We start from the raw sequence: 576,716 nt of genomic DNA, 5'->3' as shown, positions 1-576,716 counted from the left end.
ACCCTGAGGCTCTATGTCTGTGTGAGAACGTCTGGCTTCTCTGGGGATGTCCATTCTACACTTTTGGACATGCCCTTTGATGGCCGTCGCCTGTTTGGTGACAAGGTGGACAACGCGCTCAAGCGCTTCAAGGTCTCTAGGGCCACGGGCAGATCCTTAGGCCGCGCAGCACCTTCTCGACCCGTGTAGTATGCCTTTTGCCCTTTTCGTGGCTTCGAAGCGGTGCCCTACTATGTTCCACCCAGAGCCACAGGGCTGCACAAGCTACCCAGCCTAAGCGGGGCCAGGGACGTGGGACCCAGCCTAAGCAGGTCTGGTGGACAGCGGGTGGCCTGTTCACCAATGCCTTCCCCTGCAGCAGCCTCCAGACCTTCCTAGTCTGACTTTTAAGGGCCCCCAGTTCCAGTGGTGGGGCAGGATCCACCATCACCTACCCCACTAGCACAATATCACGTCAGACAGGTGGGTTTGGCGGATAGTCCGAAGGGGCTACTCCCTCCCCTTCGAGACTACCCCTCCCTCTATGCCCCCAACGCTCCATTGCGTGTCAGAGGATCACTTGGCCCGTCTCCGCCAGGAAGTTGGCCAAGGGAGCTATAAAATGAGTCCCTGTGCCTGAAGTAGGTTGTGGTTGTTACTCCCATTACTTCCTGGTACCCAAGAAGGACAAAGGCTGCGCCCTATCTTAGACCTCAGGGATGTCAATAGCTTCCTCAGAAAAGAGAAGTTCAAAATGTTAACCTTGGCTCAGGTCCTATCTGCCCTCGACCCTGGAGACTGGATGGTAGCATTGGACTTGCAGGACGCTTATTTTCACATCCCCGTCTTGCCACAAACATTTTAAGTTTAATGTGCTCCACTTTGGCTTTACCAGCGCCCCTTGTGTGTTCACGAAAGTGATGGCGGTGGTTGCGGCTCATCTGCCCAGATCAGGGGTTCTAGTCTTCCCCTATCTCAACGACTGGCTGTTGAAGGCTGGCTCACCCCAGGCTGTCGTCTCCCACCTCCAGACTGTGGCGGACCTCCTGCATTCGCTGGGGTTCACTGTCAACATGCCTAATTTGCACATGATTCCCTCTCAGAAGCTCCTTTTCATAGTAGCAGTTCTGGATACTGCGCAGTTTCGGGTCTATCCTCCCGAGCAAAGAGTCCGGTATATTCGGGCTATGATACAGATGTTTTAGCCACTATCTCGGATTTCGGTGATAATGATCCTGAGGTTGCTTGTCCTCATGCCCTCCAGCATCCTGCTGGTAGATCATGCCAGAATGCATATGCAGGCTCTGCAGTGGGACCTGAAGTTCCAGTTGGCGCAGCATCAGGGCAATGTTTCCGATGTCGGCGGACAAACTCAGCCGTCGGTGCATGATGGATTACGAATGATGTCTTCCATCGGAGGTGGTGCAAGGTCTCTTTCAGCAGTGTGGAGGGCATTGGTTGGATCTATATGCCACCAAAGAGAGCGCGCACTGTCAGCAGTTCTGTGCATTGGAGTTTCCAAGGCGGCACTCGCTCCGTGACGCCTCTCGTCGCAAGTGGAATTGAGGCCTCGTGTACACCTTTCCGCCTGTACCACTTCTACCCAGAGTGCTGAAGAAGATCAAGCACAACTGGGCCCAAGTAATTCTGGTGGCTCCGGACTGGGCACTAAGAGTCTGGTAGGTACCCCAAGGTCTTGAGCATGGCCATCGATCCTCCAATTAGACTGCCTCTTCTGGAGGATCTTGTGTTGCAGTTGCACGGGATGGTCCTCCACCTGAACCTATCCAGCCGCCACCTCCTTGTGTGGTGATTAAGCGGCGACAGTTGACAGCTTTCAACCTTCCTCCCAAAGTCTGTAAAGTCATCTTGGCAGTCAGGCGTCCCTCCACTAAAACGGTATACGCTTGTAGATGGAACAAATTTGTGGCATGGTGCACAGCAAAGGCTGTGGATCCCCTTTCTTCCCCTCTTTCTGAAGTTTTCTTCTTCATTCTTTCTTTGGCGCCGCAGGGCTGTCGTCTGGGCACCCTTAAAGGCTATCTTCCAGCCATTTTAGCCTCTCTTCGACTTCGTGATCAGCCTTCTCTTTTCAAGTCCCCTATTGTTAACAGATTTCTGAAGAGCATTACTCATCATTTTTCCTTTTTGTCCTTTCGCAATGCCCAGTGGTACTTGAATCTTGTCCTCACTTATCTTGTGTGCGCTCACTTTGAGCCACTACATAATTGTCCTCTTTGTCTCCTTACTTTGAAGACTGCTTTCTTGCTTGCCATCACCTCTGCCTGAAAGGTGAATGAGCTTAAGGCTTTATCTTTTAAACTTCCCTTTCTTGCTGTCTACCCGGACAAAGTGGTCCTTCGCACTATGCTCTATTTTCTGCTCAAAGTGGTTACCTCCTTCCACATAGGTCAGACCATCACATTGCTCATCTTCTTCCCGCTCCCGCACCCTTCCAAAGAGGAGGAGAGACTCCACCGCCTGGACCTAAAACGTGTGTTGTCCTTCTACCCTGACTGCACTAAAGCCTTCCGGATGGACGATCAACTCTTTGCGGGTTATGTGGGCGCCAAGAAAGGTCAGGAAGTGTACAAACATTCCATCTCTCGATGGGTTGTCCTATGCATTAACATCTGCTATTCTTTGGCTAAAAAGGAACCTCCGGTGGGACTGAGCTCCCACTATACTAGGGCGACGGCAGCTACTACTGCTTTGGGCTGGGGAGTCCTGCTGGTTGACATCTGCCAGGCAGCCACGAGTGCATCCTTGCACACGTTTACAAAGCATTACAGCCTGGACAGCCAAGTCTGAAGAGATGGCTTTTTCGGCCGTGATATTCTCCAGGACTTCCTGGTGTGAACTTAGTTCGCAGACCCACCGCCGGGGTTTACATTGCTGGGGTATCTATTCTATAACCACGGTCTTTCTCAGATGAACAAGTTACTTACCTTCGGTAACAATGTATCTGTTAGAGACATTAGTAGTTATAGATTCCTTACCGCCCCACCCATCTTCACCGTTCTACGAACAGACTTCTAAGGATAGTGACTGCCTTACAGGGCCCTAGTTATGTGCACCAGTGGTCAGTGTCCTGCATGGCTCTGCGCCTCTGGTGTGGAAAGTCATGCCAGAACTAATGTCAGCACGCAGGGGCGGTGTCTACATTGACCCCGCAATGTCATCCCGGCAACTATGACACCGATGACGAATGCTTAGTTGACCGACGGCACCTACCGACTCGCAGAAGTACTGCTATGAAAAAATTTCTCCGGATCCAGTCTGACACCTGCGGGTAATTCTAAGGTAAGGAATCTATAACTACTAATGTCTCTTACAGATACATCATTACCGAAGGTAAGTAACTTGTTCTTTCTGAGGTCCGACTTCTGGCAGACTACAATGGAGAGATGATGGCATCTATGGATAGGGATTGATAAACTGTAAAGGTAAATTTGTGGAACCAATCTTACAGGAGCCAGTCAGCATTAAAAGGGTTCTACAAATTGCGAGTGACATTCCTTTTCTTTTTTATATATTTGTATTGAGCAAAATACTTCAATCGAACAGCTGATTCATTTCACAGTGCATTCATAGACAGTTCTGTTTCCCCAGGGTATTTTCATTCCTTAGTCCCCAATCTTGATTCTAAGTTCAATATTATCAAAAATATAAAATAGACCTATTTCTGATCATGCTTTTGATAGAAGCGATTCATTTCTTCTAAAAATAAATAAATAAATAACCTGAAGAAACCAACATTAATGTGCAATATACTCTCAGCCTACAGATAAGTACATTTGCATTGAATATTTCCTCATCTTATCGTGCTAAAAATAACAAAAATAAATTGCATATTATTCATCATCATGAAATACCCTCCATTTTGCATAAAATTGTGTTAAGCTCTTATTTGCAGCGTATAAACCCATCTCTTCCTATCAATTTTATTAACTCATTGGTCCCCTGTTGGCGATGTTCTAGATTTCCAGCCTTGTAATACGAGTGATAGTGCAACCACTCTAGCTGTAAAAATCATACACTGAACTGCCTTAGAGAATACTTTTCATTGCCTCGATATAAATAGAGCTAGGGTTGTGTCAGGCTGGATAGTGACTTCGACTGAATTACTCAACCTTCCAAAAATCTGTCCCCAGAAATTATAAAGTATAGGGCAAGTAAAAAACATGCGACAAGAGCCATTTATGGCTTAAATAGGCGAGCAAGTGTGACGGGCCTCTTGCAGGCCCTACACTGGCTGCCTATCCGCAAGCGTATTATTTTTAAGACACTGACTTTGGCCTATAAGGCCCTTCACTCTGGAGGCGCAAAGTACCTCCAAAGGAGACTGTCCTTTTACCATCCGGCCCGGGTGCTTAGATCGGAGTCACAGTTCCTGGCTGTGGTGCCTCGCGTGAAAAGAGCTCGTATCGGTGGTCGCTCCTTTGGATTGCGGGCACCCCAGCTGTGGAACTCTTTGCCGTTGACACTTCGGGGCGCTACCAGCCTGTTGGCTTTTAGGAAGGGTCTAAAGACTTGGTTGTTTACTCTATAGGCCTTTTTTCCCCTCTTTTTTATTTCATTCCTTCTCTGTTTTTATTGTCGTGTTATGTTATTCTACCGTAGGTCTCGCTGTTAAAGCGCCGGGATACTCTTTTTGAGTCGCCGCGCGCTATACAAAAGAAATATAACATAACATAACATAACATATGTGGCCAATCCCTTTTCACATTGTTCTCACATCTAAAACCTTTGTCTGAAATTTTAGGATTCATCTTGAGGTGGATACTAAGGGGTCGGTACGATTGGGATATACCAGGATTGGCTTGAAAAATTTAAATGATTACGATTATAACATGTAATTCCAATGGCATTCTAACAAATATAAATTTGGGTCAATCAATCAATCAAACTTTATTCGATTTGACAAGTAGATCATAAAAGCACACAAATAACAGCTCTTTCAGTGAAATATGTCAAAGACTAAAAATACTTAGTTTAAGTAGGATACACAAATTCATTAAAACATCGCCGAGTCCAGTGAAAGCAATGAAAAGTGCAGACAGGTAAGTTAAAAAGCAAGATGACGATCCAAAATCGGTCTATTCCAGTATTCATCTCTCGACAATTCTGTCGAAAATACAAGAAAGTCACGTTCCCGTCCTGCAGGATAGATAAAGTGCATGTGCAAAATTCAGAGTAGTCCCTTTTCATACTTAATTTTTCAAAGAAGACGAAAAAGAGAAAAAGAAAATCATAATTGCATACACTGCAATTTGATACACTAATTTATCCATAACGTTTTCATCTTTTGAGCTCGCCTCTTAAAAAATGTAAAGAGCAACACAAATTGCAAAAGAGTGAAGCGAGTGTAAATAACTAAAACTTTCTCTATAAGAACAAAGGCGATAATATCTCAAAAGCGGGAGCAAAAATTGAGATCTCACATTTTTATACAGTGGAAAAAACAAAACAGAGTGCAGAGTAGATTGTTTTGCAACGTTACCAGAAAGGCAGGGCACCAGAATAGTGTAGGGAAAGATAGGTTGCTCATGCTTCTTAAAGAAAATCATCTGATGACAAAGGGCGCCTGGATACCCTATCGGGTGATTAGCCTCGCTTTATCAATCCTGATTGATTAGCATTTAATGGACTATTCTCTTTCTTGATCATTTGTATCATCACTTTAGAGTTAGTTAAATGCTTTTTTCCTTTTTAGGGTACATCTCTTCAGGAGATTTGGACTTATGTTGACATTTCTGTAGTTGTACATGTTTTTTATGAGACTGATTTACACTGACTTATATCTAAATTTATAATTAAAGCTTTCTAAACTCAGATATGGTTGTTGAGTGGATTCCTGGGCCGCCATATTGGTTGTACTGCAATGATATGTTAACTAGTGATCATTTTCTCCCTCTGCCTTTTATGCTACCAAAAAGATTGTCGCATTGGGAGTAATTTAAGGTTTATGCCCAACTCTCGCAGTTGCATGCATCATACATATGTCAAACCCACTCCCTTTGGCCATGCTTTTTTTTTGTAGTTACCCTAGCAGTTCACAATATGGTGATACCCATGATGGCCATGCATTTTTGGTGGTCCAGCATCTCTGGTCCAATGGGAAACCAAGTAGGCATGATATTAATGAGTGCTGCATTAAAAGCGTAGGCAGCAAGGTGAGTGTGAGTTCTCTAGTCCCTGACGGATTATGTAGCCAGTAGGGAGGCTGAACTCAAGTCACAAGATATAGAGAACATCACACACCTCTGGGAAACACTGACCAAGGACTTAATGAAGTGCTTGGGTAACACCAACCAACTAAGACACCGCCAAAATAACACCAGGCCAAGACAATTAAAATCGCGGAGTTTGACACAGAGCAAACGCTCACTTAACATGGCAATCAGGGCAACAAAAAAGAAGGGCAATTATCTGCAAGGGAGGGTTTCCATCTCCGCCCTACGAGCCAACTTTAAAAAGAAAGTCTGGGAGTTGAAAAGGCAGCGTGCAGAACAAAACTGGCTCACAGTGTTTTCTTTAATTAAAGAAAAAGATAACCGCAAGCTATGGCGCTTCATCAACAGCCTGACTTCTAGCGGAGTGCACGAGGAAAACAGTATCGCAGGGAATGTCTGGGAACAGTATGCCAAGCGGCTCTACACCTGTGAGCCAGACTGGGCTAACCCTGGAAGTCTAGAGTGGTCCAAGGCGGCTGCCGCAACCATCAAAACTCAAAGCATGTCGTCTGTAGCCCCAAGACAGAGTCGACATGCAAAGTATACAGAGGAGGAGGTTTTAAAGTACATTACGGCCATTAGAACCGCTGGAGCTCCTGGCCCATATGGAATCCCTGCCCAGGTTTTTAAAACTGCCTCAGCCTTCTTTGCAACAACACTTACTCCTCTATTTAATCATTCATTCGCTACTGCGACCATGCCAACCTCCTGCAAAGGCTCAGTCCTATTTCCCATCTACAAGAAGGGTGACCTCTCGAACCCGGCCAACTACAGGCTTATTGCCCTTTTAGACATAGAAGCCAAGGTATACGCCCGTCTTCTTTTAAGGGACTTGGAGGCCTGGGTGGACAAGAATGGCATCCTCCCGCCCACACAGACTGGCTTCAGGGCCAACAGTTCCACTCTAGACAACATCATAGCGCTCTCCTACCTGGCGATGAAGGCCAACACGAGCAACAAGCTGCCACTCTTTTGTTGTTTTATAGACTATACTACGGCCTTCGACCGAGTGATCAGAAGTCGACTATGGGCAAAACTTGAGACCTTGGGGCTTCCACAAGTCCTGCTAAAAGCTATAAAAGCACTCTATGAGGGGACATGGGTCCAGGTGAAATTAAGTCCAACAATTACAACAGCAAGAATCGAGACCAACTCTGGACTTAAGCAGGGGTGCGTTCTGGCCCCCCTACTTTTTAATCTGTATACAGTGGACATGGGGCAAGCCCTGAAAGATGCCAACTTAGTACCGACAAGATTGGGGAAGCTGGTCCTGGGAACGCTCCAGTACGCTGATGACACAGTGGTCATGGACCACACCAGGGTGGGACTTCAAAGAGCTTTAAATAGCCTGGCGACGTATAACAAAGAAAATGACCTACGGATAAACGTCAGTAAGACCAAGATAGTAATCTTTGGCAAATATCAGCGCAAAAAAGAAGCAACATGGACCCTGGGGGAGAACCTAATCGCTACTGCCCCATCCTATAACTATCTGGGAGTTTGGGTGTCGGAGAGGGCCACTGCAGCTAAACATCTAAAGGAGCTAAAACCAAGAATAGATAAAACAATTCTGTTTTTAAGACGCCTAAGCTATCGCTTGGCCAGCCCCTCAGTAGAACCGATGCTGACAGTACTCAGGGCAAAACTGATTCCCTCCATTACGTATGGCCACCTTGCCTACCCAGGTGCATTCGAGAAAGTGGTCAATGCGGCCCAGGCGAAAGCATATAAGTTGGTGCTACAGGCCCCTAGACAGGCTAGGAACAACAGGCTAAGGCTAGAAATAGGCCTGAATCGACGAGAGTTGGCTTTACTGGGGGATCTGATAAAATACTACATAAGAGTACTGAAAGCGCCCGAAAACACCCTAAAGCATTTCTTAAAATCTATATTTGGTGAAGTGGGCTCTCCATGGCACTCTAAGCTGGCACAAGGTATTGATCTATTGAAAATCGAGGATAAGAGCTTGCCCCTCAATGAAATTCCATACTCAGCCTGGGCACAAGCCATAAAGCGTCGAGTCCAGTCCATCTCGTTCGAGCTTGATCTTCTATCGCTTCGGCACAACCCATTAACTTTGGCCCTGGATAAGTCTTATATTCTTGGGAAACCCCAACCATACCTGCGAGACTCACTAACAACTCATGCGAGAAAGAAAATACTGTATCTGCGCCTCCTGGCTCTTATGATCACGGACTTTAATCCAAAATGGGCACGAACGGACGGTGCAACCACCGCAGAGAGTCATGGCTACACCTGCTATGTTGCTGTACAAAGTTGGCCAGCGACCGTCATCGTTTGCTGCGCCCGGCCTTACGGAATCTAGGTCATAGAACATGCAGAGAAGCCTCGGACTGGTGCTTCTCAGAAACTACGACCTGTCTATTAGTTAGGGTCGGTAAGTTCACCCATCAAGTAAAAATGGCACTCGACCTCCATCAAAAGGCCATAGACCCTAAGGGTCTCGACACTGCAAGGAACACCATCTGGAGCACAAACGGTTGTCAGTTTACAGCTAACTCAGGGAGCTCCCGCTAAGTAACTGGAACAACCGGACCCAGAAACTATACCAGGGTCGGACAAGGGTCCAATGAAGAACCCCTCCTTGGTGACGCGCAGTGAAGACGTTCATGTCAAACCTCCACACTTTCCCAAGGCCCTAATTGCGTGAGTCTAAGGAATAGACAAAAACCTTCCTTCCTCTAATAGAAATTTGATTGGACAAAAAGGGGCAAAATTAGTCATTATTCTATTTTAAAGTTGTACATATGGTTTTACTGGGCGACGGGCACATTGGGGGGGGGGTGATGTTCTTTGTGTTTTATACTGTAAAGATTTCAAGTAATCGCACAGTTTAATAAATAAATAAATAGTCCCTAAGAAAAACTAGGTCTCCTTAGAACAGTCAGACTTTCGCTGTTTTAGAACGACGCATGTACGCACAGTACCTAGAGTCCTCGACTATAGTGAGGACTTTAGTGAGGTCATGTCAACGCAGGAGCAGACTGGGCCGTGTGGTGAATCGGCGTCATGATGAAGACGTCCGGGTGGGGACGTAAAGCCTGGTAAAGAAAAGGAGAAATGGGTGATGGACGTTGATAAAAGCAATTGCAAGTGAAAAGAGCATGTATCGGTGATAATACCCCACTAGTCACGTACCTGTGTAATGAATAAGAACAGGGGCCGGTGGATAGAGCGGTTTGCAGAGAATCGAAAAAAAAGACCTCTGGGTTCTTGACATTGGTGTGAGTCCGAGTTGGAAGGGGGGGGGGCGGTGGCGGCAAAGGCAATTTCAGGGGCTGTATGAGAACACTAGAGCGGAGATTAGAGAGTATGTGAGAAGGTCTCAAAAGTGCCCCGAGGGGATGAGACCAGAACAAAGGTTTTGCCAGCTATTTATGTATATTTGCAATTGTGATGGGGGCCAAAAGAGATTAACACTTTCTTTCCTATAACAATACTGTAATACTGACAATATTCAATTCATAGCATAAAGAGATTTTACAAAGAAATAATCATTTAGTATGAACATGATTTTGACAATGAGAGTCCTGGGGGAAGCAAAAGCGCAGCCTAGTCTTCCCCCGGGAGACTTTGCGGGGGTTTGATGACAGAGCAGGACAGGATTGGAAGGTCATGCGTGGGGGTAGAGTTTGATGGTTCTCAATATAAGGAGTCAGGAGAGGGGGTTTCAGCCTCTTTCTGACTCCTCGCACTACCAGGGACAAAACGTTTGGACACCCACCCACCCATCCACCCTACAAGTTTTATTGGGGTTTGGGACCGGGTTTGTGTGCTGAAAGGTTGCCATGGTAGGACAGGTTGCAAGGGCGGAGGCGGTAGTTGGGGGCATGGGCGTAGGAGACACTAAATTTCTGGGGGGGACAGGGACAACCTTGTGGACTTTCCAGTGACCCTATACAAATCGCCCATTGTGCGAGACCGTACGCGTGTTAAACGTATACAATCGCATAGTTATGAAGAGAAATATTGAGAAAGGCCGGCAAGTAGTCACAGTGTAGGGTGTTGCAGTGACGAACAGCCTACAATAACACCAGTGTCTGTGGGGGGCTGCTTGCATTCTTGGGTCTGTGCTGAGCACCCCCAGCTGCTCAGAGGCCCCAGCTGACGTGGTGTTATGTACTGGAGTCTGTCACCAGGCAATGTCGGGCCTAGACAGGCTGAAAGACATGAAACCTATTGAGTGCAGTGCATTGAAGGGTGAGTGATGTCTGTGTGAGTGCAGGGTGAGCAGTGTGCCTGTGTGAGTCCAGGGTGAGTGATGTCTGTGTGAGTATAGGGTGAGCAGTGTGCCCGTGTGAGTCCTTGGTGAGTGATGTCTGTGTGAGCGCAGGGTCAGCAGTGTGCCTGTGTGAGTGATGTCTGTGACAGTGCAGGGTCGGTGATGTCTGTGTGAGCGCAGGGTGAGCAGTGTGCCTGTGTGAGTCCAGGGTGAGTGATGTCTGTGTGAGTGCAGGTTGAGTAGTATGCCTGTGTGAGTCCAGGGTGAGTCCAGGGAGAGTGATGTCTGTGTGAGTATAGGGTGAGCAGTGTGCCTGTGTGAGTCCAGGGTGAGTGATGTCTGTGTGAGTATAGGGTGAGCAGTGTGCCTGTGTGAGTCCTTGGTGAGTGATGTCTGTGTGAGTGCAGGGTCAGCAGTGTGCCTGTGTGAGTGATGTCTGTGACAGTGCAGGGTCGGTGATGTCTGTGTGAGCGCAGGGTGAGCAGTGTGCCTGTGTGAGTCCAGGGTGAGTGATGTCTGTGTGAGCGCAGGGTCAGCAGTGTGCCTGTGTGAGTGATGTCTGTGACAGTGCAGGGTCGGTGATGTCTGTGTGAGCGCAGGGTGAGCAGTGTGCCTGTGTGAGTCCAGGGTGAGTGATGTCTGTGTGAGTGCAGGTTGAGTAGTATGCCTGTGTGAGTCCAGGGAGAGTGATGTCTGTGTGAGTATAGGGTGAGCAGTGTGCCTGTGTGAGTCCTGGGTGAGTGATGTCTGTGTGAGCGCAGGGTCAGCAGTGTGCCTGTGTGAGTGATGTCTGTGACAGTGCAGGGTTGGTGATGTCTGTATGAGTGCAGGGTGAGCAGTGTGCCTGTGTGAGTCCAGGGTGAGTGATGTCTGTGTGAGTGCAGGTTGAGCAGTGTGCCTGTGTGGGTCCTGGGTGAGTGATGTCTGTGTGAGTATAGGGTGAGCAGTGTGCCTGTGTGAGTCCAGGGTGAGTGATGTATGTGACAGTGCAGAGTTGGTGATGTCTGTGTAAGCGCAGGGTGAGCAGTGTGCCTGTGTGAGTCCAGGGTGAGTGATGTCTGTGTGAGTGCAGGGTGAGCAGTGTGCCTGTGTGAGTCCAGGGTGAGTGATGTCTGTGTGAGTATAGGGTGAGCAGTGTGCCTGTGTGAGTCCTGGGTGAGTGATGTCTGTGTGAGTATAGGGTGAGCAGTGTGCCTGTGTGAGTCCAGGGTGAGTGATGTCTGTGTGAGTATAGGGTGAGCAGTGTGCCTGTGTGAGTCCAGGGCGAGTGATGTCTGTGTGAGTGCAGGTTGAGCAGTGTGCCTGTGTGAGTCCAGGGTGAGTGATGTCTGTGTGAGTGCATGGTGAGCAGTGTGCCTGCGTGAGTCCTGGGTGAGTGATGTCTGTGTGAGCGCAGGGTCAGCAGTGTGCCTGTGTGAGTCCAGGGCGAGTGATGTCTGTGTGAGTATAGGGTGAGCAGTGTGCCTGTGTGAGTCCAGGGCGAGTGATGTCTGTGTGAGTGCAGGTTGAGCAGTGTGCCTGTGTGAGTCCAGAGTGAGTGATGCGGATGGGTGAATGCTGGCTTAGTGATGTGTCAGGGAAGGGTGAGTAATGGGTCTATGAGTGCAGGATGACTGTGCCTATGCGAATGCAGGGAGAGAGATGTATCTGTGCAAGTGCAAAGAGACTTGTCTGGCTACTCCCAGAGATGTATTGGCCAAGATACCTCTTTCTCAAATGTGCTTAAGAATGCACCATTTGCCCACTCTTTTTTCAAAATGTTCTCGTGGGAGAACCCCCGAATCCCCCATAGGTGGTTGGGCCTCGCTCGCTGCGCGCACTCGTCACAGTGCAGTGTTTACGCCGCACCACTTTCAAATGTCACCAGCCGCCCCTGCCTTTTAAATGAAAATTACAGTGTAGGCATAAGGTGATCACATATCATTTCACACACTGACAAATCTGAATACACAATGTAATACAGCAATGTCTAGCACCATCCCCTAAATGAATATTAAAAAAAAAACCTTTGACCTAATGTCAGATGTGTCAGTACGAATCTAGTTATACTGAAAACATTGACAGTCTTAACTCTCACAGTAGTTTAAGGAAGAAAGTCTTGAAAATTTCCAAAAGGCTTCCTCGGAGTTCTTAAAGAACACTACAGCACGTCAACACAGAGCATTATATAAGTGTCCAATCTGCGGCTGGGCTGCACCGCGCTGGGCCCGAGAAGAGACCTGCACCTGGTGTGCCCAGAGAACCAAAGGTGTGTGCGGAGCTGCGGCTGTGTGGGGTGACCTGGGGCTGCGATGTATACACTCACTGCACTGACTGCATGCCAAGAACGACGGTGCAGGACGCTGCTCACAAATGGACAGTGACAAGAATGACAGAACAGACGGTAGCGCTAGCAACCCTAGCCTATGCGTTAAAAACACACAAATGTCCATTTTCGCACAACAATCTCCAAAATCTTTTCCCATCTTCCTACCTCGCAGATATTTCATTCGCCCCTTGAAAGCCTTGTAAGCGGCCGTCTGATTAATTCCCAGTCCGTATGAGGTTAGATTTCTCACGTCCGCGCTCATAAAACTAAATCTACTTTGTAAGCCTCATTCAGATAATTAGAAATTTATCACATTTAAGCAAGAATATTGAGCCACAATGCCCGTGAATAGCCGAATTTAGAGACAGGCCTGCAAACACTAGTCCGCGGTGACATTTACACAATTCCAATCTATAATTACAGAAACACGGCGTGAAAGGGCCCTTTGTTATCGGGAGTTATTCAAAGTGCGGAATTAAGACCGAACATACGTGGGCACAATTTAAACAAAATGCGACGAGGAGAGGGCTTTCACGCACTATAAATAAAAAAAATTAAAAAGCAGCACTGGCAGCAGAGGTGAGGGCGAGGCTGCTGAGCCGAGGCTCAGGCTGCACTCCAGACTCCACTCAGTCAAAACTGACAGAACAGAAGGTAGCGCTAGCATACAACCCTGTATGTTTTTGCAATCTGTCCTTTTGTAATGTTTCTCATTATGTTTCATTTCTGTTCCTAATGTGAAGCGCTCTGACGCCTTCGGGTAAAGTCCGCGCTATATAAAAATGCATAAATAAATAAATATATAAAAACAACTTGTAAACCCCACACCCCCACCACTTTCAAATGTCACCAGGCGCCTGGCAGCTGAGGTGAGAACTAAATAATTCCCTGAGCCTCAGGGGTGCTGCGCCACACAGAGACTTCAAAAGAGCAGAGGCAGGGGGGCGAGTGGCCTATGACGTCACCTTATGCTGTGACTATCGGATCATTTGAGAGGCGCCAGGTCAAATGCAGGGCCATTAGGACACACATCACCTCTCGCACTTCGCACTTTTTTTCGCGCGCTAATGGCCTGCCAATCTCCCTCTCAGGAGGTAGAGGGGAAATTTGTTTGACCCCTCGTCTCCCCCACCCTTGTCCCCTGTGTCCCCCCCACTCCAAAATCTGGGGGGGATATGTCCCCCACGTCCCCCACAGTTCCTACGCCCATGGTTGGGGGGAGGGGAGGGGGGGTGGAGAGTCAGATGCGGGCATATTCTCCCCTCGGGGAGGAGGAAGGGAGCATATGCGAAGGAAGACAGTGTGCGGGATGCCTGGGACAGGACAAGGAGGCTTCATTGGAGGTTGCTTGGGTAAAAGAAGTGAGAAAGAGACTGGGAATGGAAGGAGGTTATTGAGAGAAAGGTGAAAGGAGGAAATGAAGCAAGATGGGGTGCTGAGGTGAAAGCTGGGTTTGAAGAGAGAATAGTGAGAAGAAAGGGTTTACGTTTAAAGATGTTTTGATATTATGATAAAATGTTGACGTGTTTAAATGTATGCAATCCTGTCCTAATAAATGGCCTTTTACGCATCATGGGGTGCTGCGTCTGATTACCTTGCGATGGTCGGGTAATTTAAGCAGAAGTACTGAATGAGGGGAGGATCAACATCCATTGGAAATAATGGATATCAGTGTGGGTAGTCTAAACCGTTGAATACAAAAAATTAGGGGCAGAGAAAGGGGGGCGCTCCCTACTCTCCGCTCTAGTCTTCTCATCTGGCCCCTTGAAATTGCCTTTGTCCCCCAACCGCCCCTTCCGACTCGAACTCACTCCAATGTCATAAACCCAGAGGTACCATTCTTAGAAACCTCGTATCCACCCGCGGGCGCTGTCCTTATTCATTTACATCGGGCATTATTCATCTCAGGGCAACACTGATCCTTGCATACTCTCCAGTACTTTCCCCAATTGGCCATTGAGTGGCCCACACCAGCTTACCTGTCCCCGTGTTTTTTCCCTCTCCTATCCTTTTCTTCATTTCACAGGATCTCCCACTGCACACCAGGTGGTAGTGCCTTCCCTCCATCCATCCACCTGGATTACCTGCACACCAGACCTTGGGTGCATTTGCGGAAGTACCAGCAATCGGAATTCATTCCCGCCTCCGGCACAGGTATATTGTCTTTCTCCCCACTCCTAAATTTGACCACTCCAGTGACCAAACACTATTCTTATTCTATCCCTTTATCCTCCCTCTTGCACAGCACCAACAAATTCCTTTGCAACCAGGTCCTGAAGATGACTTGAAGTGATGAAAGGTTGAAACGCTGTCGACCACCCAGCGCAACGTTTAGCGCATATTTGATTCTTTAACTTGTTGACTACTCTAAATTTTTATAACAAACTCCTCCGAATTTGTTTCGTTTTGTAACCATTGACTTGATTGTATAGTTTCTTTGTGCCGTGTGTGCTGTTATTCTTGCCTCACTTGTCACTTGCGCCGTTCACTTATTCGCATGAGCACATTTGTGCACAAGATCCTAGGGGTAACACCCACATTTAATGGAAATAGTGCTGATACTGTTTTTGTCTTCAATAATTCTAAATACAGACTGCTCCTTGTATTTTTCAACCAACTATTGATATCTCCTTATTTCCTCTTTCTGCATTATTTTGAGCGTGTTTCTTTTAATGGTCTATGACTATTTCCTGTTGAGACATTGTTGTATGCCATAACATGAAGTGAGTGAGCCTCTCTTTACAGAGAAACTAATGCACCTTCGGCTCCAGTTGACCAGTCAGCTTCTTCTGACGTTACCTATTTAGGTACCTTTCAGATGGGATGTACGACATTACAACACATGCTATTACAACGCATGCCTTTACGACGCAAGTTTTACAACGCAACTTTTACAACGCCTTGCGTTGGGGGGCGCTGGATAGTGAATAGTTTAATTTACTATTCCAACTCCAGTCCCCGTGCATAGTAGGGAAGGTGTTGGAAACTATTCCCTATCCTAGAGCGCCCCCCAGCGCAAGTCGATGTAAAAGTTGCGTTGTAATGGTTGCGTCGTAAAGGTTCTTTGTTGTAACAGTTGCGTTGTAAAGGATGTTTACCTTTCACATGCTGTCAGAACATGCTTTTGCCACCAATTCCTGGTAGATTATTTGTAGTACTATTCTAGCAGTTTTGGTTAACAATCTCCACGAATGCGGATTTATGCAACTATATTTAAGATTAGGATATTTTGTATTTGGAATAGGGAGAATCGACCAATTTCAATATAGGGTGGTTTGTATTATAGTCAGTTATGGGTAAATGAATTATAACGCGTAATGTAGACATTTTTTTGCCCAGATTTGATGAATTCTGATGACCCATACAGTTTTATTTACCATAATTACAATGTTAGTGACATTTATTTTTTATTTGTTTTTAATTTTTTTCCTCTAGTAACACGCTATGCTTTTGCATCTATAAAATATTTAAACATAATGGGATGTATTTCATTCTGTTGTTGAATCGTGGTATAATTCGATTTTAATGTCGTTAAACACCTTTACCTTTGTTTTCTATCTAAATCGCAGATTTACAGTAGAATCGTATGGCATTGGCAACCTTAATATCGAACTCATTTAGTGAGCCATAACTATTATACTGCGAACACACGTTTAATCGCCTTCCATGATGGGAGAAGGCATTAGCATTTTGTTTTTAATGTCCTTAATTATTTTAATTACTCCGTTCGTAAATTTGACGCAACTCATTTTGGATACAGTTTGCTGCTGATAATTTGGGAGGTTTATAAACGGACTCTTAGTGACATCTGCTGTTCGGTTTGCGGTATGATTTTTCAAGCCTTCGTTCTCAAACACTGAATAATACCAAAGTGACAATTGCGGTATTAGCATCAGAAAGGCAATGAGAAAATACAACATATATTCTCCTACACTGTTGTTAACCCCTGAATAACTATGAAGAAGCGACTTTCCTTTTCTGGACGTGAAATTCGCCTTTCTATGGTGTAGCAAGTCCCACCTCCGACCAGGACAGCGTCGCTACTGTATTGCCAAAAGCATTCAATGCCATTGACTTTCTTTGTTTATTGCATTAATATGAAGGCCATTCGGAACCCCCAAATCCATGGAACCATCTATCGGATCCCAACAGGCTGACTTAACTACGTTCCTTGTATGGTGATGTACAAAAGGAAAGCCCCAGGTACTGCATTCAGTGTGTCTTCACACAAAACGTAGTAAATAAATAATTTGAGTGGCGGTGAGACATTTCTAAGGAGAAAGATAGCTTGAAATTCGGTCGGCTCTACTACTTCCAAGTGCGTCTAGTTACATAGAATATTTTAATTGTTGATCCGGAGTACATTTTCCATGTAGCTTTTGGCATTAAACACTGGGTGGTGTCCAAATCAATATTACGTGGTATGTGCCCTTCCTTGTGTGTGAGAAAACAACGTCAACCAGGCGAATTGCCAAATGACTGCAACACTGAACGCTTGGACGAATAACTTTTCACGCATAATGTGAGTATTGTTATATGAAGATTTATTAAGGAAAATTAAAGATAACAACCCTTGACGTGAAAGTTGAGTTACAGTAATTAGTACTTGAAACATGGTGCGCTAGCAGTTGTTTCTAATTTTACTTAATGTTGGCATAATCTTTTAAGAGGAATTGCAGTAAAGCAGTAAGAAAATGTTACTTTACAGTGTTTTGGGTTCAGTGCTACTTGTCTGCGTAGGCTTGAGGCCCGCGACTTCAGGGGCATCAGCACACCATAGATATATCAAATTTTGCACTGAAAGCAGACACGTGTTTGAAAGTTAGAACACTGTGGATTTTAGGCCCTAGCTCATCTGGCACCTCGGCAAACCTGGCAAACGCACGCATTAAAAAAAAAAAAGACACACAGGATAGTCAAGGGGTGCGTGATTTGCTTGGCACTTACTAAGTAATTTTACCCAGAATCCTCAACAAACATCGAATTTAGACTAAAAACACACATTTTCCAAACATTTCTATCAGGATAAGTTCTTGAACTGTGGGGAGCCAGACATTTCCTGCCACCCAGTATTCCTCCAAATCTTCAGAGAAAAATGCTACCTCGCTTGTATACGTAGGCCTAGTGCCTGCAGCAGGAAATGGCCCAAAACGAAACATGGGCATATTTATCACCTGGCCATATATATTTAATGCACTGAAAAAGGACCCTTTTTACTGAAAGTTGGGTAGCTGTGTATTTTGGGCCCTTATTCAGTCGGCCTAAGCAAACCTAGCAAACCCGAACACTTTTGAATACTAGACAACCAGGGAAATCCATAGTGGTTGCGTGGATCCCCAAGTTTTCTTAATCACAATGCCCTACAAACCTCAAATTTTGTCTGAAATTATCAATTTCCTTACATTTTGGGCTTACATTTTGGGGTGGAAACTTTTGGAATCCCCTGGAATCTGCAAAAGACCTACCACCCACCCCTTGTCCCAATCAAAATGCTGCTCCATTTATGTGGCTGGGCCTAATGTCCGTGACACAAATGGATCAAACGTAGGTCAATGGGAGTCCCCTGATGAAAGCTCTTGTTGACCTTGGCTTGATCCGTTCCTGTAAATGGCACTAGGTCCAGCCACACAACTGGGGCAGCTTTTTATTGGCATAAGTGAGATAATGCAGGGTGATAGGAATTCTTTGGATTTCCGCGTATTGCGGAAGCTTCCATCACAGAAATAGAAGGAAAATGTATCATTTAGGGCAAAGTTTGAGGTTTGCAGGAGACCATGGGTATGAGAACTTAGTTGGTGGATAGGAACGGATTTTGGTGGACAGGAAGTAATGGGGCTCAAACAATATTTACGTTAATAATAGGTCAACACAAATTAAGTATGGTGCTGTCAGGAAGGGGAGACCCTAAAACCCCTCAATCTGTGAGGAAAACCCAACACAATTAACAATTAGCAATAGTCCTGCGTACTCATACAAGATAACACATCAAGTAGATGGATGTTGAAAGTAATGGAACCACATTTGTGGTAAGTTAAAATACCGTCATCCAGCACGCGTGGAAACCAAATTCCAGAAAGATAGTGTTAACCACCTGTTAACACTATCTTTCTGGAATTTTCAATCCATATGTTTGGACTTGCCACTTATGGCTTTGAATAATACGGTTGTCCGATCCCACAAACTGTGGTGGGAGTATATGCCGGTTTAATAATTTTTCTTTCTCTGGTTTCCAGGCGTGCTGGGTGACTGTATTTTAACTTACCACAAATGTGGGTAGTTATATTGTTTTATAGACATGGATCATTCATGCCTTGTTCTGAGGTCCTCTCTTTTTATTATTCCCAGCTCTGAAGAGTTGGAGAACACTGTTTCTCCGACGAAACACGTGTCGACTGGCTGCGTGTAACTTATGTTTGATGACCAATTAAAGAAAAACAAAGATCCCAACGTTGGATTGGTTCCATTACTTTCAACATTTATCTACTTGATGTGTTATCTTGTATGAGTGCGCAGGACTATTACTAAAAGGGAAATTAGTGGGATTCAGTAAAGGCACACCACCCAGGATTCCCCTTGTTGTCTAACTTTAAAAAATATCAGTGGTTCGTGGGTTCGAATGGGTGGCACCAAAGCACAGTCCCATATATTGCAGCTGGCCCTATTGCTTATCTCCCAACGTAGCGCTGTAGGTCTTTCGGTGTCATGGTCTCTTAGTACCGTTCTTATCAAGAGACGTGTGGGAACTCTGTGTGGTAGGAAATGTATGGCTTCTGTAGATACCAGAAATTCACAAGAAATTTCAGGAAAATGTGTGCCTCTTACCATAGTTTGACGTTTGCAAGGGCTTCTGGGTAAAATCGTCCGGTGAGAGCCATGAAAGTCACAAACTCCCCTGATTGTCTATTTTTAAAAAACAGGGAGGTCTTTATAATTTGCCAAGGTGCCAACTGAGCTAGGCCCCAAAATCCGCAGCTAACCACATTGTAAAAAAAAAGGTGCAATTTCAGTGCATAAATGTAATGTGCCTATGTTGTGTTTGGGGCCCTTTCCTGAGGTGGGCACTAATCCTATCCACCGAAGTGAGGTCGCACTTTCATCAGGAGACTTGGGGGAATGCTCAGTGGTAGGAAATTTGTGGCTCCCCACAGATTCCAGACCTTTTTGTCACAGAAATGTGAGAAATATGTGTTTTTAGCCAAACTGAGGTTTGCAAGTTTTTTTTGGGTAAAATTACCTTGTGAAGCACTCATGGACTCTCCGCTTGTCTTGTTTTCAGAAATATGCAGATTTACTAGGAAAACCAAGGTTGGTGCTGGCACAGAGAAGCCACGGCTACCCAGATTGTGAAAACAGGGTGATTTCATTGGAAAAATGTGATATGCCCAAGTTGTGTTTTTAGCATTTTCCAGCTTTGGGCAATAGGGCTACCCATAAAAATTGGATTAAATTGTTATGTGGAGCCACCTTGGAAATGCTGGTTGGTTGGCAATTAGTGGATCTCAACAGGTTACAGAAATTTCCAACATAAAAAGTAAATAGATGAGTAATCTTTCCAGTTTTGTACAGCATTATAGAAAAGTGAACAAATTAATGCAAGTTGGTTTTGTATGAGTAAAATCTGACCCTTACTATAATGTCCCTGTAACCTTTGTTTTTTTATTGTATCTGGGTTTTATATCGCGCCAACTCACCGACAGGTCTCAAAGCGCTTCTGACCAAGTACAACAACAGGAAAAAAGGTAGAAGAAATGCGGAAAACCCGGCCTGTCTTACGGGAGTGTAAACGCGTCCCTGAAGAGTAAAGTCTTCAGGGATTTCCTAAAACGAAGGAGATTAGATTCTCTACGAAGCACCTCCGGTAGCTTGTTCCAAATGATGGGGGCTTGGACTGAAAAAGATCTACCACCTTTAGTTGCCATTTTAAAACGTGGGCAGGATAGTAGAAAGGAATCGGAGGATCGCAGAGCGCGCTTGGGTTCATACACTTCAAGCCTGTCTTTTATATAGGCTGGTGCCTGTCCGTAAATTGCTTTATGGCAGATGCACAGGCTCTTAAATTCAACCCTCTGCTTTATAGGGAGCCAGTGTAACCTATAAAGTAGAGGGGAAGCATGGGTCCGCCTGGGTAGTCCAAAAATTAGCCGTGCTGCGTCATTCAAGATGACTTGTAGACGATTAATAGAATTTTTTGGAAGACCTAGGTATAGTGCGTTCCCGTAGTCAATTCTGGAAACTATTGTGGCTGAAACAATGGTTCGAAGCATATTCGTTGATAGTAAAGGGACAAGCTTTCGTAACTGCCTGATCAGGTTGGTACATGAAGCAACCACAGCGGATACTTGGTTGGTCATCGAGAGTTCCTGATCGATTTTCATACCAAGACTCTTTACACTAGGACATGGCTTTGGGGTAGGTCCAAGTTCTTGGGGCCAGAACAGATCGTTCCAGGGGGAAGCAGAGGTTGAAACTACAAGGACCTCCGTTTTGTCTGGATTAATTTTTAATAGGTTGGACGTCATCCAATTTACTGTGAACCGTAGTATCTTTTGGGCCATGGACTGAGCCGATGTTCTATTATCGATACTCAGCAGTAGCTGAGTATCATCGGCGTAATTAAAGACTTTACAGCCCATGTTTGCCAAAGAGTCTATTAGTGGCTGCAAGTATAAATTAAATAAAAGTGGTGAGAGTGCGGACCCTTGTGGGACTCCACATACCAAGGCGCCCACGTCGGAAACCTGGTCTGCTAACTGGATCCTTTGCGTCCTCCCCAGCAGAAAGGCCGTTAGCCATTGGAGAGCTTGATCTTTTATCCCGGACATGGCTAGTCTGTCCAGGAGCAGTGCATGGCTGACAGTATCAAACGCCGCTGAGAGATCTAATAATATCAGGGCGCTAGGCTTTTTACTGTCAGCCATGCATCTGAGCTCATCCAATACCGACAGCATTACTAGTTCCGTGCTATGGTGGGCACGAAAACCAGCTTGCCGCTCCTGGAGTAGATGGTGTGAGTCCAGGAGGGGTGACAATGATTTTAACACATGCTGTTCTAAAATATTTGACAAAAACGGCAGCTGGGAGATTGGCCTGTAGTTCTTCAGGCTAGTTGGATCCGCCCCAGGTTTTTTTTATCAGGGGTCTGACGCGTGCTTCTTTAAAGGTAGTTGGTAATGATCCAGTGGCTAGTGAATTGTTTAGGAGGTCTAGGATCTGGTCCTCCAGAATAGGAATTGCTAGCCGAAAGATTTCGGGAGGGCAGGGGTCAGCGGGAGAGCCTGACTTGGTTGATGCTGCTAATTGTCTGAGGGTAGTGGAGTCAATATTAGGAAATCTAGTAATAATAGGGGTCGAAGGGTTTTGAAGGGGCAATGACGTGGTATGTATAGTTGAGCTGTCTTTCTTGATGTCTGACAGGATAGTCACTACTTTTTCAAGAAAGTATCCTTGGAAGATGTTGCAGTCAATCAATGTATCTGCCTTTTCTTCCTTTTTGCTTAGTTCTTTCAGAATTTGTAGTCTGTAAGACCAATCACTCAACCACAATCGAATACAGCCACCACCGCAAGCCGCATTGCTCTATGTGAATGTCAGAGAAACTTGTTATTTGTTACAGTGTCTTTTGTAACATGTAAATACCAATAAAAATATATTTAAAAATAAATAAATACATTCTAAGGTTGTTTTATATGCTAATTCCTAACTATAATGTCCCTGTAACCTTTGTCTTTTAAGTGAATTTCTAAGGTTCTTTAACTAGCAGTCACATTTGCAGAGTGGTGGAGAAAGGGGGCTGGGCATCAGACCAGCTCTTGGGAATTCCAGTGCGTAGGACTTACAGGAGGTACTAGGGGGACTTCTTGGCCTCCAAGGTCCCTCTGGAGCCAAAGGGACTTTATCCTCCAACTAGCTAGGCACCAGGAGGCCTGTTTGCAGAGTGGAGGAGAAAGGGGCATTGCCTCTGACAATATCTCAGCAATCCTGCTGTGTGGGACTTGCTGGAGGTAACAGGAGGAGTATTTGGCCTCAAAGAACATTCTTAAGGGCCGACTACCGCTCCTATTACCTCCAGTAAGTCCCATGCATCCGGATTGCTGAGATCTGATAGCAGACCACTCCCCCTTTCACCACCAGTCTGCAAACGCACCTCCTGACACACTACTAGTAGGGGGATGGAGCCCCCTTGGCTATTGAGGGTCATTGGGGGCCAACTACCCCTCCTGTTACCTCCATCGAATCCCACACAGTAGTTTGCTTATAGGTTTTTGCTGGCCACGCCCTCTTTCTCCTTCACTCTGCAAACACACCTCCTGGCGTACTGCTATTTGGGGGATGAAGTCCCCTTGGGTCTTGAGGGTTTTTGGAGGCCAACAAGCCCTCCTGTTACCTCCAGTAAGCCCCACATAACTGGATTGCTGAGAGGTGGTCAGAGGTCACGCCCCATTTCTCTACCACTCTGAAAACATACCTCCTGGTGCACTGCCGCTTGGGGCATGAAGACCACTTTAGTCCTGAGGCCCTCAGGAGGTAAGGGGACTTCATTCCCCCTCGAGCAGTGCACGAAGAGGCGAGTTTGCAGAGTGGGGTAGAAAGGGGTGTGGCCTGCGCCCACCTCTCGGCAATCCCACTGTGTGGGGCTTACTGGAGGTAACAGGTGGGCTAGTTGGCCCCTAAGTACCCTTAGCAACGAAGGAGATTTGATCCCCCAACCAAGAGGTCACCAGGAAGTGCATTTACAGAGTAGTGGGTAAAGGGAGCAAGGCCTCTGGGGAGTTGCTGACTTCCGATTTTTATTTTTATTTTATGAAGCGGTCTGTGTTGCCCCCTCTTCCCTTGACCGTTTTGGGCCCCAGGGACCCGGTCTCCCGGGCCTAAAAAAGTTGAACTTTTTTGTAAGAAAATGAAATGGGAAGGGGGCCAGACCCAGCTCTACCGTGTGTGATTCAGCAACAACGATCTCTGAAATCTACAACCCGTATTCAGTTAAGCAATCTTTATGCTTACATTCAAAGTTCTCCTTCATTGTAATTGCCACTGCCCTGGATCAGGATGTTTCTACTAACTACGAGGTGTGTTTTTGTTCTGTGACTAGTTGAAACTAGTCACTGTGCGCGTACGTCCAAAGGGCCACACAGGATCAACATGGCATAATACTAGTTCACATTATGTCTATCTTTTGACAAGTGTCTGAGAGCAGCAGTTATTCAGTAAGTAGCTTTGAACGTTAACTGTAGTGCACTCAAAGGTTTTAACCCTACGCTGTGCTAATGCAGTGTTTGCATTTGTTTTCAACTGCAAGTTAATTGTGGCATATGACACTCGTTGTTGCCTTTATGAGCGTGTTTTACATCTACAAGGGGCCAGGTTTGGTGAGACGTTTTCTGTTTTCCATTTGTTTTTTTCCCTTGCTTAGAATTTAATAATTGGGCTAGTTAAACTGCCACTCTACAGTTTGAATTTGTTACCGCACCTTCGTGTTTCTCACCGCACTATGGTGTGACGCGGCGCATCTCTTCTCATTTCTGTGACGTTTCTCCTTTGGTCCTACTCCCTATATGCTATCGAACGTTTTCCTGCAGGGACGTGCTGTGAGCCACCCAGCAAGACGTCTGTAAACATGCCGCCATCTTCTGTTTGGAGGCTTCACTGCAAGCCTGGAGCCACTGTGGCATCCTTGCATCATTGTAACCATAGTTACAGGTATGTGATTCTATGCTACATCATTGACTATGTCATGGTATTCCAGAATAGTGGGGGTTGAGTTAGCTGTTGGACATCGTTGTGGTGGAAGCTACTCTCTGTACCTGCTTGCATTAAATATACTATTTAACAATCTTACCATGGAGCAGTCATCATTACAATGGCGACAAGCTGGGATTTAATTCACCTTATTGAAAACATCGAACCCAGACTGCTACACGTCGTGTCAAGTTAAGCAAGTATTTTGTTTTTTTCACAATCTTGCTTTTGTACTGTATGAGCAGTAATTCGACAAGCAGAGCATACTGCTCATTTCATCAAGTATAATGATCCAGGATTTGTTTATAAAAAATTACGAGGATTAACTTAATGGAACCTGTAATGGAGAGAATAATGGACTGATCGTTTTATTCATTACGGAGAAAACGCGTCTTCACTTAAAGGCTCACCGTGGACTTATGTGAGTAAACATCGAGTGAGTAAACATCGATTTTATCATTTTCCTTAATTTTTTGTTTGGATGTTGTGAGGAGTTCTTACCGACCGTTGTTGTTCTGGCATCTTTCAGTTCAAGCCAGCATTCCATGGTGGAGCGAGCGCTGCGTGTTCTGACTTGCTTCACCGCTTCTCTGCATAGAGGCGTACGTGAGCAATAGAACACAGTGTGGAGCGCAATGACGGCATCGCGTTGAGGTCAAACCTTACGCGGCAGCCATCTTGCGAGAGGTGTCTCTTAGCAACCACCATAATGGATCATCAAAAAGGGAAAAACGATAGTTCACCATATTTTTGCATGAAGAGGAAATACAATCGGATAACAAACTTGAAGCTCTGGTAACCATTTTTTATTTAAATATAAAGTAAAACTTTGTGAAGGGCAAATATTTCTAAGCACTTTTCTTCCCTTATAAAGCACGAAGACATTTGGTGATATTTCAATACATTCTTACTTAAGGAAAGACCTACACTATTTTATACTTAAGGGATCTAATATATAAATATGGCATCACAATCTACAGGACTAGTTGCACCAGTACCTTTCCTCCCACAACCTGGAGAGTCTACTATTAAATGGATTTATTGGAAGGAATATTTTTTAAATTATATTGCAGCCCTGGAAGAGGAAAATGATGAAGTATTTTCTCCATCAAGAAAAAAAAAGATGCTATTACATAATTTAGGACCTGAAGGCATAAGGATTTACTTACAGATGGAAAAGAAAACAAGTTCTGATGACAACGCTAATGTATTTTTAGACACTTTAGCTGATTTAGACAGGTATTACCAACCTACTGTATGTGTGGGCATAAGTCGATATGAGTTTTTTCAGAGGAAACAAAAAAAATCAGAATCTGTAGAAGACTATGTGTCTTCTTTGAAAAATCTCTCGATTAATTGTCAATTTGAAAATCTACACAATAGTTTTGTCAGAGATCAACTTGTAATGGATTGCAATAATCCACCCATTCAAGAAAAATTATGGTTTTGTGGGGATTCTCCCCTAAATGAAATAATTGCCATAATCAAAAAAGCTGAGATGTTCAAGAGATGTGCGCAGGTTGCCTTAAAGAAAAATGATGATAACAATGTTGTTGCTAATTTTCAAGTAAGGAAAAAGTTTGACGGTAAGAAGTACAATTATCGCGATAATAAGAAAGACAGTTATAAAGTAAAAAAATAGTACTGATAACAAGAATACATGTTATAGATGTGGGTATACCGGACACAATGCCTTTGAAAAAGGATCTCCTGCCATTAATTCCAAATGCACTTATTGTGGTGTTCTTGGCCATTTCTCAAAAGTATGTAGGAGACGTGTTAACAAAAATGAAAAGAAACACATAAGTTATGTTGATGAAAAAGATGAAAATAACAGTAACAATGAATTAAGTTCTGATGATGAAGATATATTTGTATATGAGATGTTGATGATACTGATGATGTTGTCTTAAATATCAATACAACTGGTAAAAAGAAACCTGTGTGTAATATCAACATAGGTGGGGTGGATATTCAAATAGTTGCGGACTCTGGATCTCCTTATACTATTGTCCAAAGAGCTGTATGGGACACAGAGTTTGTACAAGTCATCAGCAAAGAATTAAAGCCCTCAGATATTCATCCAGTGACGTACACGGGAGAGAGAATTCCCATGGTAGGGTATATTGAGGACATTTTTAAATTCAAAGACAGATCTACCATGGGAAAACTTTACGTTGCTGAAAAAGGTCCATCTGTTCTTGGATGGATAGACCAAGGGGAACTTGGGATTATTCTAAATCCTAAAGCAGCCGATCAAGTCATGCTTATTGATGATTTGAATAAAGAATTCATTGAATGTGTAACTAAGGAATTCCCAAAAGTATTTACAGGCGACGTTGGGAAACTCAAAGGATTTTCCTACAAAATTATTTAAAAAAAGACAACAAACCCATTTGTCATAAGGCCAGGAACATTCCCATGAGTGTCAGAGATGACGTATTGAAAGAGTTAGATTTACTGGAAAAGAAAGGGATCATTGAGCCAGTAGAGTGCGCAGAATGGTTAGCTCCATTGGTTATTGTGCGCAAACCTGACAATAGTCTTCGTTTGTGCATTGACTTGAGAGGGATCTCAATAAAAAAATTATAATAGACAAATTTCCCCTTCCCAAAATTGATGAACTTCTTTCTCAAACAAAAGGTGTGAAATGGTTCTCGACAATAGACCTGACCTCAGCTTACCATCAGGTGCAGTTACACGAGAGCAGCAGAAGTTTGACGGCATTTATTACACCTTTTGGGTGTTATAGATTTATAAGAATGCCATTCGGTCTTGCTTCTGCTGATTGATCGGTTGATGCATACTTTATTTAAAGGAATCAATGGTATCACTTATTTTCAGGATGACATATTGATAATGGGGCGTGATTTAAAAGAGCATGACGAGAGATTGAGAATTGTTCTGGAGAAATTAATGGAGAGAGGTTTGACTGCAGAATTAAAAAAAAAAAAATTAGAATGAATTCTGTAACTTACCTAGGGCATCAAGTCAGCAGTAATGGAATTTCACCTACAAAGAATTTGATGGAAGCAATTGAAAAAGCACCTACTCCTACATCAAAAGATGATGTAAGATCCTTCCTAAGTTTGACTGAATTTTATTAAAAATTTATTAAGAATTTTGCTATCAAAACATATAACTTGAGACAACTATTAAAAGTCAAGAATGAGTTTGTATGGAACGAAGAATTGGAACTTGATTTTAAAAATATAAAAGCAGATCTTGCGAATGCATTTCCACTTCAGGCTTTGGACAATTTAGCTCCAAGCATCATCACCACTAACGCAAGTGACAAAGGTTTAGGGGCTGTGCTATCACAAATTAATGAAGATGGTAAAGAAATAACAATAGCTTTGGTATCATGATCATTATCTCCATCGGAAGTCAAATACTCCGTTATTGAAAAGGAAATGCTTGCCACTGTTTGGGCAATGACTAAGTTTAGGCAATTTGTTTGGGGAACAAAATTCGTCCTACGAACCGATCATAAGCCTTTACTCAAGGTTCTAACTTCTGATGGAATTATCAAAGCTACTCCACGTATTGCAAAAATGAGTTTGAAGTTATTTGATTTTAACTATGAGGTTGAGTATCTTCTTGGAAAAAATAACCAAGTAGCTGATTATTTAAGTAGATCACCTGTTCATCAGGATTATAACCCAAGCGAAGAAACAGAAAACGTCAGTGTAGCTGTGGTTTTTGATGAAACAGATGCAATATCCAAAGAAGATTGGGACAATGGATTTTCGCATGATACTGATTTATCTAAAGCTAAAAATGTATCACCAAAGGGTGGCCCAGCAAAAATGATCTTCATGGAGATTTAAAAGCTATGTGGGAAATACAAGAAGAACTATCTATCGATGATAATGGCAATATCTGTAGGTGTGAGAGAGTGGTTGTACCTTCTGTTTTGAGGATAAAGATTTTGAAGATAAATAATGAAGGCCATTTGGGAATATCTAAATTAAAATCAAGAATTAAATTGCTATATTGGTGGCCTGGACTAGATAAGGACACAGAGAATTTTGTCAGGGAATGTCCCACTTGCAGCGACTCTGACAAGTCATTGAAAATTTTAAGACCTACTCTTGGATTAAGATCACTTCCAGATAATCTGTGGGAACATTTATGCATTGATTGGCTGGGTCCCATTGAAAGACAAAGATGGGAACAATAAGCATATTTTAGTGGTCATGGATAACTTTTTTTCGAAATGGCCTGAAGTGGATATCACAGAGAATTTTGACTCTAAACATGTTATCAATTTTTTACAAAGCCTATTTATTAGAGAAGGAATTCCCAAAATTTTTGAGTGACAATGGGCCTCAATTCACATCTGAAAAGTATGGACTATTTCTAGAAAGGAACGGAATTTGTAATAAATGCTCTCCCATATGTAATCCAGCTGGTAATGGTTGTGTAGAGAGATTTAACGGAGTTATAATGGGTAGTGTTCAAACTGCAACAAATGTTGGTAAAGATTGGGAAAAAGAACTTTTAGCAACATTATGGGCTTATAAAATTACCCTGACAGGAACTGGTTATAGCCCTTTTAGAATTTTAAGAGGAAGGGAGCCCTTCAGAAAAGACAATGTGGCATGGAATGTAAGAAAGATCTATAGCAAATGGTCTCCAGCACTTGTAAGATCCAATATGAGGAAAATGCATGATTCCGGGAAAAATCAATTTGAAAAAATGCACAATGCTAATGATTTTACATTGAAAACTGGTGATTGGGTTAAAGTGAAGTACCGAACAAAGTTTAAAAAGGCCTAAGCAAATATTCTTCACCTTTACAGGTTATGTTGCCCTATTCCAAATCAGCCAAACTTAGTGATGGGAACATTTGACATTATAACAGGATGAGTTTATATAAGAATTCTAACTTAAATGGAAAAGGTGTGGCTTCTTCAACTTCATTTTCTTGGATGTGGGATGATGTTATGGATTCTGATCCCGATTCCAATAGTCTTTCAAGTATTAGTAAACCTCCTAGCACAGTTTGTACGTCATCTTCTAATGTTGTGGTTTCTCCTGAACCACATGCTTCAGGTGAAGTTTCTTCCTTTCAGGGAAATGTACAAAATGTATCTAATACAACTCGAGCTGGGAGAGTTACAAAAGTACCGGTTAAATACAGAAGTTATGTAATGTAATTAATTTTGTGTTAAGGGGGATTAGGGTGTGTTATTGTGTTACATTTATATACATTCATTATGTATACTTTTCTTTGTATGTTGTTTATCAAGATTCTTACTTGCACTAATATTATTGTTGCAGCACACCAGTCATATTCTTAGATTTATAGTTAGGATCTTAGACTTTTAATTATTACTTATTATCTTGATTATTTTTTGAAGTTATATAAAGAAGGGAGATGTGGCATCCTTGCATCATTGTAACCATAGTTACAGGTATGTGATTCTATGTTACATCATTGACAATGTATTGGTATTCCAGAATAGTGGGGGTGAAGTTATCTGTTGGATATCGATGTGGTGGAAGCTACTCTCTGTAACTGCTTGCATTAAATATACTATTTAACAATCTTACCATGGAGCAGTCCTCATTACAGCCATGTATTGTCAAGGAGTTTCGAACACTTGTGTCCTTTTTCTGCAAACCACGCTGTCAAAGTTTTTTTTCTTTTTTACAAAACCAGCGATGTCTCTGGCACTTTACCTCCAATTTGAGATTTTATTCTGAGCGTGATTCCTGTCCATTTTCTGCAAACCACGCTACTGGAGAGTTTACTCATACCCTAACTATGCTTCTACATACTCGTGTTTAAAAGGTAATTATTATTTTTTAAGTATTCTGACGTTCCAATTAGGTATTCCAACACCCTGCTTTGGTTGTTCCTTGCCATATCGCACGCTGCATGTGGAGCCAAGGACAAGTTTATACAACAGACGTTTTTATGTGTCGACTTCGCCAAATTTACAAGACTGTGGTCAAAATTTAAATTCCTTTTAGGACGGTATTGTTCAGATTTTTGCTGTGTCTCCATTGTTTAACTAGTCGCACCTTTGATTACTTATGAAAGGGGCATTATTGGTATGGTATTCATTTGTGGTCTGCCATGTATCTTACTCACCTGGAATTGCAGTAGTCAAGTTTGTTTTTATCAAACAGTGCTAGTTTCTTTCAAGTTACAGTTTTAACTACTTGTTTTCAATAGTGTATTTCTGCTTTTCAAGTGGAGCTTCAGTGAGAAGTCGCTCACCGGCGTGAGACTGGTTATAGGTTTTACATTAGTTAACATTTTCTATCCTCCCTTTCATTTTAGGGTAGTTCAGGTTTCAGTCCCTTGTTCTCATACTTGGGTTGTTTGGGTTTTAGTTTTAGTCCCATTACTACAATGGACGTTTCAGTCCCTTGTTCTCGTACTTGGTTGTTTGAGTTTTAGTCCCATTGTTACACTTCACGTCATGTGTCTTTTACATTTTTAAGTTTTACAAGGGCTATCTTTTCAAGGGTTTGTGTCCCATTCATTTTAGTTTTGGACCCTTTTCCTCATGGTAGGGGTCAGGTATGGGTTTTAGTGCTCCTATTTTCACATTTATGTTGGTTAAGTTTTGACCCTTATTTAGGGTGTGTCATGGGTTTTATTCCCATTTGTGTTATCCTCTCTACGTTATACTTACTTTATATCATTTTCAATTTTGCAACAAAATGTTTTGTTCTTATTAAATTATTTCACCAATATAGCATGGCATTTGGGTGAGGGATCATATTTTATTTTCCTCTCACCTTCCCTGTTTTCTTTCGCGTCTTCTGTTTTCTCGTGATGTCTTTTCCTTTCGTCATCTTGGTCTTCTGTCTTTCTCTTATCGTAGTCGTTTTGTTTTGTCTTTCCTTGCATTCGAGGTTTCCCTTCTTTCTCCACTGTGTGGGTGTCTGGTTGTGTTTTGTTGTGTTGGGCTATGCCTTGCTTTATCGCTTGCCTTCCTGGCCAGTTGGTGTGTCTGGGAAAGTAGTCATTGGTGCCTCTTTTGTTTTTACAGAAGAGAGGATGGGTACATTTTATCCTCTTTTTCTACTCCTATATATCCCAGAAGGCTACAAGATCACCCGCAAGGACCGCACCAACAGAGTAGTTGGAGGAATTGCCATAGTCAACAGAAACACCCTCAAAATCTCGACAGACGCCGATGACACCCTCAGCACCACCGAACCCTGCACTTCAAGATCCACACCGACCCCAACACTACCCTCAGAGGCACCCTCGTCTACAGACCCCTAGACCCCAACCTCAGTTCAGCGACTCCATTGCCGACTTCATCAGCACACACGCCTTCGCCTCCATGGACTACATCCTCCTCGGGGACCTGAACTTCCACCTCAAGAACAACAACGACTCCAACACCTCCACCCTCTTTTTTTTTTTTTTTTGAAAGTTCATAGTTATACAATATACACTAGAAATGACAATATATACAAATATAGAAATAAATATACATAATATATAGGCAGGAGCAATTGATGTAGACATTATACAGAAAAGAACAGGAATTAAAAGAGTGGTGATCATACCAGGATCAGAAACTTGAAGGGCATTATGAGGCCCCACACCTCGACAACCTACATGTAGCCACTGGTGCCCAGATCCGTAGCCCCATTTCTCTAGATTTAACTCCCTTTAAAGCATACAATTCTGACTCGATGTTGTGGATCCCTAACATCCTACAAATCCACATTTGGAAGGTTGGGGCCTCGACATCCTTCCAACCAGCAGCAATTAATATTCTAAAAACAGCTACTGATATAAAAACGAGCGCCTCCATCTCTGTATTTAGACCCAGTTTAGCATCACAACCGATTATTAAAAGTGCCGGGGATAGGTCTATTCTGACAGCTAGCAGCCCCTCTAAAAAATCTTCAATCTCCTTTTTGATGGGTCCTAGTTTTCCACAGCTGCAAAACATGTGCACAACGTCAGCTGGCCCGTTCCCACACCTAGGGCAGTTGTTGTCCGCCCTCTTACCCCAGTCAAATAATTTCGCCGGTGTGTAGTATAAATTAAAAAGGGTCTTAAAATGCTGCGCTCTTAGGTTTGTGGATCGCAGGAACCTTTTATCTATTAGAATGGCTCTATCCAAATCAATATCTGGATCCCCCAGTTTTGAGGCCCAAGCTGTCTCTGTCTTAACCATGTCATCAGGGAGCACTTCCAAGAATAGCCTGTATATTTCCCTAATTCTACAGCCACCCCCCTTCATGTAATCCAGTAGTGCACATCCTTTGGACACATTTATACAGGGTCTTTTCGATTTTATTGTATTTACCAACTGTATATACTTGAACTCTTGACACCCTTGCAATGAATACCGTGACCTCAACAGTTCGAGGGGTCTACATACATCCTTTACCATTACTTGACCCAGTGTAGTGATTCCCTGTCTTTCCCAGTGTCTCCATGGGCCATCAATACTTAGATGCGGGAATAGTCCTGAATTCCAAAGTAGAGTATGTTGATTATACCTTGGAATGTTCAAATTTTTCTGTACAGAAGACCATAGCCCCCAGATGTCTTCCAATATTTTATATATATATATATATAAGTATCGTTTGTCAAATTTCCTCAGCAATACCCCATATGCTTCACTCCCGAGGGCCAGCTGAAAAATAGAAGGGATATCTTCCTGGCTGTATATAGGGTCCTCTGGAAAACAGAGTATAGCCATTTCTGTGAGAAGACAAGACCAGTTATAAAACCTGAGGTTTGGTATTCCCAGCCCACCCCTTTCCTGGGTAAGAGACATGAGTTTGCTTGATCTCCTCACCTTGCCGTATTGCCAGACGAAGTTCGTAAAAATAGCTTCCATTTCCTTAATCAATATATCGTCTATTCTGTAGGGGATAGACCTAAATTTATATAAAATCTTCGAAAACATCGTCATTTTAATAACATTGGCCCTACCTATGATTGACAAGTGGAGTGTATCTATTCTTTTTAGATCCTGTTCCATCGTTTTCAATAACGGTACAAAGTTATCCCTGATAATATCCCTTGGCTGAGCATTAATTGTTATACCTAAATACACTACTGAATCCACGTATCTGTCATCCTGTTTGACTATATTTCTAGAACATAGTACCTGCGTCTTCGCCACATTTAAGCGGTATCCAGATAGCCTCCCAAAGTCAGTAGTAATGCTAACTATTCCCCTCATGGCACTGTCGGGATCCTTGGTGGTTATTGCTAGATCGTCCGCATATGCGAGGACCTTGGTGTGGAAACCATTAGTGACAACTGACTTAATACTGGTACTATTCATTATGAGAGTTATTAGAGGGTCTATATATAGCGCGAAGAGGATGGGTGAGCACGGACACCCTTGTCTCGTGCCCCTCGTTATATGAATCTGCCCAGAACTCTCACCCATAAGCTGAATACTCGCAGTAGGATTGAGATACATAGCCTGAATTGCCTGAAGGAATCTGGGACCAAATCCTCTATCTTCCATCACTTTCCACAGAAAGCTCCACCTAACGCGGTCGAAAGCTTTTTCCGCGTCGAGGAGGATCCCCCCCGGCAGCATGGATGTCAAACAGTGTTATAGCTCTTCTTATGTGGTCAGTCGTACCCCTGCCCGGGACAAAACCATGCTGCCAGGGAGAAACCAGAGTCCCAATAATCCTCCCCAACCGTGTCGCCATGATCTTTGCATATAGTTTATTATCGCTATTTATTAGCGATATTGGCCTATAAGAGCCGGGGTTTTCCTTAGGTTTACCTTTTTTGTGGAATACCACGATATTGGTTTTGGTCCAAGACTCCGGTATAACTCCAGTATTCATGACCCCGTTAAATAGGTCCAAGAGAAGAGGTGACATCTCTTCCTTCAAACATTTATAAACCTCCAAAGGTATGGCATCGGGCCCTGCTGCCTTGCCAGCTGCTAAGTCTTGTAGTGCCTCAAGTAGTTCGTCCATAGTAATACCCTGTTCCAAGGTCTCCCTCTCACAGAAGGTAAGTTTACTACCCACTTCTGGCAAATTTATACTCAGGTCGTTGATACCCGACTCTTCCTTATATAAGTCTTGATAGAATCTCCTAAAGACATCGAGGATTTCAGTTGGTTTATTGAAGATTCGATCCCCTTCTTTAATTTCAGTAATGATGTTCTTGGATGTGGCCTGCCTTATCCGTAGAGCCAATGCCCTGCCTGCATGTTCCCCTGTTTCGTATAGCCTGGCTCTCTGGGTTTGATATTCTGCTGCAGCTTTTTTAGCCAATTGCCTCTGGATTTCAGCCTTCATACTATTCAGCCGTTCTAAACTTGAAATGCCCTGACTCCCATGACATACATCCCTCCTGTGTTGTTCCTCTGCCAGATTTCCCAACAGGCGTTCTCTCTCTTCCTTAACTCCTTTCCACATTCGGCCCGTGTAACTGATTCCTCCACCCTCATCGACAACCTCAGCAACCTCGGACTCAAACAACTCGTCACAACACCCACTCACTCTGCCGGCCACACGCTTGACCCCATCTTCTCAGCAAGCACCCACGTCTCCTTCGACTGCACCACGAACTCCACTGGACCGACCACCACTGCATCCACTTCACCTTCCGGAAACCCACCACTCACCACCGCACCCAGCCAATACCTCGCCACAGCTGGGGCAAGATCACCGAGGACCAGCTAACCACCGCCCTCGCCCAGAGTCCACCCGCAGACCCCACCGATCCCGTCACTGCCGCCTGCAACCTCAGACAGTGGATCGACGACTGCGCCAACTCTCGCCCCGCTGAAGAAACCCCCCAACACCCAGAACAGCAAGAGAGCCAGCTGGTCCACCGAAGACCTCCAGGCCTCCAAGCGAACCTGACGAAAATGGGAAAAAAACTGGACCCGCGAAAGAACACCGGAAAGCTACACAGCCCACAGGAACGCCACCCGCTGACACCACCAACTCATCAGATCCACCAAAAGGACCACTTTCAGAGACTGCATAGACAACAACGCACACAACAGCAAAGAGCTCTTCAGCATCGTGAAGGAACCCCAGTTCCAACACCAACGACATCCCACCATCACAAGACCTGTGCAACTCACTGTCCACCTTCTTCTATCGCAAGATCGCAGACATCCACGACAGCTTTGATGTTGTCATCACCCCGGCAACCACCGGCACCCCCGCCCCCATGGCCACCACCTGCACCAACCCTGCTCGCATGGACCAACATCAGCGATGACGACACCATCAAGATCATAAACACCGTCCACTCCGGATCCCCAGAAGACCCCTGCCCACACCACATCTTCAACAAAGCCAGCAGCACCATTGCACCCCATCTCCAGAAAACCATCAACATCTCCTTCGAGACAGCGACCTTCCCGGAGAGCTGGAAACATGCAGAGATCAATGCCTTACTCAAGAAACCCAAGGCAGATCCCAAGGACCTAAAGAACTTCCAACCAATCTCCCTGCTCCCGTTCCCGGCAAAGGTCATCGAAAAGCCCGTCAACAAACAACTGACCAGCTTCCTCAAACATAACAGCATCCTGGACCCATCTAAATCTGGATTCCGTAGCAACCACAGCACCGAAACTGCCCTCATTGCCGCCACTGACGACATCAGGATCCTGCTCGACAACGGAGAAACCGCGGCCCTCATCCTCCTGGACCTGTCAGCCGCTTTTGACACAGTCTGCTACCGCACACTAAAACAAGCCTCCATGACACTGGAATCTAAGAAAAAGCCCTGGACTGGAAGACCTCCTTCCTCACCGGGAGAACCCAGAGTGCCCGCCTCCCCCCCCTTCCGCTCCAAAGCCACCGAGATCATCTGCGGCGTACACCAAGGATCACCCCTCAGTGTTCAATGTATACATGACACCACTCACCCACGACGCCCGATGGCACGACCTCAACATCATCTCCTACGCTGACGACACCCAGCTGATCCTCTCGCTCACCAAGGACCCCCACACTGCCAAAACCAACCTCCATGAAGGAATGAAGGCCATCGCCGACTGGATGAGAAACAGCCTTCTGAAGCTGAACTCGGACAAGACAGAGGTCCTCATCCTCGGTTCCACCCCCTCAGCCGGGGATGACTCCTGGTGGCCGACGGCACTAGGATCACCCCCTACACCCACCAACCATGCACAAAACCTGGGGGTCATCCTCTAATCCACACTCTCCATGACAAAGCAGGTCAACGTTGTCTCCTCCTCCTGCTTCAACACCCTCCACATGCTTCGCAGGATCTTCAAGTGGATTCCCACCACAACTAGAAGGATGGTCACTTAGGCCCTCGTCAGCAGTAGACTGGACTACGGCAACACACTCCACGCAGGAGCTCCTGCCAAATTTCTGAAACGGCTCCAACGCATCCAGAAAGCCTCCGCATGCCTGGTCCTCGACATCCCGCGCCTCAGCCACATCACACCCCACCTGAGAGACATGCACTGGCTCCCCATCAACAAGAGGATAACCTTCAAACTCCTCACCCACGCACACAAGGCACTCCACGACACCGGACCAGTGTACCTCAACAGCCGACTCAGCCTCTACACCCCATCCCGCCAGCTCCGCTCTGTAAACCGCGCCCTCGCCACCGTCCCCCGCATCCGAAGAGTGACCGCCGGCGGCAAATCATTCTCCCACCTCGCCACCAAGATGTGGAACATCCTCCCCATCCGCCTACCGCAGACCGAAGACCTCCTAACCTTCAGGAGACTCCTCAAGACCTGGCTCTTTGAACAATATCAGCATTCCCCCCCACCCAGCGCCTTGAGACCCTCACGGGTATGTAGTGCGCTCTACAAATGCTATGATTGATTGATTGATTATGCTTCTGTCAGGATTACGCTCCAGAGGTTCCGATTGTTGCTATATAGGGGTCCACCTCCTAATGTTACCAGCTCCCTGACTTAGTAACAGGGAGTTCGAACCATAAGGCGAGGGATATAAGGGAAGGGGAAGGAACTGCGGGGATTATAGGCTCTGAAAGACATAAACAGGAGACACAGTTATACACCACATACAACATCAAATGCTACTCTCATTATAGTCTCACTAGGATGTTGGAATACCTGAAAGTAACCAGAAGGACACCTCCTTTCAGTAAAGTGCCAAAATAGTAAAAGCAGTTCCTTGGAAAAGTGTCAGAAATTAAGTGGCATTAGCCCCAAATCAAGAAACGAGAGAACAATGCTTTCTCTACTGTGTACTGAACTCAGTACCATCCAAATGAGTAGAAGAACAAGAAAAACGGCTTGTTGGAAACACAGGACTCTGATAGCTCTAGAAATATTGTATCATCATAATCCTTAATAGAGTAGTGTCAATCCTGTTAATGATCAAAGGTGTTCGTATACACACGGTAGCCCGTAGTGACACTACTGAACTCCGCTGTACCACTCCCACAGGTAAGCAAAAGGAAGAAACACGGTAGCTAGTGGCCAACCCGACTCACATAGCTCCGCGTTCAAACACGAAGTACAAGACAGTACTGGCAAACGGTAGCGCGTGGCAGAACACACACTGCGTTCCGCTGCTTTCAAAATAGTGTTTCCAAATTAGCAGTAAAATCCGCCACGGCAACACGTAGCGGATAACTACTGTGCTCCGCAGCAACTACCAACGATTCAGGGTCAAGTTCGAAACGGTAACGCGTGGTCGGCCGACACACAGCGTTCCGTTCTACCGTTAAGCGTAGCCGGGCTTAACCGGACTCACCGATCCGAAGACTCCGGTCGGGAAGCAGGATTCCTCGCAGATAGCTGCCCACAGGAATCCAGGAAGACAGCGAGGCAAGGCAATCCTGGACGCAGGAGACTCCGACAGGAATACAGAATTACGCGCATCCGCCTCAGCGCGCTTCCCCGTAAAGTACCTCCCTACAGCAAAGGGTCATGGGAGTTGTAGTTCTATACGTCAGGCAGGCGCACTTGCTCGCGAAACCTGACAGTAGGTCCCCCTCCTCAGCGCATCCTAGGCCCAGGCTTGGCCGGGAACCTCGCATGAAAGCGTCGCACCGCAGCAGGGGCATGCACATTGTCACACGGCTCCCACGAGTCATCCTCAGCCGAATATCCCTTCCAAGCGACCAGGTACCACAGGGCACCACGCCTCCACTTAGAGTCCCGAATGCACCTCACAACGTACTCATAGCCACCATCAATGAGGACCGGAGGAGGAGCCCTTCGTACCAAGGACAATGCAGGCTTCAAGAGGCTGCAATGAAAAACAGGGTGGATCCTGAGCGAAGCAGGCAACCTCAGTTTGAATGCCACAGGATTCACCTTCCTTACAATGACATAGGGCCCAATAAAATGAGGATGGAATATACTACGCAATGTGAACCGTATGTTCTTGGTCGAGAGCCACACCTTATCCCCAACCTGGTAATCAGGACCTTCACGACGGTGCGCATCCGCCCATCGTTTGTACACTCTCTTGGCCTTGAGCAAGTGTTTGGTGAGTTGTCGCTGCACTGCGTGCAACTTCTTCATTCTACTGTACACTGTGGGTTGCTCGGACACACTCTCAGGTAGACACACCAGAAGAATATAAGCGTCAATCCCATATGTAGCATAGAAAGGGGACACCCCCACAGAACAATGCCATGCGTTGTTGTACGCCAGTTCAGCCATCCACAACAAGGATACCCAAGAGTCCTGAGCCGAGGCTGCATTGCAACGGAGGTATTTCTTTATAGTCTGATTTAACCTTTCGGTCTGGCTATCCGTTTGCGGATGGAAGCTCGTGGACAGGGAGGACTTTATCTGCAAGGCTTGGCACCAGTGCTTCCAGAATCTAGCGACAAACTGGGGGCCCCTGTCTGAAACGATCACTTCAGGCACCCCATGTAGCCGAATGACCTCAGAGAGAAGCAATTGCGCTGTCTGCCCTGCCGTAGGAAGGTTAATGCATGGAATGAAATGTCCAAGTTTAGTTAGACTGTCTACCACCACTAGAATTGCAGTCTTGCCTTGATCAGGTGGGAGATCGGTAATGAAGTCTAAACTGATGTTTTGCCATGGTTTACGAAGGGTTTGCATCATTATGAGCTTCCCTCTCTTCCCTCCACAATCGTTCTTGGAGCGGGCGCAAACATCACATTGCGCTACCCAAGAATTGACATCTTTTTTTAGCGTTTTCCACCAGAAGTGTCTTTGGGCCAAGTGTATGGTTTGAGCGCCCCCTGATGCCCGGCCAAGGGAGACACATGGCACCATTGAAATGCCTCCTTCTGCAACACGATTGAGGGCAGGAATAGTTGGCTGTTCACAAAAGGTAAACCCTGTTTGATGGTACGTGTTCCTTCCTTAGCAGCCCAGGAATCCCAGAGTATAGCTGATCTAGCACTCCTTATCTTGTCTAGGAAGCTTTCAGCATTTAAAACGCAAACCACCTTAGAGGGTTCTATGATTGATTCAAGAATCAGTGCAGTCGAGGGGTTCTCCTCTTCTTGTCTGGATAAGGCATCCGCCTTCCTGTTATCGCACCCTGGCCTAAAGGTTATTACAAAGTCATACTCTGCAAAGAATAACATCCATCTCATCTGACGCTGGGTCAGGTGTCGGGCTGTCTTCATGAACTGAAGATTTCGATGATCAGAATATACCGTGATAGGGTACACGGCCCCCCAAAGATATTGTCTCCATTCCTGGAAGGCCCTTTTTACAGCCAACAGTTCTTTTTCTGAGATGGTATAGTTCTTTTCAGCAGAATTCAACTTCCTAGACAGGTATGCTACCGGATGTAGTTGTCCAGTATGTGGGTCTCTTTGCGATAAAATGGCTCCTATTGCTTCATCAGAAGCATCAGCTTCCACTACAAAGGGTACTTCAGGTTTAGGGTGAGCCAAAACAGGAGCAGAGGTGAAAGCCTCTTTCAGATGTTCAAAGGCGTTGTTAGCTTCTGGTGACCAAAGAAAAACTACTCCCTTCCGGAGTAACCGTGTCAAAGGTACTGCTAATTGTGAAAATTGCAAAATAAATCGTCTATAATAATTAGCAAACCCTAAGAAGCTCTGTACTTCTTTCAGGGACTTAGGCGTGGGCCAATTCGGTACTGCTAAGACCTTTCGATCAGACATACGCAACCCATCCGGGTGAAGCATAACCCCCAGGAACTCAACAGACGACACCCCAAACTCACATTTACTCAGCTTACAGTACAATTTGTGATCCCTCAACTTCTGGAGCACAAGCATGACCTGAGAGTTGTGAGTTTCTACCTCTTCTGAATATATCAAGATGTCATCGATGTACACCACTACACAGACATCTATATACTCTCTTAGGATATCATTCAGGAAGAATTGAAATGCAGCACGTGCATTGCAAAGCCCAAACGGCATCACCAGGTATTCGTACAAGCCGTAATGGGTCTTAAATGCCGTCTTCCATTCATCCCCTGCCCTGATGCGAACCAAATGGTAGGCCCCTCGTAGATCGAGTCTAGTGTAGATCTTGGCGTTGGGGACCTGGTCCAGCAACACAGTGATGAGGGGTAAGAGATACCTGTTACGTATGGTAATCTTATTCAACCTGCGATAATCCACGCACGTTCTCAACTCACCATTGGCCTTTGAGATGAAAAACAAAGATGAGGCTGCGGGAGAACGGGATGGTCTAATGAAGCCCATGTTTATATACTGTTCCAGACAGTCTTTCAGGTGTTTCGTTTCAGGGACTGATAAGGCATATACTCTACAAGATGGTACTATGGCTCCGTTCACCAAATCAATGCGACAGTCGTACTCTCTATGTGGAGGTAGCTGTTCCGCCATGATCTCACTAAATACATCACTGTACTCCTGATAACAATGAGGCAGAACCACCACCTTTTCTGCTGCAGTCGCTATACTGTATGAGTTTAACAAGGCGATCGCCTGTGTGTCTGGATCTTGAATGATATGATTCTCACAGCTGGGGTCTAAAAACTGTAAGGTCTTGTTCCTCCACTGTACTGTGGGATTGTGATAGCTCAGCCAAGGCATACCCAGAATAACTTCATACTGGGGAGCATCTATGATGTTTAATCTTAGCTCTTCCCGATGAGTACCTCCACTTACAGGCACAGATAAGACTAGACTTTCTGTCTGTTCGGTTATGAGACCTGACTTCAATGGTTTCCCGTCCACAGCCCACACTTCTTCTGGTTTATCCCTACGTACCCGATGAAGAGCCAATGTAGAAACCAAACCGCTATCCACAAAGTTCCCTGTGGCTCCTGAATCTACCATTACCATCACTTGATGGACTTGATCCTGGTTTTCTAAGGTCATTGGAAGCACTATGTGGGATTCAAGGTCCTGAATGGTGGAGGCAGAGAGGGAAGGGAGTTTCCACTTTGTTTCTTCCCCCACCAACGGTGGTGTGTCCTCAGCAGAAGTGGATGACACGGCCACTCTCTTATTTCTTGACCATCCCCCAGTGTTCTTGGATTTCACGGGACATTCCTTTACAAAATTACCCTTTATTCCGCAATACATACATAAGCCCAGGGTTCTACGTCTCTCTCGCCCCCCCCTGGATAACGGTGCTCTAACTGCTCCTATCTCCATAGGTTCGCTGCCTGTCGCTGTAGGGTTCCCACCTTTCCGTGGGGAGTACTCGGACCGATAGAAGCCCCTCTCTGCCTTACGACGTTCACCTCCCCTCTCTGTGAGCCTGCCATCCAACCTTAGGGAAAGATTTATCATGTCTACACAAGTGAGGGGTTGTGGGTCTATTTGGCGACAATGTCCTTTAACCCTTCTCTTAGACCTTGGTAATACAGCGACATTCGCTTCTCCTCTGGCCATGCCGTTTCTGCTACCAACCTATTAAAGTTTGTAAGGTACGACACCAGGTCTTGTCTCCCTTGTTTCAACTCCAACAGCTCTTTGTCTGCGCTAAAGGTGGTGGCCATTCTATCAAAGACTTTCTCGAACTCTGCACGAAATGCCGTCCAGTTGGACAGTATGGCATTGTCATTTCATACTAGGGGTACTGCCCAATTGGCTGCATCACCACTCAAATACGAAATTGCAAACGCCACCTGTAAATGATTGGTGGGGAAGGATGATGGTTTGCACGAAAAGTGCAACATGATTTGCGTCAAGAAGACCTGGGTTCTTGATGGATCACCTGAGTATCTTTCAGGACTTGCCAAGGGAATGGGAGGAGGCCCCGTGACTTGTATTTGTGGAGCTGCTGTGGAGGCATCAAAAGGATTTCTAGCTAGCTTATCCACTTTCTCCCTCAAGGCAGCTGTTTCAGCTTTGGAGGAAATTAGTTCCTGCTGCACCAAAACCAGCGCCTGGAGGACATCATCCATAGTGGCCATGACCCCTTCAACCACCGGATCGGGTGGAGCACAATTCGTGGGCGCGTAATTCTGTCAGGATTACGCTCCACAGGATCCGATTGTTGCAATATAGGGGTCCACCTCCTTATGTTACCAGCTCCCTCACTTAGTAACAGGGAGTTCGAACCATAAGGCGAGGGATATAAGGGAAGGGGAAGGAACTGCGGGGATTATAGGCTCTGAAAGACATAAACAGGAGACACAGTTATACACCACATACAACATCAAATGCTGCTCTCATTATAGTCTCACTAGGATGTTGGAATACCTGAAAGTAACCAGAAGCACAACTCCTTTCAGTAAAGTGCCAAAATAGTAAAAGCAGTTCCTTGAAAAAGTGTCAGAAATTAAGTGCATTAGCCCCAAATCAAGAAACGAGAGAACAATGCTTTCTCTACTGTGTACTGAACTCAGTACCATCCAAATGAGTAGAAGAGCAAGAAAAACGGCTTGTTGGAAACACAGGACTCTGATAGCTCTAGGAATATTGTATCCTCATAATCCTTAATAGAGTAGTGTCAATCCTGTTAATGATCAAAGTTGTTCGTATACACACGGTAGCCCGTAGCGACACTACTGAACTCCGCTGTACCACTCCCACAGGTAAGCAAAAGGAAGAAACACGGTAGCTAGTGGCCAACCCGACTCACATAGCTCCGCGTTCAAACACGAAGTACAAGACAGTACTGGCAAACGGCAGCGCGTGGCAGAACACACACTGCGTTCTGCTGCTTTCAAAATAGTGTTTCCAAATTAGCAGTAAAATCCGCCACGGCAACACGTAGCAGATAACTACTGTGCTCTGCAGCAACTACCAACGATACAGGGTCAAGTTCGAAACGGTAACGCGTGGTCGGCCGACACACAGCGTTCCATTCTACCGTTAAGCGCAGCCGCGCTTAACCGGACTCACCGATCCGAAGACTCCGGTCGGGAAGCAGGATTCCTCATAGATAGCCGCCCGCAGGAATCCAGGAAGACAGCGAGGCAAGGCAATCCTGGACGCAGGAGACTCAGACAGGAATACAGAATTACGCGCATCCGCCTCAGCGCGCTTCCCCGTAAAGTACCTCCCTACAGCAAAGGGTTATGGGAGTTGTAGTTCTATACGTCAGGCAGGCGCACTTGCTCGCGAAACCTGACAGTGTCCTCCTGGTGTTTCCTTCTTTATATCGTTTTTCCTCTTTCTGTATTCTATTTTTTCTTACCTCTTTCACTGTGTTCCTTTTTATGTTTACCTTCTTAATTGTTTTGCTGATAAGAAAGGGAGATATGTTATACCCTGTTCTTGTTAATATTATGTATTTTCACCACATGCTCAGTCAGTGGAATGTTTTATTGATGATGTGTTTCAGAATGTTTGGAGCTTGGAGGTAGAGTCACAGTTGAGATGGGGATGAGCAGTATGCTGGCTGCTCCTGGTGGGGCTGATCTACAGGACATGTAACCTACTACAATAAATCCTCCTGAATTAGTACAACCAGCTTGGACCCCCGTTACCACAGTCACAGTGTCTGAGCAATGTGTCATCTGCACTAATTTTGATACATAACAAAATGCATATTGTCCTTATACTAACAATGTGAACATCATTATCATAGAATATATTGTGTCCTGTACCCTTTTACAATAACATTTATTATGACACTAATTCAGTTTTCACACTTTCAAAGCAAAAGTAGAAGTGTTGGTGAATGAGTCCTTTTGGAAATTGGTATGACTTATTACACTTTGGTTCTAGTGGCCAATTAGGATGGCCCTTTGGTTATATACATAGGTTCCCCTAAAAACACTTCAAAAACGAGTCAATGTTTTTGCCATACAGGGTACTCTGCAACAATGTGGCTTATGTACGGTCCACCATTATGTGCAGTGTGGGGACTGTAATGCACTTGTCAATCAACAAACAGAACAACTACCACTTTCTGACAGTGGATAAAGGTGTCGAGCAGGCCATAACAAGTCCATGATTACCTCAAGTAGAGGAAAAAGATTTCTAGGGCTGGTTGTCTACTGGAGTAGAGGCCCATGGAAGTTAGGCATCAAAGCACAGTCATTGAAACACAGGGCTGGCTGAGATGTGCACTGGGGATATAAACATGTCTCTCCTATCTCTTTCCTTCCTTAGAGCAGATGCTACAATGATGAGCTGGTTTAGTCTTTTTAGCTGTTTCAAGAATGTGGTTGCCACGTCCTCCATAGCATTTGAAGTGGATGCTGACGCTTCTGCAGCAGAAAAACTTTAAATGATGGTTAACTGAAAGTCAAGGAAAGAAATGAGTCTTCCCTTGGTAGTCTGACGATAAACAAACATATGATGCCACCTGGATCAGGTGGGTAAACAGCTTCTTATATCAAGTGCGAGTTTTACGACTTGCATTGTATGGCTGATGAACCTGGTTATTCTTATCCACTCCTCCCATGTACCTTTTGTAATCAAGTATACAGGTGGGCTTGTGAACTCCGGCCATCTGAACCCAAACCGTGACAGGGGAAGTGCTCTCATGATTTCCAGTGAGCATGTAAACATCATGACTATTAGATAACTTGACTGCTAGCAGTTTGTTGGAATGCAGCACAGTGCTCTCTGAAATTTGGAACTTCTTACAAACAAGCTCCTATGAAAATCATTTGTGGCTACAATTAACTGTACTGCATGCTATAGTGCTAGTTTTGTATAGCTCACTTAACAGCTATACTCCCCAATAGAATTTTGCCACATAAAGGTTATAACATTTGTGAAGGAGTGCCTGCAGAAGCTCCCATACAATCTTTCCTGTGGCTCCTAGCGTGGGAGGTCAATCTAAAGAGTTTTCAATGGAGCCCTGTATACAGAGGCAGTAGAGCCCTCACACAGCATTGTACAACTTAATGCCATAGCGAGTTCTTTTTCTCACAATGTACTGCCCGAACAACAGCGGACCTATGTACAGGATCAGGACTGATCAGTGGCTAAATTCTTTCTAGGAGTATGAAGCTCTGTAAACCTGGCAGACAAATGTTCCATAGCAAGCCACATTTTTGATGACCTGTCATGGTCTGGATGGTCCTGGCGCAATGCAGCAGCATTGTCATTAAAGTGCAGCATGCTCTGCAATAGCAAAAAAACAATCTCTGCTCGTGTGCGGTGCAAAGATGGGTGTTACCCAAACTGTGCGAGTAGATCAGTAAGACTGCAAGCTTGGTTTGCGCACTAACCTCAAAAATATCTTCACCTCCTCAAGTGAAGTGAAAGTCCACCGGTGTGCCCCATATGAGGCTCTAGAATGCATCCATGCTCCCACAGAAACAATTTGGCTTGAAAAATCTTTTTTCTGCACAATGCTCAATGAAGTTAACATCTAAAAAGGAGTGGATGAATTCAATCAGCAAACAATTTGCTGTATCGACTTTACAACCACAGTCCCCAGTGAACACCGGACTTTGAGGCTGAACTAAGGTGGGGAGGCTGCCAAGAGCGCACTCCATCTGTACTTTGCGTCACATGTGCCAACTAGGTTTGTCTACCATGCTGTGGTTGTTCCGCTGCACAAACTGTGCTTGCGAAGGACATAGCAACTGCCATTAACATTTCCCTCAGAATCACTGGAAGACAAGTTATCGGATTGAACTCTGCTGACTGAAAAATCACTTCTGCTCCATTTTCCTCTCCCTCATAATCTCAGTATCTGCTGTCTCTGATCCTGCGTCAGAACTGTTCTCCATAAACTGAGTTAGGACCTGGGCAGCCTTCATCCACTGAAATGCCATCTCTGCTGACTGGCTAAAACCTTCCTTCTAAAACACCGCCCTATCTAGGAGGCAAAATTTGTTTGAAATCAGTCAGAGGGTGGGTGAATCTGAGAGTGGTGCAATAGTAAATAAAAGAAAACTTGACTTTTTGGTGACTCTGTAGGGTGGTCTTCGAAGACACTTAAAAGACAGAAAATATGCCAAACCTTATAGTTGTGGGACTTGCTGGTCTATTGTTAGTATAAGAGTAATTTCCTGAAGCTACAAATCTACTTTTGCTGTCAAGAAGTGCACATTCACATAGAAGCTCTTGCAACTTTGTTTACAAGCGTGCTCCTTGGGAAAACTCACAGTGCTATCACCAGGGTCAAGGGAATTATGTGGCAGGAGAGCACCAAAATATATGACACAGTTAACTAAATTCTGCCGCACAAAAAGGCCAATTATGTGGCTTAATGAAACGATTTTTTGATAGTATAACTTCATATTTGTATGATTTGCAAATATGGTAATAGTGCCTGGAAAAACATGTCACCTTTTTAGTGCCAGCTTTGCACCCAAATGCTGAAATAAGCATCTAACAGTTGACTATTCAACCTTTGAGCAGGCTCTCCCACTGCATGCAACCACCCTGATCCTTTTGCATTACAAGAGATATACTATGCCACACAAATCTACCATCTGCTGCATAATTTGCCAATGGGAGGTTTATGTGGCATATGCAGCATATATTACCTACTGGTGGTTGTCAATAGGCGGTTATAGTTAGGACCATGTTTCTATATGAAAAGTGTTTTTTACTTGCCTATATCTTTGGCACCGTTTGGTGAATGTTCACGAAATAAATTAAAAAAGTGTGCCTTCGATTTTTGTTGTGCATGGAAAGTTTTAGGTTGATCTGTCAAGCAGGGGCCAAGCAAAAGAGGTGGTTAAAAAAATGTGTTTTCCATGTTAATTACCATAGCGCATGGGTACTCACAAACTTTCTCTCGGGGGCCAAATTTACAGTGTGGTTTGTGTCCGAGGGCCGCCCCGGTGGGTGCGGGGTCAGTGGGGAAGGGGGCGGGGCTAGAGCAATAAAAAAATAAACTGTGGCCATGAGGTCCATCACAGGTCCCTGCAGCGGACGCCTTCGTCCACTGAGCCACCATACCCGGCATACACACATCTCTTTCTTTCTCTCGCTCTCTCCCTCTCTTTCTCCCTCTCCCTCCCTCTCTCTCACTCTCTCTCCCTCTCTCCCTCTGTCTTTCTGTCTCCCTCTGTCTCACTCACTCTGACTCTCTCACTCCCTCTCACTCCCTCTCTCCATCTCTCCTTCTGTCTCACTCATTCTGACTGTCTCTCTCCCTCTCTTCCTCTGTCTCACTCTCTCTCTCTGTTTCCTTCTCCCTCAATTTCCCTCTCACTCACTCTGTCTCACTCTCTCCCCTTCCTCTCCCTCCTTCCCTCTGTCTCCTTCCTTCTCCCTTATTCCCTGTCTCCCTCTCTCCCTTCCCTCTCCCTCACTTTGAGGTCTCCCTCACTTTGAGGTCTCCCTCACTCTGAGGTCTCCCTCTGTCTCCCTCACTCGGAGGTCTCTCTCTCTCTCCTTCCCTCTCCCTCACTCTGAGGTCTCCCTCTCTCTCCTTCCCTCCCCCTCACTCTGAGGTCTCCATCTCTCTGAGGTCTCCCTCTCTCTCCTTCCCTCTCCCTCACTCTGAGGTCTCCCTCACTCTGTCTCCCTCACTCTGTCTCCCTCCCTTTACCTCCCACTCCCTCCCTCCCTCCCTCTCCCTCTGTCTCCCTCTCCCCCCTCCCTCTGTATCCCTCTCCCTCCCTGTCCCTCCCTCGGTCTCCCTCTCCCTCCCTTTCCCTCCCACCCTTGCTCTCCCTCCCTCTCCCTGCCTTTCCCTCCCTCCCTCCTTCTCGCTCTCCCCCGCTCTCCCTCCCTCCCTCGCTTTCCCTCCTTCCCTTGCTCTCCCTCCCTCCCTCTCCCTCCCTTTCTCTCCCTCCCTTGCTCTCCCTCTGTCTCCCTCATTTCCCTCCCTCCTTCTCCCTCTCCCTCCCTCCCTTTCCCTCCCTTTGTTTCCTTCCCTCTGTCTGCCTCCATTTCCCTCCCTCGCTCTCCCTCCCTCTCCCTCCCTCTGTCTCCCTTCCTCTCCCTCCCTTTCCCTCCCTCTGTCTCCCTCCCTCTGTCTGCCTCCCTTTCCCACGCTCCCTTGCTCTCCCTCCCTCACCCTCCCTTTCCCTCCCTCCCTCGCTCTCCGTCCCGTTCCCTCTCTCCCTCGCTCTCCCTCCCTTTCCCGCCCTCCCCCTCCCTCTCGCTCTCCCTCACTTTCCCTCCCTCTTGCTCTCCCTCCCTTTCCCTCCCTCTGTCTCCCTCCTTTTCCCTCCCTCTACCTCCCTTTCCCTCCATCCCTCGCTTTCCATCCCTCCCACGCTCTCCCTCACTCTCCCTTCCTTTTCCTTCCTCTCCCTCCCTTTCCCTCCCTCTCGCTCTCCCTCCCTCTCGCTCTGTCTCCCTCTCCCTCGGACTGTCTCCCTCCCTCTGTCTGCCTCCCCTTCCCTCCCTCCCTCCCTCTCCCTCCCTTTCCCTCCCTCCCTTTCCCTCCCTCCCTCCCTCCCTCCCTCGCTCTCCCTCGCTCTCCCTCCCTCTCCCTCCCTCTTGCTCTCCCTCCCTCTCACTCTCCCTCCCTTTCCCTCCCTCCCTCTCCCTCCCTTTCCCTCCCTCCCTCTCTTTCCCTCCCTCCCTTGCTTTCACTCCCTCCCTCGCTCTCCCTCCCTCTCCCTCCCTCCCTCTGTCTCCCTCCCTTTCCCTCCCTCTGTCTCCCTCCCTCTGTCTACCTCCCTTTCCCTCCCTCCCTCGCTCGCCCTCCCTCACCCTCCCTTTCCCTTCCGCTCCCTCCCTTTTCTCCCTCTCGCTCTCCCTCCCTCTGTCTCCCTCTCCCTTCCTTTCCCTCCCTCTGTCTCCCTCCCTCTGCCTCCTTTTCCCTCCCTCCCTCTCCCTCCCTTTCCCTCCCTCGCTCTCCCTCCCTCTCCCTCCCACTCCTTCCCTCTTTAAAAGACCATTGGTATGTTAATGAGGCTTTGTTCACCTCTCAGCGCCCCTGCAGCCCCACTCTGACTATGGCGGGAATCGCCCGGCCTCCACAGAGCAGCAGAGTCTCTGAGTTGCGCTCTGGTTGCAGACACTCTTTAAAATAAATAAATAAATAAAACTCGGGTACGATGTCTGCAAGGTCCGCGGGCCGCCAGGGAAGGCTTGCCGGGCCGCCAGCGGCCGTGGGCCTTACTATGAATACCCCTGCCATAGCGTCTTTAGACACGACTACAGTCTGAACCGCTGGACGGAATTACACTGAATTTGCCGGAAAGGTAGATTTGATGACGCAGATCACACTTTCAGTTGTTTGGTGCAATTTATTTAGCAGTTGTTGATAAATTTAACCCCTTTGGTGCATCGGACGGCTGGAGCCGTCCAACGCACCAGTGCTCATGTGCGTCGGACGGCTCCCGGCCGCTAGCGCACCTGGCACTGGAAATCCTTCTGTTGCAAGCACCAGAGGGATTTCCTTTTTCCCCCCAACAGCCTCAGGAGCTGAGGAAGGGCTTCTCAAGCTCCAGAGGCTTTATCTGTGGTTTTGCTGCAATGAAGATCAGCTCGCACATCGCGCAGATGTAATTTCAGAGAAAACAAAACTGAAATGAGCCTCTGTGCTCATTTCAGTTTCACATTCTATGCGCTCAGGGGGCTATCACAGCCCCCCAAGCAGGTAGGAAGACAGGAGAGCTATCATTGAAAAGGGGAGAATCTCCACTTTCCAATGGTACCCCTCCCTAGTGGATTGCTGCTTGGGGATCGTCCCAGGATAGCAATCCCCAAACAGGGATCCAACTACTAGACACCAGGGAGGGGGGAGCAGACCTCTGGGCAAGGGCCTCTGCTCCCTCCAAAATAATTTAGGGACAATCAGTCTTTTTGCCCAGGGGCAGTAGCCCCCAATCTGCCCCACTGGGCGGGGGGGGGGGGGGGTGAAAGAAAGCCCGCTAGATGACAGGGATTTTTAAAAAAAATTGTATTTAGGGATGGGGCTGGCCGAGACGTGCATGCCAATGCCCCCACCCCAGCAAAATTCTACATTCTTTCTGCCCTCTCTGGGAGGCAGATGAGGACAATAGCCCCCGATCTTCCCTAGGGTGGGGGCAGAAAGCACAGTAGGCACCAGGGATTTTTTAAATATATATAGGGGTTGGGCCTGCCCAAAATGGACATGCCAATGTCCCCACCCCCAAAAAAAATACCCCAGTCTTTCTGCCCCCCCCAGGAGGCAGATGGGGTAATAACCTCTGATCTGCCCCCCAGAGGGCAGAAAGCCCACTAGGCACCAGGGATTATTTGTTAATATGTAGAGGTGGGGGCTGCTGAGAATGGGCATACTAATACCTCCACTGCCAAAAAAAGGCTTTCTGCCTCTCCCAGAAGGCAGATTGGAGCAAAAGCCCCTTATTCTGCCCCCAGCGGGTGGACAGAAAGCCCACTAGGCATCAAGGATATGTTTATGGGCATACCACTGAGAAGCCCCATAGGCAAGGGTCGCTCCAGGTTTTTAGGCTCACACATTTTGGCTGTTTCCATGATATATTTTTTTCTCATCTGCACCCAAGCCAGGGCAGAAAACCACTAGAAACAAGGGAGAGTTTGTATGTGTGTAAACTGGGGTTTGGCTGACGGTCTGTGATTACTAACCTTTGGCTGGCATTTTGCTGGCGGTGTGTGTGGACTTGCACTTGGTTAATGGTGTGGGTGGACTTGCGCTTGATGACGGTGTGTGTATACTGGCACTTGCCTGGTGGTGTGTGTGGAGTGGCGCTTGACTGGTGGTGTGTGTGGACTGGTGCTTCGCTGGCTGTGTACATGGATGGTGCTTGGCTGCAGGGCCGGACTGGCCGTAGAAGTCACCAGGCGTTTCCCCGGTGAGCTGGAGGGGTGGAAGCTGGTTTCAGGCCGTGGGAGGGGGGGGCGGTTTTGTCACTAGAGGCCGGTTTTGCAGCGGTCCTAAAAAAATCGGGCCCTGCTTGGCTGGTGGTGTGTAAATGTAAATGTGTTTGTATTTATATAGCGCACTTCTACCCAGAGGTCTCGTAGCGCTGTATTCATACCGCTGTGGAACCCATCCTGGCTTTCCTGTGAAATGTCCACTCCTGGCCACCCCCAAGGTGAAGCCAGGCATCCAAGCGCTGCTGGGGCCGTTTTGGAGATTAAGCAAGCTATTGCCCAGAGTCACAGAGTGGGACCCATGATTAGACTAGGCACCGAGGTAAGAATTATCAGGTCCGGGGAAATTGAGTCCAAGAACCGCCGAGGCGGGAATTGAACTCTGGTCCCGGGCCAGACCTCTGCATCAGGGTCTGCCGCTTTAACCATTGAGCCACGCTTCTCCACTGTGTGTGGGGATAGCACTTGGGTGCTGGAGTGCGTGGGTGGCGCATGACTGGCTGTGTGTGTGAATATTGCTTGGCTGACTAAGTGCATTGATAGCATTTGGCTGGTGGTGTACTTGGATGGCGCTTGGCTGGCGGTGTGCATGGATGGCGCTTGGCTGGTGGCGTGTGTGGATGGAGCTTGGCTGGCGGTATGCTTGGATGGGGCTTGGCTGGTAGTGTGCGAGGATGGTGATGTGCATGAACTGACTCTTAGCTGGCGGTGTGGCTTGCAGGGATCTCCCAGCATTTTCAAGTGTTGGCATGGCGATCCCACACAAAAATGTGTAGAAAAAGTGTTTTTTTCAGATAAATGTGAGGTTTGAGGGGATTATGGGTAGAAAAATGTTAGGGATCCACGCAAGCCATACCTCTCTGGATTTCCCTGGGTATCTAGTTTTCAGAAATGTGTGGGTATGGTAGGTTGCCCTAGATGGCTGACGAGCCTGGGGCCAAAAACCCAGGTGCTCCCCCTTGCAAAACCATGTTGTTTAGTGATATGTAATTTAGATGTCTCCTCAATACGTTTTGGACCCTTGCCTGTCGTGGGTACTTGACCCACCCATAAGAGTGAGGTACCATTTTTATTGCGAGTCCTGGGGGAAATTTGTAAACAACGGAGTAGAGAGCTAGGGATCCTACTGTCAATGAGTCAGGTACGCCTAGTCACTCCTGTCAACATGTTTCTAGCTCCCCAAGCTCTTCTTCAGGACTACACAGGGACCAGCACTGTGTTCGCCACTTAATATACCCCCCAGAAGCAGGAATAAACCATTTGTAGCTCACTAGGAAGATATTTTTAACTCACTTAGATCATACCACTCTACTTCACAACACAACTTGCACCACACATAGTCCAGCACTTAAAGTGCTCCTACATAGTTCGCAAGTCGCAGCACACCTCAGTCCGTAGAGGGCTGGGATGGCCCCAATGATGAAGCATGTCACCGTGGGGAAACCCTGGTGAGTGAGGGGACACAAGAAAAAAAAATCTTTTTCTTTCTTCTACAAAACATAGTGATTCCAACTCCAGTGAGTGTTGTGAATACTAGTCACTGACAAGGCTTTTGGCCTTTGTTTCAAGGGTTTTATGTTTACTGTTAATTAAAGGAGGGTGAGCCTGGTTCCTAATCCCTCTTTCACCCCCTTTTTTGAAAATATGGTAGGAAATTTGTGTCAGCCCAGTGATCCCACAATTTTCCCACACAAAAATTGTAGAAAAATTTGTTTTTTCCCACTAAATGTGAGGTTTGCAAGGGATTCTGGGTAGGAAAACATTGGGGGGTCCATGAAAGTCATACCTCCCTGGACACCCTCGAGTGTCTAGCTTTTAGAAACGTGTGAGTTTGGTAGGTATCCCTAGATGGCTGCTGAGCCGGGTCCAAAAGCCCAGGTGCCCCCTTGCAAAACCAGGTCGTTTAGTGATAGTTAATTTTGATGTCTCCACAATACATTTTGGGCCTTTGTCTATCACGGGTACTTGGCCCACCAGCACAAGTGAGGTTCCATTTTTATCAGGAGACGTGGGGGAACGCTGGGTGGTAGGAAATTTGCTTCAGCCCAGTGATGCCACAACGTTCCCACACAGAAACTTGGGAAAAACGTGATTTTTTTAGCTAAATTTGAGGATTGCAGGGGATTCTGGGTAGGAAAACATTGGGGGGTCCATGCAAGCGATACCTCCCTGGACACCGTTGGATGTCTAGTTTTCAGAAATGTGTGGGTTTTTTAGGCTTCCCTAGATGGCCGCCAAGCCCGGGGCCAAAAACCCAGGTGCTCCCCTTGCAAAACCAGGTTGTTTTGTGATAGGTAACTTTGATGTATTTACAATACGTTTTGGGCCTTCCCTGTCGCAGGCACTTGGCCCACTCACACTAGGCCTATCCCCACAAGTGAGGGACTAATTTTATCGGGAGACTCTGGGAAATGTGGGGTGAGTAGAAGTTTGTGGATCCTCAAAATTCCAGAACTTTCCATCACAGAAATGTGAGAAAAATTAGTTTTTTCATAAAGTTTGAGATGGGCAAGGAATTCTGGGTAACAGAACCTGGTGAGAGCCACACAAGTCACCCCATCCTGGATTCCTCTGGGAGTCTCGTCTTAAAAAATGTATAAGTTTGCTAGGTTTCCCTAGGTGCCAGCAGCGGTAGGGTTCAACATACACAAATAGGCACTTCGCAAAAAAAGGGTCAGTTTTCACTGTAACAATGTGGTGTGTCCATGTTGAATTCTGGCCCATTTCCTGTCACGAGCACTAGGCCTACCCACACAAGTGAGGTACCATTTTTATCAAGAGACTTTGGGGAATGCAGGGTGGATGCAATTTTGTGGACCAAAGTAAGAGAGTATGCAGTTCCCCAGTGTTAGAAAGATTGACATATGGAGTGAAGGCACAGAGGAGGGGAATCCTCCTTGTTGGAACTAGAGTCCTCCCTGGGTGTCATGCTTCATCATATGGGCTCGCTCCTCGTCGGGTCGGTGGTGTAATACCCGACGGGCACCCATAAAGGGGCTCTTTAGCAGAGATCTTTTGTTCCTGCCATATGGTGCTTTGGGTGTTAGGGCCCTAGGAAAGGAAGGGGAAGGGGTAGATGTGTGTAGGTGGTTAAAAAAGGTTAGGTTGTCCACAACGGAATTTTAATAGAGTAGTAGCCCACCTTGCTAAAAACAGAAAGAGTGGCTGCTCTCTGGTTTAAGGGTCCAGGAGAGCAGGATCCTACTCTATATTACTGGTCGACCTGTTTCATGCAATTTGTTCAAAACGACACAGTGCATTTCATCAGGACCAGAGAAAAAACGATCTACACTGCGTGGTAAAGGTGAGTGGTGTCTACCCCCCACTAGTCAGTGTGCGAGAACGAGGTCCCGCCAAGGCTATTGGAACCTGGAAGGGAAGACATAAACACAGAACAAGAAAGGTCAGTTGTGTCATCCAGTGCATACTCACAAAATATGGCTCCTCTGTCAATGTCGAGAGATGGTAAGGTCACCTCTCTAAACTCTATAGATATATGAAAGTGGGGTCAAAAAGCCAGATGACTGGTATCAGACACACAAGAATTAAAAGAATTAAAAGGCAGGCAGGGGTGGCATGGAATGACTCAACTGACTCCTAAGAAGCGTCTGCTTCAACTGTATCCCCGGCAGTAGACACCTCACAGTAGATGTCCTGGAGAGGGTGGGGAAAGATAAGGAGAAAAACATGTGGGGCTTAATAGGAGAATGGGGACTGTTGGTGCAGATGCTATGAAGGAGGAAAGGTCATGACCCTTAACAATAGCCCAGATCCGGTCCTTTAAAGGATGAATCATGACAGTAGCCAGTGCGAATCTGGCCAATCGCCTGGGTGTCCAAGCTGGTCTATCTGATTCAGTATTAATGAGCGTGAAGCCCGAGAAGTAAGTAAAAAATCCAGGCGGAAAGCAAGTATGATGTTGCACTAAGGTTAGGTCACCAGAGCGCTAAACGCCACTCTATGAGCCCCCAAGCACCGCACAGCAGAAGGTGACTACTGATCAACACATGCGGGAATTGGGCGGACAATCAGCCGACCCGACAAGTAAAGTAACAAGCGGTTCCACACAGGGCGTACACCAAACAGTGTTGCTCCCCAGTACTCGCACGACAACCTCCCACACTCCAAATCAGTACTAAAGGAATTGACCAATATCCCAAGACCTCACCTGTACCATAACCTGACCAATGCTGAAAGAGAGGCCACCAGAACTCTGACTGACGACCAAAGCATTACTATCAAACAGGTAGACTATGGGGGTGCGATTGTGATCCAGTCCACTGAGGATTATGACTAAGCATGGGCGGATTTTGCGGATTGGCAATCCGCGAACTTGCGTATTTACGGATTCGCAATCCGCGAAGATCCGCGAACTCTAGCGGATTTGCGGATTTTTCCGTTTTTTGTGTTGGCGCGTGTTCGCGCCGATTTTGGGACAAGTTCGCAATTGCGAACTTACTTTTCGGCTTGCAACGGCCGCGACTATGTTGTTTCTACGTCTGGTTTATCATCACAGGTTCACAGCACCCTCTGTTTCACCACTGCCACCCTCTGGGACACCCATGCCACCCTCTAGTACATCCTCACTGGCACCTATTAGGTTTATTTATCACTGTAGATTATGGTGGTTGAAAAAAGCAAGCACACCTGCCCTTCTTCAACTGCCATCAATTAATTTGTGTTTCATTAATGTGTCAGTAATTTTGAAAGTTCCAGTCTGGCTGGCACCTGCTTCCTTCCTTATCTGTAATTTGCTTTTTGTTGCAGTGAAATTTTTTTTTCACAGGACCTTTATGGTGCTATTCTATGAGCCTGCTGTTTGGGTCATAGCAGGGTCATAGAATAGTTGCAAACTCTGGAGGGGCCCATCAGGAAGCACTACCTTGAATGTTACTAATGTTAAGTTTGAACTTTTGCACCTGCTCATTGCTTTCAGTTTAGCTAAAATCGTTTTTTCTGCAATTTCGCGCGTTTTTTGGGGCGCGAATCCGTGCGAGATCGATTTCGGAAGCCGCGAATACGTGCGAATACAAAATTGTTTTTGTTGCGACGTGTATGTTCGCGTGATCTTGCGCGTGTTCGCGAGGCGCTTCTAGCTATACCTTTGCCAAGTTACCCTATCGGTCGTACACGGGCGCGGCCATCTTGTTGGCGTGACGTAATTCCGTTTCCGCCCGCTATGTGTAATCTCGCAAAGTGTGCTGCTCGCTAGTACAATTTTGCGCGTACTCGCAAGGAAAATCTCGCGCGAACTTACCCACGCGGTCGTGAACGGGCGCGGCCATCTTGTTTCTCATTCATTGCTATGGTTCTGGGCATGCTTTCTCTATCCTCTCTCAATCTCTGCCATCCTTTGCTTGTTTGAAGTTTTTTTGATCTAATTTTACTTATTATCTAACCCTCTATTTTTCTAGCTCTATATTTTTGTGTTTTCTGCAGCTTTTAGTTACTTTTAAACTACTTTTTTAAACTCTTTTCTTTTCTTCTTCACTATTCTATTTCTTCTTTATCATTTAAGTTTATTTCTGCCCAGACCATGGTAAAGGGAGCCGGGAAGCACCCTGAGAAGGGGAAGGGTCCCGCACCCCGTGCCCGGCTCCCGTGCGGGCGTTTAAGGGGGGAGCAAGTGGTCCCGAGGGAGATCTTCAGCGCGGAGGAAGTGGCGGCACTGATCTTCCACGTCCAGCGCCGCCTCCCCAAGACGATCCTGGGAGGCGGCAAGATCGCGACCGGCTATGGCATCCGGGAGCGTCGCAAGCGGTGGGAGAAGGTGTGCCAGGCCATGTACAAGATCTCTGGGGTCCGGCGCACATATAACCAGGCCACCCACCGCTGGACTGATGTCATGGACCGGGAGCGGGACTTGCTGGACGCGCTCGGCGTAGAGGTCCCCGGGCTTGGTGAGTAGTAGTAGTAGTACATTTACTACTCTGTTTTATCCTGCTCTGTTATTTGCAAATCTTTGTTCTTTACCAAGAGCAATAATGCTGCCGATTACATTGAGGTAAATTATATTTCAAAATCTTCTATGCATTTCAGGTGCACTGCTCTCCTTCTCAGTAGCCTTGCTTGCTACTATGCTTCTTTGTTTTGTATGTTGTGTTCAGAAGCATTTCATTGGCCTGAGAAATTATGTATGAGTGTACTGTAAAGAAAAGAACTGCGTAATGCTAGACAGTAAGGGTCATATTTTCAATTACCGGCGCATCCCTGCAAAGTAGCAGGGATGCGGCAGTAATTGTGTGCCATGCCACCACCACCCATTGGCCCAAAACGTCACAGAAGCCTTACGCATCTGTGCCGTAAAGGCAGCGCATTGCTGGAGTTGCGTGCCAACGATGGCGCAGCTCCAGCAATGCTCTGGGGTACCCTATCTCCCCAATGCTGCATCAAGCCGTACGTCGGCTTCAAGCGCGCAGGGTTTGAGTCATGCATCATTGTCCTAAAAGTGACTGATTGACATCTTGTAGATTTCCCTCAGCCACTTTTAGGATTCGTTCCTGCGCAGGTACGCCCTCTCTTGCGCCGGAACGCCCCCTGATGGCGCAGGGCTTTACAACGTGATGCATCGCCCATATGCCCATATGTGTTTTTTTTTTTAATATATACGCCGCACCAACACCATGGCGAGTCTTTTGTTCTGCCGCTGCGTCAGAAAAGGCACGCAACAATGGAGGAAAATCAGCCGCAACTTCTGCAAGGGACTTATAAATCAGCCCCAACAGACTGAAGTCCAGTCCTTCCTTTAGACAGTCACATGGCTATAAGAAGAAATAGTGGCGGTGGTGGCGGGTGGATTGATAGTTTGAGTATTCACTGATCTGCAAGCAGGATGGACTTTGTCTGTCACGTGTTGCGCACTGCTGCCTGCAGTGCCAGGCCTAGGCAAACCTCTTTAGTAGTCTGTTTATTGAGTTACATAGGAACTTTCTAAGTCAACGTTCCGCAAATCAGGCAATACGAATAACGTAGTATACCACATGAGATAGATCCCGTGGAATAGTTGTCTATCTATTTGCTATTTTTCCAAAATATGTTGTTATTGTTCTTTTGAAATGTTTGATTTGGTTGAAAAATCTCATCCATGTTTTCTGGTTTTTCTTTCTTTCATGTTGTACATCAGCTCCCCCCAAGGGCAAGAGGACACAGGAGGAGGGTGCTGAGGATGCAGGCCAGGATCGGGCAGGCGAGGGCTCCTTTGCTGGCCCCAGTAAGTTTACATTTTAATAAACAGTACCTATTTTTTCCTAGCGTTCCTCATTCGATTTTTTCTAAATCGTCTTTGATCTTCTTGTAGACTGGATATAAATTCTTATCCTGCCTCGAATATGACTCCCTGTGGTATTACTAGACTATTCTTATTAGTCTGTCTGTGTAGCTAACTAAGATTGGACATTTGGCAATTCCATTGGACTCCCATTATATTCAGCAATACCTCTATGCACTGTCTCCTTACTGACTAGATAGTGTGGCAGAGTCATTCAGCTCCCGAAGTCACCGATTATAGATCCCCAATGATCTCTAGATTATCGTACGCAGGACAAGAGAGTAGTACGGAGTCACAGCACAGTCAAGAAGTGTCAGAGGCACTCATGCTTGCAAAAATTCCAAAACCTTTAGCTCATCCACTCTAGTCTAGAGGAACAAAAACCACAGAGTCTATTTAAGTTTAAAAGCTTTATTAAAAGTAAACACATTTATTAAAATCTACTTTGTCATAAAACTATTTAACTGTAAACGGAAAAGTGGTTAGTGCTGACGATTAATTGGACACATTTCTTGTGGTCGAGCCGAACTCTCACCTAGTTTGAACTTGATCCTGGTCGTGTTCTTAGGACTCAGGAGTCAAGCTTCTGTCTGTTAGGAGAAAAAGTGGTGCGTGTTAAAAATCAAAAGCAAGCATTCATCAGTTGTGCATAAAAGTGCAGCAAGACAACAGCCTTCCCTGGAAAATGGGACATTTTTACTATGGAGTAGACAGTCACAAATTATTACATTGTATTCTGTTTTTTTAACATTTCTCCTAGACCAAATATTATATAGTAGTGAGTGGTGTATTCTAACATTCTTAAATGTACTTTGTAGGTGTAACATCTGGTGACGGGGCCAGCGCGGAGGTTGCTGTGTTGGACCAGGACTCGGAGGCCTCTGGGGAGGAGGCGGCGGTAGAAGAGCTGGCGGCCGTTCCTGTGGGGGATCAAACGGTGGTGGCGGAAACAGGTAAGCTATATATTCCTTACTTATTGAGATTGAAGACTGCATAGTGTGCTTTCTGCACGGGTGTATTACAATTACAAATCAACCAGGTAGTAGCCTCCTCGAAATGTACTTCGACTTAGCTGTGAAGTTTTTGGTGAGAAGAATCCCAATAAGTTCTTAGACGAACGTGATGGATGGGATGAACGAAAAGCGAAAGAAGGGTGTAAGTAAGTGGGACGCGAACTTGTATGATGGCTGGCAAAGAAAAGTAAAGTAAAGTCCACATTTGTAAAGCGCACAATCACCCGTAAGGGTCTCTAGGCGCTGGGGGGCCGTCGGGAAGATTAAGCGAGCTATTGCCCAGAGTCACATGGTGCTGGGCTAACCTGCCGCCTGAGCCGGGGATCGAACCGTGGTCCCCAGATTCCAGCGTCAGTCGCCCTGGCCGCGGCGCCACACCTCTCCCTCGAAGAACGATATGTGTTTGCTTGGACCCAGAGGTGGCTGGGAAGGAAAGAATATGGTATGGTGCATGGCTGGGTCAATGATGAAGCAAGGATGGGTGGAAGGACAGCAGCCTGGGTGGGTGAAACAGAAACTGTATGTGTGCGTATACTTTGACTGAATGGATGCCTGGAGCATGGTATTCTCTGACTCTTAGATAGCACATGTGTATCTAGAGAGAGTAGATGGTCGCCAGGTGAAGTAAGTGTTACCTTGAAGAGCATGTACCACCGCACCCGCACGTCCGTCCCAGTGCAGGGAAGGCAAGGAAAAGAAATTGTAAATGTGTCCAATACTACCATGAATAGTAGCAGTACTTTGTATTGCGTTTGCATTCACAGCATATATCTGGTTATTACGGTGGACACTCCGTACCTCTCTTAATAACTTTAGTTTACTTGTAGTACGTCATTCATGTGTGGGTGTATCACTGTTCACTCAATATTAAGCAAAGCACCTAAAGTCATCTCATCTGTCATTAAATACGTCCCATGTGAAGTGATAGATAATCAAATTAGTTAGCTTCTTCAGTTTCCTTTTCTAGTACTCATTTGCACTGTAGGGTGAAAGGTAAATTAATTAAGCAGTAGCCCTTGTAACAGAGTATTCTCAGTGCCACCCGTAATAGAAAAGTAATAGCTTCACCACCTGCATGTACTGGACCGGTACAGTAACGCAAGTCTGTCTCACTCATCATGGTGTGCAACTTTTTTTCTCGGGTGCAACTTCACTGTGCTGTGTCCATGTCATTCTGCCGGCTTGCATAAGATAACGTACCCATTTCCCTAAACAAGAGAGAAGAAGAAGAATAAGACTGGTGTACTGTCATAGTCGACTGTAATGGAAGTCCATAGTGGTCGTAGAATTAGTTCATTAAACTACCACTACTGTTAGAGCAAGGATGCAGAAGTGGGAGGTTACATAGATACTGTCCTCAATAGTTATGTACTGTGCTTTCAATTTGCTACTTGTACTCTGTGACCCAACTTTCGGCTCAATCACTTTGTGTTATTAATAAGGAGCATTGGTTACAGACTATGTCTTTCTTTCTTCATATAGTTGCTCCTTCCAAATCAACAACAAGGAGGGAGCAGGCTAGATTGGCCCGGCAACGGAGGCTGGAGGCCACAGTCGCCGAGTATCGGCGGCTGGTGGCCCTGGAGGAGGAGGAGGACACGCAGTCGAGCGGGGCAACATCCTCGACTGTGACCACTGCATCCTCCTCCGTGACTAAGCCAGCGGGACCGAGCCGGGCTAAGAAAGACGACCGCCACCGCCAAGCAACCGAAATACCAGCTGCCCCCCACAGGAGCTGCAAGGAACGCCAACGCCGCCTACGAGTCCGCATGTCCAACCTGGAGCAGGAGGTCCTGAGGTATAAGAACTTGGTTAAGGGCCTCCGCTCCGAGCTTGCCACCCTCCGCAAGGAGTATGATGCCCATGCTGCATCATGCACCAGCACCAGCACCCTCCAGTAGTGGAGTGTCCCTTGCCCTTTTTTTATAGACTTTTGGGGGGTGGGATTTGGGAGTTGGGATCGTTTTGGGACGTTTCAGAGACAATCGTTGGGGTTAGGGTGGGTGAGGGAGATTATTTTGTTAGGGCTAAATAAATATATTTTTCAACTTTATCTGACCATACCTGTTTTTTACTGCTTTTCAGTCTGGTGGGTGGGGGGCGGGGGTGTAACAGTAACTTTGTTTTCCTGAACAGTCGTAGGACTTTAGTAGTACAACCGTCAATCTCTTGTCTACTCCGAAATAATACTCCATTATACTACCTCCCACCAAACGCTTATCTTACCTGTAATTTGTGTTAGAAATTAGGGCTAGGCCCAGGGCTGGCTCCAGGTGAAATGGGGATTAACGTTGTCAATCCTGGGCGGGTGACATTTCCTCATTGCGGTGGTACTAGTGGTGTGACACAGTGGCAGTTGCATGCCTATGGAAAAAAAGAAAACGAAACCTTGTTTGTCCTCCTTACTGTAGCGTTACAACGGTTACGGTACGATCGAGAAAATAGCAGGTGACAGTACACTAGAACAGTGCCATAATGTAGCCTAACAAATGGTAAAGTATTTGCTTGCAAGTATAACTAGTACTTGCGTTGAATTTATTTGACATTGGCTACTACTACTAGAAGATATAGTACTGAAGCTGAGTAAGTCTAGAAGATATCCTCGTATTCCTTCACCAGCCTGTTGCTGCTATGACCTTATCCTCCCCAGCAAGTGTGTGGAATTATTGATGTCATTTTAGTCAGACATCAAGCAAAACAACACAGCCCGGGGGAAGAGGGTTAGGGTTTGTAAAATGGATGGGAATGGGGGTTTCTTTTTGGGTAGGTTTTGTTGAGAGAAGAAAAAAAAAGCAGAGCATGGACAAACAATAATTGAAGATACAGAGTTTACAGACAATCTTTGGTTACAAACTAAAGGTAAGCACATGCAGTCACACTCATAGAATAAAAGACAAGAATGGATACTGTATCTGTATTGCGTATGTTGTTGGAGTTGTCCTGTTGAAATTGGTAAGTAAGTTGCATGCAGCAAACAATTCCTCTTATTGGCGGCACTCCTCCATTCCAGCTGACGCTTCGTCCATCAATGTGGTGACCACTGACAGAAGAGACACCCTGTCCACTGCCTGCCTGGCGGATGTTGACTGAAACCCGGCCTGTAATTATTGAACGGAAAACAGGAAGTGCTATTACAATACCACTGATAAATAAATAAAAGGTATGTACGCTGTGTGGTTCAAAAAGTGACACTTTGATTTCCCTAATAGACAGTACAATATTTTTGAAATTGCGTGCTCTGTCTGAGTCACCTTTTTAAGGATCAATAAGTATGGCCAAAATATTATAGCGGATCTTTCCCCTCAAGGTGGGTGTACTACTGTGTTTTAGAACAAAATTTGACCTTCCCAGCAATGCTCCCACCAAGACCCTTACTAAAGCCAGTCGCAAAAATGTAGAAGAACCCCAATCATATCTCCAAAAACGATGCCTAGCAGAAAAATGGTTACAAAACGTACTTTGAAAGTAACAGTAGGCCCAAATACAGACCGTGGATTGTATTCAAACCACTTGCAAGCAAGCAAAAGTATCCATAGCCAGCATCGCTCCAACAGTGCTCTACAACAACAGAACCGCGTTGCAATAGAACCCCCCTAAACACATGCAATCCTGCTGCTAGGGCTAACCCTAACGAACCCTAACTTACAAAAAGTGCCAAAACTGGTGTTTCCTTATGGATTTTGTCCAACAAACTTCTAGCCGGTATTAGACCTTCCCAGGAATGCCCCAGGCAAGACCCGCCAACCCACCCGCAAAAAAACACCCGACACAACACCCCCAAACAGCGAAAAAGCTAAATCTCATACTTACAATGTCTCTCGGCCTTCGGTCCAAACGCGGCGCTGTGCAGCGAGGTCGTCATCATCATCAATCATCATAACTCCTGTTTTCCACCACGGATTTCCTGAAAAGCAAATGCAATCAAGATTAGACTGTCGCAGCAGTGCTTCGACAGAGACCCCGGCCGCAACCCACCCACGAACAGCAGGAAGCCCCCCAAAACGCTACATTGAGCAAGATGTCTGAAGAAATGGCAAAAAAAAGGCTGTTCCTTATGGATTTTGTCCAAAACACTTCTATCCGGTATTAGACCTTCCCAGGAATGCCCCAGGCAAGACCCGCCAACCCACCCGCAAAAAACCACCCGACAACACCCCCAAACAGCGAAAAAGCTAAATCTCATACTTACAATATCTCTCGGCCTTCGTTCCAAATGCGGCGCTGTTCAGCTAGGTCATCATCATCAATCATCATAACTCCTGTTTTCCACCACGGATTTCCTGAAAAGCAAATGCAATCAAGATTAGACTGTCGCAGCAGTGCTTCGACAGACACCAAAAATTACACACAAACCCCCGGAACCCCGCCAAAGAGCACCTCAAAGGCAAGCAAGTCAGCAAAAACGGCAAGAAATTTCCACCTCATATTTGGTCCAAAACACTTTTGTCCATTATTAGAGCTTCACAGCAATGGGCCCAAATCCGTCAACTCACCCGCAAAGAAGTACAACACCCCCACAAGTGCTGAGTCTTTCTTCATTGTGCGTAATCCAGCACTCTGCTTGGAGGGAAATCGCAGTCTGGAGGAGGAGGATAGAGGAGCATGTTCTTCAGAACTTGTGAACCTGAGGAATGTAGACTGCGGCACCTTCAAATCAATAAGCAAACAAGTGAAGACAGTTCTGATGATGGTCTTGTTTTTGGGATTAGGTGATTAAAGTTTGAATTAAATTAACTGTGCAAAACAAAGAAAGAGAGACACAAAGCACACAGGAATAAAAGTGAATAAGGACGAAAAAGAAAGTTCTTGATTGATTGTCTCATTTTCAGGGCTCGGTGTCAGGGAATAAGAACAAGATTTCGTCATCATACTCTGCGAATTCAGGCTGGATGAGGTCAGTGGCACCGAACAGAGAAAAAATCCCCTCATCTACGTTGCTGTCCTCCTCGTCTTCATGCGGCGTGCTTTCTCGTACTTTGTAATCTGGTGGTATGAGGTGCTGATTCATCTTGATCATTGTCAGCCGCTCCACATTTTTGGGCGAGAGGCGGCTCCGTTTGGGAGTTACAATGCCACCAGCAGCACTGAAAACACGTTCAGAAGACACACTTGCGAGTGGGCAAGACAAATAGTTTATAGCCAGGTTGAAGAGCTGTGGCCACAATTGTTTTTTGCCATGCCAATACTGCAATGGCTCATCATTAAGGAAGACCTCTGTTGAGTCATTCAGATAGTCCTGCACCATCGACTCAAGGTCATCAACTGTTCCTCCACTTTGCTTACTTTTTGCTGTGCCTGTGACATTTTTTCGAGAACCATACCCCATCCAACTTAGCCAATCCTCCTCCCCAGCCACTGTTAGTGTTGTCATTGTGTGTGGTGCAGATGATCCAGTTGCCGGTGTCTTTAACGGCTGAGAGGTCACTTGTGCCCCAGCCACAGGTGCAGAAGTGGATTCTTGTGACTGCGGATGGCCTGCTGATGCTGATGCTGATGTACTGGCTTCTCCTTCAATAACCTGCCGTTCTTTTTCAAACCTCTTGGCTGACCAGGCTAACCAATGTTTGTACTTTTGAACATCTGCATCAGCGAAAGGAAAGAATGCGTTGTCTGCCAGCGCCTTTTTGTAGCGTGGATCCAGAATAGTAGCACAAATGTAATGCTGATCTGAGTTGATGTTTTGAAGACGTTCATCACCACGTAGGCGATGTAATAATTTCTCAGACAAAATGAAATGGTTTTTTTTTTTTTCATCTTTTTCAAACTCAGAAGAAACCGCCATCAGTTGGTGCTCCAGTATGCACAACAATGGGATAGCTTTTCCCAAATTACAGTCCTCCTGGCTGACTGCACGCGTGAAGAACTCAAAAGGACGAAGCATGTCTGTCAGGCTTTTAACTATGTCCCATTGCGCCTTACTCATCCGCAGGTCCTCCTTCTGAGATGTAGCCTCTGTCAAGAAATAGTGATCGAGTACCGTATACTGCTCATACAGACGCTCAAGCATGTAGAAGGTTGAGTTCCAACGTGTTGCCACCTCCTGGATGAGTGCTTTCACTGGCATTCCACGTTGAAGTAGCAGTCTCCGCAGATGCTTCCGGGCCTTAAAAGAATGGCTGAAATGGTTGCACATTTTGCGGCAGGTGGCCATTACCTCGAACGCTGGACTCTCTTTATCACTCAAGAATTTTTGAACTACCAGGTTGATACAGTGCGCCAAACACGGCACTCTAACATGGTCACCAATGAACATGGCCTTAACTACATTGGCGCCATTATCCGTGGAAACATAACCAATCTTGCGTTTTAGGGGGGATAGCATTGTCAAGACCTTTTTGTCAAACTCTTCCAAAAGGTTTTCTGCTGTGTGACTTTTCTCCAAGCCAAACATGGCTAGTGTTGCATGTTTCCGAGCAGCTTTGAAAACTTGGTCCGGGTCAACACCTGCGTTTAGCTTTGCTTTAACACCTGAAAAAGAGACCCAGTGTGCAGTGATGCACATGTAATCATCGCCTGGGCCACTGGTCCACATGTCTGTTGTCAGATGTATTGTGCGAACAGCACTCTTCTGCAAAGCTGCCCCAATCGCCTGCAGCACATCTTCATGTAGTGCTGGAACCGCAACTCTGGCAAAATAGAACCGGCTCGGAACCTTCCATTTAGGGCAGAGCGTTGCAACTAATTCAAGAAAACCTACCGCTTCTACAAAAGAAAAAGGTAGAAGGTCCACAGCTAGCATTTTAGCCAGCTTAGTGTTATACAGACGCGTCAGTGGGTGGTTGCGTTCATATGGCACGTCTGAAGTAAGCATTGTTCTAATGTTGCCCTGGACCAAGCATTTACGGGCTGATAATGACTTCGTTGACCCAATTTTGCTCGCTGGTGAACTTTTGTGCGTTGGTGTCTCACTCGCTCCAACACTCTTAGTGTGCCTCACATTGGGTGTGCTGCTGACAGGGGTACTGGGTGTAAGGGAAGTGTTTGACACGTCTTCTTCCTGCTCGTCATCATCAGATGAAACATCAACGTTTCCTTGATTTTGGCCTTTCTTGATCGCAGCTAGGTGCGCAAACCATTTGACAGCGTGCTTTCTCTCAAGATGACCACTGTGGCCGCCGGTACCATAGTTGGTACCTGACTTACCACGACTAACTGCAAGCTTACAAAGGGTACAAATGGCAAACTTTGGATTTTTGGGACAAACAGTAAAGAAGTCCCAAACTGGGGACTTGAAGTGTCTGTGGGACCTGGAGGAGGCGGCGATACTGGTGGTGGTGGTCATGAAGCTAATGCCAGATGAAGTGGAGGATCTGGATTGCCCAACTTTTGTACGTTTTCCACTTTCACCGCCACTAATTAAGGTCGAGGTTGACGGAGGTCTCTTCTTGCCAGAAAGAAATATGGAAGCGGGACGAGTTGGTGTACTACTTAACTCCAATGATTGTGGTGTTTCCACTGCCTCCTCATCGACAACATCATCATCATCATCACGCGCAGCAGCTCTTCGGGCTAGGGTCAAAATGTCTGTTTGCTGCATGCCCGCTGGGGCTGCAGTGACCTTTATGATGACTGGGTCGTCGTTGGCAGAGTCTTCATCAGCAGCAGTATCCGCCACTTCTTGTTGAGCCTCATCACACTCCATAACTCTGAGACTTTGGACGAGCTTCCTTTTACGCTTAAGTACCTTTGTTGGATCATGGTGTGCCTCACTCTCAGACGGCTGTGGTGCTGGTTCCCAAGTTTGATCCGTATCATCAGAAGGAGGTGTGCTTGAAGAGGATGTAGACACCACCCTTGATCTCTTCCTTGCTAGGGTTGTGGAAGACAATGAAGGATCATCAGGAGGAGTGGCTTCCTCAAATGATACCTCGCCTTGATTGTCGATTTCCTGATGTGCCCCTACTTCGGGAGGAACAACTATTGTGGGCACTTGTGACCCTCCATGCACCTCTGCTTGCGCATCTCCTTGCGCTGCCTCTCCTTCCACATGTACTTGGGCTTGTACTTGCACATGTGATTGTTGTTGCGGCTGTGGTTGTTCAACACTCGTCAGATGAGCTACAACAACCTGTGTTGATTGAGGGACATTGCTGCTGCTTTCTTGCGATGAGCCAACATCACTGGTCGATGGTGATTGAAGAACTATACTGGCTGCCTCTGCAGCACTCAAGGGCTTGGACTTAAGTTGGCGTGGTGGTGGTGGTGGCACTGAGCCCAATGGAGCGGGGGGGGGGGTGCTGCCAGCTTGGTCCCCAGCAGATCCCGCTGCTGCTGCTGCAGGCATACTTTTTTTTTTACTCCCAAAAAAAGGGGCGGGCGGCACACCAGTCTCCTTGGTAACTTGCTTCTTCTGCTCCTTACTGGCACCTTTCTTGCTAGAGGAGCTACGGGTTACTTTTTTTGGGGCCATCCTCTTCAGAGCAGGTCAGCAGGCAGCAGTTGCACGAGTTGCAGAGGGTTCTGTGTCCAGACGTGACGTCGCGTGACGTTATGCTGCACACACCGCTGCAGGACTTCTTCCTGGCACTGGTGGTTCTCTTGAGTCTTCTTGTGCACCTAAAAGCAATGGAAGACAGAGGAACATCAGTTCAGTTATACACCCCAAAAATTCGACAAAACACAGAAAAATGAGCACAATCCCATGCCATCCTTGATGTTTACATTGAAGACACCCCACAGAAAGACTACGGACATGCAAGTATGCAACACTCACTACCCCTGGGCATAATGGATGAAAAGTAGGCAAAATAAGTGCAGGCCTCAGACACTGCCTCTCCTCAAAATGGCCCCTTACACCCCAGGCACATGTTGCCTGTACCAGCCAGCACTCAAGATGGCCACCACCACCACCCACATGGCCAGTCCACATCAACAGTACACCCCCAAAAAACAGAAAAACAGCCAGAAATCACCACAATCCAACGCCATCCATGATGTTTACATTAAAGAGAGTGAGACCACACCACAGGCACACTCAGTCCATGCACCACCCACCACCCCTGGGCAAAAGGCCACACCAGCAGCCCCCCAAAAACGACAAAAAACAATAAAATAAGCCCAATCCCAGCCCATCCATGGCCTCAATTATGTTTAAATTCAAGAAGACACCCCACAGAAAGACTAGGCCCATGCAACACTCACCACCCCTGGGCAAAGGGCCCCACCAGCAGGCCCAAAAAAACGACAAAAAACAATAAAATCAGCACAATCCCAGCCCATCCATGGCCTCAATGGTGTTTAAATTCAAGAAGACACCCCTCAGAAACACTAGGCCCATGCAACACTCACTACCCCTGGGCATAATGGATGAAAAGTAGGCAAAATAAGTGCAGGCCTCAGACACTGCCTCTCCTCAAAATGGCCCCTTACACCCCAGGCACATGTTGCCTGTACCAGCCAGCACTCAAGATGGCCACCACCACCACCCACATGGCCAGTCCACATCAACAGTACACCCCCAAAAAACAGAAAAACAGCCAGAAATCACCACAATCCAACGCCATCCATGATGTTTACATTAAAGAGAGTGAGACCACACCACAGGCACACTCAGTCCATGCACCACCCACCACCCCTGGGCAAAAGGCCACACCAGCAGCCCCCCAAAAACGACAAAAAACAATAAAATAAGCCCAATCCCAGCCCATCCATGGCCTCAATTATGTTTAAATTCAAGAAGACACCCCACAGAAAGACTAGGCCCATGCAACACTCACCACCCCTGGGCAAAGGGCCCCACCAGCAGGCCCAAAAAAACGACAAAAAACAATAAAATCAGCACAATCCCAGCCCATCCATGGCCTCAATGGTGTTTAAATTCAAGAAGACACCCCTCAGAAACACTAGGCCCATGCAACACTCACTACCCCTGGGCATAATGGATGAAAAGTAGGCAAAATAAGTGCAGGCCTCAGACACTGCCTCTCCTCAAAATGGCCCCTTCTTACACCCCAAGCACATGTTGCCTGTAGCAGCCAGCACTCAAGATGGCCACCACCACCACCCACATGACCAGTCCACATCAACAGTACACCCCCAAAAAACAGAAAAACAGCCAGAAATCACCACAATCCAATGCCATCCATGATGTTTACATTAAAGAGAGTGAGACCACACCACAGGCACACTCAGTCCATGCACCACCACCCCTGGGCAAAAGGCCACACCAGCAGCCCCCCAAAAACGACAAAAAACAATAAAATAAGCACAATCCCAGCCCATCCATGGCCTCTATTATGTTTAAATTCAAGAAGACACCCCACAGAAAGACTAGGCCCATGCAACACTCACCACCCCTGGGCAAAGGGCCCCACAAGCAGGCCCAAAAAAACGACAAAAAACAATAAAATCAGCACAATCCCAGCCCATCCATGGCCTCAATGGTGTTTAAATTCAAGAAGACACCCCTCAGAAACACACTAGGCCCATGCAACACTCACTACCCCTGGGCATAATGGATGAAAAGTAGGCAAAATAAGTGCAGGCCTCAGACACTGCCTCTCCTCAAAATGGCCCCTTACACCCCAAGCACATGTTGCCTGTAGCAGCCAGCACTCAAGATGGCCACCACCACCACCCACATGACCAGTCCACATCAACAGTACACCCCCAAAAAACAGAAAAACAGCCAGAAATCACCACAATCCAATGCCATCCATGATGTTTACATTAAAGAGAGTGAGACCACACCACAGGCACACTCAGTCCATGCACCACCCACCACCCCTGGGCAAAAGGCCACACCAGCAGCCCCCCAAAAACGACAAAAAACAATAAAATAAGCACAATCCCAGCCCATCCATGGCCTCTATTATGTTTAAATTCAAGAAGACACCCCACAGAAAGACTAGGCCCATGCAACACTCACCACCCCTGGGCAAAGGGCCCCACCAGCAGGCCCAAAAAAACGACAAAAACAATAAAATCAGCACAATCCCAGCCCATCCATGGCCTCAATGGTGTTTAAATTCAAGAAGACACCCCTCAGAAACACTAGGCCCATGCAACACTCACTACCCCTGGGCATAATGGATGAAAAGTAGGCAAAATAAGTGCAGGCCTCAGACACTGCCTCTCCTCAAAATGGCCCCTTACACCCCAGGCACATGTTGCCTGTACCAGCCAGCACTCAAGATGGCCACCACCACCACCCACATGGCCAGTCCACATCAACAGTACACCCCCAAAAAACAGAAAAACAGCCAGAAATCACCACAATCCAATGCCATCCATGATGTTTACATTAAAGAGAGTGAGACCACACCACAGGCACACTCAGTCCATGCACCACCACCCCTGGGCAAAAGGCCACACCAGCAGCCCCCCAAAAACGACAAAAAACAATAAAATAAGCACAATCCCAGCCCATCCATGGCCTCAATTATGTTTAAATTTAAGAAGACACCCCACAGAAAGACTAGGCCCATGCAACACTCACCACCCCTGGGCAAAGGGCCCCACCAGCAGGCCCAAAAAAAGGACAAAAATCAGCACAATCCCAGCCCATCCATGGCCTAAATGGTGTTTAAATTCAACAAAACAGTTGTATCATGCACCCCTAACCAACCCTGGTCCTACTGGATACTGTGGCTACCCACAATATAATTTATTTAATGTTCTGAAAAAGTTCCAAAATTTTACTTGCAGCAACTGTAATGCCCCAAACAAACTTACTTGTGAAAGTTGATTTCTAATCCAAAAGTGATCCAAAGACAGTCAAAAAGGCCTCAAATCCAAATATCCAGCATCACCCACAAAAAGTAATCCTTCCAGCTCCAGATCCAAATGAAAGTGACCAGGAGATGGACAAAGCACTGGGAGGAGCCTGCTGGACAGGAACAGGAAGTTGGAGACTGTGGGGCACTTCCTTCCTCCCCCCCCCCCCAAAATGGACTCCTTGCAAAAAAAAGGCCATGCAAATGTCAACCTGAGGAGTGATTCTGATAAAAATCATAATTTTCTGAAGGTTTATCCTGTTTGCTGGTGATTTTCTTGTGCGAAATTGCAAAATCTCTATTTCGCAAGTGCGAGATTGTTCCTTTCCGCCGCAACTACGTGTTCGCAATTGCGAACTCTCGCGAGGTGTGCTGTGCAAGGTGGCAAGCCGCGAGTACGTATTCGCGGGCGCCAAACTCCCGCGGGAACACGCAGCAAGATCTAAAATGGCGCGTCACTCGCAAAGAAAAACAACTCGGCAAACGCTAAATGACGGAAAGTGAACGCCGTGCACCACGCCGCGCGCCGCAACCAAGCAAAAAATCCGCCGCGAGCGGATTCACGGATTTTCGACAAATTCGAGGGGCGTTCGCGGATTGCGGATTTGCCGAAAATCCGAAAAATCCGCGAGCGGAGCGGATTTTACGCCCATGCTTAATTATGACAAAGAGTGTAGATGCCAATTGGGTAACACCAATCACTACACCCCCCTGACGGTGGACCCTACTCCAAGACTTGCTGCAGCAATAGCGACTCTGGTTTTTGAAGCTGATACCAATGAGTGGACTAGTCAGAAAGAGGCAGCCTTCCTCCTCACCAGGGATCCCAAAATTCAGTTTTTTACACCCTCCCAAAAATCCATAAGAACACAACACCTGTCCCAGGGAGACCCATCGTATCAGGGATAGGGTCCCTGCTTAAACCCCTCTACAAGTTTTGTGACCATTTCTTGTAACCCCTGGTGAAGAAGATACCCTCCTACGTCCAGGACATCTCAGACATACTACGTCTAATCGAGAACATCGAAGGGAGGGTTGGGGTGCACCTACAGGTGACCTTAGACGTGGAGGCGTTGTATACAAACATCTCCCAGCGCTCCACCCTCGAGGCTATTGAATCCTGCCTCTTGGCTGAGAACTGGATGTCACCCACTCCTATCCCGTTCATTATCAACTGTGCCACACTAGCCCTGACGGAAAATTTCTTCGAGTATAACACCCTCCTTTTCCACTCGACACAGGGTACATCAATGGGGAGCACTTTTGCCCCGAGTGTGGCCTGCCTGTACATGGCGACATTTGAGAAAGAGGTTATCATGAACCCCAACAATCCATACAGGGATAAACTTACTCTATGGAGACGTTTTATAGACGATATCTTCATATTGTGGAAAGGCGATGCACATACTTGCAAGGCATTTTGCAACTGGATAAATACACAGAATACCTTTTTCAAGTTTACCAGCACTATATCAAACAGTAACATCCCATTTCTGGACCTGAGGATCTGGCTTACTGAGACGGGTCTCCATACTAGCTTGTACAAAAAAGCAACTGATAGGAACAGCCTCCTCCTCTACGATAGTCATCACCCGAAGTCTCTCAGGGACAATCTCCATTTTGGCCAGTTTCTTCACATCAGAAGAAACTGCTCCTTGTTGACTGACTATAGAGCAGAGGGACAGTACTTGCAACACAACCTACGAGATAGAGGGTACCCAGCCCGACAGATCAAACAATCTTACAAATGGGCCATGGACAACCCGAGAGAGGCCCTACTACAAGGGAGGGACAAAGAGGCCACTGACACGCTCACGTGTGTCACTTCCTTTACACGCAACTCATCAAGAGAACGATAAACAAACACTGGGGCATAGTCAACACAGGGGACCTCAACATTCCTAACCCCAGATTTGCATTCAAACGCACACCTAAACTTAAGGACACGCTAGTACAGGAAGTGAGTGTCCAGAGAACCCTCTGGGATTTGCCGCCAGTCGTAGTTCACTATCCATGTGGCGGATGTGCAGTCTGTAACCAGACCAGTCCCTGCAAGGAGGTCCAACTCTCTGACACCTTTATCTGGCACCTCAAGAGACACACGAGCTGCAACACGGCTAGATGCATCTACCTCCTCTCATGTCAGTGTGACAAGAAATATATAGGCATGACAATGAGACAGGTCAAACTACGGATAACTGAACATAAGAGCAATATTAGATGCTTGAAAACCACCACTAAGCTATACACGCACTGTAAGGATTTCCAGCACAAATCAGACAGTCTCAAATGGATAGTACTAGAGGCACATCAGAACATCACACAGAGAGCGCTGTTCAGGATTGAACAGAGATGGGTACATCGCCTGGCCACGGACAGCACTGGCTTGAATGACAATATACCATGGGCAGCACTGAGTAATAACTAATGGACTGGCCACACTACCACTTGTAGCCACACCCTGTATCTGTTTTAATTGCCAGTTACATCCTTCGGAGACACTGGCTTCCCTTGTCTGATGAACACCCTGTTCGCCTTTTTTTCCGCCCCTCCTTTCCACCACCAAACCACCAGGTTCCGATCAGGGTGTCACCCAGCCCAAGTGGTTAATACACACGGGATTCCCAGCTGTCCTCCACCAACATCCACTAGGTTCCAAGTAGGGTGGGACCCGGCCATAATGGTGAGAATACACAGGAGACACATCCCCTCCCTGCCCATTGGACATCCTAAGCATACACCTGTTGGGCTACATAGGGTTAATTTAGAGTCTTTCAAGGGCCATTATCACTTCTAGCCCCCTGAGCGACTACCTCGGATAACTAGGCTTGCCACACACAGTGCGCATGTCTCTAAACACGCCAATCAACCCACATTGGCTTTTGCCTTATAATTAACCCTATTTTTGGTAACACAGCTATTTTTGGTAACACGCCAATTTTTACTGCTCTTGGCAATTTACTTTGAATTTATGCCTGTGAAGGTTACTTGTGGTGAAAATCCACTCTTCGCCATCCACGATGGTGGTGACCCCTACAAACCTTGGCTTAGGATATGTATCTTAATTGAACAACAGCAACTCCAAGATGGCCGAAAACCTTAATAATGGCCCTCGGGACTACATGCAAAACACACCCCCACGTCATCCACCACGTGATTCTCGTTGGTGCAGGCACACGTAACGCCGCAGGATCTGGCGCTGCTCGCCAGCTGTACTTAACCAATAGAACCACGGCTCAGCAGTCAACCGGCTCCCCGGCGAAGGCATAGGAGTAGGATTCCCGCACTGGTCCCATCGAGGACAGGTGAGTGATGTGGAGTGGGGGAGGTTGTCGTGCGAGTACTGGGGAGCAACACTGTTTGGTGTACGCCCTGTGTGGAACCGCTCGTTACTTTACTTGTCGGGTCAGCTGATTGTCTGCCCGATTCCTGCATGTGTTGATCAGTAGTCACCTTCTGCTGTGCGGTGCTTGGGGGCTCATAGAGTGGCGTTTAGCGCCCTGGTGACGTAACCTTAGTGCAACATCATACTTGCTTTCCACCTGGATTTTGTACTTACTTCTGGGGCTACATGCTCAATAATACTGAATCAGATAGACCAGCTTGGACACCCAGGCTATTGGCCAGACTCGCACTGGCTACTTTCATGATTCATCCTTTCAAGGACCGGACCTGGGCTATTTTTAAGGGTCACGACCTTTCCTCCTTCAAAGCATGGGCACCAACAGTCCCCATTCTCCTATTTAGCCCCACATGTTTTTCTCCTTATCTCTCCCCCCTCCAGGACATGTACTGTGAGGTGTCTACTGCCGGGATACCGTTGAAGCAGATGCTTCTTAGGAGTCGGGTGAGTCATTCCATGCCACCCCTGGCTGCCTTTTAATTCTTTTAATTCTTGTGTGTCTGATACCAGTCATATGGCTTTTTATCCCCACTTTCATATATCTATAGAGTTTAGAGAGGTGACCTTACTGTCTCTCGACATTGACAGATGAGCCATATTTTGTGAGTATGCACTGGATGACATAACTGACCTTTCTTGTTCTGTGTCTTTCATCCCTTCCAGGTTTCAATAGCCTTGGCGGGACCTCGTGCTCGCACACTGACTAGTGGGGGGTAAACACCACTCACCTTTACCACTTAGTGTAGATAGTTTTTTCTTTGGTCATAATGAAATGCACTGTATCGTTTTGAACAAATTGCATGAAACATGTTGACCACTAATATAGAGTAGGACCCTGCTCTCCTGGACCCTTAAGCCAGAGAGCAGCCGCTCTTTCTGTTTTTAGCAAGGTGGGTTACCACTCTATTAAAATTCTGTTGTGGTCAACCTAACCTTTTTTAACCACCTAACACATCAACACCATCCCCTTCCTTTCCTAGGGCCCTCACACCCATGGCACCATACGGCAGGAACAAAAGATCTCCGCTAAAGAGCCCCTTTATGGGTGCCCGTCGGGTATTGCACCGCCGACCCGACGAGGAGCGAGCCCATATGATGAAGCATGACACCTAGCTTGCTGGGTGTGTGAGGACTTTAGTTCCAACAAGGATTCCCCTCCTCTGTGCCTTCACTCACTTGGTTCCGTCTGTCAAACTTTCTAACACTGGGGAACTGCGTACTCTCTTATTTTGTTCTACTTTAAGACACGTACACTGGACCCTGTTAAACAGCCCTCACAGCTATGCACTTTGCAAAAAAAGGGGACAGTTTTCTCTGTAAAAATGTGGTTTTTCCACATTGTGTTTTGACCCACAAACGTTAGGTACCATTTGTATCATGAGACTTTGGGGAATGCCGGGTGGGTGGAATTTATGTGGATTCATGCAGATTCCAGAACTTTCCATCACAGAAATGTGAGAAAAAATGTTTTTTTTTTTTTACAAAGATTAAGGTTTACAAGGGATTCTGGATAACAGAACCTGCTGAGAGACACACAAGTCACCCCATCCTAGATTACCCTGAGTGAGTAGTCTTCAATGATGTATTGATTTGCTAAGTTTCCCTAGGTGACGGCAGAGTAGGGTTCACAAACCACAGGTAGGCACTTTGCAAAGAACGTTTCAGATTTCACTGTAAAAATATGGTGTGTCCACGTTGCATTTTTGCCCGTTTCCTGTCTCGGGCACTAGGCCTACCCATACAAGTGAGGTACCATTTTTATCAGAGACATTGGGGGATGCAGAGTGGGTGCAATTTTGTGGATCCACGCAGATTCCAGAACTTCTATTACAGAAATGTGAGGAAAATGTGAACTGTTTTATAAAGTTTGAGATGTGCAAGGGATTCTGGGTAACAGAACCTAGTGAGAGCCACACAAGTTACCCACCCTGGATTCCCTTGGATGTCTAGTTTAAAAAAAATGATAGGATTTCTCCTTTTCCCAGGGTGTCGACAGAGCTAGGTGTTCAAAATCCACAGCTAGGCACTTTGCAAAAAAGGGTCAGTTTTCACTGTGAAAATATAACTTGTGTCCACATTGATATTTTGCCCATTTCCTGTCATGAGTACTAGGCCTAACCCCCCAAGTGAGGTACATTTTTTATCTGGAGACTCTGGGAAATGTGGGGTGGGTGGATGATTGTGGATCCACGCAGATTCCAGAAATTTCCATCACAGAAATGTGAGGAAAATCAGATTTTTATAAGGTTTGAGATGTGCAAGGGATTCTGGGTAACCTGACCTGGTGAGAGCCACACAAGTTACCCATCCTGGATTTCCCTGGATGTCTAGTTTTAAAAAATGTATAAGTTTGCTAGGTTTCCCTAAGTGCTGGCAGAGCTAGGGTTCAAAATCCACAGCTGAGCACTTTGAAAAAGTGTCAGTTTTCACTATAAAAATGTGGTCTGTCCACGTTGCAATTTCGCCCATTTTCTGTCATGGGCACTAGGCCTACCCCCACAAGTAAGGTATTTTTTTATCAGGAGACTCTGGGAAATGTGTGGTGGGTGGAAGTTTGTGGATCCACACAGATTCCAGAACTTTCCATCACAGAAATATGAGGAAAATCATTTGTTTTTAATAAAGTTTGAGATGTTCAAGGCATTTTGGGTAACAGAACCTGGTGTGCGCCACACAAGTACCCCCATCCTGGATTCCTCTTGGTGTCTAGTCTTGATAAATGTATAGGATTGCTAGGTTTCCCTTGTTGCCAGCAGAGCAGGGTTCAAAGTCCACAGCTAGACACTTTGCAAAAATAGGGTCAGTTTTCCCTGTAAAAATGTGGTGTGTCCATGTTGCATTTTGGCCTGTTTCCTGTCACGAGGTCTAGGCCTATCCACAAAGTGAGGTACCATTTTTATCAAGGGACTTTGGGGAATGTGAGGTGGGTGGAATTTTGTGGATCTACGCAGATTCCAGAACTTTCAGTCACAGAAATATGAGGAAAATGTGTTTTTTGTTTTACAAAGTTTGAGATGTGCAAGGAATTCTGGGTAGCAGAACCTGGTGCGAGCCACACAAGCCACCCCATCCTGGATTCCCCTGGAAGTCTAGTTTCAAAAATATATAAGTTTGTTAAGTTTCCTTAGGTGCCGGCTGAGCTAGGGTTCAAAATCCACAGCTAGGCATTTTGCAAAAAAAGGATCAGTTTACACAGTAAAAACGTGGTGTTTCTGTGTTGCGTTTTGGTCTGTTTCCTGTCGCGGGCACTAGGCCTACCCACACAAGTGAGGTACCAATTTTATCAAAAGACTTTCGGGAATGCGGGGTGGGTGGAATTTTCTGGATCCACGCAGATGCCAGAACTTTCCATCACTGAAATGTGAGGAAAATGTGTTTTCTTTTTACAAAGTTTGAGATGTGCAAGGGATTCTGAGTAACAGAACCTGGTGAGAGCCACACAAGTTACCCCGTCCTGGATTACCCTGGGTGGCTAGTTTTACAAAATGCATAAGTATTCTAAGTTTCGTTAGGTGCCGGCTGAGCTAGAGTTCAAAATCCACAGCTAGGCACTTTGCAAAAAAAGGGTCAGCTGTCACAGTAAAAATGTGGTGTTTCCACATTGCATTTAACAGAACCTGGTGAGAGCCACACAAGTTACCCCATCCTGGATTCCCCCTGGATGTCTTATCTTCAAAAATGTATAAGTGTGCTAGTTTCCCTAGGTACAGGCAGAGCCAGGATTCAAAATCCACAGCTAGCACTTTGCAAAAAAAAGAAGGGGGCAGTTTTCACTGTCAAAATGTGGTGTTTCCACATTGCATTTTGGCCCATTTCCTGTCACTGGCACTAGGCTTACCCACACAATTGAGGTACCATTTTTTTTATCAATTGACTTTGGGGAATGCGGGGTGGGTGGAATTTTGTGGATCCACGCAGACTCCACAACTTTCCGGAACAGAAATATGAGGAAAATGTTTTTTGTTTTTACAAAGTTGCAAGGGAATCTGGGTAACAGAACCTGGTGAGAGCCACACAAGTCATCCCATCCTGAATTCCCCTGGGTGTCTAGTTTTCAGAAATGTACACGTTTGCTAAGTTTCCTTAGGTGCCGGCTGACCTAGGGTTCAATGTCTACAGATAGGCACTTTGCAAAAAAGGGTCAATTTTTTACAGTAAAAATGTGGTGTGTCTACATTGCGTTTTGGCCCGTTTCCTGTCGCGGGCACTAGGCCTACTCACACAAGTGAGGTACCATTGTTATCAGGAGACTTTGAGGAATGCGGGATGGGTGGACTTTTGTGGATCCACACAGATTCCAGAACATTCCATAACAGAAATGTGAGGAAATAAAGTTTAAGATGTGCAAGGGATTCTCAGTAACAGAACCTAGTGAGAGCCACATCAGTCACCCCATCCTGGATATTCCCGGGTGTTTAGTCTTTAAAAATGTATATGTATGCTTGGTTTCCCTAGGTGCCGGCAGAGCTAGGGTTCAAATTCCACAGCTAGGCACTTTGCAAAAAAAAGGGTCAGTTTTCACTGTAAAATGTGGTGTGTCCACGTTGCATTTTGGCCTGTTTCCTGTCATGGGCACTAGTCCTACCCACACAAGTGAGGTACCATTTTTTCAGGAGACTCTAGGAAATGTGGGTTGGTGGAAGTTTGTGGATCCAGGCAGATTCCAGAACTTTCCATCACAGAATTTGTTTTACAAGGTTTGAGATGTGCAAGGGATTCTGGGTAGCAGAACCTGGTGAGAGCCACTCAAGGTACCCCATCCTGGATTACCCTGGGTGGCTATTTTTCAAAAATTATTACATTTGCTAATTTTCCATATGTGACGGTTGAGCTAGGGTTTAAAATCCACAGCTAGGCATTGTGCAAAAAAAGGGTCAGTTTTCAAAGTAAACTTATGGTGTGTCCACATTGTGTTTTTGCACGTCATGGGCACTAGGGTTACCCAGACAAGTGAGGTACCAATTTAATCGAGAGACATTGGGAAATGTGGGGTGGGTAGACTTTTCTGGATTCATACAGATTCCAGAACTTTCTGTCGCAGAAATATGAGGAAAATGTGATTTTCTTTTTTACAGTTTGAGATGTACAAGGGATTCTGGGTAAAGGAACCTGGTGAGATCCACACAAGTCATCCCATCCTGAATTCCCCTCGGTCTCTAGTTTTTGAAAATGCGTACGTTTGCTAAGTTACCTTAGGTGGCAGCTTCTGGGTAACAGAACCTGGGGAAAGCCAAACAAATCATCCCATTCTTGATTCCCCTGGGTGTCTAGTTTTCAAAAAATGTATAGGCTTGCTAGGTTTTCCTAGGTGTTGGCAGAGCTAGGGTTCAAAATCCACAGCTAGGTACTTTGCAAAATAAGGGCCAGTCTTCACTATAAAAATGTAAATGTGGTGTGTCGACGTTGCATTTTAGCTCTACCCACACAAATGAGGTACCATTTTTATTGGAAGACTTTGGAGAATGTGGGGTGTGTGGAATGTAGAGGGTCCATGCATATTCTAGAACTTACCATCACAGAAATGTGAGGAAAATGTGTTTTTTTCTTGTACAAAGTTTGATTTTTGCAAGGGATTAAGGTTAACAGATCTTGGTGAGAGCCACATAAGTCACCTGTTGGAGGGTGGTTTTTACCACATAATTTAGCTCAAAGATGTGCTATCTAAAATAACAAGACGTGTGGTATGCAGGAACTGAGTCAAGAGTGGCACCATTTATTCAAACAATTTAGACAATAAATGTCAAAGACATCATTTTTCAAAACTAACTACATGCAATCTAGTAAGTAACAAGTGTCAAAGACACATCGCAGATCATGAGCAAAAGCATGCAATCTAGGAAGTTTAAAATCAGGGCAATCCAAATGTAAAGAGAGAGAGAGAGAGAGAGAGAGAAAATGAACATCAAACTACAATGAAGCATAACAACCTCAATTGAAGATGCTAAATAAAACGATTAACCAGGAGCACCATTGCGTTGTGACTCAAAGGTTCACTGTACTCAGTGGTCAAGGACCTTAAGAGTAAGCAGCCCTTTGATATATTTGAACAAGACTATTGTTTACTTTAAGCCCTGTTGCTATTTTAGTTTCCAAAGATGTGGAAAGTCTCAGTTGGCCCCCAATCCTGTCATCTTCTAGATGACAGATGCATCCTGTTATTGCTACATCTTCATGAAGTTTAGAAAGATATACACGTAGTGGACAGAGGCTCGGAGAGTTTGCGCACCAGAAAAACAGTGACCTGAGGTTATTGGCCTTCATTGGAGAGATACATCTGAGGTTACAGGAAGGTGAGAGGCCTACTGCCTCTGTAGACGCTCCAGACAGTGTGGACAATTTGATCATAACCCTGTCTATGGGCTGGCAGGGACATTTGGGACTCTCATGCTTCAGATGTGGGAAGAATGGGCTTTGGGCACTATATGGTAAAACTAGACCCTGTTTCATCCATACTGGATTCCCCTGGATGTCTAATGTAAAAAAATGTATAGGTGCCGGCTGAGCTAGGGTAAAAATCCACAGCTAGGCACTTTTCCTGTCATGGGCACTATGTGCGTAGAAAATTTTGTTTTTCTGACAAACGTCTGCCTGACCCTGAAAGGTGGAAAGATGGTGATTTCAGCACCACAAGCCCTTAGTTGATACCATTTGCAATGAAAAAAACAGACACTTTCTTCTGCAGCACTTTTCCCCCTTTTTTCCAAGAAACCCAAAATGTGGCTGTATTTTGGCTAATATCTGGGTCTCCTCCAGGGGAATCCACCAACCCTGGGAACTTTTAAAATCCCCATGATGTTGCAAGTAAAGGACGCAAATTTGTTGTGGATACCTAATGAGGACAAAAAATGACAGGGCCTAATCACAAACTACCCCAAATAGTCGAAAATGTCTTAGCACAAGGGGGAAGGCCTAGCAGCAAAAGGGTTAAGGAAATTCAAATCTGTTTATTTGCGATAGCAGATAATTTGTGATGAATCGCGAATGCACGCGCCAACAGGAACACCGCAACCTGAGCAGAGAATTGCAGCTGCCATTTTACCTCATTGAAAAAATCTCCCAGGCTCAAACAAATTGCAGAAAGTGGCATAAGTGGTCAGGTTGGATGTCCCTGACTCCATGGGAGGAATATAGGGGTCTTTGAAGAACCCCTTAGGAACTTAATATGTTGATAAACTTATTTTATTCACGAACATAAAACAACCCTCAGTGTGGGCCCCCATGTGACATCGCAGCGAATTTGTGAATATACATCCGAATACATTCTGGTGACTTTACGCTTATCATTGAAAAAATAAAATAATATATGTTTATACACTTACCCTCAGTCTCACTTAGATAGTCACAGACCCACTCTGGGACTGACACTACCACTCGCAGATGCACTCAGACATTCATGAACCTACTCACAGGCCAACTCCAGCACGCATACACCCACTTACAAACCCACTCAGACACTCACACGCCCACTCACTGACCCACTCAGACATTGATGCACCCACTCAGAGACTAATGCACCCTTCACAGAACTTCCCAGAGACTCACACACCCACTCACAGACCCACTTAGCAACTCACTCACCCACTGACAGACCCACCCTGACACTCATGCACCCACTCACAGACACGCTCAGACACTGATGCACCCACTCAGAGACCCTTCCAGACACAGATGCACCCACTCAGAGAGTCATGTACCTACTCACAGACCTACTCATACACTTATGTACCCACTGATGGAATCACTCAGAGGCTCATACACCCACATGCACATAGTCGGTCACTATACGTGCTCTCATAGATCCAGTCAAAATCTCACTTACCCTCTGACAGAGCTTCTGAGAAAGTTATACACTCACTAACAGACTCACTCAAACTCACATACACACACTCACAGAAATACTCAGAGACTCAGACATGTTTTTCTATAGTTATTTAGATAGTGATGTATCTAGTGTGATGCTCAGAATCAATTATATACTTATAAAGTTTGAATGTGCTGCTTTTGTTCATGAGTTTACCACATATTCCTGAACATCATGACATTGTCGCAAATATTTCAATAAGAAAAAAAAGATATATTTAAGAACAATTAATCACATTTTGGGGAGTAGGGTAGCTCTGAGAATAGCCTTTATATTCATTTGCTTGTACATGACAGCTACACATAAGAGTGGATGCAGAGTTTCAGGTTACGGGGAGACACCTTGTTGCCTGTGAATTGAACTCTATCACTTCTATAGATTCCATGCATGTCAAAACGAAGGTTGTTGTTGTAGATAGAGCTCATGTTATGGTCTCTGAGGAATGCAGAAACAGTTTTATTAACAGATTTCCAAGCTTTGTCAATCTGTTGTCAGAATTGATTAGACCACTTCAATTTCTGCCTTTGGCATATGTTGGAGTACACCAAGAGAGTGTAAGGAAACAGTGTAATTAATTGTGCAAAGTTATCCTTCATTTGCATTTCCAATCCTACCCATGTCAGTGTACCTAGGTCATTTTCACCCCAGTGCACAATCATGAGGTCAGGGGGTTGAGAATCCACAAAGGCATCAAATGATGCCACTTCAACCCTCTCTGGCCAATCCAAGTAGTGTCCACATTAGCCAATCCCAAGTCCCTGTCAATAACACTTTTCCTAGCAGCCTCTCTAGCCCTAAACACATAGCTGTGGACCACAATCCTCACTCTAACCATTTTGAAATGATAAAAGCAGTAGTAGACAGGAGAAGGCTGGATCTGAATGAGACAGTTTGGAAAATGAAAGGCAGTTGACATGGAGGTGTGCTCCTGGTTTAAAAAAACTTAGTTGACTGGATGCTGTGAATATAGAGGTGAACATAATTAGGCAGTGTCTTGAAAGCTTAAGTAACTAGATCTATGATTGGAAGCGGTAAAAAGGTGCCGTGCTAACATGCATTTGCTTTCTTTCATTAAGGCCAGGAGAATTGCAGGGAATGGCATCCAGATTCCATGATTGCATGATAGCAGTGGGTAGCTGGATGGCCCAAAACTGCCTGAAGCTGAATTCTAGTAAGATGGAGGTAGTCTTATTCAATAATGATATCAACTTCTGGACCCCTTAATGGTGGCCAGACACACTAGCTCCCCTTCCTACTCCTGTCAAAAGGCAAAAGACTTGAGGAGTCTGGATAGACTACAAACTAAGCCTCAAGGATCAGAGGAAGGCAGTGGTCTCTTCCACCTCCTACATCCTAAAAGCCTCTAGGAAAATCCTGCCCAAAGAAAGTAATCAGTTAATCATCATGGCGTTAGTAATGTCCAGACTGGATTACTGCAACAGTTTATATGTCAAACATCCAGGAAGGACTAATGAACAAATTGCAACTCCTGCAGAAAGCAGCAGCCAGACTGCTGTCAGGCACTCCCAAACCTGCCTCTATTTCAGCAGAAATCAGAAGGCTCCACTAGTTGCCAGTGCGAAAACAGGTACAGTTTAAGGCTCTGTGTACTGGACCTAACCATCTTAAAAAGCAATTTCAGGGGTACACACCAACTAGAAATCTACGCTCTTTAGATGCTAAATAGGCTGCGGTACCTTATGCAAAAAAAGCTAACTTGGGGGGGAAAAAGCTTTGTGGTGGGGGCTGCTAACATTCAGGAAGGCTTTGAAGACATGGCTGTTTGCGGACTAAACTCATTCTCTGTGCTATCCCCCCTGTCTTCCCTTGTGGGGCCCAGGTAGGATTTCAATCAGCGCCAGGACACCTTCAGGTAGCAGTTTGCGCTTTAGAAATGGCATTAATATTAACATAGTTAACCACACCTACTGCAGCAGGTGTGGTAACTGGTATGGTCCTTTTAAAATGTGCTGTGAATTTGTGACCTACTGGTTCTAGTGGGTTGTTATGGAGACTGTGCTAAGAGTGTATGGGGAAAGGGTGTTAAGCAGGGAGTTGTTGGTTTAAACAAATTATAGGAGATTAAACAGATTGTTGCATAATAAGGGTTTAATGTCCTAATGAGGGTTTACTAATAAAGTGTAGTATAGTTTTATAATCATAAAAGAGGCAAGGTAAATTGGTTTTTGGGCTCGCTTTTTTTAGATTTCGTCGAGCTGCTTGTGAATGAGACCCAAAAATGCAAAAATACCCAACCATATTGGGCTTCTTTATAAAATTCATGAAAGAGTTAACGTATAGTAACCATTCAGAAGTGGAGTTACAAGAATAAAATATAAAAGATATATGTTTATTTGCTGCCTTCTGCCGTATCAGACAATGAAAGTTGAAAAGGTTGCCATTTATGGTTGCTTGGTATGAGAGTGGTGTGCCATTTTTATGCACAGTTTTCATATTTCCTGATAAAATTGAATCTAAATAAAAAGAGCAAAAAATACTATTTCACCAATGAACTTAATTTTCAGATATATGAATGACATTAAATTTTGAGAAAAAATGGTTGTAAAGGTATATGAGTATGTGAGGTTGTAAAAAGTGACTATGTGGCTTCTCTACATAGTAGAGCAAACGGGGGCCAGGTGACATTTGTCAGTTTAAGGCTCCAGTGCATTATGGAACAGATAGTCGTTCACTCTGGAATCATACTGGGTGTCCTTCTATCTTTTCCCACAAGATTAGGGTTTTGATCATTAATGTGTATAATTCCCCTTCTTTAAAGATAGTATTAGAAGTTAAATTAAGAAGATTTTGGGAAAAGACGCTATCAGGGAGATCTTTTTCTCCAACTATTATGTTGATGTAGGATTTTAATACACATCCCTGTGTTGCATGTGTAGCAATCAAGAGGGAACAAGGACAGTACGAGTTGTCGGTACACTTTGGCCTTACAAGTCAAGGAAACACCTTCAACTTGTTGATGTCTGAATACAATCTTACTAACCTTTTAACTAAAGAAGAGTACGAGTCTATTGTCAGTACCTACTGTTAGGGGCAGAGGCTCTAACACTACCATTGATTATATTTTTGTGTCTGCTTGCTTGATCTAATTTTTGGTGTGGTTTAGAACAGCATGGAGTAAATATAGCGACCGTATCCCAAACATGGCATAGCTTGGTTGGTATGATTTTACGGTTAAGTCAAGTAATATGCATAAACAGGTTCTTATAACTAAGCAGCAAGATAGACATATTAGGTTGGGCAAGATGATTCCTGAGGATTTCCTGAGGAGACTGGTACAAGAGTGGAGCCAGGACTTTGAGGTGTGTTTGAACACCGATTCATCAGATCAAGTTAATCTGGCCTCATTCTTTAATATCTGTTAAAAGGCAGTTAGCCCTTACCAGGAAAAGCCTTAAGACATATAGCATAGTTCCCAAATGATTTGATAGGCCCTGTACAAGGTTTCACAAAGAACTAAAGGCATCCCTTTAACAACAGCCTAGATCGTTATTAGTAGTAAAAGTGAGAAGGAGGAATTATGCCCATGCATGCAGGAAGCGAATGTGTGCCTTAAAAGATGAAGCCTGGAAAGGAACTTAAGAAGGTCTGTAGCTTTGGAGATAGTTCAGCTTTTTCAAGAGTGGTGAACAACTCAATATTTAATGAAGTAGCAGCTCCGGATATGAGCCATACTATACCAGAGCAGAAATAGGTATCCCACATCAAAAGAATATATACAAGAATCCCATTGCACCTTCTGCTGTAGAATTATGTTACATTTTGAACTGGAGGAGGTGAAAGAAGGCATTGTGGAACTCATGGGGTGCCCGGAGTTAAATCTTGAATAGATCTTTGGGCCCATCTAATCACCCAACATCTGAATGCTGTGGCACGCTGTGATATCCCTTTATCATGGAAGCAATCAGTGATTATGACAATCTTCAAAAAGGGAATTGAGAAGATCCAGTGTCTATTGCTCCATTTCTCTGCTGGACGCAAAAGCAAACGTATTGGGAAGGATTTTGCTGAAGCGGCTTATGGGCTGGGCAAATAGTAATTAAATCTTGTCTGAAATCCAAAATGGGTTCAGACAAGGCTGAGGAACTATAGAGCAAAACTTGAATTTGTACATTTTTGTCAATCAATATACTGTTGTTAAAGTGTACATCTGGCCTTGATGAATATCAGAACAGCATTTATCACAGTGATAAGATCTAAACTGTGGACTGTGCTGAGGGATACTGCGTGGATGAAGCTCTTGTAGCTTTTTTGCATATTTGCACATGGGACTCGAGTCCCATGTGCAAATTATTCAAAAGAGCTCTGTAAGATATGCACCATCAAGGGAATGTACTACGCACCTTCAGCTGGGAAGGGGATCCATCCGGGCTGTATATTGGCCCCTATGGTTTTTATTCTCTATATTTACGGTTTAGATCTATATTTAGGTGAAAATTGCAGGGATGTACCAAAGGTAGGAAGCAAAATGGTGCCAGCTATGTTGTACGTGAGCGATTCCTTCCTTAATGCGTGTAGAATTAGTGGTCAACAAATATTATTGGATCGCTTTGATGATTTTATGGAGAATCTGGGCTTGAAAATCAATTTGACTAAATCTTATACGAGGTTATTAGGGCCAAAAATGGCAAGAGAGCACATGTTCAATCTTTTACTCTGGTTGCTCACTGTATTGATGCCTTTACTAAGCGGCTAGGTCATAGCCATATAAAATACTTAATGCATCTTTATAACGTGAAATGCATTCCAACTATAGCTTATGGAGCAGAGATCAGGGGGTACAAATCCTGTCGCCCCATACAGGTGGCAGAGAATACATTTCCAGTTCTGCCAAGTACCATGCATTAGGCATTAGACTAACGCATTTCAGTGTGGTGCTCCGCATCACTGCACAGAAATGCATTGTCACGCATAATGCATAGCACCTCAGCTGTCAAGACAAGCTGTTTATAGTGCTACCTAAATAAAACTGTAAAGTGGCAGCTGGCAGCATGCGCCGTGAGTTGCGGTCGTTGCTCCTGCACTGGCTTTGCTGACAGGCTGTAATGCTTAATGCTACAATGTTGTACCATGAGGTGCCGCGGGGACGGAACGTTACGTCCTGCTGCTGGAGTAAACTTGTGGGAGGCTGGCAAGCACTGGGCTACTTTGCAGAAAGTATCAGGGTGGCTGCCGCAGCCTCCATTGCAGAGGGAGGGACTGGTTAGACTGACTGGAATGACCGGCATTGCAGCGCAGCTAGAGTCATGCTGCAAGTGACATTGGTGAGAGAGTGGAGCGCAGCCTGAATAATTAATTTACTTCAGGTTCTACTCGGAAACCTGGGGCTCTGTTCTCCATGAACTGCTTACTCTCACCATTAAGGAGAACAAAGCCGTGTGGAAAGAGAAAAGTAGATGGACAGAGTAAGTGCGCTGACGGAATCCGCATTCACTGCCATTGCTGCTTCAAAGCGAGTCCTGAGAGGAAGACAGATTGTGTAGAAGGGTCTGACTCCTGCCATCGCATCCGGTATGTTCGGTATCTCCTGGGCTTGGTACTTTAACTTAAGGCAATCTGAGGAAGGGACTGGCGAGATGAGCTGGCCTCACTCGAAATGGGGAAAATTCATGCTTACCCATATCCAAAAAGCAGACCCATGCCTTGGGCCAAGGACACTTTGCAGGCAGCATGTAGGCCTCTGTTTAATGGGAAGAGTGAAACTGCAAGCTGGCCTGAGCCTATCCCAGAGCTGCTTGTGCTGCCAGGCATTCTTCCCTGAGTTTCCTGCAATAGCTGTGCGTTGTAGCTACTACCAGGTAAGCATTTACAAGGGATACGTAACATCTATGTTCTGGCTTGAAAACCTGTACAGATTTATTTATTAAACATATTAAACTTACACATTAGAAAAAGAAACTTCAATGTAATGACTTTCAGGAGAGGAATTGGAGGCCTAAAGTATTATGGATATTTTGGACTCAGGTTTTGTTGCAGGCCACATTAGAAACATATTTTTGCTCCAGAGCAAAATAGAGTCTATTTTCATCATAACCTTGTCCTCAAAATTACAGACATCGCTCAAAGGTGTTGAACGAGAGTGAAACTGCAGGTCTCCGACTGCTGTGCCATTGAGTAAAATTGCAAAAACAACAGTTGATGGCCAGAATGCAGAACAATGTCATACATTCACCCCAGTATGGAGATCTGGGCCTAAATCCATTGTTTTTTTGCTCACCATTCAATTCCAGCCATATGCAAATAAGTCTTGACCCTGCACCCAATGGGAACAGTCCAGCCGGAACTGCCAGGCCAGGTCCTCCCTGGACTGGAAACAAAGCATCCTAGGACCGGTTTTGGGGTATGTCACCCTTCATCAGCCAGGCTAGCTGCCAATCGCCTGCAACCCCCTCATGTTGCAGCCACTGGGTTTTAACAAACACCTTCGTTACACAATCCCACAGAACGAACGATAAAAACACTGCAAATACATGTCTAGCATTGCTCCAGCACAACCGTAAAAGGGAGTGTCGCCTTTGCAATTTCAGAATGAAATGAGAAATATTATTCATGGAAAATTAATATTTTAGGGATTGTAATGGAATTATGCCGCAGTTTTTATTTTAAGAATAAAATGGAGAAACCTTTCCTGTGGAAGAACCCCTCTGATGCCTAAGTGAGACATGACTTGATTTATAACATTGGTGCGGCCATTCCACTTGGGCGCTCTCTAGCGCCACCCATACCACCCATAATGCAACTTACATACATATTTCCAAAGCATAGAGCCTCTCTCACCCAATCACACAGGGACAGAGGGACATATACATTTAGTCACATACTAAGAAACTACTTATGTATGCACCAGTATCAAAGGCAGTTGCACAGACACCTACATACTCCCCTATTCTCTAACAAAGGTACTCATCAGGCCACTTACATACACATTTCGAGGACCATTGAGGTACTAAAACAGGAAGTCCCATACCGGCACATGTACTTAAACAACTGGTGGGAGTGCTATAGACAGACTCAATCACCCACTGGGATATGTAGGCAAGTAGTGACACAACTTCCTCATCCATCCAGTCAAATAGTCCTTTAAACATTGACCAGGCCTACTAGTGCAGAGCATGTCTGAGCATTCTCTCTGCCAGCTTCACTTGACATGTAAAAGCCATTTGTCAAGTCATAAATCCATGTTTTAGTACGCAAAACTCACCTATGAGATACTGTAGGTATGCCATAAAGCATGGGGCTTTGTGCCTAAAAGAATCAGAGATGTATTTTTCACTTAGTAAGTTACACATGCACTTACACACCCCTTTGCCAAGCACTACATAGAGTACACCACCCATAATGCAACTGACATACATGTTTCCGAAGCATAGAGCCTCTCTGTCACCTAGTCACACAGTGACAGAGGGACTTATACATTGACTCACATACTCAGAAACTGCTTTGTATGTACCAGTATGAAAGACAGCTGCACAGACAACCTACATACCCCTCTAATCTCTAAGACAGGCACTGAGGTATAAGTCAGTTCACTTACATCCACATTTAGAGAAACATACAGGTAGTAAAACAGACAGTTGTATCCCAACACAGATGTTTAATCTTATAGCACTGCTAGAGGTGGACTATTACAGTCACTTACACATGCAGGCAAGTGCAGATAGAACCTAGTCATCCTTCCAGACATGTAGTCCTTTAAACATGTAGAGATATTCAGGAACTGAGTAATGGATGTGGTAGTATACCCAGTGACAGAGTAATGCATACAGTGTCACATAGAAAGACACAGAGACAGAAGCATTAAAACTAATAAACTAGTAATGTTACCTATATTATAGTATAAGAATCAATTACGTTGGTAGTTATCTGCTTAAAATATGAAATGTGATTGTACATAATAAAAAGGTAAATGTACTTATATTTTCCTTTTCAGGTATCAATTCCTAGTTAAATACAGGTGGTAACAATACCATCAAAAGATGAGAGAACAATGAAATAGAAGTAAGGATACTATCTCCTTACAACTGAGAAACAAAAGGGCCAAAATGCAGAGAAATTGGTGAAAGAGAAAAGAACTGCTGGTAGGAGAACAAAGACCTTTCTTTAAAAGGTTTGTGAACACTTGGAAAATCAGCATAATCAAGTAAACAAAAAACAACATTTTAGATAAACTAAGAAAGGAGAAAAATTCCATTATATCTAAAGTAAAGAAACGTACAAAAAAGCACAGTTTGAGCAGAAGATAGAAACACTTTAAGGGAATTAGAGTTAGAATGTTCCATTTTAGAGTAATTCAGAATCTAACAGCAAATAAGAAGTATGAAAACAGAAGAGAAGCAGTCAGACAAAAGGAACATGTTGAGGTTATTGTCAATAAGACCTTTGCTCTCAAAAGCAAGCTATTTATTTTGATTCTAAAGAGAATGAAGACGCTGGATAAAATAGTATTGTTTATGAAGAGACAAATCCCCCCAAAAAAGACTTGTGAATAGAACTAACTTTTGCAAAATTTCCAGCAGTGAATGGATACATACTTCTAGTACTGAGCCTTTCTTTAATGGAGAAAGCTACTTCAAAGAGAACACATAAGTGCATGCAGTTGACCAATGTGAAAAATGTTATGTATGAAAGACTGTTCTCCTATTCCAAAAGAGGTGATAGTACCTAGAAATGTAGAGGAAATCTTGGCTGAAGAGGTACAGGGAAGGCGTAGGCAGGTTCCTGTACATAAACGCAACTTAGCAGTGTTTATAGTATTCGACAGGAATCAGTTGATATACTGAGAGCTTTCATACTTTAGTTTCTCTGAAAAGGTATGAAACTGAAAATGTATATTTTGCAAGGATTAGATCCATGCAAAGAATGGAAATATAATTATTTACAGGGATATTCACTAGCATGTCTGTCGAAGAAAGTGTGCAGAAGGACCTTTCATCACTTTAGAATGTTGGATGTTCACCAGTCTGAAATGCGAAAACTAGTTAGAAGGCTTTACTATGTTTAAACCTTTCCCCGGTGAAATGAATAGAGCTCTTTTGCATGGTACAGTAGCAGAGGTACAAAAAGTTTGTGATGATGTTCAGTTTGGTTTCTTTGATCTTCAAGAGGATTGTAGGGAAAATGGGTACCTAGTATCTCCAGGTGTAGCAGAACATGACACAGGTATTACTGTTGATAACTTTCAAGAAGAGATTAGAAAGTTGAAAACAGTGCATTTAGAGAAACTGAACTGTGTTTGTATATGTTGACGAAGTAAACTCATAATGTTCTTATATCTTTGAAAACTGAAGAAGTTAACAGAGATAAGTGGTGAGAAGTTGCAGCTTATATATATGTAGAGAAACGCTTTGAAGGTGCCTCACAACACATTGTATGTAAGTGCTGTTAAAATAAGTTGGAGGACAACAAATGTCCAGCTAGAGCAGTCAACAACAAGTTAAAATTAGTTCCAATCCCTCAATAACTACAAGAGTTACAAAGTTTTTGAATCAATTCCGGGACCGTTAATTGCTGCATTCCTGTTGCTGCCCTTGTCACCAGGTGTTCAGAGCTAATCTATTCTTTTGCCGAGCTGAGCAGGGGGACTGGAGCTCCTGCGGACCTCGCTGCTGAGACAACGCTTTTTGCCACACATAGCGCTGCACCGAGCCACAAAGTACTGCGTGTCCCAACATTCTCTGCTCCACACCAGGTGCCGCCGGTGAAAGGGAGGCGTGGCCATTGCGCTTATAGCGCTGCCTCCCCCACCGTGAGACGAGCGCGGGCAGTGACCGGGCAAAGCCCAGGCCAAGGGCGGGCCCGTCCTTGCCAGGTAGAGGCAGGGCCACCCCCCTTCCATCCGAGGTCGTGGATTCTTGTTCAGTACTTGAAGATTGCTTGCAGGTACTGTTCACTTCCTGTTGCCACAGTCATTTGAGCTTACTGGTAGAACTGGTGCCCCATTGTTTGCAGTATATTCCTCACGTACTATGCCCTAACGGTTCAGGAGTGACTAATTCCTTATATTGAACTCTGCCCAATTAGACACATGGACCTAGACTTTACTCATAGACCCTGGGCTCTGTAACGCTTATTGCATTTTAGTGTTTCTAAACTGTCTATATGTACCAGTATTTTTGCTGCTAAACAACATACATGCACTTTGCACTTTTAATGTAAATACGAGGTCTTGATGAGTTTTACATTCAACATTTTTATTGGTTTGTGTCATAGTACTGTACTGCTTTTCCCTCTTTGTATATTGCACTAGGCACTTTATACAGGGATTTGTGCAAACTGTTAGGAATCAGGTTTCAGTCCTCTCTTTGTGACCATGTACTGTTATCACATGACCTGCCAGTTTGGGATATAGGTCAGTCCTACCTTCCTCTCAGTGCTTGTTATTGCTAACCTGTGGGTTCCTGTATGCTGGTTCCTGTGTTCCTGGATTCGTTTAGCTGTTTCTCACGGGCTTGTGAGAATCGTTACCCTTCCCTTCCCCTTCCTTGGAGCACTGACGATCTTTTTTGCCCTTCCCTTGCCGTCCCTGTGTAGTGAGTTTAGTGAGTTAGAGACCCTTTTCCCTGTGTTCGTCCCGTTGATTATTGTGCACTATCCCATTTTATGCAAACCTTGGGGGTTTTTTATTTCCCTTCTAACCGGCACCCTTGTCCCTTTTCTTTGTGAGGATAACGCGGTGATTGAGACGTGCTTTCTTTACTTTCACGCGGCTCCTTAAAGCACCGCTCCACATCGTTGGGTGCAGGAAATGACGTTTTAGGTCACTCCGCGAGCGCTGTCCAATCCCGTGTGTGTGGATAGCCAGGCTGCTATTGTAACACTCTCTGTGTTGACATTCAGTGCCGGTATTCACGCGTGGTTGTAGCGTGAAGGTTTTTTTTGTCCATGTCAAGGATAAGACATGTTTTTCCCCTGATAAAGTAAACTTAAGAGAGACACCTTGTCCTAACAGTCAGCCATTTGGATCCAAGAGAAGTTATCTTGGAGGAGTATAATTGGTTGATTGAAGTCTCCACGATACCAAACCTGTACTCTCAACTGGTAAGTGCAATATGATTGTTTTAACAGGATATGGTCATTGGAGTTGAGTTTCTAGGAAAGGTTTGCATTGTGAAGTGTATTTTTCCTGTTTACACAGGTGCAGAAGTGTGGAGGAGGGAGCGGTTCGTTCTTCGCTCTACAGGGGTGGTAGACTTGGTGTCTCCCCACAATCCACCCCCTTTTCTGGGTCATTGGTACACTCATTGGTAATACCTCGTGAGTGGCTGTTGAGCTGGGAAAGTGTATTGGAACATACCTCGTTCCTGCAGTGTGCGGGCTGAGTGGGAATTCAACAGAATAACAAGCCCACGAATAATCACACTGCCTGGACGGGTATGGATGTGGATGTGGGAATCCCAACGGGTGGGGGCGCTGATGCCCCTACCATGCAAGATGTGATGGGGGCTCTAGCAGCCTTGCAGGCCCAGGTACAGGACTTACGTCAGGAGAATGTGGGCTTAAGGCAGGAACTGGGGGCGGTGAGGGCTAGAGAACAGTCACAAACAAGAGGGCTTGGACCGGTTATACAGCCTGCAACATTCCAGTACGGAGGGGTGGGACAGAGTACCAGTGGAAGTGGGGTCCCTATTGCAGTTACCGTGACATCCCCTGTTCCTGTTCCCTTGGCTCCCCCGGAGAGGTTTACTGGGGACAGTGATAAGTTTGGGACATTCATGAATCAGTACCAGTTACATTTTATGTGCAAGCCTGGTGCCTTTCCCGATGACTCTGCCAAAGTCACTTTCACTATTTCATATTTGGCGGGCACCGCTGCTCAGTGGTCTATTCCCTTGGTGGAAAGCGATGATCGAGTACTGTATAATTACGCGGCTTTTAAGGAGTTGATGCGGGGATTATTCGCTAAGCATGCTTTTATGCAAGCAAGCGATACGGAACTACTAAAGCTACGGCACGGCAGACAGGATCTCCTAACGTATACAGCCACATTCAACCGGTTGGTGTCCGAGACTCATTGGCCGGCGGAGAAGCGAACCTCCTTGTTTTATCAGGGCCTGTGTGAGGAACTTAAGTATCGCAGGTGGTGGATCCACCAGATGACTGCACTGCGTTCATAGATCTTGTTGTGAAACTGAACCATCGGTTATCAGAGAGGCGAGGTGATCGCAACCGTTTCCAGGTATCCCGGGGCAGTTATATAAAACCAGACGATAAGCCGCTTGGAGAGCATAAGACGGCACCCGAACCCATGGAGATAGGGGGAATAAGAGGGCCCTTGACCCCTGAGGAAAAGAAAAGCAGAAGAGAGTTGAATCTATGCCTGTACTGCGGACAGGGTGGCCATTTCGCTAGGGAATGTCCAGTCAAACCGTCTGGAGTTGGGTATGGAAAGAAGGTAGCTTTTGTTCAGGTGGACTGTTGCCCCCAACGGGAGGATGTGGACGGGGGACAGTACGAAGTATTGGGGGCAGTAGATCTGGCTCCTAGGCATTTCATCATAACAGCCCATCGTTTGCTTTCGGTGCACAAAAAAATACCGGTGTCTGTGTTGTTGGATTCCGGTGCCACCGGTAGTTTTATAGATATATCTTTGGCGGACGAATTGGGGATTTCCTGCCACTATAAACAACAACCGGAGCCTGTGAGAGCCATTGATGGGACGGAATTGACGTCAGGGTGTATTACCCGTCAAACCGTTCCTTTACGCTTATTGTGCGAGAATGGGCACTCGGAGATGGTAGTGTTTGACTTAATCGATGCTCCTTCCTTCGGTTTGGTGTTGGGGGTTCCATGGCTGCAGGAACACAATCCTAAGATCGATTGGGTGCAGCGTTTGGTGAGGCTGGATTCTGCTTTCTGTTTGAGGCATTGCTACCGTGAGGCCAGTGACAGGGTTCCCCCTCTGTCTTGTGCGGCGATGGAGGTGGGCTCTGTTCCACCGCAGTATTCCGCTTATAAAGATGTCTTTGATAAGGGACATGCTCAGGGTCTTCCCCCGCACCGATCATTTGATTGTAGGATTGATTTGGTGCCCGGTATTCCTTTGCCATGCAGTCGCATATATGCACTGTCCGAACCCGAAGAGTTGCATCTCAAGGAACATCTCGATGAGATTCTGCGGTTGGGTTTCATCCGTCCCTCCTCCTCGCCTGTGTCATCTGCGATATTCTTCATACCAAAGAAGGAGGGGACGTTGAGGGCCTGTGTAGACTATAGGACTTTAAACAAGGCCACGGTGAAGAACAAATACCCTCTTCCACTCATCCCCGTGTTGTTGGACCAGCTCCGCAAAGCCACGGTGTTTACCAAACTGGATTTGCGGGGCGCATACCATCTTATTCGTGTTCAGCCCGGGTATGAATGGAAGACGGCTTTTAAGACCAAACATGGTTTGTTTGAATATTGTGTAATGCCGTTTGGCTTATGTAATGCGCCAGCGGCGTTCCAATTCTTCATCAATAAAGTCCTTAGTGAGTATCTGGATAGGACTGTCATAGTCTATCTGGATGACATTCTTATCTTTTCAGAGAATGGGACAGAACATCAGGAACATGTGATACAAGTCCTACAGAAGCTGCGGGAACATCAGCTTTATGCCAAACTGGAAAAATGTCAGTTCAGTACCCCTGAGGTGGAGTTTTTGGGTTTTCTTATCTCAGCGGAAGGTATTCGAATGGACCAAAAAAAGATACAGGTGATTGTGACCTGGCCTATACCATCTGCAGTGAAGCACATTCAGGTGCTTTTAGGGTTTGCCAACTTCTATCGGCATTTTGTATCCCATTTTTCCGATATTGTGGCACCCATGACCCGCCTGCTGGGGAAGGGGGTTCCCTTCGTTTGGTCTATTGAGACTCAGGACGCCTTCCAGTTGTTATTAAGGAAGTTTACGTCGGCACCTGTGTTGGCGCATCCTGACCCTGCCCTGCCGTTTTTTGTTGAAACGGATGCCTCATTGTGTGCTGTGGGTGGGGTGTTATCACAACGGGAAGAGGGTTCGGGCCATATGCACCCTATCGCATTTTTCTCTAAAACCTTGTTGCCAGCAGAACGCAACTATACAGTGCCGGAGAGGGAGTTATTGGCTGTGAAGCTGTCCTTCGAGGAATGGCGTCATTATTTATGGGGTGCCCGGCATACCATTACGATCTACACCGACCATAAAAATCTGGAGTTTTTCCGGTCTGCCCGGGCTTTGACTCCGCGACAGATGCGGTGGGTCCTATTCTTTAATGAATATGACTTTGTCATAACATACAGGCCTGCAGCCCAGCAGATTAAATCTGACGCCCTTTCCCGAATTCATGTTGATCCAGGTGAAGCGAGTCCCTTGAAGGAAGACAGACCGATGATCGATGGCGAGAGGATCATTGGGGTTGTAACAGCTGATGACTTCCCCGCTATGGTGAAGGAACGGTTACGTCATAAGGATCTCACTCCTTGGTTAGCCTTACCCCAGGTGGTGTCCCAGGATGGGTTATTGTATTGTGAGAATCGGTTGTTTGTCCCCCCTGACTTGAGAGAAATGGTTTTGGAGTGGTGTCATTCATCTGCATTGGTGGCACATCCTGGGATGTGTAAGACGAAGGAATTATGTTTGAGATGGTTCTGGTGGGAAACATTGGCGCGAGACATCCAGAGTTATGTGACTGCTTGTCCTGTTTGTGCCGTTAGCAAGCCTTCACACTGTAAGCACTCTGGTCTTTTGCAGCCCCTAGAGGTCCCTTCTTCTCCTTGGCATACCATCAGTATGGATTTCGTAACTGACCTTCCATCTGTGTCTGGGTTCACCGCCATTTTTGTGGTGGTGGATTTGTTTACGAAGATGGCGCATTTCATACCGCTATCTAAGATCCCTACAGCGAAGGAGATGGCCTTGGTGTTTATGACCTCAGTTGTGAGGATACATGGCTTACCGTCTGTGGTAATATCTGACAGGGGGGCTCAGTTTGTGTCCCATTTCTGGACGGAGCTTTGTTTGGTGCTCAAGATGGAAATACGGTTGTCGTCGGCATATCATCCGCAGTCCGATGGTCAGACTGAGCGCACCAACCAGACCATGGAACAGTACCTGTGGTGCTTGATTTCGTCTTTGTCATGTGACTGGGTGACTGCTCTTCCCATAGCCGAATTCGCGTACAATAACAGTTTGCATGCCGCCTTGGGCATGACTCCTTTGTTTTGTTCATCAGGGTATCATCCAAGAGCGTTAGCTATCCAACCCACTGGGCATGTGCCAGCCATTGATGACGTGTGTAAGAGGTTGAGTGACATCTGGGAGGTGGCAAGAGTGCGGCTGCACGAAGCTAAGGCTGCTATGAAACAGCAGGCAGACTGGCATCGGGCCCCTGCCCCCTGTTATCAGGTGGGTGACCAAGTTTTGTCGGCTTCTCGCAATTTGAGATTGCTGGGGTCTCGCAAGTTGCAACCGCGGTTTGTGGGCCCTTTTTCCGTGGTTCAGGTAGTTAATCCGGTGGCTATGAAGCTTCAGTTGCCACAGGACTATAAGATCCATCCTGTATTCCACACATCGTTGTTGAAGCCCTATGTTCCCTCGGATAGGGTGTTGCCCCCTCCTGCTCCTTTGGTTGTTGATGGACAGGAAGAGTTTGAGGTTCATGCCATTATTGATTCCAGGCATAGGAGAGGTCATCTATATTACCTGGTCGAATGGAAAGGATATTCCCCGGAGGATAGGACATGGGAGCCAGCTGGGGGGGTGCATGCACCTCGTTTAGTCAGATTGTTTCATAGACAGCATCCCTTGAAGCCTCGGCCGGTGGGGAGGATTATTGGGGGGGGGTACTGTTAGGAATCAGGTTTCAGTCCTCTCTTTGTGACCATGTACTGTATCACATGACCTGCCAGTTTGGGATATAGGTCAGTCCTACCTTCCTCTCAGTGCTTGTTATTGCTAACCTGTGGGTTCCTGTATGCTGGTTCCTGTGTTCCTGGATTCGTTTAGCTGTTTCACACGGGCTCGTGAGAATCGTTACCCTTCCCTTCCCCTTCCTTGGAGCACTGACGATCTTTTTTGCCCTTCCCTTGCCGTCCCTGTGTAGTGAGTTTAGTGAGTTAGAGACCCTTTTCCCTGTCTTCGTCCCGTTGATTATTGTGCAGTATCCCATTTTATGCAAACCTTGGGGGTTTTTTGTTTCCCTTCTAACTGGCACCCTTGTCCCTTTTCTTTGTGAGGATAACGCGGTGATTGAGACGTGCTTTCTTTACTTTTACGCGGCTCCTTAAAGCACCGCTCCACATCGTTGGGTGCAGGAAATGACGTTTTAGGTCATTCCGCGAGCCCTGTCCAATCCCGTGTGTGTGGATAGCCAGGCTGCTATCGTAACACTCTCTGTGTTGACATTCAGTGCCGGTATTCACGCGTGGTTGTAGCGTGAAGGTTTTTTTGTCCATGTCAAGGATAAGACATGTTTTTCCCCTGATAAAGTAAACTTAAGAGAGACACCTTGTCCTAACAGTCAGCCATTTGGATCCAAGAGAAGTTATCTTGGAGGAGTATAATTGGTTGATTGAAGTCTCCACGATACCAAACCTGTACTCTCAACTGGTAAGTGCAATACGATTGTTTTAACAGGATATGGCCATTGGAGTTGGGTTCCTAGGAAAGGTTTGCATTGTGAAGTGTATTTTTCCTGTTCACACAGGTGCAGAAGTATGGAGGAGGGAGCGGTTCGTTCTTCGCTCTAGAGGGGTGGTAGACTTGGTGTCTCCCCACAATCCACCCCCTTTTCTGGGTCATTGGTACACTCATTGGTAATACCTCGTGAGTGGCTGTTGAGCTGGGAAAGTGGATTGGAACATACCTCGTTCCTGCAGTGTGCGGGCTGAGTGGGAATTCAACACAAACAGTTCAGTGTGTTCAGAAATAGCCAATATGAATAAGCGGAAGCCAAACCTTGGGAAGAGTGTGGCTGGAACTCTAGATGCCTTCATTTTGAGAGCAGAATCAGCTCTCATTAATTAAATAAAACTTACTGAAAGCAGACTATCTCTTGAGTCCCACCCTTCACAAGGTAGGCTCTCTCTAACCCCAGCAATTTCTGATTCTTTGACAGTTCGCAACCATGATGTATGTCCATCCAGGCTGAGTCAGTCCTCACTTGTTGTCCCAGATACAGTGATAAACTCAGTTTCCTGTTCATCTATGGAACAAGAATCTTGCCCTGTTAAATCTAAAGCTACAACTAGAGGGCAGAAAGCACAACTGAAGCAAACTTATACTAGCAATCCCCTGTTATAAAAAGGAAAAGGCGGGGACTAGCGAAATCAAATAAATCTGGTCACGGCACATCTGGAAATAATTTACTAGCTGTCCCTACCACAAATGGTTGTAAAGAGGGTCCCCCTACTCTCATGAATCAGACAATGTTAGGGCAGCCCGCGGACAGCACCCAGGAGGGGAAATTCTGGGGCAGGCTCGAAACTATGATGTCCACCCTACTGGACCCAATTTTTCAAAAATTGTGTACAGTAGAAGCAAGGTTAATAAAACTAGCAGGGCGGGATAGCTGTAATCCGCCGGCTATACCGACAGCTAGGACTATTACTAGTAAAGACCAAGCAGCCACTGGGGGTAAAGGTGCACAAGTAAGTTCATATGTGGGACCTACAGTAAATACTGGTGCACTAGATAAGATTAGCTCTAATAGCATTAGGCCCAGCAGTGTAGACATGCCAGCAATCGCACGTCAGACTCCTACAACAGCTGGGCCTTCTGTGCCCCATAGGACAAAGAGACCAGAAGGAAGGGACTTACAGCTATCAAGTCTCCCAATTATTGACCTCCCACCCGAATCCACCCCATACGTAGTGGTTCTGGGGAATGTTCCCTCCCTTCCCAAAGGGGCTAACGAAGACCACAGGCAGCTGATGAATAAACAAACTCATTGGTTCACACAAAATACCATCTTGGGTGCCTGTGTGGTAAGAAACATCCTATGGCACGCAGGGTCAGTTGGATAGGGAGCTCACACAAAATGGGCTCTGGTGACTGTATTATCGTAAATTTTTATAATCCCCGCACTGTGGGCCGTATTTTATCTAGGGACATCAGCCTTACTCCCCTATTGGGATCTGTTATATGGGCCTTACCCCTGGGGTACTTCTACAAGGCAGTCCCTTACAGGGACATGACTGAAAATGTCCCTAGGGTCCCTCCTTGACGTGGGTGGTTAAATAGACTAGCACCTAGTCAATAGCCTATTTCTATGGTCTACTCCCCTTTGAAACTAGATAGACAGTTTGGTACTGACCCTTCATTACCGCTAAACAACAGATTTGCTGCCCTAACTGGTCTGGAGGACTGTGATTGACTAAGGGAGCATCCACCCCCTGAGCTGGAACATGATATCCTGATCAGCCCCCAGTGAAGGAAGCAGTAAGGCCCCCAGATGTGAGATCTAATAATTATCTATCCTGGAATATTGCAGGGTTGGCCAATAAGCTTCAAAATCCACGGTGGGTGCAATATGTGAAGCAATTCATGGTGATTAGCCTCCAAGAAACATGGTCAGTAGATTGTGATCTATTCTGGAAGGTTATAAGGCTTTTTTTGTCCCGGCTACCCCTTCGGTGAGTGGAAGACCAAAGGGTGGTCTAGCTGTATACATTTCTGTGGCTGTCGATTGTCAGATCCAGGTGATGCCAACTACACACCGTGGAATCCTGGCGTTGTCCTCCAAAAGGGGGGATATCAGATGGGGTCTTGGTAATTTTTACAATTCGGTTGCTTGTCTGCATGAAGACTGTAACATCACTACTCTGGGAGCTTTTATAAGAGAATTCTTGGGTCACAGCCTACATAATTTTGTGGTTTCTGGAGATTTCAATATACACCCCTGTGGTAACCCATCAACATCTTGTATCTCTGAATTGGGCTTCCCCCGCAGGTGGGGTTTTCACTTCGAACATCATGCCCAGGGGGAACTGTTGAACAACATGATACATGAACTGGATCTGGTGGCTTTGATGTCTTTAACCGATCCGTATAGTAAGTTTCATGTGCCAACTTTTAATGGGCACGGTAGGGTTATTGATTACATTTTAATTTCCTCTTCGATGCAATCTTCTTTTCATTGTTTTATTATTGTGGAGAGTGAGTTTAGTGATCATAATCCACTAACTGTTTATATGTCGGACCCATTATCAGATAAGTCTGAGGCTGCTCCAACCAGGGGTGTACTGAGACTGACGGATGGTAAGCGCAGATTAAAATGGTCCCAGGTGTCCCCAGATAAATTCTATAATGAAGTAAAAATATCCTGTTCACATGAATTAACAATATGTACAACTCAGGGTTTCTCCCCAAATGTGATTCTTGGAGCATATGAGGCAATAGCGCAAAAAGTGGGCAACATTTTAAGGGTTCCAGCTAGTAGAAATACCACACAGGGTCCAGAATGGTTTGATTGCCACTGCTCTAAAGCAGCAAAGAGGTTGAGGGAGGCTCTGGCAGCCAAACCAAGAATTCAACCAGAGGTATGTGTTTGCCGACAGGAATACAAGTTAGGCTTGGCCATACTGAAGGGTGCCTTGAAGGAGGAAGCTTGGAGGGAGCTGATTGACTGAAGCACAGTTAAATGTTCTGGAGTGTTGTGAACCAACCCCTCTTTGATCAGGAAGGAGGGGGACCCTAAACTCACATATCACAGAGGAGGAGTGGGTACTTCATTTTAAATCCATGTTTGATTGCCCTCTTGAGCCTAACCCCCAAGAAAGACAGGTTACAAAGGACCATGTAATAACTTTTGAAAGGGGTGAGATCCTGGACGGTATCACAGGACTATCCATTAACAAAGCACCAGGCCCAGATGGGATCCCCCAGACCTATTTAAGTAAGACCCCTTGTTCTGGGTCCGATACTGGAGTCCGTATTTAATGCTGGGGCAAGGAATGGCTGCCCCCAGTCTTGGCCATCCTCCACTATAGTCCCAGACGCAATAAAAATAGTACCCACTGTTACAGACCTATTTCGCTTATCAATTCGGTGGTTAAAGTAGTAGGACGGATTCTTTTACAGAGGTTATCAACTTGGGCAGAGGAACATAAGATTATGTCGGATGTCTAATATGGATTCCAGCCGGGACGCTCCACAGTTGCTCAGTGTCTTAACTTATCTATGATATTGAGCAAATATACTGTTGCTCGCCCCAGAACCATCCACCTTGCCTTCATGGACTTGTCATCTGCGTTTGACTGTGTAAGCAGGGACAAGCTGTGGCAGTCCATGAGGGCAATGGGGGTGGGGAACAGTATAGTTAATTTTCTCGAGGACCTGCACTTATCAACTAAAGCTAATGTCAGGTTTTCTCAGGACTTGCAGGTCTCCAGGGACTTTGAGATTAAGAGGGGAGTCCGGCAAGGATGCATACTGGCACCTTTTTTATTTAACTTTTATATAAGCAAACTGGATAGTGCATTAAGGGTTACTTGAGTGGATTACCCCTAAGTCGGACGGCGTGGCATCTCCGTCCTGCTTTATGCGGACGACGCCGTCCTCATATCCAGGACCGAAATGGGTTTGCAATCCCTTTTAACCACATTCTCTAGATTCATGTCTGACCGGGACTTGGCAATTAACAATTCCAAGTCCTACATCATGAAAGTGGGGCAACAATCGAAAAAGAGCTTTCATTTTAGTGTTGGGCCCCGCCAAGATCCCCCGCACAAATGTATTGTCCTATTTAGGGGTTCTATTTGACAACCAACTTAAATGGGGTCCCCTAATTTTGAGGAAAAAAGGGTATCTGGCACGGGTAAACACAGCAATTTTTAATTTTGCCTCTAAAATAGGGAAGACACCCACAGAAGCTATGTTGAGAGTTTATCAAGCTAAAAGCCTGGCCATAGCCACCTATGGTAGTGATATTTGGGGATACACTGCCGTAGATTCCCTTCAGATAGTAGAGAATGACTTTTTGAAACGCTTACTATGTGTCCCGCGTGGAACCTCTAATTTAGCGCTCCATGAGGAACTGGGGGTCCCCTACCTAAGTGATGCTATTGCTCTACGACCCCTGATCTTTTGGCTAAAGTGCTGGCTGAATAAAGAGTTAACTCTCAATCATTTAATACTAAGAGAGTGTATGTCTCTTGATAACTCGGCCCTTATTACCTGGCATATGTATATCAAAAGAAGTTTTGAAGGGATAAGACGGGGTGATCTATTCGCCAACCCTGACGCTATCGTCAAGAAGGATGCGGAATTAGCCAAGATAGCCTTCCTGACTTTAAAGGAAGCTGAGGAGGTGCTGAAACCTAGTGTCTGGCTGTATTTAATGCTTAAAACAACCCAGATGACGGAATCCTATCTTATGGGGTCCCTGTCAACATATGAGAAGTTCCTGCTAACTAGGTTCCGGAAGAACCTTTTCCACCTCTTGTTAGCCAGACCTAAGGGTTTTAGTAGAGGTCAAGTGCTAGCTCCCTGCGGCTGTGATGGACAGTCTCCACAGGATTTGCTGCACTTTTTGTTTTTATGCAAACTGTATGAATTTCCCCATAAGCATTTCCTGGTTCCCCATTTAAAAAGAATGAATTTTAGACAGGCTCGTCCGGCCCTCCTGTATCTTCAACTATTGAAAGAAGACTGTATCTTTTTTATAGTAGGGTTTTTTAAAACTTCTGTGAAGTCCAGGACCTGTATGGATGTGTAAAGTCGGTTTAACTTGGCATATTTTTTAATTCAGCTGATTTACCGCGGTACAGAATATTTTTTTTAATTATATATCATTTCTTAACTGTCTTACTGTATTTGCATCTGTGTTACTTTTATGGTTTTACAAACAAAAGCCGAATAAAGTTTGTTTGAATTGAATTGAATCAATTCTAATACAGTATATACATCCATTCCATGCTATAGTTCGTATGGCGCCAAAGACAGGGAAGTTACCTCGAACAGAGTTACAGAAAGGTCTTGAAGGTAGAGTTGTGTACTTGCCATTATATTTTAAGCAGAATATTGAAACTGTCGGGGTGCAGAGAGATGATTTTGAAGAAGCACTTATTATTCTAGTCAATGGTGTCCCTACTAAGAATAAAGAAATGTGGCAGGAGTTAGAGGATGTTTGTAAAGTAAACAACATTATATCTGGTACAAAATAATATTTATTATGAAAATATAGATGCTCTTTAAGATTCAACACATATGGAGGGTGGCACATTGCCATCAAGATTGAAAAGGTGGATCAATCCAGATCAGAAGAAATTTATGAACACTACAATATCCACCCTTTGTATTCTAAAGAGATTATTGGCGATGCTATTAATCAGTAGAAAGTATCTTGTTGTTCCTGGAGTTTATGTGGGTGGAAAGAATGCTTATTTTCCTGAAAATTGGATAAGTAACTGTTGCTTACCTTTACTTTTTCCTAAGGTTTATCATGTAGATAACATAGATAAGGGAGTAGTACTTCATGGGAAATGCAAGGCTAGTGCTTCACAATAGTTGGTGACATCTTTGGTGGTATGATTCCTTCTAGAAGATTATGTTTTAATCACTTGAAGATTAGAACACAATCTACTTTGGTTGACCGTCACCAACACTGCCAGTGAGTTATCTGCTATCAATACAGATCTTGTAGCAATAACAGCCATGGTTCTACAGAACAGGCTTGCTTTAGATAACTTACTTGCAAAGGAATATGGAGTCTGCCATAAATTACACATCCAGCAGTGCTGCGCTTATGTTCCATAGCAGGAGTAGTGAGGTTAATACGTTTATATCTAATATGTCAGATGTTTCTAAAGATTTCAAGGATCTGGAAGCAACAGGTGCCTGGAAAACAACTGGAAAATGGTTTTCTGCAGTTGGTAACTGACTTCGGGTATTGAGAATTAACTATTAGGGACTATTTTGACCCCTCATATTAATCTTTGCTTTCTGAGCTACATGTGCATTACTATGTATAAGGTGGTTTAGAGGGATGACTGGAAGGAATGGTTTAAAGTAAGGGGGAATACTTGGTGACAAAGGCAAATGGGAGAAAGCAAAAGAGAAGCAGTGTAGCTGGATGAGATGCAGAGCTATCTGTATCCTAAGGGAATTAGAGAAGTCTAGATGGCAACAACAGAAGTCACCAACTGGCTTTTGAAAAACAGTCACAAGGGGATTTATGAAAGTATTGTGTGATGACTCTCTGAGTCATCAATTGGTAATGCTCACCCACTATTTTATAGGTTGCATATTAGATAACGCAATAAGCACATCATATACTCAAAGTTGGATTTTCATGATAACACAGACTATAATTAATATGTGTTCATGTTAAATTAGCCATAGTTAATGTAGGTCTCAGTTTAAATGACTCTCGCTAACATTGAAAATGCATTTTGGATGCTGTATTCGGTCTCTCTCTCTTTCTCTTGTTTGAGGAGCTGAGCTAGAGTAGTTTGAGATAATTAAATGTTGCAAATGTTTTGGTTTCTGTGAGAATTGTTGTCAGTTTGTGGTTTCATAGATAGTGAATAGTGAATTTCCACACCTGTGATTGGGACAAGATGACTGTGATATATCATCTTGGTATGAGATATCTTTTGAAGGTCTTGCAGCTAAAAACTTACAGTGGGCGATGCCTGGGAAAAAGACTGCAAATGCCTTATTGTAATTTTTGTGATTCTGATAGGTTCCCTCTCCCTTAGAACTGTGGGGAATGTTGCATCTTGTCGAAAAAATTTTTTTATGTTTTAATTAAGCATTGCTGCGCTAATTAGGTTCAGGTGCCCCTTTCCAGCCTTTAGTGAATAGATTTTCTACATTGTTGCCGCTCAAAGAGTAAGACTCCTGGAAAAATCCTCTCTCATTTACTTAGCTGAATCTTCATTTGATGCACCTTTTTTTTTTTTAAGGTATTTTTATTGACATTTCAAAATAGAGAATATGTGACAATCCCGCACAACATCCCAAGCAGGGGGCAGCATGAGCAGCAGCCCAAGTATAGCATAAGGAGCTGTAGAAAGAGCCCTGCGGTCAAGCCTCTAGTTTAGAGAATGGAATCCTAGGGGATGCTCTTCGGAATTACGAGAGACACCATCTGGCATGCAATTTAGATAGAGGCTAGCGGATAGTCCCGGCCATGTAAAGTCATATCAGTGCGGTTTCTCGCCCAGCCCCCCGGCGACTAGACCACAGTCGGCCTATAAGGACACTATCAAAACCTTCCGCAGCCACGTGACTCTGCATGCATTAACATGGGCAAACAATTTGGGAGATGTCATAATCGAACAAAGAAGACAAGCACAACCCCCCCTCCCCCCCCTTTCCCTCCCCTCCCTCCCCCCTCCCCTGTGGTGGTAGCAACATGCAAAGGACAGGGTACTAAACCTGCAGCGGCAGAGGTTCAGAGTGAAAACAAGTGGAGAGTTTGGACGCTGGGTGGGCACACTGCGGATGGTAGGCCCCTGAAGAGGAAAGCGACCAGTGGGCCACAGCGAAACTCAAAGTTCTTAAAGTCGTCTAGAAAAATATCCGCCATCCTCTCCATACTTAACAATTTCCACAGTCTCGAGTGCCAGAGAGAGATGGCCGGTGCTTCTTTCTTCTTCCACGCTGCGGCCAGAGTAATTTTGGCAGCTCCGATACTGAGCCACATGATCCTCTTGTCCGCCCTAGTCTGGTGTTCGAGAGAAGGATCACGGAGGCCCAACAGGGTAGAAGCCATTGAGGTGGGAATGGGGTAGCCCAACATATCTTTAATTTGGGCTAGAATTTCCTCCCAGAATGGCCGGATACTGGCCCAGTCCCACCAAATGTGCTGAAAATCCCCTAAGAGCCCACACCCCCGCCAACATCTGTCGGAAGTGCCTGGGAAGATCAATTTCAACTTGTCGGGGTGTAGATATCAGTCCATCATGGTTTTCATGTGTGCCTCTCTAAGCTCCACTGAGTGATTAAACTTGTGTATGTCGGACCACAGATGAGCCCACTCTGCATCCAAAATGTCCCGTTGAAGGATCCCTTCCCACATGGTCGTATAGCGAGGCCTAGGGGTAACTGCAGTGGAAAGTAGGTACCCATATATGAAAGTGATGACCCCTTTCATGGAGGAAGTTTTGGTCAGGAAGGCTTCAAACTTTGTGAGAGGCCGAGTGGCCGCTTCCCTCACCTCGGAGGAGAGCGCCCAGAGTAGTAGTTGCGCGCCGTGGTATAGTTCACTCTCCTGGACCCCGTAGTCCCTCCGACAGCTTTCAAAGGTGAGTGGTCAAAGTTGTGAAATAGGTGTGTGAGCGCTAGGCACCCGCCCTCCTTCCAAGCCTCGAAGGGCCCCTCAGTTAACGCTGGAGGGAAGGCGGGGTTAAAATGTATGGGCGTGAAGGGGGAAGGAAAGGTGGTCCACCTGTCATCTCTGGAGACTGAGTCCCAAACCTTCAGGGTGGTGCTAGTGGGGGTACTGACATAGGCGTTCTTGGGTCTGTCACACTTGGGCCTCCAGACCAAATCCCAGATTGTTCTCCCTGCAACGCTCCTGTCCATATGTAGCCAATGTTTTTCTGATTCTTGTTGAGACCACTCTACCAGGATACGGAGTTGTGCAGCTTTATAGTACAAGTGGATGTCAGGCAGTCCCACTCCTCCCTCCTTTCTCGGCCTGCGGAGAACGGCGAAGGAGAAGCGCGCCCTACCTCCCTACCAGATAAAGCGCAGCATCATAGACTTCACTCGTCTGAAGAATTCCCCATCGAGGTCTATAGGAAGGGCCTGGAATAGGTACAAGAGCTTGGGGAGAAGGAACATTTTAATTGCGTGTATCCTCCCCAACCAGGAGATGAACATGGGTTTCCACAGGGCCAGGTCAGATTGGATCTTAGCTAGGAGCGGAGGGAAGTTAGCAGAGTAAAGTTTACCCAGCGTAGGGGTCAAGTGGATCCCCAGATAGTGAATAGAGGTATCAGTCCACGGGAGAGGCGTAAGCGACTTTAGAAGGGGGACTTCAGACTGGGGGATCGTGAGGTTATGGACGTAGGACTTGTCATAGGTAATTTTGAACCCCGCCACCGCTTCAAAGCGTTCCAGTGCGGCGTGCACGTGTGGCAGAGAGTGGGCCGGGTCATAGATGGAGAGGAGGACATCGTCCGCAAAGAGAGTAATCTTATGGGATTCCCCAGTGAAGGGCAGTCCGCGAATGTCTGGGTTGGCTCTCATCGCTATCGCCAGCGGCTCTATGCTAAGGGCAAAAAGCAGCGGCGACAGCGGGCACCCCTGTCTCGTGCCCCGAGAGTGCTCAAAGAAGGGAGACAGGTGGCCATTCACTGCCACTCGGGATCGGGGGAGGAGTAGTTCGCTCGAATCATTGTCAAAAATTTTGAAGAAGCCGAAGGCGGCCAGCGTACGAAACAGGAAACCCCAGTCTACCCTGTCAAATGCCTTCTCGGCGTCGACCACCAAGACTGCCGGGATTCTAAACCTATTGGCCTTCTCAATCAGGTGTAGTACTCGACGAGTGTTATCATGGATCTGGCGTCACTTGATAAACCCTGACTGGTCCGAGTCTATGAGCACCGGCATCAGGTCGTAAAGCCGCCGGGCAATAATAGAGGACTAGAGTTTTGCATCTAAATGTAGGAGGGCAATCGGCCTATAAGAAGCGCATTTACTAGGGTCTTTACCGGGTTTGGGAATGATAGATATAAGGGCCTCGGCCATAGTGCGAGAGGTCTCGCCCCCTTCCGCCATGCAGTTAAACAGCCGCACGAGGTATGGGCAGAGTTCAGAGGCGAAAGACTTATAAAAAATGGCAGTATATCCATCCGCCCCCGGGGCCTTGTGAGGTTTGAAAGCCTTAATGGCAGCTAATACTTCTTCCCTGGTGAGGGGGGCTGAGAACGCCTCATTCCAATCCGCTGAGACCTGGGGCAATGCTAACCTCTGTAGACAGTCGCTTTGTGCTGTAGCGTCAAGGTCATCCCCTGCATAAAGAGTCTTGTAGAAGGCCCCAAACAGTTCAGCCTTTATCTCGTCCAGATGTGTCAGTCCCCCCAGCGAGTGTCACGGATTTCCCCAACGTACTCCCTTTCCCTCTTGTCTCGAAGATGCCTGGCCAGGTGTCTTCCCACCTTATTGCCCTGGGAGTATGAGAGACGCCGTAGTTTAAGCAAGGTGTATTTGGCCCTATTATTATAGTGGGCCCGGAGTTTACCTCTGACAGCTGTCAGCTGCCGTAACCCTAATCTGGAGGGGTTCTCTTTGTGCGCTCTCTCTAAGGTAGACAGTTCCTCCTCCAGTTGCTCTCTTTCCCGACCGCGTTGTCGATTAAGAGCAGTATTCAATGCCATACAGTGCCCGCGAAAACACGCCTTAAAGGCATCCCATGTGGTGAAGACCGAGGTGTCTCCTGGGTCATTGAGCGCGAAAAACTCATTAATAAGTCCTCGCAACTTGTTACAGGAGAGTTTATCCCGGACCAGGGGAGCTGGGAAGTACCACCTAGGGCTGTCCTTACTCCCCGCGCCCCACTAGAGACCCACCGCAAGCAGGCTATGATCAGAAACAGACAGCGGGAAGATCTTGGTCTCCCGGAGATCCCCACGAAGAGACTGACTCAGGAAGAAGTGGTGAATTCGAGAATAAGAGCGGTGGACGTGGGAGAAGAAAGTGTAGTCTCTGGATTGGGTGTATAGGAAGCGCCAGGCATCAAAAAGACCCATGTCAGAAAGTTGTTGTTGCGTGTTGGCGGAGAACCTGCCCATGTCTGACCTTTGTGAATGAGTGCTATCTAGGTCCTTCTGCCACACTAGATTGAAGTCCCCCACGACAATCAGCGGCCGGTCAGCAAAATCAGCGACTTTCCTCAGCAGGGTATGTAGAAAGACATTTTGGCCAGTGTTAGGTGCATACAGCACGAGGAAGGTGCAGACCCTACCCCGCAGGAGGCCCTTAACCATGACCCAGCGCCCCTCCTTGTCATTCTGTACACCCAGAGGTTGGAATTGTAGGGTCGAGCGGAACATAAGGACCACCCCTCTCTGCTTCGTGGCGGCGGAGGATCTGTATATTAGCGGGAACAATTTGTGCTTAAGGCGTGAGTCCTCCAATTTGGTGAGGTTGGTCTCCTGCAGGCCCACTATGTCTAACTGATGATCAATGACATATTTCCAAATCTTTTGGCGCTTCTGGGGGGAATTCAGCCCTTTAACATTCCATGTCCCTAAGGTTATTGGCAACATTGGGAGTTCCTTCGATACAGCTTCTCAAAGGCCGCCCACCCAAGCCTCCCATGTTGAGTAAGCGAGTGGATGGCTCACCCCACCCCCATCCCCCGCCAGGAACCGAGCGCAGCATGCCACCACCCGCTTGCGCCAAGACTAACCCGCCTCGCGGGACCTCCCCGCCTTGTACACTACTGGCCCACCTCGCCTGTAAGTACCCCAGAACCATACCTCTGAACAACCCCCTGCTACCACCACTACCCCACCTAACCCTCCCCTCTCACACCCCCAACACCCCCAAAGAAAAACACACCACTCATAACAGAAGAGAACAAGTCTCAAGGACAGGGGGATATGGCACCAGTCAAGGCTCCTCCAGTTCATGTCATTGACCACCCTTACGAACATGGAGAGAAAGCACAAGTGCTACCTCGGAGTAGTAGCCCCCTCCGGCGCCTGCAGATGGCCGTCTTGGTCTCATGAAGCCGCCTCACCGCAGTCCAGTGCCGCGTCAGTGACCTGGGCCACAGAAGCGACTGCTGCACCCCTCTCCTGCATCCTTGCCGACAAGTCGGGCCTTCCTACCGACACAGGTTTTTCCACTCTCTGCCACTCTGCAGAGCGCCGTCGTCGCCTGCCAGTCGAGCCGTTGTCCCTTGGCGACGAGTCCTGTCGTTCCAGGCCCAGAAGATCCAACGCCACCTCCAGAGAGCGCACCTGGACCAACTTGTTCTGCCATCGGAAGATGAGACGAAACGGGTGCCCCCAGGAGTAGGGCACTTTTTGCTCCTGTAGATATGAAGTAACAGGCTTGAATTCCCACCGATTTAGCAGAGTAGAGGCCGCCAGGTCCTGATACAGCGGTAATCCCGGAACTGGAGGGGGGCTAAGTCGCTTGCCTATCGGAGGATCCGTTTCTTCATCTGAAAGTCATGCACGCACACCAAAATGTCTGGGGGGGGTGCCTGGGGTCCCCGCGGCAAACCAACACGGTGCACTCGGTCCATTCGTATGGCCTGTATGTCCTCCTCGCCCAGGATATGCTTGAACAGTGCCTCCACGTACTCCCGTAAGTCTGCCCCTTCCCCTTTCCAAGGCACTGAACGGATCCGGATATTGTTGCGACGTGACCTATTCTCCAAGTCCTCGGTATGGGCTTGTAGGTCAAGGTTCTGCTCCGTCAGGCGGATGACATCTTGTTGAAGTCGGGGAATGTCCTCCGCTGTTCCCACGTCGTGCTCTTCTAATTTAGCGACCCGTTCCCCCACTCCATACACATCTCTCCTCACTTCACGCAGGTCCGAGGCCAGTTGGGAGCGCAGCTCCGATATGTCTTCTTTAATGGCCGCGAAAAGCTCAATCATGAAGGCCTTGGTCGCGGGTTCTTCATTCTCTCCCCTTTTTGGGGATTTTTCAGGGGTAGGCGAGGTGGACTGCGCCGCTTCCTTCGGGATCCCATCTTTCCCAGGTTTGTCCTTTTTCGGTCTAGTGGACGCCATTACTACCGGCAAGCACCCCAAAGCTAGATCGTGAGGGGTGTTTCCACGCCCGTCCAACGCCCCCTCTCTCCAGGGGCGGCCCTGTACCGACCGCCGACAATGCGACCTGCTATTTGCACTCCCCTGTTCCCCTCCACTCCTTACTTGGGGCCTCGAAGCTGGTCCGGGGGGTGTCGTCACCACTGAACAGGGGTGCTCCGTGCTCTCCACCCTGGCTCGCGCACCAGAGTCCAGGCCAAACTCCACCATGCGTCAGGTCCACCACTTCTGCGCTCCCCGAACTGTAAGCACCCGTGAGAAGCAGTGCTAGGATGAGACCACGTGGCGATCCACCAGATTGGCCGCAAACAGGGCCCCTCTGGCCGCTCCTGCGGCTCCGCACAGTTCCTCTTGAGGTGCCCCCTAGAGCGTGAGGGTAAGTTAATAGGGGCTCACTGTAGTCGCGTCGCAGTACTCTCCAATCGTCTACCGCGACGGGGGGGCGACCCAGGATCAGTGCAATGTTGTCAGCCCCACTCGCTCAGGGCGTCCGCTACACCACGTCTGCTGCACTACAGGCCACCCGATATCATCCCTTCATAGCAGTTCACCTCTGTAGACGCACGTCTGTTGGCCTGATCCACCTCCGGGCTCCGCCGCAGTACAGGCCGCACCTTCAATCGCTGCCAAAACAGGCCGCACCGCTGACATCCGCCGATCACCGACCCGGTGGGCCGAATGAGACCTCCCGGCACTCCCAGGCAGTCCCGAGATCACAGGCGGAACGAGGCACGGAGAGCTGGAACCCCAAGAGGGTGCTAAACAAGGCTATGTATCTCGTGGCGCCGGAGGGACTCAGAAGCATGTCTCACTCCGCCGCCATCTTGGCCACGCCTCTTGATGCACCTTTTTACGGCTTTATTTGCTGACACCTTTTGCTCTTTTTCCCCAATTCCAGCGGCTCTTAGTAGTTTAGTAGAGTAGGAAACTTCGCTTCACAGTAAATTGAATTTGTTCCAATTACTTATGAAACCTTAAAAAACTTGTCTTTGAATTTGCGATTTTGAATTGTGTTGTATTATACTGACCAATGTACGTATATGATGATTATTAATTAATGATTAATTGAATTATTTGAGTCTGTAATTTAGCTAATCTGCTGATAAATGTTCATGGTTTACAAATCTACATATTTCTGTCATCCTTGTGGGGCCAAATGTGCTTCACTGTAAATGATGTAGCTGATTTGTTGATGTTAAAACTCAGCTTTGGACTAAAGGGCAATCTAATTGAGTGCAGCTTGTATTTGAGTTTACACCAACAATCTGCACGGTGCAAATTGCATCCCCACTGCAACAAATGCAAAAGATACAAAATATATTTAGAACTTCATTTGAATTACAGTTGATAAACTTAAATTGAATATTTTTTGCCTGTGTTGATATCTTATAAAATTCTCTCTGCACAATAGGAGTAGCCACACAGAACTCAACCATGTTTACACAAGTGTGTTTCTACCATAAGCTGTAGAGCCCTTGACTTGTTCACAACTGGTGTCAAAGGAATACAAATTAATTTCAGTAGCATCCTCTGCTTGTGTTGTGGCACATATATTCGCTGCAAAAAAGACACAGTTGTGGCTGTTTTGAAAACCGTGAATCAATTAACAAGAGCTTCCCTGCTTGCTAACTTTATCTCACTGAATGAATTACCTTCAGTTTACAGCTAAATAGAATACACACAAACTGCTTTTAAGAACTGAAGAAATGAAAATTAGGTGTTACAATGAAAGCAGTAACATTCCTGGACTAAGTGGTATTTCAGAGAGGATGTCATGGTTGCATTAAAGGAGAACATTTGTATTTACTGACATAGAAAATAAGATTAATGTGATTTACAGACTTGCCAACTCATACACTGCTGCCATGTATCACATGGTTTTGGCTCCATTCACACGGTCACTCGGGGAGGAGCTGAAATCACACAGTGGTAGGAAAAAACGACCTGAAAATCACTGTAAACCAGTAGGAGCTCCTCCGCTAAGGTGGAGGAGTGTCGCCACTCTGGTTTTAAGCAGTGTGACGAAAGGAGAAATAAAATGATAATACCTTGTTATTATCATTTTATTGTTTCCAGCTGTTTTCGGGCCAGCAGGGCTGCTCTGCTCTCAGAGCAGGACAGGGGAGGAGTGGTTTGCCCTCTTCAAGCGCACATTAATTCTTTGCAGGCCCTCTGGGGCCAGCCAAACATTAATGTGCACTTTGCATGTTCTCCTTGCAGGCTGCACAGCCTGCATGGAGGACATGCCCAGGACCCCAGTCTTCGTCTGAGTGCCTAACTACTGTGCTCAGACCAATCACAACACAGTTTAGGCAGCCTGGGTGCTTGCCAATCGCAACATTGCAGTGTTGTGATTGGCCAGCGGAGACTGGGTGTGCTTCCTGGTTGCTGTTCGGCCTGAGTCCCATGGAGGAGAGACAGAGCAGAGACGCAGGATGCGGCACAAGGTAAGTATTTTTCGTTTTTGTTTTTTTACGTTACCATTCCTCCCCCCTTTGCCTCTCCTCTTATCACTGATAAACAGTGGATTTCCAGCTAGTTTTCAGAGGCTTTAAGCAATTATTAAGAGGTTTGAAAACCACCCCAGGACATTGGCAACAGCATCAATGACTCTTTCTTTTTTAATTTTTATTTTTTGGGAAGGTTTGTGGGGAGCTTGGTGAGGGGCAGAGTGCCTCTTAACTCTTGTCACGAGGCCCTGTACCCTCCAAGGCCCAGCCCCATCCTCACAATGTGGCATTCATTTGTAAGTTGGCAGATATAGATTTACCGTACAGTCAAACATGATGATAAATGAGAACATTGTCAAGGGTAATGATAGATAGTTGATGTGCAGTGACACGTAAACAATGTCAAACACGCGCAATTATTTTTCTCTCACTCGCACAATATGTATAGGAAACATTTACATGGTTTACATAATTTGAGTAAGGTGCGTGGGCCTGTTAGGGCTCGTACTCGAGTATAGACGTTAGTCATCGTTGGTTGGGAGAAAGGGTTAGAAGCAGTTGCATCATTTTAGACACCGGAAGTGGGTTTTAGGGTCAACTTGAATGAAAGCATTAATGAGCAACCTGTAGGTGGGTGGGAAATGCCATTCATAGGAGGTGTTCCAGATGTTCTAATGATCTGAATGGGTATTAAATGCCAAATTAGAAAACGTTTTGATGAATGTGAGGTTATCTCCTGAGATCCTGCAAAAGGAAACTGCTGCTTTACTATATCCTGCGTGTGCACTGTTGTTTACCAATGGTGTCCTAGTGATAGCAATACTATTATATCTCAACTGGATAACCAACTTACTCCATCAGGAAACTCCCAGGTGTAGCCACCACAAATAATCAAAACTAATTACAAGAAATGGGAGGAAATAAAAACTGAGATGCAGCAAGACCCATTTAGAACGCTCAATAATCTCATCTTAACCTCTTGGTTACCCCTTCATTTAAGCGAGACCACTTTCCCTTGAGGGTGACTATATCTATACTTACCAAGTTGCGATTTTCTCAGAGAAAAACTATACATGCGCGGCCCAGGACATAATTTTGGCCAAACACAATGGCTACTTCTTAAGATGGAAGAACATAGAGCTTATTGATTTCACTGAGAAAATTGTAAAGAGCAATTATGAATTTTTTGAAACTTGCTTAGATGAGTCTATGCCACATAAAGGAATCAAGGAGTCCTATTCCCAGATGACGGAGGCAATAAGAAATACCCTAAGGGTTGAGGTTAAAAGCGATGGTAGGAATCTAGGGTGGTTCGACCATAAATGCTCAAAAGCATATTCAAATGCAAAAACAAAAATTGATGGACAGAATGCAGAACAATGTCATACATTCACCCCAGTACAGAGATCTGGGCCTAAATCCATCGTTTTTTTTGCACTCCACACCACCCCAGGTCAGACATGGCCATATGCAAATCAGCCTTGACCCTGTGCCTCATGGGAACAGTCCAGCCCGAACTGCCAAGCCATGTCTTTCCTGGACCGGAATCAAGCATCCAAGGGCCGGTTTCTGGCTATCAGCCGTCATCAGCCTGGATAGCTTGACTCCAGTGGTGTGGAGAGCATGGGACTCACGTCTGAGCATACCCATCCCACTCGGGGTGACAAATGCAAAAACAACAATTGATGGACAGAATGCAGAACAATGTCATACATTCACCCCAGTACAGAGATCTGGGCCTAAATCCATCGGTTTTTTGCACTCCACACCACCCCAGGTCAGACATGGCCATATGCAAATCAGCCTTGACCCTGTGCCTCATGGGAACAGTCCAGCCAGAACTGCCAAGCCATGTCTTTCCTGGACCGGAATCAAGCATCCAAGGACCGGTTTCTGGCTATCAGCCGTCATCAGCCTGGATAGCTTGACTCCAGTGGTGTGGAAAGCATGGGACTCACGTCTGAGCATACCCATCCCACTCGGGGTGACAAATACAAAAACAACAATTGATGGACAGAATGCAGAACAATGTCATACATTCACCCCAGTACAGAGATCTGGGCCTAAATCCATCGTTTTTTTGCACTCCACACCACCCCAGGTCAGACATGGCCATATGCAAATCAGCCTTGACCCTGTGCCTCATGGGAACAGTCCAGCCCAAACTGTCAAGCCATGTCTTTCCTGGACCGGAATCAAGCATCCAAGGACCGGTTTCGGGCTATCAGCCGTCATCAGCCTGGATAGCTTGACTCCAGTGGTGTGGAGAGCATGGGACTCACGTCTGAGCATACCCATCCCACTCGGGGTGACAAATGCAAAAACAACAATTGATTGACAGAATGCAGAACAATGTCATACATTCACCCCAGTACAGAGATCTGGGCCTAAATCCATTGGTTTGTTGCACTCCACACCACCCCAGGTCAGACATGGCCATATGCAAATCAGCCTTGACCCTGTGCCTCATGGGAACAGTCCAGCCCGAACTGCCAAGCCATGTCTTCCCTGGACCGGAATCAAACATCCAAGGACCGGTTTCTGGCTATCAGCCGTCATCAGCCTGGATAGCTTGACTCCAGTGGTGTGGAGAGCATGGGACTCACGTCTGAGCATACCCATCCCACTCAGGGTGACAAATGCAAAAACAACAATTGATGGACAGAATGCAGAACAATGTCATACATTCACCCCAGTTCGGGCTGGACTGGTCCCATGAGGCACAGGGTCGGACTGATTTGCATATGGCCATGTCTGAACTGGGGTGGCAGAGTGGGCTAAAGAACGGTGATGGATTAAACCCAGATCTTTTGACTGGGTGTGAGTGTTTGATTGGTTCAGATGCTCCGTCCATCACCACCCCCTTTTGTACCGCTTTTGGCCGCCATAAGTGTGGCAGGGTAGGCTCAGACGTGAGTCCCTTGCTCACTTTGCCACTGGATTCAAGCAAGCCGGGCTGAAGACGGCTGTAATGCCAGAAACCGGTCCTCAGAAGCTTTTTTACGGTCCAGGGAAGGCATGGCTTGGCAGTTCGGGCTGGACTGTTCCTATGAGGCACAGGGTCAGACTGATTTGCATATGGCCATGTCTGAACTGGGGTGGCAGAGTGGGCTAAAGAACGGTGATGGATTAAACCCAGATCTTTTGACTGGGTGTGAGTGTTTGATTGGTTCAGATGATCCGTCCATCACCACCCCCTTTTGTACCTCTTTTGGCCGCCATAAGTGTGGCAGGGTATGCTCAGACGTGAGTCCCTTGCTCACTTTGCCACTGGATTCAAGCAAGCCGGGCTGAAGACGGCTGTAATGCCAGAAACCGGTCCTCGGAAGCTTGTTTCCGGTCCAGGGAAGGCATGGCTTGGGAGTTCGGGCTGGACTGTTCCCATGAGGCACAGGGTCAGACTGAATTGCATATGGCCATGTCTGAACTGGGGTGGCAGAGTGGGCTAAAGAACGGTGATGGATTAAACCCAGATCTTTTGACTGGGTGTGAGTGTTTGATTGGTTCAGATGCTCTGTCCATGACCACCCCCTTTTGTACCGCTTTTGGCCGCCATAAGTGTGGCAGGGTATGCTCAGACGTGAGTCCCTTGCTCACTTTGCCATTGGATTCAAGCAAGCCAGGCTGAAGACTGCTGTAATGCCAGAAACTGGTCTTCGGAAGCTTGTTTCCGGTCCAGGGAAGGCCTGGCTTGGCAGTTCGGGCTGGACTGTTCCCATGAGGCACAGGGTCAGGCTGATTTGCATATGGCCATGTCTGAACTGGGGTGGCAGAGTGAGCTAAAGAACGGTGATGGATTAAACCCAGATCTTTTGACTGGGTGTGAGTGTTTGATTGGTTCAGATGCTCCGTCTATCACCACCCCCTTTTGTACCGCTTTTGGCCGCCATAAGTGTGGCAGGGTATGCTCAGACGTAAGTCCCTTGCTCACTTTGCCACTGGATTCAAGCAAGCCGGGCTGAAGACGGCTGTAATGCCAGAAACCGGTCCTCGGAAGCTTGTTTCCGGTCCAGGGAAGGCATGGTTTGGCAGTTCGGGCTGGACTGTTCCCATGAGGAACAGGGTCAGACTGATTTGCATATGGCCATGTCTGAACTGGGGTGGCAGAGTGGGCTAAAGACCGGTGATGGATTAAACCCAGATCTTTTGACTGGGTGTGAGTGTTTGATTGGTTCAGATGCTCCGTCCATGACCACCCCCTTTTGTACCGCTTTTGGCCGCCATAAGTGTGGCAGGGTATGCTCAGACGTGAGTCCCTTGCTCACTTTGCCACTGGATTCAAGCAAGCCGGGCTGAAGACGGCTGTAATGCCAGAAACCGGTCCTCGGAAGCTTGTTTCCGGTCCAGGGAAGGCATGGCTTGGGAGTTCGGGCTGGACTGTTCCCATGAGGCACAGGGTCAGACTGATTTGCATATGGCCATGTCTGAACTGGGGTGGCAGAGTGGGCTAAAGAACGGTGATGGATTAAACCCAGATCTTTTGACTGGGTGTGAGTGTTTGATTGGTTCAGATGCTCCGTCCATGACCACCCCCTTTTGTACCGCTTTTGGCCGCCATAAGTGTGGCAGGGTATGCTCAGACGTGAGTCCCTTGCTCACTTTGCCACTGGATTCAAGCAAGCCAGGCTGAAGACTGCTGTAATGCCAGAAACTGGTCTTCGGAAGCTTGTTTCCGGTCCAGGGAAGGCCTGGCTTGGCAGTTCGGGCTGGACTGTTCCCATGAGGCACAGGGTCAGGCTGATTTGCATATGGCCATGTCTGAACTGGGGTGGCAGAGTGGGCTAAAGAACGGTGATGGATTAAACCCAGATCTTTTGACTGGGTGTGAGTGTTTGATTGGTTCAGATGCTCCGTCTATCACCACCCCCTTTTGTACCGCTTTTGGCCGCCATAAGTGTGGCAGGGTATGCTCAGACGTAAGTCCCTTGCTCACTTTGCCACTGGATTCAAGCAAGCCGGGCTGAAGACGGCTGTAATGCCAGAAACCGGTCCTCGGAAGCTTGTTTCCGGTCCAGGGAAGGCATGGTTTGGCAGTTCGGGCTGGACTGTTCCCATGAGGAACAGGGTCAGGCTGATTTGCATATGGCCATGTCTGAACTGGGGTGGCAGAGTGGGCTAAAGAACGGTGATGGATTAAACCCAGATCTTTTGACTGGGTGTGAGTGTTTGATTGGTTCAGATGCTCCGTCTATCACCACCCCCTTTTGTACCGCTTTTGGCCGCCATAAGTGTGGCAGGGTATGCTCAGACGTAAGTCCCTTGCTCACTTTGCCACTGGATTTAAGCAAGCCGGGCTGAAGACGGCTGTAATGCCAGAAACCGGTCTTCGGAAGCTTGTTTCCGGTCCAGGGAAGGCATGGCTTTGCAGTTCGGGCTGGACTGTTCCCATGAGGCACAGGGTCAGACTGATTTGCATATGGCCATGTCTGAACTGGGTGGCAGAGTGGGCTAAAGAACAGTAATGGATTAAGCCCAGATCTTTTGACTGGGTGTGAGTGTTTGATTGGTTCAGATGCTACGTCCATCACCACCCCCTTTTGTACTGCTTTTGGCCGCCATAAGTGTGGCAGGGTATGCTCAGACGTTATTCCCTTGCTCACTTTGCCACTGGATTCAAGCAAGCCGGGCTGAAGACGGCTGTAATGCCAGAAACCGGTCCTCGGAAGCTTGTTTCCGGTCCAGGGAAGGCATGGCTTGGCAGTTCGGGCTGGACTGTTCCCATGAGGCACAGGGTCAGACTGATTTGCATATGGCCATGTCTGAACTGGGGTGGCAGAGTGGGCTAAAGAACGGTGATGGATTAAACCCAGATCTTTTGACTGGGTGTGAGTGTTTGATTGGTTCAGATGATCCGTCCATCACCACCCCCTTTTGTACCTCTTTTGGCCGCCATAAGTGTGGCAGGGTATGCTCAGACGTGAGTCCCTTGCTCACTTTGCCACTGGATTCAAGCAAGCCGGGCTGAAGACGGCTGTAATGCCAGAAACCGGTCCTCGGAAGCTTGTTTCCGGTCCAGGGAAGGCATGGCTTGGGAGTTCGGGCTGGACTGTTCCCATGAGGCACAGGGTCAGACTGAATTGCATATGGCCATGTCTGAACTGGGGTGGCAGAGTGGGCTAAAGAACGGTGATGGATTAAACCCAGATCTTTTGACTGGGTGTGAGTGTTTGATTGGTTCAGATGCTCTGTCCATGACCACCCCCTTTTGTACCGCTTTTGGCCGCCATAAGTGTGGCAGGGTATGCTCAGACGTGAGTCCCTTGCTCACTTTGCCATTGGATTCAAGCAAGCCAGGCTGAAGACTGCTGTAATGCCAGAAACTGGTCTTCGGAAGCTTGTTTCCGGTCCAGGGAAGGCCTGGCTTGGCAGTTCGGGCTGGACTGTTCCCATGAGGCACAGGGTCAGGCTGATTTGCATATGGCCATGTCTGAACTGGGGTGGCAGAGTGGGCTAAAGAACGGTGATGGATTAAACCCAGATCTTTTGACTGGGTGTGAGTGTTTGATTGGTTCAGATGCTCCGTCTATCACCACCCCCTTTTGTACCGCTTTTGGCCGCCATAAGTGTGGCAGGGTATGCTCAGACGTAAGTCCCTTGCTCACTTTGCCACTGGATTCAAGCAAGCCGGGCTGAAGACGGCTGTAATGCCAGAAACCGGTCCTCGGAAGCTTGTTTCCGGTCCAGGGAAGGCATGGTTTGGCAGTTCGGGCTGGACTGTTCCCATGAGGAACAGGGTCAGACTGATTTGCATATGGCCATGTCTGAACTGGGGTGGCAGAGTGGGCTAAAGACCGGTGATGGATTAAACCCAGATCTTTTGACTGGGTGTGAGTGTTTGATTGGTTCAGATGCTCCGTCCATGACCACCCCCTTTTGTACCGCTTTTGGCCGCCATAAGTGTGGCAGGGTATGCTCAGACATGAGTCCCTTGCTCACTTTGCCACTGGATTCAAGCAAGCCGGGCTGAAGACGGCTGTAATGCCAGAAACCGGTCCTCGGAAGCTTGTTTCCGGTCCAGGGAAGGCATGGCTTGGGAGTTCGGGCTGGACTGTTCCCATGAGGCACAGGGTCAGACTGATTTGCATATGGCCATGTCTGAACTGGGGTGGCAGAGTGGGCTAAAGAACGGTGATGGATTAAACCCAGATCTTTTGACTGGGTGTGAGTGTTTGATTGGTTCAGATGCTCCGTCCATGACCACCCCCTTTTGTACTGCTTTTGGCCGCCATAAGTGTGGCAGGGTATGCTCAGACGTGAGTCCCTTGCTCACTTTGCCACTGGATTCAAGCAAGCCAGCCTGAAGACTGCTGTAATGCCAGAAACTGGTCTTCGGAAGCTTGTTTCCGGTCCAGGGAAGGCCTGGCTTGGCAGTTCGGGCTGGACTGTTCCCATGAGGCACAGGGTCAGGCTGATTTGCATATGGCCATGTCTGAACTGGGGTGGCAGAGTGGGCTAAAGAACGGTGATGGATTAAACCCAGATCTTTTGACTGGGTGTGAGTGTTTGATTGGTTCAGATGCTCCGTCTATCACCACCCCCTTTTGTACCGCTTTTGGCCGCCATAAGTGTGGCAGGGTATGCTCAGACGTAAGTCCCTTGCTCACTTTGCCACTGGATTCAAGCAAGCCGGGCTGAAGACGGCTGTAATGCCAGAAACCGGTCCTCGGAAGCTTGTTTCCGGTCCAGGGAAGGCATGGTTTGGCAGTTCGGGCTGGACTGTTCCCATGAGGAACAGGGTCAGGCTGATTTGCATATGGCCATGTCTGAACTGGGGTGGCAGAGTGGGCTAAAGAACGGTGATGGATTAAACCCAGATCTTTTGACTGGGTGTGAGTGTTTGATTGGTTCAGATGCTCCGTCTATCACCACCCCCTTTTGTACCGCTTTTGGCCGCCATAAGTGTGGCAGGGTATGCTCAGACGTAAGTCCCTTGCTCACTTTGCCACTGGATTTAGGCAAGCCGGGCTGAAGACGGCTGTAATGCCAGAAACCGGTCTTCGGAAGCTTGTTTCCGGTCCAGGGAAGGCATGGCTTTGCAGTTCGGGCTGGACTGTTCCCATGAGGCACAGGGTCAGACTGATTTGCATATGGCCATGTCTGAACTGGGTGGCAGAGTGGGCTAAAGAACAGTAATGGATTAAGCCCAGATCTTTTGACTGGGTGTGAGTGTTTGATTGGTTCAGATGCTACGTCCATCACCACCCCCTTTTGTACCGCTTTTGGCCGCCATAAGTGTGGCAGGGTATGCTCAGACGTTATTCCCTTGCTCACTTTGCCACTGGATTCAAGCAAGCCGGGCTGAAGACGGCTGTAATGCCAGAAACCGGTCCTCGGAAGCTTGTTTCCGGTCCAGGGAAGGCATGGCTTGGCAGTTCGGGCTGGACTGTTCCTATGAGGCACAGGGTCAGACTGATTTGCATATGGCCATGTCTGAACTGGGGTGGCAGAGTGGGCTAAAGAACGGTGATGGATTAAACCCAGATCTTTTGACTGGGTGTGAGTGTTTGATTGGTTCAGATGCTCCGTCCATCACCACCCCCTTTTGTACTGCTTTTGACCGCCATAAGTGTGGCAGGGTATGCTCAGACGTGAGTCCCTTGCTCACTTTGCCACTGGATTCAAGCAAGCCGGGCTGAAGACGGCTGTAGTGCCAGAAACCGGTCCTCGGAGGCTTGTTTCTGGTCCAGGGAATGCATGGCTTGGCAGTTCGGGCTGGACTGTTCCCATGAGGCACAGGGTCATACTGATTTGCACATGGCCATGTCTGAACTGGGGTGGCAGAGTGGGCTAAAGAACGGTGATGGATTAAACCCAGATCTTTTGACTGGGTGTGAGTGTTTGATTGGTTCAGATGCTCCGTCCATCCCCACCCCCTTTTGTACCGCTTTTTGCCGCCATAAGTGTGGCAGGGTATGCTCAGACGTGAGTCCCTTGCTCACTTTGCCACTGGATTCAAGTAAGCCAGGCTGAAGACGGCTGTAATGCCAGAAACTGGTCCTAGGAAGCTTGTTTCCGGTCCAGGGAAGGCATGGCTTGGCAGTTCGGGCTGGACTGTTCCCATGAGGCACAGGGTCAGGCTGATTTGCATATGGACATGTCTGAACTGGGGTGGCAGAGTGGGCTAAAGAACGGTGATGGATTAAACCCAGATCTTTTGACTGGGTGTGAGTGTTTGATTGGTTCAGATGCTCCGTCTATCACCACCCCCTTTTGTACCGCTTTTGGCCGCCATAAGTGTGGCAGGGTATGCTCAGACGTAAGTCTCTTGCTCACTTTGCCACTGGATTCAAGCAAGCCGGGCTGAAGACGGCTGTAATGCCAGAAACCGGTCCTCGGAAGCTTGTTTCCGGTCCAGGGAAGGCATGGTTTGGCAGTTCGGGCTGGACTGTTCCCATGAGGAACAGGGTCAGACTGATTTGGATATGGCCATGTCTGAACTGGGGTGGCAGAGTGGGTTAAAGAACAGTGATGGATTAAACCCAGATCTTTTGACTGGGTGTGAGTGTTTGATTGGTTCAGATGCTCCGTCCATCACCACCCCCTTTTGTACCGCTTTTGGCCGACATAAGTGTGGCAGGGTAGGCTCAGACGTGAGTTCCTTGCTCACTTTGGCACTGGATTTAAGCAAGCCGGGCTGAAGACAGCTGTAATGCCAGAAACCGGTCTTCGGAAGCTTGTTTCCGGTCCAGGGAAGGCATGGCTTTGCAGTTCGGGCTGGACTGTTCCCATGAGGCACAGGGTCAGACTGATTCGCATATGGCCATGTCTGAACTGGGTGGCAGAGTGGGCTAAAGAACAGTGATGGATTAAACCCAGATCTTTTGACTGGGTGTGAGTGTTTGATTGGTTCAGATGCTACGTCCATCACCACCCCCTTTTGTACCGCTTTTGGCCGCCATAAGTGTGGCAGGGTATGCTCAGACGTTATTCCCTTGCTCACTTTGCCACTGGATTCAAGCAAGCCGGGCTGAAGACGGCTGTAATGCCAGAAACCAGTCCTCGGAAGCTTGTTTCCGGTCCAGGGAAGGCATGGCTTGGCAGTTCGGGCTGGACTGTTCCCATGAGGCACAGGGTCATACTGATTTGCACAGGGCCATGTCTGAACTGGGGTGGCAGAGTGGGCTAAAGAACGGTGATGGATTAAACCCAGATCTTTTGACTGGGTGTGAGTGTTTGATTGGTTCAGATGCTCCGTCCATCCCCACCCCCTTTTGTACCACTTTTGGCCGCCATAAGTGTGGCAGGGTATGCTCAGACGTGAGTCCCTTGCTCACTTTGCCACTGGATTCAAGTAAGCCAGGCTGAAGATGGCTGTAATGCCAGAAACTGGTCCTCGGAAGCTTGTTTCCGGTCCAGGGAAGGCATGGCTTGGCAGTTCGGGCTGGACTGTTCCCATGAGGCACAGGGTCAGGCTGATTTGCATATGGCCATGTCTGAACTGGGGTGGCAGAGTGGGCTAAAGAACGGTGATGGATTAAACCCAGATCTTTTGACTGGGTGTGAGTGTTTGATTGGTTCAGATGCTCCGTCCATCACCACCCCCTTTTGTACTGCTTTTGACCGCCATAAGTGTGGCAGGGTATGCTCAGACGTGAGTCCCTTGCTCACTTTGCCACTGGATTCAAGCAAGCCGGGCTGAAGACGGCTGTAATGCCAGAAACCGTTCCTCGGAAGCTTGTTTCTGGTCCAGGGAATGCATGGCTTGGCAGTTCGGGCTGGACTGTTCCCATGAGGCACAGGGTCATACTGATTTGCACATGGCCATGTCTGAACTGGGGTGGCAGAGTGGGCTAAAGAACGGTGATGGATTAAACCCAGATCTTTTGACTGGGTGTGAGTGTTTGATTGGTTCAGATGCTCCGTCCATCCCCACCCCCTTTTGTACCGCTTTTGGCCGCCATAAGTGTGGCAGGGTATGCTCAGACGTGAGTCCCTTGCTCACTTTGCCACTGGATTCAAGTAAGCCAGGCTGAAGACGGCTGTAATGCCAGAAACTGGTCCTCGGAAGCTTGTTTCCGGTCCAGGGAAGGCATGGCTTGGCAGTTCGGGCTGGACTGTTCCCATGAGGCACAGGGTCAGGCTGATTTGCATATGGCCATGTCTGAACTGGGGTGGGAGAGTGGGCTAAAGAACAGTGATGGATTAAACCCAGATCTTTTGACTGGGTGTGAGTGTTTGATTGGTTCAGATGCTCCGTCTATCACCACCCCCTTTTGTACCGCTTTTGGCCGCCATAAGTGTGGCAGGGTATGCTCAGACGTAAGTCCCTTGCTCACTTTGCCACTGGATTCAAGCAAGCCGGGCTGAAGACGGCTGTAATGCCAGAAACCGGTCCTCGGAAGCTTGTTTCCGGTCCAGGGAAGGCATGGTTTGGCAGTTCGGCTGGACTGTTCCCATGAGGAACAGGGTCAGACTGATTTGCATATGGCCATGTCTGAACTGGGGTGGCAGAGTGGGCTAAAGAACAGTGATGGATTAAACCCAGATCTTTTGACTGGGTGTGAGTGTTTGATTGGTTCAGATGCTCCGTCCATCACCACCCCCTTTTGTACCGCTTTTGGCCGCCATAAGTGTGGCAGGGTAGGCTCAGACGTGAGTCCCTTGCTCACTTTGCCACTGGATTCAAGCAAGCCGGGCTGAAGACGGATGTAATGCCAGAAACCGGTCCTCGGAAGCTTTTTTCCGGTCCAGGGAAGGCATGGCTTGGCAGTTCGGGCTGGACTGTTCCTATGAGGCACAGGGTCAGACTGATTTGCATATGGCCATGTCTGAACTGGGGTGGCAGAGTGGGCTAAAGAACGGTGATGGATTAAACCCAGATCTTTTGACTGGGTGTGAGTGTTTGATTGGTTCAGATGCTCCGTCTATCACCACCCCCTTTTGTACCGCTTTTGGCCGCCATAAGTGTGGCAGGGTATGCTCAGACGTAAGTCCCTTGCTCACTTTGCCACTGGATTCAAGCAAGCCGGGCTGAAGACGGCTGTAATGCCAGAAACCGGTCCTCGGAAGCTTGTTTTCGGCCCAGGGTAGGCATGGCTTGGCAGTTCGGGCTGGACTGTTCCCATGAGGCACATGGTCAGACTGATTTGCATATGGCCATGTCTGAACTGGGGTGGCAGAGTGGGCTAAAGAACGGTGATGGATTAAACCCAGATCTTTTGACTGGGTGTGAGTGTTTGATTGGTTCAGATGCTCCGTCCATCACCACCCCCTTTTGTACCGCTTTTGGCCGCCATAAGTGTGGCAGGGTATGCTCAGACGTGATTCCCTTGCTCACTTTGCCACTGGATTCAAGCAAGCGGGCTGAAGACGGCTGTAATGCCAGAAACCGGTCCTCGGAAGCTTGTTTCCGGTCCAGGGAAGGCATGGCTTGGCAGTTCGGGCTGGACTGTTCCCATGAGGCACAGGGTCAGACTGATTTGCATATGGCCATGTCTGAACTGGGGTGGCAGAGTGGGCTAAAGAACGGTGATGGATTAAACCCAGATCTTTTGACTGGGTGTGAGTGTTTGATTGGTTCAGATGCTCCGTCCATCACCACCCCCTTTTGTACCGCTTTTGGCCGCCATAAGTGTGGCAGGGTATGCTCAGACGTGAGTCCCTTGCTCACTTTGCCACTGGATTCAAGTAAGCCAGGCTGAAGACGGCTGTAATGCCAGAAACTGGTCCTAGGAAGCTTGTTTCCGGTCCAGGGAAGGCATGGCTTGGCAGTTCGGGCTGGACTGTTCCCATGAGGCACAGGGTCAGGCTGATTTGCATATGGCCATGTCTGAACTGGGGTGGGAGAGTGGGCTAAAGAACAGTGATGGATTAAACCCAGATCTTTTGACTGGGTGTGAGTGTTTGATTGGTTCAGATGCTCCGTCTATCACCACCCCCTTTTGTACCGCTTTTGGCCGCCATAAGTGTGGCAGGGTATGCTCAGACGTAAGTCCCTTGCTCACTTTGCCACTGGATTCAAGCAAGCCGGGCTGAAGACGGCTGTAATGCCAGAAACCGGTCCTCGGAAGCTTGTTTCCGGTCCAGGGAAGGCATGGTTTGGCAGTTCGGCTGGACTGTTCCCATGAGGAACAGGGTCAGACTGATTTGCATATGGCCATGTCTGAACTGGGGTGGCAGAGTGGGCTAAAGAACAGTGATGGATTAAACCCAGATCTTTTGACTGGGTGTGAGTGTTTGATTGGTTCAGATGCTCCGTCCATCACCACCCCCTTTTGTACCGCTTTTGGCCGCCATAAGTGTGGCAGGGTAGGCTCAGACGTGAGTCCCTTGCTCACTTTGCCACTGGATTCAAGCAAGCCGGGCTGAAGACGGATGTAATGCCAGAAACCGGTCCTCGGAAGCTTTTTTCCGGTCCAGGGAAGGCATGGCTTGGCAGTTCGGGCTGGACTGTTCCTATGAGGCACAGGGTCAGACTGATTTGCATATGGCCATGTCTGAACTGGGGTGGCAGAGTGGGCTAAAGAACGGTGATGGATTAAACCCAGATCTTTTGACTGGGTGTGAGTGTTTGATTGGTTCAGATGCTCCGTCTATCACCACCCCCTTTTGTACCGCTTTTGGCCGCCATAAGTGTGGCAGGGTATGCTCAGACGTAAGTCCCTTGCTCACTTTGCCACTGGATTCAAGCAAGCCGGGCTGAAGACGGCTGTAATGCCAGAAACCGGTCCTCGGAAGCTTGTTTTCGGTCCAGGGTAGGCATGGCTTGGCAGTTCGGGCTGGACTGTTCCCATGAGGCACATGGTCAGACTGATTTGCATATGGCCATGTCTGAACTGGGGTGGCAGAGTGGGCTAAAGAACGGTGATGGATTAAACCCAGATCTTTTGACTGGGTGTGAGTGTTTGATTGGTTCAGATGCTCCGTCCATCACCACCCCCTTTTGTACCGCTTTTGGCCGCCATAAGTGTGGCAGGGTATGCTCAGACGTGATTCCCTTGCTCACTTTGCCACTGGATTCAAGCAAGCGGGCTGAAGACGGCTGTAATGCCAGAAACCGGTCCTCGGAAGCTTGTTTCCGGTCCAGGGAAGGCATGGCTTGGCAGTTCGGGCTGGACTGTTCCCATGAGGCACAGGGTCAGACTGATTTGCATATGGCCATGTCTGAACTGGGGTGGCAGAGTGGGCTAAAGAACGGTGATGGATTAAACCCAGATCTTTTGACTGGGTGTGAGTGTTTGATTGGTTCAGATGCTCCGTCCATCACCACCCCCTTTTGTACCGCTTTTGGCCGCCATAAGTGTGGCAGGGTATGCTCAGACGTGATTCCCTTGCTCACTTTGCCACTGGATTCAAGTAAGCCAGGCTGAAGACGGCTGTAATGCCAGAAACTGGTCCTCGGAAGCTTGTTTCCGGTCCAGGGAAGGCATGGCTTGGCAGTTCGGGCTGGACTGTTCCCATGAGGCACAGGGTCAGGCTGATTTGCATATGGCCATGTCTGAACTGGGGTGGCAGAGTGGGCTAAAGAACGGTGATGGATTAAACCCAGATCTTTTGACTGGGTGTGAGTGTTTGATTGGTTCAGATGCTCCGTCTATCACCACCCCCTTTTGTACCGCTTTTGGCCGCCATAAGTGTGGCAGGGTATGCTCAGACGTGAGTCCCTTGCTCACTTTGCCACTGGATTCAAGCAAGCCAGGCTGAAGACTGCTGTAATGTCAGAAACTGGTCTTCGGAAGCTTGTTTCCGGTCCATGGAAGGCCTGGCTTGGCAGTTCGGGCAGGACTGTTCCCATGAGGCACAGGGTCAGGCTGATTTGCATATGGCCATGTCTAAACTGGGGTGGCAGAGTGGGCTAAAGAACGGTGATGGATGAAACCCAGATCTTTTGACTGGGTGTGAGTGTTTGATTGGTTCAGATGCTCCGTCTATCACCACCCCCTTTTGTACCGCTTTTGGCCGCCATAAGTGTGGCAGGGTATGCTCAGACGTAAGTCCCTTGCTCACTTTGCCACTGGATTCAAGCAAGCCGGGCTGAAGACGGCTGTAATGTCAGAAACCGGTCCTCGGAAGCTTGTTTCCGGTCCAGGGAAGGCATGGTGTGGCAGTTCGGGCTGGACTGTTCCCATGAGGAACAGGGTCAGACTGATTTGCATATGGCCATGTCTGAACTGGGGTGGCAGAGTGGGCTAAAGACCGGTGATGGATTAAACCCAGATCTTTTGACTGGGTGTGAGTGTTTGATTAGTTCAGATGCTCCGTCCGTCACCACCCCCTTTTGTACCGCTTTTGGCCGCCATAAGTGTGGCAGGGTAGGCTCAGACGTGAGTCCCTTGCTCACTTTGCCACTGGATTTAAGCAAGCCGGGCTGAAGACGGCTGTAATGCCAGAAACCGGTCTTCGGAAGCTTGTTTCCGGTCCAGGGAAGGCATGGCTTTGAAGTTCGGGCTGGACTGTTCCCATGAGGCACAGGGTCAGACTGATTTGCATATGGCCATGTCTGAACTGGGTGGCAGAGTGGGCTAAAGAACAGTGATGGATTAAACCCAGATCTTTTGACTGGGTGTGAGTGTTTGATTGGTTCAGATGCTACGTCCATCACCACCCCCTTTTGTACCGCTTTTGGCCACCATAAGTGTGGCAGGGTATGCTCAGACGTTATTCCCTTGCTCACTTTGCCACTGGATTCAAGCAAGCCGGGCTGAAGACGGCTGTAATGCCAGAAACCGGTCCTCGGAAGCTTGTTTCCGGTCCAGGGAAGGCATGGCTTGGCAGTTCGGGCTGGACTGTTCCCATGAGGCACAGGGTCATACTGATTTGCACAGGGCCATGTCTGAACTGGGGTGGCAGAGTGGGCTAAAGAACGGTGATGGATTAAACCCAGATCTTTTGACTGGGTGTGAGTGTTTGATTGGTTCAGATGCTCCGTCCATCCCCACCCCCTTTTGTACCACTTTTGGCCGCCATAAGTGTGGCAGGGTATGCTCAGACGTGAGTCCCTTGCTCACTTTGCCACTGGATTCAAGTAAGCCAGGCTGAAGACGGCTGTAATGCCAGAAACTGGTCCTCGGAAGCTTGTTTCCGGTCCAGGGAAGGCATGGCTTGGCAGTTCGGGCTGGACTGTTCCCATGAGGCACAGGGTCAGGCTGATTTGCATATGGCCATGTCTGAACTGGGGTGGCAGAGTGGGCTAAAGAACGGTGATGGATTAAACCCAGATCTTTTGACTGGGTGTGAGTGTTTGATTGGTTCAGATGCTCCGTCCATCACCACCCCCTTTTGTACTGCTTTTGACCGCCATAAGTGTGGCAGGGTATGCTCAGACGTGAGTCCCTTGCTCACTTTGCCACTGGATTCAAGCAAGCCGGGCTGAAGACGGCTGTAATGCCAGAAACCGTTCCTCGGAAGCTTGTTTCTGGTCCAGGGAATGCATGGCTTGGCAGTTCGGGCTGGACTGTTCCCATGAGGCACAGGGTCATACTGATTTGCACATGGCCATGTCTGAACTGGGGTGGCAGAGTGGGCTAAAGAACGGTGATGGATTAAACCCAGATCTTTTGACTGGGTGTGAGTGTTTGATTGGTTCAGATGCTCCGTCCATCCCCACCCCCTTTTGTACCGCTTTTGGCCGCCATAAGTGTGGCAGGGTATGCTCAGACGTGAGTCCCTTGCTCACTTTGCCACTGGATTCAAGTAAGCCAGGCTGAAGACGGCTGTAATGCCAGAAACTGGTCCTCGGAAGCTTGTTTCCGGTCCAGGGAAGGCATGGCTTGGCAGTTCGGGCTGGACTGTTCCCATGAGGCACAGGGTCAGGCTGATTTGCATATGGCCATGTCTGAACTGGGGTGGGAGAGTGGGCTAAAGAACAGTGATGGATTAAACCCAGATCTTTTGACTGGGTGTGAGTGTTTGATTGGTTCAGATGCTCCGTCTATCACCACCCCCTTTTGTACCGCTTTTGGCCGCCATAAGTGTGGCAGGGTATGCTCAGACGTAAGTCCCTTGCTCACTTTGCCACTGGATTCAAGCAAGCCGGGCTGAAGACGGCTGTAATGCCAGAAACCGGTCCTCGGAAGCTTGTTTCCGGTCCAGGGAAGGCATGGTTTGGCAGTTCGGCTGGACTGTTCCCATGAGGAACAGGGTCAGACTGATTTGCATATGGCCATGTCTGAACTGGGGTGGCAGAGTGGGCTAAAGAACAGTGATGGATTAAACCCAGATCTTTTGACTGGGTGTGAGTGTTTGATTGGTTCAGATGCTCCGTCCATCACCACCCCCTTTTGTACCGCTTTTGGCCGCCATAAGTGTGGCAGGGTAGGCTCAGACGTGAGTCCCTTGCTCACTTTGCCACTGGATTCAAGCAAGCCAGGCTGAAGACGGATGTAATGCCAGAAACCGGTCCTCGGAAGCTTTTTTCCGGTCCAGGGAAGGCATGGCTTGGCAGTTCGGGCTGGACTGTTCCTATGAGGCACAGGGTCAGACTGATTTGCATATGGCCATGTCTGAACTGGGGTGGCAGAGTGGGCTAAAGAACGGTGATGGATTAAACCCAGATCTTTTGACTGGGTGTGAGTGTTTGATTGGTTCAGATGCTCCGTCTATCACCACCCCCTTTTGTACCGCTTTTGGCCGCCATAAGTGTGGCAGGGTATGCTCAGACGTAAGTCCCTTGCTCACTTTGCCACTGGATTCAAGCAAGCCGGGCTGAAGACGGCTGTAATGCCAGAAACCGGTCCTCGGAAGCTTGTTTTCGGTCCAGGGTAGGCATGGCTTGGCAGTTCGGGCTGGACTGTTCCCATGAGGCACATGGTCAGACTGATTTGCATATGGCCATGTCTGAACTGGGGTGGCAGAGTGGGCTAAAGAACGGTGATGGATTAAACCCAGATCTTTTGACTGGGTGTGAGTGTTTGATTGGTTCAGATGCTCCGTCCATCACCACCCCCTTTTGTACCGCTTTTGGCCGCCATAAGTGTGGCAGGGTATGCTCAGACGTGATTCCCTTGCTCACTTTGCCACTGGATTCAAGCAAGCGGGCTGAAGACGGCTGTAATGCCAGAAACCGGTCCTCGGAAGCTTGTTTCCGGTCCAGGGAAGGCATGGCTTGGCAGTTCGGGCTGGACTGTTCCCATGAGGCACAGGGTCAGACTGATTTGCATATGGCCATGTCTGAACTGGGGTGGCAGAGTGGGCTAAAGAACGGTGATGGATTAAACCCAGATCTTTTGACTGGGTGTGAGTGTTTGATTGGTTCAGATGCTCCGTCCATCACCACCCCCTTTTGTACCGCTTTTGGCCGCCATAAGTGTGGCAGGGTATGCTCAGACGTGATTCCCTTGCTCACTTTGCCACTGGATTCAAGTAAGCCAGGCTGAAGACGGCTGTTATGCCAGAAACTGGTCCTCGGAAGCTTGTTTCCGGTCCAGGGAAGGCATGGCTTGGCAGTTCGGGCTGGACTGTTCCCATGAGGCACAGGGTCAGGCTGATTTGCATATGGCCATGTCTGAACTGGGGTGGCAGAGTGGGCTAAAGAACGGTGATGGATTAAACCCAGATCTTTTGACTGGGTGTGAGTGTTTGATTGGTTCAGATGCTCCGTCTATCACCACCCCCTTTTGTACCGCTTTTGGCCGCCATAAGTGTGGCAGGGTATGCTCAGACGTGAGTCCCTTGCTCACTTTGCCACTGGATTCAAGCAAGCCAGGCTGAAGACTGCTGTAATGTCAGAAACTGGTCTTCGGAAGCTTGTTTCCGGTCCATGGAAGGCCTGGCTTGGCAGTTCGGGCAGGACTGTTCCCATGAGGCACAGGGTCAGGCTGATTTGCATATGGCCATGTCTAAACTGGGGTGGCAGAGTGGGCTAAAGAACGGTGATGGATGAAACCCAGATCTTTTGACTTGGTGTGAGTGTTTGATTGGTTCAGATGCTCCGTCTATCACCACCCCCTTTTGTACCGCTTTTGGCCGCCATAAGTGTGGCAGGGTATGCTCAGACGTAAGTCCCTTGCTCACTTTGCCACTGGATTCAAGCAAGCCGGGCTGAAGACGGCTGTAATGTCAGAAACCGGTCCTCGGAAGCTTGTTTCCGGTCCAGGGAAGGCATGGTGTGGCAGTTCGGGCTGGACTGTTCCCATGAGGAACAGGGTCAGACTGATTTGCATATGGCCATGTCTGAACTGGGGTGGCAGAGTGGGCTAAAGACCGGTGATGGATTAAACCCAGATCTTTTGACTGGGTGTGAGTGTTTGATTGGTTCAGATGCTCCGTCCGTCACCACCCCCTTTTGTACCGCTTTTGGCCGCCATAAGTGTGGCAGGGTAGGCTCAGACGTGAGTCCCTTGCTCACTTTGCCACTGGATTTAAGCAAGCCGGGCTGAAGACGGCTGTAATGCCAGAAACCGGTCTTCGGAAGCTTGTTTCCGGTCCAGGGAAGGCATGGCTTTGAAGTTCGGGCTGGACTGTTCCCATGAGGCACAGGGTCAGACTGATTTGCATATGGCCATGTCTGAACTGGGTGGCAGAGTGGGCTAAAGAACGGTGATGGATTAAACCCAGATCTTTTGACTGGGTGTGAGTGTTTGATTGGTTCAGATGCTCCATCCATCACCACCCCCTTTTGTACCGCTTTTGGCCGCCATAAGTGTGGCAGGGTATGCTCAGACGTGAGTCCCTTGCTCACTTTGCCACTGGATTCAAGCAAGCCGGGCTGAAGACGGCTGTAATTCCAGAAACCGGTCCTCGGAAGCTTTTTTCCGGTCTAGGGAAGGCATGGTGTGGCAGTTCGGGCTGGACTGTTCCCATGAGGCACAGGGTCAGACTGATTTGCATATGGCCATGTCTGAACTGGGGTGGCAGAGTGGGCTAAAGAACGGTGATGGATTAAACCCAGATCTTTTGACTGGGTGTGAGTGTTTGATTGGTTCAGATGCTCCGTTCATCACCACCCCCTTTTGTACTGCTTTTGACCGCCATAAGTGTGGCAGGGTATGCTCAGACGTGAGTCCCTTGCTCACTTTGCCACTGGATTCAAGCAAGCCGGGCTGAAGACGGCTGTAATGCCAGAAACGGGTCCTCGGAAGCTTGTTTCCGGGCCAGGGAAGGCATGGCTTGGCAGTTCGGGCTGGACTGTTCCCATGAGGCACAGGGTCAGACTGATTTGCATATGGCCATGTCTGAACTGGGGTGGCAGAGTGGGCTAAAGAACGGTGATGGATTAAACCCAGATCTTTTGACTGGGTGTGAGTGTTTGATTGGTTCAGACGCTCCGTCCATCACCACCCCCTTTTGTACCGCTTTTGGCCGCCATAAGTGTGGCAGGGTATGCTCAGACGTAAGTCCCTTGCTCACTTTGCCACTGGATTCAAGCAAGCCGGGCTGAAGACGGCTGTAACGCCAGAAACCGGTCCTCGGAAGCTTGTTTCCGGTCCAGGGAAGGCATGGTTTGGCAGTTCGGGCTGGACTGTTCCCATGACGAACAGGGTCAGACTGATTTGCACATCGCCATGTCTGAACTGGGGTGGCAGAGTGGGCTAAAGAACAGTGATGGATTAAACCCAGATCTTTTGACTGGGTGTGAGTGTTTGATTGGTTCAGATGCTCCGTCCATCACCACCCCCTTTTGTACCGCTTTTGGCCGCCATAAGTGTGGCAGGGTATGCTCAGACGTGAGTCCCTTGCTCACTTTGCCACTGGATTCAAGCAAGCCAGGCTGAAGACTGCTGTAATGCCAGAAACTGGTCTTCGGAAGCTTGTTTCCGGTCCAGGGAAGGCCTGGCTTAGCAGTTCGGGCAGGACTGTTCCCATGAGGCACAGGGTCAGGCTGATTTGCATATGGCCATGTCTGAACTGGGGTGGCAGAGTGGGCTAAAGAACGGTGATGGATTAAACCCAGATCTTTTGACTGGGTGTGAGTGTTTGATTGGTTCAGATGCTCCGTCTATCACCACCCCCTTTTGTACCGCTTTTGGCCGCCATAACTGTGGCAGGGTATGCTCAGACGTAAGTCCCTTGCTCACTTTGCCACTGGATTCAAGCAAGCCGGTCTGAAGACGGCTGTAATGCCAGAAACCGGTCCTCGGAAGCTTGTTTCCGGTCCAGGGAAGGCATGGTGTGGCAGTTCGGGCTGGACTGTTCCCATGAGGAACAGGGTCAGACTGATTTGCATATGGCCATGTCTGAACTGGGGTGGCAGAGTGGGCTAAAGACCGGTGATGGATTAAACCCAGATCTTTTGACTGGGTGTGAGTGTTTGATTGGTTCAGATGCTCCGTCCATCACCACCATCTTTTGTACCGCTTTTGGCCGCCATAAGTGTGGCAGGGTAGGCTCAGACGTGAGTCCCTTGCTCACTTTGCCACTGGATTTAAGCAAGCCGGGCTGAAGACGGCTGTAATGCCAGAAACCGGTCTTCGGAAGCTTGTTTCCGGTCCAGGGAAGGCATGGCTTTGCAGTTCGGGCTGGACTGTTCCCATGAGGCACAGGGTCAGACTGATTTGCATATGGCCATGTCTGAACTGGGTGGCAGAGTGGGCTAAAGAACGGTGATGGATTAAACCCAGATCTTTTGACTGGGTGTGAGTGTTTGATTGGTTCAGATGCTACGTCCATCACCACCCCCTTTTGTACCGCTTTTGGCCGCCATAAGTGTGGCAGGGTATGCTCAGACGTTATTCCCTTGCTCACTTTGCCACTGGATTCAAGCAAGCCGGGCTGAAGACGGCTGTAATGCCAGAAACCTGTCCTCTGAAGCTTGTTTCCGGTCCAGGGAAGGCATGGCTTGGCAGTTCGGGCTGGACTGTTCCCATGAGGCACAGGGTCAGACTGATTTGCATATGGCCATGTCTGAACTGGGGTGGCAGAGTGGGCTAAAGAACGGTGATGGATTAAACCCAGATCTTTTGACTGGGTGTTAGTGTTTGATTGGTTCAGATGCTCCGTCCATCACCACCCCCTTTTGTACCGCTTTTGGCCGCCATAAGTGTGGCAGGGTATGCTCAGACGTGAGTCCCTTGCTCACTTTGCCACTGGATTCAAGCAAGTCGGGCTGAAGACGGCTGTAATTCCAGAAACCGGTCCTCGGAAGCTTTTTTCCGGTCCAGGGAAGGCATGGCTTGGCAGTTCGGGCTGGACTGGTCCCATGAGGCACAGGGTCAGACTGATTTGCATATGGCCATGTCTGAACTGGGGTGGCAGAGTGGGCTAAAGAACGGTGATGGATTAAACCCAGATCTTTTGACTGGGTGTGAGTGTTTGATTGGTTCAGATGCTCCGTTCATCACCACCCCCTTTTGTACTGCTTTTGACCGCCATAAGTGTGGCAGGGTATGCTCAGACGTGAGTCCCTTGCTCACTTTGCCACTGGATTCAAGCAAGCCGGGCTGAAGACGGCTGTAATGCCAGAAACCGGTCCTCGGAAGCTTGTTTCCGGGCCAGGGAAGGCATGGCTTGGCAGTTCGGGCTGGACTGTTCCCATGAGGCACAGGGTCAGACTGATTTGCATATGGCCATGTCTGAACTGGGGTGGCAGAGTGGGCTAAAGAACAGTGATGGATTAAACCCAGATCTTTTGACTGGGTGTGAGTGTTTGATTGGTTCAGATGCTCCGTCCATCACCACCCCCTTTTGTACCGCTTTTGGCCGCCATAAGTGTGGCAGGGTAGGCTCAGACGTGAGTCCCTTGCTCACTTTGCCACTGGATTCAAGCAAGCCGGGCTGAAGACGGCTGTAATGCCAGAAACCGGTCCTCGGAAGCTTGTTTCCGGTCCAGGGAAGGCATGGCTTGGCAGTTCGGGCTGGACTGTTCCCATGAGGCACAGGGTCAGACTGATTTGCATATGGCCATGTCTGAACTGGGGTGGCAGAGTGGGCTAAAGAACGGTGATGGATTAAACCCAGATCTTTTGACTGGGTGTGAGTGTTTGATTGGTTCAGATGCTCTGTCCATCACCACCCCCTTTTGTACCGCTTTTGGCCGCCATAAGTGTGGCAGGGTATGCTCAGACGTGAGGCCCTTACTCACTTTGCCACTGGATTCAAGCAAGCCGGGCTGAAGACGGCTGTAATGCCAGAAACCGGTCCTCGGAAGCTTTTTTCTGGTCCAGGGAAGGCATGGCTTGGCAGTTCGGGCTGGACTGTTCCCATGAGGCACAGGGTCAGACTGATTTGCATATGGCCATGTCTGAACTGGGGTGGCAGAGTGGGCTAAAGAACGGTGATGGATTAAACCCAGATCTTTTGACTGGGTGTGAGTGTTTGATTGGTTCAGATGCTCCGTCCATCACCACCCCCTTTTGTACCGCTTTTGGCCGCCATAAGTGTGGCAGGGTATGCTCAGACGTGAGTCCCTTGCTCACTTTGCCACTGGATTCAAGCAAGCCAGGCTGAAGACTGCTGTAATGCCAGAAACTGGTCTTCGGAAGCTTGTTTCCGGTCCAGGGAAGGCCTGGCTTGGCAGTTCGGGCAGGACTGTTCCCATGAGGCACAGGGTCAGGCTGATTTGCATATGGCCATGTCTGAACTGGGGTGGCAGAGTGGGCTAAAGAACGGTGATGGATTAAACCCAGATCTTTTGACTGGGTGTGAGTGTTTGATTGGTTCAGATGCTCCGTCCATCACCACCCCCTTTTGTACCGCTTTTGGCCGCCATAAGTGTGGCAGGGTATGCTCAGATGTGAGTCCCTTGCTCACTTTGCCACTGGATTCAAGCAAGCCAGGCTGAAGACTGCTGTAATGCCAGAAACTGGTCTTCGGAAGCTTGTTTCCAGTCCAGGGAAGGCCTGGCTTGGCAGTTCGGGCAGGACTGTTCCCATGAGGCACAGGGTCAGGCTGATTTGCATATGGCCATGTCTGAACTGGGGTGGCAGAGTGGGCTAAAGAACGGTGATGGATTAAACCCAGATCTTTTGACTGGGTGTGAGTGTTTGATTGGTTCAGATGCTCCGTCTATCACCACCCCCTTTTGTACCGCTTTTGGCCGCCATAAGTGTGGCAGGGTATGCTCAGACGTAAGTCCCATGCTCACTTTGCCACTGGATTCAAGCAAGCCGGGCTGAAGACGGCTGTAATGCCAGAAACCGGTCCTCGGAAGCTTATTTCCGGTCCAGGGAAGGCATGGTGTGGCAGTTCGGGCTGGACTGTTCCCATGAGGAACAGGGTCAGACTGATTTGCATATGGCCATGTCTGAACTAGGGTGGCAGAGTGGGCTAAAGACCGGTGATGGATTAAACCCAGATCTTTTGACTGGGTGTGAGTGTTTGATTGGTTCAGATGCTCCGTTCATCACCACCCCCTTTTGTACTGCTTTTGACCGCCATAAGTGTGGTAGGGTATGCTCAGACGTGAGTCCCTTGCTCACTTTGCCACTGGATTCAAGCAAGCCGGGCTTAAGACGGCTGTAATGCCAGAAACCGGTCCTCGGGAGCTTGTTTCCGGGCCAGGGAAGGCATGGCTTGGCCGTTCGGGCTGGACTGTTTCCATGACGCACAGGGTCAGACTGATTTGCATATGGCCATGTCTGAACTGGGGTGGCAGAGTGGGCTAAAGAACGGTGATGGATTAAACCCAGATCTTTTGACTGGGTGTGAGTGTTTGATTGGTTCAGATGCTCCGTCTATCACCACCCCCTTTTGTACCGCTTTTGGCCGCCATAAGTGTGGCAGGGTATGCTCAGACGTAAGTCCCATGCTCACTTTGCCACTGGATTCAAGCAAGCCGGGCTGAAGACGGCTGTAATGCCAGAAACCGGTCCTCGGAAGCTTATTTCCGGTCCAGGGAAGGCATGGTGTGGCAGTTCGGGCTGGACTGTTCCCATGAGGAACAGGGTCAGACTGATTTGCATATGGCCATGTCTGAACTAGGGTGGCAGAGTGGGCTAAAGACCGGTGATGGATTAAACCCAGATCTTTTGACTGGATGTGAGTGTTTGATTGGTTCAGATGCTCCGTTCATCACCACCCCCTTTTGTACTGCTTTTGACCGCCATAAGTGTGGTAGGGTATGCTCAGACGTGAGTCCCTTGCTCACTTTGCCACTGGATTCAAGCAAGCCGGGCTTAAGACGGCTGTAATGCCAGAAACCGGTCCTCGGGAGCTTGTTTCCGGGCCAGGGAAGGCATGGCTTGGCCGTTCGGGCTGGACTGTTTCCATGACGCACAGGGTCAGACTGATTTGCATATGGCCATGTCTGAACTGGGGTGGCAGAGTGGGCTAAAGAACGGTGATGGATTAAACCCAGATCTTTTGACTGGGTGTGAGTGTTTGATTGGTTCAGACGCTCCGTCCATCACCACCCCCTTTTGTACCGCTTTTGGCCGCCATAAGTGTGGCAGGGTATGCTCAGACGTGAGTCCCTTGCTCACTTTGCCACTGGATTCAAGTAAGCCAGGCTGAAGACGGCTGTAATGCCAGAAACTGGTCCTCGGAAGCTTGTTTCCGGTCCAGGGAAGGCATGGCTTGGCAGTTCGGGCTGGACTGTTCCCATGAGGCACAGGGTCAGGCTGATTTGCATATGGCCATGTCTGAACTGGGGTGGCAGAGTGGGCTAAAGAACGGTGATGGATTAAACCTAGATCTTTTGACTGGTTGTGAGTGTTTGATTGGTTCAGATGCTCCGTCTATCACCACCCCCTTTTGTACCGCTTTTGGCCGCCATAAGTGTGGCAGGGTAGGCTCAGACGTGAGTCCTTTGCTCACTTTGCCACTGGATTCAAGCAAGCCGTGCTGAAGACGGCTGTAATGCCAGAAACCGGTTCTCGGAAGCTTTTTTCTGGTCCAGGGAAGGCATGGCTTGGCAGTTTGGGCTGGACTGTTCCTATGAGGCACAGGGTCAGACTGATTTGCATATGGCCATGTCTGAACTGGGGTGGCAGAGTGGGCTAAAGAACGGTGATGGATTAAACCCAGATCCTTTGACTGGGAGTGAGTGTTTGATTGGTTCAGATGCTCCGTCTATCACCACCCCCTTTTGTACCGCTTTTGGCCGCCATAAGTGTGGCAGGGTATGCTCAGACGTAAGTCCCTTGCTCACTTTGCCACTGGATTCAAGGAAGCCGGGCTGAAGACGGCTGTAATGCCAGAAACCGGTCCTCGGAAGCTTGTTTCCGGTCCAGGGAAGGCATGGCTTGGCAGTTCGGGCTGGAATGTTCCCATGAGGCACAGGGTCAGACTGATTTACATATGGCCATGTCTGAACTGGGGTGGCAGAGTGGGCTAAAGAACGGTGATGGATTAAACCCAGATCTTTTGACTGGGTGTGAGTGTTTGATTGGTTCAGATGCTCCGTCCATCACCACCCCCTTTTGTACCACTTTTGGCCGCCATAAGTGTGGCAGGGTATGCTCAGACGTGATTCCCTTGCTCACTTTGCCACTGAATTCAAGCAAGCCGGGCTGAAGACGGCTGTAATGCCAGAAACCGGTCCTCGGAAGCTTGTTTCCGGTCCAGGGAAGGCATGGCTTGGCAGTTCGGGCTGGACTGTTCCCATGAGGAACAGGGTCAGACTGATTTGCATATGGCCATGTCTGAACTGGGGTGGCAGAGTGGGCTAAAGAACGGTGATGGATTAAACCCAGATCATTTGACTGGGTGTGAGTGTTTGATTGGTTCAGATGCTCCGTCTATCACCACCCCCTTTTGTACTGCTTTTGGCCGCCATAAGTGTGGCAGGGTATGCTCAGACGTAAGTCCCTTGCTCACTTTGCCACTGGATTCAAGCAAGCCGGGCTGAAGACGGCTGTAATGCCAGAAACCGGTCCTCGGAAGCTTGTTTCCGGTCAAGGGAAGGCATGGCTTGGCAGTTCGGGCTGGACTGTTCCCATGAGGCACAGGGTCAGACTGATTTGCATATGGCCATGTCTGAACTGGGGTGGCAGAGTGGGCTAAAGAACGGTGATGGATTAAACCCAGATCTTTTGACTGGGTGTGAGTGTTTGATTGGTTCAGATGCTCCGTCCATCACCACCCCCTTTTGTACCGCTTTTGGCCGCCATAAGTGTGGCAGGGTATGCTCAGACGTGATTCCCTTGCTCACTTTGCCACTGGATTCAAGCAAGCCGGGCTGAAGACGGCTGTAATGCCAGAAACCGGTCCTCGGAAGCTTGTTTCCGGTCCAGGGAAGGCATGGCTTGGCAGTTCGGGCTGGACTGTTCCCATGAGGCACAGGGTCAGACTGATTTGCATATGGCCATGTCTGAACTGGGGTGGCAGAGTCGGCTAAAGAACGGTGATGGATTAAACCCAGATCTTTTGACTGGGTGTGAGTGTTTGATTGGTTCAGATGCTCTGTCCATCACCACCCCCTTTTGTACCGCTTTTGGCCGCCATAAGTGTGGCAGGGTATGCTCAGACGTGAGGCCCTTGCTCACTTTGCCACTGGATTCAAGTAAGCCAGGCTGAAGACGGCTGTAATGCCAGAAACTGGTCCTCAGAAGCTTGTTTCCGGTCCAGGGAAGGCATGGCTTGGCAGTTCGGGCTGGACTGTTCCCATGAGGCACAGGGTCAGGCTGATTTGCATATGGCCATGTCTGAATTGGGGTGGCAGAGTGGGCTAAAGAACGGTGATGGACTAAACCCAGATCTTTTGACTGGGTGTGAGTGTTTGATTGGTTCAGATGCTCCGTCTATCACCACCCCCTTTTGTACCGCTTTTGGCCGCCATAAGTGTGGCAGGGTATGCTCAGACGTAAGTCCCTTGCTCACTTTAACACTGGATTCAAGCAAGCCGGGCTGAAGATGGCTGTAATGCCAGAAACCAGTCCTCGGAAGCTTGTTTCCGGTCCAGGGAAGGCATGGTTTGGCAGTTCGGGCTGGACTGTTCCCATGAGGAACAGGGTCAGACTGATTTGCACATGGCAATGTCTGAACTGGGGTGGCAGAGTGGGCTAAAGAACAGTGATGGATTAAACCCAGATCTATTGACTGGGTGTGAGTGTTTGATTGGTTCAGATGCTCCGTCCATCACCACCGCCTTTTGTACCGCTTTTGGACGCCATAAGTGTGGCAGGGTAGGCTCAGACGTGAGTCCCTTGCTCACTTTGCCACTGGATTCAAGCAAGCCGGGCTGAAGACGGCTGTAATGCCAGAAACCGGTTCTCGGAAGCTTTTTTCCGGTCCAGGGAAGGCATGGCTTGGCAGTTCGGGCTGGACTGTTCCTATGAGGCACAGGGTCAGACTGATTTGCATATGGCCATGTCTGAACTGGGGTGGCAGAGTGGGCTAAAGAACAGTGATGGATTAAACCCAGATCTATTGACTGGGTGTGAGTGTTTGATTGGTTCAGATGCTCCGTCTATCACCACCCCCTTTTCTACCGCTTTTGGCTGCCATAAGTGTGGCAGGGTATGCTCAGACGTAAGTCCCTTGCTCACTTTGCCACTGGATTCAAGGAAGCCAGGCTGAAGACGGCTGTAATGCCAGAAACCGGTCCTCGGAAGCTTGTTTCCGGTCCAGGGAAGGCATGGCTTGGCAGTTCGGGCTGGAATGTTCCCATGAGGCACAGGGTCAGACTGATTTACATATGGCCATGTCTGAACTGGGGTGGCAGAGTGGGCTAAAGAACGGTGATGGATTAAACCCAGATCTTTTGACTGGGTGTGAGTGTTTGATTAGTTCAGATGCTCCGTCTATCACCACCCCCTTTTGTACCACTTTTGGCCGCCATAAGTGTGGCAGGGTATGCTCAGACGTAAGTCCCTTGCTCACTTTGCCACTGGATTCAAGCAAGCCGGGCTGAAGACGGCTGTAATGCCAGAAACCGGTCCTCAGAAGCTTGTTTCCGGTCCAGGGAAGGCATGGCTTGGCAGTTCGGGCTGGACTGTTCCCATGAGGCACAGGGTCAGACTGATTTGCATATGGCCATGTCTGAACTGGGGTGGCAGAGTGGGCTAAAGAACGGTGATGGATTAAACCCAGATCTTTTGACTGGGTGTGAGTGTTTGATTGGTTCAGATGCTCCGTCCATCACCACCCCCTTTTGTACCGCTTTTGGCCGCCATAAGTGTGGCAGGGTATGCTCAGACGTGAGTCCCTTGCTCACTTTGCCACTGGATTCAAGCAAGCCAGGCTGAAGACTGCTGTAATGCCAGAAACTGGTCTTCGGAAGCTTGTTTCCAGTCCAGGGAAGGCCTGGCTTGGCAGTTCGGGCAGGACTGTTCCCATGAGGCACAGGGTTAGGCTGATTTGCATATGGCCATGTCTGAACTGGGGTGGCAGAGTGGGCTAAAGAACGGTGATGGATTAAACCCAGATCTTTTGACTGGGTGTGAGTGTTTGATTGGTTCAGATGCTCCGTCTATCACCACCCCCTTTTGTACCGCTTTTGGCCGCCATAAGTGTGGCAGGGTATGCTCAGACGTAAGTCCCATGCTCACTTTGCCACTGGATTCAAGCAAGCCGGGCTGAAGACGGCTGTAATGCCAGAAACCGGTCCTCGGAAGCTTATTTCCGGTCCAGGGAAGGCATGGTGTGGCAGTTCGGGCTGGACTGTTCCCATGAGGAACAGGGTCAGACTGATTTGCATATGGCCATGTCTGAACTGGGGTGGCAGAGTGGGCTAAAGACCGGTGATGGATTAAACCCAGATCTTTTGACTGGGTGTGAGTGTTTGATTAGTTCAGATGCTCCGTCTATCACCACCCCCTTTTGTACCACTTTTGGCCGCCATAAGTGTGGCAGGGTATGCTCAGACGTAAGTCCCTTGCTCACTTTGCCACTGGATTCAAGCAAGCCGGGCTGAAGACGGCTGTAATGCCAGAAACCGGTCCTCAGAAGCTTGTTTCCGGTCCAGGGAAGGCATGGCTTGGCAGTTCGGGCTGGACTGTTCCCATGAGGCACAGGGTCAGACTGATTTGCATATGGCCATGTCTGAACTGGGGTGGCAGAGTGGGCTAAAGAACGGTGATGGATTAAACCCAGATCTTTTGACTGGGTGTGAGTGTTTGATTGGTTCAGATGCTCCGTCCATCACCACCCCCTTTTGTACCGCTTTTGGCCGCCATAAGTGTGGCAGGGTATGCTCAGACGTGAGTCCCTTGCTCACTTTGCCACTGGATTCAAGCAAGCCAGGCTGAAGACTGCTGTAATGCCAGAAACTGGTCTTCGGAAGCTTGTTTCCAGTCCAGGGAAGGCCTGGCTTGGCAGTTCGGGCAGGACTGTTCCCATGAGGCACAGGGTTAGGCTGATTTGCATATGGCCATGTCTGAACTGGGGTGGCAGAGTGGGCTAAAGAACGGTGATGGATTAAACCCAGATCTTTTGACTGGGTGTGAGTGTTTGATTGGTTCAGATGCTCCGTCTATCACCACCCCCTTTTGTACCGCTTTTGGCCGCCATAAGTGTGGCAGGGTATGCTCAGACGTAAGTCCCATGCTCACTTTGCCACTGGATTCAAGCAAGCCGGGCTGAAGACGGCTGTAATGCCAGAAACCGGTCCTCGGAAGCTTATTTCCGGTCCAGGGAAGGCATGGTGTGGCAGTTCGGGCTGGACTGTTCCCATGAGGAACAGGGTCAGACTGATTTGCATATGGCCATGTCTGAACTGGGGTGGCAGAGTGGGCTAAAGACCGGTGATGGATTAAACCCAGATCTTTTGACTGGGTGTGAGTGTTTGATTGGTTCAGATGCTCCGTTCATCACCACCCCCTTTTGTACTGCTTTTGACCGCCATAAGTGTGGCAGGGTATGCTCAGACGTGAGTCCCTTGCTCACTTTGCCACTGGATTCAAGCAAGCCGGGCTGAAGACGGCTGTAATGCCAGAAACCGGTCCTCGGGAGCTTGTTTCCGGGCCAGGGAAGGCATGGCTTGGCCGTTCGGGCTGGACTGTTCCCATGGCGCACAGGGTCAGACTGATTTGCATATGGCCATGTCTGAACTGGGGTGGCAGAGTGGGCTAAAGAACGGTGATGGATTAAACCCAGATCTTTTGACTGGGTGTGAGTGTTTGATTGGTTCAGACGCTCCGTCCATCACCACCCCCTTTTGTACCACTTTTGGCCGCCATAAGTGTGGCAGGGTATGCTCAGACGTGAGTCCCTTGCTCACTTTGCCACTGGATTCAAGTAAGCCAGGCTGAAGACGGCTGTAATGCCAGAAACTGGTCCTCGGAAGCTTGTTTCCGGTCCAGGGAAGGCATGGCTTGGCAGTTCGGGCTGGACTGTTCCCATGAGGCACAGGGTCAGGCTGATTTGCATATGGCCATGTCTGAACTGGGGTGGCAGAGTGGGCTAAAGAACGGTGATGGATTAAACCTAGATCTTTTGACTGGTTGTGAGTGTTTGATTGGTTCAGATGCTCCGTCTATCACCACCCCCTTTTGTACCGCTTTTGGCCGCCATAAGTGTGGCAGGGTAGGCTCAGACGTGAGTCCTTTGCTCACTTTGCCACTGGATTCAAGCAAGCCGTGCTGAAGACGGCTGTAATGCCAGAAACCGGTTCTCGGAAGCTTTTTTCCGGTCCAGGGAAGGCATGGCTTGGCAGTTCGGGCTGGACTGTTCCTATGAGGCACAGGGTCAGACTGATTTGCATATGGCCATGTCTGAACTGGGGTGGCAGAGTGGGCTAAAGAACGGTGATGGATTAAACCCAGATCTTTTGACTGGGAGTGAGTGTTTGATTGGTTCAGATGCTCCGTCTATCACCACCCCCTTTTGTACCGCTTTTGGCCGCCATAAGTGTGGCAGGGTATGCTCAGACGTAAGTCCCTTGCTCACTTTGCTACTGGATTCAAGGAAGCCGGGCTGAAGACGGCTGTAATGCCAGAAACCGGTCCTCGGAAGCTTGTTTCCGGTCCAGGGAAGGCATGGCTTGGCAGTTCGGGCTGGAATGTTCCCATGAGGCACAGGGTCAGACTGATTTACATATGGCCATGTCTGAACTGGGGTGGCAGAGTGGGCTAAAGAACGGTGATGGATTAAACCCAGATCTTTTGACTGGGTGTGAGTGTTTGATTGGTTCAGGTGCTCCGTCCATCACCACCCCCTTTTGTACCACTTTTGGCCGCCATAAGTGTGGCAGGGTATGCTCAGACGTGATTCCCTTGCTCACTTTGCCACTGAATTCAAGCAAGCCGGGCTGAAGACGGCTGTAATGCCAGAAACCGGTCCTCGGAATGTGGTAAATAAATAAATAATACCTCTATTTTTGAATGGATAAATGAATAACAGATAGCTCAAAAAATAAGAGTCAAGATTCGAGGTAGTAGGAGTTTTGCAGGTTTATTACAGCATAAAGGACAGGAACAGGACAACCTGCACGGGAACAGGATGGCAGCGCTGCCGGGGGCAGGGTCGGAATCGGCGTAACCTTTAATAACAGTGCACGCTCATATATACTAAAACAGTTGCATTACAATACATACGATAGGCGGAGCAGTGGGTGTGGTCAATAGCAGTCGCGAAAGATAAGGGTGAAAGTAGGTGTAACAGAGGCGTATACATAGACATGTGATGCAAACGTAACAGAATATGTCATAAATGGGGCGGAAACATGGAGGGGGCTACCTAAGGAGCCGGGACCTCTGACCTAATGGTGCGCGCAAACTGGCAATGACGTGTTACTAGAAGAAGCTGGGGGCTATGAACTCTGTGCTAGGAGCAGAGACTGAAGTCTGGAGAGTCAGGGCGACATGTACCTAAGCAGTATCTAGTATCTGATGTTTAGAGAACATGTTGATAGAATCCAAAAGTTATCGGGGTAAAGGCGAACAGACTCTAAGACTGGAGCATGCATTATTCTACATGTAGTGCGTGATGAAGAATATTAAATGAGCATTAATACAGTATTTCTCCAACATGGAGACGTAAAGGCTAGACAATGACGGAAACTATTGATGTGATTCAGTAGCTTTAGGAATGCAGAGAAGGAGGACTGAACTGATAACTGGAATCATAACATACTCTTGGCAGACTCAGAGGCAGAGCCAGGCTGAACCGGGCACTGCGAGGCAGGAAGTAAGTGAAGGGTCAGGAACACAGGTGGGGGCTGTATCGCTCCTCAGCGAGGCTTCAGGAGTCAGGAGCTGAATCTGGTGTCCAGGCCCTTTTGAGGCCTAGAAACGGGGACTTTACAATGGAATAACGTGCACACTGAGAAACGTGGCAACGTAACTTTACATAGGCCTGATATTCGTAGTATTCACGAGAACTGGAAACTGACATACTGGAGGTGGACACAACTGTAATTGCGTCTTTAATCGAACATAGGGAATACATATGCATATTAATCATGCACAGATAACATATGATGGAGGACGCGTAGGGACACAGAACATGGCAGAATTTACTTTTCCACATTCCCTCCTTGTCACTACGTTTCCTTCAGGAAACATCAATATTCATGATACCATCTATCATTTCATACAGTATCATTTGCTCGTCTCGAATTTTCTTGGAACGGGATTTAGAACGGGGCTTGGGACTAGGAATACAAGAGGTAGCACAAATGCCGCAAATCGCAGGGCCACATTGTATACAGAGGCAGCAGCTGAATATGATCGCTACGGCAATACCTAGAAAGGACAAGACTTTCCATCCCCAAGCGGAAATTATATTCCAGAACCAACCGGACCATGTCCAGGTGCCTGGATCTTGGTGTAACAGATGGGCAATTTTATGGAGTCTGGTTATAGCTGAATAAACAGACGGCGCGTTATTAGGAATGAAAATGCAGCAACTAGATCCGATGACTCTACAGGCCCCGCCCCTATCGGCCAATATGACGTCAAGGACGAGACGATTCTGTAAAACGACAAATCTCATAGCAGATTGCTCTTCGGTTAAGTTACCTAGAGCAGAGGCAGTCTCATTGACTACTGCTTCAAGGGTTCTGGTTAACCTACGAATTAGCTTACTATTCTGGATAGGTCCTATAAAGAAGAAGAAACATCTATTGAAATCTGTATACTGTTCTAGAGCAGTTTCAGTATAATCGACAATGGGGGACTCCCTTCTATGTCTAAGGTGTACTAGATGTGTGTTTCTATGATAATCAGATGGGGCTAGGAAAACAGGTGGCAGTAGGAAGGCAATGTAACAGGTTCCCTCCCAATCGAGGGGCAGACGAACATATGCGGTCTGACCACAAATAAAATAAGAATGGCGTGAAGCTTTGAAAATAGATTTCCCACTGTCACTATATTTGACAATAGTAGCACAATCGCTATGTCCTACATGTACGGAACCATTATTTCGGACACATAATTCGCCTTTGACTGGGAGTACTGAAATAGCAGGTAAGTCTGGAGTGGAATCAGACTGAACATTCAGGACCATGAAATTCGAAGAATAATTACCTAAGTTGTAAACTTCGTTTTCTAGATCCAACCCTGTTCTGTGGGGAAGACCTTGCTTGTCTGGGAAACATGTACTGTTAAGAAAAGACATATCTGTTGAGGATGATGTTAACGTGGACCATGCTCCACACGAACCATTATGTGAAAACGGATAAGGAAAGAGTGGCAGAACTCCCTTCGGTGTCTGGAAAGGGGGGAGTCGACCACACACCCAACAATTAGTGGCATTGCTGGTCTGGTGTGAATAATGTAACATGCGGATAAAAGAATTGTTACGCATAGCGAGGCGGTAAGAGAGTTCATGAGGAGGCAGATCACTAAACGTGTGCTCTACTGTAACATTAGAAGACTTATTTACATGAGAAACTGGAAAATACAGATAAAATGCATAACTGGTGCAGGAAATCATAACACTGAGAAATAATATGAAACATAGAAAAACGATACATCGGATTGAGTTTTGACTAACTCTCTCACTATGGGGGTCTATTTTACACATGTCAGAAACCGGTCTAACCGTTTCACCTAGGGGAGGACTTAGACAATTAAACTGGCTGACTTATTTTACTAGACCTTAGCTTTTGCTTATACTCCTGTTGCGGAGTTGTCTCTAACAGGGAGGGTGCAGTATCAGTGTCTTTTGCGGGACAGTCCTTAAGAATAGTACTTTGGCAGTCCTTTGAGTCCTCGGAAATGTTCTTTGAAATTGGTTTCAATCCATAAAAATTTTTAATATGCGAAAGATGCACCCAGCCTTTGCGTCCCTCCAACTTCACGGCTGTACGGGTGGCCAGGAGGACCTGTCGGGGCTCCTTCCAGCGAGGCTCCAGCGGACTTGAGCGATCGAAATTTCGCACTAGGACCATGGATCCGGGAACGATTTCATGCGGTGCCACCTCGGTATTGTCTGGAAATGCGGCAGCAACCTGTGAACGACAAGAGTTGAGGGCAGACATCAAGGAAGCTAGGTAATCTGTCAGCATATTACTTGAAACATCGGTAATACTTCGGGGTCTAGGAGTACCCCACATGTTAGGGGGGCGGCCGAAAACGACCTCATACGGGGACAGACCTGATCTGGAATGTGCGACCATGCGCATATAGAACAGGGCGACTGGCAGAGCTGTGAGCCAGTCCACACCTTTCTCTTGACAAACTTTTGCAATTCGGATTTTCAGGGTCTGATTATGTCTCTCTACGAGACCGGCTGCTTCAGGATGGCGTACACAATGGAACTTCCACTGGTACCCTAACAAAAGGGACACGTGTTTCATGAGTTCAGATGAGAATGGCTGGCCGTTGTCAGAATATACGACCCTAGGGAGTCCATAACGGGGGAAGAACTCACGAACCAACTGCTTGGCAGTGGTCGCGGCTGTGTAATCTGGGACTGGATATGCCTCCGTCCACCTGGACAAAGCGCATACAACTACAAGGACATACTTGAAACCTCGACATCGCTCCATCTGAATATAATCCATCTGGAGGACTTCAAAAGGGTGGTCAGGGGGCTGGAATCCACCTTGTTCCACCGGGACACTTTTACCTGGATTAAACTGACAACATATCATACAGGTACGGACCTTCTGCTTGGCTGCAGCTCGTAAATGCTTGTTGAACCAAATGTTCTGGATACTGTCTAACATGGCTTTTTCTCCTAAATGTGCTGGACTATGTGCGGTATTGATAATGACTTGAACCATGGAGTCGGGGAGAAACCATGTGGTTCTACCCTTTGTTAACCATCCTTGATCTGTCTGGACCCCTCCTTGTTCGGACCATTTCTTGATTTCCTCGGGAGTAGCATGTAACTGGATATCTATGACATCTTGAGTAGGGTCTTTAACTGTCATACAGGTAGTTGGATCTGGAGTGTATGTCGGTGTCTTATTTACTGGAACGTCTGGTGTCTGTGCTGTAAGCTTGGCTGTGCGATCTGCTAGATCATTACCTTGAGAAATAGTGTCAGTAACTTTCGTATGTGCTTTGCACTTCATGATAGCAATGGATGTCGGTAAGTGTATTGCATCTAACAGAGCTTGAATGAGGAGACCATGCTGAATCTTGGTTCCATGAGAAGTCATAAAACCTCTCTCTTGCCAGAGCACTCCAAAGTCGTGTACAACTCCAAATGCGTAACGTGAATCGGTGTAAACATTAACTTTCAGGTTCTTGGCGTGTATGCAGGCTTGAGTCAGAGCAACTAGCTCTGCTGCTTGAGCAGACAGGGTGTCAATACGGTGTGTTTCAATAACTTCAGTGTCAGTAGTCACTGCATACGCGGCTACTAGTTCTCCTGTAGTAGTTCTCATGCATGAACCATCCACATAAAGTGTCAGGTCTGGATCTGGTAATGGAATATCTGTCAGATCTTGTCTTGGCTTTGTCATGATGTTAACTACTTCCACACAGTCATGTGTGGCAGAATTCGAAGTAACTGATGGTAACAATGTAGCAGGATTTAGAACGTTGCAGCGTCTGATTTCTATGTGTGGCTGGAACAGTGTCAATTCATAACCTGTTAAACGTGCAATTGTCAAGTGCTGAGTTTGTGTTCGGTTTCAAAGAACTTCCACGGAGTGTGGAACTTGTACTGTCAGGGAGTGTCCTAAGACTATGGAATCACTTTGTCTGATAGCTAGTGCTGTGGCTGCAACTGACTTGAGGCACGCAGGCAGAGCCTGGGCTACAGGATCTAATGTGCTCGAAAAATAAGCACAAGGCTTGTATTGTCCTGCTTGATCTTGTGTGAGAACAGATAACGCTGTACCTTCGCGTTCTGTGACGAAAAGTGTAAAAGGCTTACTGTAGTTCGGTGTTGCTAGAACTGGAGCTTGACATAGGGCTTTCTTTAACTCATTGAAGCTAAATGTATGTTCAGATGTCCAAGGGAGAACAGTCGATACGGCTGCCTCCTGTGTCGTTAACTGTATCAGTGGTTTAGCTAGAAATGCATACTGAGGAATCCATTGTCTGCAGTAAGAAGTGAGGCCAATAAAAGCACGTACCTCCTTCTGGGTCTTGGGCTGAGGAAGACTCGCTATTAACTGAATACGGTCTGGTGTCAACTGCCTACCCCTCTTGGACAGTAAGTGTCCTAAGTAGACCACTTGCTGGACACAGAATTGAAGCTTCGAAGGGGACACCTTGTGTCCCATCTCGGCTAGGAAATACAAGACTGTAAGGGATGCTCGCTCGCAAGCACGTTCAGAACGGGCTGTGATCAGGAGATCATCGACATACTGGAGCAGGGCAGTGTCAGTTGGCATGTGAATGTTGTCTAGTTGTCTCTTGAGTGCTTGACTATAAATACTAGGACTTTCTGTGAAACCTTGAGGAGCGCGTGTGAACATATAGCTCCTTCCATTTAAACAAAATCCGAAAAGAAACTGGCTGTCTGGATGAATGGGGACACTGAAAAACGCGTTCTTGAGGTCTATGACTGAAAAAAATGAGGCTTCGGAATCAATGGCTGTCAACAGGGAAGAGATATCTGGGACAACTGGATACTGGGGAATGATACATTTATTAAGTTCCCGAAGGTCAATCACTAAACGATATACTGGGGGTGCATTCGGATCAGTACGTTTCATAACAGGAATGATCGGAGAATTGCATACATTGGAGTCAGTTTCTACAACTACTCCTTGAGCCATGAGCTCGTCAATAATTTTGGATAAGGCTGCTACAGCCTCAGGTGGCAATCTGTACTGTCTTATTCGTGGCAGGACTACACCTGGCTTGAGAGTCACACGATGGGGTGTGATTTGCATAAAGCCAACATCAGTTGGACCTTGCGCCCATAGATGCTGTGGAACATTGGACAATCTGGGATCAAAATCTCGTAATACATAGTGACCCTTGAAGTCACGTAGGAACAATCGTATTCCCTCTGGGGAACAGCATATAACTGCACCTAACTCTTTCAGTGTTTTAATGCCTAATAGATTTTCTGGACATGACTTAGTAAGTAACAGATCAGTAGTGCGGGACAGTGGACCTACTTCTAGAGTAACTGGCTTTGATATTTCATTTACAATAGGTTTTCCTGAAAATCCAAGGGAAACATTTCTAGAGCCTGAGAGCGGAGCCCCTGGAACTTCGGCGTGACTTATAGTGGTCCTACTCGCCCCTGTATCAATCAAAAACTTTCTGTCTTTCCCTAGTACTTGACTATGAACATAGGGACCTTCTTGATCTACAGGTATCTCGATGAGAGGCAAGCCTACCTCCCTCTCTAGGCTGTTTCATGAATATGGCTGATACTCTGGATACTCAGACTGTGCATACTGGTACATCTGCTGTGTAACATGCTGTGTTGCAGCGATAGGCTGCGGTGCTGTAACTGTCTGCGGTGCATTCTGTGACTGAGGAGTCTGTGTAACTTGTTCTTGTCTCGGCGGACGTGGTCTTTCTTTAGTCTTACCGGTAGCTATGTTGTGTTTCAGAACTGCACACTCGTTTATAAAATGACCTGGCTGTTTACAATAATTGCAGTTCCCTTTAACGGGAGCTGCAGGATGACTGGCTTGATTCGGACCCCTCTTCTGACTATCTTGAGGAACAGATTGTGCAACTAGTACTTTCATTTTTGTGTCTTTCATACGTTTCCTTTCATGTTCTTGCTCTTCTCTGATTCTATTCTGGTGATATTGAAGCATCTGTAACATCTGGGACGGGGTATTAGCTTGCCAGGTACTTTCGACTTTCAAAACTCGATTCTTAACTTGTGGACTTGAATTCTCGACTAGTTTAGTAACAAAAAGATGAGGGTATGATTCGCTACTTGTCTTGAGGCCACTGTTTATGGTAAAACATTTCTCAAATCTAGAGTAAAAATCACTAGTGTCTTCGTCTTGTTTCTGTTTACATGCTGAGATTGCATCCCAGTCTTCCTTTTTAGTTGCTAATAGTCTGGGCAAAACTTGTATTAATAATTCTGGTAATTCTTTACATTTATCTCCAAGACCGGTACCTGGTACTCGTGCCTTGTCTTCGGCTTCTAGGACTGTCCAATCGATCTTTTTCTCCCCCACTTCCCATTCTTTTTCTTTGAGTTTCTCATATACCCCTGCGGGCAACAGGACCTTTAACATTTTAATAATATCTGGATACGTGTATTCTCCCATACGGAGCATGTCTTTTAATTCTCAGTGGAACCCTGCTGGATCTTTATCATGACAGGGAATTAACTTTTTCATCTCTAAGAGTTCCATCTTTGTAATCGGGGTGTAAACAAACACTCGTTGCATCTCACCACCGTCTGTCTTAACTGGATGCACTTCTCGTAACGGATTCTGTCTATCTATGTAAAAGAAGGTTTACTTTCTGGGGGTGAGACATGAACAAAATGCGGGTTCAAAAACATACTATATTTGTGGCGCTGTTCTAGAATGACACTAATTAAATCGGTACCTAAACCTTTCCATCTATACTGGAGTAACTCATTCAGGACATCATGTAACGGACCTGGATCAGAATGTTGACCCTCATACAATGTAATGAGGTGCTGGATCATATACATACCCACCAGTCGTTGCTCGGCTGGGGGCAATTTCAGAAACATTTGTGCCACTATTTCGTCTGGAAAAGTGGTAGAATCAGTAATCCATCGGACTGCTGATCGGACTAGTTCTTGTTCATGCATAGTACTTAACTCGCTATAACCGATTCGTGATTTCAGAATGTGATCGGTAGCTTGAAATACTTGTTCCAGAGAACCTTGTTCTGGTGCTGGATGATGAAAAATTGACTTGTGTTCTAGGCGCAAATGGCGATCTGGAAATCTAGATTTTCCTACATACGCTATTCTGTCGGGATTCTCGTCCTCTACCTCTTCTGTAGAAGAGTCATTTTCTTTCTCGCTTACTTGTGCTTCTTTACGTTGTTCGTGTACCCTTATTATTTCTTTACGGATCTTCTTGTACATACTCTCTATACTACTGATAGTCTTGTGCTTACCCTCGGCTATATTATCACTCCACCTTGTCAGGACTTTCATTTCGGCTCGATCTTTGGTCGGATAATCTTGTTCCCTTATTAGACAATTAATCAGAAACTTTAATATCATGAGCTGGACCTCAACTTTTCTTTGGCACATGACTTCACTAATACTTTCTGGATCATTCCCTGTACGGATGAAACGATATATTCTGTCTAGATCTTCTTTCATATCTGGTAGGGTGACTAGATACTCGGTCACCTTTCTCACGCGTAATGAATATAAAACCATACTATCCTCGCCTGGGACTGGATCATAGCCACATTCGGTAAGGGCTTTTCTTATTTCTGCAACAGACTGATACCTGGGCGTACGCTGTGACGCTTGTGCATGTAATTCGGCTAACGTTAAACGCTTGTGTGGCGGCGGGGTTTGAGGAGGACCTCCCCCTGCGGCCCCTAAACTAGAGTCGTCTACTGATGCTCTTCGTCCTGGCAGAGTGGGAAATGGAAATGTAGGCTGGACTTGTATGGCGGGCTGGACCGGGGGTACCGTAACAGGTACTCCGGTGTTTGGAGGAGCGGGAAGTGCCTGATTTACAGGGACTGGCGGAGCAGGAACAGGATTTGCATATTCTGGGACTGTGTCGTCCAAATAGGACGAAATGAAAATATCAGCTGCGGTCGGTTTGTGACGTAGCTTGGTCGGAACTAATGGTGGCGGGAAATTACTGGATGCCTCTGGGGTCGCTTTTGGCAAGCCCTCGGCAAGAAGAGGATACATACCCTTAATAAGAGCATGCCTCTGTCTGTCTGACTGTTCGGTTTTAACTCGTTCACCTATCTCGATTAATTCCCTTTCTTGGGCTCGTTCTAAGGATTCTCTACTTAGTTCTGACTTTCTGATTTCTTTTTCGGTTCTTTTATGAGATTCTTTGCGCCATAACTCGATGGCATCTTTCTGTGACTGTCTGGCTTTCTTTTTCCATAATGCTTCCTCTACTCGCATAATGCACTCGGCATCCCATGTACCCGATACGGGCCATCTATACTTTTCTTCTAACTGTTTGGTATACTCTACCCATAAATCTAGATATAGTATGGCACTTATGCCATGCTTTTGATACATAAAATGACCTGGACTGTCCCTAGGCGGGACAGGAACTGCTGCTTCTAGCAGACCTTTTCTGGTTTTTAACTGACGCAGTTTTGAAAAGAGCGGCATGACTGAACTATAATCTGGACACAACACAATACACAATAAACACGATAATTACTTCACACTCATACCACGACATTAAAATACATGAATAACATTCAGAATAACAGTTCGAACGGAATACTACCTGGAATACGGGAAACAGAATACATGAATTTTCTCGAGAACAGAACTGACTTAGAACAGAAACTAGATGCACTGCTGAAACAGTACGAAACTTACCGGTCTCATACAGAGACACGTCAGGAAGCGCATCCACCGAAGTGGACACTTCGTTTGTGGGTCTGTGTACCACCAACCCACGGACCAGAGTCAATTAGATTGACCCTGTCTAGATACTACCCCAGCAACGGTACTCACCGGGCAGCAAGAACGGAAGGCCTCGGACTGGACTGAACTGCTTCGACGCCGGACAGACGAACTTCGGACTTCTGTTACAGGTGGGCCTCCGGATACCTCGGACCTTGAACTCTCGGCTTGGGCTCTGGTCGGGACTCGCCGCGTTCCTCCACCGTCTCGTCTGGATGCTGGACCGCCTCCTCCGTCTCCTCCGTGGGCCTGAGGGATACTTAAAGCAGAAATATCTGCCGGTGCGCAGAAGAGTTCCGTCACGACTGCAGAGGGTCAGGGGGTCGGCGTGGCTTCACCGACGCGTGGGGAAAGGGCAAGTCCCTATTCGGGCGCCATTATGTGGTAAATAAATAAATAATACCTCTATTTTTGAATGGATAAATGAATAACAGATAGCTAAAAAAATAAGAGTCAAGATTCGAGGTAGTAGGAGTTTTGCAGGTTTATTACAGCATAAAGGACAGGAACAGGACAACCTGCACGGGAACAGGATGGCAGCGCTGCCGGGGGCAGGGTCGGAATCGGCGTAACCTTTAATAACAGTGCACGCTCATATATACTAAAACAGTTGCATTACAATACATACGATAGGCGGAGCAGTGGGTGTGGTCAATAGCAGTCGCGAAAGATAAGGGTGAAAGTAGGTGTAACAGAGGCGTATACATAGACATGTGATGCAAACGTAACAGAATATGTCATAAATGGGGCGGAAACATGGAGGGGGCTACCTAAGGAGCCGGGACCTCTGACCTAATGGTGCGCGCAAACTGGCAATGACGTGTTACTAGAAGAAGCTGGGGGCTATGAACTCTGTGCTAGGAGCAGAGACTGAAGTCTGGAGAGTCAGGGCGACATGTACCTAAGCAGTATCTAGTATCTGATGTTTAGAGAACATGTTGATAGAATCCAAAAGTTATCGGGGTAAAGGCGAACAGACTCTAAGACTGGAGCATGCATTATTCTACATGTAGTGCGTGATGAAGAATATTAAATGAGCATTAATACAGTATTTCTCCAACATGGAGACGTAAAGGCTAGACAATGACGGAAACTATTGATGTGATTCAGTAGCTTTAGGAATGCAGAGAAGGAGGACTGAACTGATAACTGGAATCATAACATACTCTTGGCAGACTCAGAGGCAGAGCCAGGCTGAACCGGGCACTGCGAGGCAGGAAGTAAGTGAAGGGTCAGGAACACAGGTGGGGGCTGTATCGCTCCTCAGCGAGGCTTCAGGAGTCAGGAGCTGAATCTGGTGTCCAGGCCCTTTTGAGGCCTAGAAACGGGGACTTTACAATGGAATAACGTGCACACTGAGAAACGTGGCAACGTAACTTTACATAGGCCTGATATTCGTAGTATTCACGAGAACTGGAAACTGACATACTGGAGGTGGACACAACTGTAATTGCGTCTTTAATCGAACATAGGGAATACATATGCATATTAATCATGCACAGATAACATATGATGGAGGACGCGTAGGGACACAGAACATGGCAGAATTTACTTTTCCACAGGAAGCTTGTTTCCGGTCCAGGGAAGGCATGGCTTGGCAGTTCGGGCTGGACTGTTCCCATGAGGAACAGGGTCAGACTGATTTGCATATGGCCATGTCTGAACTGGGGTGGCAGAGTGGGCTAAAGAACGGTGATGGATTAAACCCAGATCTTTTGACTGGGTGTGAGTGTTTGATTGGTTCAGATGCTCCGTCTATCACCACCCCCTTTTGTACTGCTTTTGGCCGCCATAAGTGTGGCAGGGTATGCTCAGACGTAAGTCCCTTGCTCACTTTGCCACTGGATTCAAGCAAGCCGGGCTGAAGACGGCTGTAATGCCAGAAACCGGTCCTCGGAAGCTTGTTTCCGGTCCAGGGAAGGCATGGCTTGGCAGTTCGGGCTGGACTGTTCCCATGAGGCACAGGGTCAGACTGATTTGCATATGGCCATGTCTGAACTGGGGTGGCAGAGTGGGCTAAAGAACGGTGATGGATTAAACCCAGATCTTTTGACTGGGTGTGAGTGTTTGATTGGTTCAGATGCTCCGTCCATCACCACCCCCTTTTGTACCGCTTTTGGCCGCCATAAGTGTGGCAGGGTATGCTCAGACGTGATTCCCTTGCTCACTTTGCCACTGGATTCAAGCAAGCCGGGCTGAAGACGGCTGTAATGCCAGATACCGGTCCTCGGAAGCTTGTTTCCGGTTCAGGGAAGGCATGGCTTGGCAGTTCGGGCTGAACTGTTCCCATGAGGCACAGGGTCAGACTGATTTGCATATGGCCATGTCTGAACTGGGGTGGCAGAGTCGGCTAAAGAACGGTGATGGATTAAACCCAGATCTTTTGACTGGGTGTGAGTGTTTGATTGGTTCAGATGCTCTGTCCATCACCACCCCCTTTTGTACCGCTTTTGGCCGCCATAAGTGTGGCAGGGTATGCTCAGACGTGAGGCCCTTGCTCACTTTGCCACTGGATTCAAGTAAGCCAGGCTGAAGACGGCTGTAATGCCAGAAACTGGTCCTCAGAAGCTTGTTTCCGGTCCAGGGAAGGCATGGCTTGGCAGTTCGGGCTGGACTGTTCCCATGAGGCACAGGGTCAGGCTGATTTGCATATGGCCATGTCTGAACTGGGGTGGCAGAGTGGGCTAAAGAATGGTGATGGACTAAACCCAGATCTTTTGACTGGGTGTGAGTGTTTGATTGGTTCAGATGCTCCGTCTATCACCACCCCCTTTTGTACCGCTTTTGGCCGCCATAAGTGTGGCAGGGTATGCTCAGACGTAAGTCCCTTGCTCACTTTGCCACTGGATTCAAGCAAGCCGGGCTGAAGATGGGTGTAATGCCAGAAACCGGTCCTCGGAAGCTTGTTTCCGGTCCAGGGAAGGCATGGTTTGGCAGTTCGGGCTGGACTGTTCCCATGAGGAACAGGGTCAGACTGATTTGCACATGGCAATGTCTGAACCGGGGTGGCAGAGTGGGCTAAAGAACAGTGATGGATTAAACCCAGATCTATTGACTGGGTGTGAGTGTTTGATTGGTTCAGATGCTCCGTCCATCACCACCCCCTTTTGTACCGCTTTTGGACGCCATAAGTGTGGCAGGGTAGGCTCAGACGTGAGTCCCTTGCTCACTTTGCCACTGGATTCAAGCAAGCCGGGCTGAAGACGGCTGTAATGCCAGAAACCGGTTCTCGGAAGCTTTTTTCCGGTCCAGGGAAGGCATGGCTTGGCAGTTCGGGCTGGACTGTTCCTATGAGGCACAGGGTCAGACTGATTTGCATATGGCCATGTCTGAACTGGGATGGCAGAGTGGGCTAAAGAACAGCGATGGATTAAACCCAGATCTTTTGACTGGGTGTGAGTGTTTGATTGGTTCAGATGCTCCGTCTATCACCACCCCCTTTTCTACCGCTTTTGGCTGCCATAAGTGTGGCAGGGTATGCTCAGACGTAAGTCCCTTGCTCACTTTGCCACTGGATTCGAGGAAGCCGGACTGAAGACGGCTGTAATGCCAGAAACCGGTCCTCGGAAGCTTGTTTCCGGTCCAGGGAAGGCATGGCTTGGCAGTTCGGGCTGGAATGTTCCCATGAGGCACAGGGTCAGACTGATTTACATATGGCCATGTCTGAACTGGGGTGGCAGAGTGGGCTAAAGAACGGTGATGGATTAAACCCAGATCTTTTGACTGGGTGTGAGTGTTTGATTGGTTCAGATGCTCCGTCTATCACCACCCCCTTTTGTACCACTTTTGGCCGCCATAAGTGTGGCAGGGTATGCTCAGACGTAAGTCCCTTGCTCACTTTGCCACTGGATTCAAGCAAGCCGGGCTGAAGACGGCTGTAATGCCAGAAACCGGTCCTCAGAAGCTTGTTTCCGGTCCAGGGAAGGCATGGCTTGGCAGTTCGGGCTGGACTGTTCCCATGAGGCACAGGGTCAGACTGATTTGCATATGGCCATGTCTGAACTGGGGTGGCAGAGTGGGCTAAAGAACGGTGATGGATTAAACCCAGATCTTTTTACTGGGTGTGAGTGTTTGATTGGTTCAGATGCTCCGTCCATCACCACCCCCTTTTGTACCGCTTTTGGCCGCCATAAGTGTGGCAGGGTATGCTCAGACGTGATTCCCTTGCTCACTTTGCCACTGGATTCAAGCAAGCCGGGCTGAAGACGGCTGTAATGCCAGAAACCGGTCCTCGGAAGCTTGTTTCCGGTCCAGGGAAGGCATGGCTTGGCAGTTCGGGCTGGACTGTTCCCATGAGGCACAGGGTCAGACTGATTTGCATATGGCCATGTCTGAACTGGGGTGGCAGAGTGGGCTAAAGAACGGTGATGGATTAAACCCAGATCTTTTGACTGGGTGTGAGTGTTTGATTGGTTCAGATGCTCTGTCCATCACCACCCCCTTTTGTACCGCTTTTGGCCGCCATAAGTGTGGCAGGGTATGCTCAGACGTGAGGCCCTTGCTCACTTTGCCACTGGATTCAAGCAAGCCGGGCTGAAGACGGCTGTAATGCCAGAAACCGGTCCTCGGAAGCTTTTTTCTGGTCCAGGGAAGGCATGGCTTGGCAGTTCGGGCTGGACTGTTCCCATGAGGCACAGGGTCAGACTGATTTGCATATGGCCATGTCTGAACTGGGGTGGCAGAGTGGGCTAAAGAACGGTGATGGATTAAACCCAGATCTTTTGACTGGGTGTGAGTGTTTGATTGGTTCAGATGCTCCGTCCATCACCACCCCCTTTTGTACCGCTTTTGGCCGCCATAAGTGTGGCAGGGTATGCTCAGACGTGAGTCCCTTGCTCACTTTGCCACTGGATTCAAGCAAGCCAGGCTGAAGACTGCTGTAATGCCAGAAACTGGTCTTCCGAAGCTTGTTTCCGGTCCAGGGAAGGCCTGGCTTGGCAGTTCGGGCAGGACTGTTCCCATGAGGCACAGGGTCAGGCTGATTTGCATATGGCCATGTCTGAACTGGGGTGGCAGAGTGGGCTAAAGAACGGTGATGGATTAAACCCAGATCTTTTGACTGGGTGTGAGTGTTTGATTGGTTCAGATGCTCCGTCCATCACCACCCCCTTTTGTACCACTTTTGGCCGCCATAAGTGTGGCAGGGTATGCTCAGACGTGAGTCCCTTGCTCACTTTGCCACTGGATTCAAGCAAGCCAGGCTGAAGACTGCTGTAATGCCAGAAACTGGTCTTCGGAAGCTTGTTTCCAGTCCAGGGAAGGCCTGGCTTGGCAGTTCGGGCAGGACTGTTCCCATGAGGCACAGGGTCAGGCTGATTTGCATATGGCCATGTCTGAACTGGGGTGGCAGAGTGGGCTAAAGAACGGTGATGGATTAAACCCAGATCTTTTGACTGGGTGTGAGTGTTTGATTGGTTCAGATGCTCCGTCTATCACCACCCCCTTTTGTACCGCTTTTGGCCGCCATAAGTGTGGCAGGGTATGCTCAGACGTAAGTCCCTTGCTCACTTTGCCACTGGATTCAAGCAAGCCGGGCTGAAGACGGCTGTAATGCCAGAAACCGGTCCTCGGAAGCTTATTTCCGGTCCAGGGAAGGCATGGTGTGGCAGTTCGGGCTGGACTGTTCCCATGAGGAACAGGGTCAGACTGATTTGCATATGGCCATGTCTGAACTGGGGTGGCAGAGTGGGCTAAAGACCGGTGATGGATTAAACCCAGATCTTTTGACTGGGTGTGAGTGTTTGATTGGTTCAGATGCTCCGTTCATCACCTCCCCCTTTTGTACTGCTTTTGACCGCCATAAGTGTGGCAGGGTATGCTCAGACGTGAGTCCCTTGCTCACTTTGCCACTGGATTCAAGCAAGCCGGGCTGAAGACGGCTGTAATGCCAGAAACCGGTCCTCGGGAGCTTGTTTCCGGGCCAGGGAAGGCATGGCTTGGCAGTTCGGGCTGGACTGTTCCCATGACGCACAGGGTCAGACTGATTTGCATATGGCCATGTCTGAACTGGGGTGGTAGAGTGGGCTAAAGAACGGTGATGGATTAAACCCAGATCTTTTGACTGGGTGTGAGTGTTTGATTGGTTCAGACGCTCCGTCCATCACCACCCCCTTTTGTACCGCTTTTGGCCGCCATAAGTGTGGCAGGGTATGCTCAGACGTGAGTCCCTTGCTCACTTTGCCACTGGATTCAAGTAAGCCAGGCTGAAGACGGCTGTAATGCCAGAAACTGGTCCTCAGAAGCTTGTTTCCGGTCCAGGGAAGGCATGGCTTGGCAGTTCGGGCTGGACTGTTCCCATGAGGCACAGGGTCAGGCTGATTTGCATATGGCCATTTCTGAACTGGGGTGGCAGAGTGGGCTAAAGAACGGTGATGGATTAAACCTAGATCTTTTGACTGGTTGTGAGTGTTTGATTGGTTCAGATGCTCCGTCTATCACCACCCCCTTTTGTACTGCTTTTGGCCGCCATAAGTGTGGCAGGGTAGGCTCAGACGTGAGTCCTTTGCTCACTTTGCCACTGGATTCAAGCAAGCCGGGCTGAAGACGGCTGTAATGCCAGAAACCGGTTCTCGGAAGCTTTTTTCCGGTCCAGGGAAGGCATGGCTTGGCAGTTCGGGCTGGACTGTTCCTATGAGGCACAGGGTCAGACTGATTTGCATATGGCCATGTCTGAACTGGGGTGGCAGAGTGGGCTAAAGAACGGTGATGGATTAAACCCAGATCTTTTGACTGGGAGTGAGTGTTTGATTGGTTCAGATGCTCCGTCTATCACCACCCCCTTTTGTACCGCTTTTGGCCACCATAAGTGTGGCAGGGTATGCTCAGACGTAAGTCCCTTGCTCACTTTGCCACTGGATTCAAGGAAGCCGGGCTGAAGACGGCTGTAATGCCAGAAACCGGTCCTCGGATGCTTGTTTCCGGTCCAGGGAAGGCATGGCTTGGCAGTTCGGGCTGGAATGTTCCCATGAGGCACAGGGTCAGACTGATTTGCATATGGCCATGTCTGAACTGGGGTGGCAGAGTGGGCTAAAGAACGGTGATGGATTAAACCCAGATCTTTTGACTAGGTGTGAGTGTTTGATTGGTTCAGATGCTCCATCCATCACCACCCCCTTTTGTACCGCTTTTTGCCGCCATAAGTGTGGCAGGGTATGCTCAGACGTGATTCCCTTGCTCACTTTGCCACTGGATTCAAGCAAGCCAGGCTGAAGACGGCTGTAATGCCAGAAACCGGTCCTCGGAAGCTTGTTTCCGGTCCAGGGAAGGCATGGCTTGGCAGTTCGGGCTGGACTGTTCCCATGAGGCACAGGGTCAGACTGATTTGCATATGGCCATGTCTGAACTGGGGTGGCAAAGTGGGCTAAAGAACGGTGATGGATTAAACCCAGATCTTTTGACTGGGTGTGAGTGTTTGATTGGTTCAGATGCTCCGTCCATCACCACCCCCTTTTGTACCGCTTTTGGCCGCCATAAGTGTGGCAGGGTATGCTCAGACGTGATTCCCTTGCTCACTTTGCCACTGGATTCAAGCAAGCCGGGCTGAAGACGGCTGTAATGCCAGAAACCGGTCCTCGGAAGCTTGTTTCCGGTCCAGGGAAGGCATGGCTTGGCAGTTCGGGCTGGACTGTTCCCATGAGGCACAGGGTCAGACTGATTTGCATATGGCCATGTCTGAACTGGGGTGGCAGAGTGGGCTAAAGAACGGTGATGGATTAAACCCAGATCTTTTGACTGGGTGTGAGTGTTTGATTGGTTCAGATGCTCTGTCCATCACCACCCCCTTTTGTACCGCTTTTGGCCGCCATAAGTGTGGCAGGGTATGCTCAGACGTGAGTCCCTTGCTCACTTTGCCACTGGATTCAAGCAAGCCGGGCTGAAGACGGCTGTAATGCCAGAAACCGGTCCTCGGAAGCTTTTTTCTGGTCCAGGGAAGGCATGGCTTGGCAGTTCGGGCTGGACTGTTCCCATGAGGCACAGGGTCAGACTGATTTGCATATGGCCATGTCTGAACTGGGGTGGCAGAGTGGGCTAAAGAACGGTGATGGATTAAACCCAGATCTTTTGACAGGGTGTGAGTGTTTGATTGGTTCAGATGCTCCGTCCATCACCACCCCCTTTTGTACCGCTTTTGGCCGCCATAAGTGTGGCAGGGTATGCTCAGACGTAAGTCCCTTGCTCACTTTGCCACTGGATTCAAGCTAGCCGGGCTGAAGACGGCTGTAATGCCAGAAACCGGTCCTTGGAAGCTTGTTTCCGGTCCAGGGAAGGCATGGTTTGGCAGTTCGGGCTGGACTGTTCCCATGAGGCACAGGGTCAGACTGATTTGCATATGGCCATGTCTGAACTGGGGTGGCAGAGTGGGCTAAAGAACGGTGATGGATTAAACCCAGATCTTTTGACTGGGTGTGTGTGTTTGATTGGTTCAGATGCTCCGTCCATTACCACCCCCTTTTGTACCGCAAAAGCATATTCAAACCTAAAAAACGCCCTACATAAAACTAATAGGGACACTATTAGCGCGCAGGAGGGACTATAAGTATGCTCTAAAACGACGTAAAACCAAACTAAAAGACAAAGCCCGGGCTGACCTACACAACGCTAGCAAAAATAAGGACAGCACAGCCTTCTGGCCGGTGGTGAAAACTCCATTCTTTGAAAGCAATGACATTCCAAGCAGGGAATCTGCCATTGAGAAAGGACTCTGGGTGGAACATTTTTCAGTATGGATAGAGAGGCAGAGGACATGGATGGCAAACATTCCAGTGCTGACACACAAGTTCCTACGCCAACATTAAACTACCCTATAGCTTTCACTTTTATTCTAGAGGAGGTACTCCATGCAATCAATGCCAGCAAGGGAGGCAAGGCACCAGGCCCAGATGGGGTACCCATAGATTTTTTTAAGTTTAACACCGACCTATGGGGCCCACTTTTAACGCAAGTGTTAGCAGCTTGTTGTGCAACTGGCTTCATTAAAACATGTAAATAAAAGAGAGACTACCCCACTGTCACCAGGGAACAGGGTACAGTGACAACAAGGTCAAAGGGAAATCCCTGGGAATACACTATAGCACTCTAAATTGCTATGTAGGTTCTAAACAGTCATACAATCATACATTCCAGAATATTGATACGGGCAGAATTCTCCCACAGCGGGAAACAATGGGTAAAAAGTTCCACACTAAAAAGTGAACGTTCACAGTCTGTTTATTTATTGTATAAAGTAAAAAAACCTCTGGTTACACAAAAAGTTGCACAGTAATTGATTAAAAATTCAAAGAAGGAACTCTTTGAACGCGTACAGTAAAATTAAAACAATTAAATAACAATTCATTGCACAGGAAAAACAATATTACAATAAAAAAAAAAAAATTTTTGCAGCAGAGTAGAAGAATAATCATCACAACTACAATACAAAGACAAATAAATCCTATTCACAACCCCCCTTACACTGTGGCCTAAGGATACTTTCGCCACTTTTTGAAATCCCCTGGCCTTTTCTCAGATATTGGAGGGATAGTAGACAGTATTAATGAAAATCGTGTTTATACTTTAACATCTGTTACTCCCTTGGCCTTGTTTGGATTTAGTAACAAATGCGTCGACGCGTTTCGGTGTTATACTACTCGATGTTGTAACACCTTCATCAGAACCTGCCGTTTCTTTGGGGTCACCGGCTTGTGGATATATATTTAAAAGTCTCTGTGGGGATACACGGAGAAAGAAACAATATCAATCCTCTGGGGGCATATTACGACATACCTGTTTTTCAACATCTCAGTTGTTATACCCCATTATAACACACACCCCTTTTGCTAACTCTCATGCAAAGTCAGATCTTTTTCAAACAGATTCAATATCCTAGGTACATCTCTTTCTAGCCTTATACAGATATTTTTCCTCAGGTACATAGTTGATCAGCCAGTTGCATTGTCGTTCCATATAAAGTTCATGTAACAATATTATCATTAGCCCTTCGTAGTTCACATGACTCTTGTGGTAATCAATTGTGCCCTCCGTTTCTTTCTAGTGTGGAAATACTTAGGGGCTAGAGGATATATAATTACCCTTCTAATCATTATAACATTCACACTACTCCCATCGTGTTGGGATATTCATTTATAGTGGTGTCACTCTTACCCCATTCCTTTTGTGGACAAACCCCTGGGGGAAACACAGCCGTCCGTGCACCTTCTCTGGACTATAGCTGTAGATTGTTTTGGTGTACCTGTAGGGTGAGAGTTAAGTTTCATTCATTTTTCCTAACTAATTTATTATCATTTCATGGATCTTTCCTTCTTGCCTCTATTTACCTAAGGGGTAATGCCACTTCCCACAGTGAGTGAGTCTTTCTTTCTCTGTATGATGATAGAATTGATTTGGATCCTCTTCATAAGTCGGATTCCTCTTTAAAATTTTAATTTTTAATCAAAGATTCGTTTGCCCACACAGATTTTGTTTAAAATTTTAAAGAGGAATCCGACTTATGAAGAGGATCCATATCAATTCTATCATCATACAGAGAAAGAAAGACTCACTCACTGTGGGAAGTGGCATTACCCCTTAGGTAAATAGAGGCAAGAAGGAAAGATCCATGAAATCATAATAAATTAGTTAGGAAAAATGAATGAAACTTAACTCTCACCCTACAGGTACACCAAAACAATCTACAGCTATAGTCCAGAGAAGGTGCACAGACGGCTGTGTTTCCCCCAGGGGTTTGTCCACAAAAGGAATGGGGTAAGAGTGACACCACTATAAATGAATATCCCAACACGATGGGAGTAGTGTGAATGTTATAATGATTAGAAGGGTAATTATATATCCTCTAGCCCCTAAGTATAGCCCCTAAGTATTTCCACACTAGAAAGAAACGGAGGGCACAATTGATTACCACAAGAGTCATGTGAACTATGAAGGGCTAATGATAATATTGTTACATGAACTTTATATGGAACGACAATGCAACTGGCTGATCAACTATGTACCTGAGGAAAAATATCTGTATAAGGCTAGAAAGAGATGTACCTAGGATATTGAATCTGTTTGAAAAAGATCTGACTTTGCATGAGAGTTAGCAAAAGGGGTGTGTGTTATAATGGGGTATAACAACTGAGATGTTGAAAAACAGGTATGTCGTAATATGCCCCCAGAGGATTGATATTGTTTCTTTCTCCGTGTATCCCCATAGAGACTTTTAAATATATATCCACAAGCCGGTGACCCCAAAGAAACGGCAGGTTCTGATGAAGGTGTTACAACATCGAGTAGTATAACACCGAAACGCGTCGACGCATTTGTTACTAAATCCAAACAAGGCCAAGGGAGTAACAGATGTTAAAGTATAAACACGATTTTCATTAATACTGTCTACTATCCCTCCAATATCTGAGAAAAGGCCAGGGGATTTCAAAAAGTGGCGAAAGTATCCTTAGGCCACAGTGTTAGGGGGGTTGTGAATAGGATTTATTTGTCTTTGTATTGTAGTTGTGATGATTATTCTTCTACTCTGCTGCAAATTTTTTTTTTTTTATTGTAATATTGTTTTTCCTGTGCAATGAATTGTTATTTAATTGTTTTAATTTTACTGTACGCGTTCAAAGAGTTCCTTCTTTGAATTTTTAATCAATTACTGTGCAACTTTTTGTGTAACCAGAGGTTTTTTTACTTTATACAATAAATAAACAGACTGTGAACGTTCACTTTTTAGTGTGGAACTTTTTACCCATTGTTTCCCGCTGTGGGAGAATTCTGCCCGTATCAATATTCTGGAATGTATGATTGTATGACTGTTTAGAACCTACATAGCAATTTAGAGTGCTATAGTGTATTCCCAGGGATTTCCCTTTGACCTTCATTAAAACATGGTCAGAATCCATAATGGTAATTATTTCTTTTTAAAAATGCGATAGGCAAAATCCAGCTTGCTATCACCCTATTTCATTGCTTGACTCTCTTGCTAAGGTGACAGGGCATATAGTACTTAATCGATTGCAAAAATGGGAGGAGGACAACAATGTTATATCCGATCTGCAATTTGGATTTAGGAAAGGATTGGGCACATTAGAGCAAGGCCTAAACCTCAGTATCTTGATGGGCATATACACGAGATCAAGAAAGGGCCAACTATACCTGGCTTTCGTAGACCTTACGTCCGCCTTCGATTGTGTCACCCATGAGAAATTATGGAACACACTAGGTAGCATGGGGTTGGAGCCATCGCTAATTCCATTTTTGGGGCAGTTGTACAGCAATGCGACTGCTAGAGTCCGGTATGGGTCTAACGGTGAGTGTACAAAGCCCTTCAGCATGGAGAGGGGGGCGTTAGGCAGGGCTGAGTCTTGGCTCCTTTTCTATTTACATTATATACTAATGGATTAGAGTAGACAATGCTTGGGAAGTACCTTGGTTTACCACAGATAGCCAGCTGCCCCCTACCTGCCCTTCTCTACGCTGACGCCGCCGTGATAATGGCCCATACCCCACTGGGCCTACAACGGGTCCTTGACACTGATAATGACTATATGAAAAATCTGGGCCTGAGAGTGAACACTTCCAAAACTTTTATAATGAGCTGTGGGAGAGGTAACACGAAGAGTGGAGCCATTTATATTGACAAAAAAGGTAGCTAAGACCACTACATATCCCTATTCAGGAATTGTATTTGATTCCAATGAATCTTGGAGCCAAGCCATTAAAATTAGAAACCTGCATTTTATGCAAGCAATGCCAGCCTTGGTAAACTTCTCCAAGAAATTAGGGAAAAAAAACCCAGCCGAACTGCTCCACATTTATAGCGCGAAATGTGTTAGCACAGCCATATGTGGCGCGGGGATATGGGGCCACTGCGATGTAAACTCCATTCAAAAGACAGAGGACGCCTTTTTAAGATTCTTGTAGGCAGTTCCACGCAGCACTTCGACCTCAACTAACTCAGTATTTAATCGTGAAATCTCAAGAGACAGCATTAAATTAGATCATGCACTTGAAATACGTTGGCTTTTATTATATTAAAGATTTCACGAATGATATGGGGCAACCGGGCTATTTCGGTAACCCCCCTTCTATGGGCTCAATCTCTAGAAAAGCTTTTAAAAAGTCTTGTATGGCCCACCTGGAGGCAATCAGATTTGCTGGGGAAGCCACACACCCAACGGCACTTTTAAACCAAATGCTGTTAAGTACCCACGGCATTCAGCCTTATTTAACTAATATATCAAGTGGCTATGATAGATTAGTTTTGACCCGCTTCAGACTGAGCACTTTCCATCGTTTGGTAAGTTTTCCATTAACAAACGATTTGTTCTAAAACATTGTGCTCTTGACCGTGCTCATGTAGTTTGCTGATGAGGTGTCCCAGCAAACTACAATGCATGCAGTATTATTTTGCAAATTCTACTTCGCAAATAGAAGGAGATGGATTATACTCATTTTAAAACTATGGGGCTTAAAGCAATGTTGTCCAGCTTTTATTGCACTGCAGATTTTAGACAATGAATGTTTTATAAGAGACATAGCTTCATTTTTAAAAAGTACAATGAAGTGCAGGAAAACACTTTTATCGAGATAATGTAAAATGGTATGACGTAGCACTATTTGTTCTTAGCTTTTATGTAATCATGATTGCCCAATTAACTAATTTTAACATTGTGTCAAAATGTTATATTTATATCTGCAACATGATGTATGCTTTTATGATTTTTTGTATTTCAAAAATCGAATAAAGCTTGATTTGATTTAATTTGATCTGAACGGGTATTAAATGCCTAGTTAGAAAACGTTTTGATGAACGTGAGGTTATTTCCTGAGGTCGTGTAGAAGGAAACTGCTGCTTTACTGTATCCTGTGTGTGTACTGTTAACTAGCGGTGTCCTGGTGCTAGCAATACTATTACATCTCAATTGGATAACCAACTTACTTCATCAGGAAATTCCCAGGTGTAGCCAACACGAATAATCAAAACTAGTTACAAGAAATGGGAGGAAATTAAAAGTGAGATGCAGCAAGACCCATTTAGAACGCTCAAAATCCCATCTTAACCTCTTGGTTACCCCTTCCCAGATTAGGTGGATCTAGACTCTCTGTTCTGGCCCCTAACTTTTGGAATTCTCTACCCTTTAACATTAGATTCTCACCAATTTACCCTCAATTCAGGTGAATTCTAAAAACTTGCCTGTTTCACCAGGCATATGAATGAATCAACGAGCAGCCGGATACTCTCTACACTTAGCGCCAAGAAAGAGTTTGGTGTATGCGCGTTCTAAAATATTTTTAACATAATAACATCTAAATCTAGCTACTGCCCTATCTTCAATGAAGAATGGCGGATTATGATCACAGGTGAAGAAAACTAGCAGTTAGGAAGAAAACCAGAGGATGCTGGCAGCTTCTGGTCCGGAGCTACAACCCCATATTTTATTAATTGCATTTATAAGCGAGCCCTTCATTTTTGTAATATATCATTAGTCAATATATCACCCTAGTGAAAAGGGCAATGCAACTCTGTGGAAAGATCTTCAAATATGTGTAAATCTGTGATATTTTCACATTTTTGTCGAGAAAGAAGGTACTGTATGAAATCTGTCTTTTCTGCATGGTCATCCCATAATTTTCACCTTTTGCAGGACACTATCGGCCTCATTAATGGCATTTTGCCATAGGCCAGTACAGCAAGGCATCTTGCTGCGTTGCCCTACGCCGAAGTGAAAGGGCAGGAATGACTTGGACTTAAGCAATACAGTGCATTCCTGTCCTTTCTCCCTGCACTGGCTCTGTTTTGGCAGCCGAGTGCCAATGCAGGCACCCTTGCACAGTGCACCTTCCTGCACAAAAACAATCCTACGAGGCGTTTCTTCTTTCTAGGTGTGCTGCAGAATGCAGCACACATAGAAAGAGGAAAAAATGATAAATGAACACATTTCTCCTCATTATGCCTCACATCCGGAGCGTATGTTTTTGATGCTTCACCAGGTTTACATCACTTTGCAAATGTGGGGCAGCGTCAAATTCAATTGGTTTTGCATGGGAAAACCCACTGCAACACCCATACCACACCCATGAGTGCAGAGGAAGGTGATGCAGCGATTTGCGATGCGTCGTTTTGTTCATGATTTTTTAGGCCACTCAAAGCCAAGCAGGGTGGCTTTGCGTAGCTTCATAAATCTTTACGCGAGCCCTGCATCACCCATGTACCACTTTCTGTGGTGCAAAAGTGAAGCAGGGCTCTTATAAATAAGCCCCTTCTTTTTAACTGGTATTAGAACTCTGTGCGCTTTAACCCTGATAACCAGTAGTAAAGTGTGTGTGCTCTCCCATTAAAAATGGTTACAGTGGAATTTTTCTAAATGCTGATTTTCACTTACCTATAAGTCCCTAGTATAAGGAACAAAATGTACCCTGAGCCTGTAAGTTAAATGTCACTAGTAAAAGGTCCATAGGTTGTACGCTACTCCACCATTCCAGGGTGTATACCCCAAGAGCATCATGGTAAATGCAGTTTTCTCAAAGCGGGTGCGCGTATTCAAAAGTTCCGAAGTGTAATGCTAGCCAACTCTGGACACCGGTGTTTCAGGATTATTGTCCTTCATCAGCAGAGTGTAGGAAGATTTACAGGGGTTGCTGTGCAGGCTGCCACAGTGTTCTCAGGTCTGGTACCTCTCCAGGCGCGTAGGGCGTTACCTGAGCTCGTCAGCTCAAAGGCTCGAGGGAGCCGTATTAAAGTAAAAGGTCCATAGGTCGCACGCTACTCCACCATTCCAGCGTGTATACCCCAAGAGCATCATGGTAAATGCAGTTTTCTCAAAGCGGGTGCGCCTATTCAAAAGTTCCGAAGTGTAATGCTAGCCAACTCTGGACACCGGTGTTTCAGGATTATTGTCCTTCATCAGCAGAGTGTAGGAAGATTTACAGGGGTTGCTGTGCAGGCTGCCACAGTGTTCTCAGGTCTGGTACCTCTCCAGGCGCGTAGGGCGTTACCTGAGCTCGTCAGCTCAAAGGCTCGAGGGAGCCGTATTAAAGTAAAAGGTCCATAGGTCGCACGCTACTCCACCATTCCAGCGTGTATAGCCCAAGAGCATTATGGTAAATGCAGTTTTCTCAAAGCGGGTGCGCTTATTCAAAAGTTCCGAAGTGTAATGCTAGCCAACTCTGGACACCGGTGTTTCAGGATTATTGTCCTTCATCCGCAGAGTGTAGGAAGATTTACAGGGGTTGCTGTGCAGGCTGCCACAGTGTTCTCAGGTCTAGTACCTCTCCAGGCGCGTAGGGCGTTACCTGAGCTCGTCAGCTCAAAGGCTCGAGGGAGCCGTATTAAAGTAAAAGGTCCATAGGTCGCACGCTACTCCACCATTCCAGCGTGTATACCCCTAGAGCATCATGGTAAATGCAGTTTTCTCAAAGCGGGTGCGCTTATTCAAAAGTTCCGAAGTGTAATGCTAGCCAACTCTGGACACCGGTGTTTCAGGATTATTGTCCTTCATCAGCAGAGTGTAGGAAGATTTACAGGGGTTGCTGTGCAGGCTGCCACAGTGTTCTCAGGTCTGGTACCTCTCCAGGCGCGTAGGGCGTTACCTGAGCTCGTCAGCTCAAAGGCTCGAGGGAGCCGTATTAAAGTAAAAGGTCCATAGGTTGCATGCTACTCCACCATTCCAGCGTGTATACCCCAAGAGCATCATGGTAAATGCAGTTTTCTCAAAGCGGGTGCGCCTATTCAAAAGTTCCGAAGTGTAATGCTAGCCAACTCTGGACACCGGTGTTTCAGGATTATTGTCCTTCATCAGCAGAGTGTAGGAAGATTTACAGGGGTTACTGTGCAGGCTGCCACAGTGTTCTCAGGTCTGGTACCTCTCCAGGCGCGTAGGGCGTTACCTGAGCTCGTCAGCTCAAAGGCTCGAGGGAGCCGTATTAAAGTAAAAGGTCCATAGGTCGCACGCTACTCCACCATTCCAGCGTGTATACCCCAAGAGCATCATGGTAAATGCAGTTTTCTCAAAGCGGGTGCGCCTATTCAAAAGTTCCGAAGTGTAATGCTATCCAACTCTGGACACCGGTGTTTCAGGATTATTGTCCTTCATCAGCAGAGTGTAGGAAGATTTACAGGGGTTGCTGTGCAGGCTGCCACAGTGTTCTCAGGTATGGTACCTCTCCAGGCGCGTAGGGCGTTAACTGAGCTCGTCAGCTCAAAGGTTCGAGGGAGCCGTATTAAAGTAAAAGGTCCATAGGTCGCACGCTACTCCACCATTCCAGCGTGTATACCCCAAGAGCATTATGGTAAATGCAGTTTTCTCAAAGTGGGTGCGCTTATTCAAAAGTTCCGAAGTGTAATGCTAGCCAACTCTGGACACCGGTGTTTCAGGATTATTGTCCTTCATCCGCAGAGTGTAGGAAGATTTACAGGGGTTGCTGTGCAGGCTGCCACAGTGTTCTCAGGTCTGGTACCTCTCCAGGCGCGTAGGGCGTTACCTGAGCTCGTCAGCTCAAAGGCTCGAGGGAGCCGTATTAAAGTAAAAGGTCCATAGGTCGCACGCTACTCCACCATTCCAGCGTGTATACCCCAAGAGCATCATGGTAAATGCAGTTTTCTCAAAGCGGGTGCGCTTATTCAAAAGTTCCGAAGTGTAATGCTAGCCAACTCTGGACACCGGTGTTTCAGGATTATTGTCCTTCATCAGCAGAGTGTAGGAAGATTTACAGGGGTTGCTGTGCAGGCTGCCACAGTGTTCTCAGGTCTGGTACCTCTCCAGGCGCGTAGGGCGTTACCTGAGCTCGTCAGCTCAAAGGCTCGAGGGAGCCGTATTAAAGTAAAAGGTCCATAGGTCGCACGCTACTCCACAATTCCAGCGTGTATACCCCAAGAGCATCATGGTAAATGCAGTTTTCTCAAAGCGGGTGCGCTTATTCAAAAGTTCCGAAGTGTAATGCTAGCCAACTCTGGACACCGGTGTTTCAGGATTATTGTCCTTCATCAGCAGAATGTAGGAAGATTTACAGGGGTTGCTGTGCAGGCTGCCACAGTGTTCTCAGGTCTGGTACCTCTCCAGGCGCGTATGGCATTACCTGAGCTCGTCAGCTCAAAGGCTCGAGGGAGCCGTATTAAAGTAAAAGGTCCATAGGTCGTACGCTACTCCACCATTCCAGCGTGTATACCCCAAGAGCATCATGGTAAATGCAGTTTTCTCAAAGCGGGTGCGCTTATTCAAAAGTTCCGAAGTGTAATGCTAGCCAACTCTGGACACCGGTGTTTCAGGATTATTGTCCTTCATCAGCAGAGTGTAGGAAGATTTACAGGGGTTGCTGTGCAGGCTGCCACAGTGTTCCCAGGTCTGGTACCTCTCCAGGTGCGTAGGGCGTTACCTGAGCTCGTCAGCTCAAAGGCTCGAGGGAGCCGTATTAAAGTAAAAGGTCCATAGGTCGCACGCTACTCCACCATTCCAGCGTGTATACCCCAAGAGCATCATGGTAAATGCAGTTTTCTCAAAGCGGGTGCGCTTATTCAAAAGTTCCGAAGTGTAATGCTAGCCAACTCTGGACACCGGTGTTTCAGGATTATTGTCCTTCATCAGCAGAGTGTAGGAAGATTTACAGGGGTTGCTCTGCAGGCTGCCACAGTGTTCTCAAGTCTGGTACCTCTCCAGGCGCGTAGGGCGTTACCTGAGCTCGTCAGCTCAAAGGCTCGAGGGAGCCGTATTAAAGTAAAAGGTCCATAGGTCGCACGCTACTCCACCATTCCAGCGTGTATACCCCAAGAGCATCATGGTAAATACAGTTTTCTCAAAGCGGGTGCACTTATTCAAAAGTTCCGAAGTGTAATGCTAGCCAACTCTGGACACCGGTGTTTCAGGATTATTGTCCTTCATCAGCAGAGTGTAGGAAGATTTACAGGGTTTGCTGTGCAGGCTGCCACAGTGTTCCCAGGTCTGGTACCTCTCCAGGCGCGTAGGGCGTTACCTGAGCTCGTCAGCTCAAAGGCTCGAGGGAGCCGTATTAAAGTAAAAGGTCCATAGGTCGCACGCTACTCCACCATTCCAGCGTGTATACCCCAAGAGCATCATGGTAAATGCAGTTTTCTCAACGCGGGTGCGCTTATTCAAAAGTTCCGAAGTGTAATGCTAGCCAACTCTGGACACCGGTGTTTCAGGATTATTGTCCTTCATCAGCAGAGTGTAGGAAGATTTACAGGGGTTGCTGTGCAGGCTGCCACAGTGTTCCCAGGTCTGGTACCTCTCCAGGCGCGTAGGGCGTTACCTGAGCTCGTCAGCTCAAAGGCTCGAGGGAGCCGTATTAAAGTAAAAGGTCCATAGGTCGCACGCTACTCCACCATTCCAGCGTGTATACCCCAAGAGCATCATGGTAAATACAGTTTTCTCAAAGCGGGTGCGCTTATTCAAAAGTTCCGAAGTGTAGTGCTAGCCAACTCTGGACACCGGTGTTTCAGGATTATTGTCCTTCATCAGCCGAGTGTAGGAAGATTTACAGGGGTTGCTGTGCAGGCTGCCACAGTGTTCTCAGGTCTGGTACCTCTCCAGGCGCGTAGGGCGTTACCTGAGCTCGTCAGCTCAAAGGCTCGAGGGAGCCGTATTAAAGTAAAAGGTCCATAGGTCGCATGCTACTCCACCATTCCAGCGTGTATACCCCAAGAGCATTATGGTAAATGCAGTTTTCTCAAAGCGGGTGCGCTTATTCAAAAGTTCCGAAGTGTAATGCTAGCCAACTCTGGACACCGGTGTTTCAGGATTATTGTCCTTCATCAGCAGAGTGTAGGAAGATTTACAGGGGTTGCTGTGCAGGCTGCCACAGTGTTCTCAGGTCTTGGACCTCTCCAGGCGCGTAGGGCGTTACCTGAGCTCGTCAGCTCAAAGGCTCGAGGGAGCCGTATTAAAGTAAATGGTCCGTAGGTCGCACGCTACTCCACCATTCCAGCGTGTATACCCCAAGAGCATCATGGTAAATGCAGTGTTCTCAAAGCGGGTGTGCTTATTCAAAAGTTCCGAAGTGTAATGCTACCCAACTCTGGACACCGGTGTTTCAGGATTATTGTCCTTCATCAGCAGAGTGTAGGAAGATTTACAGGGGTTGCTGTGCAGGCTGCCACAGTGTTCTCAGGTCTGGTACCTCTCCAGGCGCGTAGGGCGTTACCTGAGCTCGTCAGCTCAAAGGCTCGAGGGAGCCGTATTAAAGTAAAAGTTCCATAGGTCGCACGCTACTCCACCATTCCAGCGTGTATACCCCAAGAGCATCATGGTAAATGCAGTTTTCTCAAAGCGGGTGCGCTTATTCAAAAGTTACGAAGTGTAATGCTAGCCAACTCTGGACACCGGTGTTTCAGGATTATTGTCCTTCATCAGCAGAGTGTAGGAAGATTTACAGGGGTTGCTGTGCAGGCTGCCACAGTGTTCCCAGGTCTGGTACCTCTCCAGGCGCGTAGGGCGTTACCTGAGCTCGTCAGCTCAAAGGCTCGAGGGAGCCGTATTAAAGTAAAAGGTCCATAGGTCGCACGCTACTCCACCATTCCAGCGTGTATACCCCTAGAGCATCATGGTAAATGCAGTTTTCTCAAAGCGGGTGCGCTTATTCAAAAGTTCCGAAGTGTAATGCTAGCCAACTCTGGACACCGGTGTTTCAGGATTATTGTCCTTCATCAGCAGAGTGTAGGAAGATTTACAGGGGTTGCTGTGCAGGCTGCCACAGTGTTCTCAAGTCTGGTACCTCTCCAGGCGCGTAGGGCATTACCCGAGCTCGTCAGCTCAAAGGCTCGAGGGAGCCGTATTAAAGTAAAAGGTCCATAGGTCGCACGCTACTCCACCATTCCAGCGTGTATACCCCAAGAGCATCATGGTAAATGCAGTTTTCTCAAAGCGGGTGCGCTTATTCAAAAGTTTCGAAGTGTAATGCTAGCCAACTATGGACACCGGTGTTTCAGGTTTATTTTCCTTCATCAGCAGAGTGTAGGAAGATTTACAGGGGTTGCTGTGCAGGCTGCCACAGTGTTCTCAGGTCTGGTACCTCTCCAGGCGCGTAGGGCGTTACCTGAGCTCGTCAGCTCAAAGGCTCGAGGGAGCCGTATTAAAGAAAAAGGTCCATAGGTTGCACGCTACTCCACCATTCTAGCGTGCATACCCCAAGAGCATCATGGTAAATGCAGTTTTCTCAAAGCGGGTGCGCTTATTCAAAAGTTCCGAAGTGTAATGCTAGCCAACTCTGGACACCGGTGTTTCAGGATTATTGTCCTTCATCAGCAGAGTGTAGGAAGATTTACAGGGGTTGCTGTGCAGGCTGCCACAGTGTTCTCAGGTCTGGTACATCTCCAGGCGCGTAGGGCGTTACCTGAGCTCGTCAGCTCAAAGGCTCGAGGGAGCCGTATTAAAGTAAAAGGTCCATAGGTCGCACGCTACTCCACCATTCCAGCGTGTATACCCCAAGAGCATCATGGTAAATGCAGTTTTCTCAAAGCGGGTGCGCTTATTCAAAATCATCGAATCTTTTGCAAAGCCGGACTGGTCCGGGTGGATTAATTGTGGGAGATAGGTTATGAGTCTATTTGCCAGCAGTTTAGCCAGAATTTTAGCCTCTGCATTTAGTAGTGAGATTGGGCGATAGGAGGTACATTCGGATGGAGGTTTTCCCGGTTTTGGGATAGCTACTATCGTGGCGATACGTTGATCAAGTGGAAGTTCGCCCTTTTCCAGACTTTCGGTGTACATTTTAAGCAGATGTGGGCTGACAGTTTGCGCTAGCTGTTTGTACAATTCTATCGGGATCCCATTAGGTCCCAGTGCCTTTCCTGACTAAAGTGAGCCTATTGCCACCTGGATCAGCCTCTAGTTCCAGAGAGGCTTCCTGTGTCAGCTTGGGCATTGCTATATTGGTTAGAAATGCTGCTGCCTCCGTCTCTGACACCCCTGATGTGGACGTGTACACCCCTTTGAAGTATTTGGCTAATTCTTTCACTATATCCCGGGGGTCCGTTGTTAATTGCCCCTCCTCCGTCCGTATTTGCAATATGCCTCTACCGCCTCTTTCTCGCCTATCTAGCCATGCCAGGAGTTTCCCCGCCTTGTCCCCCACATCATAGATTCGGTGTTTGGTCGCTGTGTGGGCAGACACCGTTGCATCTCTCAGGTATTCCCTATAGTGTTGTTGCTTAAGATGTAGAGTGTGTGTATTCTCAGGTGTGGGGTCTGTCGCGTGATCCGCCTCGACTTCGTGTAATTCCAGTTCCAGGTCCCTTTACTCTCTTTGTTTGTCTCGCTTATGCCCCGTAATGGTTGCTATCGCTTGCCCCCTAATGACCGTCTTGTATGCTTCCCACACCACCGATAGAGAATTAACCGACGTCGCGTTTTCGGCAAAGAAATGTTTAGTGTCTGTCCAGAGCTGTTTCTGAATTTTGGGGATTTGCATGTACCCAGGGTAGATGGGGTAGAGTCTGCGCTGCATTTTATGGTGATAAGAGATAGTCAGCACCACCGGTGAATGGTCTGATATGCCTCTGGGCTTAATCGCAATGTCTTTGACATTGTGCAGATTGGATTCCACCGTCATAAAGTAGTCTATCCGAGATAGACTGTTGCGTGGGTTTGAGTGGAACGTGTACTGACGTGTTGTGCGATGGGTGTGTCTCCAAATGTTGACCAGCCCCAATGCCTCCGCAAAGCTCTGGAGGCGTGAGACTCCAGTTGTCGGCGTCCTGATCGGGTACCTATCCAAGTCAGCGTCCATTGTGGCGTTAAAGTCTCCTCCGATAAGGAGGTCTCCCTCCGGCAGGGTAAGTAAAAATTCACTAAGTGCCGGGAGGGCCACAGCGTGGAGCGCCGGAGGGATATAAACTGACACTACATTGATCAGCCTACCCTCCCACTGTCCCTGTAGTGCGGCAAATCTACCTTGGTCATCTAGCCTAGTCTGAAGCACTATAAAGGAAGAGTTTTTCCGAACCAAAATGCCCATACCCCTGGAGCCTGAGGAAAATTCTGAGTGTATTACCATCTTATATCCCCACCTGTCCAGCGCTTTACATGCCGTGCCCGTGAGGTGGGTTTCTTGCAGAAGCGCCAATGTCGGAGCCTGGCGCTTCAGGGCCCGCAATACTAAACCCCTCTTAATTTTGTCCCCTAGCCCGTGGACATTCCAGGTTAACAACGTGAGGGGGGTCACCTGTGCTTCGGGGGTCGTGCCCTGTGCTAGATCAGCTGGGGTGTGTGTCGCCATAGAAGTAATGATTGGTGAGCATGTACCATTTCCTAATTGTGACCCCTGGGGATTCGTTAATCCAAGGATGGTGCGCCCTGTCATGTGTGCCGTAACAAACTAGAACAAAGAAAAACTGAATCTGAACTTCCCTTCCCCGTAACCCACGCACCCACCCTGCCTCCCTGCCTGACGGTATCAAAACCGCCCGCCACCCCAACTCAGCAGAGTTTTTCGTCCCTCCCCAAGTAATTGTACTTGCGTGTTACTATCTTTTTTAAATTCAGTTTGGCATTTTTATTGTTTTGCATATTGGCTTTATCACTGATTCAGTACTGCATAAATACTTTACACATTGCTGTAAGTTGAGTCTGTATGCTCAGTGCCATAGCTACTATGGGTATAGAGATCAGGCTAATTTAGTGACTTTGAGGGTTCACCCTGACAAGACTTGGCATTGCTCCTGGGGTGGGTAGTCCCTCACCCCAAATAATAATTAATTTTCTTACAAGTGCAATAAGATGATCACTGACAGAATATCAGAAAGAGAAATATTGTGTTTACATTTTATCGTGTTAATATATCAAGAACCAAAATATCAAGCAGATAAGAGCAAATAGGCAAGTATAGATTTGCTATTCATAGCTCCACATCTATGTACTTTGATGTCAAGGTATATATATGCGGCAGTGCTTAATTTGAGCCGTGGTTTCTGGTGCTCGGCACTGGCACTTAATTGCCAACACCAGGTCTTATGATGAATTTCTCCTGTCAAGAGACGCAAGTGCCAATGCCCAAAAGAATGATCTGCCCCCACGGACTAGCAACCCACCCGATAATGATACATGTCTAATCCCCGCAGGGTGACGTCACTCACCACTGCGAGCTGGCCCTGTAGGTCCCAAACAGAGATTTGCTGAGGAAGCATCTTCCAATAAATCCTGTCAAAGTCAGTGGAGCCACTGCAAATAGCAAAGGGTCTCCTTGAATATCCTTCCCATCAGGAAAATCCACACAGTAGAGAAACTATGTGTAGGAGCACTCTAAGACAGCATCTACTGCTTAGGGAACTCGCAGCCCCTCCAGTTTACAACAAGATCTTCATGATTAATGTCCCTAAAAACACCATATACCAGAGATATGAAGCTGAGGACTCCCTCAAAAACAAAGGCATCCAATGCATTTGGTATGTGAGAGGCTGTAGATCTGCGATTAGGAAAGACATTTTGCGAGATAGAAGGCATTCCCTTCCTGTCAGCCCCACTGATTGCACAGAACTGTCCTTGATCGACAGCTGGATGGTTCATAGTCTTATTGCTCTGGAAGCAAGAGCCTGCCTCCCGTAATAACTAATATCCAATTCAAGTATCAGTTCTGGTTGTATGAAGTTACAATACATGCTTTTAGCCCGCGTGCTATTACAATGCAATTTTTCCCCCGACTTGCTGTCGAGGTGCGCTGGAGTTTGGAATAGTATAATTTACTATTCCAACTCCAGTCTGTGCAACAGTAGGGATGGTGTTGGAGTTAAATTCAACTCCTTGTACCCCCACAGCAAGCCATTTTTGTTGTAATGGCATACGGGCTAAAAGCATGCATTGTAAATCATGCGTTGTAATGGGTTGTTTCCCATCATTTCCCACAATGCTCGCAGGTAACCCGCACCATTTCTTGCCAAGACGAAGATTCCAATCTAGCCATAATCGATTGACTCCTGTGCTAAGAGTCTCGCCCAAATTGTGAGATCCAGCTAGCCCCTTTGAAACAGCTGGGGTTTGTTGAGAAGCCATACCTTGCCTAGGAGATCAGGCCACAAAAAGGCTTCCTACTGCTAGGGGTGAGACTCTCTTAGGTACAATATCGTCTAATCCTTTCCATCTCCTTGTTTAAAATGTAGCCCCACCTATAGGACATGTTCCTTTACTGGTTCCCTTGTCTCTACACTCATGTAAGCTCAAGATGTTGTCATGGAATGTGGCTGGGGTGAGGTCAAAGATGTGCCTCCCACATTGGATCAATTTTATAGAAACCTTTGATATCCGTATACTCCAGGAAACCTGGAGCAAAACCCCATTATATATTCCAGGCTACGTGACATATTATCGCCCTGCTATCTGAAGCAAGCCAGGGCGCCTTGCAGGGGTTTACTATTATGGGTTAGGATAGAGCTCCAATTTAACATCTGCAAGCTTCCTACTACTAGCCCAGAATTTTTAGGACTCCAACTCAAATGTAGGGCAGGCTCAACCCCCCTTTACATCTATAATGTTTGTGCAAGAGTAACTGGGGGGGGGGGGGGGTGTTGGGAGATCCACTACCCTACAGGTACTTGAACAGTACTTGGAGGGAAGGGTCTCCTCGCACCTCTTGATTCTAGCAGGCGACATCAATGTGACGTTTGTACCCTTAGAAAGGAAGGATGTTTGTGAGGCAAGAGAGGAATACAATTTGTGGCTAGTACCCCAACTCGACCTACCCCTCATTAAAAAATGGTCATAAGTGACACTTCAATTAAATGCTTTAGCTCTGGGGCATGGGCTGAGGGCCACAAATGGGCAGACTAATTCAGAAAAGCTAGGAGCGAATACCTTCAATAGAACCAATTGCAATAGCTGCATTGATTACTTATTGCTAGACCTAAAGCTATGGCTGCTGCTAATAGACATGATCGTGGGCATGACTATTGACAGCGGCCACAATCCGCTTTGTTGAGTCTTGTGTCCCCTTTGGGTGAGCCCCCACAGAGAGCTAGAGATAATTTAACAACAACAGAGCTATACCCAACTAATGATAGCCGCCAAATCAAGTGGCGGAAGGTCATTCTGGACGAGGGAAAGATCCAGTTGATTAAACAAGAACTGTTGGGGTGCGCAGCACCGATCACAGCTCTGCTCGAGCAACTGGGAGGGCTAGACACGATATTGTATGGACACTCCCCTTTCTGGCTGCACACTTTCTAGTGCAAGATCACAGTAATCATGGTTCAACTGCGAGCGCAAACAGCTAAAACATCAACTGTCAATTGCCTTTAGGACAAAGAACACTGAACTAGTGCGAGACTTGAGAAGGTTCTATAAAAAGCCCAAGATAGAGCCAAAAGGGATTGGGACAAGAATAGGTTGGGTCTCATCAGGGAGGCATGTGCCAGCAATGATTTGAAAATGTTTTGGTATGTAGTCACAAGGGGGACTCTCTGAGGTCACATTCACCAGCTAATAAGATCACAACTACTGCATGGTATTGCTAGGTTAAGCTTCTATACGTGAGACCGAATCTGCCTGACATCGCAGTAGCTCCTCTAGATCTGCCCCACACCCACTCTAAGGACCTTTTCACAAGAAGTGAAATTCAGGCCTGCATTAGCTCAATTGCACAAGCAAAGACCCCAAGCCCTGATGGCATCCCTGGCGATATGTTTTTCAATTACAGTGAAAACACTGTCAATTGCTGTTGCAGGGGGTGCCTCTATTCCGCAGTCTTGGAACAGAGCAGAGATGATTCCCATTTTTCTAAGGGACCCGGGCTTGTTGTTGAGGATTTAGAGAACAGCTGAACTCTCTATTATGTGTTTTCTATTCTATGTTTCAATGGTGGTGGATCCTTCACTGGGTCTATCACATGATTGGGTGATGACAGTACTTGGGCAATGGTTCCATTCTTTTCTTTAACACGGGATTCTTTTACTTTTCTACTGTATGGATAATTTATGTGATTTTGAGACATATAGACTGATATATAAGTATGGAATTTATTTATTGTTTATTTGGGTTTCAGCCCTGACGAAGCCAATGTGCTTTACACAGCTCGACGAAACACGTGTTGGCTGCTGTTTATGGATATGAACTTGGAAAGACAAAGGCTGCATTTTATGGATGTGAACTTGGAGAAATAAAGCCTGTTCTGGAACACGAGGATTTGGCATATTGGATCTATATATGCACTGGGGATTACTGTGACTGTGTCACTCTGATTGTGTTTTTTACAGATATTATGAATATACAACTTATGAGTGCTCGGGGAGAACTGTGTAGAAAGTGACACCTGTTTGGCGTCTCCCAGGGTTAAAGTGATAGCTCTTCCACTGCATGACTTAAGAGGGTAGGTCAGGGGGTTAGGCAATCCCAGCAGGGTGTAACTGGGGAATCTGGGTATTTCGGTGTGATGTATGGAATCCACCTCCTGAAGAGCTGTATTTTCAGGCATTGGCAGAGGATGTGAGTTAACGTACCTGGCTGACCACAGTTACGCCAGCATAAACAACTGTCAGCGGGTTTACATTTAGCAAGTCTAACCGGGGTGTAATACCAATGGTGGGCTATCTTTAAAAACATCTCTTTCCCTGTTGCACTACTAGAGGAAGCTCTGGGCCTATGGATGATGGCTTGCCATTCTTTGGGGGAGAATTCTCGCTCCAATTCTGCTTCCTATCTACGCTGCGCTAAGGTTTTACCACTGTGTTTAGGTTTATTGAGGAAGGACTGGATGTCAGAAAGTAGTTGCTTGTCTGAAGTGCGTGTGATGTACCATAGTGCGAATTTTGTAAGAGGGCAGCTGGCGCAAGGTTGCATATGTGGTCGAGTTACCTAGTGTTGAATCGCCAAGTACTGCCCGTAAGTGTCCCGGGGAGTCCAAAACCAGATACCAACTTGTAAAAGTCCATGATCCCTCTCTCATCAAATAGGTCATCTACCCTTTTACAGTCGGCTTCTTGCCATTTCAAGTACCCATTCCCTTCCAGCGCTGGGCGGAATTCTGGGTTGCCTATGATAGGGGTTAGCGGGGGTCGAAATGCCATTGGTTTCCTGCACTCTATCCCAGGGCCCCATAGTCGCCTTCAGTACTTGTGATAAATAAGCTCCTGCTGGTCTATATCGTTTGGGTAACCAGGGGACCGTCCAAATGTGCATCACGGCAGCACCACGATCAATGAAACACCAATGTTTCCCAGATTCCCGTTTGTACTATTCAACCATATATAGCAGGTACGCTGCTTGGAAGTACTTCACTAAGTGTGGTACCCCGAGACCCCCGCCTGCCTGTGTGAGAAAGGTTTGATGTTGCGCCATACAGGCTCTTTCTTCTATCTAGATAAAGTTCCCTATTAGATATTGTAGTTGCACCAGCACTTTGGGTGGGATGCTTAGTGACAGCGTCTGCAACAAATAAAGGATGCAGGCAGGAGGGTCATTTTAACAGACGCCAGCCTACCCAGCCAGGCCATAGCATGTTTCCTCCGATTGAGGAGTTCACGCTGGGTTTCGTCCAGTAAGGGGGAGAAGTTGGCCTTGGCTGTGCTTTCGGACGAGGGGAACATTTGCAACCCCAAGTAAGGGACACCCTCTTGGGGCCATAAAAGGGAGCAGGCAGACATAGGGTAGCCTTGGGCAAATTGTTCCTTTCGATAGAGGCCAGGGGCCTGGGAACACCCAATTATAAATCCTTCTACCTTGCAGCCCAGCTCCAGTGGGTTATGCCTTGGATTACCTGAACGCCTCCCCTGAGGTGGATCACTTATATAATTATTTGAGGAGCTTGTCCATTCTGGAGTGACTAGTGGGATACAGCAGCCCTTGTGCTATGTCAGTGCCTTTCCTCCCTGTGACCCGCCACTGCTGGCTCCAATTTCTTCGTAGGCCACACCACTGCATAGCCTATTTGTCGGACTTACTGATGTGGTGCTTTCCCAGATTTATAAAAGCGGGATTGATAGGCAACAAGGCACAGTGGACAAATGCCTCTATCACATGCTTTAGTCAGTTGTTCGACCCAGGGTCCCTCCTATAATATTCTGAACAACACAAATCATATGCCTGCCGGTCAGTTCTGGACATATGCAGCCCTTTGTAGAGCGTTTGACGCCACTTGGGGCACACTTGATAAGGAGCCAGAATCGAATGTTAGTAACATTATGTTACATTACACACGCTAAGGACATGGGACTTCCAACACCACATAATCACAAACACATACCGGGCACTTGGAAAAGAGCAAGAATGACATCTAACAGCTCTTAAGACCAAATGGAGCCAGGATCAGGAGGTGGAGCTGACTAAAGGGTCTGGTCCACAATCCTCAACTATATACCAGGGTGTCCAGAAGCACGCCCCTCAAGCTATTGCAATTCAAATACATACATCGTACGTACCTCACTCCAGCTAGGCTGCTCTCACTATTTGCCACTGCTTCACACAAATGCTCATGTTGTAGCTACAATGAAGTAGATTTTTTCCATATGACATGGGCATACAGAGTCCTTCAGCATTTTTGGTGCAATGTATGAAAGCTGGTTGATCAGCTGACAGATAGATCAGACATCCTGTTGTGTAGCATTTTAGAATCCAAGCGTAATTTACCGATTCATCCCCTTATATAGGTATAATTCAGGAACTATTAATTCGAGTCCGAGACCAAGGGAAGATGTAGACGCTGCGATCACTCAAGGTGACTACATATATCACTGGAATAGGATGCAAATAATGACACCATTCTAATCACGTATCTACCCAACCAAAACCCCTTTGAGGAGAACTGACTAGTGTATTTTAAAATAAGGCTATCTTTGCCATTTAATATTTGAAGAAGTGCCTCGAGATAAAGCCTTGGAATGATTAATCCATGACGTACTCTTTGATAATTTTCGCCCTGAAGAAGTCCTTCGGACGAAACGCGTTGGCTACTTGTATGTGAAGATTTTTTGGAATAAAAGCAAGAAAGAAAATTCTATGGCCTACTGATATCATTAATTTGATCAATACTGTTACTGTATATTGTATGGTGTGCTGAACCACTGTGGTGTATTGCAAAAGTGCCTTTGGGCATTAGCTTTGGAAGCCTAGGGGTATGTGGCTTCAGGTTTCTGGCACCCGCAGACATAACTAGACCAGGAGTTAGTGGATGTAGTGCAGTCATTTCTTTTGCCCTATACCCCTGTCGTAGTATTGCTAATAGGTATAATTCACATTGCCCTTATATAGGCATAGAAATCATGCTCATATTCAGACATAACCCATCCAGTCCAAATACAGGGATGGCTACTTCCACTTGTTCCAAAAAGCCACAACGATTTCTTGGAAAACTCGGCTTCAGCAGTCAGGGACATCCCATTGCATGCTTATTGATTTGTCCTAGAAATCATGGAGTTTTCATAGAACTACCATTCCCTTGGGGTTCTTTGATGACGTTATAAGTCCGACTTTACGTCAAACTAGGCACCTTCAAGGAATAAATATGCCTACTCTTGCCCTAGCAAACACACGGTGGTTCGGAGCAGCTCAACTATCTACTTGCCCGACGCAGCCCGCTACAGCAAGTGCCGAAGGAAGCCGACCCTCCAGCTGATGCACTGATCAAGAAGCTGTCCTTTCTCTTGCTGAGAATCCAGCTTCAGTGTTTCCAAGCTCCCCTCGCTGGGTGTTGGGAAATCGAGTCCCGAGACAGAGATACCATACCTCCTTCATTCTAAAACCAAGGTACGGAGCTGATTAGACCCTAAGAGAAATCTTGGATAGATTCTTGGCAAAGGAAAACTAAACCTATTCTACACCTCACTTACTTCTTCCCTTGTGCTAGACTTAGGTTAGGTACATTGGGGTAGGCGTATTTTAGAAGCACCAGTTGAGTACTTTTTAGCCTTTGTTATTTATGTATGTATTTATCTATGGTCTAGGAACCATACAATGCTTTTACATTATTATTTTATAATACTCTTTTTACTGTACGCATTATACTTTGCAACCAGTATTACGATTGTAGCAGTTCAGTCAGTCAAATTACACTTTATTCAATTTACAAGAAATCATAAAAGACAATAAAAATTTACAGGCATATTAAAAATCAACAATTCATTTATATACACAAACAAACAAAGCTGAACCCTTACTGGTTTTTAGACATCATATATACATAAAATTTGCAACAGTAAAAATGGATACCATGATTAAAATAAAACATTCGGTAAAACTCGTGTGTTCCTATTTCTAAATGCCGCCGCTAGGAAGCTTGCAACGCTAAAGATAGTATAAGTGTTGCCCATCATCTGGAGATAAATTAAAGCAGGCCTGACTTGTATAAAGCCAGCCACTCTCAAGACTGGTCTCAGATATTTTTTCCTTTCGGTAGCATAAAACCCACAAACCATCATAAAATGCATGGTATCTTGATTAGAAAATGTGTCACAGTCACAGGGGGGGGCATCTTCTGGTTTGGCCCACAAATGGTAGCAACCTAATGTATAATGGATCAGATTAAACCTAAATTTAGTCAGTAGAAATCTATGTAAGGGTTTAGTGACAATTTTGAGGTACAGTTCCAGAGAGGAGGTAGTAGTTAGCACTAAGTGTGTTCTAACAGATGATTTCGCTACTTCCTTCTCCTCTCTGTCTAAGTGAGCCCTCTCCAGAAAATTGTGCTTAATCTATTTAACATCCTCTCTCTTAATACTAAGTGGTGCCAGGAAGAGTTCAGGTCTTCCCAGAGATGCAAAGGGGTTCTTTAGATATTTCAGCCAAGGTACTTTTGTGGCGTGGTCCATGGAAACAACATCCGTCAAAATTACATGGTTCAAGGTTAGTTCTGAATTGAGCCATGTTTTTGCCCAAAAAACCAGGGGAGCCAATGTCAGCTTGTCCGTAATGTAGGACAGGCCCATCTCCTCATGAATGGAAAAGGTGGGAGTTGAATTTGGGACAGATAAAAATTGTCTAATAAGCCCGTTCTCAGCCGTCTGAATTTTGGCAAGATTGGCATAGCTCCACAAGACGGACCCATAAGTTGCGATGGGAATGCACTTGCTATTATACATTTTCAAAAGCGCCTCCATTGGCCTGGCCCCTAACCTCCTTGAGAAGCCCAACAAAGCGGACGTGGAGCGGGTCTTCGCCCTAATCTGGGGAGCCCACGTCCCTCTCTCATCAAACAGGACCCCCAGACAGGGAAAGACTGAAACCCTTGAGACCACCTCGCCCTTACAGATGAAAGTTTTAGATTTGGGCTTACATCTTTGTAGGCCTACTATCATGGTGTGCGATTTCTTTGCGTTGACCTTTAGGTCAAGGTTCTCCATGAAGGACCCAAAAAGGTCCAGTAAGACCTGGAGGTCATTACCAGTACGCCCTATTAAAACTGCGTCATCCGAGTATAGGAGGGCTGGCACAGGCACTCCTCCTACATGCGGGACATCTGCCACCCCTGCCTCTAGATGTTTTCCTAATCCGTTGATATAGATGGTAAAAAGGAGGGGGCCAAAATGCACCCTTGGCGCACCCCCTTCTCAGACCTAAATCTAGACGTACACCTGCCTTCCTTTGTGACCCGTACTGTAGCAAATAGTTCCTGATGTAGAGAGGCCACAAAGGAGACTAATGAGGCATCTATCCCCAACTCCAAAATGATGGACCACAACTTGGACCTATTCACCAAATCGAAGGCCGAGGAGAGGTCCATGAAGGCCAAGAAAAGTGACCCCTCCCCGGCCACCGTGTATTTGGAGATTATAAGGTGCAAGTTGGAGAATTGGTCCTGGGTGCCTCGTTTCTCTCTAAATCTGTATTGTATATTCGAGAGCCCTCCACAGACCTCAAGATTATCCCTCAATTTAGATAGTAAGACTCTACCCAAGATCTTTATGGCAGAGTCAAGGAGGGAAATCGGTCTATAACACGCCGGGTCCTCCCGCTGCCCCTTTTTAAAAATTGGCACTATAATGGAGGTCGCCCAGGAGGCAGGAAGTGCGCTGTCGTTAACTGCACGAAAAACCTTAGTTAGCACCTGTGACCATGTTTTCGGGGAATGTCTATATAGATCCCCAGGTACGCCGTCAGGCCCCGGCGCCTTATTTTTCGAGGTCTCTAAGATCGCCTTCAACACATCATTCTCATTAAACTCTACCGGAGCCGAAACCCGGGCTACCTCTGTGTCACATGGAACTAGGCGATTGTAGCAGTTCATTTCTTTTGCATGAGAAAGAAGACTGTTCAATAAATCCATTTATTGACAACGCCCGTCTCTCTATTTCTCTGCACCTCTGATGAAAATGAAACACGCACGATTGACTGAGTAAAATATCTATCTATTGTTTCCACGACTCTGAAGATCAGTTTTATTCTTGGGGAATAAAGTTGTCATGTTTATGCGGTCGTCAGAAACTAATCCTTTCTTGTGTATTCGAGAACGTTTCTAGTGACCTCTGAGCTAGCTGGCACTCACAATTAAGTCTAATATATTCGATAGAGACCTAGTCGACCTAAGTCCTACGTCAAATCTATAGGATATATTATTCCAATGCGCGGAGCCTATTGGGAGTATAGGAACTACACTACAATTCTCACACCTAAAATATGCCTTCTCTGGTTAATGATCCATTCCAAGAAGTCCCAAGGCATGTTTATTGACCTTCCTATATCTCTAGTGAAATGCACTATTGCGATCAGTTGCACAGCAAGTTCTAATAATCTACTTCTGATTGTTAGATCATCTAATTTTCTCTCTAACATTTTTCCAATATTACAGAAGCCTCTTGTATGATTTTTGATTAGATTAGACAATTTTGAATCAGTTTCTGATCTCCACCTATTTTCCAGTGCTTCATTGAGCATGACATCCTCTTTGTCTAGCCTTTCAGTTCTACTAGAATCTAGAGTGGGTTTGACATGATTCAAGTTTTCAGTGGTGTATTTTTTATTTCCTCCTGAGTTTCTGTCCACGTTTAGTGCCAGCACTTCATATTTGTTCCTTGTACTAGTTCACAGTTTGATTCACAAACTGCTTTTTGCAGCATGTAAGATAGTGCTACAGTATAACTACTTACTTACTACAAAATACAATCAACAAAAGCAACTAGTGGAAATCACCACTTCCACCTCCCCCAACCATTCCATGGTGGGAACTACACACTTATCAGTTCACTTCCTAGCAGTATATCGGGGAGGGGACAGGTAGAGTAGTGGGAAGATGGGGATTTCCTCCCATAGAGTTGGAGGGTTTCAGTGTAAAGTAAAAAGGGGTTTAGGTCGTTAGAGGCTACTACAAACACCCACCCACTAAAGAGTAAGCACATTTACAAACTGTACTTCCAAAGTTACAACACTCAAAAAGTTCCAAAACAGTCAAATCTCCAATTGTTTTAAGCAGCAGTCTTTTTAGTTAACATCAAAACTAAAAGAGCATGCAATCAGTCAATTTTATGCCAGAAAACGTCATTATTTTTGTAACCAAATATCTACAACAAAACATACAACGTTGCATTTTGACCATGATTGATTAAGTAGTTTAGTCATTTAATCAATATGAATAATCTTTTTTCTAACCATCTTACTGGTGGTTTTGAACAGTTTAAATAAGACTACTTATTACACATTATACATTCAAACATTGAAGGCATTTATTTTATCTGCAATCCTTTTATTTCTGGTTTATACTTTATTTAAATCCTGTCTTCAGTGCATCTCATACATCTTAGGCACTGTGAACCTTTTTTCTTCAACCTAGTAACACTCTCTAAAGAGCAACAAGGTTTTATTCAGCACTCCTTTGGACTGAAAGGACATTGTCCAGTAGGCTCAACATGGCTGCGGCTGCATTTCCTGGTCAGAGGGAAATGTGAGGGGCAGAGGAGTGTTGTATAGGCAATACCAGGCACAATGAAGAATCGTCTACGAGGGGAAACAATGGGTCATTTCAAAACAGACATGAATGTATTCCAATCGAGCAATCAATCGAGAGGAATGCTGTTCCTAGGGGTAGGACGAAGGAACTTCTGCGATGGATGTTTCAGAAGGACCATTCTCGCTGGGACTGCTTGTAAATGTAAAATGTCCAGTATTTGTAAAGCTCAAACAATTACTCGAGGGTGTCAAGGCGCTGGAGCCGTCAGGAAAATTAAGCGAGCTGTTGCCCAGAGTCACACGGTACTGGGCTGATCTGCCGCCGGCACCGGAGTTCCGGAGTCAGTCGCCCTGGCCGCTGGCCACACCTCTTCCACTGACTGCTTGCCCAGGCATAGGTAAGGTGGAACATACAGGACGTAGCCTGACTGATAATCAAGCACTCTGTTCATCACCACCCCCTTTTTCTGAATGATAATCAAGCCTGACACTGAACTGAAGGGGTCGAGAATCCTCAGTATTGGGCCCGGGCCGTTAGTGATGTCTGTCAAACAAATCAATACTTCATCACTATGTGTTGAAATGGAATGGCTGTGACCGGCTACGACTAGGCCACAGTGTACCCCTGCTTGGCATTTACTACTAGCTAATAGTTCCACTGTGAGCGCTAAAATGAGTGATAGGAGACAGCCCTAGCTGGTACTTTTAATGATCTTCCACAAATCGAAAGATCTCCTGTCTGGTTTTTACCGGTGCAACATACTGGACCCTGACCCAGGACACTATAGTCTCACCACTGCCCGGGTGCTACAAGACTTCCGTCAGGTATACTCAGGATAAGCTCTCAGATGCCCTCCCCATGTCTACAGCTGGCACCATGGCTTGTGCCAGGTGTGCTGGGGTGCCATCTATTCCATGAAACAGCAACTACACTGGAAGATGCGCACCTGACAGGAACACATCTGTTTTGGTCAGGATGGACGAAGTGTGTAAGTGTGTGTTGAGTGCAGTTCACTATAATCATGCCCAGTAATTTGCAGTCCAGATTTTGGAAGGACAGTGGGAGGTAGAAGCCCCAGTTGAGTGGGTCTCTGCCAGGTTTGTGTAGCTTGACTATGAAAGCCTCATGAAATGATAGACAGTGAGTGTCAAATTGCCTGGTTGTCGAGATGAGCAGCCCCAGGAGGCACTTTGTTAGCTTGGCCCAGTAACATTTGACTCAAGAGGGGGTCATTGCTACTGGGAGTTTTCTCTGACGTAAGTTGTTTATTTGCAAGGAAAATGTTGTGTTCCGTGATCTGACCTTCCATCTCAGTTCTTTGTTTTGGCGCGAGGGACCATATATGGGCTGTGTGTGTCCAAGAAATACTTAATGAGACTAGCTTCAGTTAGGGCCGGGGTGTGTATTGTTGCTTATAATGCAATGAAAACTGTGTTGATGTTAGCCTGTTTGTGTAATTGGTGTCCTTCCGGGTGGCGAATAGCCATGATGACCGACCTGCGATTTTCCGCTTTGAGCAGTCCAGCCATAAGCGGCCGGAGGTGTCTCCTTCCACCTGACTGTGCGCAACATATTTCCTATAGTCATGTTTTGCCAGTCTTGTGTCCATACTGATATGGGGCTTTCTTTTTTTTGTGCAAGTTTACATCTTGGCTCTCTGATTCTACCGATCTCAGTTGGTTCTGCAGAGCGGCCCCACTTCTGAAGAGGTTTTAGTGCAGGTGCCTCATATGGACACCTTCAAGGCTTCCCATACGAATAAGAGGTCGGCAACCAAGCCTGCATTAGTGTTAAAATAGAGCGAATCTCTTCTGCAACTGTAGCTCAGTATGCCGAATCCTCGAGCAAAGACTCTGGACTTTTGTTGTTGTTTAAATCTGGTTTTTATTGAATTTTGATTTTACATATACATGAAAGGCAACATACGAGTCAACTATACATTGGACCATCTACCAATGTTTGAGAAACATTACTGTTGAATTGATGTTAAGCATATCATGCATACCTATGACATCGTTTGTTCAGGAGCAAGCTTGACCCTAGCGCTCAATCCATTTTGCAAAGGGCAGAGGTTACAATTCAATAATAGCATGGTTCTATTAGTACGTTGTACAGAGTCCTTCCAGATCCTTGAGCATGGGCTTCTGAACAGATGTTATGATTGAGAACAAATATAACCAACTACAACAGCATTGACCGGTGTTTGCATGATTGTCCCTCTCATTGCCCCCCACACCCATCATCCCACCGCGCATCATCAACCTGACGGTTGCCCCCTCTTACTGGCTGCGACTGTGTCCACTCTTTGTACCAAGTAGTATATGTGTGTATTTGGGATATTAGAGCTGTCCACTGACTGGGCACACGTCACTCAGTATGGTTTCACATCCCTCTCTCTCGGGCTGTCCCCCAGGGCCGTCTTCCTCCATTTGCTGTAAGGCTTGGAGTAGTCCCTCCCACTGGGTTGCTATGGGCTCCTTCCGCAGCCCCAGTGTTTCTTCACGTAGGATGGCAATTCTCTCTGCTTTGGCCCATGCTAAAAGGGAGTACCTCCACGCCTGTGTGTGTGGTGGATCTTGTGCCTTCCACCACTTAGTTAAAAGCTGCTTGGCGACCACTAGTCCCAAGTCAAGACTCTGTACGATGGAAGTACCTGTTGATCGTCTCGGGAGTAAGATATGCCCTGTGGACAATAGATCTAGACTTATCGCCTCATGTGTTCGGAGTGACACCGCAAACCAGCAAACCAAATGTCTGCTTCGCTCGATGACGTGGAGGAACTGTATGGTAAGGTGCTGGCTCGGTTCTCTGGCCATGTCCCCCCATCTAGCAGCCGGTATTGCAACAAGCAAGCGGTGCATTAGGAATTGCCCCGGCGGCCGTCCCACGTCCTCCACCAGGGACTCATGTGGTATTATTGTGCCATTCCAGTATGGATCTCCCAGGGTCTGTATGTCGGCCTCTCACCAGTCAGAGTGTGAAAGAGATGTGAGTGCCCCGGGCCCACTAGGGGATCCCTCCAATGGTATTGCTGGTGCATAGGGGACAAGAGCTCTGGTTAAATATAGACTCCTGCGATAGCATTTGTACGACAGAGCTAGAAGGAGTGGCGCCGGTGTCGCGACTTTGACGGCTGGGTGAAAGAGTCTGATTATTTGTTCCAGGAAATTCAGAGGTAGTGTGGTCGGCGTGTCTTCACGGCCCCTATGCGCAAGCCAGCGGGCTATCCACTGCAGTTGTGCAGCCAAATAGTAATGCACAAAACAAGGTGCAGCAAGACCCCCCTGGTCGGTAGGCAGATACAGTTTTGTTAGCGCCATTCTGTGTCGGGCGCTCCCCTAAAGAAAGTCCCTGAGCAGTTTAGTGAGCGTAGCCAAGAAGGCTGCGGGAACATAAATAGGTAAATAAGCAAAGTAATACAGGAGTCGGGGAAGGATCACCATCTTGGCTAGCGCTTCCCTGCCAGTGACTATTAGCGGGAGCGTGTTCCAAAAGTGTACCTTGATTGCTGTTAAGGCCCTTCCTAGGTTTCCGTCAAACAGGTCTTTCGGTTGGCGGTATATCTGAATTCCCAGGTATCGGAAGGTGCTTTCCCTCCACTGCACTCTTCTACCATTTAGGGCATATCCCGGGTCTTGGCTTCCAACCCAAACGCATCGATACAAGACTTGCTAGCATTCACTCGGAGTCCCGAAATGGCGGCAAAGTCACGCAGTGTGTGTGCCAGTTTGGCCGGTATGTTTTCTTGTCTCTTACGTTGACCACTAGGACGTCCAAATATAACGACACTTGGTGCACCGCATCACCTAGGGGTATTCCATCTCCCAGTGTTGCACGTAGTGCCGCCGCTAGGGGTTCAATCACCAGCGTGAACAGGAGGGGTGACAGCGGGCACCCCTGCCTGGTACCTCTGCATATTGGTATGGCATCAGAGATGTATGGCCCCTACCATACTCGAACTGTGTGATTTTTGTATAATAAGTCATCCATCTGAAGGAATACCAGGCATAGCTCATAACGCAGCAACACTGCTCACAGGTAGCTCCATTCTAAGCAATCAAATACCTTTTCCAAGTCCAACATGAGGCATCCCACTCTGGGCCATGTCTGCACACCGTCCGACGCCACCCTGAAAAGCCTCTGCAAGTTCAGTGACGTGCTCCTCTTGGGCACAAATCCATTTTGGTCACCGTGGACCAATTCGGGGACTACCAGCGCCAATCGCTCCGCTAGTACTTTAGCGAGTATCTTATAGTCTGCGTTGAGTAGTTCCAGGGTCTTTAAGATCCCAGGGATGTGGGGTCCCTGTCTGGCTTTAGCAAGAACACCAGGTATGCTTCACGCATCGAGGGGGGCAATGTGCATTCCTCCAGTGCTGTGGTGTAAAGTGTGTGAAGGCGTTGCACCAAAGACTCCTGGTAAGCCTTGTAGTATTCAGCAGGGAGGCCGTCCGGCCCCGGTGTTTTCCCAGATGCCATGGACCCAATCGCCTTACCGATCTCCTCCAAAGTGAGGGGGCTATTAAGTGTCTCCTGGTGTGCTCCTGAGGCTATAGGCAGTCGGACAGATTCTAGAAATCACTCAAGATCATGACCTGAGCAGCAGCCCCTGGATTGGTACAGTTGTGCGTAGTGATCTGTCATCACCTTGTGGATCTCTTGCTGTGTATACACTAGGGTCCCCTCTGGTGTGCATATTGCTGCGATCGGTGTGTGATTACTCTCTTGCTTCAGTAGCCAGGCAAGCAGGCGGCCCGCCCTATCCGCTGTGGCGTGTGTGCGAGCAGTGTGGGCTGTGTATTTGTGGCACTTTAATCTCTCCTGAAGCTCCGCATGTTGTGCCCGAAGTCTCTCCAGGCGGCCCGAGTGTCTGCCTCCCCCCTCCCCCTGGCGTTCATACTGTAGCAGCTGGGATTCTAAGCGGGTGAGTGAGAGTGATAGCTGTTTACGTATGTTCCATGTGGCCCCGGCCTCTAACCGCTAGTTTGAGGGCATCCCATTCCACCAGCGGATTATTTGCTGTACCTTCATTGAGGTCGAAATATGTAAGGATAGCGGTCCCCAGTGAGGAACGGAATTCGGGGTCTTCTAGTGCGGAAGGTTGGAGATGCCATGTGGGTATGGGGGGACGATAAGCCCCGTAAGTACAATTCCAAGCGTTCTCTAGGATGCGGGGTTTCAAGGGTTGTAACCGCCTCCAGGACATTCTGTCGTTCCATTCTTATTTTCTCCTGGCTCGGGCTGCAGTCCCTGATTTTGCGTTTCACACTGTCCTGCATTGTCCGCGTCGTCTATTTCTCCTGCCTGTTGAGTAGTCGCCATCCGGGCTTTGGGGTTTTGTTCCTTTCCACAGCCCCGACTCCTCCAAACAGTCCCATGCCTCCGCAGGAGAATCAAAGAAGCGGGTCCTCTTTTCGCAACCACCCTCAGCCTGGCAGGGAATAACAGTGAGTATGGTATTTCTCGTTCCCTGAGGTGGCGCTTCACTACCACATTGTTGCTTCTGCGGTGCTGCACGAAGTCAGTGTAGTCTGGGAAGAACATAACTTGACTGACGCTCACTTTGAGGCTTTCCATCTTTCGCGTTTCACGCAGCACTGCATCTCTGTCCCTGTAGTTAAGAAGTTTAAAAATGAACGGACATGGCCTGGCTCCTGGTTGGGGCTTCTGTGTCGGCACACGATGGGCTCTTTCTACTGCAAACCGCATTGACATTGTTTCCTGGGGAAGTAAGTTGCGTAGCCAGCGTTCTGTGTATTGCTCTGGGTTCCTTCCTTCTTCTCCCTCTGGCAAGCCACCACTCGAATATTGTTGTGGCAGGAGCGTCCCTCTGCATCTTCTTCTTTATCTTCCAGGGCATGTATACGATCCATCATGTCTTGCAGCGCACCTCTATGGTTTTGAATGACAGGCTGGAGTTCCTTGAGCGTTTGGCCCTGGGCAGTGACTTTTCCGACTAGTTTACGGTGATCTGCATGTAGGAGCGTGAAGTCCGAGGTAATCATATCGATCCAAGTTTCCAGAGAGGTTCTGGTATGTTCTAGTGCGGGCCGATTTTCTCCACTGCTGCAAGCCTGAGTTCATTTTGGCCGCCAGGGCCGTGGTTGTTGGCTCCATCTCCCCCTGGTCACTCATGCATGAGGGATCTAGGTTATCCGCGCATAGCGGCCCTTATATCTTTGCTCTAATACGGTCCATCACACGTTGCTGTGCTGTGGGCATTTGCAGCCAGTTACTAGTGGGGCTGTTATGTTTATGGTAGGGCCACGACTGGAACTCTGGATACATGCCTGACTTCCTCGCAGGCGTGGGCCACTTAAGCTATGTGTCCGGGTTGGGGCGCTAGTGGTGGTCGCACCATACGTGGAGGCCTGTTCTGGAGAGCGAGTTTTGTGGCCTGCAGGACCTACGTGTAGGCTCTACGCCAGCAGCCCTTCAGTAGTGCGGGGTGTCTGGGTCTCCAGTGGGGTGACCACTGGCAGTGACTCTCGATGTTAGGACATCTGTCCTCAACGACATTCCTACAAGCTGCAGCAATTTCGCCAGGAGATAAGCCCAGCGCGGTCCGCCCGTTCCCTCTGTCTTCTCCTCCCACAGCACACTATAGCCTTCCCGTAGGTCCTCTAGCTTTGATGAAGCAGCTTGTGCAGGTGTTATGGACCACTTCTATAGGATTGACTGTGCCGGTTTCAGGATGTTTCCTTTTCCACTACTTTGCTTTCCAGATGAGTCGCCTCTAGAGTTTCACCTGCACCTGTCGCCACCGGACTCCCTGACTCGTCAATTGCTGTGCAGTTGGAATTCACTGTCGGCTGATAGCATTAATGGACTTGGCGGGCACGCAGTCTCTGCATATGATTCAGTGTCTGTCTGGCGTGTTCACAGTTTGAGGGGCTTGAGTTGGTGCCGCGAACTATGCACCGGAGACTGTGTTGCACATTGTGCGTCGTCCCTCCTCCAGAAGCGGGGTCTGTGTCGCAGTGGCACTGTATCTGTGGGTCGGGTGTGGTGGGGACCACCTGAATGTTCAGCGGGGCATTAAGCTGAGGCTCTTCTCAACAACAAGGTGTCATTCCTTTTGTGAATGTCCCCGTTGGCAGCGGGTTGTGGAGGCCCTATTTCAGCAGGACACAACGTCGGTATGGGGGAGGGAAAGCAGGGTCCCGCAGTGTCCACCCGCTCCCTCCGCTCCCCTCTTTGGTGCTCAGGAGTCATTGTGGGGGTGCTGCCATCAGTGCAGGGTTGGCGCTGCCTAGGCTTCAATGGACTCCTCCGCGTAGGCCTCAGATCGCACTTCTTATCTCTGTCAAGTCAGGTCAAGTCAGGTCACCCCCAGCACAGTACCTCTGTTGTCCGACGCTTGCACTGCCGGTGCGGTGACGACAGGTTTCCCGGGCCCAGCTTCAGGAATGTGCACTCACCTGTTTGCCACCGCCAGGTCCCGTACCCGGTGATAGACCCATGCACCCACAGTCCACCACAATTCACAGATTTTATCCCAGTTCCGTCAGAGGGACCCCATGGCAAATGTTGTGTGACCGCCACCGCTCGTCGCCCTGTACTCTCTCCTGCGTGCGGTCCGCAGCCCCCACAGTGAGACGCAACCTGCGTTTCTTTCTGCCGTGGCCTTCACTATAGCGCGTCACTCACCGGGAGTCTCAAGGGCAGGGTGGCACCAGCGTTGGACGCGCTACTGCCAGGTTTCTCAGTCTTCTCACTGCGGCCCGGATTCACACCGCAGGGACCACGGTTCTCTTCACAGTAGCAGCCCACCTTTCTCACTGGTAAGACCACGACGAGGGCTCGACTCACCAGGGGTCCGAAGATCCATAGGGCCTTCACCACTGTAGTCGGCTGCCACTGGTAACTCCACAGAGCGGTGCCATGTGTGCACTGTTGCGCCGATCACGGCCTCGTTACTCACGATCCCGGGGATCTTGTGAGAAGTCATTTTTATTAAGAACACCTTAAGTCCAAGCAGAGAAATTGAAGATTTATTTTCAGCACAGCAAATGATATCCTCCTAGGATGGTATCCAGATACAACTGACCCATCCTAGTGGAACTGTACAACATTAGCATTCCAGTAAGAACATGGAACACATTTGAAAATATACAATGCGCATGCAGTTCAAGCAACATAACAAAATACCTAAACAGTACATCCATCCTAAGATATTCCATAATAAAATGCAACATATCCCCCTCAATAGAAAAACAAAAGAGAAAAATAAGTTACACAAAGTCATTGAACAATTTTGGAACACTTCTAACACGAGTGTCAGTTTAACTCTTGAAGCAACAGATTCATCACAATGTTCACCATTTTGGTTACTCTCTTGGTGATCAACAAATTCACGATCAGTAATACCTAGGAGAAACTGAACAGGATATTTAGCAACTTTCCTGGTATTCCATACTTTACCATCCTGGGTGAATATAGTATTGTTAAACACTTTCTTGACTTAAATAGCTTTTCCATATTTATTGGCACCTTTATTAAGAAAACCAGGTTTCAAAATTCTAACCCAATCACCAACACAGAAACCATGTTCCCTTGTTCTCCACTTATTATTATACCCTATTTTGGTTTTGTTCTGCTTGTTTTCCACTCTTCTCGCAGTATCATGTATACATTCTTTTTCTTGCAATAAATACCTGTATTTTCCCTGAACCACCAGGGACAAACACTGGATGCCGGATTTCTGCCTTTGAGTAACTAAAAAGAACTAACTACAGTCGTAGAATGTGGAGTAATGCGATATACCCATAAATGTTCCCTAAGGGCACTGAACCAATTTCCTCCTTGTTTAAGAGAGTCAGCTACAAAATTCTTAAGAACACGGTTAAATTGCTCAACCTGATCATTCTCATGTGTCCATAAAGTGAAGTACGCATGTGCTTAATACCCCAAACTTTGAGAAAATGCTCCATTTCAGGAGATGTAAGTTGTGCTCTATTGTCAGAGACAAGGATAGAGGGACAACCTTCACGTGCAAATACTTCCTTAAAGAAATTCACCACGGCACTAGTGGTGGCTTTTGGCTTAAATTTCACTTCAGGCCATTTCGAATGGTAATCTATCATGACCAACGCAAAATGTGAACTCTCAGGTAACATACTAAAGGGACCTGAAATGTCAAAAGCAACTTTTTGCCATGGCTCCACGGGCCATTTGGCAGTCTTAAGGGGAGGAATATATACTTTTAACATTTTTTCACTTGAAACACATTCATGGCATTCCCTAACTGTACGATCAATGAACCTGTCCATGCCAGGCCACCAAAAGTAGGTTCTGATTAAACGCTTCATAGCAGAAATACCTGGGTGTGTCTTGTGTGCTAACTTGACAATGATATCTTGAATACCTTTTGGGGGAATGCATTTTCGTCCTTTAAAAATTAAATCACCTTAAATACATAGTTCATCTGCAACATTGTAAAAAACAATAAATCTGACCTCACATCCTTTTTCTTAGGCCAACCTTCCATTACAAACTTCTTGAGATCACACCACCTGTCATCATTCTCTTGACATTCCTTCCAGAGTTATTCTGTGATTTCCTGGTACTATAAAGAAATTATGTCAGCAATACTTATCACAAAATCTAATTCTTTAACAACATTTATATTATCAACATTATCACTGCAAGGTAGGCGTGACCAAAAATCAGCAGTTACATTTTTCTTACCTGGTACATATTCGACTTTAATATTATACTCCTGCAATCTTGAAGCTAAGCGGGCAATTCTAGCAGTAGAGTTCTATCCTCCTCCCGCAGACAGAATATTAACTATGATCTGTTCTTAGTAAAAACGTACTATTTTTTTGTTCTGTTAATCAAGGAGAGAGAGAGGAACTAGAGTAGCTAGTTTGTTTCCCCTGGGATATAGTGGTTAATCAAAGAGAACTAGCTATGTCTGTATGCTATGTGTCTGCATGGGAAACCATTTGGTTTAGTATGAAGGCCCTCACCCACCAACCTAGTTGGTGGCATGCTGCATAATCGGGCCCCACCCGAGGCACCGAGTGCGCCTCAGGTGTGCTGCGAAGCCAGCACACCTGAGCTAGTTCTCTTTGATTAACCACTAAAAACTTACTACCCCACACATAAATTCTGTAATGTTCCACAGCCCACACACATGCAAGTAACTCTCTCAATTACTGCATACTTCCGCTCTGTCTCATTCAGGGTCCTTAAAGAAAAAGCTACATTCCGTTCATTCCCATTTGCACTATCTCTTTGGGATAATACACTTCCTAGCCCATATAGACTGCCATCTACAGTTATGATATATTCTTTCTTCATGCGAAACGGTTTTAATGTGGGGCCATTAATTATGTCCTTTTTTACAGAGTCAAAGGCTATTTGTTGCTCATCATTCTATTCAAACTTAAGACTCTGTCTTAATAATTTCCTCAAAGGTTCCATCTTGGTAGCGAAATTTTCAACAAGTTTGCTGTAGTACTCACACATCCCAGAGAAAGACTGTAACTGCTCTTTGTTTATGGGAGTGGGGGCACTTTGGATCGCTTCAACATTGGATTTTTCAGGAATAAGGCCCTCGCTAGACAAAGTATGTTCCAAATATTCAACTGAATGTTTAAACAGTTTGCACTTGTGAGCCTTAAAGGTAAGACCACAATTTTCAAGTCTCTTACACACTTCATTTAGATGTAACTCATGTTCTGCTTCATTTTTTGAAAATATTAATATGTCATCCTGAAAGCATTTGACATAAGACTCAATATCCCTAAAAATGTGAAACATTACTCTTTAGAAGACTGACGCCAGTCCGATTGGCATCCTAGTATATTGAAAAAGAACTTCTGGCATGATAAATGCAGTTAATTTTTTTTAATCTTCTGTGAGCTCAATCTGGTGATACGCAGACCTTAAATCGAGTGTGGAGAATACCTGGGCACCTTCTAATAATGAAACAACCTCATTGATATTAGGGAGGGGGTGGCAATCTATAACAATGTTAGCATTTAATGCTCTCAAGTCCACACGCACTTGGAGTTTTTAGTCAGGTTTGCGTCCTAAAACGATGGGTGAAACCCATTCCGATGACTCAATGGGTTCAATGATACCCTCATTTGACAAATCGTTAAGCATTTCCTTCAATTCATCTCTAATGTTAATAGGTACTCCTCTTAACTTTTGTTTAATAGGATTGGCATTGTCTTTCAAAACAATTCTGTGTGAGAAATTCTTCAATCTTCCCAATTTATCACAAAATACTTTGTTATATGTACGTACTAATTTGGCTTCTCTTCCTAAATTATCCACTTTTGTGTTTACTGTAGCAATATTGTACATTTCTTGATCATTACAAAGAGAAACAGGATTATCCGATCGTGGATTTAAGATTATGCCAAGTTTCCACTGGTCTCGCCAACCCAAAACATTTACTCCTTTCACAGCAATATTTAATTTGATATTCACACATCTCTCTTTGAAATACAAAGTTACATGAAAAAAAACGTCCATTACAAATTTAGAACCATCAAAACTTTCAGCATTAATGTCAGACTCTTGTAAATCATTATAATTGCATGCATACATCTTGTAACTTTTCCTTAAAATATTGTATAGTGATAATTGTCTAAGGTGATCCTGAATCCACCATAAGATCTAAATCAACACCTAAAACTTGAAAAAAACACTGGAAATTTCATGCAACAAAGCCTTTATCATGTTTGGAATTCCTCTGATGCTGGTGACTTTGTTGGACTCAGAAGTGCCATAATCAGTGCCATAATCAGTGTTCCGTGTCTGACTATTGTAACGTTTATCTCTGTAAACATTGCTGAATGACCAATTCTGCCACAAACTCTGCACTCCTTATTAATTGCAGGACACCCTTGGAAAGATGCCACATGGGATCTATTATCACATCTATAACAAGTGTTATAGTTAAATGAACCATCATATCTTTTACCAGAATAGTTGTTGTAATTGTATTTAGACTGAAATCTCCCTTGTGGTATAGTATTTTTCACGTCACTTTTTGACTTAACAACACAAACTTCTTCTTCGGTAATAGATTTGTTGGAATTAGGTTTTACCACATCCATCCATTTCTCAGAAAGTTCCGTAGCTTTTGCAGTAGCAATAGCTTCTTCTAACTTGGGATCCCCAATGACCCATAACTTCTCCTGAATTTTTTTGTTTCTGACATGTACAATAATTTCGTCACAGATAATTTCGTTGGTAATATTTCCAAAGTTACAATGTACACTTAATGATCTCAGGGCAGTTAAGAAATCATCAAATGACTCATTTTCTTTTTGCGCTCTGGTATAGAACTTAGATCTATTTACTGCGATATTAGATGTGGATTTAAACCTCTTTTCCAATCTGGCTAGTGCTTCAACGTATACATTCATGTTATCGCCTTCTCCATTTCGTGGTGTCATTTGCGGTAAAGCTCTGAAAATTACCTGGACCTCAGAGTCTAGACTGTGAAGCAAGATACTTTTTTTCCTTTCTGCGCCCGTTGGCTCACCATCAATGGCCTTCATATATGTAATGAACTCTTCTTTCCATCTAGGCCATGGAATGGGTGGATCACCTCTACTTTGAAGAAATTTTGCAGGCGGTTCAAATTGCATATTTGCAAGGATAAGAAACTAAAAGTCCACTAATTTCTTTCAACAATGTATATATTGTAACCTTGTAGTAACAAAAATTCCAATATTTCCAATTTATAAATAAACACATAAAGAAAATAACACACAACTCACTTGTACCATAGTGGCTCAGTCGAAGTCCAAATACGACATGTGATGTCCAATTCGAATTTGAAAACTTCACTTATCAATGTGCTCAAGTTACCCCAAGAGTGGGATAAATATACTGTAGGATGAAAGGTGGGCGTTATATTTTATAATTTACTTGTTTCCGATGAACAAGAACGTTTACATCCCATGCGCGCACACTAGCGTGTCAGTTTCTTGATTAACACACTTCCAAATGCACGATGGATGTTGTCATAGAAATGCCCAAAATGGCCGCTGTGCACGTTGCACGCAGAGGTCAGCGTGGTGACATGTGACGCTGATGTCGGTGCGTGTTTATGGAATCTCCTTGTCAGGGTTCCGTGAGAATGAAGTAGCACGACTAATGGTGACGGAGAAAGATTCTGCGTCATCAGGTAAGCGATGGATATTGTCGTTGATAGTTCTAAATGATGCTCTACACGTAGACGGCAAATCTCCACTCGCAAGTTTCTTTTCCCAAAAAAAAACTTGAAGATCGTCGTTAAAAGCACTCTAAGTCCACTCACGTAAATGCTGAATGAAATTCAAACATATGGTAGCGCCAAAATACTCCAACTAATGAAAATGTCAAATCTGTGGGCAAAAGGTACTCCGCTCCCATGCTGAGGTTAGGCAGGAGAATTTTTAAAACACCTCGTTGCCAATATTAAGAACACCTTGAGTCCAAGCAGAGAAATTGAAGATTTATTTTCAGCACGGCAAATGGTATCCTCCTAGTATGGTATCTAGATACAACTGACCCATCCTAGTGGAACTGTACAACATTAGCATTCCAGTAAGAACATGGAACGCATGTGAAAATATACAATACGCATGCAGTTAAAGCAACATAACAAAATACCTAAACAGTACATCCATCCTAAGATTTCCATAATAAAATGCAACACAGTTGTCTCTCCGCTCCGATGACTCTCTGCCGCAGTCAGAGGCCGCTGTTCCAGTGCGGCCTCTCAGTGTGCAGGCCAAGTCTCTCCCCACGGTGGCAGCTGGAGTTACGAGGGGTGAACCGGCTCGCTTTAGGGCTCCCTGGCTTCAATGACTCTTTTGCTGTCTGGTCCCGCTTGTTTCCAGCATGGATGGCTCACTGTAAGGATAATTTTCCCGGATTAGAGGGGATATCGGTCGAATCGTTAGGGACTCGCTTCCGCCATAATGGCTGGCCACTGACTCTGGATTTTGACCAGAAATAACATAACGTGTATTTGTAAAGGCACCCTCACCCAAGGGTATGCTGACGCTTTATAACAGATGTTCATTGTTACCTAACTCAATGGTACTCATTTCATCGACCTTAGAAGGGTGGAAGGGTGAGTGGACCCGTCAGGATTTTAACGCGTGATCACGAGGTCTAACACAGGCCCTACAGTGGATGCATTAGCAGCGCCCACTAAGCCATCGGACCCGGCCCGACCAGCTCATCACCCGTTATTACACTGAGAGAAGGTGAAACAAAGAGCATGTTGATAGGCATGTGCAAAGCAGGAGTATTATCCATCCATTGAATGAGACTTCCACTAGAGTATCCCGGTTTTGTGCCCATTTATTAGGTCTCGCCTGTCAATGCGCATGCGCTTTGAGCGGAGCGAGACTATAGGGGCTTAAACAGACTTTAACTAGACTGGCGATTTGATGCAGTGCATGTGCTCTTTTAACTCAATGCGCAAGCGCAATGAGTTAAAATGCGCGTGCACAGCATCAAATCGTCAGCTTGGTGCCGCCAGCAGCTCTTCCCGCTCCGCCCCCTGCTGCATCAAAGGCTTTGCGCTCTGCCTCAGCCCAGCCATTCTCCTCCCCTAATTGCCCCCTGCTGCATCAAAGGCTTTTTCACGGCCGGCCGGCCGTGCTTTCAGTTTCACGGCCGGCAGGCCGTGTCTCCTTTTTTAAAATTTTTATTTTAAGTGGCCAAGGCTTGTTTATTTTTATTATAGCAGTTTTTTGTGTTCGGTTTTGGGAAATAGACCAATAAAGGCAAAATTTAAGAAACTCCCAGTGCGATAGGTAGCCTCAAACATCAAAATACTGACATTTTCTTATTTTCACGCAATTTCTTTCTGTCCAATATCTTTTCCCCTTGGTTTTAAGCACATTAGACTCGTTTTCAAGATGCCCATTAAAATGAACAAATGATGTGTTTATTATAAACAGCCACAACGACAAGTTCAACAACTGCTCTCTTTCATACAGAGAACAATTTAAAGCTATTTTGTAATTTAAATAATCGTCATTCTTATTCATCTGAGGGAAATGCAATTTTGTAACTTGGAATAATTCTGTAGTCACAACCTTCTAGAAGTCTCTGCCAGTCCAGGGTTTAGACGCCTGCTCCCCCTCCCCCTCCCCCGCCCCCCCCCCCCGCAGCACCAGACTTCAATGGAATGCCTCCTAAGCTGCAGGTCACCATTTGCCACTACTTCTCCTCCCACACCCCCCTCTCCGAAGACTTTTTAGGGCTCGCCTGCTGATGCGCATGCGCATAGCTGGCGAGCTCTATTGTGGCTTAACTAGAGTTTAACCACTGGCGATTTGATGCAGTGCACGTGAGCGCGTGCACAATGCCACCAGCCTTCCTCCCACAAGCTTGCCCCAGGCCGTGTCTGCATTTGTCCTCCCCTAATTATTCACGCGCACTCGGCTTTCTGGAGTGCCTCGCTTTCCCCATATGTTTGAAGGCAATCTGCTTCCCCTCACCCCTGGTGTTTATGGCTTTTCTCGCTTGTCTATCTACTATCCGTGATAGTAGATATGTTTTCCAGCTGTCTCCTTTGTGTGCTTGTCTTCATCCTGTGCTTCAGGTTGCTCTATGGAACTATGCATGTTTGCTACTTTTTAAGTGAGTTCTTCTTGTTTTTGCGTTTCAAACTTTATGCCTCAAAGACTCGTTTTAACTAGTGTTACCGTACTTTTATTTGAATATAACACACTTTTATCATTTCAGGGGGCTTTCTGTAACTTTACATGGCTGTGAGCATTTGCAGGCGTATTTTCACTCAGCGTCCTACTTTGCCTAATACTTTCTAACTAGTAAGCTTTCTTTCTGCGTGCATTTCAAGCATGGTGGCAAGTTGCATACTTTTATCTTGAAACAATGAGTGTGGGATGCAACCGATGCACGCACCACACAGCTCCACCGAGGCACCCACCACACAGCTCCACAGATGCACCCACCACACAGCTCCACAGATGCACCCACCACACAGCTCCACAGATGCACCCACTACCCAGCTCCACCGATGCACCCACCACACAGCTCCACTGATGCACCCACCACCCAGCTCCACCGATGCACCCACCACACAGCTCCACCGACACAGCTCCACTGATGCACCCACCACCCAGCTCCACTGATGCAACCACCACACAGCTCCACCGACACAGCTCCACCGATGCACCCACCACACAGCTCCACTGATGCACCCACCACAGAGCTCCACCGATGCACCCACCACAGAGCTCCACCTATGCCCCCACCACACAGCTCCACCGAGGCACCTACCACACAGCTCCACCGATGCACCCACCGCACAGCTCCACCTATGCACCCACCACACAGCTCCACCGAGGCACCCACCACACAGCTCCACCGATGCACCCACCAACCAGCTCCACTGATGCACCCACCACAGAGCTCCACCGATGCACCCACCACAGAGCTCCACCTATGCCCCCACCACAGAGCTCCACCGATGCAGCCACCACACAGCTCCACCGACACAGCTCCATCGATGCACCCACCACACAGCTCCCCGGATGCACCCACCACCCAGCTCCACTGATGCAACCACCACACAGCTCCACCGACACAGCTCCACCGATGCACCCACCACACAGCTCCACCGATGCACCCACCACCCAGGTCCACTGATGCAACCACCACACAGCTCCAGCGACACAGCTCCACCGATGCACCCACCACACAGCTCCACTGAGGCACCCACCATACAGCACCACCGATGCACCCACCACACAGCTCCACCGATGCACCCACCATACAGCTCCACCGATGCACCCACCACACGGCTCCACCGATGCACCCACCACATAGCTCCACCGATGCAGCCACCACACAGCTCCACCGATGCAGCCACCACACAGCTCCACTGATGCAGCCACCCCACAGCTCCACCGATGCAGCTACCACACAGCTCCACCGATGCAGCCACCAAACAGCTCCACCGATGCACCCACCACACAGCTCCACCGATGAACCCACCACACAGCTCCACCGATGCAGCCACCACACAGCTCCACCAATGCACCCACCACACAGCTCCACCAATGCAGCCACCACACAACTCCACCGACACAGCTCCACCGATGCACCCACCACACAGCTCCACCGATGCACCCACCACACAGCTCCACCGATGCACCCACCACACAGCTCCACCGATGCAGCCACCACACAGCTCCACCGATGCAGCCACCACACAGCCACCACACAACTCCACCGACACAGCTCCACCGATGCACCCACCAAACAGCTCCACTGATGCACCCACCACACAGCTCCACCGAGGCACCCACCATACAGCTCCACCGAGGCACCCACCATACAGCTCCACCGAGGCACCCACCATACAGCTCCACCGATGCACCCACCACACAGCTCCACCGAGGCACCCACCATACAGCTCCACCGATGCACCCACCACCCAGCTCCACCGATGCACCCACCACACAGCTCCACTGATGCACCCACCACCCAGCTCCACCGATGCACCCACCACACAGCTCCACCGACACAGCTCCACTGATGCACCCACCACCCAGCTCCACTGATGCAACCACCACACAGCTCCACCGACACAGCTCCACTGATGCACCCACCACAGAGCTCCACCGATGCACCCACCACAGAGCTCCACCTATGCCCCCACCACACAGCTCCACCGAGGCACCTACCACACAGCTCCACCGATGCACCCACCGCACAGCTCCACCTATGCACCCACCACACAGCTCCACCGAGGCACCCACCACACAGCTCCACCGATGCACCCACCAACCAGCTCCACTGATGCACCCACCACAGAGCTCCACCGATGCACCCACCACAGAGCTCCACCTATGCACCCACCACAGAGCTCCACCTATGCCCCCACCACAGAGCTCCACCGATGCAGCCACCACACAGCTCCACCGACACAGCTCCATCGATGCACCCACCACACAGCTCCCCGGATGCACCCACCACCCAGCTCCACTGATGCAACCACCACACAGCTCCACCGACACAGCTCCACCGATGCACCCACCACACAGCTCCACCGATGCACCCACCACCCAGGTCCACTGATGCAACCACCACACAGCTCCAGCGACACAGCTCCACCGATGCACCCACCACACAGCTCCACTGAGGCACCCACCATACAGCACCACCGATGCACCCACCACACAGCTCCACCGATGCACCCACCATACAGCTCCACCGATGCACCCACCACACGGCTCCACCGATGCACCCACCACATAGCTCCACCGATGCAGCCACCACACAGCTCCACCGATGCAGCCACCACACAGCTCCACTGATGCAGCCACCCCACAGCTCCACCGATGCAGCTACCACACAGCTCCACCGATGCAGCCACCACACAGCTCCACCGATGCACCCACCACACAGCTCCACCGATGAACCCACCACACAGCTCCACCGATGCAGCCACCACACAGCTCCACCAATGCACCCACCACACAGCTCCACCAATGCAGCCACCACACAACTCCACCGACACAGCTCCACCGATGCACCCACCACACAGCTCCACCGATGCACCCACCACACAGCTCCACCGATGCACCCACCACACAGCTCCACCGATGCAGCCACCACACAGCTCCACCGATGCAGCCACCACACAGCCACCACACAACTCCACCGACACAGCTCCACCGATGCACCCACCAAACAGCTCCACTGATGCACCCACCACACAGCTCCACCGAGGCACCCACCATACAGCTCCACCGAGGCACCCACCATACAGCTCCACCGAGGCACCCACCATACAGCTCCACCGATGCACCCACCACACAGCTCCACCGAGGCACCCACCATACAGCTCCACCGATGCACCCACCACACAGCTCCACTGAGGCACCCACCTCACAGCTCCACCGAGGCACCCACCACACAGCTCCACCGATGTAGCCACCACAAAGCTCCACCGATGCACCCACCACACAGCTCCACCGATGCAGCCACCACACAGCTCCACCGACACAGCTCCACCGATGCACCCACCACACAGCTCCACCGAAGCACCCACCACACAGCTCCACCGAGGCACCCACCACACAGCTCCACCGAGGCACCCACCATATAGCTCCACCGATGCACCCACCACACAGCTCCACAGATGCACCCACCACACAGCTCCACCGAGGCACCCACCATACAGCTCCACCTACACAGCTCCACCGATGCACCCACCACACAGCTCCACCGATGCACCCACCACACAGCTCCACTGAGGCACCCACCACACAGCTCTACCGATGCACCCACCACACAGGTCCACCGATGCACCCACCACACAGCTCCACCGATGCAGCCACCACACAGCTCCACCGACACAGCTCCACCGATGCACCCACCACACAGCTCCACAGATGCACCCAGCTCCACTGATGCAACCACCACACAGCTCCACCGACACAGCTCCACCGATGCACCCACCACACAGCTCCACCGATGCACCCACCACCCAGCTCCACTGATGCAACCACCACATAGCTCCACCGACACAGCTCCACTGATGCACCCACCACACAGCTCCACCAATGCACCCACCACACAGCTCCACCGAGGCACCCACCATACAGCTCCACCGAGGCACCCACTATACAGCTCCACCGAGGCACCCACCACACAGCTCCACCGATGCACCCACCACACAGCTCCACCGAGGCACCCACCATACAGCTCCACCGATGCACCCACCACACAGCTCCACCGATGCACCCACCACACAGCTCCACCGAGGCACCCACCACACAGTTCCACAGATGCACCCACTACACAGCTCCACCGATGCAGCCACCACACAGCTCCACCGACACAGCTCCACCGATGCACCCAGCTCCACCGATGCACCCACCACACAGCTCCACAGACTCAGACCACCGATCCACCCACCACACAGCTCCACCGATGCACCCACCACACAGCTCCACCGAGGCACCCACCATACAGCTCAACCAAGGCACCCACCACACAGCTCCACCGATGCACCCACCACACAGCTCCACCGAGGCACCCACCACACAGCTCCACAGATGCACCCACCACACAGCTCCACCGATGCACCCACCACACAGCTCCACCGATGCAGCCACCACACAGCTCCACCGACACAGCTCCACCTATGCACCCACCACCCAGCTCCACCGATGCACCCACCACGCAGCTCCACCGACACAGCTCCACCAATGCACCCACCACACAGCTCGACCGATGCACCCACCACACAGCTCTACCGAGACACCCACCATACAGCTCCACCAAGGCACCCTCCACACAGCTCCACCGATACACCCACCACACAGCTCCACCGAGGCACCCACCACACAGCTCCACAGATGCACCCACCACACAGCTCCACAGATGCACCCACCACACAGCTCCACAGATGCACCCACCACACAGCTCCGCCGATGCACCCACCACACAGCTCCGCCGAGGCACCCACCACACAGCTCCACCGATGCACCCACCACACAGCTCCACCGATGCTCCAACTAAGCTCCACCAATGCACCCACCACACAGCTCCACCAATGCACCCACTAAGCTCCACTGATGCACACACCACTCAGCGCAACCACAGCATCACTCAACGCAACCACAGCATCACGCAGCACCACCACAGCATCACTCAGCGCAACCACAGCATCACTTAGCGCAACCACAGCATCACTGGTTCACATATGTTCCTTCAATGTTTCAAGCTGTTTTCAAGCTTTCACGCTTTATTACAAATCACAAAAAGATGTTAATATTTCACTTCTGTTCTTGGATTTTCGTCACAATAAAAAACACTGAACATAATCTTCACAAAAGTTATTTACAAAAGTTTAAGCTATTGCCATTACAAATTAAATAAATTATTTAAGTATTAATTATTTAAAAAAATTAAAAGCCAATGTTATTTGTAATATCAATACATCTAAGTCACGTAAATACAAAACATGTTGCATTACAAATGCTATAGGTGTCACATTTGCGAAAGTTATAACTATTGGCATTGTAAATGACAAAGTTATTAATTTAGCTATTTTAAAAAATAACACATAAATAAAAAAATATTCATTTATAAGACCAATAGCTCAAACTTTTCTAATGCGAGCCCTATTGCATTTCCAATGCTTGTTTTTTTTACGATCGTTACTGGATTAAACCATGGCTCACTCTCATCGCCCGGGTCTCTACTCAGAGCTGCTCTCCCTCCCTGCCTTCTTCCTATACAGAAACCAGCCTTTCACACCTGTCCGAAACACTGTCGTAATTCTACCTGTGACTAACTCACATTATCTACACCCACCAACTTGTTCGACGGAGCAAGCACTGCTCCACTTCTGTCAAAGTTAACAGTTGCACTTTGACATAGACGTACTGGTGCAGTGTGACATTTGAATAGTGGTGTAAAAGACTGTTGGATCGCTATTTGTCACAATTGTTTACTTTTTTGTAAAATACTAGTGTCCGACCCCTTTTTCTAATTAAACGTACTTTTGCTACTTTTTCAACTAATGTAATTTCGTTGCTGGTAGCTCATGTTCTCCAACCTCCGTGGGTTGTGCCTTTAGCTGATAGTGTTAGTGGTTGCTTTACATATTCTGTTACCGCATTTTAATTTTGCACTATACTGAGCTTCAAACATCGCTCTTAACCAACCTCTTTCGTTGGTGGTGTTGAAACGTTTTTGTAAATCCTACAGAGCTGCCAGTGTTCTACACTGACCATCCAAAATAAATAACTTGCCCACATTTACCAATGGGGTACTCAGGCCAGATTCATGTTGTTTTGGATGATACGATCCATTCCAAACACTTGGCAGTACATAGTTAATTAGCAGTTCTGTTTATCTCGGAGATACACTCTATTGAAATGTCTAGAGTGGGATAAGAAGAAAAATTAATCAACAATGTAGGTCGATTTTAGGGACTGCCCCTCATGAAGGGAATTCAAAAGTATAAAAGTATGCACCTCTTTGACCTTTTGAGACAGGTTACATTGAATAATGATTTTCTATATTATAAACCACGAAGATCATGGTTTGTAAAACAATCCAGAACCCCAAAGTACTTCCCTGAACTTTGATCTTTATTTATTGTACCTATATGTTAGTCACTTGTAGAAGGAAAAAGCGCACAACTAACCTTTTACCAACAATTACTGTAGTAAGTATTGTACTGTACTGTATATTTCTGAAAATAGACAGCATTGACACACTCTTCAAATGTTAAGTAACAGTTGTATAGTGTGCAGCGCTATTGGAAAGTATCAGGTTTATTGTCCACTGTTCAGCAAGAAACATTTGCACATAGTTTTTTTAGCAAATATTTAATACCCTGCTCTCCCCATACTTGTCTAAACAAGTGCATGTCACATCTTGCCCAGAAAGTGTAAATGATTGTTCACTTGCTTTGACTTGTGGAGTCACTTGCAAGTAGTGCATATCTGTATTAGAATTTTATCTTTGTGAGTTAGAAAATGCTAGACCACTGCTCAATTGAGTTCATAGTTTCTGAGTGCTTAAAGCTAAAGTGTTTTTTCTTTTCCCCTCCTTCAAAAGTCAGGGATTAATTTGCTGTTCTCATTGTAAGACTTGTAGTATTTCTTCATTTAAGACATGTTAAAGCAAAAATTAATATGCCTCCCATATTGGTGCCTCGTCTGACGTCAACTGGTAGTCGGAGTGGATTTCTTTCGTTGTTACAAGCACAGTGAGAGTTGAGCACATATGCTATTTTGGATTCGTTGTGCTGATTACTTTCATCGTCTTTTCTATTTGAAGATGATAGTCTTGAAATTTCTTTTCAGAGTTTCAAGACTTTTAAGAAAAAAAATATCCCAAGGGCAGCAAAAGTGTATGCAAACATGTAATTAATGTTGTTGACATTGATGAGAGCAGGCATTGGCTTGTGTATAGGGTGGAGGTCACGGATTTATGTTTAGATGAGGTATGCTTTTGTGGTTTCATAAACATTGTGTTGATGTGCTATCAGTCTGCTATTCTGCACATTTAGCGCAAGATCTTTTTTGATGCACTGCAATACCCATGCCAGTAGGTTTGGAAGTTCATTTGTCTGCTGTGATATCCACTGTTTCTGGTAAGGTTGCACCTCATTTTTCTACATTTAGGCAAGGGTGGAATATAATGGGAGGTAGAAAAGGGTGTACAAAGTCAAGGGTAGATGTAGAAACATTTTCTTTTCCTAATTTGAATCACTTTTTCCATTCTCATCCAGATTGTAAATACTGTATTGTTCCCTGCTGGAATCTAGTACTAATACAACTGGGTAACAATTCAGTGCCTGCCTCTCTCTCTCCCTCTCTCACTCCACTCCCTCTCCTCTCCCTCCTTCCCTCTCGTCCTCCCTCTCTCTCCCTCCAGGCCGTGTCTCCTTTTTTTTTATTTTAACAAATTGAGCACCGTCTGTATTTTATTCTCATTCAACAATCTCCCATCATTGTATCTCGCTTCCTGCTTCCCTCACTGTCTGCCTTCTTCCGTCTTCCCTCTCCTCTCGTTTCCTTCACTTTCTCCCCTCTCTGTTTCTATCGTCCGTCTCTCTCGCTTGCCGTCACTCTTCCTTTTCTGTCACTCTTGCATGTTGCATTACAAATGCTATAGGTGTCACATTTGCAAAAATTATAACTATTGGCATTGTAAATGACAAAGCTATTAATTTAAAAAACAACACATAAATAAAATAAATGTCATTTATAAGACCAAGAGTTCAAACTTTCCTAATGCGAGACCTATTGCATTTCCAAGGCTTGTTTAATCAGTGATCCTTTGCCCTAGCGCCTCTTGTAAGGGAAGGGGGTGCGATCTGTCTAGTGGTGTATTAGGCACACAGTTGAACTCCACCCCCTACAACCTTAGGTTCGTGTACAGCTTTGCAGGCGTTTGTCAAGCGTGTACAGATCTGTGACGTGACTTCATTTGGGGAAATAGAGAGATATGTGCCAAGGTGCTGTTCGATAAGGCCCACACATACACCCCCCTGCCTGACTGTCTCTTAACTTGAAAGTGACCACCAAGCGAATCCAGATCAAGACCCCCCCGGTATTAGGCAAGAAACGTACTATAGCGCAGCTGGCCTTTCCGAGGCGGAGAGGTTTCTGCCCTCTTCTTTCCTAACGGGCCTGCACACGCCGAGGTCTCATCAATGGCTTGAGAAACACTGAAAACAATCAGTTCCTATTACCGTAACTTGTATAGCAACCGAGAAAGCAGGATGATGCGGCGTAGCTAAACCCCAGGGTGGCTCCAAAAGCATTTGTACATATTGATTATTTTATGTACAGTGTGGGATGCTACTTAATACATTGCTTAAAAGGTCAGGCGCTGTCCGAAGGACGGGGTGAGGCCTTCTCTAAGTGCACGATCGCTTAGACACATTAGTGAGCATTTCTCTATTATGCATTATCGATGAAGAAAGAGTAAAAAGAGAACTGTTAAAATTTATACTGAAATAAATTATTGGGCTTAGAAATGCTCTTTGATTCATTGAGTTAAGAAAGGGGGATTTTTTTTGCACATGTATGGTTGGAAAGGTTACGGTGGCAGCCATAAGAGGTTTATTAAAATTGTTTTCGCATCAGATGTATTTTATTCATTTTGGTTGACATTTATTTTTGTTTTTTATGTAGCGACGTTCTGAACCTAGAGCCAGTCCAGAGTACAGGATTACCCAGTACCTTCTACACTGATAATCTTTACAATGTAAATTTAGTTACCATTTGGTATTAGACAGCGTTGGCCCCATTCAGTTGCCAATAAGACTTTCTCGGTGTAAATGAAGTCAAGAGTTTATGAAGGGAAAATGTTTATTTTGGAAAAGTATATGATTGCTTGGAGGTGCCAGAGGTCACTCCTAATCCGCTCTTGCCTTTTTGCACCTGTACAGCAGTGGATGACATTGTCAGAGCAAGAGAATGATGGCCTTCCTTTACACGGAAATGAAGTCAAGCAAGTATTTTTCTCGTGTTCTGATAGGGAATCTGGAATCACTTTAGGGAGCATAGAACACGACTTCCACAAGTTCAATGGGAATAGAGAAAGTTGACTCTGCAGGCTGGTCACAGGTTTTTGAGCATCTTACAAAGAGACCGTGTATCAACTGTCTGTTTATTTCCCGAAAGCACATGACTAGACCTAACCAGCACATTTTTATAGGCAAGAAAACATACTGATTTAGGAGATGCAAAACCATTGTGCATGTTGCACAGATTTATGCTAATCTCTTTCGCCAAGGACATACTGTCAGACCAAAACACTATGCTCCCTGGTGATCCAACTTTGGGCCACTCAGCTCTCTAGCTATTGTTATCAGGTGGACCTTTCTCGCTGACTGAGAGGTTAAGGGAGCAAGCATTTCATCTGTCAATTCAATTAACAGTGCAACCCACAATAAGGACAATGAATCAATGACTATAGTTAGGAAGGTTTATTACCAGTTTGCAGTCAGATTGAGGTAAACAAAATCTCAATACCATGCTGTAAAGATACAGAATTATGACAGGATAACCCAACCTCCTAAAGAAGTACAGTCGTACCAGTAGAAGGTAGATAATACGTTCAGTCACAGCAATACAAAAGATCAATAACCAAATTTGATGCTCAGACAAGAATTTCTCAATCTCTCTTTCATACGTGAATGAAGTCTAAAATCATCTAAATTAAATTTATGACTAAGGAGGATCGTTTAAATCCCCCAAAAGATTTCAAAAATCAGGGAAATGAAGAAAAATAGGAAAGGTGGGAAAGTGTGGGAAGGTGTCAACATTTCAGAAGCTCAGTCAAGGGTCTGCTAGGGATAGAGAAATGAGTATTAGCCTAAGCCACACTCATGAAAGAGTCAAAGGATAAGCATAGAGGCCTACACCCAGGGCCGGAGTGGCTACCGGGCAGTTGTGTGTGCTGCCGTGCTGTGGGCTAATTTCGTTGATGGGGACCTGCGTGTGCAAAACAAAATTTGTTTAGCTTTTTTTTATTTCAAATCGCACGCAGGTCCCCATCAACGAAATAAGCCCCCACCACAGAGAAATTAGCACCTTGCTCGGCAGCACACACAACTGCCCGGTAGCCAGTCCGACCCTGCCTACACCTCTCAAAGTCAAAAGGGAAAGTGTCAACCTCAGACAGTGTGGACACAAGTTATTACTGCAAAAGTCTCCAATGTCACACCCCTCTGTCTGCATCATCAGGGGTTCAGTTGTCCTTTCCATTCTCACCTTATGAGCTGCAACATTTACCAAATATCCCAGGCCAAATCTGGGAACCATATTGTCCTTGATTAGTTGCAACTCCGTGCAACATTAAGAAATGGAAACTTTCAGTTGACATTCTGGCTCTCATATTACTTGTCAAGGTCCTCTTTTCAGTCAAAGTCAAAGAAAGCTTTATTTGATTGCCATGTGAAACAATCATAAAAGCACATAAAAACACCACAGTTATGTTCATGAGTTAAAATATCACACAAGTTAAAAATCTCAGCCATAAATGATAGCAAATATTATACACAATGAGATCAATCATATTTCAAATTTCAGATAAAAAAAGATTAAATAGACATACATTTCCTTTGACTCAAGACTCGTTGAAAAAAGTTAAACTCCTAAAAACATTGTGCACATTATCCAGAAGTTGTAATACAAGAAAAGATGGTAGACATTGCTGGAGCCCCAAAGATTTCAAGATTGGTAATAAGCAGACTTTCCGCGCAACAAGATAAAATTTACAAAAAAGTATGACGTGTATCGTGGACTGTGCTGAGTGGTTGTCACAGGTACACAAATCAAGATCTTCTGCCCAATCATTCATTTTTGGGATATGGACGAGTCTGTGAAAACCCCCCAGCCTAAATCTAGTCAATAAAAATCTGTCATAAACACCTGCTACAAAAGTTAAATAGGGTTGAATATTAAAAGTAGTTAAAATCAACTGATTGTGCATAACAGTCAGCTTTCTAATCTCTGAGGATATTCTGATTGTATCTAGGAACCTCAGAGCCTTATTTTAAGGTCCTTCCTCGTTATGTCGATAGTTCTTCGATTAGTAAAATATTCTAGGTGACCTAAATCTTGTAAGAAGTTTCTGACATATCTCAGCCATGGTATCTTCAGGGCCCCTTCTAGTTTTAAAGTGTCTATCAGGATATCTTGGTTTAACTTAGTTTCTTCTCTGGTCCAGAGCCTGTGCCATAGGAGAACTGGCTCTAGTTTTATTAGTTAGTCAAAGGGGAAATCCCTGGAGTCGAATAGTCTACTTATCACAAAGGCCTTTCTTGTTATACAAGGAGAGGTCACAGTATGTCATAGGTATTCGGACAAACATAAGAATGGGTTTCCACAAAGAAATAGTCTTGTTTACAATCTAGATTTATTCAAGTTGCATATAAAGCTTTAGATGGGCATCAGATCTTTCCACTAAAGCTCTAGAGTAACCAAATTGTCTATGGCTATTGGATCTAGTAGAATATAGTGGCAGAAATATTAAGTGGGCCACTTACATATGAGGGGTTTGTTGTAACTATGTTTAGTTTGTTGTTTATTGTGAATATATTTTGATTGCTTTTCCATTTATTGTGTATCGTAATATTATGTTTATGTAACATTGTTTAATAATAATTTTTAACCCACCGAGATACTTAATCTTGGATTTTAAATGTTTTGGATGAATTTTATCTTGTCTTTATTGTTTATTTATATGCAACTTGAATAAATCTAGATTGTAAACAAGACTATTTCTTTGTGGAAACCCATTCTTATGTTTGTCCGAATACCTATGACATACTGTGACCTCTCCTTGTATAACAAGAAAGGCCTTTGTGATAAGTAGACTATTCGACTCCAGGGATTTCCCCTTTGACTAACTGTCTTCTTACCCTGTTCCCTGGTGATAGTGGGGTACCCTCTCTTTTTTGAAATCTAGTTTTATTAGATCAGAAATATACGGGAGACCCAGCTTTGCGTGACAGATAGTTGATGATGTACTGTTCGGGACAGATAAAATATCTCTTTAAAAATAATTTTCTGCCCTTTGAATTGGAAGCAGGTCAGCAAAACCCCAGACCCCTGCCCCGTAAACCTCATAGGAGACACACTTTGCTTTATAAATCTTGGTCAGTTCAACTGGTGGTCTCCTACCTAGTTTTTTAGCAAAATTAGTGAGGGCGTTTGTTGATTTTAATAATGCTATTTTTTTTGCTGAGACTGCTTGTACCCAAATATCATTTTGGTCAAAGAGAATTCCGAGATACGAAAATCTCTTAGTGACCCCGATCTTCTGTCCTGCCACAAACATATCCTTGCACTTCTTGCTTCCATGGCCACACCGCATAATGAAGGTCTTCGAGGTGTTCACTCTTAAACCTAGATCTCCCATAAAACTAGAAAAAGTATCTAAAATCCTCTGAAGGCCTACTTGTGTTCGGGACATCAATACCGCATCGTCTGCATATATAAGTGCTGGTATTGGACGTCCAGCTACTTGGGGAAAATCTTGGTTTCCTTGCAGGAGTGCCACGCCCATACCATTAATATAGAGTTTAAAGAGAAAAGGGGCCAGGTTGCATCCTTGCCTGACCCCTCTTCTTATTGAAAACGGGGCCTTGCATCAGTATAAAAAGTAAATAATCTGAGCATCAATCCCCATATCTTCTAATGTTGACCAAAGTTTACTATGAATCATGCAGTCGAAGGCTGCTGTGAGATCCACAAACGATAAAAACAACTTTCCCTTCTTCACCCTATTATATTTCCTGACTTAAATAGAAAGATTTAAACTCTGCTCTACTGTCCCCATGCCTGGTCGGAAACAGTATTGTAAGTCAGACAAAACTGAATTTTCCTAAGCCCAGTCCTGTAAGTGTTCTAGTAATATGTGTCCTGCTATTTTTGTCATGGCAGCCAACAAAGATATTGGTCTATAGCATCCTGGATCCTGCCGATCCCCCTTTTTAAAAATGAGAACTACAGTGGATTCCACCGAGGTGGGTAAAAATGGTATACTACAGCTAGCAGTAATTACCTGGACAATTATTGGGCCCCAGAGGGAGGTGTTTGATTTTTATAAATCGACAGGTACCCCATATGGGCTGGGACCCTTGCCACCCTGACTTGCAGAAGTGTCTGGTTCACCTTGTCCAAGGTAAACTGCAGGTCTAAATGGGGAACCAATGTTACCAGAGTCTGATACTCTCCACCGTTACTACCCATCACATCAAGATTTACCTCACCATTATACAGTTTTGAAAAATAATTTATCCATTGTTCTTCAGTAATGGCGATTTTAATGGCCAGTCCACCTTCATTAGTCAAATAAGGCGCTTTGAGCGCCTTCCAGAATGCCGTGCCATCTTTCTGTAGAGACGCTTCAAGTAAGGCCTCTCATGCCTCGTTCTTCAAAATAATTTTTCTATTTCTAATAATGCGCTTATAGTCTGTTCGAGCCTGTCTTACTTTGTCCAGATTTCTTTGGGTTTCATGTAGAGCGTCTTTTAATCTAGTGTATGCTGGAGTACACCTTGAGTCAAACTAGCCTCGTTGCTGTCCCTTATTAGGTTTCCACCTTAACAGAAACTCCTTTACTACATCAGTTATTGTCTTTACAGAGGATAATATAGTGTCTGGGGCAGCTAATTCACTCAGACATATATCAAAAGAATAATTGCATTTAGCGACCACAGCCTTCGTAATTGCGTCTTGGTCTACCATCGGCCAGCGCAAAGAATATCCATTTCTTTTCCCAATGGCTATGTTTTCTAACAGCTGGTCGTTTATATCTTGGCTGATATGTTCACTTGGAATTAACAGAGCGGAACGACAGAGGGGAAAAGGATCACTCAGAACAATATCATTAATGGCAAATGAGTGAACAGTATGCACATAACTATTTGATATTAAGATAAAATCTGTTGTAGAGTTTAAACCTCTACCATTGAAAGTCCATGGCATAGGGGCAGAGAGTGGGCATAGTTCATTCACAAAACCCAAATTAAGACTATATATGAATTCATTAAACAGCTCTCCCAGTACAGAGGGCCGTAAATGGGCATTGCTTGTCTCTTATCATTTGAGAGACCACATGTGTTATCACCTACATTGGGGCACAGTGCATAATTTAAGTCCCCTGCCAGCACTAACACAGTATCTTTTGACTTGTTATTACTAACAGATTTTAAGTCACTAGTTTGTTTTTTGATAATAGATGCAACTTTTTCCGAAGGAATATTATTGTAAAAGTTAGCTAAAGCGATACAATGTTTCCCGCAAACATGAATAACAATGATTTGATAAAACACTTTGCTTATAGGCATTGTTAGCTTTTTGACATTTAGACTACTTGATACATCCGTACATAACCCACCCTTGGCCCTTCCGCTCACCCCATCTACAGCAGACATATGGAAAGTTCTGAACCCTGTCAGATGATGCACTTCCTTAGACCATGTTTCCTGGAAACTATCTTAAATTTTAATATAAAATCCCACCACGTAGAATCATTCATCTTGGAGTGAATACAAGAGATATTCCATGAAACAATATTACAATGTGCTTGGTTGCTAATGGGTACAGCATTAACTGTCACCCCTGCTATATTGTTACTTACATGTTCAATGTCTGGGTGTACTGGGCGTTCATTTGGGGCGTCCGGACTTAAGTTAATACTACTTAGGTCTATTTCCTTCAGCTTCCTTGGGACGGGGGGCAGGCATTTATGTCTCTCTTTGTGGGCTGAGCCTGGGTTACTGTTCTGTGGACTGGCGTCACTGTTCCTTACATTGTTAAGGCCAAAATTAAAAGAGGTATCACCGACAAATCCCGTGGACAGTCAGTCTATCACTTCGAGTGGGCTCAGAATGTCAAATTGCTTACTCACACAGGGACCAGATATCTAGGTAGCCTATTCCCTGAATGATTCACCTCAACAGGTGGGTTCCAGCGAGATCTGGGGGTGTTCATAAAAAAAAACCTAGTGGTAGTATGTTTATTTTCTGTATATTGACAAACTGATTGCCTCCCTTATCAAGGATTGTCTGCGCTAAAAATGTTGAACTAAAGGTTAACACTACACAGTTCCCTCCTAGCGTTTTGTCCGAGTGGGGGTATTGACTGTACTGGGAATAGAGTTGATGTTAGTTAAAGTAGTTAAAGTCATTAAATTCGTGGTTTGATTTTGAGTCTGCCTGTTAGCTACTCCCGGCTTGATCCGCCCTCCTATCCATCCCCCTGTTGTATATACTATATATTCCTGTGCTTACGCAAGAGGCCATGTGAACTGTGGTATTACTGGTAACAAATTCCTTCAGTTTTGTTAGTCTAGATTCCACCAAGGTTATTTTTTGCAGTATCGGGTCTAATAGTACTGACACCAAAGTCTCTAATCTGCCCCAGTAATCTTCCTCTTGTCCACAATCAGGTGTCCTCTCCATTACGGCATGTACAGCAGATGCGGGGGGCCCTTTATCCAGAGCCCTATCTTTAGTAGTGGATCTAAGCTTCCCCCCACTTGATTTTGGGCTCGATTTAGACTGTTTCTGAGACCCTCGCCCTTCCTTTTTAGGTCCTGCCTGACCCAGCGCATGCGCTGCTCTGGCGAGACTTTTAGGGAGGGCTCAAAAAATGCTACCATGGCCAGCCTAGAGCTACAGTGCATGAGCGCAGGTGCGCGCTTAGGAGCAGAGGCACCATATGGCAAACCTCATCATGCTCATTAAGCGCCTGCGATCACTTTCACCCGGGATCACTTTCGTGGCGCCCCTTTGATGTTCTTGTTCAAAGAACATCAAACATCAAAGAACATGTTGTGTTATTGTTTTGCTGCTGCCCGTTTGACTTACAACGTGCTTTCTCTTTCCACAAACTCGATGTTTGTGTTCCTTTATTTTGAGATGCTTTTAGTATTACTGTCAGACACACAACCACACACACAACCACACACACAACCACAACCACACACACAACCACACACACCCACACACACACCACCACACACATACACACAACCACATACACAACCACACACACACAGACACACCCATAGCCACACATACACAACAACAACCACACACGCAACCACACACAAACAACCATACACACAACCCCATACCCATCCACAAACACAACCACACACACAACCACACACACAACCACACACACACACACAACCATAACCACACACAGCCACACACACACAACCACACACAACCACACACACAACCACGTACACACAGCAAACACAACCACACACACACAACCACTCACAACCACACACACAACAGCACACACAACCACACACATATAAACACACACAACTACACACACACACTCACACAACCACACACACAACCACACACACACAACCACACACACACAACCACACACACCACACCCAACCACAACCACACAACCACATACACAACCACACACACAACCAGAAACACACAACCACATACACAACCACACACACTTAACCACACAACCACACACAACCACATGCACAACTACATACACAACCACACACACACCCAACCACACCCAACCACACACACAACCACACACACACCCACACACAACTACACCCAGCCACACACACAAACACACACAACCTCACACAACCACAGACACACAAACACACACAGCCAAACACAACCACATACACACAACCACACACACACACAACCACACACATACAACCACACACACACACAACCACACACACAACCACACACACACAACCACACCCTCAACCACACATACATACAACCACACCCAACCACACACGCAACCACACAACCACACACACAACCACACACACAACCACAACCATCGACAACCATACAAACTACACCCAACCACAACACACAACCACAAACACAACCACACACACAACCACACAACGACACGCACAACCACATGCACAACCACACACAACCACACACACAACCACACACAACCACCCAACCACACAACCACACACACAACCACACACATAACCACATCCAGCAAAACACATAAACATACACAACACACACACAAACACACATAACCACACACACAACCACATACACAGCCACACACACATTCAACCACACACACACACAACCACACACACACAACTACACACACCTACAACCACACACACACAACCACACCCACAACCACACACACACACACAACCATAACCACACACACAATCACACACACATCCACGCACACACAACAACACACACAACCACACAACCACACACAACCACACACACAACCACCCACACACCCACACACGCACAACCACACACACAACCACACACACAACCACACACACACACAACCACACACACACAACCACACACACTCAACCACACACACACAACCACACACACACTACCACACACACACAACCACACACACACACAACCACACACCCAACCACACACAACCACATACAACCACACATGCAACCACACCCACACACACACCAACACACACATCAGCACACACACAACCACACCCACAACCACACACAACCACACCCAACCACACACACAACCACACAACCATAACCACACACACAACCACACACACAAAACCACACACACAAAACCACACACACAACCACGCCCACACCACACACACACTCACAATCACACACCCAACCACACACATCCACACACACAACACACACACACAACCACACACACAACCACGCACACAACCACACCCAACCACAACACACACACACAATCACAAACACAACCACACACACAACCACATGCACAAGCACACAACCACACACACAACCACACACACACCCACACCCAACCACACACACAACCACACACACACAACCACACACACAACCACACACACAACCACATCCAAACACACACAACCACACACAAACACACACAACCACACACAACCACACACACACAACCACACACACACACAACCACACCCACAACCACACATACACACAACCACACCCAACCACACACATAACCACACATACAACCACACACACACAACCACATAAACGCACACAACCACATGCACATAAACACACACAACCACACACACAAACACACACACAAACACACACACAAACACACACACAACCACACACACACAACTACAAGCACACACACAACCACACACACAACCACACACAACCACAAACACAACACACACAACCACACACACACAACCACACACACAACCACACACACAACCACAACCACACACACAACTACACACACAACCACACACACACAACCACACAACCACACACCCAACCACACAACCACACACATTCCACTCACACAACCACAACCACACACACAGAACACCACACACAACCACAACCACACACCCAACCACAATCAACCACACACACACACAACACCCAACCACAAAACCACACACACAACCGTACACACACAAGCACAAGCACACACACAAGCACATACAACCACACACACAACACACACAACCACAACCACACACACAACCACACAAACACAACCACACACAACCACACACACAACCACAACCACACACACAACAACACACAACTACAACCACACACACCCACACACAACTACAACCACACACACAACCATACACCTGCCCACACACCTGCCCACACACCTGCCCACACACACAACCACATACAACCCACAACCACACACACAACCACACACAAAACCACACCCACAACCACACAACCACATACCCAACCACACAACCACACACATACCACACACACAACCACACACACACGACACCACACACAACACCACACACAACCACACACACAACCACACACACAACCACACACATAACCACACACACAACCACAATCAACCACACACACACACCCAACCACAAAACCACACACACACACAACCATATACACACTACCGCACACACAATACACACAACCGCAACCACACACAAAACCACACAAACACAACCACACACAACTGTTGTATAGCGTTTCAGGACCCTAGTGTAATTTTCCTGATTCAAGCCCTTATATAGGTATAACATACTGTATCCTTATATAGGCATAGAAATCATAACCATATTAAGACATAGCTCAAGTAGTCCTAATACGGCTTGGCTACTTCCACCAGTTCCGAAAATCTACAACGATTTCTTGGGAAAACCCGCCTTCAGCAGTCAGGGACTTCCCCCTGCATGAATATTAAGTTATCCAAGAAATCATGGAGTGTTCAGAGAATTAAGTCTCTGATGACGTTCTTATGTCTAATCTTACGTCAAACTCGGCACCTTCAAGGTATAAATATGCCCTTGTCCAAACAAACACACAGTGGTTTGGAGCAGTTCAACTATCTACTTGCCCGACGCGCCCTGCTGCAGCAAGTGCCGAAGGAAGCCGACCGTCCAGCTGACGCACTGAGAGACGCTGTCTTTTCTCTGGTCGAGAAATCCAGCTCCGGTGTTTCCAGGCTACCCTTGCGGGCTGCTGGAAAATCGAGCCCTGAGAGAGAGATACGAGACCTCCTACATTCTAAACCAAGGTACGGAGCTGATTAGACCCTAAGAGAATTCTTGGAATAGATCTTTGGCAACTAATACTAAAACTAGGCTACACCTCACTTACTTCTTCCCTTGTACTAGACCTAGGTTAGGTACACCAGGGTGGGCATATTTTAGAAGCACCAGTTGAGTACTTTTAGTCATTATTTATCACTGTATTTTATGCATTTTAGGTATTTTATGGCTTAGAAACCATATCATGCTTTTACAGTACTATTTTATAATACTCTTCGTATTATATGCTCTGTACTTCACACCAAATATTACGATTGCAGCAGTTCATTTCTAATGCTTGAGAAAGAAGACTGTTCAATAAATACCCTTTTATTGAAAACGCCCGTCTCTCTATTTCTCTGCACCTCTGGTGAAACGAAGCATGCATGATTGACTGAGTGAAATAACTTTCTATTGTTCCGCGACTCAAGAGATATATTTCTTATTCTTGGGGAACAAAGTTGTCATGTTTTAAGCGGTTGTCAGAAACTAATCCCTTCTTGTTGATTCAAGAAAGTTTCTAGTGACCTCTGAGCTCGCTGGCACACACACAATTAAGTTTAGTATATTCGGTAGAGACCTAGTTGACTTCAGTCCTACGTTTAAACTACAGGATACACTATTCCAATGCGGAGAGCCTATTGGTAATATAGGAACTACACTACATGGCGCCCAACGTTTGGTAAGGTGATAATTTAACGCTAGATACTAGAGTAACTCAGTCGTGCTTTTCACACAGACCCCTTTTTCACGTAAAATACTCCAATAGACGTCTGGAGTGGGTTAAAGGATAACATATCCACTTTAAAGTTGAAGGATACAGTGTTCCAAAATATTGTGCACCTAATCTTTGTTTCCTTGAAACTTGCTCTGCAAACTTTCGGTCAACACAATGAGTGATGAAGAATTAGAGAGAGTTGCAGCTGCCGCTCAGGCAGTTTTGGATGACACAAATCTCCAACAAAATGACCCGGGTGCTATACTCATCCCGGCAAATATAAGGAAAACCATTACTTTAAAACTTATAGAAAATGGAATATCACCAAGAGATGGTAAAGTAATATTTGTTATAGAGGCACATGAATATTGGCAGACAGAGGTATTCTATTCATGGATTCTGTTTCCTGCTGCAAATGCAACAACACATGAGTTCCACTATTATAAATTACAGGAGCCTCCAGCGGAATACGTTCCTTTCAAGGTCGTTGAAATTCCACTAACTTACCAAGAGCATCAGCTCTGGTTTAAAAGCGCCCTACAACATCAAAATCACATTACCAGACTCGGTCCACTAGGTAGACCAGGAGCAACATGGCCGGTACTGGCCAGCTATACACCACATCCTGACATTGAAACAATGACAGCTCCTGAATTGTTAGCTCAGCTAAAACAGCTGATTAAAATACACAGGCAGTTGGTTCAATATGTCATGCAGATTTTAACAGTCCAACCAGCTGTAAGAATTCCACAGCACACCCCTCACCAGGGGAATACAAACAAAATTACACCACAGACTATACAGTCAGTAATCGGTAAGTTGCCTGCAAAAAGGGAACATATTCCATTCTGGTTAACCCAGAAAATTACTCAAATAGAGGCAGTATTCCCTGATAGTACACCTCATGAGAAACACAGGATTCTGACAATCTGTTTACCAATGGGGATTGCACCACACGTAGAGGACTGTGACACTTGGGGAACAGTCTTTGCTTCAATCTACACAAAAACACATGGTGTCCCGTCTATGGCGGTAATACCAGACGTTCTAAGACAGATTCAAAATGAATACGGTCCAGAACCGGACCTAAATCTGGGTATGAAATTACTGAAGGTTTTCAAACAGGTCTCGGCTATACCATTAGCCAACATTAAAGGTGAAGCAGCATCAGTGGCGATCCGCCAAAAACTAAAAGAAACAGATATTACTGAGCAACCGTATGAGCTTTCCAGAATTATTGAAAAATCCTATGAAGAACTAGGTAGAAATAGTTTGGGTGGGAAACCATTAAAACCCCAACTAACTGAAAACCCCGAAAAAGTTTTTATCAAAAACACTCTCACTACTCCTAAGAAGAAGTGGGAAAGCACTAAACAGACACTTCCTAGAGAGAAGCGTTCCCAGTCCAGAGGAAGGTCCCCTCAGCAGGGGAGCCCCCTGAAAAAAGATATAACCTTAGAAATAGGGATAATTTGAGAAAACCTAACAGATATCAAGATAATGATACACGTTCCTCTCGTACCTTTCAGACTTCCTTGCAGAAATCTGAAAGAAGAGGACGTTCAGAACAAAAAGAAGAGCGGGTGAAGTCCAAAGACGAACAGCACGTTCCAAAAAATAAGAAAAGCCAATTTCCAAAAAAGAAGGTAGCAAGTCTAAAGATCAGACATGCCGAGGATCTTGTGGACACAACTCAAGAATGGGGAGTGGGCCCAAACAATGCTAGACAGCGCAGCAGAGGTAACCATAGCTCGCAAGATCCTGAAGGATCATCTGGAGACAGTGGACTTGAATGAAAGCATCCAAGTTGAAACTGCAGATACCAGGGTTAGTGTACCACAAAAGTTATATGAAGTAACACTACGGATGGAGGGGGACAAACCAAGAAAAATTAGAGCACTCTTTTGGGAGAAGCTCTCTAAGGGTTATGACATCCTACTAGCTGAACAAGACTGGCCACCTGAATTTGTCAGGGAGTGCCCACATGGCGAAGATATAATTATGCCAGCGTTCTCAAATCACATTCCAATTCATAAAAAATACACATATGCTAGGAAATGGGCTGTGGCCCAGGCCCCAGCACTATACAAAAATAATGTAGGATATGATGAGGATTCCCCTCACCATAAAATCCAGTTGAAAACTCAACCACCAATGCAAAGGCAATATCCTGTAAAACAGGAAGCTAAAAAAGAAGTCAGGGAGATTTTAAATCAACTTGAATACCAAGGGGTGATTGAAACATGCACCTCATCAATGAACAATCCTTTGTTTTCTGTCTCCAAACCAGACAATTCATATTGTCTAGTTTTGCATTACAGACATCTAAATTCTTGTTGCAAAACTTTTGCAGTACAAAATATACATAGTGCAACACTGATGAATAACATTGTGCGCAAAAAATATAAAACTACATTAGATATCTCAAATGGTTTCTTTTGTCAAAACATTGCAACTGAAAGCAGGTATTTGACCGCTTTCTCAATTATGGGGACACAACGACAATTTTGCTGTCTCCCCCAGGGATTCAAGAATAGTCCAGGGTTATTTTTAGTCAGAGTAACAGAGTTACTACAAATGTACGATGATGAGGCATTATCTTATGTCGATGACATCTATCTTACAGAGGATGATTTGGACGTGCACTTGAAAAGAGTGAACACCATAATACTTGGGTTCGCTTCTGAAGGGTACAAATTCAATTTTAAGAAATCACGAATTGCCCACCTCAACGTCCTATTCTTAGGATACGAACTTTCAAGTGAAGGCAAAAGCCTGGCAGCTAACTTTCTAGAGAAATGTGCACTGCTCCAACCTCCAAAAACGCTGAAAAACTTACAGTCAATTCTAGGTTTCCTAAATTGTGGAAAAACTTATGTTCTAAATTACGCAGAAAGGGTTAAACCTCTCTACGAACTTATCAAACCTGATTTCAAACCTACTAATTGGACACAAAAACACCCAGAAATTTTGCGATCAGTACAAACAGACATGTTAACAAAAACACAGTTACAAACGCGCGACATCGTGCGCAACCTAGTGATCTGAATCACCCCAGGGAGATGCGGATTCACATACCTAACCTTTAATGAAGGTGAAACGGTACCAATAGCATACAAGTCACACTTGTACACACAAGCTGAAATGAAATTCACTTCAACAGAAAAGATACTGACAGCGGTTCAGACTGCTGTAGCAAAAGAAAGAGCCCTCGTGCAGGGTAAACGCATAAAAATCGTTACACTTGTACCTGCCTTAGAGGCAGTGACAAAGGCAAGCATTCCAAATGCTAAAGCTTTACATCCAAGATGGATACAATGGGTTAATTCTCTAGCTGCAACAGACATTGAATACGCATTTGACCAGTATTTAAAAACACAAGAATTCCTACAATACGAATTAGAATGTCCTCTGCCGACTGAAATTCTGCCACATGAACATTACAGCTGTATAATATATACAGACGGATCAGCACAACCCGCAATTGTGGGTAAACAAGCCTATAGTGCTGCGTGCACGATTGTTAAAGGTCGCTGGCGCGAAGGTAAATTCAGACCTATGGTCACTAAAACTAAATCACTCGGAGACTGTACAGCTCAGCGAGCTAAACTACAGGCTTTCAAGATGGTGCTTGAAAATACCGATCGCGAATTCCCCACACTGATAGTGTGCGATTCGTATTACTGTGTAGAATCTTACAATGAATACTTGAAGAACTGGGTTCAGAATGGCTTCAAAGACGCTAAAGGTGGAACAATTAAGCATAAACTACTATGGGAACAAGTAGTTCTTTTGCAAAAAGAACTACAAAAGACTCACGTGATTCATACACTTAGTCATCAGCGTTACGGAGTTCACGCTGAAGCGAATTCATTGGCTGACGAAGCCGCAAAGGCAGCTGTGCAAATGGCTTCCGTAGCTGCAATCACTCGTTCAAAAACGAAAGTAGACAGCAAAATAATACAAGCTGCCACTGCTTCAGTAAAAGACAGTGGTAAGACACTCCCGAAAGGCTTTCCAGTAAAGTACTCATATATAACTGATGCAAATAATGTTCCCATTACTGGAATCCCTGTAGTGGGGGATAGGGCAATACCAAACATGGAACATAGGTTAGGACTAATCTTAGCAGCACATGAAGGACTTGCCTCTGCACACGCAGGAGTTTCCGCCACAGTATCATTATTAAAACAGAGATATTGGTGGCCACGCATGAGGAAACAAGCTAGAAACTATGTTCTGGATTGTGATATCTGCCAAAAAATGAAAGTTTCTACAGTGAAACGACCTGCGCAGACGCCCCTTCTAATCTCAGATAAACCATTAGCATGTGTTTACCTGGACCACTGTGGTCCCTTACAAAGGGATGGTAACTATAAATATATCATGGTCACAGTGGATTCCTGCACAAGATTCATTTGGATGTGGCCCCAGCGCTCTGCTGACGCCAGAACTGTTATAAAAGATTTGCGAGTCTTTATCGGCACATACGCAATTGGCAGGCTACATTACGACCAGGGTCCTGTGTTTAGCTCTCAGGCTTACAAGGAGGCCATGGCCAGCTTGGGTGTTGCATTGCTGTTTTCGAGTCCCTTCCATCCTGAGGGAAATGCGGTAGTGGAAAGAAAAAAACGTGAATAAAGCAATCTATAACAGCTAGGGCATTAGGTTGGGGTGACGGGTGGGTCAAACATCTAAATAGTGTCCAAAGAAGTCTTAATAATCTGCCAAGAAATTCTCTGGGGGGGAATCACTCCATATGATTTATTATTTGGTACTAGAATGCTTATTCAGGACCTTGATTGTCGCTCTTCAGTGGAGGAACAGAAACCCTTTGATATCAAAGACCGTTTGGCTGTTTTAAAGGACTTAAATGAAACAAGAAGTCTGAGTAACACAACACAAAAGCCGACGACCACTGAAGAAAAACCACCTGTCCCAGCAAGACCTGTCTGGATTCCAAAGATTGGGTATCTAGTCAGGGAAAAGATCGCAGTGAAGAAGAAATTTGGACCTTCTTATAGAAAAGCAGTACCTGTCTTAGCAATTCTTGGAACAAGATCAGTGTTTCTACCGCCGCTTGCTGGTAAAAGGGAGAACAGAACAGTATCAATTTACCTGGTAAAACCACATCATGTGGCCGATAATAAGTAGTAGGCCCAGTGGACTCCCAAGAAGTAGCAGACGACCAAATCTGGCTACTATTCAAGAGGTTCAAACTGAAAGACTTATCACGTTTGATAAACCTACAGTGATAAAAGAAGGACTAAGCAACAAAGCTATGGAACTCGTCCCTCTTGATACCCAAATATCAGTTCATCAAGAAACTCCTGTCTACAATGATGTAGCATCTGACTATACAAACATGTCAAAGGAGGAAGCAACTCCTGTGATTTCAAAGAATCCGGATGCAATACCAACTATTGACAGAACTGCCTCTGGCTATTTTATCACCTTTGATAACTTTTCTGAGGATCCCAGTGAACCTGAAACAACGCCAGTTAATAAACCTTTCAAAGAAAAAATAACATAACTCTTTCATCAACTTGAAAAAACATATCTGGTCTTACCATGGATTGTATTTTGGATAGGATTGGGTGTACCTTTTTTACTTCTATGGCTCATTCTGGTTTTAAGTTTGGGACAAATGATAGATGGAAAATACAGTACAATGGACACAGCAAGTAAGAACATCAACTTACTCCTGCAACCTTAATCATCCCATCGTGAGCGAAGAGACCTGTCATCAGGGAACATCACAGCCGTTCCTATACCTGGTGGTATAGCATGGGACTCAATTGATTATGACATTTTGGACCCAGTGGAACTGTTGAAAATTCCACACCAGTTCAAGGTTTCTTTAAGTGATTTTGTTTCATCAAGCACCTTTTCAGATGAATGGGACTTTGAAACTGTTAATAATATGATGTCAGACTTAGAAATGTCAGCTAAACTTCAAAAACATGAACACTTAGAAGGTTACTTATAATCAATGGGAACATTGTCCAACGCCACCAAAAGGCAGCTCGAAAACATTTTATGAGAAATTTCCATACTTTACAGGTTTTAATGTGAAAAACCCAGAAACGTTTTATTTAAAAAATGTGAATAAGACAGGAATGAAAACGATGTTGACCAATACTAAACAAATGTATTCTGCAAACTTTTATGCTCAGCTGTCTACATTAGGTTTTAACTTTTGGAAAGACAACATTGAGACAAAAACTGTCTGGGGCACAAAAGAATGGCAGGTGCAGGGTTTAGAAGCCTTGTTCAGAGCCTGCATTACACCAGAACAAAATATATTTTTGAATGACACCGTTCAACAAACATCATGTCTTGGCTTAGCTAAGATAAAAGATTTAACCAAACCGTCCATACCTAAGGCCACACCTGATAGTAATGGCACTTCAGATGAGGAGGTAGACGTAAAACAGATTTTAAAACCCAACAGAACCAATCCTGATTGGAAACAATGGTTAATCTGGCCCATAGACACAAATAACTGTCAAAATAGATTCATGAACAAAACAGAAGGGTTCAAAATGAATAGGCCCGATCCAAGGTACTCCCAGAGACAACATCCAGGGATAGTCGCCACATACAGTGTAGGAAAACTATGCCTTGATTGGCTACAGACATCCACACTTCCAGAAATTAAACAACACTTGACTTTACTTAAAAAAGACGTTGACTTGCGAGACTTCTTACTCGGGCCCTCGCAAACAACGACAAAAACTTTTCACATATGCCGGTATATACGTTGCGTACAACGAAGCTTGGAAAATAACGCAAATGGAAACTGCAGAAAAAAGACGAGAAATTAATTGTATTCATTTAGAGAAAGCACTCTCTGTAGTGGACAATGGGTTAACGACTCTGTCCTCCAGAATCTATTCTTTGGACAGCATTGTATCATCTGCTATTGACATAATAGAACAGGATTTGCATGTTACAACATGGCCAGTCTCAATTGTGTTCTATAATGCTTCTAGGCTGGACTTTGCAAAATCTCCGTTCAGGCTATGTGCCATGGCGTCTAATCAATACTACGTCATTCTTTACTGTCCTTAACCTTAAAGATAAACAAATCTCTTTGGCACAAAGAGGAGCAGACTATACGGTGGTGAGCATTGAAAAACTGGAAAGATTAACATTGACAATTTCTGAGAAACCTGTCATTGAATGGATAATACATGGCTCCATCTCAATACCAGTGACGATTTTCCAATTTCAGTATTGTCTACAGCACATACCAGCAGACCTGTATGAAAGGTTGGGTAAAGGATACATTAAGTCAACCTGGAATTTACCATATACACCCAAATGTTGGAGTTGAGGAAAGGAGGTATTTCTTAGTACAAAAAATTGTAAAAACTCACTAAGTGGTACACTTTTATGTAAAAGTATTAATTTACATGGAGCCTGCGAAGGTTCTTTAAATAACCTTTCTTGCCACATGCCCAGTACTCCAGCGGCCGTGATAGAACCAATTTTTAGGCAGCTTTCCAATGGGAGCTACGTTATGCTCAACAATCACAGCTATTGTGGCATGTTGCCAGGAAGAGCCTATCTGGTTAGTGTGTCAGCCAGGGTCACTTATTGTATGCAAGTATTGTATCCAAAGACTACTACAGACAGGGAGACAGCGTTATGGCCTTCACTGAATATCTCTTCTATACGAATTGATACTTTCAGCAGAATAAAAGCCATTCTTTTACAAAAGACTGTGCCACTGACCTCGTCTTTAGAAACGTATGATCTGCAAGTTACAAGAACTTCTGCAGAGATACATACCTTATTATCAACAAACTGCCCAGTACATTTCACAGAAATGTTTGGTCAAATCTTAAACATGTCTGATACCAGTGGCATCCCACATGTATTTAAGACGATCTTTTCGGGACTGTTAACACCATTCGAAGCAGTCCTCTGCACTTTTCCAAATTTCGTGCACTCTGTGTTCGGCGTTCTGCCTCTCATTTTGGGCTCGTAGCATGAATTCTATTTTTATTTCTCCTGCTCCGATATGGAAAGTCCAGTCACCAACGATACCCAGACTACCATGGAACAAGCTCTCCTAGCCATGCAGTATCGTGACAGAATTACACAGATTCTTGGCTTGGCTCATTTAAGAGATCTGAATACCACTTGGTTCCTTTCATTCAGACCAATCTGGCAAGATTGCATCTTACCTGTTCTACGATGCCTGCTTTGCGGAGAAGAATGCGTGTTAGACATCTGTCTTACACTTCCATAAGCACTGCCAACGGATGTTGACGCCTTGTTAGGTCCGGTAACGACTCATGCATCATGTTGCCCCCAACGGCTGCCAATCCTGATGACGGCATTCATTGAGATCTCACCAGCGAATCCAGCTCTTGGTGAGGTACGTGGAACAACAGGCACACAGGTACCATCTACATTGAACATTGCTAATGCGACTGACGCTGACGGCGATGCTTCACATCTTTGCACATTTGATCTACTTGATGAAGTAGTTCCACTTTCACCAACTATGGTAGACAGTTTCTTTGCCAGCTTAGATGATTTGATGTTTTCTCCCGACACCGAGAATAGCTTTTGAAAGTGCACACAGCGTTCCATGAACTCTGAAATTCAGCCTTCGGTTTTTCAAAACAAACCCTCAAACTTGGGACCTCTATATTTCCACAATCTACATTTGAAAAACTTTTTTCTCTTCATCCCAAAATAGAACCTTTTCACTTGGCACAAAGTAATCTGCTTAAAGTAGAACTATTCTTAGAGAACAAGAGATTCATTTGATACTTCCTCTAGACAAATATTTGGCATTATTTCATAAAAACTTTGACTGTTTAAATATTATGCTATGGAATAGTCTCGACCTTTTTCTTCTGTAAATTTAGAGCCATTTCATAACTGTCATTTCATGTTTCATTTAGATAGCATTTTTTAATGACAGCCATTGCTTGTAAAATGCGTACAAGACAAATACTCTTGTATGTGTATGAACCATGTTTGATGCATTTCATATATTTTGGGTGGGATTATGAACACATGCTTTAGTTGTGTTTCTTGTGCTTATAGATTTAGTAATATTAGACATAATATGTGGAGTGGGTGTTGTGTAGCGTTTTAGGACCCTAGTGTAATTTTCCCGATTCAAGCCCTTATATAGGTATAAAATACCGTATCCTTATATAGGCATAGAAATCATAACCATATTAAGTCATAGCTCAAGTAGTCCTAATACGGCTTGGCTACTTCCACCAGTTAGGAAAATCTACAATCATTTCTTGGAAAAAAAACCCTTCAGCAGTCAGGGACTTCCCCCTGCATGAATATTAAGTTATCCAAGAAATCATGGAGTTTTCAGAGAATTAAGTCTCTGATGACGTTCTTATGTCCAATCTTACTTCAAACTCGGCACCTTCAAGGTATAAATAGCAAGTGCCGAAGGAAGCCGACCCTCCAGCTGATGCACTGAGAGACGCTGTCTTTTCTCTGGTCGAGAAATCCAGCTCCGGGGGTTTCCAGGCTACCTTTGCAGGTTGCTGGGAAATCAGGTCCTGAGAGAGAGATACAAGACCTCCTACATTCTAAACCAAGGTACGGAGCTGATTAGACCCTAAGAGAATTCTTGGAATAGATTCTTGGCAACTAATACTAAAACTAGACTACACCTCACTTACTTCTTCCCTTGTACTAGACCTAGGTTAGGTACACCGGGGTGGGCGTATTTTAGAAGCACCAGTTGAGTACTTTTAGTCATTATTTATCAGTGTATGTATTTTATGCATTTTAGGTATCTTATGGCTTAGAAACCATATCATGCTTTTACAGTACTATTTTATAATACTCTTCGTATTATATGCTCTGTACTTTACAGCAAATATTACGATTGCAGCAGTTCATTTCTTATGCTTGAGAAAATACCCTTTTATTGAAAACGCCTGTCTCTTTATTTCTCTGCACCTCTGGTGAAACAAAGCATGCACGATTGACTGAGTGAAATAACTATCTATTGTTTCCGTGATTCTAGAGATATATTTCTTGGGGAACAAAGTTGTCATGTTTTAAGCGGTTGTCAGAAACTAATCCCTTCTTGTTTATTCGAGAAAGTTTCTAATGACCTCTGAGCTAGCTGGCACACACACAATTAAGTTTAGTATATTCGGTAGAGACCTAGTTGACTTCAGTCCTACGTCTAAACTACAGGATACACTATTCCAATGCCAGAGCCTATTGGGAATATAGGAACTACACTACACAACCACACACACATCCACAAACTACAACCACACACACAACCATACACTTGCCCACACACACAACCTCACACACAACCACACACCACACACACAACCACACACACACAATCACACACACAACCACACACACACAACCACAAACATACAACCACACACACACAACCACACATACAACCACACACACAACCACAGCCACACATACAACCACAAACACAACACACACAACCACACACACAACCACACACCCAACCATACCCACACACATAACCACACACACACAACCACACACACAGACAACCACACACACACACACACACAACACCACACACACACAACCACAGACACACTCACAACCACACATACACCTCAAAGATTTTATTTAGCAAATCTGTGAGGGGGGACCAGGGCTTCCCTTAGGTTAATAAAGAGCTCATTAGGTAGAGCTTCAGGGCCTGCTGCCTTCCCTCTCTTTAAACCCCTAATAACGTCTTCTACCTCTTTATTTGTGATTTTGGCATTTAGGTCATATTTCTTCTCTTCTGATAATATTGGGAGGTCTAACCCATCTAAATAGTCCTGGAGTTGTTTATTTGTTGGGCTAATATCTCGGTATATAGGTCTCCCAAGAAAGTTACAAATTCCTGCATAATCACCGAGTCCTCGGAGCTTGTTTCTGCAGAATTCTGGGCTGGATACCTTCTATCTTGTTTCTAGTTTGGTCCATTTTTGTTTTCCATGCCAGCATCTTGCTGCACCCTTCTCCATATTCATAATGGGACAATTTGCTGGCCTCCCATCTGTCTCTCACAATATTCTCCAAAATGTCTGTGAGAGCTTTTTTTTTTTTTGACCTGTCAGCCTCCATTTTTTGATGTTACAGTTTCTGCTGCTAATTGTATGTCAAGTGTTTTTATGGTACCTTCAAGTTGGCATATCTCTTGTTTTGTTTTCTTTGATTTATATGCTGCTGTGCTTAACAGCTTTCCTCTGGTAACTGCCTTATATGCTTCCCAGGTGACTTGTATAGGAGTGCCATTTTTAGGTCTCGCATTCGCAGCACGCATGCGCTGCAAAGGCAAAAAGACCATTTCCGTTTGGTTTGGCTTTTCAGCCAACCACGTGCACGCGTTCCATTGCCTTCAATGGCAACGCATGCACGTCAGGAGATTTAATTGTGGGAGCGCGCGCCACCAGATGGTAGCAATTATCGCTCCTGCAAGTGAATCACGCAGGCCATCCCCCCTGCCGCGCGAGCTCTTGTACCAAGGATGTGGTCACCTGAGAACTGGCACACTATACACAGTTTGTTTTCTATGGCTGTAAATACTTTTTTGCTATTTTGTGAAAACCGGACGCAGCAATAGCCTCATCTCGTAAAAGACTGACGGCCATGTCAGAATGGTGTGTGCGTTCGAGCCGCAGCAATCAGAGCCCACACTTTGGTCAATAACGAGAATAAAGTCTGCCTATGTGTTGCGCACGATAAGCAATACAAATCTTATCTATATATTGCATTGGAAATTCTAACCCAGGATGGATGGTGCCACGAAGGTAATACTAATATTGTTAGGAATGTGAATTTTGCCCACGCGACAGCCAACTGAGGTCACAGCTAAAAGGAAAGCTGGCTTTTCTAGATGTGTTTAGCGTAATCGGTGAACGCCCGCAAGCGACTTGGTAGCTGGGTTTCTCGCACATGCGCAGAGAGCGTTAGCCCCCATTGGGTGTTGAAGCTACAGCTGAGAGACACTGCTCGTCTGTCATGGCCGGCCATGGGGGCTCGGGCCCCAGTATCCTGGAATACTTCGGGGGAGAGGATGGCTACCGTCGTTGATACTGCCGAAGCGAGACCGGGAATATGTCTAAACTGTGGCCTTCAGGTAAGGGGAAAAATCCTTAAATATGGTAACTGAGCAAATGGAATTTTGGTTGCATTAGCGCGCAGGCAAAGAGCATCTAAATTCACGCTCTGAATAAAAGGCGTTTTAAATGTCGCAACAAATTCAAGTTTAATGCCTGCCGTGGCTTGGTCGATAGGCGTTGCACAACACACACGCCCTCTCCGTCCCGGCGACATGGTTTGCATGGAGTGCTCTTGCACCATACACCCTCCCAGCCCGAGGTAAGGTTTGCATGGTACGGCGGCTAGCACTCTTGCAGCTGTCTGAAGCGGCGCGTGCCTTGCCTCAGCCGGACAGGGCCTCACCCTCCTGGGTCAGAGAGCGTTGCCCGACCGGGACAGGTGGCTAGAGCGACAAATGGGTGGCAGCTGAGCACGTGAGAGGTGCAGGAAGTTGCCGCGCCGCTCCCATTGGCGGACCAGTTTTGTTTCTGGGCGTGGCGCACGACTCGCATGGCTGGCTCCCGGGTGATTGCGGATGTCCCTGGTGCGTTGAATTCTGCAGCGGGCTGTCCAGCTGCCTCCCGAGACCACCAGCTCATGCTCGGGCTTCTGCGCCCCTCCCTGCACGTCCAGACTGCTGCGGCACTGCCGGGAGCTCGCACAGGTGGGTGATACGGATGATTGGACCTGATGCGTGACTTGGTCCCCACCTGGACCAAATTTGGAGCGTCTGACTCTCATTTATTGCTTGGGGTACAGGTGGGTGCTTTGGCACGTCATTAGTGACTAATGTCATGGTTCCCCTAACCTAAAGTTCTGCATTTGAGTACCATGTGTGTAAGTTATAAGTACTTGGCTACGAAATTCGTGTCAAGGCTGATATACTTTTGTGAACATCAGCACAAAACTGGTGTTTCCATTCCACTCTTTGCAATATAATCATTAAAATAGCAAACACCGTTAGATAGCGCTGCAAATGGATTTTAGAGTGGTACAAAAGGTCCCCTAAATGTGTGAAAGAAGGCAGAGGTAGAATGAACATTATGTTAAACAATATATAGGATTCAATTTCACCAGTTCTTAGCCTTTCCAGGATCCAAATCAATTAGAAATTGCATGTGTTTTTAGGTCTCGCCTTCGCAGCGCGCATGCGCTGCGAAAGGCAAAAAGAACCTTTGTAATCTTTCCACATATCTGATGAATCTGTGTGCTGTTAAAACTGTGGCGATAACATAGAGCTTTATTATAATCCTGTTATTTTAAACCAAGAATGACAAGTTCTTGAAATTCTTTGAATTTAAATTTGGTGGTAGAAGTTAAATTCTTAGAGATGTTAAGACCGCCAAAGCCAAATTGGCTGAATGTCCTTAAGGATGTACCCTAGGTTATCATATTCAGTACATTCTCTCCAACTCCTAGGGGCAGTGGATTCCCAAAGATTGATTCCCATGTCAAAAGGAAGCAATGGCATGCTCGTCCAGGGTGTGATGGAATGCATTTAACGGTCTCGTGCCCAGTGAAACCATTAACCTGCCACTTGGGTAAATACCTGAGCTGACAGTCTGTTAGTAAAATGATTGTTCAGCCATTAGTCTGAGGTGTCATGACTTCCTCTGTAGAAGTTTGTAGTTGCACTGCTAGTAAACAATAGCTGTAGAACCCTAGCATCCTTAGGGTTATACACCCACTGCTGCCCTTTCATGCTAAGGTTCAGTTACAGATTTGTGCTGTCCTAGACTGTTCGCTATTTCAGATGGGCACAGTACAGGTACAGATTTGTGCTTCCAGTGGTGTGCAACTAACCTGTGCTTCTGTCAGTGTGCTGATTCTATCCCCGCTTGTGTTTGTGAGCAGCTTCTATCCCTGCTTGTGTTTGTGAGCAGCTTCTATCCCTGCTTGTGTTTGTGAGCAGCTTCTATCCCTTCTTGCGTTTGTGAGCAGTTTAGACCTTCGATTTGTGGGCCCGGCACATGCAAAGCTCCTACACGTAACCGCAGTCTAGACCTTCAATGTGTGGGCCTACCACATGTAAAGCTCCTACACATGACTGTACCCTAGATCTTCGACGTGTGGGCCTGGCACATGTGAGGTTCCTACACATGACCGCAGTCTAAATCTTTGATGTGTGAGCCTGGCACATGCAAAGCTCCGGCACATAACCGCACCCTAGACCTTGGATGTGTTGGCCTTGTATATGCGGAGCTCCTACACAAGACCGCAGTCTTAATCTTCAATGTGTGGACCCAGAACATGCAAAGGTCCTACGTATGACCGCAGTCTAGACCATCGAAGTGTGGCCTGGCACACATAAAGCTACTACATATGACCGCAGTCTAGACCATCAATGTGTGGCCTGGCACATGCGGAGCTTCATGAAAATGATAGAATGCACTCCTTTCTCAAATCTAAACAATTGCTTTAATGTGCGCTCTTTAGGCAGGTTTTTGCGTGCAGACTAGTTCATGCTATGCCACAGCAGCATGTTTCAAATGGTTCCTTTACAAATGGAGCGTTCATTACGTTCCAGACACGCCGCACAGCAAGGAAAGTAGAATCCAATTTTCTTCAATATTCCAGTTTATTTCAATCAGGATTTATTCCACAAGTTCATCGCATCTTATTTCATTTTTTATATAAAGACTACATACATCCCTTGTTTCTCTGATACTGAGGAAATGTCTATCCAGACCTTTTCCGAGGCATGTGGGATACACTATCCCAGGCAGCATTGTTTAAAATTACCCAATGCATTTTGGGCTACTATACAGCCTTTCCTCGGGCCCTCGCAAACAACGACAAAAACATTTTAACATACGCCGGTATATACGTTGAGTACAACGAAGCTTGGAAAATAACGCAAATGGAAACTGCAGAAAAAAGACGAGAAATTAATTGTATTCATTTAGAGAAAGCACTCTCTGTAGTGGACAATGGGTTAACGACTCTGTCCTCCAGAATCTATTCTTTGGACAGCATTGTATCATCTGCTATTGACATAATAGAACAGGATTTGCATGTTACAACATGGCCAGTCTCAATTGTGTTCTATAATGCTTCTAGGCTGGACGTTGCAAAATCTCCGTTCAGGCTATGTGCCATGGCGTCTAATCAATACTACGTCATTCTTTACTGTCCTTAACCTTAAAGATAAACAAATCTCTTTGGCACAAAGAGGAGCAGACTATACGGTGCTGAGCATTGAAAAACTGGAAAGATTACCATTGACAATTTCTGAGAAACCTGTCATTGAATGGATAATACATGGCACCATCTCAATACCAGTGACGATTTTCCAATTTCAGTATTGTCTACAGCACATACCAGCAGGCCTGTATGAAAGTTTGGGTAAAGGATACATTAAGTCAACCTGGAATTTACCATATACACCCAAATGTTGGAGTTGAGGAAAGGAGGTATTTCTTAGTACAAAAAATTGTAAAAACTCACTAAGCGGTACACTTTTATGTAAAGGTATTAATTTACATGGAGCCTGCGAAGGTTCTTTAAATAACCTTTCTTGCCACATGCCCAGTACTCCAGCGGCCGTGATAGAACCAATTTTTAGGCAGCTTTCCAATGGGAGCTACGTTATGCTCAACAATCACAGCTGTTGTGGCATGTTGCCAGGAAGAGCCTATCTGGTTAGTGTGTCAGCCAGGGTCACTTATTGTATGCAAGTATTGTATCCAAAGACTACTACAGACAGGGAGACAGCGTTATGGCCTTTACTGAATATCTCTTCTATACAAATTGATACTTTCAGCAGAATAAAAGCCATTCTTTTACAAAAGACTGTGCCACTGACCTCGTCTTTAGAAACGTATGATCTGCAAGTTGCAAGGACTTCTGCAGAGATACATACCTTATTATCAACAAACTGCCCAGTACATTTCACAGAAATGTTAGGTCAAATCTTAAACATGTCTGATACCAGTGGCATCCCACATGTATTTAAGACGATCTTTTCGGGACTGTTAACACCATTCGAAGCAGTCCTCGGCACTTTTCCAAATTTCGTGCACTCTGTGTTTGGCGTTCTGCCTCTCATTTTGGGCTCGTAGCATGAATTCTATTTTTATTTCTCCTGCTCCGATATGGCAAGTCCAGTCACCAATGATACCCAGACTACCATGGAACAAGCTCTCCTAGCCATGCAGTATCGTGACAGAATTACACAGATTCTTGGCTTGGCTCATTTAAGAGATCTGAATACCACTTGGTTCCTTTCATTCAGACCAATCTGGCAAGATTGCATCTTACCTGTTCTACGATGCCTGCTTTGCGGAGAAGAATGCGTGTTAGACATCTGTCTTACACTTCCATCAGCACTGCCAACGGATGTTGACGCCTTGTTAGGTCCGGTAATGACTCATGCATCATGTTGCCCCCAACGGCTGCCAATCCTGATGACGGCGTTCAGTGAGATCTCACCAGCGAATCCAGCTCTTGGTGAGGTACGTGGAACAACAGGCACACAGGTACCATCTACATTGAACATTGCTAATGCGACTGACGGCGATGCTTCACATCTTTGCACATTTGATCTACTTGATGAAGTAGTTCCACTTTCACCAACTATGGTAGACAGTTTCTTTGCCAGTTTAGATGATTTGATGTTTTCTCCCGACAGCGAGAATAGCTTTTGAAAGTGCACACAGTGTTCCATGAACTCTGAAATTCGGCCTTCGGTTTTTCAAAACAAACCCTCAAACTGGGGACCTCTATATTTCCACAATCTACATTTGAAAAACTTTTTTCTCTTCATCCCAAAATAGACCCTTTTCACTTGGCACAAAGTAATCTGCTTAAAGTAGAACTATTCTTAGAGAACAAGAGATTCATTTGATACTTCCTCTAGACAAATATTTGGCATTATTTCATAAAAACTTTGACTGTTTAAATATTATGCTATGGAATAGTCTCGATCTTTTTCTTCTGTAAATTTAGAGCCATTTCATAACTGTCATTTCATGTTTCATTTAGATAGCATTTTTTAATGACAGCCATTGCTTGTAAAATGCGTACAAGACAAATACTCTTGTATGTGTATGAACCATGTTTGATGCATTTCATATATTTTGGGTGGGATTATGAACACATGCTTTAGTTGTGTTTCTTGTGCTTATAGATTTAGTAATATTAGACATAATATGTGGAGTGGGTGTTTTTTTTTTTTTTTTTAATTTTTTTAATCCTCATCTGCCCGACACACGTCCCTTAGATGCGAAGAAGACAATCCGACCAGCTCATTGCCCTTGTGAGCCATGCCCTGGAAATTGAGCCGCTACACACCTTGGCAGAACTTATTATGAGTTGGTGGGTACAACCATGCATCTTATTGACGATCTCAAGGCAACTTCGTGCCAGTAAATCCAGTATACAAGTATCGAAATCGGGGCAGACCACTATACTGAACCATTGAGTAGATGGGCTTAATCATCGGATCGTTGGGGGAAAAAAAAAAAAAAAAAACCCAAGAAGACAGAGAAATCTTCACTTCCACTCTGTCAAAAATTTCCAAAATGTGAGGTTCTGGACTCTACATGTTCTTTTCAAATCAACCTTGGAAGTTTCATACAGTGAGGTTAGCCATGCGGAGTGAGTGGGAGAGGTAGTATCCACCCAATGCATGCATATCTGCCGTCTTGCCAACAGGATGGCATAAAATATAAAGGACCGCGCTACCCCAGTGATGTTCTGGTCCAAGCCAAAAATAACAAGTGGTAAAGTTAAGGAAATGTTGGTCTTAATAATTGAATCCAAAGTTGCTTTGATCTCCATCCAATAAGTCGATATGTGGGGGCAGTCCCAAAACATATGTATATCGGAGGCTGCTAACAGTTGGCATTTGTTACAGCATTTCCCCTCTTGATATTTGGATAAACGTAAAGGGGAGAGATACGCCCGGTGTAAAGTAAACAGGTGGTTTCGTCTAAGCCAGGCGGGTTTAACCAATTTATACAAAAGGGAAAAGGATTCTGTCCACCAGTCCTCGTCTAGTGCCACAATTTCTCTACCCCATAGTTCCGTTGGGAGATTAAAGTCCCCATCTATCTCTTCCAGTATGGACCAATACCAGAGAGCCACCTCCTTACCTCCTATCTGTTTTTCGACTAATTGTTGTTCTAGACGACTAATTCTCCCAGTATTAGGGTCTTTCCTGATTAATTCTTTGGCCCAGCTGCTAATTTGTGTATATTTAAATCTTGATAGTGTCGGCCCTACTTTGTCCCTAAGGTCTTCCCACCCTATCAAGATGCCTCCATATAACAGTTCACCCCATCTAAAAAGCCCAGCTGTAATTAGGGGGGTTGCCAGAGAATCTTGCAGGCACAATGGAAGCCCAGGTGAGTCCCAAATCTGAACGTGGTTAGAGTAGTACGCCAACCCCACTCTACGTTTAATTTGTACCCATGACTTCAGTTGTGTTAATAGAGTCTTCAGCCTCACCTTCTTGAAAAACTTTCGATCTCCAAATTTAAATAAAAACCCATCTAATGGGAGGTTTGCCCCTACCAGCATTGCCTTAAATAATTTCCCATTTGAAGTGAGATCTGGTGACTTCAAGAGCATTCTTGAGTGGGAAAGCTGGAATGCCCAAGAGTAGTACTGCAAGTCTGGGAGGGCCAATCCACCTTTTTCCCTCCTCCTCCTCAATTTAATCCAAGCCAACCTCGTGGCTTTATAGCCCCAAATGAAGGAATTTATTTCTTGTTGGCACTTAAGAAGTTGCTTAGAATCAAATGCAAGGGGAATTGTGTTAAAAATAAAGGTCAGTTTCGGAAGGATAGACATCTTTACAATGTTAACTTTCCCAAAAATTGATAATCTAAGACCCACCCATGATCTCAAAAGGGCCCTACACTCTCTGGCGACCAGGTCTAGGTTAGCTTTAGCTAAGACTTCAATATCTTGTGTTATTTTTACTCCAAGGTAACGGATTGAACGGATTGAGGGCGTCACACCAACACCCGGATTGGCAATATTCCACGTCATAAGCTCAGTCTTATCGGCATTGATGTCGTAGCCCGAAATACTTCCGAATTCCTTGGCCTTTTCGACCACTATGCGAAAAGCGATTGCTGGATCACTGGTGTAAATAACAATATCATCAGCATATAGCCCTATTTTCCTTTCCCATCTGCCGAATTTAAATGATGAAATTCTTGAGTCGTCCCTAAAGGATTGTGGAAGTGGCTCAATGTATATGCTAAAAAGTAGAGGGGACAGGGGACACCCCTGTCTTGGTTCCCTAGTAATCTGAAAGGGCTGGGTACATACCCCGTTGACCATAATGCTTACACTGGGATTTGCATATAGGAGTCCAATTGATCTCCGAAAATTTGGACCGAATGCAAATTTCTTCATGGTCTCGGCTAAATATGCCCAGTTTACTCGATCAAAAGCTTTAGTGGCGTCGAGGGTCATAATGGCCAAAGGAAGAGAGAACGTAGAAGCTATGTCCACTGCCCCAATTAAGTCATACGTAAGGTCCGAGAGTTGTCTACCCTTTATGAAACCCTTCTGGTCTGTGTGTATTATTGAGCCAACCTCACGTCCTAACCGATTCGCCAACACAGCTGCAAAGAGCTTGTAATCGCTATTTAGAAGCGAGATTGGCCTATAGGAGCCACACTTAGCTGGATTTTTCCCGGGTTTCAGGATCAGAACAATAATCGCCTCGCCCCATGATTTAGGAGGGGTCATACCGTTTACTAAGATGTCGTTAAAAAGTCTTGTCAGCACAGAAACTATTTCGGGTACTAGTACGCGAAATAGTTCGCCAGGGAGACCATCTGGGCCTGCTGCCTTACCCCTCTTCACCTTTTTAATGCTTTCCCTCACTTCATCCTCTGAAATAGGCCTTTCAAGACGGTCTCTTTGTTCAGAGCTAAGAGTGGGAAGAGTAATCTTCTCCAACCATCTAGATGTTGATATCGGGTCCTCGGAGATCTCCTCCTTGTATATTTGCTGGAAAAACTCCAAGAATGCTTCTCCAATATCTCTGATGGAAGATCTTTCAAGTGTCTCCTCCTCTAAAATGATGTGCTTTATATGTTTTTTGGCCTGATCAGATTTAATTTTCCATGCGAGGACCTTACCCGCGGACTCACCGTACTCAAAGTTGGAAAGCTTACTTGCTTCCCATCTCAATGCAACCCTCTCTTGAAGAATATTATCTAGCTTCTCTTTTAGGTCTTTACGCTGCTCCTGCTCCGTAATAGTTCCATTTCCGGAACTAATACGTTGGTCCAAGGATGAAATATCCTTTTCGATATTGGCGATCTTTGCCCTATATATTCTCCCTCGATAAGAGGCCCTGTTAGTTATATAACCTCTCAAATAGGCTTTATATGCCTCCCATACTATATTTAACTGGGTAGAGTTTATATTGGTGTCCATGAAAAATTTTGTTTCTTGGATGAGGAGGTCGGTTTCTTCATCCTCTAAGAGAATCGTGCGGTCAAATGACCATAGAGTCTGAGAGGGTTGCTGGGCCGCTTGCAAAGAGAAAAATATAGCGGAGTGATCTGATATGTGTGAGGGCAGGTATGTTAAGTCCTTTAGGGAGTCTCTTAATGAGTAACTAAAAAGAGCGTAGTCAATTCTCGACTTATGATTATATTTATGATTATGGTATGATACACCAAGTGCTTCGCCTACTCTCTCCCTCCATGGATCCGCCAATCCGAGCGTTGACATAACAACCCCCAATACCTGCCTGGATTTCTTATAGGTTAATGCCCTTGAGTTGGGAGATTTATCCAATTTTGGGTTAAGTACCAAATTAAAGTCTCCCATCCAGATTATTGGACCTTGAGTTGTTAGGAGGTGGCTCTGAATTTTGTTCAGATATGAGGGGTCATCCTGATTAGGACCGTAATAGCCAACCAAATTATATGGTCTGCCCTCTAGACTAACTTTGGCGTATAGCCACCTACCACTAAAGTCTTCCTCATGGGCAAGAATCTGAGCTCTTATTTGCTTTTTGAAAATAATTAATATACCGCGAATATTCGCATTATGGTTGGTACAAATAAAACAGTCTACCCATCTGATTTTACTCAACAATTCCCTCACTTCGTGTTGAAGATGAGTTTCCTGAATGACGATGACCTGCGCTGGAGAGTCTCTCAAATATTGCAATATTCTGTATCTCCTACTCTTAACACGCAGGCCATTGACATTCCAGGACAAAAATTTTATTCCCATCAGCTGATGTCCATACCCCTACCCCAACTCATTAGGTAAGTATAAAAGTTAGTTCTCCCACTGCGAAGTGAACAGAACAGAAATGTGTTTTGTGTGATTTGTGTGATTTGTGAGTATGGGACGGTGAATGATCGATGAGGATATTTTACAGTTTTACCCCTTCCCACCCCCCTCCCCTCCCTGGAAAACCCCCCCTTAGTTATTCTGGCCGTTGATGCCAGATTTGTCTCTCTAAGGAGCTCCTCCTTGCCCAGCTCTGTTACATATATAAAATATATATTCCAGCATACTTAGGTAAGAGCTTTAGGGAGAAGCCGTCATAATTATAGAGAGTAGAAAAGCTAGAGGTGGGTGATTGTCACAGAAGTTTCCAGTCCGGGTTAGTGCTCTAAGAATGTTTCCATTATTTATTTGTTTGTATATATATATATATATATATTTTTTTTTTTCTTTTTTTATTTATTTATATATATATATATTTTTTTCCCAACCCTATTTTCCTTTTTTTTTTTCCGTTTCTTTCCTTTCCTTTTTTTTTTTTTTAAATATATAATTAAACACCCTCTGTGAAAGTCCCACTTCCCCCAATCTCCCTTCTTTGTATATTCATTCTATTTTCCTCCCCCTTCTTCTTTTTTTTTTTTTTTTTTTCCCCGCCTGTCTTTTATCTCTGTATCTCTGTGTCTCCCTACTTTTTAGTCCGAAAGCTTTCCTTAGATGTTTCCCTGTTGATGGTCGCTAATAGATGTCAGAAGTTCATATGCCTCCAGTGGGGAATGGATGTTATGCATTTTATTGTTGTACATAACCCTCAGGAATGCAGGAAACCTCATCTGGACAGTAGCTCCCAAAGCCCTAAACTTCTCAATTTTTTGGCCTAACTCCCATTGTCTATCAAGAGTGGTTTTCGACAGGTCAGACCTTACAACATAAGAGAAGTCCGGAGCTTTTAGAGCTGTGGATTTAAGTGCTAAATTCAAAATCTTCTCCTTAACAGAATAGGTTAAGAAGTTGACTAGGATCTTCCTTGGTTTAAGTCTCCCCTGTTTTAAACGGAACGGATCTCTGTGAGCTCGTTGAATGTCTTTTTCCAGGTCTTCAACAGATTCCTCCAGGTTCAGGGACTCTTTAAGCAAGGAAGCAACAAATGTTTTCATTTCACCTCCCTCTTTTTCTTCTTTTCCTTCTGGAACTTTCAAAATTCTGATATTGTTCCTCCGTGAGTAATTCTCCAAAGATTCCACTCTCTCTTTTGTTGCATTTCCATCGCGCCTTAAGTAGTTTATCTTCTCATTTGCAGAGTCTAGTTTGGCTTTTAAATCACCTACTGTGCTTTCAAGGGTATCTGTCCTCTCCGAGAGAAGATCTACTCTCTTATCCAGGGCATCGAACGCCGCTTTTATCTCTTGCTGATTGCGCTTAGATTCAGCGAACCCACTTTTGATCTCATTTAGTAAGACTTCCAATGAAATCCTCTCCTGCGTCTTTGGAGTCTCACCCACCTTAGCCTGAGGGACTGAGAGCCCGATCTCCTCCGAGATATTGTGAACAAGAACCCCTGAGTCTGTGCCCAAAACTTCTGAAGGGGCAACCCCTTGGGTATTTTCTATACCACTCATATTTCTAGTCTCCTCTTGAGGTCTGCAGGAGATTTCTAGGACCTGAGGCAACACCTTGAAGTATGATCTAAGTGTGGGAGTAAGCCTCACCGCACTACTTTTAGTTTCTTTGGGTTTTGGTTTAGCGCCTAGTTTTAAACCTTTTAAAGCAGACAACCGAGGAGTTGTAGCCGCAGTGACTGTATTGACAGAGTTGGTGGTATAGTCACCAGAAAAAACAAAGATAGAAGAGCCCTGGGTAGTCTCACTAGCCGCAATGACTGTATTGACAGAGTTGGTGGTATAATCACCAGAAAAAACAAAGTTAGAAGAGCCCTGGGTAGTCTCACTAGGATCACAGTCTAAATCTAAATCTTTTGCTCCCTCCTTTGCGATACCAGAATCAGGACCCACTACAGTGATGGTATCAATAAGGGTGTTATCTTCAACAATATCTGTAGCTAAAGTCCGTATCTCATCACCCCCAGACGCTGAATTCTTAGCTCCTTTAACACCTTTAACACCCCCAGACCCCTGCCCAGACACCTTACTTGAGGGTAGTGCTTGTAGTGCTTGAGCAGGTATTTTTCCTGCTCCTTCCTCTTCTGATGCTGCCTTAGTCCTGGATTTAGCTTTAAGACGACGAGACCTCTGATTATTCTTTTTATCCACGTTGGAAGCACCACCTGATTGTGATCCTTTAGTTGTGGCAGGGCACTTTTGGGAGGAATGAAGGCTGCTGATATCCCCGAAAACACCGAGGGCAGCCGCTCTGCGGCTCCTTCGCAGCTCCACGGCTGCCTCTGCCCACCGGGAAAGAGAAGCGGAAGACGGAACCCTGAAGCCGCACATCCGCACATCCGCACCTCACAACCACCAGGTAAGCGATCTCACTCGAAACAGAGATCGAGAAGTCTGCGCGGATCTCCGTGGACCTCTGTAGCAGATCTACAGCTCTCCAGAGACAACTGACAGACAGCCTGACAAACCGATCAGCGGCACGGCTAATGCGAACGGGCAGAGCCGCCTCTACCTCTCCCGCAGCGCCCTGCTCAGAGCGTCTCCTGTCACGGGGAGAACGCCGGAAAACGAAAGGAGGTAACAGCTGAGATATCACCCGCAATCTGAATCCGAACGAGGGTCACTGCATCTCCCAATTTTGTTAGAGGAACGCCGACAATGTAACACCGTGTTGCTGGGCTTGCAGGAGCTCCGTATGAGAGACGCGACCCGCCCTAGCCGAGTGGGTGTTTTGTAGCGTTTTAGGACCCTAGTGTAATTTTCCCGATTCAAGCCCTTATATAGGTATAAAATACCGTATCCTTATATAGGCATAGAAATCATAACCATATTAAGACATAGCTCAAGTAGTCCTAATACGGCTTGGCTACTTCCACCAGTTAGGAAAATCTACAATCATTTCTTGGAAAAAAAACCCTTCAGCAGTCAGGGACTTCCCCCTGCATGAATATTAAGTTATCCAAGAAATCATGGAGTTTTCAGAGAATTAAGTCTCTGATGACGTTCTTATGTCCAATCTTACTTCAAACTCGGCACCTTCAAGGTATAAATAGCAAGTGCCGAAGGAAGCCGACCCTCCAGCTGATGCACTGAGAGACGCTGTCTTTTCTCTGGTCGAGAAATCCAGCTCCGGGGGTTTCCAGGCTACCTTTGCAGGCTGCTGGGAAATCGGGTCCTGAGAGAGAGATACAAGACCTCCTACATTCTAAACCAAGGTACGGAGCTGATTAGACCCTAAGAGAATTCTTGGAATAGATTCTTGGCAACTAATACTAAAACTAGACTACACCTCACTTACTTCTACCCTTGTACTAGACCTAGGTTAGGTACACCGGGGTGGGCTTATTTTAGAAGCACCAGTTGAGTACTTTTAGTCATTATTTATCACTGTATGTATTTTATGCATTTTATGTATCTTATGGCTTAGAAACCATATCATGCTTTTACAGTACTATTTTATAATACTCTTCGTATTATATGCTCTGTACTTTACAGCAAATATTACGATTGCAGCAGTTCATTTCTTATGCTTGAGAAAGAAGACTGTTCAATAAATACCCTTTTATTGAAAACACCTGTCTCTTTATTTCTCTGCACCTCTGGTGAAACAAAGCATGCACGATTGACTGAGTGAAATAGCTATCTATTGTTTCCGTGATTCTAGAGATATATTTCTTGGGGAACAAAGTTGTCATGTTTTAAGCGGTTGTCAGAAACTAATCCCTTCTTGTTTATTCGAGAAAGTTTCTAATGACCTCTGAGCTAGCTGGCACACTCACAATTAAGTTTAGTATATTCGGTAGAGACCTAGTTGACTTCAGTCCTACGTCTAAACTACAGGATACACTATTCCAATGCCAGAGCCTATTGGGAATATAGGAACTACACTGCACAACCACACACACAACCACAACCACACACACATCCACAAACTACAACCACACACGCAACCATACACTTGCCCACACACACAACCTCACACACAACCACACACCACACACACAACCACACTCACAATCACACACACAACCACACACACACAACCACAAACATACAACCACACACACAACCACACATACAACCACACACACAACCACAACCACACATACAACCACAAACACAACACACACAACCACACACACAACCACACACTCAACCATACCCACACACATAACCACACACACACAACCACATACACAGACAACCACACACACACACAACACCACACACACACAACCACAGACACACTCACAACCACACATACACCTCAAAGATTTTATTTAGCAAATCTGTGAGGGGGGACCAGGGCTTCCCTTAGGTTAATAAAGAGCTCATTAGGTAGAGCTTCAGGGCCTGCTGCCTTCCCTCTCTTTAAACCCCTAATAACGTCTTCTACCTCTTTATTTGTGATTTTGGCATTTAGGTCATATTTCTTCTCTTCTGATAATATTGGGAGGTCTAACCCTAATATCTCGGTATATAGGTCTCCCAAGAAAGTTACAAATTCCTGCATAATCACCGAGTCCTCGGAGCTTGTTTCCTGCAGATTTCTGGGCTGGATACCTTCTATCTTGTTTCTAGTTTGGTCCATTTTTTTTTCCATGCCAGCATCTTGCTGCACCCTTCTCCATATTCATAATGGGACAATTTGCTGGCCTCCCATCTGTCTCCCACAGTATTCTCCAAAATGTCTGTGAGAGCTTTTTTTTTTGTTGACCTGTCAGCCTCAATTTTTTGATGATACAGTTTCTGCTGCTAATTGTATGTCAAGTGTTTTTATGGTATCTTCAAGTTGGCATATCTCTTGTTTTGTTTTCTTTGATTTATATGCTGCTGTGCTTTACAGCTTTCCTCTGGTTACTGCCTTATATGCCTCCCAGGTGACTTGTATAGGAGTGCCATTTTTAGGTCTCGCATTCGCAGCACGCATGCGCTGCAAAGGCAAAAAGACCATTTCCGATTGGTTTGGCTTTTCAGCCAACCACGTGCACGCGTTCCATTGCCTTCAATGGCAACGCGTGCACGTTAGGAGATTTACTTGTGGGAGCGCGCGCCACCAGATGGTAGCAATTATCGCTCCCGCAAGTGAATCACGCAGGCCATCCCCCCCTGCCGCGCGAGCTCTTGTACCAAGGATGTGGTCACCTGAGAACTGGCACACTATACACAGTTTGTTTTCTATGGCTGTAAATACTTTTTCGCTATCTTGTGAAAACCGGACGCAGCAATAGCCTCATCTCGTAAAAGACTGACGGCCATGTCAGAATGGTGTGTGCGTTCCAGCCGCAGCAATCAGAGCCCACACTTTGGTCAATAACGAGAAGAAAGTCTGCCTATGTGTTGCGCACGATAAGCAATACAAATCTTATCTATATATTGCATTGGAAATTCTAACCCAGGATGGATGGTGCCACAAAACTAATACTAATATTGTTGGGAATGTAAATTTTGCCCACGCGACAGCCAACTGAGGTCACAGCTAAAAGGAAAGCTGACTTTTCTAGATGTGTTTAGCGTAATCGGTGAACGCCCGCAAGCGACTTGGTAGCTGGGTTTCTCGCACATGCGCAGAGAGCGTTAGCCCCCATTGGGTGTTGAAGCTACAGCTGAGAGACACTGCTCGTCTGTCATGGCCGGCCATGGGGGCTCGGGCCCCAGTATCCTGGAATACTTCGGGGGAGAGGATGGCTACCGTCGTTGATACTGCCGAAGCGAGACCGGGAATATGTCTAAACTGTGGCCTTCAGGTAAGGGGAAAAATCCTTAAATATGGTAACTGAGCAAATGGAATTTTGGTTGCATTAGCGCGCAGGCAGAGAGCATCTAAATTCACGCTCTGAATAAAAGGCGTTTTAAATGTCGCAACAAATTCAAGTTTAATGCCTGCCGTGGCTTGGTCGATAGGCGTTGCACAACACACACGCCCTCTCCGTCCCGGCGACATGGTTTGCATGGAGTGCTCTTGCACCATACACCCTCCTAGCCCGAGGTAAGGTTTGCATGGTACAGCGGCTAGCACTCTTGCAGCTGTCTGAAGCGGCTCGTGCCTTGCCTCAGCCGGACAGGGCCTCACCCTCCTGGGTCAGAGAGCGTTGCCCGACCGGGACAGGTGGCTAGAGCGACAAATGGGTGGCAGCTGAGCACGTGAGAGATGCAGGATGTTGCCGCGCCGCTCCCATTGGCGGACCAGTTTTGTTTCTGGGCGTGGCGCACGACTCGCACGGCTGGCTCCCGGGTGATTGCGGATGTCCCTGGTGCGTTGAATTCTGCAGCGGGCTGTCCAGCTGCCTCCCGAGACCGCCAGCTCATGCTGGGGCTTCTGCGCCCCTCCCTGCACGTCCAGACTGCTGCGGCACTGCCGGGAGCTCGCACAGGTGGGTGATACGGATGATTGGACCTGATGCGTGACTTGGTCCCCACCTGGACCAAATTTGGAGCATCTGACTCTCATTTATTGCTTGGGGTACAGGTGGGTGCTTTGGCACGTCATTAGTGACTAATGTCATGGTTCCCCTAACCTAAAGTTCTTCATTTGAGTACCATGTGTGTAAGTTATAACTACTTGGCTACGATATTCGTGTCAAGGCTGATATACTTTTGTGAACATCAGCACAAAACTGGTGTTTCCATTCCACTCTTTGCAATATAATCATTAAAATAGCAAACACCATAAGATAGCGCTGCAAATGGATTTTAGAGTGGTACAAAAGGTCCCCTAAATGTGTGAAAGAAGGCAGAGGTAGAATGATCATTATGTTAAACAATATATAGGATTCAATTTCACCAGTTCTTAGCCTTTCCAGGATCCAAATCAATTAGAAATTGCATGTGTTTTTAGGTCTCGCCTTCGCAGCGCGCATGCGCTGCGAAAGGCAAAAAGAACCTTTGTAATCTTTCCACATATCTGATGAATCTGTGTGCTGTTAAAACTGTGGCGATAACATAGAGCTTTATTATAATCCTGTTATTTTAAACCAAGAATGACAAGTTCTTGAAATTCTTTGAATTTAAATTTGGTGGTAGAAGTTAAATTCTTAGAGATGTTAAGACCACCAAAGCCAAATTGGCTGAGTGTCCTTAAGGATGTACCCTAGGTTATCATATTCAGTACATTCTCTCCAACTCCTAGGGGCAGTGGATTCCCAAAGATTGATTCCCATGTCAATAAGAAGCAATGGCATGCTCGTCCAGAGTGTGATGGAATTCATTTAACGGTCTCGTGCCCAGTGAAACCATTAACCTGCCACTTGGGTAAATAGCTGAGCTGACAGTCTGTTAGTAAAACGATTGTTCAGCCATTAGTCTGAGGTGTCATGACTTCCTCTGTAGAAGTTTGTAGTTGCACAGCTAGTAAACAATATCTGTAGAACCCTAGCATCCTTAGGGTTATACACCCACTGCTGCCCTTTCAAGCTAAGGTTCAGTTACAGATTGGTGCTGTCCTAGACTGTTCGCTATTTCAGATGGGCACAGTACAGGTACAGATTTGTGCTTCCAGTGGTGTGCAACTAACCTGTGCTTCTGTCAGTGTGCTGATTCTATCCCCGCTTGTGTTTGTGAGCAGCTTCTATCCCTGCTTGTGTTTGTGAGCAGCTTCTATCCCTGCTTGTGTTTGTGAGCAGCTTCTATCCCTTCTTGCGTTTGTGAGCAGTTTAGACCTTCGATTTGTGGGCCCGGCACATGAAAAGCTCCTACACGTAACCGCAGTCTAGACCTTCAATGTGTGGGCCTACCACATGTAAAGCTCCTACACATGACTGTACCCTAGATCTTCGACGTGTGGGCTTGGCACATGTGAGGTTCCTACACATGACCACAGTCTAAATCTTTGATGTGTGACCCTGGCACATGCAAAGCTCCGGCACATAACCGCACCCTAGACCTTGGATGTGTTGGCCTTGTATATGCGGAGCTCCTACACAAGACCGCAGTCTTAATCTTCAATGTGTGGACCCAGAACATGCAAAGGTCCTACGTATGACCGCAGTCTAGACCATCGAAGTGTGGCCTGGCATACATAAAGCTACTACATATGACTGCAGTCTAGACCCTCAATGTGTGGCCTGGCACATGCGGAGCTTCATGAAAATGATAGAATGCACTCCTTTCTCAAATCTAAACAATTGCTTTAATGTGCGCTCTTTAGGCAGGTTTTTGCGTGCAGACTAGTTCATGCTATGCCACAGCAGCATGTTTCAAATGGTTCCTTTACAAATGGAGCGTTCATTACGTTCCAGACACGCCGCACAGCAAGGAAAGTAGAATCCAATTTTCTTCAATATTCCATTTATTTTATCCTTATTTCAATCAGGATTTATTCCACAAGTTCATCGCATCTTATGTCATTTTTTATATAAAGACGACATACATCCCTTGTTTCTCTGATACTGAGGAAATGTCTATCCAGACCTTTTCCGAGGCATGTGGGATACACTATCCCAGGCAGCATTGTTTAAAATTACCCAATGCATTTTGGGCTACTATACAGCCTTTCCTCAGGGGTAGCTGCAAAGTTAACAAGCATTGACATAGCCAATTGGCCTCGCATTTGGGACCTTATAAGTGTTTGGCCATGCAACAGTTGGTGTTGTTGAACTAAGGATATTCTGCTGCAGAACTAAATACTTATAGAGCCCAAAAAGCGAGACCTATTGGCTATGCCAATGCTTGTTGTTATTTTGGAAATAGAGATCTGTTTCCAGTTTAAGTGCTTCTATATTTTGTGGGTCCGCTAGAATTATGCGGTCAACTGTCCATCCTGGGAGAGTGGTGTTTTGTATCATGTGAATTTTTAATAATACTGCTGAGTGGTCGGATAGGTGAGCAGGCAAGTGTTCCTCCTTCTGTGTGCTATCAACTAGGCTTCTATCCACCAAAAATTAATCTATTCTGGACATCAGTCCTAATTTTTTATTTTCAAATGTAAAACCTTGCCCTTTGTCTCCTTTCTCTTTCCAAATGTCGGCCAAACCCAGATCTTTTATATAGAACCCCAACCACTCCCTCATTTTTAACAGGTTTTCTTCTCTACTCGGGGGGAGACGATCCATCTTGGGGTCTAAGATTATGTTGAAATCACCCCCATGATTATCGGGGTGGCCACCAATAATAGTTGCGTATACAGTTTTTATAGATGGACTGTGTTGTCTGTATTAGGCCCGTAGTAGCCGGCTATGGTGTATTGTTTGTTGAATATTCTTTCTCTGGTAACCAACCATCTTCCTTTCCTGTCAACTTCCACGGACTCTATTCTTACTTTAATTGTTTTTTTAAATAATATGGCTACTCCTTTAATAACGCAGTCCTTATTTGTACAGACAAATGGGTCCACCCAACTCAGGGCCCGATGTAGGTGGCCCATTACCAGTCGGTAAACCCGAAAATCTGTAAATTTCAGGTTTACCAACCGGTATTGAGCCATTTGCTATGTAGGGGTGATTCTATATTTACCGAATCATCATTTACCGATTTGGTATTTACCAAATCGGTAAATGACATGTAGGGAGCACTTTGAAGAGTGCTTCTGTGCTTTAAGGATTCGTTATTTACCACCAACTATTAATTGGTGGTAAATAACGAATACCTCTGTAAATGCAAATCTGTGCATTTACACCCGTACCATGTGGCAGACATACATGCCCTTGGGGCATGTATGTGTGCCACATGTGCACACAAGCACTATTCAGGGGTGCAACAGGGTGTCAATGTGACACCCTGCCACCCTTGACTCTTTTCTCATGGAATCAAGTGGTTAGTACATATCAGGGGTGTTCTGATCGATCTGGGCTTACGAGACTTGTGGGAAGACCCAACAAATGCAAGGTTCCCACCCAAGAAGTTTTTAAAGGAACAGTACTGGAAATTTGTGGCTGTTAAGATCTTCAGGACCACAGCTCCTTGTTCATTGACCGGTGTGTTTATGGACTTTAAGGAGGGACTGCACCTGGAAGACTTCTGGGATGTTATCTCAAAACCCTTAGATCGCAAACTTTATTTCCAAATGAGAATTGGTAGCTTACCTGTTAGGGCTTTTACTAGCAAGTGGTCCAGGGGGGATAAAGCCGGCTGTCCAGCATGTCCGGCACTTTCTGAGACTGTTGGTCACTTACTATTTGAATGCCCAGCGTATGCGGCCCCATGACGAACATAGCTACGCCCATTGTGCAGGCTGCTGGGCACGGTCAGCGGCCTGGCTGCAGTTAGAATAATATGTACTTGTACAAATATGACTGTATATGTGGCAGTGGCAACATTTTTGGGGTGGGCATGGACCATCAGAAGTAGTTTGTTAATAGATTAACTTTTCCTCTGGTGATTATCAAATCCCTTATGATGAAATGTTAAATAATTCCTTATGTAAATATATTAGTATTATATCACCTACATTTTTTAAAGGGAAAGAATTTGCTCATTTTTAAATTTATTTATCTGTTTTAAATTATATTTTATGTGGATTTTATGCTTTTATGACAATCGCCGAATAAAGCTTGCTTGAACTTGAACTTGACTCTTTCCCTATTTTACCGAATTGTTATTTACCGATTCGGTCATTCACACTCATTCCTATGGGCCTCCAGGCCCAAAGAAATGAATGGTAAATACCGATTCGGTAAATACCGAATCTTAACAATTCGGTAATACTTTCCGAATTTTTCCCTACATACCATTTACCGATTCTAAAATACTGAATCGGTAAAATTTGGTATTTTAGAATCGGTAAATGTCCCTCAACTACATATGGCCCTCAGTCTTTATTATTTCTTCCAATTAATTTTTCAAAAGATGCGTTTCCTGTAGTATTATAACTTCACTGTCTATCGTTTTCAAATATTCAAATATTCTCCTTCTCCTGCTTTTAGTTCTGAGGCCATTGACATTCCACAAGAGTATGTTAACTGCTGCTGCGTCTCTCTTCATCTAGTTTGTTCTTTTTTCCTGGGGTCTTCCTACCTTCCTACTAAATTGCCGGCCCGCTCTCCTTCTTCTTGTTTCTTGAGGACTTTTTTTTGTTTTTTTCCCTAGTTTGCTCCCCAACCCTGTGTTTGAATTTTTGTTTTGTTTTTGTTTTTGTGCTTGTTGAAACATCCCTCCCTGGAGAAGCCTGCCTTTTCTCTCTTCTTTGGGCAGTATTGATAGCCCTCTTTGAGCTCCTTGCTCGCCATTTTGCTCTTATATATTTTTCTATTGTTGTTCTCGCATTTGATCTCTCATTTGTTCCAGGAAATGCTCGACCTCCTTTGGCTCCCTGATGTTATGCATTTTATTTCTCCACATAATCCTTAGGGCTGCCAGGAACTTAATTTGTACTGTGGCCCTAAGAGATCTTAGTTCCTGCATCTGCTGTCCTAGCTCCCATTGTCTGTCTAGGGTTGCCTTAGAAATATACGATCGGATTCTGAAGGACCATTCGTCTTTGTTGTAAGAGCCCTTCTTTAGGGCCTCACTCAAAATCTTTTCCTTGAGGGTGAAGGTCGTAAAATGTATCAGTATTTTCCTCAGGTTCTTCCTCATCTTGTTTTTGCCGAAGGGGTCTCGATGTACCCTCTGTATGTCCTCTGCTAAATCTGCTGCTTTTACCAAGGGGAAGTACTCTTCAAGGAGTAATACTATGTACTTTTTATGTCTTCTCCTTCTCGGCCATCTGGCACATTCAAAATTCTCAAGTTATTCCTCCTTGCCTGATTTTCTAAGGATTCTATCTTTTCATTAATGCTTTTTTTCATTTGATTTCAGATCCCTGATCTCCTTCAGGTTTGACTCCGCTTTTTTGCTCAGGAGCTCTACTGCTGCCTCTTTTGCTGTCACTCTCTCCCCCAATGCATTCAGCTTAGTGTCCAGCATTTCACAAGCCTCTTGAATCTTGTTTTGGTTAACCTCAGAGTCAGCGAATTTTGCCCTTGTTTTTTCTAACATTCTTTCTAGGATCTGATCAGTTGAGTTCTTAGGGGGCTCGAGGGGTTAGGATTGCTGGTCAGTGCACTCAACACCACCTAGACTATCCGTACCTGCAGCTATGCTGATGGTGGTGGGCAGTTCTGCTGTGTTATCTGCTGTTATAGGTAGCCGTTGTGGCTCTGACTCTGCACCCCCTCCATACTCTCCCTGATCCCCTTACTCTTAATGATGTTATCCTCTTGGGCTTTAGACGGGAGGTCCCTATAGTGTTGTGATTCGACCAGTTGCTCTTGTACCTGGACCTTGAAGAACGATCTAAGGGAAGGGTGACCCTGACTTTAGGACCTGAAACCCCCCCTGCTCCCCCTTTCTCATTCAATTGCTTCCTTTTGGCTTTGGGGGTGGGTGTTGTGGTCCTTGCCTGCTTTTTAGCTTTCCTTTTTGTGCTGTGGGGGCTATATCGGGGGGCGACAGGCTGATTGCTCTCAAGGAACTGCCTATTTCTTAGGCAGTAGCTTGTGCATTTGCCTTGCTCTCTACCTTGCTCCTTGCCTTGCTCAATACCTGCCGTTGTTGCTGCCTCGGGGGAGCAGGAGGTGCTCGAGGTCTCCCCCCACTCCTCACCAGAACCGGGCACCCCTCCTCTCTGTGGCCACGCCGTTCTCTTTAAAGTGACACCCCCTCAAAATCACCCCGACCCGCTTACCCTGATCATGCGGTAGACCTCACAGCCTTTATCACAGTCTTTGGGCTACAGCAGTCCGGAGCATGCAGGGTGCGCCGCGGAGTATACTGCCCGTGTTCCCTTATGCAGCGTCCTGTTTTCATTTAATCCTGTGGGGAGGGAAGATTTTGCTTGAGCTGCAGTCGCTCTGTTCACGCTACCCTGGAAGGAAAAGGAGAGCCTGGCGACCACCGTCCGGTAGTTCTGATGTGCTGCAGAGTCTTCCGCCCACAAGCCGACATATGCGTGGAGCGCTCTGTTGATGATTAACTCCGTTCTCCCGCCGGGTTCTCTCAGTGCGGTAAGATTACCATTTGACTCCACTTTCATAATATGTAGATCTGTTTTCAGCATATCTTCTTGGTGCATATGTCAAGTAATCGGGCATTTCCTGTATCAGTTACTGTGGATTTCTCGTTATCTCTGCCGGTGAGCACGGAGCTCCCGAACGGTCAGTCTAGCCGGCCGCCATCTTCTCCCCCCTCATCTGAATACCTGTTGTCAAAATCTTTGAGGAGAAAGGAGATCTTCCAGACTCCTGGAATGATGCAGTAATCAATATCTTACTAAAACCAGGAAAAATCCGGTGAAATGCGAGTCGTATCGGCCTATATCTCTACTGAACTGCGACTACAAGATATGTACGCAGATCATGGCAAAGAGGCTAGGGAAAGTAGCTGGAACCCTAATTGATACCGACCAGAAGGGTTTCGTGAAAGGGAGACAGATTCAAGAACTGACCCATGAATTAAACGTAGTGATAGTTAGCCACACAAGAAAAGATGCCCTCTTTCCATAATCACCTTCGATGCAGCCAAGGCATTTGATAGAGTGAATTGGGCATTTTTAAACAGTGTCTTGGATAAATATAATCTGAGGACTATACAAAGTTCCAAGGGCCAAGATACTAACTAACGGGAACCTCAAGGAAAACATAACGATAAAGAGAGGCACGAGACACGGCTGTCCCCTATCTCCCCTACTTTTTAATCTATACATCGGACCCCTTGCACAAAATATTAGAAATAATCCGGACATATCCCCCTTCTCCTATCAAGGGTGGGAGAAAAAAGTCGCTCTGTATGCAGACGACTTAATGATCTTTACAAGTGACTTTGCAGGTTCTTTTAATATTATAGACGAAACCTTGACAAATTTTGGGAGGGTATCGGGATACCAGACCAACCAGGCAAAAACAGAAATTATGAATTGGAACTCACATATCAATACCCATCTTGTTGAGGAAAAGATAAGGTACCTAGGCATAGAGTTGGTCAGAGACTTGGATAAAGTGGCACAGATACATTTTAATAAAATTTCTGGCGAGGTCAGGAAACTACTTAAGGTATGGGGGGTCTTCCTCTGACCTTTCTGGGGAGATCAAATATAATTAAAATGTCAATCCTACCCAGATTTACCTACATTTTTAGATCCATTCCATTAGAGTTTAAGAGGGAGTCAATAAAGAAACATCAAGGGGATCTGAACAGTTTTATTTGGTCATCAAGGGGGACAAGACTAGCATGGACTAAACTAAGAAGGAAGAAAGAACAAGGTGGGATAGCAAGTCCAGATTTACTTGAATACTACAGAGCCTTTCAATTTAAGTATATGAGGGTCATATTGAAAAACTATGAGTACTATACAACCTACCTACAAGCAATGACTGGGAGTGAAGGACACTTTCTATACAAATTTGGCCATCCAAAATTTTTTTAAAAGGTGAAACTAAAGGTCCTCCTGTCAGCAGAAAAGCTATGGTACCACATAAGAAGTACTTTGAAGATACCATATTATAGCGAATTCGCCCCCATATGGGAATCACCAGGTACCCCAGACTGTCTCAAAGACAGGCTTGCCATCGCGTTGAAAACATCTGGAATACTCAAGTGGGGCCAATTGATGATTGAGAACAACATTGTTGACTGGGACCAATTGACAATAACAACAACCGCCTCCCTATCAAAATTGAAATTTTAGCAACTTACTAGTTGGGCAAAAACTTTAAAAGAAAACAAAAGAGGAAATACTGCATTGGAGACAGAGATGCAGGAAAATGAGCCCTTAAAAAAAAAGAATTTTTTTTATATGACTGGGCCCTCATATTAGCGGGCGAGGAGGACTTCCCAATTCCTGACGCGACCTGGGGAGAAAATATGGCGAGTATCTATGGAAAAATGTTGGTCCATTGTAAAATCTGTTGCTATAAGGAGAAACCATTTGTTTACCACTCACAGAGCCTATTAGACTCCGAAGTTCAACGGGGCAAGAACGAAGAACTGCCCAAAATGTGGTATGGCGAAATGGGACACTCACCCTGAAACTTGTTTTTGTTGGTCAGAACTCAATGGGACACGGGCTTGCTTGCCCCTAATTGCTGCAAGGTGCACTCACCGGATTTTTGCCCGCAATCCTCCTGCTTGTGCCGGTTCCCGGGACTACATTTCCCAGGTTTCCCGGAGGGGCACATACCATTGACGTCACACTAAGCGCCGGACGGACGCTTCATTCACCTCGGCGCCTCCCGCGGCGCGGGACGCTCACCCTGAAACTTGTTGTTGTTGGTCAGAGCTCACTGGGACACGGGCTTGCTCGCCCCTAATTGCTGCAGGGTGCACTCACCGGATTTTTGCTCGCAATCCTCCTGCTTGTGCCGGTTCCCGGGACTACATTTCCCAGGTTTCCCGGAGGGGCACATACCATTGACGTCACACTAAGCGCCGGACGGGTGCTTAAATCACCTCGGCGCCTCCCGCGTCGGGGGACGTGCGCGGGCGAAGCCCGGTCCAAGGGCGGTTCCGTCCGTGCCCGTCAGAGCCCAGAGGAGGCCGGGCTGGGCTACATCTCTAATCCCTACGGCAGAATCTTCTAAGACTGTAAGACTGTTTATATTACTGGGACCACCAGTGTTGATTGTTGTGTATGGTAAACTGCCCAAGTTTACCCTTGGGGATATTTCTTTACTCACAAGTCTGAAGTTATGAGCAAAAGGAAGGTCGGGGATAGGGTGGTGGGCACACTTGACGCTTTTTTAAATTGAGCAGAATCGGTTTTGATCCATGAGATTCAGGCAACTGAACGCAGGCTCACCCTGGAGCCAGCTCTATCTAGGGGAGGATCGTTGCCCTGTGCCCAGCTACCTGTTCTACAAACGAGCACTGAAGTGAATCGCTCTGGTGATAGTATTTTACCTGACTCACTGGACGAGCCATCCAAGACCCCGACTCCTGATGCTTCATTGCTTCAATGCAGCACTCAGAGCCCGGCCATGGTCAAAATTAGGGGGAGAAAAGCATTAGAGAGGGTAGTGGCTGCACCACCCAGTAAGAAAAGGAAAGGTCGTTGCCCAAATAAGCAAGCTGCAATTGTGGCCGCAACTGGTACTAAAGGGGTATATGCTTTTGGGAACTCTGACGCTAATTCTCCTACATGTAAATCATCTGCAAGTACCAATGTGCAGCCTAACATACAAAATCTGTGCTTATTATTAAAGGACCAGCTAGCTGCTCTTATCGAACCTATTCTTAAAAGGCTTGCTTCAGTTGATGAGAGGCTCAACCAAATTGAAAAATGTTTCTCCTGTAGTAAGCAAAGGATTTCTGTTACATCTAGACTACAGGATCATGGGGGTGTTTCACGTAACCTTACAGAGGTGGATGCTAATGTGCAACTGGATGATACTTTACATGCACACATAGGTACCGCCCGGGCCTCTCATGTGCCGGGTGCTGTAATACCAGTCAAGACGAACCCAATTAATGACATCAGGGCCCAACCACAGCAGCGGAAGGAGGTAGTGGGTAATGGGCTAAGGGTAGATGAAGGGTTAGTAGGGAGTCTGTATTTGCTACCTAGTCTCCACCTCCCCCCCGAAGCTACACCGTACACTATCATCCTAGCGAACGTACCCCCACTCCCAGAAGGTACTCGTGAACGTTGGTCTAATCTTAAAAATAAAGCTCTTCACTGTCTAGGGAAAAAGATCGGCAATAGTAAGGCATTGTTCAATGAATTTAAAATGGTGAGGCGCATCAACTGGATTGGTCATTCACATAAGACCCTGGCGGGTGACTGTGTGGTATTGAGTTTCAGGTCACCGTCTTTTGTACAATACATCTTAGAGTTGGCTGCCCACCATCCACCCTCCGTTGATGAGATAAAAATGTTACCCCTGGGTTATTTCTATAAGCCTGGTAGGACCCCGCGATTTAAGAAGACCTGGGTCCCTCATAGGGCTTTTAGCTTGGTTGACCACCCCATTCAGATCGGTAATCGTTTTAAGCTATTATCCACTCTAGAGGATAACTACTGACTGAGAGGAGGTGTTACTCTCCCATGGGCTGAAGAATATGGGGTTTTGAAGATGACGGGTGGGTACCCACCCGGCTCTCATAATGAGCTGGGTGGTGTTAGTAAATCTACACAGGTTATTGTTACTGGTATTGCAGGTATTACCTGCCAGAACCCGAATCAGCGAGTGATTCCTGCTGACCATGAGGATAGCCCAGTTGCAAGCCCCCGTCCTACAAGTCCTTCTGCAATCCTATCCTTGTGGAATATCGCTGGCTTGGAATCCAAGCTACTCTTACCAGACTGGGCAAGTTTTATAGAGAAAACGGACATATGGGCTTTTCAAGAAACTTGGGCAGTGGAAGGAATCTTTCGCTTGGGTTATTTACATTTTTTTAAACCAGCAGCTAAGGGACCAAGGGGAAGACCAGTTGGTGGGCTGACTATCTGGGTTCGCCAATGGGAGGGGTTAAGGGTGGACGAGGTTCCCATCAATAGCCCTGACATTATGGCTATCCGGGTTAGATCACAGAAGGGCCTTAACGCGCTTATATATAACGTCTGTGCGAGGGGTCTTCCGGGTGGTAGGAGCTCCCAAATTGTTGTAATCCTGGAAGGTCATCTTAATCTGGAGGAGGAAGTTAGTTATCGGATTATTGCAGGTGACTTTAATACATGCTTTGAGCCCCTTGACCTGGATGATGGTAAGCTCACCGAAGCTGAGGATGAATTGTGGGGAATTCCACAGCTGGACTTAAAGCCCATAAGGAAAGGGTCCATGACCGCTCTGCAACTGAAGGGGTTGTGTCTCGATAAGGGTATGAGGGCGGTCAATGGCAGGACACAGTCCGATAGGCTGGGAGAGCAAACGTTTAACAATGGTAAATCTGGTAGCCGTATTAACTACATCATAGTTATTGTGGATGTGAGAAGTTGGCATGGTATATGATGTTCACTTTTCTAGTGAGCACCTTGCACCAGTCCAAACAACCCTGATGGTGATGGTTGTAAAGTCAACCTTATAGACCAGCTATCCTAGTGGTAGCATGGACAAAGCAGTCTTAGGCTAAAACTTCAGAGAGCATGTGAAGCAAGCTGTTTTACCATATGTAACCCCTTTAATACCAAATGAAAGAACACCACACAGGTTATATATAAAATATATATGTATTTATTACTAATACAACCCCTCTGAACTCTTTATGAGGTTAGAGGACAAAGCACATAACAAGATCCTTAATTATCATGCAATAAGTTGCACAATATACAGTAGGGCCCTAGGGGCACGTAAAACCATATACTAAAATAGTGGTATAAGAACCACGTCACAGACAAAGAATAGGCCTAGGGCCTAGGGAATTGCTGGGGCTACGCTGTACTACCAAGAGTTAGGAAGCAGGAGGCCCACGGGAAACGTGCGCAGTGTCTACACACACACGCGAGTTACCATAGGGATACAATGGGAACGAAAGAATTGGAAACTAGTTCTTTTAGGACACTTCCGGATGGACTAGGAGAAAGCTACTGAAAACTAGGACACTAGGATAGTCAATACCCACAGGAGCACCGGAGTACTCGCGTTCCCTCACCCACAGGAGCCGGGTGCATAGGTGTCAAAGTGTGTCGGGTTTCGTCGCTGAATCCTATGGAGACCTGTGAAAAGATGCTGCTTGCGACCAGGAGAGAAGTGTCCGGTTGGACCCAAGGGTGGATTGAGGATGAAGAGTACCTGAAAGCAGAGGGGACAGAGTCTGGGTCACTAGTCAGTGACCAGGAAGGAACCAGGCGATGTCACGGAGCAATCAGGTTATGTTGTGAAGCTTGTCTCTGCAGCCACGTGCACCAGGAGGCGTCGACGACGACCAGGAGCTGGATACGGACTGTCCCACAAAGGATCTCGCTGTTGGTGGCGTTGGCTTCCGGATTGGAGTCAACAGGCCTTGGCAAAGGCAACCCACGCAGGAATCGAATATTCGCTTCGAGTTAGACCAGCAAGGTCTATGGAGCTTCTCCTTTGCAGGGAAGCAGGGGCCCATCTGGAGCAACCAGGCAGGCAGTTCAGATTCAAAGGTTCGTTGTCACAGAGGCCACTAGCCAATGGGCAAGTAACCGGACTGACGCGACGAGCTCAAAAACACAAGTAGGCCCCACGCAGCACTCGTAGAGTGTGGAGGGCTGTGCGTCGGTGCAGAAGGTGCTCGGGGCTGGGGCTTCTCAATCCCCAATGCACAACTTCGAGGGTTCCTCAGAAGCTGCACAAGTAGCAAAGAGCAGGCTTTTCAAGATGGCCGGTCGCACTTCTCTCGCCACCTCCACGGGTCTCAGCTTTGCTTTGGCTGTGGATCGGAGTCAAAAAAGTCTGGAAGTCTGGCTCTTGTCAGACTCTGTGCGCGGGCTCCAGCGGGAGCGTCGACAAAGTAAACCGCAGATCGCTGGATGGTGCCTGTTTGCACAGGGTGGTCACTCCTTGACCACAAGGGAGATTCTTCAGTCTTCTAGTTGCAATAGAATGTCGAAGTTCTAGAGTTTCGTTTCAAGTTTCAGTTCAGGATAAATCTAAAGTCTCTTGACTCAGCTACTACCTATATACCAATGTGAGGGGCTGGATTACCTGCTAGGTCCCTCCTATGGGTGGGACCAGGGAAGGGGGTGGTTACACCCCTTTCCCTTTGTCCAGTTTCGTACCAGAGCTGGGGCTGGAGTGCCCCAGAAACGGTTTGAACCGGGCTATGCATGGGACTCCTTGAGTGCCCCAGGCAGTGTCTCATTTCATTCAGCCCTCCCTGCTCCAATACACTATGGCCTGTCTGGGGTGGTGCTAGCACCTCCCAAGATAGGAAACCTATTGTCCAAGCCTCCCTCGCTGGAAGGACTCCCAGCAGCAGGAGGTCAGACTTGTGCCTGTGGCAGCAGCATCCATTTTGTGATGCTGAGGCTCTGGTTAACTCTAACTGGGATTAACAGGAACAACATGTCTTCTCCCTCTAGAAGGGTGGAATGCTACCCCCGTTGCCAGAACTGGTGAGGGGGTAGTATTCCAAAGCGTATGACACCTTACACGACATGTTTTGATAATACCAAACCAAAGTTAACATTCAACCGCGAGGATTATAATGCACTTAAGAGTATATGGTATGGCTATATCATAGAACAGCTATAAGGACATGGTTCTGAAAGCTGCAGACAGGCTCAGCTCATGCTAGAGCACCATCTCACATAAAACCAAGCACTCTGCCTCCAGGATTGTTAAGGCCTGCCATAGGAGTGACTTATAGGTGCATATGTGTCTATATATAAGGTTAGATATAGGTATACTATATCTAAATCAAAGGGTGATTACACCCCCTTGCCCCAGCCTAGTGATCATCCAGTTGTGTCAATTTGGATGGCCAGCCAGGGGTGGCATAATAAATGCTGCAGCCCCTGGTAGGCCTTGGGTGCACCTATGCCCTGGGTACCTATGGTGCACTATACAGGGGCTCACAAGGTGACCCAACATCCAATTAGGTATGTACCTAAAGTACATGGAGTCCATTTTACAGTGAGAGCAGATAGCCTGGGGCCCTGATTAGCAGGATCCCAGGCCAACTAAGTCGAAAATCAGCTAAACACTAGGCAAAATATCTGGGGTAACCATAGTCAGGTATCCACCTTCCTACAGTGGAGATGTGGCCGGATATTTTAGATATGGTGGTTGTGAGTAGGCCGGAAAGCGATCACAACCCCTTGATTCTGTCAGTTAATGATAGTAGTTTTAGTAGTTTTCCCGCATGTGAAGCTGCAACAGCTCAGGAGAGGGTAATTATTACCAATGACCGAAGAAGGGTTCGGTGGCCTAAGAAAGCCACTAATGAAAGGATCCGGGCCGATATTCGGGACATGGCCTCAAGCACCATGTGTAAACTTAATAGCTGTGAGTCACAAGAGGTCCTCAATGATAAAATGTTGAGCCTCCACAGTGATCTTTTTTTGGGTCTCAAAAGGTATTTCATTAAAAATCTTCCATGTAGCAAAAATAAAGTACAGAGGCCTAGCACATGGTATAATAACAACTGTAGGCAGGCCCAACAAGCCCTGGTGGTAGCTATTAAATATAGATCATCTGATACTATCAAGAGATGAAGGGCTATTTATAAAGCCGTGCAGATTTACGCCAAGAAAACGTGGGATGAAGACCGCTGGAGGGAGTTGCTACAGGCATGTGAAGGTTGTAACATGACCCACTTTTGGCACTTACTTAAATGGGGGAAGTGCCCGCAACTATTGACACCCACCAACCATGTTGAGCCACAGCACTGGGTAACTTATTTTGAAAACCAATTTAAGATCCTGGATGGGAACGCCAAGGTTGCTTTGCCCCCCAGATGTGATGCTCCATTGGTTTTTGCACATAGTGAAGTGGAGTCTGTGCTGAAAATGATTCCGAGTGGAAAAGCCCCCGGGCCTGACTGCATTCCTGCAGACCTATTCAAGTACGAGCATGCAATATGGGTCCCATATATAACTGTACTAGCAAATACCCTAGCTAGTGGCGCATCAGTTCCGGATTCTTGGTTCGGAGCAGAGATCTTACCGATCTTTTTATCGACTGATTTGCTTAATCGATGCGGTGCAGAAAATAATAGCACGTCTAGTACTTGGGAGATTACAGAGTTGGATGACCGAAGCTGATATCTTAACTCTTCTTCAGGCGGGCTTTCGGTCGCATATAGGGACCCTGGATCAGACATTTAGATTTGTGCTATTGTATTGGAAGGAGGTCTTTCTAGGAGGGGGCATGCTTTTTGCGGCCTTTGTGGATCTAAGATCCGCTTTTGATCTAGTGCCAAGGGCTAAACTATGTGAAGAACTTTTGGAGCAGGGGATGCCTAAAGAATTGGTTGCAATCTTGGTTAAACTCCACGAACATACCTATGCTCATGTCCGCGGGGTTAAACCAGGGGAGGTAACCGATAGGTTTGAGGTGTGCAAAGGAGTCAGACAGGGGTGTGTGCTGGCTCCCACCCTGTTTTCATTTTTTATTAACGGGGTGGTCAAGTACTTTGCTAACTACCCGACTGACGCACCAACACTTGCTGGCATGAAAGTCCCACTGCTCATGTTCGCGGACGACACCCTACTCATATCTAAGACGAGACAGGGATTACAACTAGCACCGTCTCGTTTTGAGGTGTTTTGCCACAAACATGAGCTGGAGGTCAACGTGGGGAAAACCAATTTCATGATGCTCCATGGGTCAAGGCCGGTTAGAGCAAGGGTCCATATGGGAGGTGACCCTCTGGAGCAGACACCTGTTTTCACGTATTTGGGTGTCACTTATAGTGATAAAATGAGTTGGAAGCCCCAAATCGACATGCTAGCTTTAAAACATACCCAACTAGGCGGCGCTCTGGTTAAAGTGCATAGACAGTCCTTAACCAAGCCAATTGCCCTACTCGTTAAAATCTATGGCTCTAAAATTCTGCCCGCAATTTAGTATGGTGCCGAATTGTGGGGCTTCAGCAATCTGTCCCCACTTACTGCTGCACAGAATAATTTTTTGAGGTCGGCTGTAGGCTTACCCCAATCTTTCCCGCGCATTCCCCCACTGTTAGATCTTGGTTGCCAGGCAGTTGAGGACGTGGCACGCTACAGACCCCTGGCATTTTGGCGACGTCTATGGACCACACCGGAACTTTCTTCATATGCCAAAGCCATGATGGAAGTTAAAGGGCTGGATGGTTCCCATAAGATCTCCTGGCTGGCTGAAATCAAGTCATTATTGACAGACATGGGGATGGGGGAACTTTGGGCTAATCCGGATACAGCTGTGCTCCCATCTAAAAAGATCTATAGTGCTGTGTACTGGGACATGATTAAAACCAAGAGGTACTCTTCCCAAGTAGGTAGTTCCTTGACAGCAACCTTTCTTGATACTAAGGACGAACCCTGCCAGGAAGTGTACTGGGATGTTATTACGAAGCATCTAGATCGCAAATTGTATCATCAGCTCAGAGTAGGCACACGATGGTTATCTAGTAGATGGAATCCTGCTGGCAGTGATAAATGTGTATTTTGTTTAGATCACATTGAAACCATCGATCATTTTTTATTTGTTTGCCCCGCGTACCAACAACCCAGGCGCGTATGGTTAAAACCTGTTTGTATGCTTATGGGAGCAAGATCAGCACAGGTTGCAAGCAGAATACTGAAAAATAACACCACTAACCCAGATGTAATTGGTGTAGCAAAATTTTTGAGTTGGGCATCGGTCCTTCGGATCAAAAAGGGCGGGGCTTAGTCTGTAGGATTGATCGACTCTATGGCTACCCGAAGTAAGAACTATAGTTGGGCAATACTACAGGACTTGCGACGCTCACTGAGATTCTAAATTAGAGATATTTTAGCTATGTCTAATGCTATTGCCTATTTGCACATTTAATTCTATTTTAGCATTTTTTTAAATATTTAAGTACCTGTGTATTACTGGATTTTAGAAATAATCTAATTTCTTAGTTTGTATATGATTAATTTTATTTTGTATGGATTTTGTATTACTGTTTTAGATTGTCTTTAATGTTGAAGAATCGCAATAAAGACTTATTGACTTGAATTGACTTGGTATGGAGAAAGCAGACGACTTGCATATGTTTCAGCAGTGCCCTCAGCTCGACAAATTCTGGCAGGAAGTGGGTAAGACCCTTAGAACCTTACTAGAAACACCATCTGATGTAAGTATTGACCATGTTATATTTGGGGCGGTCCAGCCAGAGTGTCTAGTTAAGCTAACTAAGAAACAAGAGAATTTACTCTTTTTGTTAATCCTACTGGCAAGAAGGGAAATATGCATCAAATGGGTAAGTCCTGTACCACCCACACACGGGGAATGGGTCACTTCAATACATAGAATAAACAAACTGGATAGGAGGGGGAAACCAAGTAGGAAATATAACTTCTGGGAAATCTGGGAACAGTTCAACCTAGCTAGCCGGTAATTGCAATCTTCCGGAAAACTTACTCTGTGTTGTTCAAAGTCCAATGATTATGCGATGGCAATAAATAAACTGGCAGAATGCCCGTTTGAGTAGCCAGGATGGCTAGTTCCCCCCTTCAGAAACATTTATTGGAATCGGTAATGGAAATCAAGGGACCTCCCCCAAAATCAATGGGAGACACCCCGGTCAAGCCACGGAAATATGGAGCACTGAAGGTTTCAGAACGAGAGAGGCCGGTCCGCGACAACTCCTTACACAATCTATTGCAGAATGAGAACAAAAAAATAAACAAACAAAAAATGACCACACATACAACCACACGTACAACCACACACACAACCACACACAACCACACACACAACCAACCACACACACACAACCACTCACACACAACCACACACACAACCACACACACACAACCACACACACAACCAAACACACAACCAAACACCCAACCACACATACAACCACATGCATAACCACGCAACCACACACACACCCACACACACACAACCACACACAACCACACACACACACACCCACACCCAACCACACAACCACACACACAACCACAAGCACACACACATAACCACACACAAAACCACACACACAACCACACACACAACCACACACCCAACCACACACAACCACACACACAACCACACACAGCCACCCACAGCCACCCACACACAACCACACCCAACCAAACACACACAACCACAAGCACACACACAACTACACACAACCACAATCACAACACACACAAACACAACACACACAACCCCACACACACCCAACCACACACACACAACCACAAGCACACACACCACCACACACACAACCACAAACACAACACACCACACTCAAACACAACACACACACAACCACAACCACACACACTGCTGTATAACATTTTTGGACCCTATTGTAATTTTCCCAATTCATGCCCTTATATAGGTATAAATCACCATATCCTTATAAGGGCATAGAAATCCTAACCATATTTAGACATAGCTCATGCAGTCCAAATATGGCAGGGTTACTTCCACTAGTTCCGAAAATCCACAGCGATTTCTTGGAAAACTTGGCTTCAGCAGCTAGGGACTTCCCCTTGCTCGAATACTGACTTGTCCAAGAACTCATGGAGTTTTGAAAGACCTGAGAATATTTAATGACGTTACTATGTCCACCTGTACATCAAACTCGGTACCTTCAAGGTATAAATATGCCCACACTTGCCATAGCAAACACACGGTGGTTTGGAGCAGTTCGACTATCTACTTGCCTGATGCACCCTGCTACTGCAAGTGCCGAAGGAAGCCGACCCTCCAGCAGACACACTGAGAAAGACTCAGTCTTTTCTCCTGCAGAGAAATCCAGCTCCAGTGTTCTCCAGTGTATCCTTTGCGAGTTTATTGTCTTTGGTCGTCTATCTGGAGTTCAAATCAACTGGGGGAAATCCTGTCTCTTCCCGTTGACTGACTCAGTTGCACGCTTTCCCTTGGATTACCCCCTAGAGTGGTGTGCAGACGAGGTACGGTACCTGGGCATAGGGATTACAAGACATAAGGATGAACTAATGCGACTCAATTATGGAGTGGCGATAGCCCGCATAACGGAGAAAGTGGAGAGATGGATAAAGCTTCCACTCTCTATGGCAGGTAGGGCCTTGTTGATTAAAATGGTGATTCTACCACAGCTGCTCTATTTTTTTTTTTGAATATCCCATACCACCCTGGTCGGCAATTTTTTAAGAAACTCAAAACGGAAATGATTAAACTGGTATGGGGAGGTAAGCAGGCCAGAATGAAGTGGACCGTTCTGACTAGGCCCTATTCCTCGGGGGGGGGTTGGGATCCCAGATTTTGAACTCTACTATGTGAGTACACAGGCCCATTATCTATATTTCTGGGTCCGACAACCCCGGTACATGCCACAATTGGCAGCCGAGCATTGGCTTGTTCACCCGATACCGATCGATGGGGCTGTATATATGGAGGTGCCTGATCGGGAACGCACACACACCACTGTAAATGCCACTATCTCGGCGTGGACGAGTATAGCGCAGCTCCTAGAGGACCCCATGATCTACTCCCCGCTGCTGCCTATCACAAATCATCCCAAAATGCCTCTTTTGCAGGAGACTCTCTTTCATAGACTTCGGGACCGCACGTCAATCAACACCTGGGGGGACCTATATGCGGAGGGCCAGTTCCGAGATTCAGACACTATTTTTGCGGACACTCAACGCACTCCCTTAGATGCGTTTCTATATATTCGGCTTAAGCAAGGGCTTAGATCTCTACACCCTGACTTCCAGCGCGAACCCAAGTCACTTGCGCCATTGCACTTGCTCCTCCAGTAGACGGCGCCGAAACGGTTAGTGCCCCTGATATACCGTGTAGTCCAGACGCAGCGTGAGGTTGATAGTCCGGCATCCCGCTTGCACTGGGGGGAGGATCTGGGTTCAGACATCACGGACGAGCAGTGGGAGTATTGTTGCTCACAGACTGAATGGATCTCAGCTAGCAGTAGATTGCGCATTATCCATTACAAGTACTTGCATAGACTATATCATACAACGGCCAGACTACATAGACTTTGACAGCGGGACTCAGACAGGTGTGACAGATGTAAGGCGCCCCAGGCAGATTTCCTGCTCCTGGCCTGGAATTGTCCCGGGTTACAGAGATATTGGGAACAGATATTTGAGGCTCTGGGCCAGATGACCGGTGTGCAACTACAGGCCACACCGTTGATTGTGATCTTGAGCTATGTTAAAAATGTGCCCTTGCTCCATCGTAAATACATAGCCTTAGCGCTTTTGATGGCCAAGAGACGCCTAGCTTGTCGCTGGGGCAGGGGAAGAGCGCCCAAGTTCAAGGATTGGCTGAAGGACATGGTATATTGCCAGGAGCAGGCTGCTGTTTATGCTGAATTGCTGCCTGTGGCGTCCAGGCCCAGAGATATCTGGGCGCCGCTGTTGTCTACTTGACGAATGGACCTGAGGAGGATGGGGGCTCCTGAAGGCCTGGAGGTACATGCTGAAGATTGATCGCTCGAATGCGTGCATGCGTGGGCGCGAGCAATGGACAGATTCGGCTGACTGTTAGTAGGTGTGATTGCTGAGGTGGATGAAACTGGCGGCATTTGTGTATGCTATTGGCAGTTCCCATGGCTTCCACATGTGTTTTTTGATGACACGGGGGGTTAGTACACAGCACGAGTTGCCACATGCTGATATATAAAGTTGAAATACGGCTGCACTGCAAACGTAGTGTCCCTGTCTAAATCTTTTTATTTTTGTTTTTGTGTAAATGCCCGTATCTCCATTGTCATATTGATTGCTTGAAGCGGCCGGCCCAAAGTGGTTGTAGGCGACTTGCTGTGTACTTCTACTACCGCTTATGAAGACTCTTCTTTATTTACTGCTATATAAGTTGCCGGCTGCTCGACGGATGTAGGCACAGGACTGTGTCATTTGTTTGTTATTTTTTACCTCAATAAAGGTTTTTGAAACTTAAAAAAAAAAAAAAAGTACAGCTATAATATTGTGTGCACTATCCAAGCAGACCTCTAACTAGCTACATACTATTGACACACTCTTCTAAATACCCAGTTAGTACTCATGCAGTGTAGGAATCGTCCAGTCTGTCCCATGCACTTCTTTAATCACTTATCTACCACTGTCTACTTATCCTTTCACTCCACCAATACGTAAGCACTTATAAATGAAGTGTTCACTGTCATCATTCCAGTTACTAGTGGTATTCTTATAAAATTACCTAGGCACCAACACAAGTACACATATAATATTCTGTGCATAATCCCTACAAATCTCTAAGCAGATACATACTATTGGTCCACTCCTTTAAATTCTGAAGTAGTACCCATGCAGTGTAGGACACCTCCTGTCAGTCTCATGCAATTCTTCAATCACCCATCCAGCACTATGTTCTTATTGTATCAGTCTGCCAATACCTAAGCACTTATGGGGCAGATTTACAAGCACCCTGCACCACCAGTACGTCACTTTTTGTAATGTAGTGATGGCACAGGCACTCCTTCATATTTACAAGGAGAGGAAAAGCCACCCTGCTTGGTTTTTCCTCTCCTTGTAAATATGACCCTTCATACACAAAACTTTGCTTTGAAGGGGTGTTCCATAGGTGTTGCTGTGGGTGTTCCCACACAACACCCATAGAACAAGACACATCTACAGATTTATGAGAAATCGTAAATCTGGAGATGTGTGTGAATGCTGCGCCATCCTAGAGTTGGTGTAGTAAGGCGCAACGAGGAGAATTGTTTTGAGTTCTCCTAATTTTTTCCTCTTTCAATGCAAGCTGAATTCCACAGCATACATTGAAAGAGGAAAATGCCTTTACTGATTGTTTTTGTGCAGGAAGGTGTCCCTTCCTGCACAAAAATAATATCTGCATGGCACAGACATCCCTTGTGCCTGTGTCACCGCATGGCTGCAGTTTGTGCAGCAGTGCAGAGGGAAGCACAGAGTTGCAACATATTCATGTACATATGTCTCATCCCTGTGCTTCGGAAGTGCCACAGTGCAGTGCAGCTAAAGAGCTTGAAGTGTCACGCTGCAGTACTTTCTCATAAATCTTCACCTATAAATTCACCATACACTACTTAAGCATTCTTTCAGTCAATCATGCTCTATACATATATTCAACCAAACTTTCACACATTACCTTGCAATTATAGTTCTTTCTTTAACCAGATAAGGTAGTTCTAATAAGTAACCGTGGGTGTAGCACTTTGCTCCGCCCACGAAGTGGGCGTTGTGTTGCCTACTTCGCGCTTCACAACGTAGGCGTAGTAGGCAACACTACGCCCACTCCGTGTGGCGTCCCGGGGCTCCCACATCCTGTAGACGCGCCGACTTCTTCAAACGAATGCGCATGCGCGGGCGCCCGCGCTTACTAATTCGTTTGAAGAAGTCGGCGCTTCGACAGGATGAGGGAGCCCCAGGACGCCGCATTCAACATAAGTTATTTTCTTTTTATTTTACTGTATGTAATATGAAAAATAGGGTTGTAGAAGAGGGCGGGAGGGAGGCGGGTGGCGCGTAGTGGGGCTACGCGAAGTGTGTGGGTGGGCATACCCCACTTCGCGGAGCTTCGCGTAGCCCCACTACGTGGACTTCGCCCACCCTTACTAATATGAACTTTTTTTTCTTTTGTATTTTTTTAAACAATTTTGTATTTTTGTGGGTGTTTTTTCAAAAAATTAACGAATAAAACAGAAAACTTTTGAAATTACTTATCATTCCAAAAACAAACAAACAAAAAAATTAACAATGATGGTTGCATTGCGCAGCACAAACTGCATCCACCGACTGCTCACCTAAGCATATAAGTTTCTTACACTTCACGCTGTGTTGCTCGAGAAAGACGAATTATGGCCTAATGTCCATTGCAGGTGTTCCTGAGGACGCTCCAGACGTACTTGCAACAGCAGGTGAGAGATTCAAAGCAGCTCGCCTCATTTCCGCCCGAACAAGAATTTACTTTCTTCTCTCCAGGTGGAAACGTGAAGAATTTCCACACTACAGATTCCGGCCTCTGGGGACGTGGTGCCTCCTGCAAGAATTCTTCTTCAGAAGATACTTCCTCCTGCTGTTGCTGCTGTCCAGATGCCATTTTGTTTGATATTTTTTGAAAAACACCAAAAAAAACAAGCAAAAAGGGTTCTTGTAGGAAAAGAGATGTCTCTCTAAAGATGCTCCAACAAGAATGATTAAAATGGGTGGGGTCCTTCAATAGTTACAGTGGAAAATGTTATGAATCAATGAAATCTTTTTTTTTTGAGGTCACATGGGATCCGCGCACTCTGCGCTCACGAAGCACGTACCTGACGCGACTTCGCGAAAATATATTAAAAAATAATATGAGTTTATTATAAGTACAAATATATTATTTTTATGAATATCTTAGATAATTTCTTGCCCATATATGTATATTAAAGACACATACATATAATTTCAGAACCTAAAATTTGTTTGCACCCAGCGCACCCCGGCACATATATGACGTCACGAGGGACCCGCCACCGCGCAAGCGTCGCGTACCGTAATGCACATGTTTTGCAAATGCGAGGGAGCAGGAGTTGGGGACTGGTCGAATACCAATCGCGCTCATCACATAATATTAAATGTATATGAAGTAACTGCAAAACACACAGCCATCGCACACCGTACGCGGATCCTTTATGACTTTTCTAAACTGGCGGCTAGAATCCACGCATCCACCGTGATGTGTACGCTTTGGGTGTGCGACTCCAAAATAAATTTGGAAAAAAAGAAAAAGAAAAAAGAAAATATAAATATATTAAAATAAAAAATAAAACAAAACAAGTAAACAATATTTCAGTTTGAATTTAAAACAAAATGTTTTTTGCAAGTTTCAGAAAAATACATAATGTTATTTAATGAATAAAATAGTTATAAATAAATTGTTAAAAAACTGGAGAAAATCAGTACAAAAAATAGGTATAACCACTATTACACTTAAAAATCTGCATTTAAAAAACCTTTGAAATTCACTGAAAAAACCATAGGTTTCAGAGACATTATAGTTAGAAAATAGCATTTGAAAAAAGCTTTGAAATCCACTGAAAAAAACGTAGGTTTCAGAGACATTATAGTTAGAAATTAGCATTTAAAAACCTTAGACATTCACAGAAAAATCCTTATGCACTGCTGATGATGTCACATATCACATCATTCATGACATGGTCAGTGACATCACTGATGACATCACTCATGACATCACTGATGACATCACTAATTACATCATTCAGTTAACGTGGTTTAGTTTGAAATATAAATATGTATTATATATATACCAAGACTGAGAGGATATATAACTGTCTGGATAGAGGATTTAGTAACTGTCTGACTGTCTGTTTAAGTGAGTAATTAAAAGTGTCTCACTTAATACATGGATTAGTAACTAAACTGTGTGAATTTCTGCATCACTGTCTTTGTTGTTGTATAACATGCTGCATCAGTTGGTCCCTAACTAGAAGAGTGTGTATATTAGTTATTGATTAGTTGGGTGAGTATTTGTATGGGACACAGAGTTTGTGTGTGGTTGGATGGTGTGTGTGTAACTCTATGCATAGATGTGTGAATGGTTGATTGACTAGCTGTGTAGGTTTAAGAGTGCATGTGGAAACAGTTGTTTGGGTGACTGAGTGTATTTATCTGTGTGTTGGTGAGCGAATATATGTTTTAGTTGTACATCTTCAACAAAGTAAAAAAATAAAAGGCATTGTATGTGAGAGTTGGTGTATATAAATAAGTATATGTAAGAGTCAGTGATTGTGAGAGCAACTATATGAATGAGTGTATAATTGTAATGGTGATTTTTTAACATATTAACTATGAGTTACTATGTGTTTGGGAATAAATGAGGTGTTGTAGGTATAATTGTGTAAATGAGTAAATGTAAGTGTGATTAATTATTTTCATGAGTGAGTAGGATGACTGCATAACCGACTAAGATGACTGCTGATGTGTCAATGTCTATATATGTGTTTAAGTGCATTTGATAGTGTTCTATTAATTAGTGACTGCATGTATAAATGATTCTGTTGTTGAATGGGTAGTTGTGTGTGTAGACTTAGGAATCAGTGAGTGGGTATGTAGTAACTGCTATTGTCTCACACATTGAAATTGCTTGATCCGTTCTCCTCAAGTGACTTCATACTTTTGTTTAACATTCGCCACATCGCCTGAATGAAGAAAGGGCTTAACTTAAAACAGGTCATGATTTAAATGATCTAATCATGCACTTTATTTAGTAATCACATTTCATATAGTCAGATTCCCAGTGGACTGTCAAATCAATTTGTTACATTGTATTTTGTTGCACATTTTAATATGCTCATCATGCGCTTACTAAACCTCCCACTTGGGGCATGGGGACCTTGAAATGTTTCACAAAGTTTTACCTACATAGTGGGAAATGAATTTAATGAAATCACTATTCCCTGATAGTCTTACAGCATCTGAAATCCAGAAAATGTCTTACTTGATACCATTACACAAAACAAAAAATAAACACACTATACTTCAAACTCTGATATAGCCTTGTATTTCTTACCAAATCTCAAAGAGAATTAAATGAACTTTAATAAATCCTCCTAGAGACAGTAGAACAGAGAGCACACTCAATGAAGAGAGAAGATATGATCTTTGGCAATACAAAGAAAAGAAAGAAAATTAATGTCCTGGAAGAGAAACGATTCATAAATGTCTATAGTACATCGTGGCAGCAGATCAGAAGGATCATGGACAAACACTGACTCTTAGTTAAAATTTATCCGATAATTGACAAGAAAGTGTGCAAAAGATTGAGGTAGTAGTGGCCCGGAATAGCGGAGTTACCAAACCTTGTAACAATGTTTGTACCCAAGGTCAAGTTACCAGTGGGAAATATCAGCAATTATAGTGAAATGTATACACATACAGAGGTGCAAATCGCAGTACCGGCACCCTACTACCAAAGGTAGCCCCTGTACATTAGAAATACTAATGGGAACAATATAGGCATATGATGGAACTGCACCCATCACTCTCTTAAACGGTTGCGTAATCCACATCAGTGGCGGATATTTGTAAATATAATTGCATGCTTAATGTAGATCATACGTCCTTATGCAGTGTAATTAGTATCAAAGTACAGGCAGTAGTTTATTATTAGAAATAGTATGATCCAGCTTCTGTTCAAAGTTTTCAAAGTTGATTTATTCTGAGGAACAAGGCTCCCAGAGAAACATCAGCCAACACGTGTTTTGTCCCTTTAGACTTTTTTAAGGCTGAAAAAACAGCTATAGTACATATTATAGGTGCATAGCACAGATTGTAACTACAACAAAAGTACATATTGTATTTATTTATTTTTTGTCCTCATTGCTCAATAACTGAATGGAGTATGTTCAACAACAAGCTTGCCACGTTAGGGAAGCCCTTGCACCACACTGTAACGACTTCGAAGTTTTCCCGTTACACATAGCTTAACTTAGCTTCACCTATGAGGTTGTAGCCTCCGGGTATCCCCTTCGCTGCTTGCCCTCTCCTTTCTTGCAGGGAGTCAAAAGCTGTGCCAACCTCTCCCATCTCTTTATTGCTGCAACGCTTAATCATTGGACTTCCATCTATCTTAATTATAGCCCAATGTCTGTCCAGTACTGTTCCCACATATCCCAACAATTTAATCTCTTGCTATGTGTGCCAGCCGTATCTAGGGCATTTATCCTGAGCACTGAGTTCAACCATTCTTCCTGTGTAGGCACTGTTGGACTGACTCATTTAATACAAATCTCGCACCTGGCCAGCAGTACTAATAAAAAAAGCAGATTTCCTTGCTTGTTAGTTAAACTCAGTCCTACCCTATCTTCCGTAACAACATCCACTCCAAATATAACTAACTGGATGCTTACCTGGATTTCTTGACGGAATACTTCTGAGAGAATCTTACCCACAGCTTCCCAGAAGCTCTGTAGTCGGGGGCACTGCCAGAACATATGGATGTCATCCGCTCCTTCTTCGTCACATTTAGGACACCTCCTCGCACCTCCGCTTCTCAATTTAGACATCTTCTTGGCGTCCAGTATGCTTTATGCAGAGTGAATAGATCATTCTTTCTGAGTGGTGCAGATTAAATGACATAGCCACAAGTAGCCGCAGATACTTGCCATAATGATTATACATCCAGCGACGGCAGCGCCTTCCCCCAGATCTCGGTGGGTAAGGTGAAGTCCTCCCGTCCTTCAGAAATAAGAGTCCAATACCAGTGTGCTACCTCTTTCTTAAACACTTTCCCCTGGAACTTAAACTCCAACTCCGGATTTCCTTCACTCTCCTTTCCCAGGGATTTTGCCCAGCTTGTCAATTGTCAATTGGAAGAATTTAAACTTAGACAAAGCCTCTTTGGTCAATATGGTTAAAAAGTCCCAGTCGACAATTGTGGACCCTGTTAATATCTGTCCCCATTCCACTATTCCTCCATCAGATAGCGCGTCCTTTAGACATTCCGGCATTCCTGGCGAGTACCAGATTAGAGCATGTTGACTGTAATAGGAGATCTTCCACAGATGCCTTAACTGAACCCACAGTCTGACTGCCGTGTCCAGAATTTTTTATTTTACTTTCTTAAAAAATTTTGTATGGCCAGATTTATACAGAAAGTAACTTCCTTCTGGGCCAGTCATAGCTTGCATATACCGTGGGTAAAAACGATAGTCCTTAAATAACACTCTAAAGTTTTTAAAGTGAAAAGCCCTATAATATTGGAACAGGTCCGGACCATCATATTCTTTCTTCCTCCTTAGTTTCTTCCAGGAGATTCTAACCCCTCTCAAAGCCCAGATGAAACTACTAATATCTCCCTGCATTCTATTAACCCACTCCTTTTTAAATTCCAGGGGTATCGTGTTGAAAATATACGTGAATTTGGGTAATATCATCTTAACTAAATTGGAGTGACCCAAGAATGACAAAGGGAGACTCCTCCATGCATTAGGGAGTTTTTTTTTACTCTGATTGAACATTATTAAAATTTATTTGTGCGATCTTCTTGACCTCTCCTAGAATCTGAATGCCCAAATACCTGATTTGTTGTTTTACCAGGGGGTCATTATACTGAGTATTCCAGGGGAAAATAGTGATTACCTAATTTTGAAACAACTTCGCTGGAAACACCAGAGCTGGGCCGACTTGAGGAGGAGGAGCCACGTACCTTAGCCACGTACCTGTTGTTGCCGTTTTGTTGCCGTGCCAGACTTGTCGGATTTGCCGAGTAACCGCCGTCACTTTGCCGCCGCTGCTATTCCCCGACGGTGCTTGCCGGCTGCCTGGGTTGCCACGGCATTTCTGACACGCCACGCCGCCTCGTTGTTTCGGCAGCTGGCGGTGGTCGGCGGTCGGTGTTTGGTGTTTGGCGGCCATTGTGCAAGGTTTGGGAGCAGACAGGCTGAGAGGAGAAGACAGCTTGCTGCGGGCAGCCGCATTAAAGCGTGCGGGCTTGCAGATTCTCTCCTCTGGTTGCAGCTAAGGTGAGGCAAGGGGGGTGAAGAGCATACCCCTGAAGAAACTGAAAAAAAGGAAAAAAAGGAATCACGATGTTTCTTTGATGTGGTGAGGACGTGAGGACGTGGTGAGGACGTGGTGAGGAGCCTACAGTCTATAGATTATTTTGTTTTTGTTTTTTTGACAAAACGCGCCCTGGAGCCTGGAATTACAACAAATTTTATCGAGTACAAATATAGTACAAATATAGTACAAGCACAAGCACAAGCTGCGGGCAACTTCAAAAGCGACTTGTCCGTGTTAGTGTCAGTGCTAGTACTCTGTGAAGCTGATAAAGGGGACATCTGCACCAAAATTGGTTGCAATACTCTGCTGGCCGCAGCGAAGAGCGAAGAGCTGAGTGAGTGGTACCGGGGGAAGGAAAAGGGAGAAGGGGCACAGTTGCAGTCCCTTGTTAACTATTGGAAGGAAAAGGGGGGCCTTTCAATCTCATAGAACATAGAACACAAAGACTACATGGAACATATGGAATATATGCAATATATGGTCAAATTGGGAAAGCTATTAAACCGGCATATATATTGTATTTTCCTTACCAAACTAGCTATCAAACTAGCTACCAGTCTGTTGTATAATCACTCTTGGCATAAGTTGAATACTTGCTGGCGTGAGCGGTACACTTTGCTTAGGATAAATATTTGCTCATGCGGCTGTGCAAGGTCATATAAGGTGATATCGGTTGGTCTCTCACGGGGGGGTTGATTGTTATTTAATTTGAACCTGTGAACACCCTCAAAGAGTAAAATAAGGCGTTCAGGAAAGGAAAGGCCAATTGGTCCACCAGCACGAAGATCACGTAAATCTAAAGTACCAAACATATTAATAAAAGCTAAAGCACAACCTAAGGAGTTGAACCAGACGCTTATATCGCCAATTGCAAGGATGTTTGAAAAAAGCATAAAAATTCCTCACAAATTTGATTTTATAAAAGATCCAAAGGGGGCTTTGATATCTATACAAAGTGACTCAGAAATAGGAAATTTACAGACACCAATCATGCCCATTAGTAATCAGAAAGTTATGATTCAACAATTTGGTCTAAGTCGAGACTCTGAGGAAAAAAAAAGCTAATGAGACATCGAGCCCAATAAATTGGCTAAATCAATAAATCTATCACCTACGAAAGCTATTAACCAGGATATAATGTGCACAAAAAATCTACATGAGGGGATTATTATAGAGGAAACAAAAACTGAGATCTCACAAGTTGAACAGTCCATGAAATCTGGTATAGTAACCATGTCATCTAGGATGCCTATGGAGGTTAATGTTGAAATAAGGAAAAATACTACTCAAGGTTTGGTACCGACAACTGATAATCTTAATATATCGGATGATTCTTTGCAGGAAACTCAATTTGGGGAAAATAAATTTGATTATATAAAGTTGGAGACAGCCATGCTTTGAGACAATGAGGAAGCTATAGGCCTGCAAACACTACGAAATGATCAGAGCATTCTGGAAAATGAACCATTAAAACTGTTGCAAACTGACTTAGTCAAACAACCTGATAAATCAAGTTTGGGCACGGAAATAACACAACCTGTAGGAATAAAAATAAGACGGAATTCTGAACCAGTACAATTAGAACAATCTGATGGCTACAATAGGAGCCATTTAAAAAATTCCCCTAGTACCAAACAGGAACCACGGTTGAATAAAAGCATCGAATCCATTGATAATCAAGATTTGGGTTCTATTTGGGATATTTTTTATCAAACATCATCACTTACTCTTGAAGCATTGATACTTCAGTCGAACAAAATGGATGTACAAATTGAAATATTGGGAACAATGGCCAAAGCGGTGGCAGGAATAGATATTAAACTAGCTGACCTTAATTGCTTAATAACTAGAGCCCAAGCGGATTTATCAACCTCTTATAAAGAATGCGCCTGTGCGCCAATAATTGACAAACTAACATCAATACCAGAAGTTATTGGTACTATATTGGAGGATGTTAAGGCAAATCTCCTATGGGACGGAAGCAGGAAAAAAGCTCATAAAGAAGGTGTATGTTGTACAACTTAAACCAAGCATACTAAAAAGGATTACTTACCAGATCAAAGGGAGTTAGATGTCGCTCCTATATTCCTAAATATTCAACAGGATATCAAAAAAACCAAAAATGAGAAATCAAGTAATCAAGTGGTGGAAAGGAAAAATGACGATAATGTTGAGGAGGATGAAATAGATCTGGTCCCGAATCCCTTTATAATGACAAAAAGGCATACTAAAAAACTACGCAAAGCACGAAACAAAGCAAAGGTGCAGGATTAAATAGACCCAGACTCTTATGAGGGATCAACAAAAAATAAAATCAATAAGGGGAAACTACCTTCGAAGGAACCAACGGGAAAACAAACGGATACAGGTAGTGACCAGCCATCAAAACTCATCACAACAAAAACTAAGTATTTTGATGTTTCTGTACAACATTGAAATCATAGGAACACGCAAAATGACTCAAAAAAGAAGACTGCAATAGATAAAGAATCTGAAAGTGCCACTATCAATATTACACCTGATAAATCTTCCAAAGCCTGGAAAAACTTCATACTAAAGGAGCCTCTGTAGTACAAATCCGGAACTAACCCCGTGGAAAAAATTTCCAAAAAGGATACGCTTAGTGGAATACAACCAAAAAGTGGCCATACAATTAGTTCAGTAAAACCAGAAATAGATAAGATTGTGGTAGAAAAAAAGAATCCAGGCCTATTGAATGCTGGGACTATGGAGCAACAAATATCATCTTGGAATCCTAATGAAGAAATAAATGCAAAGCAACATCCAATTAATGAGCAGGTGAAACCATGCGATCCAGATGATTTAATAGAGGATACAACCCATTCAATAAAAGGAGATCACCTAGTAATATGAATTCAGAGGGCAACAAGATAGTTAAATAGAGGCAATCTTTTGCGCCTATTTAAATCGGTTCCTTCATTAGCAAATCTGACAACTAAAGCAATTGAATGCGTTGGCTTCTTACAAAACCCAGAAGGTTTATTGCCACTTACAGTAATAACAGTAACCTCCCCTTCTGTAGTGGAACAAATTATGAAGGGAGAAGATATTTTTCGTAGTTGGGGAATAATGATCAGCAAAGTTGTGCCAAAGGAATATCCAACACCATTAATAAAAGCAGAAAATATGCTAAGTACTGAAAAAGAAAAAAAGGGGCCAGCAACCTTCTCTGTACTAAAAAATCCAATACAACAAATAGATAGAGTAGTCGCATATCCACCAGGCGACAAAAAGATAGAGAAGGAAAATGGGATAAATGAGTCATGTATTAAAATGGCCCTACATGGAAATGACAAACAATGACAAGTAAACCAGAAAATAATATTTGAAAACCCAAAAGAAGGCAATGATACTATAACAATTTGTGTATGGAATATAAATGGTATAGGCAAAAATCTGGACAATAGAACTCAATTGATTAAGAATTATCAGATAATCTTATTACAGGAGACCTGGGCAACAGCTCCGTTTATTATTCATGGTTATCAAGGATATTTTGAACCTGCTATTAAGCAAAGCAACTATGGTCGCCCTTCCGGCGGTCTGACAATATTCATTTCAATTGATCTAAACTCAGAACATACGCAATTGGTTACAAACAACTGCAATATTCAGTCTGTAGAGCTAAAAAAAAGATTTATGATCAAGACAAATCACTAAAGATGGTTAACATATACGTTTCGCCAACATCTACCTCTAGGAAGACCATGTGTGCTGCTCTCTACACCTATTTGGTAGAGCAAAGGATAGAGGACCCCCTCATGGATTTCATTATTACAGGAGACTTTAACTTAAATCTACTAATTTCTTTCACAAGAGATGATGTGACAAACTCACAAGATCACCAATGGCTAAATCCAGCACAAGCAATAGAGACTTCATCTAAACCGAGACAAAACCAAATAGGCCTAAACTTAGTGAAGAATATGGAAGCTTTGGGGCTATGAATACTCAATGATAGATTTCCAACTGATTTGCCTCCGGCATGGACCTGCTATACCCATAATGCAAAATCTTGAATTGACTATACTATGGTATCGCTGAATATTTTTAACAACTGTACCGAGTATTACTTAGAGAAGGTCCCAGAGAGTGATCATAGCCAGCAAGTAATCACCACTTCATTTAAAAATATAAAACATCAAATTTATTTAACAACACAAGGTCAAATTGGAACCACCAATTACCGGAAACTAAACTGGAATTCGAACAATAAACGATTGACCAGTGAAATAGCCTTAAATCTGGCTACTGAATGCTTCCTAGAAAGACCAGCTACATCAATAATTGATCAATGGGCAAGTTTTATATCCAAATTACCTAATTTATTTATTTATTATAGTTTTATATAGCGCGAACAAGATCCTTACAGATATCAGAGCGCTTCACAATGACAGGGTAGGGGCAGTGGGAATGAACAGAGGTAATGGGAGCAATGTAGTAGTCACTAACATGAAAGGATAATAATAAAATACATAAAACATATCAATATACAGTCAGGTAAGCAGGTAATATAACGGCATAAGTCATTGATCCCATTACAGAGGTGTTCAGGTACACCTTGGGTGTGTGGCAGGCTTATACCAGAGATTTAGTATAGAGAGCGCACTGAGTGAGGGCATCGGGAGGGTGAAACAGTGACCCAATGTGTCTCATATATTGGTCGGTAGGCAGAAAGTAGTGTAGTAGTGTCACCATCAAGTAGCGGTATAGTGCCAAAGGACAAGGTGAGCATTGATACAAGGCAATGTAGAGTCTCTGATCCACCACCTATACGGTTCAGGAGATCTTGGCCAGAAGGATGGTTTTCACCTCTTTCTTGAAGAGTGCAGCGGAGGAGATACGCCTAGTTTCAGGCGGGAGCGCATTCCAGATCCTGGGTGCCATTCCTGAGAAGGAGCGCTTGTAGGTTTTCTCTTTCCTGAATCTACGGGGTTTCAGGAGTAGATTTTTTGAGCTTCTATTGGACCTCGAACCTCCTGATATGGACAATTTTTGAGCGAGGTAGTTGGGTGCATTGTGGTGCACGGCCGCGTGTGTCATAACTGCAATTTTTAGTTGTATTCTGGCTTCAAAAGGCAGCCATTTTAGGGACTTTAAATCTGGGGAAATGTGCGAATGTTTTCTTGAGCCAGTAATGAGTCTTGCGGCAGCGTTCAGGGAGGCTCTTAAGGGAGCTGTTGTGGATAGCGGGAGTCCACTGAGGGTCACAATTCCGTAGTCGATTCGAGGGATGACTAACGCTTGTACAGCAGTTTGGAAGTCTTCAGTCGGGAGGAAGGGTTTGATTTTCCTCAGTGTGTTGATTTGGAAATTAGCTGCTTTTGTGGCTTTGCTGATGTGTTGCTGCATGTTGAGCTTGGCGTCCAGTGTGATGCCTAGGGATTTCGCTGAGTCCACGATGGTGGGTTGGACATTGAGTGCTGTTAGGTTGCTGAGCCATGTTTGGGTGGTGGAAATTTTCGCCGGGGGTGAGATGAGAAGGAACTCAGTTTTCAGAGCATTTAGTTTGAGGTGATTATCGGCTAGCCAAGATTGAGTGTTAATAAGCGTGGAATTCAGATGTTTGATATCTTCCGGAGATTGAAGCTTTAGGTACAGTTGTGTGTCGTCGGCGTACATATGGAATTGGACATTAGAGGCTTGGAGCAAGGTGGCGAGCGGTTCCATGATGAGGTTGAACAAAGTGGGGGAGAGGGAGGATCCTTGTGGAACACCTAGATCTGCAGGCACAGGTGAAGATAGCACATTATCGATCTTGAACTTCTGAGACCGGTTGTGTAGGAAGGACGAAAACCATTTGAGAACCGTTCCCGATAGACCCATTCTAGTGCTTAGCAGCTCCATCAGGTTCTCATGTTTGACCGTGTCAAATGCTGACGAGAGGTCAAGAAGGATGAGGAGACAGGACTCATTGCGATCAAGAATTTGGAGGGCGTCATCAATTATGTGTGTCATAGCTGTTTCCGTGTTATGTTTCGCTCGGAATCCTGATTGATGAGAATTGAGGAGGTCAAATTGGTCAATGTGTCTTGTTAGTTGGAGTTGGACACATTTCTCCAGCAGTTTGGCCAGGGTGGGGATATTGGTGATGGGTCGGTAATTGTTTAGGTCAGTCGGATCAGCTGTAGGTTTCTTGAGTATAGGTGTGACTTGCCCCACCTTGAGGGAGTCTGGAATGAGGCATTGTTGCAGGGAGCAGTTGATGATTTTGGTCCAGAGAGGAAGGAGCAAGGGGATGAAGTCTTTTACAGCATTAGCAGGTAGAGGGTCTGTGTGGTGGTTGGAGGGCTTCAAGGTGCAGAGCAGTTTGTGTATTGTTTCTTCCGTGTAGGTATCGAAGTACTGCCAGGAAGCCATGTTTTTAGGTTGAGTGTTAGCCATTCTTGTGTGGTTGGGGAATCGGCTTACATCCATGATGAGGTCATTTCTTATGTTGTCAGTCTTTAGCTTAAAGAAACCAGAGAAGTCTTCACAGTGTGGGGTGTCGCTTGTTGTGCTACTTGATTGTAGGGGTTGTGCCTTTGTTTGGGTTTTGATTAGTTCGAAGAGTTTTCTTGGCCTGTTTTTTGCTTGGTCCAATTGGCGGCTGAAGAAGTCCAACTTTGTGCGCTTTATTTTCCTGAAGTAGGCATTTCTCTTGTTTTTGAGCCTTTTGAGGTGCAGTGCTGAGGGGTCCGCTCTCCAGGTGCGCTCTGCCATTCGCATCGAACGCCTGTCGTCATTGAGTCTGTCGTCATACCAGGGGTTAGAAGTTTTGGTGGAGACTCTCTTCAGTTGCAGTGGGGCGACTTCATTGACTAATGTATTCATAGATTCAAGGTAGTGGTCAGTCAGTGATTGAACATCCGAGGCACCTGAAGGGGGAAGGAGGAGATTGCCGATGTGGGGAGGCAGAGTAGAGGCGTTGAGATTCTTCGTGTCCCTTTTCCATGTTTTGGATTTGATTGGTTGAGCCGGGTTAGGTTTAACTTTTTCATTGACAAAGAAGGTGATAATGTGGTGATCTGACCAGTCGCAGGGTAGAATCGTCTCCAGTTGTGTACAATTCTCTTTGGCAATGATGAGATCAAGTATCGCGCCTTTGTCGTGTGTTGGTCTATCGCATATTTGGGTGAGGTCAAGTGCATTAAGGAAAGTTTTGAGACTATTCACCACTGTGTCTTTCTGGTCGTTCCAGTGGAGATTGAAGTCACCCAAGTAGACTTGGGTGGCCTGCCGACCGGCATTGGAAGTGATCATGTCCATGAGTTGTTGGGTGAATATGAGATTGTCACCAGTCGGGTGATAGATGAGATGTAGAGCACACACTTGTTTGCCCTCGCTGGTAATGTCGAGGCAGAGGAGTTCACAGGAGGAGACGGAGGGGGAGGTGACTTTAGTAACGGAGAGGTTGCTTTTAAAAATGCATGCAATTCCCCCGCCCGTCTTGTCTGAAGACCTGTCTAACCTAATGATGTGATAGTTGGGGGGGACTAGTATGTCCATAATCGGGGTAGAGGCTTCAGTGAGCCAAGTTTCTGTTAGAATGGCTAGGTCCAGATCCCTAGCTGAGACGAGATCTGCGATGTCGGAGGAGTGTCTAATCATAATCGTAATCAGAGTGACCCTAGAGAGAGATTTGTAACTCGGAAAGAAAAAAGTGAAACCCATATTAACCTTCCTTATGCCGTACAGAAAATGAAACGGACTCGAAATAGACTGAGGAAAGAGCTGACAAAGTTCCCCAATAAAGAAGAAACGAAAGCTGTTTTAAAGGAATTAAATCAAAACCTAAGGAAATTAATCTGGAATGAAAAAACTGCAGCTAACAACGACCATTGGAATCAAATTTTTTATGCCAACAATCAAGGAAACTCAAGGGAGTTTTGGAAAATGATAAACAGCTTAACTAGACCGGATAAAGCTGTAGTTTCATCAGTGCTAACAGAAACGGAAGGATGAAATTTCTGGGGCACCATTTAAACCCAGATACTACAAAAACTGGAATCGAAATGCACGGCAGTTGGAAGGTAACTTTGAATCCAAAGCATGAAAGTGATTTTGAAATTACTCAAGTACAAGTTGCCAAGCTAATAAAAAAACAGAAAGATGGAGCACCGGGGCCAAATGGTATTCCCTTTGCCCTGTATAAGGAGGATCCTGACACATGGACAGAACACCGTGCCAGGGTTTTTAAAGAAGTTGTCCGGAAAGGGGTGATACCTGAAACCTGGAGAGGGTCTTTAATATCTCCCATATATAAAAAAGGAGATTGGGCATTGCCTGGAAACTATCAATTAATAACCCTACAGGACACCGATGCAAAATTGTTTGCAGGGATCCTACTAACAATTCTAACTGACTGGGCAAAGGACAACTGCATTCTCCCGCCTAACCAAACCGGTTTCATTAAAGGCCTAGGAACATCTACTAATATCTTAGCTCTATCTGTTTTAATCGACAAAGCAATTACATAAAGACAACCTTTATATTTATGCTTTGTCGATTATAAATCAGCATTTGATTGTGTGGATAGAGAACGTTTATGAGAAAAATTACGTATACAAGGGATCCCTCCTTTGTTACTACACCTGATCCGTCTTCTACATACACATACTTGGGACAGAGTACGTATTGGTAATGGTCAGTCACTAACCAAGGAAATACCAACGCTAGGTGGACTAAATCAAGGGTGTTTTTTGGCTCCTTTATTATTTAATCTGTTTTTAGCCGATTTGACAGAGGCCTGGAACAACATAAATGCTCACCCGCCTAAGCTCGCCGATACACATATATCAAATCTACTCTATGCAGATGATGTCATCCTTCTAAGCAATACAAAAGTGGGCTTACAACGCTTAATAGCACGCACACTGGAATACGCCACAGATAACAATATGGATAATAACTGAAACTAAATCTAAAGTTATGGTTGTCGCCAAAAACTTCAAAAGGAAGTATAATTTCAAATGGTTTCTGGGAAAGGAGAATCTGGAACATGTTGAAACCTATAGATATCTGTGAGTTATATTTAACGACAATGGCAACTTTATTCCCCAGAAACTGGATATCGTTAAGAAAGAGAATGCTCTAACAGCTGCATTTGGGATTATCAAAAAGTCAACTAGTAACCTATCCTATAAACCACTTCTTAAGGTGATATCGACTAAATTATTACCAACAATAACTTATGGCAGTGAGGCCCTAAACGGAAAGGATGCAATGATTATTAACAAAGCTATTCCAAAAACTTTTAGATCTCTCTTCCTCCTTCCAAAAAATGCATTACAACCCCAAGTCAGGCTGGAATTCGGCTGGAATAATCAGCTGTTCTGCCGAAAGGGTCATATAATCAAAGTATGGAACAGAGTGAAAAATGATAAGAAGAACTTAATCTCGCAGCTTTTGTGGAAAGAAATCGAAGGAAATAACAAGTCATCTGCCTGGAAATACCTGGACAAGGCTCTGGATGAATTTTAGGTTAGGGGGATCTGGACCTCTACCATAACCCAGGAATCATTTAAAAAAGTTGTGAATAAAACAATAGATTACCTCTCATTGATAAGTGATAAAGCTATCCTTGTTAAAAGGAAACATGCATGGTCCATAATAAATGGTTACACAAAAAAGAGGCCTCAGCAATATTTGGACACGGCATGGTCATTGCGAAGCAAACAGATCTTCATCAAAGCACGATTTGGTGTATGGCCGGGAGAATCCCATGCACTACCTTGGAAAAAACTTGAAAATAACATATTGTGTAGGCTGTGCAAACTTGGGGAGGAAAATATTATACATCTCTTGTGTCTCTGTCAAGAACTAAAAAATGAAAGATTAACATTACTAAAAAGGCTATTTAATGAAAGAGGGATAAGGACCTGCAGACAAGCATTGATTCGATGTCTTTGTTCAGATGATGTACCCATTAACTCTGCTTTGACAAAAAATTTAACAATAGTATGGAAAAAATTAGAACAGCACAACGATGGAATTAACTCTTAACATATGAATTTGGTTTTTTAAGAGGCTGTTTTAATAACGAATGTATCTAATTTTAAAGATTTACTGTTATTTAAAATGCAGTTTTTATGATGTATTATAATTCGGATGTATTTAATGGAGAATTTGTGTTTTTGTAAAGATTTTAATTAATCAATCAATAAATATTACACCCTAAAAATGTTTTTTTTTTTTAAAAAGAGTATTCCAGCCCATGCTCTCGCTCTTCTACTGGTTTATTTGGTAACCAGAAAGTTTACCAAATTGTTCAATGATCTCTATTATTCTTGGGAGTGAACCGTTCAGGTCATTTGTAAATATCATTAAGTCGTCTGCATAAAGTGTGACCTTCTTCATACAATTCCCAAAGCTAAAGGGGATATGTGGAGGTTTGTCCCTAAAGCATTGGCTAAGGGCTCTATATATAAATTAAACAGCAGAGGAGAGAGGGCACCCCTGTCTGGTGCCCCTGATAATGCTTATCTTGTCCGTGAGAGACCCAAAACGAACACACGCGACAATGGGGATTTGTATAGTGATCTAACTGCTCTTACAAAATTTCTTCCCAGATTAAGGGCATCAGGGGCCAGATGTAGGAGCCCAAATACCGGTCGGTAACGGCTGATTTCGGCCGTTACCGACCGGTATTTAGGATTTGGCATGTAGGGGGCATGTCATTTACAGAATCGGTAAATTTACCGATTCGGTAAATATACAGAATCGGTAAAATACCGAATCGGTAAATTTACCGATTCTGTAAATGAGATGTAGGTGGCACTTCAAAGAGTGCCACAGGCCCTTAAGAGTCGGTATTTTACCACCCAATCCTATTGGGTGGTAAAATACCGAATACAGGTGTGCATGCACATCTGTGCATGCACACCTGTGCAATGTGACACACAGACATGGCCTTAGGGCATGTATGTGTGCCACATGTTACACGTGCCTGTATTCGGGGTGCTAGAGGGTGTCAAAGTGACACCCCCTGCACCCTTGCAGGATTCGGTATTTACCGAATCGGTAAATACAGAATCGGTAATGCCCATTGATTCCTATGGGCTTCAAGGCCCATAGGAATCAATGGGCAATACCGAATCGGTATTTACCGATTCGGTAAATACCGATTTTTACAGATTCGGTATTTCAAAAAATAAATTCACCTACATCTCCCTCCTTCTAATTTACCGATTCATAAATACTGAATCGGCAAAATTCGGTATTTATGAGTCGGTAAATTAGAATTACCTACATCTAGCCCCTAGTGCTTTATGTAGAAAACCCCAGCTGACCCTCTTGAATGCCTTGGCGTCGTCAAAAGTAATTATCGACAGAGGAAGATTTTTCTCCACCGCCAGATCTAATGCACCTATTAACTCATGTGTAAGCTCATGGATCTGCCTACCTCTTATAAATCCTTTCTGGTCCTCATGGATTAAACTCCCTGCCCTCTTTTCGAGTCTTATTGCCAACAGTTGCGTGAAGATCTTATAATCACTGTTTAGCATTGATATAGATCTGTATGCCTCACATCGCTTAGGATCCTTCCCAGGCTTTAATATAATACATATGGTTGCCTCATCCCAAGATTTTGGAGGTTCCTGGCTCCTTAAAAATATGTCATTAAATAAAGTAGTAAGCTCAGGCACGAGTTCCTTCTTCAAGACTTTATATAACTCATTTGGCAGGGCGTCAGGACCTGCCGCCTTTGCTTTTTTTAGACCTTCTATCACCTCGGTAACTTCTACTACCATTATCTCGGCATTTAGTTTTATTCTATACTCTTCTGACAGGGTCTTCTTAGGTCCATAATTTAAGGTAATCCTCTATAAGATCTTCGCTAACTCGAGTATTCTCTGTGAGAAGTTAGCCTGGCATATGATGTCCACTAGTTCTAGTGGGCACCTTGCACCAGTCTAATCGACCCTTATTGATGGTAGTTGTAAAGTCAACCTTAAAGAAAGCTATCCTAGGGGTAGCAATGGCGAGCAGTCTTCAGGCTAAGACTTCAGAGAGCGAATTAAGCCAGTTGTTTTACCAATTATAATCCCTTGAGTACCAAATGAAAGCACACCACACAAGGTATATATCAAATATATATGTATTTATTTTTAAACACAACCCCTCTGCACTCTTTATGAGGTCAGAGGTAAAAGTACAATACAAGTTACTTAATTAGCATACAATAAGTTGCACAGTATACGTTTTGCCCTAGGGGCCTCACAAACCATATACTAAAATAGTGGTATAATAACCACGTGAGAATTAGAAAGCAGGCCTGAGGCCTGTGGAATCGCTGGGGCTACTCTAAACAACCAAAGGTGAGGATGTAGTAGGCCCACAGGAGATGCGTGCAGTGTCTAAACACAGCCGCGGGTTACCATTGACTTTCTATGGCAAACAAACAAGTTGCAATTTTACAATTTAAGGACACTTTTAAATGAACTACGATGGAACCCTTTTAGACTTAGACACTAGGAGGGCCAATACCCTCGAGACTATCAGAATACTCGTGTTACCTCACCCACAGAAGCCGGGTGCATAGGTCTCTTTTGGTGTCGGGTTTCGTCTTTGATTTCAATGGAGATCTGCAAAGAAGTGCTTCAGGCGACCAGAGGAAAAGTGTCCGGGTGGATCCAAGGGTGGATTGAAGATCTGAAGAACCTGAAAGCAGAGGAGACAGAGTCTGGGCCACTAGCCAGTGACCAGGGCGCGATAGAAAGATGCCACCGGATGTCGGGTGATTTCAGGTGAAAAGGTGAAGTTTGTCTCTTCAGCCACGAGGACCAGGAGGTGTCGACGACAACCAGGATCTGGATTTGAGCTGTCCCACAAAGGATCTAGTAGACTGCAGTGTTGGTATCTGGACTGCACCCAACAAGGCTTGGCAAACACAACCCACACAGGATGTCGAGATTGGCTTTGGTGCAGACCAGCAAGGTCTGGGGAACTTCTCCTTTGCAGGAAAGTTGGAGGAAGTCTGGAGAAACGAGGAAAGCAAGTTGTAATAAAGGATTGTCTTCTTGGGGGATCAATAGCCAACAGACTAGGAACCGCGAAGACGCATTGAGCAGAAATGCACAAAGTGGGCCCACGGGCCACTCATGAAGTGTGGGGCTTCGAGCTTCTGTGCACAAGGTGCTTGGGTCTGGGACTTCGAGCAACTTTGGGATACCTCGGGAAGTAGGTGCAGGTAGCAAAATGCAGGATGTCCAGGAGTTCTGGTTCCACATCTCTCGTGTCGGCCACGGGTTTCAGCTTTGCTGTGAGCGAAGGCCAGGGTCAGAGATGCCTGGAAGTCTGTGTCCTGTGTCGCAGATTCTTCGGGATCTGGCAGGAGCCTCAAAAATGCAGACCAGCAAAGATGCTGTTAGTGCCCATTTGAACAGGGTGGTCACTCCTTGACCACAAGGTAAATTTCTTCCGTCTTCCAGTTGAAATGGAATATCGAAGGTCCAGGATATATGTTGCAGAGTTTCGTCCACTGTAATCTAAAGTCCTAGGGACTGGGGTTCTATACTTATGGTAAGTTTAGGGGTTGGACTAACTCTAAGATCCTTCCTACTGGTGGACCTGGGGTGGGGGTGGTTACACCCCTTCCCCTTTGTCCAGATTTGCGCCAAAGCTGGGGCTGAGTGCCCCAGCAACCGCTTTGAACTGGGAAATGCATGGAGCACCTAGTGTGCCCCAGGCAGTGTCTGAAAAACATTCACTAAATGCAACCCTCCCTGCCCCAATACACAAAGAGCCTGTCTGGGGAGGTGCCAGCACCTCCCTGGGCAGGAAACCTATTGTCCAGGCCTCCCCTGCCGGAGTTTCATCCAGCATCAGGACGGCAGACTCGTGTCTGTGGCAGCAGCATCCATTTTGTGATGCTGAGGCTCTGTTTAACTTTAACCGGGTAAACCAGTAACTACATGTTTTCTCCCTCTAGAAGGGTGGAATGCTACCCAACCGCCAGAACTGGCGGGGGTAGTAGTCTAAAGTGTTTGACACCTTATACAACATGTTTTGATAAAGCCAAACCAAAGTTAGCATTAACCGCGAGGATTATTATGCACTTATGGAAGAGCATCAGGTGCCTTAGCAGCCAAGTGGTTAAGAGTATATGGTATGGCTATATCATAGAACAGCTATAAGGAGATGGTTCCGAAAGCTGCAGAAAGGGGTCAGCTCATGCTAGGGCACCCTCTCACATAAAACCAAGCACTCTACCTCCAGGATTGTCAAGGTCTGCCTTAGGAGTGACTTGTAGGTGTATATGTGTCTATATAGGTATATAGACATAGGTATACTATATCTAAGTGAGGGGTTATTAAACCACTTTACCCAGGCTGTGTGAACAGACCTGTGGTGTCAGTTTGGAAGGCAAACCAGGGGTGGCACAATACATGTTGCTGCCCCTGGTAGGCCTAGGGTGCACCTATGCCCTGGGTACCTATGGTACACTATACAGGGCTCACAAGGGTGACCCAGTAACCAATCTGGTATGTACCTAAAGCACATGGTATCAATTTAGAGAGAGAACAGCTGGGCTGTGGGCCCGATTAGCAGGGCCACAGCCACACTAAAGTTGAAAAATCAGAGAATCACAGCAAAAAGTGGGGGTAACCATAGGAAGCAGACCCGGCTCTCCTACATTCTCCAAATATAAATCCTTAAAAAAACTGTGAAAGGCATTCCTAATAGCTGTCTCTTCTATGGCAGGGTGTACCTTATCCTCCTCCTGGATACATATAATCTTATTGGGGCATTGTTCCATCTTAGCTTTCCAGGCTAAAAGCTTGCCAGACCCCTCCCCATATTGGTAATGAGCGAGCTTACTTGCCTCTCATTTTTTTAAATTCTAATGTCTAAAATATTGGAGAGCTCTCTTTTCTTATCATTTAGTCCCCCTACAAGTGCTTCCTCTTTGTCTGTCGAGTTTTCTTCCCTTATTCACCTTTCTAACAACTGTATTCCTTCCTCTAAACTCCCGATCTCTTTTTTAATTAGCTTATTTCGATGGGCAGCTAAACTAATCAATTTCCCCCTGGGTACCACCTTATATGCATCCCACCTAACCTGACGAGAGGTCTCATCAGAATTTACCCAGAAGAAAGATTTTGTTTCCTCTCTCAGGTCCTCTATTCTCTGAGGGTCTATAAGCAAGAACCTATCTAATGTCCACCTTGACTGAGTCTGCAAACCCTGAATCTCCATCCCCAACATCACTGTGGAATGGTCCGAAAAATGGGCTGGGAGATGATCCACCTTTTTTACATTTGCACCTAGTGATTTATCAATTAGGAAATAGTCGATCCTCGAAGAATAACCTACTTTTTTATTCTTAAAGGTGGACATTTGGGATTTCTGGCCTTTTTCCCGCCATATGTCAGCTAGACCTAGATCCTCTTGATATAGCTTCAGCCAACTCCTCATTTTGGGTAGCATAGAGGTCTTGCTTGGGGGTTCCTATCTTTCTTAGGATTAAGCGTGGGCGGATTTTGCGAATTGGCAATCCGCGAACTTGCGTATTTACGGACTCGCAATCCGCAAAATCCGCGAACTCTCGTGAATTTGCGGATTTTTTTTTTGTGTTCGCAAGGGTTTCTGCCAGTTTGCGAGGGTTGTGTACCAGTTCGCAATTGCAAACTTACTTGTCGGCTCGCAACGGCCGCGACTATGTTGTTTCTACGTCTGGTTCATCATCACAGGTTCACAGCACCCTCTGTTTCACCACTGCCACCCTCTGGTACACCCATGCCACCCTCTGGTACATCACTGCCACCCTCTGGTTGGTTTATCACTGTAGATTATGGGGGTGAAAAAAAGCAAGCACACTTGCCCTGCTTCAACTGACATGAATTAATTTGGGGTTGATTAATGTGTCACTGAATTTAAACTTCCAGTCTGGCTGGCACCTGCTTCCTTATCTGTAATTTGCTTTCTGTTGCAGTGCAATTTTTTTTCACAGGACCTTTGTGGCCTACTTGTAGCTATTCTCTGAGCCTGCTGTGAGGGTCAGAGCAGGGTCATAGAATAGTTGCAAGTAGGCAACTGAACTCTGAAGGGGCCCCTCAGGAAGCACTACAGGGAATGGTTACTAATGATAAGATTGAACTTTTGCACCTGCCGAGTGCTTTCAGTTTTGTCTGTAATTGCTTTCTGTTGCAGTGTAATTTTTTTAACAGGACCTTTGTTGTATACTTGTAGCTATTCTCTGAGCCTGCTGTGAGGGTCAGAGCAGGGTCATAGAATAGTTGCAAGTAGGCAAATGAACTCTGAAGGGGCCCCTCAGGAAGCACTACAGGGAATGGTTACTAATGATAAGATTGAACTTTTGCACCTGCTGAGTGCTTTCAGTTTTGCAAAAATCCAAATATCCAGCAGCATCCACAAAAGGTAATCCTTCCAGGTCAAGATCCAAATCAAAGTGACCAGCACATGAAGAAAGCACTGGGAGGAGCCTGCTGGACAGGAACAGGAGGTTGGAGACTGTGGGGCACTTCCTTCCTCCCACCCCCCCCCCAAAATGGACTCCTTGCAAAGAAAAAGTGCAGGCAAATGTCAACCTGAGGAGTTATTCTGATAAAAATCATAATTTTCAAGGTTTATGCTGCCTGCTGGTGGATTTCTTGTGCGAAATTGCAAAATTTGCAATCTTGCAATTGCGAGATTGTCGCTGCCAGCCGCATCTACGTGTTTACTCCCACGAAATTGTATAGTATTCTTTTCGGCAAGTTCGCGAGAGTTCGCGGATTGCGAATTTGCCGAAAATCCGCAAAATGCGCGAGTGGAACGGATTTTACGCTCATGCTTACTTAGGATCAATTAGTAAATTAAAATCACCCCCCAAAATAACTTGACAAGGGACATCCAAAAGATATGAATATAGGGCCTGCGTTGCTGTAGGGTCGTTTATGTTAGGACCGTAGTATCCTGCTATTGCCAATGACCTCTCATTCATTCGTATGTTTGCTATGGCCCACCTCCCCTTTATATCCATCTTAGATGACTCTATAATAACTTTTGCTGCCCTTTTAAAAAGAATAATCACCCCCTTAACACAACATGCCTGGTCAGTACATATGTAAGACTCCACCCAGCCATGACTTTTCAAAATGTCACCCCATTCTGCCTTTAAGAGACGGTCTCTTGAAGAATTACTATATCTCACTTTATGCATCTCAAATATTCTAAAATTCTTTGCCTTCTAGCTCTGATCCTGTGGAAAAGTAAATTTTGTCATGTTCTGTGTCCCTACGTGTCATCCATCATATGTTATGTGTGCATGACCAATATGCATATGTTATTCCCCATGTCCGATTCAAGACGCAATTACAGTTGTGTCCTCCTCTAGTATGCCAGTTTCCAGTCCCCGTGAATACTACGAATATCAGGCTTATGTAAAGTTATGTTGCCACGTTTCTCAGTGTGCACGTTATTTCATTATAAAGTCCCCGTTTCCAGGCCTCAACAGGGCCCGGACATCAGCTTCAGCTCCTGTCTCCTGAGCCTCGCTGAGGAGCGATACAGCCCCCACCTGTATCCTCGACCCTTCACTTACTTCCTGCCTCGCAGTGCCCGGTGCAGCTTGGCTCTGCCTCTGAGTCTGCCAAGACTATGTTATGATTCCAGCTATCAGTTTAGTCCTCCTTCTCTGCATTCCTAAGCTACTGAACTGCATCAATAGTTTCCGTCATTGTCTAGCCTATGCGGCTCCATGTTAAGAGAAATACTGTATTTAATGGTCATTTAATATTCTTCATCACGCACTACATGTAGAATAAATGCATGCTCTAGTCTTAGAGTCAGTTAGCTTTTCCCCTCATGACTTCTAGTTTATATCAACATGTTCCCTAAACATTAGATACCAGATAGGGTTTAGGTACATGTCGCTCCGACCCTCCAGACTTTAGTCTCTGCTCCTAGCACAGAGTTCATAGCCCCCAGCTTCTCCTAGTAATACGTCATTGCTAGTTTGCGCGCACCACCAGGTTAGAGGTCCCGGCTCCTTAGGTAGCCCCCTCCATGGTTTCCGCCCCATTCATGACATATTCTGTTACGTTTGCATCACATGTCTATGTATACTCCCAGTTACACCTCCTTCTCACCCTTATCTTTCGCGACTGCTACGCGTCACGCCTTCTGCTCCACCCACTGCTACGCCTACTGCAATGTAATGCTATGTGTTTGCGTTATGTATATATGCTCATGCATTGTTATTAAAAGTTAGCGCGCTCATCCCAAACCCAGCCCCAGCAGCTGCTGGGCCCTGTCATCCTATTCCTATGCAGGTTGTCCTGTTCCTGTCCTTATGCTGTATTAAACCTGCAAAACTCCCACTACCTCGAATCTTGACTCTTATTTATTGAGCTATCTGTTATTCATTCATTTATTCAAAAATAGATCCGGTATTATTTATTTATATACCACATAATGGCGCCCGAATAGGGACTTGCCCTTTCCCCACGCGTCGGTGAAGCCACGCCGACCCCTGACCCTCTGCAGTCGTGACGGAACTCTTCTGCGCAGTAGCAGATATTTCTGCTCAAGTATCCCTCAGGCCCACGGAGGAGACGGAGGAGGCGGTCCAGCATCCAGACGAGACGGTGGAGGAACGCGGCGAGTCCCGACCAGAGCCCAAGCCAAGAGTCCAAGGTCCGAGGTATCCGGAGGTCCACCCGTAACTGAAGTCCGAAGTCCGAAGTTCGTCGTCATCGTCGTAGCAGTCCAGTCCAGTCCGAGGCCTTCCGTTCTTGCTGCCCGGTGAGTACCGTTACTGGGGTGGTATCTAGACAGGGTCAATTTAATTGACTCTGGTCTGTGGGTTGGTGGTACACAGTCCCACAAACGAAGTGTCCACTTCGGTGGATGCGGGTCCTGACGTGTCTCTTTAAGAGACCGGTAAGTTTCGTACTGTTTCAGCAGTGCATCTAGTTTCTGTTCTAGTCAGTTTCTGTTCTCGAGAAAATTCATGTGTTCTGTTCTCAGTATTTCCAGGTAGTATTCTGTTCGAACTGTTATTTTAAATGTCCGTCATGTATTTTAATGTTGTGGTATGAGTGCGACGTGATTTCGTGTTTATTGTGTATTGTATTATGTCCAGATTATAGTCCAGTCATGCCGCTCTTCTCAAAATTACGTCAGTTAAAAACTAGAAAGGGTCTGCTGGAAGCAGCAGTTCCCGTCCCGCCCAGGGACAGTCCAGGTCATTTTATGTATCAGAAACATGGCATAAGTGCCATATTGTATCTAGATTTATGGGTAGAGTATACCAAACAGTTAGAAGAAAAGTATAGATGGCCCGTATCGGGTACATGGGATGCCGAATGCATCATGCGAGTAGAGGAGGCATTATGGAAAAAGAAAGCCAGACAATCACAGAAAGATGCCATCGAGTTATGGCGCAAAGAAGCTCATAAAAGAACCGAAAAAGAAATCAGAAAGTCAGAACTAAGTAGAGAATCCCAAGAACGAGCCCAAGAAAGAGAATTAATCGAGATAGGTGAACGAGTTAGAACTGAGCAATCAGACAGACAGAGGAATGCCCTCATTAAGGGTATGTATCCTCTTCTTGCTGAGGGCTTGCCAAAAGCGACCCCGGAGGCATCCAGTAATTTCCCGCCACCGTTAGTTCCGACCAAGCTACGTCACAAACCGACCGCAGCTGATATTTTTATTTCGTCCTATCTGGACGACACAGTCCCAGAATATGCAAATCCTGTTCGCACTCCGCCAGTCCCTGTAAATCAGGTAATTCCTGCTCCTCCAGACACCGGGGTGCCCTTAACAGCCCCCCCGGGTCAGCCCGCCATACAAGTCCAGCCCACGTTACAATTACCGACCCTGCCAGGACGGAAAGCATCAGTTGATGATTCCAGTTTAGGGGCCGCAGGAGGAGGTCTTCCTCAAACCCCGCCGCCATACAAGCGTTTATCAGCACTCGAATTACATGCTCAAGCATCACAGCGTACTCTTAAAAGTAATAAGTCTGTTGCAGAAATCAGGCAAACCCTTAGCGAATGTGTCTATGACCCAGTTCCAGGCGAGTTTAATATGGTTTTATATTCCGTACGCGTAAGGAGAGTGACCGAGTATCTAGTCACCCTGCCGAATATGAAAGAAGATCTAGACAGGATATATCGTTTCATCCGTACAGGGGATGACCCACAAAGTATTAGTGATGCCATGTCTCAAAGGAAAGCCGAGATTCAGCGCATGATATTAAAGTTCTTAATTAACTGTCTAATAAGAGAACAAGATTACCCGTCTAAAGACCCGGAAGAAATGAAAACTCTAACAAAGTGGAGTGATAATATAGCCGAAGGAAAGCACAATACTATTGGTGCCATGGAAAGTATGTACAAGAAAATCCGTAGAGAGATAATAAAGATACACGAACAGCGTAAAGCAGCACAAGTAAGCGAGAAAGAAAGTACCTCTGATCCTGAAGAGGAAGATGAGGAGAATACTGCCAGAATAGCGTATGTAGGAAAACCTAGATTTCCAGATCGCCATTTACGTCTAGAACCCAAGTCTACTTTCCATCATTCAGCACCAGAACAAGGTTCCCTAGAACAAGTATTCCAAGCTACCGATCATATTCTGAAATCACGAATCGGTTATAGTGAATTAAGTACTATGCATGAACAGGAACTAGTTCGGTCAGCAGTCCGATGGATTACTGATTCTACCACTTTTCCAGACGAAATAGTGGCACAAATGTTTCTGAAATTGCCCCCAGCCGAGCAACGACTGGTGGGTATGTATATGATCCAGCACCTCATTACTCTGTATGAGGGTCAGCACTCTGATCCAGGCCCGTTACATGATATCCTGAACGAGTTACTCCAGTACAGATGGAGAGGTCTAGGTACCGATTTAATTAGTGTAATTCTAGAACAGCGCCACAAATATAGAACATTCTTGAACCCGCATTTTGTTCATGTCTCACCCCCAGAAAGTAAATCATTCTACATAGACAGACAGAATCCGTTACGAGAAGTCCACCCAGTCAGAGGAGCGGGTGGCGAAATGCAGCGAGTGTTTGTATACACTCCGATTACAAAGATGGAACTCCTCGAAATGAAGAAATTAATTCCCTGTCATGACAAAGATCCAGCAGGGTTCCATAGAGAATTAAAAGACATGCTCCGTATGGGAGAATACACTTACCCAGATATCATTAAAATGTTAAAGGTTCTGCTGCCCGCCGGGGTGTATGAAAAGCTCAAGGAAAAAGAATGGGAGGTGGGAGAGAAAAAGATAGATTGGGCAGTCCTAGAAGCTGAAGATAAGATACGAGTACCAGGTACTGGTCTTGGAGATAAATGTAAAGAATTACCAGAATTATTAATACAAGTTTTACCCAGATTATTAACAACTAGAAAAGAAGACTGGGATGCAATCTCAGCCTGTAAACAGAAACAAGATGAAGATATTAGTGATTTTTATTCTAGGTTTGAAAAATGTTTCAGTATCAACAGTGGCCTCAAGACAAGTAGTGAGTCATACCCTCATCTTTTCGTTACTAAATTAGTCGAGAATTCAAGTCCATCAATTAAAAACCGAGTTCTGAAAGTCGAAAGTACCTGGCAAGCAAATACTCCGTCCCAGATGCTCCAGATGCTTCAGTATCACCAGAATAGAATCAGAGAAGAACAAGAACACGAGAGAAAACGTATGAAAGACACGAAAATGAAAGTGCTAGTTGCACAATCTGTTCCTCAAGACAGTCAGAAGAGGGGTCCGAATCAAGCCAGTCATCCTGCAGCACCCGTTAAAGGGAACTGCAATTATTGTAAACAGCCAGGTCATTTTATAAATGAGTGTGCAGTTCTGAAACATAACATAGCTACTGGTAAGACTAAAGAAAGACCACGTCCGCCTAGACAGGAACAAGTTTCACAGACTCCTCAGTCACAGAATGCACCACAGACAGTTACAGCACCGCAGCCTATTGCTGCAACACAGCATGTTACATCGCAGATGTACCAGTATGCACAGTCTGAGTATCCAGAGTACCAGCCGTATTCATGAAACAGCCTAGAGAGGGAGGTAGGCTTGCCTCTCATCGAGATACCTGTAGATCAAGAAGGTCCCTATGTTCACAGTCAAGTATTAGGGAAAGACAGAAAGTTTTTGATTGATACAGGGGCAAGTAGGACCACAATTAGTCACGCCGAAGTTCCAGGGGCTCCGCTCTCAGGCTCAAGAAATGTTTCCCTTGGATTTTCAGGAAAGCCTATCGTTAATGAGATTTCAAAGCCAGTCACTCTAGAAGTAGGTCCATTGTCCCGCACTACTGATCTGTTACTTACTAAGTCATGTCCAGAAAATCTATTAGGCATTAAGACATTGAAAGAGTTAGGTGCAGTTATATGTTGTTCCCCAGAGGGAATACGTCTGTTCCTACGTGACTTTAAGGGTCACTATGTATTACGAGATTTTGATTCAAGACTGTCTAATGTCCCGCAGCATTTATGGGCGCAAGGTCCAACTGATGTAGGTTATATGCAAATCACACCCCATCGTGTGACTCTCAAACCAGGTGTAGTGTTACCACGAATCAGGCAGTATAGATTGCCACCCGAGGCTGTAGCAGCCTTATCCAAAATTATAGACGAGCTCATGGCTCAAGGAGTAGTTGTAGAAACTGACTCCAATGTATGTAACTCTCCGATCATTCCAGTCATGAAACGTACTGATCCAAATGCACCCCCAGTATATCGATTAGTGATTGATTTACGAGAACTTAACAAATGTATTATTCCTCAGTACCCAGTTGTCCCAGATATCTCTTCCCTGTTAACTGCTATTGATTCCGAAGCCACGTTCTTCACTGTCATAGACCTCAAGAACGCATTTTTTAGTGTTCCCATTCATCCAGACAGCCAGTTTCTTTTCGGATTCTGTTTAAATGGAAGGAGCTATATGTTTACACGCGCTCCTCAAGGTTTCACAGAAAGTCCTAGTATTTACAGTCAAGCACTCAAGAGACAACTCGACAACATTCACATGCCAACTGACACTGCCCTGCTCCAGTATGTCGATGATCTACTGATCACAGCCCGTTCTGAACGTGACTGCGAGCGAGCGTCACTGACGGTTCTGTATTTCCTAGCCGAGATGGGGCACAAGGTGTCCCCTTCGAAGCTTCAATTCTGTGTCCAGCAAGTGGTTTACTTAGGACACTTACTGTCCAAGAGGGGTAGGCAGTTGACACCAGACCGTATCCAGTTAATAGCGAGTCTTCCCCAGCCCAGAACCCAGAAGGAGGTACGTGCCTTTATTGGCCTTACTTCTTATTGTAGACAATGGATTCCTCAGTATGCATTTCTAGCCAAGCCACTGATACAGTTAACGACACAGGAGGCAGCCGTATCGACTGTCCTCCCTTGGACATCTGAACATACACTTAGTTTCAACGAGTTAAAGAAAGCTTTATGTCAAGCTCCAGTTCTAGCAACACCGAACTACAGTAAGCCTTTTACACTTTTCGTCACAGAACGTGAAGGTACAGCATTATCTGTTCTCACACAAGACCAAGCAGGACAATACAAGCCGTGTGCTTATTTTTCTAGCACATTAGATCCGGTCGCCCAGGCTCTGCCTGCGTGCCTCAAGTCAGTTGCAGCCACAGCACTAGCTATCAGACAAAGTGATTCCATAGTCTTAGGACATACCTTGACAGTACAAGTCCCACACTCCGTGGAAGTTCTTTTAAACCGAACACAAACTCAGCACTTGACAATTGCACGTTTAACAGGTTATGAATTGACATTGTTTCAGCCACACATAGAAATTAGACGCTGCAACATCCTGAATCCTGCTACACTGTTACCATCAGTTAATTCAAAACCAGCCACACATGATTGCGTGGAAGTAGTTAACATTACGACAAAGCCAAGACAAGACCTGACAGACATTCCGTTACCAGATCCCGACCTGACACTTTATGTGGATGGTTCATGTATGAGAACTAGTACAGGAGATTTAGTTGCCGCGTATGCAGTGACTACTGACACTGAAGTTATTAAAACACACCGTATTGATACCCTGTCCGCTCAAGCAGCAGAGCTAGTTGCTCTGACACAAGCCTGTATACACGGCAAGAACCTGAAAGTTAATGTTTACACAGATTCACGCTACGCATTCGGAGTTGTTCACGACTTTGGAGTGCTCTGGCAGGAGAGAGGTTTCATGACTTCTCATGGAACCAAGATTCAGCATGGTCTCCTTATTCAAGCTCTGTTAGATGCCATACACTTACCGACATCTATTGCTATCATGAAGTGCAAAGCACATACGAAAGTTACTGACACTATTTCTCAAGGTAATGATCTAGCAGATCGCACAGCCAAGCTTACAGCACAGACTCCAGACACTCAAGTTAATCTAACACAGACACATACTCCAGATCTGACTACATGTATGATAGTTAAGGACCCCACCCAGGATGTCATAGATATCCAGTTACATGCTACTCCCGATGAAATCAAGAAATGGTCTGAACAAGGAGGGGTCCAGACAGATCAAGGATGGTTAACGAAGGGTAGAACCGCATGGTTTCTCCCCGACTCTATGGTTCAAGTCATCATTAATACCGCACATAGCCCAGCACATTTAGGAGAAAAAGCAATGTTAGATAGTATCCAGAACATTTGGTTCAACAAGCATTTACGAGCTGCAGCCAAGCAGAAAGTTCGTACCTGTATGATATGTTGTCAGTTTAATCCAGGCAAAAGTGTCCCGGTGGAACAAGGTGGTTTCCAGCCTCCTGACCACCCTTTTGAGGTCCTCCAGATGGATTATATTCAGATGGAGCGATGTCGAGGTTTCAAGTATGTCCTTGTAGTTGTATGCGCTTTGTCCAGATGGACAGAAGCATATCCAGTCCCAGATTACACAGCCGCGACCACTGCCAAACAGTTGGTTCGTGAGTTTTTCCCTCGATATGGACTCCCTAGAGTCGTATATTCTGATAACGGTCAGCCATTCTCATCTGAACTGATGAAGCACGTTTCCCTGTTGTTAGGGTACCAGTGGAAGTTTCATTGTGTACGCCATCCTGAAGCAGCCGGTCTAGTCGAGAGACATAATCAGACTCTGAAAATCCGAATTGCCAAAATATGTAAAGATAAGGGTGTGGACTGGCTAGTAGCTCTGCCAGTTGCTTTGTTTTATATGCGCATGGTCGCACATTCCAGATCAGGTCTGTCCCCGTATGAGGTCGTATTCGGCCGCCCCCCTAACATGTGGGGTACTCCTAGACCCCGAAGTATTACTGATGTTTCATGTAATATGCTGACAGATTACCTAGCTTCCTTGATGTCTGCCCTCAACTCATGTCGTTCACAGGTTGCCGCCGCATTTCCAGACAATACCGAGGTGGCACCGCATGAGATCGTTCCAGGTTCGATGGTGCTCGTACGGAACTTCGACAGATCAAGTCCGCTGGAGCCACGTTGGAAGGAGCCCCGTCAGGTCCTCCTCACCACCCGTACAGCCGTGAAATTGGAAGGACGCCGCGGCTGGGTGCATCTTTCGCACGTCAAGAAATTCTACGGATTGAAGCCGGTCTCCAAGAACATTTCCCAGGATTTAAAGACTTGTCAAAACATTGTTCCTAAGGACTGTCCCGCAAATGACATTGACACAACCCCTCCCCTGTTAGAGAAAACTCCGCAACAGGAGTATAAGCAAAAGCTAAGGTCTAGTAAATTAAGTCAGTCAGTTTGATTGTCTAAGTCCTCCCCTAGGTGAAACGGTTAGACTGTTTCTGACATGTATAAAATAGACCCCCATAGTGAGAGAGTCAGTCAAAACTCAATCCAATGTATCGTTTTTCTAAGTTTCATATTATTCATCAGCGTAATGATTTCCTGCACTAGTTACGCATTTTTCCTGTGTTTTCCAGTTCCTCATGTAAATAAGCATTCTAATGTTACCGTAGAGCACACGTTTAGTGATCTGCCTCCTCACGAATATTCATACCGCCTCGCTATGCGTAACAATACATTTATCCGCATGTTGCATTATTCACACCAGACCAGCAATGCCACTAATTGTTGGGTGTGTGGTCGACTCCCCCCTTTCCAGACGTCAAAGGGAGTTCTGCCACTCTTTCCTTATCCTTTTTCACATAATGGTTCGTGTGGAGCATGGTCCACGTTAACGTCATCCTCAACAGATATGTCTTTTCTTAACAGTACATGTTTCCCAGACAAGCAAGGTTTCCCCCACAGAACAGGTTTAGATCTAGAAAATGAAGTGTACAATTTAGGTAACTATTCGTCGAATTTTATGGTCCTGAATGTTCAGTCTGATACTACTCCAGACTCACCTGCTATTTCAGTATTACCAGTCAAAGGCGAATTATGTGTCCGAAATCATGGTTCTGTACACGTAGGACATAGTGATTGTACTACTATTGTCAAGTATAGTGACAGTGGGAAATCTATTTTTAAAGCTTCACGTCATTCTTATTTTGTTTGTGGTCAAACTGCATATGTTCGTCTGCCCCTCGATTGGGAGGGAACCTGTTACATTGCCTTCCTACTGCCACCTGTTTTCCTAGCCCCACCTGACTACCATAGGAATTCCTTCCTAGTACATACTAGACACAAGAGAAACCTCCCGATTGTCGATTATACTGAAACTGCTGCAGAGCAATTCATTGATATTGATAAAGGTGTTTTCCCTTATTTAGGTACAGTTGTAAATAGTAAGCTAATCCGTAGGTTAACAAGAACCCTTGAAGCTGTAGTAGATGAGACTGCCTCCGCTCTAGGTAACTTAACCGAAGAGCAATCCTTTATGAGAATTGTCGTGCTCCAGAATCGTCTCGTCCTTGACGTCATACTGGCCGATAGGGGCGGGGCCTGTAGAGTCATCGGATCTAGTTGCTGCATTTTCATTCCAAATAACGCGCCGTCTGTTTATTCAGCTATAACCAGACTTCATAAAATTGCCCATCTGTTACACCAAGATCCAGGCACCTGGACATGGTCCGGTTGGTTCTGAAATATAATTTCCGCATGGGGATGGAAAGTCCTGTCCTTTCTAGGTATCGCAGTAGCGATCATATTCAGCTGCTGCCTCTGTATACAATGTGGCCCTGCGATTTGCGGCATGTGTGCTACCTCTTGTATTCCTAGTCCCAAGCCCCGTTCTAAATCTCGTTCCAAGACAATTCGAGATGAACAAATGGTACTGTATGAAATGATAGATGGTATCATGAATATTGATGTTTCCTGATGGAAACGTAGTGACAAGGAGGGAATGTGGAAAAGTAAATTTTGTCATGTTCTGTGTCCCTACGTGTCATCCATCATATGTTATGTGTGCATGACCAATATGCATATGTTATTCCCCATGTCCGATTCAAGACGCAATTACAGTTGTGTCCTCCTCTAGTATGCCAGTTTCCAGTCCCCGTGAATACTACGAATATCAGGCTTATGTAAAGTTATGTTGCCACGTTTCTCAGTGTGCACGTTATTTCATTATAAAGTCCCCGTTTCCAGGCCTCAACAGGGCCCGGACATCAGCTTCAGCTCCTGTCTCCTGAGCCTCGCTGAGGAGCGATACAGCCCCCACCTGTATCCTCGACCCTTCACTTACTTCCTGCCTCGCAGTGCCCGGTGCAGCTTGGCTCTGCCTCTGAGTCTGCCAAGACTATGTTATGATTCCAGCTATCAGTTTAGTCCTCCTTCTCTGCATTCCTAAGCTACTGAACTGCATCAATAGTTTCCGTCATTGTCTAGCCTATGCGGCTCCATGTTAAGAGAAATACTGTATTTAATGGTCATTTAATATTCTTCATCACGCACTACATGTAGAATAAATGCATGCTCTAGTCTTAGAGTCAGTTAGCTTTTCCCCTCATGACTTCTAGTTTATATCAACATGTTCCCTAAACATTAGATACCAGATAGGGTTTAGGTACATGTCGCTCCGACCCTCCAGACTTTAGTCTCTGCTCCTAGCACAGAGTTCATAGCCCCCAGCTTCTCCTAGTAATACGTCATTGCTAGTTTGCGCGCACCACCAGGTTAGAGGTCCCGGCTCCTTAGGTAGCCCCCTCCATGGTTTCCGCCCCATTCATGACATATTCTGTTACGTTTGCATCACATGTCTATGTATACTCCCAGTTACACCTCCTTCTCACCCTTATCTTTCGCGACTGCTACGCGTCACGCCTTCTGCTCCACCCACTGCTACGCCTACTGCAATGTAATGCTATGTGTTTGCGTTATGTATATATGCTCATGCATTGTTATTAAAAGTTAGCGCGCTCATCCCAAACCCAGCCCCAGCAGCTGCTGGGCCCTGTCATCCTATTCCTATGCAGGTTGTCCTGTTCCTGTCCTTATGCTGTATTAAACCTGCAAAACTCCCACTACCTCGAATCTTGACTCTTATTTATTGAGCTATCTGTTATTCATTCATTTATTCAAAAATAGATCCGGTATTATTTATTTATATACCACAATCCGCAGACCGTTCACATTCCAAGTGAGAATATTAACTCCCATGTTTTATGATATGTTTTTTTCTTTTTATCCATGTCTTGCGCAAGTCGGACCAACATTTTTTTGTTTGTTTTCCCAAATGCTCCCACACCCGTAGTGCACTTTATTTTATGTGATTCCTTTACCCCCCCTTCCCTCCCTTGCCCACCCAAGGTGAACCCTACCCTTTTCCATTTGGGGAGTCAGTCCCGCTGATTTGAGATCCCTACTTTATAGGTATTTTATACTTTTTGTGCCTTGATCTTGCTTATGAAAGACTCTACCTCTTTGGTCTCCCTCAAATTAAGCATCTGATTATTCCACATAATTCTCAGCGATGCCGGGAATCGCATTTGCACTGAGGCTCCCAGGGATTTCAGCTCCTACATATATTGGCCAAGCTCCCATTGTCTGTCCTGGGTTACCTTTGATATATCTGATCTTATTTGAAAAGACCATTCTATTTATAGGATCCTGCTCTTACCGCCTCACCCAGCATTCTTTCGTTAAGTATGTATGTTCTAAAATTAATTAGGATTTTCCTTGGGTTCTTTCTATTCCTGATTTTTCCAAACGGGTCTCTGTGTACCCTTTGGATGTCCTTGTATAGAGCCTTAGTTTTGCTCCAGGGGAAGAATTCTTTCAATAGGTCAATCACAAAAATGTTTATGTCTTCCCCCTCTAGAACCTCCGGGACATTTAGGCGTCTCAAGGGGTTACGTCTGGAAGAATTTTCCAAAGTCTAAATTTGTCCTCTTAAATCTTTCTCGTTTGCCTGCAGAACCCTTTTCTCCTCTTTGTTAGCCTCCACACTCTTCCCCATCTCTTCCACCAAAGCTTCCACTGTGCTGATTCTCTCCATAATCGTATTAATCTTGGTTTCTAGTACCTCGCAAATCCCTGAATTCTGAGCTGATTTTTCTCAGAAGAGGCGAAATTTGCTCTCATCTCTGAGATCATCATCTCAAATAAGCTGTCTGTGTTTTTAGCCCCATCTACCTTTTTAGATCTTATTACGTGAAGCCTTTCACCCACCCCAGTCTCCACCTGACTCACAGGACTAGTATGTGCGTCTTCCCCCGTGACTTTATCGAGTTCAAGCCCCTCAAATCTGTTAGCGCTAAGCGGGGTACCTGTTTTGGGGTCACCTTCCGCCATTATACCTTTTTGTCTAATTTCAGTGTGTTCAGTGTGTTCTGCCCTATGCAGTGTAACCTCCTTTGGGATGGATTGATTAAAATATGATCGAAGTGAGGGAGTGGTTTTAACTTTTGTAGCTACTGCCCTTGCCTGAGCTGCTGTTGTGATTGACTCCAAGATTTGTGGCGGAGAGACCGCCTTGTTTTTTTCCTTTCCACTCTGAATTACTGTGATGAATAAGTTCTGGGGGTATTCTGCGACTGTTGAAAAATTATCTGGCAGATTTCTACTTCTCAAGCAGTATCTTATTCCTCTACTCACAGGAGACTCCCTTAATTGTTCTATCGGGGTATCAGTAATTTTACTCTTCTTCTGACCCGTACCTATATGTGCTGGAGTTTGGGACTTTCCTGGGCCACCCCCTTTAGACGCCTCACTTACCCTATTTGCTTGTGTTGGAGCTCTTTGACCTGTTCATGGGGTTCGCCCTCTTCCTAATCGCAGTTGTTACTGTAGGTGCTGTGGCAAGATCTGCTGGCACTACTGTGTTGCTCTCTGTAGCCGGTGCTCCTATTACTGGGGCTGAGTGTTACTATCCCCGGGAAGGGAACCCTAGCCGCCGCCGCCTTCCTGCTTACTCTCAGGACTAAGCCTGCCTGCGCCTACACCGAGCTGAGGTTCCGATGCTGGAATACGCTGGGGCTTCAGGAACGCCGGACATCAATACCTGAACACGGGTCTGAAAACCGCTTTGAGTCGCCGGAAGAAACAGCTCCTCTATTATCTCATCTGGGCCCATGGACTTGCTACGGACATCACAGGCATCAAGAGACCAAAAGGAAGAATAATACACGTAAGTCAGCACATCAACCCTATACCTTGAGCAGAGAAACTGCCTATACAGATCGTGAGCGCCCGACTGTAGTTCCTATCCGGCTGCCATGTTCCCCCGACAATGTTCCAAAAGTACATATCATTGTTACCTAATGTTGAAATAAACACATGGAGGTTTTCCTCAATATTTAGATAGAGGTCAGAATAAAAACAGATAGTAAAAAATGCCAGAGAAATGGAAGATAAGAGAGAATTATTTGTGATACCTAAAGTTGAGGTCAGTGCTTAATTTGAGCAGGTGCTTTCAGGTGCTCAGCACCGGCATTTCTGTAACAGGGCCGGGGCTACAATTTCTGACCCTGCAGGTGGTGGTCTCAATATTAATTGTTCAAATAAAAAAGAAAAAAATAACATACATGGCATGGTGACTGGCTGGTAAATGTTCATTGACAGGCCAGCATACGCCTGTCCAGGTAGGCATGATTGTGTATCACCACGTTTGTGATGATGTCATCACGCCGATCACAAATCTAAGAAGTCATCGACAAACTATGGCTTGCATTCTATTCCTAGAGTCTGCTGCACCCTACCACTGCCTGAGCCTAAGCCTCCCATTTGATAATTGTAGCTGGGGGCTGGCTCATGACGGAGTTTAGGCAAGGAAGCTGCGACAGCGCATTTGGAACTTGGGAGTGAGGGCTCTTGAGGAAGAATATGCAAAAGTAAGTGTGGACTTTCCACTTGTTGCGTAGCCAGAGTAGCATATCCTGCAGCCCTGCATTGCTGCTATCCTCAACATGCTCGATGCGGCTGTGGCCAAACACAACTATTGTGCACCATTGCGTCACCTGTAGATTCTGTGCGCTGCACCCCAGCATGGTAATTGCTGAGCGTGTGTGAGTCCAGTAGGCACCATAGCCATACTTACCGGCATTGGCAGCATTACGGCTGGGGACAATGCCTGAACTGTAGCAAGCAAGGTCACAGCAAGCTGAGCAGTAGATGTGGATGCCGTCGCCATCCCTGGACCTACTAATTACAGGCAGCGCTAGCAGTGACATCACCTGCTGTGCTCGAGCAGCCGTTTGTTCTGCAATAAACCCAGTCATACTGCACTGATTAATATAGGAATAAAAAGCATTTTCATTTGGTGTACATTTTGTTTATGCACTCGGTGTTGGTATGAAAGTAAAATACACCATCTTCCACTTCTTTAGGGAGGACAACAGGAAAACGCAGTTCAAAATAGCAGGGACATGTACAGGCTGATGCCAGGGGTCGCAGGCAGCAGCAGTGTTATAGTTGAGAGAGAGAGCAGGAGTAAAGAGGAGAAAGAAACAACAGGAGAGGAGATAGAGAAGACGGAGCTAAGTAGAAGAAAAGGAGCGCAATCCAGATACAAAGAGAAAGCAGCCATGACGTGAAGCAGAGAGCATTAAGAAGAGAGAAGATAGAATGAAAGGACGTAGAGGACAGGACAGAGAAAAAAAGCAGACATATGATAAAACGGAGACACAGCTAATCACTGCTAGAAGAGTGATAATAAAGAGCCAAGATTGAGGGGAGAGAGAGCAGAGCATGGATAAAAGTGAAGAGGAAAAGGGGCAGGGCTTGAATGAATAGAGGACAAATCAGAAATACAGGGAATAAAGTAACACACCAGGTGTGACAAAGATGATAGAAAACAATTAGAGAGGTGAGAGGATAGACTCTTAGAGCAGAGACTTAGAGAACAGACAACAGATCAAGGTTAGAAGATAGAGATTGAGGCAGTGAGAGTGTTGAAAGTGGGGTCACCGGAGGAAGAAGTGAGCTGTGGCCTCCTTGGCAAAATTTTCAGCACCTGCACTTCATTTTTTACAAATTAAGCACTGGTTGAGATACAAAAGCCAGTAGTTCAGTAGGGCTGTGAATCTTCACCAAAGTGCTTTGCGTATCCTATTTTTCCCCTCTGTGCGACATCAAATATAGTGATTGACACCAGGTTGTGAGGAGTATGACTGTATCTATATACAACCAACCAGATAAATATTACTGATCCTGGTGTTATACTGTCAAATTCACAAAAGTCGCCGCACAAAATTCGCCCCAAAAAATCTTTAAAACCAGGATGTCTTATTGCCGAATGTGGATCTTTTCGACAATCCAACATATCTGTGATGATGACAAAAACAATATCCAACATTGTAACATTCAATTGCACTGTTCATAATTGGTAGCACTGAATGTGTATATTTGAATATCACTTACGCCAGATCGACAATACACTTCCAGGCTCCTTTATAAAAGAAAGTCCAAACGTGGGGGCCTTCAATATTTTGCAACTGATGTCTAGGAGCAAAAAATAAGATATGTACCTAGTCTTAAAACACAAACGGGTGCACCACGCTCATAACATGACACCCAAACTCACACTGTGCGTAGTATCCAATAAATGGTGACACCAACAGGTAAAATAAAAATGTGCCAAGTAAGATAAAGAGACAAAGAACAGACAGAACGACCCTCATGTTTAAATCCAATTGTGGAAACACAAAGTGGAAACAATGGACACACTGTGGTCACCAACATGGATGGTTGATTCAGCCAGTTTGGAGACTTTCAAGAGCATGTCGTGTTCAAACCATGGTTCGAATAAGTAGAAGAAAAACTCATATACATATATCGTGCATAATTACTACAGATATAAGTCGATTTAAGTAACGCTTGTATGTAATAACTGCCCGCCTTAGTCAGCACACATAAAGGAGTCCATGGTAAGCTCCCCCGCGGAATAAATTAAAATAAACTTATACATACAAGAATGATGTCTCTATATGTTGACATGTATGCAATACATCATATGTCAGATTATCTAACCGATAGGCACATATTATCTTCCCTTAAATGTTAATGTGAAATGGTAAAAGAACCCGTACCCTTGTATCAAAGTTCCGTAGATATCAAAGCCTTGGAGGCAGATTTACAAGGCACTTGCGCCACGTTTACGCCGCCGTTGCGTCACGCAGCGGCGGCGTAAACGTGGTGCATCCCTGTGACCCATTTACAACGTGACGCATCTAGGCAGATGTGTCACGTTGTAAAGCCCTGCGCCACATGTGGGCGTTCCGGGGCAGATGCGCCTCGCAAAAGTGCCTGCGTGAAATCTACAAGATTTCACGCGGGCACTTGTGCGGCGCTGCTACGTCAATTCCTTACGCCTGCTTGAAGCAGGCGTAAGGACTAACGCAGCACGTTAAGTATAGGGCACACCCGAGCATTGCTGGAGACTCCAGCGATGCACCCCCCTTACGTCACGAGATGCGTCACGCATCTGCCTACCCTTGCGCCACGGCACACCGCATTGTAAATGCGGTACATCCGCCGCGACGCAAGGGTAGTGTTGCGTGACTCATTTTTTCAGGTGCATCCCTGCTGATTTGCAGAGATGCGCCACAACTCATAAATATGCCCCCATGATGTGGCTACAGTAATAATAGTCACCCTAATATCATATCTAAGAGTATATCCACAATGTTAGCCATTATGAACAGCTCAGAGTATCGTTTCTGCAACAGTTCCATCTCTTGAAAGTTGAAGTGAGCCGGAGAGGTGCTCCCTTTGTCCGCTATCCCAAGTAATACAATGCTGCTTTAAAAAAAAAAACTATCGTTATCATTAATGTGAGAAAAGCAGGGCCATTAAAAGTTCCAAATAAACCAACCAATGTACTGGCAACAAGCAAAGTCCTTATTAAATCAAATCAAATAAACCAAAGCAGCGCTTTTGTTCACTTACCCGGTCCTTCGTACTAGTGCCTACCACGCCTGCCCATTCGAAATAATGAACACGAATATGATGAGTTGCGGACATATTGATGAAGCAAAGCTTCGCATATTTTGCGATCTTGCCGAAGTCATGAACCTCGTTTATGTGTAACAAAGTAATAAGTGTAAGTCTTACTAACGTTTATATTTAGTTTAAATAAGGATTAAGACGCTTGCCTATATGTTTTACTAAAATAATTTACTCGAGTCACTTAAAATGGCTGCCACTTGTATTTAGTTACTGCGCATGCGTCAGCCACACTCACGTGTCCTGACGCGTCTGCAGAAGTGGAGGGAAATTTATGCGCATGCGTAATACATAGCTGTGCCCATCATGTGGTACTGCTCGTGCCACTGCTCTTGTGATTGTATCCATGTAGCTAACATATAGACTGCATAAGTATATTTTATGATGATAAGTTGAAAGTACAACCCTGTGATGTGATTTCATAACGTTATGGTTGTGTATTAATTTGTTCTCGCTTGCTTTTCATGTACCGCGGGGAATGGGGGTCCGAACTGATTGGGAGCCATATTGACGGTCTCTTCTGCGCATGACCAGAGAATACTGAAAGGTGGCAACTTTGGACAGTGGAACTCAGCCAGCTGGCAGCCACAGTCAAGATGTGCCTGGGAAAGCCACCTCTGCGCTACGAGAACGGAGAATGTTGCTCCTCATGTGTTACAATGTTAATTGTCACTCGTATTGCTGCACAGTTTCTCATGAGAACCCCAATCTCTCTAGGCGGTACCCAAGTATGCTAATATAGGCTCAAATTAGCGTGTTCTGATTGGTGTGTTACCCAAATCCTACCTTAGGACCAATCCAAATTGAGGGATTCTGACACTTTGCAACATTGGGGGGTGGTACACCGTCCCAAAAGAGTATATCTACCCTGGGTTTACCTAGGGAATTGTCCGACTTGTCTGGTTTAGCTGACCTGTCACTGACCCATCGTACTCAATAGGTGACTGAAGATACAGAGAGCTGCGGAGCACTCTGTCCGAAATTGACCATAGACTAAGGTTTTTACTGAACCTTAAAGTGCTGGCGAAGCACTTTGCTGGGAGTTCGCTGACCCAATCGGGGTCTTGATCGATAGCTGCAGAGAGGGTGGAGTGCAGGCGTTGCTTCCAAACTGCGGGTGCGGTCCTGTCCTGAGCGGTCCTGTCCTGAGGGTTTGCTGTCCTGTCCTGAGGTCCTGTCCTGATTCCTAATCTGAGGGTATCCTGTCCTGTCCGGGGTGTCCATTCTGCACCTGCTGTCCTTTGAGGGGTATCCTTCCTTGAGGGTTTCCTGTCCTTAACTGACCCGTGGCCAGGGTTTGGTTTCCACACCAGTCTAGGTAAATACTGCTCTAAGTTCTTTAAACTTGCACCTTTCTATATTTCTACCTTTTGCTACAATAAAGTGACACCTTTGCATATGTTGATTTTTCCATGATTTTGCCGCAAACTATTGAACGAAAGTCATTTGCATATTTTTCATGATATGTTCCCATGTCACCCTACCTTTTAGAGATTATATTTTGCATTGCAGTTTGTCATTTTCTGATATGGTCTAGAACCTCCTTACCTAGACTGTTTAAAGGTCCCTTTACTTTAAGTTTAGCGTGTTACTCTTTATAGGCCCTCCTATAGTAACCCATGCATAGTCTGTCCATGCTAAAACATTTCTGAGATTATATAGTATTTTTCCCCACTTGCATTCCATATTACATTTGAATGGTTACCCTGTCGTTATTTCTCTATAGTTATATCATTTACATTATCTTGGTTATTGATTGCCTCATTCTTGTGTATCTTATGCTTGATGATAACGAACTTTAGATTAAAACATTTTAAAACTTCCAGTTGTCCGTGGTCATTTTAACAACATTGAATGTCATTTGAAATTGCATTTGCTGCCTTTCTTTTTACAGCTAGGCCCCTGATCCATTGAAGTCATAGGTACCCGTGTCGGTGGATGGTAAGTCGGGTACACTGAGTCATAACAAGTAGGGAAAACACACAATTGATAGCAGCCCGTGAAGTCGCCTGGTCAATGAATAGTGTGAATTGAAAGTATATGGGCCCTGAAGCCGGAAACGGCGGAATCATTGGCTGGGTGACCTCGCGCGCTCTATCAGTTTTCTGGTAAGCAGAGGTATGGTTAGGGACTAGCTAAAGGTTAGGCAGGATTAGTTAGACTAGTTGAGTCGGAATCTGCTAGTACATTAATGCTGCTAAAAGAGCGGCTGTTCTGAGAGAGCTGATCATTCTCTTGTGAATACGCTGCTGAAATTCATGAATTGCTGTATTGTTATTATTCTTGTTCTTATATTGTTATATGTATTAATCCATGCGTTCATAAACCGTATTGTTTCGTGTTGTCCGAACTCCCCGGGGAATTGAAAGGGCAAGTGGTGAATAGAATCCATTGTCCTGAGGTCACAGGCTTAAAGGAAAGTTAGGTGCAGGTTAGGATAACCGGGAAGCACTAACTAGGGTTTTCTGAATACATGTGTGAATAAATGTCAGTAACGAGGTTCATTGGCAAAATTCCCATAGTGGCGTAACCTAGTAAGGGTCACATCTGAAAAGTAGCAGGTTCCTTGGAGCTAGGGTGAAAGCAGAGGGGTCCGCTGAGAAACCTTAAACTCGGAATATATCCCGGAAAGAAGTGGATGAGTTTGGGGGAATAACAGGTTCACTGATGCTAGAGTGAAGGGTAGGCGGAAGAGATCTGCCCGCAGCGCGTGAAAAGTAAATGGAAGTAGTTTACTTGCAGTAGAAGAAATCTTTCTGTCTAGACACTTGAGCACTGTGGCGAATGTGTATTCGTTGTAAAATAACCAAGCACTGAGCACTTTAGAAAGAAAGAAAGTTTCCGTTACCTTGTGAAGGGAGGGAGTCAGCCGCGAAGCGTCTCTGACGTCACTCCGTGCCGCGCTGGGATTGGTAGAAGCAGCGGGCGGGTAGCGGGGCTGGAATTGTAAAGGAGGGGTGAAGCGCCGAGGAGTGAGAACTGTCTCACGAAGGGGCCGCGCACCCATTGGCCGAAATTATTTGAACGCGCGTACCTCATTGGTTGCACGCAATTGCAAGGCGCGTTCTGATTGGAGGTAGCTTTGTAAACAAAGTTGAGCGTAGAAATCGTATGTGACACTCGTATTGTCCAGAGACTAGACCCGATCCAAGAAACCAAGGGTTCGAAAGGGATCAGTGGAAAGCTAATAGATACGATATCATGTATGGAGCTAAGAGAAAGATGTCCCTTGTAAGTAGGGTAAAGAATTATTTCAAAACGGACAAACCGATTAAGTCTAGGGAGGGCGTTACTATCCCGCCACCAAATACTCCCGCCTCGTTCATGATGTTTGATCGAGGGTACAATACCTGTGTGTGGTTGGAGAATTGGGTAAAGTACACAAAAGATGACGGAGTATTGGCTTTTCCGTTAGACGGTACTTTCAATGGCAGAATTTTATTTAATTTGAGAACCCGCATGAATGAATTGCATCCCAGACCGAGACTAACGCAGTATGAGGCATTAGAGGAATGGGAGATTGAGGCTTTTGAAAGAGAGAAACCCCGTATGGACAAAGGTCTGACTAAGTGGTACCCCAGGCTGAAACAAGAGACCAGGGATAAGAGGATGAAACAGTGGAGGCAGAGCATGATTGTTGAGGGTCTGTTTCCCATGATGCCAGTAGGTAACCCTTCTGGGGGAGAGAAAAGGACAGAAAAGGGTAAGCATTGGGGGGCCCTTGGGGAGTCAGACGATGAATTGTTAGATGACATCTTTACAAGAAGTCCGCCCCCTTATAATGAGGGAACCCGACCCTCCAATGCAGGAGAAGTTGCCCAACGTCCATCTATTAAGGAGGAGGACAGATCCCTATGTAGAGGGGGAGGGGGACAGGTACTGCCCTATTTTGAGAAACCCGAGCCCCCGGAGGTGCGAAATATATATCCCAGTATGTCCGGGATCCCGGAGGAAAAATATTCCCGTGAAAAGCTCTTTTACCCCAGACCTCTTTATGAAAACGAAGAGAAGCCCTTAAGTTCAGGAGTGCCCTTTTTGCAGCCTCCATATGGGGAGGAGCGCAGGTCATTTGGAACAGGAACTTTGTTCCCGAAACCAAATTATGGTGGGGGACCAAGTGAGACGCATCCTACTGCCCCGAGTTTTACGCCTCAACTGACCCCACAGATGATACCTGACCGAACCTTAGGAAAAGTATTAGATGAAAGGGAGCAAGAGGCCATAGCTAGACAGAGGTCAGAAATAATTCAGAAAATCTCCCAGTTAAACACCAGTCCTGAAGCTTTGACTATTCCGGTAACAATCGGACCAGTGGTTCCGTTGTACGGGAATGGTCAAGGAGGTCCGAACCCTCCAGTTATGAACCCAATAATGGCCCCGCCGAGGCAAGAGCCCTTACTAATAGACGATCAGTCCAGTGAGTGTGAGTCTGATGTTGTGTTCTTGGATCTGCCAAACAAACAAGCAGGGAAGGGAGTGCAGAAGAGGCATAATCCTTTTGATACGAAAGAAATTAAATTAGAGTCAGCAACAGGTACTAGGAGTGTCTCTTTGGTAACGCCAGAAGAAATTGAAAATTGGAGTCGTGAATTAGAAAAACAGGCTCCGCAAACGAAACCTTTAGACCTCTACAAACAGAGTAGAAATAGAGGAATTAATGGCAGGAAATGTGGGATTGGACAGGTTAAATACCTATTCCGAAGAAGAATTGCTGTTTATGTGCAAAAGCCTTACCCGGAGTACTAGGGTGCTCCATGAAAAACTGACCGACACTGCAGCTAGTATGGGGATAGATATATCAAGATCGAAGCCCTTGCAGAAACCATACCGAGCTGAGTTTTCCGACAAAGATTTAGAAAGTCTGAATGTGTCAGGAAGAAAATTGCAGATTAAAGAGTTGCTTGCAGTTTTGCAAAAATGGGGAGACGTGGAAAGGTGGAAAACGAGGTGGGCACATAAGAAAGAGGAGGCCCGATCCAGACAAGCAACCCCTGAGTTTCCTTTGAGAGAGGTAGATAAGCCCGAAACTTTATGCCCCATGCGCGAAGTGCCCGGTGGGAGGTATGTGCACGTTCCATGGTCCAGACAGGATATTGTGTCCTTTACTAACGATTTCCTGAAATTGCGGGAGAAGCCAGTTGAATGGTACCGGCAAGTGGAAAGGTTTGTAAAGGTGCAGAAATGCCTGTGGAAAGACCTGGATGGGTTTTTCGACATTGTGGTCCCAGTCGATCTATGGACCGAGTGTAAAATAGCCATAGCCTGGCCTAGTGAGGAATACCCGAGAGATGAAAAAACTGGGGAACCATCGAAAGAAGTGATGAGAAAATATGAGCAAGTAATTCAGCATCTGAAACTAAAGGTCCCAGCAAAGGAAACTGATTGGACCAGGATAGATAGAACAACGCAGGAAAGAGAAGAGACAGTGCACTCCTATTATGAAAGGCTGTTACAGGTGTTTAAAACATACAGTGGTATAGATAACATAGAGATGAAGGACATGACGCACTTCATTTACAGGTTTGTAAACGGTTTAAGACCTGAAATTTGTCAGTGGATAAAAGATAACAAAATCTGTTGGCACTCCAAAAAGGTAGATGAGGTCCTGCGGTACGCAAAGTACTGCGAGGACGAGATGGCAGAAAAGAAAAAGGCTCTCAAGGAAAAGGTGATGTGGGCTCAGGTGAAGCTCGCAGAGCAGCAGGAAAAGCAGTTGAGTAACATGGTCAAAAATGCTAAGAATGAAGGCCCTGGGGGAGGGGGAGGAGGCAAGCCCCGGCCCAAAATGAGCAGGGAAGAGGCTATGAAGAAATTTCCCTGCCATCAGTGCGGCGAAATTGGGCACTGGCGTAACGAGTGTCCTTACTTGCCCGAAGATAACCCTAAAACTCCTGATTTAACTCCACAGACGCAGAAAGAGAGACCGAGAAAGACTCAACCACAGGTAAAAACAGTTCAGGTGCCCCGAGCACCAAAGCAAGTATACAGGGGAAAACAGGCAGAGGGAGATGAGATAGAAGTCTGGGAAAGCAATGAGAACAGAAATGCAGCAACTTCGCAGTATCTTCTAAATGATACCTTCCTTTGTGATGACCAGTACTGACGGGGCCTGAGAGGGGAGGACGAGGAGTGCGTACTTGGCGCCTCCTTGCCGGTAGACCAGTCCGGACCATACATTGAAGGAAAGGTTGACGGAAACGATGTCACCTTTCTGTTGGACACTGGCGCTACCCGTTCTACTGTAAGAACAGTGGACGTTCCAAACCTACCCCTCTCGGGAGAAGCCATCCAAGTAGTGGGTGTATCTAATCAATTGATTAGTACTCCTGTTACCAAGCCCATGGAAATATCAATTGGAAACTTTAAGGAAATGCATAGATTTGTCGTTTGCGACACCAGTCCAGTAAACTTACTGGGACGCGATTTGCTGTGCAAAATGAACTGTACCATCTTTTGCACACCAAAGGGTGTTGAAATTCAGACCCCAGATGAAGACGGCATTTATAAATTAATGTTAGTCCGCCCTGACTCGGAAATTAAACGAATGACCATGCAGGATTTACCCAAAGAACTCCAGGAAGCAGTGAAGCCGGAGGTGTGGGACTTTACTGGGAAAGATGTAGGGTTGATGAAAAATGTGGACCCCATACAAATAGCAATAAAGGACAATGCAGTATACCCCAATACTAAACCCTACAGGATGAATGCAGAAGTGAAAGCTGGTGTTGCTGTGGAAATAAAGAAATTGTTAGAAGGAAACATCATACAGGAGGTGATGAGTAGCCCATGTAACTCTCCGATTATGGGCATTAAGAAACCTAGTGGCAAGTACAGAGTAGTGCAGGACTTGCGAAAAGTTAACAAAATAGTAGTTCCCTGTTGCCCTATTGTCCCGAACCCAGCAGTGATTCTGTATCAGATTCCCTGGGATGCTGAGTGGTTCACAGTGATAGACTTGTGTCATGCATTCTTTTCCATTCCTTTGCATCCAGATAGCAAATTTCTTTTCTCATTTGCCTTCGAAGGTCACGTGTATTGCTGGAACCGGGTCCCTCAAGGGTATACAGAGAGCCCCTCTATCTTTAATCAGATCTTGAAAAAATGTTTGGAAACTTTGGTCTTACCTGGGAACTCTGTCTTAGTGCAATACATAGACGACCTCTTGGTGGCGTCTAAAAGTCATAAGGATTGTGTGATTGACACCATTGCCCTACTGAATCATCTGTGTGAAAAGGGACATAAAGTGTCCCCTGACAAGTTACAGTTTTGTGCAAAATCAGTGAAATATCTGGGGCACCAGATAGAAAAAGGTGTCAGAAAAGTGACATCGGAAAGAGTGAGGATAATTCAAAAGATGCAGTTACCCCGTACTCAAAAAGAGATCAGAATGTTCCTGGGTGTGATAGGATACTGCAGGCAGTGGATTCTGGGATTTGCAGTCCTAGCCAGGCCCTTGATAAAAATGACCAAGAGAGGGACACCCGAGATTGTAGAATGGGATGATGAAAGCTTAACGGCCTTCACCAAACTGCGAAATTGTCTGTGTACTGCTCCTGCATTGGGAATGCCAGACTATTCCAAAGAATTTGCCCTATTCTGTGACACTCGCGATAATTGCGCATTGTCAGTCCTAACTCAAGACCATGGCACGACGAGAAGGCCTGTGGCATATTTCTCTGCCACCTTAGATCCAGTGGCTGCTGGATTACCAGGTTGTCTGAAAGCAGTAGCTGCTACCTGTGCCAGTTTAGAACAGAGTGAGTCAATTGTCATGGGACATCCGGTAACTGTGTATGTTCCGCATGGAGTGGTAATTTTGTTGACCAGAACAAAAACACAGTATCTCACCCCTAGTCGGCTGACTAAATATGAGAGGATTCTTGTGGGTGCTGCAAATATAAACATTGTTAGGTGCAGTATTCTGAACCCAGCCACCTTACTCCCTGACCCAAAGGATATGGAAGGGGGGGTGGATGATGAACACGATTGTATTGACCTAACAGAATTCAATACCAAGCCACGCCCAGACATAAAAGAAACGCCCTTGCCTGAGCATGACAAAGAATTATTTGTAGATGGTTCATGTCTAAGGCATGAACAAGGAGGCCTGAGTGCTGCCTATGCAGTAGTGTCCTTAGAGAAAATTGAGGAAGCAGGTTATCTATATCACATCAAGTCTGCACAAGTAGCCGAATTGATTGCTATGATAAAAGCTTGCCAAATTGGGAAGAACATACGCATAACAGTGTATACTGACAGTCAGTACTGTTATGGGGTTGTGCATGACTTTGGCCAGTTGTGGCTGCAGAGGGAGTTCCTGACTTCATCGGGTACTCCTATTCGAAATGGAAAAGTTATTCAAGACCTTTTAGAGGCAATCCAGTTACCAAAGGAACTGGCAGTGGTAAAATGTGCTGCTCATAAGAAGAGCATGGACAAGGTATCACTGGGGAACGATTATGCTGATCGAGTGGCCCAATGGTGCGCAAGAGATCGGTATATCGTGAATCCAAAACGAGGGGGGCCAGGAACCAGCTGCCAACTTCAGGTGTTTGAGGAAGTGCCTACATGGGATGAGGTGAAAGAGTGGCAGCAGGCAGCACCTTGGCAAGAAAGAGAGAAGTGGAAGGAAGATGGATGTAGACCAAGACGTGTGGATGGTGTCATTATAGGTCCAACTGGTATGCCTGTGTTACCTAGACACCTACTTAGCGCAATGGCGAGGTTGATACATGAAGGATCGCACATTGGTAGAGACGCCATGATTCTAGTGTTCCAACAGACTTGGTACAGTAAGAAGTTCAGGAAAGTAGCAGAGTCCCTCTGCCAGAGGTGCCTGTCATGTCAAAAGATGAACCCAGGGAAGAAGACTGTAGTGGAACTGGGGAAAATTGGGAGGTCCGGGGGTCCCTTTGTGAGAATACAGGTTGATTTCATCACCATGCCCAATTGTGAAGGGAAACGATATGTCCTTGTCATGGTCTGTTTATTTTCAAAATGGGTGGAAGCTTTCCCCACTCCCAAAAATGACGCAAAAACGGTAGCTAAATGTTTATTAAAAGAACTGATACCTAGATTCGGGGTGCCAGTCACTATTGAATCAGATCAAGGCTCACATTTTCATAATGACGTCATCGATGAACTCTGTAAGGCCTTTGGAATTGCACAAAAGCTACACTGTGCCTACCGTCCAGAGGCTTCTGGAGTGGTGGAACAAATAAATGGAACTATCAAAAACAGATTAGCAAAACTGTGTGATGCAACTAAATTGAACTGGGTGAAGGCCCTGCCCTTGGTCCTAATGGGACTCAGAAGTATTCCTGATCGCAAAACAGGCCTAAGTCCCCATGAAATAATTATGGGAAGAATAATGAGACAAGCATGGGTACCAGGAAGCAAACTGTTGAGTATTACTGATGATTTGGTACTTGAATACTGCAAGAGATTGGGTGACCAAGTGCGTTCTATCTCTCGCCAGATCGGAGAAGACGCCATCCTCAATCCAACGACTCCTCTCCACAAACTGGTCCCGGGGGACTGGGTGAAGAAGCACACTCGGAAGACCTGCCTGGAGCCAAGGTGGGGAGAAAAACGTCAGGTGATTCTGGTTACTACCACAGCAGTCAAGTGTGCCGGGGTTCCGCGTTGGATACACGCCAGCCACACCCAGAAGGTACCACCAGACGAAGTGCCTGAAGCAGAAGGACGTCCAGCAGAGGACTCTGCAGGAGCCAGACCAGAAGTAGCTGACAGCGTACAGCCCAGTACCAGTCAAGCTGCAGAATCAGCAGACGTTGGCCCAAGAATAGTTGACAACGAACTACCAGGAGCCCAGCCTGCTGAAGGGGTCCAAGGAGCTGAGCCAGAAGTAGCTGAAGACGAGCTGCCAAGCATATGGCCAGAAGAGTGGATTCCATTGATTGACCTCACTGAAGACCCTATTCGAACAAATGAAAGACTTTGGGAAGGTAGAGAGTGGACTAGTCAGGAAAAGCAAGGCATAGGCGAAGAGCCTCAGAATCTTGAGATTCACATCAAAACTGAGGAAGGAGAAGGTCAGACAGGGACAGAGCACGTGATTGATACAGAACCAGTGAATAAGACTGAACAAGTGCCCGATACTGAACAAGTGAAGGATCTTGAACAAGAGAGGAATACAGAACAAGTGATCGATACTCCTCCACTGACACCTGATATCGGGAAGGGACAGACTAGACATAGTGTAATAGTTCGAGCAGAAGAAAGTCCAGAGATCGAAGTGCTTGAACAGGATCAGATAGAATTAGAAGAACGTGTTCAGGAAACAGAATCAGAGACACTTGAAGAGCAAACACACAGTATACCTGAACAAGGCCAGATTAGTACCCAGGCAGAAGAAACAGATACTAGCCCTGGAATTAGTCAGATAGAAGAAGAAGAAACTGAAGCAGAATTGCCACAAGCTAATGAGAATAAGAGGGCAAGAGAAGGAAACGAAGTCCAAGTACCAACCAAGAGACTTAAGAAAAGAAAGCATCTTGAGCCTAAATACATAAAGAAATTGAGATTGAGAATAAAAACAGTAGAAGAAAAACGTGCAGAAGAAAGGAGAAGTGCTCGTATAGCAGAACAACCAGAAGACTCTTCCAAAAGAAGGAGTGATCGAATAAAGAGACAAAACAAAAAGTACAAGTCACCAGAATGGACACTTGTGTTAGAAGAGCTTGAAGATCTCGACATCACTGACGTAAGCGACGGAGAGCCCGTCCCTGAGTACTCTGACGAAGAGGAAGAAGAGCCACCGTGAATTTACACAAAGTAAGATACTCGTGTAAAGTCACAAAGAGGGGTCGAGAAACTTCTTCTGAGCCAAAATGTCTGATTCAAACATGAGTGGTAGACCTAGTCGCAGCTGTTGCAAAACTTGCTGCAAGGTATGTGTCTGTAGTGTAGTTGTCCTGATATTACTCTGGATAGGACTAACAATCTTTATACCCTTTGCTGTGAGTAAAGATACTAACATTGTCCCTACTGAAATTGTAAATACTGACAGTGAAGAGCTGACAACACAGAGTGTAGCTAGACATGAAAGAGCACTGAGACAAACAAAACAAGACTTAGAAGCATCAGATGAGGAACTACATTATCATAGAATCAAAAACAGGACACGCTTAAATGTTTTCGCAAACTTGTTAATACACTATGTAGAGACTATGGAAATTGAAGATTGCTATGTCTGCATGAAGCTACCTACTTCTGTAGCTGAAGGCGTGACATACCATCACTTGCCACTGACATACGGAATTTCCTGTAGCATTTTAGCTAGCTTATTTTACAAAAGAGGACCGTTACAGTACTATTACTCTAACAATGACGTGATCTTTTCTGAACTTCCTATACGTGGGAACTTGAATCCTGTACATACCAAAAGTGACGCAATACGATACATGGGAGATTATTTCCTGACTATAGGTAACATTGACATAGCGGACGCACACAGAGATAACTTGACTTGTTCTTTGCATGAGCAGGAAAAGATGTTCCTAAACATGGCAGAGAAAAGGAGAATTAAAATACAAAAGAAGGCTAATGACGAAAGTCAGAAAAAGCCAAAGTGGGCAGAGAACATGGAAGGCACCTCAACTGGTGGGGCGGGTCCTGCTCTGTTGCTGGATTTTGAAAAGAAAGGCAAGCTATGTCTTCACCGCGAGAAGACTAGCTATTATAATAACATTTTCATTGGTTCCAGTGAATGCGAACATAATTACAAGGTAATTGGAGGTTGGGGTTTCAAAAATGGGTCAGAGCCTGTGTTTCCTGGAATTTATTATATTTGTGGGGACAAGGCTTATTTCAAATTGCCGGATCACTGGTATGGAAGCTGCTATTTTGGCATTGTCTTCCCGAAAATATACCATGTGAATGGGAAAGCTGGAAGCAATGAAAATACTAATGGCTTAGTGCGTAGTAAAAGAGAAAGTATAGGTGAAATTATGGGTAGTATTTTCAGTGCACTGATACCTGGAGTGGGAGTGGTTCTGAACACTCACATAATTTGTAAATTGTCTACTATAGTGGATGTATTGTCTACTGAGACAGCTCATGGATTTCTGCTGGTCAACACCGAAATGGTTGCGATCAGATCAATGGTTTTGCAGAATCGACTTGCTCTTGACACCTTATTAGCGAAAGAGGGCGGAGTCTGCCGGATGTTGAAGGCGCAACATTGTTGCACTTATATTCCGGATAAAAGTGTACAGATCAAAAGATATGTGAAAAATATTACTAATTTGGCAAAAGAACTCAGACCACTCGAGGTTGATAGTGCCTGGAAGAGACTGGTAGATGGTCTCTCAAATGTAGGTCATTGGTTCGCTAGTATAGGTAAAGGCTTATTGCTCAAAGTACTGATGCCAATTGGAATTATAGGTCTCATCCTATTTTTCATATTTGTCTGCTGCAAATGCCGCAAGCGCACCGGAAAGCATGAAGTGAATGCCAGAGGGGTGAAACGAAGTGTGGATGAGATTGAATTGGAGGAAGTGAATGATCAGATATACAAAAAGGTGAAGACTTCTCACCCTACCAAAACTGAAAGAGAAAAGTTGGAACGCTTGCTGGAAGAGATAGAATTGTATAAAGTGTGAAAGAAAGTTGGCATCTGGTTCCATTTATTTTGTGATGATAGTAAATATCATCAAAGAGGGGATTGATGAAGCAAAGCTTCGCATATTTTGCGATCTTGCCGAAGTCATGAACCTCGTTTATGTGTAACAAAGTAATAAGTGTAAGTCTTACTAACGTTTATATTTAGTTTAAATAAGGATTAAGACGCTTGCCTATATGTTTTACTAAAATAATTTACTCGAGTCACTTAAAATGGCTGCCGCTTGTATTTAGTTACTGCGCATGCGTCAGCCACACTCACGTGTCCTGACGCGTCTGCAGAAGTGGAGGGAAATTTATGCGCATGCGTAATACATAGCTGTGCCCATCATGTGGTACTGCTCGTGCCACTGCTCTTGTGATTGTATCCATGTAGCTAACATATAGACTGCATAAGTATATTTTATGATGATAAGTTGAAAGTACAACCCTGTGATGTGATTTCATAACGTTATGGTTGTGTATTAATTTGTTCTCGCTTGCTTTTCATGTACCGCGGGGAATGGGGGTCCGAACTGATTGGGAGCCATATTGACGGTCTCTTCTGCGCATGACCAGAGAATACTGAAAGGTGGCAACTTTGGACAGTGGAACTCAGCCAGCTGGCAGCCACAGTCAAGATGTGCCTGGGAAAGCCACCTCTGCGCTACGAGAACGGAGAATGTTGCTCCTCATGTGTTACAATGTTAATTGTCACTCGTATTGCTGCACAGTTTCTCATGAGAACCCCAATCTCTCTAGGCGGTACCCAAGTATGCTAATATAGGCTCAAATTAGCGTGTTCTGATTGGTGTGTTACCCAAATCCTACCTTAGGACCAATCCAAATTGAGGGATTCTGACACTTTGCAACATTGGGGGGTGGTACACCGTCCCAAAAGAGTATATCTACCCTGGGTTTACCTAGGGAATTGTCCGACTTGTCTGGTTTAGCTGACCTGTCACTGACCCATCGTACTCAATAGGTGACTGAAGATACAGAGAGCTGCGGAGCACTCTGTCCGAAATTGACCATAGACTAAGGTTTTTACTGAACCTTAAAGTGCTGGCGAAGCACTTTGCTGGGAGTTCGCTGACCCAATCGGGGTCTTGATCGATAGCTGCAGAGAGGGTGGAGCGCAGGCGTTGCTTCCAAACTGCGGGTGCGGTCATGTCCTGAGCGGTCCTGTCCTGAGGGTTTGCTGTCCTGTCCTGAGGTCCTGTCCTGATTCCTAATCTGAGGGTATCCTGTCCTGTCCGGGGTGTCCATTCTGCACCTGCTGTCCTTTGAGGGGTATCCTTCCTTGAGGGTTTCCTGTCCTTAACTGACCCGTGGCCAGGTTTTGGTTTCCACACCAGTCTAGGTAAATACTGCTCTAAGTTCTTTAAACTTGCACCTTTCTATATTTCTACCTTTTGCTACAATAAAGTGACACCTTTGCATATGTTGATTTTTCCATGATTTTGCCGCAAACTATTGAACGAAAGTCATTTGCATATTTTTCATGATATGTTCCCATGTCACCCTACCTTTTAGAGATTATATTTTGCATTGCAGTTTGTCATTTTCTGATATGGTCTAGAACCTCCTTACCTAGACTGTTTAAAGGTCCCTTTACTTTAAGTTTAGCGTGTTACTCTTTATAGGCCCTCCTATAGTAACCCATGCATAGTCTGTCCATGCTAAAACATTTCTGAGATTATATAGTATTTTTCCCCACTTGCATTCCATATTACATTTGAATGGTTACCCTGTCGTTATTTCTCTATAGTTATATCATTTACATTATCTTGGTTATTGATTGCCTCATTCTTGTGTATCTTATGCTTGATGATAACGAACTTTAGATAAACATTTTAAAACTTCCAGTTGTCCGTGGTCATTTTAACAACATTGAATGTCATTTGAAATTGCATTTGCTGCCTTTCTTTTTACAGCTAGGCCCCTGATCCATTGAAGTCATAGGTACCCGTGTCGGTGGATGGTAAGTCGGGTACACTGAGTCATAACAAGTAGGGAAAACACACAATTGATAGCAGCCCGTGAAGTCGCCTGGTCAATGAATAGTGTGAATTGAAAGTATATGGGCCCTGAAGCCGGAAACGGCGGAATCATTGGCTGGGTGACCTCGCGCGCTCTATCAATATGACCTAGCCCAAGCTCCAAAGAGCTGAAACGTACTGTAGTGTGTTTGAGTCCACCCCATTTTAGAGAGGCCAGAATTTTAGTTACAATTGTGAAGAAACCAGAAGTGAACGTATGGGTCTCCATGAAATGTGTGTGAGTCAACGCCATATTAGAGAGGTCAGAATCTTAGTTACAATCGTAAAGAAACCAGAAGTAACCATAGACGTCGAGCTCTGTCACACCTTAAACCATCCTGAAGCATAATTGAAGTTGGAAAGTAACCTAGAGTGAGCATACCTCCCGAACATCAGTACGCGGTATGAGTCTCCAGATTTTGAAGCGGCTTGAAGAATCCAAGTAGTATGGGTCTAATCAACCCGTCCCATTGCTACATTGTCCAAGAGTAAACCGTTATTTTTAAAGCAATGTTAGACACAAAAACCACAGTCAAGGTGAAGTTTCATGATTGAAACAATAACGTTTTTCAACCAATTCCGATCGCATCTGAAACCATATACATCATGTTGTAGCAGAGGCCGCCCCAAAGGCCGAACAAGCCCCAAAAGGAACTAATCTGGTTTGCGCAGGTTAGCGCCACCAGGAATGGCCGCGTGCCAAAAAGCACCAGAGGCCCTTCCCCTCCCCAAGAACAAAGGGAAGAAGGATGGGGGAGGGAATATGTGGCTACGCTCCCCCTGGGCAGCTCACCTTTTCTGCAGGGAGCTGGGGGAGCGGCACCAATGAATTTTGAGGGAATCCATGCCGACCGGTTTCTGCGTAGCTCTCCCCAGACTCCTTGGGGACCCAGGGGTGCTGCTGCCCAGTGTGCGTGCCCCCCCTCGTACTTGATGGCACCAGAAAAGCCCTCCACCAGGCAAGAAGCAGACGAGGTGCAGAAAACTGGATTTGTGGGGGGTGCGCCAACAAAAGTTTGAGACCCCTGCGCACCGTAGCGCGACCAGCTGCCTTTACCTTCTCCTGTCCTGGTTTGAACCGGCCAGTCTTGTTAGGTTCCCAAGTCTTGGCGAGGAGAAGGAGCGCTGCACTCAAGTTTCGCGGGGCAGAACAGCAATGTAATGGGGATACAAGCAAGGGGCAGCGGAATGTCAGCCTTTCCATCTTGGGTGACTATCCTCAGGCTCCCAGGATCGAACTTTCCCCCAGCGCATGCCGATATGGCACAGCCCTAGGAAAAGAGAAGAGGAAGTCGGGGGAAGTATGGATCAAGCCACAACAGAACACTTGGGGCGCCACCCGGCGTTCGTGCCCCCGGTGCTGCCTCTGGTGCTTGACCAGGCATGCGGAATGATGGAGAGGCAGTGGAGCAGCGAGGTCGGAGGAGGGGGTTGGCCTTCAACCAACTTGGGCATCCAGCAGTGAACGTAGGCATCACGGCAGCCCGAGGAAGGCCAGAGCGGGAGATCTGGGCAGAATCGCGGCGATCTGCACAACAACCTGGGCAGAGGACAACCGTATTCGCTGTACATGCAACCTGGCATGGCCGACTAAGGATAGCCGGTGAGTTGGCAAGGTCCAGGGCACGGGAGTGGGGTTGAGATGAATACGGGCAGGGGCCATGTGCAAGAGGCATTAAGGGAGCAGTATAGGCTCGAGGTAGTTGCACTCAGTGCTGGTGCTTCGAACCTCCAACAGGGGCAAAGAGATAACAAAGCAAGAGCTCGAGCGCTAGCAGACAGGAAGCATATTGGTGTTCCTGGGTGAAACTGCAGCCTTTTATGTATGCAAATCCCCCCCCTCCAAGCTTCGGCTTGGATACCATATCGCAACGCACATGTGTAGCCCTGGAAGGTCAAGGGTGCCTAGTGATGCGGAGTGCACCTCTCCGGTGTGAAGGGCGAAGATGTGGCATAAGGTTAGAACAGCCAACCGTTAAGCGGAGAAAACAGGTACGAGCCTGACCTCCTGTGATAAAAAAAAAACAAATTAGCAATTCCTTGTGCAATGTTACGGGTGTTCACGTAAAGCGCTGCAAAGAAATAAAAACGAGTCCCTCTGGGCAGCGCTTGGCCCATTCTAGAATAACATTCTGTTTCAAAGTTTAGGAATAAACTGGAATTATGATTTTCTGTTGGGACTTGAAAGCCCAAAATGCAAAATATTCTGCTAACTGGGGTGCAAGGGAAATTGCATTATCAGTAACATGAAAGCAGTGGTTTGCTTTGTCTCCCTGAGTGGTGACTGTTTTAATTCCATGGAATTACCCCTCCTTACTCATATACCGTGTGTGCACCGATAAAGGTAGGCCTTATCCGCTGGGGTCTGTATGTGTGGGGGCCCCGGGGAACATCCTTTACAACGCGGATGTTACCCTGAAGTGCAGTTACGACGCGTCTTTTACAACGCAAGTCGTAACCACGACTTGCGCTGGAGGGCGCTCGAGGATAAGGAATAGTAGATTTACTATCCAACACCTTCCCTACTGTACGTAGGCTGGTGTTGGAATAGCAAATTTAACTATTCCTAAGTCCAGCACCCCTACAGCGCAAGTCGTGGTAACGACTTGCGTTGTAAAAGACGCGTTGTAATGTACCGCGATGTAATACATCGCGTGGTAACAACGTACATCCGGGGGCCCCACGCACAGAGTGGCTGAACAACCCTTGGAACTCAAGGGCAGTGTGGCGAGTTTATAAATGTCCACCGCGTAAAGGCAGGAACCCAACGGGGTCAAAAAGTTAACAAGAAAGGAGCGAATAGAAGGGGTGAAGGATATGTGGAAGAGTCGAGCACATGTAATTAATGTGCTAGAATGGCGCCCGCTGCAGGCGGCACCCGCTGCCACAAACTGCCATATGTTCGCGATCCAGGGGTACCGAGGTTTGGGCTCCATGCGCCTCTTTCAAATACTGTAAAGGAGATACCAGATAAGGTGGGATAGCCGATACCGGGTGATGCAACGTGCGCTCCTTCGGTATGTTTTTGGGAGCAAGGGTTCCAGGCTTAATCCTCCACGTTGGCTCGGCACCCAGTGATCAGGGGCAAAGCAGGAAGGGACCCCTGTATATAACGCTGCTGGGGCGCGTGTAGAACGGTTCCATACCCGCGGGCCGAGTCCACGCCAGATAAAGCTGTGCACTGTGTAATGTTAGAATACAAAAAAAAAAGAGAGCGGAAAGTTCATGCTCGATAACAGGGTTGCCGGGTCACACCACTTAATTTCCCAGCGAGGGGGACTCGATAGGCGGAAGGACGCTTACAAGAAAAACTGTTATAGCATGTCCCGGTAATGAATTTCGTCCAATTCCGGCTGACAGCCTGCTAACTAACTCTAAAGTTGGGGCCACTCTCACATGGTGGCCGTGCAGTACTGAAATCCAGCCTGCAGTAAGCCTGCACAAAAAATGACACACGCTTCTGCCTATGGGAGTATCTAGTATAAAGTCATTCAATAACTTTACAGGCGATGGCCGTACCACCCCCAAAGGGCATGATCTCGTAAACTAAGCTGGGTCAGGCCGGGTTAGGACTGAGAGGGGAGACAGCCTCAGAATACCAGATGCTGTGAGCACAAGCATGGTGCTCTCGTGCTCTTAGCATGGTCAATAGTTCTTACCAAATTACCCGATTGGTGGTGGCAGACGCCAATTATCTAATTAGATGAATTGATAAACAAAACTGCAACAAAAGGAAAATTATTTCATTTCAAAAACGTCCTGCAGCTCGGCAGTCCGCGAAGAATGGGAAGTAAGAGAAGGTATTATAGACAAAACGGCCCCCTAGCGTTGACTGCCTCCATATTACCTATCTTGGTGGATAGGCCAAGCGACGAAACTGCAGTCAGTATGTTTACGGTAATTTAAGGTAGATCTTGGTATAAAGCCATGAGACTGGGCAGGTACTTGAGGTCCATAGAATCAGTACCAGACAGTGGGGGTAACAATAAACATCTGTTACCCAGTACAAATATATCCTGGGGGAGTATGCACTTCACAAATATGACTGTTAGGTTTTTTGCCAGCCCGATGAGGCCAACCCATGATTGCATTCTTCCAAGTAAGAAATAAGTACAGTTGTTGAGTGGGGTGGCATGGAAAGGAAAAAGGTCCTATGTGGAAGCACCACAATGAAATGCGCAATCAATTTTGTATATTGTACACTCGAAGGAGCAAATGCAATTTCAAAAGTTTTAAAGGAGAGATATTTGTACAATATTACACTGGAGTAGACGTCTACAAAGTTTAAGCAAACGTTTTGCCAATGCAACATTTACTAAATGGGAATGATTGCCGTATCTGAATAGAACAGGACACAGGCAGCTTTTTGGTAGTGTCCTGGCCCCTGGGGACGGGGGTAAGAGCGCGAGCTGGGGTGACCTCACCCTTAGATATAATGGCGCCCATTACACATGCTCAGATGTGGAGGAGGGAAGGGAAGAGAGATCTTTGCGAGGTCTTGTTGAAGGCTCAAGAATTTATACAGCAATATAAAATCAGTACCATGGAATTGGGTAATAATAATCAGCTGTGATTCAGCGCTAGGATCCCCTCCGGGTGCAAGAGCACCTTGCAAACACATAGCTTATGTTCTCTGCCCCCCCAGCAACGCCAGCTCAGGATTTCATCCTTCCAAAAACAGGCAGGAGTGAGGGGGTAGTATATAGAGGAAAAAGTCCAAGGTGACAGAAAGTACCACATGGAAAGGTGCAAGCAAGTGGTACACTGGAAAATGCGCTTCCAAGAGTGGAGTGTTACGAGGAAATAGTCGTAAAATAGTGCATTTGATTGGGGTGCACTTACGAAGCTTAAGCAAAAATTTTCAGAGGCAAATTGGTTAAGAGAGATCTGTGATGGAGACACACCGGGCAGTGTGTAGGAGGAAGGCCACGCACTTTCGGATGCCTCACGGCTGAGTGAAGTGGTCTGACAAGAAGGGTGGCAAATGGAGACGGAGCTCGCAGCCCAGCCCCTGCCAGACGGCAGGGCGCAGGAGAGACTAGCAAGGTAGCGAGTTGTGGCCTGGCTCCAGGAAAAGGCTACCACCCACACGCAAAGGGGCGTGGAAAAAAACAAAGAACAATCTACAAGCTGTCAGGATGATTTACGACCCTAGGATGTGCAAACGAGCAAAAGACAAACCTGTGATTTATGGCCAGCCGATGATTTATGGCTGATGATTTATGATGCCCATGCAGGATGATTTAAGACAACAAAATGATAACGGATTTGTGACCGAATGATTTATGACAAACCCGATGATTTATGACCATGATTTATGACGGCTGATTTATGACGATCAGGCAAAGCGATTTATGACAAAAAGATGATGACAGATTTGTAACAGAATGATTTATGATGCCCGATGATTTATGACCCACGATTTATGATGTCCAAATGACACTGAGCGATAACCAATTGTGATAATGTATGATAATGATTTATATCCCCCGGCCTGAGAAAGGTATCCAGGGGAGTTGTACAAATATGATGTATGTAATAAGTAATAAAACTGCAGCCAACAACCACCACAAAAACAACGACTGTTGGCTGTATATAGTAAAACAGGTACACGGTATGGTACGGTTCCGGGAATGGGCGCAGTGCAGCCATTATAGCAGAGACCGGCCCCGAAGGGGGCCTCAAGGGCCGGCCCCTTAACGGTCGCCCGAGCCCCACAAGGAACTAATCCGGTTTGCGCAGGTTAGCTCCACCAGGAATGGCCGCATGGCAAAAAACACCTGAGGCCCTACCCCTCCCCAAGAACAAAGGGAAGAAGGAAGGGGAGGGGGATATAAGGCGACGCTTCCCCTGGGCAGCTCACCTTTCCTGCAGGGAGCTGGGGGAGCGGCACCAACGAATTTTGAGGCCCACCCACCCAGACCTACAACAGCAGCGTCGCAGTGCTGACAGGGACGAAAAGAACTAAGGGTGCAACGATCTGCAATGGAGACACATCGGGCAGTGTGTAGGAGGAAGGCCACGCACTTTCGGATGCCTCACGGCTGAGTGAAGTGGTCTGACAAGAAGGGTGGCAAATGGAGACGGAGCTCGCAGCCCATCCCCTGCCAGACGGCAGGGCGCAGGAGAGACTAGCAAGGTAGCGAGTTGTGGCCTGGCTCCAGGAAAAGGCTACCCCCACATGCAAAGGGGCGTGGAAAACAACAAAAACAATCTACAAGCTGTCATTGTGATTTACGACCCTAGGATATGTAAATGAGCAAAAGACAAACCTGTGATTTATGGCCAGCCGATGATTTATGGCTGATAATTTATGATGCCCATGCAGAATGATTTATGACAAAAAAAATTATGACAGATTTATGACCAAATGATTTATGACATCCTGATGATTTATGACCATGGCTTATGGCAGCTGATTTATGACGATCAGGCAGAGTGATTTATGACAACAAGATGACGACAGATTTGTGACAGCATGATTTATGATGCCCAATGATTTATGAGCCCCGATTTATGATGTCCAAATGACACTGAGCAATAACCAATTGTGAGAATGTATGATAATGATTTATGTCCCCGGCTTGAGGAAGGTATCCAGGGGAGTTGTACAAATATGACCTATGTAATAAGTAATAAAACTGTGGCCAACAACCACCACAAAAACAACTACTGTTGGCTGTGTGTAGTAATACAGGTACACGGTTATGGTACGGTTCCGGGAATGGGCGCAGGGTGGCCATTATGAGAGTATAGACAAGAGACAGAGGAGAGAGAATACAAGTTAAAAGCTAGTTCATAACATATACTATAAACTCTATGATGTATCATACACTTCCAGCAAGGTTCATCAAGTCGTTAACCCATATGAGAGGAGGCCAAAGTTAAATAATTCGAACATGTCACACGTATCCTGTTAGCTATAGACTAATTATAAAGTATAACAATGAACCACACACCTAATACATAGATGACAGTGTAAACAAGTGTATTCTGTAACATATATCTTAGACCAGATAAAAACCTAAACAGTACATACATCATTTTACAAAAATTCCATATCACACCTGCAGGTATTATGGGGAAATACATGCTTGAATATGTTGTCTATTTAATTTTTTAAGATTCCCCAAACAGAGTTCCAGTGTACCTATTCAGTCCTGAAGAAAAACATGTAATTCTCTGTCCGTATTTAGCCCTTTGTCAACCAACCTAAGCTTATTCAGCCACTTGGTTTCTAATTTTCTTCATGCTAAAGTCCTGTTCCCACCCCGGGCATTGTCCTTCTCTAGTGTAATGCCAAGAAATTTAAGCCTAATGAGTTCCGATGTTGTATGTACAGAATTAAAGTGAACAGCAATTGGATAGTTGGTATTACTGTTGCGAATTGCTCTTATTTGTTCCTTCAGTGGCCTGATTGTACTGTCCATGTAGATCAGACCGCAGTGACATATAATACAATATACAACAAACTTGGTAATGCAATTCATAACCTGTTGCACCTAAAAAACGTGTGCAGTATTACAGCAGAACAGAGAGCACACTCAGTGAAGAGAGAAGATATGATCTTTGGCAGTACAAAGAAAAGAAAGAAATGTAATGCCCTGGAAGAGAAAAGATTCATAAGTGGCTATAGGACAGAGTGGTAGCAGATCAGCGGTATCATGGCCAAACATTGGCTACTAGTTCAAATAGATCCGATGATTGGAAAGTGTCGTAAAGATTATCAATGAGGTACAGAAGAGTAACATCGATGAGAGACATATTAGTCAATACAAGTCCTGAGGTGTCAGACAAAGCCCTTTGGCTAGCAACGAGTAGGGGGTTCAGAAAGTGTACAAAATGTAAAGCCTGCCAATATGGTTCTAATAAGATGGAATACACATCATCCTTTGGGAAAAAAGACACAAAATAATGGAGCATACCATTTCAAAACAGACTTTGCAGTGTACATGTCCCCTAATGCATGTAGGTGGTACAGTGTACCAAGTGCACAAACTTATCTTGCGCACATTCATGCAATCAAAATTAACGACAAGACCTATCCAATTGCACATCACTTCAATGCAACAGAGAGAAGTGAAAAAAGCTCCTTAGGTACTATGTGATTGAGTCAATACCAAGAACACCAAATGTTGGCAATATGGAGAAGAAATTGCGGCAGTTAGAGTCTAGATACACACTAGAACTCCATAGTAAAGTGCCTAATGGTCTGAATATGAAAGTGGATTTGTTCATGTTCCTTTAATTCTCTTTGAGATTTTGTAGGAAATGCATGGCTGTATGATTTTGAAGTATAGTTTATGTTTATTTTTTATTTGTGTGTAACAGTATCAAGATAGACTTTTGCAGGCATTTCAGATGCTGTAAGACTATCAGGGACTAGTGATGTCATTAAATTAAATCCCCACTAGGGAGATAACATTTGGGAAACATTTCAAGGTACCCACGCCGAAGTGGGAGGTTCATGAGCATATAAAATGTGTAACGAAATTCTATGTAACGATTTGATTTGACAGTCTACTCGGAATTTGACTATATGAAACGTGAATACTACATTTTGCACGATTAGACAATTTGAATTGCAACCTGTTTTAAGTTAAACCCTTTTTTCACTCTGATGATGTGGCAAATGTTAAGAAAAAGCATGAAGTCACTTGACCAGAACGGATCATGTGCTTTCAATTTGTGAGACTTTACACATTGTACCAAATCACAAATTGTAACGAAGAGCGGAGATAATATTGTTTCCTTTTTTGTATTATTTTGTTTCTCCAGCTGTCAATTTATAGCGTAAGGAGATGAAAAAGCCTTTATGTCTGTTACTGTTCAAATGTCTCGTCTATATATATATATACATATTTATATTACCTACTGGCGGTCGCCAGTAGGTAGTTATAGTTAGGACCTAGCTACCATAGGAAATCCGCAACATTCTATTGGGAATAACTTTGGCGCCGGTGGAGGACTTTGCGTGTAATTTTCCAAAATTTAGGTCAGCTCCGCTCCGCTTCTTCCCTGGTAGTTTCGGGGGGATTCGTCATGCGGGGGGCGAAAAAAAAGGGGGGCCCAAAACGTGTTTTCCCCATGTTAATTTCCATAGGACGAATAGACAAGGCTACAGCCCGAACCGCTGAATGGAATTACACCAAACTTTGCAAAATTGTAGGGACTGGTACACAGAAGGGCCTTTTCTATATTTGGTAAAAATTGCTCCAGTGGCTTTTACAAAAATTAACTTCAAAAACACATATATATCTATATGCGCGCTTCGGGCGCTTACCAGTACGCGTACCCGGGAGCGCACACGGCGCGCCACGGGAGTGCGCGAGCGGAAAGCTGATTGGCTCTCGGGTGTCTGTCAACATTCGAAACAGTCCGGAGAGTCCGCCAGCTTGTGTCTCGGTAGAATCAAGACACAAGAGGTGAAAAGAAAAAGGGGGAAATAATTAAAAGGGGGCAGGGTAGACACCCCCTGACCCCCTAGGTTTTCTGAGGGGGGCCTAGAAGGATCCTGAAGGGCAAAAAACCTTTTTTTGTTTTTTTAATTTTCACGGGGTAAGCGCTGGCTGCGTTCCCATGTACGCTTCCAGGCATAGCACAGGGAAAAACTGTGAAAAAAATAGTGTAAAATAAGAATTTGGAGTGCTTAGAGGTAGGGTAGCTCTAAAAAGAGCTGTTGTGTTATGTGGGTGATTTAAGTACCTACAAGTAGGTACCGATGCAGAGTCTAAAATTAAACAGAAAGACTCTGTTCCCCTCATCTGAGAAATGTACAACATCTCCTCTGTAGATATCTTGCATGTAGTAACGCAAGTTATTGTGTTATATTGTGTTATATGGAACCCATACCCTAGTCTCTCAGGAAAGCAGAAACAGATCCTTTTGGGACCCCCTGAGAAGGCCTAGGGGGTCAGGGGCACTCTACCCTGCCCCCTTTTCACGTTCTGAACTATTACATTTCACTCTCTTCTGTAACTACACAAAATGGCGGCGATAGGGTGCATCAGAGACAGACAGTGAGAGAAAGGAGGTAGGAGATGAAGAAGAGATGTCAAATATACATTGGAGAAAATATAGTGGGAGAAGGGAAGTAAATATGAGTAAACTTACTATGTCAGGACATGCGTGTTCTGTGACTACAGGACACCCTCCTACTTTGCACTCCTTTTTACTTTTCAAACATGGTAACTCCAATTGTGTAAGTATCAAATCATACTGTTTATTTAAACATTCTTTTGTAGCGAGTGTTCATTTGAGAATTGTATTTCATTCATACACATTTACATGTTCATCTTGTCATCCCAATGCATTTCAAGCATAATGCTCTTCTTCAGGGGATTTGTTTAATCATGCTCTGCCGGACCATATATCTGGTTGTAGTTGGCCAAGGACCCCTCCACAATGTCCAGCTACACTGCAGTGAAGTTGGGTGCCCTTTCACCAGCACCTTCAGCCAGGAAGTGTCAGCAAACGTTATTGAGCAGCATTGGGGCTGGATGTCTGTGTCAGAAGCATTCAGTTGATTTAGGACGTATGAATGTAGGATGACCCGCAGTATGAACTAGACGCCTTTCATTCAAAACGGCGCCTCTAGCCTTTCTGCAAGTTGAGCGCCATCAAACACTGAGGCAATAAGACGCTTCTGACACAGACATCCAGCCCCAATGCTGCTCAATAACGTTTGCTGACACTTCCTGGCTGAAGGTGCTGGTGAAAGGGCACCCAACTTCACTGCAGTGTAGCTGGACATTGTGGAGGGGTCCTTGGCCAACTACAACCAGATATATGGTCCGGCAGAGCATGATTAAACAAATCCCCTGAAGAAGAGCATTATGCTTGAAATGCATTGGGATGACAAGATGAACATGTAAATGTGTATGAATGAAATACAATTCTCAAATGAACACTCGCTACAAAAGAATGTTTAAATAAACAGTATGATTTGATACTTACACAATTGGAGTTACCATGTTTGAAAAGTAAAAAGGAGTGCAAAGTAGGAGGGTGTCCTGTAGTCACAGAACACGCATGTCCTGATATACCACATACCCTAAATGCTCAGTAGGGTACCTACCTATGCACCAACGACATATGGAAAATTGATTAATTTGAAATACAATTCATGAACAAATGAGTGCAATACCAAACTTTGTTTATTAAACTTACTATGTAACATAAAAATGTTGCACTCTATACTATAAGTCTCACTTTATACTACAATCACTTCGCTACTACCTCATAAATTAGAAATAAAAATGAATAATATGTCAAACAATTTTTAATTTCTAAATATTAATTTATTGTTCTGAATTTTCATAATTTAAAAGAACTTGTAATATATCCTCATCAGGAATTTCCTCTTCAATCACATCATCAGGAATCTCCTCATGAAAAGTCTGCAATGATGATTCTTGGAACTCTATGATCTCCAAACATTCGATAAATACGCCGTCAAGAGACTGATCCCAAAAATCACTCATGTCATCTCCTCCAAGCGAAAATATTTCATTATTGGTGCTGTCAATATCCGGGACATTTAGAATCTCAATAAATGTAGTGGAAAATTCAAAAGAAATTTCAACGGTCTCTTCATTGTGATCCATTTTATTTTGAAATTTCTTTCTGTAAATTGCAGAAAAAAAATCACTTTCATTTAACGTTTTTAGTAATACATAATATAAAACTAGCTTTATCAAGCATTTAGTTCTTTAACATTAATAGGCACAATTAAAAAAAAAATGTAATATAACTATATCAGTAGAGTTAGGGCACTGTAGGGGTCAAGTTGACAAAGGTACTTCTGAGTTTTTAACAGTGAAGTTTTCTTTGGGCAGTGTATAGTATCAGGCAGGAACTAGAAATATAAAGCACTGCATGTGATGAAGCCTATCTCAATCCATAACTATAACAGAAGGACTGTAAATAACTAACAGAAATCATTTTTCAAATTATCTTAAAGTCTACAACATAGTTCCCCTTACAAATTAACAACTCACCTTTTTGAAAGTAGGAGAAGAGTTAGTACTGTGTAAATCTTACACCTGAAATTGAACACCAAAAATTCCTCACAAATGTACCTCAGACAGTAGTATCACAAAATGGCCGTGTTTTCCTCTCATTTTAGATATATACATAACCAATCAAACTTCATCACACACAAATTCAAAACCAAAGTAACATTTTAATTGGTTCTAAATTTCAACACTTTCAAATGTGTTTTCTCCATGCAATTTTCCATAGGACATTTAGACACGGCTACAGCCCGAACGGCTGAACGGAATTACACCAAACTTGGCAAAATGGTAGGGACTGGTCCGTAGTAGGGCCTTTTCCATATTTTGTTGGAAAATTTTGTTTAAAATTGTCCAGTGGTTTTTATGAAAAGTAACTTCAAAAACACATATATATCAATTTGCCCGCTTCGAGCTGATTGGCTCTTGGGTGTCTGTCAACATTCCAAACAGTCCGGAGAGTCCGCCATCTTGTGTCTCGGTAGAATCGAGACACAAGAGGTGTAAAAAAAAGGGGGAAATGATTAAAAGGGGGCAGGGTAGACACCCCCTGACCCCCTAGGTTTTCTGAGGGGGGACTAGAAGGTCCCTGAAGGGCAAAACAACTATTTTTTTGGGGGAAATTTTCGCGGGCTAAGCGCTGGGTGCGTTCCCATGTACGCTTCCAGGTACGCGTTCCCTGAGCGCACCACAGGGAAAAATAGTGAAAGAAAATAGTGTAAAATAAGAATTTAGAGTGCTTAGAGGTAGGGTAGCTCTGAAAAGAGCTGTTGTGTTATGTGGGTGTTTTTTGTACCTACAAGTAGGTACCGACGCAGAGTCTAAAATTCAAGAGGAAGACTCTATTCCCCTCATCTGTAAAATGTACACCATCTCTCCTATAGATGCCTTGCATGTTGTAACGCAAGTTGTTGTGGTATATGGAACCCATACCATAGTCTCTGAGGAAAGCAGAAACAGATTTATTCACGTTTCCTTGCTTTCTCAATCTGTGGACAAAATTGGTTGGACCAGTTCCATTTTTGCCTTTGGCATATATTAGAATATACCAAGGCAGTTTTTGGAAAAAGTGACATTAATTGCCCAAAGATGTCCTTTAAAAGCATTTCCAGACCTACCCCAGTCAAAGTGCCCAGGTCATTTCCACCACAGTGCACAATAATGAGGTCAGGGTGTGGTAGATGCATAAAGGATTTTACCAATGGTATCAATTGGTTACATCTCAATCCTCTCTGGCCAATCCACATAATATCCACATTTCTTTTTCCCTCTCTCTGTCCTTCACCATTCCTTTGTTTCCCTTTCTGTGTCCTTCACTCCTACTTTATCTCTTAGTACCATTTTATGACTTTTAATCTCCTGCCTTGTCTCTTGTATTTTGAAATAAATATTATTAAAATTATAAGTAATTTGTTTTCCCTCTTCCACAAGTATTAAATGTATTAAAAATATGTCATTAAGTTTATATTACTTATAAGGTAAATTTCACAAACAAAATTTACTTTCTCATCACTCTTTTCCTTAATCTCACTATTCTTCTCTCACCCGCCCTCACCCCCGTTCCCTTACTCCACTTCCCTCACTTATTCTCTTTCCCCATGTTTATTCCCCTTTCCCTCACTCCCCTCCCACACTCACCTTCTTTCAGACCCCCTGCTTTACTTCCCTTCCCCTCTCTTCCCTTCCTTCCCTCCTTCATTCATTCCCTTTCCCTTACTCACCTTACTCCACTTCACTCACTCCTTCTGTCACTCCCTCTGTCCTCTCACTTCCTCACTCCCCTTCCCTCACTCCTTCTCTCTTAGCCTTATTCTCTCTGTCCCTTCACTCTCTCACTCCTCTTCCGTCACACTCACTCCCTATAACTCACCCACACTCCCTCACTTACCTTTCTTTGCTCCCTCACTCAGTCTCTTTCTGTCACTCTTTCCTTCACTACCTCTATGTCCTCACTCCCTCAGTCCCCTTGTCTTACACTCACTCGCCTTTATCCACCCTCTATCATCCCTCTTTCCTCAACCTCACTGCCCTTCTCTCACCCTCCCTCACCCCTGTTCCCTTACTCCGGTTCCCTCACTTATCCTCATTCCCCAACCTTAACTCCCCTTTCCCTTTCTCTCCTCACGCACTCACCTTTTCCCAGTCCCTCTGCTTCACTCTCCTTCCCCTTCTTTCCTTCTTTTGCTCCCTCAGTCATTCCCCTTCCCTCACTCACCTTACTCCCCTTTACTCACTCCTTCTCTCACTCCCTATGTCCTCTCACTTCCTCACTCCTCCTCCCTCACTCCCTCTCTGTTACCCTCACTCCCATTGTCGCCTCACTCTCGTACACCCCTACACTCACCCTCACTCACCTTCCATCCCTCATTGTCGTGAATCCACCCTCACTCACTCCCCCTTCCCTGTTACTCACTCCCCTTTCCTTACTCCCCTTTCCTATCCGCCTCATTATTCTCTTAGTAATTTGCTCTCCCTCTATTTTTTTTTCACTCTCTCTGTCCTTCACCATTCTTTTGTTTCCCTTTCTGTGTCCTTCACTCCTACTTTATCGCTAAGTACCCTTTTATGACTTTTAATCTCCTGCCTCGTCTCTTGTATTTTGAAATAAATATTATTAAAATTATAAGTAACTATTTTTCCTCTTCCACAGATATTAAATTTATTAAAAATATGTCATCAAGTTTACATTACTTATATGGTAAGTTTGACAAACAACATTTACTTTCTCATCACTCATTTCCCTAACCTCACTAATCTTCTCTCAACCACCCTCACCCCCGTTCCCTTACTCCGCTTCCCTCACTTATTCTCATTCCCCATGTTTACTCCCCTTTCCCTCACTCCCCTCCCACGCTCACCTTCTTTCAGACCCCCTGCTTTACCCTTCCCCTCTCTTCCCTTCCTTCGCTTCTTCACTCATTCCCCTTCCCTTACTCACCTTACTCCCCTTCCCTCACTCCCTCTCTCTTAGCCTCACTCTCTCCGTCCCTTCACTCTCTCACTCCTCTTCCGTCACACTCACTCCCTATAACTCACCCACACTCCCTCACTTACCTTTCTTTGCTCCCTCACTCATTCCCTTTCTGTCACTCTTCCCTTCACTACCTCTATGTCCTCACTCCCTCAGTCCCCTTGTCTTACCCTCACTCACTTTTATCCACGCTCTTTCACCCGTCTTTACTCACGCTCTCTGCCCTTCTCTCACCTTCCCTCACCCCCGTTCCCTTACTCCGGTTCCCTCACTACCCCTCATTTACCATCCTTCTCTCCCCTTCCCTTTACTTTCATACCCCACTCACCTTCTCTCAGTACCTATGCTTCAGTCCTCTTCCCCTCTATTTCCCTTCCTTCGCTCACTTACCTTACTCCACTTCACTCACTCCTTCTCTCACTCCCTCTGTCCTGTCACATCCTCATTCTCCTTCCCTCACTTCCTCTCTCTTAGCCTCACTACCTCCGTCCCCTCACTCTCTCAGTCCCCTTCCCTCATGCTTACTCCCTTTAACTCTCCCACACTCCCTCACTTACCTTTCTATGCTCCCTCACTCAGTCCCCTTCTCTCACTCTTTCCTTCACTCCCTCTGTCTCCTCACTCCCTCACTCCCCTTGTCTCACGCTCACTTGCCTTTATCCACCCTCTATCACCACTCTTCCCTCAACCTCACTGCTCTTCTCTTACCCTTCTTCACCTCCATTCCCTTACTCCGCTTTTCCTCACTTATCCTCATTCCGCATGATCACTCCCCTTCCCCTCACTCACTCCCACACTCACCTTCTTTCAGTCCCCCTGCTTCACTTCCCTTCCCTTCCCCTCTCTTTCCCTCCTTCGCTCCCTCACTTATTTTCCTTTCCTCTCTCACCGTGCTCCACTTCACTCACTCCTTGAGAATATGTAAAGAATATAGCTCTTTTTGGAGAATTGGAGGTAGTTCTAAAAATAACTGGTTTTTTTCTTCTTTTTTTTTTTTTTGTTGTAGTTTTTCGGAACGTTTAAAAAATTTTTTGTATTTTTTGGAGAACAAAAACAAAACTAGGGAATGCCAAACTGCTCAACAGGAGCAAAAAAAAGGGGAAAAATGAGGGCCGAGGGGCGCAGCGGTGATCTTCCCTGGTTCTCACAATTATTTGAATGCTCTGCTCCCCATAACAGAGCAGTTGGTCACACTGCTTACAACGAATTGTAATGTCACCAAAAACAGGTTGAATATTTGGAATCATCAGTTCTGGTCTTCCTCTCACTGATGATGTGGAAGCTCCAGTGGAAGTGGAGGTGCCTTCTTGTGGTAGATTGCGAGCCAGGGCTCTGGTGCTCTCCTGTGCATAATTAATAGGGTGCCTCCTTTCAACATGCCTGATTAACGTTGCATTTCCAAAACTATATTTCCGGGGTGGGATCTCCATGTGAGAGTACAGTGTCACATATTTTACACGTGACTTTTGCTGCATTGCATTTTTTCTCCCCCTCTGGAAAAGAGAAAAACATACAAATGAAGTGGTCCTTCACTTTTCTCTGTGGGGGGACCTCAGGCAGGAATCCATCAGAAGAGTCTGAGGACTGGTCCTGGGAAGGGTTCTGGGAACCAGACATGATGGTAAAAGTTTTGTTTTTGCAGGAACAGACAAGAGGTGTTGTCTCAGCAAAAGCAAAGAGGTTGTGAGGGAAATAGGTGGGGTGTTTCCCTACTTGTGAAAAAAAACTGTTATTAACCAATCAAAAGTGTTGTTTTAAGGTCACATGGCTTGACGCGCCCTTACGCTACGCGCACCGGAGTGCTTACGCGGGCGCTTACGCAGCATGTACGTAGGCGCTTCCGGGAACGCTTCCGGGGGCGCTTACGCGGCGCGTCAAAATGACGTTTTGCTAGATTTTATTAAATGCGTTTAAAGGTGAAATACGGATATTAAAAATGTAAATTAATACTTTTATGAGTATGCCACTGAATGTCTTGCATTATTATTTACTTTAAATACATAATTATATATTTTTTCGCACGCGGGAATAGCGCTGTCGCTACGTTTACGGGTGCGCGTACCCTGAGCGTTCCGGGGTAAAATGATAAAAAAAAAAACACAGGAAAAATACATTGAAAAATTAATTTCAGAAAAATATACATTATTTAAATAATTTTAAAAAAATTATAAAAATTAATAGCTATAAAAAATAGCTATTAAAAAAACGTAATACTTCACTTTAAAAACCGTAGGTTACAAACTCGTTATAGTAAGAAATTAGCTTTTAAAAAACGTTTGAAATTCACTGAAAGAACCATAGGTTTAACACTCGTTATAGTTAGAAATTAGCATTTAAAAAACCTTTGAAATTCACTGAAAAAAACATAGGTTTCACACCAGTTATAGTTAGCTGAACATTTTACCCATACAAAACCATTGAAATTCCCACGTTATAGTTAGTTGGACTCACTATAACTCGCGCGCCCGCAATCCACTGCTGATGATGTCACATATTACATCATTCATGACATGGTCAGTGACATCACTGATGACATCACTGATAACATCTCAAATGACATCACTGATGACATCACTGATGACATCTCAAATGACATCACTGATGACATCACTGATGACATCATCCAGTGTCTGTGTGTTTCTGTAAAGTTTAAATATGTTTTACATATTGAAGAATGAGTGGATGTATAAGTGTCTGGATGAAGGATTTAGAAGGTGCGTGACTGACTGTATGAGTGAGTGATTAAATGTGTCTTACTGAATGCATGGGTTAGTGACTAAACTGTTTGAATGTGTGCATCAGTATGTCTGTTGTGTAAGTGCATGTGTTGATCAGTAGCTATATGAGTGGCTATATGGGTTATTGATTGGTTGCCCAAGTATTTGTATGTGAGGCTGAGTGTGTGTGTGGGTGCCTTGGAGGTGTGTGACTCTGTGCATAGATGTGTGAGCAGTTGATTCACTTGGTGTATGAGTTCAAGAGTGCATGTGGAAACAGCTGTATGGGCGGTTGACTGTGTGCATGGGTGCATTGGTGAGTGAATGGATATCTCAGTGTTACATGTCCAAGTAAGTACATATGTAAAACATAGTGCTTGGGAGAGTTGGCATATGTAAATGACTATACATGGGAGCCTGTGATTGCGTAAGTGGCTGTATGGATCAATGTGTACTTGTATCAGTGATTGTAAAAGAGAGTAAGTATGTGTTAGTATATGTTTGAAAAAGTAAGGTTTAGTGTGTATAACTGTGTAGATGAGGAAATAGGAGTGTGATTGATTCTTTGCATAACTGACTAGGTGTGTGAGTAACTCCGTGGATAAGTGGCAGTGTGTGAGTGTCTGTATAGGTGTATGAGTGGATATGATAGTGTTGTATTGATGAGTAACAGTATGTATGAGTGATTGTATGGGTGAATGAGTGGATGTGTGTGTTGTCTTAGGAATCAGTGAGTGCGTATGTAGTAACTGATATTGGTGTGTCAATGGTTTCAAGAATGGTAGTCTGTATTTAACACTGGGTGTATCAAAGGTTAGATTAGAGTGTGAGGAGGTGCATGGTATTATCACATTAATGATGTCATCAGTGATGTCATCAGTGATGTCATTTGAGATGTAATCAGTGATGTCATCAGTGATGTCACTGACCATGTCATGAATGATGTAATATGTGACATCATCAGCAGTGGGTTGCGGGCGCGCGAGTTATAGTGAGTCCAACTAACTATAACGTGGGAATTTCAATGGTTTTGTATGAGTAAAATGTTCAGCTAACTATAACTGGTGTGAAACCTATGTTTTTTTCAGTGAATATATATATATATATATATGCTTAAAAAATGGTGTTTCTTCATTGTGACCAAGGCCTGTGTACGTGGCCAAAATGCGTTAAGCAGCAAGCAGGAACCTGTTTTCTGACAGTTTGTGTGCATGTAATACAGAGAAGATGTTTCAGTCATTGCCAACATTCCCCCCGTGATCAGGAGCACAGCGGCATACAGTGGTAGGAGCAGTATGGGATATATACTTATATATGCTTGTGGTCTTGCTACAGACAGCATTGTATACTAGGATGAAACTGGTCCTAGGTTGCTTGAGTTCTGGTTCAGAAAGGACCTGTCCTGGCAGTTTGGGCTGGACTGCTCCCATTAGTACAGGGTCCTGGTTCATTTGCATATAGCTGGGTCCAAACTGAGGTGGAGTGGTGTGCAATATAACAATGGACTGGGATACAGCCCGAGTGATTACCAGTGGTTGAGATTAATTTAAGTGTTTCATCCATCACTTATTTGCATACTTTAGTGTGTTGCCCTAGGTGTGATGCGTATGCCCAGATTTGTGTCCTATGCACACTTTGCCACTGGAACCAAGATATACCTGGTATATGAGCCCTATCTAGGGCAAAACTGGTCCTAGGATGCTTGTTTTACAGTTCAGGGTCGACCTGTCCTGGCAGTTTGTGCTGGACTGCTTCCATTGGAGCAGGGTCAAGGCTGATTTACATATGCCTGAGGCCATGCTGAGGTGGCATGATAACAATGGACTTGGATGCGGTCCCAAATGATCCCCAGTTGCTCTGATTAATTCAAGCATTCCATCCAAGATTTTTTTATATTTCAACTTTCTAAAACTGGCATTCTCAAAATAGTAATTTTAAATCTGACCTCAGAATCAGTTTGGATTTTAAATTACTAATAATTGGAGTGGGTGAATCATGGTTTTAGCATTTCTCCAACTGAAGTTATACATTATAAAGTGTTATAATGTAACCCACTGCTTTTCTATGGGAGGTCCAGCCTGAAAAACGACTTTGTAGGTTTTCTCACTGCCAGACATGTAAAACCTAAGAACATAAGTCCAATTTTTGAAAAACGTGCACCCTGTCCTATGGGGTGACTTACCAGTAATAAAAAAGGAAAGTTTAATGCTGGAAAAAGGTGTATTTTGCCAGGTCGGATTTGGAGTTTAAAAACTGCACAGCTAGGCTGACGTGGCAGGCCAAGAGTCATGCTTCCAATTGTCACTTTCATGGTGGCACAATAAGTGCTGCGGTCCACTAGTTACATTTAACTTACAGGCCCTGGGTACACTTAGTACCTTGTATTAGAGACTTATATATAAGTTATTTGTCATTCAGGGATTAAGCAATTGTACACAATTTTAGGGGTAAGAGCACACACACTGCGTGCTGGATGGCAGCCCATCGTTCTGATTCCATACACCAGCACTAAATCTAGCAAAAAGTTTGGGGGGGGGGGGTAAAAATTGTAAATGATCAAGGAAAAAGAGCATTTTTCTCCTATTATTATTATTTACCAATATTTACCTGCGAAGTCCTGTCTGTCCCACATGCAGTAATGACTACTGATGAAAATATAGGAAAATTTACATGATTTAGTGGGGGCGCAATGGATTTTTATTACATTAAGCCTCAAGACATGTATTACATTGCATGGACTATCACAGATTACTGCAGTAAGAAAATGCTTTTTGTGCCATGTACCCCTGTCAAAAACCCTGGGGGTGGAGAATATTTAGTGTCACAATTCATGTTAGATCATCTTAGGAGGGGTGTAAACTGTTTTGCAGCTATAATCTTCTACATATTTGAAATTTTAAGACTCTAAGGGGTCTATTAGAATAGTGGGTGGATCGCCACTGCCCGTATGGTGGTAGTGATCCGCCCGCTATTTTTACCCGCCCGCCTACTATTCCCCCCGCCATACTACGATGACGGGGGGACCCTGGCGGATGGAAAGACCGTCCTCCAGTTTTCCGCCCGTCAACGAGTCGACCAGGCGGAAAAGGGGCTGAATATGGTGGCGGTGTCTGAAAGACACCGCCATCCATATTATAATGCAGGCGGGGATGTGCCTTTCACTGGCAGCATTGCCGCCATGGAAAGGCATGCGGTTACTACATGTGGGGGCCCGTTGCGGGTCCCTGAAGTGTTTGCGGTGTGGGGGGTGCACATGGGGGTACCCCTCTACATTGGCGTGGGCAAGGTGGCAGGCAACGCGTGGTTCCTGTCACCTTGTGCATGCCACTTCACACGGTGCATCCATAGCATTGTGGCAGGCGGTGCTGTGAGCACCGCCCGCCACAATGTTGTGGATGGGGATGCCATTGCCACCGTGGCGGTGGCATCCTAATTGCTGGTGCGGGACCGCCGCACCACTGGCGGCCGGTCCCAGCACCGCTAGGGTGGCGGGCGGACAAAAGTCCGCCTGCCATCCTGATAGACCCCTAAGTATGATGTCGTATTTAAAGGCTTATGCTCAATCCAGTGAGCCTTAAATTGGTTCTGGTCATAAACAAATAATTAAATCTATGGACCTTTTTGATTCATTGGCAAAAGTTATGTTTGATGCCATATGTTAATCTGTTAATTATAAAATATAATGACAAAGACTGTAGTGCTGATTTATATATCATGAAAAGCTTATGTTAAATCACCAGTAAGCTTTTAAAGGTGGTTTGTAATTACATGGTGGTAAGGCCTGTAGAAAGGAATGTTATTACATTGAATCTCACAGATTACTGTAGTAGGCAACAGATTTGGTTCCCCTAAAAAAAAACTTAGGGGTAGACAATTTCAACTGTGATAAACCTTGCTAGACTTGCTTATGATGGACTGTGTTTTGTTTTGCTATCTATCATTTTTTACAAATTTGTAACATCATGCATAGTATTTATCTATGTGTGTATTAAAGTACTTTGGAGCTTATCGGTCAACTTTACCCATCTGCCAGGCCCTTGTAATTAAACAGACCATAAGAAAATACATACATACACATGTATAGAGGTGATTTTGGTCAGTTCTCTTCAGCTATTGATTTGTTCAAGTGTCATTCACATTCTGCATCCACCCATGACAACAAATAGTATTTGGCAATAGGTAAGCCCACTTCAACCATTGGATCTATTACCCTGTGACTGACGCAATATAGCTGATCATATGCACACAACCGGTTGCAAAAGAGTGTACATCAGTGCCAAGGCTGGAGGGGCCAGTCCTTTGTCTTTCCATGTTCTCTTTGCATATGTCTACTTTCATTTTGTTTTGTTTTTTATTATGTGTGTCTTTTTAAAAGCACCCAGTGGTTTCACAGAGAGTGATGCCTAGCCACTTGCTTGCTGCTCATTCCAACTACAGAGTATCACATCCCTTGCTGCCACTGATTCTAAACTTGCTGCCATTTTGGAAAGGTATTTTCCCTAGTGTATCATTTTTTGGCCAGTTCAAGATGGCCAAAATGTCGCCTCTAAACTTAGTAACCATGTTGGAATTTTAAAACAATGATGCATAATAAAATTCCAAGATGGCTACCTACTGCTATGTTTTATTATGACTTATCTTTTTTTATTGCAAGTACTTGTTTAGTCTGAGGCACTTATTTCTACTTTTCTTGCTTAAGCTTGTTTAGTTTGTATGTGCATTTAAACTGATGGTCGAGTGGGTGTGTGTAAGAAAGAGTCAGTGGATTGTTAAATGGCTGCATCAGTGTATGGATGAGTTACAGAGTGCATCCATTATGTGTTATTGAGTGCCTAAACTCACCAGTGAATGAAGAGGGACTTTCAGTTAAAAACCAAGCAAGATGACTTCTTCAGGGCCATATGTCAACTATTAAATATGTTCATATTGCTTTGTCTCAATCCGAATAAAAGGTCAGTAGCCTCCCTCTGTAGCACATCCATGTAGTGCATTGAGTTACATTGACAATATTCAGACATAGTGCCTAACTTAAGATCCTGATCCCTTGAACATGTTTTTTGCACAGCCCGGAAGAATTATCTTGCATCACCAAACATTTGTTAGCTGAGTGTTTTTCTCTTAAAAAAAAAAAAGATAATAAAGGATATAGGAGATACACTATTTGCATTCAGTTCCTCAATTATGAAGTTGTCGAGGTGTGTGAACTTTATTAGTGGGAGAGGCCTAATGTAAGTGGATGGAGCATCACGCTCACCATTATTCCATTACGCCCTTTTGGAATTGTTACTGAATCATGGTTGATAGCCTGTAATGTTGAAAATAAGAAAAAAAATAGCAAATACACACAATAATTTAACATTGGCTAATCTGGTCCACAGGAGATAACTTAATTTATAGAGATGTTATTAATGTTTTTGTGCTCACGTCCTTCAGATTATTCAACATAATAGAGATAGAAGAGGAAGCCTATTCAATGTAAACACTGTGTTAATGTAACCTCCTATAGAAATAAAATAGAGGAGAAATGGGGCTCAAAAGTGCCCATGACTCAGAGGTTCTGAAACTTGATCTGCTCACGCTATTGTTGGACACATTCAGAGCCCTGTGACCATCCTACCTTCCTATTTAGGTAAGGTTTGGTGTTTATGATGGTAAGGTATACGATTGAGGGGCGATCTTCAAAAGTGTTGTGTCCTATTCAGTGATAACTGGAGGCCCCTTGTCTTCTAACTTGTGTTGCAGTCATCTTACACTCTGCTGTAGCTCATTTGAATAATGCTGTGTTCCAGGCCGAGGTCATGGATGTCCATCCAAGTGGACCACTAGCTCACCGCGATCAGTTGTAGCTTTAAGAATCTGCTAAAAGATTTGCCATTTTCTAGTTGTGTCATTGGAACCAATTTTGTGTACACCTTTTGTTGATCTGTTAGCTACCCCACTGCTTTAAAGAGGCCCTGATATTGACTAGTGATTGGATGCGCTGTTGGAAATTTGGTGAAAATAAATGCCAGTAATGTCATCTTTTTTTAATTAACCTTTATGGTTTTTAATTTAAAGTACAGTGCCATCCAGAGAGCCCTCTGCGTTTGTTTACAGATGTCAAGAAAACTTCACACATACCAGCAGCAGGCAACAGCCCAGTTCTGGGTTCTTAATGGTTGCTTTAGATTACACATTAGATGACAAAGTCCAAGGTAAGATGAATTGTTTCACATTTAACAACTGAATATTGACCAATAATCTGATAAACTGTGGAGAACACCCTCTGAAACCCCGCTTGTGCCTGCTTCCAGTTACTGTAGACCCCAAGGTACTGTATGCTTGTTTCTCCAGGACATGAGTGCCTCCAACCTCCTCCCCATGGATCCCATAATTAAACCACGTTTCACCTTTATTTACATTTAAGCGACTTTGACATCCTCCTTCCTTGCAGGCTGTATGGGGGCTTATTGTCTGCCTTGGTGCGGCTAGCTCGCAACCAGGGTTTGCAGTTTAACATAAAACTCGGTCTGGGTACTGTATAGGCTGGTCGTCTGCTGGAAGACATCTCGGAATGGGCAAATTTACATCTTTCCCCTTTCCATCTACTCAGTACTGGCGAAAGGGTCGTATTCCAGTGCACAATAATACGCTTTGCAAGGACTGGTGCCAAGTCAAGGAATTTACTGTTAGATTTGCCAACTTTGGGTGGTGGCAATAAGCCCAAAGTGACACCTTAGGTACATCAATGTTACGTCTACCTGTCAGATCAGTAGGATTTGCTGCAATCATCTAAGACCACCATTGCCTGATCACAGGACAAGACCACACCATGTAACCAAACATAGCTCCCTCTACATTGCACCTCGGGCAAATAAATGCCGTGGATGGGTGCCTAGCCTGTATTGTTCCCGGGTTCAAGTAATTCTCTGGACGTAGTTAAATTATAGGAGCTTCAGCTTGCAAATGTCATGGCTTCCCTTTTCCCTGAAATTATGTATCTGATGCAAAGTACACCCTTGTTTATTTGCAATAAGAAATTCACCAGTACGGTAAAATGTAACAATGCTTACTAAACATCAGTAAATAAATGTAATGTTTTTTTTAAAAACGGGAGGATATATTTAAGCACTGAGATCAGATTTAAACCACAGTGTAGCCATATATTTCTGTCCTGCTCTTTAGTTGCATTAAAATAATTAAACGGCTGATGAAATGAGTAGTTTAATCGTAATCTCATGAATAATGGGAGATCACAAGCCCGAGTGATTACCAGTGGTTGAGATTAATTTAAGTGTTTCATCCATCACTTATTTGCATACTTTAGTGTGTTGCCCTAGGTGTGATGCGTATGCCCAGATTTGTGTCCTATGCACACTTTGCCACTGGAACCAAGATATACCTGGTATATGAGCCCTATCTAGGGCAAAACTGGTCCTAGGATGCTTGTTTTACAGTTCAGGGTGGACCTGTCCTGGCAGTTTGTGCTGGACTGCTTCCATTGGAGCAGGGTCAAGGCTGATTTACATATGCCTGAGGCCATGCTGAGGTGGCATGATAACAATGGACTTGGATGCGGTCCCAAATGATCCCCAGTTGCTCTGATTAATTCAAGCATTCCATCCAAGATTTTTTTATATTTCAACTTTCTAAAACTGGCATTCTCAAAATAGTAATTTTAAATCTGACCTCAGAATCAGTTTGGATTTTAAATTACTAATAATTGGAGTGGGTGAATCATGGTTTTAGCATTTCTCCAACTGAAGTTATACATTATAAAGTGTTATAATGTAACCCACTGCTTTTCTACGGGAGGTCCAGCCTGAAAAACGACTTTGTAGGTTTTCTCACTGCCAGACATGTAAAACCTAAGAACATAAGTCCAATTTTTGAAAAACGTGCACCCTGTCCTATGGGGTGACTTACCAGTAATAAAAAAGGAAAGTTTAATGCTGGAAAAAGGTGTATTTTGCCAGGTCGGATTTGGAGTTTAAAAACTGCACAGCTAGGCTGACGTGGCAGGCCAAGAGTCATGCTTCCAATTGTCACTTTCATGGTGGCACAATAAGTGCTGCGGTCCACTAGTTACATTTAACTTACAGGCCCTGGGTACACTTAGTACCTTGTATTAGAGACTTATATATAAGTTATTTGTCATTCAGGGATTAAGCAATTGTACACAATTTTAGGGGTAAGAGCACACACACTGCGTGCTGGATGGCAGCCCATCGTTCTGATTCCATACACCAGCACTAAATCTAGCAAAAAGTTTGGGGGGGGGGGGGGTAAAAATTGTAAATGATCATGGAAAAAGAGCATTTTTCTCCTATTATTATTATTTACCAATATTTACCTGCGAAGTCCTGTCTGTCCCACATGCAGTAATGACTACTGATGAAAATATAGGAAAATTTACATGATTTAGTGGGGGCGCAATGGATTTTTATTACATTAAGCCTCAAGACATGTATTACATTGCATGGACTATCACAGATTACTGCAGTAAGAAAATTATTTTTGTGCCATGTACCCCTGTCAAAAACCCTGGGGGTGGAGAATATTTAGTGTCACAATTCATGTTAGATCATCTTAGGAGGGGGTGTAAACTGTTTTGCAGCTATAATCTTCTACATATTTGAAATTTTAAGACTCTAAGGGGTCTATTAGAATAGTGGGCGGATCGCCACCGCCCGTATGGTGGTAGTGATCCGCCCGCTATTTTTACCCGCCCGCCTACAATTCCCCCGCCATACTACGATGACGGGGGGACCCTGGCGGATGGAAAGACCGTCCTCCAGTTTTCCGCCCGTCAACGAGTCGACCAGGCGGAAAAGGGGCTGAATATGGTGGCGGTGTCTGAAAGACACCGCCATCCATATTATAATGCAGGCGGGGATGTGCCTTTCACTGGCAGCATTGCCGCCATGGAAAGGCATGCGGTTACTACATGTGGGGGCCCGTTGCGGGTCCCTGGAGTGTTTGGGGTGTGGGGGGTGCACATGGGGGTACCCCTTTACATTGGCGTGGGCAAGGTGGCAGGCAACGCGTGGTTCCTGTCTCCTTGTGCATGCCACTTCACACGGTGCATCCATAGCATTGTGGCAGGCGGTGCTGTGAGCACCGCCCGCCACAATGTTGTGGATGGGGATGCCATTGCCACCGTGGCGGTGGCATCCTAATTGCTGGTGCGGGACCGCCGCACCACTGGCGGCCGGTCCCAGCACCGCTAGGGTGGCGGGCCGACAAAAGTCCGCCTGCCATCCTGATAGACCCCTAAGTATGATGTCGTATTTAAAGGCTTATGCTCAATCCAGTGAGCCTCAAATTGGTTCTGGTCATAAACAAATAATTAAATCTATGGACCTTTTTGATTCATTGGCAAAAGTTATGTTTGATGCCATATGTTAATCTGTTAATTATAAAATATAATGACAAGGACTGTAGTGCTGATTTATATATCATGAAAAGCTTATGTTAAATCACCAGTAAGCTTTTAAAGGTGGTTTGTAATTACATGGTGGTAAGGCCTGTAGAGAGGAATGTTATTACATTGAATCTCACAGATTACTGTAATAGGCAACAGATTTGGTTCCCCTAAAAAAAAAACTTAGGGGTAGACAATTTGAACTGTGATAAACCTTGCTAGACTTGCTTATGATGGACTGTGTTTTGTTTTGCTATCTATCATTTTTTACAAATTTGTAACATCATGCATAGTATTTATCTATGTGTGTATTAAAGTACTTTGGAGCTTATCGGTCAACTTTACCCATCTGCCAGGCCCTTGTAATTAAACAGACCATAAGAAAATACATACATACACATGTATAGAGGTGATTTTGGTCAGTTCTCTTCAGCTATTGATTTGTTCAAGTGTCATTCACATTCTGCATCCACCCATGACAACAAATAGTATTTGGCAATAGGTAAGCCCACTTCAACCATTGGATCTATTACCCTGTGACTGACGCAATATAGCTGATCATATGCACACAACCGGTTGCAAAAGAGTGTGCATCAGTGCCAAGGCTGGAGGGGCCAGTCCTTTGTCTTTCCATGTTCTCCTTGCATATGTCTACTTTCATTTTGTTTTGTTTTTTATTATGTGTGTCTTTTTAAAAGCACCCAGTGGTTTCACAGAGAGTGATGCATAGCCACTTGCTTGCTGCTCATTCCAACTACAGAGTATCACATCCCTTGCTGCCACTGATTCTAAACTTGCTGCCATTTTGGAAAGGTATTTTCCCTAGTGTATCATTTTTTGGCCAGTTCAAGATGGCCAAAATGTCGCCTCTAAACTTAGTAACCATGTTGGAATTTTAAAACAATGATGCATAATAAAATTCCAAGATGGCTACCTACTGCTATGTTTTATTATGACTTATCTTTTTTTATTGCAAGTACTTGTTTAGTCTGAGACACTTATTTCTACTTTTCTTGCTTAAGCTTGTTTAGTTTGTATGTGCATTTAAACTGATGGTCGAGTGGGTGTGTGTAAGAAAGAGTCAGTGGATTGTTAAATGGCTGCATCAGTGTATGGATGAGTTACAGAGTGCATCCATTATGTGTTATTGAGTGCCTAAACTCACCAGTGAATGAAGAGGGACTTTCAGTTAAAAACCAAGCAAGATGACTTCTTCAGGGCCATATGTCAACTATTAAATATGTTCATATTGCTTTGTCTCAATCCGAATAAAAGGTCAGTAGCCTCCCTCTGTAGCACATCCATGTAGTGCATTGAGTTACATTGACAATATTCAGACATAGTGCCTAACTTAAGATCCTGATCCCTTGAACATGTTTTTTGCACAGCCCGGAAGAATTATCTTGCATCACCAAACATTTGTTAGCTGAGTGTTTTTCTCTTTAAAAAAAAAAAAAAGATAATAAAGGATATAGGAGATACACTATTTGCATTCAGTTCCTCAATTATGAAGTTGTCGAGGTGTGTGAACTTTATTAGTGGGAGAGGCCTAATGTAAGTGGATGGAGCATCACGCTCACCATTATTCCATTACGCCCTTTTGGAATTGTTACTGAATCATGGTTGATAGCCTGTAATGTTGAAAATAAGAAAAAAAAATAGCAAATACACACAATAATTTAACATTGGCTAATCTGGTCCACAGGAGATAACTTAATTTATAGAGATGTTATTAATGTTTTTGTGCTCACGTCCTTCAGATTATTCAACTTAATAGAGATAGAAGAGGAAGCCTATTCAATGTAAACACTGTGTTAATGTAACCTCCTATAGAAATAAAATAGAGGAGAAATGGGGCTCAAAAGTGCCCATGACTCAGAGGTTCTGAAACTTGATCTGCTCACGCTATTGTTGGACACATTCAGAGCCCTGTGACCATCCTACCTTCCTATTTAGGTAAGGTTTGGTGTTTATGATGGTAAGGTATACGATTGAGGGTCGATCTTCAAAAGTGTTGTGTCCTATTCAGTGATAACTGGATGCCCCTTGTCTTCTAACTTGTGTTGCAGTCATCTCACACTCTGCTGTAGCTCATTTGAATAATGCTGTGTTCCAGGCCGAGGTCATGGATGTCCATCCAAGTGGACCACTAGCTCACCGCGATCAGTTGTAGCTCTAAGAATCTGCTAAAAGATTTGCCATTTTCTAGTTGTGTCATTGGAACCAATTTTGTGTACACCTTTTGTTGATCTGTTAGCTACCCCACTGCTTTAAAGAGGCCCTGATATTGACTAGTGATTGGATGCGCTGTTGGAAATTTGGTGAAAATAAATGCCAGTAATGTCATTTTTTTTTAATTAACCTTTATGGTTTTTAATTTAAAGTACAGTGCCATCCAGAGAGCCCTCTGCGTTTGTTTACAGATGTCAAGAAAACTTCACACATACCAGCAGCAGGCAACAGCCCAGTTCTGGGTTCTTAATGGCTGCTTTAGATTACACATTAGATGACAAAGTCCAAGGTAAGATGAATTGTTTCACATTTAACAACTGAATATTGACCAATAATCTGATAAACTGTGGAGAACACCCTCTGAAACCCCGCTTGTGCCTGGTTCCAGTTACTGTAGACCACAAGGTACTGTATGCTTGTTTCTCCAGGACATGAGTGCCTCCAACCTCCTCCCCATGGATCCCATAATTAAACCACGTTTCACCTTTATTTACATTTAAGCGACTTTGACATCCTCCTTCCTTGCAGGCTGTATGGGGGCTTATTGTCTGCCTTGGTGCGGCTAGCTCGCAACCAGGGTTTGCAGTTTAACATAAAACTCGGTCTGGGTACTGTATAGGCTGGTCATCTGCTGGAAGACATCTCGGAATGGGCAAATTTACATAATTCCCCTTTCCATCTACTCAGTACTGGCGAAAGGGTCGTATTCCAATGCACAATAATACGCTTTGCAAGGACTGGTGCCAAGTCAAGGAATTTACTGTTAGATTTGCCAACTTTGGGTGGTGGCAATAAGCCCAAAGTGACACCTTAGGTACATCAATGTTACGTCTACCTGTCAGATCAGTAGGATTTGCTGCAATCATCTAAGACCACCATTGCCTGATCACAGGACAAGACCACACCATGTAACCAAACACAGCTCCCTCTACATTGCACCTCGGGCAAATAAATGCCGTGGATGGGTGCCTAGCCTGTATTGTTCCCGGGTTCAAGTAATTCTCTGGACGTAGTTAAATTATAGGAGCTTCAGCTTGCAAATGTCATGGCTTCCCTTTTCCCTGAAATTATGTATCTGATGCAAAGTACACCCTTGTTTATTTGCAATAAGAAATTCACCAGTACGGTAAAATGTAACAATGCTTACTAAACATCAGTAAATAAATGTAATGTTTTTTTTAAAAACGGGAGGATATATTTAAGCACTGAGATCAGATTTAAACCACAGTGTAGCCATATATTTCTGTCCTGCTCTTTAGTTGCATTAAAATAATTAAACGGCTGATGAAATGAGTAGTTTAATCGTAATCTCATGAATAATGGGAGATCACAAGCCCGAGTGATTACCAGTGGTTGAGATTAATTTAAGTGTTTCATCCATCACTTATTTGCATACTTTAGTGTGTTGCCCTAGGTGTGATGCGTATGCCCAGATTTGTGTCCTATGCACACTTTGCCACTGGAACCAAGATATACCTGGTATATGAGCCCTATCTAGGGCAAAACTGGTCCTAGGATGCTTGTTTTACAGTTCAGGGTCGACCTGTCCTGGCAGTTTGTGCTGGACTGCTTCCATTGGAGCAGGGTCAAGGCTGATTTACATATGCCTGAGGCCATGCTGAGGTGGCATGATAACAATGGACTTGGATGCGGTCCCAAATGATCCCCAGTTGCTCTGATTAATTCAAGCATTCCATCCAAGATTTTTTTATATTTCAACTTTCTAAAACTGGCATTCTCAAAATAGTAATTTTAAATCTGACCTCAGAATCAGTTTGGATTTTAAATTACTAATAATTGGAGTGGGTGAATCATGGTTTTAGCATTTCTCCAACTGAAGTTATACATTATAAAGTGTTATAATGTAACCCACTGCTTTTCTATGGGAGGTCCAGCCTGAAAAACGACTTTGTAGGTTTTCTCACTGCCAGACATGTAAAACCTAAGAACATAAGTCCAATTTTTGAAAAACGTGCACCCTGTCCTATGGGGTGACTTACCAGTAATAAAAAAGGAAACTTTAATGCTGGAAAAAGGTGTATTTTGCCAGGTCGGATTTGGAGTTTAAAAACTGCACAGCTAGGCTGACGTGGCAGGCCAAGAGTCATGCTTCCAATTGTCACTTTCATGGTGGCACAATAAGTGCTGCGGTCCACTAGTTACATTTAACTTACAGGCCCTGGGTACACTTAGTACCTTGTATTAGAGACTTATATATAAGTTATTTGTCATTCAGGGATTAAGCAATTGTACACAATTTTAGGGGTAAGAGCACACACACTGCGTGCTGGATGGCAGCCCATCGTTCTGATTCCATACACCAGCACTAAATCTAGCAAAAAGTTGGGGGGGGGTAAAAATTGTAAATGATCATGGAAAAAGAGCATTTTTCTCCTATTATTATTATTTACCAATATTTACCTGCGAAGTCCTGTCTGTCCCACATGCAGTAATGACTACTGATGAAAATATAGGAAAATGTACATGATTTAGTGGGGGCGCAATGGATTTTTATTACATTAAGCCTCAAGACATGTATTACATTGCATGGACTATCACAGATTACTGCAGTAAGAAAATGCTTTTTGTGCCATGTACCCCTGTCAAAAACCCTGGGGGTGGAGAATATTTAGTGTCACAATTCATGTTAGATCATCTTAGGAGGGGGTGAAACTGTTTTGCAGCTATAATCTTCTACATATTTGAAATTTTAAGACTCTAAGGGGTCTATTAGAATAGTGGGCGGATCGCCACCGCCCGTATGGTGGTAGTGATCCGCCTGCTATTTTTACCCGCCCGCCTACAATTCCCCCCGCCATACTACGATGACGGGGGGACCCTGGCGGATGGAAAGACCGTCCTCCAGTTTTCCGCCCGTCAACGAGTCGACCAGGCGGAAAAGGGGCTGAATATGGTGGCGGTGTCTGAAAGACACCGCCATCCATATTATAATGCAGGCGGGGATGTGCCTTTCACTGGCAGCATTGCCGCCATGGAAAGGCATGCGGTTACTACATGTGGGGGCCCGTTGCGGGTCCCTGGAGTGTTTGGGGTGTGGGGGGTGCACATGGGGGTACCCCTCTACATTGGCGTGGGCAAGGTGGCAGGCAACGCGTGGTTCCTGTCACCTTGTGCATGCCACTTCACACGGTGCATCCATAGCATTGTGGCAGGCGGTGCTGTGAGCACCGCCCGCCACAATGTTGTGGATGGGGATGCCATTGCCACCGTGGCGGTGGCATCCTAATTGCTGGTGCGGGACCGCCGCACCACTGGCGGCCGGTCCCAGCACCGCTAGGGTGGCGGGCGGACAAGAGTCCGCCTGCCATCCTGATAGACCCCTAAGTATGATGTCGTATTTAAAGGCTTATGCTCAATCCAGTGAGCCTCAAATTGGTTCTGGTCATAAACAAATAATTAAATCTATGGACCTTTTTGATTCATTGGCAAAAGTTATGTTTGATGCCATATGTTAATCTGTTAATTATAAAATATAATGACAAAGACTGTAGTGCTGATTTATATATCATGAAAAGCTTATGTTAAATCACCAGTAAGCTTTTAAAGGTGGTTTGTAATTATATGGTGGTAAGGCCTGTAGAAAGGAATGTTATTACATTGAATCTCACAGATTACTGTAGTAGGCAACAGATTTGGTTCCCCTAAAAAAAAAACTTAGGGGTAGACAATTTGAACTGTGATAAACCTTGCTAGACTTGCTTATGATGGACTGTGTTTTGTTTTGCTATCTATCATTTTTTACAAATTTGTAACATCATGCATAGTATTTATCTATGTGTGTATTAAAGTACTTTGGAGCTTATCGGTCAACTTTACCCATCTGCCAGGCCCTTGTAATTAAACAGAACATAAGAAAATACATACATACACATGTATAGAGGTGATTTTGGTCAGTTCTCTTCAGCTATTGATTTGTTCAAGTGTCATTCACATTCTGCATCCACCCATGACAACAAATAGTATTTGGCAATAGGTAAGCCCACTTCAACCATTGGATCTATTACCCTGTGACTGACGCAATATAGCTGATCATATGCACACAACCGGTTGCAAAAGAGTGTGCATCAGTGCCAAGGCTGGAGGGGCCAGTCCTTTGTCTTTCCATGTTCTCCTTGCATATGTCTACTTTCATTTTGTTTTGTTTTTTATTATGTGTGTCTTTTTAAAAGCACCCAGTGGTTTCACAGAGAGTGATGCCTAGCCACTTGCTTGCTGCTCATTCCAACTACAGAGTATCACATCCCTTGCTGCCACTGATTCTAAACTTGCTGCCATTTTGGAAAGGTATTTTCCCTAGTGTATCATTTTTTGGCCAGTTCAAGATGGCCAAAATGTCGCCTCTAAACTTAGTAACCATGTTGGAATTTTAAAACAATGATGCATAATAAAATTCCAAGATGGCTACCTACTGCTATGTTTTATTATGACTTATCTTTTTTTATTGCAAGTACTTGTTTAGTCTGAGGCAAGTATTTCTACTTTTCTTGCTTAAGCTTGTTTAGTTTGTATGTGCATTTAAACTGATGGTCGAGTGGGTGTGTGTAAGAAAGAGTCAGTGGATTGTTAAATGGCTGCATCAGTGTATGGATGAGTTACAGAGTGCATCCATTATGTGTTATTGAGTGCCTAAACTCACCAGTGAATGAAGAGGGACTTTCAGTTAAAAACCAAGCAAGATGACTTCTTCAGGGCCATATGTCAACTATTAAATATGTTCATATTGCTTTGTCTCAATCTGAATAAAAGGTCAGTAGCCTCCCTCTGTAGCACATCCATGTAGTGCATTGAGTTACATTGACAATATTCAGACATAGTGCCTAACTTAAGATCCTGATCCCTTGAACATGTTTTTTGCACAGCCCGGAAGAATTATCTTGCATCACCAAACATTTGTTAGCTGAGTGTTTTTCTCTTTAAAAAAAAAAAAGATAATAAAGGATATAGGAGATACACTATTTGCATTCAGTTCCTCAATTATGAAGTTGTCGAGGTGTGTGAACTTTATTAGTGGGAGAGGCCTAATGTAAGTGGATGGAGCATCACGCTCACCATTATTCCATTACGCCCTTTTGGAATTGTTACTGAATCATGGTTGATAGCCTGTAATGTTGAAAATAAGAAAAAAAATAGCAAATACACACAATAATTTAACATTGGCTAATCTGGTCCACAGGAGATAACTTAATTTATAGAGATGTTATTAATGTTTTTGTGCTCACGTCCTTCAGATTATTCAACTTAATAGAGATAGAAGAGGAAGCCTATTCAATGTAAACACTGTGTTAATGTAACCTCCTGTAGAAATAAAATAGAGGAGAAATGGGGCTCAAAAGTGCCCATGACTCAGAGGTTCTGAAACTTGATCTGCTCACGCTATTGTTGGACACATTCAGAGCCCTGTGACCATCCTACCTTCCTATTTAGGTAAGGTTTGGTGTTTATGATGGTAAGGTATACGACTGAGGGGCGATCTTCAAAAGTGTTGTGTCCTATTCAGTGATAACTGGATGCCCCTTGTCTTCTAACTTGTGTTGCAGTCATCTCACACTCTGCTGTAGCTCATTTGAATAATGCTGTGTTCCAGGCCGAGGTCATGGATGTCCATCCAAGTGGACCACTAGCTCACCGCGATCAGTTGTAGCTCTAAGAATCTGCTAAAAGATTTGCCATTTTCTAGTTGTGTCATTTGAACCAATTTTGTGTACACCTTTTGTTGATCTGTTAGCTACCCCACTGCTTTAAAGAGGCCCTGATATTGACTAGTGATTGGATGCGCTGTTGGAAATTTGGTGAAAATAAATGCCAGTAATGTCATCTTTTTTTAATTAACCTTTATGGTTTTTAATTTAAAGTACAGTGCCATCCAGAGAGCCCTCTGCGTTTGTTTACAGATGTCAAGAAAACTTCACACATACCAGCAGCAGGCAACAGCCCAGTTCTGGGTTCTTAATGGCTGCTTTAGATTACACATTAGATGACAAAGTCCAAGGTAAGATGAATTGTTTCACATTTAACAACTGAATATTGACCAATAATCTGATAAACTGTGGAGAACACCCTCTGAAACCCCGCTTGTGCCTGCTTCCAGTTACTGTAGACCACAAGGTACTGTATGCTTGTTTCTCCAGGACATGAGTGCCTCCAACCTCCTCCCCATGGATCCCATAATTAAACCACGTTTCACCTTTATTTACATTTAAGCGACTTTGACATCCTCCTTCCTTGCAGGCTGTATGGGGGCTTATTGTCTGCCTTGGTGCGGCTAGCTCGCAACCAGTGTTTGCAGTTTAACATAAAACTCGGTCTGGGTACTGTATAGGCTGGTCGTCTGCTGGAAGACATCTCGGAATGGGCAAATTTACATCATTCCCCTTTCCATCTACTCAGTACTGGCGAAAGGGTCGTATTCCAATGCACAATAATACGCTTTGCAAGGACTGGTGTCAAGTCAAGGAATTTACTGTTAGATTTGCCAACTTTGGGTGGTGGCAATAAGCCCAAAGTGACACCTTAGGTACATCAATGTTACGTCTACCTGTCAGATCAGTAGGATTTGCTGCAATCATCTAAGACCACCATTGCCTGATCACAGGACAAGACCACACCATGTAACCAAACACATCTCCCTCTACATTGCACCTCGGGCAAATAAATGCCGTGGATGGGTGCCTAGCCTGTATTGTTCCCGGGTTCAAGTAATTCTCTGGACGTAGTTAAATTATAGGAGCTTCAGCTTGCAAATGTCATGGCTTCCCTTTTCCCTGAAATTATGTATCTGATGCAAAGTACACCCTTGTTTATTTGCAATAAGAAATTCACCAGTACGGTAAAATGTAACAATGCTTACTAAACATCAGTAAATAAATGTAATGTTTTTTTTAAAAACGGGAGGATATATTTAAGCACTGAGATCAGATTTAAACCACAGTGTAGCCATATATTTCTGTCCTGCTCTTTAGTTGCATTAAAATAATTAAACGGCTGCTGAAATGAGTAGTTTAATCGTAATCTCATGAATAATGGGAGATCACAAGCCTAGACCTGCTTCTTTTCCATCTTTTGCCTTGTTCAGGGAAGACTGAATTGCATGGAATATTTCATGTAGCTCTTAATCGTACTGTAAACCAAAGTCACTTAGGTTTTGCGAATACTCACCTATTACCCTCATGTTAAGACAGATCATTGGAGTAGAATAATTTTGGGTCCATCCTTTTACATTCGGCTAGGCGCATATATAAGGCACATATATATATATATATATATATATATATATATATATATATATATATATATATATATATATATTCAGTCATTTGTCCTACCTGTTCCTGTGTTGGCCTCCGCCTTTTCTGTTTGGGAAGGACTGTTGTGCATCAATTACGCGCCTGCCAGTGGCGTGTTTGGAGGCCCCCGCACATCAAGTGGCCTGACGAGTTGCTGGCAACGCTTCGGCATCGGACTTGGTCATGTTGACATTGTCGGGCCCACCACATCATCCAGGTGAAATGGACGCGGTGTTGAGGACACTGTTCCTTGCGCTGGGCTAGCTGCACGCGCCGCATGCCCCCGCGAAAGAGACATCTGGGTAGTGTGGTTGTGCGGTGGGGACGGAAGGAGGCTCTTTCTTTGCCAACTTGGGAAACACTGGACAGTGAGAGTGCACCGCCCTGCTTAATGGCTTTTCCTGATATCATCAACGCCGCGGGACCTGGGGATAAAACTTTGCATTCTGGGTCCTGTAGTTCAAGTACCGACAGTACGAACTACCTGTGGTGGAGCCCTTCAGGGGGAGGAGTTATGGCAGCCAATCCAACTGCAGCAGGACACCTATAGGTGCAGACCCGCTTCCTTCTTCCCATCATTTCCACGGCGCTGATGAAGGCAAGAAGACGCCGAAATGCATTCGCCTTGGTGGAATTTTGTGTAAATAAAGGCTTCCTACCTGTTCCTGTGTTGGCCTCCGCCTTTTCTGTTTGGGAAGGACTGTTGTGCATCAATTACGCGCCTGCCAGTGGCGTGTTTGGAGGCCCCCGCACATCAAGTGGCCTGACGAGTTGCTGGCAACGCTTCGGCATCGGACTTGGTCATGTTGACATTGTCGGGCCCACCACATCATCCAGGTGAAATGGACGCGGTGTTGAGGACACTGTTCCTTGCGCTGGGCTAGCTGCACGCGCCGCATGCCCCCGCGAAAGAGACATCTGGGTAGTGTGGTTGTGCGGTGGGGACGGAAGGAGGCTCTTTCTTTGCCAACTTGGGAAACACTGGACAGTGAGAGTGCACCGCCCTGCTTAATGGCTTTTCCTGATATCATCAACGCCGCGGGACCTGGGGATAAAACTTTGCATTCTGGGTCCTGTAGTTCAAGTACCGACAGTACGAACTACCTGTGGTGGAGCCCTTCAGGGGGAGGAGTTATGGCAGCCAATCCAACTGCAGCAGGACACCTATAGGTGCAGACCCGCTTCCTTCTTCCCATCATTTCCACGGCGCTGATGAAGGCAAGAAGACGCCGAAATGCATTCGCCTTGGTGGAATTTTGTGTAAATAAAGGCTTCCTACCTGTTCCTGTGTTGGCCTCCGCCTTTTCTGTTTGGGAAGGACTGTTGTGCATCAATTACGCGCCTGCCAGTGGCGTGTTTGGAGGCCCCCGCACATCAAGTGGCCTGACGAGTTGCTGGCAACGCTTCGGCATCGGACTTGGTCATGTTGACATTGTCGGGCCCACCACATCATCCAGGTGAAATGGACGCGGTGTTGAGGACACTGTTCCTTGCGCTGGGCTAGCTGCACGCGCCGCATGCCCCCGCGAAAGAGACATCTGGGTAGTGTGGTTGTGCGGTGGGACGGAAGGAGGCTCTTTCTTTGCCAACTTGGGAAACACTGGACAGTGAGAGTGCACCGCCCTGCTTAATGGCTTTTCCTGATATCATCAACGCCGCGGGACCTGGGGATAAAACTTTGCATTCTGGGTCCTGTAGTTCAAGTACCGACAGTACGAACTACCTGTGGTGGAGCCCTTCAGGGGGAGGAGTTATGGCAGCCAATCCAACTGCAGCAGGACACCTATAGGTGCAGACCCGCTTCCTTCTTCCCATCATTTCCACGGCGCTGATGAAGGCAAGAAGACGCCGAAATGCATTCGCCTTGGTGGAATTTTGTGTAAATAAAGGCTTCCTACCTGTTCCTGTGTTGGCCTCCGCCTTTTCTGTTTGGGAAGGACTGTTGTGCATCAATTACGCGCCTGCCAGTGGCGTGTTTGGAGGCCCCCGCACATCAAGTGGCCTGACGAGTTGCTGGCAACGCTTCGGCATCGGACTTGGTCATGTTGACATTGTCGGGCCCACCACATCATCCAGGTGAAATGGACGCGGTGTTGAGGACACTGTTCCTTGCGCTGGGCTAGCTGCACGCGCCGCATGCCCCCGCGAAAGAGACATCTGGGTAGTGTGGTTGTGCGGTGGGGACGGAAGGAGGCTCTTTCTTTGCCAACTTGGGAAACACTGGACAGTGAGAGTGCACCGCCCTGCTTAATGGCTTTTCCGGATATCGTCAACGCCGCGGGACCTGGGGATAAAACTTTGCATTCTGGGTCCTGTAGTTCAAGTACCGACAGTACGAACTACCTGTGGTGGAGCCCTTCAGGGGGAGGAGTTATGGCAGCCAATCCAACTGCAGCAGGACACCTATAGGTGCAGACCCGCTTCCTTCTTCCCATCATTTCCACGGCGCTGATGAAGGCAAGAAGACGCCGAAATGCATTCGCCTTGGTGGAATTTTGTGTAAATAAAGGCTTCCTACCTGTTCCTGTGTTGGCCTCCGCCTTTTCTGTTTGGGAAGGACTGTTGTGCATCAATTACGCGCCTGCCAGTGGCGTGTTTGGAGGCCCCCGCACATCAAGTGGCCTGACGAGTTGCTGGCAACGCTTCGGCATCGGACTTGGTCATGTTGACATTGTCGGGCCCACCACATCATCCAGGTGAAATGGACGCGGTGTTGAGGACACTGTTCCTTGCGCTGGGCTAGCTGCACGCGCCGCATGCCCCCGCGAAAGAGACATCTGGGTAGTGTGGTTGTGCGGTGGGGACGGAAGGAGGCTCTTTCTTTGCCAACTTGGGAAACACTGGACAGTGAGAGTGCACCGCCCTGCTTAATGGCTTTTCCTGATATCATCAACGCCGCGGGACCTGGGGATAAAACTTTGCATTCTGGGTCCTGTAGTTCAAGTACCGACAGTACGAACTACCTGTGGTGGAGCCCTTCAGGGGGAGGAGTTATGGCAGCCAATCCAACTGCAGCAGGACACCTATAGGTGCAGACCCGCTTCCTTCTTCCCATCATTTCCACGGCGCTGATGAAGGCAAGAAGACGCCGAAATGCATTCGCCTTGGTGGAATTTTGTGTAAATAAAGGCTTCCTACCTGTTCCTGTGTTGGCCTCCGCCTTTTCTGTTTGGGAAGGACTGTTGTGCATCAATTACGCGCCTGCCAGTGGCGTGTTTGGAGGCCCCCGCACATCAAGTGGCCTGACGAGTTGCTGGCAACGCTTCGGCATCGGACTTGGTCATGTTGACATTGTCGGGCCCACCACATCATCCAGGTGAAATGGACGCGGTGTTGAGGACACTGTTCCTTGCGCTGGGCTAGCTGCACGCGCCGCATGCCCCCGCGAAAGAGACATCTGGGTAGTGTGGTTGTGCGGTGGGGACGGAAGGAGGCTCTTTCTTTGCCAACTTGGGAAACACTGGACAGTGAGAGTGCACCGCCCTGCTTAATGGCTTTTCCGGATATCATCAACGCCGCGGGACCTGGGGATAAAACTTTGCATTCTGGGTCCTGTAGTTCAAGTACCGACAGTACGAACTACCTGTGGTGGAGCCCTTCAGGGGGAGGAGTTATGGCAGCCAATCCAACTGCAGCAGGACACCTATAGGTGCAGACCCGCTTCCTTCTTCCCATCATTTCCACGGCGCTGATGAAGGCAAGAAGACGCCGAAATGCATTCGCCTTGGTGGAATTTTGTGTAAATAAAGGCTTCCTACCTGTTCCTGTGTTGGCCTCCGCCTTTTCTGTTTGGGAAGGACTGTTGTGCATATATATATATATATATATATATATTCAGTCATTTGTGCTCAGATGATGTAATATTACTAAAGAGATATGGTGCACCAAAGGTATGGAAGTGCATCCATTGTGTGTTTACACATATATGTATGTGCATGTTAACGTTTTTCCTTTCCAGAGACATCAGGATTGCTGATATTAATCTACTATGGGTTTAGATTGTAGGGTGGGGCGCTAAAATGCATTTAAGGCAGTGCATTCGCCAGGGATTAGTGAGAATGAATCATATGTGTGTTTAAGGATTTCTTTATAAATTGTGACCAGTTATCATTTTTACTAAATAAAAATGTATTGGTATATTGTGCCACATACAATAGTACAAAAGGGGGTGGTGATGGACGGAGCATCTGAACCTATCAAACACTCACACCCAGTCAAAAGATCTGGGTTTAATCCATCACCGTTCTTTAGCCCACTCTGCCACCCCAGTTCAGACATGGCCATATGCAAATCAGTCTGACCCTGTGCCTCATGGGAACAGTCCAGCCCGAACTGCCAAGCCATGCCTTCCCTGGACCGGAAACAAGCTTCAGAGAACCGGTTTCTGGCATTACAGCCGTCCTCAGCCCGGCTTGCTTGAATCCAGTGTCAAAGTGAGCAAGGGACTCACGTCTGAGCATACCCTGCCACACTTATGGCGGCCAAAGCGGTACAAAAGGGGGTGGTGATGGACGGAGTATCTGAACCAATCAAACACTCACACCCAGTCAAAAGATATGAGTTTAATCCATCACCGTTCTTTAGCCCACTCTGCCACCCCAGTTCGGACATGGCCATATGCAAATCAGTCTGACCCTGTGCCTCATGGGAACAGTCCAGCCCGAACTGCCAAGCCATGCCTTCCCTGGACCGGAAACAAGCTTCCGAGGACCGGTTTCTGGCATTACAGCCGTCTTCAGCCCAGCATGCTTGAATCCAGTGGCAAAGTGAGCAAGGGACTCAAGTCTGAGCATACCCTGCCACACTTATGTCGGCCAAAGCGGTACAAAAGGGGGTAGTGATGGGCGGAGCATCTGAACCAATCAAACACTCACACCCAGTCAAAAGATCTGGGTTTAATCCATCACCGTTCTTTAGCCCACTCTGACACCCCAGTTCAGACATGGCCATATGCAAATCAGTCTGACTCTGTGACTCATGGGAACAGTCCAGCCCGAACTGCCAAGCCATGTCTTCCCTGGACCGGAAACAAGCATCCTGGGACCGGTTTCGGATTCATAATCCTCATCAGCCAGGCTATCTTGATTCCAGTGGCCAAGTGAGCAAGGGACTCACGTCTGAGCATACCCTGCCACACTTAGGGCGAACAAAGCGATACAAAAGGGGAAGATGGACGGAGCGTTTGAGCAAATCAAACACTCACTCCCAGTCAACTGATCTTTGTTTAATCCATCACCATTCTTTAGCTCACTCAATAGCATTTTGAGGGTTTTGGGGGCCTTGCAAAGACATAGTTCAACAGTTTTTATGTGACTGTTTTTATGCGCCAAACTGTTTTTAAAGTTTGGCGCCATGTGAGCTTCAATTGGCAGAATATAGGCACTAAAATAGCAGAAACGTGGCTCAAAAATATGTCTTGCGTGGCGACTCAAAAATTCTTAAAACTTCACTGATTCTGAAGCGCAAGTTCTTAATATTACCTTGATATTAGTAACTACATTCACGTGAATTAAAGAAGGCTACTTCTGAATGGTGCACATCTCATATTTTTTTTTAATAATAAACATGTAATGAAATTATTGGTGCACAGCAAACTGTACAGTGGAATAAGATATTTCATTTTCGTTTATGGACATTTCAATATTTTATCAACGAAATGATGTAGGATGAAGGTTATAATTGGAGTACGCATCTATATTTTTCAAAACCTCACTCCCCAGCATCTTGATATATTATAATTCGTATTTGTTGGATTTTGTTTTTGTATTTTGAGAAAGGAAGTAAATTAAAGAAGTCCGTGAAACATACCTTTACTGTATTTTAGTATTCTTTTTGAACCCTATGTAGAGGAAAATGTGAGAAAGGTCGCAGAAAGGATCAATACACAACGCAAAACTTATTGCGAGATCAAAACCTTGGTCTCTTTGGAGAAAATGAAAAGGTAATATGTACCAACACACACTGTGCAACTGGCCTTGGAAAAGGGTACATTCACGTAGTTGTTTTGATATACAGAAATATTTTCTTCAAATGCTGACATTTTACAAAGTATTCAGTGCAGTACAGTGCAAAACACATACAAGGTCGGAAAGGTTAGGAGAAATAAAATAATTTCCTATGTTCAACACCTACTTCAAAGAAGCATTGTTGTTTGGCTCAAAACCCTGTATACCATTGTTAGTAGATAGGTCTCTGCATCAAAATCCATGGCTGACTGCAGTCTCTGCATCAAAATCCATGGCTGACTGCATAGGAAAGCCCATGTACCACCAAATGGAGGACCCTCTTAATACAAAGTAATGTAAAGGAAAAAAAGAGATGCATGCAATACTTTCAGGCAACTTTACGTAGCAAAACAAGCTTTGTGACGCCAACCAGTCTCAAATTGATAGTAAATCAGCCTATTGTTCTTAGAAAAGCTAGTTGATGAACACCTTAGTCACTAGAACACAAGGCTGTAGGTCGTATCCATTGTCTCTTAGAAGGAGGTTAGTAATGAACCCTTAAGAAACACAAGATTTGTAGAAATGCATGTACAATACTGCAAAGCACAACAGACTGTCGGGACAGAACATGTTCTTGGTCTGACATAAAATGTGTTTTTATCCATACATCTCACGGTATCATCTTTTGTGTATTTGTAGATTCCCCCTGGTGTAAGCTTTAAAACTAATTGAAAAATATTTTTGGGGTACATTTCTTTATTGAGATTTGTTCAGCAATCAGCATATGCACCAGTACAGTACAACAAAGCGGATGTACGACATTACAACGCATGCTTTTACATCGCATGCTTTTACAACGCGAGTTTTACAACGCATACCATTACAACGCATAGTGCTTTGGGGCGCTGGATAGTGAATTATTTAATTTACTATTCCAACTCCAGTCCCCGTGGATAGTAGGGAAGGTGTTGGATAGTAAATTAAATATATTCCCTATCCTAGAGCGCCCCCCAGCGCAATGCGTTGTAATGGTTTGCGTTGTAAAAGCTGCGATGTAAAAGCACTGCGTGGTAAAAGTTGCGTTTTAAGTGATGTTCCCCCAACAAAGCATGGTCATGAGAGGACTTACATTCAGGATACATCAACAGAGTATGAATGTCCTCCCTTCCTGTGGTCTAAGGAATCAGACACACTCCTTTCAAGTGTTGTGCTACATGCATCTCTCTTTCACAGCCCAGCACCATCAATCCCTCGATTTATATCTCCTTTTGAATTGCACAAAGTAAAAACAGGTGGCAACATTAACATGCAGAAACTGTGAAAAACTAAGCAGCTGTTGTGGACAAAAATTAGTGAGTATATGGCCTCTGGACACACGTGTCAGCACCCGGAGGGGGGGTGGGAAGGGGGTTGGAGTGGACAGACCCAACTCCTTGTGTGAATCATACATATTTATTGTGTTAATGATTACCTCTACTCAGGACGGGGAGGCTATGCAGCAGCAGCCCTATAATGAGTTAGTAGGTCAGTGACCCCTCCTCTTAGCTATATTTGCATTCCCGCATTCCATAGCGGTCCCACCAGGCTGTACCTCAATGAGAACTAATCATAACCTTCGCTCCTCCTCCACCCCCCATTCCCTCAAGTCACACAACCATTTTTCATATGTATATCTGACAGCTTGTGCTGTGCCCAGTGTAGGGCCAAGCATTTCTTAGTGAGCACCAACTCCAGAAGGGCGAACCCGTGCCCCATTGTTTCCCCCCTCTTGTGGGGCTGAAGAATTCCCAGAAGGCAGTGCTTTATTAAAAGGTCCAAATGCAATTGTGTAGTATCCCCATCATGTCCTAATTTGATCGGAGTCCCTCAAGGATCTACACTATCTCCTTCACTTTTCAACCTATATGTCGAACCTCTGACTGAAATTCTCAGAGACGCTAACATATCGTATCATATGTACGCAGATGACACGCAGATATACATCAAGATCACATCTCTGGGAGGAGCTTCGCGCGCAACTAAGATGGCTGCATGAGCTTAAGGCTCCTGAGACCCTCGTAACCTCCCGCATCTATCCTGTCGTTTATCCTGTCCCTCATTGCGGTCTTCGTAAAGACGAACCACGGGTGAGGCGAAACCTGCATTCAGATCCCGAATCGGACCCCGGGAACTGATGTTGTGGTGCTCCGAAGATTGCGGCCTACGTCTCCGTGATGCCCGCTGTGGAGTTGGCATAGTGTTCGAGTTGTAGTTGAACAACATCGGCCTGAGGGGACGGAGACGACCGTCCAGTTGACTTTCACTTTCGATTTGCCTTCCATAGAGATTGTCAGCTGGGAACTTCCCCCCCCGTGCTGAGGGCTGTTATCCTGCGCTGCACTCGAGTGTGCTCTTTTATTGCCTTGCTGGTTTTGGGAAGACACTTGGCCGGTGCCCTCTGGCTGAGGCTTGGCCTCCGTTCGGGGGTCCCAGGGGCCGCCATTTTTCTATTCAGTCTACCGCTCCAAGTCGGTCTCCATCCCGCAATGGCGGGGAAACCGGAGGGGAAAAAGCAGAAATTTAAGATCACTCGGCGGGGTGGCTATACCCAGACTAACATCATGGATCGCTAGGCCCAGGCTAAGGGATCCCCCGGTGGACCGGGTAGGTCGCTGGAGGACACGAGAGATCCACCGACTTCGGCAACAGAGCTGACCCTTCAGGACGTTATGGCCGCTATCGATGGGATCAAATCCTCCCTTGGGCAACAAATGGAGACAATCGCCCACAAGCTCGATACTGTGGCGATTGATGTCAACCTGATCCGTACGGACTTGACGAAAACGAACGAGAAAGTTAAGTCGTTGGACATTACAACTTCCAGTCTGACGGGTGATGTCGCTGACCTACAGACAAAGGTCCGCAATTTGAAGGCCACCAATGACCTCTTTGCGTGTCGCCTGGAGGATTTTGAAGGAAGGGCTAGGCGGAATAATGTCCGTATCATCGGAGTTCCGGAGAAGGCGGAGGATCCGACGGCTGACCTCTTCGTCGAAGATCTCATTGTTAGCCACTTTGCACCCAAGGGACTGAGTACGTTTTTTACGGTCGAGCGGGCCCATAGAGTTCCGGGCGGTAAACCAAAGATGGGTGCCCCACCGCGGCCTATCATCGCAAGAATCTTTAATTTCCGTGATAGAGACGCTATCCTGCAGGCCTCACGGATGGGTGGACCTATAAAGTTTGAGAACACTACCATCAGCTTCTACCCGGACTTTACCCGATTGGTCCAGAAGCAGAGACTTAGTTTCCTAGGGGTAAAGAGAAGACTGCGTGACATGGGCCTTAAGTATGCTATGCTTTTCCCGGCCAAGTTGGGGACAGAACATGCGGAGCGGACTTATTTTTTCCGATCGACCGGAGGAGGTGGCCGACTGGCTGGACACTCTGCCGAGCCAGCGTGCACAGGAAGAACAGTCTGGTGGGGCGGAAGGCGGACAGATGGAACATGAATAGACACCTGTTGTCTGGTTTCTGGGGTCTCTAGTTGGCCTCGAACTGTGGTTCGCTGATTCTATTATGTGATTTGATGTGATATTCGGGGGGGTTGCGGGGCTATTGGTAGGTCTCTTCCTCCTCTGATTCACTTTTTGTAGCTTAGTTAGATGTGGGGGTGACAGGCACACTGCAAGTTGGAGTGGCTTTCTAGTCTCACGCAGGGGTGCAGGGTGGGGGGTTTGTAACGGGATGTCGGGGGGGGGATGGGGGATTCTGTTGGGGATTTTGTTTGTTTTTATGCAAGGCAATGTATTGTTAGACCTTTTGATTGAAGTGCTGGATTCTTACTGGTTTTGGATCTTCTTTCTCTTTCGAGATGGGGGGGTAGGGGGTTGAAACTGATGAGCTGGAATGTGAATGGGTTGGGGGATGGGATAAAATGTGGGGTAGTACTGCAGTTGTTGAAACGTCTCTCCCCGGATGTGGTCCTTCTTCAAGAGACGCACTTGATAGGTAATACTTGTCATGCCATGAATAGGAAGGGGTATCGTTTGATCGCCCATGCTGGGTTTTCCTCTGGTTCCAGGGGGGTTGGTCTCCTTGTTAAGAATTCTCTCCCGCTGGAGATCGACGCCACTGTCCTCGATGAGAGAGGGCGCTTGGTCGCTATTACGGGTAGGTGGGAGGGCCGGACCCTTTCCTTGGTTTCTGTGTATGTCCCCCCTGGCCTGCAGTCAACTACTTTTGCGGACTTGGGGCGGGTTATCCTTGCTCTCCCCGAGGGGTCACTGCTATTAGGTGGCGACTTTAATGCTGTGGTTTCTGGTATGGTTGATCGACATCCACCTAGGGATCTTAAGGGGGCACAGAATTGGCTCCACGATCTCATTGACACTCTGGGCCTGGTAGATTGCTGGAGATTGTTACACCCCGCTCAGCGACAGTACACGTTTCATTCGGGCGCTCACGGTAGCCTTTCACGGATTGATTATGTTTTGGTGTCTGCCGCACAAGCACTTTCTATTGTTGAGGTTCAGCATTTGGCTCGGGGAATTTCCGACCACTCTCCGCTATGGCTTTGAATGGAGTTCAATTCCGGGACTGAGGGATGGGTAGCCCCGATTAATCCCTGGTATTCCCGGAACCCTAAAACTCGTGCTGACCTGGTAAAATCTTTTGACCAATATTTTCTGGAAAACGAGGGTTCTGTTTCGTCTGCGGTGTCGCTTTGGGAGGCTTTCAAGGCTATCCTTAGGGGCCAGGCTCTATCGTTAATTGCGGGCGTTAAGAAACGGAGGGATGAGGAGGTGGTTAAGATCGAGACGGAGATAGCGGACTTAGAGCTTGGCCTGGAGCAGAAGGTTACCCGTGCTAAGACACATATTCTGCGACTAAAACAATTGGAATACAGGGCGTTGGTTACTGACTCAGCTAAGGCCATGAGTAGAGAACAACAGGGACGTATATATGATGTGGGAGATAAAGCAGGCAAATTGATAGCGTGGCTGGATAAGAAAGATAGAGCTAGTCGTGTGGTGCCAGTGATCGAGACGGCGAGTGGTGCTCGGGTCACCAACCCGGAAGAGATGGTTCAATGTTTTGCAGATCATTTCCAGACAGTGTACTCCTCCGTGTCCGATAGGCCGGAGGAGGACTCACACCTATTGTTGCGTGATATTGCTTTACCGCGTCTTTCTGATGTTGACAGGGAACAAATGGACGTTGCAATAACCGCGGATGAGGTGGCTCTTGCGATTCGCTCCCTGCGTTCAGGGAAAGCTATGGGTCCCAACGGTCTGCCTATTGAACTTTACAAGTTGCGGCCTGACAAGATGGCTCCCTATTTAAGGGATATGTTTTTGGAGTCACGTGAGTGTGGTTCTCTCCCCTGTGATCAGCGTCTTGCTACCATTGTGGTGATTCATAAGGAAGGGAAATCAAGAGATCGGTGTGCATCGTACCGGCCGATATCTCTTTTGAATGCCGAACCTAAGATCCTCGCAAAATTACTGGCTAACCGATTGATCACCGTTATTAGCGGGTTGATACATCCGGATCAATCCGGTTTCATCCCGCATAGGAACACTCTCTGAATCTTAAGCGTCTACACGGTGTTCTCTCGAGGGCTGCGACGCTGCGTGAGCCGGTCATCTTGGCGTCGTTGGATGCCACGATGGCTTTTGATACTGTGGAATGGCCATATTTATGGGCCGCGTTGGCTAAGTTTGGGTTTGGACCCGGTTTTATTGGCTGGGTGCGGCTTCTTTATGAGGACCCCCTTGCGCAAATTATCGTGAATGGTCATGTCTCTATTCCGTTTAGTCTTGAGAGAGGTACTCGTCAGGGTTGTCCCTTGTCGCCGCTCCTGTTTGCCTTCGCCCTCGAACCCCTCGCTGCGTGGATCCGATGGGAGCCCTCGATGAAGGGTATTCAGTGGTGCCCTGAGTTTGAAGATCGCATCTCGCTTTAGGAAGATGACATTTTACTGTATCTGACCTCGCCCCGGAAGTCATTGATGGTTTTGTGTGATGTTTTGACCTCTTTTGGTAGAAACTCGGGCCTGATTATTAATTGGACGAAATCCTACCTATACGTTCTTTTTGGTGACGTCCCTCTTCTTCCACGTAACTGTCCCATTCAGGTGACACAATCGGGGTTTAAATACCTCGGTATCTATGTCTCATTAGACCCCGCAACTCGGTATGAACAGAACCTTCTCCCGCCCTTGACTAGACTGAAGCAGGACGTCGCGGGTTGGCGTAAGTTTCCGCTTTCGCCGCTTGGTCGCGCGGCCCTCTTTAAAATGATGTCTCTGCCTCGTTTTCTTTATGCTCTCCAGAACACTCTTGATATAGTTCCTGCTAGCTATTTTCATACAGTTGAGGGTCTTCAGAGGAAGTTGATATGGGACGGTAGACCCCGTATTGCCCTTGCCAAACTGACGCTCCCGTGGTATGACGGGGGTATTGCTCTCCCTGACATCAAACGTTATTATTGGGCGTCTCAATTGGGTGCCATTAATCATGGTATGTATGGTCCCGAATTGAACCCTGCTTTTGCTATGGATGGATGGCTGTTGCCTGCGGGTAACTACTATAGGGCGCTGTATTCAAAATCAGTGGTCGGGGCTTTGTCGGGGCCTACCAAGATGGCAGTACATTTGTGGCAGGACGCAACTAGTTCTATGGGATGGAAAGACCGCTTGACTCTAGCGACCCCGCTTTTTGGCTCGGATAAGCTTGGTAAATTGTGGAAGACCAAGGGTTTCGATAAGTGGGACCTCATTAGTATTAGTAAGGTGGGAGACCTCTGGGTCAAGGGTTAAGTGAAATTGTTTGAGATGTTAAAGACGGAGTTTGAATTGGGTGACATAGAGTACTTCCGCTATGTTCAAATTCGCCATGCCTTGATGTCAGTTTTCCCAGTGGGAGGTGTAATTCCGGAATCTTCCCCGTTAGAAGATAGATTGTTGGATGGTCATGTGCCTGACAGTACTATCTCCCATGTTTACAAAAAATTAATTAACGTTAGGTCGGACCTCCTACTGCATCTCCGGGACTTGTGGACCCGCGACGGTCTCGAATTAGATGACGAGGACTGGCAGTCTGCGATCTCCTCCCCCAAGGAGGTCGTGAGTCCAGCTCGACTCCGACTGGTACAACTTAAGATCCTCCACAGGATATACGTCACGGGCCCCCGTTTGGTTCAAATGGGCTTTTCTGAGGAGGGCCTATGTAAGCGGGGTTGTGGGTAGGTGGGGACATTTCTCCATAATATTTGGGAATGTCCTGAAGTTGCTGGTTTCTGGAACGGGGTGAATGAGGTAATGAAGGAAGTGACTGGTGTTGCTCTCTTGCCGGAAGCCAGGCGCTGCTTGTTAAATGTCTGGGAACCCACTGATTATACTGCAGCCCAGACTCAGTGGGCGACCCTGGGGGCCATGATTGCCAAGCGAGATATTTCTCAGTTGTGGGGGTCCCAGAGGCCTCCTACAGTCGAAATATGGAAGGAAAACAGGGACTGGTGTATGTTCAGGGAAAAAACTGTGTATTTGGCCCGGGGCCGTCCCCGGAAATGGTATAGTGTGTGGGGACTTTGGAACAGCTATCGTGGGGATATATGTACACCGCCTGTAGCAGATAACACTGATGTCTCTCTTTCCCCCTGACCCCACATTCTGGCTATTTTATTATATGTGTATTGAGTCGGCCCATGTCCCCCCTCCCTTTCCTTATGTTGATTGTTGATTTGTGATGATGTCTTTTCCTTCCTCGTTTGAAATGGTACTTTGTATGACAATTTTGCTGCCTTGCTTGTTTATATTTTTTCAAATAAAAAGAAACAAAAAAAAAAAGATCACATCTCTGGAAGATATCATGCTAATGAATGAGGCTTTAAAAATGTCATTAAACTGGTTGACCAGCAATCATCTGAAGCTAAATGCACAAAAAACTGAGTTCCTATTAATCTCTCCACCAAAGAACCACACAGAAGTGAAAGAATGGACCAAATTTATCACAGCACTAAACTGCACTCCTACTGTAGTGGACTCAGCGAAATCGTTAGGAATCACATTAGATAAGAACCTAGACATGAAAGCCCATATCAAATCAATGGCAAAAAATGCACGCTTTCACTTGAACTACATTAGGAAAATGAAACCATTCATCTCCACGGCAGATCTCAAAATGGCAGTACAATCCTTAGTTATCTCAAGGATTGAATATGGATGTACAACTTTAGCAGGGCTGCCAAACATTTCCACAGCACCACTAAAAGCATGTCTCAGTGCAGCTGCAAGACTCATCACCGGATCGAGGAAATTTGATCATTTCACGCCACACCTGAAATCGTTAATCTGGCTACCATACGAAGCTAGAATCCAACTTAAAATGGCATGTATTACCCACAAAGCGCTCCACTACAAAACACCAAGATACCTGGCTTAGAAGATAGAGCTTTCTGGGGGAGACAGACCAGCCAGGAGTGCCAAGGAGTTGCTGCTGAGACCACCCATCTTCCAGAAGAAGAAAACATACGACAGAGCTTTCTCAGGGGCAGCCCCCAGAATCTGGAACGCACTCCCTCCAAATATCAGGAAAATTACAAATACGGCAACATTCAAGAGGGAAGTTAAGATTTTTCTGATGAGTAAGTTCCTCACTTAAGCAATAAGGACATCCCCGCCACCACGACATAGTGGTGCCAAAGCAGAACAACAAATGGAAGAAAATAGAAAAGTTACTATTTGGACTGGGGATAACCTAGAGGCGCTATACTTACCCAGAATCTGAAGGATAAACACACAGATAAAGACAATTTAAATTTATCGTTATGGTTTTACAATTTATAGTAAAGTAGGCAAATAGAATAACATGTATGATTACCTTGAAGATAGACATAGACTGAAATTATATTGGAATATGCACATGTCGATATCAAGTACTAGCCTAATATACCTCGCCATTGTACATTTTTATGCTATTCTGGTTTATAATTGTATACCGAAACTACCTCATATTATTGTGATACGGTTTACTACATAACTTTATACATACCTACCTCATTCGCTGAATGGTTATGCTATGCAAGATGTATCTCTAACCTACCTAATGTATTTGTATCTGTGAAGAGCTCTGATACCCAAGGGTCACGTTCGCGCTATACAAAACTGTCTAAATAAAAATAAATAAAAATACCCACACCACCATCTCCCAGTACCTGTGTAATCTATGACACTCCCACTTCATGTGAAGGAACGTTGCCGGGACTGTCCCGCATCTGATGCGTGCCCCAGGTTGCATGGGTCTGATACTGTGTAGCAGTTGCAGCATAAGGCAAGAAAATTGATTGAGCTTAAACTATGTGTTACTAGCCATTTCCTTGACTTGGGCACAGGGTTGCTTCCAGTCATTGCCTGTAAACGGTATGGGTACATCTGCCGTCCACCTGTCCCTTACTACAATCATATATATGTGCCTGTCTCCTTTTAGAGCTTTAAAAATACAAAAATACCTATTAGGTCCAGAGTCCAGCAACATCATCGGTGTCTGTGATTCCATTGCTTCCTCTGGGAAAGCAGTCTAGCTCTCCTGGGCCATGTGGCACAACTTGGCATATTCTAAAAACTGACTGGCTATTACTAGAAATAGAACCTTTGTATCACCCATCGTTATAAAAGTATTGTTGAGATAAAGGTCCTTGACCACGATACAGCCACTCTCAGTCAGTTGTGTCGGATCCATTAAGGAGTGTATCTACTAAAATGGTTGCAGCCTCTGATTGGTAAGCATTCTGTCATATGGAGCTCTACGCAGTATATGGGTGACTGCTTCAGCCCATTCCTCCGACTACCTGCCGGACAATAAAAAGACAGCAACCTGGGACTCTAACACCTTGCATTAAATACTTCAGGAGACCCGCACCATCCTATCCAGTGAACAGTTCCTTATCCCCATTCACTCCTTCCGCTCACCGATGCGCTGCATAATGTAACATCCCTGCTATGAAATACATTTGCAGATCTGAAAGGCCAAGCTCTCTGTATTCTATGCCTAAATTCATAATCTCTAATTTAACTCTACTTCTTGTGCCCCCCTACACTATGGACACCAAAAGGCACATTTTTAATTTGGTGACCACGGACCTCGGAATGCTACAAACTGAGTTTTGTAAAGTATATGGACATCTAGGGAGGTAACTAGTCATAATATCGAATTTAAAATATTGAGTGGAAAAAATATCGAGTTTTTAATATCGAGTGGACAGGATATCGACTTGCAAAAATATAGTGGGTAAGAATTTCGACATGCAGGTAAGAAATATTGTTTTTTATAATATCGAAGAAATTAATATCGTTTGTAAAAATATCGTTGTTAATGATTTTTTTAAGTGTTTTGTATGTTAGTATATGTGTTACAAGTATGTATTATTTTTGTAATGTATGTTAGAATTTTTTTAGATAAGTAATTTTTATGTTAATTAATTTTTGCGTAATTTATTTCTGTAGCGGGTTGTCGGTTTATAGGGGAATAGGGTGGGAAGTAATTTAATTTAATATATTTTTTAAGATTTATTTAGAAATAATTAATTATATATTAATTACTTTTTCCATAATTTAATTCTGTAGCGGGGTTGTGAGTTTATAGGGGAATAGGGTAGGAAGTAATTAAATTGAAATTAGTTTTTTTAATACATTTTTATTGCAAAAATTGTCACTGAAATACACAGCTATGCGCCCACAACCCTGAGGCCGGCAGCTTGTCAATATGAGGCCTTATACACAGCTTCATAGCCCACATCCTGGAGGCAGGGCAGCATCACTATTAAGGATTGTATCTCTCATCAATGTGTCAAACGCGCCTGCTGCCTACCAGCGACCGTAAATAGTGCACACATTTTTTAACAAACACAGAGATGCCAACACTACTTGCTACTATTAGGACACTTACTGTAAGCATCAGTTTTTAACCTTGGATCCTACGTGCAGTTACCCATCTAAACCCGATCCCCTCCACTGATCTTCTCTAATGCCACCTGCTTACCCACCCAAGAAATCCACGCCATCTGCCAGTTTAGGCGCGGCCCCTTTCCCTGCATTTTTATTCCCATGAGCGCGTGACTACATTATCTTCTATAAAGCAGTGATGTTAGTCCCTACTTCAGGCTCTGTCGTTGTCTCACCAGCTGAACCCATTCCCCTACCCAGCAGGTATGTTGTGTATAGCCCCCAGAAGTTCTTCGGTCTGCTCCGGGGTGGAAGCAGCTCGCTGAAGTTCTCTGATTGCGTGCAACAGTAAAGGACGTCACGTGACTACAGCGGTACTGTGGGCAGAGGCCCCCACATCCAACACATCGCAACTCTGCGTTTTGCCATCAGCAAGCCCATGTCCACCAATCTGCGGATTGCCTTCGGCAATGTTTTCAAATATCCCAGCAGTGCCACGGCTGGGTCGGGAGGAACTTTTGAGCCAACTATGGCGCTTAGATCGTGAAATACCTTTACCCAGTATTGGGAAACACCAGGGCAACTCCTCGCTAAGGACATGAAATCTACGGACGGGTAGTGACATCTTTTACAGGTCGCCTCCTCTCTCAGCCCATAACTTTGTAGTCTCTCCGATGTGTAGTACACTCTATTAATGTATTTAAAATGTATGAGTCTGTGCTTGCCGTGCAACGATATTTGTTTTGTGTTGTTACAGCAATAAGACCACATGGCATCATCTATTGTCATGTCCAGATCGCGTTGCCAGGCCAGTCTGGCCTTGGTGTACTGGTTTGCTGTGAGAGACATTGCCAACTTGTATATGTTGGAGACAAGTTTGTGGGGGTCTTGGTTTTAATGAGATATGACAGTTCTGGTACCTCTGGGGGTTTGTTCATGTCATCCCCTAATTGTTAATGCAGCACCCTATGCACTCTATGAAACTGGAACCGTTGCAGCAACGTGGGAGCTTAATTAAATTGAAATTAGTTAACTAATTATTTTATTAATTAATAAGTTAGTATTTAATAATTTATATTGTTAATTAAGTTAATTAATTTATTATTAATTCATTATAAATTGATTAATAACAACTAATAATTAATTGGTAATTATGTTGAGTGTGTTATTTTTTTATTAATTAGTAATTATTTAGATATTAAGGACTAATAATTAATTTGTAAATGTGTTAATTGTGTACTATTTTTAGGAGCGGATTGAGAGTTGATAGGGGAGTATGGTGGGAAGTAATTTAATTTTAATATTATTTTTTATTATTTTCTATATAATATTTATTAAAAGTTATTTTATAGTGTTAATTGTATGAATTAATTTAGATTTGATGGTTATTCATTTTATTGTTAATTGTTATTAGGTAATTAGTTAATTGTTAATTAATTATGTTAATTTTCTAATATTTTACAATATTGTAGGTGACGTTTATAGTGGAAAATGGTGGCAGGTAAATTAATTTTGAAAAATTATTAATTGTTAATTAATGTTCATTATATTGCAGGAGTGGGTATACTAAATTATTCCCCTATGCTATCCAAAACTTTCCCTACTGTTACACTTGGAGGAGTAGGAATATTAAATTATTCCCACCCGCTATCCAACACTTTCTCTACTGTTGCATTTGCTGGAGTGGGAACAGGAATTTTTACCCTCCCCCTATCCAACATTTTCCTTACTGTTGCACTCACTGGAGTGGGAATAGCAATTTTTACCCACCCGCTACCCAACACTTTCCCTGACTGGTGCACTCACTGGAGTGGGAATAGTAATTTTTACCCACCCGCTATCCAAAACTTTCCTTACTGTTTCACTCGCTGGAGTGGGAATAGTAATTTTTTTCAAAGCCCAGCTCACCTGAGTTTCTGTTCAGTTCTGATGGAGGTTGAAGACAGTCCGACCCCACCCTGAAACTGCTTGTTCCAGCACACTAGTTTTAGACAGTGCATTAAGAACCAGAAGCTCAAGGGAAGGGGGGAAGTGGATGAAATAAAAAAAGAGAGACAACACCGTTCTTGCGTTTCCACTGTTGAAGTGCTGCTAAAATCTGCGGCCCTCTCTGAATTCTTTAGAAACTGGTGCTTAATGAAACATAAACAAAGAACAGGTAAGTCCAACCTATTCCTAAATGTGTTCCTGACTATCCCTTTATCTATTAGAAATTCTCTTCTAAAAGTACCTCTTGGATCCTGGTCTCTAGCTTCCAGGTTTGGAATGTGTTACTGTTCTGGGATGTGCTTTCTATTACCGTAAAGCTTCTATAAAATTAAACGAATACCATTATCAGAATTACCAATATCAAACATTCATCTTAATATAACTAAAGTCTAAATTATTAATAGCAAACTCACTTTTCACAAATTTCCAGAATTTTTATAAAACGAATACTGTACTTTTACATCAAAATACAGCAGGTAATTTGTGCAAGTCCTTGATTTACTGTTTGCATTGCTGTCAATGGTTTCCACTGTTCGATTCTTAAAAGTTCCATGTAAAACAATGTTTATTTCACAAAGTTCCACAAAGTATTCTTGTAACAAAGGGTTTGAATCACAATGTTCGTGGAAGGTATCTTGTTCCAAATTGTCTATACACGAATCCAGAAATCGCTGTCAAAGTTCTTTCAGGTAATAAAAAGTTTTGTACTTACTTGTTGCTGGAAAGGGATACTGATCAGTCTAACCTTGTCCTCTTTCTCTTTTGCAGGTCGATTGTATTGGACAGGAGAGGGGCTGAGGCAAGGAGGAGACGGAAACTGGAAGAAGGAAGAGCCAGCAGCCGCGCCCGTTGAAGCCGATGAAGGTCTGTAGAAAGCAGGAGTGCCAGCGCCGAAGGATCTGTTCTCAGGTAAGCGGGAGGTAGACGAGCACAAGCACTGGGTGAGGCTCGGGGGCTGCCTTTTATAGACAGGGCTGGGGGTGGTTCGAAGAGCTGGGTGTGGTTCGAAGAGCTGGGTGTGGCTAGAAGAGCTGGGTGTGGTTCTCACATGCTGCACATGTTCTTGAAAGGTGTGCGAAGCTTCAGTTATTATGCAAATGAGTTGAATTAACACATGGCCTAGCAAGGGGTGCTCTAAAGAAGCCTTGGTAAAAGCAAGGTCCAATGTGTAAACAAGACAGCAATGTCCAAACTTGTGAGTACATTGAGCAACATACACAGAAGCCTAAGGGGGGGGGCTGAGATAACAAGAAAGGCTTTCAATAGTATGTTTAAAAGAGAGCTATTACAGAGACCACTAGTGCAATGAGAGGGGACATGCTCTTTGCTGTGCACAAACCCTAACATTTTTACCCTCCCGCTATCCAACACTTTCCCAACTGTTCCACTCCCTGGAGTGGGAATAGTAATTTTTATCCACCCGCTTTCCAACACTTTCTCTACTGTACCACTCCCTGGAGTGGAAATAGTAATTTTATCCCCTACGCTATGCAACGTTTTCAGTATTGTTATATTTAATGTAGGAAAAATATATATTTTTAACAAATATATTTATTTAAGGTTTTAACTTATCATATATAATTTATTTTTATATTTATGCTATAGGTTTTTTATATATATGTAAATATATTTTAAATTATGTGTTTAATTATTTTAAATTAAACATATTAATTATGTTTAATATCATTACGTGAATATATATATATATATATATATTAAATTAAACATTGAAATGCATGCTTTTTACATTACATTTATTATTGATTAATTTTAATCTTTTTAAATGATTTTAAGTATGTTTTACTTAATCATATGTATTATTTAATTAATTTTATATTACTTTTAAGACATTAAAAAAAGTCAATATTATATCGATCTATATTACTAACAACGATATTTAGGATTTGATATTTTTGTACTTACCTATTTGTAGATAGGAAGTCGATATTCTGTTGCTCAATATTTTTACCTCAATATTGTGTATTGTGGCAGCTCGATATTCTCCCCCTTCAATATTCGGTCAGTGATCCATCTAGTGAACAGTACCATTGTGTTCAGGGCCAACCTGTCCATCACCGACACTGGCAATCGGTTCCAGAACCGGATTGAGGCTCCTAGGTTGGCTACACCTTTTCTCACATTCAGACAATATGGATCCTCTGAGGGGTATGCTATTTGGATCCCTAGATAACGGGAATGACACTGCTCCCACAACAGCCACGTCACTGCGAGGTCAGTGGGGGCCCGACCCTCAAGACCTGCATGTGGGAAGAGCACTGTTATATTCCTTGCAACCGCCGAACACCTCCACTTCCAGATCCACACCGACCCTAGGACCACACTTAGAGGCACCCTCATCTACCGGCCCCAGGAACCCATAAACAATTCAGCGAAGACATCATTGACTTCATCAGCCCACATGTCCTCGCCTCCGAGAACTACATTCTACTAGGAGACCTCAACTTCCACCTGGAAAAGAAAAACGACAGCAACACCACTACCCTCCTTGACAACCTGGCCAATCTTGGACTCAAACAACTTATTGACACCCCCACCCATGTAGCCGGACATACACTCGACCCAATCTTCACTTCCAGCAAATACATTTACTTCGATCGTACCACTGATCTCCACTGGACGGACCACAGCTGTGATCACTTCAGCTACAAAACCACCTCGACCCACAACCCCCCACAACCTATTCCTCGAAGAAACTGGAACAAAATCACCACCGACCAACTCCTCACATCGCTCAACCAAAACCCACCCGCCCTCCCATCGGACCCAAACCAAGCCGCCACCAAACTCAAACAATGGATCACTCACAGCGCTGATGAATTAGCACCCCTGAAAAACCATCACACCAAACAGGACAGCAAAAAGGCCCCCTGATTCAACGATGACCTTAAGAAATCTAAGAAGCTATGCCGTACTCTCGAGAAAACATGGAGAACAAACCCAACCACCGACAACATGACCACCTTCAAGGCAGCCACCCACAAACACCACCAACTGATTCGATCCACCAAGAAATCAGCATTCAAGAATCGACTCGACAATAACGCCCATAACAGAAAGGAACTATTCAACATAGTCAAAGAATTCACCAACCCCACCGCAGCCTCAAACGACATCACTCCCTCCCAAGACCTCTGCGATTCGTTATCCTCCTTCTTCTACAACAAAATTGCCGACATACATAACAGCTTCGAGAACATTGCCAACTAACAATCCTCTCCACCCCCCTCCGAACCTAATCCGCCTTCTAACAACCTCAGCGTCTGGAACCCAATCACCACTGAAGACACCATCCGCCTAATGAACTCCATCCACTCTGGCTCGCCAACCAACCCCTGTCCCCACCACATCTTCAACAAAGCAGACTCCATCATCGCACCCCATCTCCGTGATGTCATCAACTGCTCCTTCAACTCTGCCACCTTCCCAGAAAGCTGGAAACACGCCGAAGTCAGCGCCCTCCTGAAGAAACCCACAGCTGACCCCTCTGAACTTAAAAACTACCGCCCCATATCCCTCCTCCCATTCCCTGCCAAAGTCATTGAGAAAGCAGTCAATAGCCAGCTCGCCGCCTTCCTTGAATCCAACAACTCCCTCGATCCCTCGCAGTCCGGCTTTCGAGCCAAACAAAACACCGAAACCGCCCTCATGGCAGCTACAGACGACATCCGAACACTACTGGACAACGGAGAAACAGTGGCCCTCATTCTACTCAACCTCTCCGCCGCCTTCGACACAGTCTGTCATAGCACCCTCATACAACGCCTCAGCAACATCGGCATACAAGGAAAAGCCTTGGACTGGATCATCTCGTTCCTAACTGGAAGAACTCAAAGAGTCCAACTTCCCCCTTTCAAATCAGAGGCCACCGAAGTCATCTGCGGTGTACCACAAGGATCATCACTCAGTCCCACCCTCTTCAACGTTTACATGAGCCCTCTCGCATCCATCGTGCGTCAACACAACCTTAACATCATCTCCTACGCTGACGACACCCAGCTGATCCTCTCCCTCACCAAAGACCCTATCACTGCCAAAACCAATCTTCACGAAGGCATGAAAGAAGTAGCCGAATGGATGAATAACAGTTGCCTAAAACTTAACTCAGACAAAACGGAGGTGCTCATCCTAGGATCATCCCCCTCTGCCTGGGACGACTCATGGTGGCCTTCGGCTCTGGGCACAGCACCCATACCCACAGACCACGCACGCAACCTTGGCTTCATCCTAGACTCCTCACTCTCAATGACCAGACAAGTCAACACCGTCTCATCCTCCTGCTTCAACGTACTTCGTATGCTCAAAAAAATCTTCCGTTGGATCCCCTCCGAGACATGAAAAACTGTCACCCACGCAATGGTCATGAGTCGACTGGACTACGGAAACACCCTCTACGCCGGAATCACAGCCAAATTACAGAAAAAACTCCAACGCATCCAAAACGCATCAGCGAGACTCATTTTGGACATCCATCGCCAAGATCACATTACCGGCCACCTGAAAGATCTTCACTGGCTCCCCGTCAACAAGAGGATAACGTTCCGTCTCCTCACCCACACACACAAGGCCCTCTACAAAGTAGGACCCGAATGCCTCAACACCCGACTATCCTTCTACACTCCCTCCCGCCAACTAAGATCCGCCAATCAAGCTCTCGCCGCAGTTCCGCGTATCCAAAGATCCACCATGGGAGGTAGGTCCTTCTCCTACCTGGCGGCCAAGACCTGGAACTCACTCCCCACTCACCTCCGCCTTACACAGAACCACATCTCCTTCAGAAAAGAACTTAAAACCTGGCTATTCGATAAATAATGAACCCCCTTCCCAAGCGCCTTGAGACCCTCTGGGTGAGTAGTGCGCTATATACATTCTTGAACTTGAACTTGAACTTCCTATTTAAATGCAGCCCGACACCCTGTCAAAGTCGTCCATAATCTCTAGTAAAAGGCACATTGACCTGTCCGGGTTCAGGACATATACAAGTGCGTCATCTGCACATAGCAAGACAAAATGAGTGCTCTCATGATCCTAACACCCCACTCATCCATATCCCGCTGCAGCTTACTTGCCAAGGAATTATTGTCAGAACAAAAAGAAGTGATGACGGGGCATCCCTGTCTCATGCCCTTTTCGACCGATAGTCAATTAGAGACCTTATTTCCGGTATGAACCTGCGCCACCGGCTGAGTATAAAGTAGTTGTACCCAGGATACAAAGTGTAGCCCCGTTCTCATGTGTCTCAACACCTTTAAAGAAACTCCTAGTTTAATGTATCAAAAGGTTTTTGGATATACAATGTCATTATTGCAGCCTCAAAATCAGTAACTGCCACCCAGTGTTACATGTGGGACAGTCTTTGAAGATTTATAGACCTGGCATCCTTGGCATGGTTTCTCCTAGCTTTTTGCCTCTACCTTTTTGACTGTGTGCCAGACTTTGTTTTTGTTGGCTCAGATAGTCTGGGCACTTTACCACTGCTAATCAGTGGTAAAGTGCAAGTGCTCCCATAGGCTTTCATAGGAGCTGCCTTGTAACAACTTACAAATGTAACTTTCAATTGGGAGCACCTGGAGATTTGGAGGTTGGGCTCGGAATTTCATAATCCTTCTTTTAGTTAAGGTGTTTTTTAAATTGTGTGCTTGAAAATGCCGCTTTTGGAAAGTGGGCATTTTCTTGTTTAACCCTTTTTGTGATCTTGTGCCTCTGCCTGCCTGTTGAATCAACGTCTGGTTTAGATTTACAGGGGCCTGTTTTTGCATTTACTCTAGACAGTCACACAAATAGAGTTGAGGAGTGCCCTGCATATTCTGGGGAAACGTTGTTGCCTGCTGCTGCTGCGAGTGAACTCCTTGCCATATCTCCACCCCGAGACCGGACCCCCCCACCTGCCTCCCGCTGTCTCGCCGGTTTTGTCAACTTACCGGCCCGACCGCCGAGTGGAGTGCGAGTAGGGGACCACAACTCCCAGCGAGCCCTGCTGCACACGTGACATCGGACGGCGCCAGGCGGCGCATAAAGGTGCTGTAAGCCCCTGCTGAGGGGGGAAACGTTGTTGCCTGCTGCTGCTGCGAGTGAACTCCTTGCCATATCTCCACCCCGAGACCGGACCCCCCCACCTGCCTCCCGCTGTCTCGCCGGTTTTGTCAACTTACCGGCCCGACCACCGAGTGGAGTGCGAGTAGGGGACCACAACTCCCAGCGAGCCCTGCTGCACACGTGACATCGAACGGCGCCAGGCGTCGCATAAAGGTGCTGTAAGCCCCGCCTCGCGGGACGCCGGCCCTCTAAGGCCCTCAGAGGCCGAAAGAAACCGGGCTGGGCCACCTCCCTTGGCTTTGCCATTAATCCGACAAAGGTAACCACCCCCTATATTCTTGAATAAACTGGTAGTGGCTAACTAATTCACTGATGGAGGCCAAAAGCAGGGTTACGGCCAAAAAAAAAACCATGCATACAAGATCAGTAACCAGGAAATTGACGCTGGCGCCAACCCCACTACCCACTCTAACCGCAATCGACAGAATGCTGCAACAAACTATTGGGGTTGTTGTTAATGCTATTGAAAATACTGAGAGACGATTATCTCTACCATCAAGTATGTGTCTTATAAGCCAATCCCCACAAGTAGTAAACTCACCTGTAAATACATCAAGTGTGACAGATTTATTACATGATTCAATGCTGCTACAATCCTATGTAGGTTTGCCAGGGAATGAGTTGAACCAACCTGATATACCGCAACCATTAGAACCTACTGTGTTTATTGCTAGGGAGAGTAGACTGTCACTAACTCCGAACCTGATAACAAGTGAGATAAACCAACCCTTAACATCGAATGATGTGCCTAATGTCACAGTGGAGACGGATGGCTGTGACACTAACGACATTATACCCATAGCCGATTCATCTAGCATCAGTCTGTTAAGTAGTACGAGCAATCACGGGTCTAATCGACCTAAATATAAATCTGCTCGCAATAGGAAACTGTTGGTTGTTAATAGATTGGGCAAGGGATATAGATACAAACGAAAGAAAGATCCAACCTCAATTAATACAGAGGGTCTGGCTCAACAAATAGAGAGCATGATAAAATCCCACATTGCACCAGTGACCGAAAGATTAAAGGCCTTAAGTGAAAAAGTGGAGAACTTGGAAAAACTGGGTATAGCTAACTTAGATCTATTAGAACACCTTGGAACACAAGTAAAGTTACCTGTAATTAATGCACAAACTGGAAAACCCAGTAATAATAACAATAAGCTAAGTAGTGCAAGCAGAATACCTAGTATTCCAACCCCAGTAGCAACAGTAAGTGAACCAAAAAAGCTACTTATCATTGGGCCAAATACAAAGATGGGTCAGAAAGCCAATGTGGGACAAAGGGAGACAGGTGGCCCCATTCATAATAATAAGAACATGTCAATACCTATGCGACACATTAATAATAATATTATCCCTGCTACGATCAACCTACCACCAGAATGTAGATCGTATGTAGCTATCCTTGCTAACGTCCCTAAACTGAAGCCCACCCAATTCGAAAATCAGGAAACCCTGAAAAACAAAACACTGTACTGGCTTGCCAAAAACTGTGGATTTCCAACAAGAGGGGCAAATCAGATTATTTCCACGCAGAGAGTAGGATGGGTGGGACCGAGCAAAAAGGAGACAAATGGGGACTGCATAGTTATAAATTTCAGGGTTCCCGAATGGGCTAGAGACTCGATCTTAAATGCACCTATGCCCTCTAATCACGAATACAACACTACCCTGCTTCCTCTAGACTATTTTTACAGGAAACAGTTAGGAAGACAAGTCACCATGCAAACTTTTAACCACCCCGGGGCTGTACATTCTAATCATTTCAATGTAGCTAACAAACCAGCACCATTATATAATGTATGGGACAACTTCACAATCCCGACCTCCAATAGATTCCAGGTGTTTAACTCACTAGATGAGAATGATTGACTGAAGGAAACACCCATAGTTTTGCATCCTGAAATTACTGTAGCTGGTGGAATAGCCACAAACGAACAGGGGTTACGGGGTAATAATGGGGCAGAAGGTGATAATGTGCCAAATATGATTAATAGTAACCAGTGTAAAAACTATGATATAATCATGCCCAATGCAACCATCATTATGGACATAAATTTGAATGTGAGTCTTGAAACACCAACAGTGACTGATTACCCTGAACTTTTACATGGCAGCCCGGATGACTCTTTAAAGGTTATTACCTGGAACATAGCAGGGATTGCTGCTAAAGTATCTACTCCATTTTGGGATAATTTCATCAAGCAGGGTTACGACATAATATGTCTGCAAGAAACGTGGCATAGAGCACAAATTCACGTTGACGGATACACTACATATAGCGTGAATGCAGTAGCATCTCTGGCAGGCAGAGCAAAGGGTGGTTTATTGACTCTGGTATCCACTACCCTAACGGATTTCAGCCCTGGTGGATATATGGAGGTGGGTCAGCATGCATCAGTTCTGCGCCTGGTGCATAGTAAAAGTAGGGATCTAATTATAGTCAACTTTTATAACAATATTGTTGGACCCAACCGGGGTATGATTGTATCGGATGTAGAGCAGGCAATAGAAGAAACACTTGCGATACCAAGTAACCGCCCAGTAATTCTCTGGGCAGGAGATTTTAACATTAAAGCATGTAGTTACGCACAGAAGGGGGTTTGTGGACATCGTGAAGAATACTCTGGTGGTAACAGCACAGTTTTTAATCACTTTCCACACACTAATTACGGAAGTGCACTTAACAACCTAGTAGCCAAATTAGATCTGGAGCTACTAGATTGTACAAAGAATAAAAATAATGAGAAGTGCCCAACATTTAGAGGGAGAGATGCCCATACAAACATTGACCATATCCTGGTATCTAACGGATCTGTTTATTCTAAGGTCTGGATAATAGAACAGCCAGTGAGTGACCACAACAGCATTTTGCTGGAATTAATGGGTTGGGGCCCAAACACAAATGTGTACGGAAGACCTATCCAAGGGATTACGGCTGTAAGACCTAATGGCATGAGGATCAAGTGGATTAAAATAGACCCCACACAATTTATGGCAGACATAATTTTTAAATGCAGTAGTGAGGTAGGCTATTGCTTAGCATCTAACGTGATCCCGTCCGTTTTACTTTTTAACTTTCAGCAAATAACTAAAACAATTGAAAACTCCCTTGTGGCTAGAAATAGGAAGCCTAGGAGAATTAAAGCTGTGTGGTTTGATAAGCACTGTGCCCAGTCACTAAAAAATCTAAAAAAAGCACTTGAAGTTAAGCCCAGAGATACAGACAAAATTAGAGAAGAGCGTCTTAACTATAAGACTGCCCTAGCATCCAGAAAAAGAGAGCTGCAAAATGATGCGTGGACGAATTTGGATATGGCTGCAGAAACAAAAAATAACAAATTATTCTGGGAAATTGTAAATAGTCCCTTTTTAAAGAATGATAACATCCCTGAGATTACTTCTCATGTCAGTTGTCGCGCATGGATTGCCCACTTTACTGGGATTTTTAATTCTGATTTTAACCTAGATGGGCCAATTTTAACTGGAGAAACAGTATCATGTTTTAAATGGCAGAAAATGCAGCTATCTGTGACCTTAAATGAGGTTGCAGAGGCAATTAGAAATAGTAAGGGTGGCAAAGCCCCTGGGCCTGATGGGGTGCCAATGGATTTTTATAAATATGAAATGACACTATGGGCCCCAATACTGACACGCTACTTTAACGCGGCCATAGAAGACAAGCTTCCTGTAACGGTGGGACAGTCAATTATTGTGCTGCTCTATAAAAAAGGCTCCAGGTCAGAAGCACGAAATTACCGTCCTATCTCACTTCTGGACTCGTCAGTCAAAATCCTTAGTCGAGTTCTATTAGTGAGATTGGAAGCCTGGGTTGAGGAAAATAACATCTTATCCCCAGTACAGTATGGGTTTCGTAAGGGGATGGGTACAATGGAGCAGTGTGTGAACCTTGAGCTTATAGTCAGCAAGTATACTAAAGCTAAAGATGGTAATCTATTCCTGTGCTTTGCTGACTTGAGTTCAGCATTCGATCTGGTGGAACACACACTGCTCTGGACTGTTTTGTTGACAATGGGCGCCCCAATTGAAATTATCCATCTTCTGGCCAGGTTGTATGAAAATCTATCCAGTAAAGTCAGATTTGGACCAGATGGAGAGTGCACCCCCTTTTTTAAAATCAACAGAGGTATCCGACAAGGATGTGTACTCGCCCCACTCTTGTTTTCCCTTTTTATAAATCAGGTAGATCAAATTTTAAGACAATCTAACGCAAATGCACCTACCATTAATGGTAACCCAATCCCAGTCCTTTTATACGCGGATGACGCGGTTCTTCTCTCCAGGACCCAGAATGGATTGCAACAATTGATTAATAGGTTTTATAAATTCACCGAGAGTAGGAAGTTGATAATCAATAAAGGAAAGACATTTACAATGACATGTGGTAAGAAACCAAGAAAATGTAGGTCCTTTTTTCTAGATGGGGAGAAATTAGAACCCGTTAGGAGTTTTTGTTACCTAGGCATCACTTTCTCAGGAGACGGGAGATGGGCCAAAGAACAAGATAGTGTCCATTTTAAACTGGCTAGGAATACAAGCTGTGTTTTTAGATTTGCTGCTAAATTAGGGGGCAGCAGAATCCATGAGATGTTGTCAATATATAACTCAAGATGTATAACATCAGCCCTTTACGGGCCGGGATATGGGGATATCACACCCAGAGTGCTAACTTGATTCAGCGTGAGGAGAATGCCTTCCTGAAACGATTACTTTGTGTCCCGACTATGGCCTCAACTGAGATAGTACACAGGGAACTGGGTATAAATCATGTTAATGAGTTAATTGCTCTACGCACCTTGTCCCTATGGCGCTCGATCTGGGCAAAAGAAGAGACGAAATTCACTCAGGATGTGATTAAAGATTGTCTAAAGCTCGACCGCTGCTCAAATATTCCCTGGTTATGTCATATACAATACTGGTACAAGATGCTGTATGGCTGTAACATTTTTAAAGACCAAACAATGGGGCCAGCGTTGTCTAAGCAGGAGCTTAAAGTCACATTCTTTAAACATACAGACGGGACCAGAATGAATAGATATGTAAAACAAAGTACGTTCAATTCCTATTTGGAATATAATACTAATGAAGGCTTTCAAAACTATTTTACCACTGTTAGCACCAGTTCCCACCGTTTTGTATTAACCCGCCTGCGGTTGGGAATTGTGCACCATTTAGTGGCATTCCCTACAATTAAGAGACCCGGGACCTGTCTATGCCCATGTGATGGTAAATCTAAACAGAGTGTTTGTCATTGTATGTTATTTTGTAATTTTTATACTTCTTTTAGAAAATTTTATCTGAAACCCATCTTTTTAAAATATAAAATGCGTAGTACAAAAACAGCGATGCAACTGATGTTTAATTTAGAGACCCCAGATATATGTTTCCATGTGGCCACTTATATTTTAAAATGTATATCTGTACGGAAATCAATTATTGTATGAATTCAACCCATGATTGTGACTATTAATCATTTTCCTTGTTGCTGGTTTTGCACCTGATCAAATTATTTTAACACATCTAATTTTTGCATATGTATCAGAAAATGAGTACCTTGACCACTTATAGCACTTTATATTGCGAATTTGCACATTTACCAATAGAAGAACTCACTGGAAAACATTTTTAGATTATTTTGGCATGTGTCATTGAATGTATATGTACTCCAGGAAGGATGGTATATCGATTTTGCACTTTACTTTGCTAATTTGCACGTGTACTACTAGACGTATGCACTAAATAAGCACTTTAAGAATGTTGGATATGCGCTGCTAAAATGTATAATGTACATTAGTAAGGCACCTTATATTGCTAATTTGCACATGTACTAGTAGACAAGCGTATCAAAAAGCACTTTAAGACTACCTGACAATAGCTGTTAAATGTATATCGCATTCGAGTAAGGATGGCATTTGGTAAACTAAAACTGATACAAATGTATGATGTATTACAATTTTATCTTGCTTGTTGCTATATGGTTGTATTTATACATACCGAATAAAGCATTTTGAAATTGAATTGAGTTGAGGAGTGCCCTGCATATTCTGGTGGCCCATCACCAGGCTGATGGGCCTTCCTGAGCTACAGTGGTGGGAAGCGCTGTCACCTAAACTGGAATAGGGCTGTACTTGGCCTTTCACAATGCTGTTTCTGCCACCCACTCCTTCCCCCCCGGAATGTGTCTGAGGCCAAGACCAAATAGGACAAGAGCTTGTGCACTACAAAGAAAATCATTTGAAGTAGTCCTACTACTGGCGAGGAAATAGTAATTTTTAACCCTCCCCTATCCAACACTTTCCCTACTGTTGCACTGACTGCAGTGGGAAATTTAAGTTTAAAGATTTTTGAATAGTTTAATGTTTTAATTTATAAAATAGTGTTTTTTTAATTAGATTTTAGGTTATTGGTATATATATCTATATATCTATATATATCTATACAATATATATATATATATTTTTTTGTGTATATTTTTTATAATTTTAAAATTATACAATAAATTAGGATTAATAGTGTATTAATTGTTTTAAATTAAATATATATATATTGTTAAATAGTTATGTACGTGTGTTTATTTTTTAAATTACGTTTATTTGTTATATTTGTTAAAATGCGTAATAAATCTACTTAATTTCTTATATTAATTTTATTATTTAACATTTTTTATATTTAATATTTTGTTATATATATATATATAAAATCGATATTTTGGCCATCGATATTTTGTCAGTGAACCGTGCGTTCTGCTACCTGGTATCCATGTGTTTCATAGAGAGAAAGACCTTCTAAAGAGGAATTTGGAAGGAGCAGTGTTAGAACCTGGGGTAACCTGGCCTAGGGCAAGACATACATTTCAGAGGCACAGTGTTAAGGTTGCAGACCACCCAAAAGTAAAACCACGCAATATCACACAAAAATAACGCTACACCAAAAATGTGGAAAAATAAGTACTGCTTTATAAAAATAATATACTCTGTTCTTTTATACTTTAGAATTTACAGTTCAGTACTTTACAATCAATTAAGTGAAACAATCCGCTAAAGTTTTGGGAGAGAAAACTATTACACAATATAAGCACAAGCAGATGTTATGGAATTAATAGCAACCTAATTAGCAGGACTAACTGGCATTAAAAATTCACATTAACAGTAACTTTTATCACATTTGGATGTCATGTACGTCAGTAGTGCCAACTCCAGAATTGTTAACCTGCTTCAGGAACTATTATTAAAAGAACATGGCATCAGACACCAACATCAGTAATCTGCATTCAATTTTGTAAATATTCTTGAGACATATAACTGGACTTCAATAAGGTGCCCTTAATCCTCCTCCCACAGTTCCTCCCACTCTCCTAACAACTCAGCAGTCACTGTGGGGGTTCAGAACTAAAAGATGTTTATAGGGGCATTAACCGTCTAAAGAGAAGCTGCATTCTTATCTAATCAGCTGGCCCAACTTTCTCTATACAGCTGAGGGCAATGACCAAAAGTTAAAGCTATCCCCTGTGTTCAGAACTCCTTACTGTAGCGTGGAGACGATGTTGTCCCAGTCTCCACGCGTCGCTGATGATTTAAGGCTCCTTTAAGGTCTCACAGGCCTCTCTCTACCTCCTCCCGCCGAGCCAGCTGCTTACTGGGTGCTGGGGCGGAGAAACAACGGAGAAAATACCTTGAATGCCCCACTCGATTTCCTCCCGCCAAGCCAGCTGCTTCCTTGATGCTGGGGCGGAGGAACAACTGAGAGCACACTTCAAGTGCCCCCTTCCCGCTCGCGCCGGCTCCTTTCTGAGGCGCTCGAGCGAGGGAAGGAAAAGACGATGACACACACCTCAGCCGCTCCTCGGCTCTCGGCGCCTCTCACCCTGGTCCCGCCTCCGCCTTCCTGAAGAGGAGCGGCGCGACCGGGCATGCGCGAGTGAGCAGCGGCTTACTCTGGAGACTGCTCCGCTCGGCTTCCTCCGGCCCCGCCCTCAATTACCGGCAAACCTGCTCTGCACACCGGATCAGCGCTGGCAGGACACAGCGCACACAGCGCAGGGAAACGATCCGCTTCTCCCACAGCGCGGCAGGCGCCCCTGGGGTCCCGTTCACAAAGGGAAGCCTCGCAAGGCTTCTCAGGCTCAGTGGAACCTGCGGGGGCGCTGCCACATAGCGCGACAAGTGCCCCAGGGGTCCCGCTATCGGTGGCAAGCAGGATACAGGTTCCTCAGCTCTCTCTGCCGACCCAACAGGTGAGGAAGCTTGCTACACGCCACAGGATCAGTTTGGGGATGTGCAAATCTTGAGTTAGTCCAATGGAAGACCTTCTTTTCTTCACTATGACGAGGAGGGGGGATACAAATGGGGAGGCTCCTTTAGAATAAGTCCACAGAGCATTTCCTCAGCACTAGACCCCTATCCCTCCTTACTGGACAGATTAAGGACACAGGGGAACTCTTAGGTCAGTTCCCAAGGCAGGGTTCTTCACAGCTCCCAAGGTTACTAAAGTTAACCCCTTCACCTATCTATCCAGGATCAGCAGGATGGGCTAACTTGGCTAGGACAACAGGACCTAGGAGGTGGGAAAGTCTTGATAGGGGGCTACTCTTGTAGAGGGAACCACCCTTCAGAATCCTACCCCTACTAGACCTCAACCTTCACTCTAGCTGCTCCTCACTGACAGACAAAATGGCTGTCCAGCATTCCGCCTTTTATAGGCTGTCCTTCAGTGGTCCAGCATGGACCAGAAGGTTCTGGAATGCCCTATGTTAAGCTATGGCCAAGTTCTGGGTGCGACAGTTGGGGCAGTTGGAAGCCACCATTTTGTGTGGTTCCAACTTTCCTGTCAGAACAGGCCTCTGGGCCTGAGGTAAAAGATTATGGGGGGAAGAAAGAACACCTATCCCCTTGACCAACACCTAAAAAAATAGTAGACACAAAAATTAGTAAGGGTATGAGGGGCAAAAAGGGGACAAAATAAAGAATAATGAGGAGGGACTGCGCAAAAAATCCAGACAGGTCTAACACGCGTCCCCCCCAGCTGAAAGTGGGGAGAACTACCCAACCCCTTGGGAGTCCTCTTCACTAAGGCAGAAATACTTGGAGAGACCGTCTGCATTGGCGTGGTCCACTCCAGGCCGATGTTCCACCCGGAAGTCCATTCCCTGTAGGGAGATGGACCACCTCAACAGCTTGGGATTTTCCCCCTTCATTTGCATCCGCCAACGAAGGGGGCGGTGGTCAGTCTGAACTAGGAAGTGCGAGCCAAAGAGGTATGGCCGCAGCTTCTTCAGAGCCCACACCACCGCAAAAGCTTCCCTCTCAATTGCACTCCACTTCTGTTCCCGGGGAAGCAGTCTCCTGGATAAGAAGACTACAGGCTGATCCAGGCCCTCTTCATTTAGTTGCGATAACACTGCCCCAATGCCATGTTCAGATGCATCTGTTTGAACAATGAACTCCTTGGAGAAATCGGGAGCCTTCAGGACCGGTGCCTCACACATTGCCTGCTTCAATTTTTCAAAGGCTTGCTGACAAGCCTTTGTCCAAACTACCCGTCGAGGTTGTTTCCTAGAGGTGAGCTCTGTGAGGGGCGCTACAATAGTGCCATACCCCTTCACAAAGCGACGGTAGTAACCTATGAGGCCCAGGAAAGCTCGGACCTCAGTCTGTGTCTTGGGGGGTTCCCAGGCCATGATTGCCTCAATCTTCGCCTGCAGGGGCTGCACTGACCCCCTACCCACCAAGTGTCCAAGGTACACAACCGACCCCTGCCCAATCTGGCATTTGCTGGCTTTGATGGTCAATCCAGCTTGTTTCAGCGCCTGGAGAACTGCTTGCAAATGTTGCAAGTGGTCCTCCCAACTGCTACTGAAGACAGCAATGTCATCCAGGTAAGCAGCCGAGAAACCCTCCATTCCAGAGAGGACCTGGTTCACCAGTCGCTGAAATGTGGCAGGGGCGTTCTTGAGCCCAAAGGGCATTACACAGAACTGGAAGTGTCCCTCAGGCGTGGAGAAGGCTGACCTTTCCTTTGCTCCATCTGTCAAGGAGATCTGCCAGTACCCTGAAGTGAGGTCAAAGGTACTTAGGTATTGGGCAGCTCCTAGCCGGTCAATTAACTCATCCGCCCTGGGGATTGGATGAGCATCAGTCCTGGTAACTGAATTCAGTCCTCGGTAATCCACACAGAACCTCAGTTCTGGTGTGGTGCCCGGTGGGGCGGCTTTTGGGACTAGCACCACCGGACTGGACCAAGGGCTGCTGGACGGTTCTATCACTCCTAGCTCCAACATCTTGGCAACTTCGCCATGGATGCTAGCCTTCACCTTGTCCGACAGCCTATAGGTCTTGGATTTCACTGGGGGGCTGTCTCCTGTGTCCACATCATGGGTACACAGGTGGGTTCTTCCCGGGACAAGGGAGAACAGCGAAGAGTACTGCCCCAATACATGGCGGCAATCCTCTCGTTGCTCAGGAGTGAGAGACGGGGAGAGAATCACTCCCTCCACCGACCCATCCTTCTCTTGACATGAAAAGAGGTCTGGGAGAGGCTCGCTTTCTGCTTCCTCAGCACCATCAGTCACCAACATCAGGATGACCTCTGGCCCTACAATGTCGATGCCCACCCTTTCAAAGGGGGTGCTAACGACAGGAAGTGGTTCCAGGGGAGCCTTTAGCTTCACCCCTGTTTTCCCACTGGTCTGGCAGGATACACATGTCCTACAGTATGTGTTGGACGCCACTTCCATCCGAGGCCAGTAAAAGTGGAGGACAAGCCGTGCAAAGGTCTTGTCCTGGCCTAAGTGTCCTGCCAGTGGTATCGCATGAGCCAATTCCAGCAGAAAGGCTCGGTATTGCTGCGGGACCACCAAGGCCCTTGATGAGCCAGGTAGAGGTACCTTGGGTTCACTGTAGAGGAGGCCATCCTCCCAGTAAATATGGTGGTGTCCCGTAGCATCACCTGCTGCCTGGGCTTCAGCCTGACGCCTCAGTCCCTCAAGGGTAGGGCACTCCCTCTGCCCCTTACAGAATTCCTCTCTGGTAGGACCTCCCTCCACATGCCATTCAGCAGGGATGGGTAAATCCTCCAGAGAGTCTACTCCCCCCTCCATGGACTCCTGGCCTACCACCGCAGGTGGCCGATCTGTCCCATGGGGCGTGGAAGCCGAAGCAGGCTGTCCCTGTCTCCGTTTCTGTCCCTTTTTGGCAGCGGGTTGGGCCATTGTTCCAGGCTCCAACCCAGGCGAACTCCCTCTCCGGGCAGTCGCAGACCGTGTGCTTACACAGGCCCAGTCAGGTGTACCCAGCATCTCAGAATGCGTCCGGTATTCCACCTCTCTCCAAGTGTTGTGCTCCATGTCATTCCCCAACAGACAATCAACTGGCACGGCAGGGCTTACGGCAACTAGAAGTGAACCTGCAACCCCTTCCCACTCAAAGGGAACCTCAGCCACTGGATAGTGGCCCATTCTGCCGTCAGCCATCGCGGCGGGATGGAGTACATTAGGAACAACCTGCCCTGGAGACACCAGTTGACTTCTCACCATAGTCATACTGGCTCCTGTATCTCTCAGAGCCTCCCCTCTTTGGCCATTGATGGTAACCCATTGCCCATACTTTGTAGTATTTGGGGGCACCTGGATCTTTGGTACCATCTCCCGCTCTCCCAGGGACACTAAGGTGACACCCGCCCACTCACCCCCCTTATCTAAGGGCAACTCCTCCCCGAGCGCTTCACTAGCTACTCCCGGTGACTTTCCTCCGGTGGGAGGGGGTGGTCTCTTTGGGCATCTTACATCTCCCTTATAATGTCCAACACCACCGCATTCAAAACAGTGGAGAACCCTTGGCTGCTGGCTTTGGCCAGGATTAGGGTTTCTGGGCGGGTTGCCCTAGGGGTGAAACCTGCTCCCTTACCTTGGAAATTATTTTGGGGACCTTTGGAGAACTCCTTCTTGTTATCTCCTCCCTCTTTCTTCTGGGGGGCGCCCTGTCCGGCTTTTTGAGAATCCCCTCCAGTCCCCTTGGAGGACACCCGGGTACTTGCCCAAGTGTCCGCCTCCTCTGCAAGCTTCCGGGGATCGGTCAGCTTGCTGTCCACCAGGTGTTGGCGCAACTCGGGAAAACATTTCTCGAGGAGGTGTTCTTTCAAAAATAGATTGTACAGCCCCTCATAGTCTTTTACCTCGCTGCCCTTGACCCAACCCTCCAAAGCTTTCTTGGCGTAGTCTAAAAAGTCTACCCAATTCTGGGTACTCATTTTGTGACTTCCCCTGAATTTCTGTCTGTACCTTTCAGGGGTAAGTCCAAACTTTTTCACCAGTGCCACCTTCATGACAGGGTAGTGGGTTTGCTCATCCTGCTCCAGAGCCAACAAGGTGTCTCTGCCAGCAGGTGGCATGTATTTATACAGCCCACCTCCCCAGTGAGTTTCTAGGATCCCGTGAGCCCTTAAAGAAACCTCGTAGGCGGCCAACCATTTGGCAATGTCATCACCTGGGGTGTAGCTAGCGATGACATCTTTGGGTAAATAGGGTCTGAATTCCCTGGTGTCCACTTTCTTTTCGCTGCCACCATTATCAGGATTGGGAGACCTTCTCAGGACAGCTTGTAGGTCCATCTCCTTGATGGTTCGCTCATGAGCTAACCTCCTTTCCTCCCTTTCCATATCCATCCTAGCTAATTCCAGCTTCATTCTCCTCTCCTCCCTCCTATCTTCTAGCTCGGCTTCAGTTAAACCCCTGTCTGAGACGCTGCTGCTTGCCCTTGAAGGTATCCTGGGACCTGTCAGAAGATTCCCACTCCCCACCTGGTTCAACAATGCAGCCTCAGTAACAGTGTCCCCGTCACCCTCTTCAGTTTCTGGTTCCTCCCTTAAATGAGCTTCCACCCATGCCCTTATGCTTGTCAGCAACTCTCCTTTCTTGGCACCTTTATTAAAAAATACCCCTTGATGCTGACACCAATCTCTGAGTTGGGCCACAGTATTGGCTTCCAGCTCTTTAAAATTCAACTCCATCTTTGCCATGGAATGAAATTACTCACAGGAGAAAACCACGAAGTGACCTGAGGTTAACCTCCACCCACCACCAGAAATAAATTTAGAAAAAACAAAATTTAAATTAGGAGGGCCGCAAGGAGAAAACTCCTGGTGTAGGTTAGTGTATTGCGTTGAATTACTAGTGAGTAGCTGCAACCAAGTCAGTAATCCCACCGCTAGGCACCAAATGTTACAACCTGGGGTAGCCTGGCCTAGGGCAAGACATACATTTCAGAGGCACAGTGTTAAGGTTGCAGACCACCCAAAAGTAAAACCACGCAATATCACACAAAAATAACGCTACACCAAAAATGTGGAAAAATAAGTACTGCTTTATAAAAATAATATACTCTGTTCTTTTATACTTTAGAATTTACAGTTCAGTACTTTACAATCAATTAAGTGAAACAATCCGCTAAAGTTTTGGGAGAGAAAACTATTACACAATATAAGCACAAGCAGATGTTATGGAATTAATAGCAACCTAATTAGCAGGACTAACTGGCATTAAAAATTCACATTAACAGTAACTTTTATCACATTTGGATGTCATGTACGTCAGTAGTGCCAACTCCAGAATTGTTAACCTGCTTCAGGAACTATTATTAAAAGAACATGGCATCAGACACCAACATCAGTAATCTGCATTCAATTTTGTAAATATTCTTGAGACATATAACTGGACTTCAATAAGGTGCCCTTAATCCTCCTCCCACAGTTCCTCCCACTCTCCTAACAACTCAGCAGTCACTGTGGGGGTTCAGAACTAAAAGATGTTTATAGGGGCATTAACCGTCTAAAGAGAAGCTGCATTCTTATCTAATCAGCTGGCCCAACTTTCTCTATACAGCTGAGGGCAATGACCAAAAGTTAAAGCTATCCCCTGTGTTCAGAACTCCTTACTGTAGCGTGGAGACGATGTTGTCCCAGTCTCCACGCGTCGCTGATGATTTAAGGCTCCTTTAAGGTCTCACAGGCCTCTCTCTACCTCCTCCCGCCGAGCCAGCTGCTTACTGGGTGCTGGGGCGGAGAAACAACGGAGAAAATACCTTGAATGCCCCACTCGATTTCCTCCCGCCAAGCCAGCTGCTTCCTTGATGCTGGGGCGGAGGAACAACTGAGAGCACACTTCAAGTGCCCCCTTCCCGCTCGCGCCGGCTCCTTTCTGAGGCGCTCGAGCGAGGGAAGGAAAAGACGATGACACACACCTCAGCCGCTCCTCGGCTCTCGGCGCCTCTCACCCTGGTCCCGCCTCCGCCTTCCTGAAGAGGAGCGGCGCGACCGGGCATGCGCGAGTGAGCAGCGGCTTACTCTGGAGACTGCTCCGCTCGGCTTCCTCCGGCCCCGCCCTCAATTACCGGCAAACCTGCTCTGCACACCGGATCAGCGCTGGCAGGACACAGCGCACACAGCGCAGGGAAACGATCCGCTTCTCCCACAGCGCGGCAGGCGCCCCTGGGGTCCCGTTCACAAAGGGAAGCCTCGCAAGGCTTCTCAGGCTCAGTGGAACCTGCGGGGGCGCTGCCACATAGCGCGACAAGTGCCCCAGGGGTCCCGCTATCGGTGGCAAGCAGGATACAGGTTCCTCAGCTCTCTCTGCCGACCCAACAGGTGAGGAAGCTTGCTACACGCCACAGGATCAGTTTGGGGATGTGCAAATCTTGAGTTAGTCCAATGGAAGACCTTCTTTTCTTCACTATGACGAGGAGGGGGGATACAAATGGGGAGGCTCCTTTAGAATAAGTCCACAGAGCACTTCCTCAGCACTAGACCCTTATCCCTCCTTACTGGACAGATTAAGGACACAGGGGAACTCTTAGGTCAGTTCCCAAGGCAGGGTTCTTCACAGCTCCCAAGGTTACTAAAGTTAACCCCTTCACCTATCTATCCAGGATCAGCAGGATGGGCTAACTTGGCTAGGACAACAGGACCTAGGAGGTGGGAAAGTCTTGATAGGGGGCTACTCTTGTAGAGGGAACCACCCTTCAGAATCCTACCCCTACTAGACCTCAACCTTCACTCTAGCTGCTCCTCACTGACAGACAAAATGGCTGTCCAGCATTCCGCCTTTTATAGGCTGTCCTTCAGTGGTCCAGCATGGACCAGAAGGTTCTGGAATGCCCTATGTTAAGCTATGGCCAAGTTCTGGGTGCGACAGTTGGGGCAGTTGGAAGCCACCATTTTGTGTGGTTCCAACTTTCCTGTCAGAACAGGCCTCTGGGCCTGAGGTAAAAGATTATGGGGGGAAGAAAGAACACCTATCCCCTTGACCAACACCTAAAAAATAGTAGACACAAAAATTAGTAAGGGTATGAGGGGCAAAAAGGGGACAAAATAAAGAATAATGAGGAGGGACTGCGCAAAAAATCCAGACAGGTCTAACACGCGTCCCCCCCAGCTGAAAGTGGGGAGAACTACCCAACCCCTTGGGAGTCCTCTTCACTAAGGCGGAAATACTTGGAGAGACCGTCTGCATTGGCGTGGTCCACTCCAGGCCGATGTTCCACCCGGAAGTCCATTCCCTGTAGGGAGATGGACCACCTCAACAGCTTGGGATTTTCCCCCTTCATTTGCATCAGCCAACGAAGGGGGCGGTGGTCAGTCTGAACTAGGAAGTGCGAGCCAAAGAGGTATGGCCGCAGCTTCTTCAGAGCCCACACCACCGCAAAAGCTTCCCTCTCAATTGCACTCCACTTCTGTTCCCGGGGAAGCAGTCTCCTGGATAAGAAGACTACAGGCTGATCCAGGCCCTCTTCATTTAGTTGCGATAACACTGCCCCAATGCCATGTTCAGATGCATCTGTTTGAACAATGAACTCCTTGGAGAAATCGGGAGCCTTCAGGACCGGTGCCTCACACATTGCCTGCTTCAATTTTTCAAAGGCTTGCTGACAAGCCTTTGTCCAAACTACCCGTCGAGGTTGTTTCCTAGAGGTGAGCTCTGTGAGGGGCGCTACAATAGTGCCATACCCCTTCACAAAGCGACGGTAGTAACCTATGAGGCCCAGGAAAGCTCGGACCTCAGTCTGTGTCTTGGGGGGTTCCCAGGCCATGATTGCCTCAATCTTCGCCTGCAGGGGCTGCACTGACCCCCTACCCACCAAGTGTCCAAGGTACACAACCGACCCCTGCCCAATCTGGCATTTGCTGGCTTTGATGGTCAATCCAGCTTGTTTCAGCGCCTGGAGAACTGCTTGCAAATGTTGCAAGTGGTCCTCCCAACTGCTACTGAAGACAGCAATGTCATCCAGGTAAGCAGCCGAGAAACCCTCCATTCCAGAGAGGACCTGGTTCACCAGTCGCTGAAATGTGGCAGGGGCGTTCTTGAGCCCAAAGGGCATTACACAGAACTGGAAGTGTCCCTCAGGCGTGGAGAAGGCTGACCTTTCCTTTGCTCCATCTGTCAAGGAGATCTGCCAGTACCCTGAAGTGAGGTCAAAGGTACTTAGGTATTGGGCAGCTCCTAGCCGGTCAATTAACTCATCCGCCCTGGGGATTGGATGAGCATCAGTCCTGGTAACTGAATTCAGTCCTCGGTAATCCACACAGAACCTCAGTTCTGGTGTGGTGCCCGGTGGGGCGGCTTTTGGGACTAGCACCACCGGACTGGACCAAGGGCTGCTGGATGGTTCTATCACTCCTAGCTCCAACATCTTGGCAACTTCGCCATGGATGCTAGCCTTCACCTTGTCCGACAGCCTATAGGTCTTGGATTTCACTGGGGGGCTGTCTCCTGTGTCCACATCATGGGTACACAGGTGGGTTCTTCCCGGGACAAGGGAGAACAGCGAAGAGTACTGCCCCAATACATGGCGGCAATCCTCTCGTTGCTCAGGAGTGAGAGACGGGGAGAGAATCACTCCCTCCACCGACCCATCCTTCTCTTGACATGAAAAGAGGTCTGGGAGAGGCTCGCTTTCTGCTTCCTCAGCACCATCAGTCACCAACATCAGGATGACCTCTGGCCCTACAATGTCGATGCCCACCCTTTCAAAGGGGGTGCTAACGACAGGAAGTGGTTCCAGGGGAGCCTTTAGCTTCACCCCTGTTTTCCCACTGGTCTGGCAGGATACACATGTCCTACAGTATGTGTTGGACGCCACTTCCATCCGAGGCCAGTAAAAGTGGAGGACAAGCCGTGCAAAGGTCTTGTCCTGGCCTAAGTGTCCTGCCAGTGGTATCGCATGAGCCAATTCCAGCAGAAAGGCTCGGTATTGCTGCGGGACCACCAAGGCCCTTGATGAGCCAGGTAGAGGTACCTTGGGTTCACTGTAGAGGAGGCCATCCTCCCAGTAAATATGGTGGTGTCCCGTAGCATCACCTGCTGCCTGGGCTTCAGCCTGACGCCTCAGTCCCTCAAGGGTAGGGCCTCCCTCTGCCCCTTACAGAATTCCTCTCTGGTAGGACCTCCCTCCACATGCCATTCAGCAGGGATGGGTAAATCCTCCAGAGAGTCTACTCCCCCCTCCATGGACTCCTGGCCTACCACCGCAGGTGGCCGATCTGTCCCATGGGGCGTGGAAGCCGAAGCAGGCTGTCCCTGTCTCCGTTTCTGTCCCTTTTTGGCAGCGGGTTGGGCCATTGTTCCAGGCTCCAACCCAGGCGAACTCCCTCTCCGGGCAGTCGCAGACCGTGTGCTTACACAGGCCCAGTCAGGTGTACCCAGCATTGCAGAATGCGTCCGGTATTCCACCTCTCTCCAAGTGTTGTGCTCCATGTCATTCCCCAACAGACAATCAACTGGCACGGCAGGGCTTACGGCAACTAGAAGTGAACCTGCAACCCCTTCCCACTCAAAGGGAACCTCAGCCACTGGATAGTGGCCCATTCTGCCGTCAGCCATCGCGGCGGGGTGGAGTACATTAGGAACAACCTGCCCTGGAGACACCAGTTGACTTCTCACCATAGTCATACTGGCTCCTGTATCTCTCAGAGCCTCCCCTCTTTGGCCATTGATGGTAACCCATTGCCCATACTTTGTAGTATTTGGGGGCACCTGGATCTTTGGTACCATCTCCCGCTCTCCCAGGGACACTAAGGTGACACCCGCCCACTCACCCCCCTTATCTAAGGGCAACTCCTCCCCGAGCGCTACACTAGCTACTCCCGGTGACTTTCCTCCGGTGGGAGGGGGTGGTCTCTTTGGGCATCTGACATCTCCCTTATAATGTCCAACACCACCGCATTCAAAACAGTGGAGAACCCTTGGCTGCTGGCTTTGGCCAGGATTAGGGTTTCTGGGCGGGTTTGCCCTAGGGGTGAAACCTGCTCCCTTACCTTGGAAATTATTTTGGGGACCTTTGGAGAACTCCTTCTTGTTATCTCCTCCCTCTTTCTTCTGGGGGGCGCCCTGTCCGGCTTTTTGAGAATCCCCTCCAGTCCCCTTGGAGGACACCCGGGTACTTGCCCAAGTGTCCGCCTCCTCTGCAAGCTTCCGGGGATCGGTCAGCTTGCTGTCCACCAGGTGTTGGCGCAACTCGGGAAAACATTTCTCGAGGAGGTGTTCTTTCAAAAATAGATTGTACAGCCCCTCATAGTCTTTTACCTCGCTGCCCTTGACCCAACCCTCCAAAGCTTTCTTGGCGTAGTCTAAAAAGTCTACCCAATTCTGGGTACTCATTTTGTGACTTCCCCTGAATTTCTGTCTGTACCTTTCAGGGGTAAGTCCAAACTTTTTCACCAGTGCCACCTTCATGACAGGGTAGTGGGTTTGCTCATCCTGCTCCAGAGCCAACAAGGTGTCTCTGCCAGCAGGTGGCATGTATTTATACAGCCCACCTCCCCAGTGAGTTTCTAGGATCCCGTGAGCCCTTAAAGAAACCTCGTAGGCGGCCAACCATTTGGCAATGTCATCACCTGGGGTGTAGCTAGCGATGACATCTTTGGGTAAATAGGGTCTGAATTCCCTGGTGTCCACTTTCTTTTCGCTGCCACCATTATCAGGATTGGGAGACCTTCTCAGGACAGCTTGTAGGTCCATCTCCTTGATGGTTCGCTCATGAGCTAACCTCCTTTCCTCCCTTTCCATATCCATCCTAGCTAATTCCAGCTTCATTCTCCTCTCCTCCCTCCTATCTTCTAGCTCGGCTTCAGTTAAACCCCTGTCTGAGACGCTGCTGCTTGCCCTTGAAGGTATCCTGGGACCTGTCAGAAGATTCCCACTCCCCACCTGGTTCAACAATGCAGCCTCAGTAACAGTGTCCCCGTCACCCTCTTCAGTTTCTGGTTCCTCCCTTAAATGAGCTTCCACCCATGCCCTTATGCTTGTCAGCAACTCTCCTTTCTTGGCACCTTTATTAAAAAATACCCCTTGATGCTGACACCAATCTCTGAGTTGGGCCACAGTATTGGCTTCCAGCTCTTTAAAATTCAACTCCATCTTTGCCATGGAATGAAATTACTCACAGGAGAAAACCACGAAGTGACCTGAGGTTAACCTCCACCCACCACCAGAAATAAATTTAGAAAAAACAAAATTTAAATTAGGAGGGCCGCAAGGAGAAAACTCCTGGTGTAGGTTAGTGTATTGCGTTGAATTACTAGTGAGTAGCTGCAACCAAGTCAGTAATCCCACCGCTAGGCACCAAATGTTAGAACCTGGGGTAGCCTGGCCTAGGGCAAGACATACATTTCAGAGGCACAGTGTTAAGGTTGCAGACCACCCAAAAGTAAAACCACGCAATATCACACAAAAATAACGCTACACCAAAAATGTGGAAAAATAAGTACTGCTTTATAAAAATAATATACTCTGTTCTTTTATACTTTAGAATTTACAGTTCAGTACTTTACAATCAATTAAGTGAAACAATCCGCTAAAGTTTTGGGAGAGAAAACTATTACACAATATAAGCACAAGCAGATGTTATGGAATTAATAGCAACCTAATTAGCAGGACTAACTGGCATTAAAAATTCACATTAACAGTAACTTTTATCACATTTGGATGTCATGTACGTCAGTAGTGCCAACTCCAGAATTGTTAACCTGCTTCAGGAACTATTATTAAAAGAACATGGCATCAGACACCAACATCAATAATCTGCATTCAATTTTGTAAATATTCTTGAGACATATAACTGGACTTCAATAAGGTGCCCTTAATCCTCCTCCCACAGTTCCTCCCACTCTCCTAACAACTCAGCAGTCACTGTGGGGGTTCAGAACTAAAAGATGTTTATAGGGGCATTAACCGTCTAAAGAGAAGCTGCATTCTTATCTAATCAGCTGGCCCAACTTTCTCTATACAGCTGAGGGCAGTGACCAAAAGTTAAAGCTATCCCCTGTGTTCAGAACTCCTTACTGTAGCGTGGAGACGATGTTGTCCCAGTCTCCACGCGTCGCTGATGATTTAAGGCTCCTTTAAGGTCTCACAGGCCTCTCTCTACCTCCTCCCGCCGAGCCAGCTGCTTACTGGGTGCTGGGGCGGAGAAACAACGGAGAAAATACCTTGAATGCCCCACTCGATTTCCTCCCGCCAAGCCAGCTGCTTCCTTGATGCTGGGGCGGAGGAACAACTGAGAGCACACTTCAAGTGCCCCCTTCTCGCTCGCGCCGGCTCCTTTCTGAGGCGCTCGAGCGGGGGAAGGAAAAGACGATGACACACACCTCAGCCGCTCCTCGGCTCTCGGCGCCTCTCACCCTGGTCCCGCCTCCGCCTTCCTGAAGAGGAGCGGCGCGACCTGGCATGCGCGAGTGAGCAGCGGCTTACTCTGGAGACTGCTCCGCTCGGCTTCCTCCGGCCCCGCCCTCAATTACCGGCAAACCTGCTCTGCACACCGGATCAGCGCTGGCAGGACACAGCGCACACAGCGCAGGGAAACGATCCGCTTCTCCCACAGCGCGGCAGGCGCCCCTGGGGTCCCGTTCACAAAGGGAAGCCTCGCAAGGCTTCTCAGGCTCAGTGGAACCTGCGGGGGTGCTGCCACATAGCGCGACAAGTGCCCCAGGGGTCCCGCTATCGGTGGCAAGCAGGATACAGGTTCCTCAGCTCTCTCTGCCGACCCAACAGGTGAGGAAGCTTGCTACACGCCACAGGATCAGTTTGGGGATGTGCAAATCTTGAGTTAGTCCAATGGAAGACCTTCTTTTCTTCACTATGACGAGGAGTGGGGATACAAATGGGGAGGCTCCTTTAGAATAAGTCCACAGAGCACTTCCTCAGCACTAGACCCCTATCCCTCCTTACTGGACAGATTAAGGACACAGGGGAACTCTTAGGTCAGTTCCCAAGGCAGGGTTCTTCACAGCTCCCAAGGTTACTAAAGTTAACCCCTTCACCTATCTATCCAGGATCAGCAGGATGGGCTAACTTGGCTAGGACAACAGGACCTAGGAGGTGGGAAAGTCTTGATAGGGGGCTACTCTTGTAGAGGGAACCACCCTTCAGAATCCTACCCCTACTAGACCTCAACCTTCACTCTAGCTGCTCCTCACTGACAGACAAAATGGCTGTCCAGCATTCCGCCTTTTATAGGCTGTCCTTCAGTGGTCCAGCATGGACCAGAAGGTTCTGGAATGCCCTATGTTAAGCTATGGCCAAGTTCTGGGTGCGACAGTTGGGGCAGTTGGAAGCCACCATTTTGTGTGGTTCCAACTTTCCTGTCAGAACAGGCCTCTGGGCCTGAGGTAAAAGATTATGGGGGGAAGAAAGAACACCTATCCCCTTGACCAACACCTAAAAAAATAGTAGACACAAAAATTAGTAAGGGTATGAGGGGCAAAAAGGGGACAAAATAAAGAATAATGAGGAGGGACTGCGCAAAAAAATCCAGACAGGTCTAACAAGCAGTAATTCATTCTTTAAGATCCCAGATCTCATTTTGGATCACACTCCCATTATCAGTAATAGCCTGCGTAGCCATATCCAAGATGGCTATCCTCCTGCTCCTCCTTTAATATTTTTTTGATTACCCACTATTGATCTCCAGGAAAACCTTCCACCAATTGGGCTTGCTCTAAGGTAACTTGATATAGGGTATCAGCAGAAGATGAGTTGTACTGGCTAAGCTGAAACTCCCTACAAACGTGGGGAGGTTAGATGTTCTAGACTTTCAGGACTATTCGGCATGTCTTCAGTGGGTGACCTACTATCTTGACGGCCATCACCTCAGCAAGTCAGGGTACTTGGAGCCACAGTTTAGAGAGAGAGTGCTACACAAGAAACTTTTTTTCCAGGTGATCGAAGCCCCAAAAGTCTTCACCTCCTGCTTTTAACTATTTTAGGCTGCTTGAGATGTAGTACTGTAAACACATATTTTCTACCCTATGCTCTGACTCTGTCCACTTCAGAGGTCTTCTTATAAGGAGGGGCACCCTCACAGTTGTACTAGGTGCTGGAACAATTTTCAGAGCGGGGTGGTGCTATCCATGTTTCATCACTGAACTCATAGGGATTCTGAAAAATCCAAGCTTCACACAAAGAACAAGTGTCGCAAATGAGCTATACCCATCCAGTACAAGAGTGGTCTAGGTGTATGGGTAGCTGGAGTTGCATTTATGAGTACACTATCACAAGTCTATTACTAAAGCATGGTGTGATAGCACACTGTAGTTTACAGACAGCACATTTTTTATTGAAACAACCGCTACATTTTCAGAGAAATGCATTTTTACGGAGTAAACTATACAGCGAAAAAATGATGTGTGGGAATTGGGTTTCAGTCAGTATTGGTTGTTTGTTCATCTCCAAGTAAAGTGCCTTGATTTGTTTTGATCCTATCAAAATCTTAATTTCAATCACACATCAGATTTTTAAATAAAAAACAGTGCTACATTTGTGCTTAACTTTTTTATTTATTTTGAAATATTTGTACAGTTAATTTATAAGTATTTAAATGTTGTAAATTGGAAAAAAAAACATCCTACAGCCTGTTCTTTCACATCAGCAAGACTGTCACATAGTTTGCTTTGCGCAATCCTTGCATATTCCAGCAAGAGAAAGAAAAGTAAACATCAGCCTCCATGTTAAAAGAATAAGAAGCAATTTGTCAGAAGACTAGATTGACATTTGACTTCTGTCTTTAAACGCACAGCAAATGTGACAAGATAAAAAAAAAATTAAAGCAATCTGTAATGCTCATTTATGCTCGGAACTACACTGTGGTTATTTTAGAGGTGCTGCAGCATCCCCGCATCCCTACTTCCTGCACCTATACTCCCTACACACCGAGAAGTTTTGGTACAATGCATTATGGGATTGGTGAAAGTTGTACCTATTACAGTTCATCCTTCTGCAGCATGTTGTTGGAAAAAAGTAAACAATTTGGGCAAAGCATCAGGATTAAAAAACAAGATTTGATCTCTCTTCCTCCTTAAAAATTACATACCTGCTTAAGGCGCGGTATTCTACAAAATACTGAAAACAATTGTCGGATAAGAGATAGCAAGGGAAGTGATGTTTTTAAATAGGTTATTCAGATGTTGTGCCTTTGTCGTTGACCTTTACCGTCTCAGCCATCTCCACACGATCACAGTAGGGAAAGTGACAATAGCTCAGGAAATTTCTAAATGAATGGTTTCCTGCTAGGAAGCCATATGAACATAATGCTGTCTACAGAACCATTTGCAATAGGAAGGATCTCCGAACAATAAGAAAACGTCAAAGTTATTTTACAATAGTTTGAATCGATGGCTATTAAAAATCCTAACTCGCGCTTTTCTCCTTTGTTGAAGGAAAAAAACTGAATGGAATTTTAATATCGTTTCAGCATGGACTCCCAGTTTATGAAATATAGAAACTTTGACAGCAGGATCTCTGAAGATACACTGGCTTCCGGGCCACATAAATGAACAATAAATGTCAACCCTCCGACCTGCACTCCAGGACATCGGAACTATTGCCTTTTTGTGTGTGGAGCTATTAAATGATTGTAGTGGTGTTTATGGAATAAACTTTTTGATTCACATTAATAATATAAAAGGACGCTCCATTTTATTTTCTTGCACAGCATTATTTTGCCTATGCCTACGGAATTAACAAGCGAAAGTACATTTCCATTTTCGGGCTGCCGCGGAAGGCCAATGAACAAGCAAAAAAGGCCTGACTTGACGTTTATAATAGCTACTGTACAGTACGAAACAATTGGCTGACTCCCCAAGAAGGGCATACCATTTTTTTTAAACGCAAAAGTCAACGAGATATAAAAGCAATCCTTACCTGGATTATATGAGCTCTCCTTTCCCTAATATTTAATGTGGTATATCGAAAAACAGACCTCCATCTCAACATGCTCAGGAAAGTCGCACCTGTGTTAGGCTTCCCCCACACAGTGGACCTCGCAGGTTCAGTGGTACTTTCAAGCCTTGATTACTGCAGTTCCATGTGTACTGGTATCCAAGAGAAGTCTATAACCAGCTGCAACTGGTACCAACCCATCCAGCAAGGTGAGTCTCAGGCCTTGAAGCGTCATATATTACCACAGCTCCCTGCATGTGTGGATAGTGATAACTACACTATCTACACTTGAACCAACCAAAATGCCGTGTTTTGGAAATTGTTATTGCTCATGTGTTTTACCTTTGTAGAGTGAATCTGTCCAATTAGGCTTGGCCTTCAAAATTCCACTAGAAATTCATGATCTTATTTCACCACGGAAACGATTAACAAGTCAAGCACACGCATGCTTGCCAGATTCCCATTTAATACACCGGGCAATGAAAATGAAGGATCTCATAGGTTCTGCAAAAACCTTTATTGAGCTTTTTGTCTTTGCTAGAGTGATAACTAACATGTGTCACTGAGCAAATTTGAATGCAAAACAGGTATCTCTGCATCAGTTTGAGGTTCTAGAAGTCCCTTCAGGCGCAAGGGCCATGTCCTGACATCTTTATGCGTTGATAGCTTTGGCACTGTCCATATAGACAGCTTTTGTTTATGTATACTTTGAAATCTGAACATGCCGATGCCTCGCTGTGATGTGTCTTCAGGTGTGCTTCCCACATGTGTGAATGATTGCTTTCCAAGTGACTCTCTTGGTTCCATGTGCAAGTGGAGTAGTGTGGTTCACTGGTTAGAGGCGGCAGGCCCGAGAGCAAAAGTCGGCCTGGGACCAGGGTTCAATTCCCGACGCGGCAGGGTCATGGACCTTGGTCAGTGGACTCGATAATTCTCGCTTCGGTGCTTACTCTAATCAGAGGTTCCACTCGGCAACTCTGGGCATTAGCTTGCCTAATCTCCACAACGGCCCCATCAATTCCGGGGATGCCTGGCTCCACCTTGGGGACTCCCAGCAAGGGACCATCCCACAAGGAAAGCCAGGACGGGTTCCCCAGAGTTATACAGCGCCAGGAGACCTATGGAGGGGTAGCAGTGCGCTTTACAAGCTCAAATACATTTACATGGTGTCTGTTTGACTTTCAACAACACACTCTGTGGGTGCAGATGGGGCCGATAACACCTTGGCTAGGATCCATGGAAATGACAAATTGATAGCAAATTGGAGACGCTTTTTTGGGTGGTGCTCATGTGAGAAGTGATTGAACAGGGAGCACAGATGGTGGGGCCAGATGAACAAGCAGTCTAGTATTAGAAGCCTCTGCCCCAGACGTTGTTTCATGCTTTCTCTTATTGGCGAAACGTCTAGAGTGAAGCACTCATGTACAACAATTCATAAACAATCACACACAGCAACCACAAGATGGATGCACTCATACCCCAAAATAAAAAAAATATGAGCCACCCCATGGTCTCACAGGCTCCTCATATTCATATGCTGATGCAGGCACTTATAGACTCCTGCACAAGAAATCATAAAAAAATCAATATAAATCTGCATACATACCCTAGACGCCAAGAAACTTTCAAACACTGTCAGTTAGTTAAAAAAATAAAAGCCAATATAAACTCTCTTTTGAGCTCCCACCACAAACAAGCTCAGCACTTACACAAATGAAGATGAACGGCGGGCTCTGCTCTTACACAAATAAAGTCATGTTAGACAAAATGGTTGACAGGCCGCTCACAGGCCTGTGAATGCATTTCTAAGAGGGCTTTCCCATACTCACTCCCTCCCCGACCCACCGCCCAAACACATGCACTCATTCATACAATGCAACACTGAATATACGCTTCGGCACTCCAGATGCTCCAGACTTACTCATTCATGAAAACAATGTTGACTGTATACCTGAAGGCAGCACCTTGAACATGCCAACGTGGCTTCTACTAACAACCTATTGCTTTGACACGGTCCTCCTCACACAAATGCACCACAAAGTTCCAACTCTCCCACGTGTTGTTGCTTTCCATGGCTGCCCTACGCCTCAACTGACAATGGGAAACGTCCTTTAGGACATAGCCGGAATCACGCTGTGCCTTCACAGCGCAGGCAACAGAACAAATGCGTCTTTCGCGTGCATTTGTTCTGCACGCAAGTCTCTACGACTTGCTTTAGGGGAGGTGTAATGGAGGAGTGGTGTTGGAAAACACTTTCCCTACTGTTTGCGCAGACTGGAGTTGTAATGTAAACTATTCCGATATCCAGTGCCCCCCTAAGGCAAGTCGTTAAAATGACTTGTGTGCAGAACAACGGCGTGCTAAGGACGCATTTGTTCAAATGACGGAGTTCCTAAGGCATGCTTGGAAAACGCATGCAGAATTGAGTCATACATTTGTGTTTCACATCTAAGGTAATATTACAGAGTGCCCAAGGGCAACAACAGTGAGGTTCACCCGCTTTGTGTGTTCCCGGGGCACTTTGGTTTGGTATTACAGAAGGAGCCAAAGATGCTTGTGCAGCCCCATCTGTAATACAGATAGTGCTGGTGCTCATTTAGCGCCAGTGCTATCGTAAGAGAACATTCTCTCATTTGTATTGGGCTGTGGCCCCAGCAAATGAGGAAATCACTTTGCCTCTACACATGTGCCATATTATGGATGCAGAGCAGAGACAAACATAACTTTAGGAGGTGCACTGAAAGAGCACCTCAAAAAGGTGGAACATTTTCAGCGTGCAGGCATCCCCCTGGAAGTGAGAAAGGAGGTCTCATGAACCCCCCCAGACATCCCCTTGAAGATGGGTGCAGTCACTCACTGTACCCACCTGCAAGAGGATCTCTCTCTCTTCTTCAAAGTACTAGTGATTTGCCACCTGCACTGTGAAACACAGCTGCTTTGAAGTAGCTGCTCCGTATTTCACTTAAATGCTCTCCCCCAAGGCAGCAAGAGTTTGTAGTTGCCCTGAAAGCAACGCATTCGTGGTAGAATGCATACTTTCCCTGTTTGTGAACAGTGCACCTATTTTAAGGTGTGCCGTGGTGCAAACAGGGAAAATTTACTGTATATGTAATATGTCCCAATAGCAACTCAGGTTTGCCAGCTGCCGGATTTTCAATGCTAATCTTTTTTTTTACTAAGCTCCATATTCAGTGTCTCTAGACTCAGAGATGGAGCAGCGCCTGATGGGAAGTCAAAAGAGGTCCACTACAAAGTTTGTACTTTGCCCTCTAAATATATCTCTTGTGGAGAACTCTGTTATGCGACCAGCAAAAAAAGAGCCAAAGAGAGCTCTAGTTCAAACATTAGTCTTCTGGAGTGTTTGCAAACGTTTGTGTGGGATCTAAGGAGAGGAGCAACATTAAACTATTGGCCCCTCAAGGTTAAATGTGGATTCATACCAAGTTGTTAACTCTACAATTAATGAGCCTGAGAAGATCCCAGTTAGTAAGCTTTCTGAACATTATGACACTTCTAGATCGGTGAATGGTTAAGCAATATCTGTACTCATGTACTACAAAATGCTAACCTATGTGTGGAGACCTCTTCCTCTGCATGGCGTATCTTTTTTTCTGGTGATCTCTATCCCTACTATGGTGACCTCTGCACATGTATGCATTCGTTTTTGTAGTAAATGTGGGAGGGACATGTTTAGGGGTTAGTAAATGGGAATAGTTACATCAAAAGAGGAGGGGTTCAGGTAAAAGTAAGGAGGGGTTCAGTGAGTATTAAGGAGGGATTTAGGGACGGACAAACACACCCCGACTTGATTGCTAATCACAAACTTCATTCATATATATATTCACTGAAAAAACCATAGGTTTCAGGAGTTATATAGTTAGGAATTAGTTTTTAAAAAACCTTTGAAATTCACTCAAAAAACTATAAGTTTTAGTGGTGTTATAGTTAGCTGGACATTTTACTCATACAAAACCAATGAAATTGCTCCTATATAGTTAGTTGTACTAACTATATTTCGCGCACCCGCAATCCACTGCTGATGATGTCACATATTAGATCATTCATGACATAGTCAGTGACATCACTGATGACATCTCAAATGACATCACTGATGACATCATCCAGTGAATGTGGTTTGCTTCGTTATTTAAATATGCATTATATATATATAGCAATTTACATTGAAGAATGATTGGATATATATAAATAAATATTTGGATGGAGGATTTAGTAGCAGTGTAATTGACTGTTTACTTGACCAATTTATAATGTCTCACTAAATATAGGGGATAGTGACTAAACTGTGTGAATATCTGTATCACTTTGTCAGTTGTGTAAACTGATTCTACAGTTGGTTACTAGCTATGTGAAAGCCTATATTGGTTATTGATTAGTTAACTGAGTATTTGTATGGGAGTGTGAAAGTGTGTGTGGTTCGGTGGGGGGTGTGTGACTGTCCAAAGATGTGTGAATAGTTGATTCAGTAGATATATGAAGTTAAAACTACATGTTCTAACAGTTTGGGTGAGGGAATCTCTTCATGGGTGTGGCGATGAGCAAATATATTTCTCAAAGGTACAGGTCCAACAAACTAGAAAAATAAAAGGCAGTGTATGTGTCAGTTGTTGTATATAAATAAGTATACATAAGACACAATGATTGTGTGAGTGACTGGATGGATAACTGTATACTTGTAATAATGATTTTATAATTCACTAAGTATGACTTACTATCTAAATAAATAGAAGAAGTGGTGTTTGTATAAGTGTTTTGCTAAGTAAATATGTAAGTATGATCCATTGTTTGCATAAGTGAGTAGGATGACTTCATATGTGAATAGGATGCGTGCTGTTGTTTAATGTCGATATAGATGTATAAGTATTTTTGATAGTGTTCTATTGTTCATTGACAGCATGTATGAGTGAATCCATAGGTAAGTGATTAGATGTGTGTATACATCTATGAATCACTGAGTGGATTTTTAGATACTTGTATTGCTGTGACAATGGATTTAAATATGATACTCTGTATTTTACAAACAGTGATGAAAAATTGTAATAGTGTATGAAAAGGTGTATGTGATTGTCACGTGGATGATGTCATCAGTGATGTCATCAGTGATGTCATTTGAGATGTCATCAGTGATGTCACTGACCATGTCACGAATGATCTAATATGTGACATCATCAGCAGTGGATTGCGGGTGCGCGAAATATAGTTAGTACAACTAACTATATAGTAGCAATTTCATTGGTTTTGTATGAGTAAAATGTCCAGCTAACTATAACAGCACTAAAACTTATAGTTTTTTGAGTGAATTTCAAAGGTTTTTTAAAAACTAATTCCTAACTATATAACTCCTGAAACCTATGGTTTTTTCAGTGAATTTCAAAGGTTTTTTTAAATGCTAATTCCTAACTATATAAGGCCTGAAACCTATGGTTTTTTCAGTGAATTTCAAAGGTTTTTTAAATGCTGATTCCTAACTATATAAGGCCTGAAACCTATGGTTTTTTCCAGTGAATTTCAAAGGTTTTTTAAATGCTAATTCCTAACTATATAAGGCCTGAAACCTATGGTTTTTTCAGTGAATTTCAAAGGTTTTTTAAATGCTAATTCCTAACTATATAAGGCCTGAAACCTATGGTTTTTTCAGTGTTTTTAAAAAAAAATTGATTGGTTAACTGGCTTATTAAGTGTATCTTAGTGAATACATATATTAGCGAGTAATGTTTAAATATTTAAATATATGCATGAGTGATGTAATATGTGACGTCATCAGCAGTGCATTGCAGACGTGCAAGTTATAGTGAGTCCAACTAACTATAACGTGGGAATTTCAATGGTTTTATGCGAGTAAAATTTCCAGCTAACTATAACTGGTGTGAAACCTATGGTTTTTTCAGTGAATTTCAAAGGTTTTTTAAATGCTAATTCCTAACTATAACTGGTGTGTAACCTATGGTTTTTTCAGTGAATATATATATATATATATATATATATATAAAATTTCTATGGCAAAATGAAACCCCTCATTTTGTTCCTTTTCAAATTAAATGTATTAAGTGTTACCACTTTATTCCAATCAAGATGACTTCAGGTGTGCCATACTTTTGTCATAAGTAAGACTGTTAGCGTTCTAGTTGTTCTTTAGAACACTCTGGGACATTCTGTCATTGGGCTATAGTTGGGCTACATCTGGCTGATATTTGGGCTACATTTGGGCTCTTTTGTCTCTGGTGGCCATCTTGGGAGACTGAATATCAGAATTTTTTTGATGAAATATAAGAGGATTTGAGAAGTCACTCAAAATGTGCCCTAATTTTTCTTTCTTCGGCACTAATCATAATTTCTATGGCAAAATGAACCCCCTCATTTTGTTCCTTTGCAAATTAAATGTTTTAAGTGTTAACACTTTATTCCAATCAAGATGACTTCAGGTGTGCCATACATTTGTCATAAGTAAGACTGTTAGCGCTCTAGTTGTTCTTTAGAACACTCTGGGACATTCTGTCATTGGGCTATAGTTGGGCTACATCTGGCTGATATTTGGGCTACATTTGTTTTTTTTGTCTCTGGTGGCCATCTTTGGGCTACATTGGGCTACATTGGGCTACATTTGGGCTCTAACATATATAGCCCAATGTAGCCCAATATATATATTTTCAAAGTTAATTTTCGTAAAAACCACTGGAGCACATATCTTGAGACATAGCAAAGGCACATCGGGCTACCAGTCCCTACAATTTTGCCAAGTTTGGTGGAAAACCATTCAGCCGTTCGGGCTAAAAGTGAGTCCAACCGCCCTATGGAAATGAACATGGGGAAAACACTATTTGGGACCCCCCTTTTATCTCGCCCCCGCTTGACGAATCCCCCCCAAACTTTCAGGGAAGGAGCGGAGCGCAGCGAGGCAAAGTTAAGGAAAATTTCAGGAAGATTCCTCAACCGGCGCCAAAGTTATTCCCAATAGAATGTTGCGATTTCCCTATGGAAAACAATCCTAACTATATATACCTACTAGCTATCGCCAGTAGGTAATATATATATATATATATATATTACCTACTGGCGGTCGCCAGTAGGTATATATAGTTAGGATTTTTTCTCTATGGGATTTTTGAAAATTCTATGTCTAATAACTTTGGCGTTTGTGGACGGAATTGGATGAAATTTTCAGGAAAATGGAACATTTTGTTTCTGAGCAGCCCCTGAAAATTTGGGGGGGTTTTGTCAAGGGGGGGCCGAGAAAAAAGGGGGGTCCCAAAACGTGTTTTTCCCATTCATTTTTCCATAGGGCGGTTGGACTCACTTTTAGCTCGAACGGCTGAATGGATTTCCACGAAACTTGGCAAAATTGTAGATATTGTTTGCCCGATGTGCCTTTGCTAGGTCTCAAGATATGTGCTCCTGTGAATTTTGAGTAAATTAGGTTTGAAAAAAGATATATATCTAGAGCCGCGCCCGGTGCGCGTACCAGGGAGCGCTCCGGGCGCGCCACGCGACTTGCGCACGGCAAGCTGATTGGTTCTCGGGTGTCTGTAAACATTCGAAACAGTCCGCAGCGGCCGCCATCTTGTGTCTCGGTAGGATTGAGACACAAGAGGTGGCAAAAATCAAAGGGGGAAATGAGCAAAAGGGGGCAGGGTACACCCCCCTGACCCCCTAGTTTTGATGTGGGGGCCATAAAAGGGTCCCGCGGGTAAAAAAAAAAAAAAAAAAAAAAAAAAAAAACGATTTTCGCGGGGTGGGCGGGGGGGGGGGGGGGGAGCGCCCGGTACGCGCACCGGGGAGCGTACGGGGGAGCGTACCATGGAGATAAAAAATGACAGACTTTTTAAAAAAAAAAAATAGCATTTTTTTATAAATTGGAGGTAGTTCTGAAAAGAACTTTTTTTGTTTTTGTTGTTTTATATTTTTTTAGACTTTTTAAAACGATTTTATATTTTTTTTGGATTTTTGTCAGGGGAAATACAAAAACAGGGATTCCAAAACTGCTCAACAGGAGCAAAAAAATGTGAAAATTTAGGGACTGGCAGTGCAGCGGTGTTGCTGTTTCTTTATGGCAATGAGTTCAACACTCTGCTCCCCATAGCAGAGCAGTTCGTCACACTCCGTGCACAGAAATTTGATGCCTGCAAACACCGGCTGTATGTTAGGGACAATTCTTCCACGGGGTGGTCCCGAAGGTGTTGCTCCACCAGTGGAGGTGCTGCCGCCATCTGTGGGTAATTTCCGTGCCAGCTCTCTGACACTCTCCCTGGCAAAGTTGTTTGGGTGTCTTCTTTTGACATGCCTGATTAAATTGGCATTTCCAAAACTATATTTTTTCAGAGGATTGCCTCTGGATAAAGTACTACCACATATTTTGCAGGTTACTTTGGGAGCATTGACTTTTTTTTGTCCTTCAGGGATGTCATAGAATTTCCAGATGAAATGGTCTTTTTTCTTCTGCTGAGGAGGGTCCTCATCTAAAAATCCGTCGGAATCACTGCTGGATGACTCTCTTGCAGCCATTGCTGTAGATCAGGAAAGTAGGAGATGAAGACAGTACACAGAACAGCTCTTGCTCTCTCCAAGTACAAAGCAATAGTGAGAGAAATGGGTGGGTTTCACACAATTTGGAAAAAAAAAAGTTCTGAACCAATGAAAAGTGTTATTTTAAAGTCACATGGTTTGACGCGCTTACGCAACGCGCCCCAGGGCACGTCCCGGGGCGTGTTTCGTTGCGCGATCGCATGCGCTTCCGGGTGCGCTTACGCGGTGCGTCATAAGACGCATCTCGCGGCTACGCGATACGTGTCTTATGACGCAAGGCGTGGCGGCTACGCAATACGTCACGATGTTGTTTTCGTTCGCGGCAATAGCGCTATCGGGACGCTCATCAGTACGCGCCCGGGGCGCGCCGCAAGATTGCGCTTACCCGTGCGTTCACCAGTCCGCGCCCCGGGAGCGCACCAAAAAGAATAAAAAAAAAAATGACATAATTATACAATATAAAATTCGCTTTAAAATTTATTATTATAAACATTTGCTATTAAAAAACCTATGAAATTCACTGAAAAAACCATAGGTTATAGACCATATATAGTTAGGAATTAGCATTTACAAAACCATTGAAATTCACTGAAAAAACCATAGGTTATAGACCATATATAATTAGGAATTAGCATTTACAAAACCTTATTTTACTCACACAAAACCATTGAAATTCCATATATAGTTAGTTGCACTAACTATATATCGCGCACTTGCAATCCACTGCTGATGATGTCACATATTACATCATTCATGACATGGTCAGTGACATCACTGATGACATCACTGATGACATCTCAAATGACATCACTGATGACATCACTGATGACAACATCCAGTGACTGTATGTTTCTGTAAAGTTAAAATATGTCTTACATATTGAAGAATGAGTGGATGTATAAGTGTCTGGATGAAGGATTTAGTAGGTGCATGACTGACTGTATAAGTGAGTGATTAAATGTGTCTCACTGAGTGCATGGGTTAGTGACTAAACTGTTTTAAATTGTGCATCATTGTGTCTGTTGTTCTGTAATCTGATGCATGTGTTGATCATTAGCTATATGACTAACTCTATGGGTTATTGATTGGTTGCCCAAGTATTTGTATGGGAGACTGAGTGTGTGTGTGGGTGTCTGGGAGGTGTATGACTCTGTGCATAGATGTGTGAGCAGTTGATTCACTAGATGTATGGATTCAAAAGTGCATGTGGAAACAGCTGTATGGGCGGTTGACTGTGTGCATGAGTGTATTGGTGAGTGAATGGATATCTCAGTGCTACATGTCAAAGTAAGTACATATGTAAAACACAGTACATGTGAGAGTTGACATATATAAATAACTGTGCATAAGAGCATCGTATCATTACATGAATGATGTCATCAGTGATGTGATCAGTAATGTCAAATGAGATGTCATCAGTGATGTCATCAGTGATGTCATTTGAGATGTCATCAGTGATGTCATCAGTGATGTCACTGACCATGTCATGAATGATGTAATATGTGACATCATCAGCAGTGGATTGCAAGTGCGCGATATATAGTTAGTGCAACTAACTATATATGGAATTTCAATGGTTTTGTGTGAGTAAAATAAGGTTTTGTAAATGCTAATTCCTAACTATATATGGTCTATAACCTATGGTTTTTTCAGTGAATATATATATATATTCATATATATATATACATATATATATAAGTACTGTTTCTATGTCTATGAATGAGGCATAGGGGAGAGGGGGAAGTACTTATTGCACTGGCACTTTAAAAGGGAGGTGACCCCAAACACATGTCATGTGATCAAGGCCCTAAGCGGGCTGAAACGTGTCGTGGCGGTGGTGTTGTTGGGCTTAACGAAACAAATAATTGCACCATCTATCTGGGTTTGCCTCGTCTAATTTTCCTACCTTGGAGTGTGGTCGGTGGACGAATTCTGGAGAAATACTTTTCGAGATTGCTTCCTCGAAATTTGGCAATACCCCTTCTCAGACTTGGGTCGAACGGCGAGAAGCAGCAACTCTGTTCACAGAGTTTTTTCCAAAAATCTTCGAGGATAAGTTGCCGTGGATACCCCGGGGCAGCGGAAGTGTGCAAGCTGGGAGGAGAGACGGAGTCGGAGCGGGATCGGAAGTCGGTTGACGGAAGTTGACGGAACGCAACCTAGAGTCCTCGCGGCATTTGATGGAAATTTTAGTCAAGTATGCCGAGAGGGATAGGGTCAAATTGCTTAATCAAATTGAGGAGTTGAATGGTGAGATTGACAAGTTATCAGAAGACACTCTTTTGCCCAAATACCGAGATGAAATGAGAGCGAGGCTTCAGAAAGAAGAAGAAATTATAAAGAAGAGGAAAACGTTAAAATTTCAAAGGGATAGATTAGATTATGAGCATGGGCAAGTTTTTACGTTTGCCAGAAAATACGACAACGTAAAGGCAAAAACAAAAATCAATGCACCATTATCCAATGTTGAATCAAGAGCCACGGGCGCAGTAGCTGAGTCATTGTCAGCTTCATCAGCTTCTGATTTAAGCTCTAATCTTGAAAGTGAGTTGGACGGAGACCAACGAAGAGCCCAGAGGGTGGGGTTCCTCAAGTTTACCCTGGCGCAGGAGTAGGATTGCGTGCGCCAGGATCGGAAACAGACCCTGCGATCAAGTGCCAGAAATGCCAATTCAAACAAAGCGCAAACTTCAAACGCAGCGCAAGGCGCAAGTGCCACAAACAGAAGTGGGGAACAGCAAAAAGTGGTGCAGAAGAAGCCGCGCAAACAATGGAAACGTCAATAAATGGTATATCATCTGTTGATTCACAAACTGTTATCAATTTAACCAATATGAAACTAACAAATAACGAAACGAACTTATTGGCTCTGTGTCTATCTTATAGTGCTAAAAGTGATTTTGATTATGCAGGAACCAGGGTGGACGCATACCAGTATGTTCGCAAATTAAAGCTTCGGAAATACCATATGACCAACAAAGTAGAAGCCTCAAGAACTAAAGCTCTGCCTGACTCTGGCTCTTCACGCTTGCAAGCAGGAGATGTGGAATTGTACTCTAGCCTCTTGGAAATGCAGGCAGAACGTACACAGACAACTGAAAATCTACCGATGGTAGGTGTTATGGCCACAACTTCTACAAACTTTAAACCAAAATCTACTTTCAGTCCTCTGATGATTAAAGACAATCTTGATGCTTTTCATGAAAAGGTGGCATCAGAACTAAAACATCTACATATGAAAGAAATTAATGTTCATAAAAAAATGCAATACCGGGATAAAGCATACCATCAACTTATTGGTAAAATTCGCAGCAACACCAATGTGATAGTACGGCAATCCGACAAAGGCGGAAATGTCATCCTTTGGCCCAGGGAATTGTACATGAATGAAGCTTTGGGTCAATTGAATGACAGGCGCTGTTATAAAAAATCTAACAGTGGAGAAGCGAAGGGTGCCTGGAACACTATATACACACATTTGATGGGTTGGAGAAGTATAGGATTAATCACTATGGAAGAATTTGCCATTTTAAAAAATGAACATCCGGTGATGCCCCAGATTTATTTCATTCCCAAAATCCACAAAGACAGTGTGAGACCGCCAGGAAGGCCCATTATCTCGGCATGTAATTCTATAATGGACAACACAAGTAAATACGTAGACTTCTTTTTACAAGAACATGTCCGAGGCCTGTCATCATTCATTCTAGACACAGGTGATTTGTTGGAGAAATTGAAAGTTGTGCAGTGGCAAGATGACTATTTATTGATTTCTATGGACGTCTCTAAATTATACACAAGCATCAATCATGTAGATGGGTTGCGAGTAGTAGAGTACTTCCTTAATAGGAGGCCAATGAAATGTTATGAACATAACAAAATGCTTCTAAGTATGATCAAATTATGCTTAGAGAACAATTTCTTTATGTTTTCGTGTCAAGTGTTCCAGCAAATAAGGGGAGTCGCTATGGGGGCCTGTTTCTCCCCTAGTTATGCCTGTTTGCATATGGGCTACTGGGAGGAACAGGTCCTCATACCGACATTCCCTGATATTATGCAGAACAATATCATCAGATGGTACAGGTTTATTGATGACCTTTTTATCATTTGGAAGGGTCCAATGAAGGATGCCGTAGATTTTATTGCAAGTTTGAATGAAAATAGCCTAAAAATAAAACTGACCAGTGAGATTGGTAATATGTCGATATACTTTCTGGACGTAGAGATTTATGTTACTGATAAAGACTTGCGAACCAGACTATATCGGAAGCCCAGTGCAGGCAATGCGATACTGCATGCCACTAGTCACCACCCGGCGCATTTGATTAGGAGTATTCCTCACGGGGAAATGCTCCTTATCAAACGTATTTGTAGCAGCGATATAGACTGTGCACAGGCACACGATCAGTGTAAGGCGCGATTACTGAGACGAGGCTATCAATCAAAAGTGGTTGAGGATGCTATTAAGAAAGCTAATGATCCAAATAGATCGTCAATCAGAAAGGATGTCATTGATCAAAAGAAAGCTAAGAGCAATGTGACGCGTCTGATTGTCAAGTATAGTAGCCAACACAAAAGTATTCGCAAAATAATTACCAAACATTGGGGTCTCGTTACCAGTGATCCAGTACTGGGTGGTACAATGGCAACTTCACCCAGCATTGTGTATAGGAAAGCAAAGTCTCTTGCTGACCATTTGGTAACCAGTAGTCCAGAAACAAGAGTGAACAAAAACTGGTTGAACAGTAGCAAATGCTTCATAAAATGTTCAACTTGCAAAGCCTGCAAATTTGGAGAGAGTAGAATTCAATACACAATTCCTCTAAGTACTAATCCAATAACTATAAAAAGCAAGTTACCTGCAAAACAGAGTACACCGTATATGTGCTGGAGTGCCCTTGTGGCCTGCGCTATGTGGGAAGCACTAACTTGCAGGTTCACAAGCGGGTGCTCCAGCACCATTAGGGCCATAAACAACGGCGATGCGGCGTACCCTGTGGCGAGACACTTTGGAGAAGTACATGATGGCAATATCTCAGGCCTGAGATATTATATCATAGACACCGCGGAGAAGAGGGTGTAACCGAGATGCTGAATTGAGAAAATTGGAAACTAGGCATATAATTTTGTTTGACTGTAAGATGCCTAATGGATTGAACACCAGTGAGGATTTTTACACGTATCTTCATTAATGGTGATTTTAATCTATGAACAGGATTAATATAGAATGCAGCTGCCCCTCCTTCTCTCTATAGAATAGAAGGAATTTCATGATTTTAATCTTACTAATCTTTTTATTATTATAATTCACCTAGGGTAAACACACATCCACACATTTAATTTTGTAAGTAGTCCCCGTACAGTGACATTTGCTGGTTTCAGTAATGGATTTTTTCTTATAACTTGTAAGTGAAGATTGTGTAGGGAACTGGTCAAAAGTAAGAAATACTAATGACTAAAACATGGATTCTACATATGTGTAAATACACACACAAAAATTGGATCCATTCGAAATTATAGCAACGTAGAGCTTTTTGTATTTTTGTATACCTGTTCTGTGCAATATAATACAATGATGGGTATCATAAATAGAGAGATCAGAATCAGATCTGTGTATATATTTTTCTATGCAAATTAAAAAAAATGTGTATGGATTAATTATATTTATGGATGTATAGTTTGTGTAAATAGAATGAATATAGAGATATATATTTTTATAAAATGTTGAAGTATATATATATACATATATTTTTTGATAACTGGATGGATACTTATATGTTTATTAATTTAGATATTTATTTCATGTATTTATCTCGAAATTTTTGTAACACAAATTGAAACTATATGGAATTACCATTATATATTTTGCACAGACGTATTAGCTCTTGGATAACTACAGCATTTATGTAGTTACAAAATCGAAATACTGTTTCTGTGTCTATGAATGAGGCATAGGGGAAAGGGGGAAGTACTTATTGCACTGGCACTTTAAAAGGGAGGTGACCCCAAACACATGTCATGTGATCAAAGCCCTACGCGGGCAGAAACGCGTCGTGGCGGTGGTGTTGTTGGCTTAACACAATAAATAATTGCACCATCTATCTGGGTTTGCCTCGTCTAATTTTCCTACCTTGGAGTGTGGTCGGTGGACGAATTCTGGAGATATATATATCATCTGCCACAGAAGAAGAGCCTTCCGAAGATGAAAGACCAACCATGAGCAGTGTAGGAAAGAAAACTCCTTTTCACTTGGAGTTTGACCTCATCCGCAGCACATGGTTGAGAGGGGGGAAGCTGAAACCACCCGAAAAAGATGCAGAACTAGACGAGGTGGCTGGCAGAGGAAGAGGAAGGGGCAGAGGTAGAGGACAACAGATCCGCAAGAAAAGAGGCAAGAAGTGGTAGATGCGGGTCTCACCATAGTTAACCTCACTGAAAATCCATTAACAGCAGTAGAAGAAGAGACACTCAAGTTAGGGCTGAGTTTCTGTCCTAACAAAAGATTGGAATATACTCAAACGCGCATTGACTTGTTCAACCTGACTCGTAAGATGAAACTGCATAAATTTCACAAACTAAAGCCGCAAACGGAGGGTTCTAAGAAAACACGAAAGAAAACCACTATCTATCCAATCGATGCTTTATCCATTAAAGATCTTGACACAGCACGGGTATTAGAAGATCTCCAAGCTGAACAAGGTGACGAAATCACTGACATCAATGTCAATATGCCAGGAGTGGGGAATATTGAACAACAATCACCAATTACAAGCTTCAAATCCCCGTCACAATTTAATCCGCAAATGCCCTACGATGCAATTGATACATTTGCGGATGCTGTAACACGAGATCTCATGCATCACAGACAGTCCAGTAGTAACAGAACTTGTAAAAAGAATAACTTAACTCTGGCACAATCGAAGACTTTAATAAACCTTCAGAACAACGACGGAATAGTGGTGAAACCCTCAGACAAGGGCGGCAATGTCGTTTTGTTAACTCGCAATCAGTATTGCAAGGAATCTCTGAAACAACTAGAGGAACCCGGATACTATCAAAAAATAAACATGGAACAATACAAAGAAAGTATCCGTTCTTATCACACCTTGCTAACTAAATGGCGGAATAAATCCATGTTAGATACAGATGAGTTTTTGTTTTTACGCAATCCAGAACCAACATTGCCAACCTTCTACCAATTACCGAAGGTACACAATGACTCCAAGAACCCTCCAGGACGACCCATCGTCTCCTCTAAGGGGAGTTTGACTGAGAACCTATCTATCTACATAGATTCCTTCCTCTCCACCCATGTTACTGTTTTGCCTTCCTTTGTGAAAGACACCAAAGACTTCATCCACCAAATTGACCAGATTACATGGGATCCATCCTACTTATTGATCACTCTAGACATAGCCAGCCTCTATACATGTATCCAACATGACCAAGGTATAGAGGCTGTCAAGTATTTTTTGGATAAGAGACCGGCCAAATTTGCCCTACATGGACGATTCTTGATCGAATGTCTACAATTTTGCCTAACAAACAACATCTTTTTATTTCAGAATGAATTGTTTAGGCAATTAAGTGGTACAGCGATGGGAACCTGCTTCGCCCCCAGCTACGCAAATCTTTTCGTTGGCTGGTGGGAGGAGCAGGTTGCCCTAACAGGTGAAAACCACAAATGGGCCGGTCACATTGTAGTCTGGCGTCGATATATCGACGACCTCTTCCTGGTGTGGAGGGGCTCCACCACACAGGCTGAGGAATTTGTTGAAGGACTCAATATCAACAATCTTAACCTTAGATTCACATCTGATATTAGTGAAAAGGAAGTGCATTATCTTGATCTAAGAGTCTATGTACATCAGGGTAAGTTAGAGACAAGCCTTTACCGCAAGCCAACAGCTGGCAACAGCATCTTACACTACGAGAGTAGCCATCCTTCCAGTCTGATCCGTAGCATCCCTTATGGGGAGCTACTTAGACTACGACGGAATTGCTCTTTGGAGTCTGAATTCGTCAGAGCTGCACAAGACAGTATTGCTAGATTTCTAGCAAGAGGCTATGAACAATCTCTCCTTGATAACACCTATAGGAGAGTTATGAGAATTCCTAGAAAAGATCTTCTTGCTCAGATGTCTCCCTCTACTGAAGATTCAGATTCCAAAACTAAATTCCGTCTGATAACCACCTATTCTGATGAGGTTCCTCAATTAAGACAAATTCTCATGAGGAACTGGCACATCTTACGAACAGATCCTATTATAGGAAGTGATGTCCCAGCTAAACCCCTCTTAACCTTCAGAAAGTCCAAGTCGATCAAAGACACTCTGGTGCAAAGTCATCTTCTGCCACTGCCACCCAAATCCACAGGAACCTTAAAAGAAATGAAAGGATTTTTTCCTTGTGGAAAATGTAAAGCTTGCGAAAACTGTAGAAGGACACTAACCTACAAGGTCCCAGGACTCAAGAAACCAAGACTGATAAATAAATTTATCACATGCACAACACCTTTTGTTGTGTACTGTTTGGTTTGCCCCTGCGGTCTCCAGTATATCGGAAGTACAATGAACAACGTGAAACTCCGGATACTGGAACACCAAAGGGCAATCATGAATAAAGATGCAACCTATCCCGTTGCACGCCACTTTGCCGAAAAACATGGAAGTAATAGGGAACTATTACGTTATTTCGGCATTGACCACGTGCCCCCACATCCCAGAGGAGGAGACAGATTACTCCGTCTCCGCAGACTTGAATCGAGATTTATAATCGATCTACAAACCAAGAACCCAATGGGATTGAATGTAGGGGAAGAACTGACAGTACACCTTGGTAGATAACCTATAATCAAAGATCTAAGAACATGATTATAGTGTAATGCATTATGTAGTTTTTTTATTTGAAACCTATGTGAATTTAGGTATAGCGTTCTTCTATTTTCCATTTTTTCCCCCATCTCCCTTTCCATTTTATTCAAAATTGTTTTGAAAATATATTTTTTCTTCCTGCAGCCTAGCACAACAAATTATTACATAGTAATTACCTAGTATTGATCGAATAGACGAGTACAAATAGAATTTTGATATTTTGATCCTAGGAACATGTCTGTGTAAATAGAATATGAATATTTATATCTATACCTGTTGAATGATTATCATAGTAACCTCATATAATTTTTGGGAGATTATTGTTTGAGATTATTCCTTGTAAATATTATATGGTATGCTATCCTGACAGGTTATTGTCCGGTTTATAATTAACTGTATGTTACCGGAGCCTCTCCGATCCACGGCTTTATCAATACATTCCTTGTTTCCAATGTCTAATATGCAGCTCTTCGCACTTTGGCAATAGAGATAATTCTCTGGGGTTTTGTATGCCAGTTCAACGCCGATACAGGGCGAAATTATTTTTGGTTTCTGGCGGTGGTAAAAGTCAGTATAAGACACACAATTTAATTAATTTAATCACTTGTGTAAAATAGTGTGATCGAAAACGTTTTTGATGAGAGAAACGGCGAACATCAATTGAGTATATGTACTCTTTGCCTTTGTATGTCTTGTATAATATGGCTGCCACACTGAACCCTTCTTTGCGTTCTATATGTCCAAATGTTTATTTTACAAAGTCCGCTCTTTATGTCTGTGAGAATGTTACAAAAAAGTGTCACAGACTCTATGTCGGTGACACTGAAGAAGGACTATTGTCCGAAACGCGTCTGTCATCTGCGTTGCTGTGTGCTGAATAAATAATATCTGTCACGAACCTGGAGTGCTTATATCCTCTTTCCGAGACGGGAGGGAGATTCAGGAGCCTACATATATATATATATATATATATATATATATATATATATATATATATATATATATATATATATATATATATATATATATATATATATATATATATATATATATATTCACTGAAAAAAACATAGGTTTTACAGACGTTATAGTTAGGAATTAGCATTAAAAAAACCTTAGAAATTCACTGAAAAAACCATAGGTTTAAGGGACTTTATAGCTAGTTGGACATTTGACTCATATAAAACCATTGAAATTCGCCAGTTATAGTTAGTTGAGCTAACTATAACTGGCGTTCCCGCAATGCACTGCTGATGATGTCACATATTACATCACTCATGACATGGTCAGTGGCATCGCAAATGACATCACTGATGACATCATTCATGACATCATCCATGTGATACTCTGATGCATATACTGATGCTCTAATATAAAATTTGGTACACCCATTCTAAAATGCAAACTTATTTTTTAGAAACCATACACACAAGAATGCCATATACTACATACCACTCACTATTTCCTAGGTCTACACACACATCCAGTCACTTATACATGTAGTTACTCATCAATACAGGACTATGATATGTACTCATACATCTATACATGCAGTCACACTCTGCCACTCATCCATAGAGTTACTCACACACCTAGTCAGTAATGCAAAGAATCAATCACATACCCATTTACTCATGTTTGCAGCTCTACACACCAACTTTGTTATTTTTAGACATACCACATCACCTATTTATACAGATACTAACACATATTTACTGTCTTATATAATCACTGATAGAAGCAGACACTTATTTATATACCCACTCTTCAAATAACTTAGTCTCACGTATAGTCATTTATATACTCCAACACTCACATATAGTACCTACCCAGTCGCAAGACACTTCCAGGAAAAACGTAATAGCGACCTGAAATTTCCATCTTATTATCTGATAGATTCAGTTCCAAAAAACAGAACAGGAGGAGATCGGGAGGGCACCTTGCGCAAACTAGAGACGAGATACATAATTAATCTCGATAGCAAGATGCCGGGCGGTCTTAACACCACAGAAGACCTACATACTTGTATTTAAATCAATTCTCCCACTTCTACTATCTCAAAGACTCTCTAAACCTCTCAGTAACTAAACCAAGGTCACAGTAATTATCAAGTAAGCATACATATAGACCAATACACATCTGAAATAGACTTGAATAAATGTCAAATACATCTTAACTGAAGAGTTCTCAAATACTGCCGCCTGACCTGAAAAACGATACAATCTGTTTTTTTAACATTGATTTTGCACTTGCACTTTTTTGCACATAGGGTGGCAATAGAACAACATCATTGCGATCTTTGCACAACATTTAGGTCACTTAATAGGTTTAACCCGGAATACAGGAATAATAAAGGCTTTCAAAACACCAGTTTTGCACAAGGGACCAAAACAGCGCCCATATTTAGTAGCTTAGACGATAGTTATATTTCATCATGATGAACATCCAGCCTTACCAACTTAGTTATTGCAGTCAGGCAATTATACTAAAGATACAAAACAAGTTGCGTTATTGTAGTAGGTCGCTTTCTTAAATTGAAATGGTTTTTAAAAGTTTGAAATTCTATTTTATGTCTTAAATTATGTAATTATATATTTATATATTTATGTACTTATCAAGGCCTGCTCATACATATTTATAGAATGTTCTATTTATTGATATAGAAATTTATATGTGAAAGGCAAAATCGAATTCTCATAATTTTTCAACAAGTATGTTTTCACTGTCTAATAATTTTGTGGAAATATCGTGTGTTTGGGCACTGTCACTTTAAGAAACACTTAAAAAAATATACAAAATGGTGGTTGAGACGAGAGAGCTGTGTCATGTGATCAAGGTCCAGGAGGGACCGAAACGCGTCATGGCCGACTAAAGTTTTGGAAATAAAGTAACAACTTTTGCACAGAAATGTGGTCCGTGCCTGCTTTCATAATCGAGGAAATAAGATTCAGAGGAGCAGTGGCAAATCATATGTATATAAGTATATATATATATATATATATATATATATATATATATATTCACTGAAAAAAACATAGGTTTTACAGACTTTATAGTTAGGAATTAGCATTAAAAAACCTTAGAAATTCACTGAAAAAACCCATAGGTTTATGGGACTTTATAGTTAGTTGGACATTTCACTCATATAAAACCATTGAAATTCGCCAGTTATAGTTAGTTGAGCTAACTATAACTCGCGTTCCCGCAATGCACTGCTGATGATGTCACATATTACATCACTCATGACATGGTCAGTGGCATCGCAAATGACATCACTCATGACATCACTCATGACATCATCCATGTGATACTCTGATGCATATACTGATGCTCTAATATAAAATTTGGTACATCCATTCTAAAATGTAAACTTATTTTTTGGAAACCATACACACAAGAGTGCCGTATACTACATACCACTCACTATTTCCTAGGTCTACACACACATCCAGTCACTAAAAAATATGTAGTTACTCATCAATACAGGACTATAATATGTACTCATACATCTATACATGCAGTCACACTCTGCCACTCATCCATAGAGTTACTCACACACCTAGTCAGTAATGCAAAGAATCAATCATATACCCATTTACTCATGTTTGCAGCTCTACACACCAACTTTGTAATTTTTAGACATACCACATCACCTATTTATACAGATACTAACACATATTTACTGTCTTATACAATCATAGAAGCAGACACTTATTTATACACCCACTCTTCAAATAACTTAGTCTCATGTATAGTCATTTATATACTCCAAAACTCACATATAGTGCCTTAAAACATATGTAGTTAGTCACAGATATACCACTGAGACATTCATTCTCTCACCAAAACACACATACACACAATAATCCCTTTAGGCACTTGTAAATGCATTCATTCTTCAATACACCTTGGCATATATATATAAAACATAATTAAACTTTACAGAAACACAAATTCACTGGATGATGTCATGAGTGAAGTCATTAGTGATGTCATTTGAGATATCATCAGTGATGTCCTTGACTATGTAATGAGTAATGTAATATGTGACATCATCAGCAGTGCATTGCGGACGCGCAAGTTATAGTTAGCTCAACTAACTATAACTGGCGAATTTCTCTGGTTTTATATGAGTCAAATGTCCAACTAACTATAACGTCCCTTAAACTTATTGTTTTTTCAGTGCATTTCTAAGGTTTTTAAATGCTAATTCCTAACTATAACATCTGTAAAACCTATGTTTTTTTCAGTTAAAAAAAAAAAAAAAAAATATATATATATATATATATATATATATTCACTGAAAAAACCATAGGTTTCAGGGGTGTTATAGTTAGCTGGACATTTCACTCGTATAAACCATTGAGTTATAGTTAGTTGTACCAACTATAACTCGCGCGCCCGCAATCCACTGCTGATGATGTCACATATTACATCATTCATGACATGGTCAGTGACATCACTGATGACATCACTGATGGCATCTCAAATGACATCACTGATGACATCATCCAGTGAAAGTGCTTTGGTTTGTTATTTAAATATGTATTATATATATTACCTACTGGCGGTCGCCAGTAGGTATATATAGTTAGGATTTTTTCCCTATGGGATTTTTGAAAATTCTATGTCTAATAACTTTGGCGTTTGTGGACGGAATTGGCTGAAATTTTCAGGAAAATGGAACATTTTGTTTCTGAGCAGCCCCTGAAAATTTTGGGGGGGTTCGTCCAGGGGGGGCCGAGAAAAAAGGGGGGTCCCAAAACGTGTTTTTAACATTGAGTTTTCCATAGGGCGGTTAGCCTCACTTTTAGCCCGAACGGCTGAATGGATTTGCACGAAACTTGGCAAAATTGTAGGGACTGGTAGCCCGATGTGCCTTTTGTAGGTCTCAATATATGTGCTCCAGTGGATTTTGAGAAATTAACGTTTAAAAAAAGATATATATCTGTAAGCGCGCTCTGGGCAGCGCTCCGGTCCGCGGACCTTAAGCGTACCGGAACTTCGCGTAGCTAAGCTGATTGGCTCTCCGGTGTCTGTCAACATTCTAAACAGTCCGGAGCGGCCGCCATCTTGTCTCTCGGTAGGATTGAGAGACAAGAGGAGGCCAAAACAAAGGGGGAAATAACCATAAGGGGGCATACTAGCTCCTCCCTGACCCCCTAGGTTTGATGTGGAGGCTTTAAAGGGGCCCCGCTAAGCAAAAAAAAAAAATTTTTTTTTTTTTTTTTTCGTGGTTAGCGCCCGGTACGCGAACCGGGAAGCGTTCTGGGGAGCGTATCACAATGAAAAATGAATGATAGACTTTTCAAATGCTGTATGTTAATTGATTGTTGGTTTTGTTGATTATTTATTTATTTTTTTTTTAAGTTTTTTTTATTGTGTTTCATAATTTATTAAACTTTCTAACATTTCATTGTCAGAAATTTCATAATCATGGAATATAGATTGTAGTCTCTGAGGTTGTAAAATGTCCTCATTTGCAAGGAGGTTATCTACTGCTTGTACACATTGCAGTAGTTCTTGGTCCCAAGATTCATCCATAAATTCAATCTCATTTGGATCAATGATTTCTGTGTTGGACTCTGGAAGGACAATTTCAAATGAAATGTTTTGTTCACTTTCCATTTTTCCTGAAATTTGCATAAAAAAAATATATATTAGTAGAGGTAGGGCACTGTTGGGATTAATTTTAGATAGGCAGTTTTTAACAGAGAATTTATCTTTGGGCAGTGTATAGTATCAGAGTGGAAGTAGGAATATAAAAAAGTGTATCTAAATTTATAAGTACTACAGAGGGATAGTATATAACTAACAGAAAAAGTTTGCCATATTAACTTAAAGTGCTCAATATACTTCAGTTTTAAAAATAACAACTTACCTTTAAAAAGAAGTTGAAGTTATTAATGAAAATTCTAATAGAAATGTACACCAGGAAGTAGTAGTCAAAATGGCTGTGTTTCCTTCTCTTCCTTTATATATATTCGGGTACATAACCAATCAAATGTCAGGTAAAAAAAGTAGAAAATGAAAGTAACATTTTAATTGGTTGTCAATTCCAACACTTCAGATGTGTTTTGTGAAGTAATTTACCTCACGGTATTTAGTGAGTTCTATAGGCTAAATGGCTAAATGGAATTCCAATCAAATTTGTGAAAATGGTAGGGATTGGTATGTAGTATGAGCTAATCTATATTTGGTGAAATTGTCTCAAGTGGCTTTTGTGTGAACTACTTTCCCACCTTTTTTGATGGTGCGCTTCCCAGGAAGCGACCCGGTACGCGAACCGGTGAGCGCCCTGGTACGCGAACCTTAAGCGTAACGGGAGTCCACCATTTTGTGTTTCGGTCGAATTATGATACAAGATGGAGGGCAAATAATGTTCAGAATAGGTAGAAGGGGGCATGGTAGAGTTATCTTGACCCCCTAGGTTTTGTGAGGGTGGCTGAGGAGGCCCATATGTGCGAAAAAAAAACATTTTTTTTTAAAATTTCGCGAGGTTAGCTCCCGGTACGCGTACCGGGTAGCGCCCCAGGGAGCGTACTTTGTTGAAAATTAGTAAAAAAAGTTAGAGTAAAATAATAATTGTGAGTGATTAGATGTAGGGTAGCTCTGAGAAGAGCTTTTGGGTTTATGGTACATTTTGGTACTTATAAGTAGGTACCAATGCACATTTTTAAATTCAGAGTGAAAACTCTGTTGCCCTCATCTGAGAAGTGAACTCCATCTCCTCTGTAGATATCTTGCATGTAGTAACGCAAGTTATTGTTGTACAGGGAGCCCATTCCATGGTCTCTCATGTAAGCTGAAACAGATTTGTTTACATGCTTCCTCGACTTCTCAATTTGTGGACAAAATTGGTTTGACCACCTCCATTTCTGTCTTTGGCATATATTTGAATATACCAAGGCAGTCTGAGGAAAAAGTGCCATTAATTGCTCAAAGGTGTCCTTTAAAAGCATTTCCAGACCTACACCAGTCAAAGTGCCCAAGTCATTACCTCCACAGTGCACAATTAACAGGTCAGGTTTGGGCAAATGCATAAAGGTTTTCACCAATGGTATCAATTGGTGACATTTTAATCCTCTGTGGCCAAACCACTTAATTTCCACATCTTGTAAATTGAGGTTAGGTAAATTCCTGCTTTCAACGTACCTTTGAGCCCAGTGAATATAACTATGACCAACAATCCAGACAGAAAACATGGTGAGAGAAGGTTCTCCTGCAGTCAGATGAAGTGTGGCAATGAAATGGCAGTTGAAAAAATGTGAGTTTGAAATGAAAAAAACTGTGGAGTTTCTGTGTTCATGAAGTAGTAACAGTGATTGGTGGATTTTGATTGATGAAAACAGAAAGTTAGGGTGTAGAGATGTGTTCTTTGAAAGATGTATTTTGAGTGGTCAATAAAAAATCATTAAATGAAAGAAAGCACTGGATATGCAGGTGCACTGAGAGTTCAGAGTTCAATTGCAACATTGTTGTGTGAATTTGCAAACACCAGAGTTTCTCCAAGAGGTGGTTGCTATGGAAAATAGGCAGAAAGGGCAGAGGGGGAAGGGTTTTCATTTGAAAAAAAGTGAGGGAAGAGTTTTGATTGGGTGACATGAGAAATATGTGTGAAGAATTACACCATTTCTGTGCTTTTGATAGCTGCAGACTCTGGAGTGCATACCTTTTGCTCTGCTGAAGACAAATTGGTGTGTTTCTGAGACTGTTTTCAAACTCAAAGTATTTGCTAAGGTGAGAAAATATTTCTTTACTTTAGATAGAGAATAGTGTGCTTTAAGGAGAAAATTATGATTTATGTGGCGCAAATTGCTTGTAAATATGCTCTCACATGTGCATGGAAAATTTAGATTTTGAATGTTTGTGTTAAATAGCTATGTTAAAAGTGACCAAACCATGCTGGGAAGGCAATCAAAAAACGCTTTCATGTGTTTTAATGACATTTTAAGTCATTTTCTGATGTGCAGTGTTTAGAAATTATGATTTTAAAATCGTTTTTGGGGAAAAGGAATTGTTTATAAAATCATGACAAGGACATAATGGTGTATGGTTCTTTATAAGGCAATTGACTGTTCCTGATGTTATTTTTCTCATTTTAGTGTAAGACCTTTCTCTGTGGCGCAAATTGCTTGTAAATATGCTCTTACATGTGCATGAAAATTTTAATTATCAATGTTTGTGTTACATAGCCATGATAAAAATGAATCAACAATGCAGGAAAACCAATCAAAAAATGCTTTAATGTGTTTCAATGACATTTTAAGTCATTTTCTCATGTGCAGTTTTTTGAAATTATGATTTGAAAATCGTTTTTGGGAAAAAGGAATTGTTTTTAAATGCATGAGAAGGACATAATGGTGTATGGTTTTTTATAAGGCAATTGACTGTCCCTGATGTTATTTTTGCCATTTTAATGTCAGACCTTTCTTTGTGGCGCAAATTGCTTGTAAATATGCTCCCACCTGTACATGGAAAATTTTGATTTTGAATGTTTATGTTACATAGCCATGTTAAAAGTGACCCTACCATGCAGGAAAGCCAATCAAAAAACGCTTTTATGTGTCTTAAGGACAATTTAAGTAAGGTTATGGATACATTTATGATGACTGGTGCAATGAAGTAGAAATCACTTACTTCATTGGTAGGCATTTACAATAAAATTTTCTCCTCTGTTTTGTTCATCAAGCGTAACTTTAATCTGCAATCCTGAGTAGGCCTCACCTTAAACAAACCTCTGGATAGGCCACATATTATTGTCATCCTGATTTAATCATTTATAATGCTAGGGATAGATTTATGATAGGTGTATACCTCTTTTGTGCCACTTAGAAAACATTCTCCATGGGGAAATGACTTAAAATGTCATTAAGACACATGAATGTGTTTTTTTTTTTAAACGTTTGCAAATTTTTTGGGTCACTTTCAACATGGCTATGTGTCTGCAACAGTCAAAATCTAAATTTGCAATGTACAGGTGGGAGCATATTTACAAGGAATGTGCTTCATGGGGAAACGTTTGCAATTTTTTTGGGTCACTTTCAACATGGCTATGTGTCTGAAACAGTGAAAATCTAAATTTGCAATGCACAGGTGGGAGCATATTTACAAGGAATGTGCTTCATGGGGAAAGGTCTTATAATGTAATATGGGAAAAATGACATTAGAGATACTGAAATGCTTTATAGAGAAGCATACACCATTATGTAATTGTCATAATTTTGCAAACCATTACTTTTCCCCAAAAACGATTTTCAAATTATATTTTGAAAACACTGCACATGTGGAAATTACTTAAAATGTCATGTACATATGGTGGTTCATCTGTAACAAGATAAGAAGCTTAGGGATACATTTATGATGACTGGTGCAATAAAGTGGACATTACTTACTTCATTGGTAGGCCTTTACATGTATTATCTCCTCTGTATTCTTCATCAAGCGTAACTTTGATCTGCAACCCTGAGTAGGCCTCACCTTAAACAAACCTCTGCATAGGCCACACCTTATCGTCATCCTGAATTAATCATTTAAAATGCTAGGGACAGATTTATGATAGGTGTATGCATCTTTTGCGCCACTGTGCGTCACTTTTGTGACGCAGTGGCGGTGCAAAAGATTTGCTATGAGGCGAGAAAATTACAAATTGATGCATTTAGGCAGATGTGTCATGGTGTAAAAAAAACGTGCCACATGAAACCGATGCAGCAGTGGATGTGCCAGTCATTTTGCGCCGCTGTTCCGCCACCCATGGTGTGCTGCATTTACAATGCGGCGCAGCATGGGGCAAAAATGGCACAGATGCGTGACGTATCTGTGCTGTAAAGGTGGCGCATTGCTGGAGTTGTATCGTAAGTGCGATGCAGCTCCAGCAAGGCTCAGGGGTGCCCCATCTATACAATGCTGCGTCAAGACCTATGCAAGCTTCAAGCAGGCGCAGGGTTTTGAAGCAGCTTTCTCCTATCTGATTGTAAATGCGGCACACCATGGGTGGTAAAACACATTAACTGGTGCATGCCTGGGGATGTGCCATTTAATATAAATCTGCACTTTAACATTTGAGTATGTGCAGGGGACACAGAGTCGTTGAGGCTTATCCAAGGTTAAGAACAGATGAGTCCTGTTCAGTGAAAAATTAGACATAGGCTTCACCTGCTCAGCATCGCTGGACATGGTTAAATAATAGCTGCAAAATGTTACTCTTGTTAAATAATTTTACTATTATAATCTGTGAGATTTGTCTCTTACTCTGCAACATCTCATTGTTGTTATCTTTCTTTAAAGATAAAGACAACCTCAACATGAGCGACAATCTGCAATCAGTTGATTTTGACCTCATCATTGAACTTGTAATTGAAACATCAGTGGATGTTGATCCATTGGATGATTTAAATCCTGAGGATGAAGAAGAGCGTGATGAGGATGCAGATTTGTCTGAATTATATGATATCGGATGGGAAGCTGACTTGCTTCAGCCTTTGGAATTATAAACATTTATTTTTAAAATTTATAATCAATAAAAAGTAAAAAGGTAAACCGTTGAATTTAAAAATAAAAACACCTTCAAAAACAGGTTATGTGTAGTGTTTTCAATAAAATATTAAAATATGCTCATAAAATTAGATCAGATTCACATATAAAATAGCATAGGTAACATAAATATAAATGTCATTTCTTTTCTGGTATTTCTGTATTGTAAAAATGGCAATGACTAAAAAATCTTCAAAATAAAATGTCAAGTAGTGTGTTATGTTTTTGATCACTATTACTGATTTACTGTTTGATAATAATGTTTAATAACATTTTTTATTATCTTTTTCCTCAGATTCAACTGCAGATCATTTCAAGATGCCTACAAAAATAAGAGAGATAAAGGCTGCAAAACGTCAAAGACAGCAGGAGAAAAAAAAAACGCAGCAGTCCTCTAACAAAAAGATTTCTCAAGCCATGAAGAAAGCACCGGGTAAGAGCTCTAAATATTTCATAAGAAATATTTGTAATAAAAAAAATATTAGTACAGAAAATGTTTCAATCCATAATATGACAAGTAAATCAAATGGAAAGAAAAGGACAAATGAAAATGTTACTGCTAGAGCAAGAGATAAATCTGTGCATGATAGTAGAAGGAAACAACAGTTTTGGGAGATTCGTAAACGAATGTTCCGCAACAGGATAATTGGCAATTTGTTAAAAAATATTAAGAAAGGTCAACAGAAATTAGTTTTTTATAGGAGAAAAAAAAAAGTTGAGAAAGTTATTGATCAGGCTTTTGAAATTAAACGTAAGTTATTTATTTTGATAATCAATAGAATTAGGAAGCTAAACAAGGACATTTTTGATTTCAAAAGAAATAGTAGATGGAAGAGAATAGTTAATCGTAGTAATTTTTGTGAAGTTTTTTCTGGAGAATGGATACATAGTTCAAGCTGTGAGGCATTTTTTAATGAAGAGAGTTATTTCCAGGATAATGATTTGGTGCATGCAGTTGACATCAGTGGTCGTGCTTATGAAATGAAAGATGGTTGTCCAGTTGAAAAAGAAAAACTTGTGACAACAGAGGCAGAAGAGTTGTTAGGTAATGAGGTTTTAGGAAGACGTGCTAAGGGTCCTGTGTACACCTGGAAGTGTAGTAGTATTTGCAGTGTGCGACAGGATTCCATCAATTTGCTTTGTGATTTTGTACGGACATTTAACAAGAAAAGTTTAAAGCAGAAAATAAGGTTGTTGCAAGAATTAGATCCTTGCAGAGTGAGAGAAGTGACAGGTTTGCATGGTCATTCACTGGCTTGTCTTTCCAGGAGAGTATGCCAGAGTGTTTTTCATCATTTCAGGATGCTAGCAGTGCATCATAACAAAGTGAGGAAGTTAGTTAGAATGTTGTATTATGCTAAGAGTCCAGCAATTATGCTGAAACAATTATGCGCTGCTCTTTTGCATGGTTCTGAAATAGATGTGAGGAATATATGTGAAGAAATTGAGTTTTGTTACTTTGGAAGTAAAGAGGAGAATGTTGAAATTGAGCAAGAAATAGAGGGTCATTTGGAAGATACTGTACATGTTTCCAGTACAGATAATTTCCAGAGGGAAATTGCGACGTTTGACATGAAATCAAGTGAGAGGCCTAATTTCACTTGTGTGTGTTGTCGACGCACTTATTATAAGAATCAGACTAAGTTAGTGGATTTATATGCAAAAAGTGAAAGGGAAAATAATAGTGAATGGAAGGATTTTGCAACATACTTGATGGTAGAAAATTGTTTTGATTTGGGATTGGATCAACGTGTGTGTACTTATTGTTGTAACAAATTAAAACAAAACCAGATGCCTGCTAGAGCAGTTCATAATAATCTGGAATTGGTTGAGATTCCTTCTGAATTGAAGGATTTAAATACTTATGAATCTATTTTGATTCAAAGTATCCATCCCTTTCAGGCTATTGTAAGAATGGAGCCAAAGACAGGGAAATTGCCTCCATCAGATTTACAGAGAGGATTAAAGGGAAGAGTTGTTTATTTGCCTCTAGATTTGAAGAAAAACATTAACACAATTGGAGTAGAAAAAGTGGAAGAGGAACCTCTGGTTATCTTAGTTAATGGGGTTCCGACAAAGAATAAGAAAATATGGCAAGATTTAGTAGATGTTAGGAAAGTTAAAAAGGCAACATTGTATTTGAAAAAAAATAATAAATACTATAAGAATGTATATGTTGCAGAAGAGGAAGTAAGTGAGGAAGAGGATAGCGATTTGTGTGCTGGTCAAATTGAGAAAGTAGAACCCTCTACTAGTGAGGAAATATATGAACATTATAGTGTTCATCCTTTGCATTCAAAGGAAGTCATGGGGAATGCTATTGAGTTGTTTCAAATGAAACAAGCCAAAGGGAGTCCCATTAGTGTTTGGGAGGAAAGTTTGGAAGCTCGGTGTTTCCCACAGCTTTTTCCAACAGGTCAGGGAGGAAGATATGATGAGCGACCTCATCAAATTCCTGCTTCTGAATACCGGACTTTGCGATTGTATGCAGGAGATGCTAGGTTTCGACAATGCATTCCTTATTGGTTTCATCTCCTGTTTGAAAGCGATCTGTCTGGACTGTCATATGCAGTGAACCACATCTTGAAAAGTGGTATACACATGCAAAACATCTCGGCAAGTGATTTTATGGATAAAGTGAATGTCCAAGATAGTATTTTGGAATCTCACCTGATTAATCTCATGGCGTGTCAGCGTGGTACTAATGAGTACTGGTACCGTCGTCATGGTGATTTAAAATGTATGCTGAGGAACTTAGGTACTCCCACATGGTTCCTCACTCTGAGTTGTGCCGAGTATGGCTGGGAAGACTTACTTCAATTTCTACGAGAGGCAAATGCTAACGTAGAAAACATCGAATTCAAGACACCCGGAGAACTGTGCTCTTTGGATCCAGTCAATGTATGTAGGTACTTCAATCATAGATTTGAAGCTATGATGTCTTTCATCATGAATAAGAAGAATCCACCTCTTGGAGAGGTGTTGGATTTCTTCTGGAGAAAGGAGTACCAAGCAAGAGGAGCTCCTCATATACATATGTTGCTGTGGATCAAGGATGCACCTAAATTTGGAACGGATCCAGAAGACTCAGTGATGAGTTTCATCCAACAGTATTCTACGTGTGCTGTTCCAAACGCAAAGGAGAAGAAAAGCCTAAGAGAAAAAGTTCTGCGTTTCCAAAGCCATCGATGTGGAAAGTACTGCCGTCGTAAATTCCGAAACAAAGACAAGTTCTACACCAAATGTCGTTTCGGCTTCCCACGACCGGTGATTTCTAAAGGAAGAGTAAACAGTTTGATGTCTTCACTGCGACATAATGTGATGAAGAAATCACCTAAAAACACTTACAATTTGAAGAGGAACGAAGAGTCCAAGTATATCAACGACTACAACCCGGTGATTTTGTCCATGTGGAATGCTAACATGGATATACAGTTTGTGGCTGATAACTGTATGGCTGTGGCTCGGTATGTGACGTCGTATATCACCAAAAAAGAGAAGACAGAATTGAAGGATATGTGGGAGGACATTTCCCATGAAAAGAGCCTCAGCAAGAAGTTGTACAGTTTCAGTCTGAAGATGTTGTCGCATCGAGAAATCGGAGCGTACGAATGTTCTGACCGGTTGTCTTCAGCAAGTCTCTATGCCAAGTCCAGGAGTATCGTTTGGGCGAGTCTTGGTCTTGCTGCAACGCGTAATCGAGTTCTCAAACCTGTGCGGGAAATTGAGTATTTGGCGGAAAAGGAGCCAAACAGTACCGACATTTTGAAGACAAACATGTTGGATACATATTATCCAAATCGAAGCAGTCACCTAGAGAATGTTTGTCTGTATGAGGTTCTGCAAAATTACATGTTCAAGAGGAACATCAAAGAAGATACTGAGAAAGGAGTGTATGCTGTAATAGGAAGTGAGGGATGTCTGGTCAAGCAAAGAAAATGCCACTTGATAAACCATCGAAAATTGAGTGGCGAATCTCCTGAAAAAAAGGAGTTTTTCTATTTAGCACTTTTGCAACTTTTCAAGCCTTGGCGTGCAGAAGAGGAACTGCTTGGAGATTTCCTCTGTTACGAAGACTCTTTCAATGCCGCCAAGGAGACCATAGAATGTCCTGCTTTTCCCAAATATGTAGAAATGTTGAATGCGGAAATTGAGCAGGAAGCAACGATTGCAGCCGAGATTGCCAGAGACAGTTCTCAGGACAGTCAGAGTTCTGCTTCATTGAGTCAGGATCCACTAGGAGGACCTCTTATTGAAAATGAAGCTGCCACTGCTATGAATGAGGTGGAAAGAGCCATGGCACATGCTCAAGAGGATGCGGTTAACTTAGAAGAGTTGGAAAGGCAACTCAACGTTGAGCAGAGGAAAATATATGACGAAGTTACCATGCAAATTGATCATGGATTAAGTCATGATAAGAAAGAGTGCTCATGTACGTCGTTGAAACCTGTCCGACTGTACGTGAGTGGAGAAGCGGGAACTGGAAAAAGTTTCCTCATTAAAGCAATTTCATGCTATTTGCAGGAAAGGACAGAGTCATCACTGTCTTGTGTTGTCACTGCTCCAACTGGACTGGCAGCACATAATATTAAAGGGATTACTTTACATCGTTTACTGATGCTGCCAGTGGAGCATGACAACAAATTAGAATATCACAAGCTATCTGGAGATGCTTGTTTTGAAGTTTCAAGAATCTTGAGGAAAATGAAACTTCTTATCATTGACGAAGTAAGCATGGTTTCCAATGTCATGCTTGCCTTTGTGCATTTGAGGATGCAAGAAGTTCTCAAAACAGAGTATGATGTGTTATTCGGTGGCAAACACATCATTGTTTTTGGAGATCTTCTGCAGCTGACACCAGTGAAAGGGCAACCTGTGTTCAAAATGCTCACGCATGAAGATACCAGGAAGTGCCTAGGCAGCATTGGCAACGTCAATATATGGTTAAACTTCAATTATGCTGAACTGCATGAAAATATGCGTCAGGCAAAGGATGAAGTTTACAAGACTATTCTACAAGATGTTAGAATTGGAAAAGTGACCGAGCATGGGAAAGAAGCTTTACATGCACGATTACTGTCAAATTTATATCCAGAACAAGATGTTGTGCCTGAGAATATTTTTCAGAAAATTACTGATAAGAAATCTGGAATATGTTTGATGCCAACTCTTGCAGAATGTGCAAAATTTAACAACAAAATGTTGCATTTAGAAAAGCAAGAGATTGTGAAAGTGGAAGCTATTGATAGAGTAGAGCATATGGGATCAACAATTATTTTGTCTGAGAATCTGAAAACAAAATTGGATTCATTAGAGAAGAGTATATCTAAAACTGCAGGTTTTGAAAAGACTCTGAATGTGTGCTTGAACTGCCGTATAATTTTAAGAAGGAATTTACATGTTGAAAGAGGTCTGGTAAATGGATCAATGGGTAATGTTGTTGATTTTGTGAAATACAGAAATAGAGATGGAATTGAATTTTTAAAAATTAAATTTGATGGCATTGAGGAAGTACAGCTAATTGCTCGTTGTTCTGCTAGATTTTTGCTTGTAAAAGACTTATATGTTCGCCGTAAGCAGTTCCCTGTTTGCTTGGCATATGCGGTGACAATTCATAAATCGCAAGGTTTAAGTGTAGACACTGCATTGGTGAATATTGGCAGTTCTGTGTTCAAGGAGGGTATGGCATATGTGGCATTGTCACGAGTTAGAACTTTATCGGGATTGTACTTGATTGACTGTGATGTCAGAAACATTTGTGCAGATCTAGATTGTGTTAAGGAATACAATAGGTTAAGAAGAGAGTATGCGCCACATTTGCCTCAGTTTCCTTTGTTTGAGAAACGTCTGGTAGGCCGGAAACGAAGAAATGAGAACAATACTGGGCAGGTTGTAGCAAAAAGACAAAAAGTGAATGAACCTAAAATTACAAGCAGAAACAAAGAGGATTCTGTTGAAGATGTTGTTGGTTTTCAGTTTGAAAACAGTTCTGGTGTCAACTGCTATGCTAATGTAGTAATTAATGTTTTGTTTTCTCTAAAAAATGTAAAAGAAGAGATTGTGGTCAATTCTGATCAAAGATTTTGCAGTTTGTTAAATTCTGTGTTAGAGAAATGTACCACTGATAGAAGAAACATAGAAAGTGTGTCTGAAATTAGAAATCTGTTAGATAGATGTTCAGGCCAAACACAATTCTCTCAAAATATTCAGCAAGATTGTCAGGAGTTTTTAATGTATATGCTTCATGTATTACATGCTGAAGGTGTAGATGTAGATCAGCTGTTTGGGCTTTCTTATCAATGGCAGCATGACTGCGAGAACTGTATGGTATCAAGTACTACTAGTGTAGACTCAGAAAGATTTGTATATTTAACTTTGCCAGACAGTAAATCAGTCTCCTTTAATAAGCTAGTAAAAGCTGCTAATCACAACATGGAGTGTAGCCAATGTAAATCTGAAATGATGTCCACATTATTTATACGAACATATGGCCAGTACATCATTTTAATGTTCCAACGATGTAGGCCTGATGGAACAAAATTGACAACTTTAATAAAAAATTTTGTAGCTTCGCAGTTGTCAATATCAGGAAGGACTTTTGTAACTACAGCAATTATATATCATGACGGCCCTTCAATATCATCAGGACATTACACAGCTTATTTAAAGTCTAGAAATGGCTGGTCATTCTGTAATGATTCTGTTGTAATTTTCAAAAAAAAATTGCCGTATGACCTTAAAAACTCTTACCTGGTGTTTTTAAAACCAAAATTTTAGGAAAATAATCTCGGGATATGATCTGTGGAATTTCAAGAAGTTCTAATGGCTCCTACACAATTTGGCCTTGAGGATAAGTGTAGTTCAGAGACATAACTTCTAATCATAGGATTGGACATCATGGACATGTATGTGCAGTTTAAATGAGTTCAGAAAAACTGTTTCTTTTCATAAGCTAATTAAAGCAGCCAATCAAAACATGGAGTAGAGGGAATGTAAGTCTGCAATGCTGTCTACTGTTTTACATTACTTTGTGATTAAAAGTGATGTAGAGAATTAAATAATTGTAGTACTCATAGAGGTAGTGTAAGTCTGCTTCATATTAAGCAGTATCAGTGTCATACGAAATGTAGAACATGACTGAGCAAGAAGGGGAAGATATTACTATTCCAGGATTGTGAAAATGATCTTCAACATTTTAATTCTGAAAGTTGCGGGAATGCCAAATGATGGGATTGGCTAACAAGAAATCCAAGAGTTATACATGGCTCTGACAAAATTTGGCCTTGTGGAATCTTGTGGTAGAGAGCAAGAAGTCATTTATTGTATGTAACATGTTTTTAAAAACGATGGAGATTTTCTTTCAGAAACTGGTGGGCTGAAAGTAATAACAGCACAAAAGAGTATAAGCTATTCATAGGACATCCTTGGACGTCATGGAAAGTAAGTTAACTTTAAGGAGTTCTGATTTTTGATTTCTGATCTTGTATGGGTTTTTTAAACACAATCATTTTGATTGTGTTTTTTTTTCCCCGCTGTTACATGATGAATACCTTCAAGTCACTGTTTTTAGTGAATTTTGATACATTCTGAGAACAGCAAAAATAAACCATTTAACATGTATAATTAATTCTGTAATGTTTCCATTTATGATGTATATGTAGAACTGTGTAGAAGGCATGGAGAAGGTGAGGCTTCTGTAAGTGTCAAAGTTGTTGCATGCAGTGCTGCACTTCTGCGTATTCTTTGATATGCTAGACTACATCTGCACAATGAGATACCTAAGCAAAGGAAACAGAAGTGATGTGATTGTGAAATGAGCAAAATAAATTGCATGTATTTCAATTACATCACCTGTGTTTCCTATCATTACGAATCACATTGTGCAGATCAAGTTTAGGTCTGTCCAGGGAAACATAGGAGGTTTGGACTTTGTTGAAGATTGCAGTGGACATGACTCACTTCATTGGTAGACCTTCACATGTATTATGTCTTCTATTCTCTTCAACAACTCGAAATTTCATCTGCAACCCTGAGTAGGCCTCACCTGAAACAAAACTCTGGATAGTAGACATCTTATTGGCATCCTTAAGCAATTATTTTAAATTTTAGTGTCTTGCGACACTTTTCTGAGACAACAGCAATGCAAAAGATGCACCATGTTTTAAGATAGGCCTCACTTCATCTGCATCAAGATAGTGTTACTTTAAAATGTATATCTTTAGGACTGTGTAGCTTCTGTAAGTGTCAAAGTTATTGAAAAACTGTTTGTCCTTCAATCTTTGCCCTTGTCTTTTGTAATTTTTCAATACATGTTTTTATATTTTTCAAATGTTTGTTCTCTCTTTCACAGATTGAAAGTATAAAAATAAAAAGTGAGGAATTTAACGACAATTATAAGGTAAGTATTTTGTACTCTTTTCGTTACATTTCTATCACATTGAACTACTATTAGTTCCACTGCTTCATTTCTTTAATCCTCAGTTTCCTGCCTTTGCTACTTCCCTCATTCCTTTCTCTATTACCTACTTACTCAACTCCTTCCACTTTTTTTCTCAGTCCCTCTCTTCTCATAGTTCCTCACTCTTGTTCACTCACTCCGTCTCTATTACTCTTAGTGTCTTTGACTGATCACTGTATCACTATTTGTTCATAATGCTTTCTCTGTGTAGTTGAAGCACACTAAGGGGCATATTATGAATGCAGCCAATAAAATTATTGCTCTTTTTATTGGCAGAAAACTGGTGCAAAAGCGGCTTTAGCGGCAGTTTTCTGCCGCAAAAGCAGCTTTAGCGACACATTTCTGCCTATAAAAGCTGCAAAACTTTTATTGCCTATGTTGATAATATGCCCCTATGTTATTTACATTAGGGCTATATTGTCCAGTATAACAATCAAAATTGCTCTCCAAAGACACCAGGCAAAGCAGACGCTCCCTCAAACAGATCACCAAGCGCAATTTACCCTACTTACAATCTAGCCTGTTCTCTGTCGAGACTTTAGCAATCTTTAGAGCACAAGATAAGATTTTTTTACATGGAAGAGCCATACGTATTGCAATTCTACTTAAGAAACAAGCATTGGCATAGACAATAGGTCTCGCCTTTGGGACCTTATACGTGTTTAGCCATGCAACAGTTGATGTTGCTGCACCAAGGATATTATGCTGCATAACTAAAGACTTAGAAGGTCCAAAAGTCGATACCTATTGGCTATGCCAATGCTTGTTTTTCTTTCACTTCGTTATCTATTTTGTTTTTCACAATTATACCATCTTCTGTCTGTTCTTTGGTAAATAGATCTATTAAATAGTATCTCTTCTTTACTCCCTATAGCTGTCTTTCTTGAAACATCACTCTCTGTTTACTTTCCTTATACTTACTCTTTTTTTTAAAAAAGTTTTTTTTTTGGTTAGCTCCCGGTACGCGTACCGGGAAGCTAAACCGGAAGCGAACCAAAAGAAATAGAGCTTGCCAGAGTGCTAAACATTCTAGCAATTTTTTTGGAAAGGGAAGGTAGTTCTGAAAAGAACTTTTTTTTTTATATTTTTGTTGTTTTATATTTTTTTTGTATTTTTTGAACATTTTTTGTTTTTTTTGTATTTTTTGAACGATTTTATATTTTTTTTGGGTTTTTTTTGGGGGGGGAACAACAAAAAACAGGCGTTGAAAAGGGCTCAACAGGAGCAAAAAAAAATTACTGGGGGCGGTTAGGGCAATTATGATTGTCATAAGCCAGGTTGATGGCATTAATACTCATGTTACCACATGATATCAACGCACCACAGTGCATACAAGTATGTTTCATGTGCCCAAAATTCTCTTGGATATTTGGCACAGTTTCCCGTGCCTCTGCTGGTGTCAATGATATTGACGATGTTGACCTGGCCACAGGAGTTGCTGTTGGGTTTTGTTCCATATCCCGTATTTCCGCCCGGCTGTAATTAAGTGGATGCTTCCTGGTCATGTGCCGATGCATGGTATAGTTCCCATAGCTATACTTTTTATCAGTCCCTCTTGATAATTTCTCTTTGCAGATGAGGCAGGTCACATACCTCGCATTCACTTTCTTTTGCCCTGGAGGGATTGAATAAAACTGCCAGATGAAACTGGCTTTCCTATGGGAAACCCGGGGCACCTCTTCCAAGAACTGTGGTTCTTCTCTCTCCTCTTCCTCTAGTTCTTCCTCTTCCTCCTCTGTGTTGGTGATCACCTGGGGAGGTGGTCCTCTCTTCCCATGAGGAGGTGGAGGTGGTGGTGGGGGTGCACCAGCTGAAGCAAGTACTGAAGTCATTTCTCAAGTATTAATAAAGGTCTTCCTCTCACAATGATGAAAGTCAGAGTGAGGAAAGAAGGAGGGGTTTTCATCATTTGGAAAAAACAATACTTCTCAACCAATGAAAAGTGTTATTTTTAGGTCACCTGACCTAGCCTTCCATAATTATGAAACTAAAAGTGAAATGAACCAATGAAAAGCTTTATTAACAAGTCACATGACTCTAACTTTCATGTTACGCGCTGCGGAACGCTCCCCGGTTAGCTTCCGGTTCGCTGCGCTTCGCGCCTCGGTCCGCGCCCGGGGACACTTCCGGGTGCGCTAACGCAGTACGTCACAAGACGCATTTCGCGGCAACGCGATACGTCGCGCTTTCGCGCCGCGGATCGCTTCCGGGGAGTTGCGTTTCGCGCCTCGGTCCGCGCCCCGGGGCACTTCCGGGTGCGCTAACGCAGTACGTCATAAGACGCATTACGCGGCAACGCGATACCGTAACTATGTTGATTTGTTACCGGTTCGCGGACCGGATCGCGGAATCGAATTGAGCTAACGGGAAGCTTCCCGGTTCGCGGACCGGGAGCGAAACAAAAAAAATATTAAAAAAAAATTATTAATAAACATATAAAATATATTTTTGGATTTAAAGAAGAATACATTTTACAGCTATAGATATTAGCTTTTAAAAAACCAATGAAATTCACTGAAAAAACCATAGGTTATAGACCATATATAGTTAGGAATTAGCATTTACAAAACCTTGAAAATTCACTGAAAAAACCATAGGTTATAGACCATATATAGTTAGGAATTAGCATTTAAAAAACCTTATTTTACTCACACAAAACCATTGAAATTCCATATATAGTTAGTTGCACTAACTATATATCGCGCACCCGCAATCCACTGCTGATCATGTCACATATTACATCATTCATGACATGGTCAGTGACATCACTGATGACATCACTGATGACATCTCAAATGACATCACTGATGACATCACTGATGACATCTCAAATGACATCACTGATTACATCACTGATGACATCTCATTTGACATTACTGATCACATCACTGATGACATCATTCATGTGATAATACGATGAACCTCTTCAGACTCTAATATAACCTTAGATACACTCAGTGTAAACAGACACTCATAGACTGTCACTCATCCATGGAGTTACTCAGACACTTAGTCAGTCATGCAAAGAATCAATCACACCTCCATTTCCTCAACTATACAGTTATACACACCTTACTTATTCAAACATATACTAAAACATATTTACTCTGTTATACAATCCCTGATACAAGTTCACAATAATCCATACAGCCACTCACACATTCACTGGCTCTTATGCACAGTTATTTATATATGTCAACTTTCACATGTACTGTGTTTTACATATGTACTTACTTTGACATGTAGCACTGAGATATCCATTCACTCACCAATACACTCATGCACACAGTCAACCGCCCATACAGCTGTTTCCACATGCACTTTTGAACCCATACATCTAGTCAATCAACTGCTCACACATCTATGCAGAGAGTCATACACCTCCCAGCCACCCACACACACACTCAGTCTCCCATACAAATGCTTTGGCAACCAATCAATAACCCATACAGTTAATCATATAGCTAATGATCAACACATGCAGCAGTTTACAGAACAACAGACATAATGATGCACAAATTAAGACAGTTTAGTCACTAACCCATGCACTCAGTGAGACACATTTAATCAGTCACTCATACAGTCAGCCATGCCCCTACTAAATCCTTCATCAAGACACTTATACATCCACTCATTCTTCAATATGTAAGACATATTTTAACTTTACAGAATTATACAGTCACTGGATGTAGTCATCAGTGATGTCATTTGAGATGTCATCAGTGATGTCATCAGTGATGTCATTTGAGATGTCATCAGTGATGTCATCAGTGATGTCACTGACCATGTCATGAATGATGTAATATGTGACATGATCAGCAGTGGATTGCGGGTGCGCGATATATAGTTAGTGCAACTAACTATATATGGAATTTCAATGGTTTTGTGTGAGTAAAATAAGGTTTTTTAAATGCTAATTCCTAACTATATATGGTCTATAACCTATGGTTTTTTCAGTGAATATATATATATATATATTACCTACTGGCGGTCGCCAGTAGGTGTATATAGTTAGGATTTTTTCTCTTTGGGATTTTTGAAAATTCTATGTCTAATAACTTTGGCGTTTGTGGACGGAATTGGCTGACATTTTCAGGAAAATGGAACATTTTGTTTCTGAGCAGCCCCTGAAAATTTGGGGGGGTTTCGTCAAGGGGGGGCCGAGAAAAAAGGGGGGTCCCAAAACGCGTTTTTCCCATGTTAATTTCCATAGGGCGGTTGGCCTCACTTTTAGCTCGAACGGCTGAATGGATTTGCACGAAACTTGGCAAAATTGTAGGGACTGGTAGCCCGATGTGCCTTTGCTAGATCTCAATATATGTGCTCCAGTGGATTTTGAGAAATTAACGTTCAAAAAAATATATATATCTGTAACAGCGCTCCGGGTAGCGCTCCGGTTCGCGTACTTGACGCGTAACGGAACTTCGCGAAGCGAAGCTGATTGGCTCTCCGGTGTCTGTCAACATTCTAAACAGTCCGGAGCGGCCACCATCTTGTCTCTCGGTAGGATCGAGAGACAAGAGGAGGCCAAAACAAAGGGGGAAATGAACATAAGGGGGCATAGTAGATCCTCCCTGACCCCCTAGGTTTGATGTGGAGGCTTTAAAAGGGCCCCGCGGGGCAAAAAAATAAATAAATAAATAAATACATTTTAAAAAATCGTTTTTTTTTGCGTGGGGAGCGCCCGGTACGCTTTTGTGCAATGGGCGGTGGTAATCTAAATGATGAGGGGGGGGGGCAGCGTTCAAAGCACATCAGCGTGCATAAACACGAAAATGTTTTTATCTACCACGTACTTGACTTATCTCTCTGAGATGCATTCCCTTGTGTTTCGGCAATGGTAGTCTGTTCATTACATAGATCGCCCGAGGGCGGTAGTACAGACCGCGCGTAGGAAAGGGTCAAAAGCCAGGGGTATAGGAGTATGTAACAAGCGAGCCATTTAATTGAAATAAACTAAACGTGACAAACGGTTGCAGGTTCAGTGAAGGTTGATTTTATAATTGAAAGTATATAGGGTTGTCCGTATTCCTAGTGAGTACCCTTCCCCGTCCGCCATGTGCACAAAGACCGCATACATCCCCCATAACGTCAAGGCTAAGTAACTAGAACGTCATAAGGAGTTGCAAGTCGCTCCCATACTGGCGCCATTTTGGTCTAGGCCAGGCAGGTCCAGAGTATAGTTCAATGTCTCCAATAAGTAGCCGCAGGACCAGAATCCCTTTCGGCAGTTCTGGCTTCGTCATTACGAGCACTAGATAACAAGACATTCTGGGCAATACCACCCTTGACGCAGCCCTTTATTCTACAAGATGGTGTCTTTCAAAAGCCAGGGGTATAGGAGTATGTAACAAGCGAGGCATTTAATTGAAAAAAATAAACGTGACAAACGGTTGCAGGATCAGTGAAGGTTGATTTTTTAATTGAAAGTATAACAGGATCAGTTACAATAAAATCGTCCATACGCATACCATGGGCGAGTATCATGGGTAACATTACTTTGAAGCTTTATTAATACAATAATCAATAATGAAAAATCGACATCAATAGGGTTGTCCGTATTCGCAGTCAGTACCCTTTCCCGCCCGCAATGTGCACAAAGACCGCATACATCCCCCATAACGTCAAGGCTAAGTAACTAGAACGTCATAAGGAGTTGCAATTCGCTCCCATACTGGCGCCATTTTGGTCGAGGCCAGGCAGGTCCAGAGTATAGTTCAATGTGTCCAATAAGTAGCGGCAGGACCAGAATCCCTTTCGGCAGTTCTGGCTTCATCATTACGAGCACTAGAAAACAAGACATTCTGGGCAATACCACCCTTGACGCAGCCCTTTATGTTACAAGATGGTGTCTTTCAAAAGCCAGGGGTATAGGAGTATGTAACAAGCGAGCCATTTAATTGAAAAAACTAAACGTGACAAACGGTTGCAGGATCAGTGAAGGTTGATTTTATAATTGAAAGTATAACAGGATTAGTTACAATAAAATCGTCTATACGCACACCATGGGCGAGTATTATGGGTAACATTACTTCGAAACTTTAATAATACAATAATCAATAATGAAAAACCGACATCAATAGGGTTGTCCGTATGCCCAGTCAGTACCCTTCCCCGCCCGCCATGTGCACAAAGACCGCATACATCCCCCATAACGTCAAGGCTAAGTAACTAGAACGTCATAAGGAGTTGCAAGTCGCTCCCATACTGGCGCCATTTTGGTCGAGGTCAGGCAGGTCCAGAGTATAGTTCAATGTCTCTAATAAGTAGCGGCAGGACCAGAATCCCTTTTGGCAGTTCTGGCTTCGTCATTACGAGCACTAGAAAACAAGACATTCTGGGCAATACCACCCTTGACGCAGTCCTTTATGCTACAAGATGGTGTCTTCCATTCAGAAAATATTGTTGGCAGCATTTTGAAAGGAAAGATAAACGCCGTTCTCCTAGTGAGTCTCACATTGTTACATTTATGAAGAATGTTAAAGAGTAGTATGTTGAAAATCTGAAGCCATTGTTCTACAAACTCTCAACCAGCCTTGGATGGAAAAATCCTGAAGAATGTACAAACTGAAAACCAGTTTTTGTCTGCATAGCATCAGCAGCAACACTTGAGTCAGCTTTGTGTGAAGCCGCCATCTTGATCCAATCAATACCGTCCCCCTGCACACATTCAGGCCGCATTGCGAGGGCACCGCAGGACGTGTCTTCAGCTCAAACGGATTGTGAGACAAGGTCCAGAATGGAAGAGTCACCAAAAGGCTAAAAGTCCCGCCGGACCCCGGGAGCCGCCCGCCTATATCGGGGGCGATCTCAGGCCACACCACGGCAACAAGACTTGGGGAGGGGGCAGGAGCCAAGTGCCCCGTCCCAGTCCGCGCCACCACACCGCCCCTCGGGGGCCTCCGTCAAGCGGCTCGGGGAGGCACCGCAGGCAGCGGTTCTTCAGATCAGTGGCTCTCACCGGCAAGGCTCCCCTCCGTCAGCAGCGATCGTTGGCGCTGTGGTTGCGGCCGGAGGCCCCGCCTAGTCAACGCCCCGGCCTCTCCATCTCGTAGGCCGCAGAGTAGTCGGGGAGAAAAGAAGAGTCACCAAAAGGCTAAAAGTTCCGCCGGACCCCGGGAGCCGGCCGCCTATGTCGGGGGCGATCTCAGGCCACACCAGGGCAACAAGACTTGGGGAGGGGGCAGGAGCCAAGCGCCCCTCCGAGTCCGCGCCACCACACCGCCCCTCGGGGGCCCTGAAGAATGTACAAACTGAAAACCAGTTTTTGTTTGCATAGCATCAGCTGCAACACTTGAGTCAGCTTTGTGTGAAGCCGCCATCTTGATCCAATCAATACCGTCCCCCTGCACACATTCAGGGACCAGGCCGCATTGCGAGGGCACCGCAGGACGTGTCTTCAGCTCAAACGGATTGTGGGACAAGGTCCAGAATGGAAGAGTCACCAAAAGGCTAAAAGTCCCGCCGGACCCCGGGAGCCGCCCGCCTATGTTGGGGGCGATCTCAGGCCACACCAGGGCAACAAGACTTGGGGAGGGGGCAGGAGCCAAGTGCCCCATCCCAGTCCGCGCCACCACACCGCCCCTCGGGGGCCTCCGTCAAGCGGTTCAGGGAGGCACCGCAGGCAGCGGTTCTTCAGATCAGTGGCTCTCACCGGCAAGGCTCCCCTCCGTCAGCAGCGATCATTGGCGCTGTGGTTGCGGCCGGAGGCCCCGCCTAGTCAACACCCCGGCCTCTCCATCTCGTAGGTCGCAGAGTAGTCGGGGAGAAAAGAAGAGTCACCAAAAGGCTAAAAGTCCCGCCGGACCCCGGGAGCCGGCCGTCTATGTCGGGGGCGATCTCAGGCCACACCAGGGCAACAAGACTTGGGGAGGGGGCAGGAGCCAAGCGCCCCCTCCCAGTCCGCGCCACCACACCGCCCCTCGGGGGCCTCCGTCAAGCGGCTCATGGAGGCACCGCAGGCAGCGGTTCTTCAGATCAGTGGCTCTCACCGGCAAGGCTCCTCTCCGTCAGCAGCGATCGTTGGCGCTGTGGTTGCGGCCGGAGGCCCCGCCTAGTCAACCCCCCGGCCTCTCCATGTCGTAGGCCGCAAGAGTGGGCGCAACTCAGCTGGCCGAGCGAGACTTGGGGAGGGGGCAGGAGCCAAGCGCCTCCTCCCAGTCCGCGCCACCACACCGCCCCTCGGGGGCCTCCGTCAAGCGGTTCTGTGAGGCACCGCAGGCAGCGGTTCTTCAGATCACAACAGAGTCTCATGCTCGATCGATTGAGCTGGCCGAATCAGGCAACAAGAAGGTGGGGGGGGGCCACCTCTTGCTCAACCACCACCTGAGGAGGTGGTACTCTCTTCCTAGGAGGTGGTGGTGATGGGGATGCACCAGCTGAACCTACACCACTTGCCATTGCTAAGTGATGAAAAAAGGTCTTCTTCTCACAAAGATGAAAGTCAGAGTGAGGAAACAAGGAGGGGTTTTCATCATTTGGGACAAAAAATAGTTCTAAACCAATGAAAACTGTTATTTTTAGGTCACATGACCTAGCCTTACATCATTAGGAAACCAAAAGTGAAATGAACCAATGAAAATTTTTATTAACAAGTCACATGACCTGTTATGCTTACGTTACGCGCTCCGCGCTGCGCCCCGGATCGCTTCCGGGAAGCTGCGCTTCGCGCATCGCTTCGCGCATCGGGTGCGCTAACGCGGCGCGTCATATGACGAATTACGCGACAACGCGATACTACAGTGTTTCTGGATGTTTCAGACTGAAGCTGGCGTCAGCATGAGAGCACCCCGTGGCTACGTCGTGGCCATTCCGCGAGCAATCATGGCAGTCGCTCCCCACCGGAAGTCTGCGGGAGTCGGGGGCCCCGGTGACTCTTGTAGAATCTTCAAGGCTGAGGGGACGCTTTTGGGAATGGGGCCCACGCCCTAGCAGTCAAGTGTCCGAGTTCCAGGGTTGCCCAGAGCCATCCTTGCAGGCCAGGCCCAAGTCTGTGGAGCCGACCGCCATTTCGTGAGCTCCGTGGCAGCCGCCTGTCGCTGTACAGCAAGAGTGGGTGCAATTCAGCCAGATGGCGGGTGAGACGATGTAATAGCAAGAGCAGGCGCAACTCAGCTGGCCGAGTGAAGCGCTGGGGTGCAGCTGAGAAACCTCCAACTGGGGAGGTGGGGGAGGCTCGTTCGCGCCGCCTCTCCCTTCCAGTGCACCCCACGCCGTCTCCTGGCGCAGGTATATGTGATGGTCGGACCAGGGCACCGCAGGACGTGTCTTCAGGTCAAACGGATTGTGGGACAAGGTCCAGAATGGAAGAGTCACCAAAAGGCTAAAAGTTCCGCCGGACCCCGGGAGCCGGCCGCCTATGTCGAGTGAAGCGCTGGGGTGCAGCTGAGAAACCTCCACCTGGGGAGGTGGGGGAGGCTCGTTCGCGCCGCCTCTCCCTTCCAGTGCACTCCACGCCGTCTCCTGGCGCAGGTATATGTGATGGTCGGACCAGGGCACCGCAGGACGTGTCTTCAGGTCAAACGGATTGTGGGACAAGGTCCAGAATGGAAGAGTCACCAAAAGGCTAAAAGTTCTGCCGGACCCCGGGAGCCGGCCGCCTATGTCGGGGGCGATCTCAGGCCACACCAGGGCAACAAGACTTGGGGAGGGGGCAGGAGCCAAGCGCCCCCTCCGAGTCCGCGCCACCACACCGCCCCTCGGGGGCCTCCGTCAAGCGGCTCGGGGAGGCACCGCAGGCAGCGGTTCTTCAGATCAGTGGTCTCACCGGCAAGGCTCCCCTCCGTCAGCAGCGATCGTTGGCGCTGTGGTTGCGGCCGGAGGCCCCGCCTAGTCAACGCCCCGGCCTCTCCATCTCGTAGGCCGCAGAGTAGTCGGGGAGAAATCCCAGGAACGGCGGCATGCATTTGGATCGATGTTGCAGCAGGCTGCCATGTAAATAGTTATTTAATAAAACGTTTTACCCTGTTACTTTGCTGGTGTGTTGTATATATTTTTAATATTTGCATAGGGTTTGTCGTTATTTTGGGCGGGGTGGGCGGCGGAGCCGAGCTGTCTTGCAGCCATCATGGCGTCGAGCTCGGTTCCTCTCACTAGTTTCATATTTCTCATGAGGGGTTGTTCCTACTGTTTCTATTTTAGCGAGGTCAAAAAGAGATCCCATTAGTGGCCTACTGATTTTGCTTGATTCCTTTTCTTTTTTTCTAACGATTTTTCACTATCTGCAAAGACTAAACAGAGTATTGCGACTCTGTGCTTGTTTGTAAATAGAGAATGAACCAAAGAGAACCAATTCCAAAACAGTAAATGCTTGGATAACAATCAATCAAATGGAGAGGGAAGCAGGCACGACGGATTACCCTACCCTTCACTATCTGCAAAGAGAGAATACTCCTAAAAGAAAAGAGGGGGGGCAGCGTTCAAAGCACATCAGCGTGCATAAACACGAAAATGTTTTTACCTACCACGTACTTGACATTTTAAAGCTTTTGATATTTGCTAATAAAAAACCATTGAAATTCACTGAAAAAACCATAGGTTATAGACCAAATATAGTTAGGAATTAGCATTTACAAAACCTTGAAAATTCACTGAAAAAACCATGGGTTATAGACCATATATAGTTAGGAATTAGCATTTATAAAACCTTCTTTTACTCTCACAAAACCATTGAAATTCCATATATAGTTAGTTGCACTCACTATATATCGCGCACCCGCAATCCACTGCTGATCATGTCACATATTACATCATTCATGACATGGTCAGTGACATCACTGATGACATCACTGATGACATCTCAAATGACATCACTGATGACATCACTGATGACATCTCAAATGACATCACTGATGACATCTCAAATGACATCACTGATAACATCTCAAATGACATCACTGATGACATCACTGATGACATCTCATTTGACATCAATGGTCACATCACTGATGATATCATTCATGTGACAATACAATGCATCTCCTCACACTTTAATATAACCTCTGTTACACCCAGTGTTAAATACAGAATATAATTTTTTAAACCATTGACACACCAATACTAGTTACTACATACACACTCACTGATTCCTATGTCTACACACACATTCACTCATTCACCCATACAATCATTCATACATACAATCACTCATCTTTACAACACTATCATATGCACTCATACACCTATACAGACACTCACACTCTGCCACTCATCCATGGAGTTACTCACACACATAGTCAGTCCTGTAAAGAATCAATCACACTTCCATTTTCTAATCTATACAGTTAAACATAGAGTACCTTACATTTTCAAATATATACTAACACATTCTTACTCTCTTATACAATCATTGATACAAGAACACATTGATCTGCACAGAGTCACACATCTCCCAGCCAGCCACACACACACTCAGTCTCCCATACAAATACTTGGACAATCAATCAATAACCCATATAGTTACTCATATAGCTACTGATCAACACATGCAGCAGTTTACAGAACAACAGACATAATGATGCACAAATTAAGACAGTTTAGTCACTAACCCATGCACTCAGTGAGACACATTTAATCACTCACTCATACAGTCAGTCACGCACCTACTAAATCTTTTATTTAGACACTTCTACATCTACTCATTTTTCAATATGTAAAACATACTTAAACTTTACAGAAACACACAGTCACTGGATGATGTCATCAGTGATGTCATTTGAGATGTCATCAGTGATGTCATCAGTGATGTCATTTGAGATGTCATCAGTGATGTCACTGACCATGTCATGAATGATGTAATATGTGACATGATCAGCAGTGGATTGCGGGTGCGCGATATATAGTTAGTGCAACTAACTATATATGGAATTTCAATGGTTTTGTGTGAGTAAAATAAGGTTTTGTAAATGCTAATTCCTAACTATATATGGTCTATAACCCATGGTTTTTTCAGTGAATATATATATATATATATATATATATATATATATATATATATATATATATATATGTATATATATATATATATATATATATATATATATATATATATCAATCTGCCTTGAAGACTGAGTGGATGTATAAGTGTGCGAATGGAGGATTTAGTACCAATGTGTTTGACCGTCTAAGTGAGGAATTTTAAGTGTCTCACTAAATATATGGGATAGTGATTAAACTGTATAAATACCTGTATCACTCTATCTCATGTTGTGTACACTACTACATAAGTTGGTTACTACCTATGTGAAAGTCTACATTAGTTATTAATTATTTAAATGAGTATTTGTATGGGATAGTGAATGAATGTGTGTGTGGTTGGGTGGGACGTGTGTGACTGTGGAAAGATGTGCAAATAGTTGATTTAGTAAGTATATGAGGTTAAGACTGTATGTAGAACCAGTGGTTTGGGTGAGTGAATCTCTTTATGAGTGTGGTGATGAGTAAATATATTTCTCAATGATATATTTCCAACAAACTAAAAATATAAAAGGCAGTGTATGTGACAGTTATTGTATATAAATAAGTATACATAATACTCAGTGATTAAATGAGTGATGTATGTATAACTGTATACTTGTAATACTGATTTTATAACACACTGAGTATGAGTTACTATCTATATGAATAAATAAAGTGGTGTTTGTATAAGTGTATAGCTAAGTAAATATAAGTATGATAAATTGTTTGCATAAGTGATTAGGATATCTTCATAAAGGAATAGGATATGTGCTGGTGTGTAATGTTGATGTAGGTATATAAGTATATTTAATAGTGTTCTATTGATCTTTGTTAGCATATATAGTTAAGTGTTTAGATGTGTGTGTAGATGTAGGAATCACTGAGTGGGTTTTAAAAAAAAACTTGTTCTGGTGTGTCAATGTTTCAAATATGGTACTTCATATTTTATAATGTGTGTTAAAAGATTATGCTACTGTATGAACAGGTGTAACAGCTTTTCACATGGATGATGTAATCAGTGATGTCATTTGAGATGTCATCGGTGATGTCACTGACCATTTCATGAATGATGTAATATGTGATATCATCAGCAGTGAATTGCAGACACGCGAGTTATAGAAGTTCAATGGTTTTATACGAGTGAAATGTCCAGCTAACTATAACACCCCTGAAACCTATGGTTTTTCAGTGAATTTCTAAGGTTTTTTTAAATGCTAATTCCTAACTATAACTTATCTGAAACCTATGGTTTTTTCAGTGAATTTCAAAGTTTTTTTAAAAATTTTAAATCCTAACTATAACATGTCTGAAACCTATGTTTTTTTCAGTGAATTTCAAAGGTTTTTTAAATGCTAATTCCTAAATATAACATGTCTGAAACCTACGTTTTTTTCAATGAATTTCAAAGATTTTTTAAATGCCAATTTGTAAATATTTTTATTGTTTTTTTTATATTTTTTAACTACATTTTTTTAATCTTTTTCTTTTAGATATTATTTTTTATATTACATTACATGTTTTTTAAAAATAATTTTATTTTACATAAAAATATTTTCCTTTCATTATTTTTTTTTTATTTTTTTTTATTTTTAAAGTTTTTTTATTATTCTTAACATGCACATTGTATTACACATCATACTTTTATGCATTTTGCAAAATTACATCAAATATTTTTACATATCTCTGGTTTGAAGTTTTCAAGACAGTATAAACACTATAAAGGTATCATAAAGCACCATTTAAGATTCGTTATTCTTTCACATTATCTTATAATGCCATCCTTTCTTTCCATTTGGTTATTGGTTCCCAAATTTTCAACCCAAGTCTCCTTCCCTTTTTCCCCCTCCGTGCATATATAGCTTTCTCAAGGTTGTAGCTGGCTAATAAGTTTGCCAACCAAACTTGCATTCCAGGGAGTATCTTGTCTAACCATACTCTTGCTATTGTCAATCTCAAAACTGCAGTAGCTATAAACATAAATTATTTCTGTTCAAATCCATCTTGATTATCTATCCCAAACAATATCATCCTAGGTGTCAGTTTAATTCCTATATCAAGAGTATTACTAAGAAAATCTTCTACGCTTTTAATCAAGGTGTAAAGCTGAGGGCAGGTAGCAAACATATGAATAATATCTGCATCTCCTGCATTGCAGCGTGGACATGTAGTGCCAGTGGTGCCTCCCCATTTAGCTATTCTGGCGGGGGTATGATACAGCGAAAATAACGTCTTATAATGCTGCGATTGCAGGGGACCCGAACACAAAATATTACATCCCAGATCCAAGGATTCTTGAAAACTTCCGGGCTCCCCACCCAATTTTCCAGCCCATTTGTTGCTAACTTTCTCCAAGTCATCCATCTTCCCTTTTGCTAAACTTGCATAAAAAGATCTAATTGTACAGTCCCCTCCTACTTTTATCTTTTCCATTACTTCATTACTATTAAACCCCAACCTACCACCTTGCTTATGACAAAGGAAACTCCTTACTTGAAGGTATTTAAAGAAGTCCTTCCTCTCAATCCCATACTTCACAGTAAGGTCTGCAAACTGGACTATCCCATCCCCAAATGCCAATTTGTAAATATTTTTATTGTTTTTTTTATATTTTTTAACTACATTTTTTTAATCTTTTTCTTTTAGATATTATTTTTTATATTACATTACATGTTTTTTAAAAATAATTTTATTTTACATAAAAATATTTTCCTTTCATTATTTTATATTGTTTATAATATACGTAAATTATTTTTATTAGTTTTTTTCCTTTTTTTTGCAGTTGCGCACTCTACGAACACCCTACTCATTTACTGCGTGAAACGTGTCCGCCATTTTAGGGTCGCTGTTTAGGATCCGCGAAGGGTGTGCGACGGGTCCAACTTTTTCCACGCGGTTGCTATGCGACTTGCGCGCGATGCCTTGCGCATACGCGAGATGTACGTATAACGCGACGTGATGGATGCGCAGTAGCGCGTGACGTTATATACATAACAGACGCGGTGTGTGCGCGACTTCTGTGATTTTTTCAATGATAAGAAACTTATTTATATATATTTAATATAAATATTAAGACAAAAGATTATCTGAGGTTATTATGTTAATAATTTTCTTTAACTTTCTTAAAAAGTACATCACTGTTATCCTATGGGTAGAAATTCACTTAGCAGGTAAATAGTGTTATCGTTACCTTTTCTTACTCAGTGGTGGATCCTGGATACATCACTGCTGCATCTCCTCGAAACAGTTCTCCCTTGTGATCTCTGACCTGATTCAGTCTCTTCTCTGTCTCATTTTAAAGCCCTTCTGGACCGTACTGTAGGCCTGGGCCAGCGGGCAGCGCTGCCCTACAGACACCTGTTGAGCGCCGTGCTTCGTGAGGGGTGCATCAGCCTGAGTGCGCACGTGCAAATAGGCAATGTTGCTGTGCATAATGATGTGATCTCTGACCTCCTTCAGTCACATCAATGTCTCATTTTAAGGACCTGCTGGACCATACTATAGGCCTGTGCCAGCGGGCAGCGCTGCCCTACAGACACGTGGCATTGGCTTTTAGGGCACTGTAGTAAGCTTGTTACTAAAGTGTACATGCGCACAGCCTTCCACCACTATATTACACTCGCACATTATGCTTCTACCATACGCTCTGTTCCAGTCTATGTGAACCTTCGTATAACGTATTATCATTATTTAACCTTGTGAATTCTCATGCACTCTAACTCCTCTTTGAACCATGATTACCACTAACAGTTGGTAGATCATACTTCAAAAACGAAGGATGCACTCAACTCCTGTTTTCTATCAAGCTTGAAATGAACTTTCATTTACATCCAGACGTTTCCACCATTAAATTATTTCTCCCTTTTCAGACACTGAATTGATTGGCTCAAGATGGGCGGAGCGGGAGCACACCCCGCGATGATGCCCTGGGCATTCTGGCGCTTTCCATCGTGGAATCAAGACACTGTCCCCAACTAGAGACCTGCTCTCCTACTGTACAAACGTAACCCGGACTCGGAGCTTGCACCAACACTTCGTGGGACACACCGGTGGTGGCAGGTGAGCAGTGAAACCTCGGTGTGCAGGACCTACAATTGAGCACAGTGCCGGGTAAGGGGCTCGGGTGCAGCACCCTGGGTGCAAAGGTGGATCTAAGCAATTTTACCATAGCTAATAATGTAGGCATATTATCAAGCCCCTTATCGCCGCTTTAGCGGCAGTTTCCTGCCACTAAAGTGGCGATAATTTCATTGCCGTTCCTTGATAATATGGCCCCTAATCTCTGGCCTCATATGTTTCATTTTAAGGACTTGATGGACCACACTCTTTCTCGCGGACCCCAGCGTCCTAGACAAACGGGTGACGGGAGGGTAAACACTAAGGGCTGGGTGCAGTAGGCCAATGCTCTGTCTCTTCCTCCCTCTCTTCTTTTGACTCTCTCTCCCCTTCTCCCTTCCACCCACTCCCCCTTCGCCCCATTCCCACTATCATCCTTTCATTTGGACTACCTTTCTTTACCTCTTCCACACAGCACACATACTTATGTTTCATTTTTGTCTTGCAGGTTTTCTACGCTGCTTCCACTGGAGTCCAACCCACGTTTTTTATATTATACTGTTTGTTCTAATAAACTTACGTTTCTATTTATTTGTGTTTTAATAAAAGTTACTTTTTTTCAAATAAATAACTGAGTGTATAGGTCTTCTTTTTCTGACAACACTTGCCTATAGTTTATTGTGAAAATCATCTATTTATAGGAGATTATGAGGGCGAACTTTTCTAATATTACAGTGCACCTACCAAACATAATCTAACTGACTATTACACAAATGAAGCCTGGGTAATTCTACAACTGCAAGAGTTCTATGAGTATATCACTTTATAACACCATGAGTACTGCCCGTGTGATTACAGAACCAATAAGGCACTTTCTAGGACCACTGAGGCATCAGGGAACTGCTGAGGCCCACCCTGCATATTTAAGTAAAGCCCCGGAGTGTGGCGATCCCTGGACTTCAGTTGGCCTCGAACCCCCTGAACAACTAGTAAACAGTACCTGGGAAGGTGGCGGTCCCCTAGGCTGCGAATTGTCTCTGTGCCATTCCACGCCTAATTTACATGTGACATTAAGATCCCCAGTCCTACAGAGACCCCGCAATAGAATAATTGGATTGGCCACGGAACATTACCCATCAGGCGCCTCATTTAAATAAATGGGTGAGACCCCGCTTTTTTGTGTGTTTTTTTCTATTTTTACCATCCGCATCCCCTCTAATAAAGCAATACGAGGTTTTCCTCCTCTCGCTTCAAGTAGTCAAACAAGGATTGGCTATCACAGGGTGGAAGCCATGCACCCGCCCTCAAATAGCAAACACAAATGTCCCGCGAGTGCACACCCCGGGACATTGTATGAGCTGCGCTTGAGAGGTCGCCCCCCCTAGGGCCATGATGCTTTTGTTAGTATAAACGCATACTAACACTACTTACACACGTGTAGTACAGCGACCAGAATGTAGTGAAGAAGCAGAGGAAGTGCAAACTCTAAGAATATAAATCCTACCAGAAGTTGGATGACATAGTTCAATGAGCCGACGACCTTGGCATGAGTAGAAACAGCTACACAAAGAAAATGGGCCTTCAGGACAACGCAAGCAATTTTGAAATATTGGCCTTCTATTTACCTTCTCCCACTCGTCGCCAAATTTATGTAGTGAAGAGGCAGACAGCAGTGGATCCAATAAATAGATTTATTACAGGAAAACAAGACACCTGAAAGAGCCACCAACAGGAGCAGACAGCAAGGCAACCGTCTTTTCCAGCACCGTGTACAAACTCTGCAAGGTTCCCCTCATGACAGCCCTACATTCTAACATTACATACTTAGATTCTAGTGGAATTACATACTAACATTCTACTATGACTTACATTGGAATACTACACAGAGCACATGACTTTACAGCAATGAGCTCAAGGTTTCATCCACGAGTCTTGACACCGGTAGGGGTGACTAGTTTGCTTCCCAATTCCTGTATTGTATAAACGCAAACAAACACTACTTCCACAGGTATGCTACAGCGCCCAGACCACATCACTTTACAGCAATGAGCTCATAATTTAGGCTCACGGTGTAATCCCAGAGTCTTCAAACCAGTATGGGTGAGTAGTTCACTTCCCACTCCCTATATACTATAAACGCATACTAACACTACTTACACACTTATACTACAGCGGCTAGTATCCTACAGCGCCCAGAGCCAATCAATTTACACCAATCAGCTTGGTTTGATCCCCGACTCTTCACACCGTTAGGTGTGAGTTCTTTGCTTCTCACTTCCGGTATAGTATAAACGCACGGTACCGGTCAGTAGTTCGCTTCCCACTCCCTGTATGACATAAACACCTACTAACACTACTTGCACATGTATACTACAGCGCCCAGAGTCCATCCCTTTACAGCAACTACCTCGGTTTCATCCCCAACTCTTCCCACCGGTAGGCGTGAGTACGTCGCTTCCCACTTCCGGTATACTATAAACACACAGTAGCGGTCAGTAGTTCGATTCCCACTCCCTGCATGATATAAACGCCTACTAACACTACTTGCACATGTATACTACAGCACCCAGAGCCCATCCCTTTACAGCAATCACCTCGGTTTCATCCCCACATCTTCACACCGGTAGGCGTGAGTAATTCGCTTCCCGCTTCCGGCATAGAATAAACGCACAATAGCAGTCAGTAGTTCGCTTCCCACTCCCTGTATGGTATAAACGCCTACTAACACTACTTGCACACTAATGCTAAAAAGACCAGACCGCATCACTTTACAGAAATAACCTCACGGTTTAGGCTCTTGGTTTCATACCCGAGTGTAGCACCATATCATATCAGCACCATGTAACTCTGAGAACACCGCACTTTCAGACCGGTAACAGTGACTACTTCGCTTCGCACTCCCGGACAGAGGTTACAGTGCTCCTACCCTCCTTTCCAACTTTTTTTGCCCTTTTTCTCCTTACTCGCATCAATGGAATCACAAAATGGCGGCCAACACTTCCTAGTTGCAACCGCTCGCAGCACTCGCAGCCAATAGGCAGCAAGCTCCTGCTTGTAACGCCTCAGCCAATCAGATGGCAGAATTCCCAAATATCAACATCTGCAAATTTCGATATTTCTCAAAAACTACGGAACGGATTTACACCAAATAAACAAACGCGTGCTTTCTAGACCAAAGCCCTTCTCCCTACCAAATTTGGGGTAATTCCGTTCACCCGTATCGGTAGCCTTGTCTAAAGTTTCCTATGGAAATTAACATGGAGAAAACACGTTTTGGGACCCCTTTTTATCTCGGCCCCCCTTGATGAATCACCGCCACACTTTCAACATAGGAGCTGATATAAACAAAGAATTTGTTTTTAAAAATTCATGAAGATTCATCAAACGACGCCAAAGTTATAAGCAAAACAAAAAATGCTCTTCCTATGGCAACTCGGTCCTAACTATAACTGCCTACTGGCAACACTAGGAAGTGTTGGCAGACATTTTGTGATTCCGTTGAAGCGAGTAAGGGAAAAGAAGGCCGAGAAAAGTAGGAAAGAGGAGGGTAGGAGCGCTGTGAGCTCTGTAGGGTGCTTATGGTCTGCTATATAGGGAGTATGAAGCGAAGTATTTACCCCTACTGGTTTGAAAGTGCTGTTTTGCCCAGAGTGAGATGGTGCTGAGGTGAGGTGCCGGTACACTCGGGGATGAAAGCATGCTCCTAAACCTTGAGCTGAGTGCTGTAAACTGATGTGCTGAAGTATTTATCCCTACCGGTGTGAAAGTGCTGTTTTGCCCAGAGTGGGATGGTGCTGAGGTGAGGTGCTGGTACACTCGGAGATGAAAGCATGCTCCTAAACCTTGAGCTGAGTGCTGTAAACTGAACTACTGAAGTATTTATCCCTACCGGTGTGAAAGTGCTGTTTTGCCCAGAGTGAGATGGTGCTGAGGTGAGGTGCCGGTACACTCGGGGATGAAATCGTGCGCCTAAACCTTGAGCTGAGTGCTGTAAACTGATGTGCTGAAGTATTTATCCCTACCGGTGTGAAAGTGCTGTTTTGCCCAGAGTGGGATGGTGCTGAGGTGAGGTGCTGGTACACTCGGGGATGAAAGCATGCTCCTAAACCTTGAGCTGAGTGCTGTAAACTGAAGTGCTGAAGTAATTATCCCTACCGGTGTGAAAGTGCTGTTTTGCCCAGAGTGAGATGGTGCTGAGGTGAGGTGCCGGTACATTCTGGGATGAAATCGTGCGCCTAAACTGTGAGCTGAGTGCTGTAAACTGATGTGCTCTGGGCGCTGTAGCATACATGCTGTAGGATAGCTGTGCAGGTGGTGTTAGTATGCGTTTAGAGTATAGCGGGAGTGGGAAGCAAACTACTCTCTGGTACCGGTCTGAAGACTCAGGGATGAAACCATGAGCCTAAGCAGTGATCTGATTGCTGTAAAGTGATGTGCTGTGGGCGCTGTAGGATACTGGCCGCTGTTGCATGCCTGTGTAAGTAGTGTTAGTATGCGTTTATACTATACAGGGAGGGGGAAGCGGAATACTCACCTCTACTTTCTGAAGACTCGAATGTAGTGTTTTAGCAAGCAGGAATAAAGAAATAATCATGAAGGATATAATGCAGAATGTTGCAATGCCACAGAAGAGAAATGGTGAAATCAGGTGTGTCTAAGAAAGTTGTTGTGTGTGATAAAGCGATGGAGTCTGAAAGATATATAAAAAGTGTCTTTATTTAAGTGCCATAAATGGGTCCACTGGTGCAATAGCTAAAACATTCAGCTGTGGCAAACTCCTAACACTTCTGCTGTATTCAAACGTAACTCCTTCATCAGTGAATTCCACATTACATGTTACAGTTCCATGTGACATAAACAATACCTATTAGACTTGAATGACTCGAAATTCTATAAGGAAAATAAAGGTAGGATACAATTACCAAATGTATCCTTTAAGAAAACAAACCAAAAAAAATTTGTAAAATGTAATCATCAAACTTCTTAGGTACCATGGTACTCCTTTTTTGTAACACAAAATTATCAACAGTAGAACAATCAGCAATCTTTTGTGCGGTATATTTAATGTGGTGCATTTCAGAATCGGTAATAGTTCTACCCACATCGGAACTTTGAGGAGGAACACAAAATTGTAGCACATTCGGTACCCTTCTCATCAAACCATACATTATTGTCTTCAGCTCTTTAAAAAAAAATTCTTGTGCAAAGAGCTAAGGCACTGAACTGAGGCAAACTCCAACCGCTTCTCTATTCAAACCGAAGCTCCTGCATCAGTGAATTCCACATTACATGTTACAGTTCCATGTGACTTAAACAATAGCTATTAGACATGAATGACTCAATTCTATAATGAAAATAAAGGTAAGATACGTTTACCACACTGTGCCAACCAGTTCCTAAACAATGTTGCGTTTTTTGATCTTGATCGCCAGCTCGTGAGCAGAGGCTGAGGATGAGTAAATTTGTGTGAAAGGGTTTCGTGGATAAGAGGCAGGCAGAGAGACGTGTGCACAAAGAATAGGCATGGTTTCAAAATGGATGTCGGGTTTAGGCTAATTGAGCAAGTAAATAGCGTATTTGCATAGGCCATACATCACCCATCTCTGGTTAGGCTGGAGACGTAAGGGGCAATAATGAAAACAGAGTTCAAATGCGTGAGCACATTGATCAACGGGGATTCAAAAATTTACTCAAAACTTTTGGCAGCTAGACATGCACCAAAAATAAATAAAGTAGTATCACATTATCAACATGGGTTTATACCAGGAAGGTCAACAACTGACCATATACAACGGGTAATCTCTCTATTTGATTATATGGAATCAACAGGAGACCCTATGGCGCTTATCCTGCTAGACGCAGAGAAGGCGTTTGATAGGGTCTCCTGGAGATTTCTATGGGCTGCAATATCTCACTGCGGAATCACTAATAGATTCATAAAGGCTACTCAAAGGCTATACCATAAACCAAGCGCCAGGGTATTAGTTAATGGACTTCTGTCAGAGAACTTTGCGATTTCGAGGGGGACTAGGCAGGGGTGCCCTTGCTCCCCTCTTCTTTTCGCGATATACATCGACCCATTCATCCGATGGCTGGAGAACCTTGAATCAATACCACCGATTCAAATACGAACGCATAATACTAAAATCTTAGCATATGCCGATGACATCGCGCTTGTTACCAGAGATCCCAATTTAGCCATGCCTGTGATAGAAGAAGAGGCGTATCGGTTTGGGTTAGTCTCCGGCTATAAATTGAATTCTAATAAAACCAAGATTGTTCTTAATAACAAAATCACGATGAGAGACCCTAGAGTGACCACTCAGGCCGTATATCTAGGCGTTAAAATAAATGCCAAAATTGAACATATTGTTGATAACAACATGACCCCACTAATATCACGAACTTAGAAGGAGTTGATCCGATTGAATAATCTACACCTGACTATTGGTGGTTGTTGTAATGTTATTAAGATGATTTTTTTGCCCCGTTTTTTATATTTCTTTCGAACCATTTGTCTTGAGTTTTCTCCCCAAATATTTAAAACTATAGATTCTATGTTCTCAAGTTTCATTTGGGGATATAAGAAACCTAGACGGGCACTAAAATGGATTATGCAACCAAAGGAAAGAGGAGGATTATCCCTACCTAATTTTAAACTTTACTATTGGGCCACCGTCTTAAAATACTGTGTCAAAATGATATCTCACGATTGCACCGGGCAATTGATTCCGACCCCACAAGAAATTATACTAGGAGAAGAATGTACTGGTTGCTTTTGGCAGCATGTAAATGATAGCTATTTTAAGAAAGTTAAATTTAAAACTATTGCCGGGGTGTATAAAGTGTGGAGCAATGTTCGTAGGCTTTTGGGGTTTGGGCGATACTCATACTATACTCCAGTGAGCCATAATAATGATCTACCTCAAATTTTTCAGGATAGCTGTATCAATAGATGGGTCTCGACTGGAATAGTACAGCTGGGCTGTTTTTATGCACCAGGGGGCTTCAAGCTGTTTGGAGATTTACATGCAGAATATAATATTAGCCAAAGGGATTTTTTTAAGTTTCTGCAGGTTAGAGATTTTTTAGCAAAGAAAAAGGCGGGCGATGCAATTTTCCGAATAATCAATTGATTGATAATCTCTGTAAAAAAAACACACCCAAGATTGGGGAAATATACGAAGCCCTGAATTCAGTTTTTCCAGATGATATGGACAAACAGTACTCTGCTTGGCAGATTAAGTTGAGAGTGCAACCTACCATCCCCCATCGTGCCTATGAATTAGCCCATACATCGTTAAGGTCAATCAAATTACAGGCACAATGCTATAAAAAAAATTTTTGCCTATATTATATGCCTGAGAAAATCGCCAAATGGACACTAGGGAAGGAAACTTCATGCCCACAGTGTGCGTTGTTTGGGGCCGATATTATACATATGTTTGCAACATGTAGAAAGCTTAATATTCTGATCAAAGATATATCCGAATTCTTGTCCTAAGTGTGCCAAATAAGAGTGGATGTTACAACCGAGGAAATTATTTTGGGGGTAGCAAACTGTGAGCGGAAGAAAAACATCCAGGGGTTGATTTTTGTGGCCATGGCAATCCTCCGACTCTGTATTGCCACAACTTGGCTCGATCCTAATCCTCCTGCCTTCCAACAATGGAGGGCCAGGTTGCTTGCGACTGCAGCCTAGAGGTCGCAATCTATAAAAATAAAGGATCTAACAAAAGAAGAAAGGGTATACAGATCTGGGCACCACTTTTGCAATGGATTCAGGGATATACATAGGTTACAATGTATTTAGTTATCATTATCATTTTATTTTTATGATTTTGCTGTCACCGCATATGTCCTAATGAACTCTAAATTATTAACTTCAGATTTATGATTGTAATAAGTCTTTTCGTATGCTAGTGGTGTTGCGCGGGGTGTGGGTGGGGAGGGAGGAGGATGTGTATATATGGGATAAAAAATGTCAATAAAAAGTTTAAAAAAAATCAAATGCATGAGCATACTTAGAAAGTTATTATATGAAAATAGTTAAGTAAAAAAAGTTGGAAAAAATCAATACAAGGATAACGTGAATTTCTCACAACTCTTGGAGATTGCAGTCCGGAAGTTCTTCAGCGGCTTTAGATGCAAAATGTTCCAAGAGGTCATTGTTGCCATCGTGTGAGAAAAGCGAAGCAATCCAATTTATATCCTCAAAGGGACAGTAATGTTCCTCGAATGTTGGAGCGGCAATTTGAATTGGCAGGCAATCTGTGATGTTGTCAAAGGTCGCACGTTGCAGGAGATCTTTCACGGCGACGCAGGAATCCCATTCCGCCGCGATGCCTTTTTGCGTTGCATCCTCCATTGCTCCACTGCCTGAACAATCAAGTTCATGGTTTTCAAGATACTCCATTGCCTGCTGGATATCGGGAGCGATTGTTGGGATGTTGGCAAGGCATAGATCTATTTGCCAGTCGAATGGGCAAGTTTTGCAAAAAAAGATGATTGCTTGCAGATTGCAGATGTATAAATAAATGTCATGTTGTAGCTGGCTCTGATAATAGATAGAGGCAGGCAGCCGAAAAGTTGTTCTATTTTTTACAGTATTGATGTAGCTTTGCGTAGAGGCGCATTCTGTCGGACATGGTTGTTAGCACAGGGAGCGCAGCCATTTTTTACAAGCAAGAATAGTAGTAGGATGGCTGCAAAAACAGCGAGAATTATGGGCACTGTTCCTGTTATTCCATAGATATCGAATAAATTAAGTTTGGTATTATACCAAAAACAGTTTGACAGACTGTGAGTAGGACGGAGGAGACCGCGTTAAAAAAGTGTGCCAGACCTTCAGTGTGAAATGTGTTGAAAATTGTGTAACAATTCACAAAGTGTAATGGGAGGTTCGTTTTAAAAAGGAACTGTATTTTACTTGAAGTTTGTGCTATCTGCAGTCGATACATTTCTTTTGCAGAAGTCAGGGACACTTCTGTTCTGAACAAAAGTGCTTTCAGTTTGGTTAGTGTAATGAAATCTGTTTTTAAAGTAGGTATTGAAGGTCAAGTTGAAGTTTGGGAGTTGTTTTGTGTGAGTGGGAATAGACATTGCCACAGGAAGTTACTCGGTTTTAAACAGTAAGGACATATGGTATGCCAGCTCACCTTCGTAGGAGTGCATGTTATTGAGAAGCAGATAACTGCAGTTAGCAAGCTATGTGAATGTTGGTCTGATTGTGGGAGATGGAGTGCTTTTAAGAAAACACGCAAGATTGGGGGCTGTAAGCTTCGAAGTGTCGTGCAGTTGGACATTCTTGGATAGTAATGAATGACTACCATTGTGGTTGCACTTTTCACCTGTGAGAAAAAGTTCTGTATCCTCTTTAAGACAGCGATATGTAAATGGGACAAACCACTGCTGCTCGACAATAAACGTGCTACCTTGTATAATCACATACAACATGACAAACAACATGTACACCTAGCAGACACAACGACACTACGTACTGTGGGAACCCTGGCTAGCCAGGTACCCAAACCAAACACGGCATGGCACCTCTGCACACAATGCAGAATGCGGGGAGAGATGGGAGCAAAGTATGTGCGAAGATGGCAAGTAATTCTCAATTATAAATGTATACAATGCAAGATTACAAAAACATAGCGCGTAGGTGCCCCCTCCCCCTCAAATCTTTAGCGTAGTGAACTGGCTCAACGTTCATAAGACCAGCGTAGGGGTATGAATAAAAGGCACGTTTCTGTGGGTGTGGTTTTGTTCAGGAATGGCGAACGTGTCTGCCAGGTCTGCACAGCTTACATCGCCACAAGATTGACCCCATGAGCAAAGGTGGCTGCGTGAATGATGCTCTCGGCTTGCTGTTACTCCGAAACCGTCTTGGCCGCTGTGACGCACATATGCCCCACAGTTCACCTTTTGCTACCGCATTATGTGAAAGAGGGCCCACCACGTGCTGCCGGAAGCTCCTGGACCGAGGTCTGCGAGGTCGGAAGATTCTCAAGATCAACGCTGGCTATCCCGACACAGGCACACAGCGCCCAGTCTGAGGCCCAGCAGCGTTGAGTGCTCTGTATACTACTAATAGAGTAGTCCAACAGGTACCAACAGTGCAACCTACTCTAGGTCCCAACAGTGGAACGGTGTCTTGATGCCACAATGGACGATGTCCGATATTACCTGCTGCTTGGTTTTACATAACTCCCTACGTTGAGGTGCATCAGACTCTCTGCTTCCGTAGCTAACTGCTGCACATGATTATTGTGCTTGGTTGACACCAGTCGCTGCAGTACACCGCGGTACAGCAGGTCCGAACAGTGAAACGGGGTCTTGATTCTATGATTGAGGATGTCAGAAGTTAAAGTGTGTGATCATTTCAGTGTACCCCCTCCGATCAGGTGCAACCAACTCCATGCTTCCGAATCAAATGGCACGTGGTTGTGAGGAGTTAATGACCACTGCCTCTGCCCTACACTGCGGTCAGCAGGGCTCACAATTCATACCGAGTGGTGATTGTTTAATTAGAGAATCCAGTAGTCAAGTAACTACAATGTCTATTGAAATATAGACAATATCCTTTTAGTATACTTGCTTGAAGAACTTTTTTAGATGAGTTATAGGTTTAGTACAATGACCAAATTCTTCTTGGTAGTGGAAAAGGAAACTGAATAACAATCTACACTGTGGACAGCAGAGATCGTAATTCAAATTGTTTTGATTTATTTATTGCGGAGTTTTCTGTAATTTATGTTGTTGCATTTTGTGAAGAGGAAATGAGAAAAAGAAAAAGTATTCATGGTTGTCTGTGTGACTACTGCCTTCAATTTACACTGCAGACAGCAGTGTTCACAATTTAGATCGAGTCGCTATTGTAGATGACGCAGTCCTGTAGGCAAAAGACATTGATCCAGTGTGCTCTGTCCGCACCACGTATATGTATCATGGCAGGCTCCGCACACGCTTTTTGTTGCTTCTTGTATGGCAAACTGGGCAGCTCAAGTCAACGCCACGTAGCTGTGGGCCCTTGCTGACCGCTTTCTCTGGCCTACACTGCAGACAGCAGTGTTCACAATTCAGATTGAGTCGCTATTGCAGATGATGCACTGTTGATGGCAACAGACATTGCTCCTAGTACGGTCCGCCCGCAGCATGCATCATCGCAGGCTGTGCACATGCTGAATGCTTTTGATGTGGCTATCTGAGTGCACTAGAACTGATAGACCCTTTATGATACAATCTTTTTGTGTATTATTTCAGTTCTATTGCCTGTGTCTCAGTATACCACAAGTTCTGGTTCTTATATGACAGAATTGTTTCTGTATTATTTCACATCTACTGTCTGTACCTTACTGCAGCACAAACTATTGACCCTTTTATTATTGAAAATCTATGTGTGATCCAATGGTTACTGTTGTAGTTGATGCTAGCAGCAAGCATTCCTTGAGGGCTGGTTTACACTCACCCACACCCATCCAGCACAGACGTCACTGGATATATGACCCTGGTAATAAAAATGTATCGAGCGCACGTGCCCGTACCCACTTCCATTATCTATCTGTGCCATTGTGTTCATTATCTATGCATGATACCTGGGCCGTACCACATTACATTGTGCTGTGGACAGCGTATGCAATCATGTTACCTCAGGCAGTGGGGAAACATTTGGTTATGTAACTTTTAGGTGCATGGCTATCACAGGTGGAAGGCTACTTTACAGATCATGCATATTGATGAAGATGATGGTTGCATGTTGTGTGTAGTGTAAGGTATGTGTACCTAGCAAAAGGTTTTCAAAAAAGCTCTATAAGCAGAAGAGGTGTGTCTCATCAAATGCTGTAGAGAGAATGAGTAAAATGGGTGATGTTTTGCAACTGCTACAATGGGAAATGTTATGAAGTAATCAAATGCTTTTTTTAAAGGTCATATGGCAATCGTGCACCCGTCGCGCAAGGAGACCACACCGACGAGAATTTGAGAAAACATATTTACTATAATATAAGTTTATTACAGTTAGAAATATATAAATGTTTAAAATATTTTAGATTATCGCTTGCTCTCATATACACTTTAAAGTTATTTAGATATAGTTTTGAGACATAAAAAAAATGAGGGAATGGCGTACCTGGCGCGACACTATACGTCTATGACGTAACACAAGGTCTGGCAGCGTGCACTAATCGCATACGCAACGCGCAGCGGGGATGACCCTTTACGTACATGGCGTAACACGCGGCTTGGTACTGTGTACCCGTCGCATAAGAAAGTAGCAGCTGGCGCGACCTCATACGTATATGTTGTTACGCGGAACATGGTGACACATACCCATCGGAAACGAAATGCACATCATTTACGAGTTTAGCAATATGGCGGATAGGATTCGGGTACTGATGGAGCTTGGTAGACTACTGGTACAGGACTCTAGTTTTCTCAACAACAAAAAAAAAAGATATACATATTTTTTTTAAGATATAAAACATTACATCATTTTTAAAGTAGAAAAAAGGATAATAGAGTTCCAAAATATTATTTTAAAAAATAGAAAAAAATATATGTTTTATAAATATTAAAATATGAAATTCACATTTAAAAAACCTTCGAAATTCACTTAAAAACCATAAGTTTTACAGGCGTTATAGTTAAGAATTAGCATTTAGAAAACCTGTGAAATTCACTAAAAACCGTAGGTTTTCAGGGATGTTATAGTTAATTGGACATTTGACTATAACTGTCAGGAATACGCTCCACACGATCCGGTTGTAGCTCAAAGGGGTCCACCTCCTAATGTTACCAACTCCCCGACTTATGTATACAGGGAATTCGAACCATTAGGCAAGGGAAAAAAACAGGGAAGGGGAAGGAACTGCTGGGATGCTAGGCTCTGAAAGACAATCATAGAAAACACTATTAAAACAATGCATACGTTATAATCTCTACTCTCATCAATTCTCGCTAAGGAAAATTTATACAGGAGAGATTAGAAACACACCTCCAACTGTGGAACCAACAATCCAAAAGTAGACCAGGAAACAAACAATAAGCGCAAGCCCTTTTCTCGAAACCCAGGAAGAAAGGACACCGTCCTTGTAGAACTAATAAAGGGCTTGGAATAACTCCTCCAACTAAGAACTGGAGATCGTTAGTCTCTAGAACAAATCCTAGTAAGTCTTCTTCCTTGAACTCAATGTATATTGTATCCTCATATACCGTGGAAGAAGGCTCAGTACCACAATGCAATCCAATACCAACGGAAGAACGTAGCAACACTACTTAACTCCGCTGTATATGATATAGTGGAAAAAAGGTCCAAGTCGTAATTGCGGCTAGGTCTAGTCCAACCTACCACCGCACTACAGGCAAACATGAAATGTACATAAACGGCAATGCGTGGCAGGTTACACACAGCGTTCCGTTATAAAAGAAGCAGAGTGTCCTTATCACAGCAGCATGTAGTAGCCACCACTATGCTCTGCAATAATATCAATACCCAAGAAGGATGTAAAACAAAACGGTAACGTTTGGTCCGTCGACCCACTACGTTCCGCTTTGTGTCCGAAGCGCACTTGTGCAGCAGTGGCATAGACACCGGAGGAAACAAGCCAGTATCAGGAAGACGGAAACGGTAGCGCGTGGTCGGCCAACACACCGCGCTCCGTTTCATGTAGAAGGAGCAGCCGCTCCAATCACTCACCCGCCTCTGAAGCCTCACTAACCAGCGGAAGATGCAGGGAACTCGACACAGCTCCGGGACTCGGGGAAGAGCAAACCGCTCACAGAGGATTCCAACCGCAAAGCCGGAAGATACAGAATAACGCGCATGCTCCGCAGCACGAGAAGACAAGAAATACCCCTTCACAGTGGCTCATGGGAGTTGTAGTCCATACCTTAGGTAGGCGTGGTAGGTGGATTCCTGAGAATAACACCTGAGAAATTCACCTGTTATAGTTAGTTGCGCTAACTATAACTTGCGTGCCCGCAATGCACAGCTGATGACGTCATATATTACATCACTCATGATATTGTCAGTGACATCACTGATGACATCTCAAAGGTCAGCAACTGGAAAGCAGATAAGTAGAGTGGATAGGGGTAGGGGGGTAATATGGGGGGATGGGTGCCTGAGTGACTTTGTGGGTGGGTGGGGGTGTGTGACTCTGTGCATAGATATGTGAGTAGTTGTTTCACTGGCTGTATGGGTTCAAGAGTGCATATGGAAACAGCTGTATGGGTGGGGGAGTATGTGTATGGGTGTGTTGGTGAGTGAATGGACGTCTCAGTGGTGCATGTGTGAGTAACTACATATGTTTTAAAGCAGTATATGTGAGTGTTGGAGTATACAAATTACTATATGTGAGAATGAGTGATTGCAAGAATATCTGTATGGATGAGTATGTGTTTCTATGAGTGATTGTTTAAGAGAGTAATTATATGTTAGTATCTGTATAAATAAGTGTTGTGGTGTGTGTATGACTGAATAAGCAATGAAATGGATGTGTGATAGTTCCTTTGCATAACTGACCAGGTGTATGAGTAGCGCTTTGGGTGAGTGGCAGTGTGTGAGTGTCTATATGGGTGTATGAGTGGATATATCAGTGGCTGTAAAGATGAATGACTGTGTCTATGAGTGACTGTATTGGTTAGTGGGTGGATGTGTGTGTAGACGTATGAATCACTGAGCAGGTATGTACTATCTGCTATTGGTCTGCCTATGGTTTTGATATTGGTGGTCTGTATTTTAGAGTGGGAGTATGAAAGGTTTTTATTAGGGTATGAGGAGGTGCATCAGTTGATCATGTGGATGATGCCATCAATGATGTCATGAGTGATGTAATTTGAGATGTCATCAGTGATGTCACTGAGCATGTCATGAGTGATGTAATATGTAACATCATCAGCAGTGCATGGGGGGTCCGAATTATAGTTAGGTCTACTAACTATAACAGGCGAATTTATATGGTTTTGTAGGAGTGAAATCTCCAACTAGCTATAACGTCCCAGAAACCTATGTTTTTTTCAGAGAATTTCTAAGGTTTTTTAAATGCTAATTTCTAACTATAACGTCCCTGAAACACATGGTTTTTTCCAGTGAATTTCAAAGGTTTTTTAAATGTTAATTTCTAACTATAACGTCCCTGAAACCTATGGTGTTTTCAGTGAATTTCTAAGGTTTTTTAAATACTTATTTCTAACTATGCCTACAACAGTAGTACATGTGAAGTAAGTGTAAGAAAAGCACAGAAAGAAGCAAGGCAAATGCAGAAAGAGGCAACAGAAGTCCAGAAAGACAGAGAAAAGTGCAGGAAGAAGAAGAGATGTGCAGAAAAACCAACAGAGGAGGAGAAAGTCCTCCTGTGCCTCCACCTTTTTGCTGATGGGTACTGGTGGTTACTGACTCTGACTAACCAGGCCTAGAGCCAGTGCTATGCTAAAAGACACTTAGAATACAGTGTAAACACCTACATACACCAGGGAACACTATGTTTTGGGGTACCCCTGTGATTAGCATGACCCCCTCTGTATTTGCCATGGGTTAATGCCTGGGTCATTACATGAGTAGTGACTGGATGATTAGAGTGCTACAAGGAGAGTGCAAGGTGATTTTATAAGTGCTTGGGTTTTGGCGCAGTGATTGGATGAGTACGTAGGATTGGCTGGGTGATTGGAGGACTGCTAAAATAGTACCAGGGAGATTACTGGACTGCATAGGTAGTCCTCAAGGTATTTCAGAAGTGCATGTGTTAGTGACTGGGTCATTGCATGAGTACATGGGTACTGAGTGGAAAATTAGAGTACTGCAAGGAGAGTACATGGTGAATTTATAAGTGATTGAGTATTGGAGGAGTGTTTGGATTAGAACATGGTAGTGGCTGGGTGATTGGAGGAGTGCACAGGGAGCGACAGTGTGATTGCGGGACTGCAAGGGTACTACCAGGGGAATTGAAGGAGCAAATGAGAAGTGTATAAGTGGGTACAGGACTGTATGGGTAGGGCATATGGGATTGTAACAGTGATGAGTTAGTGCCTGGATCATTGCATGAGTACATAGATACTGACTGAAAGATTAAACTACTGCAAGGAGAGTGCCTGACTGAATTTATAACTTCTTGGGTATTGGCGGAGTGTTTGGATTAGTACATGGTAGTGGCTGGGTGACTGGAGTACTGCATGGGGAATGACAGGGTGATTGCTGGACTGCATGGGTACTACCAGGGGAATTGAAGGAGCGAATGAGAAATGTGTAGGTGGTTAGAGGACTGCATGGGTAGTACACAGGGATTGTAGCAGTGCATGTGTTAATGCCTGGATCATTTCATGACTACATGGGTAGCGACTGAATGATTACAGCACTGCGAGAAGAGTGCATGGTGAAGGTATAAGTGCTTGGATTTTGGCGCAGTGATTGGATAAGGACATAGGACTGGCAGGGTGATTGGCGGACTGCATAGGTAGTACTAGGGAGATTGCTGGACTGCATAGGTAGTCCTCAATGGATTGCAGCAGTGCATGTGTTACTGACTGGGTCGTAGCATGAGTACATGGGTAGTGACTGGTCGATTAGAGGGCTGCAAGGACAGTGCATGGTGATTTTATAAATGCTTGGGTTTTGGTGGAGTGATCGGATAAGTACATAGTGCTGGCTGGGTGATTGGAGGAGTACATGGGTAGTGACAGAGGGATTTCTGGAGTGCATGGGCACTACTTGGGTAATTGGAAGAATGAATCAGTAGTGTCTAGGTGGTTAGAGGTCTGCCTGGGAAGTACTTAGGGGATTGTACCAGTGGATGTGATAGTGCCTGGGCCATTCCATGAGTACATGGGTACTGACTGGAAGATTAGAGTACTGCAAGGAGAGTGCATGGTGAATTTATGAGTGCTTGGGTTTTGGCGGAATGATTGGATAACTACACACATGTCACATCAGTCCCGCCCCCTCCCTTTACCACTGTGCAAACGCGCCCCCTGGCAGGTTTTACGTTGGGGGATTAATTCCACTTGAATCCTGAGGGTCTCTGGGGGTCAACTATCCCACCAGGTACCTCCAGTAAGCACCACAGAGCTGCGTTGCAGACAGGTGGTCCAAGGCCACACCCCTTTTTACACCTATCTGCAACGCAGCTCTGTGACGCTTACTGGAGATACCTGTTGGGCTAGGTGGACCCAAGGGACCCTCAGGATTCAAGGGGACTTAATCCCCCAATTTACAATGCGCCAGAGTGCCAGATTGCACAGTGGTGAAGGAAGGGTGTGGGGACTGATGTGACAAGTGTGCAAACGCTCCCCGGGGCGCGTTTTAAGTTGGAGGATTAAGTCCCCTTGAATCCTGAGGGTCCCTGGGGCCCATCTAACCCACCAGGTACCTAGTGGGTTAGTTGGCCAAGCCCCTTTTTCACCTTTGAATTCTCAATTCTCAGAGGTTAGGACAAACATGTGACATTCACCTCCGTGGGCCCAACTACGGCACAACTCACGTAGGGCAGGAGGATGTCTGCGCATGTGTGATGAGGGCAGCATACAATATTTCCCTAGCTTAGCTCTTCATTTAACAAACTAGTGCATTCCAGGGGTTGCAGTCTTCTTCATACGCTTCAAATAAGACAATTGTTGTCAAATCTTTTTATTTCACCCCCATAACAGGGAGTTGCAGTGGCATGACTTGCACACAGCGTTAAGCCTACAACCCAACAGGGCCAGCCGCGTTAGAACTTGAGAAAAAGGAAAAGCATTGACAATAATCAAGCATCAAATTATACACAGCGGTTTACCTACAACCCAAAAGGGCCGGTCGCGTCATACTCAGTCAACAGATCCTGTGTAGTCACAGCCCAAGATAGCCCAATCCCCGGAACATCGGGAACCAGAAACCCCAGAGGGGTAGAACGATAGAACCAAGACGGTCAACACTTCAGTGAAGCAACAGAGAAAGGGACAGCAAAGTAGAGAAGACAGTAGGAGTAAAGGAAAAGATGAGACTAAAAGAGAAAGGGGCCATTAGACGCTAAGAGTGGGGACCAATAGGGGTGCATAAGAAGGGGGGAGTACTGCGTCAGCGGCCGGAGCAGTCAATGTCAGTGACAATGCACTATGCCTCACACACCCAAGCCTCATGTCAGCAATCTACTGGAATCAGAGGGAACTAATGCATCTTCTACTAATCGCAGCGCCCTGAGCTTGGGGGGCATGTTACGCGCCTGCTCTACAGCGCACAGGTATTTCACCAGGGGTTGCCACACCGCTTTGTATCGCACATCTCGGGCCTGCAGTCGGGCCGTGAGAAGTTCCAGTGTTATGACATGCCAGAGGCGCACAAACCACGCAGCGATGGGCGGGACCTTCACCTTCTTCCAGTACAGGGCAATGAGCTGCCTGGCCGCTCCTAGCATTTGGAGTGTCAGCGCCCACTCACTCCGAGTGAGGGCCGTCAATCCCGCAGGTTTAATACCTAATAGTATCATACAAGTGGCCTCAGGCAGAGGAAACCCCAGCACCCCCCTGATGTGACTCAGGACCTCTTTCCAGAAGAGGGTCAGCAAAGGGCAGGTCCACCATATGTGCAAGAAATCCCCAGTCACAGATTGGCACCTCCAACACAGTGGAGAAGAGGTCGGGAACATTTTATGCAGCCGCTGTGGCGTGTAGTACCACTGCGTCATTATTTTATAGGCGTTCTCCTGTTGCAGTATACTATGGTAAATCCGGGGTATGTCACGCCATAGTCTGGACCATTGCGCCGGGGTGATGTCCACTTCCGTGAGAGAGTGCCAGCATTGCTGGTATGGCGGGGAAGGCGGAGTGTGCGGGTGCTGCAAGATCCGGCAAATTTTGGAGATCAGTCCCTTTGTCTCTGTAAAAGAGCGAGCCAGTCGTTCAAACGGGGTGAAGGCGCGCATGGCCGCCTGATAGGTATCGTCTGCGAGCACCCAGTGCTTCAGTTGAGTGTACTGCATTTCAGCCGTACGCGGCACTCGGAATTCCTCCCTGCAGTCCGCGAAAGTCTTGAGGGAACCTCCATCAAACAGATCCGTGAGCACCCTGCAGTCGCCTTGAGGCCACCTACGAAAAGCCCCAGTCCGATGTGCCGGGGGAAAACTTGGATTCCCTTCAATAGGGGTATGAGGCGAGGGGAAGGTCGTGAGGCCCTTACGAACCGCTATCCTATCCCAGATCTCTAGCACCGTCTTCGTGGGCACCGCCAGGTACGCGCTCGGGGATCTTCCTGCTCTAGGCTTCCATGCCAGATCCCATATGGTACGCCCGGTCACGGCCCTATCCATATGGAACCACCCTTTCTCGCTCTCTGTCGCACCCCACTCCACTACGTACCGAAGGTGAGCAGCCCAGTAATATTCCACAAGGTTGGGGCAGGCTAGGCCCCCGCGGTCCCTGGGTGCCATCAGTAAGGCTTGAGAGAATCGAGGCCTCTTACCCCCCCAGATGAAGCTTGTTAGATCACGCTGTAGGCTTCTGATGCTATGCAGCGGTATAGGGGTAGGGAGACACTGGAATAAATACAGGATTTTGGGCAGGATGGACATCTTGACAGCGTTGATTCTGCCCAACCAGGATGGCACTAGCGGTCTCCACCGCTGTAGATCCTCGAGGATTGATCGCCGATAGTCTTTCCAGTTGGCTTGCGTCCAACCGTCTAGCGAGGGGGTTAATGTCAGGCCCAGGTATCGGATGTGCTGAGTCGACCATTGATAAGGGACTAGGTGCTCTAACGAGGAAATGTCCGATTGCGGAATAGTGAGGCTAAGTACCCAGGACTTGCTATGATTAATTTTCAGGCCAGAAACCCTCTCAAAAAGGCACAGCGCAGTATGCACTGCCGGCAGGGACTCTCGGGGCCGCGTGAGTGCAAGGATAAGGTCGTCCGCAAAGAGCGCTACCTTGTTGTCCTGACCGCCAAGAGGGATACCGTGGATATTGGGGTCCCTGCGTATCATGTCTGCTAAGGGCTCAACTGCGAGGGCGAATAACAGGGGTGATAGCGGACAGCCCTGCCTGGTACCCCTTCCAATGTTGATCGACTCCGAGAGCTGCCCGTTGACCCTTATCCTAGCCCGTGGTGCAATATATGGGGCCATGATCCTAGCAATCATCTTCGGTCCGAACCCCACCCTGTACAGTACCGCCCTGAGGAAGGACCAGTCCACTCGGTCAAACGCCTTCTCCGCGTCGAGCGAGAGAAGACAAGCTGGAATCCTCCAATGATGAGCCTTACCTACCAGGTGAGCAACCCTGCGGACGTTGTCCGCTCCCTGACGACCGTGGATGAAGCCCACCTGATCCGGGTCGATCAGGCTCGGCATGTAAGGGCCCAACCGTTTCGCTAGCAGTTTGGTGTAGATCTTAAAGTCTGAGTTTAGCAGAGCAATCGGTCGGTACGACGCGCACAGAGACGGGTCTTTCCCAGGCTTCGGGATCAAGGCAATTTCCGCCAGCCCCATATCAAGGGACGGGCCCACCTCCTCGGTAAAGGAGTTAAACAGGCGGAGAAGGTAGGGGCCTAGCTGCGCCCGATACATGCGATAGAAGGATATTGGAAGCCCATCAGGCCCTGGTGTTTTCCCCAAGGGGAGCTCGAGGATTGCCGCGGCTATCTCCTCTGGCGTGATCTGTTCCTCCAGCTCCTCTGCGTGTTGCGGGTGCAGCGTCACTCCCCCGTATCGCCCCAGCACTTCCTCCACCAACTCCGAAGGTGGCTTCTCCTCTGTGTACAACGCTGCATAGAAGTCCCGGAAAGCTCGGCACTTATCCTTTGCCGCAACCACCCTGGTCCCATCAGGCAGCTGAACATTTGCTATATGTTCTCTCACGGCTCGGGCTCTCAGCCTCCGCACCAATAGTTTCCCCACTTTGTCCCCCCTTCAAAATACCTCTGTTTCAGCGCCAGGAGGGATTTCTCTGCCCTATTTGTGCGCAATAGCCGGAGCTGCCCCCTAAGATTAGCTAGGTGCCGTCTCGTGTGTCGGGTAGAACGGCCCTGATCCTGCGTTTCCGCCGCTCTCAAGTCTCCCACCAGTGTATCCTCCAGCGCACGTGCTTCACGCGCCCTAGCAATCGAGAGGGACGTGATGTGGCCCCGTATGGTAGCCTTAAAGGCGTCCCACACCACAGGAAAGGGTGTTTCAGGAAGATCGTTGGTCTCAAAGTAGGAGACAATGGCTCCCCTAATGTCTTCCACGTCCGCTGCGTCCCGCAGAATACTCGGCGGGAGGCACCACCTCCGTTCCCGGGTAGAGTACGCCGCCGGGTCCTGTAGCAGTAACTCCACGTGAGCGTGATCAGAGAGGGAGACGTCAGACATACCCACCTCCACCGTTTCGCGAAGGAGATCGCTAGTGACGAATAGATAGTCTATGCGAGAGTAGGATCGATGGACATGAGAGTAATACGAGTACCCTCGTTTATCCGGGGAAAAGTACCGCCAGGCGTCGAGCAGTCCAAAGTCCGTCAGTTGCTTACGCAGAGTTGCCGATATTGCTCCTGCGCCACTGGAGGAATTCTTACTCCGGTCCATCTGTGGGTTCCAGACTAAATTGAAGTCTCCGCCCACGATGAGCGAAGAGCCGTCCTGCGGTATCTGCCCCCCTAAAAGGTCTCGGAGGTAGCGGTCCTGCGCCTGATTAGGGGCATACACATTGCACAGCGTGACGCGACGGCGCCCAATTTCGACCTCTGCTCGAAGAAATCGTCCATCACCACCCCGGTAGGGCCTGCCACCCCCCTGCCTGATGCCAGACCTGCACAGGATTGCCACTCCCGCTGTCTTAGTATCTGCTGCAGCCCAGAACTGGAGCGGGTATTTAGGGTGAGCCATGCGCATAGTGTCGGCCTGTATGAGGTGCGTTTCTTGGAGAAATATGATATCAGGGCGTTGCCGTAGGAGATACTGCCAAACCTGCTTACGTTTATTAGGTGAGTTAAGGCCCTTCACGTTAAGCGTCAGGACCTTTAGAGGGCTAGGAGCGTTTACTGCCATGACTGGTACAGAGAGCCACCCGGCCACATTCGCACAACACACATCCCGCGTATCCCACGCGCACCACAGCCACTCAACCGCACCACCCCACCCCAGCCCATCCCCGGTGTCTCCACCCCGCGACCTCCAGAAAAGAGATAGAAGAGAGAGCATAGAATAGTGGGAAACAGGAAGAGTAGAGAAGAGAGGAAGTAGCAAGTAGCAGTAGGAGCTGCCACTCGTCAGTAAACAACAACTGCGGCCAACAGGGCCTCACTGCACTGACCCCGTTACAGGGCATCCTACACCCACAGGTTTGGACGCTCTCTGGGATGTAACTCCCTGGGGGACAGTCAAAGAAGGGGGGTCGTGACAGTCTTGGAAATTCAGCGTTCAAGGAGCTCCCACTGGCATCCCGCCCCGTATATTAGGAGCCAGGGTGAAATGCGAGACTGCTCAAGTCCCAGGTGTAGGGCCCCAGGACTAGGAGAAGTGGAGCGCTAACATGCCGCAAGTCAAGGTGTCGGGGAGCGCCCATCGCGGTCCTTTTTGTCCCCCTTGAGAGATCGAATATGTGCTATGATATCCTGTTTAGCCTGTGAAGGCGAGTGCTCGGCGTCAGATGGCAGGCGGTGCTGACGGCGTACAGTAGTCCACGTGGGTGCTGCCACCGCCCTCTCTCGCCTATGAGACGGTGTCGGGCTCGCCGGCGGGGTCGTCTGTAGTCGGAGGAGTTGCGCCGCTTCCGTGTAAGTCCGAATGACTCTCCGCTTGGATTCCCACTGAAATATCAGAGCGAACGGGTGGCCCCATTGATATGCAATATCCATACTGCGCAGTTTCTCAGTCACCGGTCGGAACGCTTGTCTCCTCTTCAGGGTGTTGGGCGCCAGATCCTGGAAAATCTGGATTTTATGGCCTCTATAACGGAGATCCGGCTTATCCCGCGCGACTTTCCAGATTGCTTCTTTCTCGGTGAAGAAATGGACCCGCGCTAGTATGTCCGGTAGGAGTCCTGCCCTGCCCGCCGGGGCGGACACTCGATGCGCCCGATCCAGTGCCGGAGGGGAAGCCTTTTCGTCCCCCCAGACCTCGTGGAGAAGCTGCGTCACGTATCCCATGGTGTCTTCTCCCTCTTCCCCGAGAGGAATTCCCCGGATACGAAGGTTGTTGCGGCGGCTTCTGTTCTCCAAATCCTCCTGTTTCACTTGGAGCTCGATATTCTGCTCCTCAAGGGCTGCCAGGCGCTGCCATAGGTGTTCCTGATCTTCCGTGCGCACATCCATTGTTCGCTCCAATCCGTCTACACGGTCTCCAAGTTCCGTGACATCCTTCCGCAGTTTCTTCACGCACGAGTGTACTTCAGTCCTCAGCGATCCAATCTCCATTTTCAGCTCGGACATGAAGGTGGCCATGAATGCCTGTGTGACCGGCGGGGACTCCTCCGCAGCTCGCGATGGCCCATCCCCACCAGCCGCCGCTCCAGTTTTCCCCCACATTGCTACGACAGTATTGTCCTTGGGGGCGGCCGTCGAGTCGGCCCTGTTCCCCTTGTTGGAGCGCGTCATCTCAGGCAACTACCGCCGGGAGCCAAGGGTCTCAGATATTCCTTGCCGTGGGGTAGATGGGGCCGTGGAGGGGTCGCAGGTGGGATCCGGTGTCGCTCCCAGGTCTCTTGTCACACCCCAGCTCAGCAAACTCCCACCTTCACCCGCTGTGCCCAAGTCCACAACACCGGGACACCAGCAGCACTGCTAGAGTCCCAAGGGTGCGAGGCCAGGGGGAAGGGCCGGCCAGCGACCACCCCAGATAGACAGAACACAGAACGCACAGCTATACCCCGAATGATCTCCCCGCCAACAGAGCCAGGATGTCACAGCAATGAGAAGAGGCACAGGCTATGGTCAAATGTCCACGCAACCCCAATGCCCTCGATCCAGCCACCGGGTAGCCCCTGACAGTTCCACAAAGACACTGGAAGGCAATTCGCACTGGCCACCACCCCTCAGCTCCCAGGGACCACTCCCCGCACTCGTAGGGATCAACACAGTACCTTGCACAACCGCAGATGACGGCACCTCGGAGGTCCAGTCACCTCAGCGTCTGTCCATGCAGTCTCCTCCACCGCCGAGTGGAACCTCCAGAGAGCCCCACTCGCCACAGGCTGTCCAAGAGGCCGCAGGCCGATGATTTCCCGCCGCGGGGGGAGCCGTCTAGCCCAGGCCACCACGTGTAGGGACCCAGCACCTCAGACCCCCGAGCGGCACCCTCTCCGGAACCACCGCAGGCTGTATCACGCTCCGCTCCACAGGGCCGCTCTGCAGGCTAAAGAGGAGTGACAGCCGCTCCGCAGCAACCCTCACCTCCGTGCCTCAAAATGGCGGGTCGCAGCTCCCTCTCACACCAGGGTGGCACACTTCCAGCTAACAAGCTGACCGGGCAGCTTCACGGGACCAGGGCAGAGGGCAGGCGGGTCACGCTTTCACCCCCACTCCGCTCTCCAGTCTGCTCTGTACACTCAGGCGGCCAACACCTCACCAGCTCCTATCCCAGGCAATGGGGCAGCAGGGCCAAGCACTACCCCCGCAGCAGACAACCCTCCACGTCGTCTGGTAGAGCCCCCAAGTCGCGTACCTCTTGGCCTCCGGAGTAAAAAATGGCGGGCCGCAGCTCCCTCCTCTCCTCCGCCCGCCAGCTGCCACAGATAGGGGAGTAGCTCCGCAGTCACAGCGCCCAGAGCGGCCCCCGCCGTCACCTCAGTCACGCCGTCTGTAGATCGCCGCCGGTTGAGATAACCGCAGCGTTCGGCCGCTGGCCGCCTCAAGCACTGGCTCTCTGGCGAGAAACCATCAGGTCAACAGGTGGGCTCTGGCAGGGGCCTCCCTCGACACCGGGGCCCCGTCTCCACTGAAGTCCCGGGCACAGGACCCGTAAGGGGATACAACGCCCCCGATCACTCCGGCAGCCAGAGTGCAGCAGAAGCCACAGGCGGGAGAAAATGGCGGGCTCTGCTCAGGATCCCCGGGCAGTCCCAGCCAAGCAGTCACTGCCGTCCGGAAGGGGCCAGAGCTCCCCGCACCTCTCAGCCGAGTCTCAGTCACATGCGGTCCGGCACCCGGAGAGTGCGTCCGCGGCCGGAGGGTCACCCGATCGCCGCCTGCGTCTCGGTCAAAGCCTCAGGACCCGGGGCACAAGATGGCGGTCGCTCCGTCCGAGCGGCCGCGGCGCCATCCCCCAGTGTCCCCCGGAGCCTCTCGGAGTCTAGGGCACCACGTCCTGTGCAGCCCCGAAGTCAGCAGGTCTCCAGCACTTCCTAAGTGGCAGGTAAGTGCCCTGGCTCAGCACTTATCGCCTATGACAACGGCATGCAGCGGGAGCTCCCCCGGAGCACGTCTTACTGCATTGCCGACTTGGCCACGCCCCCCCCCAAATAAGACAATTGTATCAGAACACATGCAAACAGTGGTTTGTAAAAAGGATGCCCAGTACTAGGGAGGTGTTATCATCCTCTCATGGAGACATTTGGTCACACTGTGAAATGTATGGAACACCAATAGAGTAGTAACAGATGATGGGATTAAAAGGGGATGTCAGACTACATTAGCATTGCTAAACCTGGATGTGCACGTGACAAAGCACTGCTGACGTCAATGCTTGCACTGATCAGTACCATAGGTCAATATCCAGTATTACCAGTAACAATTGCAGCCTCAAAAATCTCAATAGGTTATTTATTGTCACCCAAAAATATCTATACAGCGCAGGAAAATAACGGCCCGTTGCAAACATCAAACAGGTGTCTTCAAATATCTTTGGGGTGGAGACGAGAGATTAAAGGAGCCAGGCTTAGCCTGCGCTTTATCATTTGTTATCTTTACTTTTTGGAGTTTCATGACATACTACTTTTGAAAAGTAGGCATTTTTGTTTTGTATTTTGGGGCGGGAGGGGGTGAGACTTCTGTTTTCTATATGAGTAGGTTTGCAGTGTCTCAACTGAGGCTGGGAGCTTTTGTGTGGGGCGATCATAGAAAGTTGAGAATTGCCCAGATGCAGCCACTTTCAGTGCTTACCCAACTCAGGGGCAATCGAGAAGAGCCCCCTCCTCTAATAACAAGTATTTCTTTCCCCTCACTATCTTCCCCCACCCTCCTTGTATTATACTGCACACATTACTTAGTAGCTAGGGTTGCAGAAGATATAAAAACACACTCACAACCCATATCCCATTCACAGAGGCCGGTGCCTTAGCACCTAGAAGACCCTTGTTCCAAAGTGAGTGCTACAGCAAACCCATACGCTGTTTTGTACAATATTGTCAGACGTCGAAGAGAGTTCATTCCAGTGATCGTGTGATTGCAGAACTGTGTGGCCATCATACCACCACCACTACCCACCCACCCCCAACCCGCACAGACGTATTTGACCCCAACCCACCCTGAAAGGAACTCTTGTTCTGGTGCTACTTGACAGATCTAACAGCATCTACAAATAAAAGATCTTCACGTCTACACACTTTTAAACTAACTTTTAAAGCATCGAAGTGGGGGCAGAGGCACTATACAAATGACTTCCACAACAAGATCGCGTGCAGGTGGTGCCCAGCATGTGGTCTGCTCTGGCCACTTCTCTTCGAAGCTTGTCTGGAATTTTACGGAAAGTGTTACTCGAGCTGGATAGTGGTCAATATACACCTTGTCTGGCAGTGGAATTAAAGGGAACTGGGCCAATGAAAAAACACACTTTAATGAAGTGCTGAAGCAATGCCAAAACTGCAACCAGGGCAAAGGCAAGTTGTGAAATTCGAGTAGTTAATGAAAAGCAAGAAAGCGGCCCAGGCACAAGTCAGGCATGGAGGGTGCACAGCTCTGCTGGTAACAGGCACAGGCCTGTGAAGCCCGGGTGGTGCGGAGCGCTTGAGCCACGGAGTGCCCCCCCGGATCTGCAGCAGGCGTGCCTGGTGCACATTCAATACTGTAACATAGGAGAGCTGAGCAGTCAACGTGTTCTAAGACGCCTGGGGTAGCCACGGTGCTCTGTAGTGAACATGCCTGGAGTCACTAGCAGCAGGAATGTGATAGACCAGAGTAGCTTGTTAGCAAATCTGCTCCTGGGAAGCAGGCATGTGTTTAAGCAAGTCCAGGACTATGCAAGCAAGCATCAACGTTTGACGCTCTGGTGCTGTGAAGCAGGCATGCGTTGAAGCAAATCTTATGCTATGCAAGCAAGTATCGACGTGTGCTGAGAAGTCGGCGTGAGTGTAAGCAACCATCAGCATGTTCCGTTCTAGTGCTGTGAAGCAGGTATGTCGGTGTGCAACTCCAGTGCATTGGAGCATCAGGGGTATGCGTGCACAGGAAGAAGGACCTGGTGCTTGGAAGAGGTGTGCCTCCTCTAGGAGCTGAAGGGGATGAGATAGGGGCCTCCTTGCGACGTAGAAGACAGGCTTCGAAAGAAGCTCTGGTGCCATGAAGCAGGCATGCTGCCTGGCAGCTCCATCATTGTGGAGTAGTTATGGTGGTGGAGTAACTCTGTGACAGTGACGCACGATATACCTGAGCAACAGTTCTGGATCCGCGAAGCAGGCATGCCTGTGGTGCTTCTCTGGTGCTATGAAGCTTGCATGCCCTCGGTGCTACTATAATGCTATGAAGCAGACAAGCTCGAGGTGCTTCTCTGGTGCTATGTAGCAGGCATGCCGTGCTGCTACTATGATGCTATGAAGCAGGCATGCCAGTGGTGCTTCCATGGGGCTATGAAGTAGGCATGCCCGTGGTGCGTCTATGATGCTATAAAGCAGGCATGTCCGTGGTGCTTCACTTGTGCCATGAAGCAGGCATGCCTGCGGTGCTTCTCTGGTACTATGTAGCAGGCATGCCAGAGGAGTTTCTCTGGTGTTGCGCTGCAAGAGGTGCCTGTGCAGCAGCCCTTATGTGGAAAAACAGCCAAGTCTTGGCAAGTGCTCGTGGCCTAGGTAGGCCACGTGAGCAGACCCGGTGTGGGGAAGGAGCTCACAAGGCAACTCTGGTGCTGATGAAGCAGGCATGCACTGGGGCAGGGAGGACAACTCTGGCTCTAAAATGCAGTAATGCATGTGAGAAGCTCTGGTGCTACAGAGCAGGCATTCTAGAGGATAGGACTGGTGTGCAGCAACCATGTCTCACGAGAAGGACGGACGCTACGAAACGGGCTTACCTGGGGAGCTGTCATAGTGCTGTGAAGGAGGGGGAGCAGGCATTGCTATGGAGCTATGAAGCAGGCACCGCCGCCAATGAGGAGTTCCTTAAATGTGAAGCAGGCATGCTTCTCATTGGACCATCTTTGAAGATTGAAGCAAAAATGGTGGGGGAAAGGCTTTGAAACTGTGAAGCAGGCGTAGCCAATATGGGAAGCAACTCTGTGGCTACGAAGCAGGCATCCAGATGGGACAAGTGTAAAGAGGGCACGCGTGGGAGGGCATCTTTTGCCCTGAAGATGCATGCTTAGTGACCCCCGGGGTGCTGTGCTGCAGCAAACCCAATAGAGAGCCTCTGTATTATTAAGCTTCATGACTTGGGGGGTAACTCTCACGCTGTGACGCAGGAGAGCCCAGAAACTTTCTCTGCTGTTGCAAAGCAGGCATGGCTGGGGTGCTCTGAAGAGGTCTGTGGCTGTGCAGATGGCATGGCCCGAGACGGCTTGGTGGTGTGGAGGTAGCCACCCCATTGCAGCACTCAGCTGTAGTGCAGGCACACCGGCGTACTGTATTGCAAGAAGCACGCATTGCCCGGGTTTCTCCGGTGAACCTTAAAAACATCTTGCTTGGATCCTGGGCTGCGGGGGCCCATGTGGGCCCTCGCTAATATATTTTTGCAATACCCGTGCTTCTTTTTATAAAAAAAAATTGGTGGGATTCACGACCCCAGTGCGAATTTCACCAAATGTATTGTTAAAAAATGCTATATTTGGCCCTGGGGGTCCTTGTGGGACCTCCTGAGCAGGCCTAGGGGGTCAGGGTGTTTCTACCCTGCCCCCTTTTCTTGTTTTAAAAAAATGTTTTCACTGTTTTATTGTGACTCTGTTCTACTGAGTCACAAGATGGCTGCCAACACTTTCTAGTTTGGAGTGTTGACAGTCAATCACAGTGAAGTTCGTGCTCGGAAGGGGTCGCGACTCCACCGCGTCCCAAGATATTGAAACTTTTTCTTTTTGAAATTTCTCCAGAACTACTCAACAGATTTACACCATTTTTAAAAAAAATGGGCTATTTCTGAGCCAAGGGCTACCTTTTTGCCAAATTTGGTCTAATTCCGTTCAGCAGTTCAGGCTGTAGCTGTGTTTAAAGTTTCCTAAGGAAAATGACATGGGGAAAACACGTTTTAGGACCCCCTTTTTTCTCAGCCCCGCTTGTCGAATCACCCGAAACTTTCAAGACAGGAGCTGAATAGAGCGGGCCACTAGTTTTGAAAATTTCGCTAAGATTCGTCAACCGGCACCAAAGATATTGAGAAAACAAAAAATTATTTTTCTATGGAAACTAGGTCCTAACTATAACTAGCTACTGGCGACCGCCAGTAGGTATTATAGTTATAATTAGGATCACATTTTCAAGGGAAATGCATTTTTGTGTTGCTAATAACTTTGGCCCTGATTAACGAATCTTCACAAAACTTTCCAGGAAAGTGCATAATTTTGAGTGCTTTGCACATGGAACTTTTTGGGGTGATCCATCAAGCGAGGGCTGAAAAAAATGGGGATCCCAAAGCACTAAACAGATTTACACCAAATTTTGCAGAAAGCTAGATCTTGGTCCAGAAATAATGATTTTTGTGTTTTGGTATAAATACGTTCAGTAGTTGTGGAGAAATGAAGGTTAAAAAATTGTATCCACAGAGTCAACAGAGCTCAAAGTGAGACCTGATTGGCTGACCCCAACTCAACCAGGAATTATTGGAAGTCCTCTCAGGAATAAAACGCAGCGTGGTCTCCCTCGCTTCTTTTCTACCCCCCCCCTCCCATGGGGTGGGCCAGGGGCCAAGGGGACACCACTTTTTATATTTTTCTGGAGGGGGCATGCGTTGCCCCCTTCCACAGGCTGTTTTCCGCCCCATGGACCACATCCTTCATGCCTGATGTATTTTTTATCGGGGAGGGAGGCACACAGCCCCCCTTCCAGGCTGTTTTTGGCCCCAGGGACCCCATGCCGCAGGGCCTGATGTATTTTTTAGGGGGGCACAGGGCCCCCCTTCCTGGGCAGCTTTTGACCCCAGGGACCCCATCCTCTGGGGCCTAAGTATTTTTTAAGGGGGCATGCAGCACTTCTCCCCACCCTCTAAAGACCATAGGGACCCCATCACCTTGGACTGCTAAACTAATGAAAAGGGAGGGGGTTGTCCGACCCCCATCCCTGAGCCTTTTATGGCCCCAGGGAGCACACCCCTGGGGCCAGCTCACATGGTGTGTCCTGGGAAGGACACCCCCGGGACACAGCAGTTTCCCTGCGCTCACCTAGGTGGACATGAAAACATATGTTTGCTCCTTTCTGCTGGGAGCATTTACAAAGGTCCCGCTAAATGGGAGCAAAACAAAGTCTGCTCTGATGGGGTAGAAGCTTGAAAAATGTTCCTGCCAGCTTGAGCAGATTTTTGATCTGTTCCCCTGCTCGACTGATGTGGGCAAGGAAAACGATCAAAATATTGCTCCTGCCCAGAGAGAGCACCATCAGTAGCAGGTTCTTGTGGGCAGTAACAATGCTGGCTCCTGCTGCATGCGTGGAGCTAGCTGGGGTGGCAGGGCATTGGGGCTCCCCCTAAGGGTATGGGGGGGTACCTGGGGGCATCCACCTTTAAGTAATGCGTATGGGGGTCCCAGGGCCTAATATGGTTTGGAGGGGGGGGCATGCGTGTCTCCTCCACTCTAATAAAAAAAGGTACTGGAGGCTGTGGTGCCCAGGGACTAATAACACTTAGGGAGGGGATCCACACAGCCTCTCTCCCCTTTAAAATCAATAAGGCCCGGGAGAATGGGGTCTCCACGGACTAATCTGCCCTATTAGACTTGAGGAGGGGGGTGATGCAGACCCTAACCCCTTTAAAAAAAAGGAGTTGGGGGCTGGGGCCTCCAGGGGCAGGCCCTGTAGCCAACCCTCTACTGCAGTGTGGGGTTGGCTGCCTTTGGAGGGTGGCTGCATGCAGGGGGTTTGCCACTGGGCCTAGCTGCAGTCCAGGCCCTGTTGCCAACCCCTCACAGTGCATGACCAAAGCCCTGAGCAGTGTGGGGTTGGCTCATTTAGGGGTGTTGGCCACAAGGCCTGGCTGCAGGCTGTGCACAGCGTGGGGCTGGCTGCATGTGGGAGGCTTGGCTTTTTGTTTGGTAATTAAATATTACTTCATACTAAAAAAACCTAGAACAAAGATTAAAGTAACATCATAGTTTAGTGAACTGTTCAGTAACAATGTTCCAAACTCTAAAAACCACAGAAATTTACTAGTCATAGTTACAGTTATCTTAAGTAACTATTTAACTCGTGTACTAAGGCAACTATGACTCACACCCTTGCCATGCACTGCTAATTACCGCACATATTATATCATTCTTGACATCTTCTTTGATATCATTGATAATATCCCTGCTGCATTTGCAGGACATTATTGATGAGAAAAATGTGCATGGCAGGAATGTAAGAAATAGTTACTTGAGATGACTATAACTATAACTGGTGAATTTCTGTGTTTTTAGAGATTTTTTATTCACTAAAAAACATATTTTATGAAAGAAAACAAAGGTTAAAGCTAAGTTATAGTTAAGAAAATGTTAATCTTTCTATACAAACTCAACTTGAACTATACAAACTTGAAAATTGGAAGTTATAGTTAAAACTTAAATTTCTCACTTACACACCACTAGTTATATTACATTTAGAATGTATGCGCTGCCTTCAATTCCATATATGTCGCACACCTCCATATACATTCTTCTTAAACCATTTGCCACACTGCATTAACTAGAACTCGCCATTGTACCATGCACTGTGTTCTGAGAAACTATGTCACTTCAGATGTCATAAGAGTTATTATGACTGCTAGGATTTCAAATGGTATAAGTTATATAATATCCAAGAGTATAACCAGTGCAGGGAGAAAGGGTGAGTTATAGTTAATATAGTCTGGGAATTGATGCAATAAGAATGTGTACGGTGTAATAAGGGGAGGGGCCTCAAGGCTTTCCTCCCTGAGCCTTTATAGGCCAGAGTACCTCATCCCCAATGTGGTGTGGTGATTGATGCAAGAAGAATGTGTGCAGTGTAAATGGGGCTCACATGTCCCCCTCTCTGAGCCTTAGTGCCCCAGGAACTCCATTTCCCGTGGCTGAATTCCTTTCAAAAGTAGAGGGAGCCACATGGCCCCAATCCCTGAGCCTACTGTGGTCCTGGGAATTCCAAACCTTGGGCTTCGCTAAAATATATGTGGGTGACCTGGTGACGATCCGGGTCACCTACCAAGCAACGCATACTAAGGGAATGAGGGCCTGCTTCCCCCCTCCACGAGCCTCATTAGGCCCCAGGGATCTCATACCTGGAGACAAATTTAATTAAAAAGGGTGAGGTAGCCATCGACCCCCCTCCCTGAGCCTTCTCAGGCCCCAGGGACCCCATCCAAGGGAGAAGTATCTTATTGAATAGGGGAGGGGGCTCATGCGGTCCCCCTCCCAGGTCCCCCTCCCAGGTCATCTTGTATCCCAGGGACCCCATCCCCAGGGCCATAGGTGGGGGCCTAGGTGCCCACCTAGAGCACCCACAGAGCACCCACAAACAAAATTACGTGGGTCTTGGAGGGACCTCAATGGCCCCTGTGGCCCCAGTCGGCTCTTTACACGGTGTGGAAGACTGCATTGTTCCCACCAGGAGGAAGCAGCTATATATGCTTCCTCCCTCCTGGCTGGAGCAATATGTATTCTGTTTCCCTGCCTGCAGGATTATGGGCAGGAAAACAGAACAGTAGTCTGCTCCCAGCTGGCAGGAGCATGTTTAAATCTCCTGCCTGGTGGGAGCAGAATACATATTTGCTTCCATCTGGCTGACAATTTAAAAATGTTCCCACCAGGCGGTGCCAAACGTATGTTTCCCTGCCCACACAGGGGATGGTGTTCCCTGGGCCTTTAAAGGCTCAGGGAGGGGGTGCCATCCCTTTTTATAAAACATTTTGGCACCACCACCTTTTTTTTTTTACTGCAGCCCCAGCGGATGGGGTCCTCAGGGTATCTAAAAGGTTTGGGAAGGGGCTCCACCTGCCTCCTGCCTAAGGCCCTAGGTGGAGATTCCTGGAATTACCGACACCTGCACCAAGCGCTACATAGCAGTCAACATCCCAGCACTGCGGGCTCAAAGGCACCGTTTTCGCTAAGGGCTGCTCCTCCCATCCTGCCCAGGGCCCCAGTAAGATGCCTCTTGAATCACTAAGAACTGCACAAAGTGCTACTTAGCTCGGTCGCCATCCCCGCAGTGTGTGTCATGCATGTGTCAAAGTTGGGCCTGTCATGCACTTGTCAGCCCTTTTAAGAGGCCACCTCCCATGGCTTTATATTATTTCTGAAAGTTAGTGTGACTATTATTATTAGTTTGTGTTTGGGACTCAATGACCCTCACTGTACCTGTTTACAGCTGCACGTGGGTGCTTTATGCTCTAGACCTTATATACATTTATGTTTTTATCTTTGATTTTATTAATGATTTTAGGCAGGGGAATGGTACTTTGGACCAATGCCTTAACCTCCATTTGGTGATAGGGAAGTATGCAGTCGTAAAGCGCTGGGATCTTCATCTGGCCTTTATGGACTTAACCTCAGCGTTTGACCTTGTTAATAGGTCAAAGCTGTGGCTGAGTCTTTGAGACATAGGGCTAGATGTTGACCTGATCTCATTTCTGGCTGCTATTCATGAAAATACAACAGCGGCGGCACGCTTTAATGAAGAGGGCAGCCTTACCGACTCTTGGGCAGTAAAAAGAGGGGTCCGGCAGGGGTGCATATTGACCCCCTTGCTGTTCACCCTCTATATCAATAAACTAGGGGATTCTCTGGTCTCTTGCTATAAAGACATACACAGAGCCGGTTCTAAAATGATTCCCTCACTTCTGTATGCCGATGATGCGGTTTTAATGGCGAGAACTGCAAGGGGGCTGCAACTCCTTTTAAACTGTTTTATAGATTTTATGGAGTCGTTGGACTTAATTACTAACTTTAAAAAAATCGCATGCTATGACCATAGGTTCGAGAAGGGCAGCGAAGGCTAAATTCTATTGCAAGGGAGTTGAGTTAGTAAAAGTCCCTGCTTTCCCCTATTTAGGGGTTCTCCTTCATGACCAACTCACTTGGCACACACAGCGTGTCCATAAAAAGAATGTGCTAGCTAGAGCATCGGGGGCTACTCTAGACTTTGCTAAAAGAGTAGGCTAAAAACTGCTCCCCACACTCATGAAGTTTTACAATGCCAAGTGTTTCCCTATGGCTACTTACGGCAGTGATATTTGGGGCTACACAGATGTGAAAGAAATCAAAGGGGCCGAGAACATCTTTATGCGTAAACTGCTCTCGGTCCCCGCATCCACCCCAATTTTTAATATACCTGAGGAACTGGGAGCAGGCTTTATCTCTGATCAGATTGCGGCTGCGGCTTCATTGCGTTGGCTGAGAATTTGGGCCTAACCGACCTCTAACCTAAACCAACTGATCATCCGAGACTGCCTTACCCTAGCAAAGGTGTTAAAGATTCCTTGGTTGAAATATATTAAGGACCAAGGATCTGTGCGCTTGATTCTTTTAATTGTGATCCATTTGAAATTTTAAAAAAACAGTGAATTATTCTTACCTTTTGCTCACTTTGTCTAACGCTGCTTGCAGCGTGGCTGCCATTTTGGGAGGAACGGGGGTTAGCACGCTAGTCTTCAGCGCTTCCTTGACTCACTCACTCTTCCCTATTTTAGTCAGATGCCTCCGAGGACACGCAGCGGGCAAGCGCAGCGGGCGCGCCTGATGCACGCCGAAGGTGCGCCAAAGATAAGCCCGTCTGCGCCCGTCAGCGTCTCTGAGGCGTCAGGGACAAGCCATGCCGACTGTCTCATGGCCACTACTTCTGATTTGTATAGGTACGACTCAGACTTTTTAAAAACTGTGGGAAGAGATATTAGCTGTCAGTGCTCTCTGACCCAAAACAATCCAAATGTTAGCCTTCATTGTTCTGGTTGCGGCTGGACCCCCTGCACCATATTACCCAGTAAGGAGGGCCCTCTTCCATCTGACTCTCTCGCCTCTGAGACGGTCAGTGCGACCCACCATAACAATTACCCATGCATGTTACTCAGCACGCGTTCGCTGAGTAAACATGCCCTTGATCTTTTTGATTTGTTAACAGAGTCAAAGCCTGCATGTCTTTTTCTGACAGAGACTTGGCTAGGAGAATCCTCTAGTCCTGACATTTCCATTGCTATTCCTCAAAACAATTACATTCTTAGGAAAGATCGATTGCTGGGCAGGGGAGGAGGAGTTACGATTGTGGTTGATAGTCGCTATTCCTGCTCCATTGTTTCATCTGACGATATTCACGGTGCTGAACACTTGGTTTCATTCTGTCTTTTTCCCCTCACCACTCCTGCGCCGGACTACTGGTATACAGACCGCCTGGTCAGGTAGGTTCTTTTTTTGAGGACCTACACACTGCCATCTCTCCCTTCATCATTAAATATAAGCTCTGCATGCTACTTGGTGATTTCAACATTCATATGGACATTTCAGATTCAGCTGACACCATAAGGCTCCTGGACGTCACGAGTCCCTTTGGTCTTACTCCTTTCTTCTCTACTGCTACACGTAACAAAGGTCACACTCTAGACCAAATTTTCTCAACGATCCCTATCATTAACTCCTCCCCTCTGCCCTTGGTTTGGACGGATCACTATTTGCTGAATTTTGATATTACGCACGTGGCCAAAGCCGCTTCCTCTGTCTCCAGCCCCCAGTCAACTGCCACTCGCCCATATCACCTTGTTACACCTGATATGCTTGCCCATTCGTTTGCCATCCACCCATGCCCGCTAACAGGCAACTTGGCAGATGACTTAGCTCTCTTCCAGTCCTGGCTTACTCAACGTTTAGATGAGCTTGCCCCTCTGTCCATTCGCTCTAAAAAAAAAAATCTCATGCATCTGCGCCATGGTTCACTCCTACTCTGCACAATAGCAGAAGGCAATGTAAAAAGGCTGAGAGAGCCTGGCGCAAATGTTATGATTCTTCGTCGAAAACACGATATAGGATGTTGATTAAAACTTATCACAAAGACATTATTGTCGAGAAAAAAATACACTTTGCCAAAAGAATTGATTCAGCTGCCAATACTAGTAAGGAAATCTATTTGATAGTTAAGGAATTCACCTCTCCCACTACTCAAACATCCAAGTTCTCTCCCTCCGAACTTTGGATTAATCAATTGGCCATCTTTTTCGCTGATAAAATCAAAAGTATCCAGTCTACATTCTTATCAACATCTTCCATTGGTAACTCTGACCAAAACTCCCCTGCACCTTCTTCTCCTCCGGAGAGCTGTACGCTCTTGACTTTTCCTCTACTCTCTCCCCAAGGCTCTTTGGAGCTACTACTGAAGATAAAGTCAGGCTCTCCGTCAGATCCCTGCCCGGCGAAGTTTCTTGCCAACATGGCACATATTATCAATCCCATCATCAACCCTGTACTCAATTCTTCGCTTAAGTCAGGTATTGTCCCTAGCTCATGGAAAAAGCCCGTATTCTTCCCCTGCTTAAAAAACCTAACCTGGACCCTCACGCCCACTCTAATTACAGACTCATCTCCTTACTTCCTGCATTTGCTAAGATTGTGGAAAAACGAGTACATACCACCATCTCTGACTTTCTCGAAACCCATAACATTCTTCATAACACTCAATCGGGGTTTCGCTCAAACCTTAGCACCGAGACTGCTCTGCTCGAGGTAACTGAGTCCATCAAAGAAGTTCTGGATAATGGTGGGAAGGCTATGTTGGTCCTGTTGAACCTCTCTGCGGCGTTCAATACCGTCCCTCACAACCGTCTTCTTTCAAAACTCCAGGAGATTGGTTTGAGAGGGACGGTATTCAGTTGGTTTGAGTTGTTTCTATCTGGCCACCAACAATCAATCTGGGCTCCCCCATTTACAGCTCATATCCCTCCTCTAGAGGTTGGAGTCCCACAGGGCTCCATTCTAAGTCCAACTCTTTTTAATATATATCTGTCCCCACTGGCTGTGCTAGTTGAAGCTCATGGAGCCCAGATTATTTCTTATGCCGATGATACGCAGCTTCTATTTACCTGCAATAAAAACTCTGACTTTTCTGGCGACAATATCATGAGCTGCCTCTCTGCTGTTTTCTCTTGGTTTCAACTGAATCAGCTTAGATGCAACTCCGACGAATCAGAGGTCATCTTTTTTGGCTGTCCTCCCAACGCCAATTGGAAATTATGGTGGCCTTCTGATATGTATCCCCCATCATCGGCTACTTCACTGGCAAAAAATCTGGGTGTCAAAATTGATAATGGTCTTATCTTCAAACCCCATATCCTCACTGTTGTAGGCCACTGCTATGGCCTTCTAAAACTCTCAAGAAAATTCTTCCTTTTCTTTCAGGTGCCCATAGGAGGATTATTGTTCAAGCTTTGATTGGCTCCCAACTGGACTATGCCAATATACTCTACCTGGGTTTGCCAGAGTATTTACTCACCCGTCTGCAATCAGTTCAAAACTCGGCAGCAAGAGCTATTTTTGGCCTTAGCCGAAGGTCTCACTCCTCCGCCCTGCTGAACTCTCTTCACTTGCTCCCAGTGCGTAAACACATCCACTTTAAGACACTTATTACAGCGTTTAAATCTCTACACGGCATCAGGGCCTCCTACTTAAGGAAAAGGATGCGCTTCTACCGCCCTGCCCAATCTCTGCGCTCTGCCTCTCAGGCACTGGCTATTGTCCCAGCAGTCAACCGAGCTCGTATTGGAGGGCGCTCGTATAGACTTTTGGCGCCCCAACTGTGGAATAAATTGCCACTATCTCTTAGAAAGCTGAACAATCTCCTTTCCTTTAGGAAGGAGCTTAAGACGTGGTTGTTTGTGCAGTAATCTTGTGCTCTTTCTCTGTTCAGCCACTGCAGGTCTAGTTTAGCGCCGGGACACTCTGCCCGAGTAGCCGAGCGCTCTACAAGACTATTTTTAACATAACATAACATTAACATAACAAATGAAAATCCTTGGCTGCCCAGACTTATTTCTGAGTCCTATTGCTCTAGGTAAACTAGTCGTTAGAGACGTCAAGCAACAGTTCCTGGACAGACGAAAGGGACTAAGGGAGGAGAACGAAGTGAAAAAACCTATGTTGAGAAGATTTGTCACATTGAGCCTGAGCCAACATATGCAACCATATCTATCTTATATTAATAAACCGTACCATCTCTTTGTTCTAACAAGATTTAGATTGAATATGGTTCTCTTGCTACTAGCCTGCCCTAAAGGCTCCTTTAGGGAGGGCACACTAAAACCTTGCCCCTGTGACAACTTCTCGGAGCAAGATACCCTCCATATAATGTTTTTCTGCGAATATTACAATCCATTGCGCAGAAAGTTTATCCTCCCTTTGCTTAGAAGTTGTAACTTTGTACAGGTTAAGTCGGCATTGGTCTACCTTCAAACACTAGTGTCACCTTTGGTCTGTTTTGGGGTAACCAGTTTCCTTTCAGGGGCGATTAGACTTAGGAATAGGTTGCCCCTGAGTCAGTCTGTGGATATTGTCCTTATGCTATGTAATTCTTTAAAAAATATAACATATTTTTATGCTCTGTATGTTGCAGTCTTGTTTAATATGGCTTTTTTTCTTATTTTTAACTGTAAATTTGAGCATATTTTATTCTGTACTCTCAGGTTGAACTATGTTTTGGTGATTGCTCTCTTATTTATGTTCTGTCATGGCTCTTATGATATGTGTTTTAACTCTCTATGCACTGTCACATTATTTGAACGTGTGCATCTTATTTTGCGGTTCCCTAAGAGGGCTGCAGATTATGAACTTTGTCTTGAGTAGGATTTTATGATATTTTTTATTGTTGGACTTTTATGGCTTTAAGTAGCTGAATAAAGTTAATTTTGATCTGACTTAACTATTAATGTCACTTGGTGTTTACTTATGCTTTGATCTTTACCAGTTGCTATTTTACACTGTAGGACAATCTAGGTTCCATGATCTTTTACCATTGTTTTGTTAACTTGTTACTGGGGTTGCTTCCATTTATTTTTTCTGTATCGACTCAAAAAAAGCCACACTAACCATGGGGAAGCGCAATGCATCTGATCCTGCGCAGGGTATCACAAAGCACAGCAAGGCTTCCAAATGTTGCTTGAATATGATTTGACCTTAAATAAATTAAAAGACAAAAGGCGTTTGGCAAAACAAGAACAAGTTGGTTTAATTAAGGCCAGTGCCCGGGAGAGTATCGACAGAGGTGCGTCTGAAGATAGTCTCCAAGTATAGAAGTTTTGGTCGCACATATATACATTTTGTGAGTACAATAAAACACTTCGACATCCTTTGAAAAGCATCATTATCATAAATTACAAGAAAACCCATCTGATAAGGAGAACACAGACGGCTCTCAACCTCATGGAGAGGTAGTGTGGGCCTGTGTGTGCATGTCCAGATGTCCAGTGCAGTGTATATGACATGCCCTATTTGGCTGGGTGTTCCTAACTACATGTAGAATCTGTCTTCCTGGTATTTTGGGAGTGCGCGCCTTTGTCCAAACGTGTTTTATTGGGGCCAATCTCCTCGGTCCTGTTTGTGGTGTGACTACATATCTGTAGAGTTTCACTGAGTGAGAGTTTGTCCTTGGGCTAAGTGTAACCCCACCTGTGACCTGTCAATCCGTAAGCTTGGGATTGGGTTGCAGGGCCTGTCTGACAAAGTATCTCTGACTTGGGGTTGATGAGGAGGTCATCTCAGATGAATCAAACATACAGCAATTATATAAGTTTGTGACTGTGTGTACGTGTAACATGGCCGTCATTGATATCATATTTACCAATATTCTCATTATTATATGTACCAGTTGTTACATCATACATCAATATTGCATTCACTGATATTGACTTCATTATGCGGACATAAGCTACGGTGTACATTGACATTGGATTAACAACACTGGGCGTAGATAAGTTACTGCACACATTGGTATTGCATATATTGATACTGACATCATTGTGCCCGCACAGATTACAGCATACATTGATATTGCAATTATTGGTACTACCGCTGCTATGCGTGCATACATCAGGGTGTACATTCCCATTGCATTTATTGATCTTAACACACACATCCAAGCAATTGTATCCACACCTTGATGCCAATCTCTCCCATACAAGTGAGTCTCTAGCTGCAGCTCCTTCGCATATACTTCCTCCTGGAGACGCCTTGCATTGCAGTAGTTGCTTTAGTATCTTTCCTTGCTGGAGCTGACTGAGGATCAGGTAACCTCAGAAGCTCCTGGCAAGCCTACACCTTTATTTACTCCACTTGTCTTCCTTGCTGCTAACCCAGCTACTTATACATTGCACATTATAGAGCTTAGGGCAGAGGTGGGGGAGATAAAGCTCATGCTATCACAGCTAACTAGAAAGATGAATCAACTTTAAACATCTAGGATTAAAACACTTCTAATGCCCGAGAAGCACCATGCAGTTAGGACAGTATCGCAAACCTATCTTATAACATAAGGGCTACTTACTGATACTGCCTGAGGCAACCTAAAGACCCAGATGGGAGTTTACTGAGGTCTGCCCATCTACGAGATCCAAGCTTAAATAGATTTCTAGGCAACTTCCACCTGTCAAAGCCATCTAGTGTTCATCTAAGAACCTACACATCAGATAATACCTCTACCAACTGGGCACCAAATAGAAGTAGCCATTAGCCTGTTTTGAACTCGATCAGTAGAGACTCCCCCCACTAACTCAATTACTATGAGCAATGTTCCTGCCCTCCCACATTCGACATGAAGGTGAGGATTCTATAAAAAAACAAAGTGCTACATTGAATAAGACATGTAAGGGTCTGCCGCTCAGTCATTCGTGACAACATTATTAGTGCCAAAGACACCCCACAAGTAATTCATTTTATGATATGATTGAGTAAAGTTTTAGGGATGGGAACAGTGGCTACTGACCTCAGGTCCTGCCCTCCAGACAACGCAAACATCCAGTTTAAATATTTTTCTGGTCATTGTAGCTGTTTACCGAAGGAAGATGGCGTCTGTGTGAGCGGTCGCAGCAGCAGTGCTCCGCGGCGCTGGACGGCATACATCAAAGAAAATACTTTCTCTATATCCCTACGTCTTTACATTTCGGTCGATCACTATGATCTTCTACATAAACCTGATCAACCTGATGCCATTCTGAGCCATACCTACGTTTTTCCAGTCTGCAACATTACCGCAACACTAGATCCAAAGAAACCCCATCTGAAGAACGTCACATGCCGCATTCTTACTTTGCAGTATGAAAGCACCGCGCCGGGTAAGGAATGATTGCGAGCTAAACTTTTTTGACATTGACTTTGTTATAAACTACTATAGCTAAATTGCTAAAAAACTAAATGCTGCCACCGTTATCGCATCACTGTTTGGCTCCTGGCCCTGGCCCTGTGCTCACACGGACATAACTTGCTAAGGACTCTCTCTCCCTGCCTCTCTTGCCTTTCCCAATTCTTTCGGTCTGCACTCTCACCTCTGACTCACCCCGTCATCCTCAAGTGATTTATTGCGAATATATCGCCAACAACAACGCCTCGCTCGACTGATGCCCTCTCCTCTTCAAAGTATACAAGCACCGAAATCGTCCCTTCACCTCGCCTCGTCTTGCCTCCGTGGTTCCAAAACTTCATCTGCTAACACGAGAGCAGGGGGGTTAAATCTCACGCACGCGCCGTATCCCACGCCTCTCGTTACCAGGGTAACGCAGGAAGCTGGTGTAAGAAAGAGAGAGAAGGAAGAGCAGAGGGAGCGAATGCTGCTCATAGGCGGAACACATTTACTAAAAGGGAGGCGTTGTCTTGGAGGCAGCACTGGGTCTGGAACCGTGACCACTTCATCTGTCCTACCTGATATAGTGATAAATATAGTTTTTTTATCGATTACTGGGGCAACCAAATCTCAACTGTTTAGACTGTGTAAACTTTGCTCCCCGTTACTGATGCCTCACGGAGTGTGTTAAATCTCTTTCTGAAGGAAATTAAGCACAAAAAAGGCCAGAAGAGCAGTGAAATCTTCCTGAGAAAACGCTCTTATTGCAAGAGAGAAATCCAAGAAGTCAAAGGAAGACGACCTCAGCTGGGCTTACAGACGGGCCTACAGACACCAGGGAACAATCAGAGATTGATTGCAGCACCATCTCAGGATATAGACATGGAGAGGGTCACTGGAGAGGGCAGAGAGGATGGAGAAGAGGGGCTCTCTGCACAAAACAACCAAAAAATCCAAAAGAGCCAAAAAGGCAATAAAATACAAACAGCAACATTAAGCAATACGGCACGCAACAGAGAAAAGAGGGATGAAGAAGGCGCTCTCTTACAAGAATATACACCGATCCAAGGAGACCCGGCACACTCAAAGGACGTGATAAGCCTAGGAAATCAAAATCTTGAGGGAGCCGAAACTGAAGAAATACTTGAGGAGGCACATACTTCACATATAATTAACATACATAAAGGCCCTGAAACCAGGGAAGCTAGAGCAAAGGAAAAAGACCTGGCAAGAAATGAATCCCAAGAGAAAAGAAAAACTAAAGATAAAAGTGCAGAAAAGCTGGAAAAGGAAAGAGAAAAGGCAAAACGCAAGGAGAGAAAGAAAGAGAAAGAGAAAGAGAAGGAGAAAGAGGCTGGCAAAAAGAAAGAGAAAGGGGGAGAAACAGAGGAAATAGAGGAAAACGCCAAGCTGGAACTAATGGCCAAAAAAGCGCAGAGATTACAGACTATAAAAAATTTAGAAGCCGCTGCCAAGAATACTGGATTGCCGACAACATCCCAGCCAAGAATATCTAATGTATTCAGCCCCCGACCCAAGGAGTGCCCGAGCGACGCGTCAACAAATGAAAAAGTACAGAGCCAACTGCAAAGCAAGAACGTTAGAGAGCTGAATAAAAACTGTAAGGATGCTCAGAGTATGGTCCTAATTGATGCCAACCCTGAGGGGAATCATACTACAGGACTAGGCGAAGGAACTCTGAAAACTGACCCCAATATGAGGGACAATGAGATAAGAGCATCCGTAGAGGCTGATGCAGAGGCTGATGCAATGATATCTAATCAGAGAGAGCAATCTGATCAAAAAGAGATGAATCAGAAAGCTGAGTATCTACATCCCTCTCTCAACTCGCAAACGCATCTAGCTGGGAACGAACTGCATTCAGTTAATCACTCACTTTCAGACGAAGACTCTGAATCAGAACTATATGAAACAGGGATGTCTATCTCAAGTGATTCAGGTGAACTAAGCGATACAAGTGAATCAAGTCCCGGTGCGAAAATTGACTCTGCACCTTTGGAGATCTCTGGCTCCAACGATTCAAGACTACTCAGCGAAACTAACATTAGAAAGAAAAAGAGCGGGGGCAAAAAAAGGATGAAACAGAAAAGAGGAAAAAATATGATGAACGAAGAGACCACAGACCCTGGTAACAACACAGATTATGCCAAAAGCAGACCTAACTCTACCCGAAAAAGCCCAATGATTAAATCACCAGGAGAAACATCACGTCAAAAAACAACTGAGACCTCATTGAGCGAAGTGCTAAGCTCAATAAAACATTTTCACGAGGATGTGAAGAAAGATAGCCAAAGGAATCGCATGGCTATTGAAAAACTACAAGGCGCAGTGAAAAAAGTGGGTAACATTTGCTCTGAGATGTCTGAGAGAATGGTCATGGTGGAAATTCGCACAGAGAATCTCGAGACAGATATCGTGAAGCTCCAAAAACACGAAAAAGAACAAGATGGAATAATAAAGGATCTCATGGCGAGAGTAGAAGATCATGAAAATAGATCTAGAAGGAACAATCTAAGGATCCTTGGAATTCCAGAAAACTTTGAGGGAGACAATGCTAGAAGAGCAATGATTAACATTCTTAAAATATCATTTCCGGAGCTGGAAGCCTGGGATATGGAAAGGGAGATACAGCGGGCCCATCGGTTTCCTCTAAGGCCATCAAAACACTCTAATAAACAACATCAATATCCCATGGCAATGCTGGTCTACTTTGTCAACTTTCTTCTCCGTGAAGCAATCTATGACCTTGCCAGACCTACCACTCAAAGAGAATATAAGGGATTCCATTTTTTTGCTAGACCGGACTTCGCTCACTCTACTGTCGAGCGAAGATGGAAAATGCGCCAGCTATTTAGACCTTTTGAAAAAATTGGAGCAAAAGTATTTTTGCAAAACCCGGCACGCCTGAAAATCATATTCAAAGGCACAAAGGAAAAATGACGTTTAAACTTCTAATAATCTCATGCTAACTTAACACAGTGAGAAGGCAAAGCCTATCTCCATGACACCCTCCCTTCATCCGAGCACGGATAAGATAAGATAAGGGACAAATTTTGGAATGCAGAGTTCAAGAACGACAGTCAGAACCAGTCTCGAATTTGAACAAGGGAAAAAGAAAGAAGATTTTTTTTTTTTTTAAACCTCATAGTCAAATAATAATGCAAATCCAATACATTTTGTCATTGGCCTTAGCAAAGTCAATAGGTCTGGGGCAGAGAACATTTTTTGTAGAGGCTTGGAAAAAAAATATTCGATGTCCAATAAATGAGCTCGGGTTTGGGAGAGAGAGAAGCGATGACATATCTCATCCTAACAATGAATTTGCAAAATATGCAGCAACAGCCCCCCAACAGGAAGTCACTGTTCTCATCCGAAAATATCTCAGCCATCCAATTTAACAATGGGAAAGAACATACATATTCTTCATTTACCGGAGCCTCTAGCACCATCAGAGGACAACTCAGTAGGTTTTCAATGAAGCTGTGTGCCAAGAAATCTTGCGCCGCTGGGAACACATTCCAACGACCCAGAACTCCATGCATCGCTGCAAAGGCCATAATCCCTCCGTCAGAACAAAGCAATTCATGAGCAAATAAGGGGCTCATAAGCTGATTATAATCCACATCGGGAGACACCGTATTGCAGAGACACAAATCCAGGGCCCAGTCGAAATCGCAACTCAGGCAATGAAAGACAGGCTGGACGCATGTAAAGTAGGAAAATCGAAATGATAATCCAACGGCCGCACTCAAAGTAGCAAGAGGCAGCGCTCCATAGTACTCAAGCATTCTGTTGCGAAACAGCACCAGTCGTGGCAGCTCTTCTTGAAACACAGGACGTGCATCCATTTTGAATTAAACAAAACAGTAAAAGAACGCCTGCAGCTAGAACCAGCAGTAAGGGAAATCCACCAAATAGGCTGGAAGAAATCGAATGAAAGAAAGCCGGTAATACACTGAATATAGTTTGAAAAGAAGTTGCAAGTCCACTGCTTACAACTTTAAAAAATGGGCCAGCCCCATGGTGGAGGATGCATTAAAGATAGTGTGAATTAACTCACCGAAATGCAAGGGCAAATCAGTATTTAATAAAGCGTGCACCTCTGTGCGGGTGTTTGCCATGTGAAGGACGAATTTCTCACGAGCAGATGTGAGGGCAACTTCTTTCTGGGACAATAGAGCTCTTATGCAACTCATCTTATTGAACTCTGCTTTCAAGGTCGGAATTGTGGGCCAGATGGAAACATCAAGCTTCCCATGCGGGGGAGGATACATTACATTTTTACAGCAAACCACACGTTCACTGACGGTAACCACATAAGCAATTCCCGCTACTAACCCACAACAATCTTCATTATTTAAAAGTAAATAACTCCCATTTGCCAGTAATGTGACTGTGGGCACGATAGCAGGCACAGGTGTACCTTTCAAAATACAGGCTAAATTTGGCTAATTCTGATTACAAGAGCCATGTAATTGGATATGTCTACACATCAATGAGTGATCTGGTGGTCAGTGCAATCTTCACCATTCAAATAAACTTCCTTACCCTCCTTAAGGCATCTATAGGTAAATGGAAGCGACCAAGCTTCTAGGAGATAAACACATCCAAGAGGTTCATATCTACCAATTGCAAAGTACTTCATACACCCATCGAACTTGAATAGAGGAAATGGGAGAGTTATTAACCCGTGGATAAGCCACGTTGCTGAATTGGCCTCTGCCACAGAAAACAGTAATGGTTCCAACCTCTCAATGTGTAACATAGAAAAGGAAGCATCTTTCATTGACAGCAAACGCTGCTTATCAGTCAAATTAAACGGGGCAAACAATGATGATGTGTTCATGCAATGCCATGGCACTTTGCCAGCTTTTAAGGTTTGCAAAGTCCATGCAAACTGCATGATGGAACGCAATTGATTTTGACCATGGTACAAAACAGACACTTCATCCTGCACAATATCAACAACAGATGATACAATATTGTCTAACGTGTAAATGCGGGAAGAAAGCGTTATTCTGTTCATTGTTAATTAGCATGAAGACAATCAAATCTGGCCATTGAATCCTTTTAATACTGATATTTTTCAATTAAGATTTGATTTTCTTCATGCTAATTAACAATGAGCAGAATGAAATGTGAAACATATAATAAGATGAATTAGGATGCAGTGCTCCTATTGTATATTGTATATAGAATGCTGTCCCACTATGCCCACTGTACATAATGTGTCTGCACGACTCTGACCCATATTATTTTTAATTTTTAGTGCAAACTACTGTCACCTGAGGAAGGCTGCCAAGCCGAAACGCGCGTAGTCACTACCATACCGCATTGCCTCCATCATCTGCCATGTCTAATGCTAATTGTTTGTTTGGTATACGATTTTAAACTTTTGTACATGAATTGCAAATTATCTATATAAGACAGAATAAAAGAAAGAAAATGTTATAAAAATATAAAATATATATACAATCTATGAGCAATAAAATTAATAATTGATTTATCAATTTGGTGATTAGTTTCTGTACTGGTGGGCGATATCACTATAAATTCTATTTGTGTTTTCCATATATATTGTATTGTATTTTCAGCTTTCTCACTTAGCTATAGACCTTTTTCAAATTAATTATGTTTCCCTATGTACAGCAAGTGCATTATTAGTATATAGGGGTCCCCTTCTTTCCAAATTGTTTAATCTCATAGCCTGTTCTATGAGGGGATGTCGTGGTTAGTTTCATCTGTCTTTTTTGTAAAATAAACTTCTTTCACTTTATATTTTTTATGTTTTAAATAACAGCAAGGAAGACGGGACAGCACACGTATGTACTGCATATCTTATTATTTATGTCACATGCCACATGTTTCATGATTATGTTTTGGCCGGATGTATGTCTTAATTTCTCATAGGCATAGATCTATTAGGATGTCATTCTTTAGACAAATTCCTTGTTTGTAGTGATTCTATCATTTCGATAACTCAAGAAAGCACTGCCATTTGAATTACTAATAATTTGTGCCTGTTTGAAATAATCAATTAGCCTAAATAGAATTTGCAGCAGTGATAACTATGGCCACTCTTCAAACGTTTGGGTTCAGCGATGCAGATTTTATGGCCATGGTTGGCACATCTGTATCTTTCGATAACAGAACACCAAACGATACAGGAAATAACGCTAAACTCTCGAAGCTTTTAGCTCTAAGAAATAAAACCAAACGAATTGAGCCACATGGAGAATTCATGCTAAAATATCTTAGAGCCGGAATAATCCCACAAGGCCTACAAATTAAGAACATCCCTGGGCTCTTTGCCCACATAAAAGCATTTTTAGATAAATGGTCACAAAAAGCTAATCGCTGTTCACGAGATCTCATGATGCTCATTGTTGAAACAGCAAAAGATCTAATTCTACAATTACTAAAAGAGATCAAGAAACTAGAAGGCAAAATTAAGTCATCTCCAGCACTAGCTGATGCAAAAAAAGCTCTTGATGACATTGAGACAGAATTAAGCTCGTACAACGATTATCCAATTAAACGCAAGACCGACAAGCTGCAGAAAGACATCAGATACTTTAGTAAGGAACTAATTTATCCTTACCTTGCTGATGGATTTTATACCCAATCCGATGATACAACTTTTGACCCAACTCTAAACCAACCTAATAGACCCTATAACAGAAAAGTCACTACATTTTCGAACTCATCAGATTCGGACAGTGATGGGGGCTCTTTTTCCTCAGATCAAAGAGGACAAGGATATATACCAAGATATAACCAAGGTAGCCGGCCTTTTTTAGGAAGGCGCAACCCCTACAAAGGGCAATTGGCGACCAAGATATCAGAGTTACAATCACCAACAGCAGCAATTCTAGCAACCTATCCAATACCAACCGCAGGCCCCATATCCTCATCAATACCAGGGATTTCCAATAATGAACCCCAATCAGTTCTTAGAGACCAGGAATGCCCGCTACTGGAGGCAATAGATACCATCCCGATCTTTAATCTGAGCAAAACTAGTCTTAACTCACCAACTTTGTCCCAACTATCCAAAGGTCTATCTTTCGTCCCCCATTCTGGCCTCAATAAGTTTGAATTATTTTCAGACCTCATGGCGTTCTTATGCAAAGTTCGACTTAAGTTCTTCTTTACGGATAATCCATCTGACCATCAAGGGGTCAATAAATCAGGACTAGCACCCAAATCCAACTTTACACCAACGTTGGATCAAGTAGCACCAGAAGTAGGAATCTTTGAAAAGGTAGTCTATAATAAACTCCTATTGGCTACCAAATATATTCCCAGAACCCCATTTAACATCTCCCATGAAGAACATCAGGCACTAAAAAGCCTCAAAAACTCCCCAGAAGTCACGATTAAAAGCTGCGACAAAGGTGGAGGAATAGCTCTCATGGATACCCAAAACTACATTATGAAAATTGAAAGTATGCTCGATGATACTAGATTCTACTCCAGGATCACTAAAAACACTACTAGCATTATCAAATCAAAAATACTTCACCTAACTACCCAGGCTTTTAATAATGACATTATTTTCCAAAGGGAATATGACTACCTTAACGTAGAAACTCCCAAATTAGCTTACATTTATGGAACCCCTAAAGTCCATAAAGATGCTGTCAACACACCCCTCAGGCCCATTGTATGCACAATCGGCTCAGTCACTGAGCCCATATCAAAATATCTGGTTGCTATTCTCCGCCCGTATATTCAACTCATACCGGGTTACATAAAAGACACCTGCCAAGTAATTAACTCCTTTCAAGTGACCCCTACAATCAAGACAGACAATTGATGGTGACTCTGGACGTACAAAGCCTCTACTCAAATATACCATGTGAAGGAGCACTTAAAGCAGTGTCTTGGTTTATTGAAATATACCAAGTAGACTGCAATAGCAAATTCATTATTGACTGCTTAACTATCATCTTGAAAGAGAACATTTTCGAGTTTCATGGCTCGTTGTATAAACAAACAAAAGGCGTGAGCATGGGCACATCCTGTGCCCCGACAATAGCAAATATTTATGTTGCATTTTTTGAGCACCAATTCATTTTTAAAGAAGAGGCCCCTTTCTTTGAGGCAGTTCTGAAATGGTCACGTTACATTGATGATATCCTCTTCATATGGGATGATGACCAGGATATTCTGTCGGAATTTATCCAATGGCTGAATTTATGCGACGACAATCTCCAATTTATTTCAGATCACAGTAATGTTGAAATTGAATTCCTAGATATCATGGTGAAACACGTACACAGTTCCCTTTATGTTGATTTATACATCAAACCAACAGCCCGAAACACTATTCTACACCACACCAGCTTCCATCCTTTGAAACAAAAAAATGCTATCCCGTTTGGTCAATTTGTACGACTACGTCGTAATTGTACCAAATTAGTGGATTATGACCATCGAGCTGACGAGATGAAAATCAAATTTAAAAATCGTGGGTACCCACATCGGGTGATTCGTGACGCATACAAGCGGGCACGATTCTTCGATCGTCAACATCTTCTATCTGGCAATACTAACCCCACAGTCAACAACCTGGTTTTCGTTACAAGATATTCTGTTCTTAATGACCAAATCCGGCAAATAATATGTTCACATTGGCACCTGCTGAATATAAATAAGTCACAAACGGATGCCATACAAAAACCCATGTTTGCCTATCGCAAGAACAAGAACATTAAGGATTTGGTGGTTGGATCACGTATGCCCTTTTCTAAACAAGTAACACAACGCAGCATAGTTGACTCTCTTCCAATCCACGGAAATTTCAAATGTGGTGTGTGTAAGTCATGTCCACAATGTATTGAAAGTAAATCAATATGTCACAATGGCATAACTGTGGAAAGCAAAGGCATCACTAATTGCAAATCAAAAAACTTAGTGTATTTATTGTTATGCCCTTGCCAGAAAGCCTACGTTGCAGAAACTTCTCGATCTATGAATACTCGATTGACAGAACATAGATCTGCCATCCGCACACAGAAGCTGACAGCGCCTCTAGTATCTCACTTCTTGGAAAATAATCATTCTCCAGATCACATACGCTGGTTTATATTAGAAAAGATTATACCCATAGCAGGGCTCTGCTATGATAAAGTGAGAAAAAAACGTGAGGTTTACTACATCTTTATGCTAAATACTGTTAATAATGGACTAAATTCAGAAATTCCATGGGACCAAGCTATTATTTAACATATTTAACTTCCAGAAATGTTCTCTGGATGTTATACTGACTGCTGTGTATATATAACTTCAATATATGTCAGCTGCATGCGTAGCGTTCTGCTTACAGTTGTTTTATAAGTTGTGGAATAAAACTGCTATGCCCTTCTTGCTAACATCAAGAAATCATGCCATTGCAATATGTTCTAATTGACTTTTCATCTATTTCATTCCGGTTTGTGAACATAGGAACATCGCATATCTTGCTAAAATGTATGGTCAGCTATTTGGGATGGTCATTAGTATACGAGATATCTCTCTGTACTATGTTCAGTTTATGGCAACATTCTTATCGGACTGCAATATGTTATTTAGCCAAATTTTCTTTTGTAAAGGACCATTCTTCTGCTCAAAATCTAAATATCGACATCATGTGAAGATAGCACCTTCACACACAGTGAGCCTGTTCATTTGACCTTATGCGTTTAATGCTCAATAGATGACGGTCACTTATCCGAGATACTTTGTAATTAACTTTGATGATGCAGAAATGGTATGTCTTGTACAATCACGATATATGGTTAAAGTCAGTACTATTCAACAATATAACGGTATATTCTGCATGCAGTTATCGCGTTTTTCAAACTAGTTTTCTGTCTTCTATTCGTCTATTGTTGCTTAATAATGAGCAGTACTACATCGATTTTATAGCAGCATGTTCCTGTTATTATACGTGGTCAATGTTTACCAGGCGATTCTTCCTAGATACAATTTAAATAACCCTGCTGGTGCAAAAAGTGTATGTCTTGCAGAATCACGACACATAATTAAGGCCAGTACTATCTCAACAATAACATATGGGTATATTCAGTATGCAGTTATCGCGGTTTTATTCCAGTTCTCTTTCTTCTATATGCTCTATTGATGCTCAACAACGAGCAGTCTTATATTGGTTTTAAATCGGCAATTGCCAACATCCTTTAGAATGATGCCGACATTTGGTAGTCCTTTTTCTATGCCTAGTTGTCCACGCGCAATAACCAATAGTCCTTCATCTGTTTTTCCATCTGCATTTGAAACTATCCTATATAAAGATGGCGACTAGCGATGTGATGTTGTTTGGAACCAGGCATCTACTAGACACCGGTATTTTCACGGTGTCCCGTTTTCTATAGAGAGCCGTACCTCGCGACCGCCTTCCACCTCTAGGGTAAGTTGCCGTGTATAACCAACGACACCCCCCCCTTTTTGTTAGTTTCTCTTTGTATGAGTAAGTCGGGTCCACCGCAGCCGCACGAGTCAGCTTGTATTATATGCCCCTCCTTATACCGATAGTCACTTAGAAGAGCTGCATATATATATCTCATGCCAGTGATATAGCTTATCCATCCATGACGTGTTTGAGTCTATTAAGAACATATGCATGAATCACCTGTTAGAATAGGTACTTAACGATAGACTCGTATGTGATATAACAGCATCCACCCTTTGTTTCCCTTACTTGTAGAAGACACCGATCATGAGGTATCACCAAAACCCCGGCTCTCGTCCACCCGCAAGCTGTCAGATTTAGGTAGTATTATTATCACTTACCAATTTCGTACCTATATCTCAGTTATGTTAATTCGGTTTTGGTTATGGTGGCACCTCTTTGTTACAGATTAGAGGACCTCTCCTTTCTCCACCTTACTATCAACCGAATCATCATCCGTATCAACCAGTCTTGTGCCCATATATTTGAAAGCGGCTGTAAATACTCTATGAACACAAGGCCTATATTGAGGCATACATATTTTCTTCACTAAGCGTATATACGCTTGTATATCATGCACTACTCCCCATATTATAACAAGCCTTGTTCTAACCATTTTCTAGGAACCACACTATCAGTACCTGACGTTGGGATTCAGTCCATCATACCTACCCTTATTCATCACTAGGTAAGTTGTTAATATAGGCAGTCCATTAGTGTGAGTATACATGTATACTCGCAGTGCCACTCATTTATATAATCGACTTTTCCTTCAATTTGAATAAATTACGCCAAGTAATTCATCTTGAGCTATACCTAGAATAGTCACAGAATATGCACGTTTGGATATATGCTAGTCTACGTATATCCTCGGATGTTGTTCTTCTTAAGTATATTTTTAGCTTGAGATCTTTCACTACGATCCGCTTCCAATGTTTTTCTCTTGCCAGCTTAATCAGGACAGTGAGTGGTCGATGACTGGCTGCTTTTATACGCTCCCTCTCTTTTATGTATGACCTGGATAGTTTTTCTGTAAGTACATTTTCAACTATTTTATTTTGGGTTTTCCGTTTATTGCAGTGCGAATGTTGTTAGCAAACTGAATAGTCTCTTTACAGTTTTAAGATCCATGGTCGATGTTTCTATGTATAAAATTGAGCAAGTCTTCGTTATAACTGACATACCCATAGTAATATAAATGAATTTATGAAATGTGAATGTACGTATTTCACTTAGATATGGTTCTTTGTAGCAAAACCGGCCATTGAATCCTTTTCATACTGATATATTTCCATTAAGATTTGATTGTCTTCATGCTAATTAACAATGAGCAGAATGAAATGTGAAACATATAATAAGATGAATTAGGATGCAGTGCTCCTATTGTATATTGTATATAGAATGCTGTCCCACTATGCCCACTGTACATGATGTGTCTGCACGACTCTGACCCATATTATTTTTAATTTTTAGTGCAATAGACGGGCACCTGAGGAAGGCTGCCAAGCCGAAACGCGCGTAGTCACTACCATACCGCATTGCCTCCATCATCTGCCATATCTAATGCTCATTGTTTGTTTGGTATACGATTTTAAACTTTTGTACATGAATTGCAAATTATCTATATAAGAAAGAACAAAAGAAAGAAAATTTTATAAAAAGATAAAATATATATACAATCTATGAGCAATAAAATGAATAATTGATTTATCAATTTGGTGATTAGTTTCTATACTGGTGGGCGATATCACTATACATTCTATTTGTGTTTTCCATATATATTGTATTGTATTTTCAGCTTTCTCACTTGGCTATAGACCTTTTTAAAATTAATTATGTTTCCCTATGTATAGCAAGTGCATTATTAGTATATAGGGGTCCCCTTCTTTCCAAATTGTTTAATCTCATAGCCTGTTCTATGAGGGGATGTCGTGGTTAGTTTCATCTGTCTTTTTTGTAAAATAAACTTCTTTCACTTTATATTTTTATGTTTTAAATAACAGCAAGGAAGACGGGACAGCACACGTATGTATTGCATATCTTATTATTTATATCACATGCCACATGTTTCATGATTATGTTTTGGCCGGATGTATGTCTTAATTTCTCATAGGCATTGATCTATTAGGATGTCATTCTTTAGACAAATTCCTTGTTTGTAGTGATCCTATCATTGCGATAACTCAAGAAAGCAGTGCCATTTGAATTACTAATAATTTGTGCCTGTTTGAAATAATCAATTAACCTAAATAGAATTTGCAGCAGTGATAACTATGGCCACTCTTCAAACGTTTGGGTTCAGCGATGCATATTTTATGGCCATGGTTGGCACATCTGTATCTTTCGATAACAGAAAACCAAACGATACAGGAAATAACGCTGAACTCTCGAAGCTTTTAGCTCTAAGAAATAAAACCAAACGAATTGAGCTACATGGAGAATTTATGCTAAAATATCTTAGAGCCGGAATATTCCCACAAGGCCTAAAAATTAAGAACATCCCTGGGCTCTTTGCCCACATAAAATAATTTTTAGATAAATGGTCACAAAAAGCTAATCGCTGTTCACGAGATCTCATTTTTTTTTTTTTTTTGTGAAACAATTTTTATTGGAGAAGCAGTGTGAGTTAACCAACATGTACAACAGAGTGTTCCCAGTATCGCAATCACAGATTTTACATTCAATTGTCATGCACATGCCGTATAACCCACATCCCGGAGGCTGGGTGGCGTAAAGTCATAGTGTAAGTCATTGTAAACTCCGTGTACAGGTGATCACCTCGATACATTTCCCTCTGCTTTTAGTTTTAAAGATCTTCCGTTCTCCTCGGACGATTAGGTTATATGTACTCACTGTGCTGTCCGAGGTAGTGTAACTTAATGATGTCCCCCCCTCCCCATCCCCCTGGTGTCTGGGCCAACGTTTTTTTGTGTTGTCGTAAACGCGTTGTGGTAGGTGGTGCTAGGATCATGGTATCAATTATTCGGTGTGTGTGTCCGGCAGTAGAGCGGGGTCTAACACCTCCTCCCCCGTGGACTCCGCGTTCCCTATGTCCCCTTCTTCGTCCCCCGTACCTGTGCCGTCCCTAAGCCCCTGAACTAGGGTCTCACATGCTAGCGCCGCCTCCTGAGCCTTCTCATCTGCTCTGCGCCTGGCCAGCTGATATCTAAGTGTGCTCTCTGCTGCCGCCCATTTCAAAAACTCGCTCAACCACTTCCTATGCGCCGGTGCTGTCTTAGATTTCCAACTCTTGGTAAGCTCTCTTTTTGCGATAAGTAGCCCCATGTCTATAAATGTACTCGTCAGTTTGGTTTTGCGTGTGTGTGGAAACCAATGTAGTAGGACAACCGCGCTATCATAGTTCAGGACCCTGTCTGTAACCTCATTCAGGGTGTCTCCCACTCCCATCCAGTACTCTTGAAGTCGTGGACAGTCCCTAAGCATGTGTATTAAGTCAGCTCCTGTTAGCGCGCATCTGGGGCACGCTGCATCTACTGCCCCAAAGTATTGTGCTATTTTATTCGGAGTGAGGTAGGCCCTGTGAAGGACGTAAAGTTGTATTAACTGGAAGCGGGCGTTCCTAGTGCATTTCTTGGCTCTCTGTATCAAGTGGGACCATGTCGTGTCAGGGATTTCTTTTTGCAGATCAGCCTCCCATTGTACTTTGAGGCGTGTTAACGGTGGTATAGTACCCAAGGTCATTCTGGAGTAGAGACATGTGACCGCTTTGACTGCTCCCGCCGTCATCATCGTGTATTGGCACGCCAGTGATGTTTCAGGTTCAAGCAGTCCCTCTCCCCAATGTGCCTGGATAGCCCTCACTACCGCCGTATGCAGTAAATAGTCCCCTCTCGGTAGACCATATTGCTCCTGTAAAGTCTGAAATGCCATCAGCACCCCGTCAGTATACAGGTCTCCCACCACCTGCAGTCCCACTTCTTCCCACACTTGGAGGTTCGACCAATCCCCTCCATGCGGAAGCGCCGTTATCATTCCTAACGGTATCTCTGGTGCATATGGGTGACCAGGACCGGCACGCTTCTGCATGCGGTTCCAACATAGCCGCAGCGTCCTCTCTTCTTGGGTCAACCCCCTGAGTATCAGTTTCTGTTGTTGTTCACGAGATCTCATGATGCTCATTGTTGAAACAGCAAAAGATCTCATTCTACAATTACTAAAAGAGATCGAGGAACTAGAAGGCAAAATTAAGTCATCTCCAGCACTAGCTGATGCAAAAAAAGCTCTTGATGACATTGAGACAGAATTAAGCTCGTACAACGATTATCTAATTAAACGCAAGACCGACAAGCTGCAGAAAGACATCAGATACTTTAGTAAAGAATGAATTTATCCTTACCTTGCTGATATATTTTATACCCAATCCGATGATACAACTTTTGACCCAACTCTAAACCAACCTAATAGACCCTATAACAGAAAGGTCACTACATTTTCGAACTCATCAGATTCGGACAGTGATGGGGGCTCTTTTTCCTCAGATCAAAGAGGACAAGGATATATACCAAGATATAACCAAGGTAGCCGGCCTTTTTTAGGAAGGCGCAACCCCTACAAGGGGTATTTGGCGACCAAGATATCAGAGTTACAATCACCAACAGCAGCAATTCCAGCAACCTATCTAATACCAACCGCAGGCCCCATGTCCTTATCAATACCAGGGATCTCCAACAATGAACCCCAATCAGTTCTTAGAGACCAGGAATGCCCGCTACTGGAGGCAATAGATACCATCCCGATCTTTAATCTGAGCAAAACTAGTCTTAACTCACCAACTTTGTCCCTACTATCCAAAGGTCTATCTTTCGTCCCCCATTCTGGCCTCAATAAGTTTGAATTATTTTCAGACCTCATGGCGTTCCTACGCAAAGTTTGACTTAAGGTCTTCTTTAAGGATAATCCATCTGACCATCAAGGGGTCAATAAATCAGGACTAGCACCCAAATCCAACTTTACACCAACGTTGGATCAAGTAGCACCAGAAGTAGGAATCTTTGAAAAGGTAGTCTATAATAAACTCCTATTGGCTACCAAATATATTCCCAGAACCCCATTTAACATCTCCCATGAAGAACATCAGGCACTAAAAAGCCTCAAAAACTCCACAGAAGTCACGATTAAAAGCTGCGACAAAGGTGGAGGAATAGCTCTCATGGATACCCAAAACTACATTATGAAAATTGAAACTATGCTTGATGATACTAGATTCTACTCCAGGATCACTAAAACACTACTAGCATTATCAAATCAAAAATACTTCGCCTAACTACCCAGGCTTTTAATAATGACATTATTTGCCAAAGGGAATATGACTACCTTAATGTTGAAACTCCCAAATTAGCTTGCATTTATGGAACCCCTAAAGTCCATAAAGATGCTGTCAACCCACCCCTCAGGCCCATTGTAAGCACAATCGGCTCAGGGACTGAGCCCATATCAAAATATCTGGATACTATTCCCCGCCCGTATATTCAACTCATACTGGGTTACATAAAAGACACCTGCCAAGTAATTAACTCCTTTCAAGGGACCCCCTACAATCAAGACAGACAATTGATGGTGACTCTAGACGTAGAAAGCCTCTACTCAAATATACCATGTGAAGGAGCACTTAAAGCAGTGGCTTGGTTTATTGAAATATACCAAGTAGACTGCAATAGCAAATTCATTATTGACTGCTTAACTATCATCTTGAAAAAGAACATTTTCGAGTTTCATGGCTCGTTGTATAAACAAACAAAAGGCGTGAGCATGGGCACATCCTGTGCCCCAACAATAGCAAATATTTATGTTGCATTTTTTGAGCACCAATTCATTTTTAAAGAAGAGGCCCCTTTCTTTGAGGCAGTTCTGAAATGGTCACGTTACATTGATGATATCCTCTTCATATGGGATGATGACCAGGATATTCTGTCAGAATTTATCCAATGGCTGAATTTATGCGACGACAATCTCCAATTTACTTCAGATCACAGTAATGTTGAAATTGAATTCCTAGATATCATGGTGAAACACGTACACAGTTCCCTTTATGTTGATTTATACATCAAACCGACAGCCCGAAACACTATTCTACACCACACCAGCTTCCATCCTTTGAAACAAAAAAATGCTGTCCCGTTTGGTCAATTTCTGCGACTACGTCCTAATTGTACCAAATTAGTGGATTATGACCATCGAGCTGACGAGATGAAAATCAAATTTAAAAATCGTGGGTACCCACATCGGGTGATTCGTGACGCATACAAGCGGGCACGATTCTTCGATCGTCAACATCTTCTATCTGGCAATACTAACCCCACAGTCAACAACCTGGTTTTCGTTACAAGACATTCTGTTCTTAATGACCAAATCCGGCAAATAATATGTTCACATTGGCACCTGCTGAATATAAATAAGTCACAAACGGATGCCATACAAAAACCCATGTTTGCCTATCGCAAGAACAAGAACATTAAGGATTTGGTGGTTGGATCACGTATGCCCTTTTCTAAACAAGTAACACAACGCAGCATAGTTGACTCTCTTCCAATCCACGGAAATTTCAAATGTGGTGTGTGTAAGTCATGTCCACAATGTATTGAAAGTAAATCAATATGTCACAATGGCATAACTGTAGGAAAGCAAAGGCATCACTAATTGCAAATCAAAAAACGTAGTGTATATATTGTTATGCCCTACGTTGCAGAAACTTCTCGATCTATGAATACTCGATTGACAGTACATAGACAGTACACAGTTGTTTTATAAGTTGTGGAATAAAACTGGTATGCCCTTCTTGCTAACATCAAGAAATCATGCCATTGCAATATGTTCTAATTGACTTTTCATCTATTTCATTCCGGCTTGTGAACATAGGAACATCGCATATCTTGTTAAAATGTATGGTCAGCTATTTGGGATGGTCGTTAGTATACGAGATATCTCTCTGTACTATGTTCAGTTTATGGCAACATTCTTATCGGACTGCAATATGTTATTTAGCCAAATTTTCTTTTGTAAGGGACCATTCTTCTGCTCAAAATCTAAATATCGACATCATGTGAAGATAGCACCTTCACACACAGTGAGCCTGTTTATTTGACCGTATGTGTTTAATGCTCAATAGATGACGGTCACTTATCCGAGATACTTTGTAATTAACTTTGATGATGCAGAAATGGTATGTCTTGTACAATCACGATATAAGGTTAAAGTCAGTACTATTCAACAATATAACGGTATATTCTGCATGCAGTTATCACGGTTTTCAAACTAGTCTTCTGTCTTCTATTCGTCTATTGTTGCTTAATAATGAGCAGTACTACATCGATTTTATAGCGGCATGTTCCCGTTATTATACATAGTCAATGTTTACCAGGCGATGGTCATTCTTCCTAGATACGATTTAAATAACCCTGCTGGTGCAAAAATTGTATGTCTTGCAGAATCACGACACATAATTAGGGCCAGTACTATCTCAACAATAATATATGGGTATATTCAGTATGCAGTTATCGCGGTTTTATTCCAGTTCTCTTTCTTCTATATGCTCTATTGATGCTCAACAACGAGCAGTCTCATATTGGTTTTAAATCGGCAATTGCCAACATCCTTTAGAATGATGCCGACATTCGGTAGTCCTTTTTCTATGCCTAGTTGTCCAGGCGCAATAACCAATAGTCCTTCATCTGTTTTTCCATCGGCATTTGAAACTATCCTATATAAAGATGGCGACTAGCGATGTGATGTTGTTTGGAACCATTGCAAAAAACACAGTTGATGGACATAAACCGGTCCTTGGATGCTTGATTCCGGCCTGGGAAAGACATGGCTTGGTAGTTCGGACTGGACTGTTCCCATGAGGCACAGGGTCAGAGCTGATTTGCATATATAGCACACAAAATGCACAATTGTGGTCAAGGTCATGTGTATATGGAAAATGAGTAGGTTACTCTCTCTAACATCCATGTGATGCCATGCAACTAACTTGGGGAGACATCCCTTAAGGATAAGAACCCTCACTCACCCGAAGGTGACATGCTTCATCATATGGGTCCCCCTTACCAGTGTGGAAACCCTGGTCCACACTGGGAGCTACTACTCCGGGATCTTAAAGGAGGAGCTCAGAGATGTTTTCTTGGGCAAGGGATAGTAATCCCATATGTGAGCAAGGTAGGTGTAGTGAGAATAGCAGCGCTGTGTATAACAATAACAAGTGAGATTAAAACTATCTAAGGGGATGCACTAACTAGTTTATTAATGTGCTCCGCTTGACAGGGTTAAAAAGGAACAGCACAGTGGTATAGAGATAGAACCACTGTCACTAAATGGTCGACATGTTTCAGCCTCTTGATCACACAGTATCATCGGCTTTCTTCAGGACCAGATGGTATAAATCGTGATATTGCTGCTGCCAGTATGTGACAAAAAACAAAATAGGATAGAATAGAAATAATACTCCACCGGTATTCCTGTCTACTTTTCTTATGATCAGGTCATACCCAGGTATCTGTAGGGTGAAGTAACAAGAAGAGAAAAACATATACACATTTTGATCAAACTCACACATGTACCTTGAATGTATATCATCCATTTCAATGGTGTAATATATTGGGTTGTTACACTCATAAGGACTTACCCTCAATAAGTAGGAAATCCTGCCTCACCTCAACCTTGCAGACTGCTCTGGGAGGAGGCCCCGCACTAGGGGAAAAAATCAATACATATTCATGTACCTATACTTAATACTGCAAAAAGCAGAATGTCCAACAAGTACATAGTACAATTTACACTTTAGGGCTCAACATAAACAGGAAGTCTAAAGGCACCAAGAGGGCACATAGTACCAACCCAAAAAACAACCACAAGGGGAAGCATAGAGGGAGAGAGTACTTGAGACTGAGTATATTCCCTCTAACTTGCCTCTTAAAAAAGGAGTTTAAAGCATGTTCCAGAAACCCCTATATATATGTGTGAGGGAGCCTTGAGGAAGAATGTTATTACAACTAAGTCTATTTCCAGGACCTCGCCTCTTTACAACAAATTACCAAAACCCCTACAGTCTTACCTGTCCGTCGGTTATTTATTTTGAGCACATTAAAGAGCTGTGCCAAACATGTAAGGTTTCTCACTTAGCTTGTGTCTTGAATACAGGCTTACAGGATGACACCTAATACAGTTTTTCTCTTGGTTATTTCCTTTTGGGGCAGGCCTGCTCTGCTCTCTCTGGCAAACCCCAATCTTATGCACCCAACTGGTGTAATGGGGTAGTGTGTCTTTACTTCTCTTTTCAGCCATTTACTTCTCTTTTCAGCCAATTACTAATATATGGGCTAAATGGAGTATCTCCTCATGCACTCCTTTATCTGCCAGTATGGGGTGTTTATATGATTGATACAAGTGTTTACATAGATTTCCCGTTTTCGGGTCAGGGAAGGTCAGCGCGCGCATGCGCGGGACCTAGACACTTGATCGCGCTATTTTTAACGCATGCGCAGTAACGGGACACTGTTTCACGCGTTTGGTCGCGCAACACACAGTGGAGTGTGTACAATGCGCATGCCTGGGTCCGCAACAGCGACCTTCTACGCATGCGCGTTTTTCAATACAGGCGATTAGTATGGACACACCGAAGATATCAGGCCCCCGCAGCAGCAGCTGGGGTGAATCAACTAATCCGGTACCCTACATAAGGAGCAACTCTTCCTGCCGTCTGGTACCTCCCGGGGCTAGCTCTATCCGAGCCACGAGGTACCGACGGACAGGTAAGACTGTAGGGGTTTTGGTAATTTGTTGTAAAGAGGCGAGGTCCTGGAAATAGACTTAGTTGTAATAACATTCTTCCTCAAGGCTCCCTCACACATATATATAGGGGTTTCTGGAACATGCTTTAAACTCCTTTTTTAAGAGGCAAGTTAGAGGGAATATACTCAGTCTCAAGTACTCTCTCCCTCTATGCTTCCCCTTGTGGTTGTTTTTTGGGTTGGTACTATGTGCCCTCTTGGTGCCTTTAGACTTCCTGTTTATGTTGAGCCCTAAAGTGTAAATTGTACTATGTACTTGTTGGACATTCTGCTTTTTGCAGTATTAAGTATAGGTACATGAATATGTATTGATTTTTTCCCCTAGTGCGGGGCCTCCTCCCAGAGCAGTCTGCAAGGTTGAGGTGAGGCAGGATTTCCTACTTATTGAGGGTAAGTCCTTATGAGTGTAACAACCCAATATATTACACCATTGAAATGGATGATATACATTCAAGGTACATGTGTGAGTTTGATCAAAATGTGTATATGTTTTTCTCTTCTTGTTACTTCACCCTACAGATACCTGGGTATGACCTGATCATAAGAAAAGTAGACAGGAATACCGGTGGAGTATTATTTCTATTCTATCCTATTTTGTTTTTTGTCACATACTGGCAGCAGCAATATCACGATTTATACCATCTGGTCCTGAAGAAAGCCGATGATACTGTGTGATCAAGAGGCTGAAACATGTCGACCATTTAGTGACAGTGGTTCTATCTCTATACCACTGTGCTGTTCCTTTTTAACCCTGTCAAGCGGAGCACATTAATAAACTAGTTAGTGCATCCCCTTAGATAGTTTTAATCTCACTTGTTATTGTTATACACAGCGCTGCTATTCTCACTACACCTACCTTGCTCACATATGGGATTACTATCCCTTGCCCAAGAAAACATCTCTGAGCTCCTCCTTTAAGATCCCGGAGTAGTAGCTCCCAGTGTGGACCAGGGTTTCCACACTGGTAAGGGGGACCCATATGATGAAGCATGTCACCTTCGGGTGAGTGAGGGTTCTTATCCTTAAGGGATGTCTCCCCAAGTTAGTTGCATGGCATCACATGGATGTTAGAGAGAGTAACCTACTCATTTTCCATATACACATGACCTTGACCGCAATTGTGCATTTTGTGTGCTATGTTAATTGGGGATTGCACATTCAGCGGTCGTTAAATATTTCCCCCATAGACCCTCAATCTACGGTAGTTTTTTTCTGATTTGCATATAGCCAGTGTCTAACCCAGGGTGGTGTGGAGTGCAAAAAAACGATGGATTTAGGCCCAGATCCTTGTACTGGGGTGAATGTATGACATTGTTCTACATTCTGTCCATCAATTGTGTTTTTTGCAGTTGTTTGGAACCAGGCATCTACTAGACACCGGTATTTTCGCGGTGTCCCGTTTTCTGTCGAGAGCCGTACCTCGCGACCGCCTTCCACCTCTAGGGTAAGTTGCCGTGTATAACCAACAACTTCCCCCCCTTTTTGTTAGTTTCTCTTTGTATGAGTAAGCCGGGTCCACTGCAGCCACACGAGTCTGCTTGTATTATATGCCCCTCCTTATACCGATAGTCACTTAGAAGAGCTGCATATATATATCTCATGCAATTGATATAGCTTATCCATCCATGACGTGTTTGAATCTATTAAGAACATATGCATGAATCACCTGTTAGAATAGGTACTTAACGATAGACTCGTATGTGATATAACAGCATCCACCCTTTGTTTCCCTTACTTGTAGAAGACACCGATCATGAGGTATCACCAAACCCCCGGCTCTCGTCCACCCGCAAGCCGTCAGATTTAGGTAGTATTATTATCACTTATCAATTTCGTACCTATATCTCAGTTATGTTAATTCAGTTTTGGTTATGGTGGCACCCTCTTTGGGGGGGCGTGGCTAACGAGCCAAACATGGCGGACGGAGATTGCTAAAGCTCCGGTGCCGCCGGGAGCAAAACGATCCTGTGTGCCGTTTCCTGGGGTAGCCCCGTGTCATCGAGGGCTGGATCCTGCTCCTTTGGTGCCCTGCTCGCCTCGACGGAGTTTTCCCGGTCCTGGGAGACGCGAGCGCCGAGCAGGCCGACGAGAAGAGGTGCGGCCTGGTCCCGCGCTGAGAGCCGGGGGCTCGGGTGCGGCTAGGGCCCGAGACGCGGGGCTGCCGCCAGCCGAGCCACTGACGGACTGCGCGGCCTTAACTGCCTGAGAGACGAACTCGATGCTGATGTGCTAGGGGGTGAGTGCGTGTCTTCCGCGCCCCCCCCCCTACGGTGGCCACCGACGACACGTTCTGAGAGACCTGGGGGGGCTGCGATGGTGTGCGCGGAGATGCCCTGACTGCGAGGCACCGGCCTTGCGCGGCGCTGAAGACCCAGAGGGAAGCCAGGGGGACTGCCACCACGAGAAGCGGGCGCGGGGGCTCTGAGAACGGCACCACTTCGACCCTATCTGCCTTCCCCCTGATCTCTCCTCTTCCCCCGGGGCCGCTACAATCGTTGAAGGGCCGGAACGGGGATACACGGCTGGCATCACTGAGACAGGGGGCGCACTGCTGGACCTGCCGCCATTACCCCGGATGAGAAGTGGGGCCTAGACGAGAGGGATTGGTCGGCCTGGACCTGCGCCAGCGGGGGCTGGGGTGACGGCCGACTGGCGCCGAGAGGAGTGGAGAAGCGGGGATAGACACCCCCTCCCCCCCAAACGGGCGAGAAGGGGCCCGCCGCTTTCCCTGCTGTGACGAGATCCTCTTTGGTACCTGTGTAGCGGCGGCCCTGCCTGGCCCACATGCCCACTGCCACCTACACAGTGAGGGACGGACGCGACTACGGCCTGCGTCTCCACGTCCAGCGGTCCCATACTGACGAACTCGGTGAAGCTGTCAGTCTGCTGTGATCTGGAGAGGCTGGGGGACGGGACGGACGCCCGAAGAGCCGTGTCCTGAATAGTGGTTGGGATCTGTCCTGCAATACTCACCATGGGGCGCAGAGGCGCGAAGACGACAGAGGGCCAGGACGGAACAGCGACGGGACCTATCCCTGATGCGACTATGGATGGCTCTACACCCCTGGTACTGACTTCTACTCCCGCGGAGGTCCACCAGGGCGACAAACTGGACCTGATCCTTAAAGAAATTAGAGACTCTAGGGCTGCGATAGAGGCGCAAATGGGCACCCTTACCTCTAACCTCTCCCTTCTTAAAGCCGACCATGCCAAACTATCGGACAAAGTCAAAGACCAGGGAATGGTGCTGGCGGACCTTGCCCCTACGGTGGCGGAACATACGGACTCCATTCAACAAATCCAACACCAGGTACAAACTCTTATAGACAGAGTAGAGGATGCGGAAGGACGCAATAGACGCAACAACATACGCGTCATTGGCCTGCCGGAACGCTGTGAGGGGCCCCACGCAACGGACTTTATGGAGCACTGGTTTCGAGATAATGTTGCTGCAGAAGGACTGTCCCCATATTTCTGTGTGGAGAGAGCTCATAGGATCCCTACGGGTCAGCCGAGCCCGGGCAGATCACCACGACCCCTGATTGTACGGATCCTCAACTATCGGGACAGGGACACACTGCTTAGACAAGCCCGGCTGAAATCCGTTATAGAATACGAGAACAAACGCATATCCCTCTATCCGGATTACACTAATTTAGTGCAGAAACAGAGATCTTCCTACTACGAGGTTAAAAAGAAACTCCAAAAAGCCAAACTCCGATACGCTCTGTTGTTTCCTGCACGACTCAAAGTGATCCACGATAATAAAACCCACTTCTTCGATAGCCCCACGGATGCGGAAGAGTGGCTGGAAGTGATGGACTTTGAGAAGGATCTGGACCCGACTCAGGGCTCGACGGCCAGCGGGCCTGCGGATGGAACGGAGAGTGCAAAGAGTGGACCAAGGGTGCGTAGAGTGGAACCGAAGAGACGTGGGCCTCCTGTCCACGAACAGAAAAAAGGGCAAGACGACGCTGTTGCAGTGGCGGGCTCCTTCAGAGAAGACCGAGGGCAAGTAAATACGGACACTGAGGATAGCACTATACATTCGGACTCAGAAAACAGTATGGTGCTGTTCCCGACTGTGACGCCCAGAGCGGCGGATAAACTCCTAGACACTGCCCTGGAATAAGGACTGTCGCTGATATGATCTGTATCGTCAGGTCAAACTGGTATCCTTTTTCTTTATTGTAACCTGGCTGCACGACCGAGGGGTGGGGAGGGAACAGACCCTATGGACAAAGTGCGCAAACGTGTGTATGCATTACCTGTTAGCTCCTGAGGTGACATATCCTTGTCCACTGTATGCGATCCCAGGCATGCGGCCTGTGTACGACCCACACTCTACCCATTCCGGGTCTACACCTCTGACTATGCGGGGATACAGGGCCCCCCCCCCTAAGTGGCGGACAATGGCAGTGATTGGTTGACAGATACCCCTCCCGGCGGCGCCGTTGAGCAGACGGCACAGACTGGCATGGTCCATCGGATATGGCTCAAGCCTAGCAGACCCCCAAGAGCGTATGCACTGTTAAATGTTTGCATTTTTTTTTACAGTTTCATGTTCGGCACAGCAAAGTTCCGAGGCTGCACCTCCAGAGTTGGGGTTTGGGATAGGGAGGGAACCGTCTCCGGACAGATTAGGCCGAGGGCCATAAAGCATTGCATTCTGTTGTCCCTTTGGACACCTGTATTTGGTTTTGGCTGAAGAGAGAGGGAAGTATAGGCTGGTTACGTGGAATGTGAGGGGGTTGGGGGCGATACAGAAGCGACATAGAGTACACGCCTTCTTGATTCGCCAGAGAGCGCATATTGTATTCCTCCAGGAATCCCACCTGACACAGCCTGAGGTGCACACTTTACGGAAAAAATGGAGGGGAGCTGTGCTTTCCACAACATACTCTGCCTTTTCCAGGGGTGCCACGATATGGATACGTTATGGGGTCCCCTTCGTGGAGCTAGAGAGGAAAACAGACGACCAAGGGCGTTACCTTTTACCTAGACGGTATACTGGTAGTCCTGGGCTGTATTTATGCCCCAAACTACGACCAGGACAGATTCCTTTTGACGGTTGGTAGGGCCCTGGCAGGCTGGGCGGACATCCCGTGGATTCTGGGGGGAGACTGGAACATGGTCCTAGATGCAGGCCTAGATAGATCACACCCTCCCCTTCAGGCGGCGGGAGTTCATAAAATGTCAGACTCGTTTAGCACATGGCTTCAGGGATGGGGATTAACTGATGTGTGGCGCACACTGTATCCGACACTTAAAGAATATTCGTATTACTCCCCACTGCATAACCTACACACCCGCCTGGACAGATTCGCTTGCACCAACTCCCTAACGACACAGTGTGTATGAGCAGCGTACCTTGCCAAAACGTTCTCGGACCATAGACCATTAACGCTAGATCTGCAGTGGGGCAGGATTCCCTCACCGGTACCCACCTGGAGGCTCAACCCCTCATTACTTGAGGATGGCCCGTTCCGTGCCCACCTTGAGGACACGCTAACCGGCTACTTCAGAGAAAACTGGGACTCTGCGTCCTCGAACCTGGTAGTGTGGGATGCAATGAAGGCTGTGGTGAGGGTGGCTGCGATAGGCCGACTGGTAGGCGCCAGACAGGAGGTTCTTGACAAACTCTGTACGGTGGAGAGCCATCTGAAAGAGCTAGAGACTGCGGTGGGAACGGATCCAGGTCGCAGAGGGGACCTACAACTGTGTAATGTTGAGCATGCGGAACTCCTAGAAACCTTACGGGTTATTGACTATAGGGAATATTTGAGGCCACAGCAGGCGGAGGTGGACAGATCGGGGGCACTGCTGGCGCGTCTGATCAGGGATACCCCTGAGACCCCAGTGATTACGAGCGTCCGGGACGACACGGGCAGACAGGTAAACACGCAGTTGGAGATTAACTCTGTGTTCCGGACTCATCTGGAGAGGTTGTATGCCCCGCCCCCTAATGATAACCGAGATGCCATGGTGGATTTCCTGGATGAGTTGGTACTCCCAACCCTGCCTCGGATGATCCAGACGGCCCTCGCCGAACCCATATCGCAACAGGAAATTAAAACTGCCATCCACACCTTAAATCGGGGCAAGACTCCGGGTATGGATGGTCTGCCCGGGGAGTTTTATCAAACTTACTCCGATACGCTGGTGCCGGTCCTGGAAAAAATATATAACACTGCTTATGAGGTCGGCCATCTGCCGGCCTCGACTATGCAGGCCTTGGTCATTTCCATCCCGAAACCTGGCAGAGACGCTCTGGATGTGGGTAATTATAGGCCTCTGTCTATGCTCCCTTCGGAGTATAAAATCCTTAGCAAGGCTATCGCCATGAGAATACAAGCCCACCTCCCTGGCCTGATACACACTGATCAATGTGGTTTCCTCCCGGAGAGAAGCACTTCCCAGAACACGAGGCGACTGCACGCCCTGATGTCCACCGCCCCCCCGGAGTTCCCGAGAGCTGGCTGTATAACCCTTGACCTACGTCAAGCGTTTGACTCACTGGCATGGGACTTCATGTTTGAAACCTTACACCGTTTCGGCTTCCCGGATGCCCTGATAAAATGGATTTGTCTATTGTACACGCATCCAACGGCTAGGGCGCGCACCGGCAGACATACTTCGGACAGTTATGACGTGCACAGGGGCACCCGGCAGGGATGCCCACTGTCACCGCTGTTGTTCGTGCTCACATTAGAACCCCTGGCGATTGCACTCCGGACTAGAGCAGCGGAGGCGGGCATTATGGTTGGAGATACTCATAACCTGCTCTCCATATACGCTGACGACATACTACTGTTCCTCCGAGATCTACGGGGTGACCACACACATCTAGCGACGGTCTTTACTCAATTCGAAAGGATCTCTGGCTTGGCGGTGAACCCCCGAAAATCACTGGGTTTCTTTTTCAGAGACGGACAACAGTCCACTCAAATACAATTTGGCGCTCACGAGATCCAGGTGGCTCCAACTACATTTAAATACCTTGGTATTAACGTGTACCGGAACCCTGAAGACCAGATTGAGGGCAATGTGCGAAGAGCGATCAACGGCCTCCGGGGTAGCGTGACCTTCTGGGCGTCCTTGCCCCTATCTGTAATGGGCCGGGTGGCAATTTCGAAGATGGTCCTTCTTCCCCGAATACTGTACTACTTTGTGAATTTACCCGTCCTCCTCCCACAACACATATTCACCACACTGAACTCGCTGCTAATTAACTTAATTTGGGGATCGGGTAGACGGCGGGTGAGTCTCAAGAAGTTACAGTTGTCCACCAGACAAGGAGGCCTGGGGGTACTGGACCTGCGAAGCTACTACTATGCTAGCCAACTTCAGTGGCTGACGAGATGGGTGGCGGGCAGACATCTCCACGAGATCGCATTCACGGCAGCCAAACTGGCGCGTGGGGACCTCCATTCCCTCCTGCTGCCTACGGCCCGGATTCCCAGAGAATGTCATCCCCTACTACTCGTGGCACTGAAATGTTGGCGAAAAGCGCTAAGGTACACGGCAGGAACCCCTCCCTATGCGGACAACATCCCCCTAATCGGCCTCCCGACTCCACAGGGGACTCTGTCCAGACGTAGATTACGACCCTGGACAGATGCTGGGGTAGACAGGGTGGGAGACTTATTTGGAGATGACACCCTATTAGATCATGCTACCTTCGCACAATCCACAGGGGCCCCGCAACGACTGTACTTGTTGCACGCTTCGGTGACCCACTATGTTAGACGCACCTGGGCTCCACAACGCACTAAGCCGGACCAACACGAACTGGTCCATCCCCTCCACTACATGGGGACGGGCGGACACTTAGTGAAGTGGCTCTATGTGGGTATCAGGGAACACGCAGCTTTGCCCCTCACCGCACCTAGGGAGGCCTGGACCACAGACACAGGGGAGGAGATCACAGACGGCGACTGGAAGACCATCCTTGGTCACCCTAGGAGAGTGTCCAGGAACGTTAAGTTCAAATTTATACAAGCCATGGTTTTGCACAGGGCATATCTCACTCCCCAGAGACTACATAGGATGTTTCCTAACACCCCCCACAACTGCCCTAGGTGTCGGGAAGATGATGCTAATATTATTCACATGCTTTGGACATGCCCGAGAATACGTAATTACTGGGTGACAATTAGGAATACACTGTTCACTATAACTGTTCTACAGATCCCTGAGGGTGCCTTGCCCTGCCTGATAGGCAACAGGAAGAGACCCAAGGACTGTAAGGCACAATTGAAATTTATAGACTTGGCTCTCTTGTTGGCACTCAGCACCCTCACCATGAGATGGAAGTCACCTAGACCCCCAGATGTAGAGGTATGGAGGTCCGACATGCTGAAATGGGGAAAGGCAGAGGCTGCGGAGCTGCGCAGGGAGGAACAGAAGGGCCACCGTAAATACACCATTGCACAGGACTGGGACCGTATGTTACTAGAACTGGAGGACGATAACCCAGAACTGTGACTGACACATATTGTATGACAGCATGCTTGGGGTGAGGAGTGTCTATGTGCGGGGCTACCTAGCCTGCTTACACCGGTAACCACGCCTATCCAATGTAATGTTCATTCACACAGGCTCAAAACTGGTATATCCATCTTATAGACGTTGTACACGGGGACTGCCAGGAGACGGGAAGAGGGAGGGGGGAGGTGGGAGGGAGGGGGTTTGTTGAAGCAATGCAGTAATCTACGGACGCGGAATACAAGATGTATTACATTGTTTCTGGGACTGTTACGAAGCCTGATAAATAAATGGATAGTAGGAATGATATGCCAAAGTTAAGTTAAAGAAAATGGAAAAGACTGACACTATGTACGATGATAAAATGTGCATTGTAATGCCTGATACAGTCATGAATAAAGAGTTTAAAAAAAAAAAAAATGGTGGCACCCTCTTTGTTACAGATTAGAGGACCTCTCCGTTCTCCACCTTACTATCAACCGAATCATCATCCATATCAACCAGTCTTGTGCCCATATATTTGAAAGCGGCTGTAAATACTCTATGAACACAGGCCTATATTGAGGCATACATATTTTCTTCAGTAAGCGTGTATACGCTCGTATATCATGCACTACTCCCCATATTATAACAAGCCTTGTTCTAACCATTTTCTAGGAACCACACTATCAGTACCTGACGTTGGGATTCAGTCCATCATACCGACCCTTATTCATCACTAGGTAAGTTGTTAATATAGGCAGTCCATTAGTGTGAGTATACATGTATACTCGCAGTGCCACTCATTTATATAATCAACTTTTCCTTCGATTTGAATAAATTACGCCAAGTAATTCATCTTGAGCTATACCTAGAATAGTCACAAAATATGCACGTTTGGATATATGCTAGTCTACGTATATCCTCGGATGTTGTTCTTCTTAAGTATATTTTTAGCTTGAGATCTTCCACTACGATCCGCTTCCAATGTTTTTCTCTTGCCAACTTAATCAGGACAGTGAGTGGTCGATGACTGGCTGCTTTTATACGCTCCCTCTCTTTTATGTATGACCTGGATAGTTTTTCTGTAAGTACATTTTCAACTATTTTATTTTGGGTTTTCCGTTTATTGTAGTGCGAATGTTGTTAGCAAACTGAATAGTCTCTTTACAGTTTTAAGATCCATGGTCGATGTTCCTATGTATAAAATTGAGCATGTCTTTGCTATAACTGACATACCCATAGTAATATAAATGAATTTATGAAATGTGAATGTACGTATTTCACTTAGATATGGTTCTTTGTAGCAAAACCGGCCATTGAATCCTTTTAATACTGATATATTTTCATTAAGATTTGATTGTCTTCATGCTAATTAACAATGAGCAGAATGAAATGTGAAACATATAATAAGATGAATTAGGATGCAGTGCTCCTATTGTATATTGTATATAGAATGCTGTCCCACTATGCCCACTGTACATAATGTGTCTGCACGACTCTTACCCATATTATTTTTAATTTTTAGTGCAATAGACTGTCACCTGAGGAAGGCTGCCAAGCCGAAACGAGCGTAGTCACTACCATACAGCATTGCCTCCATCATCTGCCATGTCTAATGCTAATTGTTTGTTTGGTATACGATTATAAACTTTTGTACATGAATTGCAAATTATCTATATAAGAAAGAACAAAAGAAAGAAAATGTTATAAAAAGATAAAATATATATACAATCTATGAGCAATAAAATGAATAATTGATTTATCAATTTGGTGATTAGTTTCTGTACTGGTGGGCGATATCACTATAAATTCTATTTGTGTTTTCCATATATATTGTATTGTATTTTCAGCTTTCTCACTTGGCTATAGACCTTTTTCAAATTAATTATGTTTCCCTATGTATAGCAAGTGCATTATTAGTATATAGGGGTCCCCTTCTTTCCAAATTGTTTAATCTCATAGCCTGTTCTATGAGGGGATGTCGTGGTTAGTTTCATCTGTCTTTTTTGTAAAATAAACTTCTTTCACTTTATATTTTTATGTTTTAAATAACAGCAAGGAAGACGGGACAGCACACGTACGTAGTGCATATCTTATTATTTATGTCACATGCCACATGTTTCATGATTATGTTTTGGCCGGATGTATGTCTTAATTTCTCATAGGCATTGATCTATTAGGATGTCATTCTTTAGACAAATTCCTTGTTTGTAGTGATCCTATCATTGCGATAACTCAAGAAAGCACTGCCATTTGAATTACTAAAAATTTGTGCCTGTTTGAAATAATCAATTAACCTAAATAGAATTTGCAGCAGTGATAAATATGGCCACTCTTCAAACGTTTGGGTTCAGTGATGCAGATTTTATGGCCATGGTTGGCACATCTGTATCTTTCGATAACAGAACACCAAACGATACAGGAAATAACGCTGAACTCTCGAAGCTTTTAGCTCTAAGAACCAAAACCAAACGAATTGAGCTACATGGAGAATTTATGCTAAAATATCTTAGAGCCGGAATAATCCCACAAGGCCTACAAATTAAGAACATCCCTGGGCTCTTTGCCCACATAAAAGCATTTTTAGATAAATGGTCACAAAAAGCTAATTGCTGTTCACGAGATCTCATGATGCTCATTGTTGAAACAGCAAAAGATCTCATTCTACAATTACTAAAAGAGATTGAGGAACTAGAAGGCAAAATTAAGTCGTCTCCAGCACTAGCTGATGCAAAAAAAGCACTTGATGACATTGAGACAGAATTAAGCTCGTACAACGATTATCTAATTAAATGCAAGACCGACAAGCTGCAGAAAGACATCAGATACTTTAGTGAAGAATGAATTTATCCTTACCTTGCTAATGGATTTTATACCCAATCCGATGATACAACTTTTGACCCAACTCTAAACCAACCTAATAGACCCTATAACAGAAAAGTCACTACATTTTCGAACTCATCAGATTCGGACAGTGATGGGGGCTCTTTTTCCTCAGATCAAAGAGGACAAGGATATATACCAAGATATAACCAAGGTAGCCGGCCTTTTTTAGGAAGGCGCAACCCCTACAAGGGGTATTTGGCGACCAAGATATCAGAGTTACAATCACCAACAGCAGCAATTTCAGCAACCTATCCAATACCAACTGCAGGCCCCATAGCCTCATCAATACCAGGGATCTCCAACAATGAACCCCAATCAGTTCTTAGAGACCAGGAATGCCCGCTACTGGAGGCAATAGATACCATCCCGATCTTTAATCTGAGCAAAACTAGTCTTAACTCACCTACTTTGTCCATACCATCCAAAGGTCTATCTTTCGTCCCCCATTCTGGCCTCAATAAGTTTGAATTATTTTCAGACCTCATGGCGTTCTTACGCAAAGTTCGACTTAAGTTCTTCTTTACGGATAATCCATCTGACCATCAAGGGGTCAATAAATCAGGACTAGCACCCAAATCCAACTTTACACCAACGTTGGATCAAGTAGCACCAGAAGTAGGAATCTTTGAAAAGGTAGTCTATAATAAACTCCTATTGGCTACCAAATATATTCCCAGAACCCCATTTAACATCTCCCATGAAGAACATCAGGCACTAAAAAGCCTCAAAAACTCCACAGAAGTCACGATTAAAAGCTGCGACAAAGGTGGAGGAATAGCTCTCATGGATACCCAAAACTACATTATGAAAATTTAAACTATGCTTGATGATACTAGATTTTACTCCAGGATCACTAAAAACACTACTAGCATTATCAAATCAAAAATACTTCGCCTAACTACCCAGGCTTTTAATAATGATATTATTTGCCAAAGGGAATATGACTACCTTAACGTAGAAACTCCCAAATTAGCTTGCATTTATGGAACCCCTAAAGTCCATAAAGATGCTGTCAACCCACCCCTCAGGCCATTGTAAGCAAAATCGGCTCAGTCACTGAGCCCATATCAAAATATCTGGATGCTATTCTCCGCCCGTATATTCAACTCATACCGGGTTACATAAAAGACACCTGCCAAGTAATTAACTCCTTTCAAGGGACCCCCTACAATCAAGACAGACAATTGATGGTGTCACTAGACGTAGAAAGCCTCTACTCAAATATACCATTTGAAGGAGCACTTAAAGCAGTGGCTTGGTTTATTGAAATATACCAAGTAGACTGCAATAGCAAATTCTTTATTGACTGCTTAACTATCATCTTGAAAGAGAACATTTTCGAGTTTCATGGCTCGTTGTATAAACAAACAAAAGGCATGAGCATGGGCACATCCTGTGCCCCAACAATAGCAAATATTTATGTTGCATTTTTTGAGCACCAATTCATTTTTAATGAAGAGGCCCCTTTCTTTGAGGCAGTTCTGAAATGGTCACGTTACATTGATGATATCCTCTTCATATGGGATGATGACCAGGATATTCTGTCGGAATTCATCCAATGGCTGAATTTATGCGACGACAATCTCCAATTTACTTCAGATCACAGTAATGTTGAAATTGAATTCCTAGATATCATGGTGAAACACATACACAGTTCCCTTATGTTGATTTATACATCAAACTGACAGCCCGAAACACTATTCTACACCACACCAGCTTCCGTTCTTTGAAACAAAAAAATGCTATCCCGTTTGGTCAATTTCTACGACTACTTCGTAATTGTACCAAATTAGTGGATTATGACCATCGAGCTGACGAGATGAAAATCAAATTTAAAAATCGTGGGTACCCACATCGGGTGATTCGTGACGCATACAAGCGGGCACGATTCTTCGATCGTCAACATCTTCTATCTGGCAATACTAACCCCACAGTCAACAACCTGGTTTTCGTTACAAGACATTCTGTTCTTAATGACCAAATCCGGCAAATAATATGTTCACATTGGCATCTGCTGAATATAAATAAGTCACAAACAGATGCCATACAAAAACCCATGTTTGCCTATCGCAAGAACAAGAACATTAAGGATTTGGTGGTTGGATCACGTATGCCCTTTTCTAAACAAGTAACACAACGCAGCATAGTTGACTCTCTTCCAATCCACGGAAATTTCAAATGTGGTGTGTGTAAGTCATGTCCACAATGTATTGAAAGTAAATCAATATGTCACAATGGCATAACTGTGGAAAGCAAAGGCATCACTAATTGCAAATCAAAAAACTTCGTGTATTTATTGTTATGCCCTTGCCAGAAAGCCTACGTTGGAGAAACTTCTCGATCTATGAATACTCAATTGACAGAACATAGATCTGCCATCCGCACACAGAAGCTGACAGCGTCTCTAGTATTTCACTTCTTGGAAAATAATCATTCTCCAGATCACATACGCTGGTTTATATTAGAAAAGATTATACCCATAGCAGGGCTCTGCTGTGATAAAGTGAGAAAAAAACGTGAGGTTTACTACATCTTTATGCTAAATACTGTTAATAATGGACTAAATTCAGAAATTCCATGGGACCAAGCTATTATTTAACATATTTAACTTCCAGAAATGTTCTCTGGATGTTATACTGACTGCTGTGTATATATAACTTCAATATATGTCAGCTGCATGCGTAGCGTTCTGCTTACAGTTGTTTTATAAGTTGTGGAATAAAACTGCTATGCCCTTCTTGCTAACATCAAGAAATCATGCCATTGCAATATGTTCTAATTGACTTTTCATCTATTTCATTCCGGTTTGTGAACATAGGAACATCGCATATCTTGCTAAAATGTATGGTCAGCTATTTGGGATGGTCGTTAGTATACGAGATATCTCTGTGTACTATGTTCAGTTTATGGCAACATTCTTATCGGACTGCAATATGTTATTTAGCCAAATTTTCTTTTGTAAGGGACCATTCTTCTGCTCAAAATCTAAATAACGACATCATGTGAAGATAGCACCTTCACACACAGTGAGCCTGTTCATTTGACCTTATGTGTTTAATGCTCAATAGATGACGGTCACTTATCCGAGATACTTTGTAATTAACTTTGATGATGCAGAAATGGTATGTCTTGTACAATCACGATATATGGTTAAAGTCAGTACTATTCAACAATATAACAGTATATTCTGCATGCAGTTATCACGGTTTTCAAACTAGTCTTCTGTCTTCTATTCGTCTATTGTTGCTTAATAATGAGCAGTACTACATCGATTTTATAGCGGCATGTTCCCGTTATTATACGTGGTCAATGTTTACCAGGCGATGGTCATTCTTCCTAGATACAATTTAAATAACCCTGCTGGTGCAAAAATGGTATGTCTTGCAGAATCACGACACATAATTAAGGCCAGTACTATCTCAACAATAATATATGGGTATATTCAGTATGCAGTTATCGCGGTTTTATTCCAGTTCTCTTTCTTCTATATGCTCTATTGATGCTCAACAACGAGCAGTCTTATATTGGTTTTAAATCGGCAATTGCCAACATCCTTTAGAATGATGCCGACATTGGGTAGTCCTTTTTCTATGCCTAGTTGTCCACGCGCAACAACTAATAGTCCTTTATCTGTTTTTCCATCGGCATTTGAAACTATCCTTTATAAAGATGGCGACTAGCGATGTGATGTTGTTTGGAACCAGGCATCTACTAGACACCAGTATGTCCGCGGTGTCCCGTTTTCTATCGAGAGCCGTACCTCGCGACCGCCTTCCACCTCTAGGGTAAGTTGCCGTGTATAACCAACGACTTCCCCCCTTTTTGTTAGTTTCTCTTTGAATGAGTAAGCCGGGTCCACCGCAGCCGCACGAGTCTGCTTGTATTATATGCCCCTCCTTATACCGATAGTCACTTAGAAGAGCTGCATATATATATCTCATGCCAGTGATATAGCTTATCCATCCATGACGTGTTTTAGTCTATTAAGAACATATGCATGAATCACCTGTTAGAATAGGTACTGAACGATAGACTCGTATGTGATATAACAGCATATACCCTTTGTTTGCCTTACTTGTAGAAGACACCGATCATGAGGTATCACCAAACCCCCGGCTCTCATCCACTCGCAAGCCGTCAGATTTAGGTAGTATTATTATCACTTACCAGTTTCGTACCTATATCTCAGTTATGTTAATTCGGTTTTAGTTATGGTGGCACCTCTTTGTTACAGATTAGAGGACCTCTCCTTTCTCCACCTTACTATCAACCGAATCATCATCCGTATCAACCAGTCTTGTGCCCATATATTTGAAAGCGGCTGTAAATACTCTATGAACACAAGGCCTATATTGAGGCATACATATTTTCTTCACTAAGCGTATATACGCTCGTATATCATGCACTACTCCCCATATTATAACAAGCCTTGTTCTAACCATTTTCTAGTAACCACACTATCTGTACCTGACGTTGGGATTCAGTCCATCATTCCTACCCTTATTCATCACTAGGTACGTTGTTAATATAGGCAGTCCATTAGTGTGAGTATACATGTATACTCGCAGTGCCACTCATTTATATAATCGACTTTTCCTTCAATTTGAATAAATTACGCCAAGTAATTCATCTTGAGCTATACCTAGAATAGTCACAGAATATGCACGTTTGGATATATGCTAGTCTACGTATATCCTCGGATGTTGTTCTTCTTAAGTGTATTTTTAGCTTGAGATCTTCCACTACGATCCACTTCCAATGTTTTTCTCTTGCCAACTTAATCAGGACAGTGAGTGGTCGATGACTGGCTGCTTTTATACGCTCCCTCTCTTTTATGTATGACCTGGATAGTTAGTCTGTAAGTACATTCTCAACTATTTTATTTTGGGTTTTCCGTTTATTGCAGTGCGAATGTTGTTAGCAAACTGATTAGTCTCTTTAAAGTTTAAAGATCCATGGTCGATGTTCCTATGTATAAAATTGAGCATGTCTTCGTTATAACTGACATACCCATAGTAATATAAATGAATTAATGAAATGTGAATGTTCGTATTTCACTTAGATATGGTTCTTTGTAGCAAAACCGGCCAGTGAATCCTTTTAATACTGATATTTTTCCATAAAGATTTGATAGTCTTCATGCTAATTAACAATGAGCAGAATGAAATGTGAAACATACAATAAGATGAATTAGGATGCAGTGCTCCTATTGTATATTGTATATAGAATGCTGTCCCACTATGCCCACTGTACATAATGTGTCTGCACGACTCTGCCCCATATTATTTTTAATTTTTAGTGCAATAGACGGTCACCTGAGGAAGGCTGCCAAGCCGAAACGCGCGTAGTCACTACCATACCGCATTGCCTCCATCATCTGCCATGTCTAATGCTAATTGTTTGTTTGGTATACGATTTTAAACTTTTGTACATGAATTGCAAATTATCTATATAAAACAGAATAAAAGAAAGAAAATGTTATAAAAATATAAAATATATATACAATCTATGAGCAATAAAATGAATAATTGATTTATCAATTTGGTGATTAGTTTCTGTACTGGTGGGCGATATCACTATAAATTCTATTTGTGTTTTCCATATATATTGTATTGTATTTTCAGCTTTCTCACTTGGCTATAGACCTTTTTCAAATTAATTATGTTTCCCTATGTATAGCAAGTGCATTATTAGCATATAGGGGTCCCCTTCTTTCCAAATTGTTTAATCTCATAGCCTGTTCTATGAGGGGATGTCGTGGTTAGTTTCATCTGTCTTTTTTGTAAAATAAACTTCTTTCACTTCATATTTTATGTTTTAAATAACAGCAAGGAAGACGGGACAGCACACATATGTACTGCATATCTTATTATTTATGTCACATGCCACATGTTTCATGATTATGTTTTGGCCGGATGTATGTCTTAATTTCTCATAGGCATTGATCTATTAGGATGTCATTCTTTAGACAAATTCCTTGTTTGTAGTGATTGTATCATTTCGATAACTCAAGAAAGCACTGCCATTTGAATTACTAATAATTTGTGCCTGTTTAAAATAATCAATTAACCTAAATAGAATTTGCAGCAGTGATAACTATGGCCACTCTTCAAATGTTTGGGTTCAGCGATGCAGATTTTATGTCCATGGTTGGCACATCTGTTTCTTTCGATAACAGAACACCAAACGATACAGGAAATAACGCTGAACTCTCGAAGCTTTTAGCTCTAAGAAAGAAAACCAAACAAATTGAGCTACATGGAGAATTCATACTAAAATATCTTAGAGCCGGAATAATCCCACAAGGCCTACAAATTAAAGAACATCCCTGGGCTCTTTGTTCACATAAAAGCATTTTTAGATAAATGGTAACAAATAGCTAATCGCTGTTCATGAGATCTCATGATGCTCATTGTTCAAACAGCAAAAGATCTCATTCTACAATTACTAAAAGAGATCGAGGAGCTAGAAGGCAAAATTAAGTCATCTCCAGCACTAGCTGATGCAAAAAAAGCTCTTGATGACATTGAGAGAGAATTAAGCTCGTGCAACGATTATCTAATTAAACGCAAGACCGACAAGCTGCAGAAAGACATCAGATACTTTAGTAAGGAACGAATTTATCCTTACCTTGCTGATGGATTTTATACCCAATCCGATGATACAACTTTTGACCCAACTCTAAACCAACCTAATAGACCCTCTAACAGAAAAGTCACTACATTTTCGAACTCATCAGATTCGGACAGTGATGGGGGCTCTTTTTCCTCAGATCAAAGAGGACAAGGATATATACCAAGATATAACCAAGGTAGCCGGCCTTTTTTAGGAAGGCGCAACCCCTACAGGGGCAATTGGCGACCAAGATATCAGAGTTACAATCACCAACAGCAGCAATTCCAGCAACCTATCCAATACCAACCGCAGGCCCCATATCCTCATCAAAACCAGGGACCTCCAATAATGAACCCCAATCAGTTCTTAGAGACCAGGAATGCCCGCTACTGGAGGCAATAGATACCATCCAGATCTTTAATCTGAGCAAAACTAGTCTTAACTCACCTACTTTGTCCCTACCATCCAAAGGTCTATCTTTCGTCCCCCATTCTGGCCTCAATAAGTTTGAATTATTTTCAGACCTCATGGCGTTCTTACGCAAAGTTCGACTTAAGTTCTTCTTTACGGATAATCCATCTGACCATCAAGGGGTCAATAAATCAGGACTAGCACCCAAATCCAACTTTACCCCAACGTTGGATCAAGTAGCACCAGAAGTAGGAATCTTTGAAAAGGTAGTCTATAATAAACTCCTATTGGCTACCAAATATATTCCCAGAACCCCATTTAACATCTCCCATGAAGAACATCAGGCACTAAAAAGCCTCAAAAAATCCACAGAAGTCACGATTAAAAGCTGCGACAAAGGTGGAGGAATAGCTCTCATGGATACCCAAAACTACATTATGAAAATTGAAACTATGCTTGATGATACTAGATTCTACTCCAGGATCACTAAAAACACTACTAGCATTATCAAATCAAAAATACTTCACCTAACTACCCAGGCTTTTTATAATGACATTATTTGCCAAAGGGAATATGACTACCTTAACGTAGAAACTCCCAAATTAGCTTGCATTTATGGAAGCCCTAAAGTCCATAAAGATGCTGTCAACCCACCCCTCAGGCCCATTGTAAGCAGAATGGGCTCAGTCACTGAGCCCATATCAAAATATCTGGATGCTATTCTCCGCCCGTATATTCAACTCATACCGGGTTACATAAAAGACACCTGCCAAGTAATTAACTCCTTTGAAGGGACCCCCTACAATCAAGACAGATAATTGATGGTGACTCTAGACGTAGAAAGCCTCTACTCAAATATACCATGTGAAGGAGCACTTAAAGCAGTGGCTTGGTTTATGGCAATATACCAAGTAGACTGCAATAGCAAATTCATTATTGACTGCTTAACTATCATCTTGAAAGAGAACATTTTCGAGTTTCATGGCTCGTTGTATAAACAAACAAAAGGCGTGAGCATGGGCACATCCTGTGCCCCGACAATAGCAAATATTTATGTTGCATTTTTTGAGCACCAATTCAATTTTTAAAGAAGAGGCCCCTTGCTTTGAGATAGTTCTGAAATGGTCACATTACATTGATGACATCATCTTCATATGGGATGATGACCAGGATATTCTGTCGGAATTTATCCAATGGCTGAATTTATGCGACGACAATCTCCAATCTACTTCACATCACAGTAATGTTGAAATAGAATTCCTACATATCATGGTGAAACACGAACACAGTTCCCTTTATGTTGATTTATACATCAAACCGACAGCCCGAAACACTATTCTACACCACACCAGCTTCCATCCTTTGAAACAAAAAAATGCTATCCCGTTTGGTCAATTTCTACGACTACGTCGTAATTGTACCAAATTAGTGGATTATGACCATCGAGCTGACGAGATGAAAGTCAAACTTAAAAATCGTGGGTACCCACATCGGGTGATTCGTGACGCATACAAGCGGGCACGATTCTTCGATCGTCAACATCTTCTATCTGGCAATACTAACCCCACAGTCAACAACCTGGTTTTCGTTACAAGACATTCTGTTCTTAATGACCAAATCCGGCAAATAATATGCTCACATTGGCACCTGCTGAATATAAATAAGTCACAAACGGATACCATACAAAAACCCATGTTTGCCTATCGCAAGAACAAGAACATTAAGGATTTGGTGGTTAGATCACGTATGCCCTTTTCTAAACAAGTAACACAACACAGCCTAGTTGACTCTCTTCCAATCCATGGAAATTTCAAATGTGGTCTGTGTAAGTCATGTCCCCAATGTATTGAAAGTAAATCAATATGTCACAATGGCATAACTGTGGAAAGCAAAGGCATCACTAATTGCAAATCAAAAAACTTAGTGTATTTATTGTTATACCCTTGCCAGAAAGCCTACGTTGGAGAAACTTCTCGATCTATGAATACTCGATTGACAGACAATAGATCTGCCATCCGCACACAGAAGCTGACAGCACCTCTAGTATCTCACTTCTTGGAAAATAATCATTCCCCAGATCACATACGCTGGTATATATTAGAAAAGATTATACCCACAGCAGGGCTCTGCTATGATAAAGTGAGAAAAAAATGTGAGGTTTACTACATCTTTATGCTAAATACTGTTAAAAATGGACTAAATTCAGAAATTCCATGGGACCAAGCTATTATTTAACATATTTAACTTCCAGAAATGTTCTCTGGATGTTATACTGACTGCTGTGTATATATAACTTCAATATATGTCAGCTGCATGCGTAGCGTTCTGCTTACAGTTGTTTTATAAGTTGTGGAATAAAACTGCTATGCCCTTCTTGCTAACATCAAGAAATCATGCCATTGCAATATGTTCTAATTGACTTTTCATCTATTTCATTCCGGTTTGAGAACATAGGAACATCGCACATCTTGCTAAAATGTATGGTCAGCTATTTGGGATGGCCGTTAGTATACGAGATATCTCTCTGTACTATGTTCAGTTTATGGCAACATTCTTATCGGACTGCAATATGTTATTTAGCCAAATTTTCTTTTGTAACGGACCATTCTTCTGCTCAAAATCTAAATATCGGCATATGTGAAGATAGCACCTTCACACACAGTGAGCCTGTTCATGTGACCTTATGCCTTTAATGCTCAATAAATGACGGTCACTTATCCGAGATACTTTGTAATTAACTTTGATGATGCAGAAATGGTATGTCTTGTACAATCACGATATATGGTTAAAGTCAGTACTATTCCACAATATAACGGTATATTCTGCATGCAGTTATCGCGGTTTTCAAACTAGTCTTCTATCGTCTATTTGTCTATTGTTGCTTAATATTGAGCAGTACTACATCGGTTTTATAGCGGCATGTTCCCGTTATTATACGTGGTCAATGTTTACCAGGCGATGGTCATTCTTCCTAGATACAATTTAAATAACCCTGCTGGTGCAAAAATTGTATGTCTTGCAGAATCACGACACATAATTAAGGCCAGTACTATCTCAACAATAATATATGGGTATTTTTCAGTATGCAGTTATCGCGGTTGTATTCCAGTTCTCTTTCTTCTATATGCTCTATTGATGCTCAACAACGAGCAGTCTTATATTGGTTTTAAATCGGCAATTGCCAACATCCTTTAGAATGATGCCGACATTCGGCAGTCCTTTTTCTATGCCTAGTTGTCCACGCGCAATAACCTATAGTCCTTCATCTATTTTTCCATCGGCATTTGAAACTATCCTATAGAAAGATGCCGACTAGCGATGTGATGTTGTTTGGAACCAGGCATCTACTAGACACTGGTATTTTCGCGGTGTCCCGTTTTCTATCGAGAGCCGTACCTCGCGACCGCCTTCCACCTCTAGGGTAAGTTGCCATGTATAACCAACGACTTCCCCCCCTTTTTGTTAGTTTCTCTTTGTATGAGTAAGCCGGGTCCCCCGCAGCCGCACAAGTCTGCTTGTATTATATGCCCCTCCTTATACCGATAGTCACTTAGAAGAGCTGCATATATATATCTCATGCCAGTGATATAGCTTATCCATCCATGACGTGTTTGAGTCTATTAAGAACATATGCATGAATCACCTGCTAGAATAGGTACTTAACGATAGACTCGTATGTGATATAACAGCATCCACCCTTTGTTTGCCTTACTTGTAGAAGACACCGATCATGAGGTATCACCAAACCCCCGGCTCTCGTCCACCCGCAAGCCGTCAGATTTAGGTAGTATTATTATCACTTACCAGTTTTGTACCTATATCTCAGCTATGTTAATTCGGTTTTAGTTATGGTGGCACCTCTTTGTTACAGATTAGAGGACCTCTCCTTTTTCCACCTTTCTATCAACCGAATCATCATCCGTATCAACCAGTCTTGTGCCCATATATTTGAAAGCGGCTGTAAATACTCTATGAACACAAGGCCTATATTGAGGCATACATATTTTCTTCACTAAGCGTATATACGCTCGTATATCATGCACTACTCCCCATATTATAACAAGCCTTGTTCTAACCATTTTCTAGGAACCACACTATCCGTACCTGACGTTGGGATTCAGCCCATCATACCTACCCTTATTCATCAAATTAAAGTGCAGAAATATGTTCCAAAATACGGAAAAAAAATTTGCAGAACATTGTTCTGCACTTTAAATTTCTTCCGTCAAAAAAGTGGTTGTATGTTTGTGTTATACATGTACCAGTCAAAGCACACAACAGAGATTAACACTTCGTATTCCAAGTTTAATAAATGTAAACAAAAATCTAAACGCTCCCATATATCATTTAATAACATCATGTAGTAGGTGTACATTATTCCTTTGTTTACAGTGATGTCCAAATGTTGCTTCACATTCGCTGTGCTGTCAATGTACATTCAAACTTGGATCAAATACTGTAATAGCAACTTGGTTGTAGAAACCCAATGCATTTCAGGTGGTTGCACCCTTCAGCTGGAGTGACTATGAATGGAAGGAACAGAGCAATGCTGAATCACAATATTTTCCTCATGAGGTCATGTAAGCATAAGGAAAGAACTTTAGAAATAGCTGAATGAAAACAAAGAAAAAGGAAGAGGAAAAATAAACCTTCTCCTTAGTTATCAGCAAGTGTTGTGAAAGCTAAACAGTGCCTGAAATTGACCAATGTGTTCATGAACAAAAAGAGGAAAGCTCTAGCAGGAAACATTCAATGAATTATCAAGAGGCAGACTTACTATTTGTCGCCTCTGGCAGGAAAGAAACTCACGTAATATGAATATTCATTGGTCGTGGTCCTGGATGTATGTAAATCTCTTAACTATTTAGAGTCATTACTGTTCAAAACGTCAACAAGAAAACAATGACTGCACAGCTTGACGCAGGCCGCTTAGCTGAACCCCGACTCGGTTGGTGCAGCTGTGCCCTCGTTCGAGCCTCGTAGTCTCAGGAAGAGGGGCCTTTCTGCCCCGGGGTCAGAAGCTGCTCTTCCAGCCTGCCCAGGGTCAGCAGATGTCGGGCCGCTCTCTGGCTCTGAAGCCAGGGTGGGTCCCACCGCTCTGCGAGAGATCACCACACACCTCATCCTCCACCTTAGCTCCTTTTCCCAACCTTGCGGCCTCCCAGCATCTGCTAGCCGTCCCGCTGCACAGCATCAGCTACAGTTCGTCCTGCGCCATCTTATCCCCTGTACTTCCAGCAGCGTGCACAGAAATGCTATTGCTTCCCAGTGGGTAGAGATGAGAATAGCTGGAGCACGACCATGAAGAATGCTCTTCAAGGTGCTCCTGTCTGGTGGTGTTAGAGGACAAGGCTGAGCTGGAGTTGTTGGGGATTCACTGCCTACCTGAGGCCTTTGACTGCTGATTTTACCTGCTGTGCTGGGGTGGGATTTGGTCCCCCAGCTGACAGCACTGCTGCACTGAAGGGAGGCGAGAGGAGCCTCCTGGAACTCACAAAGGCACCAACAGACTCCCGCGGGATTCACTGCCCACCTGAAGCCCATGACTGCTGACTCTTTCTGCTGTGCTGGGATGGGACTCGATCCCCCAGCTGACATTGCTGCCAGTGTTGCTAGATTTTCTAAGCATTCTCTAGCCCAAAGCCAACCAAAAAGTAGCCCAAAGTTACCCAATATTGCTACTTTAAGGAAGGTGGGACAGGGACAGCGTCAAGCAGGCGGTGAATGCATTGGAATTGATGTTGCAGCAGTCTGCCAAGTAAATAATAGTCTAATAAAGCGCTTTAAGATACTACTTTGCTGGAGCACTGTATATATATATTTATAATCTGGCAACTAGCACAAACCAAAATTTTACAGCACAACCAGGAAAAATATAGCCCAAGTGTGCGTCATCTAGCCCACGCTGGCAACACTGATCGCTGCTGCACCAGAGGGAGGGAGGAGCCTCCTGGAACGCACAAAGGTGCCAACAGACTCCTGCAGCACGGCATGCGGCCGGACGAGGATGAGCTGGGCCCCCTTTCTCTAGTTCTCTTCTTCTGGAACTACACTGGACCCTGGGCTGGACCAAGCCTGAAGATATAAGACATGAGAGCGGACAGGTCTGTGTTTTTCATTTTTGTTTTCATTTTCATTTAAGGCAAGTAAGGGCAGTATGGACAAACGTAAATTAGCCCAGGCAACTGGGAAGGGGATTTCGAATCCAGTAGTTTCTACCAAAGCCATTACCAATTACTTAATCAATGCTAAAGGCCTACGGAATAAGGAAATCACTAATGCAGAGGAGAGACTGGCTGTGACTAAATCTGCCCTTCAGAATGTAATGGATAAAGCTATGGATAAAGCCGTTGAAGAAGAAATCCTTTCAGAACCAGTGATTCCCCCTAATAAGAAAACGCTTATGGCACCATGGGTCTCTAATGATACCTTTTTGATTAGTGAAGATTCTCCAATTAGTGAGTTATTTCCCCCCCAGCAAAGAAATGCTGTCAGTTGGCAGATCCACTAGCCACTAACTAAAAAAAAGGGGAAGACAACTACGGGGGGAATGGAGATCCTGCCATCTTAAAGGCCATTTTAAAGACACCAAGGGCCATAAATAAAGAAAAAAAACACCAAAACCCACCAAAGCAACAAACTGGTCATTAAAGAAGTTACACAGTAGAGTGATAACACTGGAGGATTCGCTAAATAATTAACTGGAGGCTATTACATCTGTAATATCCAAATTTGTGATAGCTGTAAAATAAATACTAGCTCAAGACACAAACTGGGGACACTACTACACAGATAGTGGTACTAACTAATTTACCAGTAACCAAGTCATCATATGTTGCCCCTACCCACTCACTCCCAGTTCCCTGTGAAAGTAACCCCCTGATGAGTCAAGAAACATAGAAATACGACCTGATACCTCCCACCGGAAGCAACGCCATATGTAATTATATTGAGAAATGTAACTAAATTAATGGCCCGTGCAACAGAAACATGGACTGAGCTAAAAAATAAGATGTATTGGCTGGCTAAACAGTTTTGGAAGACAAATTGTCTTTCCCAAAAAATTATAATGGTTAGAAGGGTCGGTTGGATAAGCCCTTCTAGGAAAATTGGCGAAGGTGACTGTATAGTTGGGAATTTTCGATCCCCCAAGATGGTTAAAACATTACTGTTCAGTCTGGGTTGTAGGATACACCCTGATGACATAAGAGGGAACATTTTAGCTGAACCACTTGGTTTTTTCTATAGACCAGAAATGTTTTTAACTAGGGCTAGCACTCCAGCACAAGTAGAGTTATCAGTGAGTCAGAAAATTAATCAAATTAAACCAAATATTAGACTTTTGATAACAATTCCAACCACAAGTAAGTTTTCACCGCTTTCGAATTACGACGAACAGGATTGACAACTGGGCAAGGAGGGGAGGAAGTGTAGTAACCCAATTGAAATACACCATGTAAACTAAGACCAGGTTACTCCGATTCATACAAAAAATGAAAGCACTAATTTTGTATTAAGACTTGGAATGTTACAGGAGTAAAAAATAAACTAGCGAACCCAGAGTGGTTGGAGATTATCAGTCAAGCTTACTTGGTCTACCTGCAAGAGACATGGGCAATAGATGACTTTCATGTGGAGGGTTTTACTTCATTTAGAACCCCGGCAACACCTTCAAAGGGAGGGCGGGCTAAGGGAGGTCTGGCTGTCCTAATGCCCACAACCACACCACTATAACTATAAGTCTTCCGCCTACTTTCAATTCCTTCACTTGCAAATGGATGAAAAGTTAAATCTGGTTCTAATTAACTTTTATTATAATGTTTTTGATAAAACTAAAGTCAATGTCATTATGGATTTAGGTAGGGAGATTGGATCATTTAAAAAATATATTAAGGATGATTATATATTACTATGGCTAGGGCATTTTAATATTTTAATATGAGGCAATATAGTAGGAGGGGATCTAAAGGCTGTGACTATATAAAAATGAATGGGGAAGGAATGCCACATTTATCACACAACCTATATGGAAATACAATAAATGAAAATATTTTAAATATAGGCTGGAATTGCTAGAACATCCTAAATGGCAAGGACTATTGCATGTACCAATGTATTATGGGAACGGCGGACCATACTCATTGACCATATTTTGGTGACCAAAAATGGCTATCGATTAATAGATTCCCATATTCTTGGGTCTTGTTAATGAGACTAAATTGCAATTGATTCAAAATGCTAAAGTCATCTTTTTGTTCAGTTTTTCCTGGTCTGATGATACCATGTCTCTAACTATGTGGTCAAACTCCTCTGGCTTTTGTTGCCAGAAGAGAAATTTTAAATTGCCTGGAGCCTTTTTATCAAACTGGGCCTACATTTCTTCAGACTCCTTTGTTGAGATACTTGCCTATGAAGCAGCTACTTTCTTGATGGTACTGGCCATTGCAGTGAATGTGCCTTCTATTGCTTAGTCCCCAATTGTTGAATTGCCATTTCCCAGATTTTAGTGCTCATTATGATCTTATCTTCAGACATTGCCTGGCTCTTCACCTCTTCTGTTTTTACTCAGGTCTGTTTATATGCCACGTTTGTGGCTTTAGTGCCATGATACCCTCTGGGATTGCTTTAAGTATTTTATAAATCTCACTGAATCTGTATCATCAGATAATTTTGCTTATACATACAAATCTTTATCACCATTTCCCTTCCAGCAGACACTACAAGCAGGTTTCATTGCATTCCTGCCCTCTCCATTAACAAACAAAATAACCCAGTACTTCAAAAAATGATATTAGTGCCTCCCACAGTCTGGACCAATTAAGCAAGAGCCCACTGTATGAAAACTCAACGTACTTGGGGGGGATATTCTCAAGAACTTGTGATAACCATCGCAAAAGTTACTTAATGCAACCTACAACATCGCAGTCCATCGCGGGAAATGTAAGCCGTGTTAACCAAGTATTCACAGCATGGCAGTACCATACGATAGTCACCAGATAACGCTTCAAATGGCCACATTAAAATCAACGCCACACCGCAAAAATGCAAAACACGAATGCAAAAAAAGCTGCAATGAGGCCAAGCGCGATACAAAAAGCTGAAAAAACCAGCGGCAGGCCTGCAAATCCCATGCGTCTGGTGGGAAAATGCACTATAAAAGCAACAAAAACAACACACTAGAAACAATCCAACGTGCGTAGCAACATGCATGCACCCTGACCGAGCACAGAGGCCAACGCGAACCCCACAAGCCCCACAGACCACCAGAAAGGAACAACAGGCTCGGGGCAGGCCAAGGAGAAGAGGGAGAGGAAGACGAGCTGCAGTCCGCAGGAAAACCAGATCAGCGTCACAGAGGTGACAGAACACAGCCATCAACTGACCCACAGTTAGAGCACCAGGAATTAATTTGGAATGTCGAGGAGGCCAAGAGGGGCTGGCATGATGTGAAAATCTAAACCAGGCACAAACCCGCTGCCAACAGGAAGGCAGCAACGACGACAGGAGGTGGAAGTCCTGGGACACAGGAGGAGCTGGAGGAAATGAAGGCCACAGTCAACAGTGTGGAGACGGTGCAAGGAGTCAGGAGTGCGTACACAGCTCGGGAGGACCTGACACAACATCAACAGGGTGAGTAAAGACCAGGGACTGGGGGGACGGGGGAGATGGGCACAATGGCACACAGGTAGAACAATGTGTAGCACACTGCACACCCACAATGACCCTGGATCATGTCCCTCATCCCCGTGGCACACTGCAGCACACACACTTAGTAATAACAGCACATCCGATGAGGTACAAAGTGCAATACCCACACTGCACAATAGAGGAAGCAACTGGCTACGCACACGCGCAAAAACAGGCCTACTACATCTGACAGAGCTGGAAACTGTGAAATGGAAATGTACGCGTACAACCTCACATTCGTCATGTAGTCCAAATGTACACTGTCCAGCATCTAAATCCTGAACCTCCAAAACAGTAACAATGTACATTGTCATACAGTCTGCATGTAAACAAGAACAATGCGCCAACATACATGTCAACATGCATCTCCTCATCACATTGCATAGGTACACACAACATCTCCAGTACAGCACAGAAGACCACACATCAGTGATGCCGGAGAGGACCACCACACCCTCGACACAGATGTTCTACAACAGCCCATGGACATCCTACGCACCCCACCACCAGGACCAGGGCAGCCAAGCTACTTAGAGGAGAACCCAGTCCCTGCAACAGGCCACACAGCATGAAGCTCCCGCTAGCACAGCAGGCTCACAACACTTCTCTGACCGACACATGGCACCCCAATGCCAGGTGTCAGAATGCCAAAAGGAGGTGGCCGAACAGGTGTGGTTGTGGTCTGAACCCATGGAAAGTGAACTAGATCACATACGTGGGTGTCTATTACCCTTCAGGGACCTCCTACACCCCATAAAGGAGACCTACACTGCGACAGAGACACATGCACATTCCCAGTACAGAACCACACCCAGGGGCACACAATATCAATCACACACTCATGTTGGATCTGCGTACTACGGCCCAGTCCACTCCCCTTATGAATTGAGTGGGTGACTATAAAACTACATGTACAAGCTCTACCCTCTACCTGCGGTGTCATGTCTGCGTCCGCTGTACACAGCACAATGTAATGTTGTAGGGCCCAGGGCCCAGGGCCCTCATGCATACAACAAGCCCACAGGGACACATGCAGATATCATGTTGAACTGGCTACGGGCACGTGCGTCCGGCCCCTTTATCGGCAGGGCCACATGTACAGTGACGCCTGTGCTGGATGTGTGTGGGGTGAGTATAAGCCAGCCCACATGGAGTGCTTGGTGCTGGCAACAACTTGAACTGTGGACACCAGTGCAATGGAAACAGAAAACACCTGCATAACAGACAGAGGCAACTGCTGAGCAACATGGAGGGAGCTGGAGCAAGTACAGAGGTCACCCAACATGTAAACAGAAGTGTCCGTGAGTTTCAGTGCGCTGAGGTTGGGGCCCTAGAGCTGAGTGCGCTCATGTGAAGAAAATGTCTAGGATTGTGTCCCTTCTGCATGCACACCTCTGCCATATGACAGGCAGACCTGCCCTTGGGGCATGTATGCCTGCTACATGGCACCCGAGCCTGTTTTGGGGGGGCCAGAGGGTGTCAAAGTGACACCCGCTGCACCCTTGTGAAATTCGGTATTTACCGATTCGGTAAATACCGAATCGGTAATACCCATTCATTCCTATAGAAATGAATGGGCATTACCGATCGGTATTTACCGAATCGGTAAATACCGATTTTTCTCCGATTCGGTATTCCAGCACATCTGGAATACCTACATACCCACCCCTCAGATTTACCGATTCTTAATTACCGAATCGGTAAAATTCGGTAACTAAGAATCGGTAAATCAATCCTACCTACATCTGGCCCTTAGTTGCCCCGGGGTTGGGAGGGATTGCAATCTGCGATGATACCGGTACACTGATATGAACTCCGCCATTGCTAAATCAAGACTCTGTGACCTATTGGACCGCATTGTAGGCCAGAGGCAGCGGTCAGCAGTGGCCCACATCCACGTGTTGTTGGCTCGCGTTGCACAGAGTTAGTGACACCAAGGCAGTTGTCGGTAGTGTTCGATCACCTCCATAGCGATGATCCTTTTTTCCACCCAAATGCAACGCGTCATCATCTTTCGCCTCTCCTTGCGTGCAATGATATGTACTCTGTAACTAATCGATGTTCAGTTCCAATTTTGTGACCTACTCGAGCACAGCGTAGGCCGAGAGCAGTAGTCAGCGTGGGCCCACAGAATCTTGCGGTTGTGATGTACTACTAGGACTGGTGGCACTACGGTGAAGGGTGTATAGTGACAAACACTCAGCCATGGTGTAATCAAGACTCAGTTCCAAATGTGTGACCTACTTGTCCGCTGTGCATGCTGGTGGAGTACATCAATGAGAAAGGAGAACTGCGGGCCTGTGTCGTGGAGGCCGTGATGGTCTGAGGAGACTGCCAAGGTTGCAGGCCTCGGGCTTGGAGATTGCACCGGTGGACCTTCTTTGACACATGCCGGTGTTGGCAGGTGAGCATTGAGGCCTGGGTGCGCAGGGGCTGGCAGGACTGGTTAGGGGACCAGCATCCCGGGGGGCAGCAGGTGCACAGGATTGCTGGCAACTCCACTCACTGTGTCGGCCTCGTGGCGGGGTGAGAGGCGCCGCCCTGGCAGAGACGTTGGGCATTCCAGAAGAGGACCACGCCCAGAGTTACGTGACTTTTTTTCACACCCCTATGCTGGCCTGGTGTATGCTGGGCCAGCTCACTCCGCTCACGCTTACGGGGGGGACTTAACAAGCTACATTTCCGCAATCTTCCCCACTGGCTGGGGTGACATAGTAGCGTCCACTGTCCATTACACTCCAAACACCAGTGGTGTGTGTCAACATGGACATGTGTGTGGTCTACATACTGCAGTCTGGCCATCACATCCATGCCACACTTGGCATTGTGCACAGTCTCATTCATCGGCCACTTGCCTCCTTCACACATGCCTGGTCCCCACCTCTTCCGACATTCTGCTATTGCGTGGCTGAGGTGCCATGCCGTTGATGGCTAATGTACATGGTTGGCCCAGGTTCCCACAGTGAGTTGTGCTGTCATGTCTGGTGGGTGTGCATGTTGTATGTGAGCTTGTGATGTGTGCATTTCCTATGTTGTGTGTTGCATGATTGTGGAGTTGAGGTGGGTGGTGTGTGCATTTGGTATTGGCCAATGAGCAGGGCATTTCCGCGGGTACCATCCTGGTGGCGCAGGTTGTTAATGGAGTGTCAAAAGGTATAGGACTCATGCACACTGCCTGGGTGGTTTGCGACGGCGTTGGCCAGTGGTCCACTATTGCCTGGACATTGGTGGGATAGGTGCGCTTTCTGTTGCGCCTATTGTGTGCAGTGTTGCCAGACGCCACTAGTAGGACATATGTGCAATCAATTGCCCTCTGACACGTGCAGGAAGCCAGCTGTGGGGTACACGCCTTGCTTGGTCTCCGGCTGTTCCTGCGCAGTGTGTGGGAAGTATAGATAGTGGGGTACCAAGATGATGGTGTTATTCATGACCGTGGTGAGGGACTTGGATTGGCCTGGCTGTGTGACTCCTCCGTCTCAGGCAGATGTTGGTTGGAGGGTACCAGAGACCAACAGGTGCAGCATGGCCAGCAGATTTGTCTGAGGTGGGATGTTGGTTGTCCGCTGTGTTGGTACCGTCAGCTTGTGGGCAATAGTGGTCAGGATGCAGAGGAGGGTTGTCCCTTTGAGCCTGTAGGGGGCAATGACATTCTCTGGTGTTGGGTCTGTGAGGTTGGTGCATTTTCTGAGGGTTGCTGTCTTTGTCTGTGCTGCCTCAGTGTTGGTCCGGGGGGGGCAGTTGGTGTCCGGGAGGGGTAGGGTCCTGGGGGTGGTGGCGGTGGGTGTTGGGGCCCTCTTGGGTATCCGGCCCGCATGTTCAGTGGGTCCATGCCATCTATTGTTCTTCAGGTGTGGCTGTGGGCTGGGCTCCCTTTTGTGGTGCAGGCTGCCATCTCACTTTATACCAGGTCAGGGCAGGTGTTAATTTCCTGCAGGTAACGTGTCTTATAGCATGTCTCGTGGTCTTTTTGCAGATCTGGCTGGTCGTTGAGAATGTTGCGGAGTGGTGCTTTCGCGGCTTTTTGCACAGAAACGCCTACTCTGCATCTCATTAGCGATAGTTGCTGGGGTCATCTGTGGCAATGTTTTTTGCGGCTGATATCACGGGTAAACTGGTGTTATGGGCTGTTAGCACCAGCTTGTGAATGGGCCAATAAATTTATCGCAACTTTGGCTGCGATAAAGTGCTGTTAACTCGGCGATAGCTCCTTGAGAATATGGCCCTTGGCTTATTATAAAACAAACCACGAGCACATATTGCAAAGCGGAAGAGTTTTTTCAATCCCAGAGTATGTCCAAAAGTACAATGATTTGTCATCGGACACGAGGTAGGGTACAGTCAGAGGATGTGCACTGCCTGTACAGTGCCTGTTCCTCCGTAAACCTCAAACACAGCAATACACAATGATTATATGATGTGCTTGGATGTAAATACTACAAGGAAAATATTCTGCAAATCCAACTGCACCTAATGGCTCTGGCAAAATGTTCACACAAAAACGATTTGGGATAAATTTGCGAACTTTCGGCAAAAAAGATGGCAAATTCTCCTACTGGAAATATGGAGATTTTGACTACAATAGTGCAAACAGAAGTCAATTTTAGAAACAATATAGCAATCAGAAACATTTTCAATAAGGAACATTCCAACATGGTCACATATAATGACAGCTTTTTAGTTGCTGTGAAATATTACCTTATGTATTAGTTTCTGTTTTTTGGCAAGTTGTCTCGCTATTGAGTTGTATGTGGTGCCTTTTCATTTGTTTTTACTGTGTGCAGTATTTTTCAGTGTGGCGTTTGCAACAGCTTTTAGCTATTTGCCAGGCTAATGTATCGCCACTAAAGTCATACATAATGTGCACATAGAGAGGGACTTTTGATTAGTGGCATCTATTGGCCCTTTAAATTTTCATTGACACTTTGCTTCTGCACAACACAGCATAAAGCATGAGCAGTGAGTCATCCGACTTTACCCATATTCCCCCTTCACATTCAGTGACTGCACGAAGCCTACTTTTGCCTCCACTTAAAAGTAGTTTCTTTTTTTCATTTAAAAGAGCGTTCACAGTGTGCATTTTTTATTTCATTTATTTTTTAGATTAACTTTAAAAACTGGCTATTTATTTTAACTCCACTGCTTTTAAAAGTTTGTGTCTAAGGTGTTTCAGTGACATCATCATCATCATCAACCGACTTTATTTCGCATTGAGACAATGCATTAAAGTATGCAATAAAAAAATAAGGTGTTTCTGTGACATTGTAAAAGTGTGGCTGCGTTCGATTTTTGGGTATGGTAAGGTGGTGATTTATTCTTGTCTCCAGAAAAGCAATAATAGTAAAATGCCTGGTGCAACCTTAACCTTATTGTTTAAAAAATAGCAAAACTAATATATCAGTGGATGTTTTTTGTAAATTTAAATTTGTTATTGCAAGCATACTGTGGCCATGTATTAATGGGAGCTTGTGTTTTTTTCTTTTCTTTTTGTTGCATCAACTTGCAAAAAAAAAAAATTTAATAAAATGGCAACTGCCTATTGTCTTTGTCGAAGGTTGTTGTAGTTTTGATTTATAGTTTGTGACGCTGAAGAGCAGTACAAATGCATGTTTGCTCCTAATGAGATCCACATGAGTTCCTGTTTCTTATTTTTGGTGGGTACATGCATGATGTGATTTGACCATATCGGAACAAATGGTCAACTGCGCTCTTTTTCGTTTCAGTATCGATGACTGCCGGATTTGCAATGGTTCCCGAACTCGCAAACATCTTTTTTTATACCTCCCAATCACAATGAATACTTTGTTTGGCTAATCAATTCTGGTATATTGAAACACCTGTGGATCAAAAGTTGAGATATATTGCCTTTCACACATATTTTGTTTAATTAATGTCTGTTAAGTATTTCATTTATAAACCATCTTCTCCTGTGATGTGCCCTATTTTGGGCATTCTATGTTCCACTTTGAAGAGACGTTGGCTATAAGAGCCTAATCATTTTCCACGTGTGTCCACATTAGTCTCTCAATTTATAGATGTTCTCTAATGTTAAAATAATCCTCACACAAAAAATATTCATAGCCTGGAAACGAAAACCAACAATTCATGCGCCATTTGGGGAGTATCATCCTTCACAGACCATCTGTTTCAGAATCTGCTATATAACAAGCCTTTGGTTGAAGGCCCTGGCTACTAAGATTAGCATGGTTGCTGTGGCAACGATAAAGCTAACTGTAAAGTAAAAGCAGAGGAAATATTCAAGTTAGCATTACAAACACTGAAACGAAAAGCTCAACCCAAAAACCAATGAACTCTGATTACAGCACAAGAAATCGAAATAACGGATAATGCCTTATTTATGAGTAGCTGCGCCTAGCGGAGCTGTTACGACAGCAAACGGAACTAATGGTATATAGACAGCAAGTAACAGCTATACTCTTAGTTGAGCACAATTATTGAGATTAACCACTGCTAAGTGCTGGTAAAAGGTGAATATCTGTACTTGTTCAAGGCACCAGATAGCTTCACCAGTTTTTACAATATTCATGGCTCAGCAAGGATATTAGTGAAGTCAAAGGGGATTTTTCCTTAAGTTCACTGTCAGCGAGTATACCTCTACATCTTCTAAACAGAACATGCTTTTTAAAATATTTCACAACCGTGCACAGTGCTAATTATAAGATAAGTTACATTTTCAGTGAAACAAATGTTTACCTCCTCATCTTGGGCCTCACTTATGAGGCCGCGCGTCACTTTTACGCCGCACTTTTTGTGACGCACCAACAGCGTAAAAAATGTGCCTTGTTGCACCATATTTACAAAGTGACGCATCTAGGTAGATGCATCACTTTGTAAACCCCTGCGCTACATTATACCTGCGCCATGTATAATGTATGCAGGGGGGCGTTCTGATGCAAGAAAATGTCCTAGAAGTGACGCAGTGAAATCTATAAGATTTCACTGCGCCACTTCTAGGATGCAAATGCGTCAATTTCTTACGCCTGCCTCACAGCAGGCGTAAGACTGACGGAGGCCCTTTCACATGGGGTTTGCCCCATGTGAAAGGACACATTGCTGGAGTTGCGTCACTTTTGTGACACACTCCAGCAATGCGTCACTTTTGCGCCATACAGATACGTCAGAAATACTGACGTATCTGTAACTCCTTGCGCAATGATGCGTCATACTGTAAATATGACGCATCATTGGTGTCGCAAGGAGGGCGCAATGAAAAGTGACGCATCGCTGTTTTCACGCAGCGATGCGTCACTATTCATAAATGAGGCCCCTTCTCCCTCGCCCCGTTACGTACTGTGGGCCTCATTTATGAGGCCGTGCGTCACTTTTACGCCGCCGGTGCGTCACTTTTTGTGACGCACCAACAGCGTAAAAAATGTGCCTTGTTGCACCATATTTACAAAGTGATGCATCTAGGTAGATGCATCACTTTGTAAACCCCTGCGCTACATTATACCTGCGCCATGTATAATGTATGCAGGGGGGCGTTCTGATGCAAGAAAATGTCCTAGAAGTGACGCAGTGAAATCTATAAGATTTCACTGCGCCACTTCTAGGATGCAAATGCGTCAATTTCTTACGCCTGCCTCACAGCAGGCGTAAGACTGATGGAGGCCCTTTCACATGGGGTTTGCCCCATGTGAAAGGACACATTGCTGGAGTTGCGTCACTTTTGTGACACACTCCAGCAATGCGTCACTTTTGCGCCATACAGATACGTCAGAAATACTGACGTATCTGTAACTCCTTGCGCAATGATGCGTCATACTGTAAATATGACGCATCATTGGTGTCGCAAGGAGGGCGCAATGAAAAGTGACGCATCGCTGTTTTCACGCAGCGATGCGTCACTTTTCATAAATGAGGCCCCTTCTCCCTCGTCCCGTTACGTACTGTGGGCCTCATTTATGAGGCCGTGCGTCACTTTTACGCCGCCGGTGCGTCACTTTTTGTGACGCACCAACAGCGTAAAAAATGTGCCTTGTTGCACCATATTTACAAAGTGACGCATCTAGGTAGATGCATCACTTTGTAAACCCCTGCGCTACATTATACCTGCGCCATGTATAATGTATGCAGGTGGGCGTTCTGATGCAAGAAAATGTCCTAGAAGTGACGCAGTGAAATCTATAATGTTATGTTATGTTATGTTACTCCGGTTTGTATAGCGCCAACTCACCACCAGGTCTCAAGGCGCTCCAGACCAAAGAAAACACACTTTATTCCTACTCACAGAGAACTTAGACCAGCTTGTTGATTTAACTTATGTGACCAAAAGCCTCTCTAAACAGAATCGTTTTCAACTGTTTCCTGAAACAGAGAAGATTCGGCTCCTTACGCAAAGACACTGGTAGCTTATTCCATAACACTGGGGTAAGTATGGAAAAGGATCTACCTCCTTTTGTCACTAGATTGAAACGAGGGCATGTCAACAGTGAAGCGTCAGATGATCTTAGGATACGTTTCGGATAGTAGGGCTTTAGACGATCCTTAATATAGCCCGGTGCACGTCCATGAATTGCCTTGTGTGCAATGCACAGGCTCTTGAATTCTATCCTCTGCTTCATAGGAAGCCAGTGAAGTTTAGACAACAGAGGGGAAGCATGAGCGCTTCTCGGAAGTTTAAAAATTAGGCGTGTATATATATATATATAAAAATATAAGATTTCACTGCGCCACTTCTAGGATGCAAATGCGTCAATTTCTTATGCCTGCCTCACAGCAGGCGTAAGACTGACGGAGGCCCTTTCACATGGGGTTTGCCCCATGTGAAAGGACACATTGCTGGAGTTGCGTCACTTTTGTGACACACTCCAGCAATGCGTCACTTTTGCGCCATACAGATACGTCAGAAATACTGACGTATCTGTAACTCCTTGCGCAATGATGCGTCATACTGTAAATATGACGCATCATTGGTGTCGCAAGGAGGGCGCAATGAAAAGTGACGCATCGCTGTTTTCACGCAGCGATGTGTCACTTTTCATAAATGAGGCCCACAGTATGAGGTGAATGCGCCCAATCGCCAGCTATTCGTCACCCCTTCCACGCTGCTTTCTATCTCTCTTAAAAGGTGGAGGAGGAGCGACCCCGAATGCCCCCAACCTCTACTAGCACTTGCTGCTTTTTTCTGCCCTCTCATCCCCTGACTGGGCTGCTGAGGGTTTGCTGTGGCTCCTTCTTTTCTGGGGCTCTAGGGCCACCTGCCCGTCAATTGTAGTGAGTATTTATTTTGAGAGTTTCATAAAGCACGAATATGATCCAAAGGTATCATCAGTGCGCTGTACAGAGAATAGGCGGTTGCCATTACAGACATAAAGAAAAATGAAAGTAATTATTAGAAAGCCGCTTCACTAGGGTACGATGCAATAATGATAAGAAAGATAACTTTATCCAACAACACATTATGGAAAATACGTTGGGGCATATTACCAACGTTAAGCGATATTTATCGCTAACGATGCTTAGCAACGAATTTTTTAACGCTAAGCATCGTCAGAAATTATCGCAGATAAACCTTGCTATTATCAAGGTTTATCGCAAATGCGATAAAAAACGGCCGCAATGCATGAATATCGCTGAAAAGTCAGCGATATTCATGCATTACCGAGCTAATGCTCTTAGCCATGTTATCCACCTCCCATTGGATAACATGGCTAAGAACTGGAACAACTAGAAAAAAGCATAGCTGACTTCCATAGAATCGAAGAAAATAAAAAAGCAAACAAAGTAAAGAAGGACATTAAACAATATAGTGTAGAAAACACATACCCATACCTGCAAAAAGATTTCTATTCTAACAGAGCCTATTCCCATCCCCAATCTAACAGACCTTGGGGCCGATTCAATCGCCGCCAGAACCTGGTTGGTTTTTCAGACACTTCGGCAGAATCATCAGAAAGTTCTGACCCAGGTGAAGGACCCAGTATCCCGAATAAACGAGGTGGGGGCCAAACTAATTTTTTAGGCAGAGGCCAGCCCAACACTCCCCAACGGGGCAAAGTAAAGAGAACGCAAAGATGGCAAAACCCACCAGGCGAAAGGAGGACCAGGAACAACTATTACCAATGGTAACTAATACCAATACAGAGGTGATTCCTATTTTTAATCTCTCCAAACACACGCTAATGGATGCAGAGATTGAGCTTTAAAGAAAGGCTTATCATTTGTGCCAACTATTGTTCCAAACTTCATGGAATTGCACACTGAGTTACTTAGAACAATTCGCCTCAAGGCTTTTTTTCAACTGCATCCTAGTAACGCTCCCTGTGTTAATACTCCATTTCGCCTTCCATCCACATTTTCTCCTTCAGCAGGAATGATCCCCCCTGAAGTAACCACCTTTGAGAAACTCGTACTTGCAGACTTAGATACCCTTGAAAAAACCAAGGTTTTCATTCCTTACAATATTTCCAAAGATGAGAAGAAGGCCATTTCAACACTGAAAACCAACAAAAATCTTGTAATAAAGAGCGCAGATAAGGGCGGTGGGATCGTCATCCAAGAGATTGACACTTATAAACTAGAAATTTTGCGCCAACTCAATAATACTGACCATTATCAGAAACTCCCTGGTAACCCCACTAAACAAATTCAAGATGTGATCATTAGAGTCACATCAGAGGCACTACAAGATGGTTTCCTGAGTAAAAAAGAATTCGATTTCCTCAACACTAAGTCACCCCGTATTCCGGTAATATACACATTACCGAAGATACACAAGAATTCGCAAAATCCACCAGGTCGACCTATTGTTTCGGCATGTGGTTCGGTTCTAGAGCCTTTGGGATCCTATGTAGATTTCTTCATTAAAGAATTTGTGCAATCTACTAGGTGCTATGTGAGAGATAGCATGCAAATGATCAATTTAGTAGAACATCTTGATTTCGATCCCCATCTTGAGACTTTGTGTACAATGGATGTGGAATCGTTGTATACAAATATTCCACAAGTCACAGCATTACTTGCCATCCAAAAGATTCTTGACACACGACCACGTCCCCACAGAGTCCCCACCCTGTTTATCTTACAGTTATTGGAACTCTGTCTCACTAGGAATTTTTTCCTTTTTGACGATACATATTATCAGCAAATCAAGGGGACTAGCATGGGGGCTATTTTTGCTCCGAATCTAGCCATACTGTTTATGGATCAACTCGAGACCGGATCCATTTTGTCAGATTCTAACCCCTTCAACTCTGGGATCAGAGTATGGAGGCGTTATATAGATGACATTTTCCTTATTTGGAATCAACCTGTTGAAACACTGACTCAGTTTCTCCACTGGCTCAATAATAATTGTTGTGGTTTATCTTTCACTTTAACGTGGGATAAGAAATCTATACCTTTTCTAGACCTCACCATATACCACTCAGAAGGAGAGCTCCTCCCACGACTATTCAGGAAACCTACCGAGAGAAATACTCTCTTAAGTTATAAGAGTAACCACCCCAGGGCCCTAAGGGACTCGTTACCGTACTCACAATTTCTCAGGATCAGAAGAAACTGCTCCTGTAGAGAAGACTATTTCAGGGAATCTGCTACTCTTTCAAACTAACTGAAGGACAGGGGCTATCCCAAAAGGATCATAAAACAATCCTTGAAACGCGCATGGTACTGCCCGAGGGAAGTCTTGCTATCTCCAAAGGATAAAACCCAAAAAGAGATAATTGCATGTGTAACAACTTTCTCACCAATCTGTAACAAAATCAGGAAGTCAGTCCTAAAACATTGGCCAACGCTGAATGTAGGTATCCTGAACATTGAAAAGCCTCTGTTCGCTTTCAAAAAGAGTAAAAATTTAAGAGACCACCTTGTACGAGCAGCATTGCCACCCCCCGCTCAAAACCCAACCATTGACTTAATGTGGGGCTTGCCCCCAATTACAGGACATGTTAAATGTGGTGGTTGTAACGTCTGTGACTACACGGTGGAGGGCAAAGATTTCACACACGATAGTATCACGTATGAAAGGCGCTCATTTTCCAACTGTAATACGCATAATGTGATTTACGCTATTGAATGCCCGTGTCGAAAACTATATGTAGGGCAGACGACGCAAAAAGCAAAGACCCGCATCTGCCAACATCGAAGCAGAATCAGGTGCCGCACAATCAATGCCCCACTGGTGGACCACTACAATGCAGCAGGGCACAATGAAAATGACATTAAATGGACGATTCTGAAAGTCGTAAAGCCTCCACCAAGAGGTGGAAACTTACCACAGATGCTCAATAGAGAAGAGCTGAGAATCATGATTCAATTCAACACTATTCGTAATGGCCTAAACCGTGCTGAGGATTGGACCGCATTACTGTGAAATGAGCAATCTGAAATGAAATGAACAATTTAAAATGACTGGACAGGAGACACGTAATTCCAGGTTTCTATCCCTAAACAAACTATTCCCTGAACCCCACCGACCCACATGGGTAAGCATCTACCCTTAGAGGCACTGAATGAATGTGCACGTTACACGAGTGGATGTGAATGCCCACGAATGATGACTATATGTGTACTATGCAAGAAAATGGTTAGCTATACCAAACGCCCTTTGTATTTTTACATTTAAGTTTTAAAGTTTTAATAATTCTAAATAGGTGTGGAATAAAAAGTCGAGTAATATGTCCTTTTCATGCACATGTCACGTACTTCACTGCTCGCGTGATTCAAGTTTACAGACACAACTTGCACTTAATTAGACAGCACGATAAGTCGGTTCCGAATGAAGTGCAGTGTTACTATTATTCAGAGTCTAATACAGCGGAATTATTTCCTTTTTCTGTTTCCCAACCTTCCTCCCTATTTTCCCTCCAACAGGCGGTTGTGTGTTAAAATGTATATACCAGGCAAGCAAATGTATTTATTGTTAGTCCTGATGATGATCCCACATTATTGAGCATACGGGATCGAAACGTCGACTTGTTTGAAGTGTTTTCACAGCCCAACTATTATGTTTGATTTATGCTGTGTCTAGCACTTGTTTGGCATTACTTACAACCTGTACTGAATTACAAGTGGCCAATAATGCTCCTTCTTGCCTAAAATTCCCCTTCCCTGTTTGTTCCCAACACGGTACAGGACTGTGCCTGTTTTCGTATTCCGCTATTTTTCCATTGTAAGAAAATAAAATACCCTGTCCGGCTGGACAGTGGCCAATGTAGCTCCCATTGTGGACTATGTTTTATCTGAAAACCTGATCCTACATATTCTTGGGGACCACTGTTGTTTGAAAATAAGAACTGCTCAGGGCAGGTGTTAGTTTTTGGAGATATTCGCGCTTAGCGCGAATATCTCCAAAAGTTGGTAATAGGAGATAGCGATGTTAGCGACTGTTTCCAGTTGCTAACATCTTGGCACGCCCACTTTGCATGTCATTAGTGATAAATATCACTGACATGCAAAGTGGGGCCCAAGATGGTCGATATCTCCTACTAGCGGTCGCTAACTGGTGTTAGCGACAGCTAGGTAATAGGGAGATCATTTTATCTCCGCTTTCTTGGCTTTTAAAGCCAAAAAAGTGGAGATAAACCCCCTTGATAATATGCCCCGTTATGTGTTAACAATTGTCAACTCGGGGGGAGGAGCCAAGATGGCGACCGGGTCGGACGTGTAGTCCCTCGGCTCCGAGGTCCATCTCCTTCTTCGCGTCTATCCTGCCGGTGATCCTGCGTTCGGAGGGCACATTGCGGTAGCTGTTATGCTCCGACGGCCCGTGGGAAACTCCTGAAGCTCGGGCCTCCTTGCAACCTGGGGAAATGTTCGGCTGAAGTCTGAGGCCCGCTGCGACCATGAGACCGGGGCCTCGAGTGGACACCGGAGCCGGCCGCGGAGCGAACAACATCGGGCGTCAGCAGCTGTGCTGCACCATTCGGTCCCTCTATGGAGGGTGCGGCCGAATTTGAACCCCCCGCCTCACTTGACTACAGGTACAGAGCTGATTGTGCCGGGTACGTGTATTTGGAGTTCTTCTGCGGCTGCGGGAACCCTTCCTGTGAATGCCGGGTGACTGCTTGTGTGCTGGCCCGCTGCCAGCGGGGGGCTCCCGAACTATCCGCCCCACTACTTTCACACGGGACGGCTGATTTTGAGACACTGCCTGCGGCCATTCCGGGGCCTTCTGTCGCCTGCCCCGACCGGGGGGGCCTCCATTTGAAACCGCGAAGTGCATAATGGCGCATAGCCTTGAGGAGCTGGAGCCATGGTTTGGTCACGGATGTGTGGCGCAGCGGGACATGAGTGGTGAGGAGCGTGGATGTGTTCAGGGCTACGGCGATTTATTGGCGGCTATTGTCTCCCTTCACCACGAAATGGTATACTTTGCGCAAACCCTGATCGGCAAGGTTGACGAACTATTGTTTGCACAGGGGTGCTCTAAAATGGCGGACTTGCCGGACCACTGCGATACTTCTCGCCCTGAGCCTGTCTCATACAAGATGGCGGCCTCGTGCACTAGTGGTGACTATGGGACTCCAGGATTCGAGGCTGTCCTTGCAAGTGTCGATGTCTGCCTTGACCGAGGTACGACCCACGGATTGCGATCACGACGGGAATATTTTCCCCACGTCTTCCCCCCTGATACCCGGGGATCGCTCCAGAAGGGGCTGGACATCAAGACTTTTTCCTTTGGCTCAGATTCGCTTGATGCTTCGAGGGTTGTGTATTTCTGGCTCAACAAGGGATCGTTGTACTCCAGTGTTTTTGACTTGCTTGTGTGTTTGCAGCAAAGTCCTCTTTTTGGATTACAATTCGCGCCCTTTTGGGTTCTTTCTGTTGGTGGTGGGGGAAGAGTGAAGATGGGACAGGGGTGAACGCTTCTTGTAGCTGTCTCATGGTTCTCCTCGTTACAGACCGGAATGGGGGTGGGGCGTGTTGATTTCTTGGATACAGCAGTGTGCCGACTCTGTGACTTTTCTATTGTATGCTAGCACTGCTGTTATTCACCGGACGGTGCATCCTGAGTTAATGTTGCACAATGGGAAAAGAGATGCCGGGGGGCTGATGGTGGGCTCCTCCTCCGTTTCTCTTCTTTTATTATAGCTTTATATTTCTTCCTTTTCTTGCTGCATCTGTATTTCGGGTACTCTTTTTTGGGCGACAGACACACTGCTAGGGGGGGGGTAGGCCGTAGCGTCTGCATGCGTGTAGGGTGGGGGGTAGGGGGGGGGACTTCTTTTGTCCGTTTCGGTTTCTATGGGCCTTATTTTTCCCCTTTTTTTCTTTTATCTTTCCTTTTTCTGTTTCTGCCTTGGGTCAGTAGGGTGGTTCTGTGGGAGGGGGGCAGCGGACGGCATGCCATGTACTGTGTTATTGTTTATCCTGTTGTATCATCATTATGCCGCTACTCGTATCATGTTTTTTGCTTGTTGGATCTCTTCTGGTAGACGTTGCCCTCTCATGCCTTCGGTAGACTAGTTGGCCTCTGATCCTTCTCA

At 45.1% G+C, this 576,716-nt stretch overlaps 3 long non-coding RNA genes across 3 annotated transcripts; all 3 read left to right on the top strand.

The window, feature by feature from the left end:
- Positions 1-114,877: 114,877 nt before the first annotated feature.
- Positions 114,878-362,714, top strand: LOC144827433 (uncharacterized). The gene is made up of 4 exons (XR_013610184.1): positions 114,878-114,955; positions 272,613-272,739; positions 356,896-357,032; positions 362,626-362,714. It is a non-coding gene; the product is annotated as an uncharacterized LOC144827433 (long non-coding RNA).
- Positions 362,715-368,387: 5,673 nt separating this feature from the next.
- On the top strand, positions 368,388-472,010 carry LOC144827434 (uncharacterized). Its single transcript, XR_013610185.1, has 4 exons — positions 368,388-368,483; positions 389,404-389,544; positions 471,196-471,385; positions 471,891-472,010. It is a non-coding gene; the product is annotated as an uncharacterized LOC144827434 (long non-coding RNA).
- A 53,388-nt stretch (positions 472,011-525,398) lies between these two features.
- LOC144827435 (uncharacterized) lies at positions 525,399-543,355 on the top strand. Its single transcript, XR_013610186.1, has 5 exons — positions 525,399-525,421; positions 534,941-535,006; positions 542,344-542,408; positions 542,680-542,752; positions 543,194-543,355. It is a non-coding gene; the product is annotated as an uncharacterized LOC144827435 (long non-coding RNA).
- The last annotated feature ends 33,361 nt before the right edge of the window (positions 543,356-576,716 follow it).

The sequence above is a fragment of the Lissotriton helveticus genome, chromosome 4_1 (assembly GCF_964261635.1).
Source record: "Lissotriton helveticus chromosome 4_1, aLisHel1.1, whole genome shotgun sequence".
NCBI lineage: Eukaryota > Metazoa > Chordata > Amphibia > Caudata > Salamandridae > Lissotriton > Lissotriton helveticus.
Note: the sequence above shows the minus strand (reverse complement) of the source record. Positions and strands in the feature narration are given on the sequence as shown.